The sequence below is a fragment of the Manduca sexta genome, chromosome 24 (assembly GCF_014839805.1).
Source record: "Manduca sexta isolate Smith_Timp_Sample1 chromosome 24, JHU_Msex_v1.0, whole genome shotgun sequence".
Lineage (NCBI taxonomy): Eukaryota > Metazoa > Arthropoda > Insecta > Lepidoptera > Sphingidae > Manduca > Manduca sexta.
Window position 1 is genome coordinate 2970476 of NC_051138.1, and position 481570 is coordinate 3452045.

The window sequence follows — 481570 nt, forward strand, 5'->3', positions numbered from 1 at the left end:
ATTAAAAGTAGGGACAAAAGACCAATAAAATTTAATAGAACTCATACTCTTTGGAAATCGTGTGAATTTTGATTAAATTAATTAATAAAAATTCACACGATTTCCTAATAATAGTGATAATTTAAGATTTGTATTTAAATAATTTTGATAAAATATATTATATTATGGTTTTCAACCAAATGTGAGTAATTAATTAATATAATTGCCATATTATAATTAAATATAATTATTCTACTGCCACATAAAAAACAAACCATAATGACATTTGGAACAAAAAAATCAAACTCATTGTTATAAAATTTATATACATTAAAAAATCACTTCTAATTCAACTCTTACCTATTTTAAAATTTATCAATAAACAAAATTTATGGAAAAAACCAACGCATAATCATCTTTCCAGATAAACATCACAAGTAGGTAAGAAAATTTGCATGTTTCGTCACAAGGTGGCGGCGCGAGGGAGGCGGCCGGGCCGTCGCGTGCCCCACGCGCCACTTCCGGCCCGGGGAGTCAGGGGGGACAGGGGCCAGGCTTACCCTCGGCCTCGATACAAGATCAGATACCAAAGAATAGAGCTTGACCGCAGGGTATTGCTATTTCCAGATTTTATGATCAAAATCAGCGTTTCAGACTGATTTTATAATAAATAATAATAATATCAGCCCTGTATTATATACTTGCCCACTGCTGATAACGGGCCTCCTCTACTGAGAGGGATTAGGCTTTAGTCCACCACGCTGGCCTAGTGTCGATTGGTAGACTTCACACACCTTCGAAATTCCTATAGAGAAATTCTCAGATGTGCAGGTTTCCTCACGATGTTTTTCCTTCACCGACTTTCGGACTTTCAGACTGATTTTAGTCGATTTAAATTTTGCTCAGTTGGAAAAACACTGTTTTTGCGGGAGTATTTTTGTGATGATATGTCTATAGGTATATTACTTGCGAGATATTGTCATCAGCCACATAAACTCCACAGCTGAACATAGACCTTCAGTAAAGTTTATTAGTAGAACCTGTCAAGAGCGGCCCGCATCCAGCGTGTTCCAGGGTATACGTTAGGAACTTTTGGCGTTCAGAGTTGCTGTTAGCATTGTGGTCCTGGCTTTTAATCGGTCAAGGTGCACGGGTTTAAATTCTTTATCGTATTATGTAAAATAGAGTAAACATTATTTAGGCGTACAACCTATCTTATCGAGGAGTTTACACTTGTGTTTAGGATCAGGGTATAAGTACTTTCTAACTTAAAAAAAATTATCTATGTAATCATGCCAAGCTGTAAAGTTTATTTTTTGATTTAATATTCTGACTTCTAGAACTACTTTCACATTAACAAGTCTTACACTAATATGAAGCTACATTGCTGAGTACTAGGTTTAGGTATTTTTTTCCATAAACGGAATTCAATGTATATTAAGTATAGTAGAATTAAAAAACATCCTAATTTCAATAGGGAAGATGGTTGGAAGCTTGCACAAGCCTGGGATCCAGTTCTACATTTAACTAAATCGGAACTCAAAAGACCGGCTGCCAGACTTCAAGACACTGTGAGCTCATTTTGCGTAGATCGGACTACCAACAGCAAAAATTTTTAAAAAGTTGTGTATTTGTAAAATGTAGGTAGATATTGTAACTCTGACTTTGCGGATGAACAACACCTCAGTCCCCCCGTGACCATGAAGGCTGCATAGTCTTCGAAACGTCGGGAGAAAAGTAAAATATTAAAACCGCGATAACATCCGTAAAATAGTTTAATTTAAATAGTATTATAAATCTTAATATTTTTGCCATTTTAATATTGCCCAGTGACTTGCTTGGCGTCATTTAGTTTTTCCAGTCATTACACACTTTAAATGTTAAAAAAAATCTTCGTGTCACCACATGTTATAAAATACTTTATCATATGACGGTTATAAAAACATTTACGACGATTCGCATTATCAATAGTCGAAGAGCAAGCATTGTTTTTAATGAAAGTGTGTTATAAGCAGTAAATATAAAAGAAGAAAAGGACAATTAATTAAAAAGATATGTTCAACTTATGAACACAAACACAACCGTAGGAATTAAGAAAACGCCTTTTCTATATTGGAATACTGAGAATTTGGAAGATATTTGAAGGACATCTAATAAACACATTCAGGGTTTTCTAAGACTTGAGATTTTTCATCGGGGTTACTGACCAACCGCACTGAAACCTTTAGGGAAAAGGTTGTTCAGTCGTCCCATTGTTCCCCGTGTACGAAAAACGTGTCCCCTAATCTAATTACTATTATAATTACAAACATTTGCGAAAATGTTTGTAGTAAAGTAATACATGTAGAAAAAACTAAATGGATTTGGATGAAATTTGGCACACAAGCAAACCATATACTGGATTAACACATAGATTACTTTTTAACTCGGTAATTTGCTCCCACGGGAAATAATGGGATTTTTTTTAATACCCTACTCAACAAAATCTAGAGAACAAGGGAATGATTGTGTATATTTTGAATTAAATATTTTTTGTCTTAAATGTTATACATAAATAGAAGCGTAAATAAATATTCATTTTAATTTTGTAATTGAATTAAAGAATTTCTAAGTGAGAAAATAAAAATTTATTACAAAATACTAACATAGTACTAGAACAAAAAAAAAACAAGTTCATGAAAATTAAAAAACAAACTAAAGCATAAGTAAAAAATAATCAAAAAGAATATTCCTAACCATTTTTTAATGGTCTGTTGGACCTCCTAAGGTGTGAGCGTTGGCATACTGAGAATAAGGTGATGAATTGTCGACTCTGGAATAAGACTACATACTTTGGAAAGGTGTGAAAAAAGTTCTTCCGCGTTCAAATTTTGGAGAAAACGACTGAAAGCCCTTCCCCGAGCAAATCCCACGCATGCATAAAGGGATTGACATCGGCGGACTGAGCATGCCACTATATATGTAGATAATACGGTGATATTGCACTCGCCGAACAAATTCAACACCGGCCTTGCGGCGTGCACGTGCATTATCATGCATGAATATACATTTTTGCCCGAGTTGCTGTCGATGAGGAATGACCAAAGGGCGCACAATATCGTCACGGTAATGCCCCGCGTTTTAATAGCCTCGTATCTAAACGAGATCTGTTCTTCCACCTAGACGTATTCCAGCCTACACGATTATCGTTCCGACTTGGTAAGAATGAACTTCCTGATTTTAGAGTCGATTCTAGCCCAGGAACTCGCCAAATTCTCTTTGGATCGGGATGAAATCCGAATCCAGAGTATCCGAAAACAGAACACGGGCACACTGATCGTCGGTCCATCGCAAATGTGTTAGCTCACAATATACAAAGCCCTCAAATTTCAAATTGCAGGGCTGGAACTCTTAGTGAGAGTCACAAAAATTACAAGGCAGTAACGATAACTTCAATAATCTCGCAAATCTTTACGTAAGAAATCCCCGAACTTTCCGACCAAGTTTAGTTTTACCTCCATATTTCGAAAAGATTACATAATATTATGCTTTTTGATTATATTTTTTTTTATTTCGAACATTTATTGAATGCACTTTCAACCTACATTTTAAATTTAGTGGCCAGTACTTTTTTAAAGATATATATACCCATAGTATATATAGAGGGTATAAATAAGTTAATATACTCCGCTTGTTCCCTAGATTTTGTTGAGAAATGTAGATGGAGCTGACGTCATAGATGCGCTATGATGCCCTATAAATCGATACAATGTTTTAAAGACTTCTGTAATGGGATAGGCTTTTCACGCGGGCGAATTCGCGAGCAACACCTAGTACTATAATTAGGTTCTGGGATGCATCAAGAGGTTAAAAAATATTTTTCAAAAAAATATCTTATACATAATATTCTGTATTATTAAAATGCAGATGGCTTATTAAAATGGATTCAGTAGTTTTAAGATATGACGTGAGATAGGTACCAATAATTTTCTTACTTATCTAAAATATTATAAATGCGAAGGTTTATAATAATGTTTAAAATGAAATAAAATACTTTATTTATCACGTAGGCGAACAAAGTTGCACTTATGATACGTCAAAACAATTTGTACGAAAATTACTTTTACTATAAGAAATTTTAGCGTATATTGTATCTCAGTAAGGTAAGTAAGGTAAAGGCCCTATTTCGTCTCACGGGCATATCCATATTTTTTTAAGTACGGGCGATCTAATTGAAGGATAGCTTTAGTAGCTGTATAGGTAAACGAGTCAAATAATGGCCTATTTACCAATATGGTTGTAAAGGCTGTCCTTCGATTAGAACGGCAGTGATCACAAATATATGAACGAGTCGTTCTAGACAGAATAAGGCCCCTTAACCTTAACCCGGTGGAAATATTTAAAATTTTAAATTTACTTTTTAAAGTAGATGGTGCTGGCGTCGTAAAGATGGCGCCAAACATCCCTACATGATCTATGGATTTTTGTAACGGCAAAGGCTTCTCAAGGTGACGAAACCGCTAATAACGCCTAGTATGCGATAAAACGAAAAATATATTTACTCACTAGCTTTCACACGGAGATCTACCCGTGTAAAATTCAAATTTGACAAGCGTAAATTTATTCCCAATCAAACCGTTCTCTAATAAATTTTTTGTCGTAAATAATTCCACATTGCGATTAGGTATTATAAAACAAAACAAACCGACGTAATACCAGACAGGCGGACGTACTGATCACGTAGCGATAATTAATGGACACATACATATATTTATTTACAACGCTTTGATAACGCAGTGTTTGTCGCGCGGCCTCGCTGAGTTCCCGCGTTTTGTAAAATGTGGAGCAAAAGTGCATCGTTCGCGCGGCGGATATCGCCCATCGCCAGGTATGTCGTTTGTTATCGTTAATGAGTGTACAAATATATTTATTTATATACTTTAAATACAGAAAAATATATAACGAATATAAGAAGTGTTAATGGCATTTTCTACCACTCGACCACGGTGGCGCTGAGATAAATAAGTTGGTACATCTACAAACGGTGAAATAAATATAGAGTTTCACTGTATTTTTTTAATCATTTTATGATAAATGAAGCTGATTGCTTGGAAGATGATAAGACAATTAATCAATATACACTAGCAAAATAAATAAGAAGTTTTAATTGATATGTATGATGCTGCAATGTGCTCGTGACCCTGACACACGTGGTACACCTTATAATGCCTTGTAATGAACTGGCTATTATGTTCTAAAGCAGACAATAAATACCTGTCACCTACCTTAAGTTTATTCTTACTTTGCCAATAATTCGCATTCGCTTACTACAACTAAAATGATCCCAAATTAATATACCCATAAGACTCATTTTTATTGGCTGTTAGAGTCCGCGTGCGGGGTGGGAGAGATTTTCTCTTCACGAATGCTATAGGGACCTCATGTGAGAATCATTTTTATTTGTCGTTACCCCGTGTTATATTGATATTATTTCATTTCGCATTGACTGAATAAAGACAAGTAAAAATAAGCTAGAATGGTCGGTTTAAGTTTTTAATTAAGTATTTTGATATTTTCATAAATAAAGAAGACGACCTATTCTTTTACAAAATAATATAATCGATGGTCGAAATTTTAAATTTCTGAGTAATATTCATAAACGTCTGAATACATTAACTCAGAAACGAAAATCTTTGCAGATATTTATTAAAATAGATATGCAGTTTTTTAGACTAGGAGACTAGGTCAACTAGAACGTCTTTGAGAAATCTTTTTAGTCTAACAGGATGTGTGTCAATACTCATGCTATCTTACCGGAAAAGTTTTCAAACTAAAGCTAAATTATCTCGCTATGATATAACAGCACTGATTTTGATTACTCAGTGTTCATAACTTTGGAATGACAAATTAAAAAAATCAGGCATAGTTTTAAATTACTCTATATCATCGTCAAATGAAACGTTATTTACAATCAAAACATGGACATTGACAAGTTGTTATTGTTAAATAATGAGTTTAATGAGATAGTAAAAATATGTGTTCTTTTAAAATAAATGTATTTTAATGAACTTTTGATTCTGATTATTTATAAAGGAGCATAATACTGATATATATGTACTACGTACAGTATGCGATAGAATATATTGCGACACTAGAGTTATTTGCCTGTTCTTTTCTGGTGAGAACTGCTTTCGGAATTGGTGGACTACCACCAGAATATGAACATCATATTGACGGAATCTAAATAATGTATAACATTTTACAAGTTCAAATAAATTATTTCATTTATTGGCGTTGTTATAAACCTTATCATATCAATTTTGCACTTTTTCAAGTTTTATAACTATATCCTGATATGGAATTAAGATTTAGATAACTTGCTTGGACTAGACGCACATTTTGTGAGTAAATACTACGCGTCGCTGTTCCCCCAGAACCACGTTAAAAATAATAAAATAATCTACGTTATGTATATCAATATTTATAACTCTTCTACTGTCTGCTTTATAACTTTGTCCATATCAAATAATGATAATTATCAGCTGAGACAAAAATAAATACTTTGGAGTAATACAAAATTAAATATCAATTATTTATTTTATCTTCTTATCAAAATACCAACAAATGTATACTGTCCCACTGTTGGGCACGGGACTTTTCTACTATTGAGAGGGATTATGGCTTAGTCCACCACGCTGGCCTGGCGCGGATTGGTAGACTTCACACAGCCTAGATATTCCTATAGAGAACTTCTCAGGTATGCAGGTTCCATCACGGTGTTTTCCTTCACCGTTAAAGCGAAAAATCAATAAACCACCCTGATAAAACTGTTAGATATACTCAGAATCGCACTGAGCTATGGTCATTAAGTTCCACCGGTTCTTCTTTGTACGTAAGTGGACTATTTAGATTTTAAAATTATAGTGTAGAGTCACTACTCTACACTATAAAAAAAGCGAAGGGTGAAAATTTCCGAAAGGGAATCTGGCAACGTATTGGTAATAATATGCATGAATGCGACTTCCAAATCGTTCTAATGATAATTAAATTTATTATGAAGGGAAGCCGACAGGAATAGTGTTGTATAGACCCTTCCCCACTGGTGTTGAGCAGTATGTGGAAAGTATTCTTGCCACAGCTCACATTCTCAAAAATTGCATAAGTTAAAACAGCAAACTTAGTCAGAGGGACCATGCGGGGCATATCCGCCTGTTTGCAATTTCGTTATAATGATAACTTTCATAACCATATAGGTAAACAAAATACAATAACTCTATCAAAACAGGGTTGTGTGTAGCTTCGTTGAAATCTAATCTCCAGGTTCATAGACCACTTGTTGGGCTGATGATATATTGTTAATATAGCAAATATATAAAAACACACAATATTTTGGGTAATGAGTCTGTCTGATTGAAACGTCGTTATCTTATCGCGGTAAAAAGTTTTAATGACTTGCACCTGATACTCGAATCGTAAGTCATCGATCATTTTTAGGATTAACGTGTATAAATGCTCATGAAAGGGATAACTATTATCTTTACGATTAATTAATATCCAAAGCGGTGTATACCTTTTTGATTCGAGAGCTACTATCAATTGTTGATCGAAGTTCGAGAGCTCAATTTATTTATTTTTAAATAAGGACTTTGTAAAAAATTACTGGCTGCTAAAAAAATATTTTTTTAATTTTTCCAGAAAAATAAATTCTGAGTTATTAATTACGCTGAAACGAAAAACTTTGAATAAAAAAAAGTTTCCTAATTACTTGCACTGAATACAAAGCTCCCATACTGGCCGCAAAATAAAATATTTTCATCTTATTGCGTTGGCTGAGCAGATTAAAAAAAAACGTACAAAAATTTACGAATTTTATGATTACTTACTATTTATTGTGTTATCTGTATAGTTGATATCACTCTTATTTAAACGCGCTAAACTATTAAAAACATAAATCATCTTCTAAGAAATTAAAACAGTGCATTGAGGGCTAAACCCTCTCAATAGTCTAGGTAGCCTGTGCCCAGCATTGCAGTGCCCAGTATATTATACAAGACTGGTATTATTACTATTCTTTTGGCAAGGTAGCGTGAGGATACAGGTCCAACTAAGGCTAAAATACTTAGAGTTGGGATATGTAAAATGTACACACATCGTAATTGAAGAGCTGCGATAGCCCAGTTGGGTGTGGAACGGACTGCCGAGACGAATGTACTCAGGTTCGAATGTCAAAGGCACACATTATTATGATTTACTTTGTTAAGGCATAACCCGAACAAAGCCTGGTCATCCACTACTCCTAATTATGTGTCCTTTGTTCTATAAGGTTAGTATTGCGAAGAATTTAAAAAAATACTTAAATTTTCTAAGTGAAACAGGGACATTAACACTTAACTATAATGTACGTGACACGTGTGTCGTTTTTTCTTTCGCTAAGGTATTTTTCATATCTAGTTTATTGTGATATTTTAGATTCTTTTTGTTAAGCTCTGCGAAATGCATATTTGCAATGAAAGAGAAAATAAAAATATACAAATAATAAACGGTGGTTACTTTTTTAAAATATAGAAACAAAAACATTTTTTTTTTCACAAATTTTACCAACGGTGTAATATTTATGACTACAAGCTAAAATTCCTTCGAAATAATTATTTTCTTGTGCAGAGAAGGTATAGAGAAACTTGATCACACACGACTTACTCTAATTTTCCCGATCATAAATCGCTGAAATTTTAATCAATCGATAAACTTAAATCCTAACCGGGCTTAACATAATTTAAGTAAAACAATAGAGTACAAACAACTTCACGGCTTTTAATCCCGAAGGGGTACGCAGAGGTGCAACTAGTGCTTCCACAATCCACGTTTCGCCATGTATATCCACCATTAATCGGTCCCTCTCCCGAACAAATGGTCTTGAGCATTCGTTTTATACGTTTTCGGTGCACGAATTACGGCGGGAATATGCAAAGAATTACCAATAATTTATTTAAAAAGTGGTAGGTCTTTTTAAAAATATTAAACTACTAAAATATTCCTTAATAAATTGTCTTTGTAATAGTGCTGGTTGCAAATTAACACGATGTTAATTTTAGGAGATGCACGGAATTGATAAATATAGTGGCATTTTTATTGTAAATTAATGATAAAATATCCACATGATAAAAAATTTAAAACTACCAAATTTAAGCTAACGTATTATCTTATATATATCGTATAAATATTATTAGTTTCACCGCTAACGATCATTAAATTGTATTGTAACGATACCTATTAATGATTTTGTAAGACTTTCGTATTTATTTCACTAGTTAAATATTGTATAATTTTTAATAGTCAAAATATCTTGTTTCTTATATTAATGGCACATAAAATCTTAACTGAGAACCTACTTTTGCGTATTTTTACATCGAAATAACATAATTTAATGAGGCATTCAATAAAAAAAAATCTTTAACTCTCGTACTAATTAATAAAATAAATAAATATTTTTTTTTCTGCTTGTTTAGTAAATTGTCTTCAGACTTCAGAAATAATTAAGATATATATATATATATATATATATATATATATATATATTTCAATTTGTATCATTACTTATGATATATTTTAAGTGATATTGTCGAATAATTGGCTTACTAATTTAATATTTGAATGAAGAACGAAAATTGTTGTCATCACAATTTCGAAAAATATGCTTCTTCCTTAATTATATTTTATTTATTTTTGCCTCTAATATATACACACACACATACATCACGCGTTTATCTCCGATGGGATTAGCAGAGGTGCAACCAGGGCCTGCACTTTTCTCTTGTGTTACGTCCCATGATGTGATAGGAGGCTAGCCTGTCGCTTTATTAGCCTCGAACTCCAAACTTCATGAAGTTGAACAGATAACGCAATATTAGAACATGAACATATAATTTGTTCCGGGATTCGAACCCAACCCTAGAGTAGTGTCGTACCGAGCAGCTAATACAACTACTACCAAGGCAATATACCATTAATATTAATAAAGGAGACAAAAACGTATAATAACTATTTATTTAAACACATTTACGTTTGTTTGCCAGTGCCGTTTCGAAACCTAAACATAAGATTTATAATTAGGTCTGTATTTGCAAAATCATTCTAATTTAGGATACTCACGTATGATTACTGTGACGAAACATTTATTGGCATATTTTGGAAACACGGCAAACGGATATGGAATCAATCAAAATGGAAAACTATGTTTATTTTTGGGTTCACACATTTTACCGGCCATAAATATATGCAAAGCGATTATATTTAAGTATGTGATTGAGGGCTTACATGTTTTTTTCAATTTGGTTATGCTTCTATATAGTAGTGAAGATAGATAAGAAATCTTTATTATTATTTATTTAACACATAAACTTTGAAAAAGAAAACATCACACAAACATATATTTTATATCCACCACAGCGACCACTGTGCACAAGGTGTTAAAACTCGTCATAGTGGACTGCGTAAGTGTGTCGCATTCCGTGATCAGCATGTGTATCTCCGGTTCCAAAGGGCCGGCATAATTGTGTCGACGGATAATCAACTCTCTTCAGCCGACATTCAATTTTTTTTTTGGTTACTGCCGCGCTTATTACCGGGGGTACCCTGCTAACGGTGTATAAGCGATCCCGCGGCTTAGCAACCACGGCAGTCCCAATGAAGATATGGTGGGCCCTACCGCTATCACTGAGGGTGCCAGCGGCCGGTACGCTGGCAACCCGCAGCTATTCGGTCACGGGGCCCGGGAGCAAGAAGGAAGGGGATAGAGGAAAGGAAGTGAAGAAGAAGGAGGAGGAGCTTTGTTAGGATGGTTGGAAGGGAGAGGGAGGGGACATGTTTGCGAACCGTTATAGACCTCAATGTGTATTTGGCAACCAAGAGGTACACACATTACACTATGGGCCTAGAGTCGCGGCATAATGTTCCCCCGTGCATGGGCGTGCATTCGGTGTGAAGACCGAGCGAACAAGAATTTCCTCGGGGGGTCGACGTTCTATTGGACCTCACTCCATTTACCATCAGATACGATGCGATCACTTTTCGAGTAATACATATTAATTAGTTATTACTTCTCGATTATTCTCCAAATTATCTCGATTCAAATATAATTAAAAAATACACTTGATTGTAGTCGTTATCGTTAAACTTTATTAGTCAATTTATTCATTTATCAGTGATGACTTGTAATTTATATGAAATAATAATATAATCTTCGAATTGATAAAAAGAGTAAAAATGAAATTGAAATAAAACTGTATATTATTATGAGTCAGCTAGTTTTTGTGCGGAGTGGACTTCATACTTTGGGTTTCAATGTGTGTATTATAAAGATTTGTTTATGGTTCCTGCGTGAGAAGGGGTTAGGGTTTTATTGAAAAAATATTTTGAAGTGTCAGAAAGTGAGTGAATACTGGTGAGCGACATGGTCGTGAAAGTTTGACCAAGCTCCTTAAATAAATAAAATAAAATAAAATACTTTATTTATCACGTAGGCGAACAAAGTTGCACATATGATATGCCAAAATAATTTATAAGAATAATTATTATTATTTCTGAATAACACTGAAGATCACTTATATAATTACGGACATTTTAAATTAGGGATAAACTTTGTATAGAATATAAGGCATAAGGTAAAACAAATTAGCCAGCTTGGGTTGGCAGGTAGGGGGAAATATAAGGCTAACCCGTCGCGATCCTCACCGGTGAGGACATGAGCCCTAGCCTAGCTAACCTACCAGCCTTTCACTGGCTACCTAAGCGATGACTACCCGAAGAAAAAAGGCAGAAAGAAACTTAAAGTAAGATAAAAAAAAGTCATGTAGTTCTGAAGACTTCTTTGGTTTAGTTTAGCGGTATTCAATCAGTAACCAGCTAATGTTTTAAAAGTAGCCCACCTGACTTGAAAAATTTCACTAGATTATTTTCTTAAGATCACTTGCAAACTATACTTGTATACTGACCCAATAATATTAAATCAATCAGAAATCTAAATATATAACTCAAAGGTTACTGATTGATTGGCATAGTGATCTATCAACGCACAGCTCAAACCACTGGACAGATCGGGCTGAAATTTGGCATGCAGGTAAATTTTATGACGTAGGCATCCGCTAAGAAATGATTTTGATAAGTTCCACCCCTAAGGGGATAAAATAGGGGATGAAAGTTTGTATAAATCTTCTTCTTAGATTTTCGACTGATTGAACTGAAATTAAAGATTGGAGCTACTATAATGAAGACATTCGCTTAAATAGGATTTTGATAAATTCAACCCCCATGGGAAACTTTACATTAAACCATTGCATGGTATTGCACTGCGCGGGGCACCCTGCAACATTAGAAGCTAAGTTATTATATTGGCTACGATATCCTGGGAAACAAAGTGTGAAGGAATAATGTTGCTTCGCGACAGAAATAGACATTGCGGTGATAGTCAGATTCTCGTGAAGGGAATGTAAAAATTTACACTTTCGCTAAAAACTGAAATCGTTAGCATAATTGTTTCAACTGGCGAGGGGTAATCGCCTCTTGTCACTCGACACTCTATCCACTTACCGTGAGGTGCAGAGAGGTCTGTTTGACGAGAAACTATTTTAGACATTTCACAATAATCATTATATTCATTTAAATTCTCGCCAGATGGTCGTGCCAAATTCGAGCGGCTAGTGGGAGCTATCTACACAACCCGGGATCCGAACCCTTGACCTACGACACAATAGGCAATGTCCTTCAACAGACCGTTGAGAAGTACCCCAATAGGGTTGCAGTACGCTCTCTACATGAAGGGGTCACACTGACTTATGAAGAATTACTCAAGCAGGTATGTTTATGAGGACTATAAATTAATATGGTAATTTAAGATCGACTTAACGATAACGGGAGATGTATTTAGACAGTAAATGATGAATCAGAATAAACAGAAAACAGAGATTATCTTTTTTTATGTTGTCGGCTAATAAGCCGACAACCAAGAACAGAAGCAGCTGCAAGGAGTCATTGTATATTATAGCCCATGTTTATTTAATTCTTTATTGTACACATGTACATGAGGAAGAAAATACGTAGTTTATCCATTTATAAATAGAGTACAATAGGCGGTCTTATCACTCGAGGTAATGTCTTACTGATATATGGCAGGGATATTAAAAAAGGCAAAAGAAAGGACAGTTTCGGTGTACCCTGTACGGATAGAATTAATGTGACAAATATATACATATATAAATACATAAGAATTAAGAATACAGAACAATAAATATATTACAGGCCTATTTTCTTTCTTGAGGTTTGATCTTCGTACTAAATTTTATCAAAATCAGCTTAGTTATAGCCTTAAAAACGTAAGGGATGGGCAGATAGACTATGTAGATAATTACTATTTAATATTCCAGGCGGACTCGTTGGCGTGTGCGCTGCGTGCCCAAGGGTTGGTGAAAGGCGACCGGCTCGGCATCTGGTCGCACAACAGCGTCTCTTGGATTGTGGCAGCCGTCGCCGCCGCCAGAGCTGGTCTTATATCCGTGTGTGATATTATTTACTTCTTATAATATAATTTAAAAAGAAATTTGCAGTCATTTAGTGTTAGGAACTCGGTCAAGAATGATGATTGATGTCATCATTAGCCCTAACGCTAGGCCGTAAGATTAGTGAGCCCAACATGGCTGTCCGCCTTGCCCCAGATTGAACCGTATTGATAAGCTACTTTCGGCCACGGCGACCAATCTTAACGGAGATCAGCCAAGTACGCAGGAGATGTTATAGTACACAAGTGTGTGCGCAATACACAGATGCACTCTCTGTTCCTTCATTCTCATAGTCAGGTGAAACGGCAATCCGACATGACCGGAGAGAGAAAAAGCGCAGGACCAACGGCTTTATGTGCTTTTCGAGGTACGTATCACACCGCCAACTTCCGGATTCCGAGCTGCGACTAAGTAATTTTTTGACATGGAAAAACCCAGTCATAATTATTTTAGCCCAACGGACCCTGTATTCGAACTCGGGACCTCAACGCGGTAGTTGTACTTTTACCGTGTACAATTAAAACTGCGCCGCCGAGGCAGTCGACAGCATATATTTAACACTCTATAATATGTTACAGGTGTTATTAAATCCAGTATACGAGAAAAACGAACTGAGTTTCTGCATCAAGAAGACTCAGTTGAAGAGCTTGTTCATCGGAGAGACGTTGCCGCGGAGGAATTATTACGGGACGTTGCAACAACTGATCCCAGAACTGAACGGAGCGAGCCCTGGATTACTGAAGTCTAAGGAGTTCCCATCATTAACATCGGTGATAGCAGATGGAAACGAAAAATTTGCGTGAGTAATTACTGCGTGCATAATTATGGACTATTGGTATTTAAATTCTTGCCAGCCCGAGCTGGTTACTTTGGTTTGTACCTTGTTTTTATTATAAATTATATCCCAAATTCAAAATGTCTATAGTTATATAAGTAATTTTAATAGTTGTTTAGAAATAATAATAATTTTTCTTATGCTTTGTTTTGACGTATCATAAGTGCAACTTTGTTCGCCTATGTGATAAATAAAGTATTTTATTTTAAATAAAATTATCAAATATATTTAAATATTAATTCTATGTTTAAAAATCGCTTACATAACATTTTAATATTTTCGTAATATATGATCAACCTATTACTCCTAACAAAGTTTATTTCCAACTTAATTATATAGCTTCCATTATTAAAATAAAGACTTCAGTGGCATACAATTGAAACTTTACCCATATTCGGAACACTTATTGAATTATTCGTTAACACTAAAACATTACCTTCTTGTCTTTAGCGGCACGTTTTCATACAAGTCTTTAGTCACGGAGTATCAGAACAGAAGCGAGATATCGGAATACGGCAAGGAGGTGAAGCCTGAAGACGGCAGCATCATCCACCTGACCTCGGGGACCACAGGTATATACACCAGGTATCCGTTTATTAGGATTTCAAGTATATTATCCTTAGTAGACTAATTAAGCCTGTGTTATATTTAGTAGATAAATAATTCAGCTCTGTAACCTAGAAAAAAAAAGTCTAGGTTTAGTTCGAGGAGCTATCGGACTGTATAATTCAATAACATTAGGAATTTCAATTTAAACTATAAACGTCTTTTATCTCCGAAAGGGTAGACAGATGCGCAACTATTGCACGAACTTTTCTGCCGTATGAATTCCGATCCAATATGTGATAGGAGAGAGCCTATCGGCCTTTTAGGCATATATTCTAGACTCTGCGGTAATACTACTTATATAGAAAGATTTCAGCATTGTTATCGAGTAAATTGTGTAGTTCGTACATTGGCGTGTAAGTCCTCTGGATACTATGAGCTAAAAAATATTTGCTAGTGCTACCTAAAGTAAAAAAAACACTAGACGTCTAGAGTCTATGTTGTTTTTGAACGACGGGTCAATATCAACATAAACCAATATTATTTTCATGGTAGGTATATGCAAACTTTCTGTAATTATAATTGTTTTAATATCCAATGTAATTTATTTTACTATCTTTACAGGGGAGCCGAAGGCTGGTTTAGACTCGCACCTCGGCGTTGTCAACAACACCTATTTCACTGGCAAAAGGAATACCTTTCACGAAGGGCATCACAATATTTGTGTTCAGGTAATTACACGATTTTAACACTAGATGTATCTGGGTTTTTCCGGTAAAAAAATGTATTTAGAAAAAATATTATACTCTATGCTACCCACGGACGGTATCTGACTTCATTAAAATAGATTTTTTGTTAGATTTATTGCAGTAGTTCCAATGATTATTGCGTACACAAAAAATATAAACTTAGGAATGACGTACCTGCCATCCCAATGTCTTCGGTGAATCCTAGCGGTTCCAGAAAATGATGAATATTAGGAATGAATTTGATTATCAATTCCAGGTCCCATTATTTCACGCGCTGGGATCCATCGTAACCATCCTGGGTGGTATGAGGCACGGCGCCAGTCTGGTGCTGTCGGCACCCACCTATAACATAGAAGCCAATATCAATGCACTGTTCAAGGAAAAGTAAGAGTGAGCTTACTTTAGTAAATTATATATGCGAATGTTTCTGAACATGTTGGATGGTTTATATGTGTGTTAGAAGTAAACTCAGAAATAGCTGAATTAGATAAAATCGCGTTCACAGATGCAGTTCTATTTTAGCGTAAAGAGACTTTATTTCAAGACAGACCGTTTACACGGGCCGAGTCACGAGCATAATCTCTTTTAAAATAATTTATAATCTTTCCAGATGCACGGCCATCACGGGCACGCCTACAATGTTCGTAGACATGCTCACCAAAGTGAGGCAGATGGGCGTGGAGGTGCCCTCGCACCTGCGCGTCGCTCTCGCCGCCGGCGCTCCCTGCAGTCCGCAACTCATACGGGACATGCAAAAATATCTTAATGCTGAATCTGTGAAGGTAAGAACATATTATTTTTACATTGTCTTCATGACGGAAGGAGTAGGCTGAGGTACAACCAGGCCACCTTGTTTTAGACACGTGTGTTCCATGATGTGATAGGGGGTGAGCCTATTGCTATATCAGTCACAATTTTCAGACTTCGGGCTAACACTGAGCAAAAAAATGATGGGCGCTTTGCCGCAATTGACCCGTAATTTGAGAACCTGCGACCTCAGAGCAGTATCGTTCCGCGCATGCAATACAACTACGCCATAGTGGTTGTCAATCGACATTTTTGCCTGCCTTAGTCATGATAGTCTTTTGCTACGGTGAGCTTTCCTTTTTCATGGCTTCTAACCGATTTTTTGCATTCTTTGTAGTAAGATTATAGTTTTAAACTTTGATTTCTGGAACATGTTAAGTCTGTTGCTCACTACATAGTAGTAGAAGAGTGTATAGTGAAAGTTCCTTATATGACATGTTGCACTTGTTTACTATTAGGCTCTATACGGCATGACGGAGACCACGGCGTGCGTGTTCCAATCAGTTCCGGGAGACAGCATCGACATGGTGGCCGAGACCGTCGGCTACATTCAGGATCACGTGGAGGTTAAAGTAAGTAGTTATAATATTTCTTGGGGGAATTGCGATTTTAGATAACATCAGTTACGGGCTGCCTCATGGTCCTGCTATGATTCGTTTTGTGTCTTTTATATAAGACCCAGAATTAAAGTAACTATTTCAATATTATCTAAAAAACTTCCAACTTGGGTAATCACTACATGCGGTTCCAAACAAGCCGGCATAAAGTGGTAAGGTGTAATCATCTCTGTTCAGCGGACATTCCACCTGGAGTCAAATGCACTTACTATCAGGTTCAGGGGGTCTCTTTACCGAGAAATATCATAATACATTTCTCTTATTCATATTTCAGGTAGTAGACGAGACAGGAGAGATGGTTCCTTTCGGCAGTTCGGGAGAATTGGTGGTGCGCGGGTACAACAACATGATCTGCTACTGGGACGAGCCCGAGAAGACCCGACAGACATTCTACAAAGATGGCTGGCTTCGTACTGGGTTAGTTTGAATTGTAGAACTTATCTGTACTATAGTCCATACTTTCTGAACTAGCGAGATATTGGAGATTCTTGAGAACAACATTTTTTACATTTGTGTCTGTTTTATGAAGAAATTTAAATCTAATGGCTGGCAAGAAATAATAATAGTACTATATTATTCAGAAAATATTGTATATTCTTCTAAAGTGTACGATTATATTGACAAATAAATTGAAATGTTTGTTTCAGCGACAAGTTCACAATAAGCGAAGATGGTTATGGACGTATAGTAGGCAGGATTAAGGACATCATCATCAAAGGAGGAGAGAACATCGCTCCCAAAGAAATCGAAGACCTACTCAACACGCATCCTGATATTATTGAGAGCCAGGTGATTGTAAATTCATTAAAGAGTAAAAGGAAGCAATAATGAACACGTTTAATTAGTATTAAACATGGTCACTGGTACAAACTCTTGTATAAAATCGGGCATGGTTTAGTAACGTCTAAGGAATGTTGTGTACCCTCAAAGATTTGCAAATGTGAATATTACAATATTTAAATATTATTATTGCATATTGTGAAGAAAGGATTTTAATTTCCAATAAATAATTGTTCAAACGATTACTATTGCAATAAAGTTATCAAAAATATATTTCGTCAGTGTCCCTAAGCGATGCAATATTAATAAAAGTAATGAGTTTGGTTGTAATTATTTTGCTTCTATAGGTGGTTGGAGTGTCAGACGAAAGACTCGGCGAAGAGTTGTGCGTCGTGTTGAAACTTCGAGAAGGTGCCTGTTTCAGTCTCGACGACGTCACAAAACACCTGACGGGACGCCTTGCAAGGTTTAAAATCCCGAAACTGTTGAAGATAATCGACGACTTCCCGAAGACCACATCTGGGAAAATACAGAAGTATAGATTAAAAGAATTGATTGAGTCGGGAAAATTGTGATAGTATAGAGCATAAATGTAATAAAATTACCTCGTACGCGTAAGAAGCGGTCATCTGCGTTCCCTATTACGAACAAAGTAATTATTTGTTAAGTTTAGAATAATATATGAAAAAACATTGTAAAATATGAATGTTTACGATTCATATTAAGTATTTTAAATTTATTAAATATTTTTATATGAAATTTACCGAAGAATAAATGAAAACTAAATTACATTGCATATTTTCTTTAATTTTCGAACCCAACAATATAGGCTATCATTATAATTTTTATAAAAAATATATGTAGTAAGTTTAGAATTATCTATCAAAGGTTCGCTGGATCGGTTCGTACATTACAATTCTCATCTGTTCCAAAAATGGCAACCACTCTTTTTTTTAACATGACCCTACTGTTTATTAGCCAGGCAAGGGCTGCTTCTACAAACACATCGGATTTTGGGTGAGTGCTTTAGGCGCTCGTAACTTTTAAAAAGTGAAGCGACCATGCTGACGGCAACCCACTAACGGGTTACACACCTCGGCTTAGGATAATCACTGAGAGAGGATGAGGCATCAGCGACTATGGATGCGCGTAGTCGTAGCGAACTAACAATCTAATCTAGGTAACAACTTATTCGTCGGCACGCGGCCGTAACTATTAGAAAGGTCAGGGGAGGGCAAACGTGGCGAGGTCCTCGACAGCGAGGACGGAACTGCGGTCTTGTGGAGCGTAAGAGTTTCAAGAATACGTTTTTACGACGAATAGCCAGAGTGATATCGTCCTATGGGTCTATCAGAACTGAATGCGTCTCCATTTAGCGCGGTCAAATGGAGTCAATTCTATCTTTGACATATTCTATATCACCATAATACCAACTATGTTATAGCTGGATGTCCAAATCGGAGGCAGAAACAAAACGGCATCCAGATTCAGAAATATAAATGGATATTGATGCACATCACTACGCAATTAAGAGGCTTTTACCACTTGATCATTTTATTTAATATTGCGTTCAATATACGTTGAAAGTATTGATTGTACATTGCAGATATCTGAAACAGACCGATAATTATGAGCAGCTTTACCAAGGTCCATTTTCGATAAACGATTGCAATCTTAATCTTCCACCCTATCTTGAGAAAAACCTAATCAAATAAGTAATTCATGAGCTGGTTTGTTCTTATTGGTGAATTCGTGCGATGGAAAAAAAAACTATTGGGATTGTTAATTGAAAGCGGAGGTAAAAGACGCTGTCTATTCGGACGATTTTCCTTTGAACAGCGATGGTTTGCTATTATTACAGTCAATTGCAACCAACGAAAGTGGAGCCATGGACAGATAGTTTTATCACAAAACTACATTCACCCTTTGGACCAACTAGAATTGCATTATCAGGTCAGGTCAGAGGTTACGGGTGTGTGATAAAAACTTACAAAATCCTATTCCCAAATATAATTACGGTGTACTATATTATTAAGAACAGTACAGAAACTTGACAATAAATATTATTTCATTTCTTCATTAAAAGTGTCGGCATAACTATAACTAGCATTCTCTGATGTAGTGGAAGGTAAGACTTTATCAGACACAAATTAACTTGTTAAGCACGTGTTGTTAATCACAAACACTAGTACAAAATTCTTGATTATACGACGGAGGCATTTAATTGACGTTGCCATCGGCATAGCGGCCCCACCATGCAATAATGAGAATGTGGAAATCATTACTTGACAAGAAGCTATAAAAGTTATGATATATTGAATAAAAAAATATATTTATTATATGAATAGAAAAGGTACAAATAATGATTGCCAAAGATTCTCCAGATGAGGTATATGGAAACGGTATCGAAAGATTTGTTGAGATCCAGAAAAACTCAATATATCCGGAGCTATTGTCCAGATAGAATTATTTTGTATGTTCTTGGTTGTAAATTACACGTGTAATCTTTTGTGTCCTAATAAATGAAACACACGCATCAGACCTTATATTGAAAAGGTTAGGCAAGTGCAACCAAGGTACCCACTTTTCACCATATGTGATTCCTTCTATATAGGGCACAAATTTCAGAGTACAGGCAGATACTGAACAGAAAAACCTAATATCGTAATACTTCAACACCAGCGAGGTAGTTTAATTTGTATCTAGATAGTGTAAAATATAATTTATGTTCATTTGGAGAAGTTACCTTCAGCATTTTTTAAGTTTAAACTTACAAAAAAAAAAAATTGATACAAATATTAATGAAATTATTTTATGATATGGAAATTAAATTGATTTAACTACGTTATGCGTTGTAATAAAACTTTCTTTGGATGTATTAAATACCTTTTTTTTCTATTAGTTGCTCTAGAAATATAGTCCACAATTGACGGAGCAATCGGTGAACACAAAATAAAAAAAAAACATATAGTTGAACATAGAAACTCTTTTTTTCAACACTAACTGGTCTCAATGAATTACATTCGTTTATTTTTTTTTCTTGTCGAGGCCGTTAATAGTTTGTCCTATACCTGTTTTTCTCCTGTAGACTGTGGCTTTTGTGCATTGTTGTTTATCTAGGAGGCTACTGACATTTATGTCGATCATAATTAGTTTTCAAGTGGTCAAGAGTGTACATATTTTTTATTAAAATTAATATTCGTGTTTCAAAAATGTTTTTCTTATCTTTGTTGTATCTTTTATTGATACTATTTGTGTTGATTATTGCTATGAGTGTGTTCTTTAGACTGACTCCCGAAGGAAGAATGATTAGCAAGATTCCCGCTGATCGGGGAACTCCGATATTTCACAATACTTTTGATATTGTTTTGAATCCTGGTACGTTCTTTAAAGTATTAAAATATGCCTACTTATTATGTGGAAATAATTGCCTAATATCGTTATTTATTTACCATGGAAAATGTATTTACAAAAACGTTTTGCGCATTTAGTCATTGAACAACAGTTTGATGTAATTTTACAAATATTTAATCATAGAAAAAATAAAAAAAAAATACAAATTATTTATTTTACACACAAAATGGCTTTATTGAGTTTAACAAGAGAAATCGAAGTTTCAAATCCTGTATACGAAGAAACGCGAGAAAAAAAAAATTAACAACATTTTTTTCTGTTATTTCTGGCACCCAATATTGAAGCTTTTGTAGAGATTAAGACCACACCGCTTTTATTTATTAATACATAACCATTTTATTCTCTTACAGAACAGTTATTTATATACTTAAGAAAGCTGTACAGGAAATTCAATGGTATATATGCGATGCGAGGATTTGGTTATAGAAACGTGAACATTTTCGATCCAAAGGATGTTGAGGTACAAATCTTTAAAATAATGATATATACTAGTTTTTTTTGTTCTAGGCTTTGTTTTGTATATATTTTTTAACACAGCAAAGTGATCCCGTTACACCTGATGGTGAGTGGAGTGGGGTCCGATGTCGACTGACAAGAAATGATTACCCCTCGACAGTCGACACAATTATGCCGGCCTGTTGGAACTGGATATACACAAGCTGATCCCAGACAACACACTTATGTGAGCCACTGTGGCGGGTTTTAACATTTTGTGTACTGAGGTCGCTATTCGGGCGGATATAAAATATATCCAACCACCAGCGAAGCCAGTTTATAAGCTAGGTTACTTCTTAATTTTTTTCATTGTAACCAACTTAGATGTCAAATACATTGCGTGATCACTTCAGCCATTCCAATGCTACCTATTACTCCATAACTTTATTAAAATTCGTCTTGCGAAGTTTCTAGTCTATCTCCATTAAGCCTCTAATTAAGCTCCGAAATCTTATGCATTACTCCTCTACAACTTATTTTTTTTACGTTATTTATAATTTGCTTGTTTATATTTTAAACCCTTGCTTAATTATAAGGACTTGTTTCACTACTTCTGAGTGAATGCTACTTGTCATATAAATGTATAAACCAACCAAATATAAAAGTCACACTCTAATCTATGCTCCCAAATAAATGATAATAAAATGAGTACTATCTTCATTAGCTGTATAATACGATATCTGTCAAATAAAATTAACTTGATATTTGTATAATAGGCCCTAAATTTCCTATTAATAATTTTAATTTTAATAAGATGGGATATTTATTTACAATTACTAGTATTAATTATTTGTTTTACACACATGCGATGGCTTTATTGAGTTTGAAACGAGAAATTGCAGTCTCTTTGTATGAAGAAACGCAACCATAATAATTGGACAATATTTTTTTCTGTTATTTCTTACCAGAAATATTTGGGTATATTGGGTACCCCCAATACTGAAACTTTTGTAAAGGTTTGGACCACACTGCTTTTTTATTTATATATATCACTATACTTGCAGAAAATACTCTCAGTAACACGATATAACGACAAGCGGTTACCATACGGATTCCTGTCGCCTTGGCTTGGAACTGGGCTGCTGCTGAGCAATGGTATGTTGGTCCTAATATTTTATTTTGACTTATTTATATGTATAAATATTATCAAACAAATTCCCCTTTTCTATCTGTATGTTATCGATTTTTGCAAAATCTACTGAACGGATTTTTATGAAATTTGGTATGAAGATAGTTTAATATATTAGGAATATTATAGGCTACTTTCTATCACGGGAAAATATTAGCTTATCACATTGATACAGATATTGTTGAAGCAATCTTGCATTTGTGACTCACTTATTAGCGTATACAAAATTACATTATACAATAATCGAAAAAAAAAGACAGCCAATAAAACAGAGATCCTGTTGTACCTAATGACTTCGAATTTTAGTACATATTCTTCAAATTTAGTGGCATAATAAGTATAAGCGGGTATTATACAAGAAATTTGGGCTTAAGATTCTTACAATAGGTTGTCTAGAATTTAAATTAGATTTGGAGTTATCAATTCACGATGGAAACGTTTATGTAAATTTTTTAGATCATTGACTTACCACTTGACAGAGTTCCTATACAGTGTAATGTGTGTATTATTATATAATATGCTAGAAGCAGCGTAGACCGCGTACATGGAGTAATCTCCAAGGTTCCGGATTCGAATACCGGGTTGGGAAGAAGTATATTGCGTTCTTCTGCTCGCGTCGGCTACAGCCCGAAGTCTGGAATTTGTGCCTGATAAGTATTATGGTATTGTGGTTGCACCTCTGCTTACCCTTTCGGTGATAAAGGCGTGATGTCTGTGCAGTGCAGTCGAGGGACGCAATATTTCTTATCCAAATAACGCACTGGTATCAACACTGATTTATTAAAAGTATAAGAGTGGCTTTATGAAAATATGTTTAAATATTTTTTTGGGTTACCTAATAATATAATTAATTTTAGGAAATCTTGCAAAGTTATAAAAAAAATATAAATAAAGGAAGGGTCTTTTACAAGTTTTCACAATTAAAATCCAGTAAAAATAAAAGTAAATGCACAGTCCGCGATCCAACCCGTATAAAACTGAGATACCTAAGTGCTTAATTGAAATTAGATATGCCAAAAAAAACATTGCACATAGTTCTTTTTTAATTCAGCGCAGTCAATTTTATTGGAATTGATTACACCGATCAACAAATAAAAAAAATGTACGTGGAGTTTACTTAATATATTCTTATTGTATAAGCTAAAATATTATAAAAAGTGCGATTGGACATCGAAAATTTTCTTTTGAAAAAGTTATAACGCCTTTGCATACTCCTTCGGGGATAAATGCGTGATATTGTGTGTGTGTATAAATTAATAATATTTGAAAATTGTATATAATACTATTTTAGCCGATTTAAATATGTGCTGAGTACTAACTACTAAACAACACATGCGCAGTAGAAATAACAACTGTGCAGCGAGGAATCGCGGTAGACTGAACTCGCCATCTCACTCGCACCCACCCATGTATATACTGCCTCGCGCTCGCTCCTACAGCCACCCTACATGCTTGTTTGCCAAGGGGTTGGAACTATCAAAAACGTCTGGTTAACGAGGAAACATCATTTACTTATTACCCAAGTACTATATATAAAAATCAGCTTTTATACTATAACGTAAATAAAATTATAATTTCATGAACATTAAGGGTGTCTGGCAAGGGATTGCCACTATGTTAAGTGTTTGTCAATGAATAACGTGATTTTTAATAATTTTCTGAAGGTAGTACCAAAAAATCTCACTTTATTATTTGACGAAACTAGATCGGTATTTTACACACCTTTAGTACCGTGTACCTGCCAAAGCCACTGTAACCCAAACTTCATAATGGCCCATCGTTCTTACCTGTGTTTGCTAGCATGCGCTGACAAACTTTCAACTTTTATAAAATAACGAAGGTCTAAGGTTCACGGGCTCTTGCTCTATTTCCGTCGGGTCAGCTAGTTCCTTGTATGTAACAACATGTGACGAGATGTCAATTCAGTTTTCCCTGAGACTTGATGAGCTTCACTTCTCGGTGTCATAAAATGCGTACCACTGCTGATCGTGGCTTACAGGAGATGTAATGGTGAATGTTGGGCGAGAAAGTCTCTAATAATGTATCAACCTGTACAAAACGGCTCCGAGAGGTTGTAGGCGAGACGTTGAATCGTACTGCTATATTTGCAGCAATATTATTTAAGTAACAGATAAAAAATATTATTTAGGCACAGATTCAAACATTTGCTAAGCCCATCAAGCTTACTTCAATCTGGCTGTTAAAAGTCTAGAAAAAGAATGGGTTCCACATGTGTCGTGTAAATATATATTGGATGATGAGTTTATGTTCCTTTTATGATTTTTCCTGCTATTACTTAGCAATCCTACTTCCTACTAATATTTCAAATGCGAAATTTTGTGAGGATGGATGTATGTATGTTCCTGTTTTACGAAAAAACTACTGAACGAATTTGGGTGAAACTTTACAGTAATATTGGTTATACATCAGAATAACACATAGGCTATATTTTATAATGATTTTATGTAATTTGGTCATAATATAACGATACATATCAAATAAGTCGAAAAAAAATGCTATCTTGGCGTACGCTGCCTAAACCGTTGGACTTAGACAAAGATGACAATAGTAGGATTGTTTTTCTTAAATAGTTTTAAATAAAAGTCCAGGACAGCATTTATCTACCATTTATGTGGAAGCTACTATGACCAACATAGTGAGCCATAAATATAATTAAATTGGATACTTTTTTTACAATACACATTATAGAATATTTATCAACCTCTTATCAAAATAAATACATTTATCGCTTTAAGTATTTGAAGATACACTTTGTCTGTTGCACTTAGTATGTTGGCTGAATAGTTTAAAAGTTATCACGATATATGAAGTTTAGTATGGAGATAGTTGACCTTGGGAAGGTTATAGGCTACTTTCTATCCCGGGAAAATATGTTGGGAACTTATATCATACAGAGGACTTTCATCCAGGAAAACTCATTCACGCGGGCGAAGCCGCGAGCAAAAGCTAGTGATTCATAAATTTAAGCATAATAAGGAAGTTTCTTCGGAATAACAAGGGGAATGCTTCCATCAAGACAATGAAATTTGACGCTACCAAGCCCCATACATTGAAAGCATGATGGGGTGTTTATATTTGAGGGCTGATACCTATCAAAGGTGAAACTTGTCCAAACTGTTCAATTTTAAACATTTAGACTATTTTTAAGACAAATGAAACCATAAATATTCGTAATTTTTTAATGACTGCCTCGATGGCGTAGTTGTACGCATGGACGGTACGGCAGCGCTCTGAGGTCCTGGGTTCGTATCCCGGGTCGGGCAAAGTGATATTTGGATTTTTCTGCTCAGTACCAGCCTGGAGTCTGGAATTTGTGTCCGATATGGCGACAGGCTCGCCCCCTATCACACCATGGGACGGAACACACTTGGTGAAAAGTGGGTGCCCTGGTTGCGCCTCTGCATACTCAAATGGGGATGATGTCTGAGTGTTATCTTTTAATAAATAATTTCAAGGAACTAGTGTTTTTTCAGTTAGTTAGTTTTTTGCATTTTTCCCCCACACAATCAAATATAAAACTATTTCTTATTGTAGCTGTAAAAGCAATGACAATAAGGTATACGTATCCCATGACAAAAATTCTGTACACCGGTGTTATAAGACACTAATAATGCTTTATTATCAGCACGACATACAAGTTTGAGGAAGTCATAAAAACTGATATAATTGCGGTGTTACGATTAAATCTGATAATGTTATTCTTTATTGTTACCTACATATTGTTTTGCCAACACAACAATTTGTCCAACTTATAGAAGTTCAAAATATGATGGCAGGCATGAACAAAATGTCTATATCGACACATCAAAGGTAATCTGGTTACATATTTTAGGTGAAAAATGGCACGAGCGAAGAAAAATGCTGACGCCAGCTTTCCATTTCAAGATACTGAAGAAGTTCTTTATGATTATCAATGAACAGACGGAAGAACTTGTAAAAGCGATTCAAGAAGAAGTGCAGAAGGAAAAAACACCCGTGATGCCTTTAGTAGCAAAATCCACGCTTCGTGTTATATGTGGTATGTTTCATTACTAATATAGTTCCCTCATGACAAGCCATCCGAGATCTATTACAGCGATGTTATTGCTGTCTCTAGGCAGAATTGTGTAACAATGTTGCCTTCCAGTTGTAACAACATTGTGACCAATGTGATCATTGAGCATTACTAGATTTAATATCTTATAATGATCCGTGCGGGAGTGTCAGGAAATGCTTAGTAATTTAATATTCTGATGATACTGCCGTGAAGGGCATTTATAACGCATCACTTAATCAGCTAGAATCTAAGAACTTTCCTACAAGGAGAATCGCAAATCAAATGAGTATTTAGGATACTAAAAATAACCAACTTTCTTTGCAAATAATATTCATTTTCAGAAACCTCAATGGGCACATCTATGCAGGAAGACATTCAGTTAGTGACTAATAAATACTTCAACGCCATACATAAGCTAGGAAAGTGTCTCATATACAGAATCAGCAGGATTTGGATTTATGACGAACCGATATTCAAGCTAACTAAATGCTATAGAATTCAGAAAGCAGCTTTGACTGATCTGCATAAATTCACCAAACAGATAATCAGGGAAAGGAGAAAGTTTAGAAAAGAGAACAAGATCACGGCGTTTGATGACGATGATGACGTGTACGGTAAGAAGAGTCGAATGGCGATGCTGGATCTACTGCTGGACCAGGAGACGGTGGGGAACATCGACGAGGAAGGCATCCGGGAGGAGGTCGATACATTCATGTTTGAGGTAAACCCTAATTTAAATACAAAGCACCTTACTTTGATTGGTATTTTAAATTTAGTAGTTAGGCAAACGTTTTTGTTAATATTCTAAACATGGAGCTTGGGATAGAATTTTCTAGAGAAGTCGATGAGAGGAAGGAAATTATTAGTAGAGGCTTTCCTGCCCTCACACCCACTACTACTACTCTTGTAAGCCAGGATCTGCAGTGGTACGTAGTTTATGACACAGAGCGGTAAAGCTTGGCGAGTCTGAGGGAACAGTATTGTCTTAATCTTGCACCGAAATTATTTAAATAGAAAGATGAGGAGTAGGATATATTAATTGACGTTATTGGTAGAAAAGAAGAGAATTGTGACCTTGATGACGTGGTGCAATTGCGCAGCACGAATACCGCTCTGAAGCCTCGAGTTCGAATTCCAGATCGTACAAAGTGATATTGGGTTTTATGCACATTAATAGCCCGGAGTCCGAAATTTGTGCGATATGGCGATAAATGTGATGTGATGAGATAAATGTGAGAGATCCTAATGAACACGTTTTACAATGTTGTTTACAACTGCGAAGTAAATTAACACTGCAAAGTTTTTCCTTTAATGCCAATAGCGTATAATTTTCATTGTAATATCCCCTTAATTATTTTACAGTCATTCGCGAGGTTTATAATTGGCATGACATAATAGCTATTAAAACTGATTCCTTGGTGTACAGCGCGATACGACATCCGTGTTTGTCGGGTTCAATTTCCGTGTCAGGTAAAATATTAGGGATTTCGATTAACCCGAAGTGTGAAATTGTAGAAAATTACAACCCCTTATTACCTTTTAAAAATAAGGAGGGGGGGATATAATCAAAAAAAAATACGTATATTTGTTTTAATTATAATATGTACTTATCTATGTTGCTTATCTGTTATATATCATATTTTTCTATACAAGCGACCCGACTTTGCACGGGTATCTCTAATTAGGTATCTACAGCCAGCTGCCGATGATGAAAATTGGCAAAAAGTAAAAAAAAATTGTATATCTTATCGCTACCCAACTTGACATAATCATCCGCTGCACTAAATTGAAGATAAAAAAATCCATTAAAACCGCTCCAGCCGACTTTGCAGTTCACACACATACATACGCACATTTATTTATAGATATAAATGTATGTATATTATGTGTATGTATATATATTCTCTTCGGTTATCCTTTCCCGAAAATAATCTATATATAAGAACCTTTTTCCTTTTTTTTATTTAGGCTATCAGCTATTTAAGAAATAAAATATTCTTAAAAAAATTCTACCTTCAAAAAACCTTCTAAAAACTTCAACCTTGCGCCCACAATTTGTGCAAGAGTGCACCTTAGGGACGCCCTCGCACGAGACGGGATAGGTAGATATTATGCGAATGCTACCCATCCACACTCTTGTTTTATTTATTTGGTCACTACATCTATTTCAAGATGGATGTGATTAAACTGAATACGATTCCTGCATTGTATTTCATAAATTTTATGAATTTATAAAAATGTAAAAAGGAGGCATCATAAAAAAGAAGAGATTCTAAATGATGATAATACATCAGAACATGACAAATAAAACGCTACGCGTGCGCGTGGGCCGGCGAGAGTGTGGTTGGCTTGCTCACCTCGCTCCTCGCGTCCGTTCAACAAACCGATACCTAATGGAAAGCGCGCGGCTAAGCGAGGGACGACGAGACGAAGCAAGGACTCAATCCACACTCACACTTGCGTTGCCTCGCCTTGCCTTTTGGAGAGTATGGATCTGGGTTCAGCTAGTATTAAGGGCATGTAAACGTGAAGTATTTCGTACTAACTGATCCGACAGACGTTCTCCCGTCTTAACTATGATTTTGCAGCGTGCATTATCGCTGACAGTTATTTCAAATAATTTACAGTTATATAAAATTAATATTTTCGTTAAGTTTTCTTAAATTTTTTAATTTTCCGCGCAATTTTTTGAATTTTTCTCTTTCATAATAAGCTTCTCCTGACAATAACAAACACAACAAAAAATAAAAATTGTGAAATCGGTCCAGCCGTTCACGCGTAATGGCGTGACCAACGGAAATAGGGATTCGTTTTCATAGATAGATAAAACATAAAGTAAACCGACTTTTGATTGCAGGGTCATGACACTACGGCGACCGCTCTGTGCTTCATGATCATGAGGATAGCCAACGAACCCGTGGTCCAGGTAGGTTATATTAATTTCATCTGTAACAGGAAGAGTTAAGAATTTTAGGATAATCCCGTAATCATCCCAAATCTCCCAAAAATATGTGTTTCATAATGATTTTTTATGTTTACGCGAATGTTAGTCATTAAAACTATTTTGCGGAATTTATCTAAATATTATATTTTATTCAGTGTAGATCGGACCACCAACAGCTAAAATTTTAAAACAATTGTATAATAGTAAACTGTAGGTAGATATTGTAACTGCCTTTTCGGATGACCAACACCTCTATGCACCCCGTGACCACGAATCCGCAGTCTTCGAAACGTCGGGAGAAAATTATAATATAAAAACCGCAAAATAGTTTCATTTTAATATGTATGTCATACAAAATTCCATTGAAGACATTATATTTGTAGTCCGTGTTACTCTTACAGAATCTGATATATGAAGAGGTACAGCGTGTTATAGGAGGAACTCAACAGAGCCTCACAATGGAACAGCTCGGGGACATGAAGTACTTGGAGTGTTGCATCAAGGAGTCCTTACGGCTTTATCCCAGCGTGCCTTACATAGCTAGAGTTATACACGAAAATATTGAATTAAGTAAGCTCATTCCTTTGTTAAAGATTGGTCCTTTTTATTATTTTATGCTTGCAAATATTGTCTGATCTGTAATTAAATACAATAAGAGTTGACCAAAATACCGTCCTAATTTTGGCATAGTATATTTAAATCTTAGTATAAATAAAGATGATGGCGATGCTCTAGTTGGGAGTGAAACGAATGTCCGAAGGTTAAAAACTCATGGGCATATACCTCAGACTTTTCTAAAGTTATGAGTGTATTCTTTGCTTTAACCATTGCGAGGAAACCTGCACGAACATACCTTCCAAATTCATAATAACAATTTGGAAGGTATGTAAAGTGTGTCAACCTGCACTAGGCTAGCGTGGCGAACTAAGGCCTAATCCCTATCAGTAGAGAGAGCCAATGCCCAACAATGGGACTTTAAATTATACAGAGCTGATATTATTATCACTCAAGAAACTGATCATCATATGTCAACCATTTTATGTCTACCTTTTTTTCCATCTCAGGTGGTTACACAATACCGAAGTCTACTGAGGTCAATATCCACATATTCGACATCCATCGTCGTGAAGATATTTACCCTGAGCCTGAGAAATTCATCCCAGAGAGGTTCTCGCCAGAGAACACCGTCAAACGGAATCCATACACCTACATACCATTCAGTGCGGGACCTAGAAATTGTATAGGTTAGTAGTTATCTAAAGTAGGAAGCTAGATTCTGATATCATACTTGGATAGTATTAGGTAAAAGAAAAGTTTTCATTTATTTCATTCAGGCTCTCTGAAGTACTGAACAAACGCATACACGCCATTATCTCCGAAGGGGTAGGCAAAGGTGTAACTAGGGCACCCACCTTTCGTTATGTCTGTTCCGTTTCATGTTGATATGAATGAGCCTTTCGCCATATTCGTCACAGATTCGACTTCTTGTTGATTCTGATCAGAAAAACCCAGTAACACTTTGGTTCGACCCGAAGTTTAAACCCAGGACCTTAGAGCGGACCACGCAGGGAATATAACTACGCCATGGGGGCAGTCACTGATGCCAAAGTACTATCCTGAATTGGGAAATAGAAACTTCGGATACAACGTCTTATGCATACTTGAGAGGTTTTTGCTTGATTCAACTCCATTATCATCAGAATAAAATGTCAATTAGGCGGAACAATTTTCTTTTACCAAGGTTCTTGTGGTAATTGAGTCGAGTTTTCCTAGCCAATGCGTGCAGGAATTGCCTGAACATTGCGTTTAAACGAGTCGACTCGTTATATCTTTTTTATTAATCGCAAGTGCAAAAATGTTTTTATACTCGTAAATCAGCTTGTTTTTTTTGCAAAAAAATAATTTGAAATTACTCTAACGAATACTGCTAAAAATACTATAAGGAAAAACATTGAAATAATGTACTAAAGGTAATTAAAAAATACCTCATGTTCTTGGCTCATTAATGTTTGAGTCCTTATTGTCACGATTATTTTCTTTATTTTATATGAGTATGGCAAATTTATCTCACTGCCCCCTGATGGTAAGTAGAAAAGCGTCCAAATGGAGTATCAACTGACGAGAGATACCTAATTATATAGTCCTGAAAGGTCGACACAATTATGTCGGCCTGTTTCAATTCGGACATACATAGGCTGATCTCGGAACGCGTTACGTGGGCCACTATGGGGGATGTATACCATGGCGATTGCTATCCGGACGGATACAAATATTCTACCAGCATGGTCACCATTAACCCGTTTTTTTTAGGTCAAAAATTTGCGATGTTGGAACTGAAGTCGGTGATGGCAGGCATTATCCGAAGATTCAAGATCGAGCCGGTCACCAGGCCAGAAGAGATCAAGTTCGTTGTAGATCTAGTGCTGCGGTCTGCAAACCCCATCTACGTGCGATTTGTAGAGAGAAAAAAATGTCTAGATGCTTAAGAATTATAAAAATATTTATGGTTTGATGTGTAAATAACTTAATTATATCCATAAAGTGGCTGACTTAACATACCTGCCTTTTATAACTCATAAACTGCATTGTCACTATTTGATAAAAATAGTAACATATCTTTATAAATAGAACCCTTAACCAATTCGAAATGTGTGGTGTAATTTTAGCAAAAAGTACTTTTCAGTCTTTAATTGCAATTCGCTACTACCTTATTTTAGAGGCGAAATTGCAAATTGCTAACAAATAAGGTGGCAGGCGTAACCATAAAATTCTTAGAGACAGTTATATTTAGAATGTTACGACATACTATATAAAGACTTGACAATTTGTTTGTAAAACAAGCGTGAAGGGTATTTATTACATTGATGGGAGATAAGAATAAGGAAATGAGTCAAACCTACAAAGAATGCTTGCAGTATATTATTTATATAATAGTCTGGTGGCCGTATGTAGCGAAATTTCAATTCCACAGCAAAGGATCGACTTAACCAGCAAGGAGCAAAGTTTAGCAATCAGAGAGGTTTCATGCAGGGTGATCCATTTCACCGAAGCTTGTCACGGCAGTGTTAGAAAGCATATTCAGAAAAAGACTGGGAAGATTTTGGAATGGAACGTATCTAAACCACCTAAGATTCGCTAACGACATTTTTATATTTGCTTGAAGATCAAACATACTACAAGCAATGTTACAGCAATTAGATAAGGAAAGAAGAAAACAGGTATATCCATGAATCTAGTGAAATCAAAAGGAATGACGAATGCAATAAAAGAAAACATAAAAGTATAGCAAGATGTTATCGAATATGTTGATGTATATATCTATGTCAATTAGCATGAAAGATTAATATTCATAACAAATTATTAAAAGAACAAGTAACACTTGGAAATGCGAAATAGTTAACTACAAAACGATACCAATGTCAGTGAAAAGCAAACTGTAAACGTGCATTCTCCGTGCCTAACTTATAGGTGTCGGACTTGGTCCGCTACGAGCAAACCATTCAAAACTTATAGTTTGCCAATGCAATATGAAGCGGAGCATGCCGCACGTAAGGTTAAGGACAGATTAAAGACGACATAAATAAACAAACCAACAAAAGCGGAAGCGATGATTTACTAAAAATAAAAAGCTTAAACGGAATTGGACCGGTCATGTGATGATAACAAATAAGGTAAAATGGAGTAAAGATATAATTAAATGATATCCTCGGAGTTGTAAAAGACATACTCTACTCTAAAAGACTGCCACGGTGGCGTAGTTGTAGTGCATGCGTGATACGGCAGCGCTCTGACGTCTTGGGATCGAATCCTGGGTCGAGCAAAGTGATATTTGGATTTTTTTTCAGTATCAGCCCGGAGTCCGGAATTTGTGCCCGATATGGCGATAAGCTCGCCCCCAATCACATCATGGGACGGAACACACTTGGCGAAAAGTGGGTGCCTTAGTTGCGTCTCTGTATACCCATGATATTTGTGTGTTTTTTGTAAAAGACAAGAGGGACGACAAATTAGAAGATGGGAAGATTACCTACCAAAAGAAAGCAGAAGAACTCGTGACAGACATAAGTGGAAAAAACTAGAGGAGGCCTATGTCGAAGGACAACCAGACCAACAAACAGGTTGCTGAAGTTGTTTGTGTGTCAAATTATATATAAATACAATGTAAATTAAATCTGTACTATATTTGGTCAATGAATATTATTAATATAAACCGTCAAAATATTTTAATTGACATCATATTTTAGTATAAAATAGGTGTTGCTCGCAGCTTTGCCCGCGCGAAAATATTTTCCTGATATAGGGAAATTTATCCACGAAGACTAATGGAGTAAAGGGACGTTACAGGGACTGATGTAAACTTGAACCTCGACGCTATTCATCGTAGTGTGCGTGTACACTCATGCCGCTCACACACACTGTAAGCGGTTAGGGAAAGTAGTGTGGCGCGTCTTAGTGTTTGAAATTATCTATAGAAAGTCCCTTAATCACTACAGATACTCATAGCGCCACTATTTACTATAACACCATGGTCGTCTCCTTAAAAACCAGATTCGATTATTTCCTGTGAGAGCAAATTACCGGTTAGTAAGTAAAATGTATGCTATGTTGTATGTTAATCTAGGACATTCTGACGGTGTTTACAAATGTCCAATAAATCCGTTCAATTATTATTACTTTTAATAAGTAATAATATGATAAAAAATCTGTTTCTTAGTGACACATGATAAATAGCGGCATACGCAATGCGTAGGCTTAGCATAGAACGGGGCGCTGTGATTGACTAATATTTCGCCTACATCCGGTCACATTGCACTTTGTATCCAGTGGTAGAGACCTACCACACACATTTTTTTGTAATTATTTGCTATCCCCCACTGAACACATACTAGTCCATCGTGGTGGACTAAGGGTAAACCTCTCAGTATAGGAGGGCCGTGCTCAGTAGTGGGCAGTGCACAATACATAACTAGTAATATTTTATGGTCAATTCTCTTTATTTTGAAGATATTTTTTTTACGTTTTTACATATACATTGAAAAAAAAACATGCATATAAAAATCTAAAAAAATTTATGACCCTCCGGTGGCGAAGCTCAAGACCCAGGCCACCAGCGGTTAGGGATTCAAAGTGAGGAATCTTCTCACAATGCGCGCCGTGTCCAGCAATACTGCCTTCTGCATCTGGCCTCCGACCCAACGGCCAATTGAGAGCTTCTGAAGATGTTGGTCGAAGCTCTTTGGTATCAACCCATGCGCAGAAACGACAATCGGGACAATAATTGTAGAGTCCACATCCCACATGTCAGTAACCTCATGTGCCAAGTCTAAATATTTTTATTATTATCATTTTTTGGTTGTGTTAGCTTTTAAGTTAAATGGATTTCATACTACGAGTATAGTGCAATTGCATAGCAGCTATGCAATTCAATGTCAACCACATTTACTTTAAAATAGGACATTACCAAGTGAAAGGCGCGTAATATGTGTGTACTTATCATTGAAAATTTTTGTCTGATTGCCTAAAAATATCAAAATATACACACTTGCTTTTAGCCCCGAATGAGTAGGCAAAGGCGCAACTGGTGCCTTAACTTTCGGCCGGGTGTACTGCATCTAGGATTGCCAGATTTTTTTAGCCTAAAAGGGACAAATGCCTTAATAATTATCATTTCATTAGTATATGTCCTAAATTAAGTATTTTTATACAACAATTTTATTATTGTGTTGAAAAATGATTTTGTTTTATATTACGTATTCGTTTAGCAATTCGGTTGTAGTTATGATGCTTTTCTGAGTCACGGGTTGTTTAAGATAATACGGGTGACAAAATGATACCACTAAACAGTTTAATATAAACAACCATTAATATTTTATTGACAAATACAGTAGGTATGAGTCATAACTACAATATACTATCAAATTAGTAATGTCTCTGTTATGTACTTTGTAAGTACTAACCGAGAAATTGTACGGCGTGTGTATTGTACTTTATACTGTGCTAATAAATAAAAGATAAGCCCACGTTATTATATTGTATGTGATAACAACAAATAGTTTCTATACTTCTCTCGCCTCTCGTCAAGCGTTCAACGAACCAATAATCTTGATCAAATGATCTTGGTAATCGTGAGTATGGCAAAGTGGCCCTTTTGCACCTAATGATAAGATGTCCAAAAATATGTCGACCGGCAAAAGATAAACATTCCTTATAATACTTGTACCAATAATGTTATAAGGACATATTTATCGCTACAACAAAAATAACTCCAAGAACAGATGTAAATTTTGAATGCAAAAAGTCAAATGCCTTTTTTGCCCGGTCAAGAAATAATTAAGTAACTAGTCATTATGATAACGAGGTGACATAGTTCTTTGTTATTACATGTAGCTTCTATTATAACAGGGCCGAATTTAATCTAGGTTGAAAGGGTTTGTGGCACCCTGGCGCAGGGACCAAGGAAAGGCAAGCCGATCGCCTGCCAAAAAAAGGTAACCACAAAAACAACGGCCCAATTTTTATCCCAAACTTTAAAAAAGGAACATAAAATGTATTTTTTTTTATTGCTATGAATGAAAAGAGGAGCTTTTCAATCGCTTGATGGTAAGCAATACAACCGCCCGTAAACAGTAGAAACACCACCTTGAATTACAAAGTATTATTTGGTATTCCACTGCGCTCGCCATCTTGAGACATAAGATGTTAATTCTTATTAAGTCCTATAAACCGGAACACAACTGTGACTACAAACCGCTGCTTGGCGGCTGAAATAGACATTGCGATGGTACCTACCCAGGCGGACTCTCACATATGATAAACCTACCACCAGTTCAGTTTTTTCCAAACTTTATAAAATGAACATAAAAAATATTTTATTTTATTATCAGCAAGAGGGGCATAGCCTGGTATTCGAGCCCCAACGTCAAATTTCGTTAAGACGGCCCTGTTACAATTGCAGTGTTCATGGTCAAGAGTGCAGTCCCTTATCATACTAGTTATATGTGAATAATAATCCATTTTATTATTGAACCCTCGAGAGGATGCATGTGCATTGAACTTATGTGCAATAGTTTATTTTAAAATCTTAATAAACATTTAGTGCCATGGAAAGTGTATCTGTTATGTATTGTTTATACATTCTTTTGATAGTATTGTTGACAGTATGTGCCGTGGTTGTTTTAGCCAGTGTATATTTCAAATATGTTGATGCTGAAGGAATATTGATGGGAAAAATACCCCATCTTAAAGGAGTACCGATTTTTGACAACACTTTTGATTGCCTTTTGAACTGTGGTACGTCAATTCTATTTATTCTTTACGATAGAATAATTTAAATCATTCTCTAAATATTGAGAAGAATTCGATTGATAATTTCGAAGCGACTAACAATTGTTAATTGTAAATTTTGTTATACAAGTATTTGTTATCCCAAAAAACGTAAACCATCAAGAAGTGTCTATATGTGTGTTGTTTCAGAACAATTATTCCAATTCATAAGAAACCAGTACAAAAGATACAGAGGTATTTTTGGTCTTCGTGGATTTAATTATCGGTTCGTGAACATTTTTGACCCTAAAGATGTTGAGGTAATGTATAAAAATATTCTTTAATTACAGCGTATTCCAATCTTCTTCGGAGTTGGTTAAAATGTGAGCATCATATGGGTGCATATTGCACAATACCACATTCATTCGACTTGCCTAATTCATGTCAAGGGCTTTCGAGAGCTTATATTGTAAAAAATTATCGTTATCGATTTTTGTTGAACATTAAAGATAATTAATCAAGCCGGGCAGATTAGCACAAATGTGAAAAATAAAAGAAAACCATAAACTATATTCTGCTCGGTAATTACATTATTTTTGTAAACAAAATACATTACCCTAGAATTCCTTCTATTTACCTACACATAACACATGTTACAAAAGGGAAAAAACAAATGCAGTTTTGTAGAAAGGTATCCAATAGTCCTTCATGTTACGAAGATGCTGTTGTGGGATAAAGGTAGGCAGAAGATAATATTTCATTATAATATAACCTTTCAGAAAATACTGTCTGCGTCTAATTTCAATACCAAACGTATTCCCTACACCTTCCTTCAACATTGGCTTGGAACTGGTCTGCTGATTAGTAACGGTACGTATACACATCACGCCTTTATCTTCAAAGGGGTAGGCAGATGTGCAATTCACTTTTCGCTTGTCTGTTCCTCCCCATGTTGTGACAGGGGGCGAACCCATCGCTCGATCGGGCATAAGTTCTAGACTCCGTGTTGATACTGTGTAGAAAATCCTAATATCACTTTATCCCAATCGGGATTCGAACCCACTTCAAAGCGGTGTTGTACCGCACACGGAATACTATTACACCACCGAGGCAATCCGCACCGGTACGTATAAAGATATTATTTTACTTTTTTTGACATGTCTTACGTTTGTTAGCGTGACTAGGGTCGGCTCATACAAACACCGGTATTTATGGGTGAGTGCTATAAGTGCTTGCAACCCTTGAAAAATTAAGTGACCATGCTGAGGGCGATCCACTTACGAGTATGATCACGGCCCAGTACGGCCACTGGGGGAGGATGACACATAGTGATTAGGGATGAGCGTACTAAACAATCTATCTATTACCGCATTCGTCAGCACGGGAGCCAGGACTATTAAAATGGTTAGAGGGACGAGGATCGCGCGAGGTGCTCGGCGGAGAGGACGGAACTGCGGTCTTGTGGAGTGTAGGAGATGTAGGAACTCGTTTTTACGACAGCCGAATAGCCAGAGAGATATCGTCCTCTGAGCCGGTCAGGAAAAATATTAAATACTTTTACTGTGTCTTGAGATAGGTGCAACGTAGACAAAATATACAATATCTTTTCCCATCGGGTGAGCAGTTGGCTCAACTCCTCATTCAACTGAAATAAGGAGAACCGTTATTAATGTTCATTTTTAGGTGATAAATGGCATGAAAGAAGAAAGATGTTAACGCCAGCTTTCCATTTCAAAATCTTAAAGAAATTCCTGATAAATATCAACGAACAGACTGAACAGTTGTTAGACCTGATACAAGATGAGGTTGGCAAAGAAAGAACAGAGCTGTTTCCATTGATTGCTAAGTCCACGCTGCAGACTATATGTGGTTTGTATACTTTGTAATATAATTATTGTAGAAAACATTCGAACAAGAGAAGCCCAATAATGTCGTAATTATAAATCCTAATATTAATTATTATAATGATATGTTTTTAATTGGGACTGTTTGCGGCAATATCATTACAAGACGGACTCTCTTTTTCCAAAACATTATTTCATTAGCTCATAATATATTGACAAGGGTCTCTTTTAAGTATACTTGCCCTTAGATCCCAATAAAATACATGATTGCCTCAAACACTTTTTCGCATATGTCACAAGCAATTTGACTTAGTTTTTTACGAACAATGACATGTCTGAACTAAGCCCCTTCAAGTGGATCCAATCTCGCATAAATTACATTATAAAAATTCACACAAGATATTGCCTGATCTTCCGCTCCTAGTAGTTCCCAGTTTACAATAAACATATGTATCCTGTCAATACCGAAGCAAATTTGATCCCGTGTGCTTTGTTCTATTGTAATACAAATATTTATTGCAGAAACCTCTATGGGCGCATCGATGCGAGAAGACATCAAATCAGTGACTAACAAATACTTTCAAGCTATCCACATATTAGGAAAGTGCCTCATGTACCGACTTTCCAGAATCTGGTTTTATACTGAACCATTTTTCTATGTGAGTAAATGTTCTAGAATTCAGAGAGCCGCTCTGACAGATCTGCACAAATTTACAAGACAGATAATCAGGGAACGGAGGGAGTATATAAAACAGAACAAGATCACAACATTGGATGACGATGATGATGTGTACGGCAAGAAGAGCCGGATGGCGATGCTGGACCTCTTGCTGGAGCAAGAGAAGCTGGGGAACATCGACGAAGACGGCATCCGAGAGGAGGTCGATACCTTCATGTTTGAGGTGAGCAGCAAACCAACATCTAATAAAATAATATTGTCAAAGTTCTTGTAAAGCTATACAAAAACTAAAACAGAATCAATTGATAACATTGTATTTTGTACTTAGCTTAGCTAAAGCTTAGTCTAAAATAATTCCGCTGCGGCAAACTAACAATGTTCTCATGTTACTGTTACATACACAGTTACAGTTGTGACTATTTTTTATAATTAAATTGATTTACCAGAGTTTCTAGTTTTATAAAGGAAGGCATATGTCTTTTAACAATTGAAGTGTCGGGGGGAGGAAAGGTTCCGCTATTTTGATAGCTCCCCCCCATTTGTACAATGTTGCGGGTTATAGTATAGATACAATTAAATAACCAGACTTGATTTATATATAAATAATAAAAATAAAACAGACTTTTATTTTTATTGTTTTGAATGACTTGACGAGCTTTGCCGTTCGCCTGACGGTAAGCGGTATATCGCCCATAAACAGTAGAAACACCATACAACACCTTGAATGAAAAAGTAGTGTTTGGTATTGCACTGCGCTCAATCTTTCATTTCAATTTCAATCACAATGTACTGATTGAAATGAAATGTAAATGAATTGATTACAGGGTCATGATACGACGGCGACCGCACTATGCTTCATGATCATGAGGATATCAAACGAACCTCTTGTGCAGGTAGGTCACCATGCTAACTCCTGATAATTATTTTCCTTACTTCACTGTTTTGTTATGTGTTGTTCCTTGTAATCTTTCTGTTGCGCGTACTCGCCTAGATTGTATGTTTATTTACTCATGTGTTGTACGCGTTCAATGGTCGATAAGCGTTGTTTACGTAGACTAAGTAAAATCACTTATTATTAAGTAAACATTATTGCGTACGAACATACGTAGTACACGCTCAGACGGTCATCTCAAAATCAAAGCGCCACAATCACGACACAAATATGTAATGGTAGCGAGTTTTAAACGCGAAGGTTTTTAATGCAATTAAACAGGTATAGAAAAATTATATTGGTAGCAGTTGCTATGACAATTATTGCCTGAATTTTTGCGCCTTACCTCCATCTCGAATTTTAAAAATGTTTTGACTTCAACTTTCAAATTTGTTACAAAATCGTAAACAGAAGGATAAGTATTATATTATGTACGGGTAATTACATTGTCATTGCGGATAATATTGAGTATTGGTATTTTATGTACAGTTAGCTACAAAAGTAACTCAATAGATACAAAACTTTAAAATTCTTCTACACGTTAACTTTAATCAGAATATTTTTCTATATCCTAAATAAAGTAAACCCTCTGAATTTTATATAATGAATAAAATTTTGTTGATTTTATATGTGAGCGCGCGATTAATTAAAAAAAAAATATTGAGAACAGTCACATATTAGGTAATCGCATGCTGTTTGGTGGTAGATTTTTAGGTAATGCTGTGTACTTACCTTCTTTTATTTTATCGCGTGAATAAATGGACGCTACCGCCACTGGAGGAATAAGTTACACGGTTATGTATATTTAACGGGTCCTACGACCCTGTGGGACTGAGCCGAATCCTTAATTGCACAATCCGGCATACAGACCAAAAACCGCGGTGGCCTTCGTCGGCGCGTATGAGACGGCCTCGGTATATCCTGTTGCACAAAGATAGCAGCGCGGTGCTGTCTCTACATGATGCCGCCTTGGGCCCGTCTCATTTAGTAAGGAGCTAATGCTCTTGACGTTTAGGACAATGAGTAGTTTATTACTCGTGTTGTTGGCCGTCTTTGGGTACTGTGTACCAGTGGCAAAATGTAAAATGTTCCAAAAGAATCCTGACGCAATGTATAGGCACTAATATGCATAAATGCTGTCGTTCTAATGATAATTAGATTTTCAAGAAATTCTACATAAAGGGAAGCCACAACGAATGGGGCACCATGGATCCTTGTTTCTGCTGTTTACTTACCTATTCTAACTCTCCTTATCTCTACCGATATATAATAATATCAGCCCTGTATTATATACTTGCCCACTGCTGAGCACGGGTCTCTTCTACTACTGTAGAGGGATTAGGCCTTAGTCCACCACGCTGGCCTAGTGCGGATTGATAGACTTCACACACTCTCGAAATTCCTATAGAGACCTTCTCGGGTATGCAGGTTTCCTCACGATGTTTTCCTTCACCGTTTAAGCAAGTGATAATTCACAATGAATACACACATAATTTTTTAGAAAAATCAGATGTGTGTGCCCTTGGGATTTAAACATGCGGACATTCGTCTCGGCAGACCGTTCCACAACCAACTAGATTCTCTACCGATAAAGTTACTTATAATATAGAATGACTATCTCCTATTTTTGCATCACAGAATCTGATATATGAAGAGGTACAGCGAGTTCTAGGAGGATCAGAACACAGCCCCACGATGGAACAGCTTGGAGACATGAAGTACCTGGAGTGCTGCATCAAGGAGTCCCTACGGCTATATCCTGCGGTGCCATTTATATCCCGCGTGGTCTATGAAAATGTTGAACTAAGTAAGTATACTTATAATTGATAGTAATAACAGGTTTCGGTGGTTTTTTGACGTATAACAATGTAGTAAGCAATGCCTAGAATATTTTGAAAAAATATTCTATTAAATACAGCCTTCGTTTTATTTTTGCATGCACGAAGGTGAGCGGAGCTTGCAAAAAATTCTCGTCCACCATAGTTGACGGTCCGTGCATGACGCGCAACGGTATTGGTCGGTGCCGGAACGGTCCCGTAGGAAAAAAAAAATTCCTTTATTATTTTCTGAAAACTTACTTGCTAGATTAATGAGAAGGGCATTTTTGCATGACTCGTTCCTAACACGGTCATAATACGAAACGATGTAGTTGGCCGATTCATTTAATGCGGAGATTTAGCGTGGAATTTCAAAAACAGCACGTAAACTGCGCTACGAAGGCTACCAAATCAAACACTTGTTACAGTACGTGATGTCTTATTGCAGGTGGATACATGGTTCCCAAGTCTACAGAGATCAATATCCACATATTCGACATCCATCGTCTAGAAGACATTTACCCTGAGCCTGAGAAGTTCATCCCAGAGAGGTTCTTGCCAGAGAACAGCAGTAAACGCCATCCTTATGCCTACATACCATTTAGTGCAGGGGCTAGAAACTGCATAGGTTAGTATAGTCACTGGATAGTTGAGAGGAGAGTCTGGCTAAAGTGTTATAGGATCTGAATCGTCAGGGGCCTCACAATGTCAAATTTCACGAGCAAGTTTTGCCACCATGACTTTTAACACAAAAAAGGTAAATATGCCAGTAACACTCTCAATCTGTAGACTCCACATTATCCGTTTGGGACGTTTGGATACATAATGCATAACAAATATATTTAATGTAGGAAATAAAAGAATGTGTACGTGTGCATGCGTTTAATTAATATAAAAAATCGAATCAATTACATAATTTGTAAGAAACACAATAAAAAAAATCAAGGTAAATACATAATAATGAAATATAATGTAATACTTAGTCTAAGAAATATTTGTGGTACATGCTATAAAGGCTTGTTTTGTGTGTGTTGTACGCGTGCAGGACCATTATCGTTTAATTTATTAAGGTTCGGTGCATCTATACTATTTAAACTGATTTCTCAAGACCACAGGCATATCCGTATATTACCAACTCACTGGGTAATACCGTCCTTTCACTGAATTAATTGTAATTATTCAATTAATGTAAATATTATAATATCCCGTTGTATTGACAACGGGAATGTATTGTGTTGTTGAGAGCGCACGGTTCTGCTACTGTAAGCTAGATTTATAACATGACTTGCTTTTGCCGTTGACACCACCCGCGTGACTAAGTTTTTCTGAGAAAAATAATATCCTGGGATAAAAAGTAGCCAAACAACAGTCAGGATTAGAGTCTGTAGCTTCCTATTGGTATCAAAAAATTCAATAGTTTTAGTAGTTCCTGAAATTAGCGCGTTCAAGCAAATACACTCTTTAGCTTTATATATTAGTATAGATTCACTGTCTCAAAGCAAAAGAGTTTCCAATTTAAATCAACTTCTCGGAGTGTCTAACCAATATAAAACTTTTTCAAGGTATTTTATAGGGTTATTTTAACCAATAAAAAACATTTATTAAGGTATTTTAAAGGATAATTTTGGTAATTCCAGGTCAAAAATTTGCCATGTTGGAATTGAAATCGGTGATGGCAGGCATTATCCGAAGGTTCAGCTTGGAGCCGGTCACCAGGCCAGAAGAGATCAAATTCGCGGCACATCTGGTGTTGCGCTCTGTGAATCCAATGTATGTGCGATTTACAAACAGAAAAGTTGCGGTAGAAAACTAATGTTAAGAGAATTGTTTTTTGGCGTTCGATCATAAACCAATAATTAATTGTAATGTGAAAATAATAAATAAATTACGAAATGATATAATTGTATTTTAATATAAAATAAAATCTTTCGAAGTATACTGTTATGCACTTCAAACATACATGCAGGACCTTGCGGATAAATTATTTATACAAGTTACTTAGGCACTTGAAAACTTGTGCATAATGCATACATTTATTTTAAGTAGTGAACTTTAGTCCTTACAATGTAGTGTAATGACAAAATTAGCTGCAAAACAAAAAACAAGTCTTTTTAAATGGGTATCACTTAGAGGACACATTTTAAATTTATGCTAAGACCACACTAAAATATTTTTTTAGTTTCTTAGACTTCCACGGTAAAGTGACCCCACTGCAGCTGATGGCAAGTGGAGTGGGCTCAGATAGAAAGGCGACTGACGAGAGATGATCACCCCTCGGCAGTCGACACAATTATGCCGGCCTGTTGTGACCGGATATACACAGACTGAACGCAATACAATTACGTGGGTCACTGTGGCGGGTTTCGACATCTTGTGTACTGTGGGCGCTATCCGGGCGGATATAAAATATATCCTACCACTAGCAAAAATAATATCTGTCGCCCAATAATTAAATATACTCCGAATAATAGCTATTGCGTCTTAAAATATTATTTATAACGTTGCAATTAATATGAAATTATTGCGTTGGATAGAGGGATATAGGTAGATTATCTAGATAATCTAGCACTAGTGCTGGCGTATACAATATAACCACATGTTGCACGCGTGTAGTCTGTGAATACACATGCGTCATTATTATATAATAGTAATTTGTGCTCGCAGCTTCGTCCGCGTGATGGAGTTTTCCGGGATAAAAGTCCCACTTTACATTTTCCCGGGATAGAAAGTAGCCTATAACCTTCCCAGTGTCAACTATCCCCATACGAAACTTCATAAAGATGCGTTCAGTTGATTTAAAAAAAAAACGATAACATACAGAAAAGGGGACTTTGTTTTTAATATACGTATACTATGTATAGGTTACCAAAAAAGGCAAAGTTTATCTATATTAAATACTTAACGCGATAAATGTGTTTATTTTGATAAGACTTTGATTATATTCTAAAGTGTGCATCGTAAAAAAAACGTATCCGATTTAATTATATTTACGGCTCACTATTTTGATCATAGTGGTTTCCACATAAAAGGTAGATAGATGCTGTCGCCGACTTATTTAGGACTATACAACGGTTTAGGCAGCGTATGCCAAGAGACCATTTTTTTCCGACTTACTCGATATGTATTATCATATTATGACCAAATTACACAAAATCATTATATTACGAAATTATTATTGTAATCTATGTGTTATTCTGATGTATATCCAATATCACTGTAAAGTTTCATCCACCTCCGTTCAGTAGTTTTTTCGTGAAAGAGGAACAAACATACATATGTATCCATCCTCACAAACTTTCGCATTTATAATATTAGTAGAATATAATATCAGCTCTGTATTATATACTACCGAAAGGGATTAGAAGCTAGTTCACCACACGACATTGCGGATTGGTAGTCATCACAAAGCCTTAAAATTCCTATACAGAACTTCGCATGTTTCCTCACGATTTTTTCCATTACCGTCAAACAAGCGATAATGCACAAAGAATACACATATTTTTTAGAAAAGTCAGAGCTGTGTGCCCGTGGGATTCGAACCTGCGGGCATTCGTCTCGGCTGCCCGTTCCACCCCCAACAATGGTATCGCCCGTTTTATGTAACTTATGTCGTAACTAAAAGAAGAATCGGACAAGTGCGAGTTGGACTTGTTCATCGAGGGTTCCGTACAAACTTGTAGGTAAGGTATGTTACATAACTACTTAATAACTTGACTTAATTGCACTCTGCCTCTCCATCCCTAGATACGGTTCTTACGTCAACTGCAAATAATGAATTTGAAATCGTATTTTTTTATAAGAGTACATATATCGGTTTTTCAGATTTTTTCTTTTATATGTGTTGTAAGACATTGCTTCGTACAAAACATGATTCTAAATCAACGGGAATTACCCTATAGATTTTGATTACGTTGTGAAATGGCACAATATGCGACATAAACAGTCATTTGCTTTAATGCGTTATCTTACAATTTTCATTGACAAGTTTCAGTATTTGAAATAAATGGAACCTAACATAGATCTGCCAATTTCTGAGAAAAGGGTATTGACAGACACACAGATTAACTGACAATAGTTATCTTATACGGACGCGTTTATAGGCAGAGAATTCTAAAAATAGTATACGAGCAGTGTACCCTGTACATTGTTCAAGGATTGTAATAAGAAGATTGTATCCAGATTACTAGTGGTAGGTCTCTCATATGTGAGAGTCCGCCTAGGTAGGAACCACCGCAATGTTTATTTCTGCCGCTAAACACCAGTGTATAGTTACTATTATGTTCCGGTTTGAAGGACATTGTAGCCTGTACTAGACATAATAAGACTTAACATCTAATGTCTCAGGATGGTGAGCGCAGCTGAATACCAAACAATACTTTGCAATTTAAGGTGTTGGATGACGTTTCTACTGTTTATGGGCGATCGTATCGCTTACCAACAGGCAACAATAAAAAAATATATAAGAGAAGTTCTTTAATAAAAAAAATGGTTTATATAAAGCGGCTATGTTGCTTATCCTTATCATTATAAATATATTATCATCTATAGTAATACACTCAGACTAAGCATTAAAGAAACTCATGTTATATTTCAGTAGTTTGACGCTGGCCGTCTTAAGCAGTTCGCAATGTTTTCGTTCGTTTTAATAGTCTTGTTCATTTCTGTGATAATATTTGGTCTATATATAAGGTACAGTCATGCTGGGCGGTTAATGGCCAAAATCCCTGGACCTAAAGGATTCTTTATCATCGGAAATACTTTGGCTATTGTCAGGGAACGAGGTACGTTATTACATCATTTATTTATGTGTTTATTATATAAATGAATATGACCTTAATATGGTAATGAATTCTTATTTCCATTAAGCGTTGACGTAAAAATTAAATGCGGAAAATTATTATGTATTAGCATCTAATATTCGTGACAACATTGTCTATGGAACAATTAGCGATATTGCTCATGTCGCTTTACGGTTGAAGATTGCATTCCTGTTTTGCGGTGCAATGTGTCAAGCACTAATATTTTTTTTTTAAATAGGTATATAGATGTAAGTCATTTATAATATATGTATAATAATGATATTAGCCAGTACCGAATTAAACTAGCGCAGGGCGCGTAACAAATTCCACGGAAGGGCCTTTGATTATCTTGAAAAAATTAAGCGATCACTTTTTGGGACTTCGAGTAAATTCATGATAACACTTCTGAGGGACGGAGTGTTCTTTTCTGGATACACTTTGCCTATTGACATTCTTGCTAGCCGTTAGTTTGACACTGATATCAGCCCTGTATTATGTACTGTGCACTGCTGACGGCGGACCTCCTCTTTTAACGAGAGAGATTAGTCTTAGTCCAGCACGCTGGCCTAGTGCGGATTGGGAGACTGCACATACCTTAGAAATTCTTATGAAGAACTATATAGTTTTTTTATAGTAAATTATCACTATACTCCGTGAACTGGAGTACATACAAGTTTTCGAGTGCGTTTTTGATTTTTTGTGAAGAGAAATGGGCACTAATAAGACACAGAGGTGATGTAAGCGACAGAATATGAACCTGGAGTAAAAAAATATTATGGTAAATAAATAATTGGAATATGTCAGACGTGATATTTTACCACTATGGATTATTGGACTACATACTATTTTGGTTATTTTGGGTAATACCGGAACATAGGGTTATCCCGTTGTTTCAAGATTACTGATAAACTGTTACTACTAATACTGGCAAACAAATGTTGTACATTAAAAGCGCTTCAGTCTTGTCTGTATTGGGACATGTTGAATTTACCATCATATAACAACAGGATTACCAGGTGATCCAGTATTATCCCAACGTATGGTACAAACAAGCACTATTTCCTTCATATTTTTTTTATTCTAATCATATTAACTTTTAATAATCTTCAAAGAAGGCCTTTTTAGGCGTCAAATATATTTAAAGTAAGATACACAATTCGCGGCGCGCATAATCAATTTTATATATCCATTTTTTTCTAGCACATTTTAATAAATTTAGATTAGCAAGCATTATTCAGTTAAAATTTTTATTAATACAATAGAAAAACTCGCAGTTCTTTATAATTTATTTTCCCACATTTTTATGTTCATATAATTATCATGCTTTAAGGATATATTTGGAGAAAAAAAGTGATGGAACAGCTAGTATTCAATAAAATTTATTAAATTTATTGACGCGCAGAGCAATAAATTTCTGCGGTGTTTTGTTATTAAAAATATAGTAGGCATGTTTATAATGAATGATTCAATCACCTTGACTCGGTAATCGCGGAATGACATGTAAGTGTGACATAGCAAAGTCAGTCTTAATATTTATTAATGACTAGCTTTTGCTCGCGGCTTCGCCCGCGTGAAGGAGTTTTCCGGGATAATTTATTTTTCCGACTTACTTGATATGTATCGTTATTATGACCAAAGTACACAACATCATTATAAATTGTAGCTTATATGTTATTCTTATATATAATCAATATTACTGTAGAGTTTCATCCAAATCCGTGCAGTAGTTTTTTCGTGAAAGAGGAACAAACATACATTCGTCCTCACAAACTTTCGCATTTATAATATTAGTAGGATAATATCAGCCCTGTCTGTACACATATTATATACTGTATTACAGCTAGCTACGGCCTCCTTTACTACTGAGAGGGTTTAGTCGACTACGCTGGCCTAGTCCGGATTGGTAGACTTCACATACCCTTAGAAATCTTACACAGAACTTCCCAGGTAGGCAGGTTTTCTCACGACGTTTTCTTTCACTGTTAAAACAAGCGGTAATTCATAAAGAATATATCTTTAAAAAAGTCTGGGGTGCGTGCCCTTGGGTTTTGAACCTGCGGACATTCGTTTCAGTAGTTCATTTCACTCCGAACTAGGCTATTGCCGTTTAGTATCATAGTCGTTATTTTTGTGTCGAATACATTCAAATTGAAGAGTTTTTATATTTAAACCAGTTACAAATTATAAATTAATTAATTAAATTGTAGTATTTTAATATTTCGTAAACAAAAGGGAGTAAGTATAATATTATTATTATTGAAGCAAAAGGACAAGAACGGTCCTGTAATATCTACGTTACATGTTCATCATCATCATCTCAGCCACAGGAAGTCCACTGCTGAACATAGGCCTCCCCCAAGGATCTCCACGTCGACCTGTTGGAAGCGGCCTGCATCCAGCGACTTCCTGCGACCTTAGCCAGGTCGTCCGTCCACCTTGTAGGACTTGAGGTTACATGTTATCATAATATATTTATGTAATAATAATCACGCATTCCTTTGCGACATAAAATGAGCAACGAGGGGTTTGATATAACACGGAAGTAGTAACGTGACCTTTTGATCGCACTCTTGAATTTTTAACCGACTACAAAAAAGAGGCGAGGTTATCAATTCGACATGTTAATATTACTTATGTCTTGGTTACCAATTTGGGAGTCCTTGGCTAATTAAAATTGCTAGCTAAGCTAAAATACGTGAACAAATATACAAAAACATGTTTAATTTTAATAAGGCTCCCAGTCCAAAATTGTCGATATCTGTGGCTCGACGTTATCGATCGGCGATATCGACAATAATAATGACATCAATAGTTCTTTAAGTCGACAATGCACGGCCGGCTCAATTTTGTCATAACGCCATTTTGAATAAATGATCCTAATAACTTTTTCGATCTAACGCGAAATAGACAACCAGAACTAAGTTTTTTTGACACGCTTACAAATTATATATTTTTATTGAATCATACTCGGAGTCGGATTGAATATTAAGATTGGGAAAATTTATTGAAAACGGCTGGTAGAAGAGAAAAAAGCGATCAGTATGAAGCGACAAACTGTTGTGAATTATGATTTTAAATATAATATATTGAATGTCAGCCTTCTGAGCCTTTACATTTAGAAGATGAAAATGTAATTTGTAAGACATTCAAAATCATTCTCGCTAGTAATTAGTCAAAACAATGACTTAATAAATTTTATAATCTTATCTGGAAACTGAACATTGTATCAGAATGTGGGAAAATTGTATTGTAATCATGAATTTGTTTTTCTAATTTTATTTGTCTAGTAATTGATAAAAAGAGTTAATTATAGCTTACAGAAAATAAAATTTTAAATGTGTTGTCTTTGTATTATGTAGCTAGAGCAATAATTGCTAATGTTTGAATTGATCGTTAGAACTTTTGGGTAAAACACAAAATGTTATTGTTTAGCATATAATAATAATATCAATGTACCTACTGTTCTACTGCTGGGCACGGGCCTCCTCTACTACTGAGAGGGATAAGGCCTTAGTCTACCACGCTTGCCTAGTGTGAATTGGTAGACTTCATAGACCTACTAAATTCGTATAGAGAACTTCTCAGGTTGCAGATTTCTTCTGATGTTTTCCTTCATCGTTAAGGCAAGTGATAATTCACAAAGATTGCTTATAGTTTTAGTGCAATTGTAGGACTTGTTTCGGCGCAGAATTTTGCTTGCGGGCAATTGTAGGCGAACAAATTTCTTGTCTTTAAATTTACTTATTGAAATAAAATCCTCGGTAAAATTGATGAGGGCAGGGTATATATATGCCAGCGTTTCCGTGGGTCAGTTAACATATCAAAAATAAATCAAGAAGATTCTGAAAAAAATACTGATGTCCCAACTTCTATTACTATACTGGTAATGTTTAGCTTATAAATTTCTCGAACTTTCCGAAGCAACAGAGCTCGAAATATTATTTGATGGACCAACTGGAGGCGTCATTCGGTGATAACAAAGTCACTGATGGTGGTTAGGTTCATGTTGAAAATGTTATTACATATACACCCATAATCTAAATAAAATCTGGATTTTATCTATCTTCTACGCAATAGCAGCCTTAACTAAGGCAAGGCTTGTACGACAAATGTTTGCGAAGACTTTTTATCTGATTACCAAAGGTAATTTTTTCTTTGGCCTTGCAAGAGTGTGACCCGTCGAAGTCTGAGGACCTGGACGGCGGCCCCGTTCGCTATACCAATGCCATCAATGCTACCGTATGTCTTATCGCCATTGTAATAACTGTCATATTCCTAGGATTGTTATACAATTATTTATCATTTCAGACGATTTATTCAACTATGGTCGTGAACTATACGCGAAATATGGTAAACTCAGCAAGATCACCGGCTTCCACATCAGAGGGGTCAACGTTTACTCCCCTGAAGATGCCGAAGTAAGTATCCAAAACTTTTTATCGACGAAACCACGTAAACTCTATTTTGGTACCTAGGCGTGATGATCAAATTAAGAGAGCCACGATGGCCATCGTCTATATCCGGCTTCAAAACCGGCTTAAATAAGTCGATTGGTGAGGGATAAATATTATAATTTTAAGGGTGTGTGTAGTCTATCAATCCGCATTAGGCCAGCGTTGTGGACTAAGGCCTAATCCCTCTCAGTAGTAGAGGAGGCCCGTGCCCAGCACTGGGACAGTATGTAATACAGGGCTGATATTATATAAATATATTCTCCCACCAGTCATCATTCTACCAAGACTCCACTCATTATCAGGTTTTTTTTACATTTACATATTTTATTTTACAACCGCATTCGAGAGCATAATATTAACTTAATGACAAGCGACACGACTTCTATAAACAATGCCATTAATTCAGAGAACATGTATATGACATTTGATGATATTTGACTGCGATACTTATTGTGAAAGAAATGATCCTTTAACACTTAACACTAATAAAGTTTTTATATTTCTTAACATGCAGCTTACTGTAAATTAAAACCACGGCAGCTATTGACAGGAACGCTGGCAAAGAGAATTATTATATTTGAACCCTGGGATTACAATATCTTTCTCATTTTTTACCAACGAAAAAACGGAGGAGGTTCTCAATACGACTCGTATCTTTTTTTACGTTAGACCACGCATAGCTGTTGACAGAGTAGACCAATTATGATAATTCTCTTTTTTTATTTGCAGACAATATTGTCCTCACCGCGTTATAATGAAAAACAAATACCGTACATATTTTTAGAGCCGTGGCTCGGTGATGGATTGCTAATTAGTAAGGGTAAGTAGCTTTTAGACATTAAAATAAAACTTTTTTTTTTTATAATTATACATTTTTTTATTTAGCTGTTGTCGGTCCTATCTACGCAGAATGACCTCTCAGTGTCTTGACTTTTAGACTTTATACATATCAATTACAAATATGATTATCAGGGTAGCTCTTAAAAATGGTATAAATCTTTCACAAGTCTTGCCCAGCAATTTTATAAGCGCCAATTTGTGAAGACGTAGTGGTTCACAAATATCTCATATTCTCATTCAAATTATATTTGCTTCGGAAAGATATTTACCGCGTAGAAACGTTAACAAAAGGTTATATAATCAAATAGTAATTATGTATATATATTTCAAGTCAAAGTTTTACCGTCAGAGTAGGTACATACATTTTATCCAATCGTATTTAAATAGGTGAAAAATGGCACGACCGAAGAAAAATGTTGACGCCTGCTTTCCACTTCAACATTCTGAAGAAATTCACAAAAGTATTCTGCGAAGAGACGGAGGAATTCTTAAATTTGGTTAAAGAGGAAACGAAAAAGGACAAAACAGAAATAATGCCGTTGATTATGAAATCAACGATCAGGATTATGTGCGGTAAGGTTTTGAAGCAAAGGGTTTTATAGTTCTGAAGCTTATATAACTAAATTGAATGCAGCATCACCCATAAGTCTAAATTACAAAATAACGTATGTTACTAAACAAAGCTCGTCACCCTAAGATGGTATTTTTTAATGTTGAGTAATAAATATATTTAGTCTTTTAATCCGATACAAAAGAGTCGCCGAACTGCTGCCTAGCTAAGTATATATTTTTTATACTTTGAATGACGAGACGAGTTTGCCGTTCGCCTGATGATAAGCGATACGACCGCCCATAAACAGTAGAAACACCATCCAACACCTTGAATTGCAAATTATTGTTTGGTATTCCACCGCGCTCATCATCATGTTAAGCCATCCTGGGACATGATATGTTAAGTCATATTATATCCAGTTGTTACATTGGCTACTATGCCCTTCAAACCGGAATGCAACAGTGACTACACGCTGCTGCTTGGCGGCAGAAAAAGAAATTCCAGTGGAATCTAACCAGGCGGACTCTCACATATGAGAGATCTACCATCAGTAAAAATAAACCATGTTAAACTGTCGTTACGAAAGACTTCTCATCCAATGATTGTATCTCTTCCATTTTCTAGAAACTTCAATGGGTACCAGCATGGACGAAGACATTCATACAGTATTAAAAAAATATCTGAAAGCGATCCATGTGCTGGGCGAATGCGTCGTCTATAGATTCTCCAGAAGCTGGTTTTATACCAATTTTACATTCTTCTTAAGCAAAGTCGCGGGAATCCAGAGACGTGCAGTCAAAGACCTGCATATTTTCACTAAGCAGATCATCCAAGAGAGAAGAAGGTATAGGAAACAGGGAAAAATAGTTGATATTAACGATGATGATGAAGTATACGGTAAGAAAAGTCGGATGGCAATGCTGGATCTGTTGCTGGAGCAGGAGAAGCTGGGGAATATCGACGAGGACGGAATCCGGGAGGAAGTAGACACATTCATGTTTGAGGTAAAGTAAAGTAACAGAATATTTTCGTTAATCAGACAGTTCGTCATAAAATTATAAACTTAATTTTATAACGTGTCATATACGCGTGGCATAGACTCCACAGCATGCGAAAGAGAGATATAAGATTGTAAGTTCAAGAAATCTCGACCACTTTCTGTCTCTGTCCCTCGACCCTTTCTTTATTTGTCTGAATCATCTGACCTTTTATGCGCTTATCGAACAGGAATATTACATGAGTACTAGTATTCAATTTTCCTAGACTTCTAAGGTAGGTCAACGGAAATCTGAATATTATTATGGAATATTTTCCAGGAATGATTGTTTTCAAGGAGTCGCGTATGGTTGTCTACTTATTTAGGTGTATAAAACAAAACTGATTTTAAAATTATGATATTTCTTTGTGTGAATAAATTGACGGATGCGCTTGATTATTACAAGCATATTTTTTGCGCGCAAACTAAAATAGAGCTTACGATATCCATATTAATTAGTCATTTTAAACCATGGAATTATACAAACTATTAACTGCTTCATTATAACATAACTGCTATATTCATAAAAAAGGATTAATTACTTTAAAAAAAATTACTTATCAACTTTAAAAAGGAAGTATATAGTTAGATTTTTCTTCACATGCCTAAAAATTTGAGCTAAATACAAACTTTTTCTTATACAAATATTATACATAGCTTTTGTCCGCGACTTCGCTCCAATGAAAACAGTTTTTCCGCGATAAATATTTTCATAGATAAAATGTAGCCACAACACTCAGGAGCAGAACCTGTAGCTTCCGATTAGTAAAAAAATCAAAAATCGGTTTACTAGTTCCTGAGATTAGCGCGTTAAAACAAATAACCAAACAAAATCTTTAGCTACATACATAATTCACACTCTTAATAAATTAATGACCCATTCCAAAATTGACAAATTTAGTTTTTTCCCTATTTTTCATTCTATAGGTTTCATTATTTACTTACCTTTAATAACCTCAATTTTATAGCAACTTCAAAAAAAAAAGGTAGCAAACAAAAGTTATTTTTCCGACGACTGCCGCAAATAAACAATTTTGAAATAGGTCACTATTTTATTAGGAGTGCGATATATGAAGTATAGGTATACACAATTATACTTTGTTATTACATTGTCTTCAATATCTTGAGTTGTATTATTGTATATAAATATTTAAGGTATATTGCTATTGATATCGGTCAGCGACTTCTGCGGACTAAAAATAGATATATTACCACGCCCTAATATGTTGTTTAACTGTAATTTTACTAAGTACCGACAACTTCATGATAAAATCGCAATAGTAATGGAGAGTTAATTTGTCCCCAGGGCCATGACACCACCTCCATGCTCCTCACTTTTATGATCATGAGGATCGCTAATGAACAACACGTTCAGGTAAGTTTTCCTATGCATACTATTTAATTTTTATTTAGATATATGGCAGATTTTGACTTGGAATTAGGGGCCGTTCAAATATTACGTATCGCAATTTTTGAAGGTTTTTTATTTATAGTATGTACGCATGTACTATAATTAATATACATTTATAAAGATAAGCATCTTTATTAAAAATAACCTAACATACAATTTTATAATGCCATTCGCTTTTATGGCGGCAAGGCAACAGTGACTATATTCTTTTATCTAACAAAAAGTATCCTTTAACATTTATATTTTAGTTTTGGTCACCATCATTGTTATTTTTAAAATATAAATGTAATAATTAGTAATATTAAGTATACGTAAATATGTTCGCTATGCTTCTTATCTTTCTCTTAACATAGTATATAATGAACATATAATATATCGATCACACTAAAGTCTATATTGATGTGTTTGATGATGTGATTCATCTAATTTATCTTCCTGTATTATATCGGTGTGTTTGCTGTATTTAACCAAGATCCATGGCACCCTTGACAGATATTACAAATGGTGGCCAATTTATAGCCACCTTTTTATATGAAAGACGCCTTGTAGAACTGATTCTCAAGGAGGAAGATTTATCTATTCATCATTATGGGGATCGTTTATGGAATTTGTTGTGTTCCAATTCTTTTATGTTTATATGCATATTAAATATTTTTAAGTTGTCGGTGTCCAATTTAAATTGAGCGTGGTTATTGTTTCTCACTTAGAGGGCAATTTAAACAGGCATCTACCACTACAAAAAGAATATGATGTTCTTTATAAACATAAAAACACGAATTGAAAAGATTGTGTGTGTACAATTTAATAATTATTTTGGATTGTAGTTATCTTTAGAGTCCGTTTTTCTTTTGTTAAATAGTTTTGCATTATATTATTTTGCAGGACTTAATATACGAGGAAATGCAGCGCATTTTCGGCGATTCCCGTCGGAGTCCCACGATGGAGGATTTCAGCGAAATGAAGTACTTAGAATGTTGTATTAAAGAAGCCTTGAGGCTGTACCCGAGCGTGCCTTTCATGTCGCGGATACTTAACGAAGAAGTCACTTTAAGTGAGTAAATATATGTATAATAATATTTCTAACCCGAATTCGACGTACAGCGGCGATAGCCTAGTTGGTTGTGGAACGGACTGTCGAGACGATTGTCCGCAGGTTCAAAACCCAAGGGCACACACCTCTGATTTTTGTAAAAATTATGTTAGTATTCTTTCTACATTATCGCTTGTTTTAACGGTGAAGGAAAACACTGTGAGGAAACCGGCATACCCGAGAAGTTCTCTATAGAAATTTCGAAGATGTGTGAAATCTACCAATCCGCACTAGGCCAGCGTGGTGGACTAAGGCCTAATCCCTCTCAGTAGTAGAGGAGGCCCGTGCCCAACAGTGGGACAGTATATGATACAGGGCTGACATTATTAAATTCGACGTACTGTATAGATCACATGTTAAGAAAACGATAACTTTGAACCAGTAATCTTGTATAGTACATATTAATATATTTATTACGGGCACAGCTAATTACCCTATCCACCTGGTGGTAAGGGAAGTGGATTAGAATATAGATTGACGAGAAATGATTGACCCTTGCCAATCGACACAATTATGCCGACCTTTTAGAAACGGAATATATACAGGCTGATCCCGGAACGCGATACATCTAGGAACGTGGACTGTTAGAGGTTTTACAACTTGTGTACATAGTCGTTGGCCGGGTGTATTAATATACAATGATATGAATATTACCTACTTACCAGTAAATTTGTGGTGAACGGTAAAATATTCTTGCCCTTTCAACTTAGAAAGGAAGAACGCAAAACATCTTTTGCCTAGTTGGGTGATGCACAACAAAATTTACAAACAATTTAGATACCTATGAGGTAGAGAATAAAATACATTTTTTATAGTAAGTCGGGTACCTAGAAACTTTACTCAGATAGTCACCCCTATGTGGGTGGAATATGTCATAACAAAACAGTGGCAATGGGATCTAGATCAACATAATATGCCGAACAGGAATTGGTTAATTTCCTTTCACACTTAGTGTATTGAATTCGAAAATTCAAAGCCAAAGATTTGTAAATCTTTGGGTTGATACATATGGTATGCTAAAACTGATCTCTCTAAACCTATAACGAACTCTCTAACCTAGAAATTCAAACAATAAAAGATGATAAATTTAACTCTTTTTAGGTGGATACAAAGTTCCAGAAGGAACGCAATGCAATATTCACGTATTCGACATCCACCGATTGGAGGAGTACTATCCGGAACCTGAGAAGTTCGTTCCAGAAAGGTTTCTCGCAGAAAATAAGAGCACCCGTCATCCGTTTGCCTACATACCCTTTAGCGCAGGACCGAGAAACTGTATAGGTAAATATTGATTTTTTTTAACGAAATTCTTTAACGCTGCTTGTGGTAACGGTAATTCAGGAGAAAATGTAACGTCACGTAAGATCTTTGCGTTATACCTCTTGCATACGCCTTTCTCTTCCTCTCATTATGTATTTTTTTGAGTCAGCATATTTGCACTCGTTCTATTCATTCCATATATTTACAGCCCACAACGTCACGACGAATATGCAAAAATAAAAAAATATATAATTGTTTTAAAAAACAATTTATGTATTTTTGGATACTACACTATCAAAATGATGCCTTTAAATTGAATTTTTAATACCATTGTTGCAAATTAATATGTGTATATGTTATATGTTTACTTTCGGAGGAAATGACAACTTTTTACATACTACTATGCACTAATGCACTATGCGTAAGCGGCGATAGCCTAGTTGGGTGTGGAACGGACTGCCGAGACGAATGTCCGCAGGTTCAAATCCCAAGGGCACACACCTCTGACTTTTCTAAAATCATGTGTGTATTCTTTGTGAATTTATCGTTCGCTTTAACGGTGAAGGAAAACATCGTGAGGAAACCTGCACATCTGAGAAGTCCCCTGTAGGAATTTCGAAGGTGTGTGAAGTCCACCAATCCGCACTAGGCCAGCGTGGTGGACTAAGGCCTAATCCCTCTCAGTAGTAGAGGAGGCCCGTGCTCAGCAGTGGGCAAGTATATAATACAGAGCTGATATTATTATTATATTATTACTATGCACTATTGAAAATTAGCCCTTAGCAAAAATATTAAACAGTAGAGTTAGTTATAGACCGGATATCAGGACCAGATTTGTGCCTCAAAGGTTATTACAATATACCAATAGGTAATAAGTCGTTGTCTTAATTGAAATGTCCGTGTAATAGAAAAAATAAGATATTATTTACGCAAAATTATTGTATGACAATCTTCTCAACGTCCGCTCTATACAATCTTAGAACTCTGGGCCTTATATTAATCGTAGGTACTAATTGAGAGTAATTTTAGAAAAAAATAATTTAATATAGCAACTCGCATTACATTAAAAAAAATCATACATTCAGAGTATATTTTTTCCAGGTCAGAGATTCGCTATGCTGGAAATAAAGACGATGATGTCGGGACTGATAAGGAGGTTCCACCTGCAGCCGGTGACCAAGCACGAAGACGTCGCATTCTTGAGTGACTTAGTGTTGCGACCGAAATATCCGATCTACGTGCGCTTCCGTGAAAGGAAGATGTAGCAAAAATTTGATTGTATTCGACACGGAGTATTCCTTTACCTTACAATGAAAAAATTTAAAAAAATTGGTCGAGCTACGTATCAAATGACAGACCTGAAACTCCAAAAACCCGATGTTGAACACAAGTACCAATTACGAATTCATTGGAAAGAACTGGACTAATGCGATTTGATTTCTATGTCTAGAAGTTTTTATAACTAAGTTTTTTTTAATAAATCACCACGATTCCTAATATGGTGCTTATTTTTATACTGGCGTGGAAATGTGTCCCTAAGCACCTAATGGTAAGTGCAGTAGGGTCCAAATAGAATGTTAATTGACGAGAGACTATTATCCCTCGCCAGGCGACACAATTATTTCAGTATGTTTGGTGACCGGTTATACACAGGCTGAACCCGGAACGCGATATACTTATGCGGTTTTTGTGAGTCATAATTTTTTCCCGGCATTTCGAAGTCTGCAGCCTTCGTGGTTACAGGACGGACTGAGGTGTTGGTCATCCGAGAAATTCAAAGTTACAATATCTACCCACAGTTTACAATCATACAAAATTTAAAATTTTTAGCTATTGTCGGTTCGATTTGCGACGAATGAGCTCATTGTCTTGAAGTCTTGCAGGCGGTTTTGGGTTCTGATTTAATTGAATGTAGAACAGGATTGGGATCCTGGGGCTTGTGCAAACTTCCAACGATCTCTATTAAAATTCGGATGTGTTTTTTAATTTCAATAGTCATAACAGCGCTATAAAATCCGTAAATATATTTCGATATGAAACATTCGCGTAAACATAAGAAATCATTATCTACAAGTTTTTTGCAATCCAGTATTAAACTTTGGACTTCATTTATTATGTGATTAAGTGTAGCCTATCTATGTTTGTGTACATCTGGTTCCAAATAATCAAAGATTTACAAATACGCTTATGATAACGGTATCTTTTGCGAAACACAAACAGATTTCGGTAAATTTATTCTTCTACATACCCATGACGCCCATGACTAAACACACAATCTTAGCAATACATTTTTTTAAAAACAATCAGGCTTAAAATTTAAACAGCTGTGGCTATATACGACCGTGAAAATATCGCTACTGGATTCAGGGAGAGACATTGTACACAAGATAAAAAAATATATTTATTTAATATCAGACAGTTTATTTACTTTTACTACGAAATGGCGGCAATATGCTACCGCATAGATGGTGTGCTTCCTTTAAATGCTGGTAGTATTTAGCGACCCCTGAACACAAAGTGTACAGCTCGTTATAGTGACTCACGTCAATGGCAGCCCTAATCGACGCTTGGCTCCGAGATCAGCCTGTATAAATCCGGTTTCAAAAGTCCCTTCTTAATGGTGTCGACTGGCGAGAAATAAACTGGTCTGTCAACATTACCCAGACCCCACTGCTCTTACATCAAGTTATTTAAAAAGAACTGTTAAACAAAATCTGCGTTGCCCATCAAAAACGTAAATCATCTTTGAATAGATGTAAAGCAATTCATTAGCCGAATGTTTCAGTAACATAAATATACACATGTTTATAAGAGCGAAAACGCGTTGAGGCGCTGCTGACGGAATGCCCATGTGTGGGGCTTTCACGATGAGCTCTTATATATCGAGGTTTTTTTGATTGCTTTGAATGACGAGACGAGCTTGCCATTCGCTTGATGGTTAGTGCTACGACACCGCACTCGCCATCTTAAGACATGAGATGATAATTCTTATTATGTCCAGTAGTTACACTGGCTAGTAAGCCCTTCAAACCGGAACACAACAGTGACTAAACACTGCTGCTTGGCGGTAGAAATAGATATTGCGGTGGTACCTACCCAGACGGTCTAAACAAAGTATAATTGTGTTCATCTCTTTTCAGTCGAAATTTTATCTGGACGCCACTTACAATGAGAGCAGTGTCTCCATGTACACGGTAATTACGGTATATGTATCGTCAAGGTAAGAAGATTACCTTGACGCGTCATATTTCATTATATTAATTGGATGTCCGGTGATAACCTAGTAAGTAGTAATAGCCTAGTTGAGGTTGAAACGGACTCCCGGATGAATGTCCACAGGTTCAAAACTCAAGGCCACACACCTCTGACTTTTTTAAAATTATGTGTATTCTTTGTGAATTATTACTTGCTTCAACGGTAAAGGTAAACACCGTGAGGAAACCTGCATATCTGAGATATTTTCTATAGGCATTTTGAGGGTGTATGAAGTCTACCAACACGCAAGTCGCAACTCAACTCCCATCCTAGTTCTGTAAAGCTATAACATGTTGTTTTGTCAAAATAGAAACGAAGCAAATAGTTTTGGATATATATAGAAACTTGAACATTGTATAATATTTTTAATAAAGACTAATTTTGAGATAAACCCGCATGTAATACCTTGTTTAAAAAGAAGATAAGTTATTAAAATATAAACTTTATAAAACTAAATTACTATGACAAACCTTATCTATTTTTGACGAATTAAGCCCTACAGTTTCTTCCATGTTACAAATATGCTTATTGAACCGCCTTGCCGCGCTATCTCTTTGTTTAGATTGGCTCTTATTACTAAAATATTTACAACTCATCTTTGAATCAGGCCAACTGAGTGGCAAATTCCAACGAATCAAAAATCTATATTGAGATTTATGTATGGCTTACAACTAAATAGTAAACAATGTTTTATGCGTGGCCATGAACACATCCCAATAGCTGTTTCTTCTATTTTTGACGAGAAATATTTGTTACACCAATAAATATTAAATCGTATATCGTAAATAAATTATATCTCTATTATAATATTATATATCATCGCTTGTAGCACATAGTTTCGCAGATCTGTTGCACGGTCGAATTACTTCCGATTCTCTCTTGATTTTTTTCTTCCAAAATAACTGTAAAGAACAGAATGACCATTATTAACTAAAATATTGCTTAGCCTTATATTCGACATGTTTTGTGTAATTGCCATTACTAGCGTTTGAGCAGAGCTGGTTAAGTACGTACCACGCAGGCGGATACTGAGGAACATTACAAAATCATTGAACGTGACAGTTGTTAAATGAATAGTGTAGTATCCCATGGTTGATAGAATTGCGCTACGTCTTAGATAATAGAAAGATGGCAATAATAATGACAGATACGTGTGATAAATAGGCTGATTTGTCAGTCTGACTGAGTGTTGACCTAGTATGTATGAGTATTCGAAATGTAGAAGACTTACTCGCAATGATCTTCTAAACTTCGTCGACATGAGACTGAATAGCAGTGGGTTCAGTACCGTGCTGAACCAGCTGTTGAATAAGGTGAGATTAAAGCCAATACGCCACCACTGAAACAAAGGTTAATTATTGTGCAGAAGATAAAAAATAGAAATGACCCTTAATCGCTATTAATCATACTTCAGTTGTATATATTGCTAGTACTTGTTCGCGGCTCCACCCGCGTGAAAGAGTTTGTCCCAGATAAAAATCCCGCTATTTCTCGGGTTAAAAGTACCTACCCAGGATCTCCACACTATCTCTATACTAAATTTTATCGAAAACCGTGGCATAGTTTTTGAGTTTATAGTGTTCAAACAGGTAAGACAGGTGTTCTGACGCAGCAGGGAACTTTGTTTGATAATATTTTTTTTAATTTTTTTATGAGCAACAATTCTCTCATTCTTGCGTATCTTTTACCGTTTAAGCAATGCTCGCAAAGGAAGCTCTCAAAAGGAATAAATTTTCCCCGTTTTTACAACATTTTCATTGATACTCTGCTCCAATATATAAAATCATGCTATGACTATTATCATCTTATATAGATTTCTTTGATAAATGGACTAAGTATCCAATACCAAAATATGTTTTAATTTGAACTAGTAGTTTCTGAGATTAGAGCGTTCAAACAAACAAACTCTTCATCTTTATATAATAGTATTTTATATTTGATTGCGAAAATAAAACAAACTTTGATAAAATATATGTAGTACGTACCTTCTCCATGTTGACAATATGCGTGATGTCGTAGATGAACAACGACATTCTTAAAGAGAAGAAGGGCAGCCAGGAGATCAAAAATCCCAGCGTTAAAGCTACTGAAATTGCAAATTTTATTGAAAATTATTATAATATTAAAATACTTAAATCTATATATTCAAAGAAAGGGCAACTGTAATTAAGACGCTATGAAATCGCAGGCTCAAAATCCAAGTTCACGGAACTGACTTTCCAAAATTACGTAAGTATTCCTTGCTAACTATTGCTTGCCGAACAGTGAAGCAAAATGATTTCTTATTCTTACACGAATGTTAGTCTGCAATTAAATTATTTTTCGGATATGTTCGCGGTTATATATTATAATTTTTTCCCGCCGTTTCGAAGACTTTGCAGCCTTCATGATCACTCTTGGGACAGATTGCGGTGTTGGGCGTCCGAAAAGTCAAAGTTACAATATCAATATAAAAGTAACTGCATTTTTAAATAACCAATTCCAACAATAATAAGAGTTAAAACAATAAATCTCATGCCTTCTTAGATGTTTTAGTCATCCATAATCCTGATCAGACCTTAAGTTGTACTGCGTATCGGAAACAGACTCATACTGATAAATATCTAAACGGTGGTTTTGAATAGTGAATCCCAACACCACCTAAAAAAGTTAGTAACCATGGGCAAATCATTGTTCCAGAGAGCCTAAGGAATCTATGACGAGAAACAACTGGTTGCAATATGTCAAGCAAGTACTGCGAGACAACGAGCTCCAAGTTGAACGTGTTTTGATTATATTACCATATGTAAGAGGAGTCACCGACAAGATTGCCTATATCCTAAAGCGTCTTTCCATCAAAACATATTTTAAGCCGCCTACAAGATTAGTAGATTTTTAACTATCTTTTAAGTTACATATACATTTGCAAGAATCGGGCGTATACAAGATAGATTGCAACTGTGGCTTCTTTTATATCGGTCAAATAAAAATGAGTACAAGAGCCCGCGTAAAAGAATACATAGCTGACGTGAAACACTGACGCTCTACGAAGTCTGTAGTACTTAACACTCTCAAGAAAGCTCCAATCATTATCTGCGGCTAGACAAGCCGCAAATCCTTATCAAAGAACACCGATTCCTACCAAGGATGTTTCGCGAGGCTATTCAAATTAAAAAAAACATCCGAATTTCATTAGAGAAGATGGTTAGAGGCTTGCACAAGCCTCGAATCCTGTTCTACATTTAATTATATCGGAACTCAAAAGACCGGCTGCCAGACTTCAAGACCCTGTGAGTTCAATTAATGAGTCAACATCTAAATAAAATTATAATTATAAAATGTAGGTAGACATTGTAACTTTGACTTTTCCGACGACCATCATATCAGTCCCCTGTGACAATGAGAGCTGCAGTCTTTGAAACGTCGGGAGAAAATTTTAATATAAAAAACCACGATAAAATCTGAAAATAGTTTTATTTTAATGAACAACATATCTAAATTGCGATAAGATAAAACTTGCGTAAAAATGTCATATTGTAGAGCCTAGTTTAAATAAAATTGTTAGAATAGTTGTTTAGATAAAACAGTATAGAAAAAAAAATAGTATGTTATATGTGTTAGAAATATTTATACCACATTGGACTGTCAAATTTCGACCACATGACTACCAACATTTTGCTCAATGTGGTTTAAATTGCGCATTACACATTGTTTTAAAACTATAGCAATTCTTAAATTATTCTGAACCTTTGGTAATCTATCAATTAATCCTTTTCGTTAGCATTTCCACTAATGCCCCCTGCCGAATAACAAACATACTATTTAATTACAACTCAACAGCATAATATTTATCGGGATAAATTGAAAGCAATTATATGATGCCCTAACCTTGTATTGCAATTATTAACAATTATCCTAAAACCATTTTAAATTGCTGACCACAATTTTGTTAAATAAAAAACATTTGTCACATTACTCGTTACTGCAGATACTTTATTTAGCTTCGCGATTCAGATTTTTACTTTAAAAACTTACCAATAAGCTTATTAACTTTCCTTCTGTTGTTGCGTTGATTGAAAACATTATCGTGTGGCCGACACTTCTGCGAGGTTCGCAGCTCCCACGCGATCATCGAGTACACAAAAGTCATGATACTCAACGGTAAAATAAACGTGAGCACTGCCATCACACCATTTGTTGTTTTCGCGTATGGCGTCGGTACCATGGTACACAGTGAGTACTTCGACGTAGTTAACAGATCTGATGTCCACAACTCCGGTATGGTCTCCATGATCGCTATGATCCATATCACCACGATTATCTTCGTCACTCTCCGCCACACTGACTTCGTCTTTAAAAGCAAAGGGTAGCAGATCGCTACGTACCTTTCTATAGCTAGCGCTGTTAGAATTAATATACTATTATTCCAAAGAGCTGCTACCACTATAAAATGAGTTTTGCACGCCATCCTTCCTAAATTAAAATGGGGAGGCTTTGTTGAAGGAAGTGTCAGTTCGTTCACTTCTAAGAATATTGCGAAGGAGACTATAAAATCTGATATTGCCAAGTTGAACAGATAAAAGTTTGTAGCTGTGTGCATGCTTCTGTCATAGTAAATAACGAGGCAGGTTATTCCGTTCCCAATGATACTGGCGAAGAATATAAAGTACATCGAAATAATCAGTAGAGCGCGGGCCACCTCCGACTCTTCAGTTATCACCCTCTCAATAAAATCCATCCATATTTTTAATTCAGTTTGGTTATAATTCTCTATTGCGTTAAACATTTTCGCGTACTACGACCCAGTGCGCACTGGCGTCGAGATTCGGCAAACATCACACACGTACTGCTCACCGTTAATTTCCTTGCCATAGTTTACGAGGCGTGTTTGCTGGAAGCATACATTACGTTTCAATCGATAAGCCGTTTAATGTTATGAGTGTGTTTCCGCGGATGTTCCCAAAGTACCTACTAATTGTCTAATAATAGCTAGGTATGTATCTCTGTAAAAAAAAGCGGCGATAGCCTAGTTGGTTGTGGAACGGACTGCCGAAACGAATGTCCGCAGGTTCAAATCCTAATGGCACACACCTCTGACTTTTCTAAAAAAATCATGTGTGTATTCTTTGTGATTTTATCGTTCGCTTTAACGGTGAAGGAAAACATCGTGAGGAAACCTGCACATCTGAGAAGTTCTCTATAGGAATTTCGAATGTGTGTGAAGTCTACCAATCCACGTGGTGGACTAAGGCCTAATCCCTCTCAGTAGTAGAGGAGGCCCGTGCTCAGCAGTGGGCAAGTATATAATACAGGGCTGATATTATTTTTATTATTATTATGTATCTCGTACCGATGTACCCACTACAATGTAAATACCACGTGAAGTGTACGTTGCCTCTTTTACCTCCACGAATTCTTAAAATATACACGCATAACTTGTTTTTAGACTGTTCCACCGGCACATATACAGTTTTTTCTAGCATAGACATTTTTAAACTTCACCCTCAAAGGTTTTAAATTAAAATTACAACAATCGATGACTACGAGCCGAGTTTTACACACATAATAATAAGATTTTGTAATAAAATATAGAACTATATTTACTACTCGACGATATAAATATATAGTAAACTATTTAGTGGTGTAAGCTAATACATGTAAGTTGTGGTTGCCTACTTGAAGAGCACATAATTTAACTAATGTTGTTTGCGTATTTGTTTGTTTTTTTTTTCGCTTGTATTGTTACTGTGCACCATCTACTGGTAATCCGAAACAATAAATAAATAGATGTTAAAGTTCCAAATTAGTAATAAGTAATTAATCTAAAATATTAACTTTTAGGCTCACTGCAGTAGGTCTATTGTATTACTCTATTAATTGTTACATAACACAGTTTGTAAGATAATGGCTATTTGATGCCAAAATAAACTGCGTTAATTTTCAACACAAATATTTCAATCATCGCCTTGGTGAAACACAGAGTACACACTACACACTCCGTGGCTCATTCCCACGATGTCCCAGTCTTGGGATCAATTCATGAGTAGGGCAGTTCATGAACGCACCAGATTTACCTCGCAGGTGTACTACGTACATGATGTTAGGGATTTAATCCAACTGTCGTTTAATATTTCTCATGTCTCCGGTCAGCTTCACGCTCGATTCGTTCTTTGTGCACAGCATCCAAATATTATCTAGTATCTATATTTATACTTTATGTATTATAGTATAAAGCTCAAGAAATTGTTTTTGTTTGAACGCGCTAATCACGGAATTTACTAGTACGAATTGAAAAATTCTTATACTGTTGTATAGCCCCTTTTATCGAGGAATGCTATACGCTATAGAATATAATCACGCTATTACCAATAGGTGCGGAGCATCATTTAGAAATCTTGCAAAAAAGGTGCTTCTGTTGTGTGCGCTGTGTAAATAGTTGCAACAATCATGTATGAAGGAATTTTCCTCTCGAACGTTCTAAAAAGTACATCAAAGTCTCGCGGCCCGCGGCATCTGTCTACCTGTCTGAACGCCTTAATCTAACACTACCGGCGGACTTCGATGAAATTTGGTATGGAGATAACTTCAGTCCTTGGGAAGGACATAGGCTACTTTCTATCCCGGAAAAATAACCGCGAGCAAATGCTATGGTAATGACTAATACATACATAACATCACGCATTTATCCCCGAAGGGGTATGCAGAGGCGCAACTAGGGCACCCACTTTTCGCCAAGTATGTTCCGTCCCATGATGTGATAGGGGGCAAGCCTATCGCCATATCGGGCACAAATTCCAGACTGCGGGCTGATACTGAGCAGAAAAACCCAAATATCACTTTGCCCGACCCGGGATTCGAACCCAGGACTTCAGAGCGCTATTGTACCGGACATGCAATACAACTACGCCACCGAGGCAGTCGAGTCAGTAATGACTAATGGTATTAAAATATATGTGACGCTGCATGCAAAAGGTAATATAAGCATAAGAATTAAGATCGATGTATAGCTATCGCAGTTTTCATTATTATTTATCTATTAGGCGCTACTAAACAGCTTTCCCTACGTATAAAAAAATGGCAGCGCCTACATTTTATATGAACGCAATCTCACACAACCTTCACTCGACATCCAGCGAATTAGCCAATTTAGTAAACAGAACGTACTTAATTAATACAATGGTTTTTATAGACCATAAAAATGTAAGATATATTAGGAGAGAGGGCTCGAACCTCCAGTATATTAGGAATGCCATATTACCTACTATTACGTATTGTGTACTTTTCCAATAATTGTGTTGTTCTGGTTCCAGATTCAATAAGTTAGCACTAATTACCAATGACAAATGATTTAAAAATTCACAAATAAAGAGCTACTAATAATTTTTCATGTTTTATCAAAGCAAATATGCCAAAATTTTATGTTCAAAAAATATAGAAGCCATGTGTCATAGGTAACTCTATACCTAATAAACTAAAAATACTCATAAATATTTTAGAATATAGAAAAAGCCGCTCCAGCAGAGTACTAATATCGCTTACGATGTTCTTTCTGAAAAAAAAATGTTTAAACTTATGATTTAAAAAATCTATTATAAATTTATAAAATTATCAAAATAATATAAAGATAACATAAAAAAAAACAAAAAGTAAATTTTTCGTTACTTTTTGACTAAGTTACACTTTTAAATATACCATAGGTACACGTATAACCCTGATAAATAAACACTAATATGCACAATATTATATTATACATGCGAAATATGAAATTTTGCACGAATACGCATCCAAAGTGCGACTGGCCTATATTTTTCCATAAATATTTTAACAAGACCTCAAAATGGCAATCGTACCGCGTACGCAGTGCTACTACGCTGCCGAGCTAATAAAATTTTATACATAATTAATAAATACATATATCGATTAGATTAGTCTAGTCGATTAGATGCCGACCATCGTACATAAAATAAAATAAGAAATATTAGCCAGTTTAACAATATATTCAAACTTTTAAAAAACAACAATAAAATATGCAATTTTGGGCTGTTTATCATTCATGAAAACATAAATCTCAAAAATAGTAATGAAAATTTTATTTATTATCCATTGTAATCCAATAACATAAACATACGCACTATTGTAAGAGCGAAGCCACATACCTCGCTTTGGCCTATCCTACTGTTTTATTATAGACACATAGCTTCACATGTTTTGTTTAGACTTTTTATTTATATTACTTACACTCTGATTCAAATGTAACCACGCGTGGTTCGTCATCACACAGATGTCATGACGCAGACTTTTATAATAAGCTAACCCCGCAGAGGCAATGCCGTGCCGCTGCCGCATGCATCGTGTCAAGTGTCGGCGAGTGGGTTTCAGTTATGACTTAAATATTTGGAAAACATCTTTTTATCAGGCCCGCGGATTGGCAAATTCCAATGTATTAAAATCTATGTTCAGATTTAATATATTGTACAGTCAGGGTCAACTAATAATGAGTCCAATAAATGCAGCATAAATTGAATGCGCTCTTCTAAAACTAATTTAACGTAAGTACATTCGCGCCATGGTCTTCTTGATTTCCCGGTGCGTGCGCAGACGTAACTGATTGGTAGCCAACATTTCAGATGAGGCGCCTGCACACATCGCGTTTCGAATATTCTACGATACGTGTCTCATATCCACCGCCACCTAAATGGAAGGGAAATTCGGTCACCGTTTTAATGGCTTTCAATTATTTACGGACTTGTCTAAAATAATTTCTATTCTTCACCGCATTTTCTTGTGGTTTAATTTTCTTCTTTTGACGAGAAGTTTTATTGTTTACTATTTCAGACATTGTTGCTGCTAATTCACATTCATCGGCATTCATATTTTGGATTTTCGACTTACTTCCGAATCTCTCTTGATTTTTTTTCTCCAAAATAACTGTAATAATTAAAAGTTTTATAACTATACTGGAATAATGTAAATTAATGTTTGAATCAGTCCCGGATCTTGAATTTTTTAAACGAGGGCAAAATGAAAATTCTATCCCCGACCACCTATATTTTTAACTTTGTCATCATCATTTCGCGCCCCGCGGTAAATAATTTATGTGTGTAATGTTTAGGACGTCTCAGTAGTCAAAGTTTGGATTTGTACCCCTCGGCCAAGTTTGGATTCGCCGCCCGGGGCATGAGCCCCGGCTTGCCCCCCCATAGATCCAGGGCTGGTTGTTTGAATTACTCGCTTGAATCTTTAATAGAGTAAGAATCCAAAAGAAGTAAGTAGATAATTATTTTGTGAAAATTAGTAAATACATTTATGTAGTACAATAAATGTTGGCTGAACTCACTAAAGGTAGATAGTAATCTACCTTTTTACATAGTAATGTAATGTCTACAAAGGTTATTTATAAAACATTAATAACTGTGCAGGACGATATTAAAAACATGATAAACACACCTTTTGTTTTATGAATTTCAATAATTATTAATCAAATTAATATTCATTTAATATTTCAAAGATTTTTTTTTTGTATCGGAATTTGCGCAGCGCGCAGCATATATATTATGTATACTTGCTGTGAATGACATCTATCAGTGGTGCCGCGGCCGGTCAGGCGCAACGTCTGACTGATTGAAAATCATCCTCTTCCATTAGAGGAACGCCACCATTTAATCCTCTACAGTAGCTACTACCTATACAGATTAGTCTGTTTTGTAACGTAATAGAAAAATATATTTTTTATCATAACAGTAATAGTGTCCTACAAAAAGTTCCAAGTTATTATTATTTCACAAATAACCTCGTATCAATAACCAACTGTTTAAGGATTTAAAAAAACTTACCTTTAGCGATCTTCTAAACTTTGTCGACATGAGACTGAATAGTAGTGGATTCAGTACTGTGCTTAACCAGCTGTTGAAAAGCGTGAGGTTGTAGCCCACCCGCCACCACTAAAATTAAAAAGAAATCATTGAGTATAGCTCAAGAAACGAGAATATAAGCTTTAAGATTTTGTTTGGCTGATTATAGTTCATAAACTAAGAGTCGCATTAAAAATCAATCTCAGCTTTAAGTAAGATCTCAAGTAGGCATTTAATATATTAAACTAAACTAATAACTAATTTAATAAACAAAACTGAAGCTGCATTTTAAGAGCTTGTTCTCAGTTGAGTCAATATTGTTTAATAATTAAAAATCAGTTGTCAAAATCTGACATATATTGTGACCTTAAGATGTTTGAGCTGGTGTTAACATGGGTTTCTAATATACCGACTATCTTAAGATGCTGCTGACCTTATTTGACAGCGACTCAGGTAATATCGTACTTCAGAGCGAAAGTGACATTTATTAATATGGGCCATAACCATTATTAACGTTAAGTTTCCGTTCTGCTTTTGTCTTCAAGGAAGAAGAGATCTTGAGATTTTCCTTACAATTCATCAACAAATTTTCATTCAAATTACCATTTTATTACCAATATTCATTGTCTTTTGCATAATAAATAAAGCATTGTCATGTTCATTGCGCTGTTTTTACGATTAATACATTTGTACTGTATTAACTATTTTTAAACTATACTAATTTCGTATGATTTCATCTATGTACCTCAAGTTTCATTTAAACTACAAAAAATCGCTTGAACTAGGTTATATTTCGGTAAAAGCATTAAAGTACTCAACTAATGAATTTATAGCGGCAAGCCATCACTTAATACGATTAAGCAATACGACACTTATTCGTTAAACTAAGTACATTATTGAGAACACTTGTTTGTTGATACGCGCCACACCTAACCACTCAGAATTTTCATTAAGTTCAATATTACTACAATGTACTACCAAATTAAAAATATTTAAAGCCTTACAATCCTCAATATTTACACTCTCTGTAAATCAAACTACGTTAATGCTTGCACAATCTAACGGCAGAATTGTTTTGTATTAATTCGGGAGGAATTTCGCATACAAAGGCCTACATCTTTCTTAAAAAGGTATTCAATACTTACGGATATTAAAAGAACAATCTGCGCTACGTCTTGCAGAAAAAGCCCCATCCTTATGGCGAAATACGGTAGCCACGTGATCAGGAACGCGAGCGTGAGAACTACTGAACATTCAAATGTTATTTAAAATCAAAATACCAATATAAAAGGAATCGACACACGTACAAATACACATTTTGACTTACACCAGGTATGTATAGCTTATGAAACAGATACCTGAAGCGGTACTCAAGTGAATCGATACATGAATATATATGTAGAAATACACATTTAGACTTACAGCAGGTATGTATAGCTTGTGAAACAGATACCAGAAGCGGTACTCAAGTCATGACTTTGTGTGAATATGGTAAGATTATGAGTTGCATTGATGTTGGGCACTGTCAGATAGTACGAGCTAAGGCAAATCTTATGGATAGGTGTAAAAAGCTTATAGTTTATAATTTTCTAAATCTAACTTGAAATAGTATAATGAACCTTGTCACCGGTCCCAAAGAGTCTGGATCAACGCCCTGATGATTATTATACAGGGCGTAAGTAATATATATACATATAATGTATATGTTTTTCTAATTTCTAAATTGAAAGAATGATTAAAGAAAGTTTTAGGACCTAGATGATTCGATAAACGGTGTCTAGACCAAACCTGTTAGCAAGTCCATTCACATTTGTATTCCGTATATCTTAAATAATTTCTTTCGAAAAGGAATTATTATCATTGTAAGTAATTGTTGGTTCAAAAACCTGTCCATGGCTAAGTTCGTATTTATGATGGTTTACTCAGCTTACGCAATACTTAAATACAATATTATTGTTTACTCCCCAGTAGAGGACATTTGGCCGTGTATTAATTTATATTTGTTGTTGACATACCCACTAAGTGGCCCCTACCGAACAAAAAATATATTTATTAAGAGTAATTGAAACCAATTAGACGATTTGATATGTTTTAAGAAAATTATATATTACGTTTCAAATCCCAATATTTCCCAGTTATATCTTAGATTTACCAACTCTAAATGGTAAAAGTCAGAAAAGATCTGAGACCACATTTCGCTTCGAACTTTTACCTTCACCCACTCAGTAAATCTTAAGTTTTAAATGTCAACTATAAATAAACATATTGTATACTAGCTTTTGCCCGCGGCTCCGCCCGCGTTATAAAGTTTTTCAGGCTAAAGTTTTCCGTTATAAAAGTAGTAGTTTCCCGGGAGCCTATGTTCTTCCCAGGGTCTCAAACTGTTCCATACCAAATTTCATCTTAATACGTTGGGTAGTTTTTGAGTTTAACACGTTCAGGCAGACAGATGCAGCGGGGACTTTGTTTTACCCTTAACATTTTTTTTTTACAAAAAATAGGGGGTTGGTGATAGAAGGGTATAAATTTAGGGTTGAATGTATTTTTTTAATGCGACATAATAAAAAAAAATAAAAATATAAAAATTTGTATAGAATTATAAAAAAAAATGTTAAGGGTGGACAACCCTTAACACTTAGGGGTATGAAAAATAGATGTTAGCCGATTCTCAGACCTACTGAATATGCATGCAAAATTTGGTTAAAATCGGTAAAGCCGTTTCGGAGGAGTACGGAGACAAACATTGTGACACGAGAATTTTATATTTATATATTAGATATTAAGAATTGATGTCGCACTAATCATCAGATTTGTTTGCATTTCTAATATTTATCAACTTTAATTGTAAAACCTAGAATGAACTGAACTCTTATGATAACAGTTCGAAAAATAAATCTCTCTTGTTTATATCCAATTCACGTTAGTCAATGTTAAGATTTATTAGAGGTTCTAGATACGATTAATATTTGTTATTAAAGTCTGATATGATTTAAATTATGCACGTGTTCTTACTATTTCGTCCAAACTTACCAATGAGCTTGCGCACTTTTCTTCTGTTGTAGCGTTGATTGGAGGCGTTGTCGTGTGATCGACACTTCTGCGAGGTTCGCAGCTCCCACGCGATCATCGAGTACACAAAAGTCATGATACTCAACGGTAAAATAAACGTGAGCACTGCCATCACACCGTTTACTATTTTCGTGTATGGCGTCGGTACCATGAAACACAGTGAATACTTCGACGTAGTCAACAGATCCGTTGTCCACAACTCTGGCACCGTCTCCATGATCGCTATGATCCATATCACCACGATTATCTTCGTCACCCTCCGCCACACTGACTTCGTCTTTAAAAGCAGAGGGTAGCAGATCGCTACGTACCTCTCTATTGATAACGCTGTCAGAATTAATATACTGTTATTCCAAAGAGCTCCTATCACTATGAAGTATGTTTTGCACGCCACTCTTCCTAAATGGATGTAGGAAAGGGTTTCAGAAGGAAGTTGGATTTTGAGTTCGTTCCCTTCGAAGATTAGTATAAAAGAGACAATAAGATCTGATATTGCCAAGTTGAACAGATAAAAGTTTGTAGCCGTGTGCATGCTTCTATCGTAGTAAATAACAATACAGGTTATGCTGTTTCCAATAACGCTGGCGAAGAACATAATGTACATTGAAATTATTGTCAAAGTACGTAAAACGGCCGATTCTTCAGCTATCATTCTATCAATAAATTCAAGCCACATTTTGAATTCAGTTTCGTTAAAATTCTCTGTAGCGTTAAACATTTTAGCGCGCACTAGCGTCAAGATTCGGCAAACATCGAACACGCACTGTTCCATGTTTATTTTCTTCGTATATTAATAGTCGTGTATGCTAGACGCACACACTACAACAATGAACTGATGAAGCTATAGTACCTATTACGAGAGTTTTTCCATTAATGATCCCAAATTACTAATGGGTCATCAATAGCTATACTAACGTTAGGGTAACGTGGAAGCTATGACGCTAATATAAACACATGAATGAATATATAAGAGTGTATTTTCTCGCTATTTGGGTTATTTTTTGTGTGGACTTGTCAATTCATTTCTAGTAACAGTGCCCGCCCTAGAGATAGTGTAAGAACTGATACGTTTAGCAATCGCTGCCTTGTTCGATCTATAAGCCTTTACAGCATATAACAAGGAAGTTTCGGTTATATTCGTTATTAGGCAATTGTTTTTGAGTTTTACACTCATAATTGCCAGGAATTTTGTTCATGGTTGTACATTATACAGCCGCTAGGCAACAGAGTGTAAGCATGATAAAACTTATATCCGACTTCCATGATAGATAGGTGTGTGGGTGGTTAAGCCTCATATGGAAATTGAGAGTAAAGACGTCCTTCAGCGCGTGAAGGCATCTAGATTTCCTTGCAACTGGAAGTTGATTTAAGAAATAACAAATAATTTAACACATTATAGTTAATATAATTTATTTATGTAGTTTTTATATTTACAAATACAGTAAAATTAGGTAATATTTTTAACTTATAATTCTAACATTGAGTTATATAGCAATTAGTGAAAAATGTAAATTGTGCGTGCCTTCGTGCGCGGGTTAGTTAATGAAAACGTAATAAACGTTCCTGAACAAAAGAATATTACGAAAAGTATCGAAATGGAGATTATTGCGTCACTCTCACGGATATATAAATATACTTTAATAATATAAAATAGAATTACAAAAAGTAATTCGTAAAGAATCTTCATCAGTTTTAAATTTTTACTGTCATCCATATAATAATGAACTTAACTGAATGTAATGTATTAAAATAAGTATTTATATTTGTTACAAAACCAATCTTAGATTAATTATAATTGAGTTGGCTGAATGTTCAGAATGTAAGTTTCAATTTGTTAGTCTTAATTATCAATATCTGTAACTGAAGATATAACATATTTCAGTAAAGTATACAAACACTAAACAGTTTAATTGAGAGACTATTTTATGGAACATGTGAAAAAAAATGATACAATTTAATTAGATAACTAATTACTCTCCGACCTTTAACGTCATTGAACATGTCCACATGATTTGTTTGTTCCTGTGGGCGTATAGGCCGAAGTGTCTAATCATCGTAATTACGAAAAATAAAGAAACGAGGGAAACACATTACTCCATTAAATTATTAGAAATAGAGAACTAAATGAGACCGTAGAATATTTTTTTTTGGTTTAGTAAAATTATCAATTTATGGGGAATAAAAAAATTGTTAATAGATTTACTGAAACCGATTAATTATTAATTGGTCGTGAGAAACAGACCCGGAATTGTCAATAAAAGTCAAATGCAATACGTATAATGAACACGACAAATAAAACATTATGACATGATAAATGTTATTCCTAAAATATTTTTCTTTGGGGTTTAAAACTTATTCTACAAAATGTGTTTGCACAGTTGACATAAACATGTCATTTGTGCAAACTCAATTGTATACACTTCTTAGTATCTAATGGCTAACATAGGCCCCATTCCGTCCATAGGCAATTACTGGCATCCTAACCGAAGGACATCTTAAATGGCCGTATAGGTAAATACGGGATTTTTTGACTCTTACCAATACGGCTATCAAAGTAGACCTTCGAATAGAACGCCTGTAATTAAAAAAAAGGATTCGCCTCCTATAGACGGAACGAGGCCCCCTGACCTTAAAACGAGTTACAAATCATCTCGATCATTTAAGCAGTCATATATCCCCACAACACAAACGGATTAACTAATTAATAAACTGGTTGACGTCGAAGTCTTGTGAGAAGTTAAAAAACAAATCCAAAGACATTCATACACGATTTATCCCATTTAACAATCTATTGATTAAACTACGTCAGAGAAGATCGTTGGGGGAGGAACCATCCGTGAAGACACTTAGGCGCTGGCGAGGGAGTGTCGAAGTGAGCCCTTCCTAGCTCACGGAAATCCCGCGCGTCCACCACCAGAAGCCCCACCTCTTGAGATCGAGAGCCGCCCCACACCAAAGCGCTTAGAAGAACACCGTCGTCTTCATCCTGGTGGAATTAAACTAGTTAAGTCTCTGTATATCACTAGAACCAGATTTTACCAATAAACATTTTTAGCATTGTTTTTTTAATGTAGTTAATAAAATAATTAACATAATGGTTATAAATAAACATTGCTTAAATATCGATAGTTAGTACGATATAGATCATTACAATTGAAATTGACTAGCACTATAACAAATTGTATTAAATACTGCTAAAAATATTGACCTTAGCATCAGGTGCAGGAACGAATATGGGTTCACTGGGATAGCAATTTTTTTCGCTCCACGTCTTCGTTTCTCCGGTCTTTGTATCCACTTTGATTAACTGAAATTTAAGAAAGATAATGTTATACTTATTCGTTACTATTTGGTTTTCTATTTGGTTTACTATCATGTTGTTTCTAGATTAGTGCGGTAAAATACTGATACTTCCTGTAGTTCTGTCATGTTAATAGCATGTCACTATTTGGAGGAGAGCGGAGGACCGAGCAATGTGGCGCGCTCTAGGGGAAGCCTATATTCAGCAGTGGACAGTCGTAGGCTGATGAGATGAGATGAGATGAGATTATGTTAAATTAGGATACAAACGATCTAAAATGAGCCTTTGAGGTCATAGAAAAAAATTACGAACTTTTGGGTAATAAGGAATATTGTCAATACGGAATATTTGCACGAATAGTATTTTTTATATGCTTACCACACCAGGATTCTCTGCATCGACATCTGAACTGATGGCGTAGAAATATCTGTACGGCTTTCCTGCAATAAAAGTACCATATCTTTACATTTTATTTGATTTAGACACTGAACCCCAAATTTCTAATATTTGAGCAAAACATGTAAGTGATGTAATTAACTAACAACTTATCAACAATTGAGAATATTGTACAGTTCTATACATACCGTTATGCAAGTCATAGTGTATTCGTGGTGTCTCGCAGCCTATGTCTGCCAACAGCTGTGGCTGTACTCTCGTCAACCTCGGAGCGTTCAACGGCAGCTCCAACCTCTTCGGCCTTCCACGAAACCAGTTCGCATAATCAGCATTGCATTGCATCGTCTGGAATTTATTATTATTTCACCATCTACTGACAAAATCATGAAGCATGGGGAAAGATATGAAATCAGTGATAGTAAGAAGATTTCAGTGTTTCTAGTTCCGCTACGGTATATTTTGATGTGCTTAAAAATAGATAAAAAGTGCAAGAGTCAAGAAATTTTGTATAGAAAGATAGTAACAGAAAACGTGCTGGATCATGCAATTTTGGAAAATGAAAATGGCAGAGATAGATCAAATAATAAGAAAGAGTTAGCAGTTTAAGGCGATACCTCAAGGTCCATTTTCATACATTTTGTTTCACCTTTAATCTGGGTAACTAAACAACTATTGGCAAGTAAAGAATTTAAATTCACGTCTCGTTAGTGATTAGTTCTCGCAGTTGAAAGAAAAACGTAAAAATAATTAATAATCATGGATATTTCGGCCTTTAAAATTTCGTCATATTAAATTGTAAAGGCCGAAATATCCATGATTATTAATTATTTTTACGTTTTTCTTCAACTGCGAGAACTAATCACTAACTAGACGTGAATTTAAATTCTTTACTTGCCAATACTTGTTTAGTTACCCAGATTAAAGGTGAAACAAAATGTATGAAAATGGACCTTGAGGTATCGCCTTAATATCTCAAACTGCTAATTAAATTATAAGACCTTTGTCAAATGAAATAGACCGAATACTTACAAATTTCTTTCCGTCACGTCTGCATTATCAATAGCTTTCAAATGAAGATGATTAGTTGTAATTACCTCGATCGCGTGTACGTACATAGCGTCAATCGCTTTAGCGTCTTTGTACGCGCACATGTCTAGTACCAGCGTATCATTTTGTTCGTACGCGTTGATAATGTGAAGGTAGAACAGCGGCTCGGTGCGGAAACGCTTCGTTTCTTTGCCGTCTTTGCGACTGATTAGGACTATGTGGGTCTGGAAGGAAATATAGATTGTCGGATAGCTATCGCTTTCAGAGAAACTAAAGTAATGAAATAGTATCCGTAGTCGTTTGTGACTATTATAAATTGAATGAACATTAATAACTTGGATTCTACGATATAAGATAGTCTCTACCAGAGTCATCCAAAGGAATCTGTTATTTTTTAATACACAGTCGACTAGAACTTAATCTAACTTTTTTTCAGTAATAAAATCATGTATCCTTCCGACGTCACAATGCAGTCATACGTAAGTAAATACAACAATAATTACAAATTATTAAATTCTAGACAAGAACAATTTTGAATTATTTTATCTTTTAATATCAAGACGCATCTAATCAAGAAACTAGGCTCATTCCTTAAATGGAAAGACTAAAATTAACATATAGACTATTGCATGTATAAGTGGGCGCAAAATGAATAATAATTAATTTTATATATAAGTAGTTATAACATGTTTTTGTTAGTACCGACATGAGTCATAGTTCTTTTTTTTAATCAATTATTATAACACGAGTTTTGTCGAGTATGTGTGTTGTTGTAATATTATGAAATGATATTTATTGTATTTACAAATTCAATTATATAAAAGTTTTTAATATCTTTCCGAATTATTAAGAAATTATATTGATTTATTTCTTTTACACGTTTTGCTATAAATACCCCCCAATTCAAAGTAAAGGGGTATTCTATGTTTGAACGTGAGCTGATAAACATCTCTAAATAGAAATCTTGTTTAATTGTTTTTTTACCGTGGCGACGTCATGGAACTACCTAACAATAGCTGGCGATCTACCGCCGACATATACCTCATGCTCAGGATACCAGTGAAGACTGGAGACGAAGGGTTGGTTGGCCAGCTGGCTACGCAGCACCCCGCACAGCGACACCGACATAGGCTGCTCCACTATCACGAAGTAATTCTCCGTCACTCCTGCAACACAAAACCATAAAAATCAAATCAAAAGATAATTGCGTTTAACCTATCGGATATATCTGACCTAAGAAGTAACTAGGTAAAGAGGAGCCAAGTTAATCTCAGAATTCAGAAATAGAAACTACAATATACTAACTGAGTTACTCTACGATATGACGGGGACCGAAGTCAGGCCATATTAAACTTTAAGCAAAAGACAAAAAGATTTCGAAAATATGTATCGAATCAGAAGTTATAGATTAATAAAGAAGAGTATAAGCAGAGAGAGCTAGTTAGCAATGAAGTTACATAGTTGACTCAATTTAATTAAGTTTACGTAATTAAAAATAAAATACGTAGATTGCGTACACAAAAAGGTTTTACAAAACGTTTTCAATAATCTGATCATATCTAAAGCGCAGTTGTTATGCTCACGCAGTAAGACTATAGAGCTCTGGTCCCATTTCAATGTTTCAAACTCGAATGGAATAAAAATAATACCAAAAGTGTGCATGTAGGCAGGATGGAGAGGCCAGCGCGGCTTCAGACTGGCGACGACGTGCGCTCGCTCGAACATGTCGCCTGCAACATAATAATAATTTGAACACACAGCTTGTTTCAAAAATAATAATACATTTTTGAACATACAGCAAATTCCAATGATAAAAATGTAAACACGAGTGTGAAATAACGAATAAATGTACCTATTAATATGTTAAAGTAATAAAATAAATTCGTCGAAATACTTTTTTATTACCAATGATCAAACGTACGCAGTGATGGCAATTAAAAATAATATTTAGAAACTAAAATATGGGTTGCGTTGGTTCAAATGAAAAGAAGAGGCATATGTTGCGTTTATAAGGGAACGCCACAATAGAGTGGGTATTAAGTGCTGCCAATGACGTTTTACTTTTTAAATGTTTTGTTAGCGATTCTGGCTGCCTAAAAGTCATTTATTAAATTAAAAGTGTTAGTATGCACTTTTCAAGATAAGAATTATACAAAAAGTTATTGATTTAGTTTGTCTGTGTGCCAAACAAGTTCCATACAAATCCGTTTCATCGAACGGTTTTTACATCACTTCAACATCCAAATATCTTCATCATTATTACGATGTTTCGTCTCTTTTAATTCTTGTCGACTGCTATAATAAAATATTTAATTCCGCAAAGATAAAAAATATTATTTACCCTTTTCCATGTACGGGAACTTGACAACGACATGGCGCACCCTGCCCTTCACCACAGACATACCGACATTGTACACATCGCCTAGAAATAAGAAACATAATCTTTTTATCTGTTCAAAATTTGAACTAGAATTATAATAACAATTATCGAATGTAACTCGGCTATTCGTTTAATATTGAGTACAAAATATATTTAACATCCTTGATGAGTTGGGTAACATGGAAACATAGACAGCCTTAGGGGGAGACGAAGCGGGGAACCGCCCGTGACCTCGCCTTATTTTTTTGCTTTCGCTTGAGGCCGCGCGTGGTTTAATGCTTCCCAGCAAAGTTTTCGAAACGTCTTGAGAAAATTATTATATAAAAAAACCACGGTAAAATTCGAAAATTAATTACAAATTGTTAAATGATCAATATAATTAAACTATTAATATTACATCACTCTTAGTAAAACTACAATGTTATTACCATTGGACATCACGTGCGGATGGGACGTGTGGTTAACCAAAGCCACGCAATTCGTAAGATTCTTCCGCTCCAAAGTGTCCAATGTGACTGGGTCTATTCTGAAACATTGATTTTTTTTTTTATACGAGCACGTTAAGATGACCCACTGCGCCTGTTGGGAGTGGGGTCCACTACAATGTCGACTGACGAGTGATGATTACACCTCGGCAGTAGACAGAATTATGCCGGCCTGTTGGAACCGGGTATACGCAGGCTGATCCCGGAATGCGACACACTTACGTGGACTATTGTGTACGGTGATTGTTTTCCAGTATAATATCTACCACCAGTAAAGATTGTTCATTTTCGTATTAACTAATGCACAGAAGACTTTACAGGTTTGTGATGTTACTATATTTGTCAGTACTAATGAGCCTGAGACGGTTAGATATAAGGTAACGACTAAAAGTTCTAACGAGTCGTTTATAAGGAAATTAACTGTTAACATGATCTAATTAGTTAAGTTTAATCCTTAATGTTTATCTCTCGTATGGGCCTGTCTGTGTAAGTACAGACCTATCTATTTCTGACTAACCAACTTGTGAATCCACTGTTCTTTTTTCGGTTTGAAGGACATGGTAGCCAGGGTAATTATTGGACATTATGAGACTTATCATCGTATGCCTTAAACTGACAAGCGCTGGAGTGCCATGCGGTGCTTTGTAATTCAAAGATTTGGATAGCGTTACTATTGGGTGGTCGTATCAGGTTCCATCAGGCCAGCGGCATGTCTTGTAAAACTTTACGAGCATTAATTTTCATTAAGACTACCGTCTCTGAGTTAATAGCATTTTATATAGGTTTACGTCAGCAGACTAAAGTTTAAGAAACATCGTCTTTGTTAATTTATTTTCCAACAGTCTTGTTACCTGTGAATAACAGGGCCCTCTGTGAAAGCGTATATCTCATCTCCGAAGGGGTACAACGATATCATGGCATTATCCGATATGGATTCTCCTGGATTAAACAGAGCTGATACCCTGAAATCAAATTATAATCAATTATACGAATAAGTGCGAAAAATAAGTGAATTAAATAAAATAAATATTCATAGCTTCGTGCCTTTCCCTTCTCAGGGTTAGACAGGGGTAAAACACATCCACATTTAGACAGCAATACCATGTCTCATGTAATAGAGAGCTTTATATTTTCGTACATTTGAAAATGGGCGACAGAGCCCCAATAAAACACACCGCGCCATCTATCAAACCGTGTAGAAACTACATTGTCGTTTCAGTAAGAAACGGTTTGTGCCGGATTATTTATAGCTAAAAGTTCCACGTCGTTTCCATTACTAGTCATGGTGACGCTCTGCCCCCTAAATTCTTATTTAATCAGCCGATCTAGAGCTAGTTATTTTTTTTTTTTAATTTAGTAGGTAGCTAATATCGGATAATACAGCATCGACTATCTAAACATCGATTCATCGAACGATGAACCAAACGGCTAGGCTCGCTTCAAAAGACGAAAGCAAGGATTTATGCATGTTAAATATTTCAATCAATTTGAACAACATGTTTTGTTCTTTAAGCTATACATACCACTCTAATTAACAAGATTCATATAATAATTGTGTGGTTTTATACGTATATACTTTAAATAGACAGTTCTATTATCCGAATAAACCGGTTTTAGAAGATACATGTCATCGAATTAATTCAGATAATTGACGTTCTACTCTAACCTTGTAAGCTATTAATTGCCTGGCATAATTAAAACAATACTTAAATTATGAAAACGAGAAAGCCGGACTGCAATAACATGTAATTCGTTTCTATTCATATATTTTTATATAAACTTATAACGCAGCTAATAGTATATAAGAGATTAAAACATAACATTTTAATAGATATTATATTGATTCCGACTAATTATAATTTTTCATTACATATTTCATAATCACTATTTGTAAAATATTTGAATATATGTAATTTAACTTATGATTGAATTGATATACTTGACAGATACACATAAAATAATAAAAGAAAAACACCTAATCACTTTATTAAACACAAACAATAAAAACCCTTAAACGCTTTATAATTATATGCGTATCAAGTTGGAAGATGCTTATTTTATGATCAACATTTAAATTGAAACTGTTTAGTCTCACGCAAATATTGTCATTAATTATAATCAGCATCGAAAACTGCGTATCACTAACGAGCTTTTGCACGCGGTTTCGCCTGCGCGATAAAGTTTTCCAGGATAAAAGTTCAACTATGCATTTTCCGAAATAGAAAGTACTCTATGTCCTTCCCAGCATCTCAAGCTATCTCCATACTAAATTTAATAGTGTGATGTTATATAGCCAATTACTAAAAAAGATTTTTCAATTCGATCCAGTAGTTCCTGAGATTAGAGGGTTCAAACAAATAAGCAAACTCTTCAGCTTTATATAATAGTATAAATAGATACGAGAGTTCTTAAAGTCCATAATTATAAATCTAAGACTATGTCAAACCTCCTTACCAACATATTAGCATATTAGTTTATATTGGTAGGCGAAAATTCGTTGAGGAGATCCAAGTGAAGAATAATTTAATAAAGTCTAGTATTGATTTACAAATTTTACCGAACCAAATATTTTATCATAAAAAAACTTGATTAATAACACGGATGCGTTAGAAGTTTGTTTAACTCTGGTAAAACTAATCAATGTGAAGTGATAGTTTGCTTTTGCGTTTTCTAAACATCGCTCTATTTTCTAAATCCCTTCTCATTTTCTGCGTATTCAAGACTTCCAGTTTTAGAGGTATTTATTGAGAGGTTTTTTATATATTTATCAAACACTACCTGTCAAATATGGTGTGGCAGGGATCCGGCACAGCTTTGGTCCCAAACTCGGTGACCACGATGCGGTTAGCAGCACGATTCTTCTTAAACGTGTTGGACTGCAGGAACCGGCACTGGTACGTCACGCTGCCGTCATGGATCGCGAACCTGGAAATCATCAAGTTTTACATTGATAAATCAACTAGAATCGTAAATACTTTTGTTCCAAACAAAATTATAATAGCTTTTGGTTTTAATGCGGTGTGGTTCATAACTTTGTAAACCGTCGTAAGTTATTATTGTAGATTGTTTTGTGTTGAAGACTAACCCCCTTATTCATAGACGTTTTTTATCTAAGGACGGAGAAAAGCTGTATAACAAGTCTGTTTCTCAGTGCTGGTGGCATGCCAGCCTTCGCAGTGAGTAGACATACGGCCGCTGAGATTGCCTAAAATTGAAATATAACTTTTGGCTATCAGATAAACAAAGCTTAACAAACAGCAAGCTGTAAAATAAACAAAGCTGAGAAACAGACTTATTATCACAGCAATGCTCCGTCCTTAGATAAATAACGTCTATGAATAAGGGGGTAAGAATGCAGAAGGAATAGAAGATGGTTTACGTAACTAACTTCATGCCGATAAGGTTGAATGAAGTGGCTCAAAGCTGGCAATATTCACCGGCCCGTTGGTAATCAATGACAACAATTAACCAGATTAACTATTGGTATCTTTGCTTAATTTTTGTTACAGAGAGGAGAATGTAATAATGAATTTGTCCCACATTAGAATAATATAAGTTTATAAAAAATGTTTATCGCATATATAAAGCATCTCGTTTCCATATCTATTGAACTATTAACGAACGAATATTAGGTAGAACATATTTTTTGAAAGAACATAATTTTTTGTATTAATGCAGGTTCCATTTTAGATAAAAAAATATTCTATTATTATTTTGAATGACGAGACCAGCTTGCTATTCGTCTAATGATAAACTTTATGACCGCCTACAAACAGCAGAAACACCATCCAACACCTTAAATTACGAAATATTGTTTGGTATTTCACTGTGCTCGTCATCCTGAGACATGAGATGTTAAATCTCATTATATCCAGCAGTAACACTGGGTACAATGACCTTCAAACCGGAACACAACACTGAGTACACACTGCTGCTTAGCAGCTGAAATAGACATTGCGGTGGCACCTACCAGTAGGTAATAGTAATTATAATATAATTTAAAAATATTTATGAATAAATGTACCAAATGATTTCTTATGTTTACGCGAATGTTAGACATTGAAATAAAACAATTTTTCGGATGTTATCGCGGTTTTCCCCGCGACCATGGAGGCTGTAAAGTCTTGCAAACGTCGGAAGAGAATTATTATATAAAAAAAAGCGAGTAGCACCCTCGACGAACTGGCCTTTCCATGCTCCAAGCAGGTAGCTCGACAGCGTGAATGGGCATACATTATGATTCTATGACTTTAAACAAATAATAACGTTATAACAAATTCACTGTTAATAAGACCTGACCTTTATTAACTTCTGAGTAATAAAAGTAGTTTATCTTAATGTTAACATTATTGTTTTTTTGGTTATCACTTATCATCCATTCAGACCGCCAGACATGCAAATGTTTTAAACTCGTTCGTTGGATAAATTTCAAATTATTGACATTTTATCAATACTGTAATAGGCGACGATGCAAACCTAAACCTACTGGCAGAATTGTCAAATCCGCGCACCGTAGTGTGTATAACTTAAAGAGTCCTGAATGCGCCTACATTCTATATTAATGCATTAACAATTATTCATTTTGTTGGTGGTATATTTATATCCGCCCGGAACGACCAATGTACACAAGATGTAAAACCCGGCAGAGTAACCCACGTAAGTGTGACGCGTTCCGAGACCATCTGATCTGACAGGCTGATCATCCTGTGTATATATCTTTTATTTATATATTTGGGAAACATACAATATATTAACTCTTATAGACTAGTTAAGGTAATTAAAAATATATAAATCAATAAAGTTTCCACTTCTGGAGCCTTATTCTCTATCCCGCACGTTATTTTGACAGTGCGTAACAAGCACGTAACACAACGCATCATGTTTAGGACTATAGAAATTTGGCTTACGGAATACCATTCCACGCACATTTCTCGAAGATAACATGACACGGCCGCGTTACGCGTTTACACTATCATACAGAATAAGGGCCCTGGATCTGGATATACACAGGCTGATCAGCCGGCCTGTTTCTAAAATGCCGGCCAGTGGGAACCTGTTCCAACTGGCCGGCATTATTGTGTTGACTAGAGAGGGGTAATCATCTCTCGTCAGTCGTTATTCTATTGGACTTCACTTACCATCAGGTGCAGTGGAGTTAGCCGTACACGTGTAAAAAAACTATTATTACAAGAGGTTTGTTGTTGTCGACGAATTTTTATAATAATATTTATATAATGAATGTGGACATAAAACTGTTTCTATTTTTAAATAAAACTTCATCAAATATCTCCAAGTGACAGATCAGTTTATTTCAAGATTTATAAGGAAACGGTATCAAGAATTAATTTATTATGCACGTGTTTAGAGATATCAATACTTGGTAAGTAATAACAATTTAATACTTAAATAGCACCAAAGACAAATGTCCGAACATAATTTATTTGTACGAGTTTTTTGTTTAAATACATTTTTACTAGAACATGAATTTAAATTAGTGAGGTAACGTTACATGTAAACCAGCTTTAGATCTGGACACGGCAGTAGTCTCGGTTCCAAACGTGTGAACTTAATCTATGTAGTTTAAAAGATAAAAGTAGAAGAAACATTCCACTTACAAACTGGTCCCCATCAAAGTTATGATCATTGTTTACAAAAAGAAATGTACTCTAAGTAACGTTTTTAAGTCTGTAAAAAACACAAAAAAATCATTCAACCGTTAAAGAGTAATCTGAAATTATCAGTTTGGAATTCATGGGTAGGGTCCAATTACGAGAAATATCTCATATTAAGCAATCTCTGACTCCCTAAACACTCAGAATATCAGAATCATGGTTAACGAAAAAGATAAAGGTTTAAAAACGGAGGCCAATTTTAACTGCCTCGGTGACGTAGTTGAATTGCGTACGCGGTAATATCGCTCTATCCCAGGTTCAAATCCCGGGTCGGACAAAGTGATTGGGTTTTTCGCCTCAATATCAGCCCGGAATCTTGAATTTATACCCGGTATGGCATTAGGATGGCCACCTATCATATCTTGGTACGGAACACATTTGTGAAAAGTGGGTTGTCTTGTTCCACCTCTGCCTACCCCTTCGGGTATAAAAACGTGATTTGAGTGCGTATATGCCAATTTTAATTGATCAACAAACGGTGTGGCCCAGACTGTGTAGAATCTCGAAGGATGGCCACCCACGATCGGTATTGCCATAAGGTGACGCGGTTCAACGCCATGTAAAATCATACCATATTACTCATAAGTCAAGAACCGATATAACTATGAAATTATTCAAATGTAAACAAAAATATTCGAAACACGTTTTAAACTTGTTTCATTTGGAGTAAACAATGAAGGTAGACCCATAAAATTTAATACAATATTTTTAAATAAACATCAATTCAAATAATGTAAACACATTACTAAAACAAATAAACAAAAAACTACGAGTTTAGTCAGCTGACGATACGATCTTGCTGTACCTGCGCGTGTGCATAAAGCCTGTATCAAAGGGGCTAAAAAGGTAATATAATAATTTATAATAATATGAGCCCTGTATTATTTCACACACCCTCGAAAATTCCTAATAGAGAATTTTCTCAGGTATGCAGGTTTCCTCACGATGTTTTCCTTCACCGTTAAAGCAAGCGATAATTCACAAAGAATACACACATAATTTTTTAAAAAAGTCTGAGGTGTGTGCCCTTGGGATTTGAACCTGCGGACATTCGTCTCGGCAGTCCGTTCCACAACCAACTAGGCTATCACCGCTTTTAAAAAGGTAATTATACATCCATTATCTAAAGCCATAGTGTACAAGACATTCAAATATGGCGTGTAGTGTCATCATAGATAAAAGATAATAATTCGTGACTAGTTTGCAACGCAGTGCACACGCATAAACAGTTCATAAAATATACTCTGATGTTTTGTCTGGGTTTATGTATCTGTCCTTTCAATTATAATAATGTAAAACATTTTATAACATAGATGATGTGCAAAATTATGTTGATGTGAGTGCTGTTAACTTTCTAGAGTTATTTTAACAATTTGTAACTTTTGGATGTCAGTTTTACATTGTATACAGTCTTGGCTGACCGTAGATTTTATGCATTCTAAAGTCGAAATAATAATAATATTGTCCACTGGTTAATTATAATTAGTATTTATACCATACATATAAATGAGTTATAAATTTTCACTTTATTTAGTATAGACTATTTTCGAATTAAACTTTCTTGCCCTAAATCTCGATCGGATATATTCGCTAATGTAGCTCCGCAATTGAAAACACAATATTTTTACTCACTTTCACGAAGAATGGATATGTAAGTTTGTATTCAATGTAAATTCAGTTTATGCCAGGAGAGTAGATAATCCTTATTAATATAACTTACCTATGTAGAAGAGCTGAGCTGTCGAAAAGATGTTTGAACCGCATAGAGCCGACGTTCAAGGACCCTGGCCCGTTGCGAAGTAACGTTCCTTGAAGCCATGACGGAATTTCACCTGTGTAAAGAGCTCTATTTAATATTTGCCAGTCAAACAACTTCATTTTGTTTCGGATCTACGCATGCATACGAAAACAGCACCTAGATAGTGATACAGGCTGATTTTTCTCCGCAAGAATGGCGTTTCAAAGACTTGTAGGCATCAAGAAGGCTACTTCATCGTGTTGCTGAGAAACACTATGATTCTTCAACAACTTCAGTGACTGTCCATTTTAATGTAGTGTATCTTAGCCAAAGTTGAATTTTAATTGACTTGACACGAATTTGTTCTATTGTAAGTGAGGAAGTAATATTTGGGTTTTTCTGCCCAGTATCAACTATCAGCCCGGAGTCTGGAATTTGTGCCTGATGGGCTCGACCCCTATCACATCATGGGACGGAACACACTTGGCGAAAAGTGGATGCCCTGGTTACGCCTCTGCATACCCCTACGGGGATAAATGCGTGGTGTGTGTGTGTGTGTGTAAGTGAGGAAAAACAGGACGTAGAAGGAACAATGTGTGAAACTATTGTGGCAATGCCCGTTGGGTAATTAAATAATGCTCACGCATTTCTATCTCCCTGGAGATACGATTGTTAACTTAAATGACGACAGAATTAAAATAAACTCAGCACCAAGAGAAAAAAGAGCTGGCAGTTATGAATTATTGTTAAAGATACACCAATTTAAAGAATATGTAGTTATTTTGACTGAATTTATGCCTCTCTAGTCCACAGTTTTCATGTATCGCCGAAAATATACTTCTTTTTTAGAAATTTGCAAATCGTATTGACAAATTTAGAATCATTTTTATCGGCCTGAAACATTGGATAGTCAATCTAAACTATGACTTTATGGATCAAGGCAAGAAAAACATGTGCAATAACTGTACACAGATGCATAATAAATAAACATTACGCGCGGTGGAGATAACTTTCCTTTATAAAATAAATACGTATTAACGGTTAAATAATTTATAAAAACATATCTGTAGTTTCGATAAAGAGTTCGACAGTTAAATAAAGTGACATTTGTGGAAACAACAATGTCACTTTTAAAGATCCATGTAAGCTATAAAGAGAATTGAGGAAGGATTTGGATACTAAGTAAATTTTATATGGTTTTTCCATAACCAGATTTTGGGACTATGATATCACTTCTTGACTCACAATTCCAACAATGCTTAATAGTTCATAATTTAGTCATCAAATTGATTCATGCTGGAAGGAAGTTGTTTTTCGAATAACCTATGCCGAATGCTAGTTACAAGGGACCCTATGATGTGCTGTACTCATCACAATGGTACATTAAATGTAGAGTTTAACGGCTACTAATTATATTTTACACTGTCTTAAATATAACTGTGTTTGTGAAGCTGATAATTTTACCAGTTAGTATAGTAAGCCTGTATTGTCAACTACTAAAAAAGTTAAAACTATTACTTCCTAGACAATCATGTTGTATATTATTACTTTTTATTTTAAAATTTAAATGTCGCTACGAATATTGATAGGTAAATTATTATCGATCTGAATTCTGATAAATGTAGAGTTGTTTGTATTGTAAACCTTGTGACGTTGGCATAGGGCGTATTTTAAACGCACGCTCTCTACGTGTTTTCAGAGCGCGCATTTGTATGTATACAATTTTCCACTAACAGCCGTTCTCAATGAACGATCCCAATCTTTATCATTGATCGGCTCCCAAGAATTTATCAATCAATGTACATAATTTGTAAAACAATCTTCGTCCTGATTGGTCCCTTTTCACGAGGGATAGAAAAAAGCGATTGAGATGGGTTATTGATATCGGCGGAAAATTTTGTTTTCTGCGCGTTTTCGCTGCGTTCGCAACGCCTCAGCGCGTCCAAAGTATGCCGCCTGCGAATACTCTTACCTGAAACTCGTCCCTCTTGCGGCTGCACGATCTCCTCTTCACAAGACCTCAGCCACACCGTCGAGTCGCAGTTGGGGTACAGCTTTACTTCGCTATCACCCATACTTGCTAAAAGATTACTAAATGTTTCAATATCTAAACTGACGCGCCTGCGTAAATTCCTTACCGAAAAAAAAGTGGTAGAGTTATATTTAATTCAAAATAGTTCATCGGTTCAGGGGCGTGTTTATATTAATTCAATTCCTGAGTTTGATAAATATGTGTAGGAAAATAAAAATTAAATAAACAAAAATATGTGTAGGAGTTTTTTTAAGCATCAGATTATTTAATTGCAGTTGTTGTCGTTTAGAGTCGGGTAATTAAATGTTTACATGTAACGCTCACAGCGCGTTGCAAAATGCAAACAACGATTAACCCTGCTTTTAATTATGGCATTAAATGTACTGCCGTGTTTATTACCTCAATTTAATATCAATACATAATCCACAACTCCATTTAAACCGATTTCAAAAAATCTGGAGACTAGGTATTTCACTTAAATTTACTTCCATAGAGTTATGTTTCCGAAACATATCTTACTAATAGGAAAGTATATTATACCTGTAACGATGTTGAATAATATTTTATACCCGGGAAAGCACATTTACGTATGCATTATATAATAATATTACATACTGTAATTATTATGTTTCACTAACCTGAGTTATCAAATGAAGGTTGTATAATCCTTTTAATCTTCCTTAGCGACGCTCTTAACAACAATCTTAAAAAAGATAAGCATTTTACAAATAATGCTAAGTTTATTTTCCAAATTAAAGCGTACATAGTGATTTTATTTTATCAGTTGTGTTTTAAAAAAAGGTAAACTAAGACAGTCAAATATTTTTCTGAATTAGATTACTCTCAAATTAAATTAAGTACTAAAACAATAATGCACTTGAACAATATACACTGCAAAGAAAACTTCAGTGTATCGTTTGATACATAAGAACACAATTTAATATTATTTATATTCATTCAGTTTTAACAACTTTAACATAATATGCACTGATATAGCGAGCATGCACTTTAAACTTTCGATGTCGAATGTCGCTCCATGTAATACAATTTTTGCCTTTGTCAAGATTAGTATTTGAAGGAATCTGCATCGACTGATTACAGTCTAAATTACATTACACTTTAGACTGGTTCTATCTGGATTTTTCGTGATATGCTATCTTTTTAGTCTTTTGTCAAAAAGTGCCAGTGAACCCAGATTAATCTAATGTCGCGTCGCGCCGCTTTATATTATCGACGTAGATACAAAGAGCATTGAAAGGCGTATCGGTTTTACACAAGATTAGTTTTTGCTAACGTGTGATAAGCGCTCATAAAAAATACGATTTTCCAGAAACTGTAATTAATAAGCAGAATAAGAAAATTAATTAAAAATACACAAGCTAAATCCGCTCAAACATACCTCTATTTTAATAAATCAAAAATGATAATTACCGGAACACCGGACGATCCCCTTATAAGACACTTATAATCACCATTTCATATTTCATTAATAAATCATCAAAAGAACGCACTTTCCCTCACTTACCTGTATAAACTGTACAAAAAACTATCCACATAAACTAAAGCGACAAGGCTTAATTTGTTCACTTTATACCAAGCTAGGATAGAACGGGAACGTAGACTGTCTCGGCGAGTGTACGTGAGTGGAGTGGAGGGTGACGCCGGCTTGGGGTAGCTTCGCCACCCGCGTCACGTGGGCGACCTTCGCCGCACGCTAACCACACGGCATACGACATGCCGCAAGCAAAACTGCGCCTTATTACTGATGTAGATACCGGTACTAACTTTATCCCTATTATTACTGAACAAAAAATTACAACTTACTTCCATTATAAAATAATAAAAGAGCTACGCACTGATTCATCACGACGTCTATACGCGACTGCAGTTGATTTGAATATTCAAAATTAATTTATGCAACGTTTTTGTTTAATGGTATTATTTCTACGTGATACTAATTTATTTGCCAAAAGGTGATTTTGTGAGGAATAATTGGTAAACAACTTGTTAGCAAAACAAATCTAGTTATACTCATTTTAAGCAAGTTTGTCTGATAACATGTTGAAGCAACACTGTAGCGAATTTTAGTTTATGTTTACCCGCAGGACTGGGTGTAGTTGGACCTAGATACAGCACTGCAGTGGCGAGGAGTGAAATGTTCTAAAAGGGAACCCGACACAACATAATATGGTACTAATATGCATAAATGCGGTCTGAAATTCGGCTTAATGATAAATATAATTTACATAAAATACGAAAGGGAAGCCGGCAGGAATCGGCTCATATGGACCCTTCGTCAATACAGCACTCTCATACAAAACACTTATGAAATACTTATGTTGTAATTCGTCTAGTTATTGGGTTAGGAGAACGTTCCGAAATCAAAATTAGACTGTTTTTATAGCCTAAAACTCCCTAATGCATACATTTTATTGCAAAGTCAGCATTTTTGTCTTTAGTCTATTGAGTATCGTAAGATACTCTACTTAATAGATACCAAATTCTAAAAGTTGTTTCTTTTAAGAGCCTAAAAAATTACCAGCGGGATAGATACATAATGATTATTTGCAGACTGAACAAAATATGCAGACTGTTGAGCGTAACGTGTTGCAGTTTTTCTGCAGTTTTATGGATTCAACGGTAAACATATTACAAGAAACAATACAAGGTTATAAAATACATAATTAAACATTTAAATGTTGCTATTGTCACAGGGATAACAACATCCGCCCTGTGGAATGGGGGCGTTTGGAGAATTCCACCACGGTCTCCCCTGCCTGTCGTAAGAGGCGACTAATAGGGGCCACGAAGGGGGTCGTCGACGGGCAGCAGGGGGCTGTCCGCCCTAGTGCATTTTTGTGCATCCTTGCACATTTTTCGGTTGACCCTCGGGATGGACGGCAGTGTGTAGTTGGCCTCACGCTGCCGTAGACGCCGAGGGCGTCCTTCGGTGCGCGGGGGCTTCTGAGCCCCCCAATAGGAGACGGGCCGCAAGGCGGCACCGCGCAGGGGCGGCTGCGGTCGCAGGCTAGACACTTCAACGTCAGAGGAACGACGAAGGCTGGGCGGTAGTAATAAGGCACTTTCTCCGCGAAACCAAAAAAAAAAAGGCATAATAACATGATTTTCAACAATATTCGTATATTCGTTTTACTTCGAGGCGTATTTTTAGATTCGCTAACATTTGTTTCATCTATAATGGATATTTTATATAGCGGATTGAGTCATTATTTTCATATAGTTAATAACAATAGCATGCAATTAAATTGTAGACATAAAAAGTAATTACAGCTGAATATGAACACTTTACACAATATAAACACAAAAGAATAATATATGAGTTATACTAACCTTTAAGAAATGGAGTTCGCAGATTTTTGGGCGTCCGCCAATCTGACCAGTCAAATATTCAACAGGAATGCTGCTACTTCACGTCAGTTTTTTTTGTAAACAAGAGTGGCACTAGGACGATCTTGTCACTAAATTAGGTACAATAAATAGAATATTTCATTTCATTAAATTAAGATTTTCATGAAAATTTTATTTAAATATGGCGTCGAAAGATGCCATATAAAATTTAAAAAACCATAAGGAAAATAATATCAAAGTAATAGAATTTAAAATGTGACAGGAATTTTATGGTAAATATCCGCCTATTGCGGGTAAATTCTCCCGTGGCTGAATACACGATCCTGACATTGTACTCTACGTAGTAGAAGCGGGATTATCTCTGCGTGCAAGTTATAAGATTCGGACGGCTGACTTATGCGTCATAATCGTACGTTTATTTATAAAAACTTAGAGTTACAGAATTAACCACTGGGTGTTGCTTGCGGTTCCGCACGTGTGAACACCATGTCGCTACAAAAATCCTAAATCACTATAACAATTTATAGAGCATCTGTATGACACTAGAGCCAAAATTAAAATATTTCCCATGGCAACAAGTTATCGGGATAAAATAGTAGTCTATATATTAATCTAGGACATGGACTATCAGTGTGCCAAATTTCATTCATCCATATCCATTCAGCTGCATTTACTTCTAACAAACATCCAAACATTTTCACATATATTTATAATATTAGTAAGATAAGGAGTAAGGTAGTAAGATTAGCAGCAAGATAACATAAGATAGCCCTCAAAAAAGACAAATATTAGCAGCATAGAAGTATTTCCTCTTTCTAGAGAACGGTTAATTTCTTAGTCTATTTATATTAAAGTTTTCAACACAAGCATTGGATAATAAAAATAAAACTTTAATTGAAGCACGTGTATTTATACATATAAAGCATATCACGTGTATAAATAAATTATGCATATAAAAGAATCGTAAAAAAATCCTTTTGTTTAAAACAACCAATTAAACAATGAGGTAACTGTGAATTAATATGACATGTACATTGCAAATTATACATGCAATCAGCATAAAAAGGTTGTCTAATCCACAAGGAATAAAATGATTGTTGCTCTACTAGGAAAGCTCACGGGACTAAAGTATAAAGAAAACTATTATCTATTTTGCTGGTGGTAAGATATATTTTATTTCCGGTCGAATAGCGACCACCGTACACAAGGTGCTAAATCCTGTCATAGTGCCCACGTAAGTGTGACGCGTTCCAGGACCAGCCTTTGTATATGCGGTTCCAACAGGCCGGCATAATTGTGTCGACTGCCGCGGGGTAATCATCTCTCGTCAGTCGACATTCTATCGGACTTCACTTACTATCAGGTGCAGAGAGGTCAATTTACCAAGTCCGTACAAAATATATTGCCAACGTAATACAAATGTTATACTGTGAATATAAGTGTATTTGTTTAGACTCTAGATTATCTAAGGTCTGCGAACTCTTGCTTGCAACGGCAACACATTTTTATCCATTTTGTATTGAATAAAACACACGTTAACATACAAACTGTATAATTTTCATGACTATAATTTTTTTTTTACAATTAATTATAACAGTTCTCACACTCACGCCTTTAATCCGCGAAGGGATAGGCAGGGGTGTAACTGGTACACCCTTTCTACTGTGTTAACACCATCCCATGATGTGATAGGAGGCGAACCTATCGACATATCGGCACTAGTTTCAGACTCTAGGCTGATACTGAGCAGAAAAACCTAATATCACTTTGCCAAAATTGAAATCTAGACCTATACTTCAGCACTGCAGTCCTGCAACGTAATACAACGCTACCAAGGCAATCCATTATAAGACCATTAACTAAAAATATTGCAATTAGTAATTTAAATTATCACACTCAGTTTGGTTCGCGCTAAGTAAATATTCCTTCTTAAACTTACACGTGTGAGTAATTTACAATTGTTTCTGTCCAGTTTCTCAAGTTGGTAGCTTTTAACTACTACTTCAACAAACTAAAAATAAAGGTTGCTGTATTAAATTATCAAAATAGGAATAAATTTTCCATATATTGTAACATTTTAGCTGCTTACATTACTTATGGTGGAGTATGATAATAATATTTTAAATATATGTGTTTATATATTTTGTGCATTAGAATCTAAAACAAAACAGATTAATATTATTTTGGTGTAGCCAGTCGGTCAATCGACCGAGACTCTAGCAATTCACATGAAGTTTTTCCCCACGTACCAAATAATTGTTATACTAACGAATTTCATATATCTCTTTGCGATTCCCTTAATTTTATCGCTTGTGCCACGGCTCAATGTCACGCGCAGGGCTGGCTCCGGGAGGGTGGCGCGCCCGCTGACCTTTCCAACCAAGGTCGCTGCCAAGTTCAATATCGTTCCCCGCCCGCTCATCTCTTGGGAAATAATCTGCTTCTACTTATATAAATGTGTACTGTAGACAGAATGTATTATTGACTTAGTTATATAAGTATGATGTATTTTCTTTTTTTTTATATAATATACACTGCAAAACGACTTCACTGCACCTGATGGTAAGTGAAGTGCCCACCATCAGATGCACTAATGTAAGTGTGTTAAAGGATTTTTAAGAATTTTCGATTTCATCCATTAAATGTTATCTTTTTAAAAAAGTAGAAGACTTATTCGAGATTTTTTTACTGCATCAAAATTTTCATTTGTTGTACTTTTTTAAACTTAAACTTAAAAACAACCAGCTTCGTAACTTTAATAAAATTATGGCAATGTAGGTGTACAGTGAAAAACTTATGTTCTATGAATTATGATTTAAATTTTCTTCTTTAAATTTAAAAACCTAAACAGGTGACTTCGTGGTTCTAAGGTAGATCAAAAACTTCTCCAGACTCTAAACTTACATATTCATTAAAAAAACATAGTCCTCCATAGGGGCTGTTTTGGCTAAAATCAGCCTTAAAAGACAGCAAGGTGGAAAATTCTTAAAATTTCCCATTAGATTACAATAATTTTTTTGACTTCTCATCACTCCTAAGACTAATTAGTTTGTAAACTAACCGAAAATGACTGCAAGGAAGCTATAAGTTAAACATTTGGCATATTCTTGTGTTTAAGTTCATTTAATTTTGCATGATTCGTTCTCGTGGTTTAAAGGTTGTAAACGTGGGTGTAACTCTATTACCTACAATTACAATGGGCCGAAGGGATAAGAGACCGAATTGTTGCTACACCTGATTGGTGGTGGAGGTCTTAGGTACTTGTATTTAACGAGCTCGGGTGCCAGTTTTAGGACTTGATCGTGTTTTTTTGTATTTTATTTTCAGTAACAGTTTCAATAATAGTGCCCCATAAAAGCTAGTCTTCGAAACATCGACGGAAAATTGAAATATAAAAAATCACCATATAATTCCAAAACTAGTTTTATTTTATATTACAATCGCGTAAACATATCAAATCATTATTTACTTTGTTCGAGTCCTAGTTTTTTTTACGTCAACAGTTCGAATAAATTATTGTGAAATGATATTTTCAGGAAGATAAGTTTGTGGGTTTATTTAGTAATGCAATATCAAATTGACCCTGCATACTGGATTCATGAAATATTATGATGAAATGTTTTGTTTTAGATCTAAAATACCGCTTACACGTTCATATTAAAGTCGTTCAAAATGAAAGATCAAAGATCCTTTACAGTAAAGCCGATATCTTTAAACGTTAATTACTGATCCTGTTTGAAGGATATTGACGGCGCATCAAATTCTTTCGGAATTAGGGATTTTAATGGGCGATAAAGGTCACTTACAAGAAGGTGATCCACTTACTCGTATACTGGATAATGCTATATATAATGTATGGAAAAATATTTCACTCACAAACAGACGAGCGCACTAATCATTCAGTTGTAAAAAGGAATTATTATTATAATAGCCGAATTAATTATTCATACACATTATTTATCTTGATTCTTATCAGCCATTACAATCAAAGATATCAATTAGTATTATTAGATATAAAACACCCAAATCTTTATGGTATTAGGAAGCTTATTAGGGGACTATAATCAATAATTAAAACCCAGGGTACGAAAGAATATGTAAAAATATGGGATTTAATTGAAAAAGTAACAATTAGGGTCCAGTACTTCGTTCTCTAAAATTAAAACGCTAGGTAGAATATAAACAATATGTACATACTTTGAATGCAATGGCGATCCATTGTAGGCCGATGCCTACGGCTATTAACATTATAAAAAAATTAACTATTTAATAAGAAGGATAGTAAATTAATTTGTAGATTCGCTACAGACAGTTGTGTATGCAACATGAACAATTATTCGACCAATTGTTCAATCAGAAATGAAATGAAATGGCGTGTAGATATGGTGTTGGGTTTAGTATTACGCGCATTGTAATGTTTATTGGCAAGTTGACGAAAACCGAGATTCCTTAAGCCTTCACATTCTCACTCCTTTGTAGGACGGCAACGGACATACAATATCAGCTTTTTGAGTTTTTATGCGCCATATTCAAAAATTATCATGTCTCCCTAGAATGTGGAATAACAAACACAACGAACGTCCTAGTCGTTCGATTACGATTTTTATAATTTGTCGAGAGAGCATCGCGAGAGTGCGAGAGTCCTATGTTCGTCTCTCGATCAATCATAAACGATACAGATTCTCGCGTCGTAATTTTTTCGAAATTCGATGGGGCAGATTTTTTTTAAACAATATTATTTATTTTAAATAAAATAAGTAACATCGCAAAAACAAAATTGGTAATTGCTGTTTTCTACGGAATTTAGACAATAATCTCTAATACAAGTAAATAAAAAGCTTTTATCTTTATTGACATATTATTATGTTAATTAGGCATCTGTATCGTAAATAATTATGCAAATTTAATGTTACATAAACATAATATTCCCATTTTGCATTAGATTACCCCATATATATTATAATTCTCTTTGAAATTACCTATGCAGGCCCTAGTGAAGATAATCATATTTATTTTATTTTACGCATGACAAATGCGCCTAGTTCGTCAGTATCTAAAGATCGATATCTATATACGTACAGTTACTCAAATAAGTAACTGAATAAATTGAAAAATTCAAAGCTAGTACACATTTGTGTTTTACGCAGTTTTTTCCTGCACAAAAATAAAATCAAAGGTTACTTACTTTACACAAAGAAAAACTGTTTTAATTAAACGTAAGGTGCATAGGGAATTGAAGTTTAAAATCTGTTCAACTATTGAGTCTTTGTATCTTGCTGATAATTTTGATAGTAGTAGAGGTACGCTGTACCGACTCTACATCTGTGCTCTGCGTCTGTATGAATGCGATACACTCAAAAGTATTAAATGGATTTTGATGAAATCTGGTATGGAGTTAGTTTGAAACCTTCGGAACGACGGACGTTGCTTTTTATCACGGACACTATATTAATCTCAGAAAAATTCTTTCACGCGGGTAAGCTCGCGTTCAAAAACTAATACAGTATAGATAAAAAAAATATAGAATATCGACTAACGGTAAGTGTTCGTCAGTTTTCGAGAGGACATTTTGTTGGATATTTTACTAGCTGACTATAGGAAAAACTTCAGTAATTCTAAATGCAGCCATCGCCTCGGTATAAATACAATACATATGAAATTAAGCTTTGCGAGCTCAATAATTGCAAGCGTAGTATAACTTCAAAGCGTGCATACACAGACTATTCAATTCTAAAGAAATTTAGAGTACTAAAAAGTTATCTTAAACTTTTTCCTTATTATTAATTATAATTGTTCTCTTTTGTTTTCGTTAATAATGACTGTTTTTTTTCGCGCAGTGTTAGTTATCTCTCTTATTTTTTTGAACCCATTAATTTGTTATCGTAAATACTATGTGTTTTTTGTGTTATGTTTTAATATTGTTATCTTAATTCACTGTACCTACTATGATTTCCCATAAATTGTTGAATTAATAAGTACTTCATATAAACCTACTATTTTAACAAAACAATAAAACACGCGGGTGAAAACGTGCCAAGAAAGAAGTCACGTTTAAAATCACCCAATCTTTTCACGTTTACGAAAACAACTGATGAAAGTACTGTTTAAGTTGCGAAAGGCATGCTCCATTTTTACTGTTTGGGTTGGCAGGTATGCAACGTGGATGTAGAAATAATGGAAGGATGATTTTAATAACAACCAGCGACCCGCCCCAACTTCACACAGAAGCATATACGTCACTTTTCTGCAGTCGTACTAAACATTAATAAATTATATACATAGACCTTCATCTTGAATCACTCCATCTCTTGGTGAAAACCGTATGGAAATCTTTTTGGTCCGGCGTTCAGTCAAACAGACGAGGCCGAGGGATTTTGATACATAATATTATGTGGTGGTTGTCGATTTCAATTGACAACTTCCATTGAAGTAATCACACATTACGCAGGAGATATTATAGTGCACAAGTGTGTGCGCAATACACGGATGCACTCTCTGTTCCTTCACTCTCATACTTCGGTGAGACGGCAATCTGACATGACCGGAGAGAGATCAGGCGCAGGACCAACGGCTTTACGTGCTTTCCGAGGCACGGGGGTGTCACACCGCCAACTTTTTAAGATGGAAAAACCCAATCACAATAATTTTGGTCCGACCCGGGATTCGAAGCCAGGACCTCAGCGCGGCAGTCGTACTTGTACCGTGTACACTTACAACTACGCCACCGAGGCAGTCGTTAATTTCAGACTACTTACATGATGTAATTATGATAATAATTAATAACTTAAATACAGCAATTCTGTTTTCTTTTCTCTCAGTCTAACTATTGAGATTAAATAACTGGGTAATAAGAAACAACCAGAGCGGGGTAGCGAATAGCACGTACAAATAAAAGTAACAAAGCTGGAAAGTAGGGGATCAACTATCAATTAAAAAGAAAAATGGTGATTTGTTCATATTTAGTGTCGTTTCCAGCATTATTAAAATTCTACGACAGAAGCCACTTAAGTGTCGAGGACATGTGCAAAAAATGCAGAACAAACAAAGGCATGCGGACGGAGTGCGTTAATCTCCAAACTGAACTCAATCACGTGAGTAATACACGAGGAGGTGTAGAAAGCGATTAAGGTTATGATAAATTCAACGATTTTCAAAGGATCACAGGTTTAAATAGAAATTATATTTTAAAATATTGATAACTTACTTAGAATTATTATTCCCTATCGTATATTTTTTAGCCTATAATGACAAAATGATTATCTGATGACAAGTAGGTACTAATACATCGAAATATAATACGAACACACGAGAGACGTTGTATCTCGACAATACAAACGGCTGCAAATCAATCTTGGCTTAGCTCGTGTATTTTTTATAAATGTGTGGTGATCGAAAACTAGGTATTTTATTTAAATCTGATCTTAGCTTTTGCTTAGTTCTTGGTCTGAAACCGGCTTTAACATTATGCAGACCTGTTGTATTAAATGTTTACCAAATTCATACAAACAGTGACCCATCGCACCGTCTTTCACTGTGTGCATACGTTAATCGCTTTAAAGTCAGATTTCATTTTTTTCTTTATTGCAGGTGAATGACAGGACGAGGTTGCCGCTCACCTCATGGTAAGCGATACGACCGCCCATAAACAGTAGAACACCATACAGAACTTTGAATTACAAAATACTCCGTGGCACAGTGGAGCGCTCGTTACCCAATGTGTATAATGTCCTTCAAATCGGAATACACCAGTGCATGCACACTGCTGCTTGACGGCAAATATAGACGCATACGAGATCTACCACCAGAGACCAACGGGTTTTATGTTTCTACAGTAGAGGCCTGTGTCCAGCAGAAATGAATATAAAACCAAAAATAACAAAAAATGCGATGTTTATAAACTGATTGTATCGAATATTTAAAGGTCTATGAACCAAAAAAAATGTACTCAAACTATCTATCTTCGAGTTTGTTTGCGTTGCGAAAAATATGAAAACAATTTCAACATTTTAAAAATAACATGTAATAATAATATATATATATTAGCAATAAGTAAACTTGCATCCGTGTAATATTATGTTGCAAAATGGAGAAGTTTATTCAGGATAAGATTCAAAGTGCTTGTTACGCCTAAAAACCTTTCTTAAAAATTCATGTGGAAATCAATTTTAGGTACCACAATTCTTTTGTACTGCGATCGATTAAATATCAGATACGAGCTTATTTCTTCATAATATATAGATATTATATTGATATAAATGTAATGTGTTTAAAACGACTCTATAATACGAGTGAGTAGCGAGTAAACACTATGTAAATAAAATGCTAAATTATGAAGGTATAACACCGAATGTTGGCCGGTCACAAAAAAAAACAAATACACCGACAGTTTTTTTTTATTGAGGATGTCAAGATTATAAAAAATATTAATTTATAAACAGCATTATTTTGTGCGTATATGACAATAACAACTAGGCTATTTTTTGTGCGTATTTTATAACAGATAAACTTTAAAATAATGAACCCATTTTTTATTCGAGTATAAATTCATAAACATTGTAATTCGTAGGTAGTCTACTTTTTATAAAGCGCAATTCACTTATAAATTACCTATTCTTTTATTTCCACGAACACGATTGTACGCTAGATAGCTTAATTTGGCATAATCTCCGGTCGTTCAACTAACAATATTTATATATAAGCACCCCCAAATATGCAATGCCTGAAGAGGCCTACTAAGTTGATAAACACATAAAATGTCACAACAACAAATATTGTACACTTTGTATCCAAATAAATAAATTTATGATGGACTCCGAGCGTAATTAATAGTAATATAAAGTACTTACATAAGGAAGGGTTGATATGACAATCTAAATCCCGTTATATGTCCCTGAATAGGAATTAATACCATATTACCAAAGACAATTTGAACCATACAAAATGTTTTTATTTTTATGTATAATTATGGGAATTTACATTAAATATTCATGGACATACAAATAAGTAGTTAATAGGTAGTTGTAAAATCGTATAAAGTTACATCATCATGCATAGCGACTAATAATTTAATTAACTACGTACTAGGTAAGTTGCAAATTACAAATGCTGTAAACTTTTAGATATTGCATAATATAATTTTCTTTAAATAATATATTGTACCTTAGCAGAGTTTTCAACCAAGTATATTTAGTGTATATAATTCTGCAACTTTTATTGCAATGAGAAATTAAATACAAAAGAATATAAAACAAACATTTTAATTGTAGTCATCGTACATTGCAGTTCAAGACATATTTATTATTTAGTGTAAACCTAGTCTCTTCTATAAGTCTATTCGGGACTGTCTAAACTACTTTCTCCTATCGCTCCCTCCAGTCTCCAGCTCGCAAGGACGACAATCTTCGCAGACCGGCGGAACACAGCAAGGACACACCTTACACGGATGAAGGTAATACTCATCACCTACTGCATAACACCGGCCCAGGTTTAACATGTCTTCGAGATCACACCTGTTGCATAAAGCGTTCTTATTGTTGTCGAAACGGTCCTTTTAATGGATGAGACAATGTCTATGAACCAAAATCCCACAGAATTATGCAAAAGGTAAAAATCTCGCCATAGTGACTAACGTAAGTACGTCGCGATCTGGGATCAGTTTGTATATTCGGTTTCGGAAAGGCCGGCATGACTGACGAGGGATAACTGTCTCCCATCAATTGATACTCCATTTGGACGTCACTTAACATAGGTACTATCAGGTGCAGTGGAGTCACTGTACCGCACCCAAATAATAAGAAAGAAAACCCGCTCAAAAATTAATTACTAACAAGCGTTTAAAATCTGATAGAAGAGGACACTGTATAATGTATATTCTTGAAAAGTTTTGAACTTTCTGTGTCCACTGCTAAAAGCAAACAATATACTCACTTGCAATCCTCCAGCAGTCTGCGTTCAGAGTCGTTAAGGTTCGGGATGGCGTACTCCACGATACCTCCCCTGCCCACGGTGATAGGCGTGGCGCACACATCCATACCGTAACACTTCTGCGGATCCCCCTGCTCGACTAACGCGCTGTCAATGAACGTGGGACCCTCAAATAGACCTGCGAATTAATAATGCTAATGTACAACCGCCTTAGTTAACACCTTCGCGCCCTGCATTCATGGTAAATACTGACAAAAACCCATATATGAATTGTATTGAAGTTTGTAGTAAAAAGTTATGGGAATACTCTTATACAGATTTATCCATAAGTGAGCGGACGCCTTTGTACAATTTACTGTCTCACAGAAGCCTGACGAGAAATGACACATTTTTGTTTTATGTGCCCTGTGATAATTCCAAAAATATTCCCCCGTTCTCCCTAAGGCATTTCTTTAAAACAGTAATTGTATCCATGATTATCCTATTATGTTTGATGTTCCTAAGCAGTAAACACACCTTTCATAATGTTGATAACAAATCTTGCCGTGGAGAAACCGATAGAGAGGTGTCCCTGCTCATTGTTACTCTTCACGCGGCAGATGATGTCGTCCGCCTCCCGCACTAGCCGCGTCAGACAGTCCACTTGCGACTTAAGAATACAGGAAACAGAACACACTATTTAACAGCATAAAAATATTAGACGAAAGTCTATCTATCAATGATTTTATCTTATTGTTTTGGCAATCAAAACAGTTCAGTGTATATTCCGAGTTAGCGAGAATATTGTTGAACTAATTTTGAAGTATTAACTGTCTCCCGCGGTTGTTAATATAAATTCATTTGGATAGAGTCAACTGTGCAGCTAGATACAATATTATCGAAAGTATTAATGTTTCGCTGTAACTGAGAAAGCAACAGTAATACTCTTATACAATGTCGTTTACATTAAAATTGTTCCAAGGCTGCCAGGATTGCATCTCTGTGGAATTTGCCATCATCCACCCTAACAGAAAATGGGAAACATATTCTGTCATCATATATTAATTTCCATACCTGAATAGCTAATAGCACTTAATAAAGGTAGGGTTCAAATTACCTGCGGTATATTGCCAGCCTTGGCGGCGGAGAACACGGGCACGCGGGTGCATCGGCCCGTGCCGCCTACCACGGGCGTGTTGCTGGCCAGCGGATCCGCGCCCGTGATCGCGCAGAACAGCTGGTTGGCGCGCATCGCGTTGATCGCGTTCACGCCGAGCACGCGACGTTTGTCATACGCGCGCGCCATTTTTAATGTCTGGGTTTTGGGTATAGTTTGTTATTTTTATAGACGTTGTAGTTTACACTGGGCATAATGAGAAGTGTAGTAGTAGTTAGTAGTAGTAGTAGAAAACGAGAAGTACTGTTTATTTATATAAAGTGTCGTCTGTATCTTAACACCTACAGGTACAAAAATACATACATTTCACTAGGTTTCTATATGGACAAAATAGCGCCAATATCGTAGCAAATAAAATTTTAACACCTTAAAGGTCTGTAGCATAATAAAATACGTTATGTAGGTAATATCATAAAACAAACTAACATGTACGCAAAGTGCAAAGTTGCAGTCCACAGGCGGAGTTTGGACAGCGATGACTGCGTATGGGCAGAACTGCGCACACGCCAGAGTGACTGTACGCACGAGCGGCATATTCTGGAGGAACAGCTCGCGGTCCACGATATTGCAGCACGGCGGCAGCACATAGCATCCGCCACATATCAGCACCACGTCCGAGTTCTAATAGTATTGGAATGACAAGGTTTTTGCTTGAAATTACAGATGAAGAAACTTAGCTGATAATGCTTCATAAAGCACAGTGATATTGACACGAGGGCTCATTCTTATGCCACTTCGTCATGTCTGCCAGTCTGACTCAATAATTCGTAATCATCATGTATATGTTCAGCTATAATTGATTTACACCTCTACATCGACTGTCTAGTTTTAATAGCAAATGTTATACATGCAGTGCATCCTTCAGGAACACACGTCCCTGATACGCCTCGACCGCAGTGGCAGTGTCGATATGCGCGAGGTCATTGGCCACGCCGAGAACGCAGCGCTCCGGGATGTCGTCATACATCGCCAGGGTGCGGATGACCTTCTGCTGCTTCAGGAACAGGCAAGCGATACGCCCGACGTCGCTCCCCGCGCCCACTACTGCCACCTAGCGTTAGAGTTTATGCTTTCGTAGTTTGAGACAGGATTTGCAATGGATTTTGGGTTAATATATTGGTATGTCCTAATAAAAACAAAGTTTAAAGTATCGTCTGCTTCGTTTTGTTGTTTTATTATAAACAATCGATGTTTACCCTACAAATGAAAAGTAATACTGTAACCACAGCGCAACCTAAATGTATCGAATCACATCGGTGCACACAATTACACGATGCGTTCATTAGTATGTCGTGTCATAGGGATATTCCGAGCATTTTGGTAGATTCTGGTAAGTGATAGGTATTTTAGTCTCCTAAAATAATTGTTTCTATTTGATTAATTAAATATTGTCTCTCTAATACTTTTAACATAATTTTAATGAACTGGCTAATTGTGGTGTCAATATTCTACACTAGCCAATGTACATTTAACATTCAGTTCGTCCATTTCGACCGTCTTAAATAATATTTAGAAATTCTTTAATTAACCTTCCAGTTGCAACTGATCTCACAAAACTTACCTTACGTGGCGGAAATCTGGGTACTGGGCAAAATTTCTCACACTCCCTCTCGATTTGCGCCAGCGCCTCCGACATGACGAAGTTTTGATACCTCGCCTTCTGTTCCACTACTGCCGACCCCAAAGAAACAAGACGATTACAAACCCCGCGGAACATTTTGATAGACTAGTTGTTTTGTATTTATTTGTATATAATACGGTATTGAATTAACTTTTTGTATATATTTTGTATACATTTATTTTTGTACATATTTAATTTTGTAATTTATGCATTTTTATCCAAATCGTAACTTTGGCATTTTGTAAATGGCAGAAAGGGAGTAGCAAACAAAGAGAATTATAATATAGCAAACTTATGACTATAAAAAAGTTAGGTTCTGAAAAAGGTTCACTGCCTTCAAGGCTTATATTTTGTACTAGCTTTTGCCCGCGGCTCCGCCCGCGTTATAAAGTTTTTCAGGCTAAAGTTTTCCGTTATTCCGTTAAAGTAGTAGTTTCCCGGGAGCCTATGTTCTTCCCAGGGTCTCAAACTGTCTCCATACCAAATTTCATCTTAATACGTTGGGTAGTTTTTGAGTTTAACACGTTCAGACAGACAGATGCAGCGGGGGACTTTTTTTATAATATATTTTTTAGAACTTTTTAAGAGGAACAATCCCGTCATACATCATTGTTGCATAACTTTAACCGTTTACGCAGCGCACGCAACGGAAGCTCTCAAAACTAATAATTTTTCCTCGATTTGCAACATGTTTCATTACTGTTGGGCTATCCAACACAAAAAGATTTTTTCAGTTCAAACCGGTAGTTCCTGAGATTAGCCATTACTGCTTCGCTCCTATTGGTCATAGCGTGATGATATATAGCCTATAGCGCTCCACAAATAAAGGGCTATCCACACACAAAACGAATTTTTCAGTTGAAACCGGTAGTTCCTGAGATTAGACATTACTGCTCCGCTCCTATTGGTCATAGCGTGATGATATATAACTTTGAGCACTCCACAAACAAAGGACTATTCAACACAAAAATATTTTTTCAGTTTGAATCGGTAGTTTCTGAGATTAGCCATTACTGCTCCGCTCCTATTGGGAATAGCGTGATGATATATAGCCTATAGCACTCCACGAACAAAAGGCTATCTAACGCAAAAATATTTTTTCTGTTGGGACCGGTAGTTCCTGAGTTTAGCCATTACTGCTCCGCTCCTATTGGGTATAGCGTGATGATATATAGCCTATAGCACTCCACAAACAAAGGGCTATCCAACACAAAAAGAATTTTTCAGTTCGAACCGGTAGTTCCTGAAATAAGACAATACTGCTCCGCTCCTATTGGGTATAGCGTTAATCATAACGCTATACCCAATAGGAGCGGAGCAGTATTTTGTTCGTGGAGTGCCATAGGCTATATATCAATATAGCATATGGCACTCCACGAACAAAGGGCTATCCAACACAAAAATAATTTTTCTGTTGGGACCGGTAGTTCCTGAGATAAGACATTACTGCTCCGCTCTTATTGGGTATAGCGTGATGATATATAGCCTATAGCACTCCACAAACAAAGGGCTATCCAACACAAAAAGAATGTTTCAGTTCGAACCGGTAGTTCCTGAGATAAGACAATACTGCTCCGCTCCTATTGGGTATAGCGTGATGATATATAGCCTATAGCACTCCACGAACAAAGGGCTATCCAACGCAAAAAGAATTTTTCAGTTTGGACCGGTAGTTCCTGAGATTAGCGCGTTCAAACAAACAAACAAACAAACAAACTCTTCAGCTTTATATAATAGTATAGATTTATACGTGGTGCGATTATAATCTTCAACCATCAAGTGACATTAACAGCAGTTCTCAATAAACGATCCCATTCTCACTCTTTATTCCAATTCCGGTAATGAACCAATCAAAATACTCATTTTTAGGCATGCCAAAATATCTTTGTTTTGATTGACCTATTTTCGAGATAGACTAAAAAGAGCGATTTGAATCGTTTATTGATACATTTTTGAGATAGATCGGAAAAAGGGATTGGGATCATTTATTGATCCATTTTTGAGATAGAGCGAAAAAAGGGATTGGGATCGTTCTTGAAAATAGCGGTAAATCGCAAATATGAAACCTGACTGCAATCCTATATTTTTTTGTGGTTGTGCTATAAAAACAGAAAAAAATAAAACGACATATAGAACAGACATCAAATTTAATAGATATAAGTTTCACCTATATATTATGTTTAACATTCATTTTGATTATTATTATATTGTCTACCATTATACAGGCATACTTGTTTATGTATAGATACAACACGGAGGAATTAAAAATGACTAGAACTATTAGAGAGTGAAAGCCGCCCAGACATCTTAAAGCGGTTGCTGCATTGACGGAATAATCGCTGTGAAAAAACGGTATTTTCAACAAAAAAAAAAAACTAAACAAGAACGCTACATTTTTAGCATTAATGAAATAAAGTTCTTCCGATTTTTTTTTCTAATTGAATATTAATAATCTTCAAACGAATACGTGGTATTGAAAATAACATTCCTGCTGCCTCAAATTGGCTGCCATAACATTCACAAATAAAAGTACTTTCTACGATCATAACCTCCGTCAATGGTTCTCCGCATTAAACATTGTTAAATACACACAAAATAAGTACACGGTTGACAAAATAAACTACGTATGGGCTAACAATTGTTTTGGTTTTCCTGACAAACGTCACTTCGGTGACGTAACACGACTTCGATACCAAATAATCGTAATCATTGTTTTGCTTCTTATTGTAATGCGCAATATTTATTGTATAGAAAAGTCAAAACATTTGTCTTTGGGTAATATAATTTCGTGATTTTAGGTTGCTATTGCTTCACAGAACGGTACATATGATGACAACCTCTCAACTAAAATCTAAAATAAATAACCTACCCACTACTGCACGGAGGACGATCGGTCTGTTCATATGAGACCTTAGAACATTACATAATAATTTCTGTGGCACACAAAAATTACACTAACACGCTTATAATTAAACAGATCTTTGCTAAGAATCAATAAGTGCTACTAAAATCTATAAATACTTTATAAAAGAAAATTTAACAACAACTAAGGACCTTAAGACGTTGGTCTCATTGCGAACTCAATTGGCATATATTTTTAAATAAACTTCATTGTAAATAAACTATCACATTTTTGACAAATAATGTACAAGACCAGCGTCCGTTACATTTTATAAAATATTTATATTTCTGCTTTTGCAAAAAACGCGCAAGTAAACGTGATGCATACCATTTCCCACGATAAATAATTGCAGTAAAACAAAAACATCAAACAAAAACCACATATATAAATAGACTGTTAACAATATTATTTATGCAATTATAAAAAAAATATAGTAAACATCACCCATGTTGAAATTGATGAATCAACATTACGTAAAAACAATGATTATACAAAAAATATTTACTTTTGTTTCTATAATTCATAAGAACAATACTATACTAAGAAAACTGAACTAATATTCATTGTATGTGTAAACTGTTGATGTTCCTGTGTATAATATAATAAATAAATAAATTTAGATCTTTTAACGGATCGAGCACAGATTATAAAAAAAATTACACAAAACTCTTTAAACGGCGAAAAATATTTCAATGGAACGCCACCCTAATCTCAAACAAATCAATCATTTTATTTAAATAAAAAAAATTATATATCCATAAATTTAATTTGCTTCGCAAGTATAACTATAAGCAATTCCCGGCATGGCTCGACGGCTCTCATCGTCAAGTCATTACAGGATTCCTAACATCGACGTCCACTGCAGCTCCGAATAGTTACAACTACCCTCTACACTCACAACCCGTATAAACGGCTCTTGTATACATCATAAGAATAATGCTGAGCGACATCACGCTGTATCATTTTTTTTTTACTGGCACGTTAAAATGGTCTTTGTATAACAGAAACTAAGGCTTTATTATTTATGAACGCGATAGGGTTTTCCTGAGTAGAAAACATATTACCCGCAATATAATTAATTTTAATGGCATAATATGTAAAAGGTATACCATTATGTTAATTTCCACATACGGAGAAAACACAACGCAAACGCACTCTTAATAAAATTCGCGTAAAATGTAAACGACCCTTTAATCTCAATTTTACTATAATGCATTTAGATTTAGTACGAAGCAACTATAATTGTGAATTTATCGTTCGCTTTAACGGTGAAGGAAAACATCGTGAGGAAACCTGCACATCTGAGAAGTTCTCTATAGGAATTTCAAAGGTGTGTGAAGTCTACCAACCCGCACTAGGCCAGCGTGGTGGACTAAGGCCTAATCCCTCTCAGTAGTAGAGGAGGCCCGTGCTCAGCAGTGGTCAAGTATATAATACAGGGCTGATATTATTATAACTATAATACTCCCTACACACATTTCTGCGAGAAATAATTGCACTATATAAAATTTCTGAGAGATATTGTCATTTATCCGCAAGGCTACGACGTGGTTCTAGATGCGGAATGATTTCACTCGTATATTACAAAACCGTGCAAAGCTAGAAAAAGATGAACCAAAAGATGATACGGTATGCAACGTGCATTTTGAACTGTTCTGTTGGTTTGTAAGTTTCGTATGTTAGTTCAGCCTTCATTAACAAGCATAATATTTGATAGATTTAAAAAAATCTTTCTCGTTCTGTTATGACCTTCCCCATATTGTGTCTAATGACCGACAAACCTGAATGATAAAAGCAAAAGATGTTGTTTTCTTTACTCTAAAATAATCTAACGTTAATGGCTCGGTTAGGTTAGGAAATTCTAACCTAACTTTGTAGGAACGAATCATATAACGATAAACGCAGAAGACGACATTTATTATACCTTATCTCTTATTTATGCAGTATAGCAGCGCATGCGTACTGTGTGATAGAAATAATATAGCAAATTATTAAGATTTTAAAAATACCTGCACATTGCATAATCCATAGACAACTTGACGGTGTACATGTTTCAAAAATTAAATTATAAGGATATATTGCTGCATATGCGATTATAAATTTCATATAAATATAAGCATATAAAGCATTATTAATATATACTTTGAAGTTTATTTTAGTGACCTCAATTTCCATACAAGCCGAGAAATGAAAAAAAAAAGAGAAATGAAATATTTTTTCTTTGTATAAATCTATAGCTGTCATCCAGATGCCTTTGCACACGTACCGATTCTTAAGCTATATCCAGTTGTCTAGTTCACGACATATTTCCATACTGATATATATCGGTTCATATAATCGCGAAATGTAGGCGAGCACTATTAGCTGTTATATCAGGTAAAATATAGTATACACACACACCACTAGAAGCGCCAGCTATGTCCAGCACATGGCGACCTGGTGCACACTACACAAATAATTTCCAACGTTAACTAACCATCTGACAAATAATAATTATAATGCACATTCAACACTGCTACAAACTTCACCGGATATCGAGAACTATATTACGCAAGCGGCACGTATAGTAGCACGTAGTGTAGTTACGGGCAAGAATTGCGTCGCCATTGCGCGTGTCAGACGGGGCAACATTATTGCTATGAATATTGAACCCGTCTAAATGAAACTTAAAATGGCAATGCGTTCAAAAATTTTTGCAACTAAATTCTTATTCTCGAGAACTGTCTATAACCCTTTGGAAACCCACGTGAAATTTTTCGAAGCTGCAGTTGGAATTTACTACGATTAAACTAACCCTTATATTAACCCTTAATTGGCAGAGTCGCACGAAATTCCTTTACGAATCTTAATAGCTAAACATGGAGACCACAGCAATATTATATGGGTTAAATGATGCTATATATTAAAATATACATATATATAATACCTATGTAAGTGTTAAAAACGTTGCAAAAAAGGGACACAACATATTATGGGATATTGAAATAATGCATGATGTATTGAAATTGGTAAAAAAAGGATGGAAAAAATCTTTCAACATGTGAATTTTTAAAATTTCTTAGAAATTTAAACAATTATATTATATTGGGGCATTCATGCTCAATGGGGATCAATAACATTTTGAAAAGTAATCACCAAAAGCTTAGGCCATTCCCTATTGTGAAATAAACAGTGAAGATGCTGTGGTTTTCTAATACACACACACCCAAGACTTATCTAATTACAGTGTTTTACCCAAGGCAAGATAAGTCAAGTTATTACGTAAATATTCGTATATCTAAATGCTATACCGATTACATCTAAAATCTAAAGTCAAATTCTGCTTCGACAAGGGAGTATCGATTATCGACAATATCGATAATAAAAAATACAACACTTCAACTTGGCGGATTTAAGGAGGGAAAGACAAAAACTCTTTAATTTATCATGATTCTGTAGTTGTCTAGTACTTTAAATTATTAACAAAAAACTTACACTATAGGTTTTAAAATAAGGCAATATTATTACTTCATAAAATGCAAAATATCTACCAAGACAATTTCAAAATAATTTAGAAAGGGGCATTATAAATTTACTGGAATAGACAACGAAACAATTTAAAATCTATGTCAAGAATTTTGGATTCCAAATTAAATTACATATCGATATTTTAAATTGTGTGAGTAGGTTTTGTCAAACATATTTCATATTCACGATGTCGACGAATAATCGATATACGAATAATATCTTTATGTTGAAGCAGTATAGACCAGACAGCTTTGATGAGACCTACCTTACGCTATGTTATTACTAGTCATAAACTCGCATTCGATTACCTATGTGTGTCCATTACATATAAGTAGTATGTAGATAGATCGATAAATATAGTCGAGAGGATAGTAAGAGTTTCCCTGTTTTCATTTTTATTCGTGAGCATTGACACGTGTTGTCATTACATATTAATATATAAGCAGTGTATACACTACCCGTTGACCTATCCGAATTTAGTAAAATGTAAACAGTATGAGAACTGAGTATCACATGATAAATTTAATACATAGTAACAACACGTGTCAAATGTGATAAAAATAGCTAATTTTAACAATGATTACGATAAAGATTAACAAATGCGGGACAAAAATTATTCATGGCACTTTTATAATACAACAATAATATTTACAAGAATATAGACGATTGGAAATATCGTAACTTATTATCACCGATCGACTATGAAAGATATTCGATCTTTGACGAACGCATGACAAGGCAAGTTCGGGGACAGTACTTCAAACTTATACTTAGGATACATTATAATAAAAAATATATAACTTATATTATTAAAATATATAATAGTAAAAATGCAAGCAATTTGTATGAGATATAGCGGCAGACTTGAAAACGAGCAAAACCATTTCGAGGGTGTTACAACACACACACATAACTATATAACACAAAGTTAGTATCAGATCTACATTTAACATGCACAAAATAGGCATAAATACGAAGACTCCTTAAAATTCTATATTATTACTATTGGCCTGAAACAGCTCATAACAAAACACTCGAAAAATTAATCACCTATTTAGTATGTCGACGGGTGTAACATATGCCTTTAAGTGTATTGAAAACATCATTTTGAAATTGCTAAATTGTCTAAATTTTTTTTAGTTCCCTACCAAAAAAAAATTTTTTGATAGCCAACCCTAAAAACTGCAATAGAGCAAAATTATTTATTGTCTATGATAATTCAGTAAACTTGCGCGGAATAGTAGTCATATGTTACACTCGGAAGGGCGTGTATATGACGAGATATTATACGTCTAAGCTCAGTACGGCGCAAAGTTAAAGCTTGTAAGCAACAACCAAGTCATAAGTATTTTTAATTTTCACGACGCGAGTTGGCATTGAACGAATTTTATCGAACTTTAAAATTGCAATCAGGACTACTTTTAATTACTAAATGCTATAATTATAATACAATGAAACAATATTTCAGTGCAATTATTTAAAACTTGTTAAATTTACTCCATAAGTTATTTGACAGAAAATTATATCCATATGTTATAATCGACATAATTTGCTGTCAAACTAATTATCGATAAGCTACATTTGGGGCACAATGCTTACCTACTTAGTTAAGTAAGTCATTTCAAACCAAATAATTAAACTGAAAATTATTCAATACGAATGTGATTCTTACAACTATCAAAATGTAGTGAATTGTCGAGGTACACAGCTTTTATAAGAAAAATCGTTTCATATACAATTTAGACGGTTGTTATTGCTTTCATATAACGCCGTTATTTTAAATAGTATGTCTAGTAAAACTCGTTCTAAACATATACGATTGTGCGTTAAAATAAATTCTCTGAAATACACACCTTGACGAAAAAAAAACCCTACGAAAAACAAAGATAAGCTCGAATAAATATAAAGACTAGTCGATAACTTTAACCAAAAAAGACATTTCCGAACTGTATATTTTTTTTTTCATAAATTTAAATAGAAAATAATTGTGACAATTAATACACAACCACGCCTGGCGTGCTAATTCAGTATTGGTTAAGTACTTTGAGCGTAAACATCCAAGAAGCACCATTTATGAAACACCCTATATACAGCAATTTAAAGCCATCGAAGAAAGTAACCCGTAGCAATCACCTACATTACGAGACGGAAGCTCGGGAAGAATCGAGGAGGACGTTAGAAATGGTAGAGCCTAAGCTATATTAGTCTTTGTTTGGAAAATATTCTAGTAGTTAGTATCGATATTTAGATCTTACATTCCTTGGAATATATTTCCTTTATATAATACATTCCTAACACAAGCAGCTTTAGAGGTTTGCTTAAAACGTTCCTATTATAAAGACAAACAGGCGTAAATAGTTCTATAGAAGATTATCGAAAGACATATATTTATACGAGATCCATGCCATAACTTTACAAATATAAAGGACAGTTGTAATGGAAGCCTATTCGATTAAAAGAACACCCTATTATTGCAAATTATTGCTATTGTTTGGACTTGTATGTTCTTCGTCGAACTGACAAACGTAATCTATTGCCGATTCGGAACCGTCATATAGTGAGCAACTATGTTCATAATACTATGTTAATAACTACTGTCTATTCTTGATACTGTAGTCTAATCTCAATGTCTTTAAGTTTCATACACGTACAGATCGTGGGCACAACACTGTATATACAAATCGATAAAATTACAATAAAATCGATTAAAATGGCAAATATCGATAAAAATTACTTAAAAACTTTATAAATGCCACTGAATTTCTGAATTCTTATTATAGAGTTGCTCAGTATTAAAAGCAATTTGTAAACAGTAAAACGGTCGATTTTTATCGATAAATATCGCTTGTTGATTATGACCCACATCTGCAAAACCGATTACTAATGTCGTAAAATATCGAACTGCACAGGTCTTCCCCTGTCCCTAACGAAATTCTTAATACTCAATGACTAAGCGAACCAATATGGAATGTTAACCTACAACCTACGGTTACTGAAACCTGTTAGTACGTTAATGACGCAATAAAACCCAGCATATATACGTTTACACAGATTCCATTAACTACACATATATAAATACACGCACACATATGTTATTTATTTTGTGTTTTTTAAGTATTGTATAATAGTTACATTTATGAAGTACCTAGTTTGTAACAAATGCAGATAGAGTTTTAAAAAATCTTTTACAAATAAGTTTTTTTTTTTTCAGTAAAACGGACAAAAATTGTCGATTTGAATAAATATAACATTCGAATAAATTATAAAACTCTGACTGAGTAGAAAGCGTTCACTAACCAGAAAACATTGGAATAACCGTCATAAGAATCAATTTCATAATTTAAACGTTACGTTTTGGAATAATACACGCTACAAACTACCAACATGTATAGTGTAAGTGTAAAGGAAGAACCATCGTAGAAATAATTAGGTATGCGATACAATCACCATTCATTGTACGGCTTGTGCTTCAGATATGTATAGACTTAGCGTTGTATGCACATCGACCGTGGAACTACGCAAACTCCTCTCATTCACTTCGAGTTTTACATTAAAAACATCACGAATAAGGCTCATAGTTATCATACATTCATGCTCATTCCCAAATCCTCTATCTAAATACATGTGCGGTGACTAGCATGTCGTCGAAGCTTTAGGTATCATGCAGACTTCTATGGACTAATTAAATGCAGTTATATTACGCGAGACACGTCTTGCGGTTACGGCATACACGAGCCGAGGACACCTCAATACACACACTGATAATCACACAGGGCAGCGCTAGTGTTAAACAAAACAGGCAACCGACATCGACCGAACGGATGCTCGTTCACAGAGACATCGACATCGGACCGCACGCGAACACCCCCGAGTACCCGACACGCGCAGCCTCGCGCGACACCCGAAAACAACTAAAACTAAGAGATTGCAAACCGAACAGTCGACAAGGACACGAGCCGGCCGCTCCCACCGTTTGCTCCTTAGGCGATAATATCACAGATTCCTAAAACAAAATTAACACTGATCGACGCGGAGACACACGTACCTACGCCCTACCGGCGAGAGAGGGACGTCGCGGACATCGGCACACATCGGCGGGCGTCGGCGTCGCCACACTAGCCCTCGGGCGCGCCGCCGCACAACCGCTCCAGCTTCACGAGCTCCTGCAACATTAACGTGCGCGTGAGTGTGCGTGTGTGTGTGCGTGCGCGTGCGCGTGCGCGTGCGTGTGAGCGCGTGCGCGTGCGTACCTGGTCGCGGTGCTTGAGCAGCAGCTGCAGCAGCTTGTCGTGGTGCCTGGCGAGCTGCTCGCGGCGGCGCGCGTAGGCCTGCTCGAGCCGGCAGCACTCCGCCACGCCGCGCTCCACAGACTGCGCACATACAGCATATCTCAAATTATATTCAGGTTTGCAATTTTTTGCCACATGTAGTACTGGTGTAGTAATACTGACTCACAAAAAGACTGCGAAGAAACAATAAAAAATGACAACATACATCTACAACATTAATACGTGGCTTACCTGAGAATGTATCTCCCGCTTAATTCTAAGAATTTCATCTTTATCCCGGTTGGTCTTCTTTGCGAGGGCTTTGACGTCTTCTTTACGCGAGTTCGCTAGTCTGTTCAATATCTCCTTCTTCTCTCCTTCCAACAAATCCTGGGAATTTATTTAAATTATATTTAATTATCAAACAATAAAGAGCACTCCAAAAACTAAAATATCACTATTGTTTCACATATTAAAATCTTTTTGTATTATCGACTTTTTAGTTTGCGTTTCATGCGGTTACTGAGAGTGCTGGGGGCTTTAAATAAACTTAAACCATATTCTAACACACACGTTGGTGGATGATGTTTCTTCTAGGATTATGATTATTAGTCATCAGTGAACATAATTTAGAGTAAAGAACCGACTATCGAGTTAATTCATCAGTTGGACACGTTCACATGATTTCGGTTTCGCTTTGGTTTTATATGACTAATAGAGCATAGGTGACACCAAAGGTTTTTTTAATTCAGTAATTGGTATGCAACGTGTGTGTGTACTGACGGCGAGCGCCTTCATCTGGTGGTGGTGGTCGGTGCGCACGGCCTTCTCGAGCGCGGCGTAGGTGGCGTGGTGGTAGCGCAGGCGCAGCTCGCGCTCCAGCGCCGCCGCGCCGCCCGCGCCGCCCGCACCCCCCGCGCCCTCCTCCGCGCCCTCGCCCGCGCCCCCGGCGCCCACGCTGCCGGACATAAACATACCGTTATGCCATTGTACCTTATCGATGGGTAGTATAAGTGAAAAACAACACACTCACGTTTGCAACCTAGGTTAAATACCATATAAAACATTGACCATTTATTTTATCGTCGATAATATTTGACTTTATTGAAAAATTAATACTTTGTCACATATTTGAAATTTTGACCATATTTTTGAGTACGCGAAATTCTGTATGAAATGAATGCACAAAGTTTTTGCATGCGTCAGTGGCAAACGACTTTTAACTGATACTCACATGTTTTTGGAGGACAGCTTCTTCACGAGTTTATTGCTAACGTAGAACTTAGAAGAAGCTGGTTTCTTCTCTTTATCACACTTGCGCCTCAGAGCGTCTAACTTACGAGCCAACTCTGCTTCCTTCTCTTTCACTACTTTAGACGATAATAACGTTTCCAACGTCTCTGCTAAGGACTCGTCTGTGCCGTTGGTTTTTTTATCACCCTGATCTGAAAAACAAAATGCACAAGTCCTGTATTTGCTCTGTTACAGCTCTACTATATTTACGGTATTAATAAAATAAAGTTTTGAATAAGAAGATAATAGAAACAGGTTCATACGTCGATAGAAATATGTTCCTTCGTGCATGTTATATCAATATTTTTTTATCGAACCAAAATGTGTTTTAAAATTCATACATTTTAAAAGTAGGTTAATAAATTAATAATTATTAATCATATTCGAAACTGAATGATTGGCTCTATCAGTGCTTTTACCGTAAAATCTAAAAAAAAAACACATAGCTATTCAATTTAAAGGGATATAAAAATGTGATTTAATAATTATTTATATACAAGACATAGGTAAAATAACATACCTTGTGAGTTTTTATCTCCCGTCACAGCGTTTGAGGTAGTAGACGATATGATCTCACTTTCAATTATTTTCTTAGATTCTTCTATTGCTAATTTACTAGGGCTGCCATCGTTCATATTTTCATGTTTTATCTGCGAATTACACATAAAAAAATTTAAAAAAACGTGAATATAAATAACGATTTTTATCTAAGCAGCAACTCGATATTTATGTCCCTTTTCTAATTAAATTCGTTGCTGGTTAATAGGTAGTTTGCGTTACACTGAGTAGCATGTAGTGTAATAAAAAGCGTGTAGAGAGTAGCATATAAGATGTAACGTAGAGTGTAGGATATGTCGGTACCTCGGCTACCAAATCTTTCTCGGGTAATACGATATAATATGGTATATTTTACTTTAAAATTGATCCTATAAAAACACTCTTGCTTTATGACAAAAAAATTGCAGTTTGAGCATTGATAATGTGTGTATATTTTTTTACATCATAAGTGATGAGATTACCTAAGGGGGTTAATAAGTAAGATTAAAAATATAGTAATTTTGATCTTAATAGGTTTAGCAGCTAGACTTTGGTTCTGATGAATAAATTGTAAGTGTGTCACGGAAATTTAACCTTATATACTACATAATAAGGTTATTTTTCCGTGACACGCGTAATGTCATGTAGCTGTCACGTTTGCCGGCAAACATTCCGATGCTTTAATGGTTAATGTTGTGTTGCGCGCGGTACGTACGGGCGCGGTACGTACGGGCGCGGGCGCGTGCGCGGGCGCGGCGCGGCGCGGCTCGTCGGGCGGCACGGTGTCCTCGGTGAGCACGGCCAGCTGGTGCTCGCGCTTGTCCAGCTCGCTCTGGTACTTGATGGGGTTGGCCAGCGCCTCCGCCAGCTCCGACAGCCGGTCCGGCACGTAGTCCTGCACACGGACAACTCACACGCTGTACCACACAAACTCCACGCTGCTTAACTTAATACAGTAAATACATGCGGAAACTAGTCAAGTCTTTTCTCTTTGCAAAAGTATATCGAAGCGTTATCACACCCACATTTCAAACAGATATCTATGGTCATATAACAAGGCCATGTAAACAAATTCAGACTCGACTGATAGGCACATAAAGCACCATATAACTATGCCCAACCCAGAGATCAGGTACAACTTTATAGTGGTGACAATAATACGTAAGTTCACTTATCGATTGTAATTAATTTATTAGCGTGGGTACCTTGACGACGACGAGCAGCAGCAGGCTGGCGGGCAGCGGCAGGCCGAGGTCGGTGCGCAGGTTGACGTGCCGGTAGCCGGGACAGAGCCCCACGACGGGCAGCACGCGGTGGCCCACGAGGCGGCCGCTCTCCTCGTGCGCCGCGATGCGGATCATGGCCAGCTCCGGCAACACCACCTGCGCCGGCGTCTCAGTACACAAAACGAACACACATCACGCTTATATCCCCGAATGGGTGAGCGGTAATCCAACGAAAGCATTCACTTATCGCCACATCTCTCGCTCCATGAACGTAGCATAGGGAGCCACGCAATATCAAACACAAATTTCAGACTCCGGGCTGATACTCAAAAGATAAACCCCATCAGTTTCTCTGATACAAGATTCGAACCTACGATCTAAGTAGTGTGTAATGAAGGATGAATATAATACTTTGAGACGTGTTTGATGGTCTTAGGCTCTTTATTTGACTGCACTCATACTCAGTACTACAATATATCACATGACTTATATACTAAATACACACACTACAGATGGTCTTATTTCGCACGCTATAGAACTAAGCCACCAAGGCTTCAATGTACCAAGGAATAATGAACACATAAACTCTGCATTGAACAAGATTAATACAGAGCAACGTATATGGAGAAGAAGTATTAGGAACGATATGTTATCTTAATACTTGATCTCTACCAAAAAATCTTAATCTGAACAGCAGATATGAATAAATATTATAATTGGCTATCTGTTCGCTATTAGTAATCTGTGTGAGACAATCTTACTAATCCACATATCTAAACTCACTATCAGCCGGTTTCATTAAACGATCTCAATCTTCAATCCGATTCCGAGAATGAACCAATCAAAATAACTTATTTGTAAGCATGTTAAAAAAAACTTTGTTTTGATTGGTCCATTTCTGAGATAGATCGAAAAAGCGATTGGGATCGTATACTTAAAATGGGGGTTAATAATGCTTGCCAGCGAATAAAAATAAACACTACTTCAATGACATAATTTTTACATCATTGTCAACAAAAAATAAACTCTAATTAATCAAGGCTATAAAAACATTAAAACCCACTCAAAATATCACATGATACAATTTAAGATATTGTGCCAATAGTACAAATATAAATCAATGAGTTTGGCCTTCCCAATTTTCATCAGACCGCGTAATAACACCTTCAGCTGTTTACATAACGATCGCCGAATCCCACGCAAGGTTAATTAAATAGAAATGCCCAACCTTGGACGCGGAGAAAAGAAAATACACCATTCCATTGTACGGTGTCGTGGTCCAGTTCGGTATTCCATTTGTTTGTTCTATGTTTACCATCGCAACAAAAATATTTGGAAATATTTTCATCGAAACCAATCGACACGGGATTAAATATTTCGCATCGTCTATCATCTATACTATTATATAAAGCTGAAGAGTTTGTTTGTTTGTTTGTTTGTTTGTTTGTTTGTTTGTTTGAACGCGCTAATCTCAGGAACTACCGGTCCAAACCGAAAAATTCTTTTTGCGTTGGATAGCCCTTTGGTCGTGGAGTGCTATAGGCTATATATCATCACGCTATACCCAATAGGAGCGGAGCAGTAATGTCTTATCTCAGGAACTACCGGTTCGAACTGAAAAATTCTTTTTGTGTTGGATAGCCCTTTGTTCGTGGAGTGCTATCGGCTATATATCATCACGCTATATCCAATAGGAGCGGAGCAGTAATGTCTTATCTCAGGAACTACCGGTTCGAACTGAAAAATTCTTTTTGTGTTGGATAGCCCTTTGTTCGTGGAGTGCTATCGGCTATATATCATCACGCTATACCCAATAGGAGCGGAGCAGTATTGTCTTATCTCAGGAACTACCGGTTCGAACTGAAAAATTCTTTTTGTGTTGGATAGCCCTTTGTTTGTGGAGTGCTATAGGCTATATATCATCACGCTATACCCAATAGGAGCGGAGCAGTAATGTCTTATCTCAGGAACTACCGGTTCGAACTAAAAAAATATTATTGTGTTGGATAGCCCTTTGTTCGTGGAGTGCTATCGGCTATATATCATCACGCTATACCCAATAGGAGCCGAGCAGTATTGTCTTATCTCAGGAACTACCGGTTCGAACTGAAAAATTCTTTTTGTGTTGGATAGCCCTTTGTTTGTGGAGTGCTATAGGCTATATATCATCACGCTATACCCAATAGGAGTGGAGCAGTAATGGCTAAACTCAGGAACTACCGGTCCCAACAGAAAAAATGTTTTTGCGTTGGATAGCCTTTTGTTCGTGGAGTGCTATAGGCTATATATCATCACGCTATACCCAATAGGAGTGGAGCAGTAATGGCTAAACTCAGGAACTACCGGTCCCAACAGAAAAAATGTTTTTGCGTTGAATAGCCTTTTGTTCGTGGAGTGCTATAGGCTATATATCATCACGCTATACCCAATAGGAGCGGAGCAGTAATGGCTAATCTCAGAAACTACCGATTCAAACTGAAAAATTATTTTTGTGTTGAATAGTCCTTTGTCTGTGGAGTGCTCAAAGTTATATATCATCACGCTATGACCAATAGGAGCGGAGCAGTAATGTCTAATCTCAGGAACTACCGGTTTCAACTGAAAAATTCTTTTTGTGTTGGATAGCCCTTTGTTTGTGGAGTGCTATAGGCTATATATCATCACGCTATGACTAATAGGAGCGGAACAGTAATGAAACATGTTGCAAATCGAGGAAAAAATATTAGTTTTGAGAGCTTCCGTTGCGTGCGCTGCGTAAACGGTTAAAGTTATGCAACAATGATGTATGACGGGATTGTTCCTCTTAAAAAGTTCTAAAAAATATATTATAAAACAAAGTCCCCTGCTGCATCTGTCTGCCTGAACGTGTTAAACTCAAAAACTACCCAACGTATTAAGATGAAATTTGGTATGGAGACAGTTTGAGTCCTTGGGAAGAACATAGGCTCCCGGAAAACTATTACTTTTATAACGGAAAACTTTAGCCTGAAAAACTTTATAACGCGGGCGGAGCCGCGGGCAAAAGCTAGTTTATTATAAAATTAATAAAAGCCATTTTTCTGTGGCAAGCAAACATTGTTTATTTAATTAAATCGACACGGACTGTGTACACTATCGACGATATATTAATGCAGAAGAAAGTTAAAACATATACGTTACACGTCTACTATACACACGAATACATACGTGTTTATGTACAAATACATCACAGACTTGTTTACTTTAGCTAAAAATATGTGAGAACGGCGTGATCCTCTTCAGAAACGGAAGTCGGTGTTAAGGTAGTGAATACATATTTTATAAAAATGCAGTAAACATATTCAATATACGTTGCACTGCCGACTGTACTGATAAAACGAAAATAAATATTACTTTGAGCTTCATAAATAAAGATCAATCAATCACTTATGAAGTTTCAAAAATATAACATAGTTTAAAAATATAATTGCCAATAGGGCGACCACAAATATGATAAGTCATTCTATGCTGGTCCGCCGACACAACAAAGCCGAGTTTTCCTTTCAACAATTTACTGCCATTGTCAACGGTCCCAATTGCTTTTTCGATCTATCTCAAAAACGGACCAATTAGAACAACTTTTGTTTGAGATGCTTACAATTGACTTGTTTTGATGGTTCATTCTCGGAATGGGATTGAAGATTGAGATTAGGATCGTCTATTGACCAATCAGAACAAAGTATTTTTGATACGCTTATAAATTAGTTATTTTAATTGGTTCGTTCTCGGAATGGGATTGAAGATTGAAGATTGAGATTGGGATCGTTTATTGAAAACGGCTGTTAGTCATTAATCACGCTATAAGGGCAACACGACTTTTTCCTCATACTACGTAACGCATCGACTCATTCTTACAATCTTGGTTGCGACCACAGAAGCCACATTTCTCTGTGACGTAGCAAACATTATCAATGAGTGACTATAATGTGGTCTAACTATGGCAAGGGTACGTGTGAGAACATATCACCGCCTTGTATATTTTGGAATTAAGCAAACTCGTGAATATTATAGTAGCACAATTTGGGGAATATTGCAATGAATGCTTACTGGGCATTATGATACTTGTATATCTAATGATAAGGTTGGTATTTCAGTGTTTTGTGATTTAAAATCACAACTTGTATTCTTATTTAATACTATTTTATCATTAGATTATTGTTAGTAGTAGTATACGCATATAATATTGGAGAACTTCAGATTCATTTATTTCATTATTCCTGAGAGGAGTGTGCCCTCGAGGAATTTAAAAATATTTTTCTTTTTCTGTAATATACACTGCAGTTTATACTTTAAACTGATTTTAAAAAGATCAACACCAGAGTTTCTTACCAGTTCTTCTCTGGCGAAAACTGGTAGTTAGTAAGAAGTTAATATTAACGAAATATAAATAATGCATAACATTATACAGGTTCCAATCAATTATTTCATAGTTGTGACTTGTGATGCTTACTTAAACGCGCGAATAGGCAACAAAAACATAACAGAGAAAATCCCAACAATAACTCAACTCAAATAGTGAACAATACGGTACCTTTTTGAATATGAACGGCTCCTCTCCGTAGACGGGGTTGATGCCGTTGTTGGGCACGACGCGGGTGCGGAACTTCTTGCGCACGGTGTCGGCGGGCAGCCCGAACATGTCCACCTCCACGTACGTGCCGCAGCGCTTGTCCGTCAGCAGCTGCCCCGACAGCACCGTGACCGACAGCGAGCCCGCGATGATGCCGTCCACCGTGCTCTCCGCGAACGGGTCCAGGCGCCGGTCCTGCGGCGTGGACCAAACATTTAAGGGCATTCAGTGGATTTTGGACCTTACTGTATAGCGTTTAAAGTGCACATTGTATGTGCTGTACAGATCGGTTGACTAAAGCTAGCACGTTGATAGTACAAATGCAATTTTACACAATATCTATACTAATACACATATGTCCAATGTGTCCATGCTCAATTTTCATTTTATTACCACCACTAAACTACAAATATTTCACCTTACATGAGGTTTTCATTTTGAACATGTTTTCTATAACACCCTGTATATTACCTTTCTCCTCATGAACTCGGGCTTGAGTAGGTACCCACACCGCCTGTTATACTCGAAGGTACCGAGGTTCAGCTGCATAGCAAGATCCAGGGTCTGGTAGTTTAGGGCCACTAGTTGACATCCCGCGTTCCAGAACACCTGGTATCGAGATTAATAGCATTAATTTTATAATAATGACTTAAATGTCTACTAGTAGATAAAGTATTATTTAAAGAGATTGGACAATGGACATCATTAACACAAGTTATTATAGCAGTATCATTGCATAAGAATCAGTTCATTTCTGTTTTGTTTATACTATATCCATTTAGAGAAACTAGGTTTATGACAAAATATCAAGCCACAAACATTAATTTCAATCTAAAATACCAGTACGGTCATTAAAAAAAGACACTGAATAAATTGAAAATTTAAAATCATCTATACTCGTTAAGTTTAATAGAAACATTTCTTTTTCGCCAAAATATTATAAACCTTTTGTCGTTTATTTTAATGAAAAAAAAAAGAAATTGTTTCTAAGGAAATAAAATGATGTAGGCGACTTTAAATATTGTATTTATTCAGCAACTTTTGTGGCTGACTGTACATAATCATGATTCAACGTAACTTACCTGTGGCATGAAATTGGAGGAGTCGAACCTGGTGCCGGCGGGGTACACGCGCGACAGTTGGTGCTTGTTGTAGTTCACGAACTCTATGGGCCGCTCCTTCAGCAGGGTCGTCGCTTGCTTCTCGTCGAACGAAGACATCTCGTAGAAACGGTTCTTTTCTGTATATTATTGATGATAAATTGTAAACATGGTTCTATATTATAAAGTATGGAGTGACAAAACTATTCATGTAAAATGATTTCCTGCAGTTTGCTAACTCTATGTATGGTTCATAAAAAAATTACTGTTATCGACAACTATGATGGCATGTACCGTGTCAGAATACAAGGATAACGCTCAAAACGCGAGCTATTCGCGTTTAGAGCTGACAATATACAGCGATATATTCAGCTCTCTCAAACGAGCTGAAATGTAAGGGTTTCAAGCCTAAACAAATAGCGAGATCTGGGTTACAAGCAAAGAACTCACTACATAGCTGTACTCTAAGATGTTTTTATAACATAGATACGTTGTCCGAGCTCAATACTGGCAAGACGAAAATAAGGTAATTGCCCGACATTCACTTAGACAACCTTCAATCACCGTCGCCGCCAGTCGGCTTACTAACTTTTGTATTTATATAAATAAAATGCCTTCCTGTGTTTTTAGACGATGTACGAATTATATTCCAACTGTGAATGAAAAAAATTTCATACGTTATTAATAAGTATACACTATTTAACTTATTTTTGAACTAATAAATGCATTTTATTCGACTGTCATGGCGACGGGGCGGTCGACGCTCGGGCCCATTCGGGCACACTCGGCCCCACTCGGGTATCAATGCGAGCCGCTAGGGCTGCGACTATAGTAAATACTGCGCTGTTTTTATGTGAAATTCAGTTAGTGTATGACGCGTCTATTTGTAAAACGTCATCGGCTGTACTGACTCTCGGCGCTCTCGAAGGAGCTGAAGTGCACGGGCTGCACGTAGTTGACGAGCGCGGAGATCTCGGCGCCGGCGTGCGTCTCGCGCGCGTCCTCGCCCGCGCCCGCCTCCGCGCCGCCCGCCTCCTCCTCGCCCGACGAGCTCTCCGAGTCCGACGACTCCGACGACTCCTTGGAGCCCTGTCTCGCTAGCTGTAGGCGAATAGATGGGCTTAGTGAATAATAGCCTGTTTCACAATGCTAAAGAAATGGTATCCACTAGTTGACGTGCGGCTTTTGTATTTGGTCACCCTATATTATATTCCACAATTAACGTATACTTAGACATAAGGAAACAACCTTATTCCTAAATAAGAATTATGTCAGTGGAAATCAAATAAAGAAAATATTGCTCCAAATAAACTTCACAGTATTTTTAGTTTATTGCCTCGTTGTCTATATCGAAAACAATATAATTAGATGATGATACCCATAATACAAATAGTAATTTCAAGATCATTAAAATGTCTTGTTCAAAACTCTCTATTAAAGTTTATTGCACTAAATACACTTAACTACGTCTACTTGCAATAAATCTCATTGTACTATATTAAGATCTTTATAACGTCATTTAATTGAAAAATAAAAGCGACCCAAATACCCCAAGATTCAAAATATTAACTCTTAAAAGATCAGCCGCATCTTGAAAACAAACCGAACGCTTCCTCTGACACTTAAGCTTATGCACTTAGCTCTTTGTTTACTATACATTCTCCACAAACCGTATCATACCTCACCTACTTCAATACAAAATATAGATCACGGTTTATTACAAAAACCCAAATACCAATAAAATTACTCTCAATCGATAGAAAAATCAGTCGGAAAATGTGCACCACTTTCTTTGAAATCCACAAATACCAACTTATGGACGTAGACGTGAGCTTTATAGTACACATCGGGTCAATAGCCCTATAAAGAAAAGCTTCAAGCAAAAACAAACATACGTGGATTCCGTACAGAACCAAAACAGTTCACGAGACGATCAAATTTTTCGCTTAGAGTAAACGATCGACGAAAACGAATGTCGACGCAAGACAACGCATCCGAGCAAATAAATGCGATGATTTATTCCCGTACGTTATGAATGAACGCCGTACAAATGTAAGACGGTATAAATATTTATGAAGGATGTTGATATCCGCTTTCCCGTTCGTCTTACAGTTTTTCATCGTCGTATTTAGTTTCGCGTGGAACAATGATGCTTCTTACTTTCATCGAATCATTATTCATCCGGATATTTTACACATTCGTATTAATAACTATTATTCAAAAGTCATCCTTAGAATAAGGTATTCAACGCACATTATTTTTCCAATCGTCCAAATGTTGTTCTCCACTCAGATTTCTCTTTCTCCCCTAGAGCATATGAATAAAGCAGTATTGTAAAGTTACTTTATACCCATGTTCCCACCACCGCATTATGGAAGTGTTTCTTAAAATAAAGATCGGCACAGATTTAATGATATCGAGATGATGTTTTGCTATAATATAGAATGACTTGTCTCTCATTAACCACAACCTATAATTACCAATTAATTGAATAGTGTTATATCGCCTTTCTCTAAAATACACAGTCAATCTCTACTTCCTCTGTTAGTTTCACTTACCGTTCCATGCGACACTTCACCGTTGCCCTGCGGCGCCGGTTGTTCCGCTCTTGGCTCGCTCTCTTCTGACGCTACAGAATCTTCTTTCTTGTGATGATGGTGATGTTTCTTCTTATTCTTTATTATTATCTTATTACGTAATAGCGAAGGAGGCGGCAACTCCCCTCCTGAAGACAATTGAAATTTCGTTAAAAGTTTGACTAAAACAACAATTTCGTAAGCAGCCTTTAAAGCTAGTAAAACATTTGATAATTTTTTGTAGTGAGACTACATAAATAGATACATTTTCAGCAACTATACTCAAATAACATCATGAAATTTTTTATTATCTTTAATTAACCGAACAGCGGCCTAAAAACTAGAGCCGTCCCAAATGAAATCTCACACACCACGAGACCTAATAAAATAGTTTTTAGCGTCAATTTATTGGAGCATAAAAATCAGCCTAGCCACATTGTGATACACCGAACGTTGATCGGTGTCGAAATACCGGCAATAAAACTGCGTGCAATAAAATTTGTGAAAATAATCCGTGATCCCGAACGGCGTTCGTTTGTTTGTGCAGACTTCACGATTTTCGAACGCACCAACATTTCAAATCTTGTGATTTGAACCTAAATCTTTTGTTGAACCTAAATCTATATGTAGTGGGCAACGTATCCACTTCATTAACCACACCACTTCATTAACCACATACATCACTATTTCTTATAATTCGATTAATGTTAACTAAACACTAGATACAATTGTATCATTTCAACTTTGGGGGTGGGGTCAGACGTATCAAATAATGTAGCCAACAACAACAATATTGACAAACAGTAGTGACCAACTAATCGATTGATAAATAAGTCCCATTGTAGAAACATTTGCAAAGAAAAAAAAGGGGGTCATGTGATAAATTTAGGTTATAAATAAAATAACGATGGTATATATTGCTAATAGTATAGTATGTGTGTGTGAGAGAGAGTGAGATAAGAGAGTGCGTGTGTGTATCTGAATTTTTATTAGAACTATACGCAAAAGCAACTAAATGGATTTGGTTGAATTCGTCACACAGATAAAACAAATACGGTCTTTATTGCGGGAAAAAGCATTTAACAGTGCGGAGCCTCGAGATAAACTTTAAATAATATGCGAAAATGGATAAACCAAATTCATAATACGTCATAACATAAAACCACAAATATTGAAACAATTGATTTTCGATAATGCTTTGTATTACGCAAAATAATACTTTGACGTAGTTTATTTGACTTCAATTGCAATACGAATGTGTTGTACCGGTAAGCAGTAATTCTTCTAAATAATCTCTATTACCTACATAATCATCGATGTATATGTAGTATATGTACTACGTACTAGATTTGGCGTTCCGAACGTTCACCGTGTTCAACTGTATTGAACTGCAATCCATTCAAACTGACTTTAGTATGGTCATTATTCACAGCTTGTAGTTGTGTACGGAGTGGCACTCATGATATAAGAACTCGAGTTTAAGTATAAATATTATAATTGGTTATAAAAGTGACGTATTGATTGCCATTTTAGTTAAATATTTCAACAAATTGTTCATTTGGACGTTCGTGTCTTTAGAATATACGTCAATGTACATAATAGATTTAAATTTACTTATATAGCAAACGATGACGAAGGCCGGAGGTTAACGCCACGACACCTCTGAGAAAACCTGCCTCAATATTATTAGATTACACAACAATCATATAGTCAATTATATAGTATGTTATAATTTTGGACGATGTCGTAGCCATCAATTGGCCGGAATGCGATAATTTCTTCAAAAAACTTAACCTTTACTTTACTTCGTGTACCGTTTATTAGATCTAGGCATACTATGTGTTAATTGTTCACCTACACTGTGTAGGTAATACAAAAATTATATAACTTGATCTTGACAAAAGTAAATCTCGTGACAAGCGTTTATCTTTACAAAGATTAATTCAATTTAAATATTATAATATCAGCCGTGTATTATATACTGTTCCACTGTTGGACACGGGCCTCCTCTACTACTGAGAGGGATAGGCCTTAGTGCACCACGCTGGCCTTCACACACCTTCGAAATTCTTATAGAGAACTTCTCAGGTGTGCAGGTTTTCTCACGATGTTTTCCTTCACCGTTAAAGCGAAATTCACAAAGAATACACACATGATTTTAGAAAAGTCAGAGGTGTGTGCCCTTGGGATTTGAACCTGCATTTTATTTGTCTAGGCAGTCCGTTCCACAACCAACTAGGCTGATGTCGATAGCTGCAATTTAAATATTATTTTCTTCTTATTAAAGCAATTAAATAAAAGCTTGTTTTTAAAAATATATTTTCGCTATTAATTTAATTCTCTACATAACACCACAAATATAATAACTCGTTGAAACAACATAATTTATCGCTCACGGTCACTATCGAATGTTTATAATCACAATTGCACAGCGAACAATAATTAACATTACAAAAACATCGGCTACGATAACATAGTATACAGCGCTGGCGGCCGCATGATCAACTTATTAACATAACACTCTAATGTCAAGGTTTAGCAGAAACAACAAACATCACAGGTGCTTGAACGCATCAATACGCTCGATTAACTAATGAAAACAAAATGGTGCAGGCACGTAGTAAGGTTTAAAAAAATATATCTATAATATAAAAATGAATCGCTGAAGGTTTGAAGCGCTGAACTCGAGAGCAGCTGAACCGATTTCTCTAATTCCTTTTTTATAATATTAATTGAAGTACGGGGATGGTTCTTACGGAGAGAAAAGTTTTAAAAAATGCCTGAAATAGTCTAATAACATTTTTCTATAATCCCATACAAAATATTCGTAATAATACTTAAAAGTCAATTTGAACTTTAATACCATAACATAAAGTTTAAGTGTTAGTTGATGGGTTCCGGGAAGGCAATACAATTGATTGACATTAACATCGTCTATATATTAATGTCAATATGTTGACTGTTAGGCGGTACGAAGTTCGCCGGGTCAGCTGGCGCAGCTTCAATTAATATAATAATAGTATATTATATTTTAATGACTCGCGGCCCCGTTCGTGGGAAAAATCGACAGCGAAAAAAGGTCTACTGCACATATTTCAGACATAAAATGTAAATTATATTATAATCCAGACACTCGTTCGTGCAAATCCGTCTAGTCAATTTTCCCCTTTCTTCGCGTTAAGAGTCACAGACTTACCGGTTTAACGAATTTTCTGAGAACAATATGTTTTCATTCATACTTACATATGTAGTAATACAGTCATATTACCTAACCAATTAATATAGTATTATCCTCATTTACTGTATTTCATTACAGCTGTTGTCATTGTCATTACTCTATGGTTATGTTTGAATTCAACCACAACACTACAGTTACGTCGCAGGACAAATGTAAAAGTAAAATAGATTGTTAAGAATCGTAAACGCATGCGTATACATTAAACGTACTTTTGTTAACATATTAAACCCTGATTTAAAAACGCGTGCGTTACACGCTTGTTACGTACTGTCGAATAACTAGTGGCATAGAGAATAAGGTCCCAGTAATATGACAAAAACGAAATTACACTCGCTTTCAAGGCATCATTTTCCATGATGAGTACAGTTTAGTGTCGTATAAAACGTCATAACACACAGTTCCAAGTGATGAAGCTACTATTTACTGCGTACAACTAGTTATCAGACGAGTTACTAGCTCGTCTCGTCACCAATTGTATAAACGTAACTGAGTGAGGCTCCGTACAAGCTTACCCACCAATAGAATTTATTTTACACTCCCACGTTTTAAATGTATTAAAACTGAATCAATCACTGACTAAATGAGTGTACGGCTATGAATGAAATATACGGAAACGTAGGCAGGTAATATAATTTATCCTGTAAATAATTAACTTCATTACTTCATCAATATAGCGAGCACGTGTTACAGAAAAATATAGTCTCAAGCATTCTGCAAATATTCAATAATAACTAATAACTTATTCTGACTTTTGCTTCGATTCAATAAATCTGTTATGTTTACGTTTTGTTATGCTGTTATCGCCATTCAGCAATGGTGTGTTATGACTATCGTCACATTTACCACCATTAACCTTTACCCATGCTCACCTTTCCTTAACAGAACCACATGTGCTCGCTTACGTGTACAGCTTAGCGGAGTCTTCCATGTTCGAATCAAATGGTTCGACAACTCATATTTTTGCCGCACCATTAAGCTGTGGTATAGTTTTCCGGTATACGTGTTCTCTTCTTTCTACAACCTGGTATCCTTCAAGCGAGACATGAAGAAGCAATTAGTGCGGCCGGCATAACTGTGGCGACCGTCTGCTGGTGTTCACCATTCTCCAACACAAAACACTCACCCGGTTCAAGCTGATGCGAGTCCAGCGGCTTGTCCAGCAGCATATCTCCGAATATATCCCTGCAGTAGTTAGCGATCTTGGCCTGCTGGCGCGGGTTGCAGTGGTTCTCGAAGCTGAGCACCACTGGATAGTCGGAGGTCTTGAACGCGCTCTCCGCTATCGCCTCCAGTACCTCCTTGGCGCTGATCTCCGGCACGAATGTGTAGCCGTGCACTATCACCGGCTCTTCAGTGCGACCGTTCCAGAAGTCCAGTTCTACGCACCTGTTGAATGGTAGATTTGTATCAATCTGTGCAAGGACTGAACGTTACGAAAAATATCCAAGAGAGAATGTATAGAAAATAAGTTTTAAAAATTCGTATTGTGGCATCCTTTCAGACATATAAAAAAGGCAAACCATGGATGGACAGATCCAGCTTTAAATTAAACCCATCTATTGTCTGTACAGTCATTTATTCAATCTATACTTATATTTAAATTGTAATTTTAAATCTATATTTAAATAGTAATTAAATCTATATTGAATTCGATATAACTTTTAAGGCATTATTTGAAAACATGAATCCATAAACCAATCTTATTAATATGTTGTCTGTGATGAAAACCGACGAAAGCTAATCTCAATCCATGGATTAGCTGACGGATACTAATAAGCATAAACATCATCAATAATAGGCCAGCAAGAGAACCTTTTAAAATATCTGTGCCAAAACTCTCATTACTTTAAATTAAATTTCAAACAATTTAGTAACAATAACTTTGATATTTTACTGTTTTGTTATTGTATAATGATATAGCGGAAAATCTTTTACTGATTTAAAAAACACTCTAATATTTTGTATTGTTAACAAAGTAGGGTAAACCAATTTTGAAAAGGGATGCTCAGATTTCCTTGGTCTATCTTCTCTAGAGGAAAATAATAAACAAACCAACCGGTCTTTGTAAAAAAAATATAATAGTCTACTTTGTTTTACTCAAATATATTTAACATAATATTATAAGCCTTTATTCTTTATACGCGAAGAGTCCAATAGAGACGAAACTCGCGCAAATCAAATGTGTTTTTCGAATCGAAAAGGTTACGAGATTATTTATTTTTATTACAGAACTTGTTTGTTTGCAATAAACTTTTGCTATTAGAGCAATACAGGCATTATATACATTGTCTCTGGATGACGAAGGATACTGTACAGCAGTACGGTTCATATTCATTGTTCTATGTTCTGGATATTTTTTTGCACACTCAGAATACAAATGAGAAGTACATTCAACCAAACCCAACGCAAAAACATAACTAAAATTGTCACAAGAAAGCAAAATTCGCGATTTCGTTCACTTGGACCACATAATTATTCTAGTTTTTTTAGTTTTAAAACCAAACTACTAAAGCGATTTTGAAAAAAATCTATGGGACCAATCTGAAGGTATATTCTTTCGAATAAAAAGAGATTTTTCCAAATCGGTCCATAAATGAGCGAGTCCTGAGGTAACAAACATAAAAAAAATTCACGCCGAATTAATAACCTCCTCCTTTTTTTGAAGTCTGTTAAAAACAAAACAGAATATTCCCCCTCTTTAGGATATTTAGGAATATATCTACTATACAAAAACATATAACGCAGCCATTTGATATTCACCGCATCATTGGCAAACGTAAAGAATTTAATATTCATATAAACGAATATACATATCGATATGTCGGCACGGTTTTTGTGTGAAGTTTTATTAATGGACACACGTGTCGGACGGCGTTCGGTTTTCGTCGATAGACACGCACTAATGCATTATCAACAGGCACGCGCGATATTGGACGATTAAAGACAAACATTTTGACGTGCACGCTCAACACACACGCTTACGCCGCCTTTGTTTATATAGCTCGTTTTATTCGGCAATTTTTATACAGAATTTTCATGAGATTTTTGCGGATGATATAGTTTGTCGTGTCAGAGGGGAGAAACGGGTGCAATAGCCCCGAACGAAATACAAACGACCTGTTTTATTTTGGCAGGAAGTCAAAATTAACCCGCCATTTAATCGCCTAAAATTGTCCCCTCCAGCGAAACTCCGCATCCGCCCGTGCTTAATGATGGGACAAGGCATCCAATCGATAATCGATTCAAAATAAATTATTTAAGTTTGAACATAAAATACATTTGCGAACTTTAGTTTTCAAGTTCATCCATTACGGGACCAACAAATACATTTGAATGTGACATTACATAAAATGTGTTTTCGTCATCAGTACACAACTACTAGACAGTAGATTGTGACGTCACACTGTAATTTATTATGAAACTTTAATAATCGCATAAAGGAAGGCAAGGTCGAGCGAGACAGACGGTTTAATACAACATTGTCAAGCATCTTGCACAAATATTTATAATGTCCACTTATATCACTATTTAACGCATTGTCTTTTTATAACCGAGCCGTTATTACTTTTTTTAAAACTTCTATAACTACTACCATTTCGACGCCTTACTAGTAAACGTTGTTGGCTCTTTAACTGAACACTGTCCAATGAAGAGAGTGTAGTCGACCACTTTTTGGGTATATTTGGTGCATGTCGTATACTAATATATTATTAACCGAATTTATGTTTTTAAAGTATATCTGATAACTACAGTACCTACTAGAATACACGGCGAAGTGATAAGAATTACCATAAAACAAAAACCAAAGTTAAATATCAGGGCCGTAAAGTCGCTTGCGCCGAGCATGTTACAAAACAAACTAATATATCTAACGAAATATCGCAATAAAAAAACATGTAGGCCACGTCTCCTTTTTGTTAGAAAAACATGTTAAAGGGTATAATATTTTCGATAAAAATTGTCACTGGAGACACGTAAACGTAAACTCGCGTGAACGCATTTTAGGCCTTATCTACAAAAACTTTAATCAAGGCTTCGTTTAACTTTCAAATAAATTATTGCAAGGAAAGTGATTAATTAAAACACTGATTATTAAAGATTATTACCGCGGGACTTGTATATACCTTATGACATCACCGTTATGGAAGTCTACTTTATGTTTACAACTGCAACACGTGTGAATGCGACATACCTTCGTACATCTCACGTGTTGAGTTAATTAAACAATTAATCGACAAAAACTTCCATACAACCGGTACATTTCCAACGCGTAAGGCTAAAAGTTTTTATTTTCCACCCACTAACACCGCTTAATTAGGGTCGATCCGTTGATAATATCGATAGTCGAACGTACGATACCGCACTAATTGGATTTACTATTAAAAACGCATCAAGTGCATTAAGAGATTTTTATACACAAATTGCGTCGATAAGCCGTAATTAGCGGTGCCGCAACGAGCGCGCACGCACACCGGCGTACGTGCCGGCGCACACGGATTAACAACTACCTTCAATTTTTACGGCCGGTCTGAAAATAGTCAAGAATGAGTTGACAGCTATTGTTTTCAGACTATAGGGTAATAGAATTATATTGAAGCAAATATTCTACACTACCTTTAGCTCGTGGCTCACTGCGTATGCAAAGTTTTTCCGAAATAATAGTCCCACTATATAATTTCCCGGAATATAAAGTAGCGTATGTGCTATTCCTAACTATATTCCTTCTGTCTGCCAACTTTCATTCAGATCCGTTTAGCCGTTCTGGCGTGATTGAGTAATATACATCCATACAAAATTTCGCATATATAACATTACTATAGATTAACCGATTATAAAGTTAAGCCGAAGCTGAATATTATACATTTAAGGGGAGTTTCCGTGATGCATGATATCGCGGATGATTTTATTTAAATTCAAAGTCGAAGTACGTGCTTTGGCACACGACACGTACCTTGGAAAGGGGTCTCGGTCCGACGCGCGTCTGTGTCGTCCGCCGTGCGTATCATACGCGATCACGCTCCGTGGGAATCCAGCTTTAGCTTTTAAATTGTTTTATACAAGGTAAGCAAAGTTAAATTTTCTGCTTTACATTGAGAGCTGTATGTAAATTTGTACTGAGAAAACTTAACCGAATATCCTATATAATATGCTACAATGTATTTGAATAAATACGAATCAAATTTTCATGGAACCACTTGTGTTTGTTATACCTTTAGAAACATTTATGATCCGTCAGATGTAATGAGAATTTGCATAATTTTATTAACATAAAAAGAGCAAGCACTTATTTTCTAACTTCTAAGAAATATATCTCAATATTATACGTTCAAAAAGAATCGTACAAGTTCACTAAATTGAGTATACTACTATATTGAAGATACCTTTATCTTGACATCATTTTGTTGCTTACGTCAGACACAGACGAACACAGATTATTGCGGATCTACGTGGTATTTTACGGGCATTTTTTTCGCTATCAATAACAATCAAAGTTACTCTCACTTTTGGTTATACTACGATGTTTATGATGCGACGGCTGTTGTGAATTTACTTTAGCTTTTTTATAAGAGCACAAAAAGAGACTCAATACACCTGATGGTAAATGGACTGGCGTCCAGACAATCTCGACTGACGAGTGATCGTTATCCATCGCCAGTCGACATAATTATGCCGGCCTTAAAACCAGATATACACATTACACATGCTGATCCTGGAACGCGACTATGCGGTCTATTACGTCGGGTTTGACATACAAATATCCTACCACCAGCATAACTTTTGCTTTTATTTTAATAGTTCATGAAGAACTGGCTTTTAATTTGTGAAAAATAACCCCTTATTTAAATTCTTTTCGAGTACAGACAAATACTCATAAACACGAGTATGTAAACGGCTTATAAAGTTGTATTCAAAATCATAGTATGATTCATTTAAAAAAAAATCTTCTATATAATTTTATTATTAATTGGTACACATCTTATCCACTACATACGTCCGAATTCCACCTGATATTTTCATATATTTTGAATACACCATCTAACCAGCGAGCAAATTAAACAGAGTACCCAGGTACAAATAAACATTCCCACACAGTCAAGCACGAATTATTCGAGAATATTCTAAATCATAAAACTGCACTCACCTACAGCCAGCCAGCAGACTCTGCCTGTAAATCTCGACGCTGGACTTGCCCGTGATCTGGTGCCCGGTGAGGTACGTGTTGTGCGAGCTGTTGATGAAGTAGTGGGCCAACGGTTGGTCCATGTCGTCGCACAGGTCCAACTTGTTGGCCGCCACGATCGGGTTGTCTTCGGACATTAGGAATCTGAAATCAATTTTTAGTATTGGGATTTTTATTTTTGATGTATTTAAGTTTAATCAATATTGAGTATTTGGAAGGGAACAATCAATTTAACCTTAAACAGTTCAAACAAGCTTTTTAGGTTTTTAGTTATTAAATGAGCATATTAAACGAACGCTTCTCTTTTCTCTTGGTATTTCAGAAGAAAAATTAAACTGATACCAACTTAGTCCAACACGAGTTGATACTAGGCATGATTTCGCTAACGCCTCTATAATTAGTTAGTGAAGACACCAAATGCAGGTGAGGATAACTTGGGTTTGAACCCAAGATATCCTTCGCCACTGGTAGCAAGGGGTCAACTTTTTCGAAAGGTAACCTGACATGACATAAAGATTCATAACACAGCATCATAAACGCGGTCCGCAAATTGCATTTTTTCTAGATACTAATTATAATTTACAATACAACATTGTATAATTACCACCAAAAAACTTAAATATGAAACCAAACCAGTAACCATCGACTGGCTCATGAACACATTCCAATATTGTAAAAAGCTGACTCACGCTAGATAAGCATTTTAGTCGCTGACAACCAGAAAAAAACCGTAACATAAAGCTAAGTTTAAACTAGCAAGCTCTCGCAACAATATATTGCGTAAGTACTTCCAGATGCGTTTACTCTAACGACAATATTTCTATATACCAATGCGACTCGCCGCAATCTTCGTTTGCAAGTCAGGTTACCGTTATTGCATACAGTTTACACTTTAAAAATCACTTGCGAGAGATAACTTCTGCAAGTTTTCTTGCTAATTTTAACCATATTTTGTCATATAGGTAACACATAAACAGTACCCACCTTAAAAATCCATCGAATGTAAGCTGCGATCTTTGCTGATGATATTTGTTGTGCTCGTACGCCTTGATCAGGTCCTTGGCCCTCTGCAGATCGGCGTACGGGTGCAGGATCTCGTTCAGCCTCGGGTCCCGTTGCACCTCGTTCAGGAAGTCCACCAACTGGTTGGCCGATAGGTGCGGTTTGCCGTCGGTTCTGCAAATATTGAATATGGTAGTCACCGCCAAAAAAAAATGTGCTAGAAATCTTGGCCTTGAACGTTTAAGAGAGAAAACAATTGCCAGGTAACATAAAAATGTATGCCAACTGAAAACCAAGTAACATCAAAATTATTAATTATAATGATACGTCTATTTAATTTGTATCAACTGAAAAATAATTTAACAAGTTTCCAACCCAAATATTTACGATAATTATCTAAATTGTAACTTAACAAACACATGGATAATGTTATAAGCGTTTAATTAAGCAATAACAGATGACAATCGCACATTGTCTGTTTAAATTATGATTTACGCAGGAGTCAAACGGGTGACAAGCTTAATTTGCCCCAACGCCCATACAATTAAACGAATAGATCGGGGCGCAAGCGTGCTGACCCCTGTGACGGCATCTAGACATTGCAATTACGTGTATTGCATCACTCGTCATATTATGTAGGCGATATAACCGAATAATATAAAGTGACAATAGACTAGTTGGTTGTGGAACGGACTGCCGAGACGAATGTCCGCAGATTCAAATCACAAGGGAACACCTTTTACTTTTCTAAAACTATGTGTGTATTTCTTGTGAATTATAGCTTACTTTAACGGTAAAGGAAAACATCGAGAGGAGACATACCTTAGAAGTTCTCTATAGGAATTGTGAGGGTGTGTGAAGTCTACTAATCCGCACTAAGCCAGCGTGGTGGACTGAGACCTAATCCCTCTCAATAGCAGAGGAGGCCCGTGTCCAATAGTGGGACAGTATATAATACAGGGCTGATATATTATAACCGAAAAAAAGATGGGGGAAATTGGATAACACTACAGAATGATTAGGGTTGATTACCACCAAGTGCGATATAATTAGTTTAGTTATCTTATTAGTTGAGTATCCTTATTAGGGGAAAGTTACAATATTAGTTTATTACACATATTCCGAGAATTGACATAAATAAAACCAAATGCCGTCGTTTTCACTTACACCCTAATCAACCAAACTTGCTATTCAGCGAACCCTATGTTTTGTAGAAGTAACTTGTTGCTTGTTAAAAGCTTGTTGGAATTATGTCTGAAGATGACGAGTTAAGTAGAATGCCACTCAGTACTTTGTAATTCAAAGATACAGTAGTGTATTGCTACTGTTTATAACGCTTACAATCAGGCGAGTAGCTTGCTAGTCGCGTCGTTTTTTGGTATAAAAATACTCACAAATTATTAAATATCTTCTGCACTTCTCCGCGTTGCGTGAGACTCTTGTAGAAGGCAAAAAAGTCCTCAAACTGGAATTTGGACTGGCTTATGGTGTCGTTCTTGCCGGTCGGCAGGCCAGACTCGCTGAGCGCTTTCTCCACTCGCTTTTTATCCTCTTTGTTCTGTGCAAACAGCCTCACGATACTGGGAAAGAACAACACTGGTTAACTTACAAATTACTGTATGTCCTTTTTATTGTTTATGATCTTTCGTCTGTCTGTTCACGAGACCAAAATAGTATTACGATAAGGTGTTTTAATACCTTCGTCGACATCAAGGGCACTACCAATTGAGGCCTATCTCTACGGTAACAACCATCGAGCTTGACAACGATCCAGCCACCACACACCACCGACTTACAAAGTAACTAAAGTTACTACACATATGTGTTTGTGCGTTTACAGCGAATATAAAAGATAACTTCGTACTCGGAACTACGGAAACCCTCGGGTGTTCCGTGTGAATCGGCTCAATCACATCCTTTTCGCATACCGACATACGACAAATATGAATAGATGATTTCGGGAACATCCCGACACGTTTTCACAGTAAAAGATAAACGAGAGACGGAAGTTCCTCTTAACAAGGCTATGGATATCAATACGCGATTAATCTATTCACTACTGAATGTAAATAATGATTTATTTTTAGCATTTACCGGTTTTAAATTGAGTTATGTTTGGTTGTAAAATATACGTTATTCATAATGGAGTATGGAACAATAACGAAAACTGTTATATCTGGGGCTTTCCTTCAGCCATAAATCAAACCTCATAACTGCTGTATTTATTGACTGTTCTATGTTCGGCCTTCTTATATTGAATCATAAACGTTCAAATGTGCATATCGTCGCTTGCGAAATATAAGCGATTACGAGTCGGATCGTCTTAGGGACTCAAATTCAAAAAGCAATAGGTCTTATTCTTTTTGCAAGACGACCGAAAATCCTGAAGCGACCGCTTCAACATTACATAAACAATGCATGGCCTGAGTCAGCTAATACCAAAACTCCCTTTACAAACTTATAAACCTTACATATTTCCTATAGACTATGTTTTGCTCGCGGCTCCGCTCGCGTGAAAAAGTCTTTCCGGAATAAAATAGAGCCTATATATTAAATTAAACATTTAACAATACATCGTTGAAAACAGCATTTAATTCCATGCAATAAATAGTTCTTGCGTGTTGCGTGTAACAAACATACAGACAGAAAAATCTAAAAAGTTTTGGCTTCTGTTGCTCTAATAAAGGCCCTTCGTACACACATCGGCCAGTTACATTTTTATTATATTATGTAAAGATTATGGTACATATAAATAGCAATTAAGACAATACGCAACAATTTATCACAGATGAGACCCGGCTTGACACACGCACGGTGGTGTCAGCCCAAAGGTCAGTGTATCCCCGGTCCCTACTTTATATCAATTTGTTACGTCATGTTAAACATGACAGAGTACGTGAATTACTGAGGGACAACGCTAAACTAGTAAAATAAAATTATTGCTGCATTAAAATTATTTATTTTATTTAAATAGCACTACCACACCACGCATTATTTTATTGCTAATGTTAAACTATGGTATATATATTATGTATGCAGATATGCATGACAATTTTCGTGTGCATAACATTTACAATTAACTGTGTGCTTTACAAAATAAAAATTATGTATTATCATTTATTTATTTATGTATTATTATTATTTATTTAATAGATTAAAACCTTTATAAGGAAAATGCGGATTTTTTTTCGGTTTATACCGGCGAGCAAGTGGGTCTTTTTTGAGTGACAATCAATGCTTATGAAACACTCATAATATCAAGAAAATCTTGCTGCTATCTTTAAAAGAAAGGCTAAGGATATAGAACGGGTTGTTTGGGCCTAGACAACTTGTGAAACCTGGCATTTCTCATTATATTTCTAAAACAAAGCTTCAATTTCTCGAACCAGGGATCGAATCCATGCCCTTTCGGACCACGTGTAAATTTAAAGGCTATAAAAGGATTTCTAGACCTTTTAGAACTATCGCTGTAAACATCTCACAATATTTTTTTTCATATCATATCAGCCCTGTATTATATACTGTCCCACTGCTGGGCACGGGCCTCCTCTACTACTGAGAGGGAATAGGCCTTAGTCCACCACGCTGGCCTAGTGTGGGTTGGTAGACTTCACACACCCTCGAAAATTCCTAATAGAGAATTTTCTCAGGTATGCAGGTTTCCTCACGATGTTTTCCTTCACCGTTAAAGCAAGCGATAATTCACAAAGAATACACACATAATTTTTTAAAAAAGTCTGAGGTGTGTGCCCTTGGGATTTGAACCTGCGGACATTCGTCTCGGCAGTCCGTTCCACAACCAACTAGGCTATCGCCGCTTTTTATATTTTATTTTACGTAATACATTTTATGAAATTAATAAATGTATTAGGAAGTAAGCCCTTTATCTTTTAACATGTCACAAATATTAATAACACTGCCTCGGTGGCGGAGTTGTATTACGTTACGACTGCAGAACTCAGGTCTCAGGTTTGATCCCCGGGTCGAGAAGTGATAATGGGTTTTTCTACTCAATATCAGTCTGTCTGGCATTTGTGCCAGTTATCACTTCATGGGATGGGACACATGACGAAAAGTAGGTGCACTAGTTGTGTCTCTGCTTACCCCTGGGGGGATAAAAGGCGTGAATATGTATATATGTATAAATAATAATAAACCCACAAGGATATCCAACACAACTTACTCAATAACGGTGAGGTATAAGGTGAGCCTAATTGTTTTTTCACGTCAATGGCCTCTTGACGCTAATGCATCCTATGCTTGCCTCCTGCTTTATTTAAATTAAAAATAGCATATAACAGAGACCAAACTATATGTATGGGATCACGCCCTTATCTTCAAATAGGTTTGGGTAGACGCAACAAGTGACGGTTGACTGAGCTTATTCAAGTCAATCAGTGGACATATAAAACAATTCCAGTAAAAAATATTCAAGTAAAATCTCTGTATGTTTCGGCGGCAATGAGATCTGCACCAATCATACACGCTCTTAAGAGACGATAAAAAAGACATAATAATAATTAATACAAGATCAAAAATCTTCGAATGTAAAACAAAAAAAATGTCCTTATAATTATGGTGAGGTGATATTACTTTAATTTTCCGGCTCCGTAACATGATTGGAGCAGTCCATCGCCGTACAACGTAGATCCATCAGACCGTCTGTCAATCAAACGCCAACAAAATTTTTTTTGTTTCTCAATTTCCATATTTTATGTGAGTAGGTTTTATCATTATTGCTAATGCAATGAGTTCGCTTTCTGTATACATTTTTTTAATAAAGCCCCATAATTTCGACGAATACAATATCGATAGCGAATCATGCATCGCAATCTCGCGACTAGACGATAAATGAACAGATAATCCTCCATGCAAAATCATAAAAAACGAATATTCAACAATGAACGCGCTGTTTTTAGTCTGCCGTCGGCGCATTTTTTCCGAACCGTTTAAGTCACCGTTAACCTTTTTGCTTTAAATGTTAACCTTTACGGAATCACCCGACTATCGGACTGGCTCTCGGGTGTTGTAGATAAAACAAAAATGAACAATTGATATCTCATTGATTGGTAATACGACTCGTTCGACCAGACTAAATAATACAACCTCTGCAAGACAAATCAAAGCGGTGTCAGTAACACTTGTAAAATTATTTGTCAAGTTAAAACATAATTTAATGTCATTACGGGATTATATTTGATAAATTCATTACTAAATATAACTAAAATGTAGACGACGTAAACAAAACTTATTACTCGATTTATTTGTGTGCTAATTTAATTTGTTGCTTACACTGATGAAACATGAAAGTTTGCGCAAATGTTCCATTAAATACTCACATTAGAGAAAACTTATACGATGACATGAGACGATACGTGATAATTGATTAAATTATTGGGAATAATTACATTATTGTGGACTAAATTATTCCCCAATAATTAAACCATTTACCTGTACAATACATTAATCGTGGTAGGTGTTGCGTGGTCGATGTAAGTACATCCGTGTGCGTGCATTACATGTATGACCTTAGATTCGTTTTTGCTTCGTGAAATCATCACGGTAGCTAATGGCGCTTAAACATTATGTTATACATAATAGATGGTAAATATTAACATCACAAGCAACCTTCACGGATCTGTGTCGTGAATCAACGTCCTAGAAAATCAATATCCAAAGTAGTTGTTAATTAAATTAATATACCTTAAACATGATCTCAAATCGTCTAAAATATGAAAACTATCTGTTAAATAGTTCAATGACGATTTCTAAAATATAAAGTACTGTCTAACTCCCAAATAATAACTAAAAAACAAAAATTAATCAGACATAATTATACAAACTGCGTTTGTATACGCTGCGCAAGGTGATAAATAATAACAGACCTTAATGCATAATTTATTGATACATACATAATTATCATATTTGTGGTCAACGGCGACACACTAAAAGATAATAACATTAGATTCAAAATCAAACTTTGACATATAAATACAGTGGGATATAGTACAGTTTTAATGCAGGAATGGCTTTTAAATGACTTCCTAACGTTTCTAATTCATATAAATACATTTTTATATACTGGCTCGGCGAAGGTACCTTACTACAGCTGATGGTAAGTGGAGAAGAGTCCTGATAGTTTCGACAAATTAAAGATGATTATCCCTCGCCAGGCGACACAATTATGCCGGCCTATTGAAACTGAAGCCTATTGATACACTTGCGTGGCCCGCTATGGTGGGTATCACACCTTGTGTAGCCTTGTTATCCGGGCAAATACAAAGATCCTACCAGCATATTTATATCCAACTTGTGAGAACAAATAATTCGGAACGATCGAAGTTCTAAACGCAAGAGTGTGTTAATAGCAATCACTTTACATAACATGCTTTTGCCCGCGGCTCTGTGCATATTAAAGTCCATTCCCGGAATTAAAAGTACCCTATAACAGTCATGGATAATGTAGCTTCCTATTGTATTTTTTTTTTAAATGAGGATCAGTAGAGGAGTTATTTCCATCTCATAAAGTATATCAGTATTTATAATCATCCGGATTCCCCGAGAGGTCGGGTGTAGTGCAACTAAAGCACACGGTCCGTCAATATTATTCATGTCCCACGTGTTAGGCGAGTACCATTATGACAAATTATGTATCGAAGGACCTCGTCATCGGTAACCCTACTATCCTGCTGCAACACCACTTAATTTCAACAATTTTCTCTTTATAAATTTTTCTAGGTACTTTATCTAGGAAATGAAAGTCCCATCGCATCGTAATCAATATAACGCATACAAAATAATGTTATTAAAGAAAAATGCGACTCAATAACTCAATAACTGGTACATAAATATGTTGCATAAAGCAACGCGCTAGCTTCTGTTATCATAAAACATAAAACATGCCAAAACCCTATATCAACCAATATTATAGAGGCCGACACACCATCGTACTATATCAACTATCAGTGGCTGTCATCGCTTTCAAACCACATCAAGCCAAACTGAACATCCGTCACGATGTCCCCACGTAAAGCTCGTACAAAGAGAACGTATCTGTTCAGCACACGACGGCCTATTCACATTTGCGTCAATCAAGTCCCGAAAACAACGTTATAGGACGTCCCGCGACATTGTTGCTGTTGGTCGTCATCAAAGCTACGCCCAGGCCTCCGTACATCCTATTACTTGATACTAATTAAAATCGGATCGATATGCGATACTATCAAACCAGAATACTGGCGAGATTGTTAGTTTTTTTCTTTTGTAATGTTAAAGTTTTTGGATCAAGATTTCTGTATTGTATGACGCAGGAAAAAAATTATAAGATTTTTTGGTTTCCTCGCCACTTCGCCTCAGTAAAAGTGTTTTCAGGAACAAAGGTAGCATAGGATAGATTAATCCTAGATAAAAAGGTAGTAAGTAGTAGTTTATAAAACATCCACGAATCGCAACACTATTAATATAATCAAAAGAAACACATAACCTATTATATAACTTTTTATATTCATAAAATATTACCTTGTGAGCAGACCAACCGAAACGTTTACTGATTACCCAAAACAAATCGATATAAATAAAAAAGTAACGAATAACAAATCGCGCAAAACCGCAACCCGCCATAAATCATCAATGCACTTATTATTCAAACGGCAAAAAAATTAAAAGACAATGAAGATCAAAGAGGAACTATTTCGCGCGAAGGTCGAGCGACGAAATGCAATGATTTTTTGCTAGAGCGCCTCAATTTTGACAGCGTTCCGGCTCCATTGACGACTATCAAACGTTATTAAACGTCCAGTTTAACGACGTATTATAATATTTATACGCATAAATCAATCCAGTTTACCAAGAATTTCAAAATGTAAATATTTGAATAAAAAAATATTCTACTAAATTTTCCTCTCGTTAAAATTGTACGTAGAGATGTTTCTACACAAAAGAGCCGTGCGCCGCTTTTGATATGAGTTAATGAATTTTAAAATATTGTAATTACGATTAAGTTATTACGGTGATTAAAATGTTTCTCCTCTTAATGCAATTTAATATTATTTTGTTAATGTAATATCTCTCATGCAACTGTTTAATATTAACATTAAAGAGAAAAAGCAATTATATATTTTAATTTGGCCATGAACTACCGCATAACTATAAAACATTTATTTTCATCGATATGTATTATACAGATACGCTTTGATCAAGAGTTATTAAGGCAGCTCAGTATTTCTACGAAAGAATAGACTTACAGCAGTGGGCAATCTTACCTCTCCACAAACCCTACATTGCCTGTTGCGCTATATAAGCATAATAAGTGGCGAAAGCCTGGTTAGGAGTGAAACGGACTGTCAAGACGAATATCCGCTGGTTCAAAACTCAAACACACGCACCTTTTTATAAACTTATATGTGTATTCTTTATGAATTATCGCTTGTTATAACGGTGAAGGAAAATATCGTGAGGAAACCTGCATACTTGAGAACTTCCCTATAAAAAATTGAGGATATGTGATGTCTGCCAATATAAGTCAGCGTGGACTAAGGCCTTAGATATTATCTAAGTATTAGAGGAGGCCCGTGCCCAGCAGTGGGACAATATGTAATACGGAGCTGATAGTATTATTTATTGCATGTAAACATACCGAAAACCTAACCAATTCTCTCGATACAGCTAAAACAATATAATAGCGCATACTTACTTCTTAACAAGTATTTTGCCAGACTTGTCCGCCTTGAGTGTGATCTTGGTGTGCAACTTTTCCAGGAACTTGATGGTGGGATTGTTGAGCTGGTTCAGATTGTACGTCAAAGCGAACAGCTCCTCGGTCCACATCTGGCAACAATGAACATTACATTATTTAGATAAAAAAAATAGTTAAACGGTAAAAAAAATGTATGATTTATTAGAATACGGCAGCTTCACTATTTCATACTAATAAACTGTTTGGTGTAGCTGATAAATCGATGTTATTTATGCCGACTGTGATGATTCCAATGCCGAATATAAGCATGATGTTCTATTATAATTTATAATATGTTATCGTAAACAATATATAACCTTACTTGCGCAAATCAGATTCTTTATAATAAAACAACACAAAGGAATTTCAACTATCTATGAAAACCACACAGCACCTCTTAAGGCAACCTTTAATAATTTTAAAACCAAACTACCGAAGCGATCTTGAAAAAAAATTTTATGGGACCAATCTGAAGAGAAATTCTTTCGAATAAAAAAAGAATTTTCCAAATCGGTTCATAAATGAGCGAGTTCTGAGGTAACAAACATACAAAAAAATAAAAAAATCACGTCGAATTGATAACCTCCTCCTTTTTTTTGAAGTCGGTTAAAAATATAAAATTGTGTTCATTTACAATCTTATTCCAAATAATTGTACAGCTTTTTATAAATTCTTTCGAGGAAACGGTACAAATGTATCAGCGAGTCGCATTAGAAGCGCGGCCCGTTGTTTAATCCCTTCTCATTAACATTTCATGAACGCGAAAAGCTTTCAATATGCTCATGCGCGTAATCTTAAACTGTACGCCACGCCCTTTAGTTTCCTTTCTCCCGGGACACGAAATCCTCTATCACATAACATTCTACCCGCCTTTCACCCTGGGCAGTTAGTCTCCAATCTGGCTCCGGTTGACGAAATGTGGCCGAAGTTACTCGTCGCTTGTTAATTATAATTTCATGCCAATAAATCCTATACAAACATCGTAATACTGGTTTTGGTTGTTTACAAAGCGTACAGGCGCTTCATAAAACGGCAACCAAAATAACTAATTCTCAATTTAATTGTTTCACAATCCGACTTTACATTTTGAAACAAACATTCGCCTAACCTAAAAGTTGCTTAATGGCTAGAGGTCAATTAGTACTTAGCTAATAAAATAGTTCTAGTTTTACGAGCAACCTAGAAACTGTGGAAAGTCAGTGTCTACAATAGCCCTACGACGTGTACATATTTGTTAAATACGAGACGACCGAATAAGAATATAGGTCTGGGCAACAGGCTGTTATTACGTTCCCTACAAGTTTTGCTTTGCTATAAATACAGTCATTACATTTAACAATAGAACACAATAGAACAAAGTCAATGTAATGTTTCCATTATTCCACTTCTACAGCACAGAACCCGGACTGAATAACTTTAATACAATTTATTGTAAGCATGAGTTATGAAAGACAAAAAATACAACGTAATTTATACATTTGTCAATTTAAACAGTCAGTTTTATAGCAATACACTTTGTAAGTCGTAAAAGCGTATCAATAAGTTATTTGCGCATCAAAACGTCCGCGATGATACATGTGCGTTCACACGCGAACCGAGCACGGGGAGTTCAAGTGGTTTCCAAACGACGCGCCGGCGGTAATGGGCAATTTTAATGACAACGTCAAAACAATGAACAGTGCGCCCGTTTCACGCACAAATGGATTGATATAACGCAGCGTTGTTTTAATTTCAGACGCACAGCGCACAGCAGTGAAACAATGGGGCGATGACACGGCCCGGCCACGCAGCGCCGGCCCGACGAGACGCTGCTCTTACCGCCGACTGTGACAACATTATACAAATACCTATTCACTACAATCTCCTTTCGTTTAAGTTTTATTCGTGATGCTTTACAACTGGCTTTTCTAGTTGTAAACGTAATACTTGAGGTTAAAATGCCTCCTTAGTTCAATATTATGTCTCCCGCTTTGCTATGGAGAGAAGTGGACAATTAATGTTCCCAACTCCTCCCTATCTTTTTATTTGATTAACTTCGTCGCGGGATAAAGACAAAGTAACGTTCCCTGAGACTCGACAAACTTCACCGCTCGGTGTTATAAAATGCATGCCACTGCTGATCCTTGATTATAATAATAGTAGATGTAGTGGTGGGTGTTGAGGCGGGAAATTCTCTAATTCACTATAATACCAATAATGCAACAAACAAAAAAAATTAGTATGTATAAACTATTAACAATGTTGTTTTATTCAATACACATATTTAACACCTAAACTTTATACTAGAATAACTCAGCATTTCCGGACATATGGGCAAAGTTGATTAATTGACAAAGTTTTAAAATTGGCAGAAGAATTTTATCTTGTATAATCGATGGAAAGTTGTTGGTCGGTGCGTTATTAGGGGGAGACATGATGTATGCAGAAATGCCTGGTCACGCTTCCAGGATATAACTTAAAACTGCTGAAACAGATATGATGAAACGAACAGATCAATCGCTGCACCGAAATGTTGATAGAATTATTGTTAATTATAGCTGTTCAAAAATATGAAGTTCAAAATTGTTTTAAAGCTCAGGAAAAAACTATCTTTTTTTCTAAGTATAATTGATGTGACGTAATTAATTTTTGAAGAGTCCAAATTACTTAAGTTTAATGACTGCAATAATCCTGATTATTCTGTTTAATAGATAATAGAACATTTTAGTGACACCATATTCTTATTTAATTCTTACACACGAATGACGAAATTAAGTATTAATCAATTAAATTAACTATTTATACGATGAGTGACGAGCTTTCTGTAAAACGAGAAGCTGAATTAGATCCCCGCATCGATACAAATATTTATAGATTAAACATTAACTCGGACCATGATGTGTGAGACCATGAATCCTGGTTCAGGGTTACTATAACACTAGCGTTTGCCTGTAGCTCCGCCCGCGTACAAAAGCTTCTTCAGGATAAATATTGTACCGGGAAAAAATTAAGCCTATAGCACTCAAGATGTAGTTTCCTACTAGTAAAAAAAAAATTGTTTTAGTACTTCCTGAGATTAGTGCGTTCAAACAAACTCTTCAGCTTTATAATATAAGTATAGATATGCCACTCTTTTTTTCGCAGTGAAATATGCGTTAATGCTACCACCACTTCGAGGGTAAAACGGTTATGTTGGTTTACGGTTAAACTTATCTTATGGCCCAATTTCTACACTCGGGACTAAAGCATAATCCGAACGAACATTGGACCGAGTCCCTAACCTCTGTATACCACCGGCATACCACCCAAAACCTGCGATGGCGTTCTTCGGCGCATACGATACTGCCCCGGGGTATCTTGTTGCACTAAGCTAGCTGCGCGGGACAGTCACTGATATTTATGCCATTCTTAATAATGTACAAAAATAACTAAACATGTTTAGTCCGAAAATAACGCCGGGACAGACTCAAACCGGTCGCAACATAATAATCGTCATTCCAAATATAGAATCGCACATTAACAATGTCAAGACCTTATTTACGTACGGTCCAAGTATATCCCCCAAATTGACAGACAAAAGCGGGCTGGACATGTTAAATTCACACCCATTTCAACTCGTTAACGGCATTGAAGATCCCGACAAATAATGGCGTAGAAAGCAGATATGTTGAAGCGAACAGATCAATCTCTGCAACGAAATGTTGATAGAATTCTTGTTAATTATAGCTGGTCAAAAATATGAAGTTCAAAATTGTTTTTAAGCTCAGAAAAAAATCTATTATTTTCTAAGTATAATTTATGTGACGTAAATCATTTTTGACGAGACCTAATTACTTAAGTTTAATGACCGCAATAATCCTGACTGATTGTTCTGTTTACTAGATAATAGAATATTTTAGTGACAAAGCAACACCTAATGGGAAGCACTAAGAGGAACAAAAATGTCGACCGACGAGAAACGTAAGCACCTCTTGACTCGTGCGAATAATTATTTCACACTTCTTAATTGCTTCTGCACGCTCTAAAATAGGTGACAAAAAATCACAACAGCGTCTAAATACTTAACAATTTTAAAATGGGAATACCATACACCCAAAGATAAGGTTATACTTGTAACCTTGGAACATATCAGAGATCCAATTAGTACATTTAGAATTCAGTTATTTCCGTCCAATAATATGATAACGATCTAAATTATCGCGCGATCAATACACAATCCGATCGGAAAACATAGATTTTAATTGCCGATCCAGGGAGGGAGCGGACGTCGTCGATTTACAGGGTAAATATTAAAGCAATGAGGCGACATAAGGGACCTTATATAATTACATAAAAGCCATTAAGGCTGAATCGCGCAATAGGCACTGGCGGGAATCGAGCCTGAGCTCTCCAGTAATAGCGCTCGACATTAGAATGGACAAGAGGTTTAAAATTTAATCTCTATATTACACGAGCGAGTTGCCGACCGCCTCTCCGCTCTCCGAGTACTATTTTGGTCAACGTTCTCATTTATGGTATTAATATTGTGCTACGTTTGTTCAATATTAATATTAAATCGATTTTCGACGTTCCCCGTTTGGCTTTCGTATGAATTAGATATGAGGTTATCTAAATATAATATTCTACTTATACTGAGGAGCTCTTGAGCATTTTCATTATTGACTTATACTTTGTTTAGTTATAAAGAAATGTACATTATCTTATTAATATTATTAAAATTACAAATGCGAATTTTTGGGAAAATGTATGAATGTTGGTTAGAAATAAACGCTGAATAACAAAAATCCGGTGAACGGATTTGGATCAAATGTGACTTTCTTGAGAAATCTTGAAATTTGGAATCTAATTTTTAAGTAGACGGCACTGGTTAGATAGCGCTATAAATCGCTGCAGTGATATAGGGATTTTTGTAGCATGAAAAGCTTTTCACTCGAACGAAGCCGCGAGCAACACCTATTTATGTAATACTAGAAGAAATAATGTTCTTCCATTCATACAAACGTCGAGAAGCTATATTCGATAATTTTCGGCTTTATATATTAAATATTTCGGTGTGTCGTAACATAATAACTAGATGTTCCGGAATTGCACCACAGATGCGTTTGCGCTGATAAACGACTAACCTATTTCGAACGTCCCATATCGAAGATAATGTCAAAATGCCATAAATAAATGCGTACGAGCGCAGTGGTGGGGCCTTGACCCACCGGATTTGTTCTGCGTCCGTATCGCACCATCGGTCGCACGCGCCACGCCACACAAACACGTACTTAACAATACATCACCGCGGAGACACAATGACGCGCGCCATTCTCCTCATGTCCATAAATAAACGTATCCAAATCTCGGATGAAAGACACACTCACTTCATACTGCGGAAAAATTGCCGGTTGAGTAATGGGATGTTGTTATTGCAAGAAACATAAATCATAATGTTTCCATTGCGGCGCGCGTCTGTGCGCTTTCTGTTTCGCCGCTCAGTGTACAGTGCGCACATTTTGTACGATGCATTTTATACTGTGTATAGTATCTGTATATTGTATAGTGTACGTGTATATTTTTTGTGTATTCTGTGAGCACGTTATTTAGGTAATTTATCACCATGCCACTTTATTCATTTTATTTTTCTCTGAACAGATTGACTTGTAAAATAATACAATGTACAAAATCATTCGAATACAGAAATTTCATCTTGATTTTTTTATTCCATAAATAATATGAATCTTGTGCACTTACCCTGTATCTCCACCAACTATTAAAATAAAACAATATTATTCTCCATCCCTGGCTAAAACTAGAACAGCATCAAACCGGACGTCGGGAAGCGGGAATTTTGCTTACATTTCCGCAGCGCTAGCCAGATTATTAAAACATCCGACGAAATGAATTCGAAATATTTCAACTGAATTCATACTTTACACGTCAAACAGCCACGTTTATCCGCGACATTAGTTAGCAACAGAAACTATTGTAGAACTTACGTTATGTATTCACAAACATGCAGCCGGCATGGCATAGCAAACATTCCCAATAAAAGTCAACACAGGCAGAAAGAGCGAAAGGTAAGACGTAATGAAAAATCCATACCAGGTCAAACGTTCGCTCAGAAAGCCTACATGCCGAGCCAATACCGAAGAATAGGGAAAGGATCTAATCTACGACAATACCGTAACATACCGGCGGCCCCGCGCGCACCGTCGAGCACAGATATCAAATATTATGAAATACATACAAAAGCCACGGCCGCCTTTGTCCCGCCGGATTCAAGAGGACGTACCGACAATTCGCCCCTGCAAAATTCTATACTGCGATAGCAAAATCTTATTGATGTACTGAGCTTAATTGTTACCAACTGGTCGACGAACGCAGTCAAGTTTCATAACTGAACAAAACAATGCGAATGCAAAGCGAACTATGTTGACCCACTTTCTAGAAAGTGCTGTACAAATAAGAAAAGGGAACCGCCTGCGGGACTGTTCGATTGTTTGAATGATATTTTTAAAACAAATCTCCCAACCTCACCGCCCTCTCGGCGGAACGGTACTTATTAAAGAGATAAAGAATATTACATCATTTCAGTGAAGTGTGTAGCTGCAACGAAGTCATTTCTTATACAGAACATTTTCAACTTAAAATTACATTTTAATACATTTTATTAAGCATTCATTTGATAACGGTACACTAGATCTCGTTTTAAATTATTTCGTGTTACATATTAGGAAACACATAAAAATTATATTACACGAACTTCCCCCTCGAATTTAAAAGCTTAACGCTAATAGGAACAAGGAAGCATTACCATTTAGAAAATTCCTTGTAATTAATAAAACATCCATTCCCCGAAGCCGTTCAACTGTAATCCAATAGGTAAACAAATTCCAAGGCGCACTCCACTCGAAAGACAGGAACCTTCATTAAAGTCAAAGATGGTGGAGCAATTTGCCGCGGTACACAAACACGGTGGTGATAAATCGCTTGCATTTCCCACTAATGGGTTCACGATTACTCTTCGCTTATGTTGTGTCCCATTGTCCGGACTACTTAACGTTGTAGCCATGATGTATTTGGCATCTATAGAAAATCCGTTTCTCTTTATGCGAGACAGAAAATGATCTATATTTAGAAAGAAAGAAAGAAACGTTTGTTCGCACAATATACTGGGACGCACACAAACATTTATAACAAGGTACAAAAAAAAGAAAAAAGTAATACATTCGGGGTCCTCGGAGGGAGTGTAAACCTGAAATTGAAAAACTGGCACCGGTTGTTACGTTAATTAAACATATTAGGAAGCGGATAATAACGTCCGTGGAAGGTAAAATCTTTTGGTTGCACCCGGGAATCACTACGCACTTAAGAGTAGACAGGGTGTATATCACCATAGTGATCAATAGCCATGAGCCACGTGTTAAGAATTTGAATTGATGCAAGACAAGGCGACATGTATGAGACACTGGTGTTACAAAGCTTATGATTCTAAAAGGATAAACGTGTAAACATCGCGTCGATTTTTAAGCATTTCCGCAACAAATCTCCAAAGTGAAGAACCTTAATCTATAAAATAAAATAGCTAAGAGAAATTGGCGGATTCTATCCGAAACCTCGAGTTAACGATTTGTTGGTTGCTGGACTATAAAGTCTTTGGTTTTATGCTCTTACATTACATACGTCCCACTTATTATTAGTCAAACTGTCTACCCGAGGGCATGGGATGGCGAAGGGCCTTCAGTTATTATTCGACGAATTAAAATCGAAGGAGAAAGCGCTTGATATAGCTTATCATGTCCGATAGAAAGCACTTAAGATACTTCACAAGCTTTTAAGGTAAACGAAAGGATTAGGTCATTAAAACGACGATTAAGGACTTTAACTGACGCTTTCTTTTATACGATTGTAAGTTTAAGTGTCGTGTTGGAAAAATATATAATATTCATTTATGTATTATTTTCTATTGTATACATTGTAAGAGTGTTGCCAGCTTAATGGATTTACTACTAAAATTGGTAAATTGGTTTTAATGGCCAGTTGATGGAACCAGGAACTAAAACTAATGCAAACAATCAAAATAAACTACAACATTAGTTATTAAGGCACCGTCTAGCTTCTCTTAACAAAATATACTTATAATCGGTGCAGATACACCAGAGAAGCCTAAAAAACAAACACACTTTCTGTACCTATAAGATTCTATCGTCTCAGGGTAAAATGTATATAAGAGCGATGTTTGGCCAACCATATCGAAAGACAACGTAGGATTCGAGTGGGGTGTGTTTGTAGAAACCGCAGGGACGCGAGACTGTCGATATTCGGCCGCTCGCCGAATGCCTACTGTACTGTGCTGCATCGATACTGGTATGCCGTCTTCATTCCATTCATGAATTTCAAACGTGCCACTAACATCGTATTCGAATATAAATCTATATGTATCGTTCTTATAAACATATTATACTAAGATAGTGTTACTGCCTCGGTGGCGTAGTTTTTCACGGTACGACTGCAGTGCTGAGGTCTCGGGTTGGATCACCGGGTCGGGCAAAGTAAGAGTGGGTTCTTCTACTTAATTTCACCCCGGAGTCTGGAATTTGTGCCCTAAATGGCCTTATAGATTCCCCTGTATCACATCATGTTATATATGCACGGCGACAAGGGGGTGCACCTCTGCCTACACCTTCGAAGATAAAATGCGTGTGAGTGTATATTACATATTGTATATAATATACGTAGTTTTGCATATACTATAAACTAACATTACTCAAACATGCGAAGGAGGTTAGTAGCTAATATGACCATAGAAATAATGGTATTCAAAACAAGTTTCATCTGTCTATATATTGGCTCTAAGGAATATCCTTACTGTCAGGCAAACGCAAACAGACATTAAACAAAAGCGAAGGTCTAAAAGTTGTACCATTATGTCCACATCATTTACCTACGAGTATTCGAAAACATAAACTTCTTCAACCGCAATTAAACTTGGCAACACTCAGCGATTGAGTTTCGTTCGCAAAACCATTTAACTACACAATGGCACAGCTAGTAACAACTGTACATCTCAATAAAAACAAATCTAAATTCATCTAGAAACGTTTTGAACGCTGGACGGTGGGCGAGCGGCGAGCGGATACCACCTGATGTCATCCGCACACGCCCGCACTTAAACATAAAGATTAACCAACGGAATTGAGTGGGACGGGCGTGTGCAACCTTTGGCACGGACTATATGAGAAACATTACCTATAAAAACGCTTGAGATTGGCAGTTTGAACTTAATGTTAAAAACACTGAGGTCTATATATAACATTGACTAACGAAAAAAGATGCAGAACGGCTGCTCTAAGTTGATGGGTTTGAATTTAAGTAGTACACCTATTAGCTGCACGCTAGGGACTCATACTTTGAAACAATAACTTTATCGCCTACGAAACAAATTTCAATCCGGCGTTGAACTTCGCACTGAGAAAGCAGATTGCAGGGCCACTGGTCAGCATACATATTTATATTATATCACTTACATTGTTACTTATATCTGAATTTGAAAAACAAAACATAAAAGCATGTTTCTAACTTCCTATAAAAGGAAATGCATTCAATAAGACAAAGTTCACCACCCCTGTCCCAGACTGTAGCCCACAGAGCAATCTCGGTACACGGGAATCAAACCAATTAACTCATCAAATAGTCGATTAAGGCGCAGTCGCAGTTACCTGAGCGATTTCCTTCCTCGTGCAGCAGAAGTTTATGAACATCACGTTGACGAAGTCCGCGCCGTAGCACACCGTGACGGTCTTCTCCTCGAGCGAGCCCTGCGACCCTATCAGCACCACATTGCGTATCTTCGGATCCTGCAAACATACAACATAATTAATCATCATGATCATTCTTCAAGGTGTTAGTTCCTTCATTGCGATATGCTTTTTGAAGAAGTTGCAAAATAGATTCTTACCCCCTTGTTCATAGACGTTATTTATCTAAGGACGGAGCATTGCTGTGATAACAAGTCTGTTTCTCAGTGCTAATGGCATGGCATCCTTCGCAGTGCGTAGGCATAGGGCCGTGGTGATTGGCTAATATTTAGATACAACTTGAATCAAGTTGGCTGTCAGATAAACAAAGCTGAGAAACAGACTTGTTATCACAGCAATGCTCCGTCCTTAGATAAATAACGTCTATGAATAAGGGGGTTAGTTTTTAACATCGTATTTCATTTATTAAAGGAAAATTTAGAACTAGCACAACAAAAACTGGTAAATATCAAGCAAAAAAGGTCAATTAAAAGTTTTCACAAACATAAAGTCTAAAAATACATATCGTAGTAAGGAATTCATCGACGATACACCGTACTTTACATAAGAATCAAACTCCGGAAAAAATTTCACATACATATTATCTATCATTCGAGCAAGGACACAACATAAGTAACACATATTTCCAACCTTAATTAAATAATTAAATAGAGTTAAAATTAAATTAACCGCGGAAACAGGTTGCAGCAATGACGTCAATGATGTTTATACAAATGATACTTTTTTCATTTAAATTTCATCCGCGCTGGTATAATGTATCCGCCCTGAGATAATTATACTTTTATTTTTCAATTTATGAAATCTTGAATGTGAAAAATACGATGACGCTGTGACAGTTCAATGATTTGAATTATTGCATTCGGAAGTATTTATTTAGGCTATAATAATCTTAAGTGAAATAAAAAAATACACATTGGTAATAAAGCAATGGAATTATACATTCTGGGTACAGTCAGCCTAAAAAGTAGCTAAACAAATTCAAAACTTTCACTTGTGTTTTTACCAACATTTTCTTCACAAAAATATAAATAAAAAGCATTTACTTCGGAAAGAGAAAAAAAAACAAGTAAACTTAACGTGTATAAGCAATTTGGAGTTTTGAATTTGTTCAATTACTTATATGGCTAACCGTAAGTTCGTACAGTCAGTCTTTAATAAAAATGTACACAGATGATGGACAAATGTATGTATTACAAAAAAAATATATGAAACGTCTTCATGTCAACGTAAAGTTATACTCATTGGAGGCTGACCGTACTTAATACACTAAATCTAACACAGCTATTACTTAACACATTGATAGAAAAGGACAAAATGATAAAACACAAATACAAACTGTTTGTATATAAAGGGGATAAATAGCATTGCCAACATCGGATCCACAGATTACAAATCCTATGAACCATAATTGACGATGATCGCTTTGAGATCCACTTTGACTGAGTTACATACATTATACACTTTACTCGGGCTTAAGACAGATCCGCGTTTGCTATCCAAACATTTTAATAGACCGTTCAAAACAGATTTGCCTTCGGTATCATGCAGACAGATGTAATAATGTAATAGTTTGGAGTACACAGCAGAAATTTCCAGTAGATGTTTGTGTATTGAATTTGGATATCTGATAAATTTACGATAGATATAATTTATACTCTTAGAAGGTAGGCATCGACTTTGTATTTTTGATTATGATAGAAACAAAAGCATTCGAGACTATCAAGCCTTCACACCCACCACTGCAGCTGCTGTAAATCACGATCGGCAGTGGCACGCCTTTTGTGACACCGTGCGGTGAAGCTTAGCGGGTGTCAGAAACAAAAGGATAGCCCAAATTAAAAAGAAAGTCATAATGAACCCACGTACGTAAAACTAAAACATTATTAAAAAATTCTTAACTATTTTCCAATCCCAGTTTTATCTAAAAGCGGATGTGGTCGAGAAAAAAATAGGTTTTAAGTTTAAAACAAATTAGAATAGATAAAACAAACTACCCATTAACCTATAATTTATAACTATGCCTTGCCAGACTTTATAACTGGTATTTTAATATGAATACCCACAGCATAATCTGCTTCCGGTCACCGGTGGCACGCAGGACATTTCGGTTCTTAAACCACGGTAAAGCTATGTTCTACACATAATACGAGCTCTGAAAGGGCCATATTATATAAAGCATAAAATTTAATGTTAACTATAACAATACTGTGACGCCTAATCGTTGTTAATGCGAAGTTAAAGTGCCTTGAGCCCCTTTTCAAATTGTTGATCTTCGGATTCGGCGAAAAAAGATCAACAGCTTGAAAAGGAGCTCAAAGCTTTTAATAGTAGCGAGGACTGCAACGTTGTTGTCGATGAATATTCCGCCTGGCACGTTGTTGATGTTGAGCGCCGGTACTGGTCAGCATGCAGACAATCTTGCAGTCCATGCAGGCCGAAATTTTTTTGTGCGCATATGCTGCAGTTGGCTCAGCGACTTTATCGCCATCAGTCAACCGCAACAGGCAATAACGCAGCACACGGAGGGCTTCAATTTTATTACATTTATTATTTATTCAATTTTCAATTTTATTACATATCTTACAAAATTGATTTTAAATATTTATACATAATATTCACTTCAATAAGTTGAAAGTTTAGGGTCCACAAAACATCGAATAACCTACCGTGACCTAAAAACAAGCAGTAACCCTAACGTAAACAAAATAAATGAAGTCGCAAACTTTTGCCATAAATCGTTGAACTGTTTTTATAAATTACTCGTTATTGAGGTCTCATCTGTCTTCAACTTAAAGGAAAGGGTTAACGGCTTTTTATGAAAAACATTTGCGTATCTCATACATATTAGAATCCATAGAAAAATCAATAAAAGTGGAACAAACAGATGGGATTTTTAATCAAGTATTTAACCCTACAAAAACGGTCTATATTCTACGAGAAATGATTAAGTATTAAACACTAATATAGACCCAATCATGGAACAGAAGCAGTTTAACGATCTGTGGTTGCATTAGTTAATGTTAGATGATCTTATTTTTTTTTTTATTGTTTGGACTGACGAGACGATCTTGCCGTTCGCCTGATGGTAAGCGATACAACCGCCCATACAACAACTTGAATTACAAAGTATTGTTTGGTATTTCACTGCGCTCGCCATCCCGAGACATCAACTTTCAAGTCTTATTATGTCCAGTAGATCTACTGGCAATTTCCTTTAAACCGGAACACAACAGTGACTACACACTGCTGTTTAGCGTCAGATATGAACGAACTATATTATGAACGTATTTTGATAATTAAATTGTTAATGAATTAAATTGTAAAATAGTATCAGTCTACAGTCACAAGAATACTGACACTTTAAGTAGAAAATAACAAATAATAAACATACAGTAGTATACAATATCTATTAGCGGAATATTAATTTAAAATTTCCAAGAAATTCTGTAAAGAAGTCCCTTTTACGATCCTCGGTAACAACTAACAACCAGCGACTAACTCGCAGGAGTTATGAAACGTATCTATTTGGCGTAGTTTACAGCCAACATAAATCTACATAAAATGCTTTAAGGCGCCGCGAAGCTACTGTTTATTACCGAAACATCAGGTGTAATTAAATTGATAATTTTGTAGTTTTCGTATTGTATACCAGTTGTAATTTTGGCTTACTAGCATTATTTATCTTATCACGGCCTCCTAGATGGTAAAACCAGAGACGCATACCCGATTTTTATAGTTTTGCTTCTAGTTAATGCCAACGGATTGGTAGAAGTATCGAATATACATCCTATCTATACTACTATATATATATATATATATATATATATATATTAAGATGCAGAGTTTATTTGTTTCTTTGAACTCGCTTATATCTCAAACTATAAAACCGATTTTGAATTTTTTTCACTAATAGGAAGCTACTTTACTCCTGAGTACTATAGGCTAATTTTATTAATTAATTATTATTTATCCCGGAAAAACTTTATCACACACACATCGAAACCGTTGACAAAATATAGTGTAACTGAAATTGTACGAATAGGAAACAAAAACCCTTAACAATAGTCATGATTTTTTTTAAATTGAAGGCATTTGCGCTATGGACCTCACTACTATGACGTTTACATTGCACTTGTACTTGCGAAAGATTCAAATTTCAGTCCAATTTTTGTCAAGCAACTTTCATGGATTAAGCCGGAAATTTCCAGCAGCGATTAGTAATCGGAGTACAAACGAAAATATTTATTTGAGCCTAAAATATATTAATAAATGTAAAGAGATTATTGCTTTTGGACACAATAAACACCAGAGCGATCCACGTTCGTTCGCTACTATACCATTAGGAGCTGGGAAATAGGTAAACAAACCACTAAACTGATTTTTTTATATTTATTTAAAAACTAGCTTCCGCTCGCAGCTTCGCCCGCGTGGATTTCGGACTTCAAAAATGGAGGAGGTGCTCAATTTGTCGGGATGTTTTTTAATGTATGGTGGTATGCAGGTGGTCCGATTGTCCGGTCAGGGTCTGATGATGGGATTCTGGTGAAATCGAAGGAAGCTTATAGCATGATTCAGTATTCACGCGTGATGGCTTATTATTAGCGTATTTCATGTATAACTTTGGTGTTTCTATACCGATTTCTATGATTCTTTTTTCATAATTTAATAATGTTAACTTTTTTAATTAGGGATGACTGAGAGTGTTATAAACGTAAGAGTAGACAAATATAATGAGAAAGCTTCGAACTGCTAAGCTATCGGGAGTTACACGTGTTATTGTGAGTCAACCATAAAAGATAGACATATGCTGTCGTGGGATATTTTTTACATAATTTTAAGGAGAACATTTCCGTCATACATGATTTCTGCGTAGCTTTAACCATTAAGGTTGCACACGCGACGGAAGCTTAGAAAATGGAGTAACTTCTCCCGTTTTCCCAACATTTCCCTTCACTGCTCTGCTCCTATTAATTATAGCGTGATGAAAAGTATACTATAACCAGCACAGGAGTATGACAAATAATTGTACCAAGTTTCGTTAAAATCCGTCGAGTAGTTTTTGTTTCTATAACGGTTATACAGACAGACAGACAGACAAAAATTTTACTAATTGCATTTTTGGCATCAGTATCGATCCCTAATCACCCCCTGATAGTTATTTTGGAAATATATTTCATGTACAGAATTGACCTCTCTACAGATTTATTATAAGTATAGATTATATTTGGTACACATATTACCGATATCCGTTCATTATGTGTAGATGTGTTTATTATACATGTATTAAAGGATAGAATAGAGGCCGCGTATTAGACAAACTTCTTCGTATTTTTTAGTAAGTTGGTTAGGTACTTAATCATTCCCTGTTTTAACCTTAAGCCTACTGATTCAATACTATTAAAACAATCTATTAGAATACTAACAGCTATATACTAAACAGAATCTAAAACACGCCAATAATATCGAAATAAACACAGCAAGGAAGCAAACTATAAATACATTAAAAATAATCAAAGTAATTAATTTCCGGTTTAAAAGTACATAATCTATTTATACTATACAAATAAAGCAATACAGGTTCAATAACTGTATAAATAATAACACGCTTTTACTAAACGTGTTTAAATCCTTTACTAAAGAGGAGTTTTCGACTACTTTAATTACTTCTTGATCACGTTTTTACCATTGGCTATTTAATATAAATAAAACAATAATTCGTTGCTATCTAGGATTAACAATTACTTTGGAATAGATAATAATAGAGATTTCTTATGTTTACGCGAATGTTAGACATTGAAATTAAACTAATTTTCGGATTCTATCGCGATTAGTATTTTATTTTTCTCCCTACGTTTCGACCCCCCCGAGACCATGAAGTCTGCAAAGTCTTCGAAACGTCGGGAGAAAAATAAAATACTAACCGCGATAGAATCCGAAAAATAGTTTAATTTCAAGATAATAATAGAGATAAGAATATTTATTTTGCCCTAGGAATATACGCCAATTTCAATTTCCGAATTCGTCCAGAATATAAAAGAAAGTTAATTATCGCCCAACATATTACCGCTTCCAAGACTTTTTGATAAGACATTTACTTGTATGAACCCATTCATATTCAATTATAGTGAAGAGCAATTGGCCTGTCTCCTCCAGAATGGTCAGTCTCCACGCCGCGTTCAAACAATTCCATCTACATTCATTACCCACTACCTTTATCAACCGATCTGACAAACGAACATTTATATTCTATCTCCGGATGGCAATAAAAATATACATAATTTAGCAAGTCACATTAGCCGAGTATAGGCGCAGGTAGAACACGGTTGGATAATGCGAACGCAATGTTCGATAAACAGCGGCGATAACCTAGTTGGTTGTGGAACGGACTGCCGAGACGAATGTCCGCAGGTTCAAATCCCAAAGGGCACACACCTCTGACTTTTCTAAAAAAATATGTTTGTGTTCTTTGTGAATTATTGCTTGCTTTAACGGTGAAGAAAAACGTCGTGAGGAAACCTGCATACCTGAGAAATTCTTTATTAGGAATTTTCGAGGGTGTGTGAAGTCTACCAACCCGCACTAGGCCAGCGTGGTGGACTCAGGCCTATTCCCTCTCAGTAGTAGAGGAGGCCCGTGCCCAACAGTGGGACAGTATATAATACAGAGCTGATATTATAATGTTCGATAGTTCAAAGCCGGGCTAGCCGCGCGGATGTCGAACGGTCCACCGTCGATCGTCCGGGAGCGCTCGCTCCGCCCGGCATTCGCGCTGCAATATCGATTCCAACCCAGTTAAAAAAGATAGGTCACTAAACCGACGCTGTTAGTTCGCCACCGGCATACCCGCGCTTTTCTCCACATTCGCCAATCACAGATAAAACTGACACGTCCCCTGACAACAATAACTATATTTTTCCCCGAGACGCGATTTACGAGGTTAGCGGACCGATTGTTTCGGTCTCCGACAAATTACCGCCCGCCGGGACCTATAAACGGACGAATGCGCAAATATCACGAAATTAAAACGTTCTAAACTGTTTCTATTTGATTGCTGCTGTAAAACAATTAAGGAGATTCATAATATTGTATTTTAAGATGCCATATTACAATGATTGTTAGTTTCTGTGAGCCATAAACCGTGTAAACAAACGTTTTTCGTTCGCTTTAGCGGTTGTTTATTTCAATTCTCACTAGTTGACAGCAACGTGGGTTTGTCTTAACATTTTACTGTGCATATAAGTGTTATCATTTAAGTAATTATTGTAACAAATTATAAACATACAATTAATCAAGGTCTTGTAATTATACTTTATAATTATTATCAATATCAAATCAGTAAAAGTAAACAAGGAACAAATATCAACATTTGAACTTCGACAACCACTAGCGTAAACCCTATTGCCCCTGATTTCCCATAATATATATCAAATACAATTTTTGCATAACATTCACCGTCTCGCATGAATGTCAAATTACACAGAACACTGACATAATGGGCGAACTATTTCCAATCCATTGAACACGTATATTTAATCCAAACATTTTGGCATCAAGCGATAACTGCCTCATGACATTTCAACAATCACGACCAGCGAAAACAACTCAATTCAAACATAACGATGCATCTATCAAATCCCATTCATAACACCCTAGAAAAAAATGTTTACAGACAGACACAAACACATCTGGATCTTGTGTGTTATTGCGAAAACGTGTATTCATTCACGGCACAATGTAATGTAAACAGTAAAGAGAAAATTTACGATTATTACCATTTAAAAGACATTAAAATTAGAAAGCTAGCTATCTGATCTTGAATTTCGAACTATTAAGAGTTGTGATAGGGTTGTCACCCGGGTAGATATCACGAATCAATTGGAAATAACACTAATGGCCAGGGCGTCGTTGAAAGTAGGTCACAAGTTCGAATGGCAGCGGAGTGCTTGTTTAAATTATTTACAAGGTGTATCCGGGATTTGTTATCACTAAACTTGGCCGACTACGTTCCCCTTGGAAAGGATTGAAACACCAAACTTCGACAAAGTTTTCAAAATACATCCAACGTTAAATTGGGATTCACAGAATTCCACGAATCAGCTACAGATTGTTCATTAATTAATTAGTATATTGTTTGAGTTATTTTATGCCTTTTTAGAATAATATAAGCTATGAACAATATAACAACAAATATATTATTTCCAGAGACGCGTTTATTTACATTGATTTATTTAAGAAATTATAATTTTCCATCCATAATAAGAAAAACAACTTTATATGCATAGAATTCTTATCTTCGCTTAAGTGGCAGAAAGAATTATTTCCCTTGGACACACGCGGAGTAAACATTTATCTCAAAATAAAATATATTATACGTGTAAACATTTCACAGGCCATTAAAGTGTACTTCGGATACAGCTCCACTGATTAACAATTGTTCGAATGGCTCTTAAAGGAATACAATTTATGAAGATCGTTTAGTAAGCTCAGCGCATAAATAATTTTTAACACAGATAAATAATCCAAAAAGGTGTTATAATTACATCAGTAATTGCGAATGAACGAGTCCAACCTGACCATTCGCCATCGTCAATTGTGGTAGCACCAAATTCAGCATAGAGGTCGATATACTCTATTTTATCCATCACAATAAAATACACTACAACGTAAGCATGAAAATATTTTCATGGAACTCATAAAGATATTGTTTGTTTGTTTGTATTAACCTCTTTTTCACCAAGACTAACAGTTTTGAACATGAGCCAAAGCCAAACTTTAACTACATCGTTACAAATGTTGCGTAAAAGGCAATCGCATCATTAGTTTACACCGTTTATGATTAAGGCTGCTCAGCTCTTGGCGAATGGGGGACAGTCAGTGAGCGCTGAGAAGGCGCCAGACACAAGGGTACAAATACTGAGCTTCGCAGACGTCGTGTCACGATTCACCATGACCTCTTTCGTACTAGACGTGATGAATGGGGAATTTATCCGAGCATTAATTACACACGCATTAGCCACATTCTAGTTGCAAAATTGCTGTGGATATCCCCTTTCATGTGCGAGGGTGAAAAATGAGAATGTATACTTCAGTTCCACTAATGGCTTTGAATGCACGACATGGCTTTTACAATGTATTTTATTCACAAGCTTTGCTGAAAGAGACCACTGCAATTTCTTTTATACTCCGCGTAGTAATGTTCTATGTCGGGTGACATTTTGTGGTAACACCATTGTAAATAGTTAAAACAGCAACGAACGACAAACTACTAGTTACTATTGTTGTGCCAGCTCCACAGACTGTTTCAACACTACTATTGGAAAATGCAAATACATACAAAACTACGTTTGACGAAACAAAACAACAACTAAGTACTAACAACAACATCATTGAACAAAATAAATTTTAATTCTGATCAAAATAGTGTTAATGCAATTTCAAAAAAAATAATGTAAATAATTGTGCGTACAATACTTCACTCTACTGACGAATATCACCAGCATGACTAATATTTCTAGATAAGTAAAAATCGAGTATATGTTTTATTGCGAAATAGTACCATCTGTATTGAACGAACAATAGCATTAACAAATATGTGCTTTATCATCTAACGTGAAAAGACATACCTTATTCCTTATGCCCCGGTATAGCTGAAACTGTTGTATCGTATGAGTATCCCCCTCCTCCCATCCCGTATCCCCTTGAACTTAATTATTGACATTTTGTTTTTCCCTTGCTCTCTAGTCATGATCAGATAGACTGCTGTCATTCTTTCTTTGTTAGGTACAATAAGTGCAGCAAATTCGAACTGGATTTTACGATTCTTTCAAGCTAGCCACGACTTTGATACTATAGAAAAATAAAACGCATCTTTTTTACTGTTTCTAAGGCAATTTACTCCGTATAGCTTTCACGAAAAATGGCAGAGGATACAATAATTCCAGCCCTTGTGCGTTAAGACATCGAATAGGTGCTTACGCAATACCCATATTATTGGAAAAACTTTAAATTATACAGTTACGCGAATAGAGTCGCGGATAACAGCTGGTAACTCTAAAGGGTCGATCAATGCGTAAAATGCCATTGTTAGCTCTAATTGATACCGTTAAATAAAGTTACTTAATAAAATTATAGCCCTTATTAGTTATCACCAAATTATGCTTCATGTCTATTATGAATTGAAAATTCTGTAATTTTTTTAATGTCAACTAACAATTGAGCAATCTAGTGAGTCAAACTGTCACAACACATAATGCGGAGACGAGACCAAGTATAACTGCGGTACCATTAATCTAAGCAACATTAAAAAATATAATAACGTAATATAACAATATCGCTGAAACAATAAAAGGCATCTGCACAGACACGCGCTGACAGGCCGCGGCGTGGGAACAGCGGAAACTCATAATCAGGCAATAAACCACAACCACACCGATGCTAATATAAAACGCGTTAAACAAAACCTACGCTAACAATGTGAGAATATTGTTTTGCAATGAGCGCTGTTCCAAAGGATGCGGTGCGAACCAACCATGCCGGTGTATTGGATCCACTATCTGTTGTGGGGTCTTCTTAACCTTTTATAAAACAATACAGGACATTGGAAGGAAAAAGAGCGTTATTTATGAAAAACCAACAATGGAATTCAGGAATTTTACATTAGATCTAGGAAAAAAAATAAAGTAATAGTAACCCATAGCACTTAACCGATTCTTATTAGTAACTATAACAAAGCTGATATATAAAAAGCTGATTTATTGAAATCTCGCGTTTTTTACATATCAAATGTCATATTCGATAACCACACTAATTAGTGCCTGTCCAAAGAAATGTTACAAAAAACTTGGCTTTATCAAATTCAATCATAGAAAATGTCAATCAGGGTTGAAAGCGCCGAAGTCCGTAAAGTACCTATTAACACCTTATTTGAATGCACATAAGATGTAGTTAGAACTTAAAAAATAAGGCAAAAACCATTTAATACAACATATCGGTCGGCGTAGAAACACGAGCACTCTCCTTAAATGGAAATCGGCGTTGATTTGTCTGAAATAATTAAGTATATTAAATTTATCTATTTGGGCTGATTTTAAGATGGTAAGATCAATTCTATCAACGAGTAACTTTGTGGTTTTGACGTGATATTTTAAAGTGAATCTGTCAATCATACTTATTAGTTCGATAAATGTTATCAGACGATTAAAAATCATAACTTAATTTATAATCTTAGTCAACAGCTCGTTATTCAATGCACTTAGCACTTTTGCAACACAACTCTTTCTCAATTTCACACGTAATTCTATTAGTTCTAAAACCTCCTTTCAATTACCCATAATATCTCTAACAACTGGTTCCAGAACACTTAAAGCTTAGAACATCGTAACTTAGGAAGACAGCACACTCCAACTTAATGCAATGTGATGGTTTACAGTAACTACACGATATGCTACTAGTAAGTACGCACGTTGTTTAACGAAATGACTAGCAGTGCAGTGTATGAAGAAAGCAAATGATTCTAAGAAGCATTATAAAATGGAATATGATATTCATAACTTATAAATATTTGCCATTTAAACAAAGGACATGTGGGTAAAAATATTACGTACATTTGGCACAAGCCGTACAAAGAAGCGAAATCTGATTCTAGCGTTAGAGGAAACCAAAGTCAACATACTCAAGTGGACGAGCAAATTCGGGCAAAATCAAACAATAGAACAGGAAAATTGAATTTTACTTGAAAATGCCAAGACTATGGAGAACGAGGAAAAGATGGAAACAAAATCGTTCACTTACTTTCAACTCTTGCCTAAAAACACATTAAAATGTATTTTGTTAACGATACATTAAAAAGTAACTAAGTAATGATAATAAAACTATAGGACATACCAATTTGTTTATAACATGTATTCATTAACGACTACTAGCCGAACATTAACGTGGTATGCTTTCTATATTTAATTTATTGTTTGAAATATCTATTATTAGATTTGTTATGACATCTCTTTTATGTTACAAACTATTTTTATACTTTGTATTAGCTGTATCACTAACTCTGTCCGTTTGCGATTTTATTTGTAGTAGCCTATACTGGAATTGTGATAAACTTACATAACATATTTTATAATGGCGTTTAACAGTTTCGTTGAATAAAAGCAAGTCTGCAAAAAATATCCGAAAATTTTGACCTCAAGCTCGAACAAAGGAACAAACTTAGTGTTCATTAAATGTAGGTATACTTAGGGGGCATATTAACTGTGAGGTTAATGTATGATTATGACGATATCTCCGAAACAACGACCAAAAGTTCAAGTCATGACCTTTCTAAATTCTGCTTATTCTTTTAACTTTTAACATACACTTTTGATATTATAAACAAGTCAACAATACAGATTAGATTACCGAATACTGTAGGGTCCTTAAAAAAAGGCAGTACTTGTTCAACGTCCTCGGCGAAAAAATTTGGAGCGTGTTCGGACGGGACCTCGTCAATTTTTATCGAGTCGGCAGTAATTATCGGCCTTAGACGATCTTCGCAGGGACACCGGTGGGCGAGCCTGATTGAGTTTATTGAAGGCTCCGACGCCGATAATTATCCCGAAAACCCTTTAGTTTTATTGATAACATACAAATCGATAGCCTTTATTTGCCAAATAAATACAAATGTAAATAAAATACCGTCGTGTTAAAAGCCCATATTATGCTCAGTACTCACGAAAAACATATTGTAAATATTATTTTATTTTTTCTACTGATTTTTCGTTGCCTTTTGTTTCTAGTTATTAGCGGCTGATTTATTAGTATTCAATTATTCACTTTTAACTGCGAATATAAATAATGATAGGCAAATTAATATATATTTTTTTTTAGATTTATTTGGAAAAAGGCGATCAAAAAGAAAGAGCAAAAGGACAAAGTAACGCGGGTAGGCGCATCGAATTGCATATAATCAACATGTCGAGCGATGTAATCGTATTGCGCGCTCTCCATAATACTACAATTAAATCAATGGATTCATTCCATACAATATGTATGCATATAGCGCACCCGTTCAATTGTCAATCATGCGGAAAATCAGAAATAAAAAAACACAATCATATCCCCGCAATCTTTCAGCACGTGTGAACACTCTTTGTGATTCCGAGTAGGAACCATGCAATAACAGTTATTGAAATCATCGAGATCTTTTCCAGGAAAAACGCATAAATATAAAACGACTGTACTGAATGAAACGAACGCGCCCCAACGAATATTCATTAAAAACAAACTAAGTGCTTAACGTACGAATAAAATATTGTAACAGCAATATCGAATTTAATGGCTATTTGTATTTATTTTATCTTATCTAACTAATATAATAAATGCAAAATTTTGTACGTTTGCATGTTTGTTAGAAGTAATCTCAGAAACATCTGAACGGATTTGAATGAAATCTAGCAGTGTATAGACCATGTCCTGAATACACCTAACACATGGGCCACTTTTGACATGGTAATTTGCTTCCATGGGAAATTATAGGTTTTTTTAAATCAGATATGAGATAGATGGTGCTGGTGTCCTACAGTTTTAGGGTCTTTTGTAGCGGAGAGAGCTTTATAAGAGGACGATGCCGCGAGCCACACCTACTATTATAATATACAGGTCATTATTATGATTCGAAGCTATTGCACGACATAGCATCCTGCTACTGTAACCTCAGCTATCTTCCCCTAAACATATAGTACCTAATTTCATATGTTTTCAATAATTACCCCTTTATTGGAAACACATTTCCTGTATAATATGTTTATTAATTTAAGATTGTAAAATTAATTGTTCGTATTACATGTTCCGTTAATAACTACACTATGAGGGAACTTTGAATACAAGTTGACTTATGGATTTTTTAAATCGAGTCTACTCAGATTGGAGCTTGTGCATTAACACGGCAGTGAGAGCGGCTGCTAATTCCCTTTGGAACTAAAAGGTATATCAGTTAGAAGCTAGAATCATCATTTAAATGCAATGATCACACATTCTCTACCTAAACAAGCAATGTTAATCAATTATTGATCACTGTTTTACGTTCAACACTGACTAATAACCTTTAATGCAAGTGGATCAGTCTACACAGCAAAATTACGACCTATATAAATGAAAATAAATGCACAATAAGTAACACGTTCACACAGACGATTAAACACCCGTGTCCCACATAAGTAATCTAGCTATAAATTTCGATGCGGCAAATGTACGGATCATGTCTACGCTATAATTTATAAGATGGATTTTTCTAAAATTAGTGCATGACACGGAATCGATAACGATCGTCCGGCGGGTAATTTTAGCGGCACCGGACCGCGCGCCGGCACAACAATCGGGGAAAGGTACGCTTTACGATAGCGACATAATCGCAACTACAGTATTTTCCTCCTCCATCGTAAACAAACAATTGACCCTTTATTTCACCATGTACTTTTATGCAACAATGTTTCAATTCGTATAGACTTTAATTCATTTTGTTATGAAGTACGCAATTATGTAAAAAAATACATAAAAACATGATTATTGTATGAATAATCTAGTTTTCTTGTTACTTTTTAACAATATTTTGACTTCAATAATGTCTGTAACCTCTATTGAAAAAACCGCAGAAATAATCCAAGCATATTTTGAAGTTACCTCGACAAACGAAATTGAAGAGACAGCTTTCTTCAGCGTGTTTTATGATAAGTGTAATTTCTGGAGACCCAAATTTCCTTTTCCTTTCTTATCCTATTCCTTTCCTTTTAAGGGCGACATCCCATCCACGATTACTGCCGAATGTAAATATTTATGTGCTGTGAAGATCAAACATCAGGTGATCCACTGACTCATGTATTGGCCTGCTTGATACATAATGATTATCCAACTTGAATTTCAAATACAAAAAAAAAATAATATCACTGAAGTAAACTTGTAACTTAAATATGGACTTCATGAAATTATAGTAAAATGCAAGTCAGTGAATATATCCAAAAAAAATATGAATCAAGGAAAATTTCCGACTTGCACATGCATTTTTCAAGGCCTAAAATTGTCACATGTTTATAACAAAATGAGAAATGTGACTTATTCACTTTTCTGAGAAACAAACAGTTTTAAAAGTGTTATTTTAGTACAGCCAGCTATTCATAAATTTCTATTAGTCAGAATTCGTAAACGGCTGCTTGACAATTTCATCGCAACGAGGGCAACCGAGCCAGTCAGGTACATAAATATATTACAAGATAGTTCTCTTGTGCACGAGATTCCATCTCAATAGATATCAACTATCAACGCATTGCTAGTTATAATATATTCCAGTTTGGAGAACTTTGTAGTTTTATAAAACTAAACATGGAATATCTCAGATGTTCCCTATCTGTAAGAAGTATTATATTGCAATACTTTGTATTTGAAACCTTTCGAGGATGCCGTTGTTGTTTATGGAAAAGCTTGGCATTTAGCCCCACACGAGCGCCGGGCTCGTCTACACATTTCTATAAACAATATAATGCCATGCTTTCTAAGGTGGTTTGGGCGTTTGGAAGGATGAATGATAGGTGACTGACAAAGAAGATATATAAGGCGAATGTGAATGGAAGAGCCGGTAGGGATTAACCGCACGGAATCTTCGAATGTCAGATATCTGACATTTTTAGTAAAGGCCTGGCCAAAAGTAGCCTGAACTAGCGGGAACGCATGAAAAAAATTATGAAGGTGAAGGAAGCGAGAGAAGTATGCCAGAATCATGCAAAGTGGCAATCCAAAGTCTCTGCCTGCCCCTATGGGATTGAGGCGTGATATTATACATGTATTTATGCATTTAATGCCAATATTTTTCGGAACTAAAAACGTACAGTACGACGGTGTCGAACTTTCACATAAATTAAATTCGTATATAGAATACGTGGAAACATAGCAATACATTAACAGCGAGCGCTATAAATTGGAAGGGTGCGTTGCAAAGGCCACGCGTCAGGAGTCTGGGACGATAGAAACTTAACAAGAAATAATGACAGTAAGAAGTTCCAAACTTTCCGATAAAAATGTACACGAAAATTATAGTTTATGCCAGTTACGACTCTGAAGAATTATATTTATCTATATTTCCAATAAAATATTATTGTTCATTAATAATGCTGGCAACAAATATATTTCACTTTCAAATGAAAAGTGACAAATGCATACTTAGAAAAAAATCGTCATAATATAGGATTTCGAGTCGCATTTTAGACTCAGACGGTATCCAGGAAGACAGCCCAGCATAATTCTAGCGACTACCGAGAAGCACAACACCTCCCAGCAAACATTGATATAATCATTATATTGAGCAAGGATAAAAACAAACATTAAGGCTCTTTATCACCACTAATAAACTTAATAACAACGTACTCTGAGCTGAATTAAACGCAGTAACATGAGATAGGTTTAATACGAAGTAATTCGATACTGGTTGAACAAAAAGACACTTAATATTTATTGACCTGGCACTGATTACACCAGATCAATACTAGTGTAAAGAAGTTTGTTTGTAACGAGTAATACTGATTCTGTAATTTCTTTCACTGATAAAAAGCTATATTTTTGTATAAGGAGATATTTATTTTGATTATATTATTTTTATTTCTACAAACGACTTTCGTGGAGAGCTAAAAGCAAATGATTTGCAGATTTAAAGACATTTCTGTGAAGGATAGAACAAGAAACAGTTAATAAAAATGATCTATAAAGTGATATTTAAAACGCGACTTGGAAGAGTATCATTACTAACCGAACTGAGCAGAGTAATCTGGATTACTCCCGCAATTGATAATTAGCGCTCAACCTATTATCGTTTCGTAATAAGTAAAGAAAAAAAAATATTTCTATCTCCAGCAGATAGCCATGCTGTAGCCAATTTTGTCTACAGCATGATTAAATCACTCGAACTTAGCGCCTCAAATAAAAATTATAATATCAAATAAAACTCATGAAAAATATAACTCCATATCTTTACGAATATATCAAAAACTCAATTAATATAAACACAATGTATCCGCTAACAAACTAGCATCCCAATGCCGTACAAACTTTGTACATTCACAATATCTCCGATGCAGAGTTATGCCGGCTCTCATTTCGAATTGCGACGAGGACCAACTCCCGAGCGTATTCCACTTGTTATAAAGCGATATAAATCCACACGAATGCAATTCCGCATCAAGCAAGTTTAATTCCCAGATCAAATTCAGTCACCGCAATGATAGTGAAAAATTACTATTTATGTCATTAATGTAGATTGTTAGTGAAAAGCAGAAACCACAACCTCGATAAATGCCTAACCACAGCGCTATATGCTGTCGCCTATATAATATTGTAGTAAGTAGGTATATACGCGTCAAGTTGGAACGTCACCCTGTTCGTTAATGAATGGAAATTATGGAATGGATATGAAAATTATATTTTTATTAGTTAGGCTTATACCGTTGTATTTTTATTTTATCCAGCTAAGAAGAGTCTAAGGAACTTGATATAATATTTTGGTTAATTGATGTTTGATTACCCAATCGTTTTAAGCTAAAAATAGGTTTAAGGCGATACCTCAAGGTCCATTTTCATACATTTTGTTTCACCTTTAATCTGGGTAACTAAACAAGTATTGGCAAGTAAAGAATTTAAATTCACGTCTAGTTAGTGATTAGTTATCGCAGTTGAAAGAAAAACGTAAAAATAATTAATAATCATGGATATTTCGGCCTTTAAAATTTAATATGACGAAATTTTAAAGGCCGAAATATCCATGTCCAATACTTGTTTAGTTACCCAGATTAAAGGTGAAACAAAATGTATGAAAATGGACCTTGAGGTATCGCCTTAAACAAAATGATTATATAATTTACATACGTAGTCTATCTAGTTCACACCTTATCCTGAGCTCTAAAGCTCTGATTTCGAACTTCTACGATCTTCATTCTCTATGCTACAACAATTGGCAGCTAAATTCGTATTCATAAACATGAATAAGGCGTATATAACATTTAATTTCCGCAAACCGCTGACCAAATCTAACACATAAAAATTATGCAGGAATGCCGTCTTAATACATTTATTATTATTATTAAAAATAATATGAGCAGTGTCGACCTTCGGGCGAAGGTTTCTTTCACGCATCAACAATGGTCGAATTAAAGGTAAATCACTGATTCGCACGCGACGCGCTGTGTGCGCCGTAAGTTGTGTGAATGGTGACATCACGGTACTGCTCAGGTCTACCATCACATACTGGATAAAGATGTTAAACCTTTTTCGATAATTTTATATATAATTTTTAATACCATGTTTTTTAATTCATTCGAATGGACAACAGCTTTTTTTAGCTGTCGTTGATTCTAAAAGATGTTAAACCTCTTTTCGGCAATTTTATTAATTTTTGAATATCATATTTTTATTTATTCGTAATAGTTTTTTGGCTGCCGAGGATTCTAAACATTTGAGCGTATTCATTACAATATCTTAATCCATCTATAAACCTGGTTTGTTTAACAAAATAGCAAGTTATTAAAATAAGATTTACAACATTGATATTAATTATAGAAGACTCGTTCTGATCAATGCTATAACTTATCAAATCCGTGGTAACGTAATGAGTTTTTAAATATATTTTGGTTGAATAATGTCAAGTTCTGAGAAATCAATTGGTTTCATTAAACTCTTATACAAATGCCATATTTATCAATAATCTTACACCATACTGATAGTATTGCTCCTATATCTTGTATGATCGTTGGTATGTAATGCTGAGGCCAATCATACTTATATTATAAATGCGAAAGTTTGTGAGAATGGATTTATTTATGTATGTTCCTCTTTCAGAAAAAAATACTGAACGGATTTGGATGTAACTTTACAGTAATATTGGTACAATTTATAATGATTTTGTGTAATTTGGTAATAATATAACGATACATATCAAGTGTGAAAAAATATTGCTATCTTGGCGTACGATGCCTAAACCGTTGGAGTTGGACAAAGATGATTTACTGTAGGATTGGTTGTCTTCAATAGTTCTAAATAAAATTCCGCGAAAGCATATATCTACATTTTATGTGGAAGCCACTATGACCAAAATAGTGAGCCGTAAATATAATTAAATCAGGGGCCTTGTTCTCTATCCCGCACGTTATTTTGACAGCGTGTAACAAGCACGTAACACAACGCATCATGTTTAGGACTATAGAAATTTGGCTTACAGAATACCATTCCACGCACATTTCTCGAAGATAACATGACACGGCCGCGTTACGCGTTTACACTATCATACAGAATAAGGGCCCTGATACTATTTTTGGAGTGACCTTTATCCCGGAAAACTCCGTCACGAGGGCGAAGCCGTGAACAAAAGCTATTATGATCTATTTTTATTAGTTATCGCATTTATCAAATCATCGATAAAATTTATAAATTATAAATTTAATTAAAACTATAAATAGCCCTTGACAAAAAAGCTCGAAAATGTAAAAAATAACATGTGTTTCATTGTCGTTTATTACAAGTACCTAGTAATATTTTAACCAAAGTTCGTTGCTTCGGGACACAGCTAAAGAAGTATTATTATCGCCTGTTCGGGGTTTGGTCTCCCATATACAACAAAATCACTCATATAATTAAGTCTGGGGTGAGTAGAAACCCCAGTATCACTTCACCCGACCCGGGGATCGAACCCACGACCTGAACACTAGCCGTGCCATAATACCTACATCATAGAACTACCCCACAAAGGCAATCATTATTGTAATACCAAAGCATAATATTCAAATATGATCAAACAGTAATTATTTTTTAAACAAAAATTACGTGACATTTAAATTGCATCCATGTGAAGCAAGGACGGGCCGCTAGCATATTGTTACGCGATAATACAGGACCAGGTTCTAAGTGAAGTCATAATTATACATTGTCAAGACGTGAGACTATTGGGGCCTTTTGTCTATGCCACACGTTATTTTGACTGCGCAACAAGCACATAACGCACCGCGTCGCGTTTAATATGATAGAATTTATACAGAATTCCATTCCACGCTAATTTCATGAAGATAACGTAACACAGTCGTGTTAAGAGTTTACACCGTCATCTATAAATATTATAAAACAAAGTCCCCTTTTCTATCTGTCTGTATGTATCTATCGATTTTCTCAAAATCTACTCAACGGTTTTTTTATGAAATGTTTGAAGATAGTTTATGACCATGCAAAGGTTATAGGCTATCTATCCCGGGAAAATATATAGTGGCTCTTTTATCCTGGAAAACTCCTTCACGCGAGCAAAGCCGTTAGCAATAGCTAGTAGAGAATAAGAAAGAAAAGAAGAACAACGTTTTTATTATTTCGCTACTCAAATTATTTACTTGAATTTAAATAAATTACGTTTAAACAAGCTTATTGAATGGTGATAACGGCGCCACTGGCACAAAATGGATGTAGGACTTATATTTTCATAATTACCCACCTTATATTAAAATAACATAAAACCAAACGCTTCAGTTTGAGTGCTTGAACCTTATAAAAGGTGACAGGAAACACCTAAACCTCAACCATTATGGATAATTGCATCTTCCATAGCGGCGCAGGTAGTTCGCAGACTACCCGCGACAATAGAAAAAGTGAAGATGGAAGATGTAAAAATGAACGAATTCCGTGATAAAAACCCCTTGGAATAAGCAGAATGTCCCAGATTATAAAAAAAAAATAGTGAACTACAACTACGGAAGCTACGTAATAATGTAAAACACATACCGGGAAGGAGCACTCGCCATCAGTAAGCCGGGGAATGTTCTCCTGTCAACCTCCACGGAAAATTCCCAATATGTTCACCCTACAACCAAGTACAAGAATGGATAAAAGACGCATTCCCACGGGACAAACCGGCGAATTCAAAGATCACAACTACTCACCGAGTCACGTGCATCGTAACAAAACGCTGCTAGTAGTCGGGTCACTGCCACTATGAAAACAGCAAAGCGACCCCAGCTGATCACTACGAACACTCCGTGGGGTTGTTAACCAAGTCTTCATAATTAACGAACTCTTGAGAAGTTTTAGGCTTTACGTCCTAACTCGCTTAGTGCTCCAGCGCAAGAGGGCAAACGGGGGTCGTTAACACTATAGTGTTGCCATTCCAGCACATTTGCGAACGACAATTTAAAAAATAGAACACGACTTATAAAAAAATCCAAATTATACTGACAAATTGTTATAAATTTATTAAAAACATTACACTAGCCGAGATATTTTTAAAACGTGTGCATAAATTATTATTAATTGATTTCAACAAAATACGTTTGGTAAACTGACAACACTGCGATCACTTGCCAAACGCACGATTTATAGACAAAGGTGGCAGCATCAACCACACAGCTTTAAATCGATTTAATGTTAAAAATTAAGTAGGGTGTGGGGTTTGAAAACCTTTACGTTCCAACCAAGAAGGTTTCAACTGTTACTTCTCGAAATAATAGCGACGCCGCGTTAGGCGTTTGACATGTTTTGATATTTGACTTCAATATTTATGCAATGCAGATTTTAAGCTTCAATAATTACGATCATGAACGTTAACAGTAGGTAAGGTGGCCACAGCATGAGAGGGTAGCTATTGTAGTAAAGAAAAGACAGCAGTTTTGATCAACGAAAGAAAATGCATGTTTACAACACATTTATAAGTTTTTACGCTTGCTAGAGATGTTAAACATTGCTATCCTACTAATCTAATAATGCCGTGTACACACTGCCAAGAAAAATATTGCCTAGAAGCTCCTAACTTATTGCTATGGTCTATTAGTGTAAGAGGGTCATAAAAAAACTGCCATAAGTCACATTACATATGACGTAATGTTTGTTTTGCCGGTAAAGAAGAGACAGCTCCGCACAATTCATTGGTAATTCGCAGCGGGTAATCGGCATAATACTTGAATATTCTACTGTTTTTTTTTGTATATTCCATCGCAAATTCATGGAAAAACGGGCAATATTGATTTTTGTTCAATGCGTAGTTCGTGTCTGGTCAAAGAGATATGTAGTTATATTAATCAAATAAATAATAAGTTCACGAAAAAGTTTTGCATTTTATGAGATTATTATAATGTTATGTCTAACAAAAAACAATATGAGTGTCTACATGAATTTTGATGTTTGATATGGCACATTTAATGCCCAATAAATAATAATGATAAAGCAAAATCTTCCTTAATTGTGTAAGGTCTGTCTTTAAATCTTTTTTACATTTTCGCAATAGATAATTAAAAAAATATTTTTCTAATGCCGACAGCATTAAACTTAGAAACTGTCGTAAAATGTACACTACCAAAGCAAACTGCTAATTACTGACAGCAGATTAAACATTTCTTCCTGGGCCCTAACATCCTATGCTATTGGTAAGTTTAACAGTTCGTAACAAGCACATAAACCTCATCGCGTTTATGACATTTGAAATTGGCATACAAAATACCAATCCACTATAACCTCATGAGAATCACGTAACACTGTCATAGAGTAAGTAATTGAGTAAGGCCTCTGGACTGCATCTTTGATTAACTGAGACATAAACCTCGAAATAGTCAACGTCCAGGTGCATCAAAACCCCCTATCCACTAACCAATACGGTTTTAACTTCTGTAATGAATGTACTAGATACAAATGGCATAAATATAAGTAACAAATAAAAATCAAACCAATCACAACACTAAAACTATCTAAATGACCACAGTTATCAAAATTAACGATGTAATTAAAATAGTGTCGAAAAAAAAACGGAATGATTCCCACTGGACAAATTGTCCATGTTGAATGTCATGAGTAATTTAATGTAATTATGATTTAATGAAAGCAAACGGACCACTTGGCTGTGTTCGCCTTCCCTAAGTGAAATTACACCTTACCGCGCCCCATAATTTCCCGTCATGGGCGACCGCAAAGTAATATAATACGAAGGGGCGACACTTAATGGTTTCATAACATGATATATCTCTAACGAACATGTGGACACGCCACCGCTCGTATGGTTTAGTTCGCATTAATTTAGGAAATTTTATACTTATTTTCATAATGTGTCGAGCCGAGGGGAATCAGACTGAACAGCGCCAATTTCGTTAGAAATGAGGGTAATTTAAAACTGATCTTAAAACGAAACAGTTATGTTTCTTTTTCATTGAACTTTTTTTAAGAAACCAAATAATTTTAAGTACGTCGTACGTCACCTGGGTCTCTTATTGAAAATCAACGCTACAATATCAGTCAGGCTGGTGCTGCAGCAAGGAGCCGAATGAGTTTCACAAAATGGCACCATGGGTTTACTCGTAGTATATTTCTATATATTGTTTTTCGTTATTTTGTACATGTTATACTGTTAATATCCAAATAATAAAATATATTTTTTCTTTCTTTCATTTTATGTCTACAAATAGTAGTGCAGCGGCATGCAGTACTTTTACTGGTAAAAACGCTACTGACATGATGCTTGCTTTCGAGTAAATTTGATTATTAATTGCGTAAAAAATTTAATCTAATCCAGCTGTAATAACCACCCTGAAGTCATTATTCCCGTCATTCTTGTGAATGCGCTTGGGCAGTGACTAGCGATATAGTTTCCATAATCCTATATTAATTAATTAATATTGACTTTCTAAAAACATGACGTAACTACATAAGGATTGTATAAATTAATGCAAAAAAATCTTTACAATAGACGACTGTCCAAAGTGATTGTCGCGTTTACGATTACTGTCCTGAATTCACATAATGTTGACCGGCAACTTTCGCGTTTATCCAGAGGTTTACAACATTTTTACATACAGATTATTATTGGAAGATTATTATATCAGTATTCATTTTTGAATATAAATAAACAAAACACATTAATTTGATATCTAACTATAGAAGAAATTAATATTTTAAGGCAAACATAAAATATAACAGGCGTTCTAAGAATTATATTAGACAAAGTGTCTTACCACTACGATCGAATAAACAGAACTCCCACATTTTCCAATTAATATTATTGGTTGCAGTATGTAGCGTGTAGGTAATGTTTATGTGACCTATTTGCAGTGACAGATATAGATCAAATGATAATAGCCGACAGTAGGTAATCTCACTAGTGGATTTCGAGTAATTTCGACCAACTGCAGGCTCGTGAGTTCGAAACGAGATTACGTACTTAGGTACCACACAATTATTGCATCTCCGATAATCACGTTTATGCGCACGCAGTGGTAAATAACATTACGTGACGTGTTTTATGCGGAGGCGTTGTTGTCATAAAAAATAAAATTAATGTACCTATGGAAAATACGAGCCGAGAGCGAGTACCAACAAAGGAAAGATGGATGGATCGCGTGAAAGACTAATGTCAAGGGATTGTATACTGAGATGACAGCTGAAAACATCACGCCGGTGGCACGTAGCGATATCAGCAGAGATATACTGACCATTGATCATATTTAGGCATTGTCAGAAGACATGCTTTACTGATACAATTTCAGCTCCAAGTGTCAAAATGTTAATGCACACATTTGTGTTACTCATCAATTCACTCAACAAGAGTTATGAAATATTCAAGATAGCAGCGTCCCGAAAATCAGTGTCCGACAACCAAAATTTGTAATCACCGAAAGCAATCATTTTTATAATTTAGTGATAGCTAGTCAGGGCCCTTATTCTGTATGATAGTGTAAACGCGTAACGCGACCGTGTCATGTTATCTTCGAGAAATGTGCATGGAATGGTATTCTGTAAGCCAAATTTCTATAATCCTAAACATGATGCGTTGTGTTACGTGCTTGTTACGCACTGTTAAAATAACGTGCGGGATAGAGAATAAGGCCCCTGTAAACACATCGTTATCATAACCAAGAAATTTACGTGTAAAATATTTAAAATCGTTTACATGACGACATGAAAAAAATGGTAAATTAAAATTCTTAGCTTAATTTAATTCATTCGTGAATTAAACATAATTATGTTATGAAAAGCTTTTTCCGCAGCATAATTTGCGTTAAATATCCAATTCCGTGCACATAAAACAGAAAGACTGTTTTGTATGAGCCCTCGACCCCGCGCCACCAGCCACTGCGCTCGACGCGGTTACATTCATAACTACAACGACTACTAACAAGTACTGTATAATAATCAACACCTATTGAAGTATTCTACTGACAGGTTTAGACTAGGTACTTGATTAAGATTGTTTTTTTTTTGTTGGTATCGAACGCCGGGGGAAACCTGCAAATGGAATAATTGAATGGATTAGCGACTGCAGAGCCCTGGAGTTGGGAGATTAGCTGGGAAGGATGTGTAGGGGAATGATAAAGAAACCTCTTAGGATGGGAGGACGAGGGAATGCCAGGAAATGTTCGCGAGGCCTTACAGGCCGCAATGTGAAATGACAACCATGAGGTATATACACTTAACTGTGTGCCTAGGGCCGCGATGTCCCCCCGTGCATGGGCGTGTATTCGGTGTGGAGACCGAGCGAACAAGAATTGCCTCCAATATTAAGATGGGTTAGGTTTTTGTACAAGTCTAAACATTGTATCACTAACTTATTTTTGGAGAACTGTATCCATTGTATTCAATTAAATCTTTACCAACAACGAAAGCTACTTTTTTTGGTAACGAATAATTTTTAATTTCAACTAATTTCTCCGAACCAATTACGAGAATAAATTCAACGTTTATAATGCTAATTGTATATTTTTACAATATTCGTAGAATTAATATAAAACATGGAGCAAATAAATTCTTGGCTACAAATCACGTGACGCGTTTTGGCAATACTTGTGCAGAATTACCCAGACTTGCGTTTAGCGCCAGGATAGTCGGACTTTTAACGATTTTTAACGGTATCTCCGGGTAAATTAGACCAGTTTTCGACATTTTACTACCGCATTCTACTCTCGCAACCTGTTTGGTCGTTTAATTGTCCGATAAATTGGATGTGAATTCGGAATTCAAGCAATAAAAATCATCTGATAATGAGTATGATAACTGAGTAATGCAGAATTGTATTAATATAAAGTTTATAGCTTTCAAGACCATTAGATCAAACTGTTATCTAAGCAATTGATACAATTTGTGAAATGAGGGAATTGATAACAGAAGCGATATCGCGTCATTTATGTAATGAGAATTTGATAAGACTGTCAAATGAGTGTTGGGATGGCTTCGATTTCTTGGTAAGGCTAATATTATTATGAATTTTCTTTGGAAAAAAATTATATAAATTTCCTGGGATTGTAAATGATGATTAATTTAACAATAGGCTCGGTAAACTAACAACACGAGACAGAAAACTCCACCTACCATGATGAAGTTACAAATTCTGCCTACTTTTACAAGACATGAGCTTACATAATAAAAAATAATATTATCTAATTATATTATAATTACCTATTTAGAATAACATAGCAACAAGTGGTTACATGTTCAAATAATCATTTTAATAGCATAGCAACACAAACCACAAAACTGTCACAGTATTTATTGAAAGCTTTGGTAATAAAGTTCATTTCTGATTTTCATCCTATTTATACACATTTATTTATTCGGTTTTCTGTAAATCATACACTGTTATATTTACAAAAAGAGAACTTGTAAAAAATAAGTTTAATTAGATATTATTTTAAATGAGATAGCATTTATCTTAAAAATATTTGATACAATTACCTACAAAATATATGTTAAAAATAATAACTGTCCACTTACATGGGTACTTTAACAAATAAAATATTTTAGTGGTACAATTATTAATAGCATATACAGGAACATAATTAGATAGAAAAATATAGTATTCACTTACCTTTGGTACTTTTGCGTGGGCTCCAGTTCTCACATCCCTTATGGTGGCGATGTCCAGCATTTCCACCTCCATGTTCTGATCAGTCCAGAACATGAAGAACCCCTTGGAGTCCACCCGTAGGGTGACTGGGAGTCCAGTCCCTGAATCCTGATGGAAAAAATTTTTTTTTATGTTTTTTTTAATCATTATTAATAAGGATTAAAAATAACACTTGAGTGTGTATTTGAAATAATGAACACACCTTTGTAATCCTTTGTTCCTTTCTCAAATATGTGCTTTAACCAAGCAGCTATTTTCTAGCATTAATTATTCTTACTATTAAATCTTAAAAATTCGTGAATCCTAATTTATTACTAAATTTTTACTCTTTATGTTAAAATTTTATGAAATAACATATGTACATAGAATACACACAGCTAAATAAATTTCATTTTTATTTACATTATATCTAAAAAATAATATTTGATAAAAAAAACTTTAATTAAGTAAGAGTGACTTTATTTAAATTGTATTTCACAAATTCTTTTAAGAAATTGGATGTTTACCAATGTTTTATATTTACCTGCTTTATTAGATATTAATTGATCAATCGTGATATAACCTTTTAGTCATTTTTATCAGGCCATAATAGGTATTTGTTTTGGTAAAAATAATATTTAATAATAATTTACTCTGATCTATTATGTATATGCTATAAAATAGTTCATAGTGACTATTCATTTATAACATGAATATGAATGTTATTAAAAGCTGTCTTTCAATAACAATTATCAATTAAGATATCTTACTAGATATTATGCACTGTATATTTACAATATCATAAAAAATATATTTCCAATTTTAATCCTGAACTTTGTTTTATATTTTATGGAAATATTTATATAAATGTTGATCGTATAGTATCAAGAGAAAATAATTTTTAACTGAATATCATGTTTAAAATGTGTGAAAAAAGATTCTAATAAGAATAATGTAATAAGAGATAAGAACATTATTTATTTTTTGGCATTGATAATAAACTAAATAAAACAAATATCATTAAAAAAGAAATCGCGAAGTGTTTGAAAAGAAAAAAATATTATTTTCTACCTCATCCCATTTGATAAATTTTTCGCCGTCCTGCAAAGCCTTCGGCACCTCGATGGGCTTGAGGCTCACTTTAGCTGATCTCGTGTTAGAAGTCATATTGAATAATATGCACAATTATGCGGAAATAATATCACTATTGTACATCAAAACCGTCATCTTCCTCTCCGCGCACAAATCTGTCTGAGACACCTATCTCCCCGAATGTACACTTAAACAAACCGTTTAGACCACAAATATTCACGAAATCAATAACGACTAACATATTAGTACATTGTGCACGATAAACACCTGCCCAATTACCAACAAACAATGATAATTCTCACATATTCACCTCTCGACAGTACCACCAAAAACTAAAGTGTCAAAAAGTAGCACTCGGCTCAGTCAGTGCTAAGCACCTTAGTGATGGGCATGTTCGTATTGCAAACGATATAGTAGAATTATATCACGTTATTTGAATCACTATTCACTTATAAGTAGGGACAATATACGAGTGTACTATATTGTAATACAAAAATTAATATAAATGTTTTTACATAATGTTTCATAGAAAAATGGTTACCTTAAAGTCATCAAATTGTTTATATATTAAATACCATTTCGTGAACATATATGTTGCACGAAATAATCTTTTAAACATTGATACAGTTCTTAATTGAAACAGGAAGACTTTTTTTAATTTTATTAAATATATATATTTTATTTAATAATATTAGTCGACTAAAATAGTTGTCCTGTATTGTTACTCATAATAATTACGTCCCTAGCTTTCATTCAATACAGTTTAATTCATTCATTCTTTTCATTCATTTTCAATTTCTTTCAATGATAGTTTACAAAATTCAAACATTTCACAAATCTTATTTTATTTAGGTTATTACATAGTGTATTTAGATAGAATAAAGATTTTTTTGTTCATATAAGCATAACATATTTCTTAATACGATGTCCGAATCGGATAACGGTCGTGAATGTGTTGATCAAGACCAAAAACACGAACACAACCCCCGTAAGAGAATCCGGCATCGAAAGAAACAGCTATACGAAAATATATTGAAACAAATGGAGTTTTACTTCAGCGACGCTAATCTTAATAAGGATAGGTTCCTGGGAGATTTGGTGAATATAGATCCATATGTGTCCCTGGACATATTTCTGAAGTTCAACAAAATTCGCAGTATGACGCAGGATGTGAATGATATTATAAAAGCTATGAAACATTCCACGTTTTTAGAACTTTCAGAAGATAAGTTAAAGGTAAAATAATGCATTATGTCGTTTGTAATCAATAGTATGTTTGTGAATAATTTTTTTTAGTTATTACTGAACTTCATCACTGTAGGATGCATTCTTATGGGCATTCAGTTTCTTGATTCTTTAAATAGATATCAGATTCCAGATTTGAACTTTGTTTAAATAGTTCTAGTACTATATCTTACTAGGCCTTTTGTCTCGGTCCACCTCTATTCAATAACTGTTTATAATTTACAGGTGAAAAGGAAAACTCCCGTGTTGCCATATGATGTGGACGCCAGAACTGTGTATGTGGAGTCTATACCAGTGACAGCGAGCAGAGAATGGCTTGAAAGAGTGTTCTCTGACTATGGAAAAGTTGTTTACATTTCGCTACCAAAATTTAAAAATTCTCAAAAAATCAAAGTAAGTCATTTATCAATATGCTATATTGCTGGTTTTGTAAACTTTAAAAATTTTACTCTATTTTTTATTTTTTGTATAAAAAATATAAACAAAGAAATGTGTTATTATGACTCACTCAACTTTGAAATATATCTGATTTCATTAGTCTATTAAAAATTTATTAAAGCCATTAATATAGCAATGCAAAAGCAGCTTTAGACATATTGTGTAAAATGTTTACAAATTTTTCCAGGGATATGGATTTGTGGAATTCAACAAACCAGAAGAAGCTCAAAAATGTATACACAAGTTCACTAAAATGGGGTGCAAACTACCAACATGCATGCAGCCTGATGAACTTACTTCAATAAAGATGTTCTCTGTGGACGAACCTACAGATGGTACAGAGATTAAAGAAACTAGAGATGATTATGAACCACCAAAAAAAAAAAAGAAAAAAGATAAGAAACCGCAGAAGGGTTTGGATTTGAAACTGGATGAGTCTGATGGGGAGAAGAGGGTGGAGACACCTGGTGTGAGTATATTTTGCCCTTTTTAATATTTAGTGTAAAATATTTTTAAATGAATTTAAGCTTTTGCAATAGGGGACCGTCCTGTATTTGATTTTGTACATTATTCTATATGTAATGGTTAATAATACGAAAAACAAAGCCTCCTGCGAAAACTGCATTAAAAGTGGTAAAAAAATTAGCCAGTAATTCATATTTCAAATATTACTATGTGCTGAAGTGGGGATGTCGCTTCATCTCTTTCTTTCGCACGCGTCGTAATGCCCGATGACGTCACACGTGGGTATTGCGCCTCTTTTCTGTTTCTTGTTACTTATCCCTTCTACCGAAATTGAAAGACTTATAACTTGTTAATTATTTACCCGATTTAAATAATTCTTTCTGTGTTACAATTTATATAACGTAAATATTTGATGATAATAAAGAACAAAAATGAGTCCGGTCCCCTATTGCGTGTTAATCTGTCAGCATTCTGCAGGCAAGACCACGTCTGAAACTGTGATATAAATTTTGGATACTATGATTAGCCAAAATTATAATTTATGCACAGTTGTATCACATATCAATATCCTAAGAAGTATTAAGATACCTGAATATTTGTTTTTCAGGATGAAAATAAAAGCATAACAACACCAACAGAGGTAAGAATCTAGATATTTTTCAATAGTAATCTACACACTCATTTCATAATAATATAGAATACATATTAATCGTAAAATTGCTGTCTGAAAAAAATTACAATTATAGACCACTGACCAACAATTTTCAGGAAAACAAAACCATTACTGATGTTGAATCAAAAGACGAAATGACTAGCCAAGACGAATTAAAAGATGATCCAGATACGCCAAGAAAGAAAAAAAATAGAAAACGAACAGCCAAAGATAAGGTAAAAGGCAAAAATGGTTTGGGCAAAAATGAGGCACCTAAAGGGGCTCTCTGGGGACTACAGGTATTATCAAAGTCTGAGTGGAAAGCCTTGAGAAATAAATACTTGAATTTACAAAGGAAAAATATGAAGATTTTGAAGACTAACTTGAGAAATAACAGGCATGCATACTCCAGCATACCCGCTCCTGCAGCGCCTAGCGTCGAAGTTGGCCCAGGTGTGTATAAAAGATATAAATACTGAGATTTTAATGGACTACACAGATTTGCATGTTACTAAAAATCTATAAATATTACGATTATACAGGGTGTCCCAGAAAGTAGTGTCAAGCGGAGGTCCAGAGATAGAGCACCCCTTGGGGTATCCGAATCACCCCCATGTATTTTCCGCGATTTTTATAGTTTTCGAATTATGAATATTTCTCTGAATCTTTGAGAATTTTCGATTTGAACGATTAAAAGTTTTCTTTTTAAAAAAGTAGAAGACTTATTCGAGATTTTTTTATTGCAACAAAATTTTCATAAGTTGTACTTTTTTGCTAAAAACAATCAACTTCGTAACTTTAATGAAAATTACGAAAATGTTGGTGTAAAGTGAAAAACTTACGTTCTATGAATTATAACTTAAATTTCTTTCTTTACATTAAAAAACTAAATAGGTGACTTCGTGATTCTAAGGTAAGTCAAAAACTTCTCCAGACTCTCAACTTACATATTCATTAAAAAAAAAATAGCCCTTCATGGGCGCTATTTTGGCTAAAATCAGCCTTAAAAGACAGCAAGGTGGAAAATTCTTAAAATTTGCCATTAGATTACAATTTTTTTTTCGACTTCTCATCACTCCTAAGGTTAATTAGTTTGTTAACTAACTGAATGACTGCCAGAAAGCTAAAAATTAAACATTTGGCATATTCTTATGTTTAAGTTCAATTAATATATTGCATGATTCGTTCTCGTGGTTTAAAGTTTTAAAAGTGGGTGCAACTCTTTTACCTGCAATTACAATGTGCCGAGGGGATAAGAGACCGAATTATTGCTATTTCTCTTAGTTACAAACAGTTCGGTTAGTTTAGAAACTAATTAACATTAGGAGTGATGAAAAGTAAAAAAAAAATTGTAATCGAATGGCAAATTTAAAAAAAAATCACCTTGCTGTCTTTTAAGGCTGATTTTAACCAAAATAGCCCCCATGAAGGACTATGTTTTTTTTAATGAATATGTAAGTTGAGAGTCTGGAGAAGTTTTTGACCTACCTTAGAACCACGAAGGCACCTGTTTAGATTTTTTATTTATAGTAGAAAATTTAAGTCATAATTCATTGAACGTAAGTTTTCCACTTTACACCAACATATTCATAATTTTTATTTAAGTTACGAAGATGAATGTTTGTAGCAAAAAAGTACAACTAATGAAAATTTAGTTGCAACAAAAAAATCTCGAATAAGTCTTCTGCTTTTTTAAAAAAAAAAACTTTATCCGTCTTATTACAAAAAGCGAAATAAACCTTAGCTTAAACCTGTACTAACAAAACCAGGCTTATCTGAGAAACCATGGTTTAAATTTGTCCGTATTACAAAACTCATAAAAACCGTAGACTTCTTAGTACTGCCATCTGAACTATGGCCTATATATAAACCACAGACAAATACAAACAACATTCGTTCAATACGATATCATTCAATCGCAACGTTCCATATACACAAAAATGAAAACGTTTTCAAACAATGTTAATGATTAAATAATGTTTAGGAGTATTAAAAATATTAAGACGTGGTTATTTTGCTCCAAGATAAATAATAGTTGTAACTTCGATTGCACTTTTTTTTAGGTTTCAAGTTTTGACTAATGTTGTATTAGCTGGTAATACATCTAAATGCGTGTTACGAAACGTAAGCTTCCCGCGCGTTATATGAAACCATAACAATAAACAAAACTATTGCGGTAACTTTTGCAAATAGCTTTAAAATTTATTATCAGTGTATTATTATATAGAATAATTGACTATTTGTACTATTGTGATGGATAACCGAAAGAAAAAAAGATCTGAAAACTGGAGTACTGAGGAAAAAGTAAGTAAAACAAAAAAATCCGTCATATAGTTTTTAATTTGTTAAATATAATAGATGGATTTCAAGCTAAACGACATTTAAAATGTTATAGGATGTACTTCGCGAATTAATTGCACAATCACGCCATATTATAGAGAACAAAAATACAAAAGCTTCTTCCAACAAGAAAAAGACTGAAGAATGGAAAAACATAGCACAGAGGTATTTCGTTTTTTTTATAATTATAATATTATTATAATCAGTTATTACCAAGCAAATTAACAAAGTTTGTTAAATATTTTCAGGATCAATGTACTCATGGGAAAGAATAGGTCTGATGGTGATGTTAAATTAGCGTGGAAAAGAATGAAGCTTGCTGCTAAAGCTAATTTGTCCATAGAAATCACCAAATGCAGACAGGGGGTGGTGAAAAGCCACCTTCCCAAGAAGATCTAGCGATTACGGCTATTGCTCCACATTGTTTTATTGTGGAATTCAATAACTATGACAGTGATGCTAACAAAACAGCTGTTAGCACAATTGATTTTTATTTATTATTGTAAAATACTGCTTAAATTAATATAAAAATAATAATTTAACAATATAATGAATATTTTTAGGTTCAATTACAACTCCTAGAAGTTAAGGAAGTAATAGCTGGATCTAGTAGTGCTTTTACTCCTTCAAACATGCCCCTTGAATACAATGATGTGGTAGAAGTGATAATGGACCAAGATAAAAATTATATTTAATTAAAATCTTCTTTAATATATTATATATTGTAACCTGTAATCATATTACGAATATTTAAAGGAAAATAAAAGTACGCAAATAAAACATGAAAATGAGACTTTATTTTAGTCTATATTAATACAACTAAATTACTTTCAGATGCCCCAAATGAAAATGTGATGACTGCCGTTACTACTGACGAAAAAAAAAACAACATTTATAATAAAAAGGGCCCTCAAAATATGTAAGCAAGATTACCTTAAGTTTATATTAATCTTATTATTTACTAAAAACAAATTAGGAATAAAGGATAAATATTTGATTTTTCAGAAAAGTAGCAACACAAGAAAAAATATTAGAGAGCAACACTCAATTTAAAAAAAAAACAACTGGAAATGCTATCAGAAGAACATGAATACAACATTAAAATTGCAAAATTAAAAATAAAAAAACTAGAGCTAGAAATAGAATTATTAGAAAATACGAAGAAATCTAGTACAGAGTAATATTAAATGGTAAATGTAACATATGAATAACAATATACCACTATTATATAAGTTTTCAATGCTATGATTATATAAGTGTCACAGTAATACACATATTAGTTATGTCTAATATCATTTTCTTTTTCAGGTATAAAAATATAATTTCAAGCTTATTACAAAAATATATTATTTTAATTAAAAGTGTCTTTCAATAAATTGCCTTCTTCTAATATTTCCGCGAACATTGTTTTCTGCGGCCAAAACAACTGCGTGAGATTGCCTGTTAACTTCGTCTTCGAGACCACTAGAAAACACATCTTCCTTCATATCAATTGCGATATTGTGCAATACAGCACATGCTACAATAGTTTTTCTTGCAGTTTCAATGTCACAGTAAAGGCCTCTTAATAAACAATGGAACCTCTGCTTCCACAACCCAAAACATCTCTCCACTGCATTTCTGGTGTTAATGTGAGCACAATTGTACCGTTCTTCTTGGGGTGTTGAGGTATTCAGTAAGGGAGTAAACAAATACGGTGTACATGCATACCCAGTCTCCAAGCAAAATGCCTGAGAAGGCACCAGCCTCAAATCTCTGCTTTAGTCGACTTTCTCTAAAAATTCGAGAGTCATGGACACTGCCATGCCACCTAGCAACAATATCTATTATTTTTAAATTTGCATCGCAGACTACCTGGAACAATAGTTGATTATTTTAGTATCTAACACATACATATGAATTGACTATACATATTATCATTTCATATTATAGAGCATAGTCACATTTAAATTATAGTTTTCCACTGTATCCCTGCAAAGCATAAATAATAACAATCTGACCTAGAATTTTTATTATTTATTGTATAATAGTCACACAAGACATTCTATCCCTAGTATAAGGTTGTAAAGTCAAATGTACTTTAGGGATGGTTCTGCATACAAGTTATTGCTTATTTTAGAATACCTGGACATTAATAGATGGAAATCCTTTGCGATTGATATATATTTGACCACCATCTTCACATAATTTTTTTACCCTTATGTGAGTACAGTCAATTGCACCAATTACTGAAGGAAAATTTGCAATTCTATGGAATTTTCGCATTGCTTCCTCTTGTTCTGCCAATGTAGCAGGCATTTTTATAAATCTATGCGATATTCCGGCTATGGCTCCTGCTATTTTTTTGCATATTTTACTTATAAAGGGCTGTGAGACTCCATGCAAATCGGCTGTATCATCTTGGATCTATATTAAAAAAAATACAAAATATTGATTTGGAACTTGGGTATAATTTTTTATAAACGATTATGAGTGTGTTGTTAAATGCAAATATAAGCTTTGTTCATGACTTACCTCATGTCGAGCCCAGCTTCGCAATGCGCAAACCACTTGGATTTCGGGAGACACCGGGCATTCACGGGTGTCTCGAGTTTGGGTCCTTTAATAAATCTACTATTTTCATTGCAAAAGATTTAGTAAATCTATACTTTTGCCTGAAATCTTCATCAGATAAATCAATGAAGGGATTGACTCGAACACGATTTCTATTAGGTCAGCGTGGCGTTTCCAGTAGCTCAACGGCTTCAATATCCTCAATATCGACTGAATCTACCATGTTCATATCCATTTTCGTGTAAAAAATAACACAAGACAACGAAACAGACGCTAATTTAAGAGATAATCTGACACAATCTGACAAATGATTTGAAATTTGATTTGACATTTACGATTTAGACCATCATCAAACCAGGGGCGCCGAGGTTTAGCATTAGACCATCAAATAGTCCATGGTTTATCGTTAAACCACTTTTTGTAATACCATTTTTATATAAACCGTACTTTGTATAGGTTTAAACCAAAGTTTTTAGTTAAACCTCGTTCTGTAATAAGACGGTATACGTTCAAATCTAAAATTCTCAAAAATTTTGAAAAATATTCGTAACTCGAAAACTATGAAAAATTGCGGAACATACATGGGGATGATTCGGATACCCCAAGGGGTGCTCTATCTCTGGACTTCCGCTTGACACTACTTTCAGGGACACCCTGTATATTGAGTTATAATAGGGATAAACATAACATAGTAAATAAAAGTAACATTAGTTCTATAAATCTTTATAATTGATTACAGCATCTTCATCAGAGGCTGAGAGTGGCAAAATTATAGCAACAGTGGAGCGGATTCCTGGCGTGTTTGTAAAAGAGATTCTGCCAGAACCGTGCCTCGATGTGAGGCTTACTAAAAGGACGGTTCGTATTTTTTTTAAAATTTAATATTGAAAATTATTTTTTGTAAGTGACTCATGGAGTGATAGTCCCCCACAATCTATACTTCTATGCCATTATATAAGGCTGAAGAGTTTGTTTTTTGACTGCGCTAATATCAGAAACTACTGGCTTGAAATGAAAACACAAATTTCAACTTCTTTGATTTACCTTACCACATGGAAAGACAATAACATTTTGTTTCGTGTGTTTGATATAAATATATTTTACAGATTCGAAGCAACATACATGCATTACATGTAGATGTAAAAGAGGGACAAACGGAAGTCTTTATAAGATTTGATTCTGCTAAAGCAGCAGATGAGGTAAGTCATTTCTGATTCACAAAATAACTACTAAAGTAAATATTAGCTGTTTAAGATGTAATTCTTTTGTATTGTGTACACATTGATTCGTTTCTCTATTCCATTCGATTGACAAAATGCGATCATTACCATGCATCAGCCAATGAGGATGTATTTGTATGTTTAAACGAAATCTGTCATTGTTTTCAGTACTGCTCGAACAGCGGGAACCTGTCCCGCGTGCTGTCCGGTGCGGAAGAATCAGAGCAGTGGACGCGGCTGGAGGCGGGGCGCGCGGCGCGGAGGCCGCGGGGCCGCGCGCGCCTCGAGCGACGCCTCACCGCCGCGCCCGCCGGCATCGCGCCCGCCTCGCCGCAGCCCACGCACACGCACATACGCTTCGACGAGTAACCACCATACTACAGTCACTATTATACTTACTGGTGGTAAAATGTTGGCATCCCCACGAATAGTGAGCATTATAAACAAGATTTAAGCGGCCGCGCCATGAAAATCAGGTTTAGCGGCGCGACAAGCAACAAAGTAAAACAATTCCGCATTATCTCGTTCTGGGTCGTTCCTATTCCCATATACATCTGTCTCGCTCGCTCTTCGCGAGCGCTCATGAGCTGTATGATATGTACTTTCCCATACATGACGTGCTATGATCCTCAAATGATGCAAGCCTAAAATATTATTTTCCTCATCCACCACCAAGTGTCTGATCCTTGCAAAGCCAACTGTTACAGATCAATAATCTCTTAAGAAACATATTGCATGTTCATAAACCTAACACTTAGTACACTTAATTTGTACTTTATAAGAGTATAGTGTAAAATATATTATGATGTTGAAAATAAGTACTGTTTTTATTTGTTTTTTTTTCGTTTTGAACATTACCTATGGGCTAAAGGCACTAGAGTAATAATGAAGATTCATGTAAATTTGAAGTATTGCAGTGATTTAAAAGGTTCACTCTTTTTATTACCTGAAATAAAACCACTTGATTTTTATAAAAGAAAATGTATTATGTCAAGTAACTGCCAACATCGATTTCAGTCTTAAAAATAAGCTTATAGATAACTTACAAGTACAATAGGCACTGGCACATTTTATCAAAAAATTATATTTCACCTTACACGCTAAGTACATATAGACAACATATAAAATTGTATATTAGTAGAAACACCTGCTTGCCACGACTTTCTCGCCTTACACTTTACATTAAGATTACCATGTTTGTCATACAAAATTAGTGGAACATCATTTTGTATTTTTTAACAATAAAGTTAACATTATATTCATTAATACTGGACAAAATTTTAAAATACCAATTCTAGGACAAGTCCTGAAGTTAATTGGATAAAAATTTTATTGGTGATTAAGTACTAGAGTCATTTTTATGACATGCTAATCATTTTTTTAAGTAGATATAAAATATGTTTAAGTATGTTACTTATTGTAAAGCATTTTCATATGTAATCACGTATAATGTTATTGACATTTAGGCTTATTTCAGTTTATTACAAATTACAATTTACTGTACACTTGGGCACATTTGTAGCGCTTATAAGGTAAGGTCGAAGTTAGCTACTCACAGACGGTTACAAGCACATGTTTTGTAATTTCTGTATTTGCGAGCGCGTCTGCTATCTTGCAAACATAGGTGTATTGAGTGTACACACCCGCATTTGGGGCAGCTATGGAATATATTACATGCGATCGCTAGGATGGAATGGAAATGCATATAAAACATGCGCATGTTATATTTGTTACAAAAATGCCCAAAGTGTAAAAACAATTCTCAATTTTAAATGCTGGGGCGTTATTATCTTACACAAAGCATAGATTTTACATTTTTACATTCATTCATATAATTAAAACAACGAATTATTGATTTTAACAAAAAAGTATTGTATGTATTACACTCACAACTCACAGCATCCAGTATTCAAAGCAAAGATTAGTTTATATTAAAAACAAATGTAAAATGAACACATTAACTTTATCCTATAGAAAGAATAAAGCAGGTAGCAACACTACAAAAAACGTAGAAATGCAGAAAAGCACCAAATAGTTAAGTAAAAAATTATTTTTCAATCTTTATGCGATTACTGGATATCTAATAAGTACAACAAAAATAGTCAATAAAAATTGTATCACAAAATTACATAATTTATATACACAAGAGGTAGATTTGTTCTATGCAATAAGTTATTAAGAGGCTTCCATATGCCTGTGGACAGTCACAGGAGCTATAATACTATTCTTGCCACAAGGCAATACAGTTACGTTCAAATCACCCATCGCTTTTAACCTTGGTTTAATTTTAGCTGGTAGAGGACAACTCACATCTGATTTCGTATCGTCTGATAGTATTATGGGATCGTTTACCGAGAAGCCTGTAGCCTCGGAGTCTTCGTGGGGTGTCATTGTGGAGTAACCGTGGTCTGAACCGCCTGCGGTGTGAGCACGTCTGTACCCTGTCACTACTCTGTACGGCGAAATAGGAGCTTCTATCTCCATTGCTGGCAATAGCTTATCTTGACCAGACTGATCATGCATGTCGTCAGATTGTAAATGACTCATTTGGACATCAGCATCATGCCAAGTTTCAGCAGGCCCATCGACATATAGATTATGACAACTGGCCGAGGTAACATTTTGCCTGTAGCAGTATATGGCTACAGCTATGATCAAACTGACTGTGACTATACATCCTGCGATCGGTCCTATCGCTGAATAATTACCTAGCGCGTCTCGATTAATGTGACCAAAAGTCCCTTCTCCGTAAGGTGTGACGGCTCCTAAAACGCCATTAAAACAAGTCGATTGAGAAGTACAAAATGGAGCTGAGAGAGGCGTTCGACCGTCGGCGTCTATCTGACACCACTCGCAACCCAAAACTCCTAAACACGATGAATGCGTCAAATAACTTTCGCATTGAAAATCGAAACATGTTTTCAAATTCTCAGCAAAATTGTGGAAGTAATGTGACTTGTGATTATTGTTCTCCAACATCATGCCACACAACGGTATGTTCTGGTTGAATCGAGATACATTTGAGTTGGGACACTCGTACAATTCCGAACTACATTCGCAAGGACATTCACATTCAGTTTGTTCCATTCGGTTGCAGTTGAGGCACAATCTATCAACCATGCTGCAGGGGCAGAAGGCTCCTACACTGCACGACGCGTTCACGAGTCCGATAAAAGCATTGGTGCCAGGGATAGCTGCTATGTAATAATGAACACAATGATCACCCGAAACTACATTAGAGAGCACATTAGGGAGTGAAGTGTTAAATTCGTAAAATCGTTGAATTGTCTTATCGTAAAAATTATTACACAACCTCTTTGTGACGAAACCTTTGTGGTTTAACATGTCGATGGCAATCATGGATTCTTTATGAGTGATATGTTGTTGTTCAATGGGTCCAGAACTGTTTGGATCCATCAAACCTGGATGGGATACTAAGTAGCCTCTATTATTCATAATAAAACATTTGACGTATGGTTTGGCACAGTAAGGCATATTGTCAATGAGTAGTTTATACAGGAACCCCATGGTCACATCCATGGACACAACCATTGTTGGGTAAAAGGAACTTTTTACAGCATATGATATAGAAACAACATAACCTGCACCACCAACATCTAGATTTGGTGGTGTCAGAATAATTTTACCTGGATTTTCTAAAGCATAAGTATACCAAGGTCTCCTCACTGGTTCATAGTCATATTCTAGCACAGTCCCTGGAAACATCACCAGCACTCCACTTTCTGTAACTGCGTATCTTCTGACAATATATTTTGCATACGGCCCATGCAGGTGTTGTCTCTTGTAGAATGATAATATTGAGTTCAGGAAACCAACATCTTGTTGGATCTCATTTTTTAAGCCTGGATTAGACAGCAATCCATGAGCGACACTTTTTAAATAAGCCAAATAATTTTGCATATATGTGACTGCTTCTTGTCCATCTCCCATGTCATATAGATATGTAAATGGAGACTGGAAACTGGAGGGGCTCAAGTACACAGTACCTTGATCTATGGTGGCTATTTGTCTGAAATGTCTGCAAATTTTACCAGTTTTTGGAGGAAATAAATCTAATCTGTGAAATAATATCTCTTTGCTACTTCTTGCAAAATATACGTTACTGTTATTAAATAAATTGTCTTCTTTTATTTCTGATGCTATGCACACAATGTATAAATTTTTAACCCACTTCCAAGAATAAATAGTTGAAATAGTAGAATTGTCTGACATTGTCAGATTTCCAGAACTTTTTGAAAATATCTCCTTTTTGAGATCATGTATAAATTTAAAATTTTCGACACTTTCCAAATTCGTAAATTTGATTTTTTCTGTGGCCGACTCTGGCCTCGGAAAGAATGTGTGCATGAGTACTTTCCCAGAGAAATCCATGACAAATGCTCTCTTCTTCTGACTACCCTTAAAGTAAATGATATCTTCTGCAAGATCTGACCAGTATAAATCCAAACCAAGTACACCAGTTGAGATTGGTAGGACTAATGATACCATAAAATCTCTTTCTGTCGCCTCCCATATTGGGCCTTCTATTCTAATCTCATTGCTGTCATATTTTCCTGGGAGTAAAGAAATAAATGCAGAAGCTACTTGTCCAACCACACCACTGTCATTGATATGTAATCTCATAACAGAATGATTGTTTGAATGTGTGTGCCATTTGTCGATATGCAATATACCTAATGAGCTATTTCTGTCCACTTGGTTCTCATATATCAATCCGATAGCAAAGTTCATGTTATCATCTTTCTTGGCTGAGTATGGAAACATCTTGAGCCATGTTTCATTCTTTAAAACTTTTGTATCAGTCATAAAAATAAATAATTTATGCTTCGGTAATGGTTTTTGTAGAAGTAAATTTTTCAATTCTTTGTTTATAGAAAGAGGTGATACACTAGTAGGTGCAATGTCTAAGCTTGACAAATATTCCCTCAGTAGGAGCTTATTGTTGTCTGTGGCATTGCCCAAGTCTGAAATTCCATCAACACTGCATGTGTCTTCAAATTTAAGAAAATCAGACATGTTTGTCATTTTGAGAGCAATCACATCAGTGCTTTGTAAAGCATATGCTGTCTCCTTTGCAACATTTACAGCATGTTGCAAAGAATCTGCCTTCATATTATTGTCAATTATAAATACTACTAGTTTTGGCTCAGGATGCACAACTTTGTGATATAAATATCTTAAATTGGAATGTGGCATGGCTGCACAATCTTTGTCAGTGGCATAATCCATGTGCGACAGGAAGTATTGTCTCTTTACTTTAATATCTTTAAATCGATCCAACATTTTCAATTTTGGGTCTTGGGAAGGCAAATCTTCGTATACATTAGGGCTTTTAATAAATACTGACTTACGGATAGAATTGAATGGGCATGGGTGCGTGAAGGACGGAGTGTTGTTATTGTTTATGACATTATTCATATCGCGCAGGATGTTCTTGGCAGAAGAGAGCTTGTAGCTGATCTGGTAGGCGATGTTGAGCAGTAACTCATGGTCGGTGGTGTGATGGCGGCTCACTTTGTAAGCATTGCGTATCTCATAATGAGCAGGGTATTCACTCCCTAATTCCTTAACCACCAACTCATTAAATCTGCTCGATAACGTTTCAGATAGTTTCCGTATACACACTTTGTAGTCGCCGCGGTTGTTAGTCCTGGTGCAGTTATCATTCTGCGCGCCTATCATACACACGCCACAACTCGTAATCATTAATAACACCGATAAAAACTTCATCTTGTCGGCATCGGCATTATCTTTGATCTGCAACACTGTTGTTTATCACTTTTTTCTGTAACACTTATGCATTTTTATTATGCCGTCTTGATTTAACATGATGAACGTTCAATTTTCATGTATACTTCTTGAAGGTTTTTGGAATCTAAATGATAAAAAACAAAAAGTTTATTTTCTTTTACACGGCCCATTCAACGCGAAATTGACAATCCGTAATGACATTTAAATAAATATGGCGCTTCTCTGGAATTTCGAATAGGTATGTGCTTATACACATTGGTAATTGTCGATATAATTTTGTATTCATCGATATATGTCTACAAATCGATTGTGATGGAATCTACGATTCAATTAGCTTACGATTTCATATAATTTATTATTGAATGCTGTACCACACAAAATACACACGACCATCATTGCGACAAATATAGCGTACATTTTCTGCATCTAAATATAATGAATACAAATGTCAAATTGCTGTCATATTATCACAAATAAGCTTAGTACCTGTAATATATGCGCAAGGTACATACCTTATACTCTATACAATATATTTACACAGAAATTGTGGAACGGACACGTACGTATAAGACCAAGCACACAGTCAGACCATGTCGTGCAATAAAGTAGTTAACGAAATACATTTATTAAAAATGGATTTCATTCAAAATCTATCGGAAGAAGAATTCTTAAAATCCACGCAATAATAAAGAAGCTATAAAACTTTGAAAATTGGTGAAAAGGGAAGCTGTCAAATTACAGTAATATTGAATTGTGACGTCACCTAGTGTCAGCGGCCATAACGCTGCGTGAGTGCCAAAAGGATAGCGTGATAACCCTACCACGCCCCCACTTTTGCTCTCAACAATATTTCAAATATAAATCACTGCTTTATTTTTCAACCATTTTTGATGCTGATTTCACAGAAGAATTTCTTTTTCATAATATGTTCTGTTACGTATAAAATAATAAACTAAATCAAACATAGGAAACTACCCTATTGACATAATATACGCCACTCTGCGCTACTCTTTATCTAGAAAAAGTAGTTATACAGCTATACTTTTATACCTACCGGATAAAGTGCAAAAGCTCGGGCGTTTTACGACCAATATGTAATTCATTAATATCTACTTATGAAGCTATTCACTAAGCACTACTATATCGTATGAAAAGTTGGATCGTCGCAGTCATGCGTCTACTTCCTGCGTTGACAATCCAAGGCCCAATAGGTATTGGCCTTCACGTGTACATACATAGCCTTCGCCAAATTAAATACCCACTATTATGTATATTTTGTAATTTGAATTTTATACTTCATTTTATTAAAAATTTGATCACAATAATATTCTACTCCATCACATAAGCATTTATCAATCTATTATTTTCATGGTAATATTTTAGTCTTAGCTTAATGTTCTTAGAACCTTTTATCTTCAGCGTTATAATTAGCTTTTCAGCAGTCGTCACTCTCCTTTGGCCAACAATGCTGCCAAGAACAAGTATATTAGGTAGGTAACGTAGATAGCCCGTTGATTTGTAAATGTACCGACCTAAAGAAAAATACAATTTGCAAAATACCTTTTGCTTATTCATGTTTAATACTAGTGAATTTTGTGTTATATTTACGTACTATTATATGTGATTTGACCCAAAGAGAATAGTTACTTCAAAGTGTTGAAATATAGGAACATAAAGTAATACTATAAGGACGTACCGAACAAACATCTCTCTTGTTATTGTCAGGTACGTAATAAAGATTTTCATTTCGAGGTGTTTGGCAAGTGACGACCTCCAAATTAATTACATGAAAAACGTAGTCTGGTTTTTTGGGTCAGCAGCCACTTTAATAGCTAACTTTGCGACAATTGACCTCCAAGAAAGCGAGCGACAAATTATAGGTATTATGGCAAGTTTAATAATACTGGTACGCGTTAATAGTTACCTAGAAATGCTTTTATGCGTAGTGCCAGTTAAAATGCTAATTACTATAACTGTTATAGTATCGCTCCAACCGCCACAGGTACGCTACGCCCGCACGTGAACGGCTTTTATACAGCAGTGTATGTGTTTTCATCGATTGGTCAGGGGCGCCGGGCGGTGTGGCTTACCGTCCGATCATTAACCCAGTTGTGTGGCGCTACGCGGCCCGGCAGGGCACGCGAGCCCGCCGCTCGTCATCACTCATTCAGGCGCCATGCAACTGCCCGAGACGCCGCCGCCGCCTCTTGCTCCTCTGTGGGACCGCGTGCTCAGGGCCCGCGCTCTCCCTCCCGACCTTGATGTTGAGCTTCTGTACATCGCGATAAGAGATCGACTCGTACATCCGGAGTGGGAAGTCCGCTTGCACGCGCTGAGAGTTCTCGCTGATCTTCTTCCGCTCTCGGGGAACGCTTTATCGTTCCCATTTGATCAAGTTGTTGACAATTTAGGACACAGTTCACCCAATGTAAGAAAAGCAGCTTTGGATGCGTTAAAAGTGTTTTGTACTCACTGTGAGGATGTTGAATGTGCAGCCCGAGCCATTCTGGACAAATGTTCATATCACAACATAAGGCCTCACTCCGCTAATGTGGACAACAAAATTAATGTTATCACGGGACTAATTTTGTCAATACCTTCTGTGATGGGAATTTTGAAACGAAGACATCCAGGACTAGATATATTTCCCATATTCCATATATTGGGTGAAAAACTTTTTGATACTGTACATAGGGACGTGGCACAACGATCTTTGATAAAATTGCGAAGAATTTGCGGCCCTCGTGACTATATGATGACACTTTCGAGATTAGATCCGAAAGTACAGGAAAAATTTCGTATTTTATGCGAAACATATGATGAAGATTCTATGGACGTATATTACGCACCAAGAAAATCTGCTCTAGCTTACCGTGAAAATAATAATCAACCATTAGTGAAAGTGAATCATGTTTTCAATGGACCCATTACCGCTCCGTTGCGACTGTCAACAGACTCATCTTCGGACGATTCCCGATCCAGGATACCTTTTTATAATAACAGTTTTGCTAAAGTAATAATTGAAACTGAAATCAAATTCGACTCCGATACAGCCATCACGATGACAGTCTTGGAGGAGAACGAAGAAACTGAAAGAAATACAGGAACTGACGACGAATATGACAGCTCCGATTTAAATATGCTCAAATATAGTGATGGAGATTCTGAAGACACTGATGTAGTTGTGAAAAAAGTGCGTTTTGGCGGTGAAAGTGTTAAAATTAGAACTCCAGATAGTGATAATTTAATTACAAGTGAAGATGATAATCATAATAAAACAAAAGAGAAGGATCACATAGATAACGCTTTAACTCCAGTCACATCAGGCATTGTGAACAAAATGAATGAGATAAAACGTGAGGCGATGGAAAGAGAACTACATTCGAAGCACATAAAAAAGAGTGGAATACCGCTGCCAGTCATTCAAAATAGAACAAAAAATATCGTGACAAATTATAGTAGAGTTAAATTAAAATCTAAATCATTAAGTGAACTATACGATTATTTTAGAACGAAAAACGACGTTAATGAAGGGAAACCGAAAGATGTTTCCGGGTTCGCTTTAACGCTAACAGAAGTACATTCACCAGAAAAAGTACCAAGTCCAGTGGAACCTCATAAAGAAGTAGAAGTTTTACATAATTTACAAAGAAGTCCTGTCGTCTCACCGCGCCGTCAACAAACACGAGTAACTTTGGAAAAAGATGGGTATGTTTTACAAAGTTTTTTTTTTTTTATATTTTAAGTGAATGTAAGTAACTCGTGATTTGTTTTATAATCTGCTGACATTGTTGAATGTGACGATGCTATTGTTCTCTTAGAAGCGAAACCAAAAATAAGATGTCTAATTTGTATACTTATAAGCTAAAACAAATTTCTAATTCATTATTTCTTGATTTAAATTCGTATCCATGTGTTTGTCTAATCAACTTCGTAACGCCTATTACTTACTTATATATACGTATTTTTTGTTATCACGAATTTACACCTTTCATTGTAGATTCGTGTTGAATCTTCTGGCATCCTCCCCGCCTAGTGATGACTTGATGTCGCCAAGACTTCCTACTCCACTGAGGGCTCACTACGACTGGGAGGAGTTAGACATTGTGCCGCGATACGTGGCTGATCAGTTGCATAATACGGTAATATAAGATTATATATGATCACCTCAACAGCAGTGTAGATAGGTACTTAGGCTCTGAACTGTGAGGTTATGGATTCGATTCTCAGGTATCCATAAATTAAATGAGCCTGGGATTGAAGTTTTCACTAATATCTGATATGCGGACTAGCTAGCTCTTTATCACATCTGATTGAGAAAATAAACTTGTTACGCATCTGTCTACCTCTAAAAGGCGTGAATGTATACATTTTTGTATTATATATTGGGTATTCGAATATTGATCAATAATTTCATCAAAGTATTGTAATAAAAAGAGATACGATCAAATTAATTAAATTGATTTCCAACACCAGGTAGGTACAAGATAATAGGTGTAATTAATTTTGGCGAAGGCCACATGCAGTTGAAGGCCGAGGTGGTGGTAAACAGGCCTTGGTTTGTCACTCAATTTCCCTTTAGACCCTTTTGAATAAAAAAGCAAATGTCTTTCTTTGAGTGAATATAAATTATTCGTGTAGGTTATTTTACTTTGGTGCAATGAAAGCAATAGTTATAACAACGAAAGGGACCTTATCTGTAAAAAGTTAACTTTAGAACTACGAGAACATATTGCCAAATTATTGAAAAAAAATATCGTTACCACATCGATCATTCCTATCAAATGAGTGAGCCTAAGTTTCAAAATGTGAAGTATACGAACAGGAGAACTGGATAGCAGCAGTGAAGGCCGCAGACCAGCTGCACAGCACGCTGCTGGACCCTGACAGCGTGCGAAGAGTGGAGCCGGCAGCTATCTCCTTAGTGCAACACATGTGGGCGCTCAGTGACGCGGTGAGTATCTGTATTTTTCAAAACATAAACTATTTTGAATTCATTAAATGGGCCAAAATTATCATCATCAGCCATAGCAAGTCCACTGAAACACAGGTCAAATCTTCGGGAAGTTTTCGAAACCCATCTGTGGGAAGAAGTTTGCATTTCGACCGTTATCGGGTCGTCTTCCTTGTAATAAAACAACCTAACAAATTATAAGTACTAAGCTACAAGTCTAGCGTCGTGGTTGTATGAAAAACTTGCGCCGTTTCGATGTTGACTACACCTCGAAGTTAGAACAAATATTTGTGGATTATTAAAGTTTGAAGTAAAGGTAGAGTCAAGAGTAGAGTACTGTGTCTATAAATGTTTTTTGTCTTCAGTATGACAGACTAGATTGTTTATCTGGTGACATATTTTTTGTATCTCCCTAGTACCGAAGATATAGACAATATCATCTACGAAGCCTCGCCACACTACAGTCCCGAAATGCTCACAATGTGCGGGAGCAACGGGAGTGCATACGCACAATCGATAGATAGTGTTGGGGAAGCACTATACCACGTGACAGAAATAAAATATAGGATTATGAATCGAAAGTTTAATATAATAAGTATTATTTATAACTGTACCATTTTTGTTATTTACGCATTATTGCCCTTTTCCCAGTGCTATCCATCGTATTGTTAACGATTAGAAAGAATTGTGGAGCGCGCCTTCGTGGGTGAAATGATTTATATTCTGTAATGAAAAATGATCAAATTTTAATTTTAATGTTTAAAATGTTGTCGATTGTCGCGTATATTTTTACAATATACGGCGGTAAGTGCTCATAGCTAATGGCTACTATTCGGCCTAATATGTACCTGCCATATAATCAACGAAATTGGTGCCGGAAATAAAGCTAACACTGCCGACCTATTTTTTCTCCAATTACAAGCAGTTACTGAAACATTTGTGCTATTTAATAACTATGAATAAAAGTATTTACAGCAAAGAATTTTAAAGCAATTATATTCTTGCCAACGAGTTATATTACTGATGGATATTCCTCAACAACACAATTTCTCTTCATACATAATGAGCGATATATTTAATTTTTACTTTCGCTACGTGTATATAAGCATTAAACCCTTTGGGATTGATTTCTTGGCACTTGACACTCGAAGGCCTATTATAAAGTACTTCCATGAAACCGGATACATGTATCACGATCATTTATAATGCATGACTTAGTATCAGTGACTCGAACCTAAGTAAACACCTTTTCCTTTAGAAAAAAACACATACAGAAATTATTTATTGTATTTGAAAATTAAACAGTATATGGCAATTATTAAGTGTGTGGAAATCTTACCCCTGAAATGATGGAATAATTAATTCTTAAGCATAATTGTACTGCACGTATAAATTTTACACCTGCCTTATCTTCTTACGTTACTTACTACTAAATATTACTAACTTACTAAAATAATTAGGTAACCTACTTTATACACATAGAAGCTGTAGAAAAAACAAAATAAAACAACTAAAAGTATCTATAGGGACATCTTACACATTTTCATCAACCCTTAAGAACATCACAATACATACAGTTTAGGGGTATAATGCAATACGCCATTCCACCACCAGGTAGCAGCCGCCAGGGCTCCGGCGGAAGGCGCGGTATGCGCCTTGGTCCGAGCCGCGAGCAACGACTGCGCTAGGCAGCTTCTCCCAGTCCTCATAACCAGGATGACCAAGGAACCTCTGCCTGCAGCCTTACCCCACGCGTTATTGCAAAGACTTGCCCTACACCACATAGTCGACCTCATATTCGACCTCAACATGATTGGGGTGAGTAACACATGACCTTTGAATCGCCTCTGAGTCAAGTGAAACAACGAATTATTAATTCCCATTGACGAAGCTTTGTAGCTGCGAAAGATTTAATAATGATAACACAAAGAGAATTCTTATGTTAGTCATTATTCTAGGATTTTAACATACATACCTATTGATTATTATGCTTATTCATAATTCATAGACGCTCTAAATTAGATCAAATCGCTATTAAAGGGTAGATATTGTTATAAGATAAAATCATTATATCTACAGTACAAACGACATCAACGAAAAACATACATCTTTGGTAACAATTTTGCATATAATGCCGGATTCATCAAATTAATCTTCTTAAGATAACGGGGGACATCGAAGAGGTTCAGAATGCTCAGCTGCGAGCGACTCTCTGCCTGGCTAGAGCTGCAGGCCCGGCCGCCGTGCTATCAGCTGTTAGGAGAAGGCTCGCTGGCACCACTAGAGCTGATATGTTTTGTAATGAAGTGAGTAGTATTTGTGTGTTAGATGTTCTTCTGTTTTGATTACTGGAATGTCACCTTAAGCATTAGTCAAAACGTTGTATTTTCATCAGTAATTTCAGTCAAATTATAAAAAGAGAAATTATAATTAGGTTTTTTAAAAAACCAATACTCACTTTTATTGTTTGATTTGTAGTTACGAGACCGTTTGAGCAGGCCAGTTGAGAATATCAAACCGAGCTTTATTACAAGGTGGGTAAGAGCTACACTTTGATGCGTAAGTACTTCGAGTTCTAGACTAGACATAATAGGCTGTTCTTTCAGGGGTTCCCAACTACCAGTGCCTGTGAGACGCAGAGCAAGATCAACGCCACCTCCTGCAGGACCTCCTCCTCCAAGGAGGTTAAGACCACTGCCAGATTCAGCACCATTGCCCGGTAATAGTCGTTCTTTAAGCATTAATTCTTAAGCCTTTGCCTATATCAAGATCGAAGCGTAGAGTCTGGAGTACCTATCTAAAAACTACGAAAGCCATGGGACATAATAATAATATTATGTCCCGGTACATAATAATGATATTTAAATTGCATTGAGAAAGAGCATAGGCAATTATCCAAAATACTATCTTAATTCTTTGGGAAAATATTTGTATGTTTGTTAGAATTAAACTGAGAAACAGCTGAATGGATTTGGATGAAATTAAGCAAGAGTAGACCGTCTCCTGGATTAACACATTGACTACTTTTTATCACGGTTATTTACTCCGCTAGTAAAAAATTAATTTGTTTATCGGATTTTTTAAAATGGTGGTTCTATCGTCGTGAATGAAGTTTCAATTGTTTTTTGTACACTTTTAATATTTATAAAAACAAATTAAATTTATTTATGAGTCCTAATCTAAATCCTTCGAGGAATTCATAAAAAAGTAAAGAGTATTTCACAGTGCAATTTAGGTTACATTAATTAATTGTTAATTGTTACACCGGTCACAGGTGGACCGGTGGCAAAACCAAGTATGACATATGAGACTAGGTTAGTCATTTGAAGCTTTAGTGGCCCAGCTACCTATTCTATGTCAAAGACGAAGATACAAGGAGGAACGATAGATCAGATTACGCTCCCCCTCTGTCCTCTTCCACTGAGGCGTGACCTGATGAAGGCTTCAGTGAGGAGCAGACAGTGCGAAGCGAACGACATATCAAGCGGCATAATTCCAATTACGAATACCTAAAAATGCTGTAACGGTATTAGGATCTAAGCACTTAATTTAAATGCAGTTAGTGAAAATATTGTTTTTTACAGGCATATCCCAACCCGGCAGAGAGTTCCTGTTGAAGCGATTGTCGCCAATACCTCTGAGTGACAAGTGAGTGATTCTTTTTTAAATATACTAACGACCTACTTACATTTATTTGATAACTATATTTTTGAAATTAGATCGGTAAGTACTCTTGGTAAGTACCTATTTACTTTACGTTTTAAAGGTAGTTATTATTTTCCATTTAAATATATGTAGGTATCAAAAATGGTAGATGGAGGTGGATATAAGTACCTAATTATCCTTCATATTATCAGTCTACACAATATTTTTACCGTACAAATAATACACAATTTAACATAAATATTCTTATTAAACAGTTATTCTCATATTCTTGGATTTACAAATATAGTTTATCAAAGGTAAATTATGGATGCCATTTAGTATTGACCACACCCTCGTGAGAATCGCAACAACTGATGCCTTTGTTGTGTTGAAATTTTATGGAAAAATTCCATACGCCTTTAGATATTCCATTTCATTTAGTCGTCAGGAAGACACACTTATTTAAAGTATTCTTGAGAGACGATTGGAATTCAAATTTTTACCGTCGGCTGTCTGATTTTTATGAATCTCTTTGGGAGATACTTTCTCTGTAATTTTTTTTAGTAAAACCGGCACAACTGACTTGGAATACAAATCCAAGACATTCTAATCCATATCTCGTATTAACGAATATCGTATTTTCAAGTTTAATGAGTTTCAACTTTGCAAGTTAGAATTCAGGATCGTGGAATGTAGGACTTACACCCAATCACAAAATTATTGCCACTAATTTTACCTACTTAGTTGATTGACGTATATTCTATAGACACGAACGTCCATATAAACTATTTGTTCAAAATCTGAACTAAAATGGCAACCAAAACGTCACCGTTTTAATCTATTTATTCACCTGAACAAATAAAAATAAAAAAATATATATCGATGACCTTCGTTATTTTACCTGGGGCTTATTCTTCATTACTGTATTGCAAAATATGGTTCAACTAACCTACTTATTGATCATGTCATACAAAAAGCTTACCTTCACAACATTTATAAAACGGCTATTTTAATGTTTCTTTAACACTTGTAATAAAGCCACCAGACGATATTATCTATGGTAATTACGGCATCGAGTCAACCACCTCGCGACTCGCGAGTCAATCGATGGAAGGCGGGAAAACACTCAAAAGAAATTTTGTAAAGAATACGGCCTCGAAGTGAAACAACTGTTAACGTTTATCGCCGCGACTAGCTTTCGTTCGTGATATTGTTTAGTCTATATAGAATAAGTGATGGCGATTATTTTTCTGTAGTGCTAAGACCAAACTTTAAATTACGGGTGTCAATTATGACATATAGATGTAAATATAAATAATAAAGACATCTTAAAGAGCTAGCACAATTTTCGGGAATCGTATATCTTACCCAAATACTATACCGCTTCACACCCATTAAGATCGGTTATAGATCATCAAAATATCCTATATAAATCTTTATTAATATTTGTGCAACAATTAAACATACAAACCCTCGCATTTTGTTGAAAAATATACGCATTCAGAAACGACGTGCTTAGTCACTTTGCGTGGTGCGAATTATTTGTCGCGTGGCAACGGTTAACGTTAACTCGTAAATAACAAGTCTGAATAAACTACATTTATTACTAACTTCTTCATTTTACGAACTCGGTTGAAGGATAACTAGAAGTTTTTGATAACTTTACAAAAGTTACATTGTTTGATAATATTTATGGTATATAACAATAGGAATGTGGAGTCTTTCTCTACATATTGCTAACTGTATGCAGTATGAGTGATGAGAGCCTATATTTTGTGTTTAAGCCTCTATATGATGTAAAGGATTCATAAACCAGTGCCTAATGCTCTTGTATACGGTAGACTCGGACTGGAGATTGTGTAGACATATTATGTAGATATATTGGTATTTGTTATTATGATGAATGGATCCCCTTATTTATTACCTATTATGGGTTAGGATTTAATGATTCAGACCGCAAAGCATGGTAAATTTATCGAATAATCATTTTGCAATTATAAATAGAAATCAAGTTAGAAATACGAGTTATATTAATTTTTATGTACTCTAGTTACTAAAAAAAGTAAAATTAATTATGATAATAAATAGCGATGTCATCGGGGCTATATTTACGATTTTCGTAAATACTTTTAGAGACCTAGATATTTTATATGATGCGTTCTATGGATTTTATAGCTTTTTTAGTTAGGTTCATCAATATTTTTTATAATAAATAAGAATGTAATATTAAGAGTACTTAGCTCTTATACAGTACTGGACACTTAGTTTTATTTTAGTTAACTCTCGATTCTCATACCATACTGAAGCTTCCCTTTTGCTTAAATATAACCTACTTATCTAGTGATTACTTAGTACCAATTGAATTTATCGTATTGGCATTAATGATATAATTTACGGAGGGTTGAAGTAACCTTTCCTTTGTGAAACCACCCGCCACTTATCTACTTATATTTTCATGAATCCACAGACTTGTCATGGCGGGGTCTCACACGGACACATAGCTGAGTGGCTAATAGTTGTAATAGCGTGCCACCGATGACCCACATTTCGTAACTTAAATTATTGGCCCACATTCATTCACCACGCTTATGAAAGACGGACACGGCGACCCATTTTTCCTATCGCTAGATCGCTCCACTTTCGACCGCGACTTAGACCGCATAATAACTTAACTGATCATTAATGTTACAGCCAATTATATTAATAAAATGCTTAGGTAGGTATAAGTTTTTCAGTTTACAAACAATTACAGTTAACATAAGTGTATCTTAACCAAATAAATACCATCTAGTGAGATATAAAGTGGTGCTCAATATTATAGCCGACTCATTCACACTTGTTTACTAATGATAAACATGGCGCATCGCTGCAGCTTGCACCTATCTGCATAATATGCAGGCGCTTTGTACTGACTAAAGTAAGTTTGTTGACTGATTACACACGGCCGGAAGCAAATTGATCGGGGTCCGTAGGGAGGGCGTGTACGTGGGCAACTTGCGGGCCCGGCGGCGGCGTCGCGGCAGTCGCGGAGGCGCCGCGGCGGACGGCGGCATGCTCCGGATGTGTTGCTGCCCGCGCCCCGCCGTGCACCCCTCGCCCACCCCCGCGCCGCCACCACCCCTAGCTCTCGACCTAGTCGCCGACCTACCGCCGCACACGCGGTAACTAATCGCTCCCCCACAAAGTAAACAAACACGCCGCGCCTCATGCTAATTTGAGAATGTATTTTTTTTTCCAGAGACTCGAGTGCATTCACTGCGTATGATGAAAGGACGGTTCTCTCGAACGGAAAATCGACGCCATCAGAAAAATGTGAAAAAATAATTGACGAGGCCGAAAAAGAAACAGAAACACCTCAGCCACCACTGCCGCGCTCGCCTTCGATCTGCGTCGAAGATTACTCTGAGAAAACGAACGTGTCGATCGTCAGTCACGAATTGAAGTCTTTATCACCTTCGCAAAGGGACGACGGGACGCACTCAAGGAACGATCACTCCAGAAGGACCTCGATCGTCGGTACACAATCCGCTCCAAGTTCGCCGATTTCTAGTCGGCGCGACTCTTTCAGGAGTCGCGTCTCATCGCCGGCATCCGTCACGAGCGACCGTAAGACGCCGGACTCGACGGAGATAGTCGAGGAGCAGCCGCCGCCCCGCGAGCGGGATGTGCGCGCTGCTCTCGCCGAGTGCGTGCTGCCCGCGCGCCACGAAGACTGGGAAGCCATCGTCGCCAGCCTCGTGGAGATCGAGCGACTGGCGAGCGATGCCGGAGCGCGCGCTCCCGCGGGCAGCTGGCGGGCGGCGGCGCGCGGCTCGGCGGCGCACGTGCGCTCGCTGCGGTCGCGGGTGGCGCGCGCCGCGTGTCGCACGGTAGGCGCGCTGTTCGAGCACCGCGGCCGCGCGCTAGACCCCGAGCTCGAGGAAGCGGCCGGCGCGCTGCTCGAGCGCTGCGCGGATGCGAACAGATTCCTGCGCGGCGACGCGGCGAGCGCGCTGTGTCTCGTGGCGTGCGGCAGCGCCACGGGCCGCGCGGCGGTGGCGCTGGTGCGGCGCGGCGGGTCGCACCGCGCGGGGCCGGTGCGCGCGGCGGCGGCGGCGGCGTTGGCGCGGTTGGCGCGGCACGCGGGCGCGGCGCGGGCGCTGGACCTGCCGCCGGAGCCGCGCGTGATGCTGCTGCGCGCCGCCGGGGACCTGCTGGGCGACGCCTGCGCGGAGGCCCGCGTGCACGCGCGGCAGCTGTGCCTTGTGCTCGCGGAGGACCACCGCTTCCGGCCGCTGCTCAAAGAGGCGATGCCTCCGACGCGGTACAGAGCCGTGGAAAAACTCGTCGATAAATTACGGACTCGATAATACTGATGAAGTGTACATAATATACTGCACTAAGATTCTGTATGACGTGACTGTGTCGGGTTAGATTTATAGTCTGGGTATTAAGACGTCCGAGGGATTTTCTGAGATATGCAGGTCGTAATTTGTAGTCGATTTACACGTTGTGACCGATCGAATTTTATGCCGACTGAACTGTGCGAAAGGTATTTTTGTAGTGAAATTAGGTATAAATGTTGTGTATATCTGTAATTATTACCTGAAAGGAAGTTACATTGTTATCCTCCGATGGAGCGAACTTTGATATTACTCTATAGAAATGTATTTATAAATTGTATAATTAAAAATCCTGATTTTATTTACCCCTAGTTCTGGACTCATGAATCTTGTAAGTAATTTTACTCTGCCACGCAATAAATTTCTGTATTTTTTGTTAATGATGCAAACATCTCTAAAACTAATGTAATAACTAAAGTAAGCTGATATTAACCGATTACAAAACTAAAACATTACCTAATAATTATAAAACCGAGCAAGGTGACGGACGGACTAGTGATTCTATTACTAAGTATTTTAAGACAATCAAAGCTCTACCAAAGACAAAACTTAGAACTCATACTTGAAACTCCGTGCTTGGGACCAACCGCAACCATCTTGAAGTACGCAAATGTCAAAATCAATCAAAACCTACAAAAAATTCAAAACAGAAACAATAATGAGCCAGCATGGGTTTCAATACAGTAACATCAGGATGGCCGCATGAATGGCGTTGGGACATGAACTATCAGTGGACTCGTTGTTCAAACTGACATCGTTTCTCGCTTGGAGCTGGCTGTACGTAGGGTGCGCTATCCAGTACCCTGACCAGAGCCCGGAATGGAACTCTAGAGCAATCACGCTCGTGCACGGCTCCGTGGCCACCGTTGTGGGGTTGGCGCAATGTGGCATCCGCACACTCTCACCATGTCATCTAACTAGTACGTGCTTTGTTATGCTATAATCAGGCTTTGGTCGACTTAAATATCACTAGCAAGATCGATAGCGGAGATTTCTTCGTAAATTGACATCCAACACTTGCCGCCAAAACGATAATTGCACTATACAATAATTGGACATCATATTTATACATAAATCTATTCTTGATTTTCATGCCTCTGATTTCATGATCTTCAGACCTGCGATGTACACATTTGCACACTACTGCTTCGCCGCAGAAATAAACGAAACGATAAATTTAACTAATATGCTCAGCACAGAAAATCTACCTCTTAGTAGCGGTTTAGACCTCCGAACTATATAATATCGGCCCTGTATTATATACTGTGCCACTGTTGGGTACAGGCCTCCTCTACTACTAGGAGGGATTAGGCCTAAGTCCACTTGGTAGACTTCACACACCTTCGAAATTCCTATAGAAAACTCAGGTGCGCAGGATTCGTCACGATGCTTTCCTTCACCGTTAAAGTAAGCGATAATACACACAGAATACCTACACACATAGGTAATTTTAGAAAAGTCAAAGGTGTGTGCCCTTGGGTTTTGAACCTGCGGGCATTCGTCTCGACAGTCCCTTCCACAACCAACTAGGCTATTGCCGATTTTACTTTTTGACATCTGAACTAAATTTGGATATTCCAGTGAAAGTGATGCCATGGCACTATGCGTTGATGGTGTGGTCGTGGGGCTACTTCGCGTTTGACCTGCTGTGGTGCGTGGTGTACTGGAGCGAGAGCGCGTTAATGCTGTGCCACCATATTAGCGCGCTGATCGCCATCACGATATACATGCAGAAACAGTACACCGGCTGCACCTTCGCCTGCACCCTGGCACTGCTCGAAATTACTAACCCTCTACTGCAAATAAGATGGTTTGTTATGTCCTCTTGATAAACTTAATCTAACCTAAGTAATAAATAAAAGATAAAGTTTCTAACATCTTTGAATGGTTAGAAGTAAACGCAGAAACAGCTGAACGGATTTGGATGAAATTTAGCATACGGATAGTCCTGGATTAACCTAAGGCTACTTTTTATCTCGGTAATTTGCTTTCATGCAAAATAAAGGAATTTGGAAAAACTGATTACTACATGGACGCTGGCGTCATATATATCTATGGCCCTACGAAGTGTTTTAGAAAGCGGGAAAGACTTTCACCCGGGCGAAGCCGCGAGCAACACCTAGTCTTAAATAAAATACTTAACGTCCATGCAGGTACGCAGTGCACTATCGTCTCATTCAATCTCTGAATTGGTAATTTATTTAAAGAAATGCATTGAAAAAATAAATGTTTTACCCAATTCTCTCAACAATAATAAACCAAAGAGCAAAGTACCTACTACCTGTTGATATTCAATTACAAATTCGGCACCCAATAGTCTCGGAAATTATGCATTCACCAAAAGTACAATATTTTTCCTTTCAGGTTTCTAAAAAATGGTGGCCAAAATAAAACCGTTATATTTATGATAGTAGAGGTCACGTATCTTGTTATGTTTGTGCTGGCAAGAGGTATCCTTGGCACCTACCTAATGTACAAGATCTTAAACTCCGACGTTTTCGACACCGATCAAAAAATAATAAGTGTCATATTCTACATAGTCTCGGCCGGCTTCCTTTACAACATTTTCAAATACGTAGAATACAAATATAAGACCACCATAGTAAGTTTCGATTTTAGATATACTTATTGCTATATTCTATGATTAAAATATAATTACATATAGTAGTTAGTGGGCATTATCCACTATTAAAATACCAAGGTATGCATACATATATGCACTAAAAAGGGGCGACGTATGCAAATACTATTTCTAATAAGAATACGCTTTTTCCATTTTATTGTACTTATTAAAATATACTATTAAATATTTTTTTCAATTATCTAGAGCAAATTTGTAAAATTTGTCAGGTAATTTTTATTAGTATTATCTCAACGCAGACTTTAGATAACACTTGAAATTTGGCGCCATTTGTGCAAAAGCTGCAGTGCTATGGTTAATGAATTTGTCCTTATTCCATCGAAATTCGGGTTTTTATATAACATATATATATTCATTACATATTTTAAGCAGCATTTAATTTGACCCGGGCTTTTTTTTTATAGCAACTCAAAGGACATTATTCCGTTAAATCGTTTTCTTACAATACACCTAACACTTAAAGTTTTTACTACTGAAATATGCACTGTATTGTGAAAAAGTATCAAAATATGCTATACTATAAAAATAGCTTTATATGCATTTGCATATGCAAATATGTATATAAGCCGATGTTAGGTAATAAAATGTTAGTTATTGTGATTTAATTTTCATTGCATGTTACATAATATATGTTTTCAATGTTTCAGGGTAAATTAAGAGAGTACATAGATGGCATTGTACTAAGCGATAGAGTTTAAAATTTAAAAAAAGATCTACACACAAGATGTTGATTTGAAATTTATATTATAGAAAAGAATATTTCACTAGATTCTGAGATGCAAAAATAAAAAAAAAAGTTTAGAATAAATGTTTTTAAAAAAAAAAATTATTACAATTTACAATATCCAAATAAAAAACCTTTCTTATGATTGTTTTTTCTTATTTAATCACTTAATTTACATGATCCTTTTGTAACTCCACTTGAAATAAAATCAAATTCTAAAATAATTTTGTCAGCCAGAGACAAAGCAAATTTTTAACACAATATATTGCACATCAATAAAAATTAATTCTTTGCCTACTGGCAGTAGGTATGGCTCCAAACTAGCTAGTTTTGTGCTTGATTCCCAGGTAACATTGAGTAAATGAGTTTCAATGTATGTCAAAATTTGAATCTTGTCTTACATGATTTTTATACTTATTTCAAAGAATGTGATTCCTTGTAATTGTATTTAAACAAAAGCATAATTAAAGTAGAGGAGTTTTGCAACTTTAATAACTCAATTTAGATTTATGAAACTATATCTGTACCAATAAACATTTATTCAGTGTTTTAAAGAAGTTGGTTAATTATTTGAAGAGTCAAATAAACAAATATTTATTGGTAAATCTACATTATCTATTAACTTATGTCAAACTAGCAAAATTTTGTTTACGAGTTTTCTACAGATTGCTAACAACATTTCCATAAAATATAGTTACCCTTTGACTGGCCCAGTTGATTATTTTTCAATATTTATGTGTCCTAACCACCCCTGTCAATATTCAAAATCCAGGTGTTAAAAGAATAATTCACAGAGATCATAGTTCAGTTAACACTATATGGTCCATAGAAAATAGAAAATGCATATTAGTTACACTGATTTGCACAAATATTTAAAAATGTGTCAACATACTAAAAAATGAGTGAAATCATTCAGTTCCTTCTGTGATAACTTCCTTTCTTATGGCTCTTTTTGTCCCGCCAGCTGCTGGAGTGTTTACTGTGGCCACCGGTTTTGTCTGAATGTGAACCTCTCGGCCTGAAGTCATCCCGACCATAGCTCTTATCTTTACCTCTATAAGGGTGATGTCTGTGAGACCAGTTACCTTGTAGACTACTTAATTTTACATCCTCAATATCTGATCTTCGCGGTTCATGTACGGAGTGCAAATCATCTTGTTTCAAGTGATCAGTCATTTGAGCAAACTGCTGTGTTACATTCGCATTGCCCTGGGTAAGGAAATCTGGCGTCGCGTCAGGCCCATAACATCTTATTCGTGGAGGAAGAAGCGCCATGCGAGCGCGGCATTGCAACGACAAGGTTCTCTGGAACAGCGCGGTACCGCGGAACAAGTTGAGCGCGTAAGGCACGGACACTTCATGACAATATGTGATGAAAGCGAAATTCTTCTGCCGGCCGTCCTTGTCGCGTGCGATTCTCACCTTCTCAAGCGGTCCCGCCTAAAACAAATTGTGGGTAGGTAATCCACACAAGATTTCAAAAACTTTAAATACGCATTAAACTTAATTAACCTGAAGGAATAGTTCGTAAAGCAGCTCTTCGTTGACTTGGTCAGATAGATTCCCGCACCAGAGAGTCTTGTTGTCTTCCTCAATCATTATTGTTTTATTTTTCGTGGATATATCAATCACTATTCTCAAAATAATGAGTCAACAACACAAAGTTATTTTAATCGCATTTATAAGTCAATATAATACAATTATAGAGATTTTTTCACTTATAAACAGGCCGCAGGCCGAAAGAATGAAAATAACGAATGACAGCGAGTAATTACAGATTATGAAATATATTTCCAATTTTTTTTTTATTTTCTGCCGCTTGTTTCGTAGTCTGTAGTTATTTGTCAGTTTACATTTGACACTTGTCATTTGTGTTTGCGATTTCACGTTAGATTTTTATCAACCTTATTTCCTTGACTGCTAGTCTAGTTTGGACTAAAGTATCGGTAAAAGATTTTCCAATTTCCTGTATTAACAACAAATAATGGGAATGAAAAAACCTGTATGTATCGAATTAAAACGTATTTAATCCGACACTAAGTAATTCATTTTAGTGCGTAAATCTTTTGGACTTCTTTAAGGTTAAGCGCAGAGATCCACCATGGAGGACTCAACAAAATATCAGCAGATGCAAGATGAAATGTCTCGGTAAATATTCCTTTACAACATTCCATTAAGAGGTTGTAGATAGATTGTGCTTGGCCGAATAATACCGCATTGAGGTACTCGAATTTTGTTTTAAAATATTAGGATTGTTAGCTGCAATATTATAGCTGGCTGTATAAATATATCGCCCAAATTGTTGGAAATTGTTGGGGGTTGTAGTCGTCAACATAATAGGTCTGACTTAGATAAGCAATATTAAATTATGGACTACAAATTTTAAGTTGTATGTGGTACCTAGGTAGTAAATGAGTAGAATATATCTTTTCAGTAAATTTAAAGAGTTTTTGCAAGTCTGATTGTTTTATTATATTGATCCTATAGTTGTCTAAACTGGGGTTGGTTTTACACAAGTATAGACTCCAACCTTCCCCAAGATGGGCCTGCTTGTGGTTCCTTCCATGTAAAAAGTTTTTCTCGGGACGAAAGTCCCGCTTTATATTATCCTGGGATAAAATAAAACATTACACTCAGAACTAATCTAGCTTCTTATTAATGACTTGTTTTATTGGTTTAGTAGTTCTGAGACTAGTGTGTACTAACAAACAGTCCTCAGCGTTATATATTAGTATAAATTTTCAACAAGACCTATTTTGCTAAATACAGGTTTGAGGCGGAGATATCAGGTGGAGATCCCATTAATCCCGGAATGAGGACAGTAATTGGTGCTGGTACATTTGATGCGGTGCAACAACGGCTGGAGCGGGGTCCAATGCCTTCAATCTCACAGCCCATGATGCAGCCCTACGAGCCTAGTCTGATCTATCCCACGGTACCCCCACCACCACCACCACCATCCATCATGGTACCTGCACAGGTTAGTAACTTTATGAAATTAAAAAACAATGATTTAACTTTTTACAATAACTGTCTGCAAAAGGTACAAAAAAAAAACACTTAATACAAAATATGACTTATCAGTCATGTACAAGTGGAGAAGTTAACATAGTCAAATTATTTCAGGTCCAAAGACTCAGGCCACCGGCATCATCGGATTCATTCCCACCTCCGATGCCATACCTAAGACCAGGTCTGCCCGGGCCGCAGTTGATTCCGCCGCCGCCGCCCAAACCACAGCCCGTGGTGCTCTCTGCTGCACCAAAACTGTACAAACAACCCAAAGAAGATGAAGACAAGAAAGAGAAACATGAGAGTAGAAAACGGGTATTTAGTGCGCTTTTTTATGTGTTTTACGTGTCTAGAGTGTGTGTTTACTTTGACTTTTTGGAGCATGTGCCAAACAGGACAAGTTGGGTTATAATCTACATCCTTTGAGCAAATTTATGAACAAGCAAATTTATCAGTTGTCAAGTAGCCATTGGTAATGTTTATCTATGGTTACATTTAAATAGCTAATACCTGCTTTATTATGCTTTACTGATGGTAGGTCTCTCATATTTGAGAGTCCGCCTGGCTAGGTACCACCATAATGTCTATTTCTGTTGCCAAGCAACAGTATGTAGTCACTGTTGTGTTCCGGTTTGAAGGACATTGTAAACAGTGTAACTACTGGATATAATAAGATTTAACATCTCCCGTCTCAGAATGGCGAGCGCAGTGGAATACTAAACAATACTTTGTAATTCAAGGTTGGATGGTGATTTTGCTGTTTATGGGCGATCGTATCGCTTACCATCAGGCGAATGGCAAGCTTGTCTCGTCATTCAAAGCATAAAAAAAAACATAATATGATATGCTCAAACACATTTATTCTTATTAATTATCTGTATGGTAGATAAGTGAATGTTATTACTGAATTATTAATTTATTGTATAAACAGAAGCGTTCGAAAGAGCGCACCCCTCCGCCCGCGCCTGCGCCGGAGCCCACGCCGCCTCCGCCGCCGCCCGCGCCCGTTATCGCCGTTCCTGAAGCAGTTACCGCTAAACCCAAGAAAGAAAAAAAGAATCGAAAGGTATCTTGCTAATTTATTATGTCAATTTTTATATTTTATTTATTTAAGGTGAGCCAAAAGTTGTTTTCCACATCTTATAACAAACTTAAATTATTTGGAACCATTAACATATTGTGCAAAAACCACTTGAAGGCTAACAAAACATGCAGCAATAACGGCTGGAATTTACATTACAATAATATTGACAAAATTATAAATGACAACAATTTTTTCAATTAATATGTAATAAGTTTCAAATCTTTGCCAATTTTCTACGGTAGTTTGTACATATAAGAAAGAAAGAAAAATTTTATAGCTTGGTGAAACAAAAATCTACGAATGTTTAAGAATATTAGGACACGCAATATTCATGCACTGTAATACAATGGTGTCAACATAAGAAATTTTAAACCAAATACAATATTGTTATGAAAGTTCTAAAAGTTCTATGCTAATTATCACTGTCCTTAGATGCCTTTTTATGCCTTTCACACTAAAACATCTATATACTATTATATAAAGCTGCAGAGTTTGTTTGTTTGAACGCGCTAATCTCAGGAACTACCGGTCCAAACTGAAAAATTATTTTTGTGTTGGATAGCCCTTTGTTTGTGGAGTGCTACAGGCTATATATCATCACGCTATACCCAATAGGAGCGGAGCAGTAATGGCTAATCTCAAGAATTACCGGTTCAAACTGAAAAATTATTTTTGTGTTAGATAGCCCTTTATTCGTGGAGTGCTATAGGCTATATATCATCACGCTATACCCAATAGTAGCGGAGCAGTAATGGCTAATCTCAGGAACTATCAGTTCGAAATGAAAAAATATTTTTGTGTTGGATAGCCCTTTGTTCCTGGAGTGCTATAGGTTATATATCGTCACGCTATGACCAATAGGAGCGGAGCAGTAATGAAACATGTTGCAAAAACGGGGAAAATTTATTAGTTTTGAGAGCTTCTGTTGCGTGCGCTGCGTAAACGGTTAAACTTATTCAACAACAATGTATGATGGGATTGTTCCTCTTAAAAAGTTCTACAGAAATATATCATAAAACAAAGTCCCCCGCTACATTGGTCTGCCTGAACGTGTTAAACTCAAAAACTACCCAACGTATTAGGATAAAATTTGGTGTGGAGACAGTTTGAGACCCTGGGAAGAACATAGGCTCCCGGGAAAATATATAGCATGACTTTTATAACGGAAAACTTTAGCCCGAAAAACTTCATAACGCGGGTGGAGTCGCGGGCAAAAGCGAGTATGTTATAAAACTACATAATACCATAGAGAGCTGGTAATTTTTTAAATATTCTTTCATTAATATTGCAGGTGGTAAGGACAGCTGGGGGTCAGGTGTGGGAAGATGTGACACTGCTGGACTGGCCTGATGATGATTTCAGAATGTTCTGCGGAGACCTCGGCAATGACGTCACTGACGAATTACTTGTGAGTTATTTTGTGGATCATCTTCAGGATAAAGAAACAAATCCTAACTTTGTTCAGTTATAAATTAGGGTTTAAAACTTTATTTATATATTAATCATTGCGTATCACAATTAATTCACTGACAATGATGATAGGCCTTTTTCATTGTTAGGAGACTCATGTAGTATGTAATAGATATGTTGTATGGAGCTAATGATAATAGATAGCTTTTGTTTCTTTTTATAATCATCTATGCACCACTACAATCAAAATTTCTATAAACATTCCAGACTAGAACATTCAGCAAATACAGTTCTTTCCAAAGAGCAAAAGTGATAAGGGACAAGCGCACGAATAAAAGCAAAGGATTCGGCTTCGTTAGCTTCAAGGATCCCGGGGACTTCATTAAGGCGATGAAGGAAATGGACGGTGAGTTAAATTTCGGATAGATTAAAATATACAATTGGTGTTCTTATGTTCCAGATCTCTCTTGTATGTCATTAATGCATGTAATCGACAAACATTCATAATGGCAATCTTTAATGAAATTTATAATTGTTTCATTAGTGTATTAAATAGTTTGAATTATCTTGAGTATTTATTAAAAAGAATGACCATATAAACAAATCCTTAAATTAAAAAAAAAATATTGACTGTATTAAATAGTATAAATTGAAGTAAAACTATTTTCCGGATTTATTTATATCATTATTTTCTCTCGAAGTTTGGAAGACTGCCGCCTCCATGGTAAAGGGGCGTTCTTCGCGACTAAAATAACAGCAATAAAATCCCTAAATAGTTTTATTTCAATGTCTAACAATCGCGTAAACATAAGAAATCATTAAATTGTATACATGTTATTTCAGGCCGGTATGTAGGCAGTCGTCCAATCAAGTTAAGGAAAAGCACATGGAAGAACCGTTCGTTAGATGTAGTAAGAAAGAAGGAGAAAGAGAAAGCCGCCTTACTCTCTCTACTGATGTCAGGGAATAAGAGTTGACGAGAATAAACATTATTTATAATAATTTTAGCATTAAAATGAAGTAAATAAACTTTCATTGACTTCCAAAATTCAAAAATGATGAATTTCAAAAATGATGTATTCTGGTACTGGGATCAAAAATCAATTAATTAAATTCGTGTCTGAATGTAGCAGTAAGTATACATTTTAATAGTTTTTACCCCTAGTATAATAGTAATGTGTATAAATTGCTGTGCCACTTGCATAATATTATACTATTTTACTATTACTATTACAGTTATAGGTTGGGGTCTTTAACAGGGATCTCTTTTGTGTTTGAACTTTGAAATGTTGTTAATACTCGGCATTTTGTTTTTAATTCATATTGATAATGTTTCAACAATTAGTAAAAAATGTATATTTTGATGCATAAAATGTATACTTCCGCATCTGTTTCTTAGGTCTACTTCGAAAAACGAACGACGAACTTCGGATTTAAATCTTCTACTAAATAACTTCTGATCCTTCACCGTTCTGTAGCTTACCTTAGTGGTAGGATCAATTTTGCGTATATTTTTTTTTTTGAAGTAAGCAGTGGAACTTTATCCTCGCAATGGTTTTAAAAAGGGATGGTATAAGTTCTTACAAATTCCATGTCTGAAATATTGCGATGAACTTATCGGATCCGTCGGTGAATCCGTCATCGGATTCGTAACTCTTCGTAGTAACAAAAGTGCGATCCGTCATCCGAAACTACGGATTTCATTTTTTGAGGTAGACCCCCTGTTTCCGCCAAGATTTATTTTAGACACCAGTTTCTATCTCCGTTATATCGCTTCCGTTGCATCACTAATAAATACATTTACTTCCACTATTGTTGATGTTGTATCCATTATCCATACTTTAATATTGACTATGGGTTGGATTCTTTCTGCACTACACAGTCCATTTGTGTTTTCTTCTATAGTCTTAAATATCTTAGCAATAGTAATTGTAAATATAAGGAGACATTCAAATAAAAAGCATGAATTACAAAAAATATTTTATTGGGTGTTAAATTAATTAATGGTAAGACATTCTTTGGCTTAACTCCTTAAATAAATGTGTACTTTTCCGTTATTTACACTATTTTACATGACAATCTTATAGTACATAAACTAGAAAGTATGTAATTTAGACGACTGTACCGTGATTCTAGTAAAAAACAATAAACTTAAATACCTAAATATATATTTTTTTCATTTAAAAAAATAATTATATTGTTTTTACACATTCCAAAATTGTAATTAACTTTTAACGCATAGTTAAGGGAAGTGGACACAGTGATTATACTCATTTAATTCTAATTACCATCGATTATTCTGTGACATTGAATTACACACATACAATATTAATCTTTCATACTTGCGGTGTTACTGTCTCATTCTCTCACGATTGTAATTTTGTATGGCATACCCTATTTTCAAATATATACCAAAATTTCACTGTGTAAGTACAGTTATAAGTAAAAATTGGAAAGGCCATAACCATTGATATATAGAATGGCGCCGAGAAGTAGGTTTTAATTCACCCTCCAGTTAGACCTGATGTGACCTGATCAGTGAGTTTTTGTTTTAAACAATATACGAAAGATATGTGGTTGACTTTAACCAATAATTGGTATCTTTTACCATCATTCATCGGCTGTGGCCCTAAATTCCTTAAAAGTGCAGTTTGCACTGGTTATTTCTGTCATTAATCTGCTAAACTTCAATCTAAGTCATTTCCAGGCGAGTTAGACTTTATCCTCCTAGCTCGCAGCCTGACCAGCGGTCTGGGTCGGTTGCGCGGAGGGTCGGCTGTGGCGGCGGCCGCGTACTGCGCGTCCAAGCAGCAACGCGTGTCACCTTCCAGCAGGCCTGACGTGTGGGGACAGAACGGCGCCGTATAGTCTTCGAGGCAGTATGCTCCTGATGCCCTGGACATTGCAAATTATTTTAATTATTTGTTGTTGTATGGAACCATCCCATATAAACACATATGTTTAGGTAAAGCAATACATTTCGGTAATTAGGTAATTTTGCTAAAAAACAAATCACCCTCAACCAGTTTACAGTAGTCTTGAAAGATCTGAAAATACGAAATTTGCCAAAAGATACTGGTAATATTTATAATACCTAGTAGGTATCAATGCTTAAAAGACAAATATCCAAAATCGTAAAATGAAAAACATGCTTACGTCATGGGCGCGGGCTGCCCCACGGGCACGGGCAGCGCGGCGGCGCGCGCGGGCGGCACGCGCACCGAGCAGCGCCGCCCGCACGGCGCCGCCGCGCGCGCCCGGAACAGGCTCTCCGCCTGGTAGCAGATCGACCAGATGTGGCTGCACAACGCCTCGTCTGTAACAACACATCCATAACTATCCTGTTTTACTAACTTGACATTTAACCTTATCTTACTAATATTATAAATGCGAAAGTTGGTACATATGTTTAGATCGATGTTTCTAAGAAGTAAACGCAAACAATAACGAAACGTATTACAAAATGTCACCCACAACAGCCAGCATTATTCTATTGAGCGTCAAAAAAGGATAAAAAACAAAAGATTCTAAACAAAAAAAAATTGCTCAGGCATTTTATTCCTAACTATAGACTACATTTTGCCTAACCTATATCTGATGCAGACTTAACAGCTCTCAAAATAGTGGATGTGAATATCCTAATCGCACAGAGGAAACTTACTCGGCGTATCCTCGCAGTAGGGTTGGCTGCGTCCTCCATTAAGACAAAAGTCAGCGTGGCCGAGCCTAGCCGCCTCGCCGTACCTGCCCGCGTTCGTGTGCAGCACGTGCACCGCTCGCGCGTCCCCCGGGTCCAGCCGCAGCGCCGGCGCGGATCTGATCAGCGGACGCGCGGGGTCCAGTCCTGAGGAAATTTTAAAATTTAGTGATTACGTGATTTTATCTGCTTAAGTTTTGGTTCTTCTAAAACTTATTTCGTGTTTCTGCCACTCTCACAGAATTAAAACATCGGACAACTCTACTGACTACCTACATTTATTTCTTATATTAGGTATTAATGGCTGATATAGGAAAACTGCTAATAGTAAGTCTAGTTTTGGTTCTTCCAAAACTTATTTATTGTTTCTGCCTACTCCTACAAAATTAAAACATCGGGAAACTCTACCGAACGCCTACATTCACTCTATATCTTAAGATATTAGGTATTAATGGCGGACATAGGAAAATAGTACCAAACTTCTAAATAAAGTAGGTACTTTAAACTTCACAATTATATAATCAGTGCACTGTAATTACCTAGGTAATTACTCAGTTGGCCCAGAAACATTAATCGATAAGGTTTTGTGTATCGGCCAGGAACCATATTCGTTGAGACTACAAATTAGCCGCATAGCCCCCAGACACGTCATGATCTATCCAGCTAAAAAATTTTGATCTTATATTGGACCCAATGTTTAGTTTTAGAACGATGATAATTGATTACTATATTGTAGATACTCTCTCATTTTATGGGGGTGTCTCTCATCAAGAGTTTGTCACTCAGATCGGATCGTCTCTACTGCCTTCCTATATGTATAGTAACTAATAAGTATTACTTGACAAAAACGTAGATATCTATGTAGATAAGTGATACTTATTAAGTACTTACCAAAAACCAATAAACAACTACTTACCAATAATCCTATTAAGCCTGAAGGTGAGATAGTTGGCGATGATGCCGCACAGATGCGCGCCGAGCGAGTGTCCCACGCAGGTGAGGGTGTCGGGCCGGAGACCAGCTCGGCGGAGCGTGGCGAGGGCTTCAGCGGCACATCGCGCTACTGGGCGCAGGTTGTGTACAGCCGCCACGTAACACGGCGGCTGGCACAGCGCGCCCCAGTCCAACATGAATACGTTGTACCCTCCGCGACGAAGGTACGCTGGACATAGCGTTACATGAATTGGGTCGTAATATATATGTATATTTTTTTATTATTATCAGACCCCGAGGGAAACCTGCGAATGAGATACTGGGATCCCCTGGCTTAGCTACTGCAGGGCCTTGGAGGAAAATTGGGAGGGGATATCTGGGCAAGGGAAGTGTAGGAGAAGGAAAAGGAACCCTCTTAGGATGAGCGGAGGAGAGAAGGCCATTAAATGATCGCGAGCCCTCATAGGCATTAATGTGTAGTTACTACCATGAGGTATAGGTATACACACTGTACTGTGTACCTACCCCTGTCCCCTCGTGCATGGACGTGCATTCGGTGTGAGGACCGAGCGTACAAGAATTGTCTCGGGGAGTGTAATGATATTAAACACCATCAGTTTTCAAGTTACCCGGCAATCTGTAAGTGATATGTTTATAGTATGAACTGGAATGCTTGACCAAGGTGGAACTAAGGTGCTCAAGAATATTAAACAACGTAGAGCGGTACCATTGGTTTTGTATTTCCACAACATTTAATTATGTACGTTTTCTATAATTGAACATACCTACCTACATCTTAGTTTGAAACGTTCAATTTTTTTTACCAAACGCAGTCAGACCCGTCGTGAGGTAAGCTATGTATACAGGTACTAACGACTGTTACTGCACCAATACATTGTTATTGACAAATCCAGCACTCGTATGCTACTGCATTGCGCCGATACTGTATTACAACAGCATCGGGTTCATTGACTCGCATTGCATCGTGTTATGGCGGAGAAAGCCGTGGGATTCCGCCGGTGCGCCACCACCGGTGACAACATGGTGACTAAACTTCGACACAGCGCGAAAATACAAACCACTTTCACCTTCGTTCCACGAGAATATTCCAGAAACAATGCGTCGACGCGAGGAAAATTTTAATCAATAAGATTTCCTTCCGGTGTCATGTTATGAATATACAAATGCTCGGTTGCATTGTAATGTCATCAAATTTCTTAAACGCTGGCTTTCCAAAATTACGATAACGACTTCACGTAACTGATAATGTAATGCATGTAAATGTTGTTTGTTACTTCATTGTCGTTTCCAGTTTATATTTTTAAACGTAGTAAAACAGTAAGTATCTCAATTAAAGTCTGTTTTCTTAATGAATCCGGTATAAATACACTGACTTGAAAAGTGAAGAAAGTTGTTACTTGTTCGTCTTGTTAATGCCATTAAGATTTTATCGTGAGGCTGGATGAATGAATAAATTATGAAGCAATACGTAATTTATCATATCGACACATACGAAGATTAAGGAATTAAATCATTAATTATAATTTATAGGCATATTCTTAAACTTCATATTACGATCGACAACATTTTGAATCTCATAATGCTTATAAATACCTACATTTCCAAGTTTTAAGTAATGCTTACCATCTCTCAGCACGCTGATAGGCAGAGTGTCATCACCTCCTGCATATCCGTGGACTAGCAGGATGGTCTCATGCGCCGGTTCCCATCCACTCTGCCTCAGCCAGTCTTCACTGAAAAGGTCCACCTGCGGGCACAAAAAGTCATTTTAAATTTCTACAATTAAGAATAGTTTAAATAGGTACATAATAATATTAGCAATATTAATTTTCAGCCGGAGTTGAAAGCAATTAAAGGTCACTTATCAAGCTTAATATTTTCCGTCGATGTAGAGACAGAATTGTAAAATAGCAACTAATTTTTGTTCGATCTTCGACAATAAAGACGCATATGGGATAACATCGTCTCTCGCCCTCTGAAAATCAGAATTTGTTATATGTTTTCCGAGTTACAAGTAGATTATGAGGACTGACATCAAGCAGATTTTACTACAAACTAGTCGCCGGCATTGCTAAGTGGAAAAATGATGAGATGATAAGATATCAACTTCAACAATCGATGTTCCATTCACTTCCTACTAAGTCTTTATTGTTATCAGGTCTGACAGTAAGAAAACAAATAATTACTTACTTAGCCGCCTATTTGATAATGAGGTTGTACAAAAAAAAACGCTGTAAAATTTGTAATAAAAATACTCGCAGTTTCACGTATGTTGTGTTATTTAATTTGCCAGTCATTCATTACTTTTCATATTAACCTTCTCAAGTAATTTTCTTAGCATTTTGTAACATGCATTGTAATTTGTATGAGAAACGTTTAAAAAAATGATGTTTGCAATGATATGTGTTTCACATTTTCTTGCACATAGTAATTGTTGGTTGGTAAAAATCTAGCAAACAAGATACCTAAATACTTCCAACAATTAGACGTGCTTTGAACCAGCTTACGTATAGACTATAGACCATTTATGAATATCGTTCCGAATTCCAAATATGCTTAATCGATTACCTACAACAAATTAGCAGTTTACCAATAAAAAGTGTTAAATCAAATAAAGAAGACTTTACGTATCTGCTGAAACCGATGTGTTTAGTTATTGAAAATGTCAAAACAGGATTATTAATTCGGTCACCGTTCCTACGTTTGAAGGTCATAAGGTTTGACCTAAAACGTTCTGTTTAGGCTACGCATCGTGAGTGCAATACAGCACCGTAGAAGGAGGCCGGGGCTACCTCGAGGACGAATAGCGGTATATCGTACGCATTCCTAGCTCACCGTGACAGACTGACACCATTCATTTTCGAATCTGATTGTTTTGTGGAAAGATATGATATTGTAGTTAAATAATTTTTTTATGATCTCCAATTTATAATTGGATTTACTTGGATTCGTAACCGTATTAAGCTATTATAAACATTATATACTATTTACGTATTCCTATCATTATAATAAGATAGCATTTGAGGGTTAGTTCAGAGGGTTTAATATGATTTGTCACATCTACGGATACATAGATACATCTATGTATTTCATTAGATAATTATTGGACTACACTATCATTGTGGGTTTAGATCGCGGTTTCAGTATCTAGTGGTTAAGCGTTTACATACATAGGCAGTCGCCGATCGCCAGTCGGTATTGTAAATTGAAATACATGAATTGTTTGCAGCATTTACCTGATAGCTCGATAAGGCAAATTAGGTTAGTTATGCTTGCAGCTCTATTGAAGGAGTCGGAGTGCATAATCGGGTTTTTAAAATAAATTCCGACTGTCCGTAACTTTCTGTGCGAAACGGCTTACCGCTGTTTAACCAAAACAATATAGTCAACAATACAGCCACTTTCTCACAGTAATCAGCATTGCCCACATGACTGGCTGCGATAATGATGGCGGTAGTACATAAATACATGTTCAATATTGATATTGTGCAATAAACTATAAAGATATAATTTATCTTCTAATGCCTAATGATTTTCGTAAAGGCTATCGCTACGCTCGCAACTTGCGTGTTTGTTACAGTTGACAGAATTTGACCGTGTGCTGCTTTCTTTGATTTAATGATCAATAATTAATTACTGGCAAATATCACGGTAACATTATCTTGGATAAATTTATTAAGAACACGAATCTTTGCACTTATGGTGGGTCGCTCTTTGAGGAGGACTATCTGGGAAGATACCACCGCAATGTCTATGTCCACTACCAATTAGCACTGTGTATGTGTATTCAGCAGTGGCGAAGTCCATACAACCCGATATGGACCCTTTATGTAAAATGTAAGTATCATTAGAATGATTTGCAGACCGCATTCATGCATATTAGTACCTATGTATATGTTGTGTAGAGTTCTTTTTCAGAAAATTTCACCATTTGCCACTGGCATCCAGTAATACAACAGCACTGTTGTGATCCGGTTACTGGATACGTAGTTTGAAGGATATTATTAAACCAGGGTAATTACTGGGAATTACGTAGCTTAACATATGTTTAAAGGTATCATTGGAGTGGCACACAGTCTTTTAACATTCAAAGTTCTGTATAGTGTTGCTTCTGTTTATGGGTGGTCATATCACTCCTGGAAGCAGCATGCTATTCGCGTCATTCAACTGCAATAAAAAAACCAGCGTGATAGTTGCGAGTGGACTGCCAACAATCACTTTATTTGTTGGCGCGTGATAGAGTCGCACTTAAAATCTTCACGATGCGAATAAAATAGTTAGCGTATTTCGAATGTACTAACTTTAAATGTTCAAACATTATTATAATGAAAGAAGAGGTATATTAAGTTTTTTTTAATTGATTATCCCTGTATAAAATTAAGACAATCCCGGACATCTTTCAATCTAAGTTTGTTCTGGGAGAAGTATGTATGAGATTGGAGTTTTACCCTTGAACAAGAATTATTTAGACATCTCCGTTTTACGGTGACTCACTTGATTTCTTAATTATTTTGCACACAAAATATTGCCTTAAAAATAAATACCAAGGTAGGTACCGACTGCCTCGATTTGGGACACGTGACACAACATAACTATGTTTGCTTTTTTCGCAAGTCTAATAATGCAGCAATGTTTTATGCAAATATACTAGGAGGGTTATATTTTGTGGCCGATTGGCTTATTATATCTATTGTACACAATATTTTAAGTGAACTTAAATTATTTGGATACTAATTTAATTCCAGGACAAATTTTAACACAATATGACTTCTCTATACAAGACCATAACTAGACCAAACAAGCATTTCGCAATCGCAACTTATCGTTTGTATGTAATTTTGTTTTTATAATATCTCTTTATGCGCATATGTTACGCGAGAGACAAGAAAGCAAATACTGGATAACAATATGTTTGTGAGTTTTCTTTGTTATTATCCTTTCATAGTAATGTAGGCAAATTTTTTCATTACATTAAAAATATCTGGATTATGCTTATCTAATTTAAACTAAGTGAATATTTAGTCCTATACTACTATATAGGACTAAGTAATAACATTGGCTTTATCGTCAAACTCATAAGATATATATATATATATATATATATATATATATATATATATATATATATATATATATATATATATATATATATACATTGGGTTATATGAAAATTTATCATATATACCCCCTTATTCATAGACGTTTTTTATCAAAGGACTTGTTATCAGAGCATTGCTGTGATAACAAGTCTGTTTCTCAGTGCTGGCGGCATGGCAGCCTTGGCAGTGCGTAGACATAGGGCCGTTGTGATTGGCTAATATTGAGGTACAACTTGAATCTAGTTGGCTGTCAGATAAACAAAGCGGAACAAACAGCAAGCCGTCAGATAAACAAAGCTGAGAAACAGACTTGTTATCACACCAATGCTCCGTTCTTAGATAAATAACGTCTATGAATAAGGGAGATAATATGAATAGAAATACTTACGACTCTTTTCACAGGCTCCGCTTCAGTGTAGAGATGTAGGTTGACTTCGGAGTCTGGACACGGCTCGCGCTCGCGCCTCCACACGCAGTCCTCAAACGTAGCGTTGTATGCTTCGTTGTGGAGTAGAAGAGCATCTTTGATTGGGTGACGATCTCTCTCACTTGCTGAGTCTAAGAAGATAAGTACTTTCTTAAATAGTTTACATTTTCAGGTTCTAGAATTTACATTTAGCGAAAGCATTAAAAATAATATTTATTAGTTTGCTCATTCAGCCCACATGAAGGTATCTTTTTGATATAAAGTACTCAAAAAATATAATACAAGTGACTCAAGCATGGTTTGAGTATTTAATATTGATGTAATTTTTTGTATTAGTTTATAGATTTTTTATCCTTTTCAAAGTGATACCTTTCGATAGCTGTGATGTTCGTGTAGTTAAAAAACTCATCACTAAACTGAGATCCTGAAATGTAGGTATTCGGACTACATGTAGTCTCCAAATGTATCTAAACTGATATTACAATCTGCTGTGTTGGCCTTAAACGACGCGGGGCTTCAGGCAAAAATAAAAGAAACTCGACGTGAGGCCCTAGGTGCAAACAAAAAACTGAGGCTTGGCCTCACGCGGAGCAAAAGAAAGAATCCCGGTTTTAATAGTTTCGTCGATAAAATCGTAATAAAAGCACCTCTAAGGCACCGCGTGAGGCCTCTATAAGCGCGATTCCCCGAACGGTTGGCCAGTTCGTCTGCCCCTAATGCCGCCCTTGACGATCTGTTCCACAAGGGTAGCTAATATTTCTAAACCACCAACCCACGACGACGACAAAGTTGTCCGCTGGTTAACCTTTTTCTAGTGCCAGTTATAAAATTAGCCTTTTGAGTTGATTTAACATATTTGTGTTGCGTAACCAGTCGCTGCATCAGACAAGTTGTGCACCATATCGGATATTATAATAGCATACTGGTTTTTCGTTATTTATCTTAAAATGTCAAACGAAGAGAAATCAAGAGGATTTAGAGCTATTAATAAATTATGATATTTTTAATCTACCTCGTTGATGTATATGAAAATTATCTAAAAATGTTTATAGTATTTAAGTTTTATAATTTATTCCTGTAGAAATAATCAATAAAAATTTGTAGCAACCAAAAATGTTATTTAAGTGTATATAAACTAGACTTAAAATGAGGTAAAGTTAAGAGTCATGATTATTGACATACTTACTGTTTAAATGTATAAATTGGGCAAATATTAATAAAAATATTATCATATTATCAAATTGATATTATTTCATAATACAAGTAATCTAAATGCTTTGTAATGGTTCCGAGAATGTTAGGAAACTGTTATCGGTCTTGATAGTGAATCTCCTCTCTGTTCGCGTAATGATTTTGATAAAGAAATTTAGTTTGAAGATAAGTAAATATCATTATAATTGTTTGATATGAGATGGATTGTGTAAAAAGATTTCCTACAGAGACTCGTCATGTAGAGCGCTTAGAGTCGCTACAGGATATGTAATGGAAAAATATAAAAAAACATTGACTCTACATAAAGGTTTTGCAGTATTTCCAAAAATCACTTAAAAAGTATCAAGGTTAGAAATAAGAGTAGCTAAATACACGATAAGTGTTAAATATAAATTAATTAAGCACTCTAGACCTAAGCACGATTACGAACCGTCGAATATGTGCCATATGGATTTATTCGATACTTCAATATATTATTCTCCTTACCCTTTTATAGTGTCAATTATTATAGTCTGCTTAAATGATTGTTAATTGTATCTATATTTTTCTAATAACATTTCCGAATCACCATACCAAGGAGAAAATTATTCAAAGGATGTATTTAAAAACCTCAAATTATACTTAGTTCATGACCACCACAAATAAAAAAGAAAAAAAAAACATGATCCAAAAAATATCACTTTCCAAAAATAAACAAAAGCACGGCTCTATCTCAAAATTCGTTTGCCTTACCTGAAGCTAGCGTGACTACGGCCGCAGCCAACAGCAGCGATCGGTACGCGCGCGCCATCCTTGCCCAAGGCGGTCCCGCACTGATGTGTCGAAGGGATCGCCGCCGCTCCACTTGCTGGCCATTGTTACCATATAACACGTACGTGGAATGTATGCAAGCCCCCGAATTTTAGAACGCTTCTATTTTGGATACAATTATAAAGAGAACAGATAAAGAAAATGCTTCGTGATACAATGCATTATTAGCAGTTAATAAAAAATCATAAAATAATCGATGTGTCTAAGGATTGGTGTACAATGAATGGTACCCACGACAGCATGTATCATAGCAAATTTTTATGATGGTAAACATGTTAAATGTCTATCCAGGTAGGTAATCAAACCTATGGGGCAAGAACTTTAACGTTTTAAATGTTTAATGAAGTACCGAAATTCAAGATTTTTCACAGTTGGTCCTATCGAATAAGGTACTTATCAAGGTGTATCCTATATGTATTCCTAGGGAGCTCTAAACTCTACATCTCTTTATAAAGTTAACGATAAAAGAATTGTGGAGATGTATACTTATACCTAGTTCAAGTATTTTATCTTTAACAAGAATAACAAACCAAATTCTTTATTTTAATAGATAGAATAAAAATATAAATTTGTAAGTATTTGCTTGTATTTTATTCATAATCTCACTGTTTTATTGTGTTCACAAATTATTTTTCACTAACTAATGTGTTTTTCGTTATTCAGCCAAACACAAATGAAAAGCTTATTAAATGATTATAATTAATGTTATTTCGTTTTGCGGTGGAGTGGTGGAAAGCCCCTGCCAAATATATAATAGTTTCCCATTTTTTGATAATGTTAGAAGGAGCAAATTAGTAGGCGCCATAATAAATTTGTTACCACTAACAAAAGCTTATGCAATGTACCTAACTTCATTTAAAAAAATGTTTTAAAGCCACAAAGTAATTACGTACAATATAAACGATCCTTATAAAAAGGAATTTAAAGAGTTTGTAAAGCATTGCAAACATTTTATACAAAAGCGCTCCGCCTGCAAGTAATATTTCATTTCAAAAGAAGGCTATAATGTGAACGTTTTGTGTGCATCCACGATAAATCATGATTTGAGGTGAGAAGTGCGATCCCGAGGTTGGTGTTTTGTTACGCGGCGACGTGTCTGTGTAGCAAAACATTGTAGAGTCGACGGACTCAATGAATCAGTATAGGTGCTATTTACAATAATAGTGTGTGTGTGCACGCACACAGGTGAAACGAAAGGCTGTAGAGCGGGACGCGGTGAGGCTCGGCGTCGCAGGTACAGCCGCCGCCCGCCGCCCGCGCTGCCAGTCGCCAGCCAGTCGGACGAACGCACGAGAGCCGCGCGCGACGCTGCCTATAACCTGATTTGTGATAACATTACAATAAACTCGAACGCTATTTAATATTAGGCACGTGGATGTGAAGTTTACCCAGGATTACATACAGTGACAGTGGCTCCTTTTGGCTCGGCCTCACAATCGAGCTAATTGCGCGAATGCCACGGTCCACAGCCTACGCAGCCGGCGGCGTTCCCCTCCTCCGTTCATTCAAGGACCAATCGTTGAACTCATGCCGCCGCGGCTTTCGCACGGTCGTAATGTGCCGATTTAGAAATGAACTTCGAGAACGCGCCGCAATGCACTGACTGAGCTGGATGACCGCGAGCGAATCGGCTCCAACAATGTCAATCAACCAGAACGCGGGCCAGTTTAGTAAACAGAAACAACAACTAGGTAAACAGGGACCGGAACCGGTCAACTTTCCACCGCGTTATCATCCGCCTCCGCCGGCCGCAGGTGTCCACAAGCTTCCCACTGTCGACGCGACCGCCAAAGAGTTCAAACCACCTTACGCAGGCAAGTCTATCGAACCTAGCAAGTTGCAATACCCGCCGGGGGTGCACGGAGCAGTGCCCGGCCCCTATCCAAGTGCATCGATCCCTTTGGGTAAATACCCGCAAGCATATCCTGCTGGGTACCAATTGCCACCGGGAGTGAGAATACTTCGACCTTCGGCTGAGATAATTACTAAAGCTATAGTTCACGAGCCTGTAGACCCGACGACACGCGCAAGAAGTGCCGACGATACGCAGCGCGTCCCGCGGAACATCGAAGACGAACAGATTCATAGGAGGTCAGCGGACATGCTCAAGTTTACTAAGCGTGTCGAGCCAGAGGGACCGCGGAATTCAAATGATCAAAGGCGACAAATTCAAGCTTTGTTAAATGAAATAAAGGCTTTGAAAGAGGCGAATCGCCGACTTAGCGAAGATAATCAAGAACTGCGTGATTTATGTTGCTTTCTAGATGACGACCGACAAAAAGGCCGTAAGTTAGCTCGTGAATGGCAAAGATTCGGGAGATACACTGCATCTGTTATGCGACAAGAAGTGTCTGCTTATCAAAGCAAATTAAGGGAGTTAGATGACAAGCAACAAGAATTGATACGAGATAATTTGGAATTAAAAGAATTATGTCTGTATCTAGACGAAGAACGTGAAAGAAGTACGTGTGTAAACTGTGGCAGGACCAACGGCAGAGAAAGGGATGAAGGAGACGGCAGTAGCAGCGGCACTAACCCAGAAGAAGGGACTCGGGCTCCCCCAGCCGTATCCATAACGCATCCCCAGCTCGCAGAACGGACAGTTCAGTACGTGAGAGATTTAGAGCAAAAAGTTAAGAGACTTGAAGCGGAAAAAGGCCTCGGGAGTACTGTAAACGAGCGGCCTGAGGCTGTTGTACGAGCTCTACAAGTCTTGGAAGTGAGGGAACGCGTCGAAAGAGAAAGAAGAAGGCCTGCTCCTGATTTAGATTCAGGTGAACAAGCGCTAGTGAGGGAAATGTGTAATGTAGTTTGGGGAAAGCTTGAAGATGCTCCACCGAAGGGACCACCACGTTGATTATAGTGGACATCTAAAGAGTGCTATATGATATATTTATTGCTTAGTATAAATGGAGATCGATAATCGAAAGACAACGAACCTGTGTGAGAAAATTGTTAAAGTCGTTTACGACGCGGTTGGAATCTGTTGATTGAGTTTGAGGTCACAAAAGGCGTGTTGCCTCGTGACCCAAAGAGCGGAGTTATGTATCGACCTTGTTTATAAATCCAAACATAACAGTTACTTTAAATATGTTTATCGCTAAGTTTGTTGTGTGACTTTGCCAAGTTCCAATAAGACTTAATTTAATGTTTTTAACAAAAAGTACAAAATTAGATATTTTAAACGTTAATTGTAGTACTTTAAGTTTCATTTGTTTCCGATTTGCTTCGCTTTATTAAAAAAAAAACTACATCAAGTAGTTAGAGACACAGAAATTATTGATTATTGTTAATAGTTTGAATTATGTACTATCAGTTTGACCTAATGAGAGGCTATACCATAGTGGTCACAAAGTATGATTTGAAAATAGTTGCGGTTGTTAATTTCAGCTTTCGAAGTCTAAACCTTTGTTACTGCATACACAAGCACTATTGATACTTTTTTGTCAATTTTATGGCATATATTCTAAAAAATACTACGTTGTTATTTGTAAGGCGTCTTGATTTCATTTTTAAGAGTCTGTGATTTTTGCCTGAACTGGTTTGTAGAAATCCTTCCTAATTTAAAGCGATCTTGCCTTGCAGCAGTTTTTAAAATGCAATTTTTTTTATAAAATTAATATGAAAACATAGTTAATTGCCTTGCCTCATGCTTAGCATCTAGTCAGCAACGTATGAACTTCATGTACAACCTATAATTTAATTTATACCGTCTCATCGTTTAGTGTTTGCTTGCTCGAATTCTATGTGTTGTAACTTGTAAAGCGTTATTAATTTATTTAGACATGAACAATAATAAACAACTTATTACTGTTTCAGATATTTTCATTGCAATAAGCATTGCACGTTTAATTTAAGTGGATAGTCAGTCAGTGGCGAAGACTTCATATGACCCGATTCCCGCCGCCTTTTTCTTAATTTACGGAAAATCTAATTATCATTAGAACGATTTGCAGACCGCATTCATGCATATTAGTAACTATATTAAGTTGTATCGGGTTCCCTTTCAAAAAAATTTACCCTTCGCCACTGGTAGGTATTCTTTGTTTATAAAGTTTAATAAGTTGAAGAAAAAACTCTACGTCTGTGCAATTACTCGTAATACGAAGCTATATAGTTAACTTCAGCGCGAAACTCATTAACAAAACATTATAATAGATATGGATACTCATTAAATACATGACACTAGTCAAACATCGTGTCAATAAAATCGAAAGTCAAATTGTATGCGTTGTTGTATGTTGGAATTTGTTTTGCAATAATAAATATTAATTTGTTAAAATGGCAGCTGAAGAAAAGGGTGAAGGACCAGAGGATGTAGACACTATTGGAGTATATACCTACACTTATTTATTATAGATATACATCATTTATAAAATAACCAAGCTTTGACTTTCTTTGTTTCTATTGTAGTATCTATATATACCAAAGATGTAGTCACCTAACCAATTTAGGTACTAGATAAGTGCTTACTTTTTTATTTACCGAGATAAGTTCCTTGACTTTTTTATCCATATAGTTAGTAATTAAAAAAAAATCCTCGAAACCAATTTAAAATCATGTACTTGTTTAATTAACCCTCTAAAGACAGTGTGGTAGAGACTACAACCACCCAGCTAGCCGTCGCGCATATAACTAGACTAGTTTATTTTCCCACTACTCCAATATAAGTTTTATTGATTTTAATATATCAAAAATGCAATATTTATACCTTATTTTTGTCACAAGGTTTATGTAGGCGGACGGAACCCTGACGGCGAAAGGCATGGCGAAGGCTGGGCCGTTTTGCCAAATGGCGATTTTTACCAAGGTTGCTACTGTCGCGGCATGAGAAGTGGCAAAGGCTTGTATGTGTTCAAGAATGGAGCGCGATATGAAGGTATTTAAGCTGTATACCAATATAGCGCATGCTCAAGCAGTAGTAGGTACATACCTACGTAGGTACTTGATATAAGTATGTGAGTAGGTCACTCTTTGCAAATAAGACTTTCACTAAAACAATGTTACATCAGAGTAATATGTAGAGGCCCATCAGACGCAATATATTGATATAGAGGTGAAAATTGAAAGGAATAATGCGTAGTTTATGCAATTACTAAATGTAAATTTTGATATAGGTGAATGGCGGCGAGCAATGAAGTATGGAGTCGGCCAAATGCTGTATCCGGACGGCTCTCGCTACGAAGGTGACTGGAGACATGACTTGAAACAAGGCTTCGGCGCCTATTACTACCCCAATGGAGACATTTATGAAGGAGCTTGGTTCAAAGGCAAACGTCATGGTTTGGGGACGTACTTCTTTGCCGAATATCAAGTTAAATTCATGGGCACATGGGTAGAAGGCAGAATTGAGGGGCCTGGGCAGATAATATACCCCCGCGTGAGATACCATGGTTCCTGGTTCAAAGGCATGCCCAAAGGACCTGGTTGTTTTGTCTTCGATACGAACTGCATGCAGCACGGATTCTATCTGTTTATCAAAGACCCAGCTTTAGAAGAATATGGCGAAGGAGAGGAAGAGAAAGAAGAGAAGCCGAAAGAGGATAGAATAGAGGAGGGTGGGGAAGAGGAAATAGAAATTGATGAGACTTTAGGTGAGATAAGTATTTATTTGTGTGATAAGGTTTGCTGCCTGCAAAAGAGGCAAAACTTTGTGTGGTTATTAATATTTTTTGTTATAAAAAATTAAGCAGCTTTTTTAAATGTGTTATTTTATAAACTTATGAAACTTAAATTACCGAAAAATATTAGTTAACTCTGAATATAGGTAGAAGCCAAAGTAACTTATACCTTCGAAGATAATTACTACGCAAATCCATAAACATAGTACCTATCATTTACCGATCGTCCAAGTTACAATATTATTCATGGCATTTATACTTATGTCACACATAATATTATATAAATCTCAGTAGGTAACTTTTCTAGTTTTAATGTCCTTCTAATACAATCCTCCACTCCACTTACTAAATAGGTACTGTTTAGCGGGAAAATTCATTAATGTTATGTTAGTTACCTCTCGGATACAAGGATGAAGAACGAGAAAAAAAAATTCATGCAAGAAACTTACTGCGAAATAAAAATAATATCATTTTTAAAATAATCTATTCTATCTTTCAGGAAAAATATCAGTATGGCGCGCAAGAAACGTGACTGCGTACATGGCAGAATTTTTGCCACCCGAGCCTGTTCCGCTGCCAGTACACGACTCTGTCCCATCCCTTGCTGAAGAGAGCCTGGGAACCGAGGTGATGGCATTCGAAATACCCTCCGTGGTGGGCGAGGAAGAAGGTGGAGACGACAATGATTCTTGGCTGATGCATCGCCAGAAGTTTTTGGAGGAGACTCAACAGAAAGATTAAGTATAGAAGAGTCTACTTGATGATACTTACCTTAAAAATAAATTAATGTGCTCATCGGAGTTGTATTATTGGCGATTTTTTATATGCCCGTTTTATATACCTAAAATGTAACATATCATGATTAACCATAGTCTTTGATTATAACATATTATTGTGAAATTATTATAGTATAGTTAATAAAATCGCCGAGGGCCACGCGCGAGTCGAGTGCGTGCACCGAAGATTCTTTATCCCAACACAATAATAAGGAAGTAAATACCTACCATGACATTACAATAAACTCCGTAGTACCTACCTACTTTTTTAATTTTGATCGATACTGGTTCTCTGAACAATGAAGGCTTATTTGCTAGATGGGGCTGTTTGTTTTATATTAGTGTAGCTAATTATGAGGCATCGGGTGGTATCGTTAATCATTACTAAAACTTTCTGATATGGGACCTGGTTTGAATATTTTGGGTGTTGCATGTATTATTTGTATGTTAAGTACTAGCAAGTTCTTAGCAATAAATTGCACAAGAACTTCCAGATTTGTGTACAGTAACGGGAATATTTCAATAGTTCTTCAAACACTTGCCGCAATTCTTGCAAGCTACGAAATGTGCAAGTCAGCTTGCAATGATGGTTTACACGGTAAAGATTGTTTTCTGGAATAAATGTCCACATTCTCCTGCCAATTTAAACCTCTTTGATCCAACAGCGGATGGCGCGAGGCAGTGACACGACGCGTCAGTCAGTTAATACATGTAGTCTTGTAGAATTTGTCACATAGAGCAGTCGCTCGCGCGCTCGATTTTACCAAATCGATGAAATCGAGTGCCGAGTGCGACTGCCAGCCTAGCGTTGCAGTGCCGCTACGTCCATTATTTGACGCAAAAGAGGTTATTCGTGAAATAGCATTTATAGTTACAAAATATAATTTTTCTGGAAATCTACGATTAAAAAGATTGTTTCAAAATAGGTAGGATAGATAGCGTTGGATTAGAAATAGGGTTCCCTTGAGGCCCTGCAAATGAAAAGTCCTAAATGCTTTTATATTTGTAATTTTGTAGATGTGATTACACTAATGCAATGCCGTAATTGTATTGTTATTAAAAATGATTAAATTAAAAGAAAACGAATATTAAATCTTACTCTATTTATTTCAATGTAAAATAAAAATACTTCTACATTTGACTATCATGTTATCTTTGTCATTTAGTATACTAAGGCAACTGTGCATGAATACACTGGTGATTCTTTAAATACCTATTAAGGTAAATATGGGACAGTATGGGAAACGATTAAAAATAAGAAGAACCATAAAATAAAAACTAAACACCCGTAGCCCACCACACATCAGGCGAGTTATCCCGCACATACACAGGTAACTTAAATGCCAGGAAGCTACCAAACACATAACATGTGTAAATGAACACTGTAACATACACTTATGTATTTTTGTCACTCTATCGTGCTGTACTGTTCATTATGACATGCTAGATGCATGGTGTCCATATCCTTGTAGTTATTTTTTATAACACGCCTGATGTGTGGTATCAAATTTGGCTTGCACTCTTAAAAACACAACAGGTTTTGGCCAGTCATCTTATTCACATAAGTAACATGTATTTTGATTTGGCTTATAAACTTTTATTTAGACCTGTTATGTAACACAGACACTAATGTTTTGGCAGTACAATTTTTACAAGCACTTCAACCTAAGGAGCCAAGTTTCTAGTAATAATAATTTGTTCAGCCACTATAAGACGGTAATAGCTTTATCATGTGATCTATATTATGTAGCTTGGTTCTTCTAATAACAATAATAGTGATATTTTAGAACCACGCCTTGAATGTTCCAGAAATGAAACATAAACTTGTGTTATGTTGGAAAATAAATATTGAGTTTTAAGTAGGTACACATAAAAGTCATAAAAGTAAAACTATGATAGACATACATAATAATAATGTAATATGTGAGATTGTGATATCAAGAACTCAAACACTTAATACACAAAATATCTAAGTGCAGAATTAATCAGACAAAACATGAATTTGAGTAGATTTGTTAAATAAATTCTACAGGTTTTAAATTAAATATATATTTGAGCAACTTCATACAAATCCCTCAAATATGGTGCTAATAAACTAATGTGTTTAATATTATGTTTGAGGATTCTGGGGTTGGCTATTATTAGATCCCGAGTTGTTATTCTCAAAGGTTGTTTTGTTTTTCAGTAGATATGCGGCTAGGTAATTGATGGGGTCTGGTGGTCTCTCTTTTGCTAAGGCTGATAGACCCTGCAGGAGTATAGGCACAACAGTCTGGTCCAGGTACTGACGGGTGGGTAATGCGTTGAGATCAATTCTGGATTTGCGGTTTGCATTCGTTTCATTTTCTTTTTCCATGGATATTACTTTCTGCAAAAAAATATCTATTAAATTAGTAAAATTATATTTTCACTTAGTTTTATTTTTGTAATTATTTAAACTAAGATAACTGATGAAAAAATTGGAACGTCTATTCAATTCCAACACCTCAAATAATTCAATTTGTGTCACAAACTTTGTCAAGTAAAATATTTATAATACTGAACATTACTTGAAAAGATAACCATTAAAAAAAGAAACTCTTCAATCAAAATCTAAAATTGGTATGTAGTGGTTTTATACCATATTTAATAATTAAACTTTTTCACTTAAAATATATAAAATAAAACTAACGAAATATTGTCATTCCATTTTTGTTTACTGATACTGGTAGTAAGATAAGCTATATAATTGATATGTAATAAATTTAGATATTTATAATAGAAAGTACTCTGAGGCGTATAGCAATAAAAATGTAATTTCTTCAAACATCTTGACGATACTAACCTTCACAGATTCAGGTATTTTGGACGGAGGTTGATCTTCCTTGGCTTGACTTATTTGTAATGAGGTCTCTGACATGGGTTGAATTTGTTAAATTGAACTGCAGTCGTTAAAACGCCCCTAAAGTTTTTATAAAGCGTAATTTATAAAACAAACGTAGACAATTTGAAGTCGTTTATTTTTTATACACAATCGTCAATCGTTCGTAAATCGGGAAATGTCAAATAATAGTGATGTCAAATATTTGATAACTCTAAATGACAAAAATTAGTCGATATAATCGACTTCAATACTCAAGTCCAATTTTTTACTAAACTGGTGAAACTACAAATACCAACACGATTTATTTCTGCATGTAAATGAAACATTGTACAACATAACTTTTTAACTCAATGTTTACTAGTGTTCTGTATAAGAGCAAGATAAAGTATAAGATTATGTAAAAATCACAGTTCATACTTCAGAAAGATCAGTATTCCTTACCTACCATTATAGGTGGGCAATTCAACTAAGTTTAAATCTAATGCTTAAGTAAAATTGCGATGGGCAAATGCGAACACCAATTACGAACTGGGTGTATACGAGTATAAAATATAAATGCCATTGTTAAATAGGTTTTTAACCAAACAACGGGTTTAAACCTATCCTATATCTATTATAGTTTCAATGTAACCTACATTTTAGCACTTCGTTATCAGAAACGTTGTAAATTAGTAACAACATCAACTTAACGTTATTGTCTGGAATTACTTAAATGCATTTTAAGGGGACCTTGCAGATTTTATTCATTATTATTAACAACTTTGTAATTGAATATTGTCACAATTAAGAATAACAATATCACTGAATCCGTTATAATTATATTCATTAAAAATTAAATGTCACATTTGAACTTTAGATTCTCACTTCCCAGAGCATAGATAGATTTTTATTAAATTCAAAATGAAACAAAGGACACAAATAAATAAATTTATTTTCTACAGCATAATATGCTTAATATTACATAAACGTAAATTATTAAAAAAACACAACTGACATGAAATAATGAAATTAGATATCTTCCAATCTGTTTCCATATTATTCGCTCGTTTATTTAAAATAATAAGTGGATAAGCATGTGATTTGACGTGTTAAAATATTGTATTTTAACAAAACGCTGAAGATTTATTTTTGAATTAGTTGAATTTAGAATCAAAAATTTAAAAATCATATATATTATAAATGCTTTTAAATTAAAATCTGTGTTTGTTGAAGACTCGTAATTCGGTATATATCGAATACTCATTTGAAAGGCGATCATGTATTAGATTTAGGATGACGAATATTTTATCTCACGGACTAAAATCATGTATTTTCAATTAGAATTATTATTGACATTACGAGTTTTAGGAATGACGGCTCAACAGGTAATTTTTTGCATAGAAATGTTGATATACTGATACTTAGTACGTAATATTTTTTATGATTTAACTGAGATTAATTTCGTTCTTTTAAATAAATACCTATTTTTTTATGAACGTTTAAGGAAACAAGAATATATTTTCATAAGCAACATTTATTTTTACAAATGTGAACTCTCAAACCATAGCCAACATAACATTATTTTCTACAAGGAAATTTACAATTTTAATTCGTATTCAATACTTAAAAATAAATTCAAGTTTTTGATACAGCTAGTATGAAATTTCCTCACAATAATAGTAAAACAGACAACAAAATCAAGAAATTATCGATAATCGACACAAATCAATAATCGACTTAAGTCAAAACAATAATCGCCTTACTAATTTTTTTATAATCACGTAATTTCAAGGAAAAAAAGATCTAATTCTTTTTAATACATTGATAAAAAATATTTATAATTAAGTGGGATCCTACACATTTGTCATTATAATAAGTGAACATGTATGACTCAATACAATGTTATTAGATTCTCAGGTCACATTTAACATAGATTAAAAGGCAATAATGCGGCATCTAACCTTTGGTTAGCATTTGCTCTCTAAAGTGTCCGAATGGCACAAGAAGCGGAAATCTCATGATGTCACATCACTACCAAAGTTTATGCCAGCTTATACATTTACACGTCATATAAGGCTATTTACAATATGACAATTTATGGGTTCGAAGTACCCTTGACTCAAGGTTTTGATTACGGCATGTCTACAGTCCAATGTAACCAATTAAAAACACTTGAATTGCAAATAACCATACTGTACATTTTACGCCGTAGGTATAGCCGACCAAAACTTGCAATCAAGAGCCCTTATACACTCAAATCATCAATCTTAATCAGTCCTGGAGACCGCGGCGTTTCAGTCTGTTATGAATGTGAACTAAACAGAGCCCCACGTGGATCCACACGTCAGCCTAAGTCCTGAGGTAGTGCGGCGGGGGCGGCGGCGGCGGCGCGGGGCGGAGGCGGGGGCCGCGCTCCAGCTGCCGCCTCCACGACGCCATTGCCTCGCTCAGGGTCCATAGTTCCGATAACAGCGACAGGTCCAATTGACGGAGACTGGCCTGGAAAAAGGAGAGAGTTTGATTAGAATTATTTATATAAAAAGAAAAATCACAATGAAATAAAACTTGATGAAATTGTTAGTTTGAGGTTGGGTGTGTGTGCCAAGTATGCAATTGTTGCACAAGAGGAATGGATTTGAGGGAAGCATGTCGATACATTGATTCCAGTGAATGTAAATTGAATGCGAACGTAAGTAACGTACACGGAATGTTTAACTCAATAGCCACTTTAAAATTTCCAAAAGAAAGTATTTATACCTAAACAATTTGGGTTATTCGCTTAAAAATAAAGGTGGATAAAAGTAGTGTTATAAAGGTAAATATTGGTAATCGGGCGAGCGTTTTATCCAATTACCTTAGTATTGGATACTGGGCCCTTATTCTGTATGATAGTGTAAACGCGTAACGCGGCCGTGTCATGTTATCTTCGAGAAATGTGTGTGGAATGGTATTCTGTAAGCCAAAATTCTATAGTCCTAAACATGATGCGTTGTGTTACGTGCTTGTTACACACTGTCAAAATAACGTGCGGGATAGAGAATAAGGCCCCTGAAAGGCACCGTAAAACCTGTCATATCGCGCAACTTTACGACCCTTCAGAGATTCAATATTCGACGCAGGTTTGGAATTGTACAGAGAAAGTGAAATTATCAACGTATCCTAGTTTTCAGTGTGTTCGTTGTGCGTTGTAACCGTGTCTTGAGAGTAAATATATAAACATGTGGCCGACCTAATTCAACAAAATTAAGTAAACTTTCGCTGAAATACGGGTTTTTTTCGGAGTCGTGATCGTTTTACCAACATTGTTGAACTGTTGTATGTTTTTATTTGAGAAACCTTGCTGTAAATTGTTAAACAACAAATCAACATGTTTACGTATGTTCTCAAGACTATATCGGAATAGTAATTACGTATAAAATAGTAACTCAATAAATCCTAATCAAACCTATTACTATTAAAAGTATAATAGTATTTCACTTTTAAAATAAACCAAATGGAACATATCCGTCAATGAAAGTAGTATCTAAATCAATTCAGTAGCGTGAACGATGAAACGAGAACAATAAACAATGATGGTTTATAACATTCAAGGTTAACATTTTGCAATAAATATGCATGAGGCGCATAACAGATTATCCAACAATAGATCGACAGCTGCAATTAAGACTACGCTAAGTCGATTTTTGGCTAATTTCCGTTAGAAAACAAATTAACTATTTCTTTATCTTTTATAAGCTTACAAAATCTGTTTTTTCTATAAAATGAAGAATTCGTGAATTACACAATCACTCATGAAGAAATCTCTAGTATTATAAAATTTATCTTATTTTTCACATTAAACGTCTCTCCTGAGACGAGATGAGATGATTACGAGATGTAATCAGTGTGGTTTAATAAATCAATACAATGGTGTGATAAACAGCTAGGTGAAATAGGAACGGACATTCAAATTGAGCAGTGATCGGCGACGGCGGGAGGCGCGCCGCGTGACCTTCCGTCGATTGCGTTAGATCGGAATGCACCGCCATCACGACTCTATGTGGGACATGTGTTTGCAGATATTGCCTCTGCAGGGCTGCCTAATGTATAAAGACCCGAGAACGTTCGAATACTGTGTGCCTATGTATCACAAAAACATTGTGCACACGATTCCGACGAAAATCGCCATTTAGCGAGCAAAACACGTGTGGCCGCACGAATCATAAACGTATAAAAACACATATGCAATATATTTAAAAAACCTTAGATAAGAAAACAATTTCGAATCAGACTCCTGGTCAAAAAGGATAATAATTATAATAGGGTTCTTTTTTTTTGTAGGATATATTCAAAACATTCGCAACTTTCCGCCTTATATCATACAACATCCGTAAGTTAGACAGTTCTAAAATCGATCTAGGTCGACAGGTAAGTAGAAGTGATCTAGTATAATAACTCGTTCGTGACAAGTGTTTACGAACTAGTTTGACTGGATATAAGAAACATGTACATAATTAGAAAGAACAATGTAGTTGAGAAGCATTTTTCAGAGGTTAAAGGTTTCTGTGTCACAAAAAAAAATTTACTAGACATTTCCATCATTAGAGCTTTTAAGTAATTTATAAAAGAAAACGAGTATTATAGCAATCTTTCCTTTGGTAGTAATTCATTAAGAGTACATTACATACAATTCTCGATGCAATTCTAATAGAAAATTCTAATTCATTCCTTGATGGAACATTAATATCTACTAGTTTATTACTTTTTATGGCAGGCAAGAAATTCCTCAATATCCAAAACAATACTTTATTCCTACCAACTCAATTTCTTTGTCTAAATATAACATTAAAAAGGTTTCAAGGTTTGTGATTGATCGAGTTCGGTGGTTGCGGTTAAGCAATCTTTGGCGCCAACTCTATCTACTTGCACGTTTGTATGTAGGTAATGGTAAAATAATTCGAGACATCGTATTTTCATTCGCTGCAAACGCTGTATTGCGCAATAGTAATACTTCCAGAATCAGATACAATATATCCTTTGAATGAAACGTGATGCACGTCAGTAAATTACAATTGATGTTGGTCACCGGGACATCTTGAAACGATACTTGAATAGCGCTGCGCTACGTCGCTGTTGTGAAGAATGACGAACGTTAATCAACGAACGATTAACTGCATCGTCGATAAAGCGATTAATACCACGAGTGCATTAGTACATGCGACGCGACGACCAAGTGAAAATTTACATTATTCGCATATCCGAGGAGAATGTTTAGGGAAAGAGGGAAAGTGGCCGACAGACGGGCCACGCTTCGCTGCAGATGGTACATAATGTACCGTCTTGCTGCATCCGATTAGACTGATCACGCTTCAATTGAAGTTGACAGTTGATCTAGAAACGCTTTGTATAAATGATTGACATTTACTCTTAGAGGAAGACTGTCAGGATCTATTACTGGACATTTATGTATACATTTCTGGTTCCGCTTATGTTACAATCTTTCTCAAATTGGACAAAATGCATTGTTAATATTGACATTCCATTCGATCGATAAATATTTTAAAACATGCCTTGTATTTTTCTAAACAGAAAAATTCCTACAATCAAAAATATATGCGGTTATACGGTAAATAGTTTATAAAGAAACAAATTTGTTTTTTAAGTAGTAATCACTCGATGACTATATTTTGTTAATTGTTAACAACTTTGTATCATAAAACTAGTAGATACACATACGTATAAGATTTGCGTAAAAGTTGTTCTTGTAGTGTCATTGCAATTGCTATTATGAGAATTTTCTTACGAACAAACGTGTAAGCCACGTAATATATTTGCTCCAACGTCTCATCGTTTCGGCCAATGCCTTCTTGATCTTGACTCATTTTAAACACCTTTCAAATACTTTATATCACAATTCCTGAACATATTACAACGAACTTTCTTGTAGCTATCTGCGGCAATAATTATTCAATATATCGGATCTGTATATTGCTGTAAAAGACTAACATGAATCATGTTTCTGGTAGCGTAAATTGTAAATAAGATCTAAAACAATAAAAATCAGTGTCATTATCATCACACTGCTAACAGGCTGAAACGTTTTGATTACTTCAGTAAGCGACACAAGCGGTCGCAGCCAATTCCGTCCACTTTACATTGAAGCTATGAGTGCCTGACGAGGGCGCAATAGAAGATGATTTACGAGAAATAAAATAAATCTTCGACGCGGAACACACGCATTTATTGGCGCTATTCCATATAGCATGCAATTTTTTATCAACTTTCATTATTAATTTGTCTATGTTGGATGAATATGGTGTTTGATAAAATAACCTGTTTCTTTGACTGTTCTGTTACAGGAAAATCTCGAGTGCGATATAAGATATTAGAATGAAATTGCATTGTGTAATGCGTAGAATGCATAGCATACCAAATGTTGATATATTTTATTGAAATATTTTTATTTAAATTACTAGAAAACCCAAAAAACTTAGGATTTAAACAATAAATTTCTCAGCAACTCTGGCTAAAACAGATATGATCAAATCCCAATTACGAAATTAAACACAGTTTTATTGTGACATAAAGATGAAAAATTATAGTAAACAGTTTCAAAATCTATGCCAAATGGTTTCCACGAATTAAAATAAACAGCACCGAGGCCGTGTAGACGTTTCGACGCGGGGACGCGGTGGAAATCAGATTTAATAAACAATGAAATCAGTGAGACATAAACGCAATCAGCTCGCTTCGAGACCAAAATCTTCTTATAGATGGTGGTAAGTCTTACGTCATTTCATTTTAATCTGTATCCGCCGCTTCGTCTCATGTTTTGTTTGTATTTTCTTTTCAATTTATATCAATGGAATGTCATAAATGGTTTTCACATTTTGCAACAGGGTAGAAGTGTTTGATTACATAATATTTAGATATGGAACTCACAATATTTTCAATAATGCTTTACTTTCTCGTTGTACGAATCAATAGGTCATAAAAATGAAACGGCCAACATTTCTGATAACCTTTAATTTTGAGCGACGTAACTTTTTATGTATTATTTTATTACTTTGATCACGTTAAGTTGGGAGTGGCTATAAAAACCTACTAAGCGAACTCCAACACTGTGCACTTTCCCATTTCCTCCGCGCTTGGTCATCGTAAACAGGGCATCCATTTTACTAAACCTACAAGCCGTCATAAAAGCCCTTTTCTAATGGACTCAGCGAATTGGGGAGGCGTGAAGGCAGTTAATTGGATTGTCCACACCCCCAACTAGGCCGCTGTTTGACTTCAGGAAGGGCTGTAAAACGTTTAGGGTAATTAGAGGAAACTCTAGCGGGTGGAATCCTATTGGTTTAATATTGAGGGTTCTTTGTTTGATGCTTTCACACTAATTGAAATAAATGAACAAAACGTAATAGATTTGTAAGAAGCAAACACAAAAGTTTACGTCATTCTTAAGTAATTAAAAAACATATGTACTCTTGTACTATTATATACTACTACTCAGGTAGAAACAGTTCAAACCTAATATCTATAGGATCTTTGCCCAACCGTTAGCAGCGAGGCTGATAGATAAGCTTTAGTTTAAAGCTGTGCTTCAAAAGATAAATAACGCTTACGTCTTTCCACGTACGCGTAAAATTATAGTTAATTGGATGTTGAATACTACTAGGCGCCTTATCTTATAAAGCCCTCATCAAAGTAAAAAAGCATGTAATAGCGAACCGTTAAGTGGTGCGTACTGGGTAGGCAACGTTCGATCTGCGCGTAGTTCTGAATTCTCGGAACGAAAGCAAACTTCGTATCAACAAGCACGTCGGTTATTGTAACAACTAGTTCAAAGGAAAGCCCTATTAGTGCATCAGCGTCCGGTCCATTGTGTATCGATACTTCTATACTTAGACAGAGTTTATTGATGTTTGTGAAAACAAAAATTTTATCGGAGTCAGGTGATGACAGCTGTTCTTTATACGTCTACTTTTGTGATTTAACAGTACGATGAATTGAGACGATTACTTAGTCCTAAATTGTTCAAGCAGTTTTAGATAGATACTATATCGTACCAAGAAATATATTCAGTTTTACCTATGTCAGTTCGTTGGAAACATAAAATCATCACTCTGTGGCTCATTCCTTAAAGACGATTATCAGAATAAGCAATTCTGAAAAATAGACACAACAAAAACCTTTCGAGGATTTTTGGCAAAGAGCTGTGCATAGCTACCGTAATCGCCACGTTTTACAGTGCAAATGTGCGTTACCAACCGTAGTGGTCGGAACAGGCTCTTATCTTCAATCTGGGTTAGATCGCTTAGAAAAAAGAGTGCGGGTCAAAACACGTCCGTACATTTACATGTTATATTTAGGTGAAGGTCCTTTATAACACTTTTGATTCCTTATCGGATTGATACATTGTGAAGTTATAAAGTTTGTTTTCAATACTGTTCTGTGCTATGTGGTTTATTAATATTATGACCCAACAAATTACTTCCATGCGTTTGTCATTATAATAAGGTGATGAATATTTGCAGTTTTTTTTATTACTTTTCCATTATTATATTTGCAATCGTACTGCTCAATATCAATTAAGACGGTAGTTTTAAAATGCAGTAAGCCTAAGCACTACTTTGCTAGTGTTTCATAGGAATCCGTTACCGGTTGTAATTTCATACTGTGTCGCGCTCTCCAATCACTTAAACCTAACTACTAGTACAAGCAGGCTTGACGAGGGCGAAAGTGATTAATATTATTCAGAGAGATTGACTTCTCTACCTTTTCTGATTTTCTTCAGAGTTTTAGTAGTACCATTGGAAAAGTTTTTAGACACGATTAAAGTGGTTGTTGCATAGTAAATTTCCCCTTCGCAATTTTAGAAGACATTGTGTTCAGTAAACCTTTAAAAAATTATGTTTTAAACTGAATGATGAATCAACTAATATTATTGAAAGTCAATATTTAATCTCTTTGTCCACATTAGTTATTTTTTATCGACCTCAATCGTTACATCCCACTGACGAGTTGTTCGTTGTTCGTACTGTGGGTAGTTAATATTTGGACAGTTATATCTTAACAGTAACCACGTCGCCATTTCTCGTAGGGCCGGCGCCGGCGCCGCTGCATCACCCACGTGTCTAGTCTCATTATAATTCAATACGTCGCATATCTGATTTCTTGGCGTGATAATGCGCGGCATAACCGGAAGAAAGCTCGTTACATTAATTCTATTACTGTGTTTGTGTGTGCTGTGCGTGGAGCCTATTTTGTTAACTATTGTAAATCATATCATTGTATATAATAATATATGTGCATAATATTCATGTTTGCCGACATAAGTTCCACTTGAGACATCTGTTAATGATGTGAAGTTTTACTTAAATTAAAAAATTACAACAATGTTGCAGCTGTTAAGAAAATATTCAGGTCCGAATTGATTTCCACCGTCCGAATTTCAATTGCTCATTTTAATATGTTAAATGGCTAGCGTATATCTTAATAATGAAATAATATTTAAAGTAATCAGTGTAATAACAAGTTGTCTTGTATTTTGTTTGGAATTCGAAGTATGTGTGATGCTCCTTTGTGTGTCAAGAATATATGCCTTTGTAAGTTCCATAAATATGATGAATATTTTAGTGTAGACAACCGAATTATCTGAGACTTTCGCCGTCACAAATTCTCTTCATCACGTGAAATTTTGAAATATTTGTGTCAGACTTTGACATAAGATAAGAGTATATTATATGTTTTATAAACCTCCCCAAAATATACCAAGAGCGACCTGTTGAAACCAGTTCGTATTCGACTTCCTTTAACCTTCAAGTCTTCTGATCACCTTTTTGGGTAGTACACATCCTGAGCTCCATGATGGTGATTATAACCACATTCAACAACAAAAACGGATATAAACCAAATTGTTTCAAGTATAATTAACAATCTCCCCACATCCCGCATCAAGATTTTCTCACGTTTGAACAAACCAGCAATACCCGGACGCGACTACAACATTCATAACTACAACCTGAATACGTATCCGACATGTTGACAACGTTTTTTCTTGGAGCATATCAGGGCCACACCATAATACCACTGGCGGGACCACGAATGGCAATGCCGGTCCACGAGCGGTACAGTTAACTCGTGTAAGGGCCCGACACGCCAATAACTCGAGTTATTCCTTACAGTTATAAGAAGGCGTTAGAAAAACTTTTGGGACCAGTCCACCCACGTACCGTCGAAGCGTGTACCATGTTTGTGAACAGGGTCTTTCAACAAGTTCTTACACAATTCTGATTAAATTACCGTATAAGTTCTGTGGTTACTACGCCCATTACAGTAGTGCGGTCTTGCCGTCTCTTATTTGGTAAAGAAGTTCATTTTTGTACAGTGGAAGCCGTAAGGCTCATAATTGAAGAGGGTTTTCATAAATAGTACTACATTTTTAACGCAGTTTATTTCAATTTTTATTTGAATATTAATGATATACTTTAAAGCACTACATTTACAAAGTCAATAACTAAGTATTGCAAGATCATCAGTAAACCTTTTTATATATTTAATAAGTATAAGCTTTAGGTGGATTTAAAAATTGTGGGTATTTAGTGCATCAGCAAAAAATTATATAATGATAATTATTTAGCTAAACCTTCATAAATAACAGTAAACATTATTAAAAATCTGCATAATTTATATTTGATCGCGAACAAGATATTAACGCGGCGTTTACATTATCATTAAATATTAACGAGTACATCAACAATTTGAATACTTAATTTAAACTACTTCTTTCCCCTTTTGTAAAATATCGCTTCCTATTTATATTCTAATAAGTACCCTGATTTATTTGATTCATACTGCTGATATGTTCCCCTTATGTTCGCAATGTATGCTGAATTCGATAATTACTTAACAACTTTCCGTTCAAAATGGATATTTTATAATTCACACTATTATTTATATTCTGGCTTTCAATTCCTATTTGGTTATTCGTATGTCCAAAATACTGTTCTTTTTTTTATTGCTTTGTATGCCGAGACGAGCTTTCCGCTTGCCTGGTGGTAAGCGATACAACCGCTCATAAACAGTTTTTTTTTCAATTAAACATTTTCGATGAACATCGTATCTAGAAAGCTTTTTTAATTTTATTTGTTACTCGTACTACACCGTCAAAACGAGCTCTCAAGTCGGTCGCCGAGATTGAAATCGCTATCACTTCGACGAGGCAGTGAAAGGGGTTACCGAAACCGTGTCCCGTTAATAAACGCATAAATCTGATGATCATCAAAAATCAATTTAAATTCCTGTTTTAAGAGTAATAAACGGCGGGCGCAATCGGTGTAATAGACTTCGCAAAGTTGCTCACCTCAATACAGCCGGGCTATCGCTGAGCTCAGTTTTCAACACGTGCACGATCATGCACGCAAACGTAATTAAAAAAGATCCTGTTGACAATCCGGTTTCCGAATCATTTCGCATAAAAAAATCCAACCTCTGCCCCTCACAGAAGCGACGGACACTAAAATGATACTTCAAAGTGAAAAAAACAAAGTTATACTTAGTCGTGAACTAAGTGGTTGGGCTTTTAAGAAAATAAACACTTTTCGAAATTAGTCGCGTTTTGCTTTTAATCTTGCCCTCTGCTATCTTCAAAGGCTTAGTGATGGGATATTCGTGGTTTTGAGCGGTTAAAATAAACATGGCCATAAATGTTATAAAATACAGCTTCATTTTAATTTATAACGATATGTTAAGACAGTTACAGATGCATATTGATGTCGGTAACAGAACGTTAATTTAAAAAATTATACAATTCTATTCAAATAGTCCCAGTTTATTTTGCTTAAATCTAAATAAATTTGTAAACATAGTTTTAGTTTTAAATTAATGAACTGTTTGTTAAAATCGATTTTAACTATATAATTATTGAGAATCTGTAGTCAGTAGGAATAGCATTTACGTGTCGAAATATAATTGTTTAGACAAATAAACCCGTGTTTTAGGCTGTAGTGCTGGCGATCAATGTTTTGGAGTCACGTGTATTTATTTGGCAGGAGCAAGAGTATCAACGCGTGCGGTCTTTACATAACAGAATTCTGACGATCACCTATTTGTAGAGTTGTCGCACAGTGAAGTAACATCTAATGACAATCTTCCTATGAAGTAACATAGCTCGTAAGTTATGGATGTAATAGACGGTGTCTTGCTAGGTCAAAGCTAGTAATATTTTATTCCAAATTATGATCTTTCATATTTTACCATACGTAGTAGAAACAAATACTCATTTAACATCGCAATTCTACGAGCCTCAGGTTTATAGTCTAGTACACAGCACTACGCGCCAAAAAAGTGGCAATAAAGGAGCGAAACTTGGCAAAAACGCGAAGATTCATTTTGAGGCGCACACGACTGGAGACGATTACCCGGAGACAGCGCGTGCCGGCTCAATTAACGAGCCGTCTGCAGCTGCACATCCCGATTTTTTGTTGCCATCTTGGCCGAACGTAACCGTTTTTGACAATTTCGAGTGATCCTACTGGAACAATAGAAGGGGACACGTGTGTGGATTATTCATTCAGTTGTTTTTTTGCCTTGTCCTGCGAAGTTACCCATTCATAGTAACCGTCATTTGGTTAGTACTTTGATCTTCTCCAAAGTGCGTACTTGATCATTATTAGCCTCAAAATGAGGAATAGGCATTACGTTCTAAAATTGTGAAAATAAAAATAATATGTGCTCCTTTACTATCGTTCTCTTTTATGAATATTTCTCATTTAGATACGTGCACTGCCGCGTCGTCGTAGACATGGTAAAAAGCTCTCGCAGTGACTCATCCTTGGAAATTGCATTTTATATCCAGCTAGTGAAATTTCAACCCTTTTACTGTAAGTCTAAATTTCGTTTTAGCCTTCTTTCGTCAACTGTTTCCACTTTTACATTAGACGTTAATTGTGATCGATGATGTAAGAAAAAAGCAAGCGTCGCTTTTCGATAAATAATCGCCGAGTTTATGTTTGATAATTATTTTGCTTAGTTCTAACCAAGTTAATAATTGCAGCTGAACGGATAAGATCATTCGATATACGTCCCTGTTATTTGTTGAAGGTAGTAAGTATGTCGGACAGGTGCAGATTGTGAAGAGAGCGTCAAACTACCTGAGAACTCGGCACCTTTAGTACCAACTACAAAGCAAGGACGCCAGCCCTGCCCACGTCGGGGCAGGTTTGCACGGTGTTTAGTATTATGTCTAGATCAGATACCCAAACAATAATTTTGTTATTACATTTAGTTTTCGTAAAGGCTATTATGGTTTAACATTTGAATGTTAACGATTATACTGTTGGATGCAATAATGCAATACTCCTTAGTAACCGGGTCCCTAAATGTAATAATCGATTTTGATCCTGACGTAAACAAATCATTAATCACATGTCTAACTGAAACGGTAATGGACCAAATAAACAATGATACCAATCAATAGCATGTCAAGAACGTAACAAACGATGGATCTCATCGTGCAGAGACGGTATTGATGCATGAATTACCCTTAAACCATGATATCATCATGTTAGTTATAACACCAGAGTTAGTATTAAATTGTTCTTAGACCGTAGCTGTAACGCCAATAAAACGGTTGTTAAAAATAATGAGAATGCCTGTACAAAATTGTATACGAGCTAACGGCGCTGATCGTATAGCTAAAAGGTAGAACACTGCGGAATTGTGTATGCGGTTTTTTTTATTCTAGCTTATTATCTAATACTGTGCAACATATGCACTCAGATTGATAGATGATTGCTTATAATCTAACCTTAATTCCATCTATAATAGGAAAGGTTGCCAATGAAAGGAATTACATGATGTTAATAACCAAAATAAAGTAAAAAAACGTTCTTACATACGGTAGAAATTCAATACTTTTGTAATAATTGTTGATTGTTGATGTAACTGTTATTTTGTATTTATAATTGGCAATGTACAATATACCGTTTTGTTAATTTGAATTTTACCATGAATGTATGTTTTTGTCTTTCTCTGACACGAATATTCTGAGAAAAAAAACTATAGAAGTAAGCGTTATTTTTGCAAGAACATTAGAGACTTTAATTGTGTAGGACTCAATGTAACATAATGGCAAAGTTTATAACCAAGAGTCCAGTGTAATAATTCTAACTCTGATTTGCTCTTATTCAAAACTTTAAAACGTACAATCACACCGTGGTCACAGTACTGCAAATATAATCGTCTTAGAAGGACAATAGAGAGGAAAATCGCACTGTTTTCATAAATTATAATAGGTATAAAATAGGTACACATAATTACTACGTATGTAATGCAAATGGATCATAAGCGCGGAGCGAGCGACAGGTCCGCATTGCGAACGTTTATGTACAACACAATAGTGGTTGGACCAGTCAGGTGCCGTTCCTAGTAGACAGCCGCTCGAAGGTCAGCGGCGTCAGCGATCGGTGCACAGATCACCAATTACGCAGATGCGATGTCGCTTGTGTGGGCATTTGTAAAAAAACGCATCAATTACACCGTCATCGAGCTCATGTACTCCAATGAGTTGCGTACACCAGTTCCAACATGATAGGGGTTAAACCTAGACTACATATAATTCTTAGTTTCCGACATACGCATCAAGATATATAAAATAAATGCCAAAACTTTGTTACGTAAAAAACCGCCTTTACTAAATGCCTTTGGTGCTTTCTGTACACCGATATTTCTGTAGGAATAATAAATGAGAAAGACCATAGATCGTTGGGTATAATACAATGCTGCATAAACATACAGTGAAACGTGTACCACTGCAAGTAAACGATGTAGGAATACCACAATAGACAAACGTGGTGGAAGCATTAGTAGTGCACGAAGACAATAATTTGCATAACATGACAACCTTTATTGACAATGTATTGGTATTTCTAGGCTTTGTTTACTTGTGCTTATTCGATGATTAGACAATGTCTGTTAATTAGTGATATACGCTAAAATCTTTAAAGTTCAAACGACGGGTCTGATACCGCTAAAAATCATACGAGTGAGAATCAGAAACATTAGAGTAAACATGCGTTGTGCCAAATACCGTACAAATTTTCGTTTTTTGACGGAGAAACTTGAAAAAGATAATTCTGAACATCAAACATGTATGCTTCAGTCACTTCTAAAGCAAAACGAAGGTCGTAGCGTAAATAAAATTATAATGAGCGAGTCTACATAGTTTAATACGAATCTACAATATCAAACAACTAATGAATCACGGTTTCATTCGCGAATTTGTAGTAAATAAACATGAATACAACATGAATCATCGTTATTTTGTTTTGTACATCAATGTCTGATTGTGTGTAGAAACGAACTTATAATGGAATCATTTGGAGGCGTATTATAAATATTTGCTTACATAGCAACTTAATAAATTCTATCGACGTACCGAGGAAAAAAATCAAGGAAAAATGGTAATATGTTCAAAGAACATAATGGAAACCTTTTCTTTATGTATTTTGAGCGCACATCAGTCGGAAATATCTGTTTTAGATTAAAATCATAAAGCTAAAGTATGTAAAAACATTAAATTTACGACAGAAGTTTTATAAAAATCACACTAAAGGAGGATTTCGTGTCAATGTCCTTATTTATAATGATTACAACCACTACAACTATATGCAAAACATTTCGCCACAAATCTTTCTTTACCTTCCCTAGTCAAGTTGCTTTCGTCTGGTTTTTGCAGTTGCTAATGAGTTTGCAAAGTAAATTAAAAGCATGTCAGCAGTTTATGAAGTATAGTTATTTGCACGGCTCACGTATATGGGTCGAGTGGGCAAGTTAACACTTTATTATGCACCCGGGGCTGTATCACGCCCCATGGAGGTCTTTTCATAAGACTAGCGCTCATTATGTTGCGAACTTTGGTGTATGCTCAAGGCAACGAATGTAATAACCTCGTTAAGACTACTAGACTTGGAAAAGTTTTAGAAGTAAACTGTTTATTGTTTGGTTTTGTATATCAGAAATTTCAAAAAGAGTTATGATTGGTTCATTGTATTAGCAAATAGTGTATTCCAGCAAAAATTGAGAACTACAAATTTACTGCTTATGTTGAATTTCTTACCCAACACTCGACATTAGATACCGTTGCGTTTGCGAATATCTCATTCTCATCACGCCCCTTCTATTACAATTTCATAATCTTTACAAACGCTCTATTTAGCAAATCTTTAATGAAGTTATTAAGTTCCCCTTTGCATAATAACGCACAGAACTCGTTTCGCTAAGTCGATTATGTGATTCAACAAGTTTGATTCTATTTGTTTGCATTGCGCAAGCTGGCTTCGCTTGCACCTGATACAAGTACATCGGAATTACTGTTTAACACTAGCCATATCTGTTTGCAAACGGTTTTGAGTAAACTAATTGGTTTGTTCCGAGTAATCTTTCGTTGTCTGTTAATGTTGCTTTTACATAGTAGGCAGGAAACAATTCGACTCAACTTCTTTCGTTTGGTATAATATAATGAGAATTTCTATGGTTTATTGTATTTATAGGTATAAATTAGTCAATGCAAAATACTCTTAGATATATTTGAAATAAATGGCTGTGAATGAAGAATCAAAACATACCATTTGTATTACACATAGGCCTGTGTAGGTTTGCATAAAAAAATCTCCAATTGCCCACGTGAACAAGGAAATGAGACCCCACGCAAGGGGAGCAACGGCCGAGCAAGTCGCGATGCGCTACTAGTTCTTACGAAACAATCCAAAATCATATGCTTATTGATCGTCGAACATCCAAAATGGATAAAGAATTTGGCATTGAAAAACGTAATTGGACAGTCATTTACAAAAAATGTTAACAATGCATATAATTAAAATCTCATATGATTTTAACCATGAGACGAATCAACCGGTAAAACCAATAATAATTTAACATCACGGTCACTGTCAAAGCTGAATTATTGAAGGAAGTTAACATTTATTTTGGAATACATTACGATTCGTTGAAAGCACACAAACACTCCGACGCACTTGTATTAATAATAGAAGTATGTTAGCAAAACAAAACTCAGGAATGTGGCGTGGGCGTGATTTTAATTTGCAATGTTTTTATGTAAAGTTAGGTAGACACGTGAAAACACACTAAATATAGAATAGAGACTACATTTTAGTACCCGTTTAAAGTATTCGAATAACAAATCGTGAGTTTTAATATCGCTGAAAGATCGTTTTCTATCTTTAAACACTGCCGAGTGTTTTGATATAAGCATATATAAGACGGCATATAACCTAGCAAACGAAAACGATAGAAAATTCAAAAAAGAAAGCCCTGCAAAAACATGTAAAGTAGAAACTAAAGACATGCACGATGTCCAAATAGGAAGAGCCATACCGTCTAAGCGAAACAATGACACAACATGGCGTGATAAGTCCGTCTATTAGTCACGGGCCCAACGTTGGAAAGAATTGTTCGGCCACAGACGCACCGGAGCCAGAAGCATTCGAAACAATAGCCGACGTTCGAAAGCGACTGCGTGTGTAATCGCAGATTTAATTACTTTTCATAATATAATAGTCAATTACCGTTTGGTTTTAGGAAAACCTTCAAGTGATCGTAGTAATTTTTCAACGATTGTTTGTAAGTTCCTTTTTGTTTTCGGTTGAATAAGGGCAGACTCTTTATAACCATTGGTTAAATCCAAGTTAAAAACAATGTTTAATTTGCAAATTATAGCTACGTGGCGAAATTTAGTGCAGTTTCAAATATAAATGATTTTGTTAATGTCCTTACTACGACCTGAATATATATATTTAAGGAAAGAAGTTACCTTTGACCATAAGGAAATAATACATAAATAAATTAAACAATTCCGACAGAGCAAAACAGTTTCTAAAATAATCAAAATATTCAAAACATGCATGATGATAACAATATTGTTTGAATAATTAACTGGTTATAAGTTTTTCGGACACGTGCGCACCGCTCGAAAGTCACTCACGAAGAAACATGCACCGGGATAGCATATCTAAACAAACCATTTAGCATTCGACACACGATCAGATTTGGCCGGCCGAGTCGTCGACTTTAACCGACCTTACACAAAGTGGCACAAGGCGCATCAGTACACGAGCGAAATTGCTTCTACTAAGAATGGAAAGCGTCAATAATTGCCATTTAATTATAAATCCAATAGATGGATGACAACGTGCAATATCCGCGCATTGCAAAGGTCGATCCGGCTTATGACATAACCTTGAAAGCACAACGAAGCAATTAACATTTGGGGCAAGATTCATAACCTTTGCTAAAGGTCGCTAGAAAAAATCTAGTATTATTTTAGAAAACTAGTCAGCGTCTGGTAACAATAAAGTTTTAGTTATAAGCTAGAAATACGCAAAAGACGTGATAAAGGCATAGCATTTGCTTTAAAGTAGGACTTCCTTTATTAGCACTTCTCAGCACTTTGCCCTGCAACAATATTACTAAAAACAAATGCTTGAACAACTTTGTAACAAAGAAACGGTTTAAATTAGTATGATATGCACTAGATTTCTTGTAAGTATTGTATGTATTCAGTTTATATTTCTTTAATACCCAAAAAAATTGTTTTCTCTCTTAATGAAAGTATAATTATTATAATTTAAAAATAGTTTCATTTTCTGGATCAGTAGATCAGATCATCAGATCAATTAAATAAATTATGCTCTAAGTCTCTAAGCATTATTTCAGCAGTCTTTGAAACGCGAATGATTACATCAACAAAAAGCTTTTATGAACAAATTCTATTAACGATTAGGACGTGAAGGGAGATAGGGCAACTGCCGTCTAAATTAATGTCATCTTAATTATATCAATTAATGAGGACACGACGGATCCTGCCGAATCGGACGTGGCCGCTCACGTACGTGTATACACGTCGGCAGCGCGAATTTAGACGCGAGAAAGGTCGAAAATGACTCACGTTATGATTCGTGTGTGCCAACAATTGAACAGCTTCACTCCTGTCGAGATAGGAAGCAGACACGAGATAAACCAAGTTTACTTCTCTGTAATGTGTACCATTTACCAACCAGTGATTCGCGAGCCATGTTGAATTTATCGTACTCGATCTTGATATTGAAGTATATCAAAGGATTATTTGGTAAAATTATAATTTATTATTATAAACAAACACTGCCGTATATGAATTATGATCTATTGAAATGGAATGCTATGCTATTTACCCAAAATAAAAAAAAATCACCATTATAGCTAATTTTAGTTTTTAAAATACACGCGGAAGTTTCACATGAATCTAATATGTTTAAAAATATTAATTTAAATAAGTTGTACATAAATTTTAACGGCATTTCGGTTATGTTAGCATTTGATTAGAATAATCAATAAAATGTCATCACCAATGTGTCTTTAGAATATTTAAGGAGATGTTTTAATATTAAAATAATATTTATCTAAAGATATACTCAACGAAGGATAAGCAGTAATAGCAAAAAACGTTCATACATTTTAAAAGGCATGGACACGTCAGACCGCTGCGGTTTTGTATTGATGACGCGCGTCCGGAAAACAAGCCGGCTAAACGGGTTTACTGTATGGCTTTACAGAACAATGCAACGTAAGTCCTTGGCAAAATCGTACTTTCGATGGGCACTGTGCCATATTCTATCAATGGATTTGAGGTTACTGATCTAAGGCTGATCAGACAGCCTGAGGTAGCTCGTGTTGTGCAATGTAAAGGTCGCTTTATCATATTTTTTACTCTAGTTCACAGAAGGCATCAAGGTTTGTTTTTGCTTAAAACTAGAATTTTCGTGTGAAATATATTGTTGCGCTAGCACGGTCAACGTGGTTTGCTGGTTAGGACTTGTTTTGTAATACTTTGTAAAAAGTTACAGTCATACGTTAAAACATTGTGAGGAAACATTCGTGCAACTATTTAAATTTTATTAAGTGGTTAAAGTAATATATTCTACGGCAAAAATTTCGGCCTTGATCTAATTTGCTTCCAAATATATATTATCTTCTACGAATGAAGTAAGAATAGCCCTTGCCTATACTACAAGATACTATGCGATTTAAAGTTGAAACCATCTTGAGATTATTTTTCCAATTTAGTAAGTAGTACAAATGGTAATACCTTATAACTATAAATAAAAAGCCGTTTTATTCATCAATGCTATTTGTCTATTCTCGTGAGCATAATTATATTTCTCTTTATTATTTTGTTAATTAGATACCATGCTATCTTGTTTTAAAATCAATACTACTACTGTTAAAAATTTAAACTATCTACAAGTGGTTCTTTAAAATAGTCTAGTATAAGTAATTCCCAACATAGTATATATAAAAATTGTAATTTATTAGGAACTTCTGGTGAGTCAACACGCGTCAGACCTTCGGTCGCGCTCTGGTGAACTCTACGACGGAATGGAACAATAGCCTTCTCACGGCGCCGAGTATATTTCACCAGTCGAAGAACTCGTATAATAGCGTAGACTTATATTCTGATAATTATCAACACATTTAAAAGGAGCTAGCGAGAATCTGACTGTATTGTGTTTGAATTAAGATACAGTCGCATATCAATGTTTCGGTTTCGAATATCGTAAGTCGTAACCTATAATTGTTATCGTACTGTAGTTTTCTTGATTTTATTTAGTTTATTAACATTCCGATATTAATATATTAGCTTTTGCCCACGGCTCTGGCCGCGTGTAAGTTTTTCTGGGATTAATATTATCCCGAGATAAGAAGTAGCTTATAGCACTCAGTAATGTAGCTTACTATTAGTAGTTAGCAGTAGTTCTAGAGACTAGCTAGAAACAAACTCTCAAACTTTTCCTGTTTATAATATTAGTAAAGATGGAATGAGTTCAAAGAATAATTACCTACATTCGTTTAATACAATGTCCTTTTGCAAACCTGTGTTTGGTATTCTATTTAAAAAAAAGTAATATTTCGCTTAGCAACAAATGGATATTTTATTACTGCCCAGACATAAACCACATTAAGTGTCGTGTTCCATTAGCGTGGGATTTCATTCACGTTCGTTGTAACATTCATAACTTTGTACTAAGGGTTTTATTGTTTTAGAATTACATACTTTTAGTTCCACGTGGTTGTTTGAGTGTAATTTACATTTTTTGGAAGCTGAACTAATGTTTTCAACTACTGATGTATCTTAGCCATTCGAGGCAACGGTAACGGATTGATTCATATTGGAGCAGCTTATTGGGAGTATGCTCAAAACAAAAATTACAAAAATTTGGAAGTGTTATTCATAATCATAGGAAAGAGAGACTGTAAATCACTTTCAGAAGGTACTAAAAGTGATGGAAGTGACATTACCAAATGTGCACTAACCTTTCATCGCACGCGTTTGTAAAAAAAGTTCGAACAAGTTCGAACGCAATCAGCGGATATTCATGATTAATAAATTAATAATTGTTTCCTTTGATTCGCGCAATTGATTGCTCGTGAACCAGTTAAGTGCAATTTGCAAATAGGACCTACGACTCCACAACAACGCCTATTGTTAAACCATGTACTTGATCAAAGTATTAAAAATGTGCGTTAATTTGGTACATTGGTTTAGCAGTGCCTTTAACAAATTAAAACAAAACCTCAATTTTAGAAGCTATTTATATCATGAGATCGTTCATTTGGTAGTGCATTTTATCGTAATCAAATAAAATATCCAAATATGCCATACTGTCACACCTGACACTCGAATTGACACCATTAGTGTCCAATCAACGTAGGATATAAGTCTATTGCCAATCAAACAGTCCAATCTGGGGTAAATGGTTTTTCTAATTGAAAAACTGACAAAAAGGATTGCCTGATTGAAACCAGGACCTCATGGTTGACATCCCACGTTTAATTGGTTTTCTCTACGTGCCTTACGCTGTTAACAACCATTTAACGTCTTTTTTTACAAACTTTTTATTAGGATTTTTTTTTATTGCATCTTCTACCAACTATATCAGTCCAATACAAATAATTAATGCATTTTGTTCAAATTTGTTACAAATCTCGTAAGCCTATCAGACTAATCATTATACAGCGCCGACCGTGTGAATGGAGGGTTTATTACATGTTGTCTATCCATCAGTGGGTGCTAAGAGTTCTGAGTATAATGAAAATTTTCTTCACATCTCCTAAACCTTTCGGTCTAATCATTTTACAGCACCGACCGTGTGACTAGAGGGATCATTACGTGTGGTCAGTGGGTGTTAAGAGTTCTGAGTATAAGATCGATATAAATAACGTAAACAGAAATGACAATGTTTATGTGGGCTAATGACACATGCTGCACAGTGAAGCTGGGGTGCTTATGGGCCGGTTGCGTAACAGTACACATCACGGACTTAATTTCCTCGATTTTCTATCATTTTGTTAAGTTACATAATGTTCCAGGCATAGTTGTCGCAATTTTATATTGCAAGATTGACAGTTGTCCCCAATATGCCTCACTCGTGGCTTTGATGTACAAGTTGTTTTCTAAAACGAGAAAATTAGAATTACGATGTTTACGGCCAGTTGTAAGCGCTCATAAAGTACACAAGTCTTTTCAAAATGACTATGAAAACAAAAGTCTAAGAATAAATGACATCAAATTTTCAATAAAACGTGAAGTTTACACTTGTATGACCAAGGAAACCAGACAGCGTGACTAAATTCAGATGGCAACGAAATCCGAACGCTATCAGATCTTTTACAAATAGATAAGTCTTTTAACATCGGCAAAGCCTACGGTCGCAGTGATTCGATTCGATACGAGATTTGCATAGTAGTTTGACGTTCGGTTGTTAGTTTGGTGCGCTTGCGTTTAATATTTTTTTCTTATAAACTATAAAAATGTTTGTAGAGCCTAAGAACTACCTTTAAATTTATTGAGCATGCAACTACAATGAGGCAGAGTTTTGTCGGGTTTTGCCACAAAACATTGTGCAGCTATATAGGGCAACATTATACCTCGGGGCCGCCTCATATACGCCAAAGACCACCGCGGGTTTTAGTTGGTATGCCGGTGTAGGGTGTAGTACATAAGGTTAGGGACTCAGTCTAATGCTCGCTCGAACAATGCCCTACACTAGAGTATCGATAATTGATTGTAAGACAGGTAAAACCAACGTAATCGTAGCTGAGTGGTGGCGACAATAAAACGTTTTTTCTCCGAAAAAAAATGTTGTCGGTGATTTCAACAAATGTAGGTATAGAACGTAAAACTTCGTACGAATGCATTAAGAAATAAAGCGCAAATAGTCGAGTTAAATTGCACCAATTATTTCCGTGTCCGCTCGAACCACTAGTCTATTTAAAAATTAAAATCACCACCAATCACGGTACAATACCATTTAGTAACACTTAACATTGACGTATCTTTATCGACGCTTTCCTTAGCTTTGCTGTCGTCCTTCTGCCTCATAGCTTTTAAGCTCATTTCGCTAGTTAATTCTGTTCTTTTTTGCAATTTCACCGGCGATTTAAGCCGTTGCAGATGAGAATTACATAATAGTTAACTAACATTATTATCCAATCGTGACGAGGTTGATTTTACGAACCGTTTTGTTATTTGAAAAATGTTCTCTTCTTATGTTATTTGATCGTTTTATATTACAGCTTGTATAGGATGAATCTTATTTTGATTTATGATTATTATTAGTTTTAGATCTGGGTATTGAAGAGTGAAACCTACTTCATAGTTCCAGATTGTTTAGGTATTTATTTTTCACTGTATATACAAACAGTCTACGGAGTGGAGTCCCCAAGGAAAGCATAAGCGTGGCCATCTTAAATAAACCTGGCGATGCACTGTGATCGACGAAGGGAAAAGTGTTGGGAAGACTTGGGAGCGAAATCAAGTAGGCAGGTCAACACCGTGCGGGATGCACTGTGGATTCCCTCTGCCCCATCTACGGGACATAGGACCTGAATGATGATGATGTATATACCTACAAAAGTATTAAAGAGAACTTAAGGCACGTTAGCAATCGCTACCAGTCAATCATAATAAGATAAGGTGTCTGACATAAAAGTTTTACTGCACATTGTTTTTCAATTATATAATAACTATTAAGTCGTTAGGTTCAGTTTTTAAGAATTTGTTAGTCCAGTTTTAGCGTAACAAGTCTGTCACAGACCACCCGGAGGATATAAACATAACAGAAAACGTTAAAACACGTACAGCTGTGTATACAACACAGAAATAAACTCCTGACATTTCCAACTTTTTTGATCGTCAGACATGCCCGATAAATGGTAATGAAAATTGATGATGAAACTCGTGGTTTGACACTTCCAAAAACGATAAAAAAACGAAGTCACGCTCGCATAGCAACTTTTATATTTACACGATGTAGTTCATATACTTCGTCGCATTCACGTAATATATCAAAATGGTGTGGAAAGACGAACCTCTGCGAAGCATTCATAGTGTATTTTCATTTAGCGTGAGTCACGATCCACCGTCATTATGTTACATTAAAAGTGCATTTGTAAACAATATTTGATTTGAATAGTTTATCTTGATATGGATGGTAGACTGCATGGGCGCGGTTAGTTTATTGTTTACACACGGTAACATTGTAAAGGTGATTCAATAAACACAGAGCATGAAAAATTTTAGTATCAAAATTAAAAGGTGAAGGATGTTTTGTTTGTAATGGTTCACTGTAATGACCAACATTTGTATCATGCATGCGTTGTAGGAAGGAAACGCGGCTAGAAAGTAGAATCTCGGATATTGGACAAAAAGACTACAAATGCTACCATGTTGATCCCCTATGACAGTTGTGAGTCGACACCACCGCCCCTTAGAATTTAGAAAAAAATATAATTCTAAAAGCAGATAGGTACAATTACTGCTATCGTAACATGGATTAGTGGACTACATTATCAGGCGAGCTTTATCTGTTATAGCGGTTCATAATATTTTCCTCTAAACTAAAGTATCATCGATGATAGTTCAAAGAAAATTATTCGCAGAGAAAATTATTGTCATAATAATATTCGTGGCTCGAATCGACTCTCAGTTTGTGTAGTCTATGAAAGTAAATCTACTGTTTATTGAAAGAACAGACATTATAGCGTTGAAGTATAATTTTCTATAGATTCCTAACGGATGCCTGGAGCGGTAAGTTTGCCACCTGTCGTGTTGGTAATAAAATCATGACGGAAATTGCGCTCCGTATTGCTGTTCCCATAGTAAACATATCACACACCTATGTATACACATATTGTTAGTTGTATGTATTATGTAGTATTAAAACCAATTAGTTCTTAGAGATGATCGTCAGACTTACGGTCTATTGTCAAACTAATAATTAAATTATTAAACTTCTTCCCAACAATAGCAGGTATGCATGATATATTGGATTTACAGTTTACACTAATAACAATATATTTATAATAACGACAAAAGGTCTTAGCTGGCGATCCGATTCTAAAAATATTTTGATCTATACAAACTGTTCTTGAGTGCCATAGGTTACTTTATACGTGAATGGAGTTAACGCAAGCAAAGCCGTTGGCGAAAGCTAGTATTATGTTGTTATGATCAAGATGTACATTAGAATGCATCAGGTCAAAACCATCACTCTCTTGCGGTGGAGTGCGTAAGCAATACCTTTTGCGGTTGCACGCAAACGCCATCTCGGCTGAACGGAGACGCGGGAAAGTGTATCGCGGATGTTGGCAGTTTAAAATTTCATTCAGCTACATCGGCGAGACGACCAAATCGTCGGGTCGGTACGTGATCGGAACCGGGTCGTCGAAGCGCCGAAACCCAGTAGCTTTTGAACATCCGACACCCAATGTTTTGGGTCGGTGTCGATTCCAGGCGTTTTGTACGTGATTCGTTTCTACGTAAATTAGTTTAGGGTATTTTTTACAGTTTTAATGATCTGCTGCTGTACAGTATGTTTACACTATGGTATGAGTTATATTATATCGGAAAACATAGACAATACCTCAGAAATAGTGCCAATACCCCCACAGTGGCTCATTCCTTGGCGTCGCGTTTTAACTCTAGACACATGCGAGATTTTTCAGGTAAGGTAATTTCTGGCAATCTACGAGACATGCTTCTTGTTGATATGATGATCTTGTTGACTTGTGGAAATGATGATAGTATATGGAACGCATCTTACTGACTAGTGATGGTAGTCACTTTGACGTGTTTATATTTAAATCATACTAATACACCCAAATTAACATTACCTTTAATTTTTTTTTCCTAATTCACTCATTAAAAAGTCACGCATGATTAACCACAATATAAATACAACTGATCTCAGTGGTGACACGAGGCAGATGGCAGCGGCTGAGAAGCACCAACTTAACATAATATAAATAGCTCGAGGCGACGGAGCAACACCTGTATATTCCCATAAGCGAACACTATCGCGGGTTCGTTAACAACAACTTTATTACCATTATATTTTATTGCAATGCAGTTTTATTATTCGATATGGAAGCGTATAAACTGGGGTAATGGCGCTTCTGGAGATTTGGTCACGTCTTAAGGAAATCATAGAAAACATAATATGTAAAAAGTCTTTCTTGCTTGCGGAAAAGCTAGGCCAATGTTAGGATAAAAATATTGTGACAATGTAGTCATAGATTGTACGAAACAATCTCCAGCAAGGCTTCTAAGATACAAAGAAACAAAGGATACGCGTGGAACAAAGATATCTGACATTAACTGCTTTCTACGGCACAATGACAAGTCCTTAACATCATAATAGCCTTCGAGAAAGTGTTATACGGTAGATAACATCTTGAACGTAGCTTTGACACAGTTGATGCCTTTGATGACAGTGGTTACAATCAAGATTAGCCTCCAGCTCTCTTTCCGTATAAAAAAGATAAACCATGACACCGAGGAGCACAACTCACAACAACAATATTATAGTAATGCACGCATAAATGAATATTATGACTAAGCGTTTAAGGAGTGTTTAGTATGACAACGAGTAACCGTAGAATGTCTGTGTGCTTCGAATTTAAATAGATTTTTATGCATCTATTTGATGTTGATGTACAGAACAGATGTGAAACACTAATGTATGTACCACTAAAACGTACCATCGAAATGGCATCACTACTTTTCATGACTCAAATGCGAACATTAATCTTATTTTGGTACACGTAGATAAACTAACATTTCTCATACCATTAGTTTATCGTATAAAAATATTTCAATATTATAATTTGTTACTCTTCTATGTTCAAATAAAAGTTTATATTCAAGCTCGGATGACTCACAAAAATAACTGCATTAAAGACAAGACGGCAATAAATAACGTCAGAAAGCACACATTAATATGAATGAAGTAACTCGAATAAGTAAAAATGTTTAGATTTGCAAATTATCTGATTAGATTTTGAGTTTGGTTAAGTGTGAATAATAATATTATAATCAAACTCTATTAAGAATATTCTACTTTTTGCCAGTCATTATAATTTTTGATACTTTCACATTTTCTCCACGAACGATTTCATATTCGGAATCATTAGACATTCAAATGATAATTTCAGATTAAGTTGGAAAAGAAAAAAAATATATTTAATATTTTTTTAAAATCTAAAATAATAAAAATGTTTTGTGTTTTCGTCTTAAACTATGGAAGGATCCAAACATTTAAATTAAACTATTTTACGAATTTTATCGCGGTTTTAATATTTTACTTTTCTCCCGACATTAGACAAGCCACAAATCCTTGCCAAAGAACACCGATTCCTGCCTAGGATGATCCGCGAGGCTATTGAAATTAAAAAACATCCTAATTTCAATAGGGAAGATGGTTGGAAGCTTGCCTAGGATCCAGTTCTACATTTAATTAAATCGGAACCCAAAAGACCGGCTGCCAGACTTCAAGACACTGCGAGCTCATTCTGCGTAGACCGGACCACCAACAGCTAAAAAAATTTAAAAAGTTATATATTTATAAAATGTAGGTAGATATTGTAACTCTGACTTTGCGGATGAACAACACCTCAGTCCCCCCGTGACCATGAAGGCTGCAAAGTCTTCGAAACGTCGGGAGGAAAGTAAAATATTAAAACCGCGATAAAATCCGTAAAATAGTTTAATTTAAATGTCTAACATTCGCGTAAACTTAAGAAATCATTAGGATCCAAAAAGTAAACTTGCATAGATCGAAGTTACAATTGCGGTGTGTAGTAGAAGACCTATCATTGAACGGTCTCGTGGGCCCACAATATCGTCAGTGTTTTGTTCGCAACGTTTACAATATTGCAGATGAAATTAACAATACCTGTAAGCTTTAACACATTATTTAGATCGTTATTTTAATGATTATATTATAAAATTATAGCCCTATGTTTAGAAGCAATTATCTGTCTAATTATACCGTTATCGTGAACCATTAATGGACATAATGGAATTCCTACTACCCATCTCGTTTGACGCACTGATGATTCCGATTTCCCAATCGATCACGTGCCCATTATTAATCGTATTGTAAATCAATACGAATGTACGTGAAATTGTTTTAAGTGTTAATGTCATGTGAAAGCGTTATTGCGTGAATAGTGCACGGGCGCAGCGCGTCCGGTGAACATTACACGTGAAGGCTTGGTAGACGCCGAAATAGGATGAAAATAGTACTTCAATCATTAGAAATTAATTGCATTTAAATGATTTGCATAATATCACGTCGGTACTATCTTATGAAAAAGTTATAAAAAAGGTATCAGGTGCTTTAAATAAATTTTGATGTAACATTAGAGACTGGTGACACAAAACACATTAAGTAGCCTTCATAGTTCATGTAAACTACCATCAAGAATGTAATGAATAAAATATTTTTTTTACTAAATATATCAAGGCAATGGAATAAACAATCCTATGTCAGGATAAAAATATACAACGCTCAGTGCAATTTACACTTTCCATCATATTAATTACATTACGTAAAACTTCTCGGATCACGTTTGCGAAAACGTAAACCCCGAAATTGATTGAAATGTAAATGAGTTTGTTACTGTTAGATACGACTGATCGTGATTCGTAACTTTCGAATAAAAAAAGTTTATAACACGCTTTTGTATTAATGGTCGCGATTGTACGATATAATGTGTTTATAGTCTCGATTTTAATTAAAATTACGCAAATAAATCGTTTCAATTTTGCATATTTGATAGAAACGAATGATCTATAACTAATTAGTTGCGAAACTCTTCGGATGTATCTAATAAAAATTAGATTGTAAGAGTTATTACGTGCAAGCAAAATTCATGAGTCGGAAATAGCATTAAAAACAAGAGAAATATCGTATCGAAAACAAGATGTCGACTGGCGAAATTTTGCGAATATATAAAATAGGTATGATAGTAAACATAAGCTAAAAATCAGATCCACACATTATTTGGGAAGACCTTGCAACTAGTAATGGGCGTCAATAGACTTATAATTTAGAACCACCATGATAGTGAAGTTAATATTACAATATTAATAATCCAAAACAAGGATATAAATAGTGCAGGGCAGTAGTAAAGACGAATATTAAAAAAAAAAGGTAAAGATAATCTAGAGTACTAAACATATATGGCAGAAACACCAGATTCCATTAATAAGGTGTGGTATGTCAACCATTATAACGTTTAAAGTAACATAAACGACAATAAAGTGCTTCGTTGGATTTACAGACATATCTATTGCAACATTAGTGTCGTTTTAAATTTCCATATTACACCTTTATTAACACCTATCTAATGTCACAATGACACAACTTGTTATGTCATTACGAATGCGTTTAGCCCCGTATTGCACATAACAGCGAAATATTTATTAATAAGTTTTATTGATTTGAGAATACACATTTTATAAGACGTTAAGGTGCAAGGTTATAAATATAATCCTGATATGTAAATTGCCTAGAGGACCAGGTGCAAAACAGGTGAAGATTATAGACAGACGAAATTATCACACAAATTGAGTATTCAATAACATATTAACTATAACGTACAAATAGTAAAATCATGCTGAAAACATTAATATTGGTTTACAGTATAAATGGACGTGCTCGACTGGAGTCCCATTTCGGGAGGCTAAAACAATTTTCTATCCCATCCGTTTCTTTCTTCTGGTGGCCCATCAGTGATTCTTTTAGAATTGATGGCTAGGCTAGGCGACCCATCAGCGCATGTCGGACTATATTACAAACATTTACGAAGTCTAAGAAGGTAATAGAAGTTAAAGGCAGAACAGTATGCACTCATTACGCCATATTATCGCGTGGCATCGCTAACAGCGCGGTCGCACGCCGCTGAGAACAGGTGCCAACAAATGCACAACTTAGCTAATAAGGTGCAAGTGATGCAACGCACATGTGCCAACAGCTGGCCGTAACGGAACCAGTGGGACGTTCCTAGCGTCTGATTGATGGAGGCCTATTTTTTTAAAATAGTGCTTCCATCAGCTATAAATAAAGAAATTGCAGCGTTGGTGCTTGGGACAGTTCCATCTTAATAGCAAGATTGAAAAGATTGACTACCTTTGGCTAGCTTAATATGTCTAATCAACATGATTTAATGATGATGAAATACTTGATCGGCACTGTCAGATCATAACTGTATTTATAAATATGAAATATCCATTCCTTGAGTTACTTAACGATAATTATAACTAGCCATAACCTGTTAGACCTGAAGATATTGAGACACATCAAGCAGTTTAGCCCGAAATCCCCACCGATGAATATTTACCATAATATAGTCTTTAACATCTTTTTGAAAACTGTACATCTGCTACTTTAAACCACGTTCAAAGGCGCAAGTGAGTGATGGAACACACATGTACCGCATGAGTTGAACGGAATCAAAAATATTTCCTCACTTTCGTCGCTAAAAAAATTTGCATTAAGAATGTTCAACAAAAACTAGCCTGGTTTTGAAAATCGACCACTTGCGACGAGGCTTTTTGTTGCGGCCCGCTTTTGTTGCTATTTTTAACACAAGTCGTTGTGTAACATTGTATTCAAGTGGCCCGTCACACTTTAGTCAAGTTTTCATTAACATGATTAAATCTAATAAATTGAATTTGGCTAGTGAAAGACATCAGTCATCACGATATTATTTGGAGAAATTTTATTATTGTTACTAACTAATTATATACAGAGAATAAAAAAAATCGATACACTAGTACTTACATTGCTTTATCGTGAACATATTTTTATTTAGGACTCGTAAAAACTACATTGGGTTTCACAGTATTGCGTATACAACATAATAAAATAGTACTCATGGATAATCTAAAATCGAACGTCTCAAACTCGTGCACAAGAAGCACATTTATTTAGACAAGCAAGAATTTGATTACACAATTCCTAATTTGAAGCAAAGTTAATCCACAAAGCTGTAAAATGAAGACGTAATCCCAAAACAAACACATTCGAGCGACATCAGTTGGGAAGTTTCTGAGAATTCTCGACCAAGCTAAATGTCTATAGCATTAAACGCATTGTTGTCGTAAAAATAGGAATCCAATTACGGGCATGATGCTGACAGAGAACAAGGGATAGATAAACGAGTAACGTTGATTGGGTGTAACAAGTCATTCGATGAAACAAGCGACCCGTACATCAATGTAACAAATGATCATGATATTTTTGGACGTATCGTCAAAATAGAAGATTTGCGTTATACGGATAACAAGCAAATAAGAAGCTATTGATGTTTGCTATCAAAAGGTGATCCGTAAATAATCAATACAATATTAACTCTAATCGATGTTTGAGACATCGACAGAAATGTCTGTAAAAACGTTTAAATCAATAGTTCCGATATTCGTGTAGCCGGCAGTCCGCAGTCCGCACCGAGTCCGGCCTACACCGAGGTAATTGTCGCGCGGTCAGTAATCCTATCAAACGTCGCATTACTGCGGTGGACTGATGCGGGGTCGACGTACTGCCATTCATGCGCTGCTCATCATTGACACCGATCCCACAGTGGGTGACGTTGCCCAATCGAGACGCTTTTAGCATACGAAAATGTTTTCTGCATAGTTTTGTATGCATTTGGAACGAAAATATTTATTGGCTATTAATTAATTAATAAAACCAGCTGTATGTATTTATGTGCATTTTGTTAGTTTTTTAGAAGCTAAATTGGAAATCGGTAAAATAAAACGAAATACGGTATATGCCATAAATTCGTTATGAAGATGACATCACAAGAATAAGGTTGACGCTAAATAAACAGAAATCAATATCAAAACTACTGATACATGTGGAACAAAATAAGAAGCGTCATTTGGTACTCGCCCATTCTTTCACACAAAAGCTAATAAATTATTAAGCCGTCTCAAATCGTTATTTTCAATGTTGACTAAAATAAAAAAAAAACAAACAACATAAACAGAACAAGCAAACCGTGTCGATTGAATAAGGGGAGTTTCATCAACTTGTACGTTCTTTATTTAGTCAGCGTTGATAATCTTCACAATAGAGCTGAATACTTTCGGCACCAAAACGGCCACCTAATGACGTATACGAGTTATACTAATGCTAGATACCGGTAACTAAACGAATTCTGGAGCAAATTCAACGTATAACAATAAACTAATCAATGCGTGTGGGCCTCGTAAGGAAATCGACGCTGTTGGGAATTATGGAAATGGATACACTCAGCATGGGAATCCATGCCAGAAAGGCAAATTCGTGACAAGTTTTAGATTTGTATAACCGATTAATATAAGAAGTGGTTCTAGAGATGAGCACTTCTCATGGTGACTTTTGAGATCTTTTTCTCTATCCAGTTGTCTTCTTTCAAATTTCTAATTAATTTGAATATGTAGTAAACAGTAAAAATCTGAAATCTCAATACTAATTCTTCACCTTATAAAAATATTAACATATAGAATTCTATTCAGCATTAATAAACAGTTTTATTTCACGTAGATTGTATACTTCCTGTTGATTCATTAGCGTCAATTAATCTAGTATGTGAAAATGATCAGGTGATAACTCGATGTCAAGGTTCCATTGTAGGTAAAATCAGATTATGATCTAATAAACATGTGGTGTTCAAACTCAGTGCCAGGTTATTAGATTTCGTTTGTGCCAGATTCTAGTAAAACGTTAACCTAGATATCATCCAATTTCTGTCTAGAATTTACATGTTCGATACGACAGCTGGAACAATAATAGACGTTAATGTTGTTTCAGATACGGTTACGTATACATTTTGATCTATTTTTTTTTTTCAGGGTTTGTCAGCGCTATAGATTTTTTTAAATAACAATAACTCTGAAATTTATCAGGAGGTGCAATATCGGACAAAGGTAATTCAAACTAAAATGTATTTTATATGTTCTAGCGCTTGGACTATTACTGCAATACTTGCCTCTTCCGTTCAAACATAGAAATGTCAGTTGTAACTGATCGTGTTAAGAGTCAAGTGATAAAGTACCAGCTTACGCAACCACAAATCCTTTACTGCCGCAGGCGTCACAAGGGACTGTTAACATGCCAATTCCTATGTTGTTAGAAAGTTCGACACTGTTGTTTAACATCGCGTAAGGCAACGCACGCAATTTCCTCGTCTCTACCAAAACACAGAGGTTACCCTCAAATTGTATACCCGATTGTGATCTTTTTGGCCTGCAGCCAGAATTGTTAAAAGTTTTAATGACATTCGTATTATTGGAATTTTGGATGTGCAACGTTACTGTTTACGGATAGAGTTATCATGTTTATAGAAGGTAGATGCTATGATTTGCTTTGGATTTCTTAACATTATGAGTAATGAAGAAGTGAGCTTCTACGTAACTCTTTCATAATTCATGCTAGAAGCAACATTAAAATGTTGAGATAATCTCACTTTATATCATTGTTTTTACAGCCCTACTTTGTACATTAAGAGTATCTCTATTTATATGATTTTGATAACGTAATATTGTTATCACACTAAGAAATGTATCCCTTAAGTAGAGAACTCAATTAAGGTGGCCATATTTATTTAAGTTTATCACAGTTAAAGGTAAGCGCACATTGAGTGGCCTCAGTCAATTCCATGATGCTTATCGTGCGTGTTGCCTAATGCCTATGATGATTTTTATTTTAAAGTCAGCTGAATGAAAAACAAAAAAGTTTGAAACGTAATAACACATACAAAATAAACGCTCAGTGCAAATAAAGATCATATTCCAGAAAACAATGATATATTACAATTTAACAATGACCCTAATAATTCCTATGCGTCTGAAAGCCACGTCCCTCACGATTGCCTTCTTGCGAGCCTCTGTATACACGTTGTGACGTCAGCCGCCCCCGGGTCGCTCGCGTTATAAATAAAGACACGTGCTCCTTCCAGGCGGTATGACATAGTCTGATAATAGTGTCTTGCACGGTTCACTGTGTTTACTATAATACGCACACGTGTCGCGGACAATTTGTTAATAATACCGCCGCATGGCATTAGAATGGTAAAACTGCGCTTGGATCGACATTCCGTGTGAATGATGCTTCATTAGTCATACTGTTTATTACGTTTTATAACATTTACAAGCAAACATTATTAGAAGTAAAGTATCCTTCTGCATTTTTGAAATAATGAAAACGATATTTCTGGACTACGGCAGCGAATATTGTACAAATACCCCTAGACAGGAAACAAAACTAATGGAAAACAAAGGAGCGTAAGGTGCGGCAGTTAATTTTTTAGTTCACCCCACGAGTTGTGCCGTGTTAGAACAACCAATTAATTAAACAGAACTATAAAAGCGGAGGTAGGGGAACCTTAATGTTTAACGAAGAAACACAATGACATCGGTGCTACATTATTTGAGTGCATTGACAATATTTACAAAACGCTATACAAATAACAGCTAACTCTAACCTGTCGAATGGCCTTATCAAGAGTGTTATTTACACAAACTCTCTAATTCTTTCTTCTCACAAATGCATGAATGAGATCACCGAGTCACACTCTGAACGGCAGTTGTAATAACAACTATTATTTAGGCGTGTGGGTTCGCGTAATGACTTCTTTACGATCGTAAGTTAGCCAACCCTAACAATTCCCAGGACAGCTAAACTTAGTTACGGCTACAATTAGCCCCGTTGGGAATGTCCTGTGCGTTGCCAACACGGACGTGGAGACAATGCGGGCATAGGGTCACAGAACAGCGCCGTATGGGCATTCTACACACGCTCGCGGAGCCACCACGACATTTTACGGCCCACGTAATCACTTTTATTATTAGTATGGCACTTATTGATGTTTAATGTTACGAACTGTTGATACTCGAGTGCTTTTATGCTGGTCGTATCCTTTTGATGTGGTTTTTATTTGGCCGCGGCCCCCCTTTGTGGTAGTATCGATGATTGAGACGACATAAAAACTTATGTGTTCATATCACTAATATTACGATATGCATATTTTATAGATCAAAAACCAAACTAGATAACGTAATTAAATAAGATGTTACCAAATTTTCTTTAAAACTGTACCGTGTATAAAATATGAACAAACATAATTTATATCTGTTTTAAAATTACTTATGACGCGGTGTGAAGGTAACAAGTAAATTAAAATGTAATTTAAACGAAAACGACTTGAACAATTAGCCGAACCTCCTTTAAAATATGACTCATGTACCGATAAAGAATTTGAAATTATATCATACAGTCATAGTTTGTCCACAAACTTCAAGATTCCGAGACACAAAACAATTGCGTGGGAAGACGGTGTTGTAGAAAGTGGGCATCGACTTTTTTGGACGTTCACGCGTGTACACTTTCGTAAAGCGCACGATGGGTGTGGCGGTTGTAAAATTATGGTAATCTTGACATTGTATATTATATTGAGGCTAGAAATCATTTGTGAAATTATGAATTTTATTTAAGTGTTAGTTAAGCTGATGATATCGAAATTTACAAGTTGTTTATAAAAGCCTTCACTATCAAAATGGACGCTTGTCCCTGCTCCCATAATGAACACAATTTAAGATATCAACACAATATTATTGCAACTGATACGGCAATCCGTACGGATGTTGCGTACGCCTCAAAAACCAATATCGCAATGGCATTGAAAAACATAAATGCTCTTTGCCTATTTTACATTTAAAAAAAAAATCTGTTCGGCTTCATCTGATTGTTTATGCAGTGTCTTCGCAATACACGTAAACCGAGTTAGTTATGTCGACATTGTACAGGTTTAGTCTATTCATTGGCACACTATCACGTTTATCAGTTAAGCCATTAATATAATTTAGTGGATCCAAACACAGGAACATCTGAACATCCACACATCCGTGCACATTTCCGCGTTACCATTAAGGTTATTCAACTGACGTTAAAATAAATAGCCGCTAAATAATTTCACTAAAGCAATTATTACGCAAATAAATTTTAATTCTATTGTTTATGAGCAATTATGTAACATCGACTTCTTTAGTATTCTTGAAATAAGTATTCTTATTTTAAGATGCCACAACTACAATCTAGGTTACAATATTGTTTGGCCTGAATTGGAACATGCAACATGTTCAATGTCATTATTTAATAGAAATGTATTATATTAGAACTTTGCAAATTTATGGTGTCAAAAATTGTCTATGCGCAAATGTTTTGTACTTGAATTTATGCACTAAGCTATATACACTTTGTTTTTAATAGCAAATGCCTATTGAGCACAATTCACAATGTACTTGAGCTTAGAAAATCTAAGGGCAAGCGGTGAACTGGTGGCGGATAGGGCTTCCCGCGCACGACACTACAAACAAGATTACGACATACGAAAGAACCGCGACGACTGCGCGCGGTTTTAGTTGTATATGTATGCTAATGTATACTCATTAATCTGGATTATTTCAATTAAAATTTACATTTTTATTGTGCGTTATGTAAGGTAGATGATAGCTTATTGTAATAGTACCTACTACTCTAAAAATGACTGCGTTTATAGGTGGGCATTCAGTTTAATAAAAACACAATTATTATCTCCTTACAATGCTATAAATTTACATATTTAAATACTATAAGGGCACAATATAATATCTTTGAATTATCTGTAGTCGTTTTGCTATAAATTGATAAGTAGGGCAAAGGAAGTAAATATCTACAGCCACGTTTACTTCATTTACTGTCAAAATTATTGCAAACATCAAACTAATAACAATATTACATTATTTATAACTCAATTTATAGTCAATAAACAATACGATACCTATAAAACAAACGTAGGGCGTGGGATGCGAATTATTACAAGGTCTTCAAGGTGTCTAACAAATTGTAATTGCTATTATACCTCTCATTAGACGCACGAAATAAAGCATTTTGAGACGCTTCAAAATTTAGGCGAACGATCTCGTCTCAAAATATAATATTATAGTTACATGTATAAATTAATTACTATAATATTTCAATCACCCATTTACAGGGTAATTTTATACTTCAATAGTGTAGCTCCGGATTTTATTTCCACCTAATCAAAACCTACGTTTTACGAGTCTAGAATTAGAGTTTATATTGATCGAATTGAATAGTGATCAGAAACATGAGTTCGGCAACTCTGGATGCGCCTCTGCCTACCCTTTTGTATGTTATATAAAAGCATAAGATTTGTATTTTATATATTCATATTTCTATGCTATCCAATGCCGGTCACACCTCGCCATATAACAATATCTCCAACACAAAAGTGTGTTCATGGCTGCACCTCGGAACGGCACGGCGTAGTAGCCGCTAGTCAAGGATCGTGGTTAGATAATGCACTCATCAACCCAGCGTCTCATGACTAACGCATGACGTCCACGTCGGTGTTGTTACGGTCATGTTCGTGGCGAGAATGTCTTCATGTGTAATATATCGTGTATGTGTTTTTCTATTGTTCCATGGTGTTTGTATAACATTTCACCAATATCGAGTTACAAACCGCGACTGATGTTCTTTGTATTGCTGCAGCTACGTAATCTACATATTTATTTATATTTGATGTAAAGGTATACTTTTTTTTCTCCATGATTTTACTGTATTATATGTGTGTCGTTGAAGAGTTGGTGTTGTGAGCGTGTAATTTGTTGAGGGAGGTTGGTCTTCGCGGTGGTGCATGACCCCCCCTGACAGCTAATAGTATAGGCTTAAGGGGGATCTTACGGACGCAGGTAGACTTTTCAGGTATCAGCGGCGAGCGGTCCATATAACCCGATACCTGCCAGCTGCCCTTTTGTTATTTATATCTAATTATTCTTAGATGGATTTGCAGACCGCATTAACACATATTAGCTCATATATGTTGTATCGGGTTCCGTTTCGGAAAATTTAACTTTTCGCCACTGTTAGGTATACCTTTACAAGTGGTTTTACTGGGGTAGGATATATAGGATATATTTAATATCCGCCCGGATAGCGACCACTGTACAGGTGTTAAAACCCTCCATAGTGGCCCACGTAAGTGTGTCGCGTTCTGGGATTAATCGATGTATATCCGGTTCCAACAGGCCGGCATAATTGTGTCGACTGCCGAGGGGTAATCGTTAGTCCACATTCTATTGGACCCCACTATACTTACCATCAGATGCAGAGGGGAAATACTACCGTGTACGTATAAAAAAGCTAGCAATAATGAAAACGCTACTAACAAATATCGAGGTCAAAAAAATATTCTCAAATATTACAAACGTGATCAAAACTATTTAACATAGCAGTGTTGCAAATATTGTCTGTAATTATCGCCAATCCGAGCTAATCGCAGCGTGCACTGACGGCAATATACCTACAGTTATTATCTTTTGTTTTATATGTCACAGATTTTTTGCTTTAACTACATTGTCCATTACTGGCGCAGCTTTAGGAACTATTATATCGACACTTGTGACGATAAAAAGCAGGTCAAAATCTTAATGTCTGCGTCCCGTTTTCTGTGATCGTTCTGTGTCGAAGCCTTGAACATACTTCTAACCCTTGTTTCGTCTTAAGAATGATCATATCGTCAGATAAATACGACTGCGAGCATCACATATTAGGACTTTACCTTACTAATTATAGTTAAGAATGAAAGTCCATTCGTTAAACGTTGAATTTTGTAGCCAACCTTTGCGTGTTGGGGATGCGAATCAATGAGAACATTGTTGAACAGCACGTAACATATTACTTATATTAATAAAGATGTATTTTTAAGAGAAAACTCACACCAAAATTCCGTAGTTTCAGATATCTTCAAACTGTTTATTACATACTGATCTATAATGTCGTCTCCACGACATAAAACCTCGAAATATTTCGTTATATTTCCAATCAGCCATATTTGACACGTAACGATATTTCAAAACAAATTGGAAACCAAATTCGATAAACGTTTTCAATTTTCTGTTTTCATACACCTACGCAATAAAGAATCCATTACAATCGGATCATCTATTGATATTATTATTATTTATTTTTAACAAGCTGCTTCAGCATATCGTTCAATCTTTACTGATTTCAGAAATTTTACAGCTGCTGTTGACATTATGTACTGGGTAATCTATTTCACTCAATTTTAAGCTTTATATATTTTCATAATGAACGCAGACTCGCAATAATTTTTTGCATAAACTTCATGTTGAAGATCAAAATGAAAAAGCATTTTCATCAGTTATCCCAACATAAACCAAAACCATTATCGTCATCCCTATAATGATTGAACGAAATAAATTTGCGTCTGACAAAATCCTCAAGCTCTTTTGGTGGTCTCGGATAACAAATGCACAACAAACATGTGTATTTCAAACGTAACAATATTTATTTGCTGTTTCGGCGCGGGGGAAGCCATTCTATTTTCGGTGTCGCACGTTACAAGTTTTTATAAAAGTTCCGTTCCCGCACCGATCGGGAAAGGGTCGGCGCGTCTTACATATTTTGTAATATCCTGTAGACACATTTATTTACAAATTTGGCGTTTTATGACGCACTAACGTGGGACTTCATGCCCCCGTGTTATGTAAGGTTTCCTTTAATAAATTTTATGGTGTCTGGTAAAGGTGATTTTTTAATACTTTCGTAAACATAGCTGAGATAAAGCAAAGATTGATGTCCATATGAGGCGGTATTTTAACCGAGTTGAAAGGAAGGGAACATATATCCCAAGAGAAAGTAGATAGTTAAATGTTAGTACAAAGGGTACTTCAATAATTATTACTATAGTCTTAAAGATATTTTGGGAAAGTATTAAAATGTCCAAATATTCACTTTCAAATGAATTTTATATTTAATTAATTGCGTATATCAGCCGAAAAACAGTTATATAATTTATATTGTACCGAAACACAGAATTAGATACATTCGTTGTGAATTATTTATATAAATACCGCAAAAATAATCGATAATCGTCAGCATAAGAAATAATCGGCAAGCATACACGAAGATAACAATATTTGCGCAGAAAGCGAATCGTAATTCGTGAAAAGATGTCGAAAAATGATTGCACATTTCTCCAATAGTGCAAAACGTAGCCAGATGTCCACTGACGACGAAAAAAAGCTTGTTTACATCCGTCGCTGCACACGACACGGCAACATCAGAGACTTATCCTAATTTGTGTTGTGTACGTTGCAGTTTAGACGTGTTGCGATTTAAAATGTAAACATTGCTTATTTTATTTACCTATTCTTAAAATATACTGTAAACAAATAAAAAGATTAAATTTGTACTTGTCCTCACTCTAGTCAAGACACCGTCTCTATTCTGTATTCTGGGAATAAAACAACTTTAAATATTTTTTTCGAAATCCCAAATACAACAACAACATTAACTATAAGTAATATATTATATTTATACTCTCAATGTAGTAGTGATATTGAGGGCGATATTTATTCACGTTAATGGATACATGGTGCGTCTTTTTTAGATGGTCTAAGTCTATCTGCGATATAATACGCTTACTTCATCGCCCAGTGACACAAGAATTTGCATAACGTAAGCTCACTATTCGCGTAACATTCGATATGACGCTATCAGCATTAGGAAAACGTATTGAGAATAATTTCATAATATTCTCCACTAAAACAAATATATATTAAACGACAATATTAATTCAAGCTGTATTAAAAATGTGGCATTTTATTTATTAGGTTTTCCAGCAGACTTAACATTCCGATTACAATAATTTTAATATTATATAACTTATAGCTATAATGTGAGCCCAAGTTAGGAAAACTTAACATTATCAAATCTAAAAGTGACTTAAGCGCAGCAAATTAAACACAATATAATTAAGAGACGTTCACGCAATAAGTTAACCTATGCCAGACTATACATATAAATCTTGCAAAGAAGTTAAAACATGTATCCAAAAAGATAGTTCACATAAAAAGATAAAAATTATTTTTATTATTCTTGAATATCCAAAATAGCAAAATCGTGAAAATATTATCCGCTTTTCCATAGGAGCTATGATTGGTCGACAGCAAAAAAATACAACCGCAACATTCAGACATCAAAGTTGAGCAGTTTTGTGAAAACAAATAGACAGAAACGCCATTTAGACAAGATAGATAACATACAAGATAGACAACACACGTCCATATAAATCTGGTGTAAGTCAATCTCGGCCTAAATAAAATATTTAGTAATAATCCATTTGAGAGCGATAAACATTGCAGTCCGGAACGCTTTGAAGATAGACGTGTGTAATTGTATACCGAGAAAGAGATAAGCTGTGTACTGTGACTTGCAACGCTATTGAGGTAGGTGTAAATAAATAATACAACTGTTAACCATTACGAAAGTGTGTGCGTGTTTGAAATAATTTAGTTGTAGACGCTCGATGAGCTTCGCACAACGAAAACAAACATTTTACTCAATACCTCATCACGAACGCTCATCAATAATGGTGTACATTCACGTGGTATTTTTTAAAACAACAAACGGCATATTAAAAAAATCTAGGTAATACATAATAATTTCAGATCAGTTTGCTGTCTAGTGGAGCTCTTTCGAAATACGGTAGAGCGAACGTAGAGACAAGTAGGACGTAATTACAACATCGTGTAAGAAACGATACATTATTTATTTGCGCTAGGAAAAGTGCATTTTTTAAGACTGAAAGGAAAGACTGCAAGCAATTGGCCATAGTCATTCAGAACGGCGCACTTACCCTACTTTTTTACCCATCTATTCGAAATGTACTAACCATAGTATTTAAAACCAATTAAAGATCTTATAATATATTATCTTAACTTTGGTAGTTTGAATATTTTTATAATATGGATATTGTGTCATTATTTTAACAATAAAAGTGGTAATAAAATTGTGATTCCGCGACTCGTCTCCTAAAACACACATCATTTAAATTTGCAACAAATACTATTAAATCGACAATTCAATAAGGAATATTTTGGTCGTCAACATTTTTAAAAAAACTTTTTAAAGAAATTATTCGTAAATCCTTGCATGTTCCCTCCGTGACTCATACGCTGACAATGTATGGATCAAATGCGTAAGGCCGTTTGCTCGGAGGAAGATTTTAAATAGGTCGTATTTCTAGGATCAGACTATAATTCGGCTTCTTTGAATTATTCAAAACACACTCGTGTTACTCGATAAATCTATTAGATTGGGACATTCGTTGACGCAGGATATGTTTTAGGAAGGACTGAGCGGAAACGCCAAAAGAACCTCACCCCACGACAAAAGAACTGAACTTGATTATAGAAGTACATATTAGGTGGAAAGATTCAGTAAATGTATTATTTAAGATAACATCTAGATTTCAGGGGTCATGAGCTCCACAGTCAATCAGCTATCCTTGTGATGTAAATGTAAACTTATATATAGTTCTTGTTTGAAAAAGGTTATTTTGAATTAAACTACTTTTAGAATTTTATCGCGATTTTTTATATTTTAGTTATCTCCCGACGTCCCGTGACCATGAAGGCTGCAAAGTCTTCGAAACGTCGGGAGAAAACTAAAATATAAAACACCGCGATAAAATTCGAAAAGTAGTTTAATTCGAATGTCTAACATTCGTGTAAACATAAGAAATTATTAAGGTAATTTTGGTCACTCACCATTTCTTTCTTCAGGTATACTAGTTGTGAGTCGAGATCAGTGGGTGGGCTGTCGCTGGGCGTGGCGGGAGGCTCCACGGGCTCAGGGTCGCCCTCCGCGAACCCGCTCAGGCTCTTGGGCAGCGGCGGCATGCCTTGCAGGGACATGGTGCTGATCGCGCGGAATTGCTTACGTAATCTACGCAAACAAACATTCATTATAATTAATGATATCTATAAGTGAAGGCTTGTTATAGGCTATCAGTCAACTAGTTTAGTGTTATTTAGGTTTCTATAGCTGTAAGTGTTCCATACTTTAAATAAATAAATAAATAAATTATTGAAAAGATGACTGGTATAATTGTTTCGAAAACTGTGGTAAAGACTTTGCAAAGGCTATATGCACACAACTTCATTTACCATCAGGTTTAGGGAAGTCACTACGCTATACCAGCAAAAAAAAAATAAGCTTATATTAAACATACAATCATACTAGCAAGATTTTCCGCAGAAAGCTTTAGACAGACATAAATGGAAGGTCAGTAAGGTCGCATTTGTCCTGCAATGACCATTATACAAAGATACATAGCCGGATTAAATGCTCTAAGAATTACCTATCAGACCTTACTTTTGGACGATATAGTGATATATTTACATTCACATGACATGGAAGGGTGTACAGGAAATAAAACTATTACCGGACCATACTTTGCCAATATATTTATGTAGAATTATATCAAAAAACCATGGTAATAAAGCATTCTGGTTTCATGAAGAAAACTGGAAATCACACGCTTGTCCAACATGACATTTCGAGTCACAATTATTAATGCTTGCTGCCACAACAACAGAGAAATAAGCTACTCATTAACATTTCTCCAAATAAGCGCATCCAACTTGCTCGCCGCCGATATAATGTTTCATAACATTACTATAATAATGAAATGGCTTTTAAAGTTCCATACTCTTTATACGGGCTCAAAGTGTCATATAAAATCATTTCGGAATTATTATAAACAAAATATATTGACCCTAAAGAATAAATCACACCTTCACCGCCTTAGGCCACCAGTTGACTACCTTCGACTTTGAATTATTATCACATAATTTCCTTTAATAAATAATAATCAAAACTATATTAGTGAAGTTTGCGTGTATTAACAAATTACCATTACTGTGCGTAATCTATGCTTTTTAAATTAAATTTATTAATTATAAGTGAGTTACAATCTACGTAATTCGAAATAAAACTAGTTTTAAAATTTTGTATAATTGTAAAATGTAGGTAGATATTGTCAAGTTGGTTTTTCGAACGACCAACGCCTCAGTCTCCCCGTGGCCACAAAGGCTTCAGTCTTAAAAACGTCGGTAGAAATAAATATATAAAAAAAACGCGAAGAAATCCGAAAATTACTTCTATTTCGATGTCAACATTCTGATAAACATGAGAAATCATTATCTATCTATTTGTTGACGATGCATTTTAATTATATCCATAATTAGCATGGAAATCAGTTTCACTTTTTTACTTTCGCAAAATATTTTAATTTTACGGTAATCTGACACTATTTATAAAAAAAACGGTACATCCGTGTTTTTGTTGCAAAATTAATTAATAAGAATAAAAACGGCATTATATAATACGCATAGTATATCCACTTATCCAATACTTATTAAATGCGCATTTTGTGTCATTTCCTAATTAAACTTATTAATTTATAAAATCATATAAGATTCATCACAACATATTTTAATAAAAATGATGTGCATTTTTATTAATTTATTTTACATTACAAAAATGTATACCGCATTTTTTCCTTGACTGAATTCATTTTCCGCATTATTGTAAATGCGTGAATCAAAACCTTCACAAACTTTTAGGCAAGAAAAGCAACTTTGTTTCGCGAAATGATTCCTACATTTGACGATAAAATATCAACCAGAGACCGTTCCTTGAAGATCCCGTCTAGTCTCAAGTCAGCAAGTAAGAGAATAGTTTCATAATATGCTAGTGTATGTTATTGAAATGTGTTCTGATGCACATAATGACTCCTTGGAATTCCATGATGATATACAATTTAATATAAGAAATAGTCATTTTAACTAATGATAAAAAGCGGTATTGTTTGCAAGCATTCTTCAGATCTAGATTAAATAATATCCAAACGTTTTCATTATGGATTATTATTTATTGCTTTATTCTTGTTAATCAGCAACGATAAACCTGTTTACTTGCCGATAGGTTTCATAGAATTGATTTTAAGTTACGATTATTTTACAACAACATTATGTGCAATAACAAATATGTTTTGAGAGGCTTTTGCGAATTACGGCCAAGTGACCCGAGATTATAGCTTTATGTAATCCTAATATGATAACTCATACCACAAGGATTGAATAGGACGGTTTAATTACTTAAATTCATCATCACTACATAGTATAAAACAAAGTCGCTTTCTCTGTCCCTATGTGTGCTTAAATCTTTAAAACTACGCAACGGATTTTGATGCGATTTTTTTAATAGATAGAGTGATTCAAGAGGAAGCTTTATATGTATAATAATAACATTCATTAAATAGTCAGCATTGCACCCGTGCGAAGCCGGGGCGGGTCGCTAGTATATAATATAATAATAACAAAACACACACACAAACATGGGCATTGGTCAGGGTTAAATCTTTTATTATCGATAGGTGGTCAGTTTAACAACATCGATATGTTGGTCAATCTATAAGTGCATGAGTTGCACGTTTTCCTACCCCTACACTATAATCTTGAGCTTATAAAATAATCCTTGCAATTATTCGAGACAACACCAAATCGAATAAAACAATTTACAACATATTAATCTGTTAATTCCATCACGAAAACTCGAGTGAAACACAATCGCTTTGTTAAAAACACTTTGAATTCTCGAGCGTGACTTTTGTATTAACGCGGCCCGTTCCATATCCATGACCTAGAATGGTACGTCTTGTTCCAAACAACCGGACAACGGACACGACCGGGTTGGTACCGCGACCTTTTAACCTACTGTTTGTGTTGTACATCACCTGCTTGAATGGTGTAGCGATGTTCAAATAATTTCAAAGTCTATGGATGTTGATTGCTCATCACCCCTCTCGCATAAAAAATACGCTTGTCTGTTGTTTTAGAATTGATGGTCTATGGATGCTGATTGCTCATCATCACTTCTCTCTCATCAAAATACGCTGATTTTAGAATTTATGGTAAATCATTTTCTGCCCTATGCGGTGTTGTCAACGCTACGTGCTTTTGCATGTATTCCAGATAGGTTATGGCTAAGATTTTGGACCAGTCTATTGATGTCAAATTACCTAAACAATCAAGTCCGAGCTAATAGTGTAAGAAAATAACTACAAGCTATTGCACTTGCAAATGAACCCGGGACCTCCTAGTCACCAGGTGATATTACACGCTGTTATTAGATCAAAAACGCGGTCAATAAAACGCACCAAAATTAGTCTCATATAAAACGTAAATATTAAACTATGATTCATTTCAATGTCAGGATTTCGCGAGTCGTTTCCTTAATTGCTAAAATACTATTAAATATGTGACAAAGTATCTTTCGCTCGAAGGATCGTAGCTTAGTGGTTTTTTAATAAATTTTAATATTTTAATAGAATTTAATAGGTTTTAGTGTGGCGCACCTAGATTTAAGGTCATCGTCGAGTATGTACGCGTACGCCTGGTCGTACGAGTCCAGCTCGTCCGCGCTCACCGACGATGCCGCGTAGTTCACCTCGGAGTCCTCGGAGTCGCATTGTCCGTTTTTGTCAACACATTCCTTGTCCAAGCTCTCGGGCACGTTCGACTGCGAGCGCATCGTTTGAAGCTCGTATATCAACATCTCATGGTTGTTCATGTCTTTCATCATTTCCACTTCGGGCGAGTCGTTCCCGTTGCACGTGTTCTCCGAACCTTTACCTTTATCTATAACGACATTCGATTCGTCTTTATTGTTGTTCCTGCTCGCCAGAATCTCCGAAATCAACATTTCGGTAACGCGTGAAGTTTTCCTTTCTAGAGAATTGTTATTTTTGTTTTCAGTTTGATCGCGCACGGCTTTTTCCGCTTGCGGATTGGTGACGCTGATTTGTTTCGATGGACTATTTCGTAATCTGTCGTCGAATTCTTGAACCTCATCGACGGACGCATACGGCGCTTCGGCCGGCGGGCTCAGTGGCGGTTTTGCGTCTATCGGCGACGAATACGGGCTTATTTCAGGCGAGTGCTTAGTTTTAGCATTTTCTAAACAATGCTTTTGTACAGGTAAAGGTTTCATTGGCTTCAACTTAGGTTTAGGCGATAACGGCGGTGGGGGCGCTTTACGCAGGGGCATCGTCTTTTCTGCAAAGCTCGATGACTTTGTGACTTTGCATTTGGGATCTTGGTCCAGTTTGTTTGATGTGGAAAGCGATCTTACTAATATCTGCCTGCAGGTTTTGACCGCTTTTGAATTAAGTGATTCATTTGATTTTTTTATTGATGTCGGTGCCGGTATTGAACAACTGTCACTGGAACTCCTCCTGGAGTTCTGTCCGCTGGACTTGCGTTCATCTGACGACGAGCTGCGATCGCTGATGACATCTCTGATGAAGGACTTCACACGAGCTAATCCATTTTGTTTAGGAGACACCGTTGCCTGAACGGTGGTGTTGGATCTGTCCAATGTTTTTGCTCGCGAAGACACACTGTGCTGTTCATGCTTGGCGAAGGCACGTGACTTGGTGAAGTTGGCCTTCGATTCCGCAACCGCTTTCCTGGTTTTCGCTAGAGCCTCGGCCACCACGCTCTGGTTGGGCCGCGGCGGCACAGGTGGCGGACATTTCAATTTGTTGTTCTTCATAGGCTGCGCGTTGGTCTGTACCATCAACATGCTGGAGCAAAGCGTCACTCGAACGCTACTATAATATAAGTACTATAGTATTGGGAGCGAGATAACACCGCACCGTAATTCACAACACTCGCGAGCGCTCCGTAAGCGGGGCTGACGCGTGTGACCCCCGCGAGCGCGCGACTCCGACTGCGGTACGTCGCGGCGTAGTCGTCGGCACGGGCCATTACGGCGCACCGCTGCTCATCTACCTAGTAATGAGTACCGAAGTTCCGTAACTGACTATCTTTACATAAAACAGGTAGTTTTACCATGGCTGTTGTAATGTTGCGGAGTTAGGGCTGTTGCCGAACAATAGCCTGACCCGTACATTTAATAATGTAAAAGTGATTGTTTAGCATGTGAATGAATGCAATGGCGGGTGCCGACTTGCGGCTACCGGGCGGCGCACGCGACACCGCACCGACTGTATTGTCGGACGTTTCGAAAGCACCCTCTGACCTATTGTTTTATGGTAATCAAAATGTTACAGTACAGCTGTTATTCACATGTTTAGTATGAAGACGAAATGGGCTATTAGTATTGTCTGGGGGACTGGGAGTTGCTAGTTATGTCTTCAGTAACAAGCCGCTTTTTTGCAATTTAGACTATAATATATCCAATGCTTTTTGTACGAATCTAAGACAAAAACATAAACCATTTTGAACTGATACGTATCGTTCTTATGTATTTTATAGGCAGCAATATACTCTGGACATGCATCAAAAAAATCTTTATTGAAAAGTTCATTGTTTATTTTTGGCTTTATGGCAAAGAATGTAGATTTTTGTTAATAAGTGACTTCTGTAACAACTATAATACAGAGCAAATTATAAAGTATGCGGCGATAGCCTGGTTGGTGTTGGTGTGGGACAGACTGCAAAGACGAATGTCTGCAGATTCCAAACCCAAGGGCACATGTGTCTGACTTTTCTAAAATGATGTGTGTATTCTTTGTGAAGTCTACCAATCCGCACTAGGCCAGTATGGTGGGCTGAGGGCTAACCCCTCTCAGTAGTAGAGGAGGCTCGTAACCAGCAATGGGACAGTATAAAATACAGAGCAGATATTATTATGTCAGATAAAGTTGAATTGGGATGCCATATTTCATCAACAATATTCCTTACACAATTTATTAGACTGCTTCCATGGCATAGTTGTATTTCAGTACAACTGTAGTGCAGAGGTCTTGGGTTCAATCCCCAGGTCAGACAAAGTGACATTGGGGTTTTCTACTCAGTATAAGCCCCAAGTCTGAAATTTGTGCCTAATATACATCCTGAGACAGAAAACACATGGAAGACAGAGGGTGCACCGTTTGCACCTCTGCTTACCCCTTTGGATATAAAAGATAGTCTGTAATTTATTGTGACATAATATACCTGTTTTATTGATAGAAGTCCAGTCTGAGAAAAATATATATTGTGACCATACTGTCAAATACCAATATATATTTTAAAATGAAAAATACTATTTGTATGATTACATAGTAACAGACTTAAATATTATGTATTCATTATTTTACATTTACAAATATTATTTAGAGCCGATGTAGAAAAATAATACAATAAGTATTAAGGAGATTAATCTTCACACTGTTAAAACCATAATTCTGCATATATGTGGGGCCAGTTTAGGTATGGTAGGAAAGTCCTGTAGAAATCCATCATATTATAATAACTGGACTTTAATGTGGGGTCGGAACCATGTGTTATTGTTTACTATTTACCTGTACTGATGTTATGAAGTTAAAGTTGTTGTTTATTTGTATGAGAATGTTTATCATTGGTGCTACTACTTGAATTCTAAAATATTTCTAGTTTGAGAATATATTTTATTTTGATTTTGCATCGATTTTCATTTTGATAATTTATAATTGTATTCCTGGTGCTGAATTGAATTCACTGAAACTGCCTGTAAATTTTAATGTAATTCAGGTTTATATTTAATTACCAAATGTTACTTTGTTTAGATAGTTTGTTTCCGAGATCCAAGTGTTGTTTAATTACTGTCTGACAAAATTGTAACTTTGAACAAACTTAGCATTGGGAATTTGAATTTGATAAAGTTACAGTGGAATAACTTACTTTATTTTTCAAGTTGATTTGTTGCTAGTGTCTCATTTTTAGATGATAAACATGCTGCTGGTGGCAGTGCCCACACATGTTACATAGTGTACATCATTAATGCTATAACTGTAGGCACTAACTTAACATAGAAAAGCATAAACTATGTGTTTTTAAATACAAGTTTGTTATTTATAAAAGGATTGATGTTTGGCGAAATACTCACCGAAATATCCTTTACTTATTGTTGAACTTCCAGTCCTGTCTGCACATAGGGCACTGCTGTTGTGGTTGAGAATGAAGCCACTTCACGATGCAATGAATGTGGAAGCAGTGGGAACACGCGCCCCAGACCAGCGGGCAGTCGTCACCAGGCAGCTTACAGTCAGGGCAGCAGCTGTCGAAGGGCATGCGACAGATGCCGCAGTTATCGTCGTTTGCAACCCAACGCCAGGTCGCTACACCTGTCCAACCTAAACAGAAGATTCTTTAGCACATTGCAATGCACTATAAAGTAGCAAATATAGTCGGTACTCACTTTTAACTGTCACTTTCATAGCGCAACCACATAATACATAAAATGGTTCGGTATTTGCTACTTAGATTTAAAACAGAATTTAAAATACAAATGTTTTCTAAAGAAATACACTATTGATGACAATAATTGACGTTACATCTAAAAAATATCAATATTCCATGTCTAAAAAAGTCAATATTTTTAGCAATATAGCTATGCTCCTTTTTTATTTATAATACATTCTTATTTAGGTATATAAATGTGTCGTAGGTCGGCACATAAAGTGAAAAAGATGTTACCAGTGTTGCCAGGGCCCTTGAGTCGTAAGTTACGTTTCGTTTCCTGAAAAGTTACATTTTTGCTGCAAAAGTTACATTATTGTTTATTTTTTTTAATTTTCGCGTTTTTGGGCAAGCATTTTTGTAGCTGCGAAACCGCGAGGACTCGCGAAGTAGGAAATGTGCGCGCGCACACTCAAGCAAAATCAAGTTTTAATATATGCAAGATACGTTTCATTTTGTCATGACGAGCCATCTCTTAGTGTGATATGGAGTGAAATACTTTTTAGACCCGCCAGTTTTAGGCATGTTTAATTTGGATGCGTTGAATAGAAATGCGTTCGTAAACTGTTTACAATAAAAATGTTGTATTACAAATCTCGTTGTTCTCAAAAGTTACGAAAATTGCCTTAAATATAAAAATTACTTACATGTTACGTGAGGGGGTCAAAAGTAACGAAAAATGTAAGAAATGTAACCTTCTGGCAACACTGGATGTTACATACATAATAAAATATGATATCGGCATGTATATCATAGACTAATATATAATACTGGAAAATGTATATTTATTTCAATAATATGTCATGTAGTATGTAATAATAGTCGATTATGAAATAATCAACGAGTTGCATTATTTCTTAATCGACTCTTAAGATTTTATTATCTATATTATCTGTGGAGACTGGGTCAAAACTTAAAATGTCAATGTCAGAATATCTTGTACGATTGTGATGTGATGTGTTGGAGTTTATTTATTTTATAACACATTTTAATAATTTAGAAGTGTAAATAAAAAAATAAAGATGACCACGTTTGACTCCAAATATGATGTAAGTGTTTATGTGCTCTAATAATAATTTTAAATATTTTTACTACTTTTTGACGGACACCTATTATCCTTTATTCTGGTATTGTTGACTTAATTTACATGCTATCAATGTAGACTATTTTAATAGCAAATGATAATAAATTGGGTCAAACACTAGAGCTGAAAGAACCAGGAGTTTCAAACCGATTCGGGGTTTATATAGCCTTTTTAATTACGATGAATTTTCATTCAAAAGATGAGTCATTAAACAATTAGAAGTTTCTTACAAATACGTCTCCCTGCACGCACCTTAATAAAAAAACATTTACAATTACTTTTATGAGTATTTATATTTTTGAACAAAGTAATTGAAAAAAAGTGGCGATAGCCTAATTGGGAGTGGAACCAACTGCCCAGACGAGTGTCCGTAAGTTCTAAACTTAAGGGCACGCACTTCTTACTATTATAGTGTTATGTGTATTCTTTTTGAATTATCGTTTGCTTCAACAGTTAAAGAAAACTTAGTGAGAAACCCTGCACACCTAAGAAGTTCTTTATAAGAATTTAGCAGGCATTTAAAGTCTGCCAATCCACACCAGATAAGAGTGGTGGACTAAGACCTACTCCCCCTCAATATTAGAGGAGGCCTGAGCCCAGCAGTGGGACAGTATATAATACGGAGCTAGAATATCAAGTAGAAGTTTTTTTCACAAAGCATTTAATGTTACTGTGATTTTATGTTAATTTCAGATGTACCCCACGGGTGATGTAGGTATTGTAGAGGGTGAGATGAACATCCCTGGCAGAGGTGGTGTCCCATCTGGCGACAGCATGGAGTTCAATACTCTAGACGAACCTATCAAAGAAACATTTGTAAGTCTAGATTAAATCAATATTTGTGAATCAATAAGTTGTTTACGTATGCAGTTGTGACTCTTGAGGCTTGGAATTGGATTAGTACTATTGTTTCTATATAACATTAGTGTATTTCTAACTATGTCAAGGGTATTTATTCATGTGGATATAATTAAATTCCATTTCTATATCCTTTACTAGCTCATTTATAAATTATGTTTAAATGATATTGCATTCTGTCACCGAAGACATAAATTTGTATTATAATCAAATTCATTTGACATATTCAGTAAGTTCAATAATATAGTAATCACATTACAACTCTAAAGATTATGTTAGCAGTTACTGTGTTAATTGCTGTTTATGGGTGGTAGTGGTCGGTAATCTTCTAGTGGCCCATTTGTTAGCACCAAGTGTTCGTAGTAATGGTTTAGCTTAGTGTTTAAGACTGGCTGGTTATTCTCTCCATTTCTAGTAAATTATATTAGTAAATGTTTTCACTTAAAAAAATTGAGTTAGTTAGTAGTACTTAGATATTCCATTATGTTGTTCAAATGTGTACATCAAAAGATAATATAAAGTGCAACATGCATTTATATAATGGTTTTAACATACTTTTGTTTGTTTAGATTATTTTATTTTTGGTCAATGTGTGTGGACGTATTTTCTGTTCTTTTATCTATATGATAAAAGAACATTTAATTTTTTTTTATTTTATCACATATAATTATGTTTAGTGTAAAGATTTTAGCGCGCATCCTACTTGTGAGTTTACTGACTATACAGTTGCAATATCATACTAAATATTAAATTCTATACTAATCCATAAAGTAAAAAAAAACGATAAATTTAGAAATGTTTATTTTCTTTTTTTTAGCTTCGAGATCTGAGAGCAGTTGGAAACAAATTTTACCATGTTCTCATTCCTAGAGAAAAATCTAGTTTGTTAAAAGAATGTAAGTAGTTTGTTGAGTTGTTTCAAATCATTAACATGATATTCATAATATGTTTTATTTGTGTAAATACTTATGTGTAAAAAATGTAATCTGCTTAAAAAAACTAGAAAAAAACTGTTTTTTTATTTGTATTTAAATAATTTTACTATCTTAGATTAGATTGTTTTCTAGTAATTTATTTTATAACATATGTCCCTGTAAATCACCCCATGCATATAGTAAAATGATTAATATTTACCAAGACATTTATTATATTTCCTTTTTATCAATTAACTGGAACTGTGGACAGTGAAACATCACAATAGAAACTGCTCCAAGCCTTTTCATTTCAACTTGTCCATTCTAATTATGAATAATACATTTTTCTAGGGGATCTATGGGGCCCACTGTTACTGTGCACACTCATGGCAACCATCCTCCAGGGGGCAGAGAGAGTGAACGATATCAAAGATGGAGGACCTGAGTTTGCCCAAGTGTTTGTGCTTGTATGGATAGGAGCTGCTGTGGTCACACTAAACTCTAAATTATTGGGCGGTAACATGTGAGTAATGTTATTTATGAATATTATGGGGTAATTATTTATGTATAGGTAGAAAAACTTATCTCATAGGTTTAGTGTTTGTGTACTTGGGCTGTGATTTGTGAGATTCGAGTTTTGTTCTTCCAGTTGGCAAAAAAATAGTTTTTGAATCTGAATAAATACAATTTAGTAGTTCGCAATAGGAATTTGTTCTTGATATTGCGAAAGAAATATTGGCCCATTATTGCATAATAAAACTGATTTCTAATCCGATCAGTAGTTTTTGAGTTTATTGCATTCAAACAGACATATAGATGTAGTGGGGGTTTTGGTTTATAATATGTAAGGGTACTATAAAATATTAATGTCTCCATAGTTTTGTCACCATACTGCATATTGACACATAGTCCATTGAAATGTTACATTTTTTAGGCCTTACCTTGCGTTTTTTAGAGGACGCAATTTTATTTTTTTGAAGTGTAGGGGGGGTCAGTCTAAAGCTAAAACCAAGTTTGTGGGGTCGCCACCCTTGTCCCACGGCCGCCATCTTGAAAATAGGGGTTGAAATGGTTTTACGATGTATCTCTTAAACTATTTATCTGACAAAAAAAAATTATAAACATTTTTTGTTGCAAATTAAATTTTCTACAACTTTGGTCTAGTAACTTTTGTCGTAGAACTATAAATAAAAAAGTTATGAGCGAAAATGTTAAGAAATTCAATGTTAAGCAATGTCCATTGCAACGTCATCAGAACGTGTGTTTATAAGGTTCATAATACTTTTTTGTACTCTCATTAATACCCAAATACCCAAGGGACCATTAGGGAACAAAAGAACATCTGCCTGCTATTATTATTATTATTTCTAACCTCTGTTGTTGTAAGAATAGCTGATAATATTATGTTGAAGTTGTCGTTCAACTTATATCTTTTAGTTGTGCTACATATTTCTGTACGTGCGGATGTATTTTATTCGATTTCGAATGATTTTAGACACGATTTTAACTTTAGTGAAAACTACTTTTTATTAGCATTTTGACTTTTAAAAGACTTTTAAAAGTCAAAATGCTAATAAATAACTCTACTACTACAACTTCAACACAATATTATCAGCTATTCTTACAATAAGAGAGGTTAGAAATAATAATAATAATAGCAGGCAGATGTTCTTTTGTTCCCTAATAGTCCCTTGGGTACTTGGGTATTAATGAGAGTACAAAAAAAGTATTATGAACCTTATAAACACACGTTCTAATGACGTTGCAATGGACATTGCTTAACATTCAATTTCTTAACATTTTCGCTTATAACTTTTTTATTTATAGTTCTACGACAAAAGTTACAAGACCAAAGTTGTAGAGAATTTAATTTGCAACAAAAAATGTTTACACATTTTTTTTGTTTATAAATAGTTTAAGAGATACATCGTAAAAACCATTTCAACCCTTATTTTCAAGATGGCGGCCGTGGGACAAGGGTGGCGACCCCACAAACTTGGTTTTAGCTTTAGACTGAACCCCCTACACTTCAAAAAAATAAAATTGCGTCCTCTAAAAAACGCAACCCCAAATGTAACTTTTCAATGGACTAACAGTATATGTAACATGGGTTTTGACTGAAATGACAGAAATGATAAAAGTGTAAGTAATATGAGAAATGAATTCCGTGTTGAATGTTTTTTTGTTATCAGATTACAGGGAATGGATTTTGATTGTTGATTGTGATTAAGTAATTGATTTAGCTTGCTACAATGGTCATGGTCGATTTTATCAGATACTATTTATACGACCTTGAGAATCCAGCTAGTTGTTATAGAAAGCCTTCTTCCTTCTTTAAATTATAAGCATAGGATAAGGCTATACATTCTAATTTATGAATTTTGGTTTAAATTTGTTTTGGAATTAAATGTTGTTTACATTACTCTGCAAATTAATATAATGTTTGAATCCCGTGAATCAATTCAGTCGTTTTAGAGAGTACTTTAAATAAGCGGAAAGTGAAACACATTATAACACCAATTCTGTCGTGGTAATCGAGAGGGCAGCATGTCAAAGGCGACCAAGTATTTAATTACTGATTTGGAATGCACGTTAAACGAACTTTCTTCCTATCTAATGCACTTTCTCGTGTGATAAACAGCAGTAAGAACAATAAGTTAATCTAGTTAACCATATAATGGAGTAGAACTGCCTTTTCTGCCTTATTGCCTTCTCGATTACCAGTTACCACGGCAGAATTTACCTTTTAATGATAATCTAATATACACCTTTTCGCATAAGTAAAAAATGTTAGGACTGTATACGGCCACAATACATCGGGAACCATCATAATAGTTCATTTTATTGAGTAATTTTCCAGGTGTAGTCCGATGTATAACTTATACATCACATGACACATCGATTCGTATAATTCTAGCAATAGTCAAGAACGTACTGTACTTTACTAAATAAAACAATACTTCCATGTCCACTAATGAGCATGCATTTTCCTTCCAGATCATTCTTCCAGTCTGTGTGCGTGCTGGGCTACTGCCTGCTGCCGATCGCGATGTCGCTCATTATATGCCGTATCATCCTGTTCAGCACTCAGACCACGTTCCTCTTCTTTCTGAGGTTCGCCATCTCCATGACGGGCTTTCTTTGGGCCACTTATGGTGAGTAATTGTATTTGTCATGTCATTTTGTTTGAATTAACGACCAAAAATAGATTGCGATGTAAATGCTCCTACTTTTCATAGGAGTGGAGTTAGAATAATAAAATTTGGTCTAGTAGAATTGACTGGGTTTTCGAACACTGAACATCTTAATAACAGGGGCGTAGCTTGCCACAGAAGGGTCTTATATCGAATTTGTTAGCGGCCCTTTAGAGCATTGCTTTTGGGCTTCTGCTTAGTTTAATGTATGGGCCAAGTGAGGCCCCTAAAGCTTGGGGGTCCTGTATCACTTTTACGGTTCATGCGGTGGTAGCTAAGCCCCCCCATAGTAATGAACCTAAATATGAATAGACTTTTTATGGTGTTCGTTTTATTGTGTAACATATTATTTTCGAGCATGTAATAATAGAATCTTGATAAGAGTGACTCCTCAACCCTTTTTAAAAAAATATATATATATTATTTTTTTCAGCCGCCACGAAATTCCTAGGTGACAGTCAACCAGAAGGCAAAAAGGCGTTGGCGGTGTACCCTATATGTTTGTTCTACTTCATTCTCTCCTGGCTAGTCGTGTCTCGTAGTAACGTGTAGGCATTGTTATGTAAGTGTATTTATTGTGATACAAACTCGAACGTTTTGTGAATATATGTTTACTTAAGTGGGTTAAATTGTATGTATTAATGCAATGTCGTGTGACGCGCGGGGGGTGCGGGGGAGTCAACGAATAGTCTCGACACGATCACTATACTCATGGATCACCGGTGATCCATTGCCATTAAGCCGGTGACTCATGAGTGAGGATAAAAATTGTAAAACGAAACACTGAAAAAAAGCATCAAGCCCCTTAAAATGACCAGAAAAAATGCGATTTATAAGTCGATGACGATTTATAAGTTTGTGATTGATCGAGAGACCAATGTGTCACGTGTCAAGCAATCACATTAAAACGACACGGAGTTGCATCGTGTTTTTCCCACATTCTAAGCATGCAGGTTCGATTAAGTTTTTGTAATAAAAACGAACTCGTATTTATATATATCACTAGGTTTCACTAGCTTGAAATACTCTTCCCGGGAGCCATAAAATAATCTAAGACAAATTCTGTAATGGATGCCAGGACTTCTCATGGAATAAACGTTTATAAAGCTAGTGGCGCGTTGAGACGTTATCGTGTGGTCAATTCGTCGACTCCCCCGAAAAATAATGTAAAGTATTTGATGTGGTTTCGATAATATTACTCTTAAATTATGGCACAATATAAACATTCCTACGTTCGTACTTCTATTAAACTGTAGTAGATAAAGGCAATTTTGTATATATTATCAATTAAAAGGCTATTTTCTGTCTGTTGTACTTTTCATTTTATTTAAATTTTCCTTAAAACAAAAATAAAAACATCTAAAAATACACGGTAAGTTGAAATTCGAGAGATTTCAGTGCGCGTGGATACACTACGTTAGCCTGCAGGTACACCAAATAGATATAGATACATTCTTATAAGTAAATCACATTTGTTTACATACATAGCCATTTATAAATTAGCACGAATAACATCAAAAATGCACATTAAACATCAAAAAATTGTGTAATCCGATGACGACTCGCTAAAACATCGATAAAGTTATAATTATTCGATTTCGATTACATGTCAATGAACATGACTTTAGACGTGTTTTCATCGATTAGTTTTTATATCGATAATCAAAACTTAATTTACTATTCATAATTTTCTAAATGAAATGCTTTTGGTTTAACCACATAATTTACTAAATTGTGCAAACATAGATTACACATATTTATCGCAAGTGCAAGAAAATTGTTTACACTTAATCATCTTAATTACAGAATATTTCTATCACATAAATAACATTAAAATATAAGCATGCAACATTTACGCGGAACGTAAGCACAATGCATAAAATAATATCACCGAGATACGTATTGCATTACACATTTAGCGAATTTTGTGCATTAAAATCTCGAATAATTCCGAAAAGATTGTAACAATCGATTGGAAATGTTGTTCGATTAGGAATGAAAAGAACGACGATGAACATTTAGGAACTACTTCAGTCTAAATACTGACTACGTCAATACAACACGGTTACAATATTTTCATAAGTAAATTCATCGAAAAGTTTTCAGTTCAGATTTGTGACAGAATCGTACAACCATTCAAATTGGAATGACACGAGTTACGTCGATAGATTACTGGATTGGGCTTACGATTATAGATATATACGCCGTACCGTCGCCAAGGGTAGAAGACACCAAGCAGTAACCCGGATATGTTTAGCAGCAGGATTACCAGGTTATCAGCATATACATTGGTTTTAACTGGACTCGGAGCCGCTGGAGGACTTGTCGGGAGTGCAGGGCGGCGAGGGCTTGGGCGAGGTCCGCGCGGGCAGTTGGTACGACATGTGCGTTTGTATCGTGTCGCGCGCCTTCCGCGCGTTCTTGTACGTGAGGGAGTTGGCGCGCGGCTTGCGGCGGGAGAAGTGCCGCTCCACCCACTTCAGCAGCGCCAGCACCGAGTCCGTGGACGACAGACGACGCTCCGCTGAGGTCTTCGTGATGCTTGATGACGCGATACGGAACGTGGCCGCCATACCTTTTAGGGCCTGGAATAAACAAATTGGTCATGAAATTGAGTGTAATGATCTCTGAGGGCAACAGGTGATAGCGGCTTTGAAACAATCGACCTCAGATTTAATTTTTGCATATTTGTGAACTCGTTTGGGTGGTGTAAGGCCCACAGACCTGTTAACTTTTTACCAGTTCTTGGTAACTTCGATAAACATTACATCTTAGTGTTCTCTAGATTTATTTCTAGGATCTCGTTAAATCCCCTGTTTAATTGCCCATAAATTTCATATAACAAAGGTGTCCAAATTTATAATAAGTTTACGGCATATCGTTCTTTATCGAGCTATGGAACGCAAAATACCCAAAACAGTCTAGATTTTAAGACTCTACATCGTCCCAAAAGTAATCCAGTCTGAATACTACAATATACATTTATGCCTTCATGCAATATATTAAACTATGTATGCCTATTATAGATACATTCGTAACTTACCAGCATGGCGTCCTCATCCGTGACGTCATCACCGGCGTAAATAATTCTGATCCTTTCGCTCCAATCCAGCCCGAAAGCCGTTCTCAAAATATAAATAGAAGCTCGACCTATAAAACGAAACATATTTCATTAATACAAGTAATTGACTATTGTAAATATGAGGCTTACGTTGGCAATGTATATTAGAGATTCATTCAATTTTTCATTTAATGCGTGTAGAGTTTATATAGAACATTCAGTTTGAAGACGCTACCTACTTTGTATTTAAAACTCATACGACTTAAAAGTGCATCTCGCCATTTGCTAATAAGTTAATTTCGTTCTTTTTTTCTTTTTATATGGTAATTGAATGACGGGACGAGCATGCCGTTTGTCTGAAGGTATGGGATGCGACCGACTGAAGCGGAAGTGAAAAAATAAGTTGCACAGATTATAGATATAATACAGTGTTAATTATAAACATTTCGCAAACCTATGCTTAGTTAAAATACAAATTTACTCGATCGGCTGTAAGTCAGAACCTGCCATCTTTCCTCGTAGTAAGGTTTAAACTAGGCAACCGGTGATCTTTTTAACAGCTATTTAAGCAATTCTTAATCACCTCTTAACGCTAAAACAAGTTTATAAGTAAGACTGATTATTTACAATGTTTGGACGCTTTGTAGAACCAAAAATATTTTAAAATAATATGTAAATGTTCTCAGTAGGTAACAAATGAGTAACCTCGAACCGGTTTACTCTCAAGATGATATCGATGCCATCGTCAATGAAGAGTATTAAAAAGATAAACAATATTATAGTAATTAAATATAAATAGGTACTTGTTTATGAGTGACCTGGCACTATTAGCAAACGGATGTTAATGAATTATGTAAACCAATTCATATAAACATATTGATAACACCCCTTATTCCGAGAATCGATCGACTTACAAATCTGTTCCTTGTTATTAATATTTACCCAAGTAGGTGTGTTGTGAAAATTAACACGTTACCTTTTGGAATGGTCAAATTAAGTAGATTATGTAAATAATTGACATTTTATTTAGCTCAGGATGGAATTACCCGAATCAATAATTCCATCTGTATTTATTTGAAATTCAGTCAAGCCTCAAAAACGTAGTATTATATTGTAAACAATTTTGGACCTTAACACCAAATCTTACGTCCCAAAAAACATGTACCAAAGTTAATACTTATTTCTCTTGTAAAACAACGGTTCGTACCTACTTATTAGGCAGACGACTGACTCAATACTATGTCAATTGCATAGTGAGTGGCGAACTGGGCAATTGCCCAGGCTGTCGTGCTTGCAAGGGGTACAAAAACAAGCATTACCTATCCACTTCCAGCATTAGGGAAAAAAGTCTTGTAAAAATCTAACGTCCAGAGTCTTCCAGTAGTTAAATACGCTCATTATGTAAATTCTTTGTAACTTAATATTCTGGGCGGTGCCCCAACTGTTGGAAAATCGTAGAGCTTACCAGAAACTCATTTAGTCTTCTAACATAAAAAGAATTATAATGTGAACATGTACCTTTGTCCCACTGCACGGGCGGGCGCGCCTCGAGCGCACAGTGCGCGGGCGCAGGCGTGAAGCCGGCGGCCGTGATGAGCTTGCGCGCCTGCTCCGCCAGCGCCGGCCGCCGCGCCGCGGGCGTCTCGCGGTAGTGGAACGTCAGCAGCGCGCCCTTGTTCTCCACCCACGCGCCGTCGCGGCACACCTAGGTACACCACACACATAGGTACACTCTTACAATATTTCCTATTGCTTGATACTTAGCTGGAGACCGTTATTAGTTTAGTACTTATCTCGGTCAGCTCACTAGTTGAGTGGTTAAAGGGAAAACAATGTAGAAACAAAGAGTAAACACCGGCGAAGATTCTTAGTACAAAATAAACAGTCCTTTTTATTTATAGAAAAGATTTACCTCCTAGCCTAGCCCTAGGCCTCCCGTCAAAATGCCTCACAATCGGTAATGCTTGCGTAATGTAAAAAAAATATATATCCTAGCGATAGACTTATCGTTAGGATACGTCATTATTAATGAAGTTGGACATTTGATTGATAAATTAAGTGGTGATTAAACCACTGAAAAATCTTTTTGACCCATACATATTTGTCAAGACTATAATCTCTAAGTAACTTGAATGACCTCGCGTGCCTTAGCAACCGATTTCAAGATCATTTTTTCAGACTCTATTAGTACTTTTAGCAATGTTTCGTTCCGTGCAAATAACTACAATGTAGACATTAATATTATGATTGTAAATTAGACATAATTTAACGTCATCAATAAGCAAGAGTTTAACACAACGATAATTGGTTTCTATGAAATAAATAGGAGCGGTGCAGGGCCGGCTTAAACACGGGCACGCATTTTGAAAAAAGAAAGAATCAGTGCCCCCTTCGTGACATTTTTTAGGTCTCAACTGAATTTTACTGGCAAATGATAAGCTTTCAAGCCATATTAAATGTGTCTAGTCTGCTGACATCTTTTAGAGCCTTTGGCACCCTGCCTGGTGTTGGAGGCCTTGGTGACCAACGTTTCCTCTTCAGTTATGAACATGTGTATTACCTGTTCCTGCAGGGCTTTCAGCAGTTCCACCACCTTGTCTTGCAGTTCCATGGGCATGGGGTGGACGAACTTGCTCCCATCGGGGTGCAGGATCTCCAGGCCGTGGTTACCAGCGTACGTGATGCCCTCCATACCGACCTGTATGGCAAACATATTAATCATGTTTAATAAGAAAAATACTTATGTTATTGTTTAATTTTCTACGAGTTCAAAAAACATAAATATCAGAACGATGATTACAATTACCTATTTAAAATATTGTACGTATGAATTTTTCTTATATTCACAAAATTTAGAGGCTTAATGTAAATAATAAATTATATTAACAGTGTTGTAATATACTCGAAAAATTGGACTTATAAGTCATATTTAGCTACATTGTATCATCATTTCTGAACACAAAAGTAGATTCGTCAAATTTAAACAAAGGAAAATGTTTACCTACGACACAGGATCATATTTACATGGGCTGTTGACCAATATTCGCGATAAACGTGTTTATATTCGTAAGATCAAAGACCAGACACGTAAAAGAACCGATCATGGACGCTCGACACGACAGTGAAACAAACGGCTGGTTTGCAACAACAAACCGCGCACTATCAATATGAACTTTGACTGATTTTATCGTTGTTTTAAAACGAAAATATTTATATATCCTTGATAATTTGTAACCCGGTTTATGGCACACGCTGCAGTGATGCGTGCGTGTTACGTAAGGCAGGGGGCCGGACTTTCCACCTAATATCATTGGCTGTTTATGTTTGCTTAGATACTTAACACTCATTCAACTATTTGCGTAACAGAAGCAGCTCAAATAACGTTATTTGACAAATATAACCTTCATTCATCGATATATACGTACTACATATTAGATCTGGCGTTTCGAACACTCATTATCTTCAACTGAAGTATACTGCAATCCGTTATTGGTTGTCAATTTACTTATACTCTATTTAAGGCGCTTTAGCACTGCATGTTTAAAGTTTGGCTCGACGACGATTGATGTTTTAGTGCTGCAGCGAACTTTAGTTCGAACTCCAGATTTTGAACAAATATTTTACATGGACATTCGTGTCTTTAGAATATATGTCACTGCCTTAATTGCTTTACTTAAGCTTTATATACTTCGCGTTTCAAAATTCCTATTGTAAATTTCAGAAGTAGATATCCAAGTTCGGCAGAAGTCTTAAAGTAAAGTCGAATAATTTGCAAGCTGACTTCAAAATACAAGGGAAAATGTTCATGTAATGCGCCTGACTATTTCTAAATAGGAGGAGAGACCAAAAAAAAAATAAATAAAATACACATCAATGCACAAAAAGAGTACCTAATTTAGAAGCCAGGAGGAAATCTATTTTGATTAATCTCCTTATGTACCAGTAGGTACATATTATATAGTATAGTAATGACTTAGTTTGGATAGTACATATTATACACATTATGATTTATTATTATTTGGACCAACTGACTTGATTATCGTACCAGTGACTGTTATAAAATTATTGAGTTCCTAAGTACACAGCTCATTTCAAAATACCGTAATATTTTATGCTAACAATTAGCGAGATTCGAAACTGAGTGCCATAAAGCCTTGTGATCCCGAATACGCATCCTTGAAGGTGTTTCCCATACATTCCAAAATACTTAGGTTACATTTTCTCCAAAAAAAAAAACAAAGGTGGAGGAAGCGAGAGGAGTATGCCAGAATCATGTAAAGTGGCAATTCATAATCTCAGCCTACCCGTATGGGTTAGAGCCGTGATACTTTGTATGTGTTACCAAATAACTCTACATAAGAAGTAACGCATCGTACAGTTATATATGCCATCGTACCCTGATATAATACAAGTCGATCCCCTCACCCTGTTAACCTTCACAGCTATAGTTGGAAGCACTCGTGTATAGTATGAATATAGTAGGAAACAATAAGATTTTTAACCAACGAGATAAAAATAAATTGATTTATATTTTTTCTATATTGTACGTATGTGGTTCGAAAATAGACTTATTCATTTACGCATCAATAAAGTTATTTACACGGGGTCGAATCAATTACATTGTAATAAATTAATGTAATGTCAATACATAGTACATATTATTGACATTACATTGTTTGTAAGACGCGGTAAAGACACTACTCGTTTAATTAATTTTATAATTTTCAAACACTAGTAAATATTAACAATAATGACCTATCTAAATGCAATAAATATTTTTTCAGCAATGATAACCTTAAGAAGCGGAGATAACCTAGTTGGTTATGGAACGGACTGCCGGGACGAATGACCGCTGGTTCAAAACCCAAAGGCTCAACTCTGAATTTTCTAAAAATTATGTGTGTATTCTTTGTGAATTATCGCTTGCTTTAACGGTGAAGGAAAATATCGTGAGGAATCCTGTATCCTTGAGAAGTTCTCTATAGGAATTTTGAGGATGTGTGAAGTCTACCAATCCGAACTTGGCCAGCGTTATTAACTAAGGCCTGATTTCTCTCAGCAGTAGAGAAAGCCCGTGCCCAAAGTATGTAATACATATTATATTATTATTATTATAATGATAACCTTGTATCCAAAATCTGGCAACAGTTTGCGATTATACACATTAAAAAACCATTATGTAATTAATTTATCAGTATATTTTTCCATTTGATTACTTTTATTCACCGCTGATAAACCATTTCTATAAAATTCGGCGCGTTTGGTTTTTTTCCTAGATGTTCGTGTCACGGGGTCAGGTGAAAACGATAAAGAGTGTTTTGCGGATTTGTTGTGTAATATAAGATAGTCACTACCTATAAATCGATAATAGGCATTGGCCTTCAGCCGCGAATACGGAATGAAAATGGAGTCTTGTTTAGATTTTTGAGTACGAAAATACAGATTCATTGTGCTGGTATTCGAACAGCCTGTCATTGCTTCATGCTTAAAATTCCTCGCGAAATGATACTTTTGCCGTCATTGCCACAATGTTAATAATGAGCATACTTATTTATATCTACTAAAAGAAAAACTAAACCACTAATATGTGGTGTTACGCAAGCAATGTCCGTTCTCCTCATTATCCTCTTGTACATGGAATCTTGTGTGATTATATACTAACCATAATAATGCCATGTATGTTGTATATATTACCATTTAACCAGCGGTGCAAATAGTACCTTACTGTTGTACGAATAATGGTTACATTTACAAAGTTTTATCCTGCTATGTTAAGTGATGTTTAACGCCTGAGGAAGTGAGACAAAACATTGACTAAGATAGAACAATCATTACCAAAGTCTCTATATAGGCGGGGCAAAATTTGAAAAATGCCGCCACCACCCACCCACCTATATTTTTACCTTTGTCATCATCATCATCATTTCGCGCCCAGTGGGAAAAATTTTTAGTATTTAATGTACTGGATGTCTCAGTAATCAAATACTCAATAATCGGCCTCTATTATACTGCAAAATTCAAAAGTCATTACCATTTTCTTGACATTGTCGACGTTACGTCCCGATATGATGGCGATGTATACGTCGGACATGTTGGAGAGCCTCTGCAGCGTGTGCTTGGTCTCGAGAGGGAGTGTGGCCAGGTCTGGGTGGGGCGCGATGGGGGCCAGGGTGCCGTCATAGTCCAGGAGCAACGCCAGCTTCTGCGTGTAGCCTATGTACCTGGAATGAGATGGGTTTGTACAAATAAAATGAGGAACTATGTGTAACTTCAACTAAGCAATATGATGGAAGATGATAGATAATTAATATATCTAAGTATATTATGTTGAAACTATGATTGTTGTCAATTCCGCTTGACAAAGTGTTTTGTGGTAATAGTAAATTACCCTTGCACTCATTTCAAGGAAGCTAAAACGGGTATAATAGGGATTTGGATCACCTAATGTTAAGAAATCGTTGTTACTCAAAAACATTCATGTAATAAAAATCATCAGACTTAAAGTAAAGTATAGGCTCTTTCCTTACTTGGAGAGATATTCGTCGAAGTCGTCGATCGTAACTGGCTGCATGGAGGTAGCTCCGATGTCGTCCGCCTCCTCCTCGAGCGAGTCCATTGCCTTGAGGAACGACTTCATCCAGCTATCCACGTCGTTCATCTGCTCGCGTCTGCGCAGATGGTTCATACGCACCGTGCGTTCGTCCTCTGGCATTATTAAAGCCCTGCAAGTGGGATTATAAGAATTAAAAGATATATATTGACAGAGATTTACCGCCCTCATACCTACCACTACAACTCCTGTAAGCCAGGATCAGCAGTGGCACTCATTGTATGACACCAAGCAGTGAAACTCGGCGAGTCTCAGGGAAAACTAATATGTCATTATCCCGCAACGAAAAATCAAATAGAAAGAAAGATAGGGAGGAGTTTAAAATATAATGCAATGGAGGATAGTGGACAATTAATATATATTGACAAAGAAACTTGATCGTTTATCAGTAAATTTTCCGTTGGAATAGTTAAGAGTTTGATTTGTAGTAAAATATAAATCACAAAGGTAAAGCCATTTTTTTTAAATTCGGCGCCCTATCTTTCTTTATGCAGCTCTAAAAGCTGAAAAGAATCCCTGAAGAAATCGTCGAGTAAGATAAGTAATCATCACAAACCTGTGAATAACCTCAGCTGCATCATCAAGCTCGTAAGGATTGCATATAAGAGCCTCGTGCATCATCTCTCCCGCACCGGCGAACGGAGATACGATAAGCACGCCAGGCGGCTTGTTGATCTGGCACGCCACGAATTCTTTGGCAACAAGGTTCATGCCGTCTCTCAGTGGTGTCACTAATGCCACTGCTGCATCGCGGTAGAATGCCGCTAGCTCGTCCTGCCCTACACATCCGTAGATATACCTAGAAGATCAAATTTTAGATGTTATATTTATGTGGCACCAAGTCTGCTATAAAAAGGAATAACGTTAGTATTAAATGTAGTGAACCGTGATAAACAGCAACCCTCAGCTTATTTGGATACAATTAACGCACCTTATAGGCGACCAGTTAGGCGTGGTGAACCTCCCGTTTATCCTTCCTACAAGTTGATCCATCTCTTCCTTCAGGTCCTGATACTCCTTAACGTCCGTCCGTGACGGCACTGAGATCTGTAACAGCACCACCTTCTCTATGTGCTCCGGATGTTTCTCCAACAATCGTTCGAAAGCTTTCAGTCTATGCACAAGTCCTTTGGTATAGTCCAGTCTGTCGACGCCTAATATCACTTTTTGGTTTGTAGAGAGCACTGGTTTAGCATTCTGTGCCAACTGCACGAATCTGTCGAACGGCACTCCGATTGGCAATGGCCGCACGCAAATTGTGCGCCCACCTAACTCGACTAGAAGATTCTTTCTATCCACACGGCATCCTAGATTTCTTTGGCAGCAGTCAATAAAATTCAAGCAGTAGTCCGTAATGTGGAATCCAACCATGTCACAACCTGTAAGAACAGAATTAGGTTAATCACTTTTCTAAATAGTCAAAATCTTTGACTCAGAGTTAGAGTTAGAGTTACCATTTACCTAATATACCCTGCAATACTTCATCTGACCATGGGAAAAGTCTGAAAATATCCCAGGGAGGGAATGGTATGTGCAAGAAGAATGCAAGCTTGCATTTGATCTCGTCTTCCTCCGCCCTCTGCAAACAAATTTACTGATTAAGACATAGCTGAGAGATCGGAATTCGCAAATAACCTAAGTAGTAAGATAGCGTCCAACCTGTCTGATCCAGTTAGCTGCCAACATGAGGTGGTAGTCATGAACCCAGACGATCGGCGGAGAGCCATTCTTCTCTTTGGTGTTTTTGAGTAAATGCAGAGCATGGACCGTTTTCTCTGCGAATTCCTCGTTGATCTTCATGTATGCTTTCCAATGGTCTGCGATGAAGGTGGCGCGGTCCGGCATGGAGTGGAACAACGGCCAGAAGGTTCCGTTACAGCACCCATTGTAATAACTGTCAAAGAGCTTAGGCTCCGCGTGAATTGGAACTATCTGTAACAAACAAACATTTCAATGTAGCCTTAAGTTTTCGAACATGGACACATAAAATGTGCTCTTTGAAGTACATAATAGATATCATCCTCCCGAAACCTACCAATCGAAGGATTAAAAGACTGAAAGTAGAATTAAGAAAGAACATATAAGAATTTAATTACCTTATAAATGGGACAGACTATTAACATGAGGCAACAGTCAGAGTTTTCCGACACTAAAGAAAACTCGATACGTCTTTGTTATTAGTCGAAACGTGTAAGGGTTCGTACCTAACACGTGTAAGTACGCTACACTATGTTTATTTTAAAGCGATCTATTTTCGGACACCTCCTACTGAATGACTCTAAACGTCTTTTTACAATCAATACTGGTTATTGGCTTTAATCGCTTGCTGCGTCACTCGATTAGCAAAAAAGTACGGAACATGTTAATTGTTTAAACTAAAAAAGCTGTTGCTAAGAAGATAGCCGTAGCAGTATTATAATTAGTAATTTTATAGTTTACTCTTCGTAATTATTTGTTTTACGTCCTAATTATATTAGTAACTTAAAACAACCAAAAGATAACTAAAATTATTGTTGTATTGATTTTTGTTGTGAAAGCCTTACAGCGGCTATGTTTTAATTACATCTATGAATTATCAAAAAGCAAGCTAAACTACAATGTGACTTCTGTCTTCGTACTTATCTATCTGGAAATGCATTCAGTCTATTAAGTACATACGAATTAAGCTTTTCATCCTAATTGTAAATATTTATTAGTACAATTACGTGTATTTACTTCGATTTGCGTAAACGTTATCAAGGCAGATACTGTATCAGATATTACTCGGAAAATTACAATATTTTTATTATATTTCCTCATCGTATCATTGTTATTAAACAAAAATTTATTGCTGTGTTTAAATTAATATTCCATTGTAGATGTAACTTGTAGGCATCCGCTCCATTGATGCAAATTGAACTGTTTACAGATTCAATAGAATAAATAATAACGACGTAGTGGCTGAGGTTTTTTATATGAAAGGTATATATAATGATATACCTTTATGTACTCTCAGTTCTCACCATATTTTTAATCGATTATGTGAAGTAAATTTGATATAAGTAGTCCATCAGGCTGGCGCCGACAATACGACTTTAATTTCACACATAGGTCTAGTGATTAATAATGATAAAAATAATAACGAAATAACATAATTCGAAAATTTGTAATATATGAAACGAACAGAATAATAGGAAAAATAATAAATAAAAAAAATATTTATACAGTAGGTATATTCAATTCAATGTACCTACTCAACTAAATAATAAGTAAAGTAACAATTCTTAGTTATTTATTGATCAATTATTTACTTAGTAAGATAAAGAAAAGGTTAACTGCGATTTTGTAATAAGTTAGTTAATGTATTTTTGGCATACTTGAATCAAACTGTATAAACCTTTATAACGGTGTGAGTCGATACATAATTATTGTAAATGGAGCCAATGTCTAGCAGTCAGCATCAATGTTATAGTTACATGTTTAAATTTCAAGAATCACCATTTATTTTCGTTACCACGGAGCTGGAGATCGAGAAAATGGAGTACCTACATACGGCATAATAGACTTATAAATGGGCGATATAACATCAAAACCACGCTAAACTGCGTTGTACTTATGCCGAGTTCTCGGAATGGTTTTATTCAAATGCTATTGAGGTATTTTTTCCAAACATAACCGTATTACTTAAACAATGCATCCAGGATACTGAAGATTCTATTAAACGTATAAAAAAAATATCTTAACATAACTATGTTTACCTACGACCATAACAGATTCATAGTTCCTCATTGCACTCAATAATGTAAACTAATTCCACTAACTGGACACAAACGCATGATTCTTGTAATAGAACAATTTATTGCTTTTAAAACAACATTGTAGTCAGTAGTATTATTTTATATAAATTATAAACTATTAGAGGTCTTGTTATTAATGGCTTTAATATTATTGCAACTTTTATTCGGTCCAGTTATTATAAAAAAATAAATATGTCTATATAAAGATAGTAAGTACCTAAGTACGTGTTAGGAAGACCAAATCATTGTATCTATTTTACTTAACAGATCACTATTGTCATGTTTCTATTAGAAGTGCATTGAAGCTGGTGCAATTACCTACTAGTCAGGAAAAAACATATCAAAATATTTGGATGTTTTAGGGAGCTTTCCATCCAGTTTTCATTGTATATTTTGCTTACATTATATGCTGAGATTCCTATCTATTTTAAAATTCAGTTACTTAGGAAGGTATTGATCGCGATATTAATACTATTTATAGCCAGACGTTCCACGTATTATCAAGCGGACCAGATCTGTGATATATACTATACAGATTTTAAATAAATAGAATATTTAATAGAAGTTACGTATTTTTAGTAGAGTAACCTAAAAGAGTTCAGTCAAAACTATAAAGGAACCAAAAGAATTTTAAATAAGTTACGTATATAAGAGTATATGATAGTTTAATTGGTCACAGTTACATCACAGCGTAGCGATGATACGGTTCTTGGCTGCCGTAATAGCGTGGATGACTGTCATCATTCATTAGCAAAGGAAACAAAGCATTGAGCCGCCGCGCCGTGGCCGTATGCGATAATACCATCTACAGATCTACACATTATAACATCTATTACGTAAAATGTGTAAATTTTAATATATTCATGGCTTTTCTCTACTAGTAACTAATAAGTACTTTATAAGTATACATATGTACTTGCTCTAGAAGCCTAGTTATACTTGGAGGATGTAGGATAAGATTTAAGGTACAAAGACAATTGCGTCGTCAAGTGAAACTGAAGTAATTTTGTAAAATATTATTCAAAATGTGTGAAATTGGTATCTAAATGCAAAGGGGATTCTTGAATTAAGAGTCACGTTCCATGGCTGTGTTACAAGATAATTTCTAGTCTAAATTTAAACTAAATGTAACAATAATGAGGTACATTTAATTAAATAACCTAGCAGTTTATCGATGAGTACAGTATTCCTAACTGCGACTTATATTATATAGCTAATTCTTATGCAGACGGCGTACAAAACTAAGAACACATTTAAAATAGAAACAGTTGCAAGGTTTTTAATTACGATAATTGTTCGCCACTTACAGTACTTAATTTCTTTAGAGGTCGTCACTATCTTCAATCGCGTTATATGTTGTGGGATTCCTAAGGGAATGCGTATTCTTTAGGTATAGGTTAAATGCAGTATTGCGCAGCGACGGTTGTGGTTGTTATGAGGGCGCCCTTCGTCTACAGGCCCGTAGCCGCCCTTTATACGTTTCTACGCAAATATACGTATCTACGCCATTCTCGGCGCCGCTAGCCACCGCAGGGTTTTAGTTGGTATGTCGGTGAATGGTGTATAACTTGATTCATGCCGACTTCCCTTTTATTTAAAAGCTAATTATCATTAGAACGATTTGCAGCCCGCATTTACGCATGTCAGTACCTATTGTTGTATCAGGTTACTTTTTGGAAAACTTCACTCTTCGTTACTGGTGTATATAGTGTTAGGGGCTTCGCCAGTGATGGTTAAACTGATGTCAACATTCCGGACGACCTAATGCTGGACCGTAAGACCAGTGACCCTAACATGATCTTTCTGCACTGATTAGAAATAGACCGTATCGATAATTTCGTTGTACCCGCGGAAAAAGGTACAAATACAATATTCTATAACTTGGTTGCTAGTGTTATTTATATTGTCAACAAACACAATGCAGGTTTAGTTTACTTTCGTTTTTATTATGCTGTAGCAAAATCATATTAACCTTGCGGTTTTGCGGTTGTTGACTAAGATATGACGTAACAAAGACGACTATTGGCTTTACGTTATTACTTAATACATAATATGTACATTTACATTAGTATGAAAATTTCGGTTGTTATGCGATTCGTGGTTAACATTATTTCTGTTGATACCATATTTTTAAGGTGCAAAGGCATAACTAACCCATCATTTCATGATAGTAAAAACAATGAATAACAATTTCATATTTCGAAGGTTTAAATAGTATCTAATAGTATAAAGAAGCAAAATATATTCATACCAGTTTTATTGCAAGATGTTATCAAAAGTTATCTAAAACTCTAAATTAAACCAGTTTGCTTGCTCTCGTTTTTAATTCCAATTCTTACTACAAATGAAATAAGTAAAGTGGTCGATAAAATTGAAGTTATCAAATGATGGTATATTAATAGTTTTTATTTGAGTACTATCTGTGACTAAGCTATGCAGTCTCATTAAATGCATTTGGAAATAAAATTTTAGTTTTTATACCAAAAATGTTTTCTTGCCCGCGTGAAAGATTTTCAGAACACCTAGATATCGATGCTTATACAATAATGCCATTTATAGAAAAATGTGGTTCCATGAATGCATAATAAAATCTAATTTTCCTAAAGCAATGAATTTGACGTCGAGCAAAATCTGCCACTTGTTGACTAGAAGCAACATTATAATGAAATTTACAATTGACCAACACTGAACCTTTAAAACCATAGTTTGTTAGATGTACGCGCAAAATTATTATACAAGCACTATAGGCACAGCACGTTCATTTGACCTTTAGAGATAAAGTTAAACCCAGTATTGTTCCAATGTCGTATGTCGTAACTAAAATCACGACGCTGCATCATGGGTATACCAAGGACAATATTATCTCTCATATTACGCGGGACGCTTCAGAAATAAGTTTCAATACTTTAACAAGAATTATTCTTATGTATTAAAAAATTATGAACTTGTAAAATGTTAGTAGATATTGTAACTTTGGCTTTTCGGAGGACCAACACCGCAATACTGAATAGTGGCTTTAGTCCACCAACTCCAGCGTGGTGGACTAAGGTCTATTCCCTCTCAGTAGTAGAGGAGGCCCGTGCCCAACAGTGGGACAGTATGTAACACAGGGCTGATATTATATGTAAACCTCAATTTCCCCGTGATCATGAAGGCGGCATAGCCTTCGAAACGTCGAGAGAAAATAATAATATAAATAACCGCGATAAAATTCGTAAAATATTTAGTTTTATTTCAATGTCTAACATTTACATAAACTTAACAGATTATTTAGTACCGAAAGTAAAAAGACCTAATTATTCCATGAATGTTCTTTTATTTTTTTTTTACATTGCAAACGTGAAATCAAGAAATTGGTTACTATTTCTCCAATTAAACTTAAATTTAATTGTAGAGTATTTGCGAAAATTCCATCATTGTACTCTGCAGGTAGTCCAGTTTTTTACTGTTATTTAAGCCTTACGAGCCCTAACAACAACCTTCTTTTCTCATTACTAACATTATTTAATTTGTCATTGAAGTTGGCATTAGTGATTATTTTCACAAGAATCATATTTAGTGTTAGAAAAGCAGCAAATATACGGAACCTGAGCAATGAGCTATTTCAAAGGTTGTATAAGTAATGTTTGTTAGTAAGTATTTTAAAAATCTGCAACAATCGTATGCATAAATGCTTATGGTTCTTGCATGACATTGTATCATATATCTATATATGTATAAAAATGAATCCCTATTTCCCTTGGTCACGCACGCCATCACGCGTGAACGGCTGGACCGATTTCACAATTTTTTTTGTTGTTATCTTTGTTATTTTCAGGAGTAGGTTCTTATGAAACAAAAAATTTCGCAGTAAATTAGAAAATTTAAGAAAACTTAACGAAAATATTAATTTTATATAACTGTCAATTGTTTGCAATAACTGTCAGCGAATGACAGAATGGGCGCTGCAAATTCATAGTAGTCTGTCGGGTCAGCTAGTATATGTATATATGACGAAAGAAGAGCCAAAAATCCAGGGTATATCAAAGAGCGAGTGAAATAAATTATAGTAGGGAGGCAGACTATAATGCAAAATCAAAAAACAGAAGGAACAATTCACGAGGAAATGAATAAAATGATGCTATCCTATTAACTGTTAAAAGAGGTTTAGTTGTTAGAAATAAATGCACTGCCTCGTACCTTCTTAGAGAGGAGTCCGGCTGTGGGCGTCTTGTCGTTGGGGTTGGACTCGGGTATCCTCTCGTTGGGATCCTCGAGGTGGATACCCGGCCAGCCCACCCAGATACCGCTGCCACGGATGACCACTGGCGCAACAGCTGTCACCAGGCCTCCAGCGCTGTAAGGAACGGCCTTCATTAAATGCTTAATCCTTTAGATATTTTTAGCATGGGTAATTAAATGCCTTGCTGGTGAGACGATTGTTGCTATAATTTTTATAAATGTATAGCAATTGCCGGATAATTAAAAACATATTGTCATAATGGCGCATTCTAGTTCAATCAGGGTGTGCGTGAGGCAGACCGGCATAAATAACTAAGTAGTCACTTAAAATCCAAACAAAGCACTGAATTATTTTACAGTCACAGACCAAAATTATCTTACTAAATTAAATCTAAGTCTACAAAATGAATCTAAAATAATACATTTAAAGATTATTTTTACAGAGAGATGCGCTCAGACTCGTGTCTCCAAGGACACGGTATTGATTTTCTACTCGTTCTATTTTGTTTTTTATGGCGGCACTCCAAGCGATATTACGTAGTTACAGTCCATTCACGAAATAACTTAAACATTTGCACATCGGGAATTGATATTTGATACGATATTGTTATCTTTACTTTCATTTTGATCACTAAGGCTTGGTTGGAATTCGTCTCGATCGAAGATATAACGATTTAAAAGCTTAAAAAATGTATATTTAAAAAGGTGTAAGGAGATCTAAATACTGGAAAAGGAATTATCCTATAATAGGAAAAGAAGATAACCGCATAACACATATTTGTTTAATAGCATAGCTAAAGGAAAATTTATTGCTTCCTTTAAAATTAAATCTACTAGAATACCTGTTTTCAGAAACTACAACAATGTAGTTATAATAAATAATGTATAATTATAAAGGTTTTTAAAATGAAATAATAAAACCATTTCAGATTAAGTTGAAATATTCTAGTGAATAATGCTATTTCCAGCCATTAATCCGTTTCAACTTAACCTTTTTAATAGCTATTGTCGGACACTACGACAAACAGGTTAACACTACAACAAATCTGTATGTGAAGGATATTGCAATAGCTTGTCGGGGTAGTGCGATTATTGATTAACAGCTCACTTCGAGTCCTGCACGTGACTCGACGTGTTACATAAACATTGTGTTTACGCTGAGATTGCAGTAAGGATTGAGAATTTGAATTGCACAGAAATTTGAAATTTAAACTACTATTACAATTGCTTTACGGTTTAATGCAATTAATTATTTAGCGTAGAGTTGATCATTTTACAAATATATCTTAAAATTTTGCATCAAACTGCAATTTATTTCTATTTATTTATTTTTTTCGTGATGTGTTTCTAAAATGTCTTTTTTATCTGCCTGAATTAATTACAGCCATTCTTTGGAATTTTATTTAGAATTAATCAAAATAATCAATATGTGTCGTACTCAGTTATTTATAATTTGGATTACCAAGGAGGTCAGTGCTTGGGAACTCCAACAGTGCGGGTTATACAGATCTTTGCTTCGCTAACTTTATGTGGGCGAAAATATCTCAACATAATACAGTGAAGTAAGATTAACTTAATTATTTAAATAAACAAAATGTTACAATCAATGGGAAATAAATACCACTGAGTTAATTATCTTAAAGAGATACCGACATGACATTTATGCCAGATGGAATGTCCTGGATGATATGAAATAAATATAACAGAAACTATAGGAAAATCTTTCGCAGCTATATTCACAATTTCTTCAAGCCAGCTGAAGTTCGGCCTTATCGTAACACAGGCAAAAGGGTGTGTTATACTTTAAGCACAATATAAACTTTTTTTTTCTTACATCATCTGTTATCGTGGTTATTGGTCAGTGACCGACGAGACCTTGAAGTGTTAATAACAAACTACTAGATTCATTTCGTAAACAACCGACGATACATACGTATAATTTTCTATCACTACATGTTTGATTTCTTTATTTACTTGGGACTCTATTGACTGATAGTCCTTAAGGGATTAAATATTGGTACAAAAAAGTCAAATTACATTAAATCTCAATAAATGACAGCAATTTCCTCTTTATTTACTTCAAATAATATTCGTAGTTGTTAATTGTGGAATATGTTTCTGTGCAATTTTGTATGGTGCACCTAACAGACGGACTTTATTACAATAACGATTCAATCATCAAATTTCAATGGAGAGATGCAGCGAGAAGCAAAATGATTAATCAATGTAGCAGTCTTATTGGTTGTAAAAAAATTGATGCATTCATATGCCTTAGAAAGCGAACAAAATTTACAAAAGTGGTTAAAAAACGATATGGTCTAAAAATAATCAGGTACTTATTGTACTTTATGCATGACCATAGGTCTGAGGCGGTACCATCTTCAATTAAATTTTCAGATCAAGCAACCAGGACTAGTGTTAGTTTTCCGATTTTAAAAATATGAACATCAGTAGAAATGCGTAGCGAACCCGCGGTGTCCATTTCTCAAACGACTACGCATGGAGATAAACAGGTATTTCCAATTAAAAAAACAGATATTTCTGAAAAATTACTTTGATTTGTAACGTCAAACTATAAAAGGCATTCCATTCGTTATTTTATCATTAATGGCTTTGTGTTTTATGTATAGAAATGATCTAAATATTAAACAAAAACAAAAAAATATTGGACGTTACTTATATGACAGAAATTGGTTGAATAATTTGAAATGTGCAACTTGTGTTAGTACTATTTGCGTTTAAGGTAATGGAAGCAAAGTGCAGAGTACAGGGAAGCAATTCCAACAATTGTGCCAATTCCAGATCGACAGCTGGATATTATATCACATGCATTCGTTGCTGAAAACCAGCTGGAATCGAAGACTGCAGTAAAAATATTTGGAAGTTGTTAAATTTTCATTTGACTGAATTTTGTTAAATAAAAATTAACCAGCATTATAATATAAAATTATATACTTACATATTAGTATTTTTAAGGTACTATGTAGGTTTGTATACTAGAAACTTTTAAACTTTGAACTTAATATTAACATAAAATAAATTCTCTGCTGTATTTGCTTTCTTATATGCAAACATTGAATTGTAATAAACACTGGATTTTAAAAACATATTTAACATCAATGTTCATAATACTCCACTATTTAAAATTACATAATCGTGGCATGTCGGTTACGATCTTGACCTTGCGGTCTCTTATTCCAAGGCTCCCCTCCGTTAGTACATTGACAACATAATAACAGTAGGTGCGAACAATACCGTATGACCGAACAAATTGCCGTGAATCATTATGATAATTATTAAACTAGCAGAAGGTATAACATCCTAATTTAACAGTGTTATGTGTATTTTCAAACAATATGAACAACTGCGTTACGCCTGACCTAGTTCAAAAACAAAACATTGATAAAGACGTTTTTATATTGCTGACGCCAAAAATCCTACTCCATTTTACTATTTATGCGCAGAATTCAATACAGCAGGATATGCGATTGATCGAATGTGCTAGTGGAAACTTCCCGAAATGACGCGATACAAAAACCCGAGCCCGGCGTTTAGCGAATACTCTGACATTTCTAGAAATTGTTATCAGGGCTAGGTGAGGAGTCGCAGTTAACACAATTTATCATCCATTTTCATTCATAGCAAATAGATCTGTATGTATCTATTTTGATTAATTAATATCTATCGTGTTTACGTTATTGTTATAAGTACTTTAATTGGCCTTAACGTTATAAATATTATCATTTAACCTACTTATCTTACATATAGCAGAAGGCAATTAAATTACATTTGATATTTGTTTTATGATACCTATACAGAACATAATTATTTATTATTTTAACTGTTTCCTTGCATTTTAAGTCCAATAGTTTTGTTGGGTATGACTGGATATATTATAAGATTATGGTAGGTGCATTCGTGTGTAATAAAATGTATATATTGCGACTGTACCTGGCTTTCCTCTCTAACTCGCCGGTCTTCTCATTTCTCTTGAGGATGAACGGTAGCCTGTTCGACACAACAATCATGCTCGCCTTGCTGTTGCACGTGGTTCGACTGCAACTACTGTCGTTTCCACTCATGTTTTTGCCTTCCTTCAGAACGTTCCTAATTACGACCAATCACAACGCTAGAACAACGCATGCGCGAAACAAACGGAGGGATTTTCAAAGCTTGTGCCGTCAACTTCACTGCGTATCGTGAACTGTGTGTGCGAGTTTGTCATCGCAAGCGATATCCGCGCTGGTGTATCTCCGTAATGTCTATGTGGACATCATCGGCGGAGATCGAAGGCGAACTGCTTCTTTTGTGTGCGCCGGTCGCCTTTATAGACTATGTGATACGCGTCGCAGAAGGGCGAAGTTCTCGCTTGCGTCTGACGGCAACGGAGGTCCGAGCACTCGTCGCTAAAGGGTTATCAATACGCTGACCTGTCCGCACTCGACTCGGTGCTCCTCTAACTGCTGTTGCGAATTTTTCTTGTGCGTCAATTAATACATGCGCGTGCATTAATTAGCTCTAAACATTTATCTCCATTTTGAACCTCTTTCAAGTATTTTTTTTATATTTTATTTTATGGAACCAGTTCATTGATTCGTAGAACTCAAAGGGTGAATGCTAGCTAATGAGGTCCGATAGCCAAACAATTAATAAAGTTTACGTACCTATCTCCACTGTTGTCTAATGCCAAATAATGGGTGTACGAGTAAGTACATAAACCAATTAGTTTCTATCAATTGTAGTTACAAAACAAACCCATTTTATATGTCGTAAGTAATTATTTATTCTTGTGATTTTAACGCCAGGTTATGGAATATAAGTATTCTGAATTCACGTAACTCCTTTAAAGCATAAAGAATTTGGCTCAGTCTGGCAAATATAACTCGTATTATAAAAACCTATATCTATGAGAACTCATCGTCTATCAATCTAGCAACTAGAAAAAGAGAACTACGGTATAATTTAATCGTGTGATAAAATCTCATAATAGTCAGACTTGGACATTGTTTGATTTACTTACTAACTTGACCAAAGTCAAAATATTTACTTTTTTTATTTAATGTTTCCTTAACTTTTATATCAACATGGCACGCTTCGGTGCGGTGTACATATTTTGATATGCGAGTAAATACTTATCATCACATTTCCTTTAATAGTTTTTCTCATATTTATTGTTAACTAGTTGAACCGACAGACGTTGTCCCGTCTTAACTATGAATTTGCAGCGCGCATTCTGTCAATCACTGACAGTTTTTTCAAATAATTGACAGTTACCTACATAAAATTAATATTTTCGTTAAGGTTATAGCTTAAGGTCCATTTTTCATACATTTTGTTTCACCTTTAATCTGGGTAACTAAACAAGTATTGGCAAGTAAAGAATTTAAATTCACGTCTAGTTAGTGATTAGTTCTCGCAGTTGAAAGAAAAACGTAAAAATAATTAATATGCATGGATATTTCGGCCTTTAAAATTTAATATTACGAAATTTTAATTTTCCGCGCAATTTTTGATTTTTTTCTTTCATAAGAACCTTCTCCTGACAATAACAAACACAACAACAACAACAAAAATGAAATCAGTCCAGCCGTTCACGCGTGACCAAGGGAAATAGGGATTCATTTTTATTTTAGAGAGATGATACGATTGTTTAAGTACTATAAGTCACTCTTATTTTTGAGGTATTAAGACCTATGCTAACCTTCGGATATAAATAGTAATAGCTACTAATATTATGGCTTATGAACCCTAAATAGGCGCCCTAACCCATTTACAAGAATACATCGATAGTGGTATCGTGGCTGGACGAGTTCTGTTATCTTATTTATGAGCGAATCTATGTTCAAAATGTTCTGAGTCCCAAATCTATTCTGGTATAGCCTTTACCATAGTAGAGATACTAAGCAAGATTTCAGTGCTTTCCGGCGTTTATATTGATAAACAAAAGGGAGCAAATATGGGGTAACGGAAATAGCAAAAGGTCAGTTTCTCCGAAGGCGAGAGATAGTAGTAATCTCTATATTTTTTAGGTATTTTAAGTGTAAATCGTATGATTCATATTGATACATAAATGAATGAGTAGCGTACTGAGCTGTTGGGTGATTATCTAAACAGATTTGGGTGCAAAATACATAGGTACCTAGATATAACTATGAATATCATGACGGCAATGGAAATACAATTTTATGATTTGATGAGTCAACATTTTTATACTTTGACTTTTCCCTAAAGCTTTATTATGATCACTGCTTGTGAATAGTTGTAAATATAATATGACAGCAACACGTAGTTTTAACACTATATTGAGTAGGTTGCATGCAATTTTTTATGTGAATTTCAATCGATTATCATTTCGCCTCCTCGTAAAATATTGAGTAATGCCCAGACGTATAAAGAGAAGGAGTAATGCATAATAAATATTCACAAAAGTTATAAATAAATAGATACACCCACGAATGTAATCGTGACACACTGAACTCTCTGAACTCAAAAGAAAAGTAGGTAATTATTCTCATGTCGTTTAACTAAACTTAAGCCTCAAGTTTAAATATCAATTAATTTAAATATGAATTCCATGCATAAAGATAAATTAATCGCAACTATGTTGCATTTGATATCGAGAATGATCTATCTGTAGTAATTAGATCACCTACATTGATTTTACGAGTATGAATCAAGCACACCTTTCTGGCACGCTGCCCAGTTTTGCCACGCGTCCGCACTCATATTATCACTCTACAGATAATTAAAAGCCGGCCGACTTTCAATTTACAACCGCACGTTGTACGATTCTGATTCTCTTTTTGGATGAATGGTAAGTTATGGTAGGTGCACTTTTGTCACTTTTTGCAATGACATGAACGTGATTTCTACTACCTAAATACTGAGAAATTTATGTGTGATGCTGATTGCACTCTCTAAGATATTAGGAAGCTGAAAAGCCAAGAATACTGAGGCGTACACCCAGTTGTTTGTATTTTCGATTTTAATATGACGTGTATGTGCAATCATACAGTGGACGTGTTCTAACTGAGCCTGACGACAATGTCACTCTGGCTATCCGCCGTAAAAACGAGTTCTTAAAACTCATACACTACAACACCGTCGTCCCCCGCTGAGGGTCTTGGTCAGCAGGACGGGAGCCCGCGTTCCCGTCTTCCTGACCCTTTCAATAGTTCCGGCCCGCGTGCCGACGAATACCGGTAACGGTTAGTTAGTTCGCTCATCCCATAATCGCTGATATGTCCATCCTCTCTCAGTGGCCGTCCTGAACCGAGCTTCGTTGCCTGTTTAATTAGGGTGTCTTCAGCATTTCAATGGGTTGCGAGCACGTTAGTAATAATTACTTGGTTCAATTTATAATTACATGCTACTAGCACCTGCTTAGTAGACTTTTTATGTCAACTTAAATTACTTAAAATAATACCTAAATCAATTATTGTAATCACTGTTAAAGTGTTATCGTGTTCCGATTGACCTAGGTCACGAGTCACGGCTAATAGAGATCCGTTGAATTTGTATTTATTCCGTTAAAAATCAGATTATGAATTATGATACAAATACAAGGAACTGCGTAAACAAAACATTGGGAACTATGGGTAAGTATATAAAACCTATTTATTCTCAATCCAATTTTGTATATTAAATATGTTTTAATTTTCTAAATTTCGAGTAATTGTTGAAACGGCTACAATACCTATTTAAACACCTTTTATTATTTACTCGTAGCTCTTCCGTCATTTAACAACATTTACATAATGCTAGATGTATTTACTTGCTGATACAGCGTGGAATAATAATTATCGCACGTTCATGAATAACTAGTAATAGTATCTGTTTGTTATAGAGTTTTACAGATATATTTACACAATCATTTTATTATTATTTCAGACGCGTGATTGCGTTGAGAATAGTTTTCCCGCGTTTTCGCGCGCATGTCCTCGCCTCGCGCGCAGATGGCGTTCGCGTGTTGTCTGCGTGAAATGCATGCGCAACGCGCGTGCGTGCATCTTCTAAACACAGATCGGAACGAATGAATGATTTTCATTTCTCGTGTAACGTGCTAGTTCCAAATGTTTTACTACCGCAAACACTATTTTTAACAAGTGATTATTATTTAAATAGATATGTGTATTGTTTGGCGTAGGTACTTACTTACTATTAGTAAAATAGTTTCAGTTTCTGCATCGTGCTTGACAATTATAATTCTAGTTCAGTAGAATAAAGCGACTTTAATGACAAGTTATGCAAAGCAACTTACTGCTAATTCTCTATGACATCTATGCTATGACATCCGCACTCTGCAGTGGTCTCTACATGAAAAGTTGTTGTAGTTTTAGAACCTTTAGCATTCATCTGTTCTACTTTATAATGTTTATTTTTAAACACACGGATATCACAATGCTTAGGGTGAGAAAATCGCCATTTCAGGTAAATCAATTAGATATAATGGAATCGATTTTTTATATAAAGCACTCGATAATTTGCGTAATTAAACCTGGTGACCCAAATTGCAGCTAACATCAGCTGCATTACATAAACTAGAGCTGAGTTAAAGTGCATTCTCTCTTAATTCGTCACCTAGAACCGGTCAGGCACGTGGCCCTGTTTACGTCTTTCATCTCTCGCATATTGCATACTTAAATATACTATAGTTACGTACATACCTTGGTACTATACGTGTTATCCTTTTTAATTAAAGTTTCCATCCATTAACCTTATTCGCCTTTGTCCTAATTTTTACAGTAATTTTACGTATTTTTATATAGACTGTCTCGATGGTGTAGTTGAACGCGTTACAACACATCTCGAAATCTCGGGTTCGATTCACAGGTCGGGCAAAGTGATATTGGGTTTTCCTACTCAATACCAGCCTCGAGGATGGATTTTTTTATACGGGCCCGACAAAGTTTCCCCACTGCACTGATGATAATTGGAGGGCGGTCCAAGGCGAACTGACGAGAGATGATTAGCCCTCGACAGTCGACACAATTATGCCGGCCTGTTGGAACCGGATACACACAGGCTGATCCCGAAGCGCGACACAATTACGTGGGTCTCCATGGCGGGTTTAAACACCTTATGTACGGTGGTCGCTATCCGGGCGGAAATAAAATATATCCTACCACCAGCAAAAAGTCTTGTCGCGCATGCAAATACAAATACGCCACCTAGCCATATAGGGACTAATAATTTCAATTTAAATATTTGTCTGTTACAAATGTAATTGAAGTACGAGGGATTTGTCTCAGACTTCCCCTGTTCAGTACCGGGAACAAGGTTATGGCCTACACAATACGCAGGTAAAGTAGTCCTAAGCGACCCAGTTTGCAACCAACCATTATCGCAAACGGCTGACATCCGAGTTCTGCCATAATTTTTGTAATAGTGTGGCCATCATGCCATCGCAACATGTTCCTACACGAACATTTAGAATCTCTTTAACTGAGGAAGAAATGTTAACCTTGCAAGCAAATAAACGACACCAATTTTACTATTTAGTATATTTTACGAAAAAACAGTGCATTTGCTTTATTATTTAACGGTGTGTCTATATATCAAAAAATGTTCAGAAACTGCTTAAAAATAAAGTTTTATTGCCAGTGGAATAACAATAATAATTATTACATATAATGTATGAAGTATATAACTAGAAATAGAAAGTAATATCTCTGATCATCACTATAATATCTCAAAGAAATCCAGAATTAACACCGTGGATAACTATTTTTGATATCATCAGAAATTTTTTCGGCCAACATAATAACAGCAGCTAAGTTATTGGCTCTGGTAATGGAGGGGAGAGCACTCGAATCAACCACTCTAAGGCGTTTCAAGCCTTTCACATTGGCCTTGCTGTCGAGTACTGTACCCATGGGACAAGTGCTTGTCGGGTGGAACATATGGACGGTGTTCTGCATAGTGTAGCATTCCCAATAATCGCCAGAACAATCGTCAAGCTCCGGCATGATCAACTCTGCTTTAGCATTTTTGAAATATGTACTATTACCGATCGACAAGAAGTCTTTTATATACAAAACCATGTTTGTGAGATCTGTTTTATTTTCGTAGAAGTTGAACTTGATTTTAGGATAGACGTAAGGATCGGCGCTTTGAATAGTCACTGAACCACGAGATGCAGGTTTGTAAATAGTGACAAAGCTGTACATTACATCTCTACCCGCACACTCATCGACCAACATCGTGCAGGTCTCTGTTTTAATTCCAAACACTCCAGAGCAGAGAGCCATCAAGAAATCAGTATCGTGTTCTAACAATGCGACCGTGGTCTGATATTCAGGAGGAGCCTGACCATTAAGACTACATGAGCCAAGGAGAAATGGAAACGGAAGTTTATCTGATGAAACAACAGTCTTTTTAGCTGTCGAGTACTCCATTTTGTGCACTACAGGCACCACAACGTGCTCCTGCAAATTTTCACCAACAGGTAAGTCGACCACCACAGGAATGCCATACTTTTCAAGTACCTCTTTGGGTCCAACTCCTGATAAACTGAGCAATTTTGGCGAGTTAACTACTCCAGCGCTTACGATAACTTCATTATTCGCTTTAATAATAATTTTTTCGTTATTAAACAATACAACTTCTACTCCGATTGCCACTTTATTTTCTATAATGACTTTGGTGACAAATGCATTCTTCAAAAGGTGGAAGTTAGGACGGTTCCGGGCGGGTAAAATATAGTTCATAGCCGTATCTTGTCTGACCACGTCTGAATGGTACTGCGTGTCACCGTAACCCATAATATTACCACCATTCATGTCCGGATTGGCAGGGTAACCGACTTCATCGAAAGCTTCTATGTATCTCTTAGATACGTCAGTCGGCTGTGATGTTATGGACATCATTCCATTGCTCCTGATAGATTCTCTTGGTGAATTCATAACCGGTTCATATTTCTTATTTTCAATTTTATTAAAATAGGGAACAATATTATCGTATCTCCATGATGGATCATTAAGGAGATCAGCCCATTCATTGAAATCAGCAGGATCGCCGCGGAGGTAAAAGAGATGGTTGATAGAGCTGGTGCCACCTAACAATTTGCCATGTGGTACGCTGAAGCGACCCTTTTCTTGAGAGACAGACGTCGCGTCCGCCTCGGCAGTAAAGTTCCAATCCCAGGGCGTATTTATAACACTTCCGAACTTAGCTGGAATCTGTAAAAACGTTTTACATTATTTTAATTTCAAAATATTCCTGCCTAGGATGATCCACGACGCTATTGAAATTAAAAAAACATCCTAATTTTAATAGGGAAGATGGTTGGAAGCTTGCACAAGCCTGGGATCCAGTTCTACATTTAATTAAATCGGTACCCAAAAGACCGGCTGCCAGACTTCATTCTGCGTAGATCGGACCACCAACAGCAAAAAAAAATTAAAAAGTTGTATATTTGAAAAATGTAGGTAGATATTGTAACTCTGACTTTGCGAATGAACAACACCTCAGTCCCCCCGTGACCATGAAGGCTGCAAAGTCTTCGAAACGTCGGGAGAAAAGTAAAATATTAAAACCGCGATAAAATCCGTAAAATAGTTTAATTTAAACAGTAGATAGACTTAAATAGATAGTCACTCACTCTAGTATCATCATCTGGTATATCTCCGGCTTCAATGAGCAGGACGTTGAAATCGGATCTCTCTGACAGCCGATTAGCCACGACCGAACCTGCGCCGGAACCGACGACGATGAAGTCAAAGGCACATCCATCTGGAAATAAATCGTAAAAAAAAATTTCCTCTGATTTAGGGTCTCTATAACCAGTGGCTTTACATTTTACACAATTTATTAAAACAACGGCGAAGACCTTTAACTACTGACTGCAAATAAAACAAAATAAGGTATTTCGTAAACAAAATTATGTTGAAGTCGTATATTATCTTGTACATAATTTTTTACAATGTGTAAATATTTTGGTAATAGTTTTTACTTTTGTTTTGTCGCTTAATCAGCCGTAGGTACATGTACTTAAATTAATTTTATTACCAATTACCAATAAGTAAATAATAATAATGATAAATGATTGCGTCAAACTAATATTTATCTTTACCAGGCATATTGAATATTATATGGTTACTTTTTACCATAGACAGTGGCTTGTGGCGGCCACATGGTACTGATCATGCTGATCATAGTCATCATAAGTTCAACACCGTCTGCCATCTGAAAATATTATTGGGTTTACTAGCATTTATCAGCGACCCAAACCACTAAACGTCCTTTCCTGGGATAAATCTAGGTACATATTGGATACTTAATCTTCTTTGTTTATTTTATTTGGAATCACAAGCACCCTATAATATTATAATACATACTGAATAAAAAAGTTAATTTTAAGTTAGTTTAAAATATATTATAACTAAATAGTTTACCAATATATTATAACTATTTAGTTATAAATACCAACTTAATAAAGTTAAATCATCTTAATAAATTCTTAGAGGGTGAATGAATGAGGTCAACGTTAACCCTTGAATTATGTTTTTTTCTATATGTTATTTGATACGCATAAGTAGTTCATCCATAAGTATTCACAATTTCTAACATTACACTTAAAAATATTGATAAATTATGATATTGACTGCTTACCTTTGCCTTGTTTTCTGTGGATCTTTGAAACAAGACTACTTTCGGCGGCCACCTGACTCTCTCTTTACAAAAATGACGTTCCGGAATAATTTATGCATATTTCCTTATTGACACTGCCACATGAAGAGGAGATAGACGCCAAATGGATTCCAATTTTTATTAAATCTATAATAATGTCTTTATCCTATATGTAATATTGCGTGCTGCCACGTAGTACAAGGGAGGAAATTTTTGTTTGACAAAGTTTTACAAAATACACAGGCACGGAGTTATGTTTGAAAAGTTACATGGGAATGCATCTAGTAGGTACATCTACAAATCACCAAATTATAAGCCTCATTCAAAGTGTTAGTGGTACCCCCATTTTCCTCATATATCGATTATGTTGTTGCATATTATGTACCTACTAGGTATCCGCGGCTTCGTCCATGTGAAAAGCGCCGCCACAAAACTCCGTAAATAAATATAACGACCCATAGCGCTATCTGTAGGCCCGCGTCATCTATTTAAAAAAAAAAAAACAAATATTTTCTGCACGAGCAAGTTTCTATGAAAAAAAGTAGATTACGTATATATATTATGGTTGGATGTTTGCATTTACTTCAAACTCACATCCAACCATTCGCATATTTTTAATATTATATAAAGTTATATTATAAACAATTATAACGTGTCACAAAAAAGACAATGAAATTAAATTCAGCTGAATACATTTAAATTATCCAAATATTTTTGAAGTCTGTTCGTGTCTTACGTGTGTATAATTGTTTAAGATAGGAACTATGATCTACATAAGTGAAAGTGACGAATAAATATAATGACTTACGTAACTATTACCTAAGTATTGCTTGTTGCCGCACCCTTTTCTGGCAAAAAAGTCCCGATAATTTAATCCAGGACTTGAAAACTATCTATGTGCGCAATTTAATGCAGACCCGTAATTAATAGACAAACCTTTACATTTATACGACACTAGTTTTTTAATTACCAATAATAACATATCGTTATCTACTGCCGTTTCTGAACACAAATACTTATACAAATCCATGTTGATATAAAATTATTCCTAAAAAGGCATATTGATTAATAATGTTTTGAATTTTCTAGCATCCATTAGGCTATCCCCACAATTTGACAGTGTTTACTATGTTTTATTGTCATTACTATAATCATCCCTTACTGACTTTTAGTAATAAGTGGTAAAAGTTAATCTGACGTGGGATCTACATACTATTTCTTACTTATTACAAGTTGTGTCCATAATTTTATGCAGCGTTTGTGAAAATTTTACCAAGTAGCTTTAGATATCATTTATGTAGTACATATAAACAAAAATTCTTACTGCACATTTATAATGTCTTACCTTTTCTACATACTCCATTCCCTTTTAATTGCAAAAGAATTGGTTGCCCCAAAAATTCCCAAAACCCAATAATATCGAATATCTTTATAGCATTATTTGGTGAAGACGCGATTAGCCGGACTAATTATTGTCGTTAGGCGTTTAGATAAACGAAAATTCGGATAACTGAATGTATGAAGAAAAGCTTTTTTATATTTTACGTTTATACATAATAGTTATGAATTAGCTTTGGCTTGCGATTTTGACTACATCAATCACGATTCCCGAGATCAAAATCAAGCACTCGAAAGTAAAATGTTCTTAATATTCATATTAGTGCAAGAATTTTGAATACTGCTTCAGTAATTTGTAAGATTCATACAGAGTTTTATCCCCTCGCAGCTCGCAGCTAGGGTTCCAGATAATTACAAATCCGTATAAGTGAGATATGTATTTAGGTTTTTCTGCTCAGTATCAGGTCGGAGTCTGGAATTCGTGTCCGATATGTCGATAGGCTCGCCCCCTATCACATCATAAGACGGAATACACTTGGCGAAAAGTGGGTGCCCTGGTTGTGCCTCTGCATACCCCTTCGGGGATAAATGCGTGATGGTGTGTGTATAAGTGAGATCCGCATAATCTAGTCTCCATTGATCTAGGGGGTAGAGTCTCTCGTAAGCGATTCTGTCTCAGAAACTATGTCCCACAATCTTACATATCGAATTAGATGCTTATTGCGTAAGTGAGATAAATAACAAAACCATTATTTGAAAAGAATGTACCTGCTATTTATAAAATAAAGTTTTTTGTTATTGATACAATTCTCTAGAGACAATAGTTTCTACATGTCGACTCTACATAACTGCACGGAGTTTTATTAACGCCAATCCGTACCCAATCATTACAATATTATTCAATTTATTTTAGTTCATTAATTAAATACAAATCGTTATGTAAATAATTAATTAGCCTATCATATTTATTTGCAATAACGAAGGCCCGTGTCCTGCACGATACACGAGTAAGTCCAAGATGGCGGCCCTCGTGAGGCGCAACGTGACGACTTCGGTTGATAAAAACCCGATTCGTTCTAGACCTCGATTCCTAGTAGATAAATAACGTATGTTTTAGTAAACATCGCGCCCCTTGGTGGACTGGAACACGACAATATACCCACGATCAATGATAATGCAACGTAAACAGATATTGTGTATAGATATATAGACCTAGACCTACGTTAATATTGTGTTCAAAAATATAGAGAAATGTCTAATGGGCATGTTGTAAAGCACCAGGAGTAGGTAGAAGCATTATCAGTGCTTTGAAATAATTATATTTCTATAACAATAATATACTAATACGTATTTATTACTATAGGTAGTTTTGTTTAAAAGACCTTTGCGATAACTGATTATGAAAACAATTGAGACAAATCATCTTGGGCTCAATCAAAAATCTTTACAAAAAGATTAATAAAAATTATAGAGCAATTCAAGAAAAGTCTGGTCGTGTTAAACGTATGAATATGTAAAGATTGACGAATAATTTCTATAAAAACTCAGTTGTAGGTCCGTTTTTTTAAATTAACAATACGTTTCTTGTTAAATTGTCTATCTAATAGTCTCGATTGCAAATTATAACAATTTGTACTTTAGGAGGGTGTTGCAGAAATATATTATAAATTTCTAAACTTCTAAAAGCACGGCTAGCGCGCCGTTTTGGGTGGAAGTAAGGCTGTAGGGCTTTGATGAAAAATGTTGTTATTCATTCGCTGTATTATTTACACAGATTATTTGCAGAGCTGGTTAAAGCTTGACTACAGTTAAGAGTTCAATAAAAAACGAAGGTACTTTTTGAATAAGTACTTAACAGGTTTTAGATGTAATATCGCCGATATAATACCTAAACTATAGTCCATCATACAATATGAAAAATATAAATGATTTCATATTATACGCCACATCAACTGGTGTGGTGGATTTCACCCATGATAAAAATTAAAATAGATTTCTCAGAATACGAGTCAGAACGAGGCAGGAACTATTCGAAGATAGTATAATAATATTGCTTTCGACGTAATTATTCGTCAAGTATCTATACTTAGTTAACTTTTGGGTTGATCTTAAAACCGTAAACATTTGCGTAAGGGCTGCATTAGCGCTTTATGTTCTTCATACATTCTTTTGCCTATTCTTGGATTATCTTCGTTTGGTTGAATGGGACCCTGCTGAACCTGATGGTAAGTGGAATGCGGTTCAATAGAATGACGAGAGATGATTACCCTCGACCCCTTTTATGTTTGTAGTAGGTTTTTACGATGCTTAGTCCAATTTTCTTAACTATTTCACAGGGTTTTTGACATATTCTATACTATATCAACAAAATTAGCGTAGAAGTCATGTTGGTTACAATTTAATCTGCTGTAGACGCATTTTTATCGACCTTTGCTACAATAAAATGCAAAATGGATACAGTTTTAATAATAACTTGACGTCATGCAATAACCTCCGCGAAGGGATCATTGTAACTCTTACGTAGATAAATTATTATTATTGTTAAGTATTAAGATAAATCAAATTTGCAATTTACGATGCTGTTTACTTAAGTAAACAAAGAATTCAATATCAACAACATTTACGTGGTCAAAACCTAGAATGATAAAAATATTGTAAAAGCAGCCAGATTACATTCTACAACATTCAAGGAATATTGCATCCAGGTACAAACGATGACGAAGTACTCATGGGGGAGGAGCAGTCCGGGAGGGAGGTGCAGTTAGGCGCACATGCACCCTCCCTGCCCAGAAATAAATCACGAAAAATATGTCACTGAATAAGTCTGCAACAGTGGGAACTATCGACCCTGAGGTTTTGTGATAAAGTATTTTCAAAAACACGCGCGATTATAATATGAATAGTAGGTACGGCAGATGCACCTCCCTAAAACTAATGTTAGTGGTGCCCATAGAAGTACTTAACAAAGATTGATTATAACAGCCGTGGCCAAGATGCCTTTCACAATCGTTAACTCTAACGTTATGTTTGGAAAATGTCATATCCTAGGCCCTAGCGATAGATTTATCATGTCAGTCCCATACATTTTTTTATGATTACTACTTATTCGCCTTAACGATTATAGAACAAAGGAAATGAGCTAGCTTTTAACAAGAGCATACACCATAGTTATTGTTGTATAACTCAAACCGTTTACGCACCACACGCAACAAAAGCTCTCAAAAGTAGTAAATTTTCACCGATTTTTCTTTACTGCTCCGTTCCTTTTGGTCATAACGTGATGTTATGCCTTTCCCGATAAATGAGCTTTTAAACACTAAAACAATGTTTTAATTCGAACCTATAAGTAATTCCTGAGATAAGCGCTTTCAAATTTAATAAACAAACAAATTCTTCAGCTTTATAAAATAGTGTAGAAGTATAGATGTGGATAGAAATAGATTATAGCCACATAGATTTAATTGTTATTTCAGGCAAGTCCGTTTTTTTTCGAGTAAAAAGCATTTATACAAACCGCGCCTTGCCAGAGAGAAAAAAAATGCATTTATAATCAAAAAGTATGTATTTATACTAAAAACAATTATGTACTAGTATTCCAACTAAATGAAGGGGTATTAAATTTTTCAAACTCTGCATTTCTGCCACTTTATTATTCAATAACTGAGGTTGGTTGGAATTTGTTCGTAATAAAGAACCAACGCCTATACAAAAAGCGGACATGTGTCTTTTTATAAAGATTTTGTACGAAGAAAATAAACGACGGACTAGGCTGCATGGCCCTTTGGCTTCTCCTATTAAAAACGAGGAGAAAATAAAACAAAAAAAAGTCTCTGGTTTTAAACTGACATTGACAAGATCAACAGATAATGTAATTTTAGTTTAGATTTAAATTTGGAACTTCAAAAATAAAAGTAACTGTTTGAAATTGAAAATAAAATTTGTGTTTCTTTTGTTAAAAATAAAAACTTTATAAAAGAAAAAATTAAAACAATTTCGATATTTTAGAGCAAACGATTAACTGAACTTTTGCTATTATATTTCGTGTTGTATTTAACATACGTTTGAGTTAAATTAGTTTGAACTTATAAGTTCCAACTTTCAACTCGAATTTCAGAACTTCTCAGAAGCACGTGTGGAAGGTACGAATTATAATATTACCTGTAATATAAATATTCCTTGTTAACTATATTCATTATTTTGATATGACATTCAACACCAATTACTTGTGGTAGCAAAGATACTTCCCGAATATTGTACTTTACATATATAATATATTGTATCTTCTCACGAAAATTTTATTGAATTTTGTTTCATCAGAATGAATGATCCCTACGTTTCGTGTCCCTACGATGCCGTGCATCGGGTGCCGCGGTCTCGTCTCCAACAGCACTTGGTGAAGTGCCAGTGGCGGAACCCTGAGCTTCTACCGTGCCCTTACAACGCCACGCATCGCTTCACTAAGGAAGAGTTGATTGTACATGTAAAAGACTGTCCATCAAAGCCCGCTGTGGCCCCGGAGGACAGACCACAAAAAACTGTTGCTTCCCTGACAACACCTTATTTATACATGCATAAAACTTATAAAACCAATGATGATGAAGATTGGGATAATTAGTCAACAACTTTATCAATCTTTTTAAATGGCCTGTTCTATTTTTAATTGTGAAAATATCGGGCCAAAAAGTATTTAATTATTCAATTTAGTATTCAATGTACGGTGATAATTCTGGTTGCATAAAATGTCTTATATAAATATTTAAAAATATTATTAGGGGTTACAAAACCATTGTGACTGATTATTTAAATGTAGAACTACTTGAGACATTACTTTGTGCAGATTGTTTGATACAAATTTCTAATGCTAAGAGGTATTATTGTAGTGTAGTCTTTATTTTGAGTAATTTGTTAACAATTTCATTATTTCTAACATACTCACTCTTCAGTTTGAGTAGAAATAACTGATGAATTTGTAATTTTATTTTTCTTGTGTGTTTTCAATATTATAATGAGAATTATAAGTTTTTATTGGTTCATAATGAGCATAAGATTTGTTAGACTATTAATATTTAATATAAGATTGATTTTGTGATATAGAAATGTGATGTGACACCAACCTGTGTGTGCGTTCTTACCTTGTTGCTGATCGTAATGTTGATTCTTATTATCAATAACAATGTACTGTGACACAATTGGTCACCCCTTACCAGCCAACACTTAGGTAATTTACTGTCAATACTATTTGATTAATGAATTCATCATAGTTTATCTTATGTCGGTTTACATCTCTAGAACTAGTTGAAATATTTAATTAGAAATTGAGAACGGTGAAATTTATTATGTTTCATTTTCAAAAAAAAAATATCAATTCTATGAAATCTGAATACAGTTGTTAACAGGGTCATTTTTACATTGCATTACTGAATGAAACCACAAACATAATGTCTTCTTGAATACTTTACAATCAGTTACTTAAACCGTGAGAACTGTTGATGTAAAATAAAAAAAGTGTAAGTTTTTATAAATAATATAAAGTAATTTTAATTAACCGACTTAAAAAAAAGGAGGAGGTTATCAATTCGACGTAATTTTTTTTTTTTTTTGTATGTTTGTTACCTCAGAACTCGCTCATTTATGAACCGATTTGGAAAATTCTTTTTTTACTCGTAAGAATTTCTCTCCAGATTGGTCCCATAAACATTTTTTCAACATCCCTTCAGTAGTTTGGTTTTAAAACTAAAAAAACTAGAATAATTATGTCGTCCAAGAAAACGAAATCGCGAATTTAGCTTTCCTATGACTTTTTAGTTATGTTTTTGCATTGAGGTTGATTGAGTGTACTTCTCACATACTTATACATATAACATAACATCTTTTCCCCGTGTCAGGGGTAGGCAGAGGAGTAACACTTCAACGCGATAGTCTTACTGTATGTGAAACATATCAGTTGAGTTTTTGGGTTGAGTTTAGTTGACTCTACTTGTTACATGCATACATATATGTATATACCATCACGCCTTTTCCCCCTTTTAAAGGTAGGCAGAGATGTAACACCACAGCGCGATAGTTGTACTATGATCGAAATATATCAGTTGTGTTTTTGCGTTAGGTTTGCTTGAATCTACTTCTTACATACATACATATAGCATCACAGCTTTTCCCCTTTTCAGGGGTAGGCAGAGGTGTTACACCACAACGCGATAGTTGTACTGTGAGCCAAATATATCAGTTGTGTTTTTGCGTTAGGTTTGCTTGAATCTACTTCTTACATACCTACATATATTTAGCATCACAACTTTTCCCCTTTTTGGTGGTACTCAGAGATATAACTCCTCAGAGCGATAGTCGTATCGTAAGCAAAACACAACTACGCCATCGAGACGGTCTATTTTTAACTAACACAAAAAAGTAAAAAATAAAAATAATTTTAACAAAAAAATAAACCGCCTTCATTAACCACTCAAAACCAAAAAATAATTTCACATAACAGGTATATATTGGATACCAATTTTGGAGTCGGTGCCTAATTAAAATTGCTAGTTAAGCTAGATAAATACATTAACGAATATACGAAAACAAAGTGCTGCCAGCGTAAAAAGTCGGCAAGTTAGATCATCACCGGAGATGAACACACCGCCGCAGCACAGAAAATAGAAGCAATTAAGGGTATATTTAAATTTGTGAACTGTACACTACCCAAATTCTTTCCCTGTCACATAAAGCTGGTCAAATGTGCTTGGTATTACACCTTTCACTGTGTATATTTGTTAGTAGTAAATGCAAACCTACGCCTTTTAATTGATTTGAAAGAAATTTAGCTCATAGATGGACTATGCAACAAATATAGCTTAACTAGCAATTTTAATTAGCCACCGACTCCAAAATTGGTATCCAATATATACCTGTTATGTGAAATTATTTTGAGTGGTTAATGAAGGCGGTTTAATTTTTTGTTAAAATTATTTTTATTTTACATGCTCTAATCATTGTGTCAATACTACTCTAAGATAATTTGCAGTGGAAACACCATATTTTAGTCTGAAAATACATTCACATATCATATTTGCACTAAATTACTAAATTATCAAGAAATGAGAAATGTAAAACTAGAATTTTTGGTGAAACTATTTATTATTCATGGATGGCTTATAACACAATATGAGTATGTGGTTTTATTTATTGATGTAATGATATAATAGCCCTATATAAATTATTGTTCATATTGTATTGTACCAAACTAGGTACATACATTCTAAAACTGGTATGTACTCAAAATATATGCAATTAAGACAGTGTTTTCTTAATCTTTAGTTTCGTTATATTGTTATAAGTATAAAGGATAATAAAGCATAAGGTTTTACCAACTAAAAGTTTGATTTATAACAAGTAGGTACCTACTGTTCAATTAAACTAATTTTAATGAAACTGTAAAGCTTTGTGCACACACCTGTTTTGTTATTTAAGACACGTGATATCTATGCATTTTCAGTTTTATATAACACGAAAAACGCCTACTAAACTGCAAGAGCGAATAAGTCGTTGTCTTTTAAATACGGCCGATAGGCTTGCCTCCTATCACATCATGGGACGGAACACTTTTGTCGAAAAGTGGGAACTTGATTGCGCCTCTGCATACCCCTTCAGGGATAAATTCATGATGACATGTGTGTATGTGTGTATCAAACACCACAATGAAATACTGCAACCTTAGCAAAATACCGCACTTTTGCTTTGAGCTTGAAACTTGCATTTTTTATTTTAACTCATATTATGTGTTTCAAATTCGAGATAAACACTACATAAATTCTCCTTTTATTCATAGATAACAGCACATCATGTGATCCGTGATCGCGTTAATTGCCTGATTATCTGTTTTCAACAATACGCTAAAGCCCGGGTCGCGGGTCAAGATTCTAGATCTTAATGAGTGTCTATACCTACGTTATTACATAATACTGGCGTACTTTTGTTAAATGTTTATTACCTTCATCGTTACGCTGTTTTGGATCTTATCAGCAATAAGTAATGTTTATAACGTACAGATGCTGTCAGTTGTGGATTCAGGAAGGGCGAAATAAATTAGTAAATTAATTTATAGTCGCTTTGAAGGTTGATAATGTTAGATTGGTACCTACAGCCGCGCCACACCGCCACACCAAGTAGCAAATAAACGTCTTTAATATTGGAATTAAATTTAAACATTCAAACTAATGATACGCCATTACGGCAGGCAGTCCCCTTCACGGCCGCGGTTAGGCGTTCCTCCCTATACACTTGTGTCTCTGTACCTTATTGTTATTATTTTTATACAGGCGCAGCAAAGCGATCCCACTTCACCAGATATAAGCACAATCGGGTATAGATACGATGAGGACTGACGAGGCATGATTATCGCTCGCCAGGGCCCTTATTCTGTATGATAGTGTAAACGCGTAACGCGGCCGTGTTATGTTATCTTCGAGAAATGTGCGTGGAATGGTATTCTGTAAGCCAAATTTCTATAGTCCTAAACATGATGCGTTGTGTTACGTGCTTGTTACGCACTGTTAAAATAACGTGCGGGATAGAGAATAAGGCCCCTGTTGACGCTTACGCAGGCTACTATAGCAGGTTTTAACATTTACTGTACGGTGGTCGCTATTCGCGTAGAAACTAGATGCTATATCCTACCACCTCCGGAATCATCTTATCATCGCCTCTAAAACGTGGCTAGGAGATGGGATGAGCTTGTAATGGGAGTAAGTAGAACGTAGAGGTATAGAAAACGGTACCTACATAACATCATGAACTACCATTTATACCTATAAATACCTTATGAAATTTACAGATACGTATTATTACTGGGAACCTACCACCTATTTATTTTAAGTTGTAGGCATTTTAAAAGCCATTCATATCGTAGACAAGAGTGTCGCCAACCGATGGCTCGGAGGGGGGATGATATGGACAATGAGAAAAGTATGAATTGTTGGTAAAGACGTGAACACGTTCCTCTCCCACACCCTCTCTCCCGCTTTATCAATAACAGAGCAGAGCGTAATTGAGCGTACGGAATATTATAAATGGAATTGGTTAATTCGTTCGAGTTTCGACGTACGGGAATGATCGATCAAGGAAGTCCAGTCAAAGAATTAAGACTGGTTGCTTTACATATGGCAACTTTTTTAGAATCTCTAGGGTAGGCAACAGCCCCCTCTTGGCGGCGTCCTTGATCGTAGTTATGAAGTTGTGTAAAGAAACGTGACCAGTAACTACGCACGGGAGCCTTTAATCTGCATAATAATAAACAGAATATAATTATAAAACATCCCTCATACGCCTGCTAATCAATAAGATAGTTATTGACGCAGATGTGTCACGAGAACAAATATCGGTCAATGCATGATATTACGATAAAAGCAAACTGCATTCTATTTTCTCAATTAAAGTTGCTATACTATTACTATTTTACAATATTCCAGAAATAATTTAATATTTTGTTTTTTTTACAGAAATAAAACTATTTATAACCCGATAGAGCAACCGAACCGAATTTTACAACCTTCATAAATTCAAGGAAAATATAACGAAAAACAGTATAAGTATCTACATATTATAAAAAGTAACAGTAAAAGAACTAACAAAAATTGCAGTATGTTTTTGCACTACAACACAATGTGTACATGGATGGTGGGATTTGTTAGAAACCGGGCTTACTTCGGTCACCTTATCTTATTTATTTATATGAATTATGCTCTGGCAACACAATTTAATTATAACTCTAATGATTTATAGTAATTAACACGATAAATGTGAATTGTGGCGAAAGCGGTTCGAGTCAGTTAGAAGCAGATTCTCCAAAGCAGATTGTTATTCGTAAAGTAAATCCTTTCTGAAATACCATAGGAACATGTTTTAACCGGAATAAAACAAACAGAATATGATGATGCTTGAAATGCAGGTCAATATTATTATTATTATAAATATAAACATTCAAAAAATATTTATAATTTAATAGGTTTTGCTCGCAGCTCCGACCGCGTGGAATAGTATTTCGTGGTTAAAAGTCCCGTTATAAATTTCCCGGAGTAGAAAGTAGCCTATGCCTTCCCAGAGTCTCAAACTGTCTCCATACCAAATTTCATCGAAATCCGATGGGTAGATTTTAAGTTTATCGCTTTCAGACAGGTAGACAGATGTGGCGGGAGACTTTAAATATATTTTAAGATCTTTTTAGAAAAAACAATTTCGTCATACATGACTGTTGCAAAAGCTCAAAAGTAATAAATTTTCCCCGTTCTTGCAACATTTTTCCTTGACGTTTCGCTCCTATTGGCTATAGTGTGATGTTATTTATAGCCTATAAGCCTTTCTTGATAAATGGGCTATCCAACACAATTTTTTTTTTTTAATTTCTACCCAGTAACTCCTGAGATTAACACGCTCAAACAACAAACTTCAACTTTATATGATAGTGTAGACTATAGGGTTTAAATATAAATTTATAAAACTCTAAATATTTTTTGCACGACCCTTCGAAATATAATTCAATACAATTTTGTACAGAGCTGAGTCATGTATTATTTTGGATAAGATTGCTTTGTACTTAAGGTTAAAGAAATCACCCAAAGGTTGCACGAATCATATCAAAGTTGTCATACGAATGTGCGATAAAATATACACACTTAATCGAGTGGTGTTCTTATTACCCGAGTGATAATTTGTATCATAAGATCTTGTAAGCGAAACCATATATAACCACGGTTTATAACAATTGCTAAGGCTTATCCACACGAAGTTTTATTCTAGCTAACCACACGGTGAAAATGCAGTGAAATTGCGCAATAAAAGCACATGTAAAATTACGCAAGTAGACTGCAATCTCCATGAATGGTGCAACTTACAAGCAGTTTGAGTAGTGGAAACATAAACATGGGGGAGGCGAACCGGCGAGTGTCCGGGGCTTCGCCTAGTGCCTTGAGGACCTTTTTTACGATCTTACCGACAACCGGTTAAAACCAGGGAACTTATTTTTGTCAATGCCACAAGTTCCATGCATATTGCAAGTTTTATTGAACGCAAAGGTGACTTCATACCCGCATAAAAGTACTTTAAAATTGTAATGTAGATACTATTACATACGTTTAATTATAATAAATAAGTATTATAAATTACAGCTTTTGCTCACGATTCCGTTCACGTAATTTTTTTTTCCGGGATAAAAGTTCCGTTTTATATTTTGCCGAGATAGAAATGTGTTTGTTCCTCAAACAACAAAAAAATTCTTTTATATAGTACGCGCAAACTCTCACGTAGGTACTCACCTACGCGAGTAATAACACGCGAGTTCTGCCAGTTTAAAAAACGTTGTATGAAAGCACACTACGATAATTCTTACATTTTTTTTAATCTTTAGTACAATTGCATTGTAAAACACTAAATAAGTATAATTTACAAGGCAGCCATATTGTTCAGATAACTCTATTGAACTCAGTAATCAATAAATATATGCCAGTAAAACTCACAGTATTAGAGTGGACTTTTTTTGTACTCGTCGTCTTTGGCGCGCATTTATGGTCTAATCGAGTATTTATCTAAAGAAATATGGTGAATAAACACTCAGCTTTCATTAATTTACAGTTATTAGATGTTAGGTTAGGTTTTCATGTGATTGCTTTCTTACATTTGGTAATCCTTGCCATAGTGACTCTATCAATAGACACGACGGTTGATGAAGATGTGAGAGTGCGGGCATACATACATCTGAGATGGAAACTCCTCACGTCTTGGTATAATGTGAGTATATTTGTGTTTGATAGCAAAATATCTGGAGTCATTAAAGAGAGATCCTATAGTGAGAATTCGGTTTTGTCGATAGCGTATCATTTGCGTGCCATTTTCAAGATTTTCACGTTATACTATTGTGAGATTCACTATAAAATAAATCCATTGTGTAAAAAATTCCTTTCCTCTTTCTTTCTATGAGGTTTAGATTACTATAACATTTATAACAATTTTGTCGTTCTACTTATGTAATAATCATCTTAATTTCATCCGTAGTACTCACCTTTAGCAGTCCGTACCGGCGAGTTTGTGGCTAGTATACCTACCATGTACCCCTAATACACAACTAAATAGATTATTATTTTTATTGAGTATGTCCGTGTAGTTATAGTTTTATTTTTATGCTATTCTTTCCATAGTATATTATTATTTTTTAAACCTACTTATTTGTTTCATCTGTGCATCAAGCAAAGGTTAACTGGTAAAGACAGCCTTCATCATTAAGTCCACCTTTATACATTTATGTATAGAAAATGTGTGTAAATAAATATGTGAGTACACACAAAATTTTGGTTATGGCTTCGCTCGCATGAAAGTGTTTCTCGCTACAAAAATCTCTGTGTTACTGTAGCGATTAATAGTGCCAATGTATCAACGCAGGCGCAATCTACATAAAATCTGTTTGAAAATCAAATAATTCCCACGGGAGTAAAGTATATAAGTGAAAAAAATGGTATGATAATGGTAATGGTATGATATTATCAGGACATACCTAGTTTATTTCATCCAAATCCCTACAACGGCTTCTGTGTTAACTTCTTATGAAAATTATTATAGTAACGATAAGATAACAAGATTAGTAAGAAGTTAAGAATCTATATCTATACTATTATTTAAAGCTGAATAGTTTGTTTGTTTGCTTGAACGCGCTTATCTCAGGCGCTACCTATTGGTTAGAACTGAAAAATTATTTCAGTGTTAGATAGCCCAGGCTATATTAATTGATATTAATCGATAATATCACGCTATGACCAAAAGCAGCGGGAGCATTAAAGAAAAATGTTGCAAAAACGGTGAAAATATATTCCTTTTAAGAGTTGCCGTTGCGTGTGCTGCGTAAACTTAAAATTATGCAACAATCATGTAGCACGGAATTAGTCCTCAAAAGTTCTAAAAAATATAATATGAAATCACATAAGTACTTACTCAGCCGCATCTGCCTGTTTGAAGGTAAACTCTACTACTCAAGTGATTTTGATGAAATTTTGCATGAAGGTAGTTTGAGATTCTAGAGGTAATATAGTCAGTAATAAAGGCTTTCTTTTATCCTGCGAAAAATATAACGGGTCTCTTATCCTGAAAAACTCTTTCACGCGGGGGAAGTTGCAAGCAAAAACTAGTGAAATAAGAAATACACACTGAAACAAATGAACTGTATACATATGACGTATCTCCGTCCTAAAGCCCTTCAGTTATGTCAGTCGAAACAATATCCTGGGCCCTTATTCTGTATGATAGTGTAAACGCGTAACGTGTCATGTTATCTTCGAGAAATGTGCGTGGATTGGTATTCTGTAAGCCAAATTTCTATAGTCCTAAACATGATGCGTTGTGTTACGTGCTTGTTACGCACTGTCAAAATAACGTGCGGGATAGAGAATAAGGCCCCTGCAATAGAAAACAATGATAACATCAACGCAAACATTGATATAACTATATGAAGAAATGATTACAAGATTTATATACATACATAGTATCATGCCTCTATCCCATAAGAGTAGGCAGAGACTATGGATTGCCCCTTTGTAATTGCCACTTAAGATTTATTACGAAGTGTATTATGGAGATTGTGAACATAACCGTTAAAGCCTCTTTTCAATGATGCTGTTTAAAGCGCTTCGATTTTGAACAGCACAACAAATATTAAAGTGTAGGTAACAAGCATTCGTTTTGTATCAAAATGTATCAGAACTATCCCACTGCTGGGCACGGGCTTCCGTTAGTACTGAGAGGTATTAGGCTTTAGTTCACACACTCTCAAAATTCCTATAGAGAACTTCTCAGGTATGCAGGGTCCCTCACGATGTTTTCCTTCATCGTTAAAGCAAGTGATAATTAACAAATAATACATAGTACACACATCATTTTAAATAAGTGAGACACGTGTGCCCTTGGTTTTTGAACCTATAGACATTAATCTCGGCAGTCCGTTTCACACCCAACTAGGCTATCACCGCTTTTTTATCGAATTATACGTCATTGTAATTCTTAAGTACAGTGACATTCATTTCATAGCATATTTGTTTAATCTTGGTTTTAATTTCGGGGTTTTTATCATTAGCGGACATGGCAACCCCATCGTAACTTATTACAATGTAAATACATAATTTGATTAAATAGCATAGTCTTAATTTAGATTAATAATAATAATAATAGAAAAAATAAACTGTTAATAAATTACAAATGTTTTTGTTTTATATAGCATACTTTACTTTTGATTAAAACATTTTTCAGTTTCTAACCCTAGCGTACCTGCCTCTCTGTATATACTACGATTGTCAACAAAAAAGAGGGTTCGGCCACGCGCGCCATGTCCAGAAAATACGGGACCTGACTGATCTGATCATGACTGGCATTCTGTTCCCGATTATATTGGTAATTATTTATTTTAAGTCAAAATAATTGTTCAAAGAGCTTACTACTACAGTGCAGCCTTTGACAGCATCTGCAACGTTCCTAACAACTCTCCAAATGGCATGGTTACGTACCAAACCTTTTCGATTTCAATTTTAAAGAAAATATCGCTAGTGGCCTCCTTTACAACCGGCAAGTCGATGATTCACACTCCTTTGGTATTATGTATGTCTTTTGGCCGGTAATATCTACCATAAAACCGGCATACAGTAACACTTCTATAATACACAAATATCTTAAAGACTTTTGTGGATTCTTAATGGAGCATTCAGTTAGAATTGTGTATTTGTTTTCAGTCCGGTTGCATCTTATTTTGGGGGTTGATGAACGTCGATCCCAGTCTGATAGGTCCATCGAGGGTATTTGACTATTTACCCAACTGGTGCCAGCACTCGCTACATTCGGTGCCGACAGCGATGGTGTTTTTGGACTTGCTGCTGACGCCGAGGAGCAGGCCAAAGAGTCTAGTGCCACGGTTCCTTCTCGCGGCTGGTTTTGTTGCTTTCTACAGTCTCATGTACGTTAATTCATATCAATCATAAATCTTAGCGATTTGTTAACTATTCGATGTCATGTTATTCATACACTTGAAGGTTATCTGTGTGATAAACACATACTTAGTCGTAATAAGCTTAGTTAAGTAGTATTTTTTTGTTCGTAACCTAGTTCTGACCAAATATTATAGTATCAATTTAACACCTAACAGATTAGTCCATTGCTATTATTCACTTGTTTTTAATTACCGCAAATAACATTATCTCCTGCCGTGACACAACACATATTTAACGAAAAAAAGAAAAATCAATTATTTCTAAAAAAAGAAAATTGTTGATTCATAACTATAATTTTGCTAGCATTATTCAATTGTCAATTGATGCACGTGAACTGACGTGTGTTTTGCATAGTATATTTTATTAGTTACTATGTTTTGTCCAAAATTTTATGCAGTATTAATGAATTAGCTCGTCATAGCTTTGTCATTAGCATATCCATAAAAAATCTCACTGCGCATTTATAATGTCCTTACCTCTTCTACATAGCCCATTATTTTTTTTTTGTAGTTAAAACCTATTGCCTATAAACATGCGACACTACTGAAATAATTATTAACATGTATCTTGTTCCAGGGTCTACATCAGTCATCAAAATGGTGAAGTCATTTACACCCTCTTTACCAGAATCGGTGACTTTAATACAGTAATATTTATGACAATATCTTATATTTTATATATCAGTTTATTTTTCATACAGTGGAAGATAATAGGCTACGTTTGGGGGCCAGAAGCATTAAAACAAAAGTTCAAGGAGAAATTGTAAAGATTAAGAAATGTATTATAAAGTTCCCAAAATTATTTGACAAACTCATTTTCTGCCGATAACCATACATAAAAGTAATTAAGTTTATCGTTAGTAGAAGGTGAAGCAAACAATTTTATTTTGAATATCTACCAACATTATTTTGTATTTTAGGCTTTTAATTTAGTAATTTAAAGAGGACTGAAAATCGTTGGTCGCTTTATCCAAAATTTTCGGCGAACATTAAATTTTTTAAAAATTTAGGACAGATAATAAAAAGTCAGCCATCACACTCATACGTTCTCGTCTCTTTCAGACTTTATATAATAAAAGAGCCTGAACTCTAAGATATTAGGTTATTATAATAGTAAGAGAATAAATAAAAAAAAAGTACAGGAAAAAAATATATGTCCATTATAAAAATATTTACAAAATATCACCAAATATTTTCACTACCGGCCGATTTCAATAATCGATACCAATCGATAACTTAAAATTAATTCTAATAAATTCAAAATTAGTCGTTTGTGGAAAAGTCAAACCAGCTTTGTTGTGATTGATCCTTTTTTGCTATCGAACTGAAGGTATCGATTAGGACTCAGATCAATATAGTCTCGATTATTGAAATCGATACGTACAGATATGTGAAATATAAAGCACAGGCATTTTAAAAACCGTCTTAGTCAGCAATTTTAAAATACCAAAAACTTACCCTTGATTATCTAAAACTACATACTTAATAAAATAAATAATTAATTGAGCAACTTATAATAAATGACACAATATTTGTGTACGTATTATACTTTCCTACGATATATGTAGGTACAGATTTACATCACTATCATAGACTGTAAACATAACCGATATTCGGATCTTCACCTAATTACTTACTTTTATTATTGACGAATAATTACCAATAATAATGAACTTTGCCGTTATAAAAAATCCATAGTGGATACTATCATACAAAAATGTTTACATATACAAAATTTGTAAACGTTGCTAACAATGTATGTATGTATGTATGTAGGTACAAAACGTGTTTGTTTAATGGAATAGATACCTATATTGTTGAATATTTTGAATTTTTTCATATTTGACACATTTTGTATGCATGAAACTGCTCTTGTAAGGGCTTTAGAAAGAATCCAATATAAGGAAGTAGGTACCTACATTCTTTTACATTATGTCCATTAAAACTACAACTAAGGTATTGTCCAAGTTAGTTTATTTCATTATATAATAAAACTAAATTAACTGGCATTTTAATCCAAATCGGAAGAAAGGCAAGGCGGTATTTTTAATCAGACGCAATGTAATTATTCTAAATGGCAATATTTGGCTAATCTTTATAACATAAATATTTTCTATATTCAATTCTTCTCACAAATTAAAGGAATTAATTCTTATTAACAAAATATTTATTCTATTTGTCGGGCAATTTGATTTAAGAAAGTCTTACGTATTTAGGAAAGCTTCTCATTCAATATACAAATTTTGTACAATTTCTATTACTTTCGAACTAGATTTGGACTATATCACAGTTTTTTTTAATAATTGAGCCCTAGTTTATTCCGCAGACTTAAATATACACGCCTTATGATATTTTGACTCACTTTTTATCACACGTAAAACAAACCACTGCTTAATTTAGGACTCCAATCAAACACCAATAAAATCTTGAAACACCCAAAAATTAAACCCATGAGTAAAACGAAACAAACTAATATCACTTTTCATTTCCGATTGTTAGAATCGCAGGACAATTTTGATATACTATATCCACTCATGTCATAGCCACATAACTAAATAATCTGCACGGCCCATTATAAAATCCGAATTGAGTATGATTGAGTGACTCCTTGTTTGAAACCGCACGGATTGCAGAAACTAGGCTCGTGAAGTAAGTTCCTTGGAGTGTTCGACGGTTTTACCGCACTGCGTTGAGTTTCCACTTGAGCAGGATGAAGGCGGCGACCCTAAGAACGAACACGAAGATGGTGAGCGCGAGCACGTCCCACCAGAACATGTCGGGCGACATCGCAACCATCAGCAGGAACTGCTGTGGGTCTCTGCAGGATAATAATAGTTAGATTAGTTTTTTATAATTATAAAACTACAATTAGAGGGAGGTAGAATTCAAAGTGGTAGTCTCGAAATGTCTTTGTCGTAGGTACTATAATATTATGAGCCTTCACTTTCTTAGTAGAATTTATAAATGAGAAAAGATGTATGTGGTAGGATATCGGATAGCTGAATAATAAAAAATCTGGCGGAAAAGTCGATACGACACTTCTTTTGCGTCAATTACTCTTGAGACTTGAAGTACATAGTATTTAGCTGATATTAATTACTGCTATCCTTCATTCGTTTGAATATTAACATTACGATAGCTAGGCTAGTTACCGAATATACAATACAACATACACACACACAAACGTACCTATAATGGCAATACACTTCCTCGCAGTCCAATTTGGGCCTGTTGAGTCCATAGATTGCGCCAATGAATCCTTCCAGCCCGTACCTCAGGTACGAGACGTACGAGCCCCAGTACAAGTACGAGGGCAAGTCTCGGAGCGTCACTCCGAAGCCGGCGAACATCATCATCGGCACCGACAGTGTGGGCCCCAGGAATGTGCCGTTCTGGAAAAAATGCATTAATGGTAGAGATGTTGGATTGTATTTTTCACCTTTCCCAGAACTAAAAGGGAAATATTACAAAATGGCTTTTGATAATACATGTAAACCTCGCTTAGTAAGCCTAAAGTTGCCTATTGCTGTTGGAAGACAATGCTTACCCCGTGCTGTTTAACTTTAGAAATAGACTAAGCGGTGATACTTAATTAGTCAAGCTTTGTTAAACAAGAGAATTGCCTTCTTCCTTCCACTTGTAGTATTTTAGACCATAATGACGTCGTATAGGTAAATAAGGGATTTTTAACTCTCATTTATATGGTTATAAAGGCTGTCCTTCGATTAGAACCCTTGTAATTGCAAAAGATAGATATGCCCCTTTAAGACGACTAAGACCCCTGATTATACATAGATTATAAAATGTATGGCTTGGTTATTACGGCCAATCTGATGTTAAAAAATCTTGGGGGAACACAAAAAACCTACGATTTAAAATATGTATGATTATGTACTCACAACGACATTGAAGGCGGCACCGATCATGAGCCCGAAGCTCTGCGCTACAAGCACGGTGTACAGTGAGATCGCGAAGAACATGCTGAAACGGGCCACCTCCAGGGGCTGGCTTGACATCGTGTACACGATCACGCTGAATATCGCGCACGATACTATCTGCCGATCAAAAATAAACAATTTTACCAAAGAGTTAAATTACTTAGTTCCGTTTTAGGTTTCAAATAACGTGAAGAATTAGATGTCGCGCAGACGCCCTTTTTTGTTAAGAAGCACTACACTTCAGTCACTGTCAATTGAATAGTAGTGTTTTTCGGCACTTACCGAGTCTACAGCACTTAGTGATTAGCCACTTGTCTAACGATATTTATACTGATTAATCAAAATAGGAATAAAAAAACACCCCAAAACAATTTTACCGTGGGGATCAGAAAGAATTATAACAATATAATAAATCAGCCCTGTATTATATACTATCCCACTGCAGGACTCGGGCTTTCTCTACTACTGAGAGGGTTTAGGCCTTAGTTCACCACGCTGGCGTACTGCGAGTGGACATACTTTCAAAATTCTTATGGAGAACTTCTCAGGTAAACGGATTTCCTCACGATCTTTTCCTTCACCGTTAAAGCAAGTGACAATTCTCAAATACACACTCAACTAAAAGACCGATTTTAGAAAATAATCATAACTCATTTTAAAAACTAGTTGTATATTGAACATATATACATACATACATACGCCATTCGAATACTAGGTACAGCTAAGCATATCATATTGTATTATATAGATACTTACTATGGAAATTGTTAGGTTATCAATAGTTATAAAATGCTGTCATTGAAATAAAAATGTATCGAGGTCAACACGACAACTTATTTTAAAATGAAACCATTAGTCTCCAATCTTTATCGCCTCCGCTAGCTTTTAAGAGAAATGTGCGATGAATACAAAATTTTAAAAATATATTTTAGTTTTTATCACGCAGTGAATTTTTTTTTTTTTTTTTGTTATACCTACACTGAAAAGTGCCTATTAAAAAAGTAGATAAATCTGTCATAAAGACTTTTAAAACAACTAAGTTCTTTTTACTTAAAGGTGTGCGAGTAAAAAAAATTATAACATTTTAGTAAAAAGGTGTTTTCCGACTATCACTAATGATTTCAGAAGCACTATCGTTATTATTAACAAACAAATAGATTATTTGGCTCCGCCGGGTGAAAAAAGTTTTTCTAACATACAAAATATTTTCCTGGGCTAAAAGTAGCCTATAGCTCTCAGGATTATTATTTCTTATAGCTGCGTATTAGTGAACAAATTTTGAAAATCGATTCAGTATTTTCAGGAATTAGCTCCTACAAACTATTCCTCTTTATAATATTAGTATAGATATTTATATGCTTTTAGGCATTACCATTTCATCAATTTCTAATGTAGGTTTATGACACTTATATCAGAATTGTTATCAAACTTACCGATATTGGCAAATCCACGACGGTTATTGATATGTAATAGGAGCCGAGTGAGTACCATCTGTTGAAATGTTCCTTCGATAATATTGACATTTCTGCTGGAACTGTAAAGTTAAACAATTGCGTTGAATAACCATTATCAGGTATATTACACATTCCCTTAGTATTTCGATGGAATATCTACGAGTCATAGGGAAAGGAATAGAGCAATGGTAGCAGCCAAGACATCTTTCTTAAATCGTTAATACACATCAAGCATTTATCTCCGAAGGGGTACGCAGAGGCGCAACCAGGGCACCCACTTTTCGTGAAGTATGTTCCGTCCCATTATGTGTTAGGGGGCGAGCCTATCGCCATATGGTACACAAATTCCGTCCTACGGGCTAATACTAAGTAGAAAACCCAAAGATCACTTTGCCCGACCCGGGATTCGAAACAAGGGCTTCAGGTTAACCCTAATACAAAACAAAAATATGTATGGGAATGACATATCAAGCAATACACTTAACAATATTTCTTAGAAAATAATGATGGAATATTATTGAATGTCAACTGACGAGAAATGTATATCGCTTGTCAATCAGCACAATTATACCGGCCTGCTATTTACTAGGCTTCAGTTCTATACGTACAAGTAAGAATAGTAAGCATCATCGGCGACATCATGTGGTGCATCAGAATGGCGAAGAGCAGATTATAGTTCTCGAGGACGCGGGACGAGTCGTTGCCGGCGTTGATGAACAAACTGCCCAGCATGATGCCCACCACCACGTTCACGATCAGACGAAGATGTGTCATAGTCTGTAAGAAAAAACAATGAAGCTGATTATAAATAAATATAGTACGTATAGAAGTTAGGACGTTACAGTAAGATGGAGTTCTATTGAACTATTTATTATACTGATTCAACGAGTGATTTGTTTCCGAAGTGCTAAGTAGAAATATATCGCTTATGAATTATCTTAGAATCAAAGTCATCTGACTCTACGGCATTACGCATAAAATGCCTCACAATAAAAAAAAACACTTACGGCATCTCTTTTAGCCTTCAAGAAGCCTCGTTTCATGAGTACAGATAGTTGGTTAGACTGCGGCGTTTCCTCAGTCCCGGAGCCAGTATCCTGCTCTCTTAGAACGCTAAGAGGATTCTGTTTCCTCAGAGCCTCCATGGAGGGGATGTCAGTCTCGTCGAAATAATCAAGCACGCGACCGTTTTCCGCCTTCGTTGTTAACAGTTTGATTTTGTCTTCTCCGTATTCACCGCACGCGAGTTCAATTACTGTGAACAACAATGATGCTTATAGCGCTGACCAGCGTAAAATATAGACGGGTAACAAGTTTTACTATAATCAAATAATAATTATTATTCATCACTAAATATTTAGTGTTCGTCACTATTTAAATACAAATTGTATAAAAGATAGGAAATGTTATTTTAGTTTTCGAAATTGGGCATGCATCGTGAAGTGCTTTGTAAATTTGAGTCACATTCTTAGAATTAATAAAAACATAGGTATATGGTAACAACTATTAAACTTACTGTAATCAGCCGGGTTGTGGTACATCGGGCAGGGAACACCGGCTTGGTCTAAATATGGCACTAAATTCTTTGTGGTTCCTTGGTAGAGACACTGTCCTGCTGCCAGGATGTATACGTGGTCGAACAGGGCAAACAAAGAGGCCGAAGGTTGATGCACTGTGCACACAATCGTGCGCCCTTGATGAGCTAAACTTTGGCACAGCTGGACCACTTGGCTGCATGAGGAACTGTCTAGACCTCTGTGGAAGGGAAAATAAATGTAGAACTACGAACACAGGATTATCAGCTTCAAGGGTATTCTTTTCATGGGTATTTTAATGACTTTCATTAGTAATTATTAATATCTTTAAATAAAAAAAGGATATTATTCTGCAATTAAATTTAATTATCTCTATCAATCAAAATAATATGACACATTTCCTTGCCACAAAGTAGGTATGATAATTATAAAACATATCCTTATAACTAAAGTCCTTTTATAAATAACTTTATTTATTAAAAGTTAAAACCCATATTGGATCCAAATTTTTAAAGAGCCATTTGATTCGGTCAACAAGATGATAGCGATATGAGGATTATTATATTTTTATTTTTAGATCAGATTGTTTAGTTTTTTTACCTTTAAAAAGATTTTAAAACCCATTCACTTACGTGGTAGGTTCATCAAGGAACATAATTAACGGATTGTTTATGAGTTCCAGAGCTATTGAGAGCCTCTTTCTTTGTCCGCCTGAGAGCTGCCCAGCGCGCGTGTTCATGTGCTCGTACAAGCCCAGATTTGTGAGGATGTCTTCAATCTAAAATAAAAAGCGGAATAACATTTATAAACTTGTTCCCGCGAGCATTGATCTTAGCAAGAAGTTGTTTAATTTCCGTGATGACACTTATGTTTTCTTGATATAGTCTTTATTCTGTCGCCGTATTATAACATTTGTATTTCGTTCATATCTCACGATAAACAATAAACATTGTTTTGAGTTAAATTGTTTTTTTCATCGGTTATAGCGATATCGTGACACAAATATCTAAACTGCCAGCAAGTAGCTACTTCGCTGTATACATTTACAGTAAGACATAAAAGGATCACATTAGCAATGTTTAGTAAATAATGCGTACACTTGTACATAAACCGGCTTTCCCAGTAACATAGTTTTGCATCCGTTCAAGCGGATCGTAATTATATGCGTAACAAGGTTACCTACACGTCTGAAATCTACTTAGTTAATAAAATAAGACTTAATAACGTCATATATTTTTTGTCATTCTGATTTTTATATAACCCTGGTAAGGCCAAGTGAGTATGTAATACTGAGGCTTCTGCTTTATACAATAAAGTATATTGTTCTGTTTCACGCAACAACGGATCAACCGACGTGTTTTTTCTAGAGTTGAATTACGTCCGAGGAAGGATTTTATATCTAATCCTGTAGGAACTTAATCGTGGCCCCTCGTTGCGCACGCAGAACTGGAAAAATGAGTAAACTGTGTTGCTTACCACTTCACCCTTTTCGTATTTGTCTAGTTTCGTGGACAGTTTGAGTTGAGCGGCCAGCGCCATGTTCTCTGACACAGTGAGGAGTCCTTGCAGACGGTCGTCTTGTTGAATGTAGCATGACATCTTCTTGAACCTTTCTGGAAATAATAAAACGTTTTACACATAATATATCTCTAATTTAGAGATGCCTTTACTACTTCAATTATTAAAATTATCACGCGTAGTCCTGATTTAACCGTATTCAAATTTACATCATATTGTAGATGTATTAGATACAAATTTGAATACTGTAGGTCACAGCTATCGAATCCTAGGATGGGAACAAAAATATTTTGACCTTAAAAATACACATGTAAGCGATACAGGGAATCCAAAACCTCCCATTTCGCACGTATTTGAGCCACTAATCATATCCGCGCCCTCCCATTTCTCGGTCGGGCGCGGCTCATTACCCGTGACACCACGAAGGTTGAATTATGGTGAGAACAGAAATCATTTTATTTTCCGTAATAAAAATTAAACTACGATGCTGCTGAGTGATGCGGCTTCATTATGGAGTAAGCTATAAGGGTATTCAGTTAATTTAAGACACAAACGCTACCGTAGTCAGCTTGTAAAGTGATATAAGTAGTGTTGGACCCAATTCTCAGGTTTGTCAATCATATTTTAGCCGACATTTTCTCATAACTTTATAAAGGAAATCTATTAAGTATATTCGTGTCCGTACAATCATTTAGTTGTCTCTGTGAATTTAACTATACTGTCCCCAAAACAATTGTTAGCTAGCTACATAATATCACACTCTTTTATAATTACTGACCTAATTTATCGTGTTTTTGTAGAGCAGTAGTCACACAGCTCGTAAATAATATTAGTCATCTCTACAAGTTACACCTTTCAAGTAAAACCCATATAAGTACATTTTAATGAGAGCTGGTGACTTGTAAGGTCAGGGTTAAGGCATAAATCCCGGCGTACCGGCGTCCTAGGCCGAACTGAGCAATGCTTGTACAGATGGATTATCTGTCATGTTTATTATATAGTGTAAAATAGAAATACTGGGTCATTTTAACATTGTGTTAATAAATGAAACCACATAGTCGTTTTTACCTCTGCTACATTGTGCCAAAGGTCATCCACGAATAACGAATATTTTTCCAAAAATGTCGGTGTTCTGTTTTAATTATTCTATAGTTTGGTGCAGTTATGGCGTGTGCGTGATAATATTTCTCACTGAAGGTGTATTAACGCCGCCGCGATAAATTCTCTTGTAATAATAGTGGCATAAGGGCGTGTAAAGTTTAATTATTTTTTATTGATATTTATTTTGTTGTGTTTTTTTTTCAAGTAAATAAATGTTTGGCTTTAACTTAGTAAAGGAATGTCAAAATGAAAATGAAAATATTTAGTTTACTACTTTGTTATTTTTTAGGTACTGCTTAAATGCGATAGAACGGATAAATATTTATATGAATATGAAATATTGAATTTTTGATTAAAACAAATTAAGAAACGTATCACAAAAATATTAGTTAAAGACTACGTAAAATATCTGCCATCTACTCCTGTGTTGGGCCTTGGGCCATACTATGATTGATATCTAAGCTCATTAACGCAATGAAGGTGTGTTTTCAAATTTATATAATATTCAATTACATACTATAATGAGTAAATGCATCATGTGCCTTTTTCCATCGATATTTGACCTGTATGTGTTTATCATGTTAAATCCGGGATTATGTTTATTTATTGTTGATAACGATGTGTATCTAATCGCTTGTTTTTGTATTAACCTACGGATTAAGTGTTGCTAATCAAAATGAATGACGTTTTACAAAAAACATCTTAGATGAAAATATATTATTAAAAAAATTATGAGAATGTTATTTAATACATTAATGGGAACTACATATTTTATTTTTCAAAATTCATTATATTTAAGACGACATGCACAAAAACACGTTTGCCTATTTTTTAGTTTTCACGAACTGTTTACGATTCTCGATAACTCTATAGAAACAATTATGAGTCTTACACGTTCTTAATCCGGAACTTTGAATTTAATTGTCATCTTGGCGTTCGAATTAAGTAATAATAGTAGTTTTTTGTTATATAAATATTTAATTGACATTTATTGCCGTTGTTAATATCGGCTATAAATCCATACTTATAAATGCGGAAGTAACTCTATCAATCTGTTAATCCTTTCACGGCTGTGCCACTAAACCGGTTCCGATAAAATTTGGTAAGAGATAGTTTGAGACCTTGGGTAAGACATAGGCTAATTCGTATCCCGGGAAAATATATAGCGGGACCTAAATTTCGGAAAAACTATTTCACGCGAGCAGAGCCTCAAGCAAGAGCTAATAAGTAGTTAAACTAATAAGTAATTATTGTGTTTTCTTGTTGACGAAAAAAATACCTATTCATTTAGAAAATCTGGTTCTTACTTTTAATAGCTGAGGTCACGTCATTTTTAACGACTTCAAAACAAAGAAGTTTATCAACTCATCGCATGTTCTAAGACTTACTCATAATCCGTCCTCTTCCATTGATGAAGACAGCTCCGCCGACGCCCGTGACCCGGTACCCTGACAGGACGTCCAGGAGGGTTGACTTCCCCGCGCCTGATGGGCCCATGATGGCCACCAACTGCTTCGGTCGAAGCCGCCCGTTAACCCCATGGAGGATTTGTTTGCTACCTGCAAAGAGAGAAGACAGTTATAAGTATTGTTTTTATTTGTAGCTGAGATTTGTAGTTTATATTTGAAAATTGGAACAATAGAACTATTATAATATATATAGAATAACAAAATTATTTCTATACGGTAAAACCCGAGAGCATTAATTAGGTTTTAGGCGGTAATTATAAGACGGAAAAAAATCTATATCCTGTGCAAGTCCAGTTACTTAACACTTAATTTTTTTCCTCATTGCTGTTCCTCAATGGGGGAAAAAATTAAACCTGTTATTCTAAGTTAAACCTATGAAACGATATAAAAAACATATGCACAGGTGCAATTATCGCGTTGTGGATACGAGTTTCACGTTACTAAGTATCATATTAAAAATACTTTATTATATTATTAACTAGATGACCCGGTGAACTTCGTATCACCTACATACATTTATTATTATTATTCATCGTGGAACGCAATTTTGCCATACCAATACGTATGTTATCATTATCTGTCTCCCGTTAGTCAACAGTACGGCTTGCACGTGAAGAAGCTCGTCGCACATTTGATAAACTTCGACGATCTAAGTCATCTTCTCCGTGGCATTTTGCGACAATAACATTAAATAAAGTTCTCACGCACTGACAAATTGATGATAGATTTTAATAATAGTCTTGAAATTTATTTATTTATTTTCTATTTTTAAGAACCCACTGACACTTTTACACTTTATTTATTTCTGAAATGTTTTGTATTTGAACAAAATAAACCAAAGAAATCGGACCTCATAGTACAACTATGAAACAGACAAATTTCTGAACGCACCTATATATATGTGACAGCCAGGCCAATTCTTTATTTCTAAAAAAGACAAAAAGACATCGAATGTTTCATGGCTAGGAACATTTTGTATTGAAAACTTATATTGTTGTTTTTAGTATTTTCCGTTATTTATTATTTATGTTCGTCACCGTTTAATCCATCCCTGGACTTCCACAATTAATTCAAAACCAAAATTAGCCAAATTGGTTCAGCCGTTCTCGAGTTTTAGCGAGACTAACGAACAGCAATTGATTTTTATATATATAGATAATGCTTCATTCTAATGACAAAGTAATTTTAAGCTTTTTAATAATCTAAACATAGTTATGCCTTCTATAGTTTGAGAAGGTTGGCTTGAATTTTCTGGACAAATAATTTACTAACACAGCAAGCTCTCGTGTCGAATCAGTAGGTGATAAAAATACCGTTTTTTGTAATAAGGTTGTGAATTCTCTCCTTATAACTCAGCTACTGTCGTAGAGAAATTAACTTTAAAGCACTTCGTCGCAAAAACTTAATAAAATAAAAAAAAAACACTCTTGTCCTAAATAACTATGGAGGTAGGTAGATACCTACACATAATCTTAGCATGTATTTATATTTACAGATCCATTGATACAAGTACATGGTCGCCAATTATAGCAAGCTTGACACATTTGATAGACATTCTTCCGCAGTTCACAGCGAGATAACCTCTATTGACGTCAGTGATTGACATAGGTATGCACTTGAGACAGTAGCTTGCGCTCGCGATAATTAATGTTAGAAAGTTGAAGATTAAAATCTATTTGTGTATTTGCAAGTTTCGATATAATGCTATAATTCCAGGCAATGGCGAAGGATAAAATTTTCCAAAAGGGAACCCGACGCAACTTATAAGTACTAATAATATGCTTAAATTGTTGATTAGATTTAATATAAATTACGAAACGGATGCCGGCAGAACACGGATGATATGGACCCCTCGCCACTAGTTCCAGTCATTGCTAAAATCAAAGATCGAAAGAACTCGCTTGCCATGAGATGGACTGCGAGCTCGTCTGCTCATTCAGGCAATGTGAATGTAGTCTTTTATAGAATCTGAGTGAAAGATAATAGATCTAAGGTTTGTTATTGGTACAAAGGTGTTTTTGCAGCATATATCCTCATATTTCCCGCTAGCTTGGATAGCAGGAGTCAAAACAGTTGTACAAACCTACATGAATAATATTTCCCATTTTCTTAACAGACAATAAATAGACGCCCAATCAATAGGGGACCGGCCTGTGTTTGATTTTGTACATTATTCTATATGTAGTGGTTAATAATACGAAAAAGAAACCCTCCCGCGAAAACTGCATTAAAATTGGTTAAAAAATGAGCCAGTAATTCATATCTCAAATATTACTATGTGCCGAAGTGGACGCGAAGTGGGGATATCGCTTCATCTCTTTCTTTCGCACACATCGTAATGCCCGATGACGTCACACGTGGGTATTGCGCCTCTTTTCTGTTTCTTGTTACTTACCCCTTCTACCGAAATTAAAAGACTTATAACTTATTGATTTTTTACCGGATTTAAATAATTATTTCTGTGTTCTAATTTATATAACGTAAATATTTCATAATAATAAAGAACAAAAATGAGTCCGGTCCCCTATTGTTGCCCAATCTATTCATTCATGTATTTTTATTTCGCACCCTTACATATAATGAAGATATTTCACACCAGATATTAAAGTCAATAAATAAAACTTTACAAGTTGCTAAAAAGGCATTCTTACTATACATTACAACCTTCACGTGTAGTAACGCGGTAAAAAATTACACTAACTGGTAAACATTACAAATGAATGACGTATTTGACATGTTATTAAATTACTGTAGGCGATAATATTTTTTTATTGTTATTATTGGTATTGATTGCGCAAAGGTTAAGGCTTTGTTTATAGTAACGGCAGCGTAGAGCGTATATAAACTAGTTTAGACTTTGGACTTTACTCCTGTCATATTTTAATATGTTATAGGTCGATTGCTTATGCGCGCAATAAAATAACTCTGTACTACATGAAGTTATCATTCTATTAAACTTATGTACTGTTAATAACTCATGGATAGTTTAAGATATTATATAAATGTCGACAGATAATACTGCTTTATGAAAATCCTTAAGTTATTACAAAAGTACGCAGTCAATAATTACTAATACGGCTCGATTTTATTTTTTTGTAATCAGGCCCTTAATATACTTACTTCTTTCCACAATCTAAAAATTAAAAATAATGATAGACATCTTCGATTAAAAAAAAATAGTTAAATGCGTTATTACTTAAATTGTTCTGTGACGATGTTATATGCTGAGGTCTGCAGATACCAATATGACATAACACTCATTACACAAATACTATCACACGGCTTAAACATAACTTAAAGCTGACTTAACCTGCCACTATGTGAGGCTATCAAAAATTATATCTTTATATTTTATTATAAAAATTAAATATTATGTACTTATTAATAATATAAATTTTATTATTCCCATTAATAAAAATCTTTACAAATGCTTACCTACACACTAGTAATAAGGTTTCAGCAAACACCTGCGTTTAATAATTGTGTAGGTAATCGATGTCGAAAGCACAACTCGGCTAAATTACTTCTCGAGTTCGAAGAAAACTCAGGCAAATGGCCCTAATGCTGATACTCCTCTTCCACGAAGACATTAACATAGCAATTATTTAACGTATCAAATCAAGGTTCATTAGGTTTGCACAATTACGACACCAAGGGAATTCTTTTTATTTATTTATTACACCCAAAACAAGTTATAATCGGGTACAAATTATATAAAAAAATTACTTACATTTTTTTTTACATAATTATAACCCAAAACTTGTGCCGCTTATTCAACTGAATGACGAAATGATTCTTGTAATATGCGCAATACAAGAACAGTTTTTTTTTTTCAAATATGAATGCGAAGTGTGCATGGCGTTCGTAGAATGGTAAGCCCATTATCATAATGTGAGCTACAACTATGTATTTTTCAAAGTTCTTGGTGGTGATACTACTTATGATGACTGTCTTACTACGATCAGCTAGCTAATCTCGTCAGAGAGATCAATCTCCAAAAAATAAAATTTAACTCCTAAGAGAACAGACGAACTAACTTCAGCACCTTTAATTCACGGTCACAAATCCTTGTCTTCAAACATAGATGTTCACATTTGTATGTAAATGATTACTCCATCCACAGCAGTTATTCAATATGCACACAGTTCGCGTAATAACGTACTGTTCCGGGAGATCTAAACGGCTTTGTTATTGTTGACATTGGTCAGGTGACGCATATTTCCTTGTCTACACCGGTGTCTTATGCACTAACCTATTGAATACACACTGCATCGACTTAAGAGGGGGGTGAGGTCGCCCGGAGGGGCAATGCAATAAAATTCTACGATGATACATATAATAAGCAAGGAAAACCAAGCTTATATAATTTGAATACCTATTTAAATATTTCCAAGCAAATTAAAACGCAGATAAAGCACACAAATTGTCAACTATACAAATAATTATTTATTAACATGCTTATTTAATATCATTGCCTAAAAGAACGTTTTTGAAATTATTTATCACTTATAATATTATGGTACGTTCTCACAATATTAAGTACAACATAACATTATTCCGAAATTTGCAATGGTTTAGTGGCATTATTTTCTTTAAATTTAAAAATTAAATACAAACCTCAACTCTTGAGCTTCAATCCTTTGATATTTGCCATATATCCGGGCGGTCTAACTCTGAGTCGTAAGACCACTGGCTAGTGACTCTAACCTAAACATTTAATTGTCTGCTAAGCGTTAGGAAAGGCCAGTAAAAGAAAATATAGAAATGCAGTAATAAGATAAGCCACACGTTTTTTATCCACAATTATTTTTGTCGCTAATGGTTGCGGCTCGCACCTATCGGCTCATGGGGCAGCAAATCCATTACAAACAACTTCGAGGATACATGCGCCAGGTATTAAAGTTATGTCAGACTTTCGCTTTGTTTTCGTTTTTCCAAGCATCAATACGACCCACATTCGGCGAAGTGATACGCAAACGACGTCACGAGGTCAACGACACTGCAACATCGAATAAAATGTCGCTTTGTTAGCGTCCGCGACTGTTTTGGTAATTCGTGTCACGTAAAGCATACTTCATACGTTCTTTGTTTTAATTATAAACATGTGCTTTTGCAAGGTCTTTCTTGAGCACAAGGAGATTAAAATACACGTCTAATGGTGTAAAAAAAATAGAAGATCGTGGGGATGATTTAAGTATGAGGAAGCAAAGCGTTACTTTAATAAAATATTTTTTTGGTATCTGCTGCTATAGCTCTAGGTCCGTTTTCTGTAATCGATTTTTGAAATCATACTTAGACTTCGATTATACTTATTACGGACTGCATATGGGTGATTTGGACTACAGTAAAATTTTGACGGCTGGATTGTGTGCCTGGTCTATTCTAGCCCTAGATCTTGGTTGGGTGACGACTGTCAATTGCCTAAATTTTGTTTTCTATGTGAGTAATCGCTTTCGTTCCGGTGTCCAATATACAAACCTAGTTGATGCTTTAGGTATTTTGTTTTATGTTAAAGTTTGTGAAGGTTGTTTTTTGTTAGATCTAAGATATTTCATAAACTCATACAAAAACATTTAAAACGCTATATGAATTTGAATGTTATGTAAATTATTATAAAGGTAGAGCATGAAGTAGCACGCGGCATCGCCGTGGGCTAAGGCTTATTTATTATAAATATTAAATAATATAATTATCATGGATAGTTAATTCACTCACGCTGTAGTCTTTACCTTTTTAAATGAACATCAACAACAACTAGGTTTGCTCAAATACTTTGAATATAAAAAATATTCCCACATTAATTACATGATCTAACAGATAATAATTATAATGTTATTCAAGTAAGATTATAATAGTAGGTAATACAATTTACCATGAGTAATTCGCGTGTGTATACAATACAAAGGTAATATAAGTGGCATTATTTTTATTGTCATAAATAAATGTCTGATGTTATTAGGTCTATAGTTACATTGATTTTTATAATACTTTTAATTGGCGAAGATTGCAGGAGAAAAACTTAATTACGAAATAATAAAAGTTGGTTGTTAATACCTATTGATTCTGTAAATTATAGACTACTAGTTTATTAGTTATAGAGTAGCCCATTCCTGAGATAAAACATTAGTATCATAAGTTTTCGAAGAAGTATTCTAATTTATCATAAACAAACAGAAATACAAACAATCTAATATTTTCCATTTATAATACTAGTTAAGAAAAACAGAGAGCTGTACCCAAGACTGACATGTCATCAGGTCTAGTATAACAAATCAAAACTCCACTTTTACATAAAAAGGTTGATACCCCGACCTAAAATAAGAACCGGGATCCCTCATTTCATACACTTGCCTATCACTAAAAACTGGGTCGTTGAACTGTTTATAAACAGATGAAATTATGTCAGAACAAAATTATTAGGGAAAATGGATCATGTCATTGGCGAGATAAGGAAATTCAATTAAAATTCGGTGACTATTGACTATTGACTTACGATAGTGACAGTGGACGATTGATAAGAATATGGGTCGAACACATGTCGCAAGCAGACCGCCCTTGTCATAGTCAACGTGGTAAAAAATAACAAACGCTTTATAGTTTTTTAGGTCAAGATCCGAGAAATAATGACTTCTTTACACCAGAACTTGCTGCCGTACTTTTTAAAAGTATTTTAAGGGAAAGGTGTGAACAATTGTGTTCTGTTTTAGCCATTATTATTACAGCTATTGAAACCTTTTTTGATTATTATTTATTTTATAAACCAACATTTATATAATAACCTCAAATGAAGATTAACCACGTTTATGGTAAAAAAATGGTAGGTATTATATTTGCATAGTAACACTGACTTTAATTTCACTACTTACAAAAATGGTGTTGAAACGTCTTACAGATTAAACCACGGAAATTTAAAAACTAAATGTAAAGTAACCTTGTCAAATCGTAAACGAAAATTAACTAAAACCGGTACCATAAATTTACAGACATTAAAATCTGGCGAAATAAAACATAATAGTAATCGGTAAAGTAGTAATAGTCTACATGACATTTTTTTATCAAAACACCAAACCGAAACTTACAGCAAAATTTCTTAACTTTATGACAACGTATATAATTTAAAAAAATAATTAATTAAAATGAATCAGCTTTAAGATTAAAACAACAGTAGAACCAACCAGGCATATACACGTTGTGGGTTGATCGCGGCTTCCTGTTGTCGTTGGATAAGCGATTGCAATTTTCAATCACCGGCCATAGTTTTGCATTGCGATATATTGTGTTGCTTCCGCCTTGATTTGGACTTCGTATTGTGTCTTTATCGGGTTTTATAATTTGCCCTTTAGCCGCCTATTAGTTGAATCACGGACGATGAATCCGCTCGATAGTGTTAATCATTGTAGCCTTGTGATTATGGTTTGTTGGTTGCCTTTTTGTGCAACGCCTTATGACTTGCTAATTAAGGTTTAACAGATAATTGGAGCAAAGTTGAGGACTTTTAAAACACACATTTTTCTCATTCATTAATGAGAAAAATGTGTAAAAAATGTATATTTATTACTAGCTTTTGATCGCGGCTTCGCCCGCGTGAAGGCGTTTTCCACCATACTTTTTTTCCGACTTACTTGATATGTATCGTTATATTATGACCAAATTACACAAAATCGCTATAAATTGTAGCCTATGTGTTATTCTAATGTATAAACAATATTACTGTAAAGTCATCCGAATGCGTTCAGTAGTTTTTTTAGTGAAAGAGGAATAAACATCAAGTACATACATACATCCATCCTCACAAACTTTCGCATTTATAATATTAGGTGGATTGTACCTACATAAAAGTCAGATTGCATAAGGATACATAAGTACCGAATTCTATTTACATTGTACTATATGATGCAACTGATAAATTATTTCGTAGATATAATTAACATTTTTAGTTCAATCAAGCTATATGCGTAAATATTTACTTCTATTTTATGCCAACCACGATTCCTTTTTATACAAGGTTATATCATAATTGCTTAGTTGAAAACAACTCACAATACAGAATGTAGCAAATTGAATGCATAAAGCAAAGCTGTCAAGAGATAAACTTTAACAACGATAGCTCATGAGGTCGTTTCTAGCGGCATACTTAATTAGAATACACAACTAATATTACACAGCAATTAAATTATATTATATTAATTTATCAATATATTAAAGACATCCGCTTGGTAAATTGATGTTTTCATTAAATTAGAAATGGTTTGAGAAGCATCTATATCGTAGAAAATAACGTGGATAATAATAATAATAATAATAATAATATAATAACTGATACGCAAATTATGTATGTAAGGATAGTGAAAATGATAAATGTAAAAACAACAAAAATGTTTTGCGATACATTTAGGAATCAAAAGTACCTACATAACATCACGCATTTATCCCCGAAGGGGTATGCGGAGGCGCAACTAGGGCACCCACTTTTCACCAAGTATGTTCCGTCCCAAGATATGATAGGGGGCGAGCCTATCGCCATATCGGGCACAAATTCCAGACTCCGGGCTGATACTAAGCAGAAAAACCTAAATATCACTTTGCCCGACCCGGGATTCGAACCCAGGACCTCAGAGCGCTATTGTACCGGACATGCAATACAACTACGCCACCGAGGCAATCAATATTCAGGCAGGAATCAAAAGTGGTATCTTTGATTACCGCCGTTGACAACAACCGAAAGCAGTTTGACATTGAAATAAGCAACTTTTCGACGTTTTTAATTATAAACATAAATATTGCAGAAATTACCTATTTTTTTTTTATATTTAAGAATTATTCCTGAACGATATAAATCTATGTAACACTAAACGAGAATCGAAGTTCATTAAGGAACATGGTGTATTTAATAAATGATGAGTTCAAAGATCATGCTGTCACGTGATTCTATGACCACAGATTATAATGATCCTGAATGAATATTATAGTATTTATAAATATTGTATAATTATGTAGGCGGCATAAAATTATGTATAAACATTAAACCGAGATATATTCCGTTGCCAACTTACTACAGTTAGATTATGATTAAAATGCTGATGCATTAAATGGTTAGGCAAAACAAACTAAAAATTACAGTTCTTTTACAAAAAAAATACACTGTTAGCAGGTAACGTTAGTTTATTACAAAGTTATAATAAGATAAATCTACTAATGATAATAAATCTAGATATCCATAAACCGAATTCTTTAATGTAGGTATAGATATTATTTTATTTCTACAAATCTTTTACCTACTCTCTGCTATAACAGTCAGTCAGTCCCAGAAGCATACTAGATACTTAATATTTTTAGCTTCTAAAGTCAAATAAAGATTCGTTTTGATAATATAGCTCAATATTAATATAAATTATCCAAAGACTTCATCGGTGCGGCTTCGCCTCAGGGTGTTACCAACTTCATGGGAAGAATATTCCTCTTATTACTTATTGAGAAAATATCATTACACGTGCATTCTGTTATAAATTTAAATATTTATATGATGAATATAAATACCTAGTTTAGAGTGACGTAAAACGTTGCAAGAAAAATCATTAATTCAAGCAACTTATTTATATAACATGTTAGCATTTTGTGCAAAAACTGGTATTTATAATACAAACTTTTAACGGGTCTCTATCTGCATATTATTACGATCAAAGTTTATGTATTTTACAATTTAATAAATTTTTACAACTGATGGTTCCTGGCATTACGTATGTTTGTTCTTTGTTGAACTATTTTTGTCCACCTGACATTACGTTTGTTGGCCTGGGGTCCGTTCAAGTATTACGTAACGCAATTTTTTAAGATTTTTTACCCCTCCACCCCCCCATGTTACGCGCCGTAACATTTTCCTGTACGCCTTCGCCTCCGGTTACATAACTCTACAGTGTAACTTTTTATCTAAAATTCACAATTTTTTTCACGCAAAGTACTGGAAAGTCGTTAAAATGCCTTTGTTATTGTTTTAAAATAACAAAAAAACTAATGTTACATAACGCGTTGTACGAAAGCCACCTCCCGTCCCTGTAACGCATCGTAACGTTTTACGAGACTACTCCCCTCCAAATTACGTTACGTAATACTCGAACGGCCCCTGGCAAGGACCCGCTTATACAAATGGGTAAACGGGCGGGTTTAGGTGGAGCTTTAGGCGCTCGCAACCCTTGAAAATTAAGCGACCATGCTAAGGGCAATCCACTAACGGGTTGTGAACCTCGGCTCAGGACATTAATTGGGAAAGAATGAGACATAGTGATGAAATAGTGATACGGCAAATTAGTCTCTATATTATGTAGGTAACGAATCTACGTTCTTAAATAAAAGCAAACCTAAGAATAATGAATTAACAAAATCAGGATTTTTATCAAATAAAATGTATGAAAATTAATTATACATATAATAAATCTTATCTTTAACAACTATGTTTGTAAGTAAGTTTACCTATCAAGCAAACAGTTCTAAGTTCAACAACAAAACATAATTATTGCTAATGCGATATCGAAGAATTACTTATGTACGCGACCTTATATGGGCGAAATAGTTTACAATATGGATAAGAGATACGTTTCAAAAATTTGTTATAAAATAGGTAAAAATTTGCACATATTTTTTAAAAATAGATTCGAGAAAACAATAATTTTATTAATTTTTTTTAGCCTTAAATTTATTTTAAATAAAATTGGTGATCACTTACCATCAGGTGAACGGTATTCTCATTTGCCAATTTAGTTAGCTACTTACATTGTAAAAAAATAGCTACATTTATTAAAATGTAAGTAATTGGTAATTAATAAAGGTATTGTTTCAACATTCCTAAATTTTGTTTTTACTTTACCAAAGCAACTTTGCTGACTATCAAATTACGTAAATATAATAATTCACAATTCACCATGTAAATTAATAATGTTATATTATGTAGGTGGCAAAAGGTAAGAAAAGGACAAATGCGACATAAATAATCGTTTCTTTTGATCACGTTAATTCACAAGTTTGATTTTTTCACAGCTAAGAGTACAAATAGGCCCGAGTATTTCATAAAAGTAAATTATATAATTATATATAAAGTTCACATAAGTATGTCAATTTCGTTCCCAAGAAAAAGGGTTTTAACTGACAGAAAAACGAACCACAAAGTGTTCCTATAAAGATTCATTTTGAGGTACAGATCGCTACTGATATAATTAGCATCATAAATATATCATTCCCTAATAGTGTCGGATATCTTCAATCACTTTATACGTAAAAAAATGTTTGAGCTGTCATAATTTATGATTCTAATAAAATTTCATAAATTGCCTTGTGTTACATTACACGGTAAAAACGTGAAACTAATATCACTGATAATACGAATTACTTACGTTTCATTCACTCACATATCTGGCAATGTTGCCCTTCTCAAATAGCTTAATTCGGACCAATAAAAAAGCTGAGAAGTTGGGGTCGCTTAAAATTGCCCACATCCTACTTTTAAAGTGGCATAGAACTATGGATGTGTAGTTGAATAAACTGACAAGTGCTTTCGGATATATAATGACTTTGTAATGTTTCGGATCGTCGCGTTGCTTCGTCAAAATACCAGATATTAGGTTCGCTAAGCAAAAATCAAGGGTCATTTGCGACGTGCAAAACCTCACGTGCCAACACCACAATTATTTTAACTGTTTTTGCAACAGTTTAAATATGTATGGGAAGAGATTATGTTCGTAAATATACTTTTTTTTCGCATTAACTGGATGACGAAGATTTGTCACTTGATTCAGACTTATGATAATTTGTTTTAAAATTAACGAAATAAGTATTTTTATGTTTAATAATGCCTTTGGTCTTTTAAAATTTATTTGTATGTCTAAGAGTCAATCATTCTTGGCGTTTCTGGATAAGGAAGTTCATAGTAACTGTAGTTTTGCTCACATTTGATATCTATCGGCCAGCTGTTAAGAGTCAATGAACTCTGAGCAGCTGATTGTTCCGACACAAAGATTGAACGCGAACATATATATAGACATATTGTACAGAAAATGATTATCACTACAGCTGTTCTATTGTGATCGAATGTTTTCATCTAGGCAAATAATCCACTTTCATATTTATCGCTTCCCTATGATCCGTCGAAGTTAATCTATGATTGCTATGTGACAATTGTTGACTACGGTGCTAGTCAATAGAAGTGACTACGATACAGAGAATTCTCAGTGGTCTAACTCTAAAGTAAGTCTTTATTGTAAATTTTGTACCATTCCGTGAACCTGGACTGAATCGAATGTTATCAAGTAGCACGCGATAATCTACGTATCGAATATCCGGGTACAGAAAGGACACGGCTTATCGTGCGTTGTCATATCATTGAGACTTGGATGCATGTAGGAAAGTACAGAGTTTTCTTTCTGAAGCATTGTTCACAAATTATGTCGCAAAATTGAAATTGACGGTGGGTTAAGCAGCGTTTAGAGATACCGACGAGCAGGGCATTTTTTGTGGGGATACGCGGAGACACGCAGGTCTCCAAACGAAATTTCGATAATGTCGAAAAAAATTGTCATTAAAAACTACAAGAAAGGAGGGGGTACAAGAAATGGGCTTACAACGTTCGAGATTTTGCGTCCCCCAAAAAAGAAGTGTCAAAAAAGGCCTGCCGACAAGTATACGTACTTTTCTCACTCCCCAAAATATTTTCAGAATATTTACATCGTACAGGCAACTTTGTACAATGTTCCGCAAGCTGTCACGTTGTTTCCGAGAAACTAAGACAGTAACTTTAACAACATCAGCAACTTCCAATTTCATAGTAGTGTAAACGTTCTCGACAGCAAATGATAACAACTGCGCGTTGCCAAAATGGTTTAAATAGACAATTAGTTACAACTAATAGCAAACGAAAGACTGCATCGATCCCATCTTAATTGACATAACACATGACTTAAAATTTTTGATGATAAAACATTTATAATTCACATTATTATTCAGGTAAGTATATACTTGTCTGGTAGCATAGTAATATTATGCATCATTTGCAGTGTTTGCGTCCAAAAAACCTGTTCGTTGTAAACTGGTTTTCGAATAGAATAATTGAGTGCTAATGACTTTATAAGGGGAGATGGAGCGAGGTCATTTGTTTAACCATGAATTATATATCTTTCACAGTGCACCAAGTTACACTAACATAGTATTATGTTTTTATTACTAAAATTATTAACACTGATAAATTTATTTTTTCAATTGTCAGATAAAATAAGACAAATTCTCAAATTGACAAGTTGAGACAATTGACAAGACAAGTATACATACAACTGTCATTTTTAAATCGTTTATGTTTCGTGAGTCAAAAGTCATTGTTTTTGCTAACAGAGCTGGATGCTAATTCAATTCTTTCCATAATTCTTTTTTACAACTATTTTATTTTATGATAATATTGCAAAGGTTAAATAAATGTGAAATGTCAACTCAGCTATTTCAAATATAAAACAGCATATACTTAATATGAATAACGTGGCAGCGTCGTAGAAAATAACATGCCAAAACGTAAATAATTTTAACATATTAATACTACACTATTGAAATGCATGATAGCCTATTTGGGAATAGAACAGTCTGCCGAGACGAATTTCCGCAGATTCAAAACTCAAGGTACACACCTCCGACGTTTTGAAGCCATGTGTGTATTTTTTATCAATTATCGTTCACTTTAACGGTGAAGAAAAACATCGTGTGTAAATCAAAACAGCTGTGAGTTCTTCATAAGTATTAAGAGAGTATGTGAGGTCTGCTAACCGGCTTTAAGCATCCAAAGTTATTACATTGTATAGTAGATGAGGCCTGTGCTTACCAGTGGGCAGTTTACAGTGTGTACTACAAGGTTGGTATTAAATTATATATATTTATATTCGAATACGAAAAACATGAGACAATATAGTACATCATTTACCGTAAATCTTTAATATATATTATCCCTGTAAACGAGCGACTGATTTAATAACAATAGGATGGTATAAAGAGAGAGGATTGGGATAAAAAACGATATAAAAAATAAGTTTTTTAGAAAATTAAAATAAGAAATACTCACACGAAACACTTTGCTTTTACCATTTCATACCATTCTGAAAACGGTTTCGAAACGGATTAACCTTAAATACTTTTGATAATAAATTACGCAACGACCTATAGAAACGATAGTATATCTATGTAGGTCTTATCCAACTTCACGTGCAGATAACTATCGAATGCCGATTATTTGATTAAATGTGCTTTTCAATTTAGGTGTCAGCATAAAACGAGGGTCAAGAGCCTTGTCTAATTGATGGCAAACGCTACATAAAAATACAATTGAATTTTTAAATTATTTCCAGCCTCTCCGGATTTCGGCCACGGCGGTCAATATCAACGAAGATCAGCATGGTACGAAGGAGATATTATAGTGCCTAAGTGTGTGCGCAATACACAGGTGAATTCTTCACTCTTATAGTCTGGTGAGACTTCAATCCGATATGGCTGGAAAGAGATCAGGCGTAAGACCAGCGGCTTTATGTGCTTTCCAAAGCACGGGGGTATCTCACCGTAAACTTTCTGCCTCCGAGCTGCGATTAAGTAATTTTTAAGATGGAAAAACCCACTCACATTATTTTTTGGTCCATGCCAGGATTCGAACCCAGGATTTCACCGTAGACAATTACAACTACGCCGAAGCATTCAATTACGAGTTATGTTATCGCACTGTGCTTGTTACAATGATGTAATAATATCGAGGTCTATACAAGAAAAATGTCTTAGAGAAAACAGCGTATGTTATAAAGCCACCGACAAGCATTGTGTAAGGCTGTTCGTTTTATTAAAGCAGGCATATCATAGTACAATAACCGTCCATTTTAGGTCCTAAATCTCATTTCGATGAATCAATCAATGCTAGAAATAATGGTAGGCAATAATCGCCAGCAACATTTGTTTTTTAATATATGACAAAGACTCGTATGTAAGTCAACGAGGGCGAGGATTGTCTCTCTATTGTGTACCTAAGTTCAGACGGCGTACAATAATTGAGTACGATAATTGCTAGCAATTATTGATCCGTCTAAATGAGGCTTAAATAAATAACTCCTTATATTGCATTATTTGACATCGTGGTCGTATCTTAGTCGGTCAAATGACATCCAAGCTTACAAAAATTAGCATAAAGATTAGGGGAAATGTTCGGAACACGAATATAAATAAAATTCAAAATACAATGATCCAGCATAAATAAATCGATATCAAAGTTCGTCAGATTTGTTTGCTGCATTTTTAAACAATACGGTTAGTTTTATCATAAAAATAAGTTCTACAAAATTGTAGACAAACGAGTGTTTATAAAAATGTTCTAACATATTTTTTTTATAATCATAATTTCTGAAACATATAGAAAGTTAAAGTTGAAAAAGGATTGATCTCTGAGTTTGAGTCAAAATGTGCGTCTGCGCGGCGCTTACGGCGATAAACTCGCTATTGACCACAACAATATAGGTCAATCACTTAATCTCATGATCCCTGAGAATTTATTTATATATTAATGAGACTTTGTACACAAAGTATAAAGGCGGCTAATGCCATGGCCATTTTCTCCTAGTTAACCTTCAGATGGTAGAGACCACGAGTATAGATAGAGACGAAGACAGGTGTATTATAAAAACAATAAATAATATGGATAATAATTAAACAGCGGCGATAGCCTAATTGGGTGTGGAACGGAATGGCGATGAATGTCCGCTGGTTCAAAACCCAAGGGCACATACATTTTGTTAATAAAACCACTGTGACGGATCACTATTATTTAATATGATATCTTATTTAAACTTAATGAACTACATTATTGTGGCTGCTCGCCCGTGACAGGAAGAGAAAGAAAAGGCGTGTTGCCGCAAAAACAAATTAAATTACATATTAACAAATGTTACCATAAATAAATATAAATGTACCCGTTCAACACATCTGACTTTAAACAAAATGTGTGTTTTTTATAAATTTTCGCTTGCTTTAACGGTAAAGGAATACATTCCAAGGAAACCTGCATACCTGAGAAGTTCTCTGTAGGAATTTTGAGGGTGTGTGAAGTCTACCAATCTGCACTGGGCCAGCGTGGTGGACTAATGTCGAATCCATCTCTCGCAGTAGTAGAGGAGGCCCGTGCGCAGCAGTGGAACAGTATATAACACAAGGCTGATATTATTATTAAAACAAATATGTTACAATTATAAAACATACTAGTTTCAAAACTATAGTCATATATAAATACATACATAGCTAATTACAAATGTATATAAACAAATATATGAATACACTAATATCTAATGAACTTACAGTTGCTCTCTAGCCTCTACCTTCGCCTAAAGTCGTGAGATTATAACATATTACGTATTAAAATACATACGTCATTGAGAATGTGGGTGAAGGCTATTCGTTCACCTTATTAGTCAAATATTCTTTTATCGATCTCGTAATACGACAATCAATATGGTATTTTAGATTTTAATTATTATTTTTTCTACTACAGTGACAGAATTATAAATTCCTGAGCTTGGATTTAAATGAATGTAGACCAAGACAGAAGTTTTAATTTTCGGATTACCTGTATAAGTAATGTGAAGGAATAAGAATACCAGCTTATGTTGGCACTGGTTCGGCGATATTTTTATGATTCGTTTTTACTGTGTCTCTGACAGAAAGGAACATAAATTATTGTAAAATTAAAACGGTAATACTTACTATCATCTCAAGGATGTCATTTATCTTCAAGCTACAAACATAACTGGTGTAGACATAAATGTTTTAGGTAATATGAGCCCTTTAAGCACTGAGTCCATGTTTACATATAAAACAATTGGACTATGACTTATCCTTAATAAAGATTCATTGCGTTGTTTATATCTAAGTAGTAGATCTATTTCATTACTGCTAGGACGAATTAATAAACCTTTAGGACTTTGGATTCTGATTCAAAACAATATTTTAAATAAACCTCAACCTAAGAGCGTGTGACGAATATTAAAATTAATATCTTTCATTAAAATATACCTAACAACCTTTGAATAAAACAAAAAAATAGTTAACCAGATTTTTAAATTCAGCTGTGCAGGTATCGTCAAAGTTGTATAAAAAAATACAGATGATAGAGAATCTAGACTACGATAGTTATATAATATACATATTTTAAATTCGTAAACTTTACATTTTGGTAATGCGCTTATTTCTTTAACAATGGTCGCAGTATTTTAGTTCAGATTTAAGAACAAAGACACCGCACATTCTCGTCGTTATGTCGTCACAAGGAGAGCTATTGCAGACAAAGAATTATTTGTATTCACACTGTCTTTATAAGTATTAATATAAAAAATATAAGATTGCAAATATTGTTAAATACTAAAAATCCAATCAGAAATCAATGATGCATAAATAAAAAATATATGGGGATAATTTATAAAAACGTTATAAATTGTGTGTGTGTATGTGTGTGTGTATGTTTGTGTTTTTGAGGAAACGATTAATACACATACCTATATAATTCCCAAGAAACAGAAAAGGAAAAGTCATACGTTTGACGTCATACCAATTTAATATTATAAATGAACTTTGATCTCTCTGTGGGTAAATGACTAACGTGATTCTACACCTGATTGCCGAGGTAAGAAACACATTAATTTATTGCTTAATAAATTATGTATCACTTTTGAAAATGATAAGTTAAGATATGAGAAAACAATCGTAATTAAATCTCTCATAAGTATTTTAGGTTGTTGCACATATCATTAGACCATTTGCACTTACCCACATCATAATTTATGATTTGCTTATTAAAAAAAAAACCAAAAGAGGTACTTATTGAAAGACCTTGAATAAAGTCTCCGGCTGAAAAACTACAAATTGATACGGAAAACATGTTTAAACGTTTTGCTATTGTTGTACTTATTAATCATCGTAAATTAAAACGTGTTATTTAATCGATTAATAATTGCTTCGTTCATGGAACATATGAATGAAAAAAAACGAAAGATTTGAAAAAATAAGAAGCATGTCGACTAATATTTTTATATAAATTACCTAGATATAATACTGTCTAGATTATCCATTAGTAATTTATAAACAACCATTTTTTGCTTGGATTAGTAGCCCGCATTAAATGGCTTTACCCCATGTTCATGGGAGAATAATGTTGCTAAAATATAATAATATAATATTACGCCTGTATCTGTCGTACTGCTGGGCACAGGGCCTCCTCTAATACTGAGAGGGACTAGGCTTTAGTCCACTACGCTGACCTAGTGCGGATTGGTAGACTACACACCCTCAAATTTCCTATAGAGAATTTCTCAGCTATGCAGGTTTCCTCACGATGTTTTCCTTCACCATTAAAGCATGTATAATATACTTACTTAAAATTTTACTTTTGCTAATCCGTATCAAAATCCAATTTTGTTACAAAAGTAGCCTCTAGCACTGAGGGATACTTAAGCTTCCTATTCCTTGGTGTATAGTTATGATCGATAGACCACAAAAGGGACACAATACTTAGTCTGGCCATAAATACTGTTACACTTAATTATAAAAAAATATTACATTTGAATTTCGAATCTGTCATTTTTATACGATTGTTCATTGTGTTTTCTCATTTTGGCGCCAATACATTGTAAAATATTTTGCGATATTAAAATGGTGTGGGGTGATAAAGAGAACCGAATCGCTGTGATAGCATTACACAAAGTAGGTATGGAGCCAAATGCAATTTTTAAAACTCTCCATACACTTGGTATTAGTAAAATGTTTGTGTACCGGGCTATTAATAGGTACAATGAGACCTCCTCTGTTTGTGACAGAAAAGATCTGGCCGTCCACGTAGTGTTCGTACGAAAAAGGTGGTCAAAGCAGTAAGGGAAAGAATTCGAAGAAATCCTGTCCGAAAGCAAAAGATTTTATCTCGGGAAATGAAGATAGCACCTAGAACCATGTCGCGTATTTTAAAAGATGACTTAGGACTTGCAGCCTATAAGAGACGCACTGGCCATTTCTTAACTGATAATTTAAAGAAGAATAGGGTGGTAAAATCGAAACAACTACTGAAGCGGTACGCAAAGGGAGGTCACAGAAAAATTTTGTTTACGGATGAGAAAATTTTTACAATTGAGCAACATTTTAACAAACAAAATGACCGTATTTATGCTCAAAGCTCTAAGGAAGCTTCCCAATTAGTCGACAGAGTGCAACGTGGACATTATCCGACTTCAGTGATGGTTTGGTGGGGTGTTAGCTATGAAGGAGTGACTGAGCCATATTTTTTGTGAAAAAGGTATCAAAACATCGGCACAAGTGTATCAAGATACCATTCTTGAGAAGGTAGTTAAGCCCCTTAACATCACCATGTTCAATAACCAAGTATGGTCCTTCCAGCAAGACTCGGCGCCGGGTCATAAAGCTCGGTCCACGCAGTCTTGGTTGGAATCGAACGTTTCGGACTTCATCAGAGCTGAAGACTGGCCGTCGTCTAGTCCCGATCTTAATCCGCTGGATTATGATTTGTGGTCAGTTTTAGAGAGTACAGCTTGCTCTAAACGCCATGATAATTTGGAGTCCCTAAAACAATCTATACGATTGGCAGTGAAGAATTTTCCCATGGAAAGAGTGCGTGCTTCTATTGATAACTGGCCTCATCGTTTAAAGGACTGTATTGCAGCCAATGGAGACCACTTCGAATAAGCTTTTTATATTTTTAATTGTTTTATATTTATGTATTAAACTGACACACTGTAAAAGTAATAAATGTTATTTGCAGTTAACAATTTTCTTTTTTCTTTATTACAATATTTATGGCAAGACTAGGTAGTATCTAATAGAGTTGAGTTTGATGATAATGCAAAATTATTGACCTACCGCCTTACCTAAAGACTTTTGTAAATTTGTGCACTTATCTGATTCCCGCCCTTTACGCTACTCTAATGCTTATCAACTAAAAACTCCCGTCCATATTTTCTCCTTCGACAAGCCTTTTTCTGTACAGACTGTCAGATTATGGAATAAATTACTGCCGCTATACGACGGGCAAAATCACTGACACTTTTCAAGACGCTTTTACAAAACATTACATTTTAAAAAGATTACCTTTCCATAACTAATTAAGCTCACGTTGCTGTTTTAAACTTTTATTTTACTTTGTTTGTATGATATTTAGCATGTTATATATTTATGTATAATATAATATAATATACTTACATTCAATCAAAACTATACACTCGTAGTTGCGTTACTATTTTTTTAGACTTAAGCCAATAATATAAAGTATTCCTACGGTTGTCTGGAAGATCACATCAAGCGACAAGACCGCATATTGTTCATCTTATTTATTTAAAGTTTAAGTTTGGTTCGAGTCCTTTTGGAATTTGTTTAACATGTGCAATAGTTTTTGTATCTTCGTCTTGTTTAGGTCTTGGATAACCCTTTCAAATAGCCAGACATTTTCACATTTTCAATCGTTCTTCACGTGTATGTTATTGATACTTAATTTTAATCGTATCCTTTAATGATCTCTTTCTGATTTCGACGTCTTTTGATCCTACAAAATCCATAGACGTTAATCTATCGGTTCCAATCTCAAACCTAATACATGGCTTAACGCCGAGTTTTTACACGCTTTTGAATCATCTCCCACATTATGCTGTAAGTTTTTATTCATTGTATATCTTGTATTTTCAGTCATTGTTAATTTATGAACTAACAAATTGTAAGGTTCTTTTATTATACAAAAATTAGACACACTAGTTCATAGGAAAATCAAAAAGTCTATACAATATGGAATAGAAAGTAGCAAGCATTCGTTGAATGAAAATAAAATGTCTTGTGAATTGCATTATATTGAAGTAGCAACTGGCAATGTGAACATAATAACTATATTTGTAATGCGAATACAACAGCAGAAAAAGGGTTACTTGATAGGAAAGCGTGGACTAACGACTCAAAACTTGCGTTATCCATAAATGTTGAATGTGTATCGTGATATCAGAATTTATCGCAACAGAATATGTCCTTGCCCTTAGCAACGATTACAAAGGTGATAGCAGATTTCCGCCTTCAAAGTATCAAGCAAATATCTTTAGTTTTCCGTGCTAATTAACGACTAATTAGTATCCAGTCCTGCGCTTATGTAAACCAAGCTATCATAGAAATAGGTTGGTGTAAAGTTCACAAGCGAATCACTACCCGCTTTGATGCTAACTACCTTATCCATGCATATCATATTATCTACAACTTGTTACTCATGAAGATTATATTATTAATCATTTATCCAGTATGCTATTATCGATACAATTATATCCAAAGGTTTTAAATAATCATGTAGAGTGCCTTATGTGCCGTATCACTTTATCCACAAGAATAGATCGAAATATTGTAACATGACCGATATAATGGCTAATGGTCTTTCTGTATTTGTTTGAGCAAAAAGAGACATTGTTGTTATTATTTATTTGTATTGTAATTTATTAGGCTATTGTTTTAAGGAGCTATGGTAAAGATGGCGTGTGAATCGGCTTAAAATATATATTTTAATTAACACGGTCGTTAATATTTTGAATAATTTCTTTTGGGAACTTCGAATCGTGGGAAATCGCGTGTAGGTATGTGCAATGAGTAGTAATTATAATAATATAGATGCAACATTGTAACGAGTTATTTATTGTCACTACTTACGACGCATACTCCTATTGAGTGTACATAATTAGATCATTCAATGAATTATTTTTGTGATTTGAGTGTTTTACGTTATGCACGTACTTATTATACTTTAATAACTGTCATTAAACCTATCATTTCCAACTGTATTTTTCTAAGCACGTCTAAGAGATTATTCCAAGCGCTAAACTTCGCTGTAAAACGTTATAATAAATTGTTAAAATAAATTCCTGCAATATTATCTTGAATATCCTTCTGCAATTAATATTATTTAAAAATATATCGCAAATCACGAAGCGAAAACAATGCATTCCTGCATTCACTAGTAAACAAGCAATGAATAATATTGTTTACATTTTAGTCCTGTTAATTGTTACTACAGTACGCAGTTACACGATACTGATAGGCGACAAACGACATGAAGTGTAATCACTAACTGAACTTACCTTTGTTAAATCCTAATCTGACTGTGCACGTGATGTTGGTGAACTGGATATCCACGGGGTCCGTGGACGGGACCCTTGTAAGACCTTGGGCAACAACATGCTTCTGGGGCTCCTTGGCGGCTATTGATACAGAAGCTTTCTCGGGGGTGTAAGACACACTTTCCTCGATTTGCGCGCCGGCTAACATCATTTTGGATAACTGAAGATCGCGCGTGCGCGGAGCGGTACGTGGCACGAGAATGGACTCACGCGCCTCGCCAACTACAGCCGACTGCCGAGCGGCGACTGCGCGGGCGCAACCTTTGTGCGATATTCGCGCGTCTTCATTGATAGCATTATGTCAGCGCAGACCGTTCGAAGCGTAATCAAGTTTATGCCAGAATCGGTGTTGTTACGATTTTAGTCTTTAATCGCATTACAATAGAACTATAAATAAAGTATCCTTTAGAAGTCCTGATCGCTGCGCTTCGCACAGTACGCGCTGACGTAGCGACACTAGCATTAGTGAACAATGCCCTTTATTGTTTTATTTGTGTTGGCTTAAGCATTGCATTGTAGTCTACGCGGTGTTTGTTATTATTTATTTAATATTCATTTAAGTATATCCTTAAGATTAAATTGTTGTCATTTATTTTATTTTTACTAATCGATGTTGTAACTGAAATTAGTAGATCAATTTTATGCAATTGATTAGATTGAAAATAATGGCTTTTCAACTTCTTTTAAAAGCTATGGTTTATTAGTTCAATTCTAGTGAGAGAGCTATGCTGCATAGACCGAGTTAGTAATACCACTGTCTTACAGAAAGCAATTGTGAATTCGTATCTCTTGTTTTACTATGGTCAGTGAGATGGCAGGAGGTGCAAAATCCTTCGCGTTTTCCAATTTCCATTGTCAGGCAGGCAACGGCGTAACTTCTGGGTGTTCATAGGCGGTAATGATGTCTTACCCACGTGACAATCTCATTTGCGTATCTTGAAATTTATTTATTCATGATTAATTATATAAATAAATAAAAACATCCTTGTCTAGGACCAAGCCGTTATGCGATGGTGCATTCTCATTATTGTGATCGTTTATTACTCGAATGATCACGATTTTGAGGGATACTCCTATACTGTACCTAGTTACGGTCGGGTAAGGTTCATTTTTAAAACAACGATTAAATTGCGAGATGATTAGTAGTCATTAAGCGCCGCGCAAACGCTGTTAACTTATTGCCGAAAAATGCTCATTAAGTTTAATAAAACTGAGAGTTGCTCCAGCAACTTCAACAGCTATTTTATTATAATTAAATTAATTTTATAAGAATACGAGACCCGTAACAATATTTACCCAACATTTGGTTGCAAATGCTTAGTACGATAAAGTTAAAACAGATGTCGCTGTTCTAAATTAATTTAAAATATTGATCGTGGTTTAAGTGCGGTCAATAAAAATAGATGGCGTGAGTGAGCAAAAAGTTAGGAAGGCCGAAGAACCGAGTAGCTTATGTAGTAATTAAATGAGGAAACAATAAGTAAATCGCTCAACTTTGGCCGTCTCATTTTGGTACAAATGAAACTAAATCAATAATATTGTAAGTAATTATTTATTAATCTTTTATAATTATTAAACTCAGATCAAATAAATAATGTCGCTGTATTAAAAACGTCTCCCAGTGAGTAATTTGTATTTACTGTATGACCAGCATTTACATTTGTTTACCATTGTCCTTTGTTAATTCGTTCGGTACTTCACTTGACTTGGGTCTCTTGGATGCTGTAAAAAAAGATAACAAAATATTAAAAAAAAAAATTATATGCTGTCATACTCGCAAAAAATACAATTAAGTACCTACTTACATTATTCATATCGTATTACGATTTAGATTTAATGTTAGGGCACATAGAGTTAATTTTTATTGGAAACCAATTATTAGTATTTAGTGTAACAAAATTTAATACGGTTTTAATATTTCTAAAGAGAAATTATTTAATAAAGTACTAATACTTACACTTCCCTAATAATATTTTGAATATCGTCGAAAATGGCGCATCCACAATCAGTGTGACTAAGAAAGACACCACGAAAGTAAATGCAAAATGACCCAGGAAAGTGAACATCTGAAAAAGAGAAACGTTTTATTTCTAATTTACCACCAGTAGTTCTCGAGCTTTGGTTAGTCCGTTACCATTATTTTTTCTCGAAACATTTTTTATACATTACTTAATGTACTACAAAGGCGGACTTAATGCCATAGGTATTATCTACCAGTCAACCTTTGGATGAAGCAGAGATGAAACAATATAGGTAGGAGTAATAAACAATACTCAAATAATATATAATAATAAAATATGGAAAGAATATAATTATTATATTATTTTTATTTGAATATCCGATAAGATTGTAGATGAATCAGGGAATATCATGACATTAAGCGACCGAGAGTTTCCACTATAAGAATATATAATAGAGTAAGAATGTCATGGTTTAGTCAGTTAGTCACGTTTCAGTGACCATTTTACCCACTTCGCTATAATAAATAACAATATACCTCCATAAATCTACGCAGATAAAGCCGTAACATGGTAAATTGTAAGGAAACTGGTAGAATACCATATTAAAAAAAAATCTTTTAGGAGTCGGTCTGGTCATTTTATGCGAGCGAATTGCTTAATTTTATTTTATATCAAAGGTATTGATTTATCAGAGGAAAACTATGCGTAAATATTCAACTTTACTATTAAATTATATTATCAACAAAATGCTGCGGAGCTGCATATTACTTAAAAACCAAAAATATAATTAACAAAATAATAGTAGACCATGAGGCGTGGTTGCAACGTCACAATGACGCTAATTTGATTAAAATTGTCGTCTTTTTGTAAATTAGTTAAGTTTATATATTTACAAGTACTAACCACTGATTCGACAGAGAAGAAAACAGGGGCTAGCGCTGCGTGGTTGACGTTAAGCATTAAGCCAAAGTGGACCAAATACATCGCGTAAGAAATGCGAGCTGGCAGCTTCCATATATGGAGTGACAATAACCAGTTGATAGGACCTGGAAATAAGGAACAAAATAGATTTATACCCTGAAAAATAAAACAAAAACGTTCGAAGTGAAGGTGTTCACTCGACACTACATTGCTTTGAAGTGAACGCGCAAATGGCTGGCGACATTTATGATATGATTGTTTTAAAGAAAATCATCGCGAAGTGGAAAGGTGATGCCATTTCCTTTAGTGAGATTTCGTAAGACCCCAAACACCCCAAAAAATTCTGTTTATACCATACCCTTAAAACTGGCTACCTAGTTCGGAGACTGTTAGTTAATAATGCTCAGAATCTTCTGGGTTGTGTAATTTCCTGATTTGGCATCGCTATAAGTAATAGGATAAACCGATTTTAAGGCGATACCTCAAGGTCCATTTTCATACATTTTGTTTCGGCTTTAATCTGGGTAACTAAACAAGTATTGGCAAGTAAAGAATTTAAATTCACGTCTAGTTAGTGATTAGTTCTCGCAGTTGAAAGAAAAACGTAAAATAATTAATAATCATGGATATTTCGGCCTTTAAAATTTAATATGACGAAATTTTAAAGGCAGAAATATCCATGATTATTAATTATTTTTACATTTTTCTTTCAACTGCGAGAACTAATCACTAACTAGACGTGAATTTAAATTCTTTACTTGCCAATACTTGTTTAGTTACCCAGATTAAAGCCGAAACAAAATGTATGAAAATGGACCTTGAGGTATCGCCTTAATGCAGTTTCTATTTACTTTAAACATGCCAATAAAAATCAACCAATTGTAAACACAACAAACAATTGACTGCCTCGGTGGCGTAGTTGTACTGCATGCGCGGTACGGCAGCGCTCTGAGGTCCTGGGTTCGAATCCCGGGTCGGGCAAAGTTATATTCGGGTTTTTCTGCACAGAATCAGCCCGGAGTCTGGAATTTGTGCCCGATATGGCGATAGGCTCGCCCCCTATCACATCATGGGACGGAACACACTTGGCGAAAAGTGGGTGCCATGGTAGCGCCTCTGCATACCCCTTCGGGGATAAAATGCGTGATATTGTGTGTGTGTGTAAACACAAAATTTTAAGTCAAATGGGCAATATTTCTTTACTAAGTAATTGCGATGACTTAATTTATGAACTATTTCTACTGACCTCCATATCCATGATGACACGCGACAATGAGAAGGCCTAAGGAGATAGCCCATATCGGCCTTATGAAAGAGTTAAAAAGGCTGTCCACCATCTGATTGTCCCAATCTGGCTGCATCAATGGGTATAGCGCGAAGATGACCCCAGCTTTCAAAAGCAGCGTGCCTACCCACACACACGCTACCGTTATCTGTAATAAACAATGACGTATAAAAAATTGTTGCTGTTTCAGAAGTGGTAGGTAAAATAATGTTTCTTTTTGTGGTCTTATGACTGCTGCTGTAACAACAGGAAATGTAGCGAAGATGTCATTCTACAATCGTTAAAGGTCACGTTATCTATAAGTCTATCGCTAGTATTCTGTCATTCTGATACATAGTGGCGGATTTGCCCTAAGGCCCAGTAGGCTCGGGCCTAGGGCGGCCAGACGATAAGGGCGGCAAATCGGGCCAAAAAAAACACTGATGATGCAAAGTATTTTAATGTATTAAAATCTCGGGTACCTTATGGTTACAATCTTCTTAAATCACTGGTTTGGGTGCTGAGAAAGGGGCGACACATGGCCTCAGGCCTAGAGCGGCTAGGACTGCAAATCCGCCACTGATGATACACTTTCCAGTTTTCTATTAGCGAATGTAGAAAGGCATCTCAGCAACGGCTTTAGATGTAGGAGATGTTAAAGCCAGTTGCGTTTTCCCGAAATAAGCAAGCAAGTTAATGTTCAAAGAGGTGAATGAAGAATATAATATATAATTATCTGTGATATTAGCGCGATGTTCACAATACTTACTTTCGACCACCTCGGGGTAGTATCGCGGTACAAATGTAGAATGTAACCAATGATCATTCCCACAAGGAAAGGCGCTGCTCTAGTTAACGTATTGACGTAATAGTACACTAGATAGTACATCATCTGGTGTCCGCGACTGCAAAATATAACACATTGTTTAAAAATGTGCTACTAAACACACAAATATGACACAAAAGGCGGGGAAGTGATCCGTGGCCTATAATTGTGGGATGCCCATCTACAAGATTTTGGAGGCAGCCTACAACTACCATAAACTTTTAATACGTTCTAAATTATCAGACCTGCTATACGGAACTCGTTTCATTTTTTTAGCGTAGAAATACTAGTTAATACTATCTGTTAGTCTCATCTCCGTTTGCTTATTCAAATAGAAGTGCCATAAGATAATAAGACCATTATGCACATTTCATAGCTAAAATTATAAGATAGGGTTAATGATAATCAACGAAGACGCCAAGAGTATGAACAAGTAATTAATTTTAACTCTAAATAATACTCACTGTGGACTAAGGCCTAAACCCTCTCAATGGTAGAAGAGTCTTGTGCTTAGCAGTAGACAATAGGTACATAATACAGGGCTAGTATTGTTTTATAATACTCACCCAGGACTCATCATTCCAGAAGGGAACTCCATATGAAAATTATACACCGTTGCAACTACCAGGATACCTATGTTAGCTGCCGTCAGGGCAATCCACGCAACAGTCCTCCTCCCACTCAGCACAAAGAACAAAACAATGGATGACAGGATATGAAGTTGGACATCTATCGCCAAATACCAGGATTGGCCGACGCACTAAAATAAAAAACGTCGCTGTAATATTTAATTCATGCCTCTCTTCTGAGTAATCAATCTAGACAGCGAGAGTTTCCGGTTCTTTACCCAACCTTGGTGTCTTCGAACAGTTTCTATTAATGTTGGCATAAGCTCTACGAAAATGTTCTATCGTTCGGCATAGACCACAATGACTATTAACGAAAGATGGCCCAAGAAATTGAAAGAACAGAGTTATTGCTATTAAGGTTATTTTAGGATCTTCACTGTGGTTGGCATATGTACATATGTACGTTTTATTAGGTCCTTAAATATGAGATTGGCTTTGTATCGTACTGGCCACTTTGGTTAAGAATTCCAAACTCAATTTTATATTTCTGCATTTAACTGGTATGTACATTTAAGTTTCGAAAACAATCATTAATTTGTTTTTTTTTTCTGATTGTTCCTCCCATACAATGCCATTGCATTTTATATTAAGCCATGCCATTATGCCACTGTCATTTCCATATTAAGGACATAATATTTATAGTAAAGTATTATACTTATGCAAATTTTTAAATGCACCCAAAAATCCATTCCATGCACAACTTCCCAATATTACACTAGTAGGCTAATAATCTTATTCACCGTATGCTCAGGGTTGAGATAATTCTGTATATGTAACAGCGTAGGCCACCAGTTAGACCTGCAGGTATCAACGTGTCGCACCACAGTGGTCCACACTGGACCGTCAGTCATTCGGTTGAGGTACGAGGCTTCGTATAATACCGTCAGGGCGAGTAGGGGAAACATGCGCAGAAGGCGATTCAAGTAGAACAGATGGATGTTCTTGATTAATTGTTCTGGAAAATAAAGATGAGTGAGATGCACTCAGCAAGGAAACGAGGTAATTTTGTAGTGAGTAAAAATTTCCTAATTTTGCTGTTTCTCAGAGGTTTAAAATGAAGGAATTAGCGAATCGTTTTGTCATTAAATTGTCGTAAAAATATAGGCTCATGGATTTTCAAGAGATTCTCTAGAACTTACTTCCATTTAATTTACCGGCTGTTGTGTACACAACAAGCATACCACTCAGAGTGAAAAAAGTATCTACTGTGATATGCGCGCTCGTCAGCCATAATGCGTTTAAAGACGGCACCCACTGGAAAATAAAGTTTAATATTTTATTAACTGACTTAAAAATAGGAGAGTCGTCATGATTTTTTTTCTTAAAAACCTAAGAACACCAACATTTGTAAACCGATTTGGAAAATAAATAATACATTTATTATTATTAATTAAGAAATAAATAATACATTTAAATTGGTCTCAGAGAATTTTATCAAAATCGGTTAGGTAGTTTTGTTTTTAAACCAAAATAACTATATTCCAGTATGTCGTCCAAGTAAACGAAAATTTGCGAATTTTGATTTCCAGTGACTTGCAGTGGTATTTAATTACAAAGATTATAAATAAGGGTACACGTACATATATTTCACAGAATTTGGTTGCATAAGTTGGTTATGAAATAACAGCTTAATAATAATGTCTGCCCTGTTTTTTCAAAAAGAGAAGTAAGTATGTGGTTTCATTTAGTAATTCAATGTCAAAATGACCCTGAATATTCTACTAACTTTCCCGCGGGTTCACACGCGTGAACGAGTTCTTCCGGGATAAAAGTCCCGCTACATACTTCCCGAAATAAAAAGTAATCTATGTCCTTTCCAGGGTTTCAAACTAGTCTCTGCATACCAAATTTCAACCAAATCCATTCCGTAGTTTTTGAGTTTATCGCGTTCAGACAGACAAACAGACGCGGCTTGAGACTTTGCTTTATAATTGTAATGAAAACCTATAACAAATGTCTTTATCTCCTATAAAGAGTCAACTTTCCAAATGTGTTTTTCTTCTTCCATTATCCTTTTATACAAAACAACATCATTGTTATGATGAATGAATCTAATCAAGATATAAGGCGCAGGTGTACAGCTTACGCAATTATACTTATTTTAATCAGAAATTCTCCTAATCAATAATGGCTTTAATGATATTGGTATTTTCTAATTACTTAATCTGATAGAGCAGACAAATACTATTAAGAATTATGAGAACATGCTACGAAAGATCTAATAGTATGTATAGGTAGATTCATTAAAGTTAACAAAAAATCATTTGTTGGCGGAGACATTATAATCATTAGCGCATATGCCATCTTAGGATGGTCGTCACAGCTCTATCAAAGCACTGTGAAACAGTGGCAAAACGTGGGAATTTCTAAAAGGAAACCCAACACAACGTATAAATACTAATATGTATAAATACGGTCTGCAAATCTTTCTAATGATAGTAAGATTCAAAATAATGAAGGGAAGTTAACAGAAGTCGGGTTATATAGACCCTTCGCCACTGCAGTGAAGTAACATCTAGTTGTGAAACGCTACACTTTTCTTTCAACTTAGGGATCTACATATTGTGACGGTGCAACATATTTAAAGTTAGCAAATATATCAAGCTATATATACGTATACCTGAAACGTATCAATCGGATTGGCCCAGAATGGTACGCTAGTGAATGCATGACCAACTAGCACCCAGAGCATGGCAAGTGCCCTGATCCCATCGACACACTCTATACTATCACAGCCTGAAGTAAACGTCATCAGGCGACGTCCATTGGTGTAAACAGAAAATATCTTGCCCTTAGAATTTGCTATATATGACCCTGCAAAAATAGTATACGGACTTGGGAATCATCGAAGAGGTAAACGGAGTGTGTACGGAGTGAACCAGAATTTTAGAGATTAAAACAATGATTTAGCGGATCCTGCATCAAAAGGGTTAAAATTGTATGTAAATAATTTTAAAGATATGATCATCATCATCATCAGTCACATTTAAGTCGGCTGCTGAACATAGGCCTTCCATAAACATTTCCAGATGGACCTGTAGAAAGCAGCCTGCATCCAGCGTGTTCCTGCAACCTTTATCAAGTCGATTTATTTATCAAGTATATTTAAGATCATGTAACCCTGAAACTGATGAAGACCCATGATGTGGACTCACGGTGCGATGTATACGTATAAGGTCCAAGCTACTTTATTAAAAAAGCAAATTATAATTGCTTTTGCTTTGATTCTCTACGTTGTTAAATCACCATGGTAACAATTAAAATTAGCTCCGCAACTGCGATTATTATTTCATTAGAATTCAATTTTACTACCAATGACAGCGTTATTAAGTGATTATGGTTTTTATATGATATTTAATTACTACATTGATTTAGTGATATCTAAAGCTCTGAACAGTGGAGTTTTAAGTTCAATTTCAGGTTAGACACCAAAACCAGTGTGATTTTTTTGACTCAAGAAAAGATTCGTCCTTTAATTTCGAATAAAATAGGAGCAACAGCCCTTAAAAGTTTAAAAGATAAACAGCTCTTCAACTTACCATTTTTGTTTATAAACGTGAAGTAAAGATCATAACAAGTACTTAATAAAGTTACAACTGCAAAAACACCAACTACTATCCTGAAAAATAATTGCGTATATTTAGAAAAAATTCTAATTAAATTTCAACTCTCAATGCAAACTGTATTGAATAACACCATTCATCAGGGGTAAGGTTCTTTAAAAACATTATTATCATGTGACTCTTGAGCCTTAATATTAGTAAAATATTTAAAATAAAAGATCAAAGCTGAACCACTAGTGCTGACCTGTAAATTTACTGACTTACACTATTGCATAATCAGCTCCTGACCAAGGTTTGTCATTAGGTAAACGACAGAACTCATCTTGGTACTCGAAGCCTATTTCAGTCAGATTAAACAGCGCAGAAGTGAGGGCCTGCTCGGTTGAACAAGGTTTTGGAATGCACACAGCGAGGTTCAATGTCAATGCTGACAAAGGATTTCCTGGCAGTAATCTGTGAAATAGAACAGAAACATATTTTTAGTTTGTTGCCGTCATTTGTATTATTAAGCAAAGAATTTAACATAGGTGCAATGTGATTTCTTACATTTAATGTAAAATATTCGCAAATGTTAGACATTAAAATTTAACAATTTTTTGGATTTTATTACGATTTTTTATATTGTATTGAATGAGAAATATGTTTGTCGCACGGCTATATTTTGGAAAGCTACTTCTTGTATATTTAAATAACCTCGAATGAATAAAAAAATAACCTTGTGAAACAATTACTTAACTGCCTTTTTACAAAAATTGACCTTAAATAAGTATATTATATTTTCACAAATTACCTGGTGTCAATGTCACCCGCCATAGCTTTAGCTCCAGCACTGATAATATTAAAATCATCCAGACTTTTTACGGTATCATTAGGTATTTTCAACTCGTTTGAACCGAAACGTTCATGCAACGATCCCGGTATACCCGGAATTTCGAAGTTGTTCAGTGGTACACGGATCATGCAGTATTTGCCCTGTATACTTGAGCCTTCAACGGAGTGTGATATGCTAAGACATTGATAATAATTCCCTAAGTCCCACGTGTTGCCTTGAAGGATCCCCCGTGGTATCCTGATGCCGGCATCTGCGACTAAAATATAAATGAAATTAAGAGGTTAAGGGATTTACCCATATTTTTCTATCTGCCCTATATATCAATGTAGCTTCGATGGAACACGCTTTTTATGCATATTACTCAACGCTTAGGTGTCGTAGTTATATCCACGTGCGAGGTGTGAAACCGCTCTGAGGTCCTGGGTTTGAGCCTCGGGTCGGGCAAAGCGATATTTCATTTCATTGCAGCCTTCATCAAGGTGCTGCTAATTTAATAGATAACCGCGATAAAATCCGTAAATCAGTTTATAATTTAATGAGTTTAAAAAACTAGTAACTCTCCCTGGCGGTTGAAGTAACCAATTTATTCTGACTTTAAAAATATTCCCCAATCCCTATCAACAGCTATTTTAAGTTACACTATATTGTTATGTCATGTGAAAATTAGCCGACGTCATAAGATTAACAGTAGGTGCAATTAGTTCCGTTTCGTAATATTTTACTTTACTGTTATTATTTTGTTAATATTTATTTGTATACAACACTCTCGATTTTCGCAACAGGGTAGACGGCATCATTTGATTTTGTAATATTGACCTCGTGCCTGATTTCTCGTTACACATCAACTCTCGTTCGCGAAGCTATTTAAATGTATAATTCTTATTCCGTCTTGGAGCTGATTAATACAGGAAAATAGAAACACCTTAAAATTGTTATAGGTAATAACACCTTAAAATTGTTTTTAATTTCTATTTTGCGCATTATCAGTCCAGCCATAAACTCTTTCATGGTAAAGTTCTCTTTCTAGAACATGGAGTAGAATGGATGAATAATTGTGCAATATAGTTAGACTTGTGATAAACATTAATTTAAAAAAAATTAACAACATTTGACCTGGTACCTTAGCATAATAGAGTAAGAGTAATTAAATTAAATTTTATAAAAATAAATTATTAACTTACACTGCACTGCTAACATTGTATTTGCCAAAATAATTTTTATTTGTTCATCACATAATTCCGGATGTAATACTTCTTCATATAAATTTTGATCTAACGCCCCGATATTTGGTGGCCTCCACTCCAAACGGGCATCCACACCAACAAACAAAAACAAAAATATAACTCTAACCACATTCATAACTTGTTGCAATCACTTTAGCGCCAATCACTCAAAGATGTGCGAATTCTAATAAGATCATTAAGCAACCCATGCGGCAATTAAAATTATGTACTTAACGGTTATCTTATCACACATGAAGCGGAAAAAATATATATTTATCGATAATCCATAATTTACAAAAAAATATATATTATAATATGTAGATTATCCGTAAGATTTAAATCAGTGTAATATTAAATATCGAGAAATATAGCGATACTTACTCCGATCTATTTCATGTCTGCTAGTTATAGATTAATTCTTAGTTATTTTTATGGTTATTGACATAAACAGCTATGAGTTACTCGAATAAAATAAAATAACTAACCAACCTGACACTTCTTATTCTTGTCCAAAATATTCTGAATATATTTTATATGGAATTTGCCGTAGGCAATGAATGGCTCATAATATATATTACTACAGTAAACACAAATATTTAATTCGGAACAATATACGGAATATATTATCAAAATCATTAAATTCGTCTCGTGTCTGAATAATCCATTATTGCATTTTCCGTAAACGGTATACATAGTGCTCAGAGATAGTAACTGAATGTAGTTTTACTCTTTTTTCCTTTTCAGGAATAAGCAATGCAGTTGTGTAACCATTTAAGAGTGCCGAGCAGGGGCGCAAGGTGAAATTTTCCGAAAAGAAACTCGATACAACATATATATAGGTACTAATATGCATAAATACGGTCTCCAAATCGCTATAATGGTAATTAGATGATACAGAAATTTTACATAAAGGAAACCCGGCAAGAATCGGGTTATATAATGTATTGCCACATACCGGATACAAAAAGGTATTTGCCTACGTTTGATTTTACACGTTATCATATATGTACAGCAAATAGTAAGAATAATAAGCCTTTCTAGAAAACTGCATGAAAATTAGTCAAGATAAGAGACGATAATTCATATTTAAAATATTGCAATGTGCGAGAGTGGGAATGTAGTGAGAATATCGCTCTATGTTATTCTTTCGCTCGCTTCGAAGCTCTGGATGACGTCACATGGGCGTATTGCGCCTCTTCCTCGTTTTTTGATACTTACGCCATTTACCAAAATTCAGAGGCTTAAGTACTTATAACTTTGAAAACAAAAATTCGGATTCTAACGCGGTTTTTTATATTATAATTTTCTTCCGAAGACTGCAGCCTACGGGAGGGACTGTTAGTCATCCGGAAAGTAAAAGTACAACATCTACCTTCATTTTAAGATTTTAATTTTGTTTGCGGTTTTTAATTAATGTTCCTGTGTTAAAATATTGGATAAACGTTCAAAACAGAAATGAGTCAAATGCCCTATTTCAGTCTCTGGACGTATAATTACTGAACAGAAAACTCAAAATCACCGATCCGGTAATCAAATTACGGCCTTCGGCTTCTCCATCAAAAACTCGCTTTCTATCACATCAGCGGATGAAATACACATTACACACGGCGAAAAGTGGGTACATCAGTTGCTCCTCGACTTTGCCTTTTTGGGATAAAAATCGTAACTGTGTGTAATGATTTCGAATTTATTTATATTTCTACAGGATTCATTATACAATTAATGCTAAAGAACAGACAATAAAAGACTTTCGTTTATGCAAAATTATTTTAATTAAACTTATATAATATAATAACCATAACTACTTACAAAATAACATATGTATATACAACTACTATTATTTTTTATATAACAGGTCAAACATACAACAAAAATACGTCGTCTTTTTAGCACGTTCGACCTAACAAAGTCCTAATAACAATATTAAAATACTGTGATATCAACGTTAACTGACATTGACGTCAAATAACGCAAACGTCTAATAATTTTAACTTGGCGTCATATAACGTTGAAGTTTATTTAAACGCAAAATTACGGTGTTAATTAGACGTTGTGTTAATTTATTACAAATTTAACGTAATTAAACATTGCTAGGCTGAATGTGTTAAGGCGCGTTGCATTTACGCCGTCAACATTTGTCGAGTAAACACTATTATGCAATATCTTCAGTGCCTGTCAGTTTTATAGTAGTTTTTTTTTTCACGGCAATAAATTATTAGCGTCAGCGTAACCCTTAAGGATAGACAAACGAGCATATCTTATTTGTGATCATCATCAGCTATGAACACAATAACTTATCGTCTATTGTCAGAGTGTGACGAGCGCTGTATGGAAACACTAGTGATTCATAAGCAATGATCTGGTTGTGGTGATGCTGTTTATTTTTAGTTGTGACGTTCAAACGAGTAACTTGCTCGTCTGGCGTCTTTTATAAAGAAGATACGGGAATTGGAAAGCTCGAAATGATTCGTAGCATCTGCAAATCTGTTTACACAGATATTCAGTGAGACTACCAACAGTACTAAATACAGATGATAGGTCGGCTTGCCACATTCATGCTGTACATAAATCAACTTATAGCAATTTCTACTATATACGTACAGTTTAATACTTAAATCATAGACAACATCGTCTTTTATTGCAAATTCTTATGGCTTAGTTACTAGATAAATAATTAACATGTCCATTCAAATCCTTAAACTATATGCACGATTTGTCGCTTTTTCAATGAATAGATCTAGACTATGAGATTGAATTATTTTACAAATCTGTCTTTTCCTAGACTAAAGACTATGTATAATGTAATTATATAGATATGTATCCCTAAAACATAGTTTTAATTCACAGTTTTTTACTACTCTCTAATAAAAGTTAGCTTTATAATAAACTGATACCTTTCAAACAACTAGCATGCAATATAAAATGTAATCTAGTTCTTCGATTAGTGACTACTTTCATTGCTTTACATTGTTATCAGTCTCTTTAGTTGTTGATGTATCATTGTCATTGGCTACTTCGGTATTAGAATTAATTGGTTCACTATCAATGGTGCCAGAGTCACTATTTACATTTGAATCTATTTCATGTATAGTATCGATTACAGTCAAGTTTCGTCCATCTTCAACATTTTCATTCGCAACAATGCTTCCTTCGTCGTTATTGCCGCGGGCCACTCCATTTAAGTCGGGTTCTTCTGAACTTGGCACAATAGGCTCTGCTATTCTGTTTTCATTTAATAGCGCAGCACTAGTAGTTGCGGCACTCTTAGCTTCTGCTTTCTCTTTGTCATCGCCGATAAGTCTGCTCAATGGGCGCTTCGGTTTTGGTTTGGGGGCTGTTAAAAATAAAAATAAATATATTTCTTTTTGTAAATACACCAGCTTTTGCTCACGGCATTGCCTTCGTATGAAAGTATTTCCAGGATAAAAATCCCTCTATATAATTGGACTATGTCCTTCCTAGGGTGTCAAATTCATCGAAATCGATTCAGTGGTTCAACCATGATAGCGTAACAATTTTCTTTTGCATTTATAAGTATGGATTAGCTAATGTAAGTATAGTATGCTGCGTGTGAGTGATTTTGCAGTATTTGCAGCATTTAGTAATAGCATATTGATGGCCGATGATCATTCATATACAATCTATCCAAATGTTTTAAACTTACTTGGTGTTAAAAGTTTTTTCATGATCGTAGAAAACGGAGAATCAATAAGTAAAGTCACAATATAAGCGACTATGACTGACAGCGTGAAGTGTGCGAGGAATTGAAATGTCTGGAAATATAAAATTGGCTTTAATTTTATTCAGAACTATTATATTAATACAAATAATAACAATGATAAAAATCTTTTTACTTACAAGCCATGGAACAGAGAAGTAGTTGGTTGATAACGTAGAATCACAGATGACGAACATGATTGGATAATGGAACAGGTACATGGCGTACGAGAGTCGAGCCGGCAATTTCCATATGTCCAAAGTCAGGAACCAATTCACAGGACCTGTTGAAATATATACGTATGAGTTCCATGCCTAAGAATTTGACAAGCTACTTAATTCGAGGAAAGGCTAGTGTTAAATAAGACTAACATTTCATATATTTTTAACCGTGGCTACAATTGCCTGAACATTCAGATTTAGGTGAGAAACATATAAAATTTTCCAACTTTTAACCTCTCAGGTGTGTCTTCCAAAAATCATTCCTTACTAATGCCTATCTGCCCTTTTTAGTAAACAATCCCAATCGCTTTTTTCGATCAGAACAGTTTTTTTTTACGTAAAGACTTATTTTGATTCGTTCATTCTCAGAATCGGATTGAAGATTGAGATTGGGATCGTTAATTAAAACGGTTGTATATCGGATAAGCTACTTTTCATTTGAGGTTACACTCCTTATGTTGTAGTTTTTTAGATGTCACGATTAGGTAGTCAGTGTGTGACGGAGTGGGTATTTAGCTTTGATATAAATGTAGATATAGAGTACATTATTGATAACAGTTTATTATGTGGTATTAAACCCGGAACTCTAACCAATAATGTATAGTCGTCTTGGTAGGGTTTATCAATGATTACTTAATTTGGCATCATCCTTTTACAGGACTGCCAATTAAAGCTATTATTAAAACTAGTACTTATTAAGAAAATAGGTTTAAATTGTATCATTAATATCTTGAATGAAGCTCTTTCGGTACTTTACATTAATCTGCTAAAAGGAAAGCTAAGTTCATTATATACAGCGAAAGAAAAATTATGATTAATCATATCACTTTTCAGTTAACAACAAAGAATTTATTTGAAATGTACTTATTTATTCTCGTTTAGTTTTGTCTTCGCCAAATACGGTAGAATACTAATATACTAAATACTTGCCTCCATAACCGTGTACACACGCAAATATAATCCAACAAAGAGCGGCTCCCCACGCCGGCCTTATAAATGAGTTAATGAAGTTATCAGCCAGTTGGTTGTCCCAATCCCATTGCGTAATAAAGTGTGTGTGGAAGAATATAGTTGTTGTAACGCCCAGAGAGAATACCCACATGAGAATAGCGAGAAGCTGAAAATAAGAATCATTATTTTTTAAAATGAAGGTACGATTCAAAAAGGAACATTGGTAGCACTGACCAAATTCCTTCCGAATGGCTGCCATCAGAGACTGCCTTTGGGGGAGGCAAAACGGACAACCTTCTTATGGACGAAACTGTTAAAACCGGGGATTTTTTTTTCTTTCGCCTGGAGCCTCGCGTCATTATTGCCATTATTGACGAAGGTTATACGGGCCAGTACACTTATAATTATTATCATATTGTATTCCATAATATTATCTGTAATAAAGGTATTGACGCTTACTCGCATAATTAAATACCTAATTAAAATAAATATGAATTGAAAAAGCTACCATTATCACAGAATGCGGATGACTAGGGATGATAATATTAACGTCATGGCAAATAGTAATTACAATGATTAATTATACACATATCAAATAAATAATTATTGTTGCGGATATATAAGTATGTCGCACATTTGGAAAGCTGTGATTTGAAGACGATTACTATTATCACAAAGAATTTCATGATTATTGATAAACCCGACATGGAACATGAAATTGGTAAATAAAAAAAATAATTAATATTAAGTTACCTTACGTACATGAAAATAAGGAAAAAATATATCAACCTTAGGGAAGAGGATAGACACCGCAATAATAATTAGACATTGTAGAGTTCGAGGTGGAATTCAATACTGTTGAACTATTTCATTTGTATTATTCGCCCTAAGGTCATCTATTGCCTGTCAATATTGTCATATACATACTTTTTTAATATGGTTCTTGTAATGAAAAATATTTACATTTAACGCACTAGTAATTATGATATAAAACAAAAAAGCTATTTTAACTTTCTACTAATAAAACAATAAACATGTGCGAGCTTAGTAAGTACTAAGCTCGTACATATTTATTGATTATTCATTCGACATTCAAGTTTTTTTTTTCATCGAATATCAATGACACTTGATCTCATACTGTATGATGGCTAGCACGCACTGATGTATGGGCTCATAGAACTATCTTAATTTAGCGTTAGACTTGTGATTGTGTGTTTGTAAATATGTTACATAATTATTGGCATCTATCCTCCTGGGGCACAAGATTCAACTTAGACTTAATCCGCTCAAATATTTACAAAATACAACTTTAACGACCATGATTTCGATATTAATGGGGTGGTAGTGACAATGCTCTTAATTCTTACCCATGGCATCTTGACTTTCTCATTGCGATGCAAATGTAGAACATATCCAAATATCATGCCGACGAAGAATGGAGCCGCGCGTGTGAGCGTGAAGAAGTAGTAGTTATGCATATACCTGTTGGTCTCACTAGGCGGCCGGCTGGTGATGAAAACGTACACATATCAATATTAATCACAAAATCATTATTAATTGTAGTCTATCTGTTATTATGATGTATTACTAATATTACTGTAAAGTTTCATCCAAATCCGATCAGTAGTTTTTTCGTGAAAGAAGAACAAACATATGTATGTAAGTACATACATCCATCCTCACAAACTTTCGCATTTATAATATTAGTAGGATTCCACGATATTATGCCTTAATAATAATAATAATATCAGCCCTGTATTATATACTTGCCCACTGCTGAGCACGGGCCTCCTCTACTACTGAGAGGGATTAGGCCTTAGTCCACCACGCGGGCCTAGTGCGGATTGGTAGACTTCACACACCTTCGAAATTCCTATAGAGAACTTCTCAGATGTGCAGGTTTCCTCACGATGTTTTCCTTCACCGTTAAAGCGAACGATAAATTCACAAAGAATACACACATGATTTTTTTAGAAAAGTCAGAGGTGTGTGCCCTTGGGATTTGAACCTGCGGACATTCGTCTTGGCAGTCCGTTCCACACCCAACTAGGCTATCGCCGCTTTTTTTTTTGCCTTGGTAGAAGCTAATTTAGAATCGCTTTATTAGTGTATTTATATCAATTAGGTAAATGTTGTGCGTATAATATCGCAAAAAACACGATACAACTCCGCGTCGTTTTATTGTAATTGGTTGAGAGACACACGTTCCTCGACGCATCGGTCTCTCGATCAATTATAAACGTCAAAATTAAACGACATCGACTTAATAGTCGTGTTTTAGGGGACATTCAAAGGGAGTTGATTAGTTTTACATATTCATTACAATTAACAAACTTAATATATATTTTTAATAGTATAGCGATTAAGATTCGAAAATTGGTCTATTGATTTTTTTTCATCTTAACGCGGTTAAAGACTTCGTTGCAACATCTGATATAAAGTGTAGGTAGTTGAAAAATCATGGCCGAATTCCTTAATTCCAGTCCAGCAAATAACTTGCCTACGATTACAAATAGAATAATATGCATCTGCATTGAAATGCTCTGGGCGCGAAATATCAAGTCCTGAAAGAATATCTCTAGATTTAGTTTTTAATGTAATACGCCCATTACAGCGCTATTTACACAGTATAACTCTGTATACTACCAATCCAGTGCTAGAAATAACATAGTTCTGTATTTACACAATAATGAACATTAAGTTACAAAATAACAAACAGGGTGCAGTTGTTAGGGATATTATAATGTCAAAGTTTGAAGTATCCAAATTAGCATGAATCTTGATTTCTTGAATATTAGATTGAGGCCACCTTATACTTATGTAGTACATTCATATCTATGCTTATTACGGACGTCGTCATCATTAATAATGTGACAGAAACTATATTATCTAACCTCTGAATTTAAATATAAAAGACAATTGAAAGTTTCAATGAGAATAAAAACATATAAAGTCTTATGTATACTTACGCCGCTACAGTCGCTGATTGGAAGTCGTAGATGAAGTTGTATATTGTAGAAGATACTAGTACAGCCAGGAAGCCCAACGTGAGAGCGGCCCAAGCATACCGTCTCTTCCTTCCCAATACCCAAAAAAGTACTATTGGAGATAAGATGTAACACTGCACATCTATCGCGACGTACCATGAATGGTTGATACACTGTAAATGTGTGTTTCATGATATTAATGAAAACCCTGGGTCAGTATGACAATGGTCAAATATCATTGCAGTAATCATTTTGATACGTTCTATTGTCTATTGAATTTCTAAATTTTCTATATTTTCATAAAGATTCTGCTAAACAAATAGTTGCTAACTGCACTGAATGCATCAGTGACATAGTTGTACTGCATCCGCGGTACGGCCGCGCTCTGAGGCCCTGGATTCGAATACCGGGACGGGCAAAATAATGTTTGGGTTTTTTGCTCAATATCGATCCGGAGTATGGAATTTGTGCGCGATATGGCGATAGTGCCGCCCTGTTTGCGACTCTGTGTACTCCTTCGGAGATAAATGCGTGATGTGTGAGAGTAAGTAGTTGGTTAAAATATTATCGAGCAACTAGTTAAACCGTTCACAAATACGTACTAAATGACTCGGATTCAATAAGTTCTGGACGTGTAACAGCGTCGTCCACCAGTATGTCCTGCAATTATTCGTCAGCCGCGACACTACAGTCCACGTCGGCCCATCTGACATGTTGTTGAAAAACGAAGATTGTAGAAGAACCACCGCTGCCAGAATCGGGAACATCCGCATCAATCGATTCAGGTAAAACAAGTGCAAATTCTTGAGGAGTCTCACTAAAACATCAAAGGATTTTTGTACAACTCAGTGCTGAGACAAGTCAATCGCCTGATAGCGATATCAATACCAACCTGGGGCCTTATTCTCTATCCCGCACGTTATTTTGACAGTGTGTAACAAGCACGTAACACAACGCGTCATGTTTAGGACTATAGAAATTTGGCTTACAGAATACCATTCCACGCACATTTCTCGAAGATAACATGACACGGCCGCGTAACGCGTTTACACTATCATACAGAATAAGGGCCCAGAGGCGAATGGTCCGTATAACCCGAACTGCCAGTTTCGCTTTCGTAATTTATGTAAAATCGTATTAACATTAGAACGATTTGCAGAACACATTTATGCATATTAGTGCCTATATGTTATGTCGGATTAACTTTTGGAAAACTTCGCCCTTCGCCAGTATTACCAACATCATCCAGCATTTTGTCTTGCAAAACACGATTTTTAAAAGAATGTACTACATATTTCTCAAATATCATTTTTAAATATTTAGTGTTACAATATTCTACATACTAGAACACGATAGCGCATGCACAGTTCTCCTTGACGCCAGTAAACAGACCTCGTGCGGTAAAATAACGGTATATGATAGGTCTTTTGTATATGACCATCCATCTGAGTAGATACCGATCTACTTAGATGGATGGTCATATACAAAAGACCTATCATATACCGTTATTTTCAATCAACGATCCCAATTTTTTGACCTATCTCAAAAATAGACAAACTAGAAGAAAGTTTTTTTGTCACGTTTACAATTGAGTTGTATTGTTTGGTTCATTTTTGGAATCAGATTGAAGATTAAGATTGCGATCGTTTATTGAAAACAGCTGATTGCGATAGCGCGTACCTTATAATAATATCACGCATCAAACTAAAGATTAGACTTTTACGATATTCGGTGCTATGCTTCTTGCAAGTCTACCGAAAAGACTCTACTCCTAGTGCATTTAGTATAAGTATATATAACTAATAATCTTTACCCACTAAATTAGCTGCAATTTAATTATAATTTTTTAAAGTCTGATTTTCCATCATCAGACAAAAGTTATGTATGAAATAAATTATATATAACTGAATATAAAATGTGATAAATTGAAAACGGAAACATGTATGGAAATGACCTTCAATAAGTTTATCGCTAGGATATGTCACTCCCATACATAACTTTGCTGGTGGCAGGTCTCTCATATCTGAGAGTCCGCCTGGATAGGTACCACTGCAATTTCTATTTCTGCCGCCAAGCAGCAGGCTGTAGTCACTGTTGTGTTCCGGTTTAAAGGACAATGTAGCTAGTGTAACTACTGGACATAATAAAACTTAAAATCTCATATCTCAAAATGGCGAGCGTAATGAAATACCAAAATTCAAGATATTAGATGGTGTTTCTACTGTTTATGGGCGGTCGTATCGCTTACCATCAGGCGAACGGCAAGCTCGTCTCGTCATTCAAATGTATAAAACAAACATAATGTTAACGATCGTAGGAAGAAATGGCTACGACCCCATCTATACTTACTTCCATCCATTTTTCCTGCAGTTGTGTATACGATTAGAACTCCAGCTATAGTGAAGAATGTATCCACTGTTATAGTGCCAGATGAGATCCAAAGGGATGCTAACGACGTTAACCACTGGAAGAAGTACAATACTTGAATACGTATACATAATAATATATTTAAAGTAGGCGGTTTATAAATATCAGGCCTTTATATGGTAATGATGCAGATAAATAATAAAATAAATAAATAAAACTCCAAACTAGCTTATGTTTACGGCTCCACCCCCTTTAATGTAACCCTGGTCATACTTCTTCGTTGTATAAGAAATTAAGTATAGGTTCCTACTGTAAAATAAATTACCATTGCCTTCAAATAAGCGCTAAAAACTATTTACTAACAAGAAATCCCTCAAGTCCGTTGAGGTAGAATTTATGGCTGCTGAAGGTATGTCCCACTATGACCCAAGCCATGGCGAGTGAGCGCATGCCGTCCAAACATTGAAGATTGCTGGGACCAGAAGGGAAATACGTCAACCGCTTTCCATTAGTATACATGGAGAATGACGTGTACCAGGTGTTTAGTTGTTTTCTATCTGCAAAAGTAAGTAATGCACAGTCAGCCACAATAGTATCTGAACAAATTTAAAACTTCGAAACGTTTTTATACAATTAATTTACTCGATATATATTTTTTTCATTATCTTAAATAAATTAAACCCTTTGAAGTTTATTTGGTTAAGTAAAAACATTTGTTGATACGAACACAAAAGTTTAAAGACGATTTGAAATTTGAAATTCGTTCAGCTACTTTTGGCTGACTGTACCACATTTCACATTATACATAATTAAAGGTGTAGAATCTCATTTATATCAGTTTAAATGAAGATAATACATAATCTTTCATGTTCATGTTAATATGCACAAAAAATATTTTTGTGGAGTGGTTAAACTGTTTCGTTGATACACTATGTGAGCGTAAACAAAAAAAAATCTCCATTAATTTTATGGATTCACATCAAAATTAAGCTTCTTTTATAAATCCTGATGTCTGTAACCGCGGATGTGAATCCAAAAAATCCGCATCCGCAATTACGTCCGCGGATGGCTTATTCTAGATCCTCAACATCCCTGTTTTGGAGCATGTCTCTGTTTATTGCGCGATGCCAATAATTTTAATCGCTCATGCGCCAGCGTATACAGTTAATTATAATGGCACTTACCGATTTTCAAATAGAAGGTGCAGTATAGATCATAAGATGTGCTTAATATTGTTAAGAACCCAATAAACGAAAATATTCCGCTGTAAAATAAAATAAGGTAGTTCAATTACAAAATATACAACTTAGATAAATTATAATTCTTAGATATTATCAGGAAGTAATGAGCATTGCAGTGATTTAAAAATAATTTCGAAAAAATGACATCCTTATGAAGTATTACAATAATACATTGATATCGTGTTCCAAATAATAATATTTATCAAAGACTAGCTTTTGCCCGCGGCTCCGCCCGCGTTATAAAGTTTTCAGACTAAAGTTTTCCGTTATAAAAGTAGTAGTTTCCCGGGAGCCTATGTTCTTCCCGGGGTCTCAGACTGTCTCCATACCAAATTTCATCTTAATACGTTGGGTAGTTTTTGAGTTTAACACGTTCAGGTAGACAGATGCAGCGGGGGACTTTGTTTTATAATATGTTTTTTAGAACATTTTTAAGTGGAACAATCCCGTCATACATCATTGTTGCATAATTTTAACCGTTTACGCAGCGAAGGCAATGGAAGCTCTCAAAACTAATAATTTTCCCCGTTTTTACAACATGTTTCATTACTGCTTCGCTCCTATTGGTCATAACGTGATGATATATAGCCTATAGCACTCCAGAAACAAAGGGCTATCCAACACAAAAAGATTTTTTTCAGTTCAAACCGGTAGTTCCTGAGATTAGCCATTACTGCTCCGCTCCTATAGGTCATAGCGTGATGATATATAGCCTATAGCGGTCCACAAATAAAGGGCTATCCAACACAAAACGAATTTTTCAGTTGAAACTGTTAGTTCCTGAGATTAGCTATTACTGCTCCGCTCCTATTGGTCATAGCGTGATGATATATAACTTTGAGCACTCCACAAATAAGGGACCATTCAACACAAAAAGATTTTTTTCAGTTCGAATCGGTAGTTCCTGAGATTAGCCATTACTGCTCCACTCCTATTGGGTATAGCGTGATGATATATAGCCTATAGCACTCCACGAACAAAGGGCTATCCAACGCAAAAAGAATTTTTCAGTTTGGACCGGTAGTTCCTGAGATTAGCCATTACTGCTCCGCTCCTATTGGGTATAGCGTGATGATATATAGCCTATAGCACTCCACGAACCAAGGGCTATCCAACGCAAAAAGATTTTTTCAGTTTGGACCGGTAGTTCCTGAGATTAGCGCGTTCAAACAAACAAACAAACAAACAAACTCTTCAGCTTTATATAATAGTATAGAAGTATAGATTAACAACTGAAGTTAGCTAAAATTGAGTTTCTCGAAGCCGACCACTATTTATGTACTATGTATTTTGAGACTATGCAATTTTGTCGCGTTCGCGATTCACTTTCACTTTTGTTGAGTTTCAGAACGCGATATTAGATCCTCCAACGCGCACGCGAATTTGAACTTTATGCAGCGGTAATAAATTACAAATTGACTCTCCATTTTATTTAGAAAACGTTTGTATGGGAAATAGAAAAATGCTGTTTTGAGGATTTTCCCGGCAATTATTCGAATTTTTCTCACCTTTTAAATCTTCCCTAGACCTCCACGAATAATTCAAGACCAAGATAAGATAAATCCGTTCAGCCGTTCTCGAGTTTTAGCGAGACTAACGAACAGCAATTGATTTTTATATATATAGATATTAAATTTTATATAATGTGACGGTGAACCTGTAACATACATGTGTTCAACGCTTTGAGACATGTTTTGTACCTTAAAAATGAAACGGAAGTTTATTCTTACTAGCTTTTGCTGAGCTTCTGTTGCCTGCGTAAACGGTTTAAGTTACACAACGAGTCAGAGACGGTTCCGCTCAATGCAACAAGATACATCGGGACCGTCCCGTTTGCGCCAGAAGAAGCCCACCGCGGGTTTTGGTTGGTATGCCAGCGTAGGGTTTACAAAAGGTGAGGAACTCGGTCCAATGGTCGCTCGGACGATACTATACACCCAAGTACATTGGGCCGTAAGACCGGTGAAACCAACATAACCGATCCACTGATACCCAAGTTGTAGCGATAAGGTGATTTTACCCCGCGAAAAACAAAGAGTTACGCAACGATGATGTATGACGAAATTGTTACCCATAAAAACTTCAAAAAGAATGTAACACAAAGGCTTTGGCAAGGACATAATAAATCCTACTTTTTATACCGGTAAACTTTTCCCCGGAAAATCTTTAACGCCGATGGAGTCGCGAGCAAAATCTATTTTTATAATATGCAGTGATATTTTGCAATTGAATCAACGGTTTTTTTTTATATTTTTCATAAAACGATTCTTTATTTTAAAATAAGGTGAGCCATCGAAGGTTCCGTTTACTTATACTATGTAGATCCGATCCTAAAAGTACTTACATAGCAACGTAGTGTGCGGCAACCCACGGTTTGTCGTTTGGAAGGCGACAGAAGTCGTCCTCGTATTGGAAACCGATATTAGTGAGGTTGAAAATAAACGAGGTCATAGCTTGCTGAGTAGTGCACGGCTTAGGGATGCACACTGACAATCTTAGCACGGTGCCTACTAAAGGTGCTGCTGGTAATGTTCTGGAAGACATGCCATTATTTTTGTAATCATCCGGCTTAACCATACGAATATAATGAAGTACATTTCATATTCGAAGCTTGAAAGAATAAACGCATTTTACAATAAAAGGAACATGCTGATTATCCTATCCGATATTAAAAATTGGCGTAGGAGCTGTTAAAGCTATTTAGTTTTAGCTGTAAAACCCCTAAACAAATGTTTCCAAAGGCAAATTAGCTATATTAACATACCTCGATCCATCATCGACTCCAGTCATTATTCTTATCTGTGATCGTAGCCTGTCGAATTCTCCCATTCTCCTTAATAATTCCTCGTCTTCCTGCAAAGCTTTAAGCTGCGCCCAGTCGCTAAACTCCATCTCTCTCGGCAGATGAAATGTCTGATTCATTGGTACCAGGATAGAGCAATACTTCCCTTGTAGGTCCATGTCCTGGAGATTGTGATTGATGTCCAAACATTGGTAATAGTTGCCAAGGTCTACGTTGTTGCCTTGCAGCAATCCTCGCGGTACTCTGATACCGGCATCGGCGACTGCACATAATTTCACGGATGTTAAAAAATTGTTTTAAATGACTTATGATAATGTTAACAAAGTATATCGCGCGTTAGAAATTTCATGATTCCAGGTCGACGGGAACCTACCGTCGACCTGGTACCGTACCGTAGTACCTTATAGGTTTTTATTCCATAGTATAGCAGAGTATTTGTCATTTTTAAATTTTCTACTGCCCATCACTCCCAGATGTGCCCGGGAGAGAGGGCCGCAGTAGCAAGGGAGAGATTGTCAGATTACAAATCTACTGTTAGATCACTATTTTGCATTACATTAATCTTCCGTCAATACCGTGCCAGCCTTAACCTGACAAGGATCAGATTATACAAACACGCCGGACTTTTGGGTGAGAGCACCTAAAGTGCTTGCAAACCTTGAAACTAACAATAAAATGATTCCATCTAATAAGCGGAAATTTGGATTGGCCATCTCTCTCGTACGGCTATCTCACTCGATTTTGCTTAAAGCGTTCTTAACAGTTATGGCCAGAACGAAAATTCTAGATACCTATAAAAATCAAAGGAGCCCCTAAAAAGGCCTTTAGAGAAATAAAAAGAGCATTACAATTTTGCTAAGAGTATCAAGGTCATGGAAATTTTAATTATAAACCGTTAAGCAATATATGTAACTCGCGACATAAAACTTTGATCATAATGCCATTTTGGTTGTATATATGTATACCCGTGTTAAAGCCCGTTTCCAATATATAAAATAGCTTATAATTGCATTATATGTATATTAGAAAATAAAACTTTTTATTAGTAAAACGTTCTTTTCGAAACATTAAGTATATTTATTATGTACGGATTTGGAAATAAGTTTCTAATAAACAAACCAAAAAAAACTTTAGATTAATGGGTTTAAAGAATTTTATTCTCAAAAAAGACGATACAAGTCGCTTTCATGAGAATCCTTGCCAAATTACTTAGGAGGAGATACAATAAGTTAAGAAAAGTTAATAATTAATATTATTCACTTTTCTTAACGACTTCGATCCTGAGACAAAATATAGCAGCCTATAGCACGTAAATATTATGCAAAGAATTTTGATCAAAACAATTTTTCAGAATTCCAGAGTTTAGCGGAGCCAAACAACTAAACACACTCTTTTGTTGTACTTATATACAATGCAAGGTTATAGTATTTATATCTTTACTTACATTGTAAAGTCAACAAAGGATTCCGCCTTATAAACTTAATTTGCCGGTCACATTCCTCGGCGTCCAAAACATCTTCATACAACTGTTGATCGAAAGCTGTGTCCGCAACCTCAAAATTAAGACGGGCGCTAGCAAATTTAAACAAAAGTAAAAAATACAATTTTACGAAAATCATGTTTCCAGTCGGCTAATACGCGGAGCACTGATTAAATCAGCACTTTGGTAATGAAGTTTTTATTAAAAATCTTTAAGAGAGTTCAGTAATCTTATCTAATCGGCACATTTTTCAATAAATTAAACAGTTGTGATTTTAAAACGGATGTCACCTGCATGATAATCATCGATTGTAAATCAAAGCCAAGGGGCTAAATATAGTCGGTAAATAATTATAAATCCATTAACGATGTAACTGCTGATAAGTTATGCAGTGATAGAATTTGTGTGGTTAAACCTGCATGGCCAATAATATTTTAGTAAGTTGTCTGAACGCTTGATGGCCCATTTAAATTTAAAATATTCATAGAATCGTTTCGTGAAAGAATATAAACAAAAATGTTTAATAGTAATATAAGCATTATAAATAAATCCTCATGTTTTTAACAATGTAACTACAAAAAAAGAAAACAAATCGACTTTTAAGTCTTATTTTCTAATTATAATATATTGACAGACGGTTCTATTTATTTAAAATCAATAAAGTAAACGGAATAAAAACTTTGCCGTGGCCTATAATAAAAATATTCAAATTAAAAATGTATAGAAGCAATCACAGCACCTAGCAAAACCAACAGAATTATTATTAGAAAGTTTACTTCATAAAAATAATAACTTGGCCACTATCACGACGGACTACAGAAAAAAAATACGTAATATTATATTTTCAAATTGCAGCGCCTTTAAAACCAGTTCGTTGTAAATCTGCATTTTCAAATCAATACTATTATATAAAGCTGAAGGTTGCTTGGTTGTTTGAACGCGCTAATCTTAAAAACTATTGGTTCGAATTGAAAACTTCTTTGAATATTGGATAACCCATTTATCGAGGAAAGCTATATAACATCACGCTATTACCAATGGAAGTGGAGCGTCAAATAAAAATGTTCAAAAACGGGGAAAATTTATTCCTTTTGCGAGTTTTCTTTGCGTGCACCGCGAAAACTATTAAAATTACTCAATAATTATGCATGACGGAATTGTTCCTCTTATAAAGTTCTAAAAATATATTATAAAACAAAGTCTTACGACGTGAGAATATGATAAAAAATGACAAAAAATTATTAAAAATATTAGAAAAGGATATACTCCATCAAAAAGATAAACGGGGCAAACGCAATAACAGACAAAAAATAAATATACAAAATTTAGAAAACCATGTTCTTTAAGTACTTATAACCCAGCCATATCACAGTATCTAAGAGAATATGCTTCGAGAAGAAGGTAGTTGTCGAGCAATGTGACTCTTAAGACTATCTACGAAGATGACAAAGCAAGTATCCAGATCATAAAATTCATTTGAATTCGTAAGAAATTTCGTTGCAAAAAAAATCATATTTTATTTGCAACTATTTCTAACGAAGAATGCGGCAGGGTATAAAAATGCATAAAGCAGTAACCAAACACAGTGAGGAAGAAATATCCTCAGATTGAGTAAACTGCAATGACTATCTGAACCATAAAGATAGATACATAAACAGCACACAGGAATATCAAAATGACATGAAAAACAAGAAAATAATGTAGAATAGAGCTTACTTATTTTTCAGCGGATCTTTAAAAGGTGGTGATGCTTCCACGTATACATAAAGGGAAGGAGTTTGGGAGTTTTGATTTTCATTAGAAGATTTCCCATAAAGATAAAAAAATTGAAAATTTGGCAATCGATGAAGACAAAATTAAACAGTCTAAAGTGATGAATATATTTTAATGATCGGTAAAAACTAGAACAGGGCGTATTTAAAATTATACCTTTAATTATAATATATTATATTTAAACGTCTTAACTTTATATTTTTTATTTTAAAGACATTATTTTACGTTAACTAGCTGTGCCCGCGGCTTCACCCGCGTGGAAATCAGTGTGTCACAAAGTTTTTCCCGCTTAAATCCCGACCCACGAGATTTTTTTTTACGACGCGACCTCTTCAACAGTAATCGTTATATTTCAGTGGATTTACATTAAACCGTAATGTACTATTAACCTAAACTTTCCTTAAGAATTGCACTATCTTTTAGTAACCGTACTAAAATCGGTTCAGTAGATTTTGAGAAAATCTCTGATCTCTCACATACAGACAAACAGCTTTCGCGGACTTTGTTTTATAATATGTATAGATAAATAGATATTGTGATATTCGATCTGTCTGATTAAGTCAAACCTTTGATAAATAATTATATTTATTTGTTTTTTGTATTTAATTAGTATAGCGTCATACCAAATAATATGAACTAAGTAAGATTTGTTGATTTCTTTGCCTATATTTAATTACTAGCTTTTCCCGCGGCTCCGCCCGCGTTATAAAGTTTTTCAGGCTAAAGTTTTCCGTTATGAAAGTAGTAGTTTCCCGGGACCCTATGTTCTTCCCGGGGTCTCAAACTGTCTCCATACCAAATTTTATCTTAATACGTTGGGTAGTTTTTGAGTTCAACACGTTCAGGCAGACAGATGCAGCGGGGGACTTTGTTTTATAATATATTTTTTAGAACTTTTTAAGAGGAACAATCCCGTCATACATCATTGTTGCATAACTTTAACCGTTTACGCAGTGCACGCAACGGAAGCTCTCAAAACTAATAAATTGTCCCCGTTTTTGCAACATGTTTCATTACTGCCGCTCCTATTGGTCATAGCGTGATGATATATAACTAAGAGCACTCCACGAACAAAGGGCTATTCAACACAAAAAGAATTTTTCAGTTCGAATCGGTAGTTCCTGAGATTAGCCATTACTGCTCCGCTCCTATTAGGTATAGCGTGATGATATATAGCTTATAGCACTCCACGAACAAAGGGCTATCCAACGCAAAAATATTTTTTCAGTTTGGACCGGTAGTTCCTGAGATCAGCCATTACTGCTCCGCTCCTATTGGGTATAGCGTGATGATATATAGCCTATAGCACTCCACGAACAAAGGGCTATCCAACGCAAAAAGAATTTTTCAGTTTGGACCGGTAGTTCCTGAGATTAGCGCGTTCAAACAAACAAACAAACAAACAAACAAACTCTTCAGCTTTATATAATAGTATAGATTAAAAATATTTTTAATGTATTTTTGTTCTTTTCTCTACTATTTAAGTATAGACTTTTTTTATTTTAGCCATACGGACATACGTCTCACCTGATGGTAAGTGATCATCGCCGCCCATGAACATATGCAATACCATAAAGCATAGGGTTGCGTTGCCGGCTTACAAATCCCAGCCTATTGGTTTCGCTGCACACCCATACCATAGCAACTAGCATTCATTATTCGATATGAAAGAAGTTGATAATTGATATTTTCTTTCTATTTGTCTATTTGGTTAATTTCGTTGCGATATAAATACAGATTAGTGTTCCCTGAGACTTGCCGAGCTTCACCGCTCGGTATTATAAAGTACGTGCCACTGATCTTGTCTTCAGGGTGTATGGGCGGGATAGTCTCTAGCGTTCATCTATACTATTATATAAAGCTGAAGAGTTTGTTTGTTTGTTTGTTTGTTTGTTTGTTTGTTTGAACGCGCTAATCTCAGGAACTACCGGTCCAAACTGAAAAATTCTTTTTGCGTTGGATAGCCCTTTGTTCGTGGAGTGCTATAGGCTATATATCATCACGCTATACCCAATAGGAGCGGAGCAGTAATGGCTGATCTCAGGAACTACCGGTCCAAACTGAAAAATTCTTTTTGCGTTGGATAGCCCTTTGTTCGTGGAGTGCTATAGGCTATATATCATCACGCTAAACCTAATAGAAGCGGAGCAGTAATGGCTAATCTCAGGAACTACCGGTCCAAACTGAAACAATCTTTTGCGTTGGATAGCCCTTTGTTAATGGAGTGCTATATGCTATATATCATCACGCTATACCTAATAGGAGCGGAGCAGTCATGGATAATCTCAGGAACTACCGATTCGAACTGAAAAATTCTTTTGTGTTGAATAGCCCTTTGTTTGTGGAGTGCTCTTAGTTATATATCATCACGCTATGACCAATAGGAACGGAGCAATAATGAAACATGTTGCAAAAACGGGGACAATTTATTAGTTTTGAGAGCTTCCGTTGCTTGCGCTGCGTAAACGGTTAAAGTTATGCAACAATGATGTATAACGGGATTGTTCCTCTTAAAAAGTTCTAAAAAATATATTATAAAACAAAGTCCCCCGCTGCATCTGTCTGCCTGAACGTGTTGAATTCAAAAACTACCCAACGTATTAAGATGAAATTTGGTATGGAGACAGTTTGAGACCCCGGGAAGAACATAGGGTCCCGGGCCTTAAAACTTTAGCCTGAAAAACTTTATAACGCGGGCGGAGCCGCGGGAAACGCTAGTTATACATATGTGGGCCGCAATTATCGTGATAGTTATGGTGAGATTTTTCAAAAACCCAAATACATAATATTATGTATTACCGTCAAATACTTACTAAAATTGTGCGAAAATTTTGATACATATATGGAATCGGTTCTAATCTCACGATATTGTCTTTCTAGATTAGTCTGTGAATTTCTTGCAACTGCAAATTTGTTATGGAAATGCCATCTGAGTACTTAATGTACGAATTGTTATTCACACCATTTTTTTAACCGGACTCTCCCTCGCCTGTAACGCTTATTTTGGTTTTGTTGAAATGTTTATTTTATAGTCCTCCGGTACTTAGGAGCGGATTTTTTTTGCGTCCGCGACTCCGGAACCCCTCTGCATCCATATTGTGCGCCGGTAAGTACCTACCTAAATATCAGAGGATGATCTTTTTGCAGTGTAATAAGTTAAAAAATAATTAAGTAAGATGTTGGTTTTATATATAATCATAAAACTCCTTGCCGCTTGGCATGGAAAACTAGGCAAGTATTAATTTAAGATCTAGATCTTGTATATTATAAAAATACTACTTCGATATACCTATTACAAAACGTATACTTATTAATCTACTCGAGCGAATAGAAACGTGATCAGAATGTTTGTTAAATGTGTTTAAAAGCGAATTGAAATCGCTACGAAATACCTGACGAAGAAAATTGTTAGCAATTTCTAACCCTAAGTGCTCTAACCACCATTGGTCCTATTGACTCTAGATCCTTATATTATAAGAAACAGAAGCGATTGGACTCTGAAAAGATTTTACAAAAATTAGCGTTTCAAAATCTGTGAACGCAGATTTAATATTATCTTCAAAAATGATTGAAGGTCTCCTAAGATTTTTTTTGTAACTACAACAGAGTAGCAGCGCAAATTGCCCCGTCTCAAAATTCTACCCTGTATACCTACCTATACTGCACTGCCACACATCTCTTTGCAAGTTAATGTTTGATTGCAGTATAAAAGAATAGAGAAATATCATCATCAGCCATATTATGAAGTCCTCTGCTGAACTTGGAACTGGAATGAATCTGGAACCTGGATAAGAACCCAGGGATTCCCTAATAATTTCCAGACGGACCTGTCAAAAGCGGCCAGTGTCCAGCGTGTTCTTGCAACCTCATCAAGTCGTCGCTCTTACGATACTCAACATAATATAAAATTGGTCACAATGTAACTTTCTAAATATAAATTAGAACTTCACTGCTCTGATAAAAAAAAATGTATACAGGGGAAGACCTTGCGAGTATAAAAGCATTTTTCAAGTCTCATTTTACGAATGTAAATAGTTGAATCTAAAAGATCACGTGCATCAGATAAGCAATACAATTATTATAATGATTTATGATCACACAATAAAACTGCTTAACGAAGTTTTTGCTATTATGTAATTTTTTCTGTACTCCTGACGTTTCGAAGACTGCAGCGTTCCGGCTCACGGGGCGACCTCACCGCGACTAGTTGAATATCCGCTGCGTGAAAACGAAGGCCGCAGTCTTAAAAAAATTAACAAATTAATCGCGAAAAAAATGGTTAAGTACTTATGTAATTTTATATCAATGCCATATTATTGTTTATACACCTATAGATACCTACGTACTTATAACATGCCAGATTAGATATTATGCCATGATTAAGACATATTTTTTATCAAATTAAAACGCGTAATGTGTGCTCTAGTCGAGTAAGTACTCGGCTTTTTTATTTAAAACTACCGCATTGAACTGCATTGCGACAATCTCACCGAGACAACACGACGCTCAATAATGGCACCGATTTCAATTTATTGTAATACTTTTATAATGCTGTTTAGCGACAAATATGCCTAGAAAAAGCAACACCTACGAAACCGGACTCTCATTTACGAAGTTTCTGGACTTACCTATATTCTTGTTTAACAAAATATTTATTCGATTTTCGTTAAAGATAATAAAATAATTACCTACTTATGTTGGTTGGTATTCAGCAGATGTTATCAAATTTCCTGGATTAATTTGAAGACATCAAGGGCAATCAATTGATAAAGGAAAGTCATATTCAGAGATGTTCATAGCACAAACTCACGCCTCTATAATCTATAAGAGATACCACTTGACCCATTCCAGCCACCTTCGTCCAAACATTTAGTTGATCCTGTTCTATAACAGTAGCACGGAATTTTCTTACGGGAATGTTTTACTCAGTCGAGTCCAATGGCATAGCGTAGTTTGGGCGACAGAAACGACACTTTTGGGGAGACAGTGTTCGCCTTTTGATGCCAGTAGCCAGAACAAGACAGGGGAAAGATCTAGTTTTGTTGAAATATTCTTTTTTTTATGTCATCTGACGTCTATGGGCTGCAAATTTGGGGCAAATTTCAGCTTATGAAGATAGCTAGTATTCGCCATATTACTTCCTTAGAAAAGCAGCGCCAGTGCAAATCAGATACTAAAAGCACTGATAACCTATATTTTTTTTTGTAATAACGTAATTCCTCTCAAAACTTTATATAATTACAGAGAACACAATATTATTATTTGGAAAGGTCAACAATAAACCTTGTCCCAACGTGGAACATCTTATTTACTTACGTAATGTTTTAACCAGTACCTAAACAAATGGACTTTAGATATCGCTAGAAAATGACGCAATTGTTTAAAATTACATCAAATAATATAAGTAAGTACTGATCAATCCATATCTGACAAATTATTGCGTAAACATTTACATTAGGTGGAATTCGATAAATAAAACGATATCATAATAGATAAAATATCGGAAACTATATTGTAACGATCTTAAACTCGACAGAAAAACGAAATATTACTTACTAGCTACGAATCTCAATAAATTTGTCGCAAAACATTTAATGCATGAGAATTCTGCAAGTATTTGTAGAGCTAAACATAATGATAAAATAAATGTTTAAATAATATCACTTGATCTTATGACCTTCCATGATTAAATTACAATAACCAAATTATAACAATGACAATTTATTGCCAATCAGTAACAAAACATGTTATGTCTATGCATGACATCTATTGCTTAAATATCTATATTTACTCAGTCCTTGCAAACATCGAGGGCCTCCTGTTTCTCTTCAACCAACTCCTTGCCAGTAGCGTCAAGCATTTGGCGCGCAAAGTCGGAAATTGTCAGGCCCTGAACGATCTTCCACTGGCCGTTGCTTACGGTGACAGGGAATGAGAACACGACATCGGGAGGGGCGCCGTAAGACCCGTCCGAGACAACGCCCATGCTCACCCATCGGTCACCAGTGCCCAAGAACCAATCCCTCATGTGGTCCGACGCTGCTTTAGCGGCAGAAAGAGCGGACGACATTTTCCTTGCTGCGATCACTGCGGCACCACGTTTCTGTACAGTCGTGACGAAGGTACCCTTCATGTATTCATCGTCATTGATGACTTGTGCCACTGATTTTTCAGCTCCTCCAATAGTGGCGACTGCGTTAGAAGCGTCAGGGAACTGGGTCGAAGAGTGGTTACCCCAGATGATTACTCTCTTAACATCCTTAACAGGAACTCCAACTTTAGCAGCGAGTTGGGACTGCGCGCGGTTCTGGTCAAGACGAGTCATAGCTGTGAAATTTTCTTTGGGGATTGATGGGGCGTACTTCGAGCAAATTAAAGCGTTGGTATTAGCAGGGTTGCCCACAACGAGAACTTTGACATCCTTACGAGCGACTTTATCGAGAGCCTGACCTTGCTCTTTGAAAATGCGGACATTGGCAGCAAGGAGATCTTTCCTCTCCATACCCTCTCTTCTGGGCATAGCACCGACCAAGAAGGCGGCAACAACATCTTTGAAAGCCTCTTCAGGGTTAGCTGTGGGCAATACTCCAGCAAGAAGTGGGAGCGCGCAATCTGCCAATTCCATAACCACACCCTCAAGGACACCCATCATGGGAGCGATATCGAGAAGGTGCAGGTACACTGGCTGCTCTGGGCCAAAGACAGCACCAGAGGCAATCTGGTAAAGGAGTGAGTAGGCAATCTGGCCCGCAGCGCCCGTCACAACTACTTTGATTGGTGCAGCCTGAAAAACAATAATATTGGTTTTATGATCACTATTCCAAATATTTTCTTTAATAATAAAATAGGTGATATGTTATAGAACAATGCCAATTTCAAAGGTTCTGATTAATATGTAATTATTTTAACCAATTTAAATTTGTAATTAATGTACAAATTTAACTCAAATTTAAATTTCAAATAAAGAACAGTTTATGTGAAACATTTCATTTAACTACCACCAGACAAATTTACAACATAAATTTAAATGTAGCATTAACTACAACTCAATCATTGTAGAAATCTAGTGTTTTGAATTAAGTGTCTATAATATTATGTACATGCCAAGAAGAGTCATTATTCTGTTAAGCTATTTTTATTCCTGTGTTTATTCCTTGGTACTTGAAATCAGTAAATGACATTATTCTATATTTTCTGTAAATTATTTTATTTTCTTGTGTTATTATACAGACATTCAAAGAAGGAATTATAATCAGTCTATGGCTAGAATTAGAATTAAATTGCATACAGAAAATAATAGATATAAAATTCTCTAAAAATGAAATGTAGCAAAGTTCATCTTATGTAAGATTTCATGAAATATCAACACAAATTGTCTGTAAATAACATTCGTAAACATAAAAAAAACTGCATTTACAGCCAAGAATTGTTGCCAAAGATACAACAGTAACTCATAACTTTGAATAGTTGAGCAAATATTGCAACATTACACAACTTGCAGAACTTTTTCGATATCAATTGCGACGAGTTATATAATTAAAAAAACGTTACCATGGAAACTGATTTGTTAATAACAATATCTGAATCCGCAGCAGTTGGTCTACAGCACCAAATAGATGACATTTTACTAACTAGTGATTATGGTACTATCAATTTTAAACTGAGTTTTAAACATAATGAACAAAATGATACAACTTTATCTAAGATCATTTTAACAGATAAAACAATTAAATGCCTACTTGGCAGCCATAATAACCTCTTTGGTATTTTTAAAAATATATTTGCCTAAAACCTGTACAGTTTAGCTCAGACCAAGCATGAGAAAACAACAAGGTCGTCCTTTATAGTTTCTTTCACGTAGGATAAAAACTTTTTTGTTTACGAGAATAACAAAGGTCAAATCAATGTCACTGGAGAAAATTAATAACTCACCATTTCAGGATATCCAGTATACACTTATAAATGGATGGTAAACTGAAATTTCAATGAAAAATAAATTATAGCTTTAGTTTTTTGTAAAAATGAGGTTTTAACAAAAGTTTTACTCTTGGAGGTTTAAATCAATTTTATCTATTTATCAAAGTACCTACGTCCCGGCTTCAGCGATTATTACCAAAGATCAAAGAGTTTCTTGTCTTAACAGTGACACTCTGTCAGACCTGTCATCGATGACCACAGACCAGTGTTTCTACTTATGATTTTGTGTTTACCTTGTATTTTTAAAGAAAAATTCTCTCAAATGTTTGAGAGAATTTTTATATTTATTCCCTCAAATAGAAAGGTTTTAGATGATTAAAAGCTTCCTATTTGAGGGAATATATATAAAAATAGTTTCATTTGTTTGTAAATGAAGAACATGTTCTATACATTTTTTTTTTTATTATTGACGAGCATTACTAGCAGAGGACCAAAATCGATTGAGGCAATTGTTTAAAGTTTTGGTGGTATACTTACATAGTCAGCCAATTATAAATCGTTCCGTGTTGTTTTGTCCGTACTGAAAAATTATGTATACACAGATAAAAGCTTAATGTACCAATTACAAACTATAATAAGAAACGTCTTCCTTTTAATTAGGGTCTGACTGTACCTACTACCTTCGAGATGTACTATTCGAGATGTACGTTCCTATTCGATCAATGGACGCATTTCGAGCTGCTTACTTTTGTCTTATACCTAAAAAATATTTGATAGACTTAAATTTTAGTTATCAGACTGTAGATAGACCATAAGATTACTTACATGCATCAAATGCCGGATTTATGATAAATAAGACAAAAAGCATACAAATATGTTGTTGGACGATGGCAGTATAGAAAATCCGCCTCGGCAACTAAAAAAAAAATAAAGTGACATAACAAATAACCTCTAAATCCTTCTGCAAGAAACCCACTGAAGGAACCTAGTGTTTGTAATAAAGTTCTGTGCATTTTTTGTGAAAATACAGCTGTGAATGTTAATGTGTTAAAAAATTCGCAACGATGTCGTCGCTTCTGAGATCTACAAAATTTGTGCGGTACTTTACTGGTGCGGCGAGGACGCTAATTCTTAACTCAGCTAAGACCGCAGAAGCCAATGCATTTGCTAATCCGAAGGCTTTGTGTGCAGCTAACAAGTAAGTATATATAATATACATAGGACTTATACCATATAGAAGGCATCATTGTGCGTAGTTTTATGAATTTACCTTAATATCTTTGTGATTATATCACACATTATTGCTTACTTTGGGGTTACCTGTATTACGAATTGGGTCATAGAAAAATACTGTGCATTGCTTATATATTAAACTGAACATAATTTAATAATATACGTGTATAGATGTTTTTCTCTAAAAATCAGAATCTGTGTAATCTGTAGTTAGTTATAATGTGTACAAAAAATCTGTGCAAGTATACCTGACATTCAATGTTCCTACCAGAATAAACTTTATAATAAGTATTGTCTTAACTTTTTGGTATTAAGAATTTAGTGACAATCACAGCACAAAACTGGTGTTAGCATTATGTGTGAGGTGACTGTATTTATTAATTCCAATTTTTCCTAGTGTATTCCTGAGAGATTATGCCACAACAAAGAAAACAGAGAGTTTGGAACCGCTGCTGCAAAAACTAGACTCTGAAGTGAGGAGGTTTGGGCGCATCACTAAGAAAGACATTGATGAAGTGTTTGATGAATTGCAGTCCAAAAATGACATCACTAGTTCCCAGTCTCTTCTTGTAATTAGATGTTGCGGTAAGCTTTTTCTATACAGTGGTTATAATAATATATATAATATCAGCCCTGTATTATATACTTGCCCACTGCTGAGCATGGGCCTCCTCTACTACTGAGAGGGATTAGGCCTTAGTCCACCACGCTGGCCTAGTGCAGATTGGTAGACTTCACACACCTTCAAAATTCCTATTGAAAACTTCTCAGATGTGCAGGTTTCCTCACAATGTTTTCCTTCACCGTTAAAGCGAACGATAAATACAGTGGTTATTCACAACAAAATATTCTATCTAAAGGTTATAGTCACTTTAAAAGGAATTATACATTGTATTTTGCTAATAATACATACCTTAAATAAGAAATTAACAATATAACATAATAATTTGTGACACAATAAAATAAGTTCTTTTTTTTTATTTATGATCTTATAATTTTTGCTTATGCTAAAATATAGTTATTTATTATGTTCCAGGTGAGTTAGTCCCGGAAGAGTTACCAGAGCAGAGAACTCTCCTTGTTCAGAAAATATGGGGAGTATTGACAGAGAGAGGCATCCCAATGGACATATCACACTACAATGCATTGCTCAGGGTTTATGTAGAAAATGAACATCCATTTTCACCCGCTCAGTTCCTGGAGGAACTGGAAAGGAAAGGCTTGCAACCCAATAGGTAACTTCTAACAAAATGTTATGACTATTTTAAAAAAAAGGAACTTATTAAAATATGACTTCTTATTATAAAACAAGAAACCTTTTCTAGTATGTATATGAAAATGAAAAGAATAATTTATTATAAGAGATAAGGTTTTTTCAATTTGTATTTATCCTTTCAGACAATAATAGGAAGACCTTAACTAATTTTAGTAGTATATTGATAATTAAATTATAATTAACAAATTCTTCACACTGCACGCAATACTATATGCAAGTGATAACAATCCTTATAACCAATAGGTTATTGTGCCTTTATTAATGAAAGAAATAATAATGTTTCAGGCCATCCAGAATCAGCCTAAGCTATTCAGAAATGCTTCTCATTTGGATTAATATTCATGTTCCCAAACACACAATGGCCTGATTACATTAAGGGTTAAGTGCGGAAAAAGGAGCCTATAATGTCCCCAAATTATTTTTTCCAATGATTTCAAATTATTTCCATGTGTGCTCATTTCTATGAAATAGGCTTATCACAACTTGTTACTATTCTCAACTTCTACACCATTTTGTAAGCTTTCTGGTGCATTGAGCAATTTGAATCCAGCCTCATAATTTTTATTCCAGAGTCACATACCAGAGACTCATGTGGCGGTACTGCCAAGAAGGTGATGTTGAGGGTGCAACGAAAGTTCTGGAAAAAATGCGTGAGCTTCACATGCCAGTCTCAGAGCCAGTATTGAATGCTCTTGTGATGGGCCACGCTTTCCATGGAGACACAGACGGCGCTAAAGCCGTTTTAGAAACTATGGCTGGTGCTGGTCTCCAACCATCTAACAGAACCTACACTCTACTTGCATGTGGATATGCAAAGCAAGGCAATATTGACGGTGTGCAAAATGTGATCAAAACGGCCAAAGACAAAGATGCTTTTATGACTGATAAGGTAAGAGTTTCCAACTACATTGATTGTTTGCTGATAAGATAGTCAGTTCATTTTCTATAGATAAATTTTATGCTTTTCCATATACCAGAGATCGTTGAAATGAGTTATTGCTGTGTTTAAGTTCCACCCATTATTTTTTTATAATTTGGAACTAGATCAGAAATTAATTTACTTTAATATTTTACAGGATATTCTAGACATCATTGAACATCTGACACTTGGTGGTCATGGAGACAAAGTAGATCAGCTGTTTGAGCATTTACAAAAAGGTATTGGTTATAATCAAGATGTCTGCAACCTTATTCTTAGGTTGCTAAACAAGGGACATGACGATGTAGCCAAGAAAATAATGGGGACAATGCCAAGGGCATCAAGTACAGGTGATACTCCATTCAAGGGAGCTTTCTTTATCAAACAGCTCCTACGGTTAAACAGATCTTCAGATAATATAGTTAAGTCATGCAAAGAATTAATGTCCGAAAATTTGGTACCCAATGCCCTGTATATTGCTACGGAATGTGCACTCCAACAAGGCAATATAGAGTTGGCTGAAAAATTATTTGATGAATTACATCAAAATGGTGTAGAAATTCGACAGCATTACTACTGGCCACTGCTTGCTCATCGAGGAAAAGAAAAAGACGAGGAAGGACTCCTACAGATCATCAGGAATATGACCACTAAGGGCCTTGCGCCATCTGGTGAAGCTCTTAGGGATTACGTCATACCCTACTTAATAGGCAAGGATAAACCTCACGAAGTTATACTTAAGCTTCAATTAGCAAATGTGCCTGTGATGCTCGCTGCCAGGAACTTGATCATCGAATTATTGGAATCAGGTAAAACAAAACAGGCGGCTGAAATCGCGTTACAATACAGACCGAGAGGCCAATACGCTTTATTTGCTAGGTCTCTTATTGGCGCATTGAACAAAACTAAAGATATTAAATCATTTGTTACCATATTGCATGTGATAAGTAGCAAGCCAACAAACATTCAAACGGAACAAGATTCCGCTAACGACGACGTGCAAGAAGACGACAATGATATCAACGAAGTTGGTCGCATCGTTAAAACTGGTATTAAATATATTTCCGCTCCCGAAATGCGTGAACAACTTTTAGAAGCGTTATACGCTAAGGGTATTCGGATTTCAACGGAAACTGCTGAAGCCATTGAACAATACCTTGGTGAAAATATGACCACAAATCAATCGAATCTGCTGTCAAAACTGACTTCATCCGACCTTGAGGCTGTTCCAATAGAAAGTAGTCGTCAAAGTGGACTCCCTCGTTCACCTGTTCAATTAGAACAATTACTTGCTAAGATTAATGATACGGATAACAACTATAAAAACCGCATACGTAAGCAGCTTATCACAGCGTACATGAAAAACAATGATGTGGACAAGTTAGATATGTTCCTAGAACAACTGAAATCGACAGACTTTACACTATCAAATGGATTGCTCTCTCAACTATTTGAATTCTATTGTGAAAACGGTGACATTGATAAGGCCCTTAAATGTAAAGATCAAATTTTAGCTAACTCTCCAAATTTCGTATTTAGCAGATTTAAAAGTATCATAATGGCGTATGCTTTGGTCAAAACCGATAGGTATGACGAAGCAGTTCAATTATTAAAGGATAATAGGCCTAGTGAGTTGGAAAGCGCAGGCTTCTTGTTGAATTCCAAATGTTGGCAATTGTTGAACACATTGGCTGAGAAAAAGGATGAGGTTAAGGTGTGTTATAATAAAATTTGACATGGGGACTTATTTTCCTTTACATTTTAAGTTTTTTTTTAATAAGTATTAAATTACGTTTTTGCAGGTGAAAGAGATGACCAATATTCTGATTGAAAACAATTATGTAGAGCCGTCAAATGTAATCTTAGGACCATTAATTAAAGTGCACATGCTGAAAGATGACTTGGAGAGTGCACTAAAGGAATTTGAGCATTGTTGCAAGCAATACAGATGCACCCCTTGGAAGGGAGAATTGATGAAAGTGCTCATCATGCGGGAAGATGCTAACAAATTGCAATGGCTGGCAGATATTAGCACTCAGGTGGGATATTTAATTTTGTAGTAAATCTTTAAGGGTTCGCATATTAAAATATTTCTGTCTATAGTTATATTTTGACATAGATTTACCATTTCATATACTTAGGTGCCTAACTAAACGGGATTGGATGGATGTAATAAGGTCAATGTAAGTGCAATAGTGAGGGGACTATATTATAAAAGAAGAATGTTCGAAAATGCTTCTTACCAATGTGTTTTGTGGCGTGGAGAGTTTTCACTTTGTGTGAATTGCTCTCATATATCATATACATCTGAATAAAGCAGACAGAATTTCAAAGTCGTGACATCGACGAAAATTTAAATATGAAATATAATAATGATAAAATTACAATCGCACGAAATGATTCCAAGTACAGCACAATGTAGTTATTTATTAAATAGTGATTTGAATAGCATTGAAACATTTTGAAAAAGTGGTTCTAAATGCATTGCCACTTTTTCTGGGCATGTTAAATGAATATATGTGACATTTTACAACAGATGACCATGATGTACGTGAAAAAAAAAATATATATTTTCTAATTGAAAACTGTTATTTGCAGATCCATGGTGAAGTGAATATACTCCATGACTTGGTCCTAGCCTTCGTTGAGTGCGGACGACTGCGCCAGGCGCGTCGGATTCTGGAGACGCCCGGCCTGCAGACGCGCAATCGCCGCTTGGAAAACGCTTGCCAGAGATATGTTGAGGTAAAGATATGTAATAATGATAACTCACTAGCATGTTGTAAGTTTCATATGTTGTTTAAAACTCAAATAACAATTATTGAGTTAAAAAGTGTTAAAATGACAATGAATAAATTGTATTATATTATGTATTACAGGAAGGGAAGTCAGAACATCTCGAGGGACTCCTCGAGGCGACACGTGAATTATCACACATCGATCGCTCGAACATTTTCTACCATCTACTTATCAGCTATTGTAAGGAAGACCAAACTGACAAAGCCCTTGGTCTCTGGACAATACTTCAAGAAGATGGCGAAATCCCAAGCGATCAGTTCCTTCAACACCTGGGAGCTCATTTAAAATCGAAGAATAGAAATGTTCCATTTGTAATACCTGAAGAAATACTTAAGAAAAATGGAAGTAAAAAAGAAACAAATGCCAAAGTTAATCAGACACAAGCAGGTGAAAGCATAACGAAAAACTCAGTGTCTTCACAAATCGAATCACTGATTAATGAAGGAAATTTGGATCAGGCCACAGACATAACATTAAAAGCTTTTGAAGTTGGAAATGTGCCAAAACACACGGTTTTGAAGTATTTATTGAAAACTCTGGGTGAGGCGGGTGAGGTTGAGAAAATTCAGCAATTAAGCAAATACATTAATGAGTCCTTGAGACGGCGATTGGCGTTTGACAACAAGATGATTCTGGCGGTGTTCAAGCGAGGTGCGGCGTCGCAACATGTCGACAATCTACTTCAGTCAGTAGAAGCGGCACAATCACACGATGAATTAAAGACGGCTCTAATCAAATTTCCAAGAAGCACTGCCCTGGCTTCAATAATTGACAAACCTGAGGATATCAAAAAATGTAAATTGTTTATCAATATTTAATCTTAAATGTACCAATTATTTTTGTATTTATATTTCATACTGAAATCAGTCAAAGATCATTATATTTATTTAACAATAATTAATTATGATCCCTCCATTTGCTAAATCATTCTTACTAGTGTATCATAGTTAATAAATATACTCTAATTTTCAGGTAAAGAAGTAGCCGAAATTGCCGCAACAAAAGGTGACAATATTCCAATTAATCTTATATGGATGGAATATATTCTAGCTGGTAAAGACAAAGAGGCACAGGAAATTTGGGACAAATATCTTATAAAGGCACCAGTTGTTATCTTCAGGAGATTATTACAAGCAAGCCACACATGTAAAGACCCACAAATTATTGAGAAACTTATAAGCACACTTGAAACTAACAAAGTACTACAACCGTCATCACTCGGCAATGCCTACTCTAGATTAATAAATTACCATGTACTGGAAAACAATTTGGAAGATGCCCTTAAGGTTTTAGAGAAGGCAGTGCAGTCAGGATTGCAGTTAGCAGATATCAACAAAACAAGTTTAGCAAGATTGAAGGCGGCTGCAGAGACGGCGGGAAAAGAGTTTAAATACTCTGTATAAATATTAAGCCATTGGAGTTTCCAGGGCTATTTGTGTATGCCTGTGTTAATTTGTTTATGAATGTAAATATGGGTGAAATAATAATCAATAGAGGTTATATCTGTCTAAACTTGCTTTATAAAAATAAACATCCTGGACATAATATAATGCAAAATTTCGAGTTAGCTTATTTGTATTTACAGTATTTCTGTCATTGTCATTGTCAGTCACTTTCAACTACATTGATATATGAATACTAAGCAAAATAATAAGAAACCAAATACTGAATTTACAATGTAGTTTTCAATATTAATCTTTAATAAATTATTAGGTGGTTAATAAAAATGCATTTTTAATTATATAACTGCTCACACATGAAAGAAAGTATTGTAGTAATATTTTTTTCAGTTGAACTTTCAACCCTTGACCTAATAAGTACATTAGCTGCAAACTAGTCAGTCCTGGCATCAATTCCAAGCTTGTATAAGTTGCAACACTGGGTAATCACCCGGAAAAGAAAATTAACACGATTTTACCCACTAGATCCTCGAGACAGGGTTGATGTCAGGCATAACTAAGTCCAATACTTACTGCTACTTGATGGTATAAGTGTCCTGCGCCGACCACACTACAGGGAAGGGGATAATGACATTATATACTTAGCTTTATCGATGCAATTGATGGAAATATCAATTTAAAACCGATCGAATTAAATTCGTTGTATGTAAGTATTGATCAATATAAAAGAACTGGTTGGCGTTATGAGTTTTCCGACACATTTTTTTTATTAAACGCCTAGAAAAATAATAAGTGCATATTATGCTGCAGGACTATGTACTCTATCGCCCGTATTCGTAATTAATTCTGTACATTTATTATAAAATATGATTTTTACACAATTTATCATTAAATCAGAATATTTAAATTTAAAAGCGGTGCAGTAGTAAAAAAATATATAAATTATACAACATCCCGGGTGTAACGTGGATGTGACCATATCATAAACGTCTTTTTGCCATAATGTGCTCAAAAAATTGAGCGGATCGCCAATATTACAGATTGGCGACTTCCTGTTATTGTGACATTTAATAAAGGCGGGAAAACAAGCGTCATTTCCTTGATTTGTTACATTTTTTAAGTTTTAGTTAACGAATACAATTTCTGTAAAAGTTTCAAGAAAATAATTTTAACTTCTGTGATAAAAATAATACGAATCGTTGTGCTAAAATGTTTTACCCAGTGGACTCGTTGAAAAGAGGTGGAAGATTTTATTTGTGCTGGGTTGCAGATTCCTGGCCTCTACGTTTTGCTACAATAACTCATCGGCAGCTTTGGTCTCAGGACGTCCGTAAAATATGGTAACGTAATACTTTTTCTATAATATTACAAAGAAACGTATATAAGAAGAGGCATGTTACCTATTCGTGATGTTACAGTGACGATTTGTTGAACGTAATGACGAATGAGTCCGGCCGAGCTACGAACCGATTTTCTTTACGTCTCAGCTCTCAATTAATGCGAGGACTAGTAAGACTCTACCAGAAAAAAGTCACAGTGTTTTTAGGTAATTATTTTTTCATAAAGTTGTATAAAAGAAGAGCATTCAAAAGTGTTCATAACTAAATGCTGCTTAACTTAATTTCAGGCGAACTCTGCATGTTAAATGCCCATGTCATTAAAAATACGAATAGAAAGTAAGTTAATTTTATTTTGAATTGTTTTTTATCTAAACTGATGCTTGACACTTAGCTATTATTTTTCCAAATTTATAACACTATCTTCTACAATATCTACAATAGATGGACCATACATAAAGTAGCTCCGACAAGTGTTGCGCCTCAGCAGTTGCTAATAGAAGACATACCGCAGGTGTTAATACAAGAGGAGCCTGAAAATGAACAGCGGATTGAGGAAATGATTCAAGTATATCTGATTTTACTTATAGTTAAAAATGTTTATATTTGGGGGAAATTAATTGAATTATTGCTGCCAATATGAATTTACTTTTCATTTTGAATTAAGAGTTGATACTCAATTAAACATAGTATTGTTAAATGGGTATAATTATGCAGTTACTTAAATAAAAAACAGATTTAATTAATTGAAAATAATTTATAATATGACCAACAAATTAGATCAGTATAAAATTTTTAATACAAGAGTATCAATAAAAAAAACCCACCCCGGTGTACTTACCTTTTTATAGATATTTATGTCTACATATTTGTTTTAATATTTAATATAGTACAGCTTTTGCCATTGCATTTGGTTTTTTAGAACAGTGGCAATGTGGTCTCAAATATCCAAGAAATAACTCTAAAGGAAGCTGCCATACCTGACCATCCACAACCCATTAATGTAAGATTTTCAGCTTATTGTTTGATTTAATAACATAAGGGGAACATAAGGGGATTTCCCCAATACATTTATAACATTAATGCATGAATGATAGTCCTTAAGTGTAACTAGTCATTTAAAAATGTATAAATTCACAAAGTGGATGGTGGTAATCGCTGCACATAATACATGGCTTGTTCATTGTGCACTTTTTGAACTCAATATATATATCTATATTTATTTTTTATATGGACACTGCGAAGTGGACCTACTGCACCAGATGGTATGGACGCCGGGAGAGGGGTGCACCGCCCTGTCCGTAACAAATAAAAATAATTAGATGACAATGCCAACTATCGGCCACAGAGGTTTTATTATGGTTTAGCATATGCAATTACCCGAGCGATTTATATTTGAAAAAAAAAATATGCAGATGCACCTCCCTAAAAGTAATCTTGGCGGCGCCCATTCCAGATGGTAACTGATTTTTTGATTATATTCTATTATCAAAAAGTTTTGATCCACGTATGAGCTAATACGTTCAGGCTGTACATAATCTATACTATTATATAAAGCTGAAGAGTTTGTTTGTTTGTTTGTTTGTTTGTTTGAACGCGCTAATCTCAGGAACTACCGGTCCAAACTGAAAAAATCTTTTTGCGTTGGATAGCCCTATGTTCGTGGAGTGCTATAGGCTATATATCATCACGCTATACCCAATAGCAGCGGAGCAGTAATGCCTAATCTCAGGAACTACCGGTCCGAACTGAAAAATTCTTTTTGCGTTGGATAGCCCTTTGTTCGTGGAGTGCTATAGGCTATATATCATCACGCTATACCCAATAGGAGCGGAGCAGTAATGGCTAATCTCAGGAACTACCGGTCCAAACTGAAAAATTATTTTTGCGTTGGATAGCCCTTTGTTCGTGGAGTGCTATAGGCTATATATCATCACGCTATACCCAATAGGAGCGGAGCAGTAATGCCTAATCTCAGGAACTACCGGTCCAAACTGAAACATTCTTTTTGCGTTGGATAGCCCTTTGTTCGTGGAGTGCTATAGGCTATATATCATCACGCTATACCCAATAGGAGCAGAGCAGTAATGGCTAATCTCAGGAACTACCGGTTCGAACTAAAAAAAATCATTTTGTATTGGATAGCCCTTTGTTCGTGAAGTGCTGTAGGCTATATATCATCACGCTATGACCAATAGGAGCAGAGCAGTAATGGCTAATCTCAGAAACTAGGAGTTTGAACTGAATAATTCTTTTTGTGTTGGATAGCCCTTTGTTCCTGGAATGCTATAGGCTATAATATATCATCACGCTATGCCCAATAGGAGCGGAGCAGTAATCGCTAATCTCAGGAACTACCGGTTCGAACTGAAAAAATATTTTTGTGTTGGATAGCCTTTTGTTCGTGGAGTGCTATAGGCTATATATCATCACGCTATACCCAATAGGAGCAGAGCAGTAATGGCTAATCTCAGGAACTACCGGTTCGAACTAAAAAAATCATTTTGTATTGGATAGCCCTTTGTTCGTGAAGTGCTATAGGGTATATATCATCACGCTAAGACCAATAGGAGCAGAGCAGTAATGGCTAATCTCAGAAACTAGGAGTTTGAACTGAATAATTATTTTTGTGTTGAATAGCCCTTTGTTCCTGGAATGCTATAGGCCAGTGGTTCTCAAACTTTTTAAATGACGGAACCCTTTTGGGAAGCAAAATACTTGATGGAACCCTACAATAAAACAATTGTTTTTATAAGTGTATTTTTTATTAATCAGCATAATAAAAGTACAATGTCACAGTTACTAATTATTATTGAGAGAGGTGTTTTGATTTTTTTTTTCTAAATTCTTGCGGAACCCCGACAGAGGTATCACGGAACCCTAGGGTTCCGCGGAACACACTTAGAGTATAGCTGCTATAGGCTATATATATCATCACGCTATGTCCAATAGGAGCGGAGCTGTAATCGCTAATCTCAGGAACTACCGGTTCGAACTGAAAAAATATTTTTGTGTTGGATAGTCCTTTGTTCCTGGAGTGCTATAGGTTATATATCGTCACGCTATGACCAATAGGAGCGGAGCAGTAATAAAACATGATGCAAAAACGGGGACAATTTATTAGTTTTGAGAGCTTCTGTTGCGTGCGCTGCGTAAACGGTTAAAGTTATGCAACAATAATGTATGACGGGATTGTTCCTCTTAAAAAGTTCTATAAAAATATATCATAAAACAAAGTCCCCCGCTGCATCGGTCTGCCCGAACGTTGAGTTTAACTCAAAAACTACCCAACGTATTAGGATAAAATTTGGTATGGAGACAGTTTGAGACCCTGGGAAGAACACAGGCTCCCGGGAAAATATATAGCGTGACTTTTATAACGGAAAACTTTAGCCCGAAAAACTTTATAACGCGGGCGGAGCCGCGGGCAAAAGCTAGTTTAAATATATTTCGAAAAAATAGGATGGTTTCGGTGAAGAAAACCCGGAACAAGCGATGCCAATGTTAGCCGAACGCACATTAGAGTTCATGTTGCAAGCCGAAGGCTCAGCTATACAACACAGTGGGCTTGAGTTGGTGGATAAGTCTCAAGATAAATCGCACGATAAGACCCAAGATAAGTCGCGCTTGGCACTCGATCCACAGATGGAGAGGATCTCTGAACATGATGTTTCTATGTTTGGGGGAGGTAAATATATTTGTATATATTTCTTGGCTATTTAAGTAGTTGATTATGGATATTTTGAACTACTTATAACAAAATCAATTTCTTTCTCATTGTAATATTAGTATTTAAAAAACTACTTACAAAGTGGCAACACGGAGATTCAACGCTTGATTTCAAATGTAGAACAAGTTACACAGATGTGGCACCCCGGATGACGAGAAGCCTAAAATGAGTGTTCGCGAGTTTGTAATCGAGTAATCGTGCCAATATTTGTTTTGGATTTGTCTATTGTGAGACAAAGTTCAAAGTGTCGAAACTTCTTATATCCAAGGTATAATATTCGTACCTTCTGTGGGATCTGGACTATCGACTATTTACATGTACCTATAAGTATATTAAGGTGTCCGTTGTTCCTATCTTAATGACTATAGTCAAACGTTACGTGCCTGCACTGTCTCGATAGTGTCCTCAAACAATGGCACTTATTAGTTACAGACTGTATGGAATTATCTAGATTCTAGAACCTACAGGTACTGAGAAAGGGGAGCAGGTGATTTTTCACGCCAATGTGCTCGTACCACTTAAAACCGTCTCGATGGGTTCTTGAAAAAATTTACAATGTAGGCACAGCACTGTACATTACTTTCGATAGAATTTCGAAGGAGACAATAAATTAGTGTTTAGGATTATTTAAAGCTTTTATTTAATTTTTTTTTTAAATGTAGGCTTTAATTTTTGGAATCCAAGTTAATTAACCAACCAAAGATCATGCTTAAATTTTAAATAAAAGTTCACAATTTATATTGCAAACTCACACTCTCTCTCTCTCTCTCTCTCTCTCTCTCTCTCTCACACACACACACACACACACACACACACACACACACACACACACACACACACACACACACACACACACGCACGCACGCACGCCTGTATCCCTGGTAGACAGAAGAGCAATCATGGCACCCAATGTTCGCTTGTCGGACGGAACACGTGCCATGTGTTAGGGGGCGATACTCTTATTTTTATTAAATTGATTAAACGAGGGTAAATAATGTCTACTTTAATTGCAGTTACTGGAGAAGGGGTACTCCCAGTGCCTGATATTGAAAAAGGTACCTAAGAATTTATTTACTTACTGAAAATTCCTCACCTTCAGTCCCATAAATTAGTTTTCTTTAATTATAATTTATTATATTACGATTAAGGATGCTTACTTAATACTAGACTCCAATGCACGCATATACAGAATGTAGTCATAGTATTTTACCGCATTTAAACATTATTATTTTTTATCGTCTATGAACTCAAGTAAAATGTCCTAATTTTTGCTTAAAATCCTTTGTATAACAACCACCATTCATATAATGTTATTTCTAAACATTAAACCGATATTCCTCAGAAATCCCCGATATACCCGAATTCCCGAATCCTGAACCAGCTCCCAACCAGCAATCGGAAATGTTAGTAAACGTATTGAGGTATCATAATAATTGCGTAATTTTATAAATTCACCTACATTAATGTTATACCATCATTCCTTTTATATCCTACTTAGTCCCAAGGTTAAAATCTGTACAAAGTTCGACCCTAAAGTGAGAGACGTACGAGCTTTAAAATCGCGGTAAATAACATGTACTTACGCGACTCGATTTCGGCGACACACAATACGTTAGCTTAGCTTCATATAGTGTTATGTAAAACATAGACGAAGATGTAATTGGAGAGTCTGGGTATTTGAATGGTTAATTTAATATGCCACATGTAAGAGACGAGCTACGAGCAAAATTATAAATCGGACGGATCGCCGAGGAATTTGCTCGGTGATTTTAAAGAACACTTGAAATGTCGCTGAGCTATAGGTACTCGTATTTACCACAACATCTGTCACCCATTTAAAAATACAGTTAAGAATTGTTTAATGTAAGTAATTAGTTTTCTGATGAACAAAAAATATAATATAGTTTTAAATATGGTGAAATGTTGTAAATTTTTTATAAAGACCAAGTACATAAAAATTTAATGTTTTCTAAAAAAAATCTCGATTTAGTACGCTTTACAAATCGATTTCGGCCTGGGATATAACAATAATTCGTTATGTATAAAGAATAAAATGTACATATACTTACCTCATTATAATTAAAGTGTGTATTCAACACTATCATAAAGTATTTAGAAGTTCGCACCATTATAGCTATCATTTAGTTCGTGTCCATTATCACTATGATTGTTGTACTTCCTAAAGACTAATTTTGTAAACCAGGCAAATAACGGAACAAGATGTCGTTATCTCCAAAGTCGATACCACAAAAGCTGTTCAGGAACGGGTAGAGCCCATGGAAGTTGAGTTAGAGGTAAGTATACTTGTAGGTGTATTGTTTATTATTTAACGGTGAAGGAAAACTTCGTGAGGAGACCAGAGGGTCTATTTCGAAAAACGAAATCCGTAATTTCAGATGACGGATTATACGTTATGTTACTACAAAGTGTTACGGATTGGATCCGATCCGTTCATCGCAATATTTCAGACATGGAATTTGTAAGAACTTATGGGGTTTCGCCATCCCTTTTTAAGACTATCTGCGGGGATAAAGATCCACTGCTTTCTTCAAAAAAAATTAGGGGAATTGATCCTACCACTAAGGTAAGCTACAGAACGGTGACGGATCAAAAGTTATTTGGTAGTAGAGTTAAGTCCGAATTTCGTGTTTTCTTCGTCTCGGACAGACGTTTTGACGTTCGTTTTTCGAAGTAGACCCTCTTCACTCATGACAATTTTTCATTGTAAATTCGAAGGCCGGAGTGATGGTCTAAGGCTTAAAACCCTGAGTAGTAGAGGAGGCCCGTGTCCCATGAGGCCAGCGTGGTGGTCTAAAGCTTAAAACCCTCGGTAGTAGAGGCCCGAGCTTAGCAGTGACAGTATTGGCATAAGACTGGTATTATTATTGGTGGAATTAGGCTCTTATACGTAAGTGTTGTAGGTGAAAACGCCTTGCATCATACTTCAGGGCTAAAATTAAGTAAAATTACAACCAGATAAAAACAATTTCTGGTATATAAACGCCTATGTTTCATTTAGTAGTAAAGATTAGTTTACCTAATTATTTAAAATATCCAAAATAATACAAACTTGTTTTCTGATAATGTATACAGATCTACCCCATCAGAGCTATTTTACATTATACTGACGTAGCACTCGCTTTATTGAAAAGAAAATGATTCCGCGCGACACGCCGAGTGAAAGAGCATAACATAATACGGAAACAACTAATCCGCACTTGCAAAGCATGCTCATTTATATCGGAAAATAGCCGTTTCATTACCAATATTACACTAAACATAGCCTAGTTAGAATAATGAGTATTTTGATTTTAGGTTTAAAAGTTTAGGGTTAGGCCCAGATTTTAGGATTTAAGTGTTGAGTTAGGTCTTTAAAATAATGGTTCGTAATCGTGCAGGAATTAGAAGAAACTGAGCCAAGGCAGAAACGACGCAAATTTAAAAACAAATTGATTATCGACAAGAATACTAAATTGAGTGGAAATTTTCTTCGCGCCAGAATTTCCAATATTGCTGTGGAGCTGCGATGCGAGGTACGGTACACTTACTTTACATAGGTACACATAATATTAATAAGGATTAACATTTCATAAATTATAATATTTTATACTTAGTAGAATCAATAAAATGGTATTTTTGACTATAAAAAAGATTGCACAAAATACCCCTTTAAATTAACTTTTTATTGTATAAATTAAAACGCCTCTGCGGTGTGTACGCCTATAAAGCAATACTGGTTAAATATCTTACTGTAGATAATAATGACATTCAAATAATATTTCATAAAGCCAATAAAACGGTGTTATATTAAAAAATGTTCTGTGGTATTTGAATTTTATTTTCATTAATAGTATCAGTTTACATAAATTAATACAACTATATCTGTAATCCTTATTATAAAATAAAGGAATCACAACACAATACAACATGTACCTAACAATTATTTAACTCACTACACAATTTCATACACTTAATCATAATTTGTTCGTTATAACAAATATTTCAGTTATGTAACTACCCTCAATAGGACAGTGCAGACGACATAGTGGATCTGCGCGTGCCGTGGGACGTGTACTTCAGTCGGCCGACCCACGCGGGTGATAGAGTCAGCTCCAACTTGAATCTAGACATCACCAGGCTCTTCATACGAAATCTCGGAGTTGTTGGTACACGAACGCTGCCTGAACGAGAAATGGAGGTAAATTTTATAGATTTAATTTGATTTACTTCGCGACATGTGATAGTATGTAAATGTGTGCTTAGTGGCGTCCTTGACTAAGGTTTTGGGCTGATTTTGCGGGGCCTTTTCCCAGATTATTGCAAGATTTTTCTTTTTGTTTGAAGACTGACACTATATGTGTGATCAATGAGATGCAAAAGTTGCAATGTTATGGTTTTAGTTTTCTGAATTCAAGAAATTACTCGCTTGAAAAAATATTGTAATACGGCGAGTCCGTATTGTAGTGGGATAAGGGTAGCAGAACACTATTAACGTCTCATACAGAACGTGACCATACCTCTTTTTAGTCCTTCACGAATTGATTCCCGTTTAACTTATAAAGTGATGGCTTTATAGCTATGTTGAAGTAAAAAACATGTTACAGGAAGCAAGAGAGCGACATCGTATGTACACGAGGTCCGTGCTCGAGAGAATAGAGGAGGTCGAGGAACCGACTGCCCACGACAAAACACAAGCGCCGCAACTAGAACCTGCTGAAGTCGACATCTCAACGAGATCTGTGGACGTGACCGCACCGAGAGTGAGTGTACCTCAACAAGAACTTGATATATCGGAACTGCCCACGCAGAAACTTGAGACTCTGTCACAGCAGGCAAGAAAGCGTACGGGTGAACCAGAAATCGTGACCACAGTAAGTTTTCTATATGTATTTAATTTGTTATTAAATTTTGGTAATGTTCTAAACATTTATCTTAACTTCCAGCCGAAACGACAAAAGTCGGGATACATTTCATTTAGAATAAGTCAGCAGCTAGCCACCGAATCCCCCGTTGCGATTTCAGGTAAAAGCCTTTACCTTTAGATAATATTATTATTATTTTTATTCATTGTTTGAAATTTTTAACGCGAACGTAATTAACTTTGTCTCTATTTAGAAAACGAAAAAGAAAACGTAACTATTGAACAACCATCGCCAACAAAACGCGCACGACGAAGTACAGTTCTAAAGGAAATTTCGCAAGTTGAAGAAAACATAACCGCTAAAGATACTGAGAAAAGCGTCACAGTGATGCTACAACAAGCCGGGTTAGCGGATATAGAGACGTATCAACCGGTCGAAATAGAGCAGCGAGCGGTTACCCAAAAATCTCAAAGGCATAGGAGCGAAAGCTCTGAAACGCCGTTGGGCAGTTTGGATAGAACTAGGGTGTCTCTCGGAGACTCGGAACAGACGACAGACTCGAAGAGATTTATACGGTATGTTGAATTTTCGCTTTTGAAGCTAGATGGTAGAGCTGCATCAATTTATTTAGCAACATCGGTGTATGGTTACACTTGTTTATAATTTCACAAAAATATACGTTACTTATGTAATAAATAGCTTCGCTATTGTATATCGTATTATCAGGATTGCCGAAAACAGAATTTGAGAGATCATCAATGCAATGAAAATTAGGTATTGGAATATTTCCTAGGCTTGAATGATCACCTCTGGAAAGTTTTTTTTGTCTGGAATTTTACTTGTATTAATTAATTTACAAAACTAGGTCTTTGGAACCGGATATGCACATTCTGATCTCGGTACGCGACTACTTAATTAAGTCATTACAACGGGTTTTAAACTTTGTGTATGGTGATCGTCTTCCGGGCGGTTACAAATATCCTATTTTCTTTCTTTGCAGTGATCAGTGGGGGACAGAGGGCACCATGGTAAAGATATTGAAGTGCATTAAGGCTGAAGTGATGCCGGTCACTGTAAGAAACCTCATAGCAAAGGGACCAGTCATATTCGGCTATAAGAAAATCATTGCTGCAAGGTGTTTCACCTCCATGTTGAGTAAGTTTATATTTTATATTAAACAAAAGGAAAATAAAACTTATGTAAACAAGTTAAAAAAAATCAAATTCCATTTTTTTTTCATTGTTCATCAAACGATTACAAAAACATAACTGACAATATAATTCAATTTTCCTTTTTTTATTAGATACTAGCTTTGCTCGCGGCTTCGCCCGCGTGAAGGAGTTTTCCGGGAAAAAAGTCCCACTATATATTTTCCCGGGATCGTAGCCTATAACCTTCCCAGGGTCTTATACTATCTCATAATGGGATAAAAAGTATCGTATGTCCGTCTCCTGGTTCTAAGCTAACTCTCCACCAATTTTCAGCCAAATCGGTTCATCCGTTCTTGAGTTATAAATAGTGTGACTAACACCACTTTCTTTTATATATATAGATTTACAATTACAGTGTATGGCAGTTTTAATAACAATTCGAATACGTTGAAAACATGTTTTTTTTGTTTCAGAGCTAAAACAGCACGGCTTTATAAACGTTATAAAAAATCCAGACACACTTGAAATAGAAGGAGTTATGTTGGGACCAAAGTTCGATTAGATCTCGCTCATTCATCTACCATTTTGATCTCATTTGTTTTAATTTAGTAATGTTGTTTTTGTTAAATATGCTTTATCAATGTTACTAATGTTTTTATATTTTAATATTGTGAAATACCTTGATGACTATTAAATAATAGTTTTAAACCAAACTGGTGATTTAATTTGAAATAAAACTCACTAATGGATTGAACAATTTATTTGAATAATTTGTATATAATAATGATATGATTTCTGTACAACTTTACACAAGTCATCAACTAGATTCAAGTCAACTAGATAATTTTATGAGTATCTTAACAATAGGTAGATAGTGGCTTAAAATGTACAATTCCTAGTAGCGTGAATGAAAGCTGTACAATAAACAGTTGACTTAAATACTTAGTTATTACATATCTAACTTTACATACAATACAGTCATTATATATTTAAGAGTTGGAATATTAATTGATACCTACCTAGTAGTTAACTTAGTAGCCTTATCTTTTTACATAAGAATTAATATAAAAAAAGAAATTACAAATAAGGGTTTTGTATGGAGTGACCCTACCTTGAAATATCACTATCTTTTTCATATTTATTTATACAAAATCAGTCTCCTACTATTTGTTACCGAGCTCTGCCGTATGAAAATGTTTAACACTAATTAAACAAACTAATTCTCAATAATCTTATAACAGAAAGGCAGTCATGCGTTGTGGCATCAGGACGTTCAGCACTGGACGTTTGAATATTATTCAACAAGTACGCTACTAAACAGTTATGCCACATCGATAGATTCACCGTGTGAACAAGATATAATGTTTTACATTTATTCCACGCTACATATACAGCAGAAACAACTTCGGACACGCATCAACGTTTCACAGCCTTACTACAGTCGTCCCAAGCTCTCACTCTATGTATAAGTTACAGTCTGCCCATGCAGGCTCAGGAATGACAATATTTAGGATAAATAGCTACCATTGTTTGCACATCATTTATGGAACATCGCAACCGATTATATAAGACAGCATGTATATACTTTTCATCATTCACAACATAACTCAATCGATAAATTCTTTTTATTACATTTAAATTAAACATTTGATTACTTTTTTACGCTTATTTGATAGAATACAAATCATAATAGAGACCATTAAAAATTGCTATATATTTTTTTTCACATATGACTAACTGCGACATTAACTAACACAGGAGACGAGTAATGTAGGCGCGTGTAGTCCGGCGCGGGGGGGACCATAGCGATAACATCCAAAATCGGTGACACATATCACAGACCACTAAGTTACTCCTAAAAGCGTTTTTTAAAACTTGGAATGTCACAGAAACCACTTTTAACGAAGGGTAATATGATGCCATGTTATCTTGCATGTTCTTACGGCGCGAGCGAGTCGCTGTCATAGTCGTCATCGGCGGCGTCAGCGTCTGCGTCCGCGCAGTTGATGCTTTCAAAATACTGTTGTGGCTTGCCGTTCCACAAGGAGTCCGGTGACGGCGCGTCGTCGAGCGAGTTGTCGTACAGCAGCGAGCGCGCCAGCTCCGCGGCGAGCGGCAGCGGCGGCGAGTAGGCGCGCGGCGCCAGCGGCAGCGGCCGGGAGCGCACGGCGAGTGGCGCGAGCGGCGCGAGTGGCGCGAGTGGCGCGAGTGGCGGGAGCGGCGCGAGCTGCACGAGCGGCGCCAGGCGCGACACGCGGCTCACGTACTCGGCGGCGGCGGCCAGCGACGAGTCGCGGTAGCGCTCCCAATCTGAACTGTGACCCTCCGAGGCTTGTTCGGTAGTCTGTCGAAAGTCCCGGCGGTTACTGGCGGAAGCGGGCGGAGTGCCGGGTCCCGCGCTGCGGTCCCGCACGCATCAGTACCGACGCTCGTTGTCACTTGCTCCTCGACGCTTTTGGAAATGTTTGCAAATTGCGACCGGCGAGTGTAGACACTGATGCGTACAGAGATGCATTCGGTGCAAAGTATGTTGTGTGATCGAAATATAATCGCGTGTATCTTCAATGAATGTGTGTCAGGCTCGATACTGTCGACTGAACATCCGTGCATCAAACGCTACTCTCTCGTACTAATGATAAGTAATATCTACTCGTGAACGACTTCAGTATAGTCTACGGCCATGTGAGAGCATTGGTCGTTGTGTTACGGTGCTCATTCCATTGGTTTGCCATTATGCCACTATGTCAGTAAAAATAAAATTATAATAGAACTTAACAACCAAATGAAATTACAATAGTTATGGTATGTATTTCTAATAAACTGCTAAGGCAACAAAATTAATGAACCATATTCTATTATGGTTAAAGGCAAATCCACATCGCACTTACCACTTTTACTTACAATTTCTATAAACATATCAAAATTGCAAAATTAAACACATTGTTGAAAGGATTTTAGACACATCAGTGTAGTTACAATGAGTTATGAACAACAAAATTATTAATTATTTATGTGAACAAATACAGTTAAAATCCCAAGCCAATAAAACTTCTTTAAAGTTACCGTTTCACAGGATATAAATAATTATAATTAATTTGGTATTACACAATTTTTAAAAGGCAAGTTTTGGGACTCTTTTAATTCATAATCCAAGAAACGGTAACTTTTACATGGAATGTGATGTTTAAAAAATAATGTGAACATGAACAATAGTGTGCGGGATAAAAATCAAACTAGCTCAACTGTGTGTGCGTCAAGCGACGGATGATGTTCTTCGTTTTTTTTTTGTTCATTTACAGTGTCAATAAATAATAAAAAATGCTAAAGCAAGGTTGATTTTTATACCGTCACATTTCGGTAGTTAGTGACGGTAATGACCGCTCTCGGGGGGTGCGCTCGCCTACTCTACGCATCAAAAATAAGAGAACTGAACAAACGGCAAACAAAGCACCGCGGGAACCCGGCGGCCCAAGCGAAATAAATCGGAACTGAACCAAACTCACGGTCGACATAATGGCATGTCGCGTCCGACCCCGCACCGCCACCGAGACGCGGGCAGTGCACTCTCACACGGTGGGTTAGCTCGGGGCCGGCCCCTACGAGTCCTTAAAGAACCACGTGTTCCAGAACGAGCGCGCGCGCACCTTGGCATCCGCCGCCGGCGCGTCCCGGCGCCGCGCCTCGCCCGCGCGCGACCGCGCCGACGCGCTCGACCGCGCCGACCGCGCCGAGTGCGCCGAGTGCGCCGACGGCGGCCGCGGCGGCGCGCTGCTCGGCGGCGGCCGCGGCGCCGCGCCCTTGTGCGCCGCATGCGCAGTGTGCAGCGGGATGCGCGACGGGCGCCCGCGGCGCGGCGTCTCGCTGATGCGCGCGTCCTCGTCGTCGTCGTTGCGCTCGCTGGCGGCGCTGCGATGGCTGCGGTCGAGCCGGTCGCTGCGCTCGAGCCGCTCGTGTCGCTCGAGCCGCTCGTGCCGCTCGTGTCGCTCGAGTCGCTCGTGTCGCTCGTGGCGCTCGTACCGCTCGTCGGGCAGCGGCAGCGGCTCCATGTCGCGCATGCTGCTGTGCGCGTCGCGCCGCTCGTCACTGCGAGCGCCCTCCAGCTGCCTGACACGAGCGCGCGCACCTTCCAGTTCTATGCTCTTCTCCTCGAGCTGCAATAACAAAATATTTCAGATAAGTGTCTGTATCACTAATCACAATTCTTACATATCAATAACAACGGGAAATTGATATACTAATTGGTTATTATTACACTTCGACAGTACCTCCTTCCATAGTTCATAACAAACACATACCCTGAATTTTAGGTCCTCGTTGACGTCGCGCGCCCGGTCCAACCTCTCCAACAGTAGTGTGCGTTGTTCGAGTATACGCTTCATTCGCTCACTTAATACCTGAGGACACAACAATATATTGTTTATAATACAAATATAAAAAATATTTATAGGCAATAAGAACGTCTTGAAATTTTAACAACCTATACATTCTCTTTACCATAAACATAAAATAAAAACCTGAATATAGGGTAATGATCCTAATAGGCTCATCCCAAATTAACCTACTTTTCTAGTTATATTTATGAAATATATTTTTAAATTAGCAGACGCCATAACCACTTAACAGATGTCCATCAGACAAATTTCATCCAAAACTATTCAGCAGTTTCTGCGTTTACTTGTAACAAATATTTTCATATACTATCGCATTACATTATGCGTATGAAATAATATTACAGAGGAGAAAAAGCGACAAAGTGTACAATAATGTGTTTTATTCTGGACAGTGGCAGCCTTTAAATACAATTGGAACGTTACAAAGCCTTAACAACAGGTTTTTCATCGTATTCATATTTCATAGTGACTGGAAACTAGATCCGTACCCTTCCTATCTAATGGGTGTTGCTTGAATTTGTTTAATATTTCGACAAAGTGCTACGTATAAATTTATACAGTCTAAATAGCTATATATACAAAGCATATATTGCATATGTTTATAAGTTGGTATATAACTTGCATCGCTATTTATATAGCTATAAATAAATATCTACAGAACGTTTTGAAAAATAAATTACTAACGAATGAGCAGCTTATGTAAATATAGTACAAGTTACGCGAAAATAGAACAAATAATAGAAATCAATTCACAACAGGCGCATGAAACGTAATATCAGTTGGCCATTTGTGAGGAGGAAATAAAACGTAACGCTCACCGACACAAATTATTGTGTTCAATCAGTTCGTTTAGGCCAAGGTTCATGACGCATACACGGCCGCAATTTTTTAGTTATATATTTTACATTTGCATAAATAAAAATATGTACAATAAGTATGACGTAACAAAATCGTGCTAAAGTACAGGCGGCAAGGACGCCAACAAAATAAGACGTAAAGCATCATTAACGAAAATACACAGATGGTTAACAATAGAGGTACCCGATCAGACGCCTTTTTTTTCTAATGTCGGTGCGCGGGTCTCCACACTCCATTAGCTTCGTTCCGCGTAATTTTGCCAAAATCCGTAATCTCGCGGTTTACGTCACCGCGACGGACGGCCTGTCGTTAATGCAATAACAACTTTGCCTTCAAGTACCCTGTTACCCCACTTGTTCTGTAATTAGTGAACTACAGTTTTGATTGGCACAAGTCCTCGGTTATCTTTTTAACGTTCCTGGCCAGAGTCATCTCGCAAATAACACCGATACACTGGCACTTTAATCTGAGGTGAACGGGCGCGTCACCCGGTATGGCGCGTGCGCAACGCGGGCTTGGCGCGGGAGTTCTACGTTACCTGGTTCTGCACCGTGGAGGTGAGCAGCTGTCTCTGAAGTTCGACGGGATTACTCTCGAGAAGAATCGCCGCGAACTTCCTGGAGTCTGGCGTCGGCACGCGCGGCGGCCGCGCCGGCGTCTCCAGCGCCGCGTCCAGCCGCCCCAGCGGCGAGCCCGGCGCCGCCGCGCGCCCCGGCGTGGCGCCCGCCGCCTGCGCCGCCTGCACCGCCTGCGCCGCCTCCAGCTGCGCGGCGCGCGCCAGCAGCAGGTCGCGCTCGTGGCGCAGGCGCTGCAGCTCGCCGCAGCACGTGCCGCACGGCTCGCGCGGCTCGCACGCCGCCGCGGACAGCGCTCGCGCGAACTCGTCCTCGGCGGTGTGGCGCGCGTCGGCGACGTCGGTGCGCTCGTCCAGCTCGCCGCGCAACAGCTCGGCCTCGTCGCGCAGACGGCCGCCCTTGCGCTGGATGACGTCGAGCAGCGCCCACAACTCGTCCTCGAGCGGGCGCGAACGCGTGGCGGAGGCAGAGGCGGAGGCGGAGGAGTGCGCGTCTTTGCCGCAGGAGGTCTCGGTGCTGAAGCCGGAGTCCTGCACGGAGGGCTGCGGCTTGGCGCGGGCAGCGTCCTGCCCGCCGCCGGCGAGCTTGCGGCGGACGCGCACGCCGGGCTCCCAGTCGCGGCGCGCGCCGCTGGCGGGCGTCGACGGCGCCATCTTCGAGCGCAAGTTCGGGAATGTCTCGATGACGAGGTCGCGAAACTCGAGTAAAGCTCCGACCTCATTCTGGAGTTCCTGTAAACAATTAGTCAATAGTCTTACATACCCTCAACTAACAAATTCTTTTATCGCATTTTTTCCGTTTATAAGTAATGAATACAAAAAAAAAAGATACAAAATAATTACCTGTAGGGCGACAAGAGACTTAGCCTGCTCCGAGATGAGGTAATGGAACGGTCCAGGCTGCGACCGCAGTTGGAGACACTCCATGCCCGAACCGCCTGAACCCCCGCTGGCACTGTCTCCACCGCCCGTCTGAAATGTGATTAATATATTTGTTAATAATCTATACAACTAATACCTTTTTCTTTTGTTTAGCAGAGATAATAATCTACCACTACCGTCCAACCTTCATAGACGAATGGACAGTTATGTTGAATTTGCCGACTTCAGCATCAACGACAACCTGCGGCCTACCTTCCACGCTGATGTCCAACCCATACAACTAATACATATTATCATAGACGTCTCATAGGGCACACAAACATCCGCAGTAATAAATGATTAGTGAGAGACGACATATTACCGAAGAAAAGTAAAACCTATCATGTAGCCCGGCGCGGCGGCTAATTGCGCCACAGCGGAATGCCCTCGGACATGCCGTCAATGACGTCAAAGTGTTGCTTCCTTTACTTCAGCACCATTGTACTTGTCGTTGTTGCATTAACGAGAAGTCAATTGCTAAATTGCTTTTTGAATAAACATTTAATACGCGGTCAGTTAAACATTAAAACGTTTTGCTACGTATCTGGTTTGATGTGATTTTTTGATAAATTTATTGCGTCTAAAAATTGTTGTAGTTAGGTCATACACTATGTAATTGACCATGTGATTATTATTTATTTAAGTTTTGCCTTTTATGAACAACAATGTATTATATATCGATTCAGCAAGAAACAACTTCTCAACGAATAGTAAAAACATCCATTTTGAAATTTGAAGTATATTTCGTAAAGTAACATAAAGCTAAATTGATGCTCGTCCAATGGTTATTGGACTGTAGTTCACAATAAAATTGTTCATTTCAAACGCAAATTGGAAACTTAACTGTTATTATCGGCACGATCGAATTAATGTTTAAGTTTGCATTCAAGTTAAACAGTTTGTCTTTAATTTCAATGTCTTGAGTAATATCAAATTAACGTCTATTTTGTCTAGCATTTGTGTAAGCTGTTGTAAGAGTGTGTTTCTGTGCGATATTTAGTTTCGCGTAGAGTTAATGTTAGATATTTTAAAAAACAGTTTAGTTGATAAGAATAAAGCAAAGAATCCTAAATATTATATATTCGTTTATTTTGTATACATTAAGTGGTAGTAACCCTTTATCCATTCTTGTTGATAGCAAGGACGCGCCGGTCAACCGGAGTAATACGTTTTACCAGGTTCGCAGAAAATCTACGTCAAATACAAGGCTTTTATCCAAACAAGCTACTCTCATTCGCAATTCTATTTTCTATTCCTTTTTTTACGGACAGCGGTACAACCATGATGATGTCATTCAATATCAAGTGACCAATTTGTTTGTTCAATTTAACGGCGAAGAAAACATCGTGAGGAAACCTGCATACCTGCGAAATTCTCTATAGGAATTTTCGAGGGTGTGTGAAGTCTACCAATCCGCACTAGGCCAGCGTGGTGAAGAGGCAGTAGTAGAAGAGGGCCGTGGCCAGCAGTGGGACAGTATGTAATACATGGCTAATATTATTATTATTAATTATTTGTTCGTTTACCAGCGCGGGTTTTGAATCCCATTGTTTATAATAGATTTTCTTTTATGTAAAAAAATCTAAAAAATTACTCCTTACGCTAGCCGTGTAGACAAATTGTTTTGACAAAATGACAAGAAATAAATATTATATAAGCGTGATGGATTACCTAATTCAATGTATTATCAAAACTAACCAAGGTTTTCATATTAAGGGTGTTATCAGTTTGTTGAATGATTCACGTAATCAGTTTAATACATTCTCGAAAAATAACATGATATAACTACAATAACCAATTGCAATTTTTCAATCAAAATAAACGGTTCAAATGAACAAGATATATAATTCTCACTTTGCCCACAACATATCCAGCAAGCAAACAATGCTTCCTATCAATTTAAGTAGCGACAACTCATGTGATATTGTAGTAAGTATTTTTATCATATTTTACTCCTCTAGTGAGAAAGCAGAATAACGCTATGTTGTTGCTTGGTCGCAGCCGCAAATATACCGTAAATCACAAAAGCCCTTGAATATTACAATCGTATCTATATATCGAGAAAACAAGAGTTTATGTAGGCGTATAAAACTTATCAGACGTATTAAAGTAATCAAATAATTATTAAGCACTAAGGAATTAACGGAAGCCGGCGGTGTTTACAATGGCGACGTGAAAGTGTGGTTCGCAGGCGGCGCGGCGGTGGCGTGGCGGTGGCGCCCACAAGTCCGCGACTCGTTGACAAACGGCCGCGCGCACCGCTATGGTCGCGGCCGACTACGGTGTTCTTCATTCAATGACACCACGTTTTGGTGGCGATTTCTTAGTTTCACTTTCTTCCATGTTGCGTCACAAGGCCGTGTCTACATCTCGTTAGCGCCGACCGTTATAAAAGCACTAATACCTCATGATACCGAGCCGCTGAGCTGCGTCCGCCGGTGCGGTATTCGCACCATTTGACGAAAGTGCCGGATCTACTGATTGTTTATTTTCACTCGCCGAGACGCAACAATATGCAAATTACGGAGTGGTACACACGTGCGTCGAGTAATGACACTTTCATAAACATGAGCGATGACGACAGATGCGTATCTGAGCCACTGACGCAATAATTGTGCTGCATTGTCTGGCCTGGAAGGACTGTTAGCGCATACAAGTTATGCCCACCGATATCTGTCGCAGAGATATAATAAACATAGGGTTTGATCAAATTTCTAATTAAGACTTGATAATGTATAAATTGTCTGAAACTTTTAAATGTAATTGGGTAATTGGTATAAAATAGCTACTAAAATACCTATTAATATTCGACTAGCTCGTCGCGACAACAATTATTGTTTTTGATTTTCCATCATAACCCAATACCTGCTTATTAGTTGATCTCAAAGTCAAGAGTAATCTTAAGTTAAGAGTCATATTAATGTAAGAATAGTAAAATTATGATTTTTTATACATCCGTACTTATATTATAAATGCAAAAGTAACTAACTCCGTCTGTCACGCTTTCATGGCTGACCCACTGAACCGGTTTAGATGAAATTTGGTATGGAGATAATTTGAGACTCTGGGGAGGACCTAGGCTAATTTTTATCTCTGATAAACTTTTTCACTCGGGCGGAACTGCTAGCGAAACTTACTAATTAATATATCTTAAGTCTTGTGTATGCCGTGATTAATAAGTGCTTTCGATTTTGCAAAATGTCACAAAGATAATAATTTTGACCTTGCAACTTATCGGTTTACTGCTGACTCAACAGACCCTACACTAAGGTTGACAAAATTATGTAGATTGATGAAAAATAAAGACTTCGCCTTCCATCTTACACGGGTGTAGTGACTAGTAATGACTTATATGGTACAGTTCGACGCTACATAATATGACTTCTCAGTTCTCACCGCGTTATATGTATATGTCCATATAGAATAAAGTGTAACGCAATACGAGTCATAAATAAATAACAAGATCATTTTCCGTAATTTCAATGGCACACCTTATGCAAGGCCGATGCGCATCTTTGATTCTAACATTTCCGTAATGTTGAATCTAACTGGAATTTGTTATAAAATAATAACCCGTGTTTCTGCCTCTTATCGTATTCAAAATTATGTTATGACATAGCAAATGTCTGCGCAAAACTTTACTTTCTACACATGTAGTCTGATACCACTAACCACAGCAAACGCCTTTTTCCAACTTGGTACTAAAGTACTATTCAGTACATGTTTTTTTTTAAATTTAAAAAAAAAACCCCAACAGTCGTTTAATCTTACATAAGACTTGAATTTTGATCTTGTATTTCGTACTTACTTGAATTTTATGTGTACAAACTTGCGTGCGACTTTAGTACCACATCAAAATGCGGAACCAATATTTAACCTCGCAGGAATTGAAATCGCGACCTCACGTTTCTAGTTTCTACCACAGAATAAAGTGTTAGTAAAAAATATTAAAAGTAAATTTCCATCACAATTAAAGTTTACAACGATACAACCGTCAGAATTTGACAAGGATTGATAAATCACCGGGTTTGTTATGCGTTGAACAATTTCATAATAATTCGAAAATGACATACATCACTTTTGTATTCCGTATAGAATATTATAAGGCATGTCAATATTGATTAAATACAGTTACATAATGATATTGTATATACATGGTATTCTGGTACACAATGTGGTAAATGCAGTGCCAAAATACCTTGTGCTTGTACTTGCCTCTTCGTTTTACAAATATTCGTTTAACTATTCATCTGCAATTAAAACTTGCCGCCATTTGTGGTACTAACTAAACATTGCCTTCATAAACATTTGTTGTGTCAAAGTGTCTCGTAAAATCCATTCCAGTGCCCTCTAGGCGGGATGTAAACACAAAATTCGAGCATAATTTTATTGTCTAGCACATTCAGCGGCGTGCCCCAATTTCTTAACGCGCTCGCACCGAAATGCTAAAATATGAATGCCACGCACGTACATACCACGTTTGTACATTTAATTTGCCGCTCACATGGTAACGCTCGGATTACATTATCATGCCTATACCGTTAGCTAGAAATTTACTATTTATTTATTAAAACTTTTCCTAGTTTATAAACCGTGTTGTAGCCAGTTTGGTTCACTACTTGAATGGGTCGGAAGGATCGGCTATATTGTCGATGGACGCCACAGGACATTCGGATCCGAATAAAAATTTCCCGATACAAATATTTGTTCAGCATGAATATCGAAACTTGTATCAAAGTCGTCACACCCCCCTGAGGCCACAGAATCTGTCTAGACAACCTGGGATAAATATAAATTGTTCTATTTTATCCAGAGCCTCGCTGCCAAAGGTGAATTTAAATAAAAAAATGTGATAGATTAATAAATTAATTATCAAATTTTGAACAGACATCAAAAATTGTTTTATAAATCTCTAAAAATGTTATAAGTTGGCAGTCGAGAAGGGTGAAATTTTTCAAAAGGTAACTCGAGGCAAAAACAATTTGCCTTAGTTAACAGCTAATTTAACAAAAAACATAAACTAAGACAAACGTAAATAAACCTAAAAGGGAAGCCAGTAGGAATCTGAGTTGTATGGACGCTTCGCTACTGCAAGTTGGTATGTAGCTCTGCTATTATAATTATCGTCTATTTAGTAACTAGACGCACATTGTACATTCATTATTTTATATTATCTAATTAAAAAATTATAGACATGTTTATTTACACATACTTAATTAAACTCAAGTAATAATTTGTAGGTATGCATATTGCATATTTTGCATTTGTCTTTCTAAAGTACAACAGAACTTAACATCACGACGAACTTAGTTTCGAAGTTTAAACATGTTTATTGCATTTATACGTTTATATTCGTGATCAAACGGTGAAAGGGATTGTTAAGATGAGCAAGCAACACAAACGACGACCTAAGGACAGCCAGATTCCTTAATAAACAAGGACTATATTACCAAACTATAGCATTTTTAAAAGTGGGTATAACAAAGCAGTGGATCTAGCATTTAACAAAAGTGGCCCAACATGTTTTTGTATTCATCTCATTTTGAAAATACGCCATTCTTCAAGGAAAACCGACAAACTACACCATGCGAGCAAACCCTCATCCGAATTTATGTTTATATGTACGAATAGTCATTAAAATAAAACTATTTTATGGATTTCAACGCACTTTTTACATTGTAATTTTCTCCAGACGTTTCGAAGACTTTGCAGCCTTCGTGGTCACGGGGTGAACTGACCTCGTGTAATGTCTAACATTCGCGTAAATATAAAATATCATTATGTACGAATAGTTCCAATAAAGTCATGTCCAATTAAAATTTTCAAAACACAAATGTATGTAGAAATTAAATTATTTTAAGATTTTTTAATTAAAGTGCCCCATTTAGTTAGCTACTCGTAAGTTAAACTATTATAATAAATTTCAACGCGGTTACATGTGATGTGAATAAGCACAAGGATGTTTAAGACAAACAATACAGCGGAAAATTATTATACGAGATCCGGTCACTTGCCTAATAGGACGCCGAGAATGCTAGCTGTGATTCGTTTCCTATTTCACGTGTGATCACGTTCGCGTGAGATAATTATATTTAATTTACAGTGAATAGGAACTTATTTAATTCACTTGTCTAGTCTAATGGCAACACGATATGCTTGCTGTAGATGGGATGGTTTTAGGTTAAGCATTAAATTTAAAAACAAAGAACAACTTCTAATCTGCTTCGACTGGTCATTGAATTTAGGTTCATTTATCAAAAGACAGTCCTGACTACAAACTAAGAGTTATTTAGAATATAATCGTTTCTATTAGGTATGTTTAAAAATATTTCCCAACGATAAATAATAAGTTTTAAATTGATTATATTAAAACAAGCCAGATAAAATAAGAAGGTACAGATGACCAAATTGCACAGTTTTAGTCCGGCCCATTGTACGCAGTCGGAAATAAAACAAAAACAAAAGTTCACAGAGAATGGAAAGCGAAACTGTAAAATTAACAAAAACAAATAACAACGAAAAATATAAAGTAATATTTGCAGTGTAATTGTGTAGGTGAGAGACATTGCCTCGAGGCACAATTGGCGACGAGTTATTTTCGTTTAATAATATCACGTCGTTTATGATCTGACCATCGTAGAAAATTACTTTTATTTTAATCTATATCATTTTCACATCCGTAATGTGCAATCATGTTTGGTTAAACAGACGAGTATAAAGTAACATGTCTAATAATATTATGATGGATTATTATGAATGGGCGATACAGGTGCGTACCTAATTTAGAATGTAGACAGACTTCCTAAATCTTGGTAATATGGCAGTTTTAAGGCATTTTCGTCTCTAGCTGTGTTTAAAAACGCTAATCCGCTTCCGAATTGTTTATATTTTAAGGTAATAAGTTTTAAAAGAGATACGATATTTTTAAACCAAACTGTTTAGTTCTGTGATTCATGACGTCCGACTTTCATTCATTTAAGTTCAAGAAACTGTTTAATCGAAGACTTGTACACTTTAGAGCTTCTACTCGTGATGATACACGGATGACGGATGTAATCACTTTCCGTCATCAACGCTACAATTTGATATGTTAATAGTTTTTTAATGACTAAAAACCAACTGACATTAGTCACAGTATCAATCCTTCCATTCACTTGGTGAAATAATGTTTTGCCCATTAACTCTATCGCGGCTATTGTGAAAATAATATCTTATGAAATCTAAAAATATCATCTCTTTATTTTTATTAGTTGAAAGAAACTTTAAATAAAAATAATACCGTTGTAATACTTGCGTAGCGAATCGTGAAGTTGTTTATTTTCATGCACTGTCTATTTTTTGGATAAAATATATTCAAATAAAATTAAGCACAAAGTTATTGCTTATAATGGGCATTTTTATAATTATCTTGAAGTTCTTAGAATTAAATAACTTTCACCTACGCATAAATGAATTGATACGTCATTAAGAAATAGAAGTTGATTAAAATAAAATAGGACTATTTTAATATTGTAATTTCTTTTTTTTTACATACATCGGAGGAAACTGCATTCAATTCCATGCAGTCGTTTTCGCGTGATACGTGTACAAACATACAGACAGACAAAAAATCAAAAAACTGTTGTTTTAGCTTCTCTTCCTCAAATAAAGATCCTCCATATTAATTTTTCTTCAACATTAAAAACGTACAGACATCGACCCGCTTCGATTTTATTATATTTAAACATTTGCTTAACATTTTGAGATTACACCACGTCAACAAAACCGCAAACAGTTACCGTTTTTCAATCGCTTTGAAATGTTAAACATTCTATGCGCGTTGCCCGCATTACTTGCTCAAAGATGTTACTATAAAAGTTTCAGTGCATAAATAAAATGCAATAACTTACGAGTAAACCAAACCAAGTCTACCACTCGAATGTAGGTCTATGTTGGTACCCAAGCTGATAACGATAAATTTTAATTTTAATAATAATTTTAATAGGCGTATGCATTATTTATATTTAATTGTGTAGAAACTTATAACCGACGAATATTATTTATCCAACTCCATTGATAAATAATTCATTTTAAAAACTCATTAAAGTTTATAGGTAAATTGAAAAAAATTGCATTCTGATAAGTTCTAATCATGGAGCGGATTACACACACGCGAACATGCAGCGATGTGCTAATTAAATAACGGTATTGGAACGCGTACGTCAAGAAAGGACTCCGTCAAGGTAATCGAAAGTTTTTTCTCACAGGATAAGTTTCCATTTTAATAACAGAAGCCCCAGTGAAACCAGTCATGCGTGGTGCACCGTAATACTAGCAAGAAATATTAAAGAAATTTTCTTTGTCGTCTCCTTACCAAGGCATCATTAGAAACGTAATTTCATCAGAGGTGTGCATTTTGCGAAGCAGTTGCCATCTGGTATCGGCGATTGGCAATGCTGCAAATGCTATAAATATAAATGCAAAATACATAAAGCGTTAAGTAACGACTGACACAACGTTTATGAAGAATGTGTTTTGTCATTACCGATTTCGCAACACATTTTCGTGTCACATCAGTCGGAAGCGTCGAAGAGTCAATCAAATATTTGCGGGAACGCAATCTCACGGCATTTCCCTCGTGTTTTCTATATAATATTTTATGTCACTTGCATAAGTGAACCGTTTTAATAATATACGTGCGACTTTACAGTTACGTATAATTTTTCTACGTTTAAATCGTGCACGCTCTAGTATTACGCGTAATAACATTAGTGGGTACATGTACCAACTACCAACAATCAACATGTACAAATTCGTCTATAATTTGCACGGGCCAGTCATGCGAACGCAGAAGGAGTACGAATGAATTAATATTTCATACGTATAGGATTTGACACACAATTTTATAATATCAGCTGTGATTGTGCGTGGCGAGAGGCATAATAGCTCTGCGACACGCGATAATAAGCACAGTCATCCGACTGGCGAGTTTAAATGGGACACGTATATCATTCGCCTATGTGGATAGACGCAAAAACTTAATACCGCACTGGACGAAAAAAGGTAATTGTAAAATAACTACCGAACGGCAAACGCTCTGAGGCAAATACATGACTCAATCGGAGTGATAAATGCGCACTAGATTCAATTTTATTGACGTGGGGTACAGGTGCTTGGGTTATGTATGTACTATGAACGTAAATTATTGTACAAATACCTACATTAAAGTAAATTAAATGGTAATACATTGTATATTCGAGTAAACTCCCTACTTTCGATTAATTAAAACACGTAAGGCCCTAGAGAGACTGACAGAGAAGGTATTTAGCAACAGGCTCCTCTAACAATAGAAGGAAAATATTATTTAAAATCAAATTTCAAGTTTATATTTTTAAATAATATACTGTTAGTTCAATTATTTCACAATTTATAAATCTTAAGAAAAAGATAGATTTCACTTGATGTAAGTATGATCAAGAAAGTTAAGTTAAGTTTTTGCTCACTGTTAGTATCCTTATTAAGTCTTCATTAGATCGGAAAATGTACGACAGTCATGAATTAGTGTTCCGGTCTCAATTAACATTATAAGTTTACAGATAAATGGTTCATTAGAAAATATAAGACCGAGACGTCAGACGAGCTGGATAAAATGTTGATAAATGATATATTTATTGATATTTTAAAATTCGCCGTATTGGTTTAGAACAAACCTTCAATTAAGATTTTATCAATTCAGTTTGATATAAATTAAATGAACGGATACATTTCTTTTAACTACCTGCAAAATATTATGTTTTTGTGACATGCATTGACATACTCGTTTGATTTATTACTTTTAATGGAATAACTTTTTACCATGTGTAGCGTTAAAATTTACTTTGTAGTACCTATTCAATAAATAATTCAAACCCGGTGTAGTCTGAAATACAAGTACGTAAATCTTTCAATATACCATGGCCTTAGGCAGTCGGAGGCTGGAGCGGCGACCGAGAACAATTGACGATCACAACCAAAACTAAATTAGATATTGGCAAACTGTTGACACTTGGCAATAAATAAAAGAAACTCGGAGGAACGCAAACCAATAGCGGAATATCTGCTTTCACTATTCCATTCGGGGTTTTCTTGTTGGGAAGACAAATTTGATATTATATTATAAAACCTTTGTGATTCGAGTCGAAGTCACGAAATATTATCAAAATTCAATCATAAAGGTGACATGGTTACTATTATAACTTATGTAAGACTATAATAGAGCACTTAGTCAACAATGACAAATTTTGTGTGCGACGCAGCACATTCAAAATCTTATTTGCGAACAGCAAAAAAAAATGAGCAAAAAGATTTATATAACTTAAATAAAGAAATCAATCATAATCACACTATATAGTTATGTGATATCAATTCTAATGTTAACAAACAAAACGATACACGTTTGATTTAATGTATGAAATTGATACGACATCTACAATTGATTACGTCCACACCGATGTACTAAAAAACCAACAAGCCAACACCAAAACAGGCTGGAAAGCATTTGTAGTGTTGCATGTAGCCCAATTGACTATTGTGCATGCAAAAATGTGTGTATCATGAGTACTTTCATCGAGGAAACGTGAGCCCGCGCGAGGGAAAATAATCTCCAATGTTACGAATTGTTCCACTAAACGGCTTTCACAAAATTAACATTCGCAATAGTAAACAAATTAAATCACGTTAAGAACGATCTAGTTAAGAGAGTTAATCATTTAACTGCGAATGGTAATCTGGTTTTTATAAATATTTTTTACGCATTTGTATTTATTACTCATTAATTACGTTTCGAATGACCAAGGTAAAATGTTTCAAATTGTATTATTAATTTGTATATGTTTTGGTAATTAATCAGGTGAAAATACCAAATTTATATAGCAACTGTGTGGACCATTTGACTATAAAAAATATTTTCTGAGGTTAATACTAATTAAGAAATACAACCTCGACTTTACTCCGAAAAAAACTCGTTCGCTATAAATACAATTTTAAGCAATCTAACCAAAGAAAACCAAAGTACATTGGTTTTAACTAAGGTCATGTTGTGAAATAAGGTTTTGAAAGCTATTTAATGGTAACACACTTGCTAGTTCTAAATAAATAAATAAAGATGTAACTTAAAAACATAATCTAAAATGAAGACAATGAGAAACCATACTTGAGTACAAAGTTGCGTAGAAATTGTAAACTTTAGTTTGTGATTTTTCTAGAAATATGTTGGCGCAGTACTAACTTATGTGAACGACTGAAGTAATATAAAACTCTATTTATTAGTATTATATGAATATATTATGTCAGGTGATAATTCCTTTTTCGATGGTATGATTTTATAATATGTAAGTATAAGAATTAATAAGTTAGCGAAGCGAAGAAACGTTTTAGGTGCCTATTTTAGAATCCAAAACCTACTTACAGTTTTTAGCTTTACTCTAATAAATATCAATCACCATAATCAAATATATTATAATTTTTTATTTAAGATATATTCAAATATCTGAAATGACAAACTTTGCCTGCATGATACAGAAAAAAGCGTAGTTTGAGCATCATAGTTAAAGTGAATTATGTAGATACTTAGCAATTATTTTGAAAAATAAATAAATAAAAGTACGGAACAGCACAGGTATATGCCAATACATTATTCAATAATGTAGTCCTGTATAATGTATACAACTTGCGTTTTGGTTGGAAACTGGTGCACGCATTACGGAAAAGGCCCGCATGCCAGCCGACCATGGAGCGTGGTGGCTCCGCCCAACTGACGCGCTTCAGAACTTACTATACAAAGTCAAACAATATGTATCGTACAAAGTCTTAAAAAATGTTATTGCTAAAATCGATATCGTATTTCGAGTTAGGTATACTTATTTTTCTAAATTTAAGAGTAAGTAAGACTTATTAAATGCTGGTCTATAAGAATAAGATATGTTCATACTCGTGTATAGAAAAAAAGATATATCAGATATTTGCTGCAGCTATACTGCCGTGCTAAGCGCAAAAGCGGTATGTCAGGGAAACCTTGTTTCGAGATAATCGTAATTTTGTAAATATAGTTTTGTATGTAAAACTGAGATAGATAAACTCTTTAAGGTTATTTTTAACAAGTTCCAAACAAGATATCGTTACTTAGGTAAGTTCATTGGATGGGTATTTCTTTAAGCTAACATAAAAACCAAGATTTTGTTATTTTTGAGATATCACTTTTGAGTTTAGCATGGCAGTATAGGTGGTAAGACAAATAGCGATATCACCCCAATGCGGTACATCCCCGAGCATTTCCTTGACCAAAATAAAGCGACATCTTGCGGCACAGAATCATTAAATTACGTTACAAATATTGTTTACAAACGACTCTCTGAGTTTTACAACCACAAATAAATTAGATTAACGACAACAAAAACTTAACTTTTTACGACGAGTTTTTATTTACTTACGATTTTATAAGTACAACAATATTGAATGTTTTATATACTTATTCATACTGTTTTAAGCAGCTGTAATAAAACTTGCATTAACGAAACAAAATTTGGCTTGGAATTCCACATTTAGGCGATAAGCATTGTTCAATTTACAGCAAAAACCTGTCGACAATAAGTATGCGTGGGACGTCGAAATGTGAAGATTAAATAGAATTCCAATAACACCCCAGATACCTTATTTTAGAAATAGATCCAGTGATTTAAATAGTTTATTCGCGCCTTAATATAGCATTGTCTAGAGTCGGATATGTAAAAAGGTCAAGCTATTTTTGTCTACACTCTTTTCCTTCTATGAATTACCTATCGTCTATATAATCGATTCTATCTGTGCGCAATATCTAAAATTGATCATATCGTCTACTTTACATTAAACAAAATTTGCTTTAACACCATAAATTTTGTTTAAATCGAAATATAAATATTAAAAGTAAGCCATTACAAACGAGAACAAAAGTTACTGAGAAACCAGAAATCTCTATTGTTTTGTAGACAAGTGATTTGAACATGTTTTTGCTATGTCAAACCGTACATACTTTATCAAGAACAATGCTATTGGCACACACAAACACTATTTTGCAATTTAATGTTTCCAAAAGTGCAAAAACAGCCCAATTCTCACAAACGTGCACGTAAGCTAAATACTTAATTCACTTTTATTATATGTACTATTTTGCCGTAGAAGGCTATGCCTTTGACATAATAAGTGTGTGAACGTGATAAAAATAGGTGGGTAGTAGTAGTAGAAGTAGTAGTGTATATGTCAGTTGCAGTGTACCTAGACATGTGTGTGTTTGTAATTTTGTATGAGTACAATAATTTATATTGACTACTTGAATGTTGGACTCCGTAGGACGAAATTCTAACGATGCATAACATAAAGTCAAAAAAGCAAGGGATCAGTTTTGACAGGTGATTGAAGCCCGTTCATGTTCGTTTTTAACAAGAGTTCGTCATGTTAATCTTCAGTACTACGTTGCAAGCATGAACTGAAAAGCCAACTCCCCTCAAACCAAGTTTCCCCAGCCTACGGGAAAATAGAGAAGAATTTCTGAGCAGATTCGTAATAATTCACTGATCGGGATTATAGTAAACACAACTGCTTCTTGGTTCACATTGTATACCACTTTGGTTATCCTTCAATACAATGATGACGAAGAGACAAAGATTGTTTTCAGTTTTAGCTTAACGTACACTAATGTTTTTAATGATATAAAATGAAGAGTAAGTAGCTTTCCCTTCTTCATAGGAATTTTATCTTAATTCTAAGCACTGTATTACTAAACATGTATTAACTTCGTTATTGTCAATATATTAATGACTAGCTTCCGCCCGCAGCTTCGCCCGCGTGGATTTCGGGTTTCAAAAATGGAGAAGGTGCTCAATTTGTCGGGATGTTTTTTTAATTTATGGTGGTATGCAGGTGGTCCGATTGTCCGGTCAGGGTCTGATGATGGGATCCTGGTGAAATCGAAGGAACTTTTAACCATTAAGGTTGCACACGAAATGACGGAAGCTTAAAAATGGAGTAACTTCTCCCGTTTTCCCAACATTTTCCATCACTGCTATGCTCCTATTAATTGTAGCGTGATGAAAAGTATACTATAACCAGCTCAGGAGTATGAAAAATAATTGTATCAAGTTAAGTTAAAATCCGTCGAGTAGTTTTTGTTTCTATAACGGTTATACAGACAGACAGACAAAAATTTTACTAATTGCATTTTTGGCATCAGTATCGATCCCTAATCACCCCCAGTTATTTTGGAAATATATTTCATGTACAGAATTGACCTTTCTACAGATTTATTATAAGTATAGATATGCAAAAGTAGCTCAAAAATTGTCCATACCGAAAACATGCATTTTAAAGTAAAACAAAAGAAATAATATCGTGAAGCCAACCAAATAACTAATGATATATTAAATTTTGTGACTGTTCAATTTAGTCGGGTCCGCGATATCACTTTTGTTGAGTTTCAGAACGCGACATTACATTATTATATTCTGTGCTCCAACGCACACTGCTTTGATGTTAGGAACACACTTACATTGCTTAGACAACAGTGAACTTTATACAATAGCAATAAAGCTCAAATTGACTCTACGTATTAGTTAGAAAACGTTTGTATGGGAAATAGAAATTTGCTGTTTTGAGGATTTTCCCGGCAATTATTCGAATTTTTCTCACCTTTTAAACCTTCCCTAGACCTCCACGAATAATTCAAGACCAAGATAAGATAAATCCGTTCAGCCGTTCTCGAGTTTTAGCGAGACTAACGAACAGCAATTCATTTTTATATATATAGATTACATTCCAATAGGTTTCCCAACAACGTGTCCACATATTGTGAGCTGTTAGTGAGGCTAATCGGCTGCGTTTGAAAGGTGAACCCCTCACGTTATCGGTCCGTACAAAACATCACGTTCCACACGGGAGGTAGTTGCACGTAAACGTCCACGTGCGCCCAATACTACCAAACTGTCTAATTAGACACGTAAGCTAGATAATCCCTATTACAGATTTATTGTCCTGTCGTATTGGTTTAAGTTTGTCATTTATTGTATTTTGTTGGGCGGATCTAAAATTGCTTTGGCTTCAATATGATATTTTATTTTTTTTAATCGAAAGTGATGTGCTCTTTTAATGGAAATTTGGATATTAGAAGTATGAGTTAAGTAAAGAGGTTGTAGACATTATTAATGCACTCTCATTCTAACTAAGAACAAACAATTAAATACAAGAGAATAATTAAACTTAACAATTCATCACGCCAATGCTGAAATAAAGCTTAAATTGCTTTCTTGGTTGAAAAGTACCTAGTCTTGCCATAAATATTGTAATAAAGAAAAAAGAAAATTGTTAACTGCAAATAACATTTATTACTTTTACAGTGTGTCAGTTTAATACATAAATATAAAACAATTAAAAATATAAAAAGCTTATTCGAAGTGGTCTCCATTGGCTGCAATACAGTCCTTTAAACGATGAGGCCAGTTATCAATAGAAGCACGCACTCTTTCCATGGGAAAATTCTTCACTGCCAATCGTATAGATTGTTTTAGGGACTCCAAATTATCATGGCGTTTAGAGCAAGCTGTACTCTCTAAAACTGACCACAAATCATAATCCAGCGGATTAAGATCGGGACTAGACGACGGCCAGTCTTCAGCTCTGATGAAGTCCGAAACGTTCGATTCCAACCAAGACTGCGTGGACCGAGCTTTATGACCCGGCGCCGAGTCTTGCTGGAAGGACCATACTTGGTTATTGAACATGGTGATGTTAAGGGGCTTAACTACCTTCTCAAGAATGGTATCTTGATACACTTGTGCCGATGTTTTGATACCTTTTCACAAAAATATGGCTCAGTCACTCCTTCATAGCTAACACCCCACCAAACCATCACTGAAGTCGGATAATGTCCACGTTGCACTCTGTCGACTAATTGGGAAGCTTCCTTAGAGCTTTGAGCATAAATACGGTCATTTTGTTTGTTAAAATGTTGCTCAATTGTAAAAATTTTCTCATCCGTAAACAAAATTTTTCTGTGACCTCCCTTTGCGTACCGCTTCAGTAGTTGTTTCGATTTTACCACCCTATTCTTCTTTAAATTATCAGTTAAGAAATGGCCAGTGCGTCTCTTATAGGCTGCAAGTCCTAAGTCATCTTTTAAAATACGCGACATGGTTCTAGGTGCTATCTTCATTTCCCGAGATAAAATCTTTTGCTTTCGGACAGGATTTCTTCGAATTCTTTCCCTTACTGCTTTGACCACCTTTTTCGTACGAACACTACGTGGACGGCCAGATCTTTTCTGTCACAAACAGAGGAGGTCTCATTGTACCTATTAATAGCCCGGTACACAAACATTTTACTAATACCAAGTGTATGGAGAGTTTTAAAAATTGCATTTGGCTCCATACCTACTTTGTGTAATGCTATCACAGCGATTCGGTTCTCTTTATCACCCCACACCATTTTAATATCGCAAAATATTTTACAATGTATTGGCGCCAAAATGAGAAAACACAATGAACAATCGTATAAAAATGACAGATTCGAAATTCAAATGTAATATTTTTTTATAATTAAGTGTAACAGTATTTATGGCCAGACTAAGTAGTGTGCCAATTTCAAAACTTGAATACGGGTTTCAGCCAACAAGCGCCGTGTTGTCTCGCAATGTTTTATGCAACTTTGTTTTCGTAGCATCTGCATTATGCTGTCGAGTTGCACGGCACCAAAGACATGTTGTTAGGGGAATAACAAACTTGGGTAAATAGAAACATTATTGTTACGTATAAGTTAAACATTCGATAACTCAAGTGTGGGCTCCGATACATTTAATTCTTACCAACCCACTTAGTATTGAACAAAACAATGACGCCTTAACGAATAGTACCAGTACATTTATTCTAAAAATATATGAGCATAAAATTAGTAAGATCGACCCGTAGGATGATCAACCATACATGGTGAACGTTTAGAGCTCATTCATGGTTCATTGTTTAAAACGCTGGCGTGGGTGAGTGATTGTTGCACCCACAACTACATTTTGTGCTAACTGATGAATTGCAGCGTGCGAAACAAATTAAACTCAATTGAACGCGCACAATTAGACGGAAATGCCTCGAGGGAAGGTGGATACCATCGGGTCGAAGCATTACCTTAATACCTTTAAGATCAATAATGCAAATGTAATGTCAGGTGATATTAATCACAGTCATTAACAACATTAACTAAAACTGGGTCTCCGCTAGCACGGGTTTTATAAAACAAATATTTATTTTGACCTTCAAGTATTCGAATACGATGCATTTAATTTCGAAATTAATAACCGTGCCTAAACGTTATTTCACGTTCGAGGAAGAAAAAAATCTAAACATTGTTTTATTTATACGGATATCATGACAACTGCATTCAGATCCACAGAATAAATTCATAACTGAAGATAGCACTATTAAATAACCGTGTTTAAATTATGAATATTTATTTTTTTATCATGATACAAGTTAATGAAGCCAGTTATGACACGCTTACTTTCTTACGTAATAATTAGCAAGGAGATAACTTTATACTCGCACGGGTCAGACAGACTGACGCGACAACCTGTAATAATCTACTTTTACAACACATAAAATGGATGACGAAATACTAAACTTTGTCACGTAAACACGTGTTAAAGATAACAAACATAAACATGAACAATTAAAGTACTGTTCACTGGCCGAAATCTGTTGCTTTAAAACTGCCGTTTCCCCAATATTACGTGATGCGTTTGGCCCAGATGTTGATGAGACAATGAGAATCAGTGATTCATAGGTGTTTGATCCGTAACATTATGCAAGGCATACAAATGAGAATGTTAATAAAACATTAGATGATACGACAACGCACGCACGTACGCCTCCTCTTAAATTAACTGTGAATCTATGAAAGGCAATAAAATTGTGGTAGATATGGAATGCGGAGGGTCATTGGCTATATAAAAGGCATACAAAATTGATACGATAGACTGACGAATTTGTAGCTCTTTAACTTTTAAATGGTAAAAATGTGTATGATTGTGACTATGATTTTTGGTTAAGTAAGGAATGCAAGATATATGTTTTGTTTTTATATTTATAATAATGAAAATTGGTATAGCCTTCTGATGGTTTCAAACGACTATGTACTACTCATTGGTTATTAGTAAATCAATTATTAGGTAAATTTTGCAGCATCATCCATTAAATAGATTTACCATACTTAGACGACTGTGCATAAATAGATTTACCATACTTAGACGAAAGTCTTCTACAACAATCAGAATATCATCAACAGTAAACTTACAATATAATCGTTACAACTACAAAATATCTCGCTCACAATCTCTCTAAATAATCAAAAATCTTAAAAACAATAAGAACGAATAAACTAGGTGATATTATTAAAGTAAATGCGATGCAGCGATAACAAAAAACAAAATTTGAACATGAATAATGCTCAAATATTTATACTTAAAATAAAAATGCTACAAATTTCTCATTTCGCTATAAAAACGCGCAATTTTAACTAATCAAACAGATACAAAGGAACCAACTAAAACAATTAATATTCTGAATTTAATTTAAACGAATTGAAAAGATTATTTAATAAACTGCCACGATCCTCCAATAATTATATTCGTTGTTGTTGGGGTATGATGCATGTAATCTAACAGTTTCCTCCCCAACATAAATTACCTTTCACAGTGACCCCAAAACGTATCAATTAAGAAAATTACAAAAATCATAGGATGCCTCGCGGTGAGCAGTAATTATATTGTTCACAATTGATAGCTTGCTCAGTTTCCGAGTAACTAAGTATGCAAATGTAATGAAAGGGTGCCTGTATTATTCAATACCCAGCCAGTTAATAAATTGACTCTGTAATAATTTGTAATTACATCAATAATTCAATGCAGAGTGGCTCGATTAACTTCAAAGTGGAAACATGACACCAAGCAATGTTAACATTTGCTCGCGGTTTTACATGCGTGAAAGTATTTTTGGATATAATAGACACTATAATATCCATCCAAATTGGTAGATTTTTTAACATCTGTTAGGCAGCAGCCCCTCTTACGTTCGAGTTCAAAGAGCACAGTGTTCTGTTCTTTTCTAGGTGGCATTGAAACTATTAATTAACAACATTCATACGGGAATGCTTTAAAATTCGAATCATCTTGTATGATACGTATTGAGACACACTGTGCAATGACGTCCAATAATCTTACTCTAGCCAGTTTCAAAATAGCCGCTAACGATCCGCGTTCACGTGAAACGGATATGTGGAAATGCGCGTGCGCTTGAATTTATGGTAATGTTTTAACATTTGTGCGGCGAAACACGACCGACTACATATTGACCTCACATATTACGTTCATAACTCGCGAGATTGTTACTGTGACTCCATTTCCCTTAATGCTTTACGATTGTGGCAATTTGGTAATAGTCAACGATTATTCGCGGTCTCTGGTATTATGGCGAAAATCGAAAATTTTAAGGTTGTTGGATTGGAACCCACCAATCTGCATAGCATAGTGTTTGATCAATTGAGGTTTAGCCAAGCTATGAGTTCATATCTAGCATTAAGCGGAAAAAGAAGTTTAATTATTGAGACCCACTTTCGCACAATCTAATTATGTAATACACATGGCATTATTGTCGACAAGTCTATTTAAGTATGTAGTGTGTCGTCTTATACTTAAAACTAGGCATATTATACCCAATGAATTTATTTTGTAAACGCTTAAGGATAAAGATTCCACATCCAGTCTCCCGCTCTTTTTTTAGACCCCAACTCTAAAAAAATGGTGCGCTTACTGTAGTTTTAGAAGTTATCTTTTGAAATTTATAATACGATTCGATTATTGAGACGGGCCCAGCTACCTTAACCACTGTAGCTATAAGAACTGACTGAAAGACTGTCCATCACTTTTCTGAATAATACCTTTATAGTATGAACTGCATTCAAAGATTTCGATAAAATATACCTACAGTGAGCAAGAAAATGGGCAAATTATGCAAAATCTGTTTTGATGCCAATAAGGGTTAAAATATTTCTAAAAACTACACCCTGTAGGTATATATCTTTACTTTGGCTGTTCAATTTTTTTATAATGTGGATATTGTTTCGTTAATTTTATAACGAAAATGGCAGGAAAACTATTGAATTTCTGCATCACCTCCTAAAGTACAAATCATTATAATAAGAAACCTACACTATTAAATAGACAATTTAATAATGAATATTTAATAGTTTCAATTATTAAAAATATAAAGTCCTAAAACTGATTATTTAAAGAAGTGATTCGTATATTATTGGATATTCTGTCTATCTATCTGTTTTAAACATTTTAATACCACATAGAACATTGGAGAATTTGAATATCTCACTAAAGGTCTAGATGTGATCAGTTATTTCGCAAACCGACGGTTTGTATCAAACAACGTTGCTCATACAAATGAAACTGGTTATAAGGACATTGAAAGGTGTGCCTTTGACGGTCGCACAAGCTGAAAGTTGTACCCAAACGTGGTTGTGTATCATGTTGTCAGTTAGGTTCTTTACACTTTTACAATAAAAATTTTCAATGATGGAATAGCTTCTATGTATCTTCGATTCAAAACTGTGGTGTACGATTGTATATGATTGTATCAAAATATTTGGGATTATTAAAACGTTGGTAACAAAAGTATCTATTGGTTTAATGCAGCGCAATATTCAACATATAGCTAAAAATTAAATTTATATGAATTATGCATAAACGTTTCAATTAAAATATGAACCATTATAAATTGTTTGGTGTCAAGCACCCATATTTTGATAACGTATTGTTTTTCTTTCACATTCCTCTTGTAATCAGCGTTCAACACTGAATGTTGTCGCTCAATTCGATCTACATTAACAGTGACATTAACTTACTCTCAAGACATTCGTTTTTAGTCATTATTATTTAATCGTGTATATTATTTTTTTTATAAATGGTATAATGACTAAACCACGATCAGAAGAGAAAATCGCGGAACATATTTACTAATATCGAGGAAGTATTGGTTTACCATTGTCCACTTATAAATGTTTCCTAGTCAATCATAGTAAAAGCATAGGCGTTCTTTATCGAAACATATTAAATCACATAACGTAACCCGGAAGAACAAACTGCTCTTATGTTTCTTGCCATGAAAAAAACTTCCTAATTTAAATACGTACTCTGAACGTTGAGAACAATGCAATTAAATATTTAACCAAAAAATAAAAAATGACACGAACAAGCAATAAAGACATCAATTTAGACTGACAATAATTGTATCAAAGATACCCTAATGCCACGGGTAATTAACTTAAATGACTTGAACTAAATAAAGAAAGTACAAATTAAGGAAACAAAAGCGGCAACGTAATGTGTTACTCAACGAGTAGATAGAATCGTTGGTGGGCGAGCCGTGTGCTGTATGCGGCGTACCGAGCGCACCGCAGCCTCTACTTTGAAACATTGGTTACAGCGACGAATCAACCACTCAACACAGATAAGAGCGGGTTAAAATTTAAGCCGTAGAAGTGCGCAAGCGGCAACCGTCAGCAATAAAGCGGCGAGGCGCGGCGCGACGTCCGCCACCACTCGCATGAATCATATGGGCTACTTAAGATTCTTTAATGGTTTAAGCGTCTGGACTGCGAACGAGCGTTGACGCCTTCCAATGAAGATAAAGGGGTTTAGATTGATTAATAACACTTTATAAGGCTGCGTACGTGAGATAACTATAATGCTGAATAAAGACATTCGTGAACACGTCGCGTCTCGCTCTCGCCTGGGGTGATGTATCCGGTGCACATTGAAGGACGGAGCCTGCTATTGTAGTCGCCATCAAAACACAGTGATGCCGACGTTTAATTGATAGTTTGAGTGGCTAAACACCAAGTATAGCACAGTGACACGCTTAATGTCCCTTTAACGGAACTAATGAGTCCGGCCCCGCCGTGACAACGGCGGCTCGCAACTCGCAGCCTTTTCCGTCAGCTATTTGTGTCACACTGGTCCTGTACTTGACTTGGTACCGGTATACAGACTTACAATATATCATGTACAATGTGGTACTTTTTGTACCTAAATTAATTAAATATTATGTATACATAATACTATGTGAATTGAAACTAGTCTATTGAAAATGTAAATACAAATATAGTGGCACACAAACATCATGTATAACAAAGAGTCGATAGTCGAAACGTTATTGGTCTGGCTGCACATGGCCTGCAGACTTGAGAGTTTGAGAGTGGGCGCACACAATACGGTGAATCACCCACAGCTGTGAATGAAGTGTGTTAGACAGTGGGTCGGTGATCCCGAAACAAAAATAGACGCTCCGTTGTTATAACTTGCGCCGCGTTTACTATTTCAACGCGCTACACTGCTTCAGGTAAATTACTATGAGCATTTACTTTCCTTCGTTGGTGGCGAGGTAAAAATAGCTTCGAAAGTTAATTATTCCCAGTTTGGTTTGAAAACCTAGAATGGCAACAGCAACGCAGTTATATTTAACACAGTTTTTACGTTGCACAGCAAGTTGATTATGAAAATAAGCAAAACCTACCAAGCCTAATGGAGGCTGCTTCTGATTCTTTTTATAGGAACCCCGATCATACCATTTAAAGTCTTTCCGTTCCTATCTATCAAACGGGACCCATAAACATATAAACATGTACAGCCGTGAAACAACATTCACTTATAAACAAGGAAACGTCGGGCGCCATGGTCCGGTAATCTGGGTCGACATTACGTTTTTACCATAACTCTTTCACCTCCCACAATCACTGAGAGCAATCAGACATATATTTTTATAAGCGTTGAAAGCATCATAGCAAACAATGACGTGGATTTAAATCTATAAATACTGACATGTACGTTTCGAATGTGTTGAAAGTCTGCATTGATTACAACACTGTTCTAGGAAGTGTGCAGATTGCGATATTCGTCATACATCACGGTGACACTTGAAAGAGAGACAATCGATTGTTTCAGAGTAGTGGGACACTTTCACCCGGAGCCCTGGTCGGGTATTAATTCCAAATTGTATATAATCCAGTTCGTTATCGGCGGGTGGATAATGTCGAGCTGAACATTAAAATTCACATGCAAGCCACGTTTCGTAAAGGTTACGCTCAAAGAAACTCTGATACATTGTTTGGACACTTTCTACTCGTTCATAGAGCCTATGAATTAATTTTTGATATACCGAAATGTCAGGCTATTAGTTTCTATGTCTTTTTGATAATGAAGTGATGAAAAAACGCAATAAAAAATTATATATAAGAATTACTGTCCTATTAAACGACATACTTGGTGTTGTAATCGTGCTATTTCTGTTAACTAATTACATAGAAAAAATATATTTTTCAAAACTTCCGAAATAATGTTTCTATAAGCATTCTTCATCAACTATAATGATATAAACTTAAAAAATGTACCGATATCATACTAAATATTTGCAACAAAATGTTTAATGGCAAATGGGCCGTGCACTACTTGCTCGTTCAGATAACTTGAAAGTCTACATAATTGTATATAATATACTGACATGGTACACCACAGAAATTGGTAAATGAAAAATTACACCACAATGATTAATTTCATTTTAAAAAAGACTCAAATTTATTACACTTACCGCGCAAGGAAAGTAAACAAATTAATCAACGGTTCAGATGCCTTTGACTTTATGGAATTTTTCCTGCGACATGTCATTACTCATGGCATCAGCGACAGTCAGGCTAAGGCATTTCTCTACGCGCTAATTAAAGTGCGCGACGATATCCGATAATACGGTATCATGTGGCAATATGTCACACGAAACGCGGGACGAGGCGCGGCTCGATGACTTCGCTCGCAGGGCTCTGGTTTCTTGCGGTCCAATAATGCTCTTGTATTTGTCCTACTACAAATGGTTCTAAGTCAAAGACGATGTTCTTACACACTACGATGTTTATACTTTTATGTATTTATGCGTTCTTGAATAATTTTGGCCAATCTGATCCATTTTGAGAGAAGGTTGAGTCAATCCAGCTAAAATGTAATAACTTAAACCTAAAATTCCAATTTTAATATCTGTTTCTCAAAAACTAATCGACGCATTACAATATCATAGATATTGGCGGTTAGAAAACATTTTAAACGAATGTTGGTGAAAGAGGTTGATGTCATAAATTTAAACACCTACGATTAGCATTTGAACAAATTAATTTATTCTTGTTAATTCAAAGCCTTTGCAACGAGGATTTCTGGGAAATGGCCAAACGTGACCCATGACGCATGCATGTTTGACGAAGCCCCGTAATTTCCTGATTGGATATTACCTATATTCATCAGTAATTCAAATTATTGTCGGTTAGCGGATTTCCTTTAACCTTTGCAAGACTATAAACGATATATATATGTATTAGTGATGTAACGAATGTAATTTTTTGAACATTCGCGAATGCGAATGCGAATATCTGCTACCGACATTCGCGAATGCGAATGTTTAGTTTTTGTTCAAATTTGGCGCCAATATTCTATGGCTAAATAGTTAATTAAATGGTATGTTTTAAGAAAGAGTTATAGTTTATTGTAGAAGAATATTGTTTTAGTTTATTTAATATATTCTTTAGATATTTATTCAAGATGATAATTATCTAAACATTAAAAAGTTATGTAAAGACTGATAAAAAAATTATAGAAGAATTTGTTTCTTTCAAATGCTTTTAATTTCTTACTTGCTATTGTGTTACAAGTTCTAATGAGAATTGAATTTTTAAGCTTTATTAAAGTAAATGAAATAATTTTGTGTTGACCTCAGAGCGCTGCCGTACCGCACATGCAGTAGAACTATGCCACCGAGGCAGTCCCCTATTATCTTCAAATATTTTTTATCTGATAACATTCGCAAAACATTCGCAGAAATTTTGCGAATATCCAAAAATATGCGAATATTCGCGAATGCGAATGCGAATATTCGTTACATCACTAATATGTATAACATAGATGGTATCTATGTGTATATTCATTTATATATAAAACCAGTTCTTCTAGGTGTATCGTCTTTTCTAATCTTGTTTAACTCCAGGATGTTTGGTATCCTGTATAGTTATTAACAATTAATTATTAGTATCTGTGACAAACTTCAATGAAATACAAGATTAATTAATTGAGAGAAACATGATTATAATAACTACCGCCTTATTAATAACAGTGATACGTAATGCAATGGTTAGCTTTACTATGTTGAGTGACATTTAATGTCGGAGGAAGCAAGAAGCAGGTGTATACAACGATATAGGAACTTGAATGGAAAGTAAGACTTTTAGTATTTCAACCACATTAATGAAATCAAAGTATAAAAATATTTGAAAAAAGAAAATATAGTTTATTAGCTGAGTGTAACAACAAGAACTGTTATAAAATTATCACTCCACTTCTTATTTTTAAAGTGTATTATCACGCCTAGGAATGTTCGATGATAAAAAAAAAGATAAAAACTGTTTAAACAATAAACACCAAATGTTACATCGAGCTATAAACGACAATCGTCAACATAAAAAGACATATTAACAATTAAATGTCAGTTTTAATTACCCACCCGCAGGATGTCGTGCTTCTAATAATTATAAAACAAACATGGAATACACACAAATTACAAAGTATAACCAACAATAATAAAATAATAAGGGACATATTAAACGAAAATGTTTTAAGAGGAGAACATCTTTATAAATATTAAAACGTGGTGTTCAAGTTTATTACGAAACGAGAATTCGATTTAGCAGTTCATATAATTCTGGGTGGAAGGCGGAAACGGCGGCGGAAACAGGCGTCATGCTTCGTGGCCTGCGCGAACATTATGACTTGACGTCACCGGCCGTACCAGCGCAATGTTGATGACAATACCACGATAAATCCATTTATCAACTGCGCTAAACGTTCACGTAACAATTTGGAGGGTTGGACTCGAGCTAGTGACGATGGTAACGAAGCAATATGTGCTAGATAAGTAATCGTTTATTTACAGCTGCGATGTCCTGTTAGTTGCTTAGGATTCTTGGAAAATGCGACGACGCTGTCGGGCCCACAATAATACATCACGTTGGCAGTATTCGTTTATTTGGGCACATTACATCAATCGATAAAAATATATTGAGAAATTGTTGACTGATACATTCTTTGTGGCTCAAGATTGACTCGTTTTCATAATGGTAATTCTAAGAACCATTTGGTCCCTTGATGGCGATTAAAACGTGAAAGTGACGTAGACCTAGATATACTCAGGTCGGGTAATTCAATTACACCTGAGATGCTATTAAGAATTGAATCTTGAGCTCTCGATATCGTAATAGCTTCTTTCCCTATCACATCATGCGCTCCTACCTCTAGGAAAATTATAGCCGTAATCTACTGTTGAGTTCTTCTAGGAATATATTAAAACATGTTTCATGTTCCTCTTTGACCTGAATTGAGATGATCCGTATCATCGCCATTGACACCGATACGATCGTAGATAAGTTATTATCGATATAGGATCTCTGTTCGCAGAAGCTGATAACGATGTTGGAATTTCCAGCAATTAGAATATTTGTTTTGTGTTGTTTTTTTTGTTGTTTGTGTTGTTGTACTGCCTCGGTGGCGTAGTTGTATTGCATGTCCGGTACAATAGCGCTCTGAGGTCCTGGGCTCGAATCCCGGGTCGGGCAAAGTGATATTTGGGTTTGTCTGCTCAGTATCAGCCCGGAGTCTGGAATTTGTGCCCGATATGGCGATAGGCTCGCCCCCTATCACATCATGGGACGGAACATATATGGCGAAAAGTGGGTGCCCTAGTTGCGCCTCTGCATACCCCTTCGGGGATAAAATGCGTGATGTTATGTATGTATGTAGCATATTTGTTATGAAATGACAGCTTGTGTTTCGATTACATCCCTAATGCCTTATTCTAAGATCGGTAGCACCTCCGTGATTGTTTTGTAATTTTGGGCGTTTATAGGACCTGGAAATAAATGAGAGCACTAAAAATCGGGGGATAAAAATTCATGAGTCTTTGCAATAAAAATTAAGAGCCGAAACTGTAATGAAGTAGATATCAAAACATACAGCACTGACATCACGTAATATAAAAAACTGGGAAATAACGATTACGGACATGATTCCGATAATACAGGCTTTTCTTTACACGCAGTAACTAAGCAAGCCAAACCACGTACGGACGCAAACGAAATTAGAAGACATACGTTTGACAGCAAGTGGAACGGAATGTGATACGTGATACATTTAGTTCACCTTTATCAAATATCATGAGTATCGTTTGACGTTTCAAGGAGATTACACGTTTTGATATACCCGAGATATAATATAAGTTTTCAACACAACTAAAGTTTCTTCATTGTACGTATCGGCTTTGTATTTCACAATGTACAATTGCGAATAGCAAACGTAACACATTGCGGTGTGTTAGTTCTAACTATTTTCAGTCATTTATTACAATTCTTTACCGCATGATTGTCCGCTGTTTTGTCATCGCAAATATTATTTGAAATATTAACGCGAATTACTTCCATTGCTACTTTGGCTTACGTGCATAACGTGGTCTCATCTTTCACGAATATTTTACAACCGTTCAATTAATTTCCTGGAATTTACATTCTTTATACACAAAATATTTTATTGACACGTTTTATGACTAACAACGGAACACGAATATAACTTAAAATTCTGAATTTTCCAGACTCATATTGAACGTTAACATCCTGTTATACTTGAGCTAGTTATTCATACAAAAATCTCCACTCAATCATGACGAATCACATCAAAGTGTTTAGCCATAAACGTATTTTTAGTGGATCAGATTAACCATATCGAATGTAGTATTATTCGCTGCACTGTACAAAAACACTTGAGTTTTGACATTTCAATGTTTTTTTTTTCCGGAATCAAAGTCCGGAACGTCCGTGGATGTCATCCGTTGTTTTACGCGGACTGCAAAAAGCGGAACATGATCTCTGGGACCGAGACGGGAAAAAATATTATGATCAATATAACTTGTTTCATTTCCGATCTGTTATTGTTGACTTTTGTAATAAAGTATGTCTATTACAATCAAATCGAATAATAATATATTTTTACAGATGGTTTCAACGTTGTGAGATACAAAGATGCTTGTTCCGTTAAGCATGAAATTACATTTTATCATAAATGGCAACTTGGATAATAAAGTGTCTGTTATTCAGAGAACTTTTCAAATGAAGCATTTTATTAGTTCGCAAGTCTGTGTGTATTACAACAAAGAGAGACCAAATGTTTTAATTGTGTACGTATGGTATCTTCTTCTATGTTGTTTTATGACTGAAGGGCGTGTAGGCTTTGGTAAGACTACCAAGGCGCTGATGAACTAACGACGTATGATATAATTTGCAAAAAATAATATTTTTGAGATGGTGCCACAGTATTGTCTATTTATGCCGCCAAGCAACACAAACGGAAACACTCCTTAAAGAACATTGTATTAAGTGAACATCATATTACTCTAAGAACAAAAATTTAACTATAATAATGGAAGTTTTTTGAAATCAAGAGCACGTTCAAGAGCAAAAAAGTAGCTCTTATCGATCAAATACGAACATCAACATTATCTAACATATCGAGAGCGCCATAAGTTTCTAAACAGAAAGATTTACGAGGCGTGCGAATACTCGCGAGCAAATATCACGTAACTGTATCTAACAAATCATTGTATTAGAAAATTCCAATAAAAACTGTAATGTCGTTAGAATACACTGCCACGGCATCAATTATACGCAAATCGAATCCGACAACAATCCTAACATAAGAAATACAATACATAGCTAATTCTTTATTATTGTTAGTACCATAATGTTTATTTGTAGTCTCATAACACGCGTTTATCGTGATGTGTTAGTTAAAAAGAAATTGGAAAGTTCATTCATACATTCGAGAGTGGCATACGAGCGCGGCGAGTCGACGAATCCGTATCGTATGAAGCACGTTCCATATATCTCAAGATGTGTCTCTGCACGCAAACTTTATTATCTCACACCGTCGATCGTTCGATATGCACGTAAGAGGTTATTTAAAATAGAATATAATGTAGTTGCACAATATTAATGGTGACTTTCACGACTATAAACAGTCTACGTCCGGTATATGGCAATGGCGGGCCATTATGATTTTTAAGCAGGTTATGAATTAATAAACGTGCATATTTAATAACTACTGTGGTATTAATAAACTAAATGATTTATTGAGTTAACTATAGACGTTATCTCGAATATCTATAATAATAATTATAGATATTCGAGTGGTAGTCCCGGTTTTGTGCTGCAAACTTGTGCAAGCCCGTTCTTACATTATTACTTAGATTCATCATTCATCATCATTGTCTGCCCACATCTACCCACTGTTAATGACATAAATGAGTCGCACATTAACCATATTTTATAAGAAAAATACCAAACCGGCACAATCCTAATTGACAATGTTTAATAGTAATCATATTTGTTTTAGCTTCGTAGAAAATCATTTAGAATGTATACGACTTTTGAACTTGAAGATAAAGATTTAAATAGAATAAACATAATATGTATTTATAAATAAACTTATCAATGACACACCGTTTTGCTCGCTCATAATGAATGAGTAAAATGATAATGAAAGATTGATTTGTTAATGAATGAATGGTATGACATGTTTTCCTATTACTTTCGGTGCGTGGAGAAATTATACCTAGAATAACACGCGTATAATAAATATTATTTTCCGCTTCAATATAGTCTTTAGTATACACAAGTAGGCAATAAAAACGTTATCGTCAATTTAGATGTTTACCAAACTTTTTATATAAATTTAACAATTCTCTACTTTTTGCTATAAAATTCAGAATCGATTGGGAGTTGTCCAATGACACAATTATTACATTAATTTTAGATTTTCGACGCTGGCGAGGTGAAGTCAAGCGGCTGCTAACTGTATTGGACATATTTGACAAACAATTAATTTTTAGCGTGAGATAGTAATAAGATTCCTATAATCCCATCTAGGTATCTAGAACAATACAGTAAATATTGTTTAGTACTGTTCATCCATCGGAAATTGAAGGTGACTTTAACCTAAATCTCATGAGTTTGTTTATTCCAAAACTATCTTATAGTTGTAATCGACTATCATGTTTGCACTACTAAGTTCTATCCGGACTGGTATATTATACTCACGAACAAGGCACAATCAATGAACACAGTAAGAAACAGAGCTGTAGGGGACTGGAGGCTGCGTAGTACAAACAACCGACGTGATAATAACACCACGTTTGTATTGAAGTGTAGCGGGGAAGCCGGGCCAGTAACCCATTTATTGCCGCGACGTAGGGTTGTCAGTTATAGGATATCATATGAAATTTTATGTTTTTATCATTGTTTGACTGACAATCGCAAGTAAGTGGAAATATATAGCAGAACATGATTTTTTTTTCATTTCATCTTATTAACAGTAAAACATTTGATCAAAGCATAACATCTCTAAAACAAGTATGATGATCTAATCCAAGTGATAATTTTAACTCGGTGTTATTCGGACAGCCCTGGCGGTGGCCCGCACTCGGTGGCCAGTGGGCGGTAATTGAATTATACTCCTCTGCTCGAAGATTCAATCGGCGAGTCGTGAGTCTCGTAATCATAATTGTAAATAAACATTAGACTTTCTGTTTCAAAGGAACGCCTTAACACGGTTTTTGACAAGATATATTTACTGTCCCTGCTTCCGACTTACTCTGCCCTCGGCCACTCGATGGTATTGTTTATTTATGACTAACCGTTTTCAAGATGTTTTGAACAAAATATGTAGACCACTTTCACATTCAATCTGAATTTCGCAACTGACAACGATTATTCTGCAATCCGTTTATTTTAGGCCGTTTAATCAATTTTGACAGTGTTTTATAATGCAAGAATCTAACCACCCAATGATCTAGTTTCGTCCATTGTTGATGAATGACCGACGCAAAAAGAAAAAATACAGCATCCAAAAAGATTTAATAGTTATGAAATTTGCAAAAGGCAATAAAAAATAATAAGAAAGGATGGTTACATTCCCTTTGTCATCGTGTTCAGACTAATTAAGAATGCTGTAATAATAAATGGGGGCAATTAGCTAAAGTTATGAAATTGTGAACATTATGAGTATTCTTTTATGGAAGTAGGTAAAACTCTTATTTTAAATTATAAATACAATAAATGATGCTTTTACATATAGGTTCTCAAGCCTATTTCGTCAACTGTCTACTTTACGAATAAATTATCTTCTAGCGCCCACCGAAATTACTTTATTTTAAAAATACCTAGTGTGTCATATGAGTAATAAACTATTTCTGAATTAAAACTTACATCCTTACTAATATTGTAAATGCAAAGCTATGTGTTTGTTTGATCGTCACTTTTTCACGGTTACACTGAACGGATTTAGGTGAAATATGAACAAAGATAATTTAAACCTGTAGGACGGACTGCCCCTTTAAAGTGCCCAGCGCCCACAAGGCGGCATTATCACACAATTTGAGAAAGACTGCTTTAGCATAATACATACTTGCTGTTTTAGAAGGCGTGATGTTTTATTTTTCAAAATCATAGGCGCTTACCTGTAAAAAAGAAAACAAGAAATAAATAATAATCCAAATATACAAAAAAAAAAATAGATTATTACAAATCAGACTTACATAAGAGCTTAAAATATACAAAAGTAAATAAAATTACAGGAAATTATAAACTACAAGGCATATTACCAGGGGTACCCAAACTAGGCAAAGCCTGTATCTTGGGAAAAATAGTTATAGTTGTATACTCTATAGGCGTAGTGGGACTTAAAATTAATGGTGCTCCCACATTGCCGTTAGAAAATGTTTATAGCGCTCTTATTGGATGCGCCAAACGCTAAAAGCTAGAGAAAAATATAGTGCTACTAAACATTTTCTAACATGAAAACATTTTTTAACATTTGTGATTAAATGTTTGCCAACAAATGTTTACTAAGTACTAAACATTTTCTAACGGCAATGTGGGAGCACCTTAAATTTAATAAATGTCATGGTAGTGTCTAACGTAAAACAATTAAGTTATGTATGTATCCATGTGACTTATTTTAACATCACCGAGGTGGAAATGATTACATCACGTTCCTAATAATAACTGATGCAACAATTGTACTGAATAATTTTATCATTCTAGAAATCCTATTAACCTAAATTAGCTTTTGCTTTTGTTGTAGTTATTTGTAACGATATCACGGTTTAATTCGTTCGATTAATTTCGATTAATTGTCAATGTGTTTTGTTGAGTAAAGATAAATTTAAAGATCTCTTTATGTTTCTTTATAAACGGATTTATAAAAAATCTGAAGGTGTCTTTATAAACGATTTTTTGTTGTTTTTTCCCGCCGTGTGTGGCGTTGTTGTTCTCTCTTATGTCAAAATATGTGGTACTGTTAATTTCGCGTGCGAATAATAAATAAATATTGAAGAAACCTTACTCAATTTTTGAAATATAGTTATAACACAACATTTTAAAAATAAAAATTCCAATTATTATGACTTATTTCGACTTTTAGAAAATTTGTTGTTATGCTTTAATTGATTATCGATATAATATTGTTAAAAACATATATATTGCTTACTTATTATATTTAATTCACTGCATTATGTAGTGAACAATTTATATGTAGTATAAACCTAGTTTCGTAATTTTAATTTCGTAATCGTATCAAGTCACAGGGGTATCGGGAAATCTCGAACAATAATCCGAACAAATTATTAGTTGCTAAACTTTTTTTATTACCTACACACTAAGTTTCCTGAACATAATAAATATACCACATTACAAACATCTTCAACTAATGGAATTTTGAAATGTGGAACATGCGTTTTTTTTTATTTTACCAAAAGGCATAGCGTAGAACACAATCAAGTTTGTGTTTGATTTGAATCGTTGCTGTACGATTTGAATTTAAATACTGTTTTGGATCTTCGCAGTTTTTAAAGATCTCAATAAGATAATTGTTCATAATATCAGCGCATCATCATCTGGCCAGAACGAAAAATCAGTCAACCTCATCAAAAGTGAATCACATATTGAATCTACGTAACAATATATTCGATACATTTTAAGGTCAATTCAAAATGACATTTATATAACGAAACAGTATCACATAGTGCTTTACTGGAAATGTTAGATAAACATCGTTCGCTATGCGCAAGCGAACATTTAGCGTGAAACAATAAGGTATGTATCGCGGGCATCAGCCATGTGTATCAGGCATCAGCTATCAGAAACAGCGCCGAGCCACTGCTACCGACTCAGACATGCATGTCCCGCTTTTTTCAAGTACGAAATTTATGTATGTGGGTACGAACGTTTCAATATTTATGACTACTGCAATACTTGTACAAAACTCGAGTATGTACTTATATAAATTGTTGTCTGGATTGTTTGTCTTTCGATATGTTGATACGTGCGTTGTACCAGTAAACATAATTGTTACTTATTTTAACAATACAGATGTACGACGAAAATCACAAGTTACTTTCAGAAACTTCGAGAACATCGCAAGTGTGCAAACACCGTGCATTGTTTCTGTGCGTGCGTACGTATTTGTTGTAGTAGGTAGCGTCTATATTTGCTTTACCGATTTACGGCTTTGCTTTTGAATAGCCTGGTATACTACAAAGAAATAAAATACAGTTATTGCTAAGTGCTATTTTCCTGTTAAGCATTCCTAAGACGACGTGATGCAGTCTTTGGTTATTGCCATCAACAAAAAACTAAATTACAGATGAGACGGCACAATGTCATATTATACACACAGTGCCATATAATATTACTGGCAAATGTAAAGGCGACAGATGAAAAATAATATTGTTAGATATTGAAAATAGAATAATGTGGTTCTCCTGCGGCCGCCGCCCAGCCCGTTCTGCATGAACGGTATCCTCGCTTCGCGCAATGGAACGTGACTTGCCAATGTCCATTCGAAACTCCCTCCACGATGGACATTTTATTAATCACAAAGTATAGACTACGACAAGACAAATACATTTTTTGAATATTTTACCTAATCAAATAATGATACAAATATTATTTATTCAACAATAAACGCCTTAGCAGGGATCAAATTAATATGGGCGTTTGGTACGGTTCGTACGGAATGCTAGTTAACAGTAAAGCCGATGCATGCTTGCAGTTTGTGCCAATTTATTCAACAAAAAAACTTCGCATAGTGCTCGATAGATATAATTAGTACCCCGACCAGCCAGACCGGTATTCAATAAACTGTACCAACGCAAAGCATTTGACACTTTCTATTTATGTTCTACCGTATATCCACCACAAACGGTGCTATGTGACATAAGTGTATTCCTACAAGAATTGAATATTCTTCCTATTGTTAGGGCCAATACATTTATTACGTAGCCACTGAGGCATGTGAGCGTCGTTACACAATATGGAATCATGCACGTCACGCGCTTTGATGGATTTTCTTTCTTGGTTTAGTTCAAGTGGAGTTTTACAAACATGGAGGCACTGATTTATATTGTGAAATGTAAGAGGCTGCCAACTGCCAAGTTGCCTGCCGTTCGAGACGAATGCACCGTAGATAGTAAACAACCGCAGCACTACGCATGCGGTTGGTGGCACTAGCTCGGAACATGAAAAAGATGTCACATAACGTGACTTTATCGATAGAAATATAAAAGCTATATTGCTAACGTTAACTTATAATTTTCAAATAATCGCGTAGACACATAAATCGAGCGAAGACAAAGTTATCTCAATGCGGGTAGAACAGAAAAGGGAGTATTCGAGTCGCCAGTAAAACGATTTATCAGATTATTTGCTTAACAGCTTTTAATCAACGAGACTAATCGCGCCGGCATCAAGTTGTAAGAAAAAAGAACTGGCGATGGATAGATAACAGATAGAAAGCGCAGTTGAAACACCACTAACCGCGTTACGCACACTGAACAGTCTTCAAACTATACCCTACTCAGCACAAATAAGGCGAGCTCCGTTAAAAACTGTTATATACCCTCAAGTGCAGCGCACGTCTAAGCACATAGATGTAACACTTCAGCGGGGTCGGCTGATATAAGTGGAATCAGCGAGGCATAAGTATAGGCTATTTACGCACCGCTTTCATTGAATTAAAACAACATTAACCAGAACTTATCTTTATAACAAAAAAATCTTGCAATTAATTTAAGCGGTATTAATTTTTTCATTAAATTCAGAAACCGTTATATTTATTATTACAAAAGCATTAAATGTTTAACAGCTCGCAGACAATCGTAATGAACTATGCATTTTATAGCTAAATATACGAGTTTATTCTAAGTCACTATAAGTAGATAGGTTTTTGCTTATTTAAATGATTTTAATTTTCCGTATGGAAACTTTCATCGTAACCTATTAGGTCGATGACGCGATCGCATAAACAATCATCCATACGTTTTGGTTTAACATGTGGAATTATGCCTTGTGCTTTATAAAGATGAAGATTTCGTTCCAGCGAATTTCCTTTAGAGGAACAAACAATGAGTGCGTAATCAGCGACCGAGCTGTTACTTTTGTTGCCGCGCAAAGGTCTGGCAAACGATTCGAAATCAACAAAAGGTGGCCAATGTCAAACGTAACAAGGTTATTTGCAAACCGTTCGCATTGAATAAAGGCGGTGGATCTGCATTCTGGTCGCGTTAGAGCTAGTCATCTGGACATATTTGGATCGAATCTCCATGCAAGAATCTCGCAAGTTAATTTGTTTTAAGTCTCTTTTGAGATTTTGTGTTGGTGTGCCTCGTATGGACTGTGCTGTGCGTCATGGATCTATTTGCGCGGATGTAACAACGCCTTCATATTGGGATCTATGCCGTTTATATTAATTTTGGACATCCCATTTCCTTTGAATAAACTAAATTAGATGTAATTAAAGAGTTGACATTTTAAACAAGTTATCAAATTCAATTTATGAAACAATATAAAACAGTTGTTCAAAAATCCAAAGTGCATTTAAATATTTACAGCATTATTTGATTTTATTTAATACATGCATTGATATTGTTTCAAAACTACATACATAAATATGTAACTACGATGCTTGTTTTAATATAATTTTACTTTAAACTTTGTAAGAATTTAAATACAAGAGTTACAAGTTTGTATTTTACATGATGTAAGTGTCAGACTCCACACAATGGATTTAACATCAGTCATCAGCGTGTTACAACACAGCTGCAGGTTTATTGCGAGGGTGGCTAGCGATGCGTGTTTTTGTATATCATAACGTCACGCTTGTATTCATGTAGGGGTAGCGAGAAAGACAAATTGTGCATATTGGATTTTAGAATATTCATATTTCAGTGCGATAGATTCGTTATCTATATCACCAGAGCTAATCTCGACTAGCTCTATAATTTATAATTCCAGATAACTGATGTTTTTCTAGCTGAAGATTGGTATTGTCTTTTTTGGCAATTTGGGGCTTACAGTTGACGTATACTCCAACTGGGGCAATGGGACAAAATCTAATAAGACTAGTTAGTGATTATTAGCAATATAAATATTTTTTTTTATCTATATTCACAAGACATTTGAACAGATTGGTATAATTAGTAACTAAGTAATTATTATTTTATGGTACTTCGTGCCGGATTAGTAATAATTTTCTTTAAGACGAACCCGTTTGTTTTAATTTTATTTTAGGAGAAAGTAATTTAAAACACTAATAGAAAACATATATGCGGAATAAAAACAATCTTCATACGTAAATGTTTAATAATATTTTCCCAACCGCAGGAAGCCTATAATGTGTGTCGTGTGAACTTCATTAGGACACGAGTTGTGAACAATCGATCACTTTTGGTGAGGCCTTATCGCGATCTAACACAAACCATTTGCACGTGCCTTTGATTTTCACCAACCATAAGTTTATTTTATACATGCGAAGGTTTCTGATAACGCACAATATATTATGTAACATTTCTACCACTTTCTCCCTGAGGAACGGTTTGACACCAATACGTTGCAAAATCTGATTAAAAAAGTAACCATCCTATTGCACGGTTATTAACGAATTCGGAATTGAAACGAATAAAAAATTACTAAAAGTGAAACTTGCGCTCTCGTTTTTAATGTCATGGCGTCAAAGTGAAGAGACTTGAAACTGTTAACCAATTATAAGTATTTAAAAATATAAACAATCATTGTCTAATTATGTATCTAAGGCGATTCCGAAACGCATGTTGCGTTTAATGATTTCTAGCATGTTCTTTTATATGAACAGCAACTGTTAAGCACTTAATGTCCGTTCACGGACGTGTGCGAATATACAAACATGTTTAGTTGTTTTTAAAAGACCACGGTACAGTACAGAGCATTGTCTGTAGTCAAAACAGCTATAAAAAGTGGATCAGGCTTTAAATAATATACTCCTGAGTGAAATCCCCAGACAGCTCAAGATTGGCAGTAGTTTCGCTGACGATATAGGCTATAGCCTTCTACAGACCATAGCGAGCGTGTACGTGACCGAGAAAGCAAATGTTCACAGTTTTAATTCTAGTATCGGGATAAATGTTTGTGCCACTCTTGCGTGTCGGTATTTGGTACTTGTGAGATCGAAATGTTCCGATTATCCTCGTTTAGAATACTTGTTACATATATGTGGCTGCAAGTTGCGACTTCTTGAAATATCTACATTATTATTTGAATATTTTAGCTCTCGACCAAATCGGCTCAGTAGTGAAACCTGTCTGCCCACCTGTGGCATGATACAATAAAGGAAGACGTCAGTGTCCGTCGTCAGATTCCGCAAAAACGTTATTAACTTTTTGTCAATGTTGACAATGTTCGTGACGTGGATCACTGCGAAGTGAAGGTCGTAGGGTTCGATTCTCACTTAAGCACTAAAACTTGTATGTTTTCAGAGTTTTAAACGGGTTTTTCAAATGGTTTATAATTAGTGGGGATAGGATATTTTATGCATCGACAAAAATAATCATGGCAGGTTTCCTAAAACAGAAGTGAGTGGGCTTCTAATTAATCGTTGGCTTTCTTTGGAAAATATTCTAAGTATCTTAACAAATGTAAGACAACTATCGATTTAAATGTATACTAATAAATTTGATAAATTTATATTAATAGACAAAAACAATCGGATGACGAAGAGCATTAAATCAATGTGACGCACTTATGAGTCGCAATTGCTATCGCAGTAAGTAAATGGATGTTCACAGACTTGCCCCGAAACAAGGATAAGTCATATAGCGGGTTTTTCACAGCGTATAATGCTCCCAACTAGATAGGATCCAGTCAGTCTGCCGCAAAACCACACAGATGACCTCCTAGGAGTTTTATATTAGATTGAGATGAACATTAGAAGGCGGTCGGCCCACTGCACACAAAATAATTCAGAAAAACAAACTACAACAACTTTTATCGCGTCGTACAATGGTCTTTGTTATGAAAACAACAACGTTAACACCTCCGCACTATATCTACTCTGTAAATTTATCCGTCATTCTGACATAGTCGGGTTGGCGCAATAGAAATTTTATTACACTTTGATAATAAAAAATCAGTAAAAGGAATTTATTTATTTGTAACGCATTTATTTCAGTTACGGTTTGACGATTGTTTCATAATTTTGTTTTATTAAAATTCAATAGAATATTAATCAAGAGATAAAAAAGTTAACGTACGCATAATTATCGTTCAAAACTTGATCGGAAATGAAGTCATGAGTTGTTCCAACGTATTGGCCATCTATGTAGTTATCGACAGATTATACCAATTCCTAACAGAATAAAATACAACTTTGTTTTTGTCTTTTATAGGTTTGTTTTTAAACTAGTTTCCTGCACACAAAATCAAACTAAAAGCACTTCAAGCCGCTAAAGCTTATTACTAATCATGATAAGTAATTAAGAGAGGTCTTGACCCAGTAGTGGAACGTTCATAGG

The 481570-nt window shown here is 35.5% G+C and overlaps 31 protein-coding genes and 2 long non-coding RNA genes across 47 annotated transcripts in view; 15 read left to right on the forward strand and 18 right to left on the reverse strand.

The window, feature by feature from the left end:
* The first annotated feature begins 4688 nt into the window (after window positions 1–4688).
* Window positions 4689–18632, forward strand: LOC115440636 (medium-chain acyl-CoA ligase ACSF2, mitochondrial). The gene is made up of 12 exons (XM_030165028.2): window positions 4689–4846; window positions 12628–12808; window positions 13377–13505; window positions 14087–14307; window positions 14794–14915; window positions 15514–15620; window positions 15895–16022; window positions 16249–16420; window positions 16904–17017; window positions 17337–17479; window positions 17710–17851; window positions 18190–18632. The coding sequence occupies exons 1-12, from the start codon at window positions 4797–4799 to the stop codon at window positions 18415–18417; spliced, it is 1737 nt and encodes a 578-aa protein (XP_030020888.1). The 5' UTR covers window positions 4689–4796; the 3' UTR covers window positions 18418–18632.
* A 2193-nt stretch (window positions 18633–20825) lies between these two features.
* On the forward strand, window positions 20826–32439 carry LOC115440637 (cytochrome P450 4C1). Its single transcript, XM_030165029.2, has 9 exons — window positions 20826–21220; window positions 21607–21716; window positions 22756–22846; window positions 26734–26919; window positions 27279–27658; window positions 29795–29863; window positions 30283–30451; window positions 30946–31125; window positions 32192–32439. Exons 1-9 carry the CDS (start codon window positions 21055–21057, stop codon window positions 32365–32367), a joined length of 1527 nt encoding a protein of 508 aa, XP_030020889.1. The 5' UTR covers window positions 20826–21054; the 3' UTR covers window positions 32368–32439.
* Window positions 32440–36886: 4447 nt separating this feature from the next.
* LOC115440619 (cytochrome P450 4C1) lies at window positions 36887–44313 on the forward strand. Its single transcript, XM_030165008.2, has 9 exons — window positions 36887–37171; window positions 37355–37464; window positions 37924–38014; window positions 38828–39013; window positions 39511–39890; window positions 40492–40560; window positions 42237–42405; window positions 42864–43043; window positions 44053–44313. Exons 1-9 carry the CDS (start codon window positions 36982–36984, stop codon window positions 44226–44228), a joined length of 1551 nt encoding a protein of 516 aa, XP_030020868.1. The 5' UTR covers window positions 36887–36981; the 3' UTR covers window positions 44229–44313.
* Window positions 44314–46995: 2682 nt separating this feature from the next.
* Window positions 46996–59355, forward strand: LOC115440621 (cytochrome P450 4C1). Its single transcript, XM_030165010.2, has 9 exons — window positions 46996–47196; window positions 51523–51632; window positions 52398–52488; window positions 52896–53081; window positions 53686–54065; window positions 55404–55472; window positions 56391–56559; window positions 57700–57879; window positions 58960–59355. The coding sequence occupies exons 1-9, from the start codon at window positions 47043–47045 to the stop codon at window positions 59121–59123; spliced, it is 1503 nt and encodes a 500-aa protein (XP_030020870.1). The 5' UTR covers window positions 46996–47042; the 3' UTR covers window positions 59124–59355.
* Window positions 59356–61890: 2535 nt separating this feature from the next.
* LOC115440618 (neuromedin-U receptor 1) lies at window positions 61891–66044 on the reverse strand. 2 transcript variants are annotated; one of them, XM_037442549.1, is made up of 4 exons: window positions 65128–66044; window positions 63099–63196; window positions 62345–62452; window positions 61891–62015 (listed from the first exon to the last, which is right to left on the reverse strand). In XM_037442549.1, the coding sequence occupies exons 1-4, from the start codon at window positions 65876–65878 to the stop codon at window positions 61923–61925; spliced, it is 1050 nt and encodes a 349-aa protein (XP_037298446.1). In that variant the 5' UTR covers window positions 65879–66044; the 3' UTR covers window positions 61891–61922. The 2 variants fall into 2 exon arrangements, with proteins under 2 accessions (XP_037298446.1, XP_030020867.1); XM_030165007.2 differs by having other exon boundaries at window positions 63099–63199; window positions 65128–66036.
* A 3046-nt stretch (window positions 66045–69090) lies between these two features.
* On the reverse strand, window positions 69091–74800 carry LOC115440624 (neuromedin-U receptor 1). The gene is made up of 4 exons (XM_030165012.1): window positions 73974–74800; window positions 72089–72189; window positions 70926–71033; window positions 69091–70020 (listed from the first exon to the last, which is right to left on the reverse strand). Exons 1-4 carry the CDS (start codon window positions 74782–74784, stop codon window positions 69961–69963), a joined length of 1080 nt encoding a protein of 359 aa, XP_030020872.1. The 5' UTR covers window positions 74785–74800; the 3' UTR covers window positions 69091–69960.
* Window positions 74801–75405: 605 nt separating this feature from the next.
* LOC115440616 (carotenoid isomerooxygenase) lies at window positions 75406–93264 on the reverse strand. Of its 5 annotated transcripts, none has more exons than XM_030165004.2 (15): window positions 92888–93264; window positions 91702–91766; window positions 91004–91111; window positions 89014–89125; window positions 84400–84546; window positions 82473–82583; window positions 81565–81662; window positions 81098–81178; window positions 80406–80486; window positions 79798–79922; window positions 78804–78980; window positions 77898–78054; window positions 77692–77753; window positions 77221–77319; window positions 75406–76998 (listed from the first exon to the last, which is right to left on the reverse strand). In XM_030165004.2, the coding sequence occupies exons 3-15, from the start codon at window positions 91104–91106 to the stop codon at window positions 76813–76815; spliced, it is 1539 nt and encodes a 512-aa protein (XP_030020864.1). In that variant the 5' UTR covers window positions 91107–91111; window positions 91702–91766; window positions 92888–93264; the 3' UTR covers window positions 75406–76812. The 5 variants fall into 5 exon arrangements, with proteins under 5 accessions (XP_030020864.1, XP_030020863.1, XP_030020865.1 ...); XM_030165003.2 differs by lacking the exon at window positions 92888–93264 and adding an exon at window positions 92589–92821; XM_030165005.2 differs by lacking the exon at window positions 92888–93264 and adding an exon at window positions 92495–92564.
* Window positions 93265–103673: 10409 nt separating this feature from the next.
* On the reverse strand, window positions 103674–107463 carry LOC115440652 (malate dehydrogenase). The gene is made up of 7 exons (XM_030165050.2): window positions 107074–107463; window positions 106360–106563; window positions 105939–106133; window positions 105453–105650; window positions 104873–105005; window positions 104360–104534; window positions 103674–103941 (listed from the first exon to the last, which is right to left on the reverse strand). Exons 1-7 carry the CDS (start codon window positions 107227–107229, stop codon window positions 103782–103784), a joined length of 1221 nt encoding a protein of 406 aa, XP_030020910.1. The 5' UTR covers window positions 107230–107463; the 3' UTR covers window positions 103674–103781.
* Window positions 107464–109263: 1800 nt separating this feature from the next.
* On the reverse strand, window positions 109264–186364 carry LOC115440592 (1-phosphatidylinositol 4,5-bisphosphate phosphodiesterase classes I and II). 3 transcript variants are annotated; one of them, XM_037442199.1, is made up of 21 exons: window positions 185981–186364; window positions 184892–185038; window positions 157969–158106; window positions 148244–148377; window positions 140946–141131; window positions 139534–139725; window positions 138511–138693; window positions 133492–133754; window positions 129113–129279; window positions 127466–127655; window positions 126537–126694; window positions 125926–126063; window positions 125416–125649; window positions 120846–121022; window positions 120371–120535; window positions 119624–119753; window positions 119045–119255; window positions 118594–118768; window positions 118063–118200; window positions 117793–117912; window positions 109264–117705 (listed from the first exon to the last, which is right to left on the reverse strand). In XM_037442199.1, exons 1-21 carry the CDS (start codon window positions 186074–186076, stop codon window positions 117658–117660), a joined length of 3390 nt encoding a protein of 1129 aa, XP_037298096.1. In that variant the 5' UTR covers window positions 186077–186364; the 3' UTR covers window positions 109264–117657. The 3 variants fall into 3 exon arrangements, with proteins under 3 accessions (XP_037298096.1, XP_037298097.1, XP_037298098.1); XM_037442200.1 differs by lacking the exons at window positions 184892–185038; window positions 185981–186364 and adding exons at window positions 178837–178915; window positions 178995–179269; XM_037442201.1 differs by lacking the exons at window positions 184892–185038; window positions 185981–186364 and adding an exon at window positions 178995–179269.
* Window positions 186365–186782: 418 nt separating this feature from the next.
* Window positions 186783–195732, forward strand: LOC115440605 (la-related protein 7). Its single transcript, XM_030164984.2, has 8 exons — window positions 186783–187237; window positions 187472–187639; window positions 187872–188153; window positions 188757–188789; window positions 188918–189254; window positions 194434–194552; window positions 194801–194893; window positions 195083–195732. Exons 1-8 carry the CDS (start codon window positions 186926–186928, stop codon window positions 195281–195283), a joined length of 1545 nt encoding a protein of 514 aa, XP_030020844.2. The 5' UTR covers window positions 186783–186925; the 3' UTR covers window positions 195284–195732.
* Window positions 192855–193853, reverse strand: LOC119190495. Its single transcript, XR_005112942.1, has 3 exons — window positions 193656–193853; window positions 193266–193547; window positions 192855–192995 (listed from the first exon to the last, which is right to left on the reverse strand). It is a non-coding gene; the product is annotated as an uncharacterized LOC119190495 (long non-coding RNA).
* A 147-nt stretch (window positions 195733–195879) lies between the features above and the next one.
* Window positions 195880–200904, reverse strand: LOC115440604 (VWFA and cache domain-containing protein CG16868). Its single transcript, XM_030164983.2, has one exon. It carries the CDS (start codon window positions 200663–200665, stop codon window positions 197090–197092), a length of 3576 nt encoding a protein of 1191 aa, XP_030020843.1. The 5' UTR covers window positions 200666–200904; the 3' UTR covers window positions 195880–197089.
* Window positions 200905–201108: 204 nt separating this feature from the next.
* LOC115440594 lies at window positions 201109–213978 on the forward strand. The gene is made up of 9 exons (XM_030164968.2): window positions 201109–204394; window positions 204687–204828; window positions 205512–205640; window positions 207255–207458; window positions 207803–207946; window positions 208119–208174; window positions 208247–208359; window positions 209225–209288; window positions 212524–213978. Exons 1-9 carry the CDS (start codon window positions 202863–202865, stop codon window positions 213632–213634), a joined length of 3495 nt encoding a protein of 1164 aa, XP_030020828.2. The 5' UTR covers window positions 201109–202862; the 3' UTR covers window positions 213635–213978.
* A 166-nt stretch (window positions 213979–214144) lies between these two features.
* On the forward strand, window positions 214145–217086 carry LOC115440597 (TLC domain-containing protein 5). Its single transcript, XM_030164973.2, has 4 exons — window positions 214145–214587; window positions 215249–215477; window positions 216032–216269; window positions 216956–217086. The coding sequence occupies exons 1-4, from the start codon at window positions 214374–214376 to the stop codon at window positions 217004–217006; spliced, it is 732 nt and encodes a 243-aa protein (XP_030020833.1). The 5' UTR covers window positions 214145–214373; the 3' UTR covers window positions 217007–217086.
* Window positions 217087–217171: 85 nt separating this feature from the next.
* Window positions 217172–218794, reverse strand: LOC115440598. Its single transcript, XM_030164974.2, has 2 exons — window positions 218545–218794; window positions 217172–218472 (listed from the first exon to the last, which is right to left on the reverse strand). The coding sequence occupies exons 1-2, from the start codon at window positions 218629–218631 to the stop codon at window positions 217945–217947; spliced, it is 615 nt and encodes a 204-aa protein (XP_030020834.1). The 5' UTR covers window positions 218632–218794; the 3' UTR covers window positions 217172–217944.
* A 93-nt stretch (window positions 218795–218887) lies between these two features.
* LOC115440596 (RNA-binding protein 42) lies at window positions 218888–224595 on the forward strand. Of its 2 annotated transcripts, XM_030164971.2 has the most exons (8): window positions 218888–219034; window positions 219114–219180; window positions 219802–220012; window positions 220159–220359; window positions 220976–221110; window positions 222417–222536; window positions 222806–222944; window positions 223382–224595. In XM_030164971.2, exons 2-8 carry the CDS (start codon window positions 219134–219136, stop codon window positions 223513–223515), a joined length of 987 nt encoding a protein of 328 aa, XP_030020831.1. In that variant the 5' UTR covers window positions 218888–219034; window positions 219114–219133; the 3' UTR covers window positions 223516–224595. The 2 variants fall into 2 exon arrangements, with proteins under 2 accessions (XP_030020831.1, XP_030020832.1); XM_030164972.2 differs by having other exon boundaries at window positions 218888–219180; window positions 222420–222536.
* LOC115440595 (pancreatic lipase-related protein 2) lies at window positions 224506–234792 on the reverse strand. 2 transcript variants are annotated; one of them, XM_030164970.2, is made up of 8 exons: window positions 234660–234792; window positions 232677–232846; window positions 228813–228936; window positions 227152–227397; window positions 226200–226382; window positions 225800–225854; window positions 225695–225734; window positions 224506–225433 (listed from the first exon to the last, which is right to left on the reverse strand). In XM_030164970.2, the coding sequence occupies exons 1-8, from the start codon at window positions 234715–234717 to the stop codon at window positions 225359–225361; spliced, it is 951 nt and encodes a 316-aa protein (XP_030020830.1). In that variant the 5' UTR covers window positions 234718–234792; the 3' UTR covers window positions 224506–225358. The 2 variants fall into 2 exon arrangements, with proteins under 2 accessions (XP_030020830.1, XP_030020829.1); XM_030164969.2 differs by having other exon boundaries at window positions 225695–225854.
* A 1194-nt stretch (window positions 234793–235986) lies between these two features.
* On the forward strand, window positions 235987–238552 carry LOC115440625 (coiled-coil domain-containing protein 85C-B). Its single transcript, XM_030165013.2, has one exon. The coding sequence runs from the start codon at window positions 236350–236352 to the stop codon at window positions 237592–237594; it is 1245 nt and encodes a 414-aa protein (XP_030020873.1). The 5' UTR covers window positions 235987–236349; the 3' UTR covers window positions 237595–238552.
* Window positions 238553–238767: 215 nt separating this feature from the next.
* Window positions 238768–241154, forward strand: LOC115440627 (radial spoke head 1 homolog). Its single transcript, XM_030165015.2, has 4 exons — window positions 238768–239069; window positions 239466–239616; window positions 239855–240331; window positions 240858–241154. The coding sequence occupies exons 1-4, from the start codon at window positions 239019–239021 to the stop codon at window positions 241097–241099; spliced, it is 921 nt and encodes a 306-aa protein (XP_030020875.1). The 5' UTR covers window positions 238768–239018; the 3' UTR covers window positions 241100–241154.
* Window positions 241155–242222: 1068 nt separating this feature from the next.
* LOC115440629 (protein dpy-30 homolog) lies at window positions 242223–244189 on the reverse strand. Its single transcript, XM_030165019.2, has 2 exons — window positions 243959–244189; window positions 242223–243502 (listed from the first exon to the last, which is right to left on the reverse strand). Exons 1-2 carry the CDS (start codon window positions 244031–244033, stop codon window positions 243245–243247), a joined length of 333 nt encoding a protein of 110 aa, XP_030020879.1. The 5' UTR covers window positions 244034–244189; the 3' UTR covers window positions 242223–243244.
* Window positions 244190–245492: 1303 nt separating this feature from the next.
* Window positions 245493–294654, reverse strand: LOC115440606. 3 transcript variants are annotated; one of them, XR_003938375.2, is made up of 4 exons: window positions 294463–294654; window positions 294151–294397; window positions 286980–287157; window positions 245493–246475 (listed from the first exon to the last, which is right to left on the reverse strand). XR_003938375.2 is itself a non-coding variant. In XM_030164985.2 (3 exons), the coding sequence occupies exons 1-3, from the start codon at window positions 291859–291861 to the stop codon at window positions 246326–246328; spliced, it is 1557 nt and encodes a 518-aa protein (XP_030020845.1). In that variant the 5' UTR covers window positions 291862–292028; the 3' UTR covers window positions 245493–246325. The 3 variants fall into 3 exon arrangements, 1 of the variants encoding a protein (XP_030020845.1); XR_005112937.1 differs by lacking the exons at window positions 294151–294397; window positions 294463–294654 and adding an exon at window positions 290633–292028 and having other exon boundaries at window positions 245493–246081; window positions 246128–246475; XM_030164985.2 differs by lacking the exons at window positions 294151–294397; window positions 294463–294654 and adding an exon at window positions 290633–292028.
* A 760-nt stretch (window positions 294655–295414) lies between these two features.
* On the forward strand, window positions 295415–301860 carry LOC115440609 (protein YIPF6). The gene is made up of 6 exons (XM_030164987.2): window positions 295415–295552; window positions 296281–296403; window positions 297263–297341; window positions 297711–297882; window positions 300357–300514; window positions 300987–301860. The coding sequence occupies exons 1-6, from the start codon at window positions 295526–295528 to the stop codon at window positions 301103–301105; spliced, it is 678 nt and encodes a 225-aa protein (XP_030020847.1). The 5' UTR covers window positions 295415–295525; the 3' UTR covers window positions 301106–301860.
* LOC115440608 (alpha,alpha-trehalose-phosphate synthase [UDP-forming]) lies at window positions 301852–322542 on the reverse strand. Its single transcript, XM_030164986.2, has 12 exons — window positions 322173–322542; window positions 318180–318336; window positions 311884–312156; window positions 311686–311803; window positions 311156–311603; window positions 310781–311023; window positions 310142–310336; window positions 309646–309835; window positions 306175–306312; window positions 305133–305319; window positions 303597–303703; window positions 301852–303138 (listed from the first exon to the last, which is right to left on the reverse strand). Exons 1-12 carry the CDS (start codon window positions 322301–322303, stop codon window positions 302848–302850), a joined length of 2478 nt encoding a protein of 825 aa, XP_030020846.1. The 5' UTR covers window positions 322304–322542; the 3' UTR covers window positions 301852–302847.
* Window positions 322543–327708: 5166 nt separating this feature from the next.
* LOC115440639 (glucose dehydrogenase [FAD, quinone]) lies at window positions 327709–330964 on the reverse strand. Its single transcript, XM_030165031.2, has 4 exons — window positions 330834–330964; window positions 330329–330407; window positions 329824–329954; window positions 327709–329401 (listed from the first exon to the last, which is right to left on the reverse strand). The coding sequence occupies exons 2-4, from the start codon at window positions 330405–330407 to the stop codon at window positions 327929–327931; spliced, it is 1683 nt and encodes a 560-aa protein (XP_030020891.1). The 5' UTR covers window positions 330834–330964; the 3' UTR covers window positions 327709–327928.
* A 10776-nt stretch (window positions 330965–341740) lies between these two features.
* On the forward strand, window positions 341741–347995 carry LOC115440588 (androgen-dependent TFPI-regulating protein). Of its 2 annotated transcripts, XM_030164961.2 has the most exons (5): window positions 341741–341761; window positions 343870–343961; window positions 346464–346604; window positions 346940–347160; window positions 347771–347995. In XM_030164961.2, coding segments are annotated over exons 1-5 (645 nt in total). In that variant the 5' UTR covers window positions 341741–341760; the 3' UTR covers window positions 347961–347995. The 2 variants fall into 2 exon arrangements, with proteins under 2 accessions (XP_030020821.1, XP_030020818.1); XM_030164958.2 differs by lacking the exon at window positions 341741–341761 and having other exon boundaries at window positions 343607–343961.
* A 335-nt stretch (window positions 347996–348330) lies between these two features.
* LOC115440587 (ATP-binding cassette sub-family G member 4) lies at window positions 348331–380677 on the reverse strand. Its single transcript, XM_030164957.2, has 11 exons — window positions 380360–380677; window positions 358128–358298; window positions 355597–355733; window positions 354753–354898; window positions 354102–354340; window positions 353593–353840; window positions 353194–353362; window positions 352565–352665; window positions 351093–351248; window positions 350383–350585; window positions 348331–350011 (listed from the first exon to the last, which is right to left on the reverse strand). Exons 1-11 carry the CDS (start codon window positions 380547–380549, stop codon window positions 349870–349872), a joined length of 1902 nt encoding a protein of 633 aa, XP_030020817.1. The 5' UTR covers window positions 380550–380677; the 3' UTR covers window positions 348331–349869.
* On the forward strand, window positions 371447–372934 carry LOC115440589. Its single transcript, XR_003938370.2, has 3 exons — window positions 371447–372087; window positions 372578–372672; window positions 372868–372934. It is a non-coding gene; the product is annotated as an uncharacterized LOC115440589 (long non-coding RNA).
* A 1252-nt stretch (window positions 380678–381929) lies between the features above and the next one.
* On the reverse strand, window positions 381930–391813 carry LOC115440650 (O-acyltransferase like protein). Its single transcript, XM_030165046.2, has 13 exons — window positions 391576–391813; window positions 390353–390650; window positions 389827–390015; window positions 389539–389618; window positions 388620–388813; window positions 387139–387253; window positions 386740–386954; window positions 385937–386130; window positions 385314–385449; window positions 384527–384713; window positions 383263–383405; window positions 382356–382464; window positions 381930–382120 (listed from the first exon to the last, which is right to left on the reverse strand). The coding sequence occupies exons 1-13, from the start codon at window positions 391751–391753 to the stop codon at window positions 382053–382055; spliced, it is 2106 nt and encodes a 701-aa protein (XP_030020906.1). The 5' UTR covers window positions 391754–391813; the 3' UTR covers window positions 381930–382052.
* A 1563-nt stretch (window positions 391814–393376) lies between these two features.
* LOC115440649 (nose resistant to fluoxetine protein 6) lies at window positions 393377–407582 on the reverse strand. The gene is made up of 13 exons (XM_030165044.2): window positions 407350–407582; window positions 405867–406167; window positions 405447–405635; window positions 403046–403125; window positions 402225–402418; window positions 401844–401958; window positions 400097–400311; window positions 399477–399667; window positions 397875–398013; window positions 396487–396673; window positions 395476–395618; window positions 395282–395390; window positions 393377–394951 (listed from the first exon to the last, which is right to left on the reverse strand). The coding sequence occupies exons 1-13, from the start codon at window positions 407522–407524 to the stop codon at window positions 394572–394574; spliced, it is 2418 nt and encodes an 805-aa protein (XP_030020904.1). The 5' UTR covers window positions 407525–407582; the 3' UTR covers window positions 393377–394571.
* A 7062-nt stretch (window positions 407583–414644) lies between these two features.
* On the reverse strand, window positions 414645–417353 carry LOC115440651 (malate dehydrogenase, cytoplasmic). Of its 3 annotated transcripts, none has more exons than XM_030165048.2 (3): window positions 417245–417353; window positions 417091–417132; window positions 414645–415942 (listed from the first exon to the last, which is right to left on the reverse strand). In XM_030165048.2, the coding sequence occupies exons 2-3, from the start codon at window positions 417091–417093 to the stop codon at window positions 414950–414952; spliced, it is 996 nt and encodes a 331-aa protein (XP_030020908.1). In that variant the 5' UTR covers window positions 417094–417132; window positions 417245–417353; the 3' UTR covers window positions 414645–414949. The 3 variants fall into 3 exon arrangements, with proteins under 3 accessions (XP_030020908.1, XP_030020909.1, XP_030020907.1); XM_030165049.2 differs by having other exon boundaries at window positions 417249–417345; XM_030165047.2 differs by lacking the exons at window positions 417091–417132; window positions 417245–417353 and adding an exon at window positions 416710–416824.
* Window positions 417354–418139: 786 nt separating this feature from the next.
* On the forward strand, window positions 418140–425029 carry LOC115440648 (leucine-rich PPR motif-containing protein, mitochondrial). Its single transcript, XM_030165043.2, has 9 exons — window positions 418140–418273; window positions 418706–418893; window positions 419345–419543; window positions 420155–420473; window positions 420661–422217; window positions 422306–422542; window positions 423102–423248; window positions 423383–424097; window positions 424275–425029. Exons 1-9 carry the CDS (start codon window positions 418140–418142, stop codon window positions 424703–424705), a joined length of 3927 nt encoding a protein of 1308 aa, XP_030020903.1. The 3' UTR covers window positions 424706–425029.
* Window positions 425030–425663: 634 nt separating this feature from the next.
* On the forward strand, window positions 425664–436484 carry LOC115440640. Its single transcript, XM_030165032.2, has 16 exons — window positions 425664–426042; window positions 426121–426248; window positions 426330–426378; window positions 426484–426607; window positions 426962–427042; window positions 429502–429727; window positions 430783–430824; window positions 431112–431190; window positions 431973–432063; window positions 433168–433302; window positions 433797–433967; window positions 434374–434640; window positions 434713–434791; window positions 434885–435206; window positions 435632–435786; window positions 436256–436484. The coding sequence occupies exons 1-16, from the start codon at window positions 425912–425914 to the stop codon at window positions 436342–436344; spliced, it is 2169 nt and encodes a 722-aa protein (XP_030020892.1). The 5' UTR covers window positions 425664–425911; the 3' UTR covers window positions 436345–436484.
* Window positions 436485–436527: 43 nt separating this feature from the next.
* Window positions 436528–481570, reverse strand: part of LOC115440642 (actin cytoskeleton-regulatory complex protein pan1) — an 81822-nt gene continuing 36779 nt past the window's right edge. Inside the window, exons 2-5 of the mRNA XM_030165036.2 lie at window positions 442449–442577; window positions 441570–442337; window positions 440078–440176; window positions 436528–439933 (exon numbers count right to left, since the gene is read on the reverse strand). Of these exons, the coding sequence (XP_030020896.2) occupies window positions 439379–439933; window positions 440078–440176; window positions 441570–442337; window positions 442449–442577 (1551 nt within the window). The 3' untranslated portion in view covers window positions 436528–439378. The remainder of the gene's footprint in view (window positions 439934–440077; window positions 440177–441569; window positions 442338–442448; window positions 442578–481570) is intronic.

Bases quoted from the DNA above. Each gene is read 5' to 3' on its own strand.
- LOC115440621 (XM_030165010.2), top strand. From the start codon at position 47,043: ATGTTTTCGTTCGTTTTAATAGTCTTGTTCATTTCTGTGATAATATTT. The intron at 51,633-52,397 runs GTAAGTATCCAA...TTTTATTTGCAG, and splicing joins ACTCCCCTGAAGATGCCGAA to ACAATATTGTCCTCACCGCG. The intron at 57,880-58,959 runs GTAAATATTGAT...TATTTTTTCCAG, and splicing joins AGGACCGAGAAACTGTATAG to GTCAGAGATTCGCTATGCTG.
- LOC115440616 (XM_030165000.2), bottom strand. From the start codon at position 91,828: ATGTACGCTTTAATTTGGAAAATAAACTTAGCATTATTTGTAAAATGC. The intron at 81,179-81,564 runs GTAATAACATTG...TCTTATTTCTAG, and splicing joins TCCGCACGTGATGTCCAATG to GCGATGTGTACAATGTCGGT. The intron at 76,999-77,220 runs GTCAATATTTTT...TAATTCCACCAG, and splicing joins TTCCTGCACCTGATGCTAAG to GATGAAGACGACGGTGTTCT.
- LOC115440592 (XM_037442199.1), bottom strand. From the start codon at position 186,076: ATGACTTCTAACACGAGATCAGCTAAAGTGAGCCTCAAGCCCATCGAG. The intron at 148,378-157,968 runs GTAACTGCGACT...CATTGTTGCCAG, and splicing joins CGAGGAAGGAAATCGCTCAG to ATGTGGACCGAGGAGCTGTT. The intron at 126,064-126,536 runs GTAAGTTACGTT...TCTCGATACCAG, and splicing joins CCTCCAATTTCATGCCACAG to GTGTTCTGGAACGCGGGATG.
- LOC115440606 (XM_030164985.2), bottom strand. From the start codon at position 291,861: ATGTTGATGGTACAGACCAACGCGCAGCCTATGAAGAACAACAAATTG. The intron at 287,158-290,632 runs GTGCGCCACACT...TTGTTTGCGTAG, and splicing joins GACGATGACCTTAAATCTAG to ATTACGTAAGCAATTCCGCG. The intron at 246,476-286,979 runs GTGAGTGACCAA...TCCTTTTTCCAG, and splicing joins TATACCTGAAGAAAGAAATG to GCCAGTCTCCGTCAATTGGA.
- LOC115440596 (XM_030164971.2), top strand. From the start codon at position 219,134: ATGGAGGACTCAACAAAATATCAGCAGATGCAAGATGAAATGTCTCG. The intron at 221,111-222,416 runs GTATCTTGCTAA...TCATTAATATTG, and splicing joins AAGAAAAAAAGAATCGAAAG to CAGGTGGTAAGGACAGCTGG. The intron at 222,537-222,805 runs GTGAGTTATTTT...TAAACATTCCAG, and splicing joins ACGTCACTGACGAATTACTT to ACTAGAACATTCAGCAAATA.
- LOC115440627 (XM_030165015.2), top strand. From the start codon at position 239,019: ATGGCAGCTGAAGAAAAGGGTGAAGGACCAGAGGATGTAGACACTATT. The intron at 239,617-239,854 runs GTATTTAAGCTG...ATTTTGATATAG, and splicing joins GAATGGAGCGCGATATGAAG to GTGAATGGCGGCGAGCAATG. The intron at 240,332-240,857 runs GTGAGATAAGTA...TCTATCTTTCAG, and splicing joins AGAAATTGATGAGACTTTAG to GAAAAATATCAGTATGGCGC.
- LOC115440648 (XM_030165043.2), top strand. From the start codon at position 418,140: ATGTCGTCGCTTCTGAGATCTACAAAATTTGTGCGGTACTTTACTGGT. The intron at 420,474-420,660 runs GTAAGAGTTTCC...AATATTTTACAG, and splicing joins ATGCTTTTATGACTGATAAG to GATATTCTAGACATCATTGA. The intron at 423,249-423,382 runs GTAAAGATATGT...TATGTATTACAG, and splicing joins CTTGCCAGAGATATGTTGAG to GAAGGGAAGTCAGAACATCT.
- LOC115440587 (XM_030164957.2), bottom strand. From the start codon at position 380,549: ATGATGTTAGCCGGCGCGCAAATCGAGGAAAGTGTGTCTTACACCCCC. The intron at 355,734-358,127 runs GTAAGTCTTAGA...TATTATTTCCAG, and splicing joins TGGAAGAGGACGGATTATGA to AAAGGTTCAAGAAGATGTCA. The intron at 350,586-351,092 runs GTGAGTACATAA...CATTTTTTCCAG, and splicing joins GTGCCGCCTTCAATGTCGTT to AACGGCACATTCCTGGGGCC.
- LOC115440629 (XM_030165019.2), bottom strand. From the start codon at position 244,033: ATGTCAGAGACCTCATTACAAATAAGTCAAGCCAAGGAAGATCAACCT. The intron at 243,503-243,958 runs GTTAGTATCGTC...ATTTTTTTGCAG, and splicing joins AAATACCTGAATCTGTGAAG to AAAGTAATATCCATGGAAAA.
- LOC115440624 (XM_030165012.1), bottom strand. From the start codon at position 74,784: ATGGAACAGTGCGTGTTCGATGTTTGCCGAATCTTGACGCTAGTGCGC. The intron at 72,190-73,973 runs GTAAGTTTGGAC...TTGAATGTTCAG, and splicing joins AAAAGTGCGCAAGCTCATTG to TAGTTCTCACGCTCGCGTTC. The intron at 71,034-72,088 runs GTAAGTATTGAA...TTTTAATTTTAG, and splicing joins AGATTGTTCTTTTAATATCC to TGGTGGCGGGTGGGCTACAA.
- LOC115440649 (XM_030165044.2), bottom strand. From the start codon at position 407,524: ATGATTTTCGTAAAATTGTATTTTTTACTTTTGTTTAAATTTGCTAGC. The intron at 396,674-397,874 runs GTAAGAATTAAG...TCTTATTTTCAG, and splicing joins AGAAAGTCAAGATGCCATGG to CTTCTCGCTATTCTCATGTG. The intron at 394,952-395,281 runs GTAAGTTTAAAA...TATTTTTAACAG, and splicing joins GAAAAAACTTTTAACACCAA to CCCCCAAACCAAAACCGAAG.
- LOC115440609 (XM_030164987.2), top strand. From the start codon at position 295,526: ATGACCACGTTTGACTCCAAATATGAT. The intron at 295,553-296,280 runs GTAAGTGTTTAT...TGTTAATTTCAG, and splicing joins CGTTTGACTCCAAATATGAT to ATGTACCCCACGGGTGATGT. The intron at 297,883-300,356 runs GTGAGTAATGTT...TTTTCCTTCCAG, and splicing joins AAATTATTGGGCGGTAACAT to ATCATTCTTCCAGTCTGTGT.
- LOC115440636 (XM_030165028.2), top strand. From the start codon at position 4,797: ATGTGGAGCAAAAGTGCATCGTTCGCGCGGCGGATATCGCCCATCGCC. The intron at 12,809-13,376 runs GTATGTTTATGA...TTAATATTCCAG, and splicing joins ATGAAGAATTACTCAAGCAG to GCGGACTCGTTGGCGTGTGC. The intron at 15,621-15,894 runs GTAATTACACGA...TATCAATTCCAG, and splicing joins ATCACAATATTTGTGTTCAG to GTCCCATTATTTCACGCGCT.
- LOC115440637 (XM_030165029.2), top strand. From the start codon at position 21,055: ATGTTTTTCTTATCTTTGTTGTATCTTTTATTGATACTATTTGTGTTG. The intron at 22,847-26,733 runs GTATGTTGGTCC...TACATATTTTAG, and splicing joins TGGGCTGCTGCTGAGCAATG to GTGAAAAATGGCACGAGCGA. The intron at 29,864-30,282 runs GTAGGTTATATT...TTACTCTTACAG, and splicing joins CCAACGAACCCGTGGTCCAG to AATCTGATATATGAAGAGGT.
- LOC115440595 (XM_030164969.2), bottom strand. From the start codon at position 234,717: ATGGCGCGCGCGTACCGATCGCTGCTGTTGGCTGCGGCCGTAGTCACG. The intron at 232,847-234,659 runs GTAAGGCAAACG...TTATCTTCTTAG, and splicing joins CGTAGTCACGCTAGCTTCAG to ACTCAGCAAGTGAGAGAGAT. The intron at 228,937-232,676 runs GTAAGTATTTCT...TTGTGCCCGCAG, and splicing joins CGGAGCCTGTGAAAAGAGTC to GTGGACCTTTTCAGTGAAGA.
- LOC115440640 (XM_030165032.2), top strand. From the start codon at position 425,912: ATGTTTTACCCAGTGGACTCGTTGAAAAGAGGTGGAAGATTTTATTTG. The intron at 431,191-431,972 runs GTATCATAATAA...TTTGTAAACCAG, and splicing joins ATGTTAGTAAACGTATTGAG to GCAAATAACGGAACAAGATG. The intron at 433,303-433,796 runs GTACGGTACACT...TACCCTCAATAG, and splicing joins CTGTGGAGCTGCGATGCGAG to GACAGTGCAGACGACATAGT.
- LOC115440625 (XM_030165013.2), top strand. From the start codon at position 236,350: ATGACCGCGAGCGAATCGGCTCCAACAATGTCAATCAACCAGAACGCG.
- LOC115440651 (XM_030165047.2), bottom strand. From the start codon at position 416,781: ATGTCATCTATTTGGTGCTGTAGACCAACTGCTGCGGATTCAGATATT. The intron at 415,943-416,709 runs GTAACGTTTTTT...ATTGTTTTTCAG, and splicing joins TTAACAAATCAGTTTCCATG to GCTGCACCAATCAAAGTAGT.
- LOC115440604 (XM_030164983.2), bottom strand. From the start codon at position 200,665: ATGAAGTTTTTATCGGTGTTATTAATGATTACGAGTTGTGGCGTGTGT.
- LOC115440618 (XM_030165007.2), bottom strand. From the start codon at position 65,878: ATGTTTAACGCAATAGAGAATTATAACCAAACTGAATTAAAAATATGG. The intron at 63,200-65,127 runs GTAAGTTTTTAA...TTGCAATTTCAG, and splicing joins GAAAGTTAATAAGCTTATTG to TAGCTTTAACGCTGGGATTT. The intron at 62,016-62,344 runs GTAAGTCTTCTA...TGTTCTTTACAG, and splicing joins AGTTTAGAAGATCATTGCGA to TTATTTTGGAAGAAAAAAAT.
- LOC115440619 (XM_030165008.2), top strand. From the start codon at position 36,982: ATGGAAAGTGTATCTGTTATGTATTGTTTATACATTCTTTTGATAGTA. The intron at 37,172-37,354 runs GTACGTCAATTC...GTGTTGTTTCAG, and splicing joins TGATTGCCTTTTGAACTGTG to AACAATTATTCCAATTCATA. The intron at 43,044-44,052 runs GTTAGTATAGTC...TGGTAATTCCAG, and splicing joins AGGGGCTAGAAACTGCATAG to GTCAAAAATTTGCCATGTTG.
- LOC115440608 (XM_030164986.2), bottom strand. From the start codon at position 322,303: ATGAGTGGAAACGACAGTAGTTGCAGTCGAACCACGTGCAACAGCAAG. The intron at 306,313-309,645 runs GTAATGACTTTT...TTTGCCATACAG, and splicing joins TCGACAATGTCAAGAAAATG to GTCGGTATGGAGGGCATCAC. The intron at 303,139-303,596 runs GTAAGTTACGAA...TGTTTATTCCAG, and splicing joins CGGATGAGGACGCCATGCTG to GCCCTAAAAGGTATGGCGGC.
- LOC115440652 (XM_030165050.2), bottom strand. From the start codon at position 107,229: ATGTTCCGCGGGGTTTGTAATCGTCTTGTTTCTTTGGGGTCGGCAGTA. The intron at 106,134-106,359 runs GTATAACATTTG...CAATACTATTAG, and splicing joins TCCTGAAGGATGCACTGCAT to AACTCGGACGTGGTGCTGAT. The intron at 105,006-105,452 runs GTAATTTGAACC...TGTATTCTTAAG, and splicing joins AGGCTGGCAATATACCGCAG to TCGCAAGTGGACTGTCTGAC.
- LOC115440650 (XM_030165046.2), bottom strand. From the start codon at position 391,753: ATGAATGTGGTTAGAGTTATATTTTTGTTTTTGTTTGTTGGTGTGGAT. The intron at 389,619-389,826 runs GTAAGTCAGTAA...ATTATTTTTCAG, and splicing joins GGAGCTGATTATGCAATAGT to GATAGTAGTTGGTGTTTTTG. The intron at 384,714-385,313 runs GTAAGTATTGTG...TGTTTATTACAG, and splicing joins CTACCCCGAGGTGGTCGAAA to ATAACGGTAGCGTGTGTGTG.
- LOC115440588 (XM_030164958.2), top strand. From the start codon at position 343,770: ATGGTGAATAAACACTCAGCTTTCATTAATTTACAGTTATTAGATGTT. The intron at 346,605-346,939 runs GTAATTATTTAT...ATTTGTTTTCAG, and splicing joins TTCTGTTCCCGATTATATTG to TCCGGTTGCATCTTATTTTG. The intron at 347,161-347,770 runs GTACGTTAATTC...ATCTTGTTCCAG, and splicing joins GTTGCTTTCTACAGTCTCAT to GGTCTACATCAGTCATCAAA.
- LOC115440597 (XM_030164973.2), top strand. From the start codon at position 214,374: ATGGCGTTGGGACATGAACTATCAGTGGACTCGTTGTTCAAACTGACA. The intron at 214,588-215,248 runs GTACGTGCTTTG...TGGATATTCCAG, and splicing joins CTCACCATGTCATCTAACTA to TGAAAGTGATGCCATGGCAC. The intron at 216,270-216,955 runs GTAAGTTTCGAT...TCAATGTTTCAG, and splicing joins ACAAATATAAGACCACCATA to GGTAAATTAAGAGAGTACAT.
- LOC115440594 (XM_030164968.2), top strand. From the start codon at position 202,863: ATGCAACTGCCCGAGACGCCGCCGCCGCCTCTTGCTCCTCTGTGGGAC. The intron at 205,641-207,254 runs GTGAGTATCTGT...TTCCACCACCAG, and splicing joins TGTGGGCGCTCAGTGACGCG to GTAGCAGCCGCCAGGGCTCC. The intron at 208,360-209,224 runs GTAATAGTCGTT...TGTTTTTTACAG, and splicing joins AGATTCAGCACCATTGCCCG to GCATATCCCAACCCGGCAGA.
- LOC115440598 (XM_030164974.2), bottom strand. From the start codon at position 218,631: ATGATTGAGGAAGACAACAAGACTCTCTGGTGCGGGAATCTATCTGAC. The intron at 218,473-218,544 runs GTTAATTAAGTT...AATTTGTTTTAG, and splicing joins TTTACGAACTATTCCTTCAG to GCGGGACCGCTTGAGAAGGT.
- LOC115440639 (XM_030165031.2), bottom strand. From the start codon at position 330,407: ATGGCAGACGGTGTTGAACTTATGATGACTATGATCAGCATGATCAGT. The intron at 329,955-330,328 runs GTAAAAAGTAAC...ATTTATTTCCAG, and splicing joins GCCACAAGCCACTGTCTATG to ATGGATGTGCCTTTGACTTC. The intron at 329,402-329,823 runs GTGAGTGACTAT...ACGTTTTTACAG, and splicing joins TACCAGATGATGATACTAGA to ATTCCAGCTAAGTTCGGAAG.
- LOC115440605 (XM_030164984.2), top strand. From the start codon at position 186,926: ATGTCCGAATCGGATAACGGTCGTGAATGTGTTGATCAAGACCAAAAA. The intron at 187,238-187,471 runs GTAAAATAATGC...TATAATTTACAG, and splicing joins TTTCAGAAGATAAGTTAAAG to GTGAAAAGGAAAACTCCCGT. The intron at 194,553-194,800 runs GTTCGTATTTTT...TATATTTTACAG, and splicing joins TGAGGCTTACTAAAAGGACG to ATTCGAAGCAACATACATGC.